We start from the raw sequence: 501,453 nt of genomic DNA, 5'->3' as shown, positions 1-501,453 counted from the left end.
GTTAATGCTGACAGTAGTCTGTGGCAGGAGAGGTACAAATACATTTAAATAATTGTCTTAAATACCATTTTTACATGAATTAAATTGTTCCATCTTATGAAAATAAGAAAATAGCGATAAGACACTCACGAGGTATTCAGTGAACGCCAAATTCCAAATCCCCCGTGACTCCCAGCCTCAGGATAAAAAGTCTGCTCCCTGTGACAACATGGATGTATAAGTGAATATAATCTTCTATAGTTCCAAACACTTAATTCCTTTAGGGAAAATAATATAACATCCATGTTCTAGACAACTGAGAGATAGGATCCAAGCTAAGCAAGCAATATACATTAGAAAAAGAAATGAGGCACAGGAGCAAGAAAATTACCTCATTTCAGTCCCTTAAATTTAAGTCACATAAGCTAGAAAGTCATGGTGGGATCCTGAGGAGACGTCCCACAGAGGGTCCACACTCAGTTTAGTAAAATCTCTTTCCCGTCAGCTTGCCTGTGGTGGACTCATGTGGCTTCTGGCTGCTTGGCCTCCCTGCACTGACCTTTTAGTAACAGCACTGCCGTTTGTTTCGAGAACTCCCTCTCCCCAGTCCCAGTGCCGGCCAGCATCAGCCACAGAGATGGCCCCAACCCAGGACCCCCCAGTGCCGCAAAAAGTCAGGTTACTTGTGCAGAAGCACCATTTGTGAGCCTCAGCCTTGTCAGTGACACTAAATTCTAAAGGACTGGTTTTCAAACTTTTACCTGTTCTAAGTACACCAGGGCTACAACGGATGGTTGTGCACCAGGTAGGCACACAGCACTGCCTTAGCAGAAATGCTCGGCAGCGGGGTGAGGAGCACGACCTCAAAGCATCACGTTGGAACTTCCAGGGAGATGTCAGGTTTGGAGACTCAAATGTGTTTTCCTAGGCCATCGAGTTTGGAAAGAAATAGGAAACATTTATACACAGGCAAAGACTTGAAAACCCTGATCCCTGAAACTCCTTGAATATGGTAATTAATGATATTTGCCAGAAAAATGAGGAACAAAATTAGAACAAGAATGAGGAAATCATAGCTGGAAAGGACTGGATGTAAGAATGGAAACAAATAAAAAATATACATATAATAATTGTCTTAGATACATTTTTTTATGTGAAACAAATGTTCCACATTTGACACAGTGATGATATGACAGTTAAAGTCTTTATGTTGTAAATGTGTCCTATTAAAATGGTAGCAAAAACTTACAAATGCAAAAGATATGAGCAAAACAGTTGTAGAAGAAAGCTTTGTCACCCCAATTTCAATTTGATAGATGAAGTAGACAAGAATAGGTAATAAGGTTATGTCGATAAAAATGTGTTTTAAACTTTATGTCGTCATAAACAGAATATATCATCTTTTAACATATGCACAAGCTGTTTAAAAAGTCGACCACATACTAAGGCACAAAGAAAAATAATAGTAAATTCCCCAAAGAAAGAGTATCCAAAGGTTTGAGAAATAAAGTCACCAGTTTAAGTAACTGTGGAACCAAGGGGGAAATGTAAAACAATTAGAATATAAAATCATTGATGTGCTTCAGCCAAAGTTTTACTCGGAGGTAAATTCATCGACTTTATATCTTTTAAAGAGAAAAATTGAAAATACAAGGATGCAAGAATAAAGGAGTAAGTAGCACAAAAAGAGTGAGAACAATGAAGTTAAAAGCAGAACATTCCAAATGAGAAAAATAAAACAGTAACATCGAAGTTTTTTTTTTTTTTTGCCAAAATGGAAGGTTTTCTTTCATTTTATAATGTCTGTGTCCTGTGAGGGTGGAGGTTTTTTATAGTCATATCAGCAAAGAAAGGCTACATAATGGCTGTGCCTGTATCAGCTGATGCTGCCGAGATCCTTTGTTTAGGAGGTGGAAATTATTTAGCAAAACCTAATTGTTCACCTAAAGTATTGACAAGCAAAGTTCTTTATTATAAGGATATTTTATTCCATCATTTTAAAGAAATAATTATTAAGGCCTTGTATTGCTAAAAGTCCTTCAGTTTCTTGCTGAGGCCTGCTTGGCTACCATAAATGTTTTATTTACTGTGAATTTTCATAAGATATAGTGACTATAAAAAATTGGAATAATTCTTTTAAAAAATGTTTTCTTGATCATTTGGAACATCTACCTACTTACTTATTATCCTGAGGTTTTTTTGTTTTTGTTTGTTTGTTTGTTTGTTTGTTTTGTCCTCCATCCCTAATGTTTTACTGGTTCCACAAAAGCTGGGGTCTTGCTCTGTCTGTTTTTCTACAATTCTGCAGAGCCTAGGATAGTGCCTGGCCTGCAGTGGCTCTCAATATGTTGCTGAACAAAGCAACGGGAGGAAATGCAGGCCTGCACTTGAATCAGACCTTGTACCTGAAAAGCACTTAGGCAGAGCCCTCTTTGAGAAGTGTAGGCATTTAAAGTGACATATAGGTAAGATTTGACTTTTTATACCAGTTGGTATTCTAGACCATCAGAGGCCTGGGGTTGTATTTCATTTCTTAAGGAATTTCAGGAAACAGACCTTCCTGTAGGGCTAGACCTCAAAAGTCCCTAAGAGATGAGCATTATTTCTTTATTTTCAGGTCTATTCTTCAGATAGATTTCAAAACCATGTAGTTTTTGAAGTGGCTCTATGGCAATATTGGACCTTTAAATGTATATGCAAATGGACAAACCAGAACAGAATGCTCATTCAAAACTGTTCATTTGAGGGGGTTGAGATTGTCAGTAATTTTCCTTTAATTTTCTTAATCTCTGATCTTGTAGTCACAAATGGGGAGTCAGCCTGGCTCAGAGTTATTCTCCCACTGGTCCCATCTTGGTCCCTGTCTGTGCTGTTCCCCCTCCTTCTGGTTGGTGTGCAGACATGAGACTGGGCTAGAGGCAGGGCACCATCTCCTTGGCCACAGTGACTGGTCAAGGGACGGAAGGTGACCAAAAATGGGCAACTGGAGCTCCTTTTGAGGATTTTTCAAACAAACAGATCTGGGACGATGTTTTTCTGGAAGGACCTACCACTCTCTTCCCTGTAGAGGAAGGCCATCTTTATCTGGAAAAGAGAGGAACCAGTGTACAAAGGAAAGCTGTAGTAAGGATGGGATCAGTCACCCCCAAGGCTGGCTCCACGTGCAGCCTCAACTTCCTTTCATTCTCTGAGGAGTTGCCCCAGGGTCCTTCCACATTCTCTCTTCTAAACTGGATTTCGGTTGCTTGTAAGCAGAAATATTCTAATTCAGTCATTCTGATGCTTTGGAATATATTCAGTTTGAAAGAAGTCCACATGGTTTTAATAAAATACACTTGGGGAAAACCCTCAACCCTTGGGACTAGTCTATGTATTGTGCTTGATTTTTTTTTCTTATCTACGACATGCAAATTAGATGCAGATATTGCTGTGTTAATATCAAGTATCTTAGCCATGAAATAAATGAGTTCAGACTTTCAGCCTGAGAGTTGAATGCTGGCAACCTTCCCTTAGGCTAGGAAAATGAGCAGTTTCACAGAATCTGTCTTTTGGAAGCCTTCCTCTTTGGAAGCTTATTCATATAAAGTTCTTTACTGAAGTCATGAGACCTTAGAACTGTTTTAAAACTTACCCATATAGCCCAAAACAGCCCTTGGGAGCTTTCTTTTTCAAAGAAATTTAATATGCCTATTGTCAGTCTAATAGCAAATTTTTCTTTGAGAATGCTTGGTGTCGATTCCCCATATTTTCCTCCTTTTGAAGCGTATGTTTACTTTGACCCACTTTCATATTTTATGTGAAATACTTCAAAGAGTTTAGAGAGTACACATATAGTGACTGTGTACTTTTCACTGAAAATATAAATTGTAAAGTACAGTTCTTCTTCCCTACTCTACCCTCACCCAGAGGAAAAATTAAATTAACATTAATAGTAACAGGTAGTGGTATTTTGTGTGTGTGCGTGTGTGTATGTGTGTGTGTGTGTTTTAAATTCTGTCCCAACTGCCAGGCAGCCTTATAAGGGTTTCCCTAATTATTTGGGGGAATTGCCGGAGGGTTGCTTTGGGAGAGTGACTTAACCACGTGGAGTCCACAGTTCTCTGTGTCTGTTGCCAGCAGCTACGGGAGACACCGCCTGCAGCTGGCCGTCACTGGCCCCTGGCCCTCCGAGCCCCGGCAGGGACTAGGGCTGGATGCTGCTGAAGCTGTTCCTCACTGGGCACCTGCAGCAGGGATGGTGCTCTGGGTTCTTCCTGGAAGTAGGAAAAATCTCTCGTCTTCCATTGAGATACATGGGTCCCAAAGGGGTGTGGCTGTGTGTCCCCAGCATCTCATGGATGTTTGGTGAATAAGCCACGCGGCTGTTCATTGGTGACAGACCAACTGTTGTACTTAGAACCTCTGTCCCTTTCTGGGGCTCAAGCCTTGCTATTGATCTCGGCCTGGGTCCCCGGCTCCCTCCTCTGCGAGCCCAGGCCCCTTTGCAGGCTCCTCTCTCTCTCTGTACATATAGGCCATTGGCTGACCTGCCCACCAATCCTGCAGACCAGTATAAGTCTTAGAGCGACATATTTACTCCTAACTCACTTTTTTTTTTTTTTTTTTGTGGAGGGAGGAAGTACTAGATTTATTTATTTTTAGAGGAGGTACTGGGGATTGAACCCAGGATCTTGTGCATGCTAGGCATGCACTCTGAGCTATACCCTCCCCCCTAACTCAGTTTACTCTTCCAAGGAAGGACCTCAGGTCAGGTCTATCAGATTTATTTGATGTTATTATGTGCACAGTAACAATTTTCATATAGATTATGAGAAAATGGCTTAGGAGAAAAGATAACCACAGTGGTTTGTGATTTATGGTACATCCACATGATTAGGTACAACATAGAATTTGCAAGTAATGATTACGAAAATCCTGTGGCAACATGGAAACATGCTCATTAGGGACTTTTAAGTGGAAAAATCAGGATGCAAAATGATATGTATGTCATGATTACAACTATTATTACTCATGATTTTTCTTGCAGGGGAGTAGGTAGAGAATATAACAGCAGTGTTAGAGTGAGGACCATGAGTTATATCATAATAAAGGGGTATTCTTCAACATGTTTATTATGCAAGTAATAAAAGTACTGAATATATAGTTTACTAGACTGTTAGCAAGTATTAAACATTGTATAACCGTCCTGTTCTTTAAAATATGGTCCCCAAGCACCAGTACTGAAGAATCTTTTTCAGTCCGTCCAATGGAAACTGAAATCCATAAAATACAGTTTTTCTGTCTCTCTCAAACTCTCTCCTCCTCCCTTCCTCTCTCTCTCTCTCTCTCACACACACACACACACACACACATACACACACTTTCTGTGATTCAAGTGAGAATGATTCATTAGATGAACTCAGAGGAGAAGACTGAAAAAGAAATAATTCATCTTCTGTGGTGCTCCATTAATGCCTTTGTAACATTTTGACCCTTTCTATTATGATTTATAAGTTTATTTGTTAGGGTCCCAGCAGAAAAAAAAAAAGATGTCACATTCAAAGATGTTAACTGAATAGAGTTTTAATAGAGGGACTATTTACAAAGGTATGGACAGATGTAGGGGACCGGGAAGGAAGATGGAACCCCCAGGGATGGGCAGCTCTCTCTGGAAAGCCATCCCACCCGAGCCTGAAGGAGCAGTGGGAGGACCAGTGCTGGAACCTGGTGGGAGTGCTGGCCGTGGGAGAAGGACTGTGGAGAGCTGTGGCCACAGAGAAACAGAGCAGCTTCTGAAACAGCATCAAGGGAGAGGGGAGTATGGATCCTAGTCTCTGCTTCTACCTACCCCCCTTCCCCGTCAGTGGGCACCAGGGGCTGAAGGAAGGGAGAATGGGGAGAAAGTGCTTAATGAGTGAGGGGTTTACACTGGAGGGATGGAAATGTCATGGACTAGATGGAGGAAGTGGCCACACAACAAACATGGTGACTGTACTAAATGCCACCGAATAGTTCACCTTAAAAAGGTTCATTTTATTATGTGAGTATCACCTCCATAAATTATTTTTAAAAGCTGACTGGGTGAGCTGTGGATGTACGTGGGGCGTGAGGGGGAGTGGCCTTCATTTCCAGGGGATTAGGCGGAGAGCACCCCACTTTGAGAGCACCCCAGCACTTTTGGTGTAGGAAAGGATACCCTCTGGGGCTTCTTCCCAAGAAAAATGTTCTGATCTCCTGCCTACAGGGTGGCAGCCTAGTGCATTGAGCGCTGCTTGGATCTGGGTCTGGAGGTGACACTAAATTCCATGTTTTATACCTTGGGCATCTTTCCATTCTTGCCGTGGACCAGAAGATAAGTCCCGGTCTCCACCGGGTAGGCAGACACCCAGTTCTCCTCATGGGGGCCAGGCAAGGGACTGCTCCCAGGCTTCTCCCTCGCTCCACCCCTGCTGTGGGCCCCAGGAGACCCTCCGAGGACCCTGGGCTACCAGGCAGCCTCTTTCCACTGGACAGTCCTGCCCTCCCCTGACTGCCCCGCCCTGGGCTGGGGCTTCCTGCTCGGACAGAGCATCTCTCTCTTATTTCATTCTTCTGACAATGCCCTCATTGTCCCCTCTCCTGTTTTCTTTGTCCTTGGGGTTTATACTTTTTAAAGACGTGTTCTTTGTTATTATTTTAATGCCATGTCAGGAAAGAGAGAGATAAACCTCTTTGTTGTTCACCAGCCTGGTTTATCTAAGAGCTGGTCCATTTTGGGGGCAGGACTTCTCAGGGGATATTTTCCCCAAGAATGAAAAGAATTGTCAGCTCTAAAGCAAGCTGTGTTCTCGGGCAAATTAATAAATTGCCTAATCTCTTCTTGCACCTGATTTTTCACTGTTAACATGGTGATGGGAGGTGGTAAGGTGTGACAGGACATGGAGCGACCTACATTTATTAAATGCCAGTTTTGTGCCAAGAGAACAACACTGTACCTCCTCAGGCTTTGGGTGAAAACGACTGAGATTAACCTGCTGTTTACCTGTCTTGTGTGATTGTTTCTGCAGGGTATCAGTTCTCAGAACTCCCTCTGAAATAAGTGAAAATTAAATGAGGTAGCGCCCCCCGAGCCCTAGAGCACCAGCCCATGCCTCCAGGACAGACGGCTCACGTGCCATTGTCATCATTTGTCTACACGTTTGACACCCACCCCACCAGCCTCCAGCAGGAATTCTGCCTTATCTATCACTAGGCACAAAGTAGCTCAGTGAGTAACTGTACCCATATACATGGTGCTCCTGCTGTAAGCACAACTTAAATGGAAGAAAATAAGTCGGTAAATGTAAAGTAGTCTTAGAATTCAGTATCAGCTGTGAGTAAAGCTAAGAGCTGTATCTTTGCAGGTCACTACCTAGTGGTCCTATTTCTGACTCTTAAGCAATCTACTGGCACATGTGCATTTCATTGCAAGGACCAGAGATCTACTCACATTAGTTTAGGCAAGGTGGAGTTTGTATTAATGAATCTAATTGTAGGAAGAACTCTAGGACTTAAAAGAATTAGAAAGTTATCATATAGTTTTTTTTTTTTTATCTCCTTCCTCTCTCTCCATTCTCTCCCTGGGGCCTCTTGGTACCTCCCCTCTTCTGCGTGGCAGTTGCATTCTTTTCTCTCTGCTGACTGCCTCAATGTATCCATCGCCCTATGTTTGGCTGCCTTAAAATGGCAGCCTCTACTTGGCTTTCTATCTTGGCTTCACATGTTTAACAAACTCAATATTTATTCATTCTAATTCCAGGTTCCTGGGAGTGGGAATAGTTTGGATCAGCGGTCCTCTCCTGGTCCACCGTTGGGACAGGTGTGCAGGTGCACTGCATATGGAGGGCTGGGGAGAGATGGCGTCTCTACTAGAGTGTGCCTGACAGGTCCCTCTCTCTGACAGAGTTATGATTACCACTGTCATCGCTGTCATTGTTTCTTTATAAGCAAGGTATTTTATCCAGAACTTGGTGGATGAAAGTAAAGAGAAGTGTAAATGGATAAGCTCTCCTTTAGAGGAGCACCTGGAAGTAAGAGTCCTTCAGGTCCTGTCTGGTGCTGCTCTTTCTGTGATCAAATCGGAGCACAAGAAACAGTGCTTGTTCTCTGCTTCAGCCAGATTTTTTAAATAGTCATTCGAATGCTGGCCGCTCATAAAGGAATTGGCAAATAGACTCCGGGGAAATGGAGCCTCTGTTGCAGTAAGCCCTGGGAGTCCCACCTGGAGAGAGGGATTAGCAAGTTTCCGTCTCCGTGATTCTCTAAATGCCAACTTTGCACACAAAGGTCACATGTTGTAGATTGAAAAGGGACTAGAAAAGGAGGTAGATTCTGAGAGAGAGTCAGAAAGCTGTCGTGGCAGAGAGCTGGAGAGCTGGCCCAGGTGTACAGGTCATGTTTTGTGTAGAAACAGTGGTCCTGAGAATTGCGTAATTAAAATGATGGACAGCATGAGGAATATAGTCAACAACTACGTAATATCTTTGTACAGTGACATATCCAAAAAAGCAGTTATTCATTTATTGTATCATTACTCAGATGTATTAACTGTGTGCTAGGCTGTCTCTGAGAAACGATGATTAATTATAAGGATAGGCATGGCCTGACCCTAGGAAACCGACTTTCCATTTTCTTCTTCGTGACGGTCAGCTTAATCTTGTTTCACGCTCTCTTTGGTTATTTCCTTTCTTACCTTCAAGCCCCCAGATCAGGGGAATCTGATCTCATTTTGACTCAGAGTGAACTCTTGATGTCCCCTCCCCCTAAGTCCTGTTTCCATTTCCTATAGCCAGGACAGAAGTGGTTTTATAGACGGTACATCAATGCTTTCCTCCAAAGGGCTGCAGAGTTCAGGATAAATGAAGGGCATGATGATGCTTAATGACTCCCCACTGTAATCAGAGGTTGACGTCATTGATTTTTCAGTCCTTCAGCCAGCCAGCAAGCCACGCAGAGTACCCGTCCTGGTGCTAAAACAGCACTGGGTCGCTATTGTCGCTTCTCTGGGGATACGGACACCCGAGGGCTGTCACAGGACCTGTCAAGCCTTGCACAGACAGACATCATCCCTTAGAACGCTCCCTGGAAGAGAGAGCTTGGAGTAAACTCTGGAACCTGCAATGGATATGTACACTGCGGGAGAGAACAGAAAAGCCTTTCCAGGGAGGAGCACGTGCGAGAATGGATGTGAAAAATGGAGACCACGTTGGCCTCACAGTTCCACACAGCACTTTTCTCAGAAAAGTGACCCTGAAACTTTCAAAAATTGTACTCTGCTTTCATTTTAAACTTAATAAGTGTTGCTCTGTCCACTCCCTGACTTGAAGCAAAAGTTGCATTAGCCAGAGACGTGCCTTTCAATGGGAGTTTAAATAAAGCACCTCTAAAGAGGACGACCATTCTATGTAATTTTACGTAATTAACTGCAGCTATTTTGTCATGCTACAATTTTCCGTTTTGCTCCTTATGTCTACAATTTTGATGGTTGTCATGGATTTGGATGGTTTATTTCAGTGCAAGCTTACCCACATTTGTAGGGTGCAGATGGTAATTACTCTCTACCCAAAACCAGACAAGATGCCCCAGGTTCTCAGTTTGATGACAGTTGGAAAATTTGTAGCAAAGAAAATAGTGAATGCTCTTCAAATTCGGGCACAAACAGGGAAAGCAAAAGTCGTTTAAAAAGGTCACTTTTATTTCTGCTTCTGTCTTAACTTTTCTACTTCTCTGGCTTTTCATTGGTGAGAATTCGAGCATTTTTGACATGAGCATTTCTAAAAAGGCTGAGACTAGTATACAGTGTCAAAGGCTGATGTTTTTGATTCCCAGGAACTATTTTTTCAAGAGACTATCTTTAGGAAACATTTATTTTCTAGTCTCTTCAAATAAAAGATCATTCAGAATGTGAAAGTCTGAAGTCCTTGGAGTCTTGGATACATTTGTTTTCCTTGTTCCCTTTCCATCACACGTGAAAATTAATATTTTGAATTTTCTATGCTTTTGGTGTAGAATATTATTCATGGACTAAACTTGAAGTTAGAAAAGCTGACCTCATTCTATGAGCGTTGTTGTACAAACTGTATTACTGTAAGCCTAGAACAGAGCTGTGGCCAAGGAGATTACAAGAGAAATGTAAGATCAAGTCCGTGCCTCCCAGCTCAGCAGAAGGAGTACAATGGTCTCTTAAATTTTTCTTTCTTTTTTTTTTTTAGGGTTTTTTTTTGGGGGGGGGAGTTGTTAATTAGGTTTTTATTTCTTTATTGAGGAGGTACTGGGAATTGAACCCAGGACCTCATGCATGCTAAGCATGCACTCTATCACTTGAGCTATACCCTCCCCACCTTTTAAAGTTTTCTTTAAAAATAAACTTGACTCTCTAAACACCTCAGAAGGTCTACATACAAATATTAAGGGATTAAGAGTATAAAGAGTATGTTAATATGGCAAAAATTTTGTAGGTGGTTTGTAGGTGACTAACAGTTGGGCAACTCTGCTTGATATAGTCCTCTAGCGTCACAGCGAGCATTCGGCTACTTCTGAGGACAACAGATTGGTCATCATTTCTGACCTTGACACGCATTAGGGCAGTGTGGTAGAAGTTACAAAGATTCACGAATACTTCCAACCTTCCCTGTGAAGTTTGGAATGAGTGAAGCTAGTCCTAGGGTGACGTTCTGCGGCATCTTTTTCTCTTTTTCAACTTAAGTGCGTGTGTGAGTTATGTGCACTAGGATGTAGCGAGTGTTTCTCACTTAAGGATTTCTATTTTAGCTGTGACCTCAAACCGCAGTTACCCCAAACCTGAAACTAACAGGACCGATGGAGGAAAGAAAGAACAGCTAGCTGGAAGCATCCTCAAGACATGCCACAAATAACCATGGGATGGAAATGGACTAGATGATTGAATTAGGCATTGCTGTTGAGTCTGAAATGGGTATTTGATGGATGGGGGAGGAAGGAGATCTAGGTCATTTCTGTCTTTTTAAAAAATACTATATTATTGTATTACTTAATTATTTTATTTTGGTAGTGGGTGGGTAACTAGGTCTGTTTATTTTTAGAGGAGGTACTGGGAATTGAACCCAGGACCTCATGCATGCTAAGCATGTACTCTACCACTTACATTTCTGTCTTGATGTAGGATGGGGAGGTCCCGAGCCATGACATGGTGGTGAGAGGACAGCCCTGCTCTCTGATCGTTCAAAATAATTTTCAGACACGTATGATTCTACAAGTAAAATATGCCCCTATGTAGAATCTCTTTTCCCTCATTTCTGCAAGCCTCTTTGTTACAGCCATTCACACCAAAGCGAGTGAGCCCAGTCATTTGTCAGGAGCCTGAAACTCTGTGGCTCTCGGCCGAGATTAAAACCCCAACTTGTTCACACTGTAAAAACAGACTTACGATAACAGGAACGCATGTTGGCAATTTGGAGAAAGACAGATAGATCCGCTGCTACTCTGGCTTTCTCTGGATGATCAGTGAACCTGTTGAAAGCAAAGCTGGGGCCAACAATTTGTTCTGAACAGGAGACCATAATATGATACCCTTGGAAAGGTTTGAAAAGCAAGTGATCTCACCCCAACCAGCGTTCGCCTTTCAGGTGTAATCGCTCAGAGACACCTTATGGTATATGCAGTTTGTGTTTTTATTAGTAGAGAGTAAGTTTCAGTTTTCTCCAAGCCAGTTTCAGTCTCTAGGCTGATGCCATAAACTTGAACCTGGAATAGTCAAAGCAGGAATTTCTCTGTTGTTTGCCGTTGAGTTCTACTCATTAGCTGTTAATGAGGCAGGCGTTGTAGAGCCAAGTCCCATGCGGGCCATTTGGCTTTATACTGAGAAGAGTGTCTTTCAGAGGCACAGATTGAATTCCCATCTCCAGGCAAACATCAGGCAGATGCCTATCATGGGACACAAATTGATTCTGAGGAATAGTATGATCTTGATTGTGCTGTAACCCACGCCTGTAACTGGACAGAAAAGTGCTAAATATGGCCTGCTGTTTGGAACAGCCTTAGCATCTGCTTATGAGCATAGTCAGTGACATTTCCCTTTGGTCAGAAGAAAATCTGAAAAACAAAAAGGAGAAGATAAAGTTACCTACATATGAAAGTCCAATTTTCACTTATACACCAGTATCCTGTTGACCTAGAAGTGATGTTTTTGTTCTGCATGGAATGTTTTGCACAGTATTTTCAGTGTCGTTCTTAGTTTTCAAATATCTTGTTATAAAAATCTCCCATTTTCCAATTTCATATAATAATGCCTAATCTATAAAGAGTAGACAGGAAGGTACATAAGTCAATTTATGCATCCATCCATCCACCTACCCATCCACCCACCCACCCATCCACCCACCCATCCACCCATCCATCTATCTATCCATCTATCCATCCAGACTTCTAATACACTTTCTGAGGATGTAATTTATCCTTGCTGTGTTAATGTTCTCTTTTGTTGATGCCTTAGTTTTTTGAATCTGGCTTCCAATCCAGCTACTCTCCCCATATTGCTTTCTCAAAGATTACCAGGTTAACCTGCACGTCCAATGCTTATTCTCAATCCCCAGCCTGGAGACAGAAAGGAAGAAGGGCAGACTTCAGACGTGAGCCATCTCCCTGGAGCTCTGGTCCTCTGCCAGCAGAAGGGCAGGCATGAGAAGTCTTGTCCCCTACCTACCACTCCCAGCAAGAGAGCTGTTTCAGGGCTGTATTTGAGCAAATGACCAAAAGCTCTCTCTCTCCCAAATACTTGTTCTTTTCCTTCCATGACTGATTATCCTGGTTCCTCATCAACCTAATGACTCTCTCAGAGCCTGCTCCAAAATTTGTGAGGCTCAGGGCAAACAGGAAATATATGTTCCCTTGTTTAAAAAGCAGGGAAAAGTACCATGAAAGATACTCAAGTATAAAGCTTTTCCTTTCTCTTGCAGTTTCTTCACTTGTGGTGGTGTCTTTTAATTTGTGGTTTAATAGCATTTGAAACAAATTTTTAATTTATTTGGGTGAATTTAACCACTTGTCTTTAGAGTCTACAACATCAATTTTAAATGCAAATTTAGGAGCATTTGGTTTATATGTAGAATCATTGAAATTACACAATTAGGATTTTTTTAGTTAACACAAGTATATATGTATTTCATCCTTACCAGAAGGGTGGAATCACCACACAAAACAAACTGCTGTTTTTAAGATTCACTTCTTCATATGCACGCATCCCACCAACAATCTCTACCATTGGCTCCCTGACAAAGAAGGACCGAAAGGAAGAGGAACTGTGGGTTGATTATAGCTCCCTTTCCTTCTGTGTCATCAATTTCGGTGTAAGTGGTTTGCTAATACAGGGAAGTAACGCGGTAAGAAAGGATGTAAAGAAGGTTTCATGGTTATTCATGTTTCTTAGAGTGGCATTGATTTCTTGCAAACCAGCAAATTCTGTTTTGAATGAAAATCATGGCCTCTTGGGGCTTTCCACCTTCCTCCCGCCCCTCTTCCTCAGTTGAAGATCACATGGTACTCACGCTGAGTCTTGCTGAATGCCCTTCCACCCATCGTGGGCACTGGACTTCTGTGTCAGGAGACAGGGAGCACTGCATATGATGGGGAGTCAGGGAAGTGTGGATGTGTACAGGGTCTCCTTACTGACATGCTCCATGGTCCCATCCAACTTTCATTACAGACAAAATTCAGAGATTAAAATTATCAAGAATTTCAAGACTATGGCAGTACAGCGTTTCACGAGGCTCGGAGTCCTTGTTAGCATGGAGCCTATGAGACTGCACAGGTCAGACCCATGAAGCTGGCCCTAGACTCTCTCTGATTTCTATTTTCCATCCAGTCCACCTGTCTGTGTCAGATGTCATTGTCATCATCATCTTCTCTTTCTAGATTCTATTCACCCTTAGAGATTCAGTTCACACCCCTCTGTCTCGGAATCCCAGCTTTCCCCTGGGTCTGAATCTCCAAATGCGTGCTGTACACATCTCAACACACAACATGTCTAAAATAAAAGCCATCATTTTCCTCTTAAAGCTGTACTCCCTGCTTCAGTTACTGAAATCAAAATTCTCAGTTGCTTGGTCCTCAGTCTGCACAATGCTGATAACATGGTAGTTGCTGAATACACACCAGTTTATTGCTTATATTGAAAATCTGCTTCCGGTTACAAATTTGCAGAATTCAGCCTCAACCATTCAGAATTTGATTGTTCTGGTGGGAGATGACCCATATCTTTATTTCCCTTCTCTCCCACTTTAAAAATTATTCTCTTATCTTCAAGACATTGTACAGAAGCAAGGGATTAATATAAAGTTTAATCAACCACTTCTTAACACTAACTGAAAACTTTTAATGGAAAAGGCATTGATATTAATAGTTAAAATGAATACTGGGGCTTGGAGTAGATTTCACTTACATATGCTCATAACTTCACCTTTCAATTATTCTCAAATAAGCAGTTTCATTTCTTCTTTTCTTTTCTATTTCCAGATTTGTATATATATGTACTTTTAAAAAAACTCTGCCAGTGGGCCTCAGACATAATCCCTTTTAAAGCCACATTGGCTACTGTCTTGTTATTTGTATTCTTTGTTGCAAGAATTGTAACTGGATGGACTTTAATTATGGTGTTGTGATATTTCCAGTGCTTCCCACTTCTGGTTAGGACATAAATACAATGGCAGTATTTTGTGTTGTTTTTCTGGCACTCCCAGTGCAGACTAGAACGCAGGAAAGTTTCAAGGGTATTAAAAACAAGAACAACAAAAAGACAAACAGAACTAATAAAGACGGGGGTTTGGATGATTTCAAACCTCATGATGGTATTTGGATTATATTTAAGTGAGGTTCAAGTCAGTTTCTGTTTTTATGGGACCCTCCAAGCCCATTTCTAGCCATCTTTGCTCTAGGTTTGGCAAGTGGAAAGACTACACCGCCTTCTTGCTTGACTGGGGCTTATCCAGTTATTAACTGCCTGCTACATGGAGGTAGAATTTTTACTTCTTTCAGATGGCCCAGGCACTGGAAATAATGTGCTACTTGTATAATAAATCCAAAGAAATGCCAAAATAACATGTGGCTTCCAAAAATGGCCCAGAGAGCTGTTAGGCACAAGAAAGAGGAAGCCGACTTCGCATCCAGTATCAACCTCTCCATCCAAATCTGCACTCTGGCAGAAATAAAAGTGTTAGTTATTTGTGAAATTTGAAAGGAAGATTTTACAGAAGACTTACTTCTAGACTGTTCTAAGACCTATTTCATTTATGGTAATCCTCTAATTTGAAGGTACCCAGAACTATTTTAAACAATTCCTTTAAACAGTTGTAACAGGTTTGTGACATTTCATGACACAACATCAAAGCCAGTAAGGCAAGATACCAATCAGTCAAAAAAACCTGATTAAGTTTTTGCTGTGTCTAGCACTGTTATAAAACAGCTGTAAAATGAGTAACTCCTACCTTAAAAAAAATGAATCTTTTGAGGTTAAAATAATATAGGCATATGAATAATAATACAGTATATAGATAGCGCTATATTGTATAAAATATAGAACATATTCTATAATAAATATAAAATAAATATAAAATATAATATATAATAAGAGATCAGAAGAGGAAGAAACTAGATCCCTGTGGGGAGGAGAAAGTGAAGCTTAAGAAATCTTTCTCCTTGGATCTGAGTTGGGTGAACACGGCCTGGCAGCCTGGGAGGCCTGAGTGGAGGGGAGGGAACAGCACGGCTTTAATACGAGGGCCCACTCCTGGGAAAGGGACCATCAGGACTTGGTGCTCGGCGCCCTGGCTGGTTTGTAAAAGCCCCTTATGAAGTGCTGATTCTCATGACCTCTTCCCGGAACTTGAGCAGTTTTACCATCTCCTCTTGTGTAGACTGCAGGGATCTTTCTTTTTCTTCAGTTCTTGGACGAGAAAATTGATTTCCTTCCTCGAGCTCAGGTTGCCTGTCATCAACTTTCCGGAAGTGTCAGTGAGGCTGGGTGTATTTGCTGGCTCCTTCTCTAGCCTGGCCTTCTTTACAGTTGTCTCCACCTTGGGCACACTCCTTTTTAGCCACACAAAGCTGGTCAATGAGGTGGCCTTTCTCCTCAGTCTGTGCAGCCAGTGTTTTTGCCAGTTGCTTTTCATGTCTTCCATTAAGTTGACTTCTAACAGACTGAGTAAGTCTGAGAGTAAATAAGATACCCACCATTAAGCTGAGGCCAGGCAGACTCAACACTGCCTCCCAGTGGAGGCTCTGGGACATGAACTGAGAACACAGGCCATGGGGAGGGGAGCAGCAAAACCAGGACCGCACTCAGCTTCCTAAGAATCAGCCCAAAGCCAAGCTCCAGAGAGGACAATGGCCCCTCCATGGCACTGACCCACCGCAGGGCTCTGCCCAGTTACCATGGCTCCACCAGCCACAACAAGCCCCAGGGGACACCCCAACATTCCACCTGGAACCCAACCAGCAACTGACATCCTGGGTTAATCAGTTATCTGTTCAGTGTCGGTGGGGAGGAGGGGGGTTGTCAGAGGAGAGGGTTGTAACTAAAATGTCATTCTCTCTCTTATTGTCTAATGGTATTTTTTTTTACCTCTTTCTTTTTGTGTTTATATCTATACACACAAAAAAAATATAGTGAAATGTGTCAAAAAAAAAAAAAAAAGTCTTTCTCCTTGGAAAGTTGGTAAGGACCAAAGAGGGCATCTTCAAAGGACTTGTGAAAAACAAAACACCTAACGGGTTTTAGACATCGGTAGAAGCTGCATGATATTTGACATTTCTTTAGCTATAAAAGGATGTGATATATCCAAAGACCGAGCAGTGTGGACTAGTGAAGAGTTGGGATGTGATCCAGGTTCTAGAGGAATTTAAGAATTCGAAAGCTTGTCTTGATACAGTACAAAAATTATTTTTAATGGGAGTGGGGTGGCACAGGGTCATAAGAAAGAACTATTCAGATTCTTTGTCTCTTTTTAATTGGGTTGTCTTTTTTAATATTAAGCTGGCAGGGTCCTTAATATATTCTAGATACAAGTCCTTTATCAGATATATGATTTGCAAATCAATTTCTCCCATTCTGTGGATTATTGTTTCACTTTTGTTTTTCATGATGTACTCTGAAGCATGAAAGTTTTTAATTTTGAAAAAGGCCAAATTTTTTTTTCTTATATCACTCATGCTTTTGGTATCCTACCTAATAATCATTTCTCAAACTTAAGGCCATGAAGATTTACTTCTATGTTTTTTTCTAAGAGTTTTACAGTTTTAGTTCTTACATTTAAGTCTTTAATCCATTTTGAATTTATTTTTGTATATGGTGTGAGGTAAGAGTCCCACTTCATTCTTTGCAATACGTGTGAATTTTAGAATCAGTTTGTCCATTTCTACAAGGGAGTCAGCTGGGATTCTAAGGGATTGGGGATCAATTTTGGGGCTATTGCCTTCTTAATGACATTAAGTCTTTAGATCCATGAACATGGGATGTTTTCCCACTTATTTTGATTTTTAATTTTTGACAGTGTTTTGTAGTTTTCAGAGTATATGTTTTGCACTTCTTTTGATAACTTTATTCCTTAAGTTTTTTTTTCCTCTTTTTGATGCTATTATAAATGAATTTCTTCCTTAATTTTGTTTTTGGATTGTTTGTTGTATAGAAGTACAAGTGACTTTTGTGTATTGATTTTATATCCTACAACTTTGCTGAGCTCATTTATTAGTGCTAACAGTTTTTTAGTGGATTGCTTAGGACTTTCTACACACAGGATTATGTCATCTGCTAATAGAGAGGGTTTTCCTTTTCCTTTTTCAATTTGTATTCAGGAAATAATATTCGTATTTTAGGTCTGGAAGGTAGATATATAATCCAGGCATACAGAGTGATTAGGCATTTTTTTCCGTCTTCTCTCAGGTGCTTTAGAAAGCAGAAATTAGAATTTCATTTCACATTATTTGTATGGCCTGTTAGAGAGATGCCTGCATTTGTGACATTCACTGTTATTCTAACAACCCTTTTGAGTATAACTTCTTGTACTGGATAAGGCCCATCTCATTAAGGTCAGTGATGTCTCTGAGACTAGAACTACCAAATGCTAATGTAGGTCTGAAAACCTGGACCCAGAATATGAATGATTCCAGGTGTTCAATACATTAGGTCCCTTCTTCCTTATGTTGAAATTAAATATAGTTTGCCTTTTACTCCCAATCTATACAGCCACTAGCAGAGGACAGTTTTATGTGTGATGTGTTTTTCTCACCATCTGTTATTTTTAACAGTTACACCATGTTTGATGTTAATTTCCCCCCCCCACTGCCCTGAGTCCATCACATTTAAATGATAAATCCACTTAGCGAGGTCAACAGGTTTTCCAACAAAAACGTTTTCCTATATCTTTATTGAGATTTGTTTCTTTCTCATTCTTTCAGTAGCCTATTACCAATTTTTATGTCTAAAGCATTGCACGAAATTATGCTTCTGTGGTTATTTTTGATAACTGAAATTTTAAAATAAATTCTGCATCACTTCTCTGTTGAGAACATTTCTAACTATCAGCAGTGAGGTTTATTCTTCATTTTACAGAGATGCAAAACAGTGAGGTCTGTACTTCCCATCGCAACTATTTTATTAACAATGGCTATGTTCTTAGAAAAAGGTGTTTCATATTTTGCATATTCAGTGTAATCCTCTGAGGCTTGAAGAAATTCCTAACAGCTGATTAAATACGATAAACATGTCATATGATTCCTACATGTTATTTGCTATGTTTTTATTAAATTCAATCTAACTTGTGGTAAATTGCAACCCATGCGGTAAAGAGCCTATTTTATGGTCAATAAATTTATTATAATAATGACGACATAATCCAGGAAGAGGAAGCAAATGTTGAAAATACTTACCATCATCTTTGGTACACTTTTGACAATCTTGGACTCCAGACTAAAAGGACTTCTTTTTTATTCCTTTCAACTATCAAATCTATTTAATAAGATTTCGAAGATACAGCATTAATTTGTACTACTCAGGGTTCTGGAAATATAAAGACATAAATTGTGGTTTATCAGTTTTGGTTCTGATAAAATTGTGTAAGAAAGAAAGTTGTAAAAAAGTTATTGAAATAGCATTGAGATAAATGATATTTGAAATCCCTAGATGATTCTAATAGTACAGAGCCATTTGAAATAAATTTCAATTCTTTCATTAGATTTGAAATATATTTCCTTTGTATTACTAACAGCTAGTCTATGCATGCATTTCACTGAAAATCTTGAGATAAAATACTTTCAAGTGACATCAGTGAGATGTTCATGCCTTGGGTTTGCATAGAATCTCTGTAGATGTTTCAGTTTAGCCCCCAAACTACTGCCCTAACCTGTATCTCCTACCTATCCAAAAGGCCATCCCACTCTCCAGGGGATTATATTTTCCTCAGTTCTCTCTTCCCTCCACCACTGTCCCGGAAATCTTCTCTGTCTTGAAAACAATAAAAAACAAAAACAAAAACAAAACCCACTTCAATTTGAAATGGCTCTTCACTTAAAAAAAAAATCCAAAGAATCAATGCAACAATTAGTGAAATGCAAAATCAAAGGCTTCTTACTGATAAAATTGAATTATTATCAGATTTTTTGTTCATAAATTTGGTGAATTGTTTTTTTTTTTAATCTTTTATTGAGTCTTCTAAAAGAATGTTAGGTATTTCTCTCACTGATTTATAAGAGTTCCTGACATATAATATTTGCACTATGTTCCATCATTTTATAAACATTTTCCTAGTTAGTTTGCTTTTCAGTCCGCAAACAATTTGGTTTGAAATACAAGAAAACACTCTTTTATGTAACTAATTATATAAACTATATAGAACTACATTCTTCAAATGGCTGTATAGTTCAAATGCCCTTGTGCATAATAAAATTAGATTCATTAATAATTTTCAAGTGTCATACTTTCAAATTTTGCATTTAAATATTCAATAAATTTAAAATTTGTGTTTATGATATGAAGTGAGACTTCAAGTTCTTCTTCCAAAATATTCATCTCTTTTTAAAAATTTTAATGCTTTCTGGATAGGAGTACATTCATATGATTCAGAATTCGAAAGTTGTAAAATAATATGGGTTTAACATACAGACAATTGTTATTTTTTGTTTATAGACATTCTATCCTGAGAATTATTTTTCTGTATTTTGTTGAAGAAGAAGATAGATTTTGAACATATTTAGAAAATCATCCTTTATCTTTCAGTACTTTTACACCACAATTTTCTCATTCATGAGCTCTTGATTTTACTCTTTTAATCAGTTGGAAGACACTTAAAAGTAAATTTTTTTTCCAAGAAGCTAACATAGGTAGTGTAGTGGGCTGAATGGTGACCCCAAATATATATCCACATCCTAATCCCAAGAACCTGTGATTCTTACATTATATGGCAGAAGAGCAAAAGATACTATCTTGCACAGTAAAGGATGTGTCTTGAGAGGAGGAAGGTTTCCTGGATTATCCAGGAATCAGTGCAATCAAGTGCATCCTTACTAGAGAGAGACTGAGGGGGTTTTGACAAACTTGAAGAGGGGAGGACAACATGGAGAGAGAGGCAGAGATTGGAGTGATGGACCTGTAAGCCATGGGATACCACGGATGGCTGGCAGCCATCAAAAGCTAAGAGAGGCAAGGAATGGATCCTTCTTCTGAGTCTCCAGAGGGAGCTTAGCCTAGCTGACACCTTGATATTGAAACTTTGACCTCCAGAACGGTGAGAAAATAAATTTCTGTGGTTTTAAGCCACCAAGGTTGTAGCAATTTGTTACAGAAGTCCTAGGAAACTGATAAGGTGATGTTTTATGGGCACTGGTATAATAAATGAGAATGTCTTCATCTTCCTTAACATAAGAACTACAAATTGGCAAGGTATAAAATTGGAGAGTGACATCCTAATTCTGTGAATATTCTCTGGACGTTGCTTTATTGTCTATTATCCTTGAACATCATTTTTTTTTAAGGGAACATACATTTTCTTCCTTATTATTTGTAGGGTCTTATTTTCTTCATCCTTTTGTTGGTAAAACTTTTTCAAGTGTGCTTCTTTTTATTGATAAATTTCCAGAATGGAGCGAGCCTTTTAATATGCATACAGAAGTCATTTCCTGTGGCTCAGAATGTTTTGTTCTATTAGGGCTCTGTATTAGTCTGTCCAGCTGCTATAACAAAATATCATAGACTGAGTGGCTTATAAACAGCAGAAATTTATTTCTCACAGTATTGCTGACAATTAGGTTCTTGTCTCATCACAGAAAGAATTCAGTGACAAGACACGGAGGTTAAGAAAGTAAAGTGGGGATTTATTAAGGGGTCGATAGTACGCTCTCAAGGGGAGAGCAAGCAAGCTGCCCTGAGTTTCTTTGGGAAGTTAGTTACATGGAGTGTAAAAATGAATGGGCAGAATATTCACTGGGGAGAGAAGGGTTTGGGGTCATATTCCCTGATTTCCATCCCGCTTCCACCTTTCTGAGGGTAGGAGGGGTTTTTGTCCTTATTTAGTCTGGATAAGAAGTGTCATGATGTCCGTGCATGATGGCTACATCTAGTCTGCAAGGCTCATTTTATTCAAATGAGGGCATAATGAGTGAAAGGTTACATTTAGACACTAGAGATTCCTGCCTTTTCCACCTTTCTTTGTCAGCCTCCAGGCCATTTGTCACCCCAAAATGTGTGATCTCTGGTGGTTTTTGTTTTGTCCGTCTGCCCAAGGACTCCTATTGTTCACATGATGTATGGATTCCTACCTTTTGGCCCGTGCGCCTCCTTTTTGCCCAATTCCTGCCATTTGGTCCATGTCCCAGTTTCTCTGCTCATTTCTAGCTGTCTGCCTGCTCTAACAACAGTTCTGAGGCTGGGGAATCCAAGATCAAGGTGCTGGAAGATTTGGCTTCTGGTAAAGATAAATGTTTTTCTAGTTCATAGCTGTTGCTTCTCTATAATCTCACACAGCAGAAGGGTCAAGAGATTGCTTCTGGTGGGGAGGGTACAGCTCAGTGGTAGAGTGCATGCCTAGCATGCATGAGGTCCTGGTTTTAATTCCCAGTACTTACACTGAGAAAGATAAATAAATGAACCTATTTATCCACCCCCTCAATAATTAATTAATTAATTAATTAATTTTAAAAAAAGAGAGAGTTCTCCTGGGCTCTTTTATAAGGGCACTAATCGTACTAATCCTAACCACTTCCCAAAGACCCACACCTTGGGGGTTTGGTTTCAGCATGTGAACTTTAGGGGGAAATAAACATTCAGGCTCTGATTATTATTATTTTTTTATCTGCAGCTTTTTTTTATGAACACTGTGTCTTGTATGGGTCCTCAATCTCCATGATCCTTTCATCATTTCCATCCCATTGTCCCTTTCCTCCATCTTCTTGGATGGTTGTCAAGTTTGTCTTCCATAATATTGTTTCCATTTCCTGCAATAGTTCTTAGGTTCCTTACAGGGTCCAGTGTTGATTTTCATTCTGCTATCATGTTGTTAGCTCTGTTTCAGTCCGTTTCTAATTTCAAGTTGTCTTTTCTAACTTGTTTTTTCCTTGTGATTTTTAGATTCTTGTTTACAGAAGTTTCATCTTGTTCTTAATTGAGAAGGCTGAGCTTTTTTCTGAAAAGTTCTTTTGGATCCTGTGGTAGATCATTTTCAGAGATAGACTCTTCCCCTGTGTCACTCAGATATTTTCTCATACAATGACATCCTTTTTCTTATTAAATTGTATTTAATATTCCAATTAAAATGATAGATAACCTATAATAAGTTTACACCAAGAAAAGCAGTTCTCTGCCTCATCTTGGCTTAACTCTAACCATTTAATTCCCACCATCCAAGGACAACCCTTCTGAACTTGTTCATTTAGTTTCTTCTGATAATTACCTTCTTGGTTTAAATAACATGCTTATATTGCTCTCTCTTGAATTCATTGTTTTGTATTTACTAGCATGCTATGGAATACAAAGATTATCTCTTTAGTATGATCTCTCTAATACACCCCTCCCCCAATATCCCAAAAGAGTATTTTCATAACTTTTCTATCAACCAGTATTTAATGTTTACATTATTATAACTAGGTATATTTCCCTCGTTAGCTGTGTAAGGTAGCACAAATACAACTGTTTTGCTCTCCCTATCACCTTCTTATTATTTGATTGATTTTTGATATCTCTATCATTAATTCATACCTAAACTTGCCCATGGGAGATTAACCTCCTCTCCATTTATCCATCTCATCTTTCTCCTGGAGATGTCCTTTCTGGAGCCCTTCCTATTTTGATTGGGACCGTGTGCTCTCTAGACCAGCAGGACAGCTCTCACCTTGAGATTTTACTTCCTGACTGTGTTGAATTCCCCTTCACAGTCATCACCATCGTCATCCCCTTCCTCAGAATTCACTTCTTTCCCATGTTGAACCCCTTCTTTCCAGGACTCCTGTGTTCCTTTTTCTTGGTTTCCTCCCTTGCTTCAGTAAAGCTTATTTTCTTAGGATCTTCTGAGAAAGGGTATAAGTGAAGTTAAATTTTGAGAACTTGCAGGTTTGAGAAATTTTTTTTTAATTCTACCCTCACACTTTTTTCTCCTTTGGCAGGATATAGAATTGTAGTTTCTAAATATTTTTCTTTTGTATCTTGACGTCCTCACTCTATTTACTTGTGGCGTCTAGTGTCACTTTTGAGAAATCCTGTGCATTCATTTGCTTTGCACACTGATTTCACTCCCCCAACGTGAGAGGCTTTTAGGATCTGTATCTTGAGGTTCTTGAATGTCACTGCCAATAATTTGGAAAGTGTCTGTTCATTAGGTTGTGGGAAGGAGACCTTCAATCTGGCAGATCATGCTGTCTGGTTCTAGAAACTAAAGTTTCAATTTGATGTTTTTCTCTTTTGCATTTTCTCTAATCTTTCTTGTCCTTCCATTACTTGGGTATTGACCATCCTAGTTTGTATCTCTAATATTCTTGTTTTCCCTACTATTTTCCATCTTTTGTCCTTTTGTTCTACTTTCTGGCAGATTTTCTCAACTTTCTTTCTTGACATTTTAATTGAATTGGGAACTTATCAAATCCTTAATAGCCAAAAGCTTCTTTGTGTTCCCCTAAACATGTCTTTTTAAAATAGAATTCTGTTTTCTTTTTGGATTCAATATTTCTCTCACCTTTTTTGAGGAAATTAATTAACTTTTCTTTTTTCAAAAAAATTTCCTTCTGCTCCCTGTGTTGCCTCTGCCTCCTGTGAGTTCCTCTGTCTCTGTTAGTGTGTTTTAGTCTCAGTGTTTGGGATTCTCTTCAACGGCCAATGATCTTAGGCCACTTAAAGCTGACTGTTGCTGTGTTTGGTGTGAGAGAGGCTTTTCAAGTAACAGCTTTGCTAAAGCTTGAGTGGACAGAGATTCAGATATTTTTCCGGGAGGACTCTCAACTCTCAGTTCCTGTACGCCTTGCCTCTTGGGCAGGTGTGCTTCCCCAGTGTGCCCCTGTAGGGCACATGTGAGGCTGCCGCGTTTCAGAGCCAAGTGGGAGGAAGGGGGCCTGAGGGTCACAGTTGTGTGTGTTGGACCTCTTGGTTTGATCTTCCACCTCTTACATTACAGAACTCCACCTCCACTCTTAGCTGTGCCCAGAATTCCCAGTTCTAGAATTTCCGGTTCAGTCTGTCCAAAAAGTTTACCTTGGCCAGAGATAGGTGAATATTTGCCAGGCTTCACAGGGTTCAGGGTTGGTCTGCTTCCTTCATATATTCTTAAGCAACACTTCTGCTCTTAATTCTAACCTATAAAAGCCCGAAGGCTCTTCTGGTTCCTGTGGTGCCAGCTGGGCTTGTGTATTTACCTGCTCCCAACCGTCAGCACACTAGCCGCGTCAGCTATTTCTTTTCTCTCTGCTTTCCAGTTTTCAAACTTTTGGTCCTATCTCTTGTCTACACTTACCTTCTCTTTTTCCCTTTGTCTTCTTGATTTAAGTTAATGTGTGTGTATGTGTGTGAGTGTGTGTGTGTGAGTGTGTGTGAATGTGTGTGTGTGTGTGTTTCAAATTCCTTTAAATAATTTGACTAGGATGTCAAGAGAAAGCAGAGGTAATTATGTTTTCAATCTACCTTGATATCCCAGCCATGTCTGTATCCTTTTTCTTCAGCAATACTTTTAAAAAAACATTTTAAATTGAAGTATAACTGATTTACAATGTTGTGTTAGTTTCTGATGTAAAGCATAGTGATTCAGTTATACATATATATATTCTTTTTCGTATTCCTTTACATTGTAAGTTATTACAAGCTATTGAATATAGTTCCCTGTGCTATACAGTATCTTTATCTATTCTGTACATAGTAGTCTGTATCTGCCAACCCCAAACCCCCAATTTATCCTTCCCTCTCCTTTTCCCCACCAGTAACCATAAATTTGTTTTCTGTGTCTATGAACCTCTTTCTGTTTTGTAAGTAAGTTCATTTGTGTCACGTTTAAAGATTCTACCTATAAGTGATATCATGTGATATTTGTCTTTCTGTGTCTGACTTACTTCACTTAGTATGATCATTTCTAGGTCCATCCATGTCACTGCAAATGGCATTATTTTATTTCTTTTTATGGCTGAGTAGTATTCCATTGTATATATATAAAATGTAGTTTGTATATACACAATGTAGTACTTTTTAATAGGCTTTTTGTTGTTATTTTCTTCTTAGTTTCCCTCCTTCCATATTTTATGACTTGGTGGAACCAGCTGGGTTATGGAGTCATCTCACTCTTCCCATCATTGTTCAAACCTAGCTTTATAGCAGGTTAATCTCCACGACTCCTGAATTTGTCCCAGTTTCTATATTACTTGTTTTTCTAGTGTATATCGCTGCTTTGTTCTAGGTGGGTTTTCTGTTTTGTTTTCTTTCTTCCTTCTGTCCCCACTAATTTCTTGTTCATTTGAACTGATAACGGTTGTCTGAAAAATTATATTATAGGCATGCACTGCAACTCTGTTCTTTCCTACCCAAGTACTTTGTCTATTAGGACTACTTGGCTCAGAAAACACATTGCATGCAGAAATTGTCTTTTATTTTGTGCCTGATTGTTTTCCAGGAGTTTGCAGTATCTGGAGTTAGGCAGAGGATAATCTGCTTTAGAGAGATCTCCCAATGCGTAGAGAGAGAGATTTGCACTGTCCTGCTTGTTCTAGGTCCTGGGACTCTTGAGTACATGGATGGATGGTGGCAGAGGCAGGAACTCACTCTTAGGAATTTTGAAGCAAAGTTAGTGTGTCAGAATCTACAGTTCTACCAACTGTCTCTTAGCTAGTGCTAATTCCTCCCAGATACTAAAGGTCCTCCAGTCTTTGCTTTCATTGTTATTGAGAATTTTCATCTATTTTTGTTTTCAGTAGCTATTTAGTGAGAAGTTAAAAGAGGATGATTGGGGATCACCACCCAGATTCTCTTTTAGTCAGAATTCTTACCCAGTTTGAAACCATACTTGTCATTAACTTTAAACTTTAAAAGCATCCTTTTAACCTATAGTTCTGAAACATCCTTTTTAGCATCAAGACAGAAAGATGTATTTTGAAGATTGCATATTTTTGCTCTTTCCCCGACCCATCTCTCATCTCAATAATCACCTCCTAGATTCTGGTAATGTAAGCCAGATTAGTGTAACTACATTGTTTTATATTATATATTTCCTTTTAATTATTATTTTGGACATTTGCATTCCATTCTATTAACACATATTTTAAAAATTCTCAGCTATGTTTCATGTGTTTGAATGTTTTAGTTAGTATGTTTAACTTCCAATACTGTTTTTTTTTACCATAAAACCTCCCATTCTTGACACATTTAATTTGATTTGCTTCCATTTAGACTATGCTATTTAGGAAAAAATTTTTATTATGTATTTTTTTAAAAGATTACTTGAGTCAAATATTTCTGAATTCTAGCTTTTCTGAGAATTTTATTCTGTTGTTTTGATATTAAGTGATACATTGACTCTTCATATAAATTTTTTTTCATCAAGACTCCTTCCCCCAGAATCAAAAGATGTTGCAGCATCATATACTGGCATCTCCAGTAACAGAGAAAAATAATTACCCGTCTGATTTTGTTGTTTTGTTTATAATCTATTGTTGACTTGTTTGCTTGCATGTATGCTTGTTGGAGTTCTTTTTTCTTATCCTTCTAATTCCAAAATTCTTCCACAATGTATTTTGCATGGGTATCTTTTCAGTACCTTTAACTGAACCATGGTTGGATATACACGTTTGCATATTTGGATCTCTTGTTTTAAATTTTTTTCTTCAGCTATGGCTTTGTTACTTCTCTTCTTTGTCTATTCTTTGTTCCAGTTTCTTCTGTTAGAGCATCTTCACGACTGAAATTAAAATCTCTGTTCTCATTTCTCTGCTCTCCATATCCATCAAATTCTTTTATTATTTTCAGATCTTTTTCTTCTGTGCTCTGGGAGGGCTTCATAAATGTGTTCCCTATCCTGCCATTTCAGTTATGCTCTTTGCTTCCTGCATAGGATTTTATTTCTGTTATGGCTCTTCTATTTTCACCTAATCTCATCCAGCCTGCTCTTCTTCTCAGGTTAATGTATGTAGATCTCATTCTGCAGGCCTTTTATAGTCAGGGTGCTGGAGACTGACCAGCTGTTCCCCAACCCTGCTTCTCCTTTCTCTTGCACACCCACTACAGCATTTCTCAGCCCCTCTTGAAGTTAGGTGTGTTCATGTGATCACATTTTGCCAACGGAATAGATGAAGAACTGATACAAATTACTTCCACAGCTGGCCCATAAAAATCTCCCCCATGCAATCTCCCAGCTATTTCACAATCCATGGCAACCTTTTAAAAGCCATGTGTCAAAGATGATGGAGCTATATGGTAGAAAGAGTCTCGTTCCCTGAATTGCCAATTGGAGGAGAGCCATCTGTGAATCAGGAACATCTGTTTGTTTGTTTGTTTTTATTGTTGTTGTTTTGTTTGTTTGTTTTTTGAGACTCTTAGGTTTCATTTTTATTAGATTGTCTCAAAATGGTATTTTTTTCATTTTTTGTGCTCTTAAAATTTCTAAAAGTCTGACTAATGTTTCAGGATCATTAGATCTGCTTTCACAAAATAGATTAGTAGTTTTCTTCCTGCCTATCTTTTATTTTGCCCTTAAGATAGTATTTTTCAAATATATTTTCTTACAAACAACTAAATTTTTTTTAAAATTGAAGTATAGTCAATTACAATGTGTCAATTTCTGGTGTACAGCATAATGTCCCAGTCATGCATATATATACATATATTCCTTTTCATATTCTTTTTCATTAAAGGTTATTACAGGAACATCTGTTTTGGATTTCACATACTAGAACAATAAACTTTTATTTATCATCCTACTGAAATGTAGGAGTTTGTTTGTTACATCAGTAAGCATTATCTTAACATTTATAGCCTGTTTGTTCATTATGCATTTTTTTTCCTTCTCTTGTAAAAGTCTTATCTTTGACATCCTTTTGAGAATTGCCATCTTTCTCTAATTTTCTCTATCATCTGAGCCTTGGGATGCTGTTCTCTTTCTCTTGTGTTGTCATGTTTCTAAGTTCCATGTTAATTTTTGTCTCTTTACTCATTCTTTAAAATATAATGGTTTTTGCAAAATGGAGATTATCAGTAGATAGTATGTGTGACTTTTATTTGGCTATGCTAACTCTACACCTATTTTTATCAAAGAATCTCTTTCTAGGATCCTTACCTACTGGAAGGTTTTCAGTATCTGATCAGCATCCATACAGAGCTGGTTCAATGTACCGAAGTGTAATTCTATATTACTCCCATGATTTGATCCTTAAATCAGTGAACCAAAAAAGTGGACTGAAGGCCACAGTCTCCCAGGATGCACTGCTGCCAGGGTTTTCCTGTTTCTGCCCCAGTTCCAATGCTTTCACCTCAGGGCAGAGGAACTACTGACTCACCTACTCCCTCCACACATGTCCGTTCCTTCTTGACTTGTTTTGTCTTTAAGTTGTAACTACAACTAGCCAGGAGTATGTTGGATGTGGTATTCAGACTGGTACACAGATCACCCCCCGATTTTTTCTTAGGAGAGGACAGATGCACAATTACTTATTGGTAAGAAATGAGGCCTTTGGTTTTCTTAAAATATATATTCCTGGGCCCCAAGATGGAAACTCTGATTTAGCAAATCTGCGGTTAAGCCCAGTAATCTGTATTTTTCAAAACTCCTAGGTGCTTTTGACGTGTAGCTAAGAGCCTGATCTGGAAGGAAATGCACACAATAGCAGATAATTTAAAAAATAAATTTTCTCACAACCCACATTTCCATCAACAGATAACTGGTATTTATATAAAATGAAACACTATTCAGCTTTAAAGAGGAAGGGATTTCTGATCCATGCTGCAGCATGAATGACCCTTGAGGAAACTATGCTTATAAAATAAACCAGTCACAAAAAAGACAAATACTGTATTATTTTGCATATATGAGATACCTGGAGTAGTCAAAATCATGGAGATAGAAAGTAGAATGGTGGTTGCAAGGGGCTGGAAGCAGGGGGAAATGGAGAGTTATTGTTTAATGAGCACAGAATTTTAGTTTGGGAAGATGAAAAAAGTTCTGGAGATGGCTGATGGTGATGGTTCATGATGTAGATGTACTTAATACCACTGAAACGTGCACTTAAAATGATTCAAGTGGTGGGGGGAGGGTATAGCTCAGTGATAGTGTTCATGCTTAGCATGTACCAGGTCCTGGATTCAATCCTCAGGACCACTGTTAAATAAAAAATTATAATAATAATAATAATAATAAGTAAGAAATAAATAAACCTAATTACCTCCCCCCCAAACCAAAACAAAAAACCAGATTCAAGTGGTAAAATTTTATGTATTTTTCACCACAATATTTGAAATAAAATAAATTATAAAAATTAAATCATCTCCTTGAATTGTATTATTCTACCTCTTGAATTTTTATATCATTAGAATCATAGACCTTGAGATCTGAAAAGATCTTAGAGATGTAAGCCCCTGAGGGATGGAGAGATTTACATGAGACCAGCAAGTCAGTGAGAAACAGAGACAGAACTATGAGCTCTAAGTCTTGGTCGAATGTACCTGAATATCATATTGTAAGTATTGAGCATCTCTTTTTCCTGACTGCTGGTATGAAAGGTTTGCTCTGGAAACCTACTGTGCTGTGGAAGCTCTATTGCGATGTGCCCCCCATCAGTCTCCTTCCTGAGACAGGGAAGTATTTTCAGTTGACATTATTTCTACTAAGTCCAATAAAGATCTTGGGCTATTGGAAGCAATTAGGATTTTTAGGAACAGGTGTATTTAGGGGCATTTCTTAGGTTGACAGGAGGATTTAGGAGTTGATGTTATTGTTAGGTTCCTAGCATGGAGAGCCACAGGCTCTGGAGTGGGGGGAGGGGTGGAAAGGAATTAAAAAAAAAACTTGTCCTTGTCTTCCTGGCTTTGAAGCTTCCAAGTGAGCCCGGATGGACCCCCTGTGGTGTTTTATGACTAATTAAATCATACTTGTGCAAAGAAGAGGAATGGCCAAAATTACAGATGACTGTCTGGAAAAGACTTTTCCCAGACTGAAAGAGTGGAACAACTCACTGATAGAGAATTTAATGAATTACAGCTTGAAAGAAGCCAAACAGAGATGAGTTTACATTAATTTGCCACACACAAAACATTCTCCAAGTATACAGGGGATAATGACTAAGACTTGTGTAATAGAATTAACTGAAGTATATGCACACCACAACTTTGGAAAAAGAGATTGTAACATTCTTGAGGCCACACTGGAATTCAAGACCAAAATACATTACTCGTCCAGTGGTTCAGTTTAAATTGTGCAACCACTGAGCTGCCAGAGTTTCCTCTGGTTATGACTTGTTACAGATGCAACTGCCACATGTCACTGAGAAATCGTAACAGCTTGGTCATGTCAACTGAGGAAATATGGATGCAAAGAATTTGCTCTTTACAGCATTTTTCAGAACAAACCACTTTGAGGTCGATGAAGGGATTACATCTGGAGTGTCTGAAAATAAAAGTCGTTTCAAAAGAGTATGAAATGGAAGGAATTAAAAATAGCCTATGTGGGGATAGTTTATGTTATTCCCAAGAAGTCAAGACAGCTCTGGACACCTAGTTACCACAGCAGGTGATGACAAGGAAACCTAAAAAATCAGACCACCTGAACATGATCTTCTGCAAAGGTCTTACAACTGCCATCTCAGTAGTTCATTTTCCCAGTACATTCCAGTACATTTTTCTTTTCTTAATGTCCACAGTATTATTGAACCCAAGTTCACGTGCCCAGTGCACAGTGAGACCAAACAAACTGAAACACTGGAGGAAGGTTTTTTGTGGGGCCAACCAAGCAGAACAGGCAGCTTGTGCTCAAAAGACTCAAACTCCCCCGTGGTTTCCAGGGAAGAGTTTTTACAGGCAAATTTTTGGGTGAGCATTGCAAGGTCTGTGACTTTCTTCTGATTGGTTGGTCGGGAGGTAACAAGGTGGTGTTCCAGGAATCTCAGTCATCAGCCTTTTGGCTCCAACCAGTCTGGGGTCCAAGTGCTTGTGTTACCATCCTCCATCCAAGTGCTTGTGTTACCATCCTCCATCTGGGTTGGGCCTTAGTTCTAGTAGACCTCAGAGATATGCATCAGATTGTTATCTATACTCCCTGAGGAGAAGCGAGGGCTCTGTTTTATTGTTGCACCATTGTTTCTTGCCTGTCTTTCCTTTGTTTCTTCACCCTCTCACTCCCCTAATTAGTAACTATTTGAATCTGCCCTTTGGAACTCAGGGAAGGTCTAAGAGGCTGAAGCCTTTTCCCTGCAAACAAGAAGGAGGGGCAGGGAACATGCAGTGGGGGACACAGAAAGTCTTTTGTACCCAGGAAAGCCCCACAGGGTCCTGCTTGGTTTCAACAGTACTGTATGTTGTAAGTGGAAAAGAAATAGTGTTGTAAGTGGGAGCCTCCTTCTATTGGTTTGAAAAATCAAATGAGACAAGTATAGCATTGTTGTTTTCAAAGCAAGAGGATTTTGCAGGCTTCCATTCTCTTTCTTGAAACCTTGAGCCTGCCAAATGAATAGGTCTGAGCTGGCATGCCAAAGAATGCCGAAGTGGACGTAAGTGTTGGTTATCCCAGCTGTGCTAGTCAAGTCATCGTAAGCAGTCAGCCCCTGCCTACCCACTAGCCTGCAATGTATCAGGCACTGTGTTCCATTCTAGCCTCATTTTATCAGTTGAAGTGAGCCTGGCTAAGACCTATTGTGCAATGCTGTGTGGTCTCTAGACACCGATTGTGTGGTATCTGTGAATACTTTGGTTAGTTGATGTTTTTCATTGACTGAATGGAAGGTGAGTAAACTACTGACTTGTACACTGCTATTTTTGAGTCAGTAAGGTTTACATGTCTTCTCAGAAGTCATTTCCTCAGGGAAATTTTGCTGACATCCCTGACTACATTATATTTTCCAACTATACTCTCTTACAGCATACTGTATTTGTTCTTTTTATCATTAGTCAACTGCAACTTAATACTTTTTTCTGTAACTAACATTCCACTCCTCTATTCCATAATAATAGACTCTCCTTCAACATCTATGCCCGGCATTTAAGGCAGTGCCTGACACTTAGTAAATATCTGGTAAACATTACTTGCTGTGTGACTAAGAGGTAAAGTAGGCTAAGGGTTGAGAAGTGCCACTTGGGTTTAATAGCAAAGAAGTCATTAACAAACATGTTGACAGCAATTTCAGTAGATTGATAGGAAAAGACATAAGACAACAGGTGAGTGACTATTGCAAAAAGCATTGAGAAAAACAGAAAATAAACCCAAGTCCAAGTTACTACTTTTATTTCAAAGTGACAAATTCCTTTTCTGCGTGATTAGTTTTTCTTTAAAGGGAAAAAAATTAAATCTAGAGAGTCAGGTAAAACAATTCACAAAAACCATTTTTATTAATTTAATCATTAACTTGTCTCTGCGAATCAGCTCACGGAGGCTCTTAGTAAGTGGCAAGTGCTCTTGTGATATTAACCTCTTTCAGTTTTACTTGTGTACTTGTTTTGAGCTCTCCAGAATTTGACAGTCAAGAGGACACAGCGTAATAGAATAAGGCAATATGTTCAGTTGGGTTACGAGGTCCTAATTGAAGAGATTCCGAAGAAACTGTCATTTGGGAAATTTGAATAAAGGTCCCATTTAAAATCGAGTGAAGATTTATCTTTCAGGACGTGATATGTACATTTCCTTTACTTCTCTCATGGCAGGAAGGACACATCTTTGTTTGTTTACTCTCTGCCTTTGAAAGTGGTTTCATTATTTCAAGTGTCAGTTTTAATCATCAAGTGAAGTGAAAGACCAGAATGGAGTGACCTTTATTTTCAGTGCCATAAATATTGCCAAAGAAATAGACCTTTTGAATTCAGGAAAAGGTGTGTCAGATGAACAGGTGTCAGCAGAGGTTCACGTGTTGTCTTTCATCACTAGCACTCTGGACTGGAATTTGGCCTGGGTCACACATGGGCAGGAGATCGGCCATCTCAATCCCGACTCTCGTGGAACCATCTCCCTATTAAAAAGCCATCAAACACAGAAACAGACTCACAGACATAGTAAACAATCTTACTGGGGGAAAGCAGGTGGGAAGGGATAAATTTGAGAGTTTCAGATTTGCAAGTGTGTTAGCCTCTCTATATAAAAGTAGATTAAAAAAACAAATTTCTTCTGTGTAACACAGGGAGCTATATTCAATATCTTTAATTATCTTTAACCATGAAAAAGAATAGAAAACAAATATCTGTATTTATATGCATGATTGAGACATTGTACTGTACACCAGAAATTGTAACTCACTCTACACTTCGATGAAAAAAAAAGAAAGCCATCAAACAAATAATCCACTCTGAACCCTAATATCAGCCTCCCGGAGAAAGATGGCCGCTGGGATGGTGAGAAAATTGAAGCCAGGCTCGTGAGCAGACAGCTGGCCCGGGCGCAGTTTGCCTTCTATATTGTGCTTCTCATTAAGCAGCTAATGAGTCCTTCTCACTGGTGAGTGACATTCAATTGCAAAGAGAATGATTACTAAAGAAGGGAAGTCCCAGAGACACGTTTCTGGAAAGGAAAATGTACCCAGCTAAACACAGGAGTGAAATATATCTTTAGGTAACAAATGTGGGCATGTGGGATGTTAATGAACGTGAAAGAGAGGAATCAGTGTCATCTCAAAGGGGCAGAGGATGGAGGGGTGAGCATCTCCAGAAAAAAGAGCAAAGTTTCTTGAAAACACTATACGTCTTGTAAAATGGACATGCTGAAGTAGTTGTCCATTCATTTTTTTCCTTTGATTCTTTTCATATAACATTGACTTATTATTTACGACAGTGCTTAAAGAAGCCATCTGGTAAAGTTAATGGTAAACTACCTACTCCTCTGTTTTATGTTGAGAACTTAGTCATTGTATCACCTTTTATACAGTCCTTGGCTTGTGCATACATTCCACAGAATACCTTGTTTATGAGGTCAGGATGAAGCGGGCTGCAGGCTGAAGTCCTGAAGTTACCTTTATTGGTACTTAATTGTGACTTCTTCCTCCTCTAATAGCAAGCTGCCAGGCTCGGGAGAGAGTGACAGTACATCAGAAGCTCTGCTAACATCTCCAAGCAGTAAATCTTGATCACATTTATGCATCTTATATTGCTGTCATTACTATATTTCCAAAGTGCCCTTTTCACATGGCCATTTTATTGCTCCTTTTGAGTTGCCAAAGTTCCCTGACTCCATCTCTCACTGCCAAAAAAGGCATTAAACTATTCAGCTGGTCTTATCATCTTCCAGAAAACAATAAAGGGCCTTTTGTACGTCTTTAGTGAAATGTGTTCAACGTGCCAGCGAGACAGGAGTGAGGCATGTCTCCCAGTGCAGGCTTAAGTCCAACCAGAGGGGATTACGGCTTCCTCTCTCGCTGGCGCAGTTCTGGAATTGACTTCTTGCTGTAGAACACACATCTGGGGACTTTTATTCTAGACACCAAATTCTTTTTAGGCTTGCTAGTGTATGCTTTCAAAATGTAGAATGATTAGAAATTTGTTTTTGTTTAGCCTTTTGAAAAGTGGTCCAGAGTTGAATGGTTGTGAGATGAAACTGCCACAAACTGAAGAAAAAAGTGTGACAAGTGGGGTGTCTTGGGACTTCATTCTAAGTCATTGCAATATTTATAGGACATTTTTGCAGAGAAGGAGAAATGACTAGTTACTTTAGATGGTGTAAGATGGGCCAAATAGTAGTAAATATTTAAACAAACAAACAAAACTCATTGGGAGAACATGTCTGTGTAATTTAAGCTACATGTGTGTAAAAACATTGCCTTTTGAATGTAACAATTCTATCTTCTCCTGGATTTGACTTTAGGAAATGCCATCTCCTTAATTTATTTTAATTACTCAAATCACTACCATGATATCTGAGGGTTTAATAAATGTGGTGAGACTGATCATCCCACCAAATCTGTTCTCCACTTCTGTCAGGTAAATAGGGTTGTGGTCGAGTCCAAGGCTCTTCACTAGACCACATTTCCCAGCATCCCTTGCAGTTAGATGGCCAAGTTCTTGTTAACAGAATGTGAGTAGAAGTGATGTATCTGGAAATTAAAACATTGGGCAAAATTCTTCCAGGCTCTTTCTGGATATGGAAGGTGTCTAACTTCTTTTGTGGTCCAGGGAATGGAAGAGCAATAATGTGGCAGGAACCTGGGTCTCTGAATGACTGCATGTAGCTGTCCTATCCATCTGAACTGCTCATTTCAATGCTGTTCCATGAGAAAGAAGAAATTTCTATATTCCGTGGGCCACTGAATTTTGAACCCCCTTTGTAAGAGGACCTTTCATATAACTAACCCAGTTATGACTTCATTTAATAGGGAAATTGTTGCTGATGTTAAAGTTTACATGTGGTTTTAACATTTAAGAAACAAATAGGCTTTGCAAATCTTTCTTCTCTGATTAGAGATAGAAACACCAGTGTACATTTTCATAATTTATTTTTTCATACATATATAATATATAGCTTTCTCCTTTATTATCCAGTGTTGATGAGAGGGTGAGGACTCCTGGACTTTTACAGAGTGTGGAATGTAATGACGCCAGTCTTTTTGAAGCTACTTGGGAGTTATTATCAAAAACAAAAAGCTGCATCACCTTTGGGTTTTACTTCTTGAAACCTGCCTTCCAGAAATGTGTGCACATGTGAAGAGATAAGAATTTCAGAGGTTTTTTTTTTATAATAGGAAGAACTGTAAACAACCCAAGTATTGGTCAATACAGAAAAGATCACATAAATTATGGGAAAATCCATGCTATGAGATCCTCAAGAAGAAAGATGAGGGATGGTCACATGATCTGACATGGAAAGATTAGTAGGAAGTAGTCAGATAAATGTGAAACAGAACACAGTGCATATTATGACATCACTTAAGTAAAAATGCTTGTGTGTGTGTGTGTGTTTCTGAGCGCGTATATGATCAGAGGAAGAAACTGAGACTGAGATAAGAGTGCAGTTTGCTTTTGTGATCTTTCATTTTCTGCCGTATCTAACGTGTAATAGAAGCCAGATGTTGACCCAGATATAATGAGCTTCATCCTTCCTATCATCCAAAGTGTGAAAAATCTGCATCCACATGAAATACACATTTGTGACTTGCACAGGAAAAGCATAGGAAGACAATGTATCATGGTTACTTCCGTCCAGGCGAAGGGGATTTGCGGCACATACTGGAACACAAAGGGGGACTATCACTTTTCCATTATATATATTTCTCTATCCTTTGACTTTTTAAATGTGTCCCACGGCTCCTCGACTCAAATCTAGTGTAACATTAAGAGCCACAAAATATTTAAAGTGTTTGGTGAAAATGTATGCACCGTAGGAGCTTTTTAAGACTGTCAGATACTACTGCTGTGGTGGGATTTAATATCTCAAAACCATGGGCTTCAAAGAAATTAGTCTTGATCTAAGGCTCTGGATCAGAAAGAAATTAAAATAAAAATGGAAAATATGACTTATCCTGGAACTCTCCAAGCAACTTCTGGCTTTTTCTGTGAGAATGCTGCAACTTCCCTGTTGGTGAGCTTGCGAATCATGGAGAAAGTCTCGTGGGCTGTGAGCTTCTAGGCTAACTGCTTAACTACAGCTGGGAGATTGTTCCAAGGAGAATTGAAGACAACACCAGTTTAACAAGCAGGCAGACCATCTAAGTGTGCTTTTGCAAGCAGGCCCTTTGCAAAAAAATGAGGTAGATTAGGTTTTCAAAGAAGAGATAAATGAATATTCTTTAGGATTAATAATAATGCTTTGAAGCTTCCTTTCTAGAAACAAAAATTAAAGTGTAACAACACCTTGCACTACTGTTTTAACTGTTTAGAGATTTGTGTGTGTGTGTGTGTATGTGTATATATATGTGTGTGTGTATATATATAATATGCATATATAAAATTTTGATAATATGTAGTAATTTAGATATACACATATATAATTTTTTAAACTGAACTTTGTGGTGGTTTAAACATTTTATTCAGGGCCGGCTATAATGTGAATGGATAGGTCTCAACTTCTGAGACAGTAGGATTTTTAGAAGTTTAGAAATTCAAACTCAGTTAAATCAAATCAAATATTATTTCAAATGCTCTTAACCACTAAGGAAAATAAAACAATCTCCGAATCTTCCTTTTCTTATCTGACAATATTATGGGTGGGTATGTTAAAATAATTTAAATAAGTTAAAATGAAGCTTGCATCCAAAGGTTATTCCACAGACTACTCTGGAAAATACCAGTGCTTGGCATGAGTGGTTCTGGACTGTTCTGCCAAAGCATTTAGTAGAATAGTGATGATCTACCTGCTGTCTGGATTGTCCCAGTACTTAAAAGTAAAATAGGTGGCAAGCGTGCTATCAGACATTCACTCAACACAGGTTCATGAATCCCTACATGGATTTAGGGAAAGAAATTTTAAATAAGTTGTAGATTTCCCTCAAAGGGAGAGAGAGTATTAATCAAATACTCATAATGTGAAAGCACTATAAATAACACTATTTATTAAAAAAAAAAAACCTTTGAAATTTTAAGCAAGAGTAGAAAAACCCCTCTAAGTTGTTAATGGTTTCACGGAGGAGGTGACATTTAGGAGAGTCTTCCAGGATGCCCAGGATTATCTCCAGGTATAGAAAGAGACCAGTGAAGCAAAGGCAGCAGCATGTGTACATAGCAGGTCTTAAATACACACTGGAGGTAAGAATGTGAAATCATAACAGGGTAGCATTTTGAAAAATTAGATTGTTACAGAAAAAGGTCAAAAAAAAGTTAATATTCAACTTTAGACATGCAAAAGAGGATTTTGCCAACAGGCGATAGGTTGAGTGACTATGGACTTTTAAAATTATTTTAATTCTCATTTAACATCTAGGACTGAGCCTGATGACTACTGTAATTGTTTCTCTGATTGTATAAACAAGATGACTGTGACCTTTATTTAAGCTTAGCCAGGAGAATGGAGTTTGGAAGATGAAAGGTATGGCCTGGAGGAAAGTAAAAGCTATCTTAATTTTTTTGGATTACCAGGAGGCACTTTGAGAGTCAGAAGACTGAGAACAAAGACAAAGGTCGAAAGATACTAGGGTCCTTCCCCTCCTCCCCAGTACACACTCAGGCCTGAGTTGATGGGGAGAGAATGTCTTTGAAATACTGGAGAAGGTATGGAACTCCAAGCTCCAGAGAGCTTTTGCTCTGTTCTAGAAGGAGATAGCTTGAAGGCTGTCTCCAGGTCAATTGAGGGACATTTCCATATTACAAATAAACATGGTAGCAGAGTGTGATTAGGTAGAAGGGGCTGTGTTATCCTTCTTTACAGAACATTCTTGACTCCTGTGTAATGTGGATGGAGGAAGCTGTTGTAGCAGGAACGAGGAACGTTCCAGCAAATGCACTGGATTGTGCCATCCGGGAAGGGACTGAATGGATAATGCAGTCAGACCTCAGTGTCTGGTTGGGGTCCAGCGAGTGCTCAGAGGAACCTGAGTCCTCCAGGAAATGTTATAAAGGCAGCAGAGATCAGGCAGATAACGAGCTTTGGTGAGGCGACCTCATGGATCTAACGGTCACTTTTCCCAACTCCTAAAGAGTGCTGAGAAAGACACCAACATCCAACGCCAACCCCCTTTTCCTTTGCCATTAGTGAGGCTGAAAAATTGAGCTATTCCTCCCTTCCAGACTGGGGTGAATATTTAACCCAATATTCATGAGATATAAAGTGGAATTCGGGGGTGGGGTGCTTTTGTGTAATGATTTCCTAACTTGATAAAATAAGGATATGGCTGGGAGCACCTCCTCTTTCTTTGAATGTGAGCATGTGTCCAAAGCCTCCTTTCTTTGTCCATGAACCTAGAAATCTGAGGACAAAGCCAATATGCTCAGGGTGTGGAGTAAAACCATTCTCATTTGCATTATGAGCAGATAAAGTAACAATAGCACTTACTTAACTTCGGATTTTTTTTTGTCATGTAAAAATAAACAAACTCCTATTTATTTAGGCCACAGTTAAGTCATCTGATCTATAATTTTCAACCATTTTTTTAATCAAAAGTTCATCAGAACTTTGACTGTCTAGTCATGTAAGTTTATTGCAAGTCTGTCTAATGGATAATGTGGAAGCTCCGACTCTAATCTCACATACTTAGATGTCTGGAAGATGGATGTCTCTACTGGAGTCATCAAAGCCAAAGCTCCATTATCTAGGAATGATTGAGTCAAGCTGAAGATTTAAAACATATTCTTTCCTCTATGTAGTGTTAAAAGCCAAAGTAAAGAAATTATATTTTCCACTGCTCTACAGATTGTAATATGAGTAAATTGATAACCTCAACATAAAATGTTTAGGAATTATGAGTTTTTTTGAGCTGGAAAAATAGATTTTTTTGTCGCGAGGGGTTGGAATGAAGGACAATGAAACAGGAAAGTTAAGTGGCAGGCAGATTGTAAAGAAACCTGCATACTGCAGTTTTACAGTGGACTTGGAGATCATTGGGAACCATGGAAGAGTTTAAAATAGGAGATTAGTACCAAATTTGTATTTTGGGAAGATTGTTTTGGTAACTATGCAGAAGGAAGAATGGAGGGGAAATAGAACTATAAAGGAGCTAATGTACTTACATGTTACTCCATCCATGGAATTACTGAAACTTATTGAAAGAATTTAACCATTAGTTCTGGATTTGCCTAAAATTGTCAACATGTTAATAAATATGAAATATCAGATGTAGGCTCCCCAACCTCACCTACAACATTAACAACAGGATTACTTCAGAATTAAAACTTCAGTGGGGAGGGTACAGCTCAGTGGTAGAGTGCATGACTAGCATGCATGAGGTCCAGGGTTCAATCCCCAGTACCTCCATTAAAAATAAATTTTTAAAAAACCTAATTACCTTCCCCCCAAAACAAAACCAAACCAAAACCAAACAAACAAAAACCACTAAAAAAAAAAAAAAAAAAAAAAGAATGAAAACTTCAGTGAATTCCTGCTTTTTGGCAGCATTTAAACAAAATCCTACTGCTTCCCTGGTAGTTTTGAGCTAATAAAATCTGGACTAATGTGAAAAAATATGTATCAGGTATAGACGACAAAATCTAAGATTTAAGTCTTTGTTTAAAATTATTTTAATGTAATCAAAGTGTTGGCTAATAATGCTTTCTTTTTCATGACTAAATAAAACCACACATCTGTTAGATTTTAAAATGGTAAGTTATGTGGACTTGTATGTCTTATCTTCATCCTGCCAGGTACACAGGAACTGCTTAATGACTGACAGGCTGAACTGAATTCAACAACTTTTTACTACATAAGTTGCATTTGCAAACAATTTTTCTTATATATTGCCTATGAATTCGGTCACCATAAACCCCAGCTTTTCTAAGGCAGATATTAGCCTCCCGTGTTGTGTTCCTGTTGTCCTCGCATACATACTTATCCTTGTCAAATCAGGTGTTTCAATTTTTGTTTCAGAAGTGCTAGTTGGCATTCTTAAATTTTAATAAACCTGAGAAATATGACAAGTTATCATATTGCTTACATGTTCCTTGACTTTTTGCTTTAGGATTTCTTGATACAAGAGGACCCTCCAACTCTCAGTGTTGTAGTTACACGTAGAAGTGAGATCCTAAAACAATCCTTTGAACCCTTTTAAATGATAAGGTTTCATTTTCAAGCCATAACCACCTTCAAGTACCCCCTTGCCTATTGTTTTGATCTCTAATTGCCAAGATTAAACTTTATCTACCTGTAGTTCATAAAAAATGTATCAAACCATTGCCTCAAATAGATCTGTGTTTGTTGTTGCTGGTTTGCTTTCCTAGAGAAGACCCATGAAGATTCATTCATAAAGGTGGTAAGACTGTGGGAGAGGTCTGGGTCCCACAGTGGAGGGGGACTCACGTGAAGGAAGTGGGGAGAATGGCTTTACGGCAGTGGAGAGAGGAAGCAAGCCCAGCTATAAACGCATCTGCAGCTACAGTTATTATAAAGTGTAAAAAACCCCCCAATAAAGAGAAAGCTCAATTAAACAGAGTTGGGAGACCGAAAGGGGACGCTCTCACGCCCTGAAATGATGGCAAGGCCCAACAGGAAGAAGAAGGACTCAGCCATTGGGGAGCCACAGACTCATGTTTCCGAGAGCCAACCCCCTCCACACCCCTGCCACACACACACACACACACACACACACACACACACACGCTTCCTTTCCCCTCTATAAAAGCGTTCTCCTTTCCTTGCTGGGTTGGGACTTGCATGTGGCTTGCCCCAGATTGTAATTCCCTGCCTGCAGATCCCAAATAAACCTATCTTTGCTGGAGAAATATTTCCAGTCTATGTGTTTCAAGTCAACATACGATATTTTAACACTCCATGGAATGCATGACCCGGTGTGGCTGATTTTAAAGAGACCACATCTTAAGGATCAAAAGACCATGAGGGCTGGCGGCAGACATGTCCTAATAGTAGAGACCAAAGCTTCAGCCTCATGGATCCCGTTTTCTGAAACTTGGAGATGAGACCCACAAAAGGAAACATCCCAACATTTCCCTTCCCTTTGACAAAATATGCTCTTTAAAATTCTGCTCACATTTATTTTATTGCCTTCTTCGGCAAATCAGCCTCATCAAAACTTTAGGTCTGAGGTGGGGTTTATAAGTGAATAAATACATACCATGGGCCATCTCTGTGCTGTATTATCCAAGAGAGCAAGGGTTTGGAAAAGGGAATGGCCCAAAGAATGTTTAGGAAACAGTGAGAGGAGCAGCCTGGCTGGAACGTAAGGTGCAGAGAGAGAAGAAAAGTGAGATTTGTTGGGAAAGACGGATTATGTAGAATTTCAGTGACTGCAAGGCTGATTGGCTATGGTTGCACCAAAGAGTCAGGAAGGCACTAGGAGTGAAAATCATCTCTGGAATTTGTGGCATAAAAAGTGACTGCGACGATATAGTAAACAATTTTATGTTTTCTGGGGGAAAGGAGGTGGGAAGGGATAAATTTGGGAGTTTGAGATTTGCAAAGATTTGCCACTATATATAAAAATAGATTAAAAACAAATTTGTTCTGGATGGCACAGGGAACTATATTCAATATCTTGTAATGACCTTTAATGAAAAAGAATATGAAAATGAATATATGTATATATGCATGACTGGGACATTATGCTGTACACGAGAAATTGACACATTATAAATGGCTATACTTCAATTAAAAAAAAAAGTGACTGTGTCAAAGCAAGCAAACATTAACTCTTTCCCCCTGAATCCAATGTAAGTGAAGGGACCTCTGTCTGTATAGATTAAGGCATCTTAGATGGATCATTAGCTGCACAACTGCGTGAGACGTTGGCTTAGTCACTCAGCTTTGAAACTGTGTGTGTGAGGGCACCAGCTCCACAGCCCGGCTCCTGGGCATTGTCTGATGTGGTGGGATAACTGGGCTGTGCCACCACTGCCCTTCCTGAAAAGGTCCAGAGCACACTGGACATGGTTTCCTATGTTTGCAAAGCAGCATATTGGCACCAGGACAACAGACCTGCTCTGCTTAGGAGAGGCGGCTCTGACGTGGGCCCCAGGAACGTGGGACACCAACTCCATACAGAGGAGCAGCCTGCTGGGTGTCGGCAGGCCCAGCACCTCCCACCCCAGGAGTGAGCAGGGCCAGAGTCGGGTGGAGGAGGGGGTGATGAAGCTTGCAAACTCGGCTGAGGATCATGGCAGGTGTTCTTGAATAACAGTCAGGTTTTTCTGGGCATGGTTGGCTGTGTGGTCCGGATGAAAGTCAAGATGAGAATCCTCTTTCTGACCTATCTTTCTGTGCCTCATTTTTCTCATCTGCCAAATGGGGACAGTAATTCCCACCCAGTGACGTACTGTTATTGTGAGGATCAGACGTATGAAGTATGTGAAAGAAATAGGTGGCATTTATTGAACATCTATAGCGCCCCATGAACCTGGCCAGGCACTCTGTTTAGTACCTCATTTAACCCTTGCAAGAACCCACTAAGGCAAGGATTGTCATCTCCTTTTCACAGATGTGGGAACAAGTTTGAGAAGATTAAAATTATTTGTTCATTCATTTGTGAGTTTAACAGATTTGTATTGAACACCTTATATGCGCCAAACATAGTAGCAGACGCTGGGAATGGAGTGGTGGATTGGCTAGATGAGGTCCCTGTGCTGTTGGAGTTTATATTCCACCAGGACAGATGGAGAGTAAAAGTAAACAAAGAAATAAAACTTCATAATATTAATTAATACAGAAAAATAATACCAGGCTCTAGCAAATGGATTCCACTTGTTCTCTATTCCCCGTATTACTTATACGTTTAAAGTTAGATCTGAAGAGTTGATTAGATACAGGTTCATCTTTTGTAACAAAAATCCTTCATAGATGTTCTATGAACTTCAACACACATCACACGTCTGGGTGTCCCACTTTTAGAGACGTTGATACGGATTGTCTGACCCCTTCCATGTAAGAGTGTATTCCCTCTCTAAAACTAGGCTCCAAACCAGAGAGTAAGAATTTGTCACGCTGCAAATACCCAGGTGCCCACCAATCTCTTACCAAATGGTTTTAGAATTTATTGATAACTATTTCCTGAAACCATTATTTTATGAGAGGTTGTAAAATTATGATTGCATAATATTAATAAATAATCATGTATTAAATATTCAGTACCTAGAATTCTTCTGTAAAGAACTTTCCTTCATCAACTATTTGTTTTACTGAAAAACAGTTTCATACAGTTCATATTGAAATACTTAAGCATTTAATTTTTCCCATTAGTTTCCAATAAAGAGTTGGTTCCCAAGCAATCTCAGTGGTGACTAATAAGTTTATTTTTGGCTTTCCTTTCTTTGAATATTATAATGAACTCATGGATTTTAATATAATAACGTATTTTGAACTATTGTGGTCAAGTAGTCTTCTTGAGTTCAAGTTGGTTAACAGGAGTCTGAGTAGAGTGTAAGGGAAAAATTGTCTCTGAGAGAAAGAACTGCAGGAAAAAAAAATGTACTTGAGGGGGTGTTTCAAACCTGCCAGGGTGAAGCAGTCCATAAAGCAGCAGGTCTACTTGATACCAAAGCCCATGGTGCTCCCGTTACTTCCAGCTCTTTCCAAAGTGAAATGTGAAAGTACTTTAAAAGTTAGGCACATTACTCTCCAGTAACATCCTGCTTAGCATGGATATTAATCAGCTTTTGCTGTGATAGCAAACAATCCCCAAATCTCAGTGGACTGAGACAACAAACATTTATTCCTTCTCATAGTACGGTCTTTGGCTATGAGTTGGTTATGGTGACTGGACATGGGCTCAGCTCCATGTGTCTTCTCCTTCTGGGACCCAGTCTGCAGGAGGGGGTCACTATCTGGTACAGTCTGAGGGTGGATCTGGAAAAAGGAGAGCTGGAGGAAAATGAAGAAGTCTCTTAAATCTTTCAGGGGTGGTTTATATCACATCTGCTCATGTTCCATCCTGAGATCCTGTGTGTCTGGGTCTCCTGGAAACACAGAACAATTTAGCTGAACAGTCTGCCTGGAACTGGGAAAGATGTGAAGTCCCAAGGAACTGGGATGCTGGGTTGGTGAGGTTTGATGGGACAGGGCAGAAAAAAGGTTGTAGCCTGAGTGATACAAAGTGGAAGCCCAAAGACATCCTCAGCTTGAGGAGGGAGACAGTCCCCAAAGCCCCAAAGGTTTTGGTGTATTGCAACCTTTTCTAAATCTCTTCCTGTTCTTCCTGCTTCACCTAGATAGCTCGATACTCGATGAGTGGTCCCCATTCCATCCCCATCTTGCCCCCCCATTTCCATCCTCTTCCTTCAATACTGTCTGGGTCAGAGGCTCCTTGCCGTCTCTCCTGCGCCACACTGCCTTGTTTTATCATAAGCACCAGTCTGTGAAAGGATCCTCTTAGCATTTTATCTTTGGTATCTGTTGAGCTCCTGGATGTGAGGAGCATCCCATTGGATAAAGGTGAATTAATTTGGCCCAGATGCCTTAAGGAATCTGCTTCCTACACTCCACCATTTCCCTTTAACTTGGAGAAGAGGGGCTTTGAAATCAGAAGTGGGCTCAGGAGTATCCAAGAGGCCAAGACTGTGGACACAGGAAAGGGGAGAATTCGAGAAGCAGAGCCCGTAGTAAGAAGCCCAGGGCTCCCCAATGGCATATCCCGGAGAGGGGACAGGAAATGTGCTGTCTCCTGAGAACACAGCCTTATGATCAGGACTCGTCCTCCCGCAAAGCGTGTTTCTGGATCATTGTTCTTTCCAACTGCAATTAGTCACACTTTTTCCCTTGGTGGCCTGATGGGAGGATTGGCCATACACCACTGTGGTATGTGACCTTGCAGAGTTGGAAGGCACTGCTGCTCACATGCAGACCCGCTCCACTCTTGGGCGCTACACTTGCTGTTTAATGAGGCAACGAGGCTGTGGGAAGCTCAGGCATGGAACACTTGTGGGAGAGTGGACTGTGTGTTGGTAAATCTCTTAAATAATACAAGTCAGGATGCCGACCTCATGGCCCCTCATCTCCCCTAGAGACCTGCATGGAGCTGAGTATTGTTTGCAAGACACTGGCCGCATAACTATCTTTCCAGATGTGTCCTCAGGAGACTCATGCCCAGAAGACCCTTAAAGTGTGTGTGTGGATTTGTCTGTGAGACCACACACGGTGTCAGCAGCCTCACTCTGGACATCTCCAGCCCTGTCCAGCCAGGTCCTCCAAGGTTGCCACAGACCTTTCCATGCTTTTCTGAGACATCCGAAGTCTATTTTGCAGTCTGGCCCTGGCTTATCCTTCCTTTGTGCCCCAAACTGTCCTCTGTAAGGACCCTCCATTGTGGTTTGAGTTTTCCCACATTGCTCATACATCATCCCCTCAATTTCAACAGACCATCCTGATTCGAACGGTTCTTGAACTCAGACCTTACTTCACCCATGAATCCGCCTTAATCATTCCTGCTGGAAGATATCTTGCCTCATTTCCTATTTTACCCATAGATCAGAAGTCTCATTCTCCCCACTCCCAATTTATCTCTCGCACATGGAACCATCTTGCATTGAACATTATGAATGCATCTCATATTCCCAAGAATAATATCCTTAAAGATCAGAGTTGTATGTGTGGGAAGTGAGGGGGAAACGGAGAGAGGCAAAGACATCTTACATTCTTTTATGTACCTTGGTTGTCAGCTGAGGTTACTCTGCGGACTGAAACATCAGTGAAATTGTCTTACATCCTCCGGGATGTTCAGGGCCTCCTCTAAGATTTCTACAAACTCTGAGGGCTTTATGGCCTCATTCCCATAATTAGTTACCCTCATCCCCATTTCCAGTTCATCAGAATCTCACACATGTCCTCAAGGTTCACCTGATCTCAGCTCTGCTCTGTTTTGTTGATTTCCCTCGTACCATCGCTCATATGGAGCACTTGCAGGAGGAGACTACGTTGGTTTAGCACTTAGGTGCCTTTTGGCTGCATGTAGTACAGATAGGAGATTTGATACAGCTTTCCTTCAGGGTCATGTCAGCACTTTCAACTGAGGAATTTTCACGAGCTAACATCTCTCCACAAGACCTGCCTTATGCCGTGGGACGGGCCCTACACCTCTACATCCCTTTCCTCTCCATGTGTCCCCACTGGCACGTAAATCCCTATTCCCCAGATTCTCCTTAATTTCTTTTCAAACAAATGCAGCTGTCTCTTACCTCACCAGCACATTTCCAACCACACGCTGGGTACCTCACCTGTCACACCCAAAGCGAAGTAGCCGGTCGAGGTGGCAAGCTAAAGAGAAGGCTGTCTGCCCAAGATGTTATTTTAAATGGCACACTTTCTATTCATTCTGAAATATTTATATCCATTTTTTTGTTTTGATTTTTTTTTAAGCGCACCCAACACAGTGCTTTTCACAAAGCAGGTAATCAACATCTATGTGCTGAACGAAGGAAGAGCTGAAACCGCAAGAAAACCTACGATACTTCCCTGCTCAGGAAAGGGCTGTGTTTCTGACAGTTTCCAGTTCCTTTCACCTGCCTCATTATCCCCACTTCCTTTCCCAGCCTCCAGATTCCTGTCTGCAGACTGTTCGCTGGTTGTCATTTTAATCTTCCTATTTAAAAGATTAAAAGAGTTAATCTCTTAAAAATGTATGAAATATAATATTTTATGTTTACAATACATAAATCTGTTTTGAAGCTCGCCTACCACTCCCTTCCACTTCTCCATTGCTCACAAAAAAACAGAAAAGTCTTCAAGATCTGAAGCAAAGCAGCTAAGCACTTAGGTATGAAGATAATAGTTGGGCAGGTCCTGGCAAGTGTCCCTGAAATGCCACTTCCTTACTGTCCCAATAGACCGTAAGACACCATTTTTTCCAAGTGAGTTCTTAGGCCTGTATCAAAGTCACTTTAGGTACTTGTTAGAAATAGAGAATCTTATTGAATTAGAATCTAGGAAGGTTCTTGTTGCTTTCTTAATAAGTTCCCTGGGGGATTCTTATGCTTAAAAATGTGTGTTGTGTAAACGCCTTCTTCTTCTTCTTTTTTTAATCTATGTGTTGAACAGAAGAGAATTCTCCCCTTCTTGGGACAAGTGTATCTTCTTATCATGACCCACCTGCCTTCTCACGGGGGAAACGATGTATTCATTATACAGTGTTGACAGCCACACACTTTCCTATTTTTGTTTCCGTGTTGGCCACAATAAACTGTTTTATTTTTCTTTGAGAATAATTCAGTTAGACTTAGCCATCTTAAACAGATTACTGGACACAACTTCTTGTATTACAAACTTACCCTCTCTTCTTTCAAATAAGTAGCTTGAGAGCCCATGTGAAGCATATGGATGAATTTGGTGGTATTTTAAACCACAGAAGGAAATGAGCCAGTGGGAAGTAACCTCAGCTGGAATGTGGCTTGCAACCAGAAATACTGACTATGCATATGATACCTGATGTGAACTTGGGACATGCAGGTGGGGCCTCCAATGGCCGGCCATCTCTGCTGGACTTCAGCTCTATGCCTTCTTTGGAAATAAGCCCCTGGACCCTCAGGGAAATTAGTGTTGGCACCAGTGGGAAATATCCCACCCATTCACCTACAACTACTGCCTGATTCTCAAGAACTCACCTCCGATGCAAATCCTGACCCTGCTGAGTGTGTGAGCTCTGGCTCCAGGTCCAGGCTTGATTGGCACGCACTCCCTCCTGTCTGTTCGAGTGACTCACTGAGTGTTCAGAGCACATTTTCCCTTCCCTGGCTGCCAGCTGTAGCTATTGGCTCACTTACTCCCTCTTTGGAACGACTCAGCGCTCCAGTGCTTAATGCAGCTGCCTGAACTGATGTGCAATTGTACCGAGTCCTGCAGAAAAGCAGAAAACTGTCTTTACCATGAGGATGAAGGCTGGGAGCCGTCACACCTATTGGAACGTCAGACCTGGATCCTTATGGCTGTCGACCTCTTGCTCCTTATGAATCCTATGTGTGGCGCTCTTATGGTTTCCCAGTGTACAGAAACCTCACAAACTGTAAAGACACGAGAGTACCAGTGGTCAGGAAATCAAAGGCAAATGTGTCCCTTTTCGTCTGTGTCTTATGATGAAGAATGACGGGCTTGTGTGTCTCAAAATATGGACAATTTTCCTCCTTTCTCTGCTGGTCCATTTGGAGTGCATTAACTGGAACTTGTATACGGACATAGATCTCTTGTAAGTTAATTATCTTCCCACATAAGCTACTGTCTTCACTGAGAGCAGGACTCCAGTGTCCAATCTCTTTTGTGCCTGCCCCAGAGCCCCTTTATGGTTGAGTTCAATGCAGCCTTAGAAGTGAGGCTTGCTGAAAGAATGAATGGGGCAAACTCCCATGGAAAAGCCAAGAGTGTTGAAGGAAGGGCTGGCTTGCCAGTCATATTAATTTTTTCCACACACTTTTCTACACCATCAAAGGAAAACGTTTCTTATTCTTGGCTTGGAAAACATGCATAATAAATCAGTCTGCAGTAACCTAATTTCACCTCGTGGGTCAAGCAGATAGCCAGAATGAAGTTTTGAAGAAAAAGAGTTTGTAGGCGTGTGGGCACACAACGGAGGCTGGGTGCTTTTTGTGAATTTGTCCATGTGCACGAATGCCTAGGCTTCCTAACTGATGTCTTGTAGATGGAAGAGGCGGCAGGGCTTCCATAAATACAGGCAGTGAGCACAGTGGTTAAGATCTTGAGCTATTGAGTCAGGGCTGAATCCTGGCGAGGCCACATACTAGCTGAGTAACTGTGTGGGACATCACGTAGAGTCTTTAAACCTCGAGTATTTCCTTTATCAAATGGGCATAATAGAAATCCCCTCATAAAGCTGCGGTTGGCATTAAATGAGATTTTTGACACCAGGTGCCTAGCCAGGTAGCTGATATAATAAACACCCTGTAAACAACAGCTGTTACTATTAATGGTGTTTGACTACAGGCAGGACTTGAGGGGTGGGACGGTGTAGGCTGATATCCAGGTTTTGGTTTGTTCCTAATGTTAACCTGAATTTCTGAGCAGTGAGCTCTGAGTGAAAAGGGAAAAATGACCAAACCCACATGAAAAACCAAAGAAAACTAAACAGAAGTGTTTGGTGCACTCTCATTGGCCTATTGTTAATGCTTCACCTTTTGGAAAGCTGGCTACATGAGGACTTTGTGGAAGACAGAATTGTTCCACCACTTTTATCCCCAAATATGTAACTAGTTCTCTTACCAGATCTTTCAAAGGTTAAATTTCAAGCTTATGTAACTGCATGGGATTACTGGGTGATTTGAGAGATTCCAATTCGTCGTGACAACTTGGATCCATTAGCCATTTCCTTAGCCATCCCAAATAGATAAAGATCATCTACTGTCAATAGAACTGAGCTTTAAGTTTTAAAAAATTGGCAGAAGATGTATTTTTCATGTCCTCCCTCAGTGGGGGCTGTTCATTCTGAGCTATCTGAGTATTGATTTTACCCCAATGGCTTCCATATGAAAGTAGAGGCAAGAAATACACTCACTGCTTATACATTTTAAGTCTTCAGAATTTGCTAAATAATGGGGAGATATTTATAGCAAGAAGCTTTGAAATTTCTGGGAAAAAAAATCACATTTTTCCAATTGAGCTATTACAAATAATACTGAATACGTCTTACACAACTCTAAATCAAAGGCCACATAATTTAACGAATAGTAAAATTGCTCACAATATCCCTTAAAAGCAAACTTGGAGAGAAGTTTCTTCATTAGAAATGGATATTTCTGGGACAAAATAAATGTTCGTGTAGAAGCACTTGCTTAATTTATATTTCCCATGAACTCTGTTTGAACTTCACTTCCAGGACACACAGCAGGAAAGCTGTCTGGAATAACCCCACCCCAAACAGAGGATGAAAGTACTGCATCCCGGAGTAAAGACTGCACAAGTATTGGCTCACTCCTTGATTGAGGAGGAAAAAGAAAAATACTCCAAACCCCTTTTGTTTAGGAAAAGTTCAGTTTTCAGGCTTATCCTCAATACACTGGAGCTGAAGGGACTTGCAGGTCTGTGGCTTAGTGGTATATTTCAGCTGTGAATAATAAGAAATATGAAAAATGGGTAGCTGTTGTAAAAAAGCTGGCGAGTTCTAGTCCACGGTGAGTCCAAACTCTGCTGCGATGCTACTTTTGGACTAAGACTTCTCCTCTTGGCTTAAAATTACAGAGTCAGATGGACACTTTTGGGGCTTTATCTCACATGACCGGTCTATAACATTTGATATCGTTGATTTGAACACTTCTCCGTGAAACGCTTCCTTGGCTTCCGTGATTCTCCATTCTCAGGGAGATTCTCCTCTCTGCCTGGTGATGGCTCCTCTTTCTTGGCAGATCCCTTAATGGTTGGTCTTCCTGTGATGTTTTTTATGATCTTGTTGCATCCCACACCACACACACAGTCCCTGCTGAAGTCATTCCTTTCTGACATCACCTATGACACATAGCGGTGAAGAATCAAAATCTCTATTTCCACCTTCTTACTAGAATTTTTTTCCCTTGAATGTTCTTCCGGGACCCCAAACTTAACATGTCCAAACTGAACTCAGTATTTTCTGCCCTGCTTCTCCTAGTCTTTCTTCCTCAGTGAAAACTATCACCTAATTGCCTGATTCAAAAATCTAGGTGTCATCTTTGACTGCTCTACCTACCTCCATTGCTCTCCACAAATAATTGATCTCCAAGACGTGCTGTATCCACATTCTACTCCTCACTCATGTTTATCCATTTCTGTCTATAGTCACAGCCAGTGTCTCAGTCCAGGTTCCTTGATCACTGCCTCAGACTCTTTCCTGGTTTTCCCTGACTCCTTCCTCCATGCTGCAGATTTTTATAAGGTGTTACAAATTAGACATTTAATCATTTCTCTTGCCTGATAAAATCTACCATCATTACCGTATCCAAACTCATTCTGCTCGCCACACAACAGGCCAGTACATCAGGAAACAAGTTGTTGGTGCAAGGAATAACGACTTTATTCAGAAAGACAGTAGACCAGGAAGATGGCTGACTAATGTTCTAGAGAACCATCTTCCCCAAGTCAGAATTTAAGCTCCTTTTATACTAAAGTGGGGCTGGTGTGGTTGATTGTTGCAAACTTCTTGATGTCAGAATCCTTTGTTTTTGCAGCTGTCCAAGTAGGTCAGGTCAGAATGTTCCTGCAAAACTCCAGCAAAATAAATGTTTTTCTCTGTTCTGCAACTTTTTATCTCTATATGAATGGAAAAATGGTATACCCTTAAGGTCAGAGCCTTGAGAATGGGCTCTCCTGTATATTTCAGGCTCTAGGCAACATTCCTTTACAAAAGGTGAAGAAGCAGCGTGACTACGCACAGGAGACAGAGCCCAGGGTTAGAGCTAAAGGAACAGATCTAACATGGAGTCAGATTTGTTCTTCCCTCTTACACCATCATCCTTTTGATAAAGTTCAAATGTGTAAGCATTGGCATAAAATATCATCCTTTTGATAAAGTTCAAATGTGTAAGCATTGGCATAAAATATATGCTCTATCTCCTTTTTTAAAAACCTGCTTAATTTCAGCTCTTGAGATTTCTCCTCTTGAACTGTACAGTCCAGCCATATTGAAGTACTTGAAGTTACTGAATGGGCCATTTTCTGTCTTTCCTCTGGGCATTTACTATGTTTTCCTCTCTGCCTGGAACAATCTCTCCTTGTTTGTCTGGCTTCAACCCACCCATCCTTTCAGCTGAGAGGGCATTTCATCTGGGAAGCCTTCTCTGAGCCTCTTTCCAATTCCAGATCTGGGTTAGATGCTCCTCGTTATCTCTTACAATACCTGACGCATTTACATTTCATGGTACTTACCAAAAATATCGTCAATGCCCATTTACTTATCTGTCTCCTTCAAGAGCCATTTGAGATCAGGAGCTATATCTTTTCGACACTGTATCCTGAATGCTTTTCTCAGTATTTGGTACATAGTAGGTACTCAATACATATGTTTGAGAATTAACTACTTAATTATTGAATTACAACTCAAGGAAAAGAATGTGATTCAAAGATCTTGCCTTATTTTGGAATCAGCAAGCATCAGATAAGTCTCTCTGGGCAGATTTCCAGAGCTGGTGTACCCTCCACTCACATTCTAGACACGAGAGCAGTAGAGAGATAGCTGACAACTAAACTGAGGCTATAGTAGCTTCAAAGTGATTTCTGAAAGTCCACAACCAGAATTCCAGGAGTCTTCTCTATGTCCTTCTAATTTGTGAGACGTTTCACTGTTCTTGAAGCCATTATGTGCCCTATGGTTTCTGAAACCAGGGAAATATTTAACTCCACACTCATGGCTTTTGGGAACTCATGTGGAATCCAGAATGTTGGACCTGATGTTCCATGAGTTTGTGGGAATCAAATAAAGGTTGTCAGTAGTTACAGACTGCCAAGAGGGCTTGATATTTCCATAGAGTTTTCTCTTTCCAAACGAACCTTGGGATTTGTCTATTGTTCTGCCAGAGGCCTCTCCAGACTGTGATTCGTTGGGCACAAGCACCACAAACGTATTCTCAGGTCTCCATCTTGCTGCTGTTGCATGAGAAATGGAACTGATGAAACATGTAGCAGAGCTGAACTCTGAATTCTACAAGACTGTCCAGAGAACTTGGAATGACACACACCCACAGCTAAAACAGAAAAGAGGGATGAGTAAGTGAGGAACTGAGAATCACATATTTTTCTAAATTAGATTTATCTGTAAGACTTAAATATGTGCAAACATATTTTGGATGATCTGGTATGAATTATGGTTTTGTTATTAAACAGCCATTTTGCTTTGTCCTTATGTGTGAAGTAAAAAGAGACTTGCTTTGCTGGCTGTTTCCCTTTGGTAAGTATTGACTTTTGAGGGGATATGAGTCTTCTTAGCCAAATTGAAAAATTGCTCAGAATTTAAAGAATATTCTGTCTGAATTCAAGCTGTGTTTGGGTTTGGCAACATATTTTTTTTCTTTGGCAAGGAAAAGAATGTGTGATTCTTATGACTTGGTAGACCTCAAACAGGCTCCCACAGGAGCCATAGTCCTCATGATGTAGATGAATGTGGAGGAAACCTATGGATGAGGGCAAAATTTGCCTCAGAATGAAGCAAACCAATGAAGATTTTAAAAGACAGGAATTGTCTTCCATCAAAAGCTTTGAGATTTTGAGCTTCATATATTTTGATTTCCATTTTTTTTTAATTCTGAAGTTTACTGGATTTTCTCCACCCTTGCTGCTTGTTTCAGGTTCTTCTCCATAAGTAATTGAAAGAAAGTGGTTTGGCCATTCTCAAGGCTTGAAAGAAAAACAACTGCTACCCATAAGCACCTATTATATGCCATAAATTAAACACATAGTGTCTTATTTAAAATTCACATCTTCCCTGCACAACAGTGCTATTTCCCCCACTTTATAGTGGGGAACAGTGAGGCTCAAACAGGTGAAGCGACGTGCCCCCCACCCCCCTCCCAGTAGGTCGCAGGTGCTTTCTGGCCGTTATTCTCTGTACCTGGAAGTCTCTGCTCAGTACACCTTTGGGTTCACCCCCTCCTAGGAATGTTTTACCTTCCCTACTTTATCTGGATAACTCCAATGTCTTTCAAAGCTCAGCTTGTTAAGGAACCTTCTCTGGTTTGCTACCCACCACCTCAGCCTTAGATAGGTGCCCTCCTGGGTTCTGCCAGCGTGAACCTGCCTTCATCAAGCATTTATTACAAGTATATTGAGACTCTCTTTGGTCAGTCTCAATCATCTGGACTGTCAACTCCAGTTCACAGGTGGAATTATGTCATCTGTATATCTTAGGTGATGAACTTAATCCTCATAAACAATCTGTGTTTGTGGAATTGAAACATAAGTAAATAAATTAGTAACTCCATTAGGATTTCTAAAAATAAACACTCCACTGCCTTACCTTAAAAAAAGACCCTAATAGCTAATAAAAATTCCTCTCCCAGCCCTGCTCAATGAAGGCCATTCATTGAAAGAGTAAAAGGAGCTCGTTTGCTTCTCACTTCCACACTGCTTTCCTATTACTCTTCAAAATAATCACTAAATTGCTTTCACACTATTCCAAAAACGATCACAAAATTACACTTCAGAAGCAAGGCGATGCTGTTTGTCATGCTGCCCCTTCACGTTTGCATTATGTCTGGGTTTCATATTGCAGGACAGAGGAAAGAGAACGTCAGATAGGGATTTAGTGTTAGTAGTTGGTTTGGGAGTTAAATCCCAGGACAGTGAGATTAAGAGGAAAGGGAAGTAATGCAGGGAAGACTGGGGAGGCAGGAAAGGTGAAGCATGACCCCTCCAGTTACTTCTTCACAGGGACCTACAAAGAAACACTTCCTGTTGTTCAGCAGGTGCTCATACTTGGTCACACAGGACATCTTCAGGCAGGCTGATTGAAGGGAGAAAGGGAGAGGAGATTGATCTGTCCATTGTCTCCTGTCTCTGTTTAGCCAAGATGGCGCTATGAGGAGTTAAATCCCTTGCATACCAAGTTGGGTCATTGAGCTCCTTTGGCAGACTCTTGGCAAGCTGGGTTTAATCCACGTGGTGAAGTTTCCCCAAATCGAGAAGAGATGGAAGGAGTGGAGATGGTAGGCATGGAGTGGTTACTTTTAAAAGACTGACTTCATGGGCCTGCATGGATACATACGCTGCATTGGTGATGGAAGTTGGGTAACCAGCTGAAGATCTCAGAACTGGTAAGGGTGAGAGACTCAGAAGAGGCACATAGTGGTATACAGTGCATCTTCATCTTGTACATCCAATTCAGTTCTCTCTTTGCACTATTTTCTATCATGAATTTTACCACCTTCCCAAAGTAAGGTACAGCTGGTCCACATGTCTTCTACCTGGACAACATGCTGGCAACTCAAGTTCAGCACAATCCATCTAAAACCAAATTCATGTAATACTTTTCTATCAAAGCATTTTCTTTTCCTGATTTTTCCCATTTTTTCATGGAAACACTAATACTTAGAGTCATTCAGGTTGAAACTTCAGCATTGTCTCTGATTCCATCCCTCCTTCCTCATATAGGCAAAGTCCATTGTGTAAACATACCAGCAATTCCCCAGCAGTGACAAGGACACTGTAAGGCACAGGTTACACATTCAGCAAGTGTATGAATAAAATAAATGGTTATCTTTGCTTTTCAGTTGGCTGCTGTACTTGTACAGGAAATGCTGTTTACTGATGGGGAAAGAGGAGGGGAAATAGAGAAATCAGTAAACCAGGTACAGTTTTGCAACAAACCAGCCACATTCGACACAGTTAGAAGCTTTTGGTGGGAGACTGGGAGGTTTAGGTGCTTCAGGTCTCCATCACTTCTGGATGCCATCAGGCCATCACCAGTCACTGTGGTTTGGACTGTAGGCATATATGGAAATGAACCATCAGGACATCAAAAAAGGGTTTTGTGGGGTTTTTTTCTCATTCTTTTTTAAAGTTTTTTTAAGTTTTTATTAAAGTGTAGTTGATTTACAATGTTAGTTTCAGGTGTACAGCAAAGTGATTCAGTTATACACATACATATGTATTTTTTCAGGTTCTTTTTCATTATATGTTATTACAAGAAATTGAATATATTTCCCTGTGCTCTAAAGTAGGTCCCTGTTGTTTACCTATTTATATACAGTAATGTGTGGAAAGAGGGTTTTATAAAAAGGATAATAGATATATTACTAGTTATAATTACCTGCTTTTGATGGATGAATCTCAAAGGTACTTGACTTGATGATCTCAGACCTTCAGTCCAGGGCCAAGGTCTTGCAAAATTTCTCAAGTTCTTGCTGGGTAATTTCTACCTTTTCCAGTAAGGCAGGAGATAAGTTCTAGGAGGAAGTCAAGTATGTTTCCAACAAGGCTCATCTGATTCTCCCCTTTATGTATATTACTAGTGAATGAATTATAGAAGATTGTAGGAGCAAGATAGATAGGCATCTGGAATTTAATGAGAAGGAGCTTGTCAGATTTGGGAGTTTGGAAGTTTTGGACACGTTAACAAAAATGGTGAGTGAAAACTGTCTCCTTGAACATAAGATAAAGGGCTCTTCATTCCAACAGTCAAGAACTACTTATCAAAGATCCAGTCTGAGGGAGTCACCATTCTTTTGCATTGTTGTTGAGTCTCCCCTCTGTAGAAAACTGCCTTTAGTAAAAAAGAAAATTAGAATCCAGTAGTGTTAGTTTGCCAGCAACATCTCTAATGGCCTTTTCATCTCCCTGATGAACCCACTGAGCTGTGGAAATTCTAGTTTCCTATCTTGGGTCAGCTTCAGAAATGTGCTTATGTGCTTCAAATGGACTTATCAACTAATGAACCAAGAAATGATTTTTTTTAAAAAAATTTTGGATATGTTTAGATATGTCTTGCTCAAACTTTAAAGATTAGAGCAATTTAGGGTCAAATTTGCTCCACAAGTTTTCTATGCAGTGTATTCACTTCCCATTAAAATCTAATTTTTTTCTATCAAGAAGGTATTAGGCTTCTGATCTCTCATGGAAATTGTACTTTGCATGAGCATTACTTCATCCAAATGTATGTTCCCAATGAACCTGTCATCAAGTGGACTTGATGCCTTAATTTTTTTCCTTTTGTAGCAAGATGCCTAACTGGTTACTTATGCAGGCAGGTCTTGTTAGTGAAATTAGGAGGGAATAAGGGGAATAAAAAATATATGACAATTACAGGCATTAGAACTGAGCACAACCATCCTGCAGCATCTGATGCTGAGATTTTAGGGTATGCCCAGTTGTTTCTTCAGAATCAAAATGAGAGTAGTTGGACTCAATTCATTTTTTCAACACTTGGGTCAAGTCCACAAACTCTACATTTACAAAGATCACTGTGCCATGGAGTTTGCTCTTAAGGATACTGAGACATGCCCATGGTTTATTTGTTCATTCAACAAACACATTCTGAGCATGTTTTGTCTACTGATATCGTCTCTGGAGATACAAAGACATATGGTACAAATCCTTGCATGATAGAAATCCTATGGCCCCTCAGAATCATGGCAGACTAGGTCAGGGGTATATGTTCTCCACCAAGCAGTCAAAAGAACCTCAGAGAAGATCAACCCCCAGGACTCTAAGACACCTTAAGTTACCATAACGTACCATAAGTTACCATGTCATGTTAGGCCATATTTTTTCAACAAAATTTCCTCCCACTTACTGGCTAAATACTCATAGACTTATATTCTACGTTCAGAGACTTGAACTCTGGAAGCCTTTCACAGAGAACTGGATGAAATAAAATCTACTTTTTACTGCACACATTTTTCAGGAAGAAGGTTAGTCTCCATTATCAGAAAGTTCCGAGACAGAATCTGAAATGGGACGCCTAACTCAGTAGCCAACAATGATATTTTTGTTTACATTTTCCAATTGCCTTCAATTCTGTTTATTTCAGTTGTCCTAATTTACTATCTAGGTACTTTAATCAACTAGGATACAAAATGACCTGTGATTTCCTGATTTAAACACATCACTTTATGCAGAGTTAAATTTGCGTCAATATCGCCTCCTCAGATAGACTGTCACCTCTTTGAGGCCAATAGGATATTATCTAATTTTTAAAATAGAATCATACAGTCTTACGTAGGTAGGGAGAACACAACTGTTGGCTGAGGTTGAGCAGAGGTAGCACAGATCCGAAGCTTTTTCTCTAAAGCCTCAAATTTCAGAGAATAGGTTCAGAGAGTAAATGTTCCCCCAGGGCTCTGACAAAATAGGCGGTTTATGTATTTTTCCTCTCTTATTTCCAGTTAGGCCTGTGGGAATCTGCCAAGGGGAATTGACAAATCCTGCTTAGTCTTGCCCAACGTCTCTTTTGAGGATCAGGATAACTTTGTTTACTTGAGAATACTTAGAAATCAAGGATACTTTAATCCTGCAATGAACAGATACCTTTCTTCTGCTTATCCTTGGCCTCCATACAGAGCTACCACCACTCTGTTGAATTTTGGAAGTTTATTGTTTTATTGCTTCATACTATAAAGGAATCTAAATGGCATAACATTGTAATACAATTGTAATTTTAAAATTCTCCTGAAACATATCTTGAGCATTTTTCTCTTTCTTTTTTTGTTTTAATTGAAGTATAGTTGACATACAATACTCTTTTCAGGCATACAACATAGTTTGACATTTATGTATATTAGTAAATGATTTTTACAGTAAGTCTAGTAACCGTCGTTCACCATACAAAGTGAGTTTAACATTGCTGACGATATTCCCTATGCTGTATATTCCATCCATGCTTTATTTATTGTGTGGCTTGAGTTTGTACCCCTTAATTACCTTCACCTATTTAATCCTATCTCCCACCCCTCTCCCCTCTGGCAACCACCAATTTGTTCTCTGGATCTGTGAGTCTGTTCTGTTTCATTGTGTTTGTTCATTTGTTTTGTTTTTTAGATGCCACATATGAGTGAGATCGTATAATATTTGTCTTTCTCTAACTTATTTCATGAAACATATTTCCCTCTAGACCTATCCATGTTTTTGTAAATGGCAATATGTTATTCTTTTTTATAGCTGAGTACTGTTCCATTGCATATATATATATATATATATACTATGTCTTCTTTTTCCACTCATCTATTGATGGATACTTAGACTGCTTCTATACCTTGGCTATTGTAAATAATCTTGTGATGAACGTAGGGGTACATATATCTTTTTGAATTAATGTTTTTGTTTTCTTTGGGAAAATAGAAGTAGAATTGCTGGATTGTATGGTAGTTTTATTTTTAAGACCCCTCCATACCATTTTCCATAGTGGCCGTACCAATTTACATTCTCACCAACAGTGTACGCGGGTTCCCTTTCCTCCACAGCCTCACCAACACTTGTTATTTTTTGTCTTTTTTTTAAATTTTATTTTTTATTGAAGTGTAGCTGATTTACACTGTTAGTTTCAGGTGTACGGCAAAACAATTCAGTTGTACATATACATATATATATATACACACACACATACATTTTCAAATTTTTTTCCATTATAGATTATTACAAGAAGTTGAAAGTAGTTCCCTGTGCTATACAGTAGGTCCTTGTTGTCTATCTGTCTCATGTATAGTGTATATCTGTTATTGCTGTCTTTTTGATAATAGCCATTCTGACAGATACGAGGTGATATCTCCTTGTGGTTTTAATTTGCATTGTGCTGAAAATTAGTGATATTGAGCATTTTTTCATGTGTCTATTGGCCATCTATATGCATTCTTTGGAAAAATGTTTATTCAGATTCTTTGCCTATTTTTTAATTGTGGTTTTTTTTTTTTTTGATCTTGAGTTGTATGTATCTTTTGTGTTTCTGTTTTTAATATTTTGGATATAAACTCCTTATTGGATATATCGTTTGCAAATATCTTCTCCCATTCAATAGGCGGCCTTTTTTGTTGTTGATAGTTTCCTTCACTGTGCAAAGGCTTTTTGGTTTAATGTAGTTCAATTTGTTTATTTTTGCTTCTGTTTCCCTTGCCTGAAGAGACAGATCCAAAAAGATATCACTAGGACTGATGTCAAAGACGTTACTGCCTGTATTTACTTCTAGGAATTATGTGGTTTCAGGTCTTACATTGAAGTCTTTAATCCATTTTGAGTTTATTTTTATACTTTGTGTAGGAAGGTAGTATAGTTTGATTCTTTTACAAGTAGCTGTCCAGTTTTCTCGGTACCACTTATTGAAGAGACTGTCTTTTCCCCACTTGGTATTCTTGCCTCCTTTGTCATAGATTAATTGACTAATATATGTAAGGGTTCATTTCTAAGCTTTCTATTCTCCTCCATTGATCAATGAGTCTGCTTTTGTCCCAGTACCATACTGTTTTGATAACTATAACTTTGTTGTATAGTTTAAAATCAGGAAGTGTGATAATCAGCTTCTTATTCACGTTTACTTGGTGATTTGGAGTATTTTGTGTTTCCACGCAAATTTTAGAATCCTTTGTTCTAGTTCTATGAAAAATACCATTGATATTTTGATAGGGATTGCATTAAATTTGTAGATTGCTTTGGATTGTATGGACATTTTAACAATATTAATTCTTTCAATACATGAGCACAATGTAGCTTTCCATTTATTTATGTTGTCTTCATCAATATCAAAGTACAGATTTTTACCTCCTTGGTTAAATTTATTCCTAAGTATATAACTTTTTTGACACAGTTGCAAACAGGATTGTTTTCTTAATTTCTCCTTCTGACATTTTGTTATTAGTGTATAGAAGCAGAATAATTTCAGCATGTTATTTTTGTATCCTGCAACTTCACTGAATTAATATTTCTAGTAGTTTTTTGATGGAGTCTTTAGGGTTTTATATATATATAGAATCATGTCATCTGCAAATATTGACAGTTTTACTTCTTCCTTTCCAATTTGGATGACATTTATCTCTTTTTTCTGATCTAATTGCTGTGACTAGGACTTCCAATACCATGTTGAATAAAAGCAGTAAAAGTGGGCACCCTTGTCTTGTTCCAGGTCTTAGAGCAAAAGCCTTCAGCTTTTCTCCATTGAGTATGATGTTAGCTGTGGGTCTGTCATATATGGCCTTTATTATGTTGAGATAAGTCCCTTTATATCCACTTTGTTGAGGGTTTTGATCATAAATGGATGTTGAATTTTATCAAATTTTTTTATCTATTGAGATGATCATATGATTTTTATTTCTTATTTTGTTAATACAGTATATCACATTGACTGATTTGTGGATATTGAACCTTCCTTGCATCTGTGGGGTAAATCCCACCTAAGCATGGTGTATGACCCTTTTAATGTATTGTTTTATTTGGTTTGCTAGTATTTTGTTGATGTTTTTGCATCTATATTCACCATGGATATTGACCTTTAATTTTTTTTCTTCTTAGTGTTTTTGTCTGATTTTGGTGTCAAGGTAATACTAGCATTATAGAACAAAGTTAGAAGTTTTCCTTCCTCCTCAATTTTTAAAAAATAGTTTATGGAGGATAAGTGTTAATCCTTTAAATTTTTGGTAGAATTTACCTGTTTGTTGGTAGCTTTTGAGTACTGATTCAATTTTATTACTAGTAATCAGTCTGTTCAGATTTCTTGATTCAGTCTTAGAAGACTGTATGTTCCCAGGAATTTATCCATTTCTTCTAGTTTGATTTGTTGGCATATTCTTGTCCATTGTAACTTCTTATGATTCTTTGTATTTTTGTAATGTCTGTTGTATCTTTTCCTTTCTCATTTCTGATTTTGTTGATTTAGGCTCTCTCTCTCTTTGAAAATTTTGGCTAAAGATTGATCAATTTTGTTTATCTTCTTAAATAATTGATTTATATATTGCAAGCAGTTTTTTTTTTACAATAAAAAAAAAACTGCTTGCAATATATAAATCAACTATGATGTAGGTGCCATTCTTTTCCTTTGGTAGATGTTCTGTTCCATTTGGAAGTCAAAGTTGTTGCCATGTGAGTGGATTCCTGCCACCAGGAATGTGAGGAACTTCTCCTCTTGCAAGTATAGGACATCAAGTACTTCAGACATTGTGAAACTTTTCTCTTAAGTTATGACAGGAACCCAGGACAATGTGGTATGGACCCCTCTGTGTGGCATGGAAGGGCCATACTTTTTGGTGTCTTTCCATTTCTTTTTCAATCTTGCCAGGAACTTATTGGTTTTATTAGTCTTTTTGAAGAAACAACTTTTAATTTTGTTGAATCTTTATGTTGTGTTTGTTAATACATTAATTTCTACACATATGTTTGTTTATTTTCTTTATTACATCCCTCCTCCCCTCCCCTGAGGGAAGCAGTTCTGTTTTTGTTTTTGTTTTTTCCTAAAGTCTTAAGGTGTATCCTGATTAAGTATGAAGAAAATGGACAGAAGTCATATAAAGCACTTCTGTCTTGGTCCTTACAATGTCATGAAAGTCCTTCCTTCTCTCTCATCTCTTTTTGGTCATTAAATGTAGAGGATCCAGTAGGCTCAATAGAATTCCAATGAGCTTTAGAAGATGACAATGCCACAAAATGGATAGAGTCAATATCCCCAAGTTCTTGGTGCCTGTGATATAAAAAGAAATAAACTTCTATTATGTTAAGTCACTGAGTCTTCAAGGTTTACCTGTTTTGGCACTGTAACCTAGCATAGCCCAATTAATACAGTGCTATTCAAGTGCTCTAGGTCATCAATGCAATTTTATCTGTTTAATCCAGAAATTGCTGAAAAAATACAGTAAAACATTTCACTCTAATCGTGGATTTTGTGAATTTGTTTGTATTGCTGTGTTTTCCAATAATGCTATTTGCCTTAGAGTCTATTTTGTTTCATTTAAATATAACTATTCCACTTTGTTTGGTTAGTATTTGGCTATGATATCTTTTTTCATTAACTTTTATTCACTTTGTATCCATATCTTTTAGGTGTGTCTCTTAAGCATATAGATGCATTTAAATACATCTACTTAACTATTTTTATCTAAATGGTACATTTAATTTATTTATGTTTACTATCATTTTAGAAAAATTTGTGTTTCTTTATAATATCGTATTTTTTCCTTTTACGAATTTCTCTTTTTGTTAGTTTAAAAAATTCTTTATTTTCCTTAAAGATAGATTAAATGTTTCTTCTCATTTAATTTCTTTTAATTTCTGTGAATTTGGAAAGAATATGACTTTTCTTCTGCCTGTAATACATGTTTTAGAATTTTCTTTAAAGAAGGTCTCTTAGGAGTAAGTTATCTCAAACTTTGCTTGTTTATTATTTTTGTTTGTTTATTTTTGTTAGTTCTCTTAATCTTATCATTGTTTTATAAGTATACTTTCATTGAGCATACAATTCTAGATTAAAGCTTTTGCTTCTGTTTTTGCTTCTATAAATTATGGATTAGATTGTAATAGACCAATCTCTCTGAGAATAACTAAAGAAGCTGGATAAATGTGAAATACCTGTCTGAAGACCTTGGCAAGGTCCTGAGGCAGCTATAATGTATGTGGTCAAGATCCTGAAGAGAAGGTAATTGAAAAAAGGTCAGCCTAACATGACTCATTGCTTTTCATCCCAAAGCTTTTGCTGATTCTTTGTTCTGTCAGGCTAAGACTTTGATTAGAGTTTTGTTAATCTCTGGGGATACAAAAATTGTATACTTCAGGTATTCACTAAAAGAATAGTAAATAAATATGTCAGTAAGAAGCTACTGGAGGAAGGAGAGGGAACAATATTTTGTTAATCCAAGGAAGGCAAGAAAGAAGTAAAAGAGGAACACAAAACAGGTGGAACAATTGGAAGTAAATAGTAACATGATAGATTTAAAATAAAATATATCATTGTTTACATTAAATATTCCATTAATAGATGAATAATATTACACTTGATAGAGGAACAAAACTTAACTTTTTGTTCTTTTAAAAAGATACTATGCCTTAAATATGAAAACAGAAAGGTTGAAGGTGAAAGGATGGAAAAAGATATAACGTGTAAACACTAAGGATTCTAAGTTGACATTTATTTTCTGTCAGCACAATGCAGTCATTATTTTATTCTCTTCCAACTTTCACTATTGCTTTGAGAAACCAGCTGTCAATGTAATTGTGATTCATTTGAAGGTGATCTGTATTTCTTTCCTGGCTGATTTTGAGAATTTGTCTTTATATGGTTTTGCCATGGTGTGCCTCGATATGGCTCTCATTTTATTTATCCTACTTGAGATTCATTAACCTTTTTGTAGCTATTAACTAATTATTAATTGTGTGAACTTATCCATTATCCTTTCAAATATTTCTTCTGTTTAAGTTTCTTTCTCCTTTCTTGTTTATATGTAAATAGATGTTGGATCTTCCTAGTTTATTGTCCACAACTCTTAGCCACTTTATCATATTTCCCATTTGTCTATTTATTTGTGTTACATTCTAGACACTTTCAGATAAACATTCTAGTAAATTAATTTCATTTTTGGCTATCTCTGTATTGTACAAATAAGCTGATGGAACAGAAAAAGTGATAACAATCGGCGTTTTAGGGGGTATTACATTCTCTTCAGCTTGATAAGAACTTTCTGTTGTTTTGGAGGAATTTAGGAGGGCCTGCCCATTTTCTTGAGGTTCAGTCCATGACCTTTTTTCAAGACCTCTATGGTAAAAAGGGTAAGTTATTCTAATAAAAGCGCTCACAGGGAGGGGAGCGTGTTAGTCATAAGATCAGTTTAGCTAAAAGTACAGGCCTGAACAACTCAACAGCCAGCTTGTTAGTTTTTTACCCTTTCAAATCTCCACTGTTAGCTCATTTCTTCCATTTCTATGGAAATAGGGAAATGGGCGTCATTCTCTTCTAGCTACTGCCTGCTGAATTGGGGCGTCTTTCCCAGGATACCTGAAAACCAGTTGGAGACTTGGTATTCACTTCTGATGCATAGGCTTCTGCGTCTCCTTCATCCTGAATTTGAGATCTCATATCATTTAAAACCAAGGTTACATTTCTAGATTCATCAGGTATAAAAGTACAATAGGCAGTGTGAATCATAGCACACGTTTCCCTTTGTGAGGCAAGTAAAATCTCTAAGGCCATGATACTACTTTCCTCCTTAAAGAGACCTTAGAATTCAGCAGAGACAGGCTCTGCGGGCTGTCATTTAAAGCCTTTCACATTAAAGAGACTTTGGTGCTGCGATTGCCCAGTTACCCCACTATAGGAATGGTGGTCTTGCTTGAAGAAGTTAATTTACAATTTAGAACACAGTAGATGGCCTCACTGTCCACTAAGAAATCCACTAACTGAGACTCCACTGTTAGTTGTACTCAGGGCTCCTGAGAAGATATAGTTATTGGGGTCTCTAAGGCTGCTAGAAATCCTGGGCCCTCTTTATTTACTGTCATCATCCATTTTATCTCTCTGGGTCATCATGTTTTGATCATGTCATCACTTTGTCAATGCCTTAAATATCATTAGAAGACTGTACTCTGTCTGCTTTGTCTATTTCTCCCTTACATCATCACTTTTCAAATCTGTTTCTCTGTCATTCAAAAGTGAGGATATATACACTTGCTTAGCTTCAGAAGTCTAGTTTATCTTATTAGTCTCTGGTTACGGCTTTTCTTTGAAGTGTTATCATTGATAAATCAACTAAATGGTGAGGTTCTTCCCTGTCTAAAAAGTAGTGCATATCACTGATCGAATTAGGTGAAGCAAAGTTTAGAAAAACATAATTGACTCAGTATCATGGTGACCAATCACATGATTGAAAGCCTCTCAGGGAGTTTACATTCCAGAAAGGATTGAGAACAAAAGAGGGATGTCTCTTAGAACATTAGTGAAAGCAGAAAGCTCATTTAACAGGTTGGCAGACAGTAAGTGCTCATAAGTACTGGCTGAATGAGGGGAGAGGGTGTAGCTCAGACATAGAGTGTGTGCTTAGCATTCACAAGTCCTGGGTTTAATTCCCAGTACTTCCAGTTAAACAAACAATTAAATAAATGTAATTTACCCCCATTAAAAAACAAACAAACAAAAAGTACTAGTTGTATGAAATAAATAACACATTATACACATTTTAAAAATCCACTCTCTGATTGTCAAGGCAAACTTTAAAAAATTCTATACATTGCTTGTGACTCTGTTGAATACATTTTGGTAGAAGGGTGTGGTTTTACTTTATTCAGAGTTTTGTGTTCATAGCATTTGTGATGGTGGCCACAGGAACATGTTTCCTCCAAAATTAACTCCTGAGATGTGAAACAAGTGAGGTAGATTCATTTTACTCAAATTCTGGCAAACGAAGATGGAGAGGTGGAGACACTTCAGGTTTAAAGTCTATAAACCAATCTCTTTGTTCAGATTCTGCAACTAAAATAAGTTTAAAACAAGAAGAATAAGAGCATTGTAGAATCACTGTGTCGTGATGTGTACTCTTGAGCAGAAATAGAAGAAATCTTTAAAAGGAGAATCCTCTGAGATGTAAAGGCACCAAGAGCTAATGATAATAATGACAAAACAATAGGATCTAGTATTTGCTAATTGCTTACGATGTACCAGACACTAGATTAAGCACTTTCCATAGCACTTTCCAATCTTCACAACAAATTTGTTAGCGAGGTATGATTATTATCCCCTTTTCAATGAATTTTAGAAATTAAAAAAAAACATTTCCTATGTTTATACAGTGAGAAAGTTGTAGAGTTTGGATTAGAATACATGTAGTGTAATTACGGAACCAGTATGCATACCTGCTACATTATAATGCACTTTGTCATGTAAGGAAGAATCCCAGAAAATTGGAAAAAAAACAAGAATGGAATTAATTATGTGAATTAACACTTGCAATCGAGGCAATAAAGGCAGAATTGATAATGTTAAAAATCTGAATCTGTGATGTGGAGATTCCTTGAAACCATTACCACAAAACAAAAAGATAAAATATTAAGGGACATGAAGATAGATGCAGAAGACAAAGAATGGAGATCCAGCCTGAGAATTACATGTACTTCTGGGGAAGTAGTCATGACTGAGAGAGAGAGAGAGCAGCATGAAAGATTTACTTAAAGCAGAATTTTTCTTTTCTTTCTTTTTTTTTTAAGTGTAAAAGCCCTAGAGATGTAAATCAAAAGTGCTTGCTGAATTCCAGGTGGGGTGGGGCGGGGCCGGCAAGCAGGAGAACAATGAAAGTAGACCTTATTCCAGCCTTGTAACGTTTGGAGTTGACAAACATTTAAAAACAACAACTCCTACAAGCATCTTGATGTGAAACTCAGACTGACATCAAAATTCACTACTCCAACAGTAACTATTGGAGAATCATGTAACAATCTACAGAGTCATTCATGTGTAAAGGCAGCAAAGAAACACTGTCAGATACTTATAGGCTCCAAAAATATACTACCTACACCTTCTTGAAAAGTTACTTGAAGACATGCATTTTTCCCTCCCTTTTAGAAATCTACTCAAAGGAAATAAATCACAAAGCAGAAAATAATATATGTCAAAATATATTCTCCACAACATTATATGTTACAGTCAAAAATTGGAAATAACCAAAGATTCCCTATTAGAAGTCCATGAGATGTCATCCAGTCATTAAAATGATCAATAAAAAGGAATTAAGTGATATAGAAAAATCATTTCACAGTTTTCATTTTGTGTGATCTCAATTATGTAGAACAAATGCATTGAGCCTTTTTTTGGAGAGGGAAATGGATCATTTTAGTTATGTCTGGGGAGAGAGGATTATGGATATCTGTCTGCTTTGTCATATATTTTCCATTCTTTATAAACATTTCACAATAAACATACAAGAATTCTGTAAAGATTAAGAAAATGGAGACTGGTAGGGATTGAAGCCTTCAAACTTAATTTGGGGTTCATTTTAGGCCACCAGACATCTGTAGAATGTCCAAGATGGTTATAGCATTGAAACGTCTTTGATCGCCCTGTAAAAGAGTTAAGTAGTATAGGTGTGCCACAGGCCACAGCCCATGGGTCACATGCCTGAGCGATCTTGGGAGCCAAGTTAGCTTTGGCCTCTAAGCTTGGAAGAAAATGTTCTTCTTTTGAAATATTTGCTATTTTCCCCTTCCATGCTTCATTTTTTTTTCTCTTCTAACTGAATTGGAACTTTCACTGTAGTTTCCTTCAACTTTGCAATTTCTTCCAACCCCTTGGATGCTAACATCTCAAATAACAGTGAGATTCTCAATAGTTAACTTCCTAATAACTTTCTCAAAGGTAATTTCTCCAAAGTCATCAGAATTGCTCTACATGCAGCAGAAATCTTTCCTTCCAGTGATATTTACATAACATAAAAATGTGCTGCTTTATGCAGAAATATTTTTTCAAATGGACCAGTTTGTATTCCTTTTCCCAAAATACTTATAGAAAGAATTTATCATTTTAACAAAGTATGCCAGCGTATCTGCTTTTCCCAGAAATTCTGAAAAGGATTTGTCAAAACATTGTACTGTCACTCCAGTTCTATTTCATATCCCAAAGGTTTGTAAAACATAATGACTGGGTGGAGGTCTGCAGCATTGCTTAGTCCTCTGTGAGGATCATAGTGCCTTGAAGCTGTATATGATTAAACAGTAAATTCTGGAATAAAAAGCAAACCATATTTTCTGAACCTTTTTTCTATAAGAGATCAGTTTCTATTATTTCTGTGAATTCTTTCTATGTATTTCTTCCCTCATATTATCTTTGCCATGAATAGCTTTTTCTCCTTTTTATGTGCCTTCAAGGAAGTGTCTGGTTTTGTACTTTACTGGTAAATATTAAATTTCTCCTCTGTTGTATTTCTCTTGACCTCACATCATCTTTCTTTCTCCCCGCCCCCAACCTAGTAATTCCGAGAACAAGCAGCTAACAGAAACACTAAGTTACTTGATGCTTTTAATAAAGTCCACATTCAAACAATCCTGAGACAATTTATTTATTTTGCTGTGCAGTTTGTTTACACATGTGACATGTGAAGACAAAAGCAAAAAAGCAAAACTGAAGCAACATATGAAGGTCTTTTTGAGGGACTAGAAGCATTTTTTTTTTAAGTGTTTGCTTTATTGTCCATGAAAGTAATAAATTGATACCAGTTGTTTTTGGAGTTTTACAGACCCAAATCCTATGTATTATTACCAGTTGTAGAAGTCCTGTGATTGGTATAACCCTGAGACTTGAAATTTATATTGAGGTTATTTGTTTTTAAAAGGCAGAAGTATGGGAGTTAAACTGATGGACTCAGGACCCAAATTGCCTGGGCTTGAATCAGTCTCTCCTCTGCCACTTTCTAGCTGTGTGAACTTGAACCAGTTATTTATTATTCTGTATTTGTTTTCTCAGTTAATAAAATGAAGGTAATAATAGTACCCACTTCATGGTTAATTAAAGCATTTAGAAGAGTTCCTTCTAAGTTAAATGCTGTCAATATTATTAATTTTTAACTTACTATTTTTAAAATTAGGGTTTTCCTAGAATGCCCCTCATCCCATTTACAGATGCAGAGGATGGTTTACCTAGAGGATTACTTTTTTTCTTTCATAAGAATGATATTAAAAATTAAATTGTCTACCCCAAACAAATATCTGTTTAATAATTTCTATACTGTTTACATTTCTTTTTCCTATTTTCATTACACAGCACCTTATCTGGGAGTATCTGGAAACTCTTAACAAATAAGTGTTTTGTTACTAAAGTCTTTTTTAAATTTAAGAGAGTTATTTAATCCACTTAAGGAAAGAGACTATTTTCACCCACAAGAACTAGCAAAGCGAAAAAAGTAAGAGAGAAAGAGAGAAAGTTGGAAAGGGAAGGTGGTGGGTCTTGAAGAAAATATAGCTGAAAATCTAACTAGTTCCTTCTTTGTTCATTTGACCAGTGCTTTTTAAAATGCTGTTTAGGAAATGAGTTGCAAACACTACTTTCTGTCCTCAAGGTGTCTGTTGCTGAAATAACAACTCGTGATAAATGTTGCCGTGGCATCTAGCGCATTCTATCAGAAATAAGTCTTGCTAAAGACAGGATTAAAAATAGGAGTTCTTCAGAGTAAGGACCTTATGAAATCTACAACAGAAGTTGTTGAGAGTGATAAACCTCAAATTCTACACTAAGAATGATACAAACTTTAATATTGCCACCATAATAGCTAATACTTTATTGTGTGCTAAATACTTACAATTGTTGTGTGTTGGTAACAATTCTATAAGTTTATTTCATTTTACAGGTATCACATGGAAGCTTAGAAAGGAGAAGGAGTTTGTCAGGCGTCAGGTGGCCAGTCAGTGGGCTCAGAGGGGTCTACCTGACACAGTATCTAAAGCACACCCTAATCAGGCATCTCTCTATAACACTTTGTCCTGTTCTGTATACTTCATTGGAGGTTCTCATTTATTTATTCATTTGTTTAGTTACTTTTGTCTCCCTGATACGATTCTGTATCTCACAAAGGAACAGTACGGTGCCTGGCACCCGATAGGCTACATTTTATTAAATGAATAAATGTTTACTACTACTTCATATAATCCTATATCATAATCATTATTTTAGTATTTTCTTCTTTTACAAACATGGAGACAGGAACAGGTAGATGAACACAGAAGACCCAAGGACATAATATAAACTTTGGATTCAAGCAAGATTTATTTTTACCCAAAGCGCATTTCCTTTCCTATATCCATACTAATGGTCTCTCCCCAGAAACACCCTTGAAATTAAGCTGATAATATACAATACTTGCAAATAAGGAGGATAAAACCGAAAGTTTTTAGAATCAGTTCAAACTTGGAGAAAGCAGAAAGGCACTTTTTAAAAGTGTCATTTCTCTTTGCGTATCAGATCAGTCTTGTTCCTTTGGACCTGTCCAAGGAAGACATACAAATGATCAAAAGGCACATGAAAAAATGCTCAATATCACTAATTATCAGAGAAATGCAAATCAAAACTACAATGAGGTATCACCTCACACCAGTCAGAATGGCCGTCATTCAAAAATCCACAAATGACAAATGCTGGAGAGGCTGTGGAGAAAGGGGAACCCTCCTACACTGCTGGTGGGAATGCAGTTTGGTGCAGCCACTATGGAAAACAGTGTGGAGATTCCTCAAAAGACTAGGAATAGACTTACCATATGACCCAGGAATCCCGCTCCTGGGCTTGTATCCAGAAGGAACCCTACTTCAGGATGACACCTGCACCCCAATGTTCATAGCAGCACTATTTACAATAGCCGAAACATGGAAACAGCCTAAATGTCCATCAACAGGTGACTGGATAAAGAAGATGTGGTATATTTACACAATGGAATACTACTCAGCCATAAAAACCGACAACATAATGCCATTTGCAGCAACATGGATGCTCCTGGAGAATGTCATTCTAAGTGAAGTAAGCCAGAAAGAGAAAGAAAAATACCATATGAGATCGCTCATATGTGGAATCTAAAAAACAAAAACAAAAACAAACAAACAAACAAACACAAAGTGTAAATACAGGACAGAAATAGACTCATAGACAGAGAATACAGACTTGTGGTTGCCAGGGGGGTGGAGGGTGGGAAGGGATAGACTGGGATTTCAAAATTGTAGAATAGATAAACAAGATTACACTGTATAGCACAGGGAAATATACACAAAATGTTATGATAACTCACAGAGAAAAAAATGTGACAATGAGTGTGTATATGTCCATGAATGACTGAAAAATTGTGCTGAACACTGGAATTTGACACAACATTGTAAAATGATTATAAATCAATAAAAAATGTTAAAAAAAAAAAAAAACAAACCAGTGATCGGCACTATCTTGTAACTTAGGTTCCTTGTTTCAGAAATGAGTGTATTCATAGAACAATTGAGGTATAGTAAACAGATCAGGAGATGATGCCTATTGAAAAGATAGTTGTTTACTCACAGTTCCCAAGAGGAGGGGCCATGCCATTCCAGTGGGAGCCACACAGGGAAGTGCTGGGGTTGGTGACAAGGCAGAGGGAGAGGGAGGAACTGTGGACAAGAACCTTTATTATGGTTTCTGTGGGAAGCGTGAGCAAGGCAGGATACACAGGCTTAGGATAAGCAGGCTCTGTTGGATAGAGGCCTTCCCTAAGTGTCTGCTAATTACAGAAGATGGATAGTGGCCTGGAGTGTGAAAATCCAATAAAAGAGATAATTTAAGTGTGAGCTCTGGATTGGTTTGTATTTGAAAAGTACACTCGTGGGCGAGTTGTTTACTATCTCTTGGAATTGGCTAACCCTGATGGGACAGTCCTTCCAGGGTCAGCAAGACTCCATATGTCAAAGCATCAGACTACAGAAAATTGAAAGATATGGTTAATACATTCCTCAGCTGTGCTTCTGAGATATTGATTATAGACAAAGCACTGAAACCACATTTTTCATTCACTTGAGTTAAAACTAGTCCTATGAAACAAATGACAGATTTATATTCGACTGCTTATTCCTTATGCATTTCATATAACTTGCATCATATAGAATAAAGTCAAAAATGTGTGGTATGTTTTCTGTGTTAGCTTTTGATAAACTTTCTTTAACTTCTTGACCTTTATTTTCCAGGGGAAGAAATAATCATTTGATATAATAGAGTGGTTCTCAACTAGGGGCAATTCTGTTCCCTGTGGGGGCATTCGGCAATGTCTAGAGACATTCTTATTTCTGGTTTTCACAACAGAGGGGGATGTTAGTGGCATCTGGTGGGTAGAGAACAAGGGAGCTGCTAAACAACGTACAGTACACAGAATAACTCCTGCAAGAAATAATCATCTGCCTCAAAATGACAACAGTGCTGAGGTTGAGAAGCCCTGATGCAACAGAGTGATTCTGAAATTACCTTTTATTTTCTCACCTTCTTCGTCACTTGCATCTATAGGGATTTGGTAGCTCTTTCTAGTATGACATTAGAGAATAAGCATAAACTGGAAAATGAATCTGGATTCTGATTTTTCCCTTTGCTATTCATGTTCTTTTTGCTCCTTGCTTCATTTGGGGATGGAATTCAACTCTATGTAACTTCAATACCTGCATTTGAAACTTAGATTATTTTTCAAGTCTATGTTATAATTGCTAAATTACATTAAAAAGAACCTTAAATTTGCTTATATGCTTGTTGAAAAGGAATGAGGAAAAGTAGATGGGAAAGGTCATTATATGGAAACATGTACCTATCCAACATTCAGTGAATACATCTTTGCTGAGCGAGAAATTAGTTTGATAAACCTACGGCACTGAGTAGTGCAGATGTTATGTGTTTAAACTGAAGCTTTCTTCCTAGTAATATTCAGCCTGGATTAAAAGATGACACCTTTATTTTGGTTCTCTAGTCTCTCTCTATATGACATGCAAATAGAGGTTAAGAAGTAAAACGCAGAGATCACTGAGAACAGGAAAGAAATTAGATTGATTGACAGAAAGTGGGAGGGTTGAAGGAGGAGCGAATCTAGAATTTGGAAACTCCAGCACAACAAAATGTCAACTAGATAGATCTACGTCTTCCAGACGGCACCTGTGAGCTTAGGGGCATAGTGCCCAGCAGACTTTGACACTGGCCACAGGTTTTTCAATCCAGTACACTGAAGAATGTTTTACTTCTTTTGGGTCTCCATCTTTAAATTTACAAAGCAACTCGAGAAAATTACGTATGTGTGTGTGTGTTTACATGTGTGTGTAATCTTATGGTATGATCTGTTCTAAAAAATTGTATAAACTTGGGTAACTTACTTGACCATTTTAGTTCTCATATTTATAAAACGATGTAAATCTTCACATATTTGAATAGTTTTATAACTGAATTATATGGATACATATGTGAACACGCTCCACATATGAATTCACTGTGATGGAAATAACAGGATCGTATTTATTAAAAAAAAAAAAAAAGCGGTGGTTTTTACACCTGGAGGACTTTCTCAAGCACAGATTGCTGGACCGCATCCCCTAGAGTTTCTGATTCAGTAGATCTGGGGTGGGGCCTGAGAGTCTGCATTTCTAACAAGATGTTGCCCAAGCTGCTGGGACAGAACCGCACTTTGAGAACCACTGATCTGAGTGATTCCCCATCCATAATGTTACCTAATCTTCACCACAACCTGACCAATAGATATTACTAGTCTCCTCTTATACTAGTAGACACTGAAGCTCAGAGGATGAAAGAGGTCACACAAGCTCACCCACATGAAATGACACGAAAGAACAAAAGGGAATTCTGTTCTGGTACCAGTTTTCTGGGATTCCCTTCTGCGATGCCTGGTATTCTCCTAACATTGCATTTTCTGGTGCTTTACTTCTGAAGGTGGAGTTCTGATCTGCAGAGTGTTTCTTCCATTATTTACAGCAGGTGCTATATTTATGTCTGACCCAGGCATTTTCGCTCTTACTTCATTCATGAATGAAATGCTGTCTTTGAGTTGAAAAAGTCTACAACATATAATAACAGACAGAATCCTAGTTTCAGAGAGGGTGTGGATGACATTTTTATTACTTATTTTAGACACAGTGGCATTTGGCTGAGTATCACCTGTTCAGTTATTACCACACTCTCTTTATTACCAGCTATGGACTTGAATTTCAGAGGTTGAAGCAAAAGAAATTTAAAGGGTGGAAGTGAGTGAACTTTTATTTATGTTAGTTAAATAACCCAAGCTGGACACTTTATTAAGCCTATTATTTCACTTGCTTTCATTGAGGACAGAGGGAAACTGGGAGGCTATATTAGGGGATGGCTTCGTAAGCAAAATTATTCTTTATGAAGAATGAACTCTTTAATGAACTAAGGAGAATTTTAGGATTCTTAATCTGCTAATGTATTATAATTCAAATTCAGTAGCAATGGACCCATACTTTCTGCAATATCACCTGGAGAGGCAAAATTATGCCTGTTTTCAGAGTCTAGGAGCTCTGTATTTTTCAAGTCTATAGTTTTAAAGTTTTTGCAAATATTATATATATTCATATTTATTTCCAGGCACTCTGCCTACTTTTGTTCTGGTCTTTCCATTTTTTTTTTCTTTCCCCCTTCTTCACTACTAGAGTCCAACACAAACGGTTCCCTTTCAACACACAGTTGTCCTCATTATTTAAGATGGAAATAAGGCTAGAAAGGCATTTTCTCATGCTATTCTAAGACACCTCAAATTCAGCTTGGCCTTTAGGCCAATCCCTATGGAAAACCCAACCAAAAGCTTCTGGAAAACCTAACCAGTGTCTTTAGCAAAAGAAATTTTCAGTTCTGTGGCCCATTTACCATCTTCTCCAGTGAATAAAAAATTGGTTGGACTGTCTTGCCATTATAAGGCTATCATAGCAGTAAATTTTATGGAATAACTTAACCATAATTACAAAGAAAAACCCACATAGCAATAAAGCAATTTTAAAGAGTATTTCTCATTTAGACCAAATTTTCTATTCTCGGAAAATGGTCATCTTAAACCCAAGAAGGGTCAGCACGCAAGAGGCAAACAACAGACTGCTGATGTGTTGCTTCAGAAGCACCTCTCTTCCCTTGAGGGCTTGGCTTGTAGGCTGTAAAAATGCATCCTCAAGTTTTATGGGAACAGAAATCTCTCCAAAGTAGTGAGGATGAAGAATATGTTCTCACGGAGGGAACTTCCTGGAGTATAAATGTGATTGCTCTTTAGTTGCAAAAATCTCTGTCTTGCAAAGGTGTGTAATTTGGATAAAGACATTGAAAGCACAGGGCTCACCATTAAAGCTGGAACTTTAGTCTCCAAATGGATTAATTTGGTCTGGTTGGGCAGCGAATGTGTTGGCTTCCTTTTCTTTCATCCTTGACTTCTTCAAAGTTTGTGACTAATTGCTTAAAAAAATCATCAGTCGCCTTTTAAATGCCCTTGATTATTTTTCCTCTTTAGTATTCTGATAACCCTTTATTAAACACCTCCTTCGTGTAGAGTTCACATTATTACATTTTTTTCATGATCATACCACTGAAGCTTAAAATTGAAATTTCCTTAACTCCATTAACTTTAAAATAAATTCTGATTTTCTCCTTGATGCGATAGCCATTTGTTGTTTTAACCTGACACTTCATCATATATTTTAAGTTTTTATATCCACTTAAAACAAGTCTGCATTTTAGTAAGTTTTACCGCAGAACTATGGTAGAGATGTAGAGTATATCTATTCCAGCAGCATGAAAAATAAAACTAGACAGGAGGCTTCCCTATACAGTCTTCTGGTGCTTTGTAATTATTACCTGGACTTGTGCAAGACTGAGGCAGAGGTCCAGCTCTGAGGGCTCTAGTGTTGGGACCTGTGCTCTTTGTCTCAATCTCCAATCTTCCCCTGGTTCTGAGACCTGCAGGGTAGAGGCGGGGAAAGAGCAGTGTGGCTTGGTGGTTAAGGGCATGGGCTGTAGTGCTGGACAGAGCATTGGTTCAAATCCATGTTCTTTCACTCCTTAGCTACGTGACCCTTGGATTCTTATTTACCCTCGGTTGCCTTCTTTTAAAAAATGGGATTATATAATCTCCTACTCAAAGTATTCTTTTCAATATTAAATAAGAAATTATGGGTAACACACCAGGCATAATGACTGGCATAGAGCAAGCCTTCAATTTCAAATAGTTCTTTGCCATGTACAAGTCACCTGGCTCAGTAGCCGTATTGTTCTTATTTATATGATTGACATCTGTTGTGGTCAGAACCACTCTAGCACTGCCCTACTTGTCCCTTTCTATATTTATTTCTCCAGGCTTCTGATGTATTTCTTCCAAGACACAATATGACGAGTAACTAATTTGATGATGGCTGGGGAGAAGGCTGTTTCTAAGTCCTTCCAGAATGCATGCGTCTTCTGCAGAATTGGTCCCCACTTTGTTTTCAAGGGATATTAAAGGGAAAGCTGGATTTTGACAAGCAAGTAGGAAAATGTTAGAAGCTGGATTAGCAGTAGTGCATGCATACCAGTAGATAAATGGCACTGCTTGGATGCCATCTATATAGAAATCGGTGGGCAGTCCTCTTAATTTGTCGACCCAGCTATTCTTGAAGCAGAGGACTATGCTTTGTCCAATTTAGAGGGACACTCAGTTTGCAGGTCATGAGAAAATTTCAAGGCAAAAAGATATTAAAGGAACTTTGCCATTATCCTGAGCCAATGTCCCATAAATTTCTGGACAGTGCGTCACAGTAGTAAATGGGCAGACTGGTGGCTGGAAAAGTGGAAAGAAGGTGTTTCCTGGTTCTCTTCAAACCTCTCTGGCTCTTAGGGCTCCATCTCCGTTACAGGCCTGTTCTGGTCCTTGTACCTCAAACACTGGGGTTTCTGGGGGGACTTCCTCACACTAGTGCCCTTTTTACTGCACACTCTGGAGTGACCTCATCTATGCTTGGGATCTTTTTCTTTATTTTAAAATTTATTTTTATCTATTTTATTTATTTTTATATGATTTTTAAAGGTTACTTTCCATTTTTAGGTATTACAAAATATTCACTATATCCCCCATGTTGTACAATACATCCTTCAGCCTGTCTTATACACAGCAGTTTGTACTTCCCACTCCACATCCCTATATTGCTCCTCCCTTGCACTGGTAACCACTAGTTTGTTCTCTATATCTGTGAATCTGCTTGTTTTTTTGTTATATTCAACAGTTGGTTGTATTTTTTAGATTCCACATTTGAGTGATATCATATAGTATTTGTCTTTCTCTGTCTTACTTATTTCATTTAGCATAATGCCCTCCAAGTCCATCCATGTTGCTGCAAATGGCAAAATTTTGTTCTTTTACATGGCTGAGTAGTATTCCTCCCCCCATATATATAAAAATTCCACATCTTCTTTATTCATTCATCTGTTGATGGACACTTAGGTTGCTGCCATATCTTGGCAATTGTAAGTAGTGCTGCTATGAACGATGGAGTGCATGTATCTTTTTTATTAGTGTTTTTGTTTTTTTCAGATATATACCCAGGAGTAGAATTGCCGAGTCATACAGTTACTCTTGGATCTTGAGTAACACTTAGACCCTCCTCTCAGACATTTCTCCTGACACTCATAATCTTAGTTCCAACTGTCTGTTGGATATTTTCCTCTGTGAATATTGTGGGCTGCTCAATCTCAGTGCATGTCAGAGTAAAACCTTTGTGAAACCAACTCAACCTGCTCCTCCCCCTGTCGCTAGTAAATTTTCTATCTTAATACTGACCATCTTTTAGCTGGTTGAGAAATCAGGAAAAATCTGTGAGTCCTTCCTTCCCTCAGCAACCACATCCACTGAAATCTGACAATTTTACTTCTAATTTATTTCTTGAATCTGTCTCTTCATTTTGTATCTTACTTCATCATGTTAGATTATTATTATTTATTTTTCATGTGTGCAATTTTTGCAGCAGACTTGTAACTAGATCTATCCTCCATATAAGCCACCAGAGTGGTGGGTCTGAAATATAAGTCTGATCGTTTTTCTTCCAGCTATGGGATAAAGTCCAAACACTTGAGGTGACACAGAAAGCCTTTCACGATCTGGCACTGACTGAACACTCACTCTCCGTACTGACGCTCCAGCGATATGAAGAAGCCAATAGATCTCTGCTGACCTTGTCCATGACTAAATGGAAACATTGGTAATACTCTGTTAGAAACATCACAGTTTAGTTATCAGCAGGGCTGATTTTCACTTTCTCACTAATTATCACCATCATGAGTTAGTCCATAAATCCTACTACATAGGGAAGATTGAACAGCTAATGTGTTGGTACTTAATTTCAGGGGTTTATGGTTTACAGTAATTTCCCCTAAAACAGAGTTGCAGACAAGCTTGTAATATGTCACAGTGACTTTACTGGGTGCAGATAAAATACCCCAATTTGTATTAGGTGGTTACTATCAAGACATTTGGGGCACAGGGTTGGGATTGACAGTTTGGTTAATGCAACAGCTGGGTACTGACTTAACATGCTACCTCTCTGCTTGCTTGGAGTGTGGGAAGGAGGGAGAAGGAGCAAGGCAAATGTATATTCTTTCAAGATGGACCAAATTTCCGAAGTGGCTTACTCACTCAATGGAACTCAATTATCAGTCAATTTTTCAGACTTTCCTGCACAAAGCAGATGATGCATTCAAATTGGATAATTTCAAGAAAGGGTGATAAAGAGGTCATTTTAAAAGCTGTGGACAGGATACAAGGAAACCATATGGGCAGTCGAGGACGCAGTGCTAGTGGAGACTTAAGTAATGATTCCTAGGCCTGAAGGAGTCAGAGGAGGGCATGTTCACAGAATCTAGAGACACAGCAGACTGTGGAAAGGGTGACCTATGAAAGTGGCCTTCATGCTGGGGTGATCTTCCTCTGATGAAGCCAGAGGAAAAATGTCCAGACTTTATTATTCTATCCTCCAGTATCTTACAGGTGTTCCCACTGGTAAATACATCAAGAAGGCAGAGGGCAAGGGAGCTCTTAGATCAGGTCCATTCAAGTCAGCCTGAGGAGACAAAGAGCAGGGTGGACCAGGTGGACAGTGGATTTGCAGGGGCAGATGGAATGAATCTGGCACAGCCCATCAAGAGGTCATTGAGTTTGCTTGCATCTGAATTGTCACGCTTATGTTAACACCAAGGAACATGAACTAAATTGGCTCAGGGAAAGGTTTGCTGTGGATAGCAGTGTTCTGGCACCTGCAGGTTTTGACCTTGAACTATTCTTCTGAAGATTACTGAAATAGCTTTTTCCAGATTATGCTGTCTTTAATTACAGGTAAAATAAAAACAGAAACCAAGATTGTAGTCATCTGTGAACATGACCACAAGTGCACCCATGCCTTCTGTCTGGTTATCTCAGGAATATCTGTACTTGGGTCATTTTCTGGTGATTTATGAATATTCCAAAGGATTGTTCTGAGGTCTTGTGTCAAAGCAGGTGTACTTGTCTAAAGATTTTCAATGAAACTTAACATATCTTTGTAGAATCAAGTTCTCTGTAAAAAATACACTTGTGCATGATGTATAGGATTTAGAGGAGCAGTTTTGAATGGAGAGCTATTTGAATGGAAAACAGCTGAAGAAAAAAACACGTAGCAGTTTTCTCATTGGCAAATTTCACTGTCAAGGTCTCAGAAGTAGTGGAGAACAGGGGGAAGGGGTTTATTGGGGGTAGGGGGAGAAATACCAATGTGAATAGCTTTTCAGGAAAAGACCAGTGGCAAGTAAATTAGGTGAAAGGATCAGAGAGGACACTTCTACTTAAAGCAAGTTGTCCACATTGTTATCTACATTATCTCCTTCTCTATCTGTAGAGTGGAAGAGTAAAGATTGTAACTATTGAAAAATAGAGATATGATAAATATAAAATGACTCCTGGTGAAAGATCTTCCTTGGGAATGGAGGGGATTTCTTTGAAGTCTAAGGACAGGTACAGTTACTGTATCTCTATGAAGCGGAGAAGATTAGATTTGTATGTGTAAGACAGCACCTTCTTAGATTGACTCTAAGTGTGAAAGGTAAGAAGAAGAATAGAGGAAAGATTTGAATAATCCAGTTTAGAGATGGCAAGAATAATGAGTGAAAATAAGTGTGACCAATGGGAGAAATAACATGGAAAATGGTAAATAAATATTATGAAGAATTCCACGGTACATCTGGGTCTTCTTTTTAGGTATGCAGGGCACATGAAATATATTTTGGAGGCATTATCAAAGAATGGAAAAGCTTTCAACAACAGGTACCATCACAGCCCCGGAATGTCTTGGTGACTCAGAGCCCATCTCTGAATCTGTTTGGTGCCAGTTTCCTCATCTCTGAAGGACAGAGTTGAGATAGGTAATCTTGAAAGATTTTTCTAATGTTAAATTTACATTCTACTAAGTAACCCTGTGTTCTACCACAGATACTACCCTTATTTACTTATTTAATGAGGTATAACTCGCACATAGTAATTTAGCACATGCACAAATCTTAGATGTAAAGCTCTATGAATTTGTATATGCATCTGTAATCACCACCCAAATCAAGACATAGAATATTTCCAGCACTCCAGGTCTCCATGTGCCCCTTCCCAGTCCATGCCCTCTTGCCTAATGGTAGTCATCTAACCTGTCATCTATTTCAATAGATTACATTTGCCTATTTTTGAACTTCATAAGCATGGAATCATACAGTATTCAAAACATTATTATTTAACTTATGCATTGGTGTTATTCAAAATAATGATGTGGTGTTATGCAACTTTATGTGCTCTTTGTGTTTTATGTAACTAAGGTGTTTCATTTATCGTGCTGAAAGCTTCTTGGGTAATTTTCTTCCAAGTGGGAATAACCTCCCTTATTCATACAGGACTGTCCAATTCTCACTCAATCTCAGGATCCTGTTCAAGTCCACTGTCTCTGTGAAGCTTTTAACAGCTATTCCGGTTCATTTTATTGCCTTGTTTTCCAACCTCCATGTAGTTCTTAGTCCATAATACTTAGCATGGACGTTAATCATACAGCACTTTGTATTATTTAACTGTTCCACATATTTGTAGAGTCTTCCTTCTAAAAAATTGCATGTGCCAATGAAAAGACAGTTTTGCCTGCTATTTTTTTAAAATCCCAGAATAAATTGAATAAAAATGGGTGATACGATGCAGGTGAGTGTGTTGTTCTCTTTGTTACAAAATTATCGTTTAGGAAGGTGGGCTCTGGGACACTCAAACAGCCTGAGTGTGGGTGGGGTGACCACGTAAAAGCAGTGGGCTCATAAGGAATTACCTGACTCTTTTAAATCTTGATTTTACCATCCTTAAAATGGAGTTCTTGGCAGAATTTATATATGGATATACAGTGCTCAGCATTTTTTTTTTTTTTGATCTTGACTAGAATTTTCAATCTTATGCAATCTTATCTATTGTGAAACCATTCTTTTATATGTGGTTCTATCAGATTTTCATTAACTGTTCTGGTCTTAGAATTGAGTTAGTGAGTTCTGTTGTAATGCCTGTCCCTCAGAAAATTGTCTCAGAGTGACACATTTTTAGATAATTAGTTACAGAAATAATTTTCTTTCCCACTTAAGTTTTCATCCAGGCTACTAGCAGGAATTGCTTATATTCTGACATAGAATTTACTGGGCTCCTAACAGTCGCCAATGCTGTGGTAGGTGTTTGTGCAGAATAAGTTTTTCAGTAGATGATCTAAGTCCTGGGTCACAACTTAGGGGCATGATATAAAATATCACTATCTGAATATTTAGAGCAGTTTCTTCTAAAAGGTTTCTTTTGGTAAAACCTTTGAAACTAATAAAATTAGAAGTAAAATATGAGAAAAAATACCAAGCTATGTCTTTTTCTGAGTGACTTTTAACCACTTTCAAACTCGAGGAAATGACATATTTATTTGTATCTAAAAGGGTAGTAATGAGTATATAATTTGGCTGAAAAATTCCTAGGGGAAAATTAGACCAACACATATTAAAAATTAATACAGTTATTCTTTTGAGGATTATGATGGGAATGAATGATATTCTTGCCTACATATATCCTAAAAGTACTGACCATTTTAAATTAAGCCTGGAGATGCAGGTTAGGGGAAAGATGAAACGCATTGTCATACACTGATGTGGTCACAATATGGGGTGCAAACCAGAGTCATGGATCTTTTCCTAAATCAGCCTTATGCACAAGTCAGCATACCATTAAACAAACAAACAAACAAAAAACCTTTTCATTTTTTGTGGACTCTCAGATGAATGTGGCTGTCCTACCATATTAGAACTAATTAAATTCTGACATAATACCCCATTCCTCTCCTCTGTTCCAATTCTTGGGTATTTATATAGCAATTTTGGTCATATTTTGGTAATGATGTAGATTTATGGAGGATTATAACAGATGATTCATACAAAATCTTTTTTTTTTTTTGAAAACCTACGGAATGGGAGAAAATTTTTTTTTAAATTTCTGGAATCCTCTTGGCATGACTTCCAAAACTCAGCCACTAATAGAACATAAATATAGAGTGGCTATGTTTCTATTTCTAGAGAAAAGTGTAGTAACTATAGTACTGAGGTCCTGGGGGCGGTTGGATTTTGGTACTTCCAAATCAGCAAAACATACTCATTTGCAACTTTTCAGGGTCATGTTCATATTCTGTGTTTACCTTGGAGCTTTGTCATAACATGGCTGGACTTTGGCAATTCTGTTTGAATACACATTTTATATTTTTTCCTTTAAATTATTCCTACTTTTTTGGGAGAGATTCATTTGTGTTCTAAAAACATTCAGGGAAATTTGGAAATGAACAGGTGTAGAGCAAATATGTACAACTTCTAGATGTTGTTTTTGTTAAATTTGCTGACCACAGTCCATACCTCTTTATCCAAAACATTTTAGCTTTTTATGTCTAGTATGTTTACTAGGTAACATGGTAAAAGATTGGAACTGGGTTTAATTTTTATATTCTTATATTCTTGCAAATGGAAATAAATCTTTTTTATTTAAGGGAAAGTAGAATTTGTCCTGGCCTGTGAAATAATACAAAAAAATAAAAAAATAAATAGACTATTATCAACCTGAATATGTAAGCTGAAACTTACTATTTAAAAATATTTATTTTCATCTGAATTTGAAAACAACCAATAAACAGGCTCCTTCATGTTTGGGAAGGAGAATCAATTTACCTTTTTGAAAACTGAGATTTATAACCCTTTCAACATACACCAAATCTTTACTGAGGGCCTGCTATATGCCAGATGCTTTTAAGGCCCAAAGACTCACTGATGAGCAGAGCTTAGGAAAGAGAGTCAAGTATTTCCTTCATGTCTTTATTTTTTCAATCTTGCAACACAATTTATACACTAATTGCATATAATTGACTTTTCAATATAATATTTGTATATATATGTTCCTAATGATATCACATAAATGATTGATTCCAGTATGTAGTGATTCAAAATATGCTTAGCTTTTATGAAATGCTTCTTTATAGAAAGAAATCTGTATATTAGTTCCTAGTAGTTTTGAATGTTTACATTTTATTGCGGGCAAAGATACAAATAATTGCCAAATAATACTGTCTATAAATATTCATAATGAGAAAGAATGTTTCTATTTCCAAATTGTGTTTTAAACACATACACTTTAATCAGAGCCAGACTCTAAAATGATAATTAATGTAGCTGGCATTTGCATCAACACAGGACAATTATAGAAGGTACATTTATCAAGTTAAGCACAATTACAGCATTTTAGGTAATGAAAAATAACCTTTGCATGGGCGTTTACTTTAGAAACTGACACAGGGAAATATTTTAATTTCCATATGCTTTGAGTAATTATATTTTAATATCTTTTCCTTCTCAGAAGTGGTAACTTATTTTTTAAGAGATTTCAATAAATTTAAATTTGTTCTTTTTCTAGATCTATTAAGGAACTTGTAGATACTGTAATTGAGCTATATTTATTACTAGCTGAGACATAATTAATCATTTTTGTAAAACACTGATGGTCTGGGCTCTTGGTTTTGCGGTTAAATTTTTAAATTTCTGTATCTCTTATTGAAAAGATCATGAGTGCTACACTTTATTCATATATGCTTGACAGACTATGTGAAATGCCACACAGTTCCCTCGTCTGGATTACAGGATTTCTCTTAATGACTAGGAGTGATGGTGGAAGAAGGCCATCAGCTATCAGCCTCTTTGGGGGCTATGTCAAACTCCTGCCCTGAGCAGCTGCCATCCCATCGCTGAGCAGCATGGGGTGTGAAGGCCCAAGCATCTCTGCAGGGCCTTCTGGCTCTGGAGCTCCTGGGGGGTCAGTTCAGGGTGCTGGGGGTGCTGGGATTGCAGTGCAGCTCAGTTTTTCTCCTGCTCACTCCTCCCTCCCAAGGGCCTTGATCCCAAAGAAACCCTCCAATCTCAGAGGGTGCTGCCTGGGAACTCGAGCTGTGAAATCTGCCCATTGACTCAGAGGTCAAATGTCTCCATGGCATTGAATACTGACAGTACGTACGTTCTAGCAGCTATCACTACATTGACATTTATTCTGGTCAATTAATCGATGTCAATATTAATGAAGATAGAGCATTTTGATATTACTAATATTTTCTGAATCTCCAAAACAGTCAGCTTCATCATTTCATCAGGGTTAGCAGATAAATAATATGGCAGATAATTGAACTCATCAGAAAAAGAAAACAAATCTAATCACATTTTTCTTCAGTGACAGTCTTGGCACTCTTTTGACCTGCAGATTGAGTATGCTGTGGTCTGATTTTAAACAAAGGAAAAGATGAAACTGACGCTTGTTAATCATGCTGGAACTTCTAAAACAGCTGTTGCCATGGGGGATATTGTCCCGGTATTTCTTTTGAATTTTACATGAGGACATTTACTCCCTCTTTGGCGTTGCAAATTACAAGAGTGATTGAGATAGTTCTAAAACATGTAGCTTTCCTTTCCTATTTGAATGCACACCATTGCTATTTGGCATCCATTTGAGGTAATACCTTTTCAGCAAAGCAAGGAAAAGGCTGTGAACTGTAATTGCTCACTGAAAACGTGTTTGATTATTAGCACAATTTCTCAAGCAAGCTGTACAGAATAGAAACTGTGCTTAGGGAGTTCATAAAACAATACCGCTGTTTCTCCAGCAAGTTTTTCCAGGTGCAGCGTCAGCCCCTCGCAAGCAAAATCTACAGTTTCGGTAGAGAATGAGTCCTGTGCATCTATCAAAGGTCAAACCCAAAAGAAACAAGATTAAAAATTCGGCAGGAGACAGAAATCTGGACGTGCACCAAACAACTTTTCATCAGCGTGTCTGCCCAGGAGGTAGCATTTTCCAGTGGCCTCCTCCTCCTTCTTCATTTTTTTTTCTGTAGAAATGAGCTCAAGGGCGGTGTTCCCAGGCGCTGTAACAAAACGAACTCCTTTAGGCACGAAGAAGCATTCATTAAGTGATATTGTTTGTTAAAGGTATCTTAGTAGCTCCACTCCCTCAAGTCAGTGTCAAACCTAGTGAAAAACCAATTCTAGCAAATTTCTCTGCGGCTCACGTGGGGACTCGCGGGTGTGATTTTCCTAACGTCGCAGGACCTGGGTCAGGCGGGCTGAGTAGATGTAGGGAGAGAAAGTACTATTATATATGCTGACCTCTTTTAGGGAAAGGGCAGAATTTCCGAACTCATTAACTGGTGCCTCTCCTTCGTTTACTTGCTACTTCATGCGCCCTCCAGCTCCCTTTGTGGATGCGGAAGCCCTGAAGGTGGGCGGAGCAGGCCCAGCGCTAGCAGAGGGCGGGTGCCCCGGCGGGCCGGAAGCCAAGGGGGCGGCCACCGGCTCACGGGAAGTGTAAACTCGGCTTCCGGATGCTGGCCTGAGTCTCAGCCGGATGCTCCTGTCAGGTAGGAACATCTGGAAGTCAGAGACAATGAAAACACACAAGGCTCAAGTGTTTTGCCCCGAGCAGTGTTTACAGGAACAGGAAAGCCTGGTGAGTCATCTTTTGTTTTTAAATGGGAACTACCAAGAATTCATACGTGCTCATTGCAACTTCATGCATTTATATTGACCAAGCATTGAATGTTAATGCGTTCAGAGGATGACATAGGAACAGTATGCTGCTTACCAAGTAACTATAATAGAGTGATTTTCAAAAGTCTCATGAGAAAGTGGGGAATTAGAAAGATATTTTGCCCCAATTGTTTCATTTTTATCCACCTAGGTAATAAGGGGACTGTTCCGTATTCAGAAGGCAGCAGGGGGCACAAAGTTCACCATCATCATTACACCATCGGTAACCCTGAATTACAGCAAACCCATTGCAAGTGGCAATTTGTCAATAAGCCGTGATGCAGGCTGTAGCCTGAAGTAAAGGAAAGGAAGCCGGGCTCAAGGAGGAAAGAGGAGAATAGGAGTGAGGCTGGTAGAGAATTTGAGAAGGGCTGTGTTGCTCTCAGAATTCCCTGTCACTCTCCTTCCAATGGGTGTGCGCCATAAATGACTTTAAAGTTATTTCATCCCACGCATTTGCAGAGACCCTCAATTGTCATTAGCAAACTGAATGAGTGAGTCTTCTGTGTATTCATTCAAGTGATGTAAGTATTAAAACAGAAAGGGACCTGTTGGTATGTGTTGAGGAATCTTCCTCTGGGGTGATACTGTTTCATCAATCAGTAGTCCTTGACATACAAAATATAAGGCTTGCTAATTGCTTTGATTCAACTTACATTTCTTATGTTACCTATGAGACCAAGACTGGCTGAATAATGATACACTTTGCCTTCTGTTTTTTTCCAAGGCAGCAGAGTACAATGTTTAAGCACAGACTTTCAAGCTAGCCTGCCTGGGTTTGAATCTGGGCTCAACTACATACTATCTGCTGTATGACCTTTAGCAAGTTACTTAACTTCTCTGTGCCTTAGTTTCCTTATAAGTAAAGTAAAGGTGATAGTGTATTCCTTGTAGGGTTTCTGTGTGGATGAGTTTGTGACAAGTGTGTATTCCTAGAACAGTGTTGAGTCCATAGTCAGTGCTGTCCAAGTGTTTGCTGTCATCCTTGTCATTGTCATCACCATCCATCCATCATCCCCAAACAAATGGTGAGCCTGTCATAACCTGTTGGTATTTAACCTGCGTTTACTTCAGGGAGCACACAAAATAAAGGTTTAAAAATCAGTTCTAGAATTTTCCTGCAAATCATTCTTGTTGAGGAAGTGCTCAATGAATATAAAATATGTGGTGAATATTAGCTATCTAAACTATGCATTCTCCCAGAATATAACCTTAATAGGTTTTTCTACCAGTAGCTAAAGTTGGCACAGTTGGGGAAAAGCATGTGGTGTGTGTGTGTCCTTGAGTAGGTTACTTCACCTCTCTGAGCCTCAGGGTTTAATTTTTTTTTTCATCTTCTTATAAAATAGGAATGAGAATATGAATTTATTATATTCATTTATTCAAAGGCAATATATTGAGTAACTAATATGTATCTTGCATAATCTGGTTTCTGGATGTGTTTTATTCACATTGAGTTCAGTGAACTCAATTTATTTGAATGCAGTGTGGATAAAGCAAGCCTTTGCTGTGCCAATAAATAGATACAAAAGGCATCTTATACATTCAGTGATTAAAAAGTGCCATAGGAATATAAAGCAGAATAAGGGGCTAAAGAGTGATATGGAGCAAGGGGCAGCAGATATGACAGCTTTTCTAACGGTGGATGTTCACATATTTGAAAATTCTCACTGTCATATGTAACAGTGAATTTTCTGACTAGAGCTGGGTGGTGAGGAACTCGCTTTTAAAACTGTCCATGGGCACACGAGGCTCTTCTCCAAGTACGTTCTTTCTGGAGCTCCCATAGCATGGCTTGTGATATGCTGGGAGCCAGGGCAGACGGGCTTTGGAAGATAGCTACTGCCCACCATGTAAGAAGTATGGATGACTGGGTCCTGGAAAAAAAGGGCATTTGCCCAGGTTTTCATGGCTTCGGTATCTCCTCATGGGGAAAGAAGGTAATGGTGTAATTATTTTGGCAATGAATTGTTTGCTTTGCTCTGAAATTGTTACGGGAGAATATGTTCTTGTCTTGCTCAGAAAAGAATTAAAAAACGAGCCATAGTAAAGTGAAAGCAAGTTTATTCAGAGAGATACACATTTCATAGACAGACTACAGTCCCTCTCAAAAGGGAGAGCGGCCTGGGGATGTGAGGGTGGTGAGTTTTTATGAGCTGGGTAATTTCATATGCTAACAAGTGAGAGCATTATTCCAACTATTTTGGGGAAGGGGTGGGGATTTCCAGGAATTGGGCCACTGCCCACTTTTTTGCCTTGTATGGCCAGCCTGGGAACTGTCATGGCACCCGTGGGTGTGTCATTTAACAGCTTATGTATTACAGTGAACATACGAGGCTCAAGGTCTAGTGGGAGTCAAATCTTCTGTCATCTTGGGTCTAGTGGGTTCTAACTAATTGATGTTGTATCCTCAGTGGCTGTGTCATTCTTTTAATGGTTGTATTCTGCTCCCTTCCCTCTTGTCTCAAAATCACTCAAAATAAACTCAACAATGGAACTGCCAATATTTTCCATGTAGACACTTTCATTCTCACCTTGAAATTCCTTAGCTGAAGCATCAGCTATCCATTGAGTTACCTTTATTTCTACCCTTTAGAACTTTCTCCAGAGAAGTTGGAAATGTCCCAGGGCATTGTAACTTAGAAAGAGCACAGTGCTGTTAGAGACTGTGGCAACTGAGAGTTATTTCTGGGCTATTTGAAGTACTTAATAAAAACTCCAGGACACTTGGCGCCTGAAGCACAGCATATGTGATCTTAGTGTGGAGCTGTTGTTCATCTGGCAAAACCCCATGCAACACAATTGGATTTGTTCCTCAAGAAGTGTCAGCAAGGCACCAAAGGGATTCAGAGGCTGAGCTTTGGTCAGAACTTGTCTGTTTTCTAGAACTCCAGATTGCCCATGACTGGTACAAAAGGCCCCTTGCTGACTGTTCCTCCCAGCATTCTTATGGCAATTTCATCTTTTTGCTGGGCTTTTACTGTTTTACAGTTGAAGAGCTTTCAATGTGTAAATAAAAAATGGAAGTTGGATAAAGAGATTGGACCTGAATTTAGGTCTGTTTTCTTTATTTTCTTCTTAAATGGGGTTGTCTGAATTTCAGACTAGGTTAGTTTGCTTACTTTGGCTGAATTTCTTATTTTCTTTTGGTTGATTAATTCTTGATATTAGATCGTAGTTTGTACTAATATTGTTTTCAGTCATTTCCAAAGAGGTCTTTGGAAATAACTTATTTAGTTTTCAGGGAATATTCTGGATTTCCCCTCCAAATTTATGAGTCTTGTCAATATTACCCAAAACTTGGATGTCTGAACAGGCCTCCCATGTATTATATTCTCCTGGCTTTGCCCTTTGAATGTGCTTGATGGAATAGATCCTGGGTTTTTAGATTTGCAAGGAACAGTAAACCCTGTGTCAGCATAATATTTCTTATGTGTACAATTAGATGAATGATAGAAAATAATTGCTGCAGACTTTATAAAGCTTAAAGTTCTCTTGCGTAAAGGAAATGTGTTAAAATACTTTTAAGTTCTCCTTAAATTTGAGCAACACAGTAAGTCATCACCACCACCAAGCTACCTACTGGGGTTCAGTGCTGTTTTTAATAGAGCTTTCCATTCGGACTTTCAAAAATGCAAGTGGGATGTGGCAGAGTAAATAGTCATTATCTGTTCTTTTCCAGGATCAGATTACATGATAGTTGCTTAGATGATGTCCCATGCAGACTATGTACCTTTGTAAACACGGATTTTAAAATCTCCATAGATATATCCTGGGTTGGGGACGTAGAAAAAATGTCGTCTTGGTTCCTCATAAAAAGGTAAAGGCAAGCTTGTGGATGCTAGAAATGTAAACAGTGACACAGACCTTCTACTGATGGTAATCAGAAAAAAAAATGACCTGATGCCTAGCACCCAAGGTACTAAGAGGCAAAACTAAGTGGAAAATGCCTCCGGAGGCACATGTGTCTACCAGTGCATACTGCAACACTGTTTGCTTCTCTTTCTGTGAGTTTTCCATTAACATCATCGAATATTTATGACCCACTTCCTCCCTTTTCAGAACTGTCAGTTGATTCCATTCAATACTTAATCACTTGGTGCTAAGTACCCAGTTCTTCTGTTGGTGCCCTGGGAGAGATGGAATGCTCAGATCTGAGTCTCATCAATGCCTCTGTTGCTAGTCACTTCCTACCTGACTGCTGGTAGTGTTGAGAGATAGAGAAATGGGGGACAGTTTGCAGAAGATTTCTTTTCGCTTCTTTTTCTAGAGTGGCTACCATGAAGATAAGATAAATCAGCAGCTCCTGTGCAAGGCATTGCCAGCTTATCCCAAGGTAGAAAAGTACCTCTGGAAGTCAAGGACAGAGGGAGAGCCATGCCTGTGTCTGCTCCTGGGTAACTCACTTAATTTCAACCCAAGCAGCCTCTGTACTCTTTCCCTTGTTTGCACTCAGAAAAAAGCTTCTCTCTTACAAATGTGTAACCTGCAAAGTTTATACATATGAAAAACCCTGCAGAGCCCAGCAAAAAGGACCTCAACTCTGCCAGCACCCACCACCCAGTGGCATCGGGGATTCCTGTGGGGGGTTACTTTGAAAGTTTAAGCAAATAGATTGAGGAACAGCTTTTCAGAACCTAACATATTCTTAAATAGATTATAACTAGATTATAAGTAAAATCTCCAAGAAGCTATCTTTAAATTACTTCATGTATTATGTCTAAGAAATTTACAAAAATTCATTCTCCATCTCCCCCACCCCTCCTTCTCAAATTCCATCATTTGATTTATTCTCATAATTGGCTAAATGAGCCATTTTCCTATTCTGCTAGAATGTCTATGAGATGATAAAGAGAAAAAAAATTAATCAAAGGGAAGAATTTGTGGAGGCATATTAGGTTCAGAAATAAATTATTTCAACATGTGAGGTTTTTATTGGGCTGCCAAAGAAAATCCATGCAGTAGGTCACAAGAATAGACTCAGTAGCTGGTAGGCTTAAATTTCTTGGTTTAGAAAAACTTAAGATGGGTGTTCAGATATTACGTTTTCTGAGTTGGGTGGTTTGGAATAGAGTATGTACTTACGAGTGTAATTTCAGGAAATAGATTTTGGCAAGCTTGATTAGAAGTGAATTTAACAGTTATTAGCCTTTGTCATTAATAAATGATGCACTATATTTGGCTATATTTTATTTTAATATTTTAAATTACAATTACTGAGCTAGAAGAAAGGAAATTGAGTTATAGTTACAATAATTTTGTCACAAGCAAGTAATCGTGATTTGGGGGAAATTCATTTAAATTATAGGGGCCTCAGTTTACCAAAGATGAAAATTGTAATGCCTACTTAGGATGCTTTCTGACTTTCTGGCCTGAAGATTCCCCCTCCAGGCAAATTGGAGCTATTTTCACCATTGCTTCAGGTCTGTCCTCTGCTTTCTAATCAGATTTGGCTAGAAATAGTACCACATTTCTGGATGATTTTTAGTTATAAAATTCGTGCTATCACACGGGTAAGCTTTTGCTCCTTTAATAAAAGTTTGAGGGCTTTTGGTGCTATGAACAAGACACATGAACTGCTGCAAGCTCAAATAACTTCTCAAGGTATTCCAGGAAAAAGTACATTGATTTCCTTTGTAGGCAATAAATACTTTCTGTGTTATTCTGAATTATGTGATATTTTAAATTCTTGTTTTACAATTTGAAAAATCTAGTTCTGAAAAGATAATAGCCTTATAGGACAACTAGTAAAACAAAATTAAAAAGCTGCATCAAATTGGTTATGGTAATCAAGAATCAAAAAAGGAAGAGCTAAAACCTCAGGATCCATAAAAAGTCACAGTTTTTAACCCTCTTTTGAATCACAGACCTTAGAAAGTTTCAGAGGAGCTTTGGAAACCCTCTTACAACATCAGGTATTTGTATCCACATACACTTACATGTAGTCTCAAGAGATTCAAAGGCAAAAGGACTACTTCAGGGCTTTCCGTGTCCCAATAGGTGGTCTCTCGGTTTTGGTCTTTGCAGTAATCTTGGTCATCTGTGCTGCGGCATTAGAGGGAAGTAGGGCACTTAGTGACAACTCTTGTTATCCAAATAAGGGAAGAGCATGGTGGCCCAGATAAAACAAAACGATGGAATTCTCAAATCATTTCTCTCTGATCTTGTAACACTTCTTTTAGTGTCGTTGGCTTTGTGCTAATGTTGAAACTTCTGTTTCTCGAGAACAAGCTAGTTGTTGGTTTGCCATATTTGTGGTAAGTTGCTGGGGGAAAGCCAGCTTGAATTTAATATATGCTGTGGATGGTGTACAAAGTCTATGCAAGCTATATGTGGATATTCACGAGCTTTCAACAGGTTTTTATGTATTAATAAGCATTTACTCCAAGGAGAAATCTGAGCACATTCAAAAAAGTTGCGGTAATTTCCATACAGATAGATACACTTTACCACAGGATGTGAATAGACTTCAGAGGGTGGCTACAAATTCCCCTTCCAGATTTTTCAGATCATAGTAACGTTCTATATTTGGAGGTGTATTCTGCTGTGAAATTGCATTGGAAGGAACAAAAGAAAATGTTTGGCCTCTCCCCTCTCCCTCTTCCCCGACCACCTTTTGCTTTTCTCTGTGCTTCTCTGTGGTCATTTTCTCTTCTCAGCTTCTGAAGTCAATTTTAGTCTGGGTCCTACTCAGGGTGTTGTTCTGGAGGATTCTTGGAGACACCCTAAAAGTGAGGCTGAGTCTGAGTCTTATTAGGGTCACAGCTGAGGAAAGTTTTTATATAAATGAAGCCATTTGTGAGGGTTTCTTTGGCCAATGCTTACATCATTCATTTCACTGTGACAACAACATTCTCCCCTAGATACTGTTAACTGCGTTTTATGAAGTGTAAATTGGGACCCTAAGGGGCTGAGCAAATTGTCCCAGCCACTAAGGTTGTAAGGGCAGAGCCAGGTCCAACTAACTGCACGTCTACATCCCCTTTATATATCTTTAGCTTCAACTCTCAGCAAGGTGCCCGATCAATATTTGAATGTTGTTTGAAGGATAGAGCTACCTTCAGAACTGCGCTAGCTTCCTGATGCGGTATCTAGCCAGGCATACTGCTGCTCATCGTCCTCTGCTCTGAACTGGTGATGAGCGATGGGGCTCTTTGAATTAGAGGGGTGGACTCGACAACCCCAAATAGAAACTTCATGTCCTGGAACCTGTATAATTGACTGGCTTCCTCACCAATAAACATTCTTCGAAATTGTAGATACAATAATTTAAGATGTCCATGTATGTCTTTTAGATAATAACATGGCTTTTAATCGAATAATAGAAAATAGTTTTAAAAATACACCAAAGGAAAAAAGAATAGCTGAGACATTTATATAGCCTGGTATAAGAGAATCCCAAGAATATTTTGCTAGAGATACATTGAAGAATTAGGAAATATTATATGTTGACATTTTAGAAATACACTAATACTTTTTTCCCTCTAATGGTGATTTTTTTAAAATCCTGGAAAACATTAAAGTAATTGCAACCAGCTTTCCTGTATCAGTGCATAGTCAAAGCAACATTCTTATGTCTGATATTTAGTTTGGCATTATAACAGTATCTGTATTAGAAAGTTCTCGACTGACTTCCTGTTATGTCTTGAAGCCAAAAACCTTTCAGCAAATGCTATCTTTATTTTTAAAAACTTGATCAGTTTATTTATCATTGGCCATTTCTATTATTCGTTCAAATCTTAAATCCCTTTAATTTTCCAGTGTTTGTGGAAATAGTGGCATACATTGAGGAAGTTACTGGGCTTGGGGTTCTTGAACATACTGAATCCTTTATCACATTCTTCTTGCCTTGGTTGTTGGTTGTACGCCTGGATTAAAAAATCAAAAATAGAAACGAAAATGACAGGTGAGAGACTTTTCATAATTCTATTGCTGTGTAACTATGTTTCTTTCTTGAAATTCCTACTCCTTGAATAATGAATTGGGCAAAATCCTTGCCTGAATGCTGAAAGGAACAGTGGTAAGAAATACAATTGAGAACAAAATGCTTCTCTGTGGAAATCTATATATACAATATATATTGTGCAGCAGTATGTCATTTACCACTTGGATGGTCGTTTCAGGAGGTAGAATTAGGGAATGGGTATCACAAGTTGAGCTTATTGGCTTCGGTATCAGGAATTAGAGTTAGATCTGCCCAAGTTTGTACTTATGTCCCAAGACTGACTCTAAGAACCTGGAAAAGCGTGAAGGCTAGGAATCCATTCACATTTGCTTCAGACTGCAGGGTACTGGCAAATGTTTATGGCTTACTTTGCTTGCTTTGCCTCTGATTTCCTCTAAATACAACTCCCATGACAGAAAGCCAACCCAGACATTCCAGGCTTTTGCTAAAGGTTTGTGAAGCTGGGGGAGCAATGATAAAGAGGCAGTCACAGGGGTAGCAAATGGAAGAAACGTGCTATGTTACTCTGCTATGTTTTGGGGAAAGAGGGACAAAGATAAGAGGACAAGATGATTAAGAGTAGATAATATGCATGGAACTCAGTACACAAGCTGGTTTGTGTCCTGATGTCTCTGTTGTTCTGTGCTTAAGAGAAATCTTCACAAACACTGTCAGGAAAGGAGGTGGTTCAGAGGTTAGTGATCTGTCTATGTTGAGTAGGTGGCTAGAAGAGGAATCCATGAACTATTTGGGGGCAAAGACCAAACCTGGGATTCAACCTCTCTTAGGCTATGCAGATACAAGCCCCTGCTGACACCTGGATCTCAAGTAACCCTAGGTTACTGAAGTTCTTTACTTCTAAGCACTTTTTATGTAGAGATGTTGATGAATTGATGGTGGTCCTCAATAATACTATGCATTGTTTTAATAAGATCATTTTTTTGCCCAAAACTGCCTCTCCTGAACAAAGAAAGACAGATACAGGTTTTGTGAAACTCACTGCTTGTAATGTTTGGAGCCCTCTTTAAGGAACTAATGCAAAATTACAAATATAAAGTACAAAATTGACTACTCATTTAGAGTGAGGAAAGGAAACCGCATTGGAAGAGCTGACAGTTACCACAAACATAATAAAATTCAGAAAAATAACAATATTTGTATTGATAAACTGCCTGATACATTTCTATAATGCTTTTTTCCCCTTTATTATTTTTTGGCTGCATAATCTCTGATTGCCCCCCTTTTTTAAGACTTAAGTTTTTAGAGCAGTTTTAAGTTTATAGTAAAAATTGAGAGAAGGGTACAGAGATTTCTCATGTACCTCCTGCCCCCACACATTCACAGCCTCCTCTGTTATCAGCATCACTCATCAGAGTGGTATGTTTTTTACCAAGGATGAACCTACATTGACACATTATAATCACCTGAAGTCCATAATTTACTTTAGGGTTCACTCTTGGTGTTGTCCATTTGATTGGTTTGGACAAAAGTGTAAGAACATATATCCATAATTATAATATCATACAGATTCTTTTCACTGCCCTTTTCAAAGCCTCTGTTCTCTGCCCAGTCGTCTTTCTCCCATCCCCTGGCAACCACTGATCACTTCACTGTGTCCATAGCTTTGTCTTTACAGAAAATCATACAATTGGAATAATACAGTGTGTAGCCTTCTCAGGTTGACCTCTTTCACTTATTAATATGAATTTTAGGTTCTTCCGTGTCTTTTCTTGACTTGATAGCTCATTTCCTTTAGCGCCTAGTAGTATGGTCTGGAACTACCACAGTTTATTTATCCATTCACCTACTGAAGTACATCTTGGTGGCTTCCAGTATTTGGCAGTTACGAATAAAGCTGCTATAGATATCTGCGTGCAGGTTTTCATGTGGATATAAATTATCAACTTTTTTGGAAAAATACCAAGGAGCACAATTGCTGGATTGTATGATAAGGGTATGTTTAGTTTCTAAAGATCTGATCGCCTCTTTACATGACAACAATTTTCTAATGGCATTTTCTGTAGAAAGGGTAATTCAGTCTTTCCTCTAACATGGCTGAATGAAATTTGTATTTTATCACTGAGAGTTGAGATGCATAAAACAGGCTATTTCGTATGCAGGTGTGCTTCCTGCTTATAGTTGTGTTATAGGTTTGTGTCTGGTAAGTTCTGTTTCTCATGGTTGCCAACAAAAGGGAAAAAAAAGTTGTGTGGTTATTTGCTCTTTGCCATCAAGTGTGTTTCTGTTAGGAGAGGACTTCTGTTTGAGTCCCACTAAAGTACCAATTCCTCTGTGGGCAATGTTACAGGCCTGGTGATTGGAAGAGTTTTCTGCAGATTAGCTTCTGGTTCTATGCATTTCAGGTTGCTTCTCCATAGATGATTCACATGTTTCTTTTGCCAGTTGGGATCGTGGTATATGTTTTTTCATTATTCAACTCATCTTTAAATGTGTAAGCAAAATTTTAATATTTTCTCTCTCTATTCTTACACATTCTTATTAAAATTTTCCTGGCTATTTCATACTTTGTTGCTATTGTGAAGAGCATCTTTTTTCTCCTGGATTGTTTATATATTCATTGCTGGCATACAGAAAAGTTATTACTTTTTGTGTTTTTATTTATTAGTTATTTATTGGTTATTTTGACTTGTTAATTATAATAGTTAAGATAGATACTTTTTGAGGAAGTGTTTTTGTTTGTTTGTTTGTTTACTAAGGGTTTAGATATCAGTGTTAAGCCAGTGGTTTTTGGGCTCATATAAAATAATCATATTTAATCATATTCTTTAAATCTAATTATATGATAAATTTGATTAAAGTATTTCTTTATATTAAGTCATAAATATGTTTCTAAATAAATCCTTTTTGTTTCTGGTTTTTTATTCTTTTAATATTCTGCTGAACTTTCTCCTAAACAATAATGTAGACAGAGATGTAGCTACAAGGTTGTTTATTGCATCAGTATATAAGAAAGCAAAGAGTTATAAACAACCTTAATGTTTAAAACTAGGATATTGGTTAAATAAATAAAAGCATGTATCTCCAGTTGAGACTAGGCAGACAATATAAAGATGTTATAAAACTGTATTTCTGAATATGTTTATATATTTATGTAATTTGGTGAAAAAGTAGTAAGTATGGGATAAGCCCACTAAAAAATTGTGTTTGTGTGTGTGTGTGTATTTGAGTATGTGACTGTGTTTGTGTGTATGTATCTGTCTGTGTGTATATACTTAGAATGATCTGTATTGGAGTTTATCAATGAGGTTTCCTCACCTGAATGGAGATTATATTTTTGTTTTATTATTATTATTTTTAGAAAAATGACATTATAGATTTTTTAATAAAAATTCTCATAAATATCTTATATCAATTGAACAAGAGTACAGTTAATATCCTAATACAGAAGCAACCATTGCTAGCAGTAAATGAATGTCATTGCAGATATCTCTTACATACATATAAATACAAGAGTATGTGGCCAAAAATACTTTTAAAGCTGTAATCATATGTTATAAGCCATTTAAAATTAAAAAAATATTTTTACATTTATGAAAAGAGAATAAATTGAAACTAAATAGATTGTTCAATATCACAATATGGTGTGTATTAGTTTGCTATGGCTGTCATAACAAAATCCCACAGGCTGGGTGGCTTACACAACAGAAATTTATTTTCTCACAGTTCTGGAGGCTGGAAGTCCAAGATCAAGGTGTCAGTAGGTTTGATGTTTTCTAAAGCCTCTGTTCTTGGCTTGTAGATGGCCACTTTCTCCCTGTGTCCTCACATGGTTGTCCTCTCTTTCATTTCTGTGTACTAATCTCTTCTTGTAAGGGCACCAGTCATATTGAACTAGTGCTCATCCTAATGGCGTCTTTAAACTTAACTACCTCTTTAAAGTCCTTGTCTCCAAATACTGTCAAATTCAGAGGTACTGGGGGTTATGACTTAACTTCAACATGTGAATATTGGGGTGAGGGAACACAATTCAGCCCATGACAGGTTCTTTACTGAAAGATACTCTAATTCCTAAACAATCAGTCAGAGGTTAGGAAAAAAGGATTGTAAAAACATCAGAGTGTTGGGTTATCTTTCTAAAACTTATACATTATATGTCTTATACTTCTCCCCACCTTCCTTTCCTTCACCTGTTTTATATATTGCTTTTGAATTGTCAAGATTTATATTATTTATGTTATGTTACTTGGTAAGTATAATTCCTATAGTCAGTTATTAGTTTTATATTTAAATTGGTTCAGTGGCCATTACCAGTCTTAACAGTTTCTCTATTTTATTTATTGTTCCCTTTCTATCATCAAGTAGTATATTCAAGGAAGGTCCATAAGTACTACTATTTCATGAATTCTTTCACAGGGAAGGCTGTCAGCCTGTCTCCAAGATCACAATGACTGGGTGCACTGTTCTTAGGTCTTATTTTATTTCTTTTCCACAGGTGATAAACTGGTCACTTACTAGCCAGTCCAGCTAACTATTGGAGGAGGTCATTGAGAGGATATGGCCTCTGGTTGGTTGACCCTCAAGTTGGACCCAGGCGATCAGAGAGTCCTTACCCTCTCACAGTCCTTGGAATGTATATTCGGCCTACTGTCCTGGTGCTCGCAGCCTTTTGAAGGAAGGGGCCTTGAGTGAGTAAGGTGTTGTTGAGACCATCTGGACCAAGTGTGTGACTGACCCCAGTTAAGGGGCCTCCATATAAACTTTCAGGATTCCAGTGGGCGGGAATGGAAATCTACTCATCTTGCAGCCGCCCAAGACAAGCCTCGTAAGTAAGTTTCCTTGCTTATTAAACCTGCCACCTACCAATCTAGAGTGGTCTATCTCTTCATGTATGGGATCCAGTTTACAAACCAACCCTAACAGACATCCGTTTTCCTCAGTAATAGTTAATACAATTGATTTTGTTGCAGAAATTTAAATGTTGGGAGAATGAAGACAAAAGTTTGGATTTCTGGATTTTCTTAAAAATACCAAAGATCTGGCAATACAGTATCCTGTTGACTGTTTCTTACTCCCTTAAGGCAAAATTGGCTGTAGCTATCTTGTTTTGATTGTGTGTGCTCTCCAATTACTGAATCCAATCAGTTTTATATGTCCTGCCCCATTCTTGTGGGCATTAGAAGTTTGCAACTTCAGCCTTAGAATTGTTTTTGACATTGCTCTGTTATTTCATGGCACTGAGTATTGAACTAGTCATTTCACTATGACTTCCCCATTCATTTCTTGTTGGGTTTAGGAAGGTCTCATGTATTATATTTCCTAAGTTCTTTCATGTTTCAGAATGTCTGCCTGTTGCCCATATTCTGAAATATGTCTGGCTGTAATATATTTTGATATATTATAATTTTTTTCCTTCAGGGTATCAGAGGCTTAGTATGTTGCTGTGGAGAAATCTGCAACCAGCCTGATTCTCTCCTTTTAGTTGATTTGCGTGCTGTATCTGGATGGCAGAAAAAAATCTTTCTTTGTTCTTGAATCTTGATAACACCAGAGTATCTTACAACGTTCATCTTTCTGTGTCTTTATCCTAGTAGGGAAGGTCTGTCCTTTAATCTGTGCTTCTTTTTCCTCTCAAGGACTTTTTAATATTTCTGAATATTTCTTCTGATTCATTTTTTCTGATCACAGGTACAGGAGCATAAAATATCCTCCCCTTACACTGGCTTTGCCCTCTGCCAGCTTTTTTCTAACTTGTTTTTGATATTAATATGATCTCAAGCCTATCTTCTACCCCATTAATACGACTTTTAACTCTTCTTTCTTGCTCTAATTTATCAGAAGATGTGTAATGTTCCCATGCTGGTGTTGCCCTCTCAGTCTGTCTCCGCAGACTTCCTCTACATCCACTCCTACTGTCTCGTGCACTTTCACCGAGTGAATTCTCCAGGTCAGTCTCCACGTCGCCTTTCTCTGAGCTATACTCTTTGGCCGGGGTGTGGTCATCACTTAGTCTTTCTCTAGCCTCAGGTCATGAGAGTGAGGAAGGTGGAAAACTTCTGTTTTTCCTTCTCTGATTTGGGTAAATTTCTCATTTCACAATCTGCTCCATCTCACTGGGGATGCCTTCTCTTCCAAAGCTCTTCAGTTTCTGGTTTGTGGGTGGAGCCCTGATTCGGCCCGTAGAGAGTTCCTTTGAGTTTTTCGTTTTCCTTGTTTCACTCACACATTTCTCCCAACAGTCTTCTGTGTATTCCCCCCTCCTCCTCAGTCAGAATAGGAAGAAATAACACTTCTTGTGGGTTTTAGCCCTGCTCTAATGTTAACTGGGGACCCAGAAGGGTTTCACCTTCTTCTTAATCTCTCAACTTTGGGCTCTTGCAGTTTTTGTTTTTTCTTATTTATCTGCTTGTTTGTCTTCACTTCTGTAGTTTATTGCTGGAGCTCTTCCGTGCCCTCTCTCTTTTCCTCTCCAGCTGCGAGAGGGTGGGTGGCTTTCCCTGGCAGTTTTCTTCTCCATGAGTTCCTTTGGTGGAGATGTTTGCAAAGATGTTCCCTGGACTTGCTTGCCAGCAACCTGTTTTCCCAGCTTCTCTCTATTTTTTGGAATCTTAGTACACTTTTGAGGACTTGGCTGAATCATCTACTTTCCCTATCATCTCTTCTGAGAGATGCAGATAAGATTAAAGGACTTCCTGAACCAAATAAGCATCTTTTATTTATTTGCTTGGCCATCTCTTTCTAAAATCTATGTCATATATTTTTGTTCCTTTCATCAGGTGTTGGACGAGGCAGATTCTCTCATTGTTTACTGTCTTAACTGGGAAGTCTGAACTATTTTGCCATTTTTTCTTTCTTTTTCTTTTCTTTTTTCTATTAGGTGGGCCAATATAGGTTTATTTATTTAAAATTTTTTCTACCACGGGCATATATTTCTTTGGTTAATTATTTTAAAAATTAAAAATATTCTATTGAAATAGATTTTATATTGTTTACTTAGAGTTGTATAACTATGTTTCTAACATATTAGGCCACAGTTTCTTTTTGAGCTACTGATGTCAGTTTCACTACCAGAATTGTGCTGGTTATATATAAAGACACGGAAGTTGAAATATTTTTATGCGTTCTGAAAAAATTTAAACTTCTGGAAATTATTTATTTCTTGAAGATTTTGTTGAATTTACTCATGGATCTGTCTGGTCCCAGTGGCCATTTCAGGGGTACATTTTGATAACTGATTGTTTTTCATGGATATCAGTCTATTTTTTCCTTTCTGAATTAATTTTGGTAATTATCTAGAAAATTACACAATTCAACCAGGTTTTCCATATTGGCATCTCAAATTTTTGTAGTTTTTCTGTCTGTGTTTATAAGGCATTTCTCATTTCTTGTGTGTGCATTTGTATTTCATCTTTTAAATTATTACTTGTTCTAGAATTTTGTTTCTTTTCTGACCTTTCCAAATAACAAAAGCTTAGATTTCTTTATCAAGTCTAGGGTCCCTATTTTCTAATACATTAATTTCCTTCTTTATTTATTGATTTGAATTTGTATATAGCAGAATATCTTTCCCTACATTTTAGGTGGGTAAATATTTTATTGGATTATATCTTTTTACCCCCCCCCTTAAATCTATAGATTTTTACCATTATCTTTTAGCTTTTGATATTTTAGAGGGAAATAAAAGGTCAGTCTCATTTTTGTGCTTTTGTATGTGACATGTATATTTTCTACCTAGATTCTTTTACATCCTCTTGTTTTTCTAAAATAAAAAAAAGGGGAGACATGATGTATCATTATTGGTCTCTTTTTTTTTATTAAAGTATAGTTGATTTACAATATTTTATTATTTTCAGGTTTATAATATAGTGATTCAGTATTTTTATAGATTATATTCCATTTAAAGTTATTATGAAATAATTCCTTTATTTCACTTTGCTTCTACAATATATACTTTATGCTTATTTATTTTATACATAGTAGTTTGTAGCTCTTAATCCCCTACCCGAATCATGCTCCATCTCTTTCCTTCTCCCCAGTGGTAATTACTAGTTTGTTCTCTATATCTGTGAGTTGGTTTCTGTTTTGTTATATACATTTGGTTTAGTTTAGTTTAGTTTAGATTCCACACATAAGTGATAACTGAGTTGTTGTCTTTCTCTGTCTGACTTACTTCACTAATCATAGTACCAGTAGGTCTGTCCACATTGTTGCAAATGGCATAATTGCATTCTTGTTTATGGCTGAGTAATATTCTTGTGTGTGTGTATGTGTGTGTGTGTGTGTGTGTGTGTGTGTGTATGTATGTGTATCTATCTCACATCTTTGTCCATTCATTTGTTGGCTATAGTGAATAATGCTGTGAACACTGGGATGCATGTGTCTTTTCACTTTTTTGTGGGGGGAGGTAATTAGGTTTAGTTAATTAATTAATTAATTTATTGATGGAGGCACTGAGGATTGAACCCAGGATCTTGTATATGCTAAGCAGCAGCTCTACCACTGAGCTATACCCTACCCCTGCATGTGTCTTTTCAAATTAGTGTTTTCATTCTCTTTGGATATAAAACCAGTGGTAGAATTGCTGGATCATATAGTAGTTCTATTTTTAGCTTTTTGAGGAGTCGCCATACTGTTTCCCATAGTGGTTGTTCCAATTTACATTCCCACCAACATTGCACTAGGAGTCCCTTTTCTCCATATCCTTGCCAACATTTGTTATTTTAGGCTTTTTTAGATAGCCATTTTGACGGAGCTGAAGTGATGTCTCATTGTGGTTTTGATTTGCATTTCTCTGATGATTAGTGATGTTGAGCATCTTTTCATGTGTCTGTTGGCCATCTGTATATCTTCTTTGGAAAAATGTTTATTCAAGTCTATTTCACCCATTTTTAAATCAGATTGTTACTTTTGAAATTGAGTTGTATGAGCTGTTTATATATTTTGAATATTAACCACTTATCGGTCAAATGACTTGCAAAATTTTTTCCCACTCAATAGGTTGTCTTTTTGTTTTGTTGATGGTTTCCTTTGCCGTGCAAAAGCTTTTAAGTTTAATTAGATCCCATTTGTTTATTTTTGCTTTTGTTTCCTTTGCCTTAGGAGGCAGAGCTAAAAAAATATTGCTATGGTTTATGTCAAAACATGTTCTGCCTATGTTCTCTTCTAAGAGTTTTAAGTTTTCCAATCTTACATTTAAGTCTTTAATCCATTTTGAGTTTATTTTTGTATATGGTGTGAGGAAATGTTCTGATTTCATTCTTTCATGTGTAACTGTCCAGTTTTGCCAGGACCACTAATTGAAGAGAGAAACTGTCTTTTTGCCATTGTATATTCTTGCCTGCTTTTTCATAAGTTAGTTGATCGTAAGTGTTTGGGTTTATTTCTGGTCTCTCTATTCTGTTCCATTGATCTGTGTCTGTTTTTGTGCCAGTACCATGCTGTCTTGATTACTGTAGTTTTGTAGGACAGTCTGAAGTTGGAATGCGATGCCTCCAACTTTCGTCTTTTTTCTCAAGATTGTTTTGGCAACTCAGGATGTTTTGTGGTTTCATATAAATTTTAGGATTATTTTTTCTAGTTCTGTGAAAGATGTCATGGATATTTTAATAAGAATTGCATTAAATTTGTAAATTTTGGGGGGGTAGTATGGATATTTCAACAACATTAATTCCAATCCAAGAAATCAGGATATCTTTCCATTTCTTTGTACCATCTTCAGTTTCCTTCATCAGTGTCTATAGTTTTCAGAGTATAGGTCTTTCACCTCCTTGGTTAAGGTTATTCCTAGGTATTTTATTTTTTTGATAAAATTTTAAAAGGGATTGTTTTCTTGCTTTCTTACTTGTAGTTCATTATTAGTGTATAGAAAAGCAACTGATTTCTGTGTATGAATCTTGTATTCCGCAACTCCATTGAGTTCATTTATTAGTTCTCATGGTCTTTTCCTCAGCTTCTACATACTACATTGCTTCTTAAATTTGTCCTCCACATTATTTCCAATACTTAATATTTATTTTACTGTTTACTGCTACTGATGTGGTTTAAATTTTCCAGTGGATTACTTTTAATTTTTTTGAAATTTCTCTCCTTTATCTTTAGCTCATCTTGAGGTTTTTATAGCTTAGCTTTTGCACTTCTTATAACTTTCTGTATCATAGAGCCTATTTTCTTTGTATTTTCTAGAGGATGCCATCACAAAAACAATAGCACCAACAGCAATAGCAATACAATACAACAGCAAAGAAAAAAAGAAAGATGAATTTGGTTCATTTTCTCAGATATTTTTTTCTGTGCCCTATAGTAGATAACTGTCAGGGGTGAGGTCTCCCATGTTTTTAGACTTAAGATCCATTTCTTTTTTTCCTGCAGTATTGCTTTGTAGGTCTACAAATATGTTTGTTAGGCGTGATGCCTAGTCTAATGTCTAGATTCTAGAAAATTCTCTTGTAGAGTAATCTGTCTCCTGTAGATTCCATCTTCTCTTAGCTTTACAGCGTAAATCTTTGAAAGAGCTCTATTTTTCAGAATATACATTGTCATTAAGGCTTCCTCTGGTCATGTTTCCCTTGGTTTTGGCACTATGGTTATCATCATTGAACTCTTGTCTTCTGGGGGATGCTGTTTGAGCAAAGGTAGATAGACTGATGGAAACTCAGCTATGACTGACATAAGAAATAGCACATGCCTACTGGAGGATCGGGTGTCCAGCATCATGCCATTGTAGCTGGCTGGAGAAAGGAAGAATGGCACAACAGCATGAAAGGAACCTTCCCATCTGAGCTCCATTTAAATGATGTCACCGACAGAAGTTCATCTCATCTGCACACCCAGGTGTCAAGGTAGCTTTATTCCCAGCTACTTTGAGTTGCAGTATACCCAGCAGAAAAGTGAGGGTACTGAGATGGGTTGTAGGGGGCAGTGTGAGGGGACAGAAGTTCATGTGGGCTCCTGACAGTCTTTGTCCCAGCCTAGGTCTCTCTGAGTCTGAGCTGACTAGAAGGGATTGAACAGTGTTCCCTGTTATCAACCATAAATTATAAGAAAAGCCAGCATAGTTGAATTCATTTTTTTCCTCAGGCTTATTTATCTTCCTTACATTATGTTCAGACTTCTTTCTTCCTCCACCTCTAGTGATTTCATGGAGTCTGCTGTGTTAGAAGGATGACACAGACTGTTAAGGTTTCATAGTGTGTGCCTCATTTTTCCATCCCCCCTCCCTTCTGAAGGCCAGGTTGTTTATTGTCTTCTTTATGGGGCAATGACTAGCAGGTTATTCATGCACAGTTAGTCAGCTCTGGTTCCCTGATCTTACAACATCCGTCCACACCTCACTGCCATTCATCACAGACCCCGGAGTTCCCACTCTTCTCTCTCCTGCTGCCACCACGGCTAATTCCCCAGTCACATCCTCCTTTTCGCTTCCCACTCCATTCTTAGTAATAGTTTTAATACCATCAACAGCCATGTCTAACTAATTTTTATTGTCATTTACTTACAACATGATTCCTCCTACTTGTCTTACATGTGCACCTCACAACCATCCTGCAACCTTTTCCCACAAATCTTCACTAAGATATATGTTTTAGAGGTTAGTGATTCCATAGATCCATAGGGCTCAATGGTGGAACTGTAACTCCAACCTGGATCTCCTAACCCTGCATCTCATGACTTTTCTACCACACTGTTCTGTAAGTGGCAGCTCTTATGCATGGCCCCTCAGTAGCAGCAGTCAGGTGATGACAAGTCCTGGATTCGTGGGTCCATGAGAAAGTAGCCTGTAATGTGCACCTAATTGAAATAGAGACCAGGGGACCCAAACAGGTGGAGAGGATCCTCACCACAAAGTAGGAATGAACAAGGGTTCCCAGATATCCATGCTTAAGGACACATGGACTCCAAAATAGTCTTTTTTCCTCCAAAGTATTCCTCAAACTGGGCAACACAAACAGGACAAGCATCACAGAGGTTTACAAATAACGAACAACTACAGTAGCAAATCCTTTCTTCCTGTGGAGTGTTCCGTCAGAGCTCGTGCGCTCCTGGCTTAGTGCTAAATGCTTCACCAAGGGGAGCGGCCCATGGGTGGAAGCTGCCATGCAGATCAGAGATGACTAACCTTCTTTCCAGTGGATCAGGTTCTCATAGACTGGCCTTAGAGCTCAAATAGGGAGCTGTGGCAGAAAACCGTGAACTCCAGAGACTGCCGGAAGCAGACAGGCAAATAGATGGTAGCAAGTCAATGATCATTTTTCCCAAAGGCGAATCAAGTCAGGCAGCTTTTGAGAGAATGTGAGATGCACAGCACAGATTAGTTTAGATCAGGTTTTCAGCTTCTGAACTTAGGTTCCTCAGATTGTTTCTTGACTTTCTTTGAAATCACCAGAATCTATAACAATACTTCATATAATTCAAACTTCTGTTTTATTTTAGCCACCGCGCAGGCCACAGTCAGATGTTTTTACCTAATTTTAGCTTTAACCCAATACATTCATCAGGTATTTATTTATTTAGTTAATGAAATATGGTTGGTTTATAATGTTGCGTTAATTTCTGTGTACAGCATCGTGATTCAGTTATGTGTGTGTGTGTATATATATATATATATATATATATATATATATATATATATAACTTCCTTTTCGTATTTGTTTTCATTATTGGCTACTACAAGATATTGAATATAGTTCTCTGTGCTCTACAGTAGGACCTTGTTGTTTATTTTCATCAGGTATTTATAATTTTCCTACCATGTCCAGGCAGTGGAATGGTGGGCAGTGCAAAGAAAAGGTCTCGGCTCTCATGGAAATATACAGACTTGTCAGCGTCCCTTATATTTGATCCCTATGCCATTTACTCTTCTGTACAAGGTGACATTTAACCAGTAGTGTGATTTGTACAGACTAAGGACAACAGAGCTGCATAATACTTTAAGACAATACTGTACTTGTTTCCGTTATGCATTCATTTATTTCTTCCCGCAGTCAGTCATTCAGCAGATACTTACTGGGTGTGTCTATAGTGTGCCAGGCACTGTTCCATCTGCTGGAGAGACAGCAGTGACTAAGACAGGCAAGAGTCTCTGCCTTCAAGAAAACAGTGCCTGTTCTGTATTCAGTGTTTCAGGAAGAGCCAAGAGGAAAGAAAAAATAGACATCACATTTCTGTTTTCTGTAAAATGGAGCCATTCTTACACACGAGAAGGCTGCTGTACCATCGGCCCAAATATGTGTGCTGTTTGGCCAGTAGAGTTGAAAAAATTAATATTAATGATTTTCAAGGTTGGCTCCCTGTCCAGTGCATAGCCCTCTCCATCATTCTTTGTTGTGTATGCCTGATCTGCTTCTCTGATTACACTTCTGGCTCCTGGAGGTTATGAACTCTCAGACAGTTGGACTTCAATCCTGAAAACAGAAAAAGCTGTGAAGGAAGTAAAAGTGAGGGAATGGGCCCCAGAGAAGTGTAGGTGTGAATGGCGGGGAGTTCAGGGACTTGTTTCCCAACCACAAACTGGAGAGAGATTCCCCTCCTGCCTGAGGGAAGGAGAGGAGCTAACAGTCTGTGGGCCTCAGAGCAATGGCAGCTCCGCAGCTGGGAGAGGGTGACAGGAATGTGGAGGAGAGTGGCTCTGTGGGGCCTTCCATCAGACTGGTCTGCAGGAAAAAGGCCGCTGAAGTTCCTCACAGCATTGCACTGCATGGCATAGCAAATAGGGCTGTGGAGCAAGGTCCGTGACATCGTGACTATGACTTACGTGGATTGAGGACCAATATTTGAAGACCACAAAGCACTGAACTCTGTGCCCTGCCTGGGCTTAGCCTACCATCCTTGAACTTTCAGTATCAGAACCCGGAAGTCAGGGGGACAGATCACATATGACCGAGGTTGCATTTACCCAGATGGCATAGAACTTGGATTTGGCAATTCATCTGAGTACCGGCAGATCGGGAAGATGGTGTTTCCTGTATACTTCAGTCAGTGGACTGAGATTCACACCTGTTCTGCTTTCTTGTAGAAGGAAAGTTCCACCGCGTTCCATTTGAGTGGATGAAGGGAGTTCTGAAAGATGAATATATTTTTCCTTGTAATCTGCTTTAGTTACTGTCGTTTTATGAAGAGCTTGGTCTGTCTGTGACCTCTCCTTTTCCCTTGTACGTTTTTCTTGCAGTTCTTTTGTTTTTCTAACGTCTTCATGATTCACGTGTCCCTTGGTTCAGTGTGACCACATGGAACATTTTTAAGACCGTAATTCTCCTTCACAGGTTGGCTGTCAGGGTAGCCCTTTGGTCCTTTCCACAGATCTCTCCCAGCTCTTCTACTCACTCCATCCACCCCCACGCTGGCCTCGCAGCTGCTCCATGCTACTCCCTCCTAGGGCTGGTATCCAAAGTGTGGTCATCAAAGCAGCAGGGTCAGTGGCCCCTGGGGACTTGTTAGAAATGCAAATTCTCTGGCCAGACCCTAGGCCTAGTGAGTCAGAAAGCTGTGGGGGGAACCCCAGTGTCTGCATTTTCACAAGCCCTCCAGGGAACTAGGGTGCTTGCTCAAGTCTGAGAACCACTTCTGGAAAAGGAAGCACTTTAAGAAGGTGGTGTCCAATGGCGGGCAGCGAGAGGAGGAGTTCCCTGTGGGTAAGAGTGCGACTGTTCTTTATGACAGACATGCGCACTCCAGCGCATGATTGAATCTTCCAGCTCTCCTGTGTAAGTTGCAGCTAATTTTCTCTACACTTCACCCAAAGTTAAATATTTTCACCTTGTGAGCAACTTTGCAGGAGAATCCTAGAGCCTAGAGATTTCACTTTATTTTTAGTCTTCTTTGCCACATTATCTCAGTTTATTGGTTTTCTAAGACATCACAAGTATTTTCATTGATATATGCTGAATGTTATTTGATTGTATAAACAAAGAAAGAAGGAAAGAAGGAAGGAGGGAAGAAAGGAAGAAAGAAAGGAAAAAGATAATGACTGCAGAGAGCATGTGGAAAGTTAAATGGAAATTTTTATGTGAAATGTTGCAAGAACAGTGTAGGTTTCTTTCAGTCATTCTGCATGCTCTTCATGAAATTCCTCAAAAAAAAGAGTGCAGAAAGATGACATTAAAAAACCCTGAAACCTGAACAAATTTAATATTTCCAACAAGAAAGTCAGCAATCAGCAGGGCTTTTATTAGTTTCGTGTTTCCCTAACATGCAGAGATTTGCTGCCTACCCATTAAATTTTCACTCAGCAGTCTAGCATGAATGGGGTGCCTCACTTTTTCTCAGGCAGTGGAGTATTGATTTTGCATCACAAGGGGAAAATATAAAGGTAGGTCTTTCTAAGATGACTTCAACCACAATGTTAGAAAATTGCTAAGTGTTAGAAATTTCAACTACAGGATTGGCAGAGAGCAAAGGTTCACGATTTGTGATGCATAGTGTAAAATCCCTAGACTCTGTTTTTAATAATAAAATCAAATGAAAATGGTGGGGCCATTTAAATCTCTATTCAAAAAGCAAGACAATCTATAGCCCAGGGAGCTATATTCAATATCTTGTAGTAGCTTATGCTGAAAAAGGATATGACAACGAATATATATATATATACATGTTTGACTGAAGCAATGTGCTGTACACCAGAAATTGACAACATTGTAAACTGACTATGTGTCAACAACAACAAAGAAAACACAAAACAAAACAAAAAAAAAACAAACCAGGACCATCAACCCTCCAGGGTCATCCATTTGAAAGAATGTCAGCTATCAATATAGATGAGAAAGCATGAATCGTGAACACTGAAAATAAAAATTGAAAATAAAATTCCCAGGGGGTCAATGACTGACTGAAAAACAATCTGTTTCATGAATTCCCCACAAATACTAAATCTTATTAAGGAGTGAATTTAAGATAGGATTACCTCTTTCAATTTATTATGAAAAGAATATACTTCTCTGTTATAGGTAGTTCATTTCTGAATATGTCCTTTTCTTCTGTAGAAGTAACCAGCCACTCACAGCCATTGCCACCCTGATGTGAATTGTATTCTAACTGGTGATGCTGTTTTATATTAACTTTCACTGGCTCTTGTCTTCTCCCTTCATTGCCTTGAGGGAAAGGCGGCATCCAGGCATCAAATTATTGTTTTAAAACAAAGAATGGGGTTGTTGGTCAAGGGCAGCGAGAAAATTTACTTTATTGTCAAAATTGGTTTGTCTTGAAGCAGTTTGTCCAAAAGGAAGCCAAGTAGAAACATTCATGTTTCAATCAGGAGAAAAATAAATATTGTTTGTGTGTGAGTAAATATACTAAAGGAAAAAATAAAGCACTTCAAAATGCAGAGCAATCGTGTTTGAGTTTTTCCTTATGGTATTTGTCAGTATGAATAATTATGTATTAGATGTTAAATCAGGCTGGATTTCCAATTTGATGTTGTGCCTCCCGCTTTCTCCCTCTCCCCTCACCCCATCCCTCCTACCACTTTGTCATCTGGTGTATTTACTTGGAGGATGTGGGCATCATTCAATTCAAAAATCATTTGCCACTTGTCTAGTATGGGTGAATAACTGAGCTGGGTATAAAGAAATGAAATGGAAGAAGAATGGATCTTGAGGGTAAATAGGAGTGTAGAACTCAAGGAGCTAACAAGTTAGTGTGACACAGACATGGACACACAGAGTTATAACCCAAGGTAGAGTGTCCTGCAATAAAACTATAGATGTAGTTTTATGGCATCAATGCATGGTACAGGAGGGATTCACACTTGTTTTTATAGAAGGGATAGCTTTGAACTCCACCTTAAAGTATAGACAATATTTGAAAGGTGAAGACAGGAAGAAATTCTCTTCCACTTGAAGGTAACAATGTAACATGGCTTAGACAGGAATGTGTATGTTATGAATTATGGTTATGGAAGAATCATTAATATAAAGAAAAAACTCAGACTATAACAAAGACTGTAATAAAGGGGTTAAAGAAACAAAAAGGCTGAGTGCTTGGCAGAGTGCCTCAGAGATGGAAGGCATAGACCCGAGGTGGTCAGTCACACTCTCCTGCCCATCTCCCCTTCCACTCCAGTGACAGAGGGGCTGTTCTAGTTGAGAAGTATACTGTCTAACCTAGAAGCCAAAAAAGCAGAGATGATAATAGGATGGTGGGTTCCAAGAGCAGTGAGCTCTGTGAATCTGTCTATAAAACACCAAAGCATCCAAAACTTTCAGGATGCTATTAATTAATCAAATAATTAGTCACTCACTAGTGTATGCATTGTATATATTATTGGTCAAAAGTGTTCAAGTTTAACATTTCACAAGCGAAATAGCCAGGCTACTAGAGCAGATTTTAGAATTAAATGTACTGGATATTTTGGAATCATGTAGACCCAGCCTATATAAAAAGAATCCTGGCCAGTGAGCTGGCTGGAATTATTATTCAACAAAAGCCATAGCGCTTTGTCATGGGGTTGAGTTTAGTTTTCCTACCACATCTTTTTTTTCAAGTGAGTCACTAGAACAACATCCCGACCCCACAATATGTTACCAACGAAAGCACATCTTTATTTTTCTCTGGTTTCTCTTTGCAGCCAAGCAAGGCTTTGGCTGTATTATATTCATCAGCAAGAAATCCCCAAATGCCAAGCAGCATACCAGCATCTGTATGGGCCATGGATTCGGGACAGATTTCAAATCCTGGAAGAGAGACTCAATCTCCCCCTTGGGCACACTCTACAGCAAACAATGATTTCACTGACCCATGGCAGACTTTACAGTTTGTTTCTCTGAAACAGAGAGAGCTCTCCAGCAGGACAGCTGTGTACAGGGCACGAAGCGGGAAACTAGCCTTTGCAATGTGCAGAAATGAATCTTTGGCTTTGGTGTCCCCTTGTCCAAATCTCTCAAAGCCAGCATTCCCGCTGAGACTTACCCTGTTTACACGTTAAGACCAGATGAAACTACTTCCCTTTTCCAAGTCAGCACTGCTATTCTAAGAGGTCAGTAAACAGTATTTACTTTTAGCAGTGGATATTGCAATCATCAAAAATTAGGTCTGGGTATCGAACAGGTGAAGATCCATCTATTGTTATCTAACAGTCTGCGTGTCCATACATGTGGACCTTGGTAGGTAGTAAGTGTTTACATTGACTTAGATCCCAAACTGCAGCAACAGTCTCCTCCACAGTCAGCTTTTGTTATTTAAGCCAATAGTTTTGTTCCCCTCTGAATAGCAGAATAAAATTCTCTGAGCCCTAAGATTGAAGAAGACACAAATCATAATCATACTTTTATATCTCCTCAACAGAGTGCCTAATGGTCTAAAATAGTGAATGGTAGGAAAAGAGCATATTCAACTACACTACTGACTTAGTATTTAAATATCTTTCATCTACTCTTTAAGTCAGGCTGGAATTAAATTAAAACTCAGCATCTGGAGACAACATCCAAGAATATCCTAGGTTATTATTTTTTTTCTGGCATTATTATGCTTGCTACATCTTTAACTTTCCTCTCTGCATAAAGAGATCTAAGATCTTCCAGAGGATGTGTTTTTTCATGTTTCTACCTTTAAAAGGAGAAAATCTTAACCAGTGTTGACAATCGAGGCTCCTTGAAAGTCTTTTTTGGTTCATCCTCTTCTGAAATGATGAGAGGATCTAGATTCTCAAGTTTTACAAAGCTCGGGGTGTCCTTCATGAGTTGCTTTCTGATACCTTTGTATAGAGCTCTGCTGTGTGGGTGACATGGGCATAGGTTCAAATCCTGGTTCTGCCTTTACTAATTATGTGAGTGTGGGCAACTTGTTGCTGGGAGACAGTTCTCCATGGTTTTCTTGGTGTGTCTTCACATCTTTCAAGCAGAGGCACTGACTACCTTTGTTTTAGACTTTGTTTCTATCATGTTTGTTTGGCAGCTAACCTTTGAAGACAAACACAGTGTCTCCTAGAGCAAAAGGCAGGCATATTACTGTCCTTTATAAAAATTCCTGGAACCCATTATACATATTCTGTAACTCAATCTATGTGTGTACAGGTCTCACCTGGCCCTCTTTGAGTTGCCTTATGGGAACTGGGATTGAGGAAATCAGCAAAAGAAAATGCTGATACTCTGTCTACTGCTAGTGCTCGGAGTAATGAAGTTCTTTGTCTCTGACCCAGAAGTCTCCTGCCTTCTGCAAGCTTTAATGAGACTGGAGCAGGTTGACTTGTTAGCTCTCAAGTATGGTAAAATATCAGACCCTTGGCAGTTTTGGACACTTATTTAACAGTATTAACCCTCAGTTTCCTCATCTGTAAAGCAGACTTTAAAAACAGTACAGACCTATTTGTAGTGAGGACAGTAAGCCTAATTCTAATCATATATTAAGCCCTCAATAAATACTTGCTGTTGTTATTTAAGTGGTATATTCACTCTGTGAATATGTAGTCTTATTTTGAAAGAAAAATTCTGTTAATAGATTCTGTTAAGAAATGTATAACTTCAAGATAGCCCTCCTCAAATGTGGACTCCTTTGGAGTCATTTTCTTTCATCTGAGAGGTCTGTATTTTCCTCTTCTCATTTTTTTTTTTTTGCAGTCCAATTTTATTTATTTATTTTTTTTTAACATTTTTTATTGATTTATAATCATTTTACAATGTGTCAAATTCCAGTGTTCAGCACAATTTTTCAGTCATTCATGGACATATACACACTCATTGTCACATTTTTTTCTCTGTGAGTTATCATAACATTTTGTGTATATTTCCCTGTGCTATACAGTGTAATCTTGTTTATCTATTCTAAAATTTTGAAATCCCAGGCTATCCCTTCCCACCCTCCACCCCCCGGTAACCACAAGTCTGTATTCTCTGTCTGTGAGTCTATTTCTGTCCTGTATTTACGCTTTGTTTTTGTTTGTTTGTTTTTGTTTTTGTTTTTTAGATTCCACATATGAGCGATCTCATATGGTATTTTTCTTTCTCTTTCTGGCTTACTTCACTTAGAATGACATTCTCCAGGAGCATCCATGTTGCTGCAAATGGCATCATGTTGTCGGTTTTTATGGCTGAGTAGTATTCCATTGTATAAATATACTACATCTTCTTTATCCAGTGACCTGTTGATGGACATTTAGGCTGTTTCCATTTTATATAAAATCTTGGTTGGATCTAGTATAGAAGCTTATATTCAAAGACAAAAACAAAAACAAAAACATTTCCTTTATTTGTTTCCATGGAAAGAAATGGGGAAAAGGAGACTCGTAGAACAACTTTCTGAGCTTAGTCTGGCTGATGATGATTAAAATTTTAACTTCAAAAACATCTTGTCTTTCTCTCTCAAGCGAACTGAGCGAGGGCATAATGGAGAGGCTGGTTTCAGCTGAACATATCAGCATGACCGTGTGAGAACCCAAGTCGAATGTGAAGGTTTACTGCTACTCATGATGTATGAAGACAGGAGAGACAGAAGTTGTAGATATAACTGTTACTCTTTTTCTTAAGATGCCTCCTTGGATTCCTTTCACCTACAGGGAAAAGTCACAGTTGTTTGCCCAGGTTCTATAGGCCCTTCCAATCTGTTCAGCTTTGCCTTCAGTGCATTTTCTCCTTTAACTTTTCACTTCTTCATAGGTCCTTGAACACTTCATGCCATTCTCCCCTGTGTACATTTTAGACATATGTCTTTCCCTAGTTTCTACCCAACTTAATCCCATTCATCCCTAAAGGGCCGGTTCAAGTTCCTGTTTCTGTGGGAGTCTTCTTGCTTTATCCAAGTAGAATTGGCTAATCCTTTCTTTGTCTGACTCACACTCTTAGTTAATATTACTATTGTTACCCTTAAAGAATTGCTCTGTATTTATTTGGTTATTGCTAGTTGCTTGAGTGTAGAGATTGTTTTACTCATTTTTTATGTCTTCCTTGACACTCACAGTGCTTGGTAAATAGTAGATTTTTTTCTTATCAGTACAGCATAGAATGGGACTGGTTAGCTTTTCTGAGATTTAAGCCATAGAATTTGTTTCATTGGCACGTGGTTAGACCTCAGTGTTGAGAAACACTTGTTGCTCATTGGAATCACATGGAGAGCTTTGGAAAACATTCCAGTGTGTGAGCCCAGGAACGTTGATGACTGCACCTAATCTTCATGGGTTTGGATTTAGTTGATTTTAAGAGGAGTCCAAGGGCTGTTAATAATAATAATAATAGTTAGCATTTACATAGCTTTTACTGTATAAGGCACTGTTTCAGACACTGTTTTAAGCACTTTGTATTAATTTCTAAACTTTTTTTTTTTTTTGAAAGCCAATGTTGAGAACCACTACAGTCTGGCTAAATAGCAAGAAAATATAATCACTGAGGTTAAAGTAAAATAACGTCACATAATGATAGAACTAAGCTGGATTCTTTTAGTAGAGCCTGTATTTTTTGTTTGTTTGTTTAGTTTTTAATTAATAGGGGTGTAAAGAAACAATTCCAATGCGTACAGTGTGAAGAGTTGTGGTTAGATGAAAAAAAAAATTCAGTGGCTGCAGGAAGAATTCAGATTGCCAAGGAGATGTTAAACATTTAGAGTCACTTTTCTAGTTTAAGGTCCAATTCTCATGAGACAGCACTTTGTTAACCAATTTGCCATAAAAGTTTGTCTTTGCTCACTGGAGCTTTTCACTTTTGAAATGAAAGGGCTAATTTGATTTGACGTCTTTGCAGTTATTTAAAAGAAATATAACATCTGGAAAAAAAGAGACTGTGAGGATTAAAGTAAAGTGATATTATAAGAGGTTTTTTACTAAAAATGGTCCTAGGTTAAAATAGTAAGTTTAGAACAGACAAAGGGGGATTTCAAGTACCCTATTTAATTGTGAAAAGACTCTTTTCATATAAAACACATTATGAAAATAGTTTGCTTTTGCACTAAAACATATTTTTGTAGCTTTCTTAAGGAACATTACTAGCATGGTTCAGGCCACCCTCACTACTGCTCACAGTTTCCTTAGTAATCTTCTTGATTCTTTTCTCTCTCCCTCTGTCCATCCTTCCTGCCTGCCAGTTATCTGTCATCACATACCCTAGCTGTGCATGGAGGGTTAACCTCAGTGAGGCAAGGCGGACTTGGTACTGAGTCTGGAAAAAACATGCTCACTTGGGTGGTACAGGGACTAGGGGAAGAATCTCACAAAATTCAGTGTCCACGGAGCAAGGAAACAGGGAGCCATTTGACAGCAGCTATTGGATATCAATGAGAGCCAACCCAGGGTAACTCTGATGGTCAGGAAACTGGAAGAGCATGGCCACATGGAAGCCAGATCAGGCAATCATCCTGGACGATGCACGCAGATGGCAGAAGTCATGTCTGCCACAGCAGGCCATAGTCACAGCAGGTGGGATCTTGCTTCCCATGGTGGATGGGGTTGTTTCAGCAGTCAGTCTCTACCCTATAAGTCCTGAGGTGCCAGTAGGACTGTAATAAAGGGAATAAACAAGGGCCTAATTATTAGAATTCAGAATAAGGTGGATGTGGTCTTAAAATAAGATAAACAGTCTTTAGCCCTTGGGCCCAAACTGAGAGGCAAGTTAAGTCACAACAGTGACTTGATCCTAGGTCTCAGAATCAGACCAGAGTTCCTTAAGGGACTGAGTGTTACCTATTGGTGATGATGGTCAAGTAGTTTTGATGTAGGTAGAAGATGGGTGCAATGTTTGAGATAAAGGAAAAAATGAATCTTCTTAACACCTAACTCAGATCCATTTTCTTCAGTTGTTTCCTATTGATTATGAAACAAACCAGTCTCGTTAATCTGACATGTAAGCCTTCTATAATCTGGTTTCTACTGTTTTTTTTAAAACTTATTTTCTCACTTTTCCTTATTGTGTCTTCTTCCATCTCCTACACCTGCTTGCTTTGCATACAGCCTCTAATTCCATAATCCAGACTAATTAAATAGTATTCTTTGTCTTAACGCACCCTATATGTTACTAGTTTGATGCTTTTCTCAAAACTTTCTGCTTCATATTTACCCATTATGTAGAAATGATTTCTAAATACCACATGCTGGCAGTAATTCTTTCTTTCTTTCTTTCTTTTTTTTTTTTTTCACTTTTGCCATTACATGGCTTTTCAAGCAAAGGCTTATGTTGGCATGACTCATCTTAATATTTCTCATCAAGCCCAATATAGTGAGAAAGACAAAATCACAGCTTTTTAAAGACTTAGATTATTGACCTTTTTTTTTGACATTACATGTATTCTAAAAATTACCTAATTTACACACGTTTTAGTTTCTGTAGACTTTATTTGATTTGAGAAAAAAACGTATTCTTCTTTAGTGAACTCTGAAGTCTTATCAGTGGGCTTAAGTACAATTTGGAAAATCTTGGTTTTTAAGAATTTTAAGATTTGGCTGCATAGCATATGTATGTCTGTTGTACAGTTACCCTTGAACAACACTGGTTTAAACAGTGCAGGTCTGTTTACATGTGGATTTTTTTCAGTAGTAAATACTACAGTACTACATGATCCTTGGTTGAATCTGTGCATGTGGTACTATAGATATGGAGGAACTGGATATATGGAGGCCTGACTATAAATTATATGTGGATTTTCAACCGCACAGAGGGTTGGTGCTCCTAACCTCCACGTTGTTCAAAAGACAGCTGAATATTCATTCTCTTACATAATACAAAGCCTTTTGTGTATGATTGGATTTTCATGATATTCAGAAAGGCAAAACCGTGATAAAATCATTTTGTGAATTAAGAAAAATGATTGACTTGGATTAAACAATTCAATAATAGGTCTACTCATTACCTTGAACTGTTAGTCTAGAGTAATAGCAATTACTCAGTGATTGCCTGTAAATGAGAAGGGGTTGATCAATATTCAGAACTTACTCTCAGTATCATATAGGTCAGTGGCTGTCAACCAGGAATGATTTTGATGTGACTTTGAGGGATATCTAACAATGTTTGGAGACATTTTGGGTTTTTACAAAGGCCAGAGGTACTGCCAAATAACCTGCAATGCACAGGATGGTCCCCCACAACAGAGATTATCTGGGTTCAAAATGTCAGTAATGCCAAATCTAAGAAACTGGATATAGACCAAGGCTAATGTTTGATCTATTGAAATTGACTTTATACATATATATAAAATGTTAAAAATATAACATATAAATATGTAATATGTATAATCTAGCATACATAAATATGTATTATATATACATTATATATATGGTGTGTGTGTGTATATATATATTTATGTGTGTGTATATATATGTATACTTATATATATATATATATTTTTTTTTTTAATGAAAGAGTCAGCCATAGAGATATATTAGTTTTGGAAAGTTACCTAAAGTTAATCAAAGTAGAAATTACATAAAGCATAATTAAGATGTAGAATAATGACCTTTCAGAGATTTTAGATCCTTATTACATTGAAACATACTGGTTTGAGTTTTGCTTAAATTAGTGAGCCCAATCCTCAGTCTAAGAAATAATTTAATAATGCAGAGGCTTTTGTGGTGGTCAAATAAGTTGTGATTGTTTTGGTTTGGGTTCACATGTGGCTAAACTGCATGTTCCCATGGTCTCACTGAATTTCAGGTTCTACTTTATGGAGTGATATTGGTAAATGGAAAGACTGACGTCAAGTGTTGGCCTGCTAATCAGCTGTAACTTCGGAACCTTTCTTCCCTTTTTAAGGCTTGGCATAGCTTGGGCTCTTAATACTTTTAATCACACTGCTTACAGCCCAGATGATTCACAGAAGAACTCTGCAAGGTGAGGTCAGTGTGCACTTCAAGACCGTTTTGTTTGGCCTTGTCCGTTAAACCGGATGGATGAGCAGGGCACATGTGGCGTGTGAACTGGCTGGGCCTCCCAGCAGGCCTGAGCTGTGGACTTTGTCTGTGGCCTGATGCTGTGCTTTTATGTTCGAGTTCCAAATTCTCCTTCACGTTTGTCCAAGGACAGGGGCCAGGCCCATCTAGGCTCAGCAGGAAGCAGCCACTCTGAAGTCCAGAGGCTCATCCAGAAGGAAAACACCTCCAGTGGCAAAGGGCTTCTCATCTGTGATCCACTTCTCTCTTCCTTTGTGTCACTGGGCTCCCCCTTTTGGGGGAGACCAAAGAGCTCTGTGGGAACACCATTCCTGACTCAGGCTTGTGGGTGGTTTCTGCTTTGAATCCAGTTTTGGTTCCCTGGGTTGAATTTCCTTCTGGATAGCCTTGTGGCCATTCCTGGAAGCAGAGAAACTGCACTGTGGATTTATAAAGATGAGGAAAACAAAGGCCATCTCTAATGCTAATAGTATAATGATAATAGTAGCTTTGGGCCAGATGGGAGGTTTGGCCTGGGACTGTTGTCCTGTGATTAGTGGACATCTAATTAGTCCCATCTAAGAGTGAACCACCTTAATGAGATGGTGTAAATCAGGCCACTGCTACAATTTGTTCACTTCTGCTTCTGTGGTATTTGATGGTCACAGTAACTTCCACATTTTACACAGGGGTCCTGTATTTAGGAGGCTGTAGTGGTATTATGAGCTCATACATGGTTATAAGCATAGACTTTGGAATCAGAAAGTGTCCATCACGTTAGCAGAATAAACTTGCCAGTTATTTAACCCCACTGAGTCTCAATTTCCTGATATAATAGTGCCTATATAACTAGATCAGATCAGGTGCTGTGTTGTGTTGTGGTGAGAGTCGGTACCCTAGAGCCGGACTCTTCGTGTTGAATGCCGGCTCCGCCATTTACTAGCTGGCTAACCTAGAACACAGTGCTTCACGTTTCTGTGCTCTGTGGAGATAGTAATAGGATCAGCTTAGAGAGTTGTTGTCCATATTGAGACCATATGTCTAGAACATGTAGAACAATCCTGGGATCTTGTAGTGCTTAATGACTGTTGGCTAAATTATTACTGTGAGGGTGAAAATACTTCTCTATAGCAGAGAAATCTTTTTATGAGCATGTGTTCATTACATACCTGCATAGCTTTTACATATACTACATAGAAACGCTTTTGAAAGCCCTAAAATATTGCATAATCTGGCTAATTTCTCAGTTTTCCACTGTGTTGAGAAGTTATTTCAGATACCTACATGACCATTTATAAAACTAGAACGACGTGTTTGGCATTGTTCTTCAAAATGAGTAAAGTTTAAGAAAAGGGTACACACACACTCATCCATGCGCTTTATGACGGATGTAGACGGGAATTAGGTCTAATGAAATCAAGCAATGCAAGAGAACCTTTCACAACTCAAGAGTGTCAGAAGCCCTTGTTCTAGACACCCTTGTTACTTAAGGTCTGTTAACTACAATGACTCCAGATTATCTGCTACACAATTGGAAAGTTACACTTGATTAATTAATTAATGAGTTAATTAAATTGAAATATAGTTGATGTACAATATTATGTTAATTTCAAGTATACTACATAGTGGTTTGGCCTCTGCAGATGTTATGAAAAACCACCACAATAGTAACCCTCTGTCCCCAATGATTACAGTATTACTGACTGTATTCCTTATACTGTATATTACATCCACATGGCTTAGTCCTTATTTCATTGGAGGTCTGAACCTTGTAATCCTCTTCACCTACCTGTCCTCATCCTCACACCTCTCCCCTCTGGCAACCACCAAGTCTGTTTTCATTTTGTTTTCCTTATTTTTTTAGATTCTGCTCAAAAGTCATCTCACAGTCTTATGGGAGTTCCCTTGTACATAACTGGTTGTTTTTCTCTTGCTACTTTTAAGAGTCTCTCTTTAATTTTTGTCACTTTAATTATAATATGTCTTGTTATGACCCTCTATGAATTCCTCTTGTTTGACTCTCTGTGCTTCCTGGACCTGGATGTCTGTTTCCTTTCCCAGGTTAGGAAAGGTTTCAGCTATGTATATCCTCAAATAAGTTCTGTGCCCCCTTCTCTCTCTCATTCCTTTCTGGGACCCCTACAATGCAAATATTAGTATGCTTGATGTTGTCTCAGAGGTCTCTTAAACTCTTCTGACTTCTAAAAATTCTTTTCTTTTCTTTTTTCTGTGTAGTTTGGGTGATTTCCACCACTGTCTTCCAGTTTGTTGATCCATTCCTCTGTATCATATAATCTAATGTTGATTTATTCTAGTGTATTTTTTTCAATTATTGCATTCTTCAGCTCAGTTTAATTCTTCTTTATATTTTCTAACTTTTTGTTGAAACTCTCACAGTGTTCATCCATTCTTTTCCTGAGTTTGGTGAGTGTCTTTATGATTATTACCTTGACCTCTTTTTGGGTTGCTTGCTTATCTTCACTTTATTTACTTCTTTTTTGGGGGTTTTGTCTTGTTCCTTCATTTGGAACACATTTATTTATTGCCTCATTTTGCTGAACTCTCTGTGTTTATTTCTATGTGTTAGGTAGGTTAGTTACATTTCACAATCTTGGAGAAGTGACTTTTTGTAGGAGAGGTCATATGGGGTCCAGCAGAATGTGCCCCTTAAGTCTTAAGCTGTTTGTTCTAGGGGTACCCCCTCTGTGGGCTGCATGTACCCTTCTGGTGTGGCAGGACTGACTACTGTGGTGCATTGGTAGGCATGGTTGGCTGTGAGGTCCTGCTTTGTGAGGTGGCTCTGGGCCCACTGGAGGGCAGGGCCAGGTCCCAGTGTGGCTATCTGCAGAACCTGGGGTAGCTTAGGTGTTCTGCTGGCCCACTGGTGGGCAGTAATACCCCAGCAGTAATAGGCTAAAAGGAGGATTCCAAAATGACACTTGCTGGCACATTGTTACTATGGTAGAATGAACTCCTCCAAATGGCTGCTGCCAGCGTCTCCATCCTCAGGGGAATCCCAGTTTCCTCCTGCCTCTCTGGGAGGCTCTCCATGATCAGCAAATAGGTCTGATCCAGGCCCCTTTCAAACTACTGCTTCTGTACTGGGACTTGGAGCTTGTGAGCTTCTGTGAGTACCCTTTAGAGTGGAGTCTTGTTTCCCAAAGCCCTCTGACTCTCCTGAACATAAGCCCTGCAGGTTTTCGATGTAAGACCCCCTGGGCTGGGGAGCCCAACATGGGGTTTTACCCCTTACTGCTTGGGGAGAACATCTGCGATTATGATATTCCTCCCACTTGTGAGTCACCAATCCAGGGGTCTGGGTCTTGTCTATACAGCGTCTCCACTCCTGCTACCCATCTCATTGTGGTTCCTTTACATCTTTAGTTGTGGGAAATCTTTTCTGCTAGTCTTTATATTGTTCTCATAGGTAGTTGCTCTGTAAGTGGTTGTAATTTTGGTGTGGCCCTGGGAGGAGGTGAGCTCAAGGTCTTCATACTCTGTCATCTTGGCCCTGGATCTGCCCAAGTTACACCTGTATTTTCTCCTTCACTGCCATGTGCTTGTCTATTCCCAGAGGAACCCTCAGACATCATCCCTCCCAAACCTCCATCTCCTCTTGAACCAGCTCTTCATTGCTATTTCTTTTCTTCTATCTACTCAGACTGGGGCAGCAAGCTCATTTACATTATGGATGTTTTTAAAAGCATTAAAATGGAGACCTCTTTACTCTTACATTACACTCAGTTCTGACAAGCTTCGGTCTTCAGTCTGCAGCAGGTACACTTTCTGGTTGATATTCTGACTCACTTTTGTGCATGCATTTTATGAAATCTATTCGTTTGAAAAGAAGAATAAAGAAATGCAAAATGGATTATGAAAACCAATATATTTCATGTCATTCTTATATTAACAAAGTTTTATTTTCAGATAAAAAGAATCAAGTGTTGTTGAATTGATAAAAATAATTTTCTAAGAGATAATATATGTATAATGGCATAATATCTCTTCCTGAATATAATGAGCTTTAGGTCATAAAAAGATGCTGAAACAAACTAAAAGTTTCAAAGATTCTTTATATAAAAATAAATTTCAGGATTGCATAACAAAATGATTTCATTTAAAGTTTAGCTGGCCTGTGTTGCTTTCAGTAAGCTAACACAAAAAGGACCACAGATGTTTTATAATAGTTTATAAATAAATAAATCCATAAAATGTTTTGCCTTAATCATATAATACACAATTGAAATGATTTAGCTTTTAACTTTGTAGATGTTTGGAAATATTTACAGATAAATTGTGACATCACAGTGAAATTAGGGCATGGTGGGGGAAGGATCTTCAGAACTTTAAGACTTCCTTCAAAATAGAGAAGCATATTTTAAATTGTTCAGGTTTTTCAGTTCATCTGGCCTGGGCAGCTTCCTGCATGTCTTGTTATAACTGCCATGCTAAATTTAGTTATATGTTCAGAAAATGGAGAAGAATACCCACCACTGGCAGGTGAAAACAGGAAATAAAAATATTGACTCGGGATGTTCCCAGGACAATTAAACAGCTAATGAAAGGATTATAGTTCCCAAGACCTCCGTGAATAGGAGTGTGGGCATAAGTGCCTCATTTGGCGCCCAGCTGATTCCAATTCATGTTGCCTGTAATTTCTGGCTGTGTGAGTAATGTGGCAAAATAGCTTGTATTACAGTAAAATGAAAAAAAAAAAGTGCTTCCTAAAGGACTTATATTTTTAGGATAACAGCAGAATCTTCTCCATTTGCCCTCTTTTGGCAACACCTGGAAGTTTTGGAAATGCTCAGTCTTTCATTTCTATTCCAGGTCTAAACAAAATGAGTCCACACCTCAGAACCAAAGGCATTGTTTACCTGGGGGACCAAATTGTTTTGGATCCAATATGACTACAAACCAAAATAGTTACATGTTGTAGTGGCCACACTGTCAGAAATTACTTTATCATTTGTTTAAGTTCTGAGTGGAACATCATGATAAATTATTTCAAAAGAATTTCTTCAAGAGAAAGCTATTCGTCTAGGAATCATTTGTGGAGGAGTTACCTTGTGTGAGGCACTGTGTGAAAAGAGAGGAACATAGTGTGTTTATACTTTTATCTAGGAAAGTTAAAACTGATGGAATTTACTGAGAGGTAATAACTCTTTCAGAAAAATATAATGGCAATTAGTCATTTTGACAGTGCTTTTCAAGACTGATGGCAGAATGAGTCAGGTATTTGCTCTGAATGTATTTTGATTAAGGCATTAATCATTCTGACTGTGCACATTTTGTTTACAAGTATTGTTTATTGAACCCCTTTCCTATAGATGACGTCAGAAAAACAACTTTGGTTATAAATCACATCTAATGGGTTAGATGGGAACTCTCAGTGCCGAGGGAAGGGGGTAGGAGGAGGAAGTTTCAAAAGCATGAGAGTAGTTCTTAGAAGTTCTCAGATGCTAGGAATCTCAGAGGGACAATAAAATCCCCCAGGCCTCTTTGTACTCCCACCAGATAAAAAGATATTTGGGAATATGAGAAGCTGGAGGACTTCACTTGCGTCTTTCTTGGGGTCTGGGAAAATTAATGACTGTGAACTCTGCCTGATGACATTGTCATATAATCAAGGTACCAGACTATTGGGCCCTCAAAAGGAGGCAAGGTTTACTTAGAAGCCAGTAGTCCCTGAAGAGTTCCATCAGTTGTGATGAGTGGATGCCTGGGAGGAAGTGGGTCAGGCTGGGTGGCTGCAGAACAGGTGGACACAGAAGGCACCTCAGAGGTTGCTGGAGTGGAAGGATGATCCAGCAAGAGGCCGATCACCAACTTCATTCCAGACACCTTCATCCCTTTTCCATGACTAGACACCCCATGTGGCATGATTGACTGAGTTTATGCCTCACTTGACTAAGAAAACTCTGAAGTTTCAGTCATCCAGCAACTAAGCTCAATTACAGAGATACGTTGTTTAACACATCGGAATTTTTGTTAATTAGATCGTACTCACAAAGACTGCCATGATTCCGACGAATGTGCTTTATTTCCTATGTATTTGTATAAAATTATTTTGGAGCATGTACTTGAAACTAGAATCACCTTCATAGATAGGAATGTAAACTATTTTATAAAGTTCTCCTGATGGATTAAATGAAGAGAAATTAATCACCAGATGTTGATACACTCAGAAATGTTCATATAACCTATCCATTGACTGGAAATATTTTAAGTGATTAATGTCTTGAGTAAGAAATCACCAAGATCAACAATATCAATCATAAATCTTCAGGACTTTACTTGTCAGTCTCTAGAAATGACCACTTAAGGTAATAGATCTTTTCTGTGAACTGTGTTTGGAGTTGATTCTGACATCCTAACTTTCTTCATAGGGGTAAGGCCAAGGAAAGAAATAAAAGCTATGCTTTTGAATTAAATACTTATTTTTTGGCTTTTCTTACTTTTTAAAGTAATTACACTAAAATTGTTTAGTAAGAATTCCATTTAAGGATGCATTTCCCACATATTTGCTAATTAACTATTTCCCAGAAGGCTGTGGAGATGTGAAAGTGAGGTGGTTTTCCCCAATCACAGAATTATAATGATCACTGTAATGCATACCAAAGGTCTTAGATATTTATGTCTAGAGAAGTTCTATGCTCCAAGACCTCAGCGACTTAGGGGGCTGTTTTGATTTTGCTATCCTGTCGTAACTAAGCTTTATGCTGCAGAATTTTGGCTAGAAATTTGTCATGTGTCCAGTCATTCTCTTTCTAACCTTGGTCTCTTTTTCATCTGAGTCAATTTTCAAACACATTTTCTTAGTAGGTATTGTAACATGACTATTTCTAAAATTCCCAAAGATTACTTCCTATTGGTATCAAATTATTATTAATAAAGTTGCATATATTATCATAGGAAACAGGCTAGGTGGTGTTTCTATTAGCTTGTAACTAGACCCTGAAAAGATTGATTATGTAAATTTCTTTTAAAAAAGCTTTATGTATCTCTGATATATAACAAACTGCACGTAAAGTGTAAAATTTGATAGGTTTTGCAATATGTATACGCCTGTGAAATCATCAGTACAGTGATGGTGGTGAGCATATTTATTATGCCCCACAGTGCCCTGAGCCCTTTATCTGTCCTTTCTGTGTCCTTTCTCTTCATCTGCAGGCATTGCACTGAATCTATAGGGCAAGTTGGGAAGAATGGGCATGTTAACTATATTGAGTCCCTCTATCCATGAACATGGAATCTCTCTCCATTTATTTAGTTCTTTGATTATGTCTAGGGCTAAAAATATTGCTGTTTGCTTTCTCAGAGAAGCCTAACGTGTGAATCAAGAAGATGATGACCTACAGGGGCTGTTTCAGGGTACTGGAAAGACTTTATTGCTTCAAAAATATCTCTATAACACCTCTCCTGGTGCTGGGAACTTGTCCACTGGAGGCAATGTAGTACAAGGGGACTGATACAGACAGCATCAGCACCAATGTGGCTGGGGGTAGCATGTTGGCCAATGAGGTGGAGAGGGAGGAAGATGGGTCTGGTTTCAGCTCTTTGTAAATTAAGGTCCTTCCCATCTCTGACAATCCCTTGTGTGAAGGTAATGCCTGTTAAAATGCACAACCTCTTAGGATTGATAATAAAATTAATATGTAATACCTAGTGAGAATTAACTAATTAGGTTCTTCCCCAGATAAGCCTTTTAGGGAAGGGCAGGTACTAGAATTAATAGCAGTTGGAAGACAACAAGTGAATAGTCACTGGAAGGAAGCCTTGGAGCCTGGAAGCATGGCAAGAGGGCTTACAGAGCCTCAACAGGAGGCCTATGGTGGAGAATAAGAAAGGAGCGAGGTGAGGAAGCTGTGATAAGAGCAATCATTTTCTTATTTCATATCATTGCTCTGTCTGTCGTTCTCATAGTTTCACTGTCCCCACCCTCATTGTACCCTGCAGTCTTCCACTTAGGTCACCAAAGTTCTAAGGATTCCCTGTCATGACGTCCCCTTCATTAATTCCCTTACTTCCTCATTTCATCCTCCCTACACATTCTATTCCTACAATGTGTTTTTTGATCAGACCCCATAACTAAGTGGTGGAAAGAAAAGTATGTCTGAGACTGTAGATCTTTATACTTCACTGTTTACTCCTTTCTTAGCATATAAGACTGGACACTGTAGGTAAAGTTCAGGAGCTGTAGCTTTAGGCTTTGCCTGGGGAATCACGGAGGAACAGTTTTAGAGCTGAATGTGACTATAGGTCGGGACTTTTTTTTAAAGGAATGAGTTAATGCAAACTCAAAGATTTGAGACTTTCCTGAGATGTGTCAGATCTTCTGGTTCCCAGTACCATGATATTTCCATTTCACTACATCAAAATATTAGATGCCCACCTGTTCAGATACCAACCCCCAGCACACTTCTATACACTTACACACTCCCACTGGCCCTAAATCTAATCCATGTGCTGAGCTTTCAGTAATGGAAACAGCTTTCCTATTATTTTCCCATGCAGTGGAATAGAAAAAAATAACATTAATTGGGCCTATGATTTGTGAATGGTTTAAAAAGGGGGTTACTATGTTGAGTATCTAGTTTGTCCATGTATCTAAGCACTGGTCTAAAAAGATTTATTCCTCTTCATTATGTCAAGATTCCTAAGTGACACCAAATGAAATTTCAGACTAGGACATGGTTACCCTGGTGATATTCCATTACACATTGTGAGATGGCAAAGAGAGAAGGATTTGCATTTGTGTTTTATAAAAATTAGAATTAAAATCTCCTTAAGGGCAGGGATTTGGTCTGTTTTGTTCACTGGTATAGGTCAGCACCCAGAACACTGTGGGCTCTGAGTCAATAATTATTGACTGAAAACCATCAGACACCATATGTCTTGTCTTTGCAGTAGAATTAGGCACCAGAAATACTGTGCCCTGTTTCTGTACTTATCAACTGATTCTCCTCACCCGAACCTCCAACTTATTTTCTACCATAACATGATCAGAATTCACCAGGATATAACTAAGTCACTATTATTTCATTGATTATTTAGCAAAATCTGTGTGACTATTTTTAACACCCTAAGTTCTGGGTGGAAAGCAAAATTGGTCTTGGCAGTGAATGTTTAAATAATATCTGGACTTGAATGAAAATGTATATTATACATTAATCTCTGACCAATTAACAGATGTTAATTTTGTCAATATATTTGGCCGATCAAGATACTATTTCCCAGAAAGCTCTGCTTCATTTCATAGTTTGGCTAACCAAAGAAAAACCAAAAAAATTTTTCTTTTATTTTTGACTTCTTAAACTTTAGAAAAGAGGATGGACACAGGAAGTCAGACTCATCCTTGTCCCTCTATGAAGATAATAAAAAAAATGTCAATGAGCTGTGAGTTTAGAATTAGAAATTATGGGGTGTAATGCTGTTCTAAACAGTAGAAATGAATAAGCAAACTGAATTCCCTTGGAGATGAAAAGGGCCCTGCTTCCCATTGCTCTTTCAGAGATAAAGTAGATGAGCGATCCTGTAATGCGAGATTTGACCAAATAGTCCTAAATACATGGTTGCTTGTTTTGAAGTAATTTAAACTTAAAGTGAGCAAATTTCTTGTTTTGACTGATTTTATTTTAAAGGCTGGAAATATCCTGAAAATTTCAAACAACTGTCAATGTTATACCTTATTATATTTTGTACATCTGATTATTTGATGAGATTTTGACTTATTCTGAGTCTGAATACAAATTCTATAATTTTAATTTTTGTTCATAGGATTGTGTATGGAAGGGCAAAAAGAATTGAGAGTTTTAGAAGTGGTAAAAGGTTGATAAATGCAAAAGACTTTTTTTATTTAAAAAATCCTTAAAAATAATTAATTATTCAAAGTCAAAATAATAACAGTGAATTGTGGGTTTTATGACACATGTAGAAGTAAAACGCATGACAGTAACAACATGAAAATAGGAGGGAGGGAGAAATGCCAGTGTACTGCCCTAAGCTTTTCTACAGGACGTATAGTGATGAATGATGTAAAGTTAGCATGTGAAAGGTTAAAGAGGCCTGATGTAAACCCTGATCAACCATCAAAAAGGATAAAACAAAGAGGTGTGGCCAATAAGCCAACAGAAAAGACAAAATGGAATAAAAATAGAGGAACAAGGTGCAAAGAACAGATGGGACATAGAAAACTATTAGAAAGATGGTAGATTTTTAAAAACCAAATCATACTGATATTTATATGTTAACATATAAATGTATATATAATTGTATCACATCTAAAAACAAATCTGTTTTTAGTCAGAATGACTAAAAAAATGAAAAGTAAGACCCAACCCTATCCCACTTACAAGAGGACCACTTTAAATATAAAGTCAGAGATGAATTAAAGTAAAAGGATGAGAAAAGACATATCATGAAAACACTAATCAGAAGAAACCAGAAGACTTTATTTTAGTGTCAGAGTTGATGTTGGAATAGGAAACATTATTGGGAATAGAGATATTTACATATTGATAATGAGATTGATTTACCAAAAGAATATAACACTAAATATTTATGCAACTAACAGCTCAGCTTCAACATAAAGCAAAAATGGATAAAACTGAACACTTTTACTGTCAGCTTCTAAGCTCCTTAACAGTGATTCTCTTACTACTAGAATTTTCAAGCATCTAAATTTCATGGGTGAGAAGGATTTACTGTATAATATTTTAAACATTAACATATGTACTATTTTTGTGAAGCTAAAACTCCAATTTCCAACATTAATATATTAAGAAGCATTAATTAAAATATTTACTTAAGAAATACTAACTACACACTGAGCACTTTATATATGTTATTTAATTAGCATAACCATCCAGACTGCACATAAGAAAACCGAGACTCAATGAGATTACACACTTGCCCAAGGTCACACAGTAAGGAGCATGGCCAAAATTTGAACTCAGGTCTTTTTGCCACTGAGCTCATGATATTTCTACCACCTGGGGGCTTGAAATAATTTTTTTTTTTAAACTAACAGTGATTTTGGTCTCAGTGTAAGTGGTAGTCATCCTCTAAATCAGCAAAGAGGTTGTATAGGAAGGGAAAGCCATTTGCTGGTTAACCACTTTGCCTTAGAGAACTACTAAAATGATCCCATTTATTTTTAGTGAAGTGCCCATTCTATAGGAGCCACAAATACTAGCATAGTATAAAGACCTACAAGAAATTATGAAACATTTTCTGTAAAGCATACTCTGTAATTTCAAAAATATGTATTCAACACTTCCACGTTAGTATTTGTTAAATAAATGGATGGATGGTATTTCTGTAGTTAAATGGTAATATAATGAGGTTTTAGAGTGATTAATTTACGTGTATCAAAAGCTTGTTGACTAAAGTAGTGGGATTTGTGGAAACTATTGGTTTTCCTGGAATTGATTAAATCTTTCTATTGTAATGTTTCCATGACCTTATTAATTAACCAAGTCTTAAAAACTTGTTTTAGTAATGGAAGTAGAAATGAATCAAAGAAATACAGGAAGCACATTGGTTGAAAAGACTAGGATTGAAATAAAAGGTATCTGTTCTGATTGCAAAACCATTATTTAGAAACTATTTTCAGGATCATCAAAACCTATGACAGTCATCTTCCTGTTCGTATCTCGGACATGTTCACTCTCTAAAGCTCATTGAACAGAGTTGGCAGAATTAATGTGTTGCTAAGGAAACATATCAAGCACAAACATTAAAAGCATAACAGGTTCAAAGAGTTCTGGGGAATTATTATAAAGACATAAAACCTGCCAAATAATTGCAACAATAAAAGTGGAAAATTAATTTCAAGCAAGACTAAACATTTCAACCAACTGCTGAGATACTTTTGAAGAATATATACATCCTGGGAAAAAGAAGTGAGGACTTTTAAAGATCCAAGTGGTTAATTAATGAAGACTGAAGCCAAATGCAAGCATTGGGAGTATAGCAGAAAAATTTGGTGTCTGGTTTCACAAAGGGGAATTTGCTTTAATCAAATTTATTAGTAAGAAGGATGAGGGTACAGAGAACAGACTCCTTGAAGCAGTTGAAAAATGGACCAATATTCTAAGCTTTGAGATTTGATGTGTTTCTCAGTCCAAGTAAAATAAAACCAGGGTGTTAAAGGAAGTGGAGATAGAAATAAGAGAACCTTTTTATGAATAGTTTTACAAGTGCACTTAGTTCTGGAGAGACCCCCTAGGATTAGCCAGTATGATGGAACTATTTTTAAAGGGTCTGGGAATGTACCAAGTGGCTTGCATACCAGTTGACATCACTCATAAGAAAAGTGTTAAAAGGTGTTTTGAGGGTCAAATGAAAAAACACTTGGAAGCTTACTTGCTTGATGAAAGAAGGCCAACTGACTTTTTCAGGCGGGAAAGAGATGCTTCATTAACTTGTCAAAAATGTCAGAAAGGTATGATTTCTGCGGAAGGAAAGAGGTGTTATAACACATCCTTTTGCATTTTGATAGTGAGCAATTTATCGAAATGCTTTACTGGGGTTAAAATGATCCCTTGTCTTAAAAGTGGCGTAATGGGAGAATTGGTAGATTGAACTGAAACTTGCTAAATTGGAAGAAATAGAAGTTATTTGTCAATTGGAGCATTGCTAGTTCAGAACATCACTGTCTGTCTCTAGAGTACTTTATTTTGGCAGCAATGGGAACAACCCCCTGCCCCACCAGACATCTATTTAAATCCCTCCATAAGCGCTGTGTGTATATGCAGCAGACTTATATATACGTGATGTGCGACAAAGTTTCAAAAACTTGTTTTTAAATAAAATTTTAAAATTAAGGGAAAGTTAGTCCCATCAAAGACATCGCCTTGACAAGCTCCGTGCTCATTTCAGGAATGCTGCCTTGGACATGTCATTCCTGGAATTTCTCTTGTGGAATCGTCCTGCAAGACCATGGCAAACTTTAAAACTTACATTTAACAGTGAAAAATTTTCATACTTTGAGTGAAAATATTGTATTTGGGAAAAGTCCAAGGAAATCAGAGTCTCATCTGGTAAAGAAAGTGAGTGATTAAACTGTTACTAATTTTTTAAAAAAAATGAGGTGTAACTATTAAGTAAAGAAAGTGATATTCTTTTGTGGTTTGTAACCTGGTTTTCAAAGTAATTCCCAAAGCATTTTGAAAATATTTTGATCGGTGAGGTATAGTTGTTACAGGGAAAAGATTCTCAAGGTGACTGTTTTGCAGGATAATTTTGGAATGAGTTCCAGTATTCTGGCTAAAAAGCCAGTCATGGTGTTTATAGTTTTAACTTACAAAGAGAGAGAAGTAAAGGGGTACTGATGTCTAGTGAAAATTTCTTGGTGATTTTAAGACATGGGAACTGTATATAGTTAAATTTTTATAGAAAGATAGTCAAGTTTTTGTGTGGTGTGCTGTAGAGAAAAGACTATGATACCTGTCAGAAAGCCAATGTTGAGGCTGTGAACTTGGATCAGTCACTAAACATCTTTTAGTATCTGTTTTCTATCTTAAAAATGGGGTTATGTTTACTTTTGGAAGATGGGCCAAAATATCGCTGTCCAAAGTGAAAACCATACTGGTACACACATCAGAGAGTGATTGTGAGGTTCAAATGGGAAACTATGAAAAAGCACTTGAGAAGTCTAATGCTCGGCAAATATATTGTCATTTTAGAGAAAATATTTTAGGAGGAAAAATTAGAAGTATATAAAGACACTGGATATCCCTCTGTCTCCTGACTTCCTTGAAACATTAAGCTCTAATTTTTACTTAATTTTACTTTAATTTTTGTAATTAGTTTTACTTTAATTTTCATCTAAATAAAACATGAACTTTGTCACCATTTTTCTATAAGTATGAAAGAGAAGTAATATTTGTCTTCTAGTTATCATGTGGAAATACAAATGAAGTGAATATTTGCAGACATGTCTGGAGGGAAAGGCCCTGTATAAAATATAAGTTTATTTTATGTGAGGTGGTCTGGCAAGTGCCTGGCACTAGGCCAGTTACAATACGTGCTATTTATTATTGGTGTGCGGAGTATTCATGTACTGTGGTTTGTCATTCAATCAAATACTCTCAAATTTACATATTTAGAACTTAGATTTGATCAAATTTACTAGTAAAAATGCTTACATTTTATTTCCTTAGTACATCAATTGTAGACCAGAAGAACCTAGAGAAGGAAAAGATAACCCGCCTTTAACAATGGACAATTCACCAAGCAGTGGCAAATATGACTTCAATAACTTGAATTACTCTGAACCCAAAAGAGTCAGAACAAAAGACCCTAGCCTATTTTTCAGACTTCAAAATTACATATTGAAATTGAGCATGTAAGAAATGAAACATCATGCACAATGCCCTGAACTTACAAGATATTTTGCATTTGGCATGGAAAACCCTCAGACCTCTGAAAGAATGAAATTTTGTCTGTAGTCTTGTTTCTCTCAACCAGGCTAGTATGTGTTATCAATTAGCCCATTATGCCCAGGGTAGGATATTGTATAGTCTCTAACTGAATAGACACTATTCATTTCCAGTTAAAAATGTCAGTAATACATTTTAGAAGTCAGACCCTTTCTTGGTCTCTCTAATATTCTCCAGTGTGCATACAGTGATTGTGTGGACTGGGCTTTGCCATGTGAACATTCAAACTCAGAGATGCAGTGGGAAAGAGAGCGAGAGGACATTGGGGACACTGGCACACAAGGCTAATACCACAGAAGAGCTAGCTAGCTTCATTTGACAAAGTCTAGAATTGCCCTTTTTTAAGGCTTTGGTACACTAAGGAGGTAGACACACTACAGGTTAGAGCATTGAATATTAGCAGTTCTCTCTCTATCACATGGAATATTTCTAAAATGGCTTCTCCATTTTTTTTTCTGAGTCTAGTGGTAAAGGACTAGAACTATATAGTTTTATGGGATGAGAGCAGTTACTCAAACTTCACTTAACAGACATTTCATGAAGTTCCCAATTAGTTATGTGAGAACTACCTGCTTTTTGGTCCAGGTAGAGATATTCTAAGTGGTCACATGTAAGAGAAATAACCTAGCCTTATTTATATATTTTAAATATATTTATAACAGAGGTATATATTTAATATTTATGCATTAATTTAAATAGAGGGAGGATATTTGCTACATTCAGCAAAATTTGGGCAGCCTCTATTATGTAGAATATAATCCATGCCATGTGAAACAGTAACCAGTGGTTCTTGAATTTGGGGTTAGTTAAGGGATTTAATATCCCTGAGTCTGAAAGCTGAATAATAACTACATTAATTTTACTATAAATGAACTTAAAGATAAATTTTTTTTTTTTTTGTAAATACTTCTCCATAGACCAATGATATTACTAGGGACCGGAAGCAACCCTTAGCTAGAGAGGTCAAGAGGGAGACTGTTCTGATCAGTTAGGACTCACATTTTCTTTCTGTTGTCCCAGTCCTACTGATCTTTTCCTGGGAGTCCCTTGGGAATCTACCTTGGGATTGCCTCTTTTCAGTTTCAGGTCTTTATTCTAAGGTTTTGGTGGTGGTTATAAGCTTAATCAAATTACAGTCTTTGTCGCTTGATTTATATGGGCACTTTGCTTCAGTCCTGTATACTCTGTAGAAACCCTGACTGCTTAACCTAATGAATCATTTTCTATATCTTTTTTGACCTGGTAGTTCTCTGAACACTATTTTGGTTTATATATCTATGTCTATGTATTTTTTGTTGTCTGCTTTCCGTAGTCCATTATGTGAAGGTAGAGTTTATAATTCATTCTCCTTCGTGGCAAAAAGGATTTTTGTTTGACCTCCAAGCTGAAAATGAATACCCAATAAATCAGAAGGACTGCTTTTGATCACAGGTAACAGAAAAACCAAGGCTGTCTGATACCATTAGGATATTTAATTTGATGAATAAGAAGCTCAGAGGTAGACAGTAGGAGGTGGTTCACTGACTTGGTGATGCCAACAGGAAACCAGGCACTTTGGTTTTTGCCTAGGATGTTGGCCTTGTCCTTTGCCTCATTTATGTCACAGGGGGCTGCTGTAGCTGCTGGCATCAGTCTGAATGTGATGACATCTAGAGGAGAAAGAGGGAGAAGAGGTGAAAAGGGATCATTCCACGTGCATGTCTCTTTTTTTAAGGCCGAAATATTTCCCAGAAGCAGCTCAGATTTTTTTATGTTGTTTTTTCCAGAATTATGTCTCATGGCCACCTGGAGCTGCAAAGAGCTCGGGGAAGAATTTTTGTCATTTCATAGACTCTCTGACGTGGGAGTCGGGATTGGCTGTGGAGTGGGTAACTAAGGACTCACACCAATTGCACTCATTGTGTGTGAATTTCCTGTGTCACACGTAAACTCTGCCTTTCAGCCATAGCAGAGGGGCATTTTTAATAAAGCAGGATTATTAATGTGTCATAAAGAACAGTAACATTCCTTAATAGCAGAATTCTATGGACATAGTAATTTCATGTACCAGAAATGAGTGTTTTGCTGTGTCCTACATATATACCTAATAAGTGTTCAATGAATATTTACTCAAGAAAATCAAGAGCAGAAACTGATCCAACACTTGCATTTTTCTGAATACATTGGATAAGTCTTCCTTCTTGCCAGTAAGGCAAACATTAAAATCCACACTTGGTAAATGCACAAACAAAAATATTCTTTTAATAAAAGTAGCTGTTGAAGCTATTGATCACATGAGTGCATGGATCACAGAGGTTTAGCCTCAAGACTGGAAGATAAGTGAGTGTTATAGATGTTACGAAGGCTGAAGCTATTTTAAGAATCCCTTTGCTACACACACACACAGAACATGGTCTTTTTTTAGAGGAAATTCTGATTTAGGTTGCAGAAACGTGAAATAGAATTGCCTTGTGTGCCAAGGTAGATACAGATGAACTATACCATCATAAATGTATACATTCTAAAACCAGCATCGTGAAAAAGTTGCCTTTATGTTTGCAAGGGACAGTGGAAATCTAGGTTGTTTCCTGTGTTTATTGCCTCTGGGGCTGTAGTTTTGGAGAGATGAGCTGGGGCGCCCAGCACTGTGGGGTTTTGTGAGCAATGGATGTGAGAATATAAAAGGGAAATTCCAAGCGAGATGCAGCTGGGTAGAAATGTTGGAGGAAGGTCAGATGAGACATTAACCTGGTTGAAGGCCAAACTGTTCTATAGATAAGGGAAATGTAATAAAACGTGTCCATTGGGCATTTTGTTTATAGATATTCACTTGCTAAATTCACAGGATTAAGAATTTATATGGAATGAAGAGCTTAGTGATTTTAAAGACAAAGCCCCACGCCACTCTTCTGTTTAAAGTTTAAGGAATTTAGGGGAATTTGTGAGGGTAAGTATGTTGATCCAGGAAACTGTTTCTGAGTTAACTAATAGTGTGTCCTTTGTGCAATGTATGGAGAAAAAGCATAGAGGATAAATTTGTGATTTATAAGGCATAAATGCTATATTAATGTTGTAGGTTGAAATTTTAAAGTTAAGGTTTTAAATTTAATCTTGACACTTGAGAATGTTTTTAGAAAAAAAGGCAACGTAGGAATAATAATGATGACTTTAAAAATGACATCTAGTTTTACTTTGGCCCCTGGAAGGCTAACAACAGGGGGTGAAGAGAAAGACAATTCTCTGGGTTGGGAACTATTCAAGGAGATGAAGACATAAGAATGAGCAAAACAGACAAGGCCCCCATAGATCTTATATTTTTGTGGGGGAAACCAACAATAAGCAAATGGCAGGTACGTATGGAGTATGTCAGATGGTGTTAGATGTTTGTGGAGAAGAATAGCAGACATTGCCGTTTTGGGTGGATAGGTGGGTAGGGACTATTGCCATTTTATATAAGGTGATCATGGAAGACCTCAGAGGTTAGGTGCCTCACAGATGAGGGTTCTGAAGCAGCTGAGGGCACAAACCAAATGCACAGGCAGGAGAAGCCATTCTGTACAAAGGGAAGTGAGTGTGCCACATTGGAATTCAAAACAACTTGATACATCTATGTTTTGTAAGATGATTGTCATTGTGTTTTTAATTTTAGTTTTAATTTTATTTTGTCATTGTGGTCATAATTAGCACTTCAGTCACATTACATAAATATCATTTCTTTTCAGTGGTTGGAATAATAAAGTTCTACTCTCTTAGCAGTTTGATGACTATAGTATAATATTGTTGTCTGTGTCACTGTGTTGTGTACTAGCTCTCTTGGACTTATTTACTACTTGTTGCAAGTTTGTACCCTTAAACCATATCTGTCATATACTCCACCTCCCATCCTCCAGTAACCACTATTTTACTCTGTTTTTATAAGAGTTTGGCTTTTTTAGATCCCCCATATAAGTGATATCATGTAGTATTTGTCTTTCTCTATCTTACTTTTCTTACTTAGCATAGTGTCCTCAAGTCCATCCGTGGCGTGGTGTTGCTGGGGTATGAAGACTTTGTCAAGAAAAAACATGGCCTGTTTAAGGAAAACGTAGTCATTTCAAAAATCTTTGATGCATGGAATGTGACATAAATTAATGAACATGCATACATTACGCACAGGCATGCCTTCCTATAGGCCTGTGGTTAAACATGAATTCTTCTTTATTAGGGCACTAGAGAAATGGGCTTTCTTGGAGAGATTTTGCCCTGGTTCTATATAGGTCTTATTTATTCATGGGCCTAGTTCTTTGTTACCCACTGATTTTCTTATAACGTGAACTGTTTTTGAGGACTTATTATGTACTGAATATAGTGCTAAGTTACGTGTACACGTATCTTACTTAATGTTTTTTTTCAGTCTTAAAGGCTGAGATTCATCAAGGTTAAGTTGTCCAGTAAAAGCCAACGAGTGGCTAAAACAGAATTAGAACTCTGTTTCTTGAGTGATGCCACTTTGCAAACAAATTCACTAAAGCTCAGACTGAACTTGTAATTTTCTTGTAGTTAGTATCATGTACAAACTAAAAAAGATACCTTCATGTCTACAGTTGTTAAAAAATTAGCCTTTAGATAAACTTTGTTATTTTCTGTAGGTATATGTTTTCTGAATTATATTCTTTGGAAAACTATTCCAGAGTTTTTAAATAATTTTTATATGAAAAGCTAGTCCCATGGCCAAATAACTTATAGAAACACTAGTTTATATAAAGATAAATAAGCCATTTGAATGCAGGGCTTCTTAAAGTCTTTAAAATGCTAATGTGCATTGAACAGCTCCAGAAAGTGAATGTCTTCAAATTATTGTATCATGGAGTGGTTGTTGTGAAACAAGCTATTCATGTCTCAGTGAGCTAGTTTATATAGAGCACAGCTTTCCAAGTGATGCTTTAGCTATTTCAGTTCCTATGAGCTCCTTGCCAGGTGCATTCAAAGCAGGGGGTTTACTATGCCTCAGTGAGATGGCATTCTGGTTATTGCTTACAGCAGAATACCTTTTTTCCTGTGCTGCCTCAATTTGAAGGAACTCCTGTAACTTGAATTGAGATGGTAAAATAGAATATCCAGGGTGAATGACATCTAGCTTTCCCCCCAACATTTAGACATCCCTTAGTGTTGATGTATAGGTTATATTTACAAATATCCCTCTCTTTTATTCCTTCGCACCCATTTTCAGTAGCTGGGAATAAAGAAGAGAGAAAAATCTGCTCATGTTCTTCTTCTTTGTTGTTTGCTGTTTAATTATTCCTTGTCTCTTTTTGTGCAGTTGGTCTTTTCTACCTGATTCGATAGTCTTCAAGTGTGGCTATTCCCCTGATTCCACATGAACATCCCACTGTACTTTGAGAACAAACACCTACATCTGTGACTTGTAAATAAGCCTTCTGTTCATTGGTGGTACCTAGTTGGGGCTTTGGTGTAATTTAACAGTGGAAGAGAGGAATGTACAGGAGAAATTTCCAAAATTTGCTACATCCTTTTCTTGGGTACCTACTTTCTGGAGGTCCCAGTTAGCTTGAGAATTGTTAGATTCAAAAACATCTTTTCACCTTGCAGAGTTTCTCCAGCTACAAGGTCAGCAGAACATAAGATGGTGCCCTGAATTATTGCTCCATTTATTTCCATTCTGTTCACATTTTCAAGAAGAGTTCCTTACTATTTGTTGGAGCAAGTTGCTGGGAAGACTTCTCCTTCCATTTCTCCAGGCTCTTCTTTAGGGAGTGTGACAGCTTCTCTACCATCCCTGGTTTTTCTCTTGTGCTCCCGTGGCATAGTGTCCCATGGTCCCACATTGTGAGCCACCTGAGAAGAGACACCTGAGTACAGCCTGGGATCTTAGGACCTGGGGAGACTTCCACAGATCCCTCTGCTTTCCCTTGCACATATTTTCTGGGAATAAAACCCACGAAGTATTACTGGTGGGAAACTTCTGTTCATTCTCCTCAAGAAATATATGCAAAAGCTGGCCGTCTCTTCTCTCCCTCAGATTTTAAGAGTTATTCGTACTGTGGTGGCGAGGGCTGGATAAGGTCACCATGGGCTGACACCTTTCTTGAAATGGTAACTGTTGGCAAGACCCCAGCAAGGATTGGAGGCAGCAGCCCCTTGTTGGCAGCAACTTCAGTCAGCATGGATGTGGCCTTGAACTATGGCAGCTGGTCCTATTGGCAGAAGCTCCTTTTGGCAGCTGCTTTCAACAGTTTAGCTCATAGCTGAATCTCTCAGTGGTAGAAGGCTCCAGTGCTAAGTGCCCCACAATTCCTGCAAAAATTCCTCCAAGTCCTCTGAAGCCGTATTGGCAAAGCAAGTCTATGCTGCATACTACACTGCTGTCCTCCTGCTCAATTCCCCTTCATTCATAAAACTGTCCAATTTTTGAGCTGGAGTAAAACCATCTCTAAGTGCAAGTCCTTCTTTTGTAGCTGTGAAACGTGGGCCTCAGAGAGGTGTCCTGATTGCTTGGTGTTACATAATGAATCGGGGTTCGACCAAGGCTAGAAGCTTTTAACCACCCCCACGTCTCCTAACCCCGATGCCAACCAAGGCCAAGGCCATTTCTTCAAGGTGTACTGTCTCAAAATGCTCTGAACGGTGAGCCCTGCCCCATCAGTTAAGGTTCTTTGCAGTAAGCAAAGAAAATGACTCTAAAACAAACAAGGGAAGAGACATATCTGGGGGATGTAATGGATTACTTAGAGAATTAAGTGAAGATTTGAAAACTCAGGCCTTAGGAGAAACAAACCTTCAGAGGCTGCAGGGACTCCAGCCTCAGAGGTTTGAAGCCCAAACCTCTGGGTGCTGCTTTTCGCTCTTGTGGGTGTCCTCTTTAGAGATGAAATGTCCAAAGAGCATCTGATTAGCTGATCTCAGCTCACGTGCCCACCTCCACATGTGTGTTTGTATAGGAGAGAAAGAGAACATTGTACTTTTATTTTGTGAGTGTGAAGAATGTGATTTTCTAGGATTGACAACCCCACCAGAACCATGTGACACGGGGGAGGATCATTTTTGGCTGGATGAGGGTTGGAGTGAGGGACTGTCTGCTGGTGCCCGAAGGTGAGGAAGGAACGCTGGGTGGATTGAACGAAGAACTGTGTCCTGCTGACACTTAGACATGTGGCGTTGGAGGGGACCCTGAGGGAGATGGCTTCTAGGCCACAGCACCCTGTGGTGGCCCTCTCTTCTGCTCCTTCCTTCCCTTCCCTTCTCCACCCTGCTCCTCCTCACTCGTCCTCCTCAGACTCTGTGGATACAGAGCAAGGTGCCCCCTCTCCTTCCTGCATTACCCATACAGTGCATCCTATAGAAGGTGGTTGAAGAGGAGGGTCGGGGATGTGTCCTGGGCAAGTATGGGTTATTCTTTTAAAAGTGAAAAGCACAGTGATGGGCTGGCCTTCGTAGATTCCTGCCTTGTTGAGTGCCTGCGTCCCCTCCTCTTCCCTGCCTCTCTCTTTGTTCAGACCCTTCAGAATAGCACATGGAGAGTCAGACACAGGGACTCTTTTGTCACTCTGTTGCCACTTGAGTTGAGGAGCAATTTTGAAAGTGTACAGCAAAAGGAGACATCGCTTAAGTGATGGGTGCACAGCGCATCCCCAGTAGACCCGTGGGTCATGTAGGCAGGTTAGGCTTCAATGACGGGGACAAGTTACTTAGCTTCGTGATCCTGAAGAAACACTACCAGTGTGTGATAAACTTGTAACAGTGGATTCCTATACATTTGATGAAATGAATAACTATTCATCCATGACTCTCAAAAGCACAGACTAAGGTAATGTTTTGGCCCTTGTTGGTGAATTGTTAAATGATCACTATTTTTGTTTCACTAAAATTTAAACTCTTAGCAAAACATACCTATTAACCTTAAGGTGATGTGTTTTAATGCTTAATTCTTTGTCTTAGTAAGATTTAGAAAATCTAATGATAAAATCCTTTTTTAAAAAAATTTGAAGACAATTTAAAATTTAAAGGAAACAAAATGCCTGTTTAATGAAGGGGAACTGGAGTGTCCTGCTTAGAAAATTCTTGGCAACTCTGTGTTGTTCTCCTTGAAAACATATTGCACAGAAGGACCAACTATATTAGACCAGTGTGAAAACAGACCACAATTTTTACCTTCTTCTCCTCTATTTTTAAGACTATATGGAATATTAGAGAAGTTTGCTTTCTGCCAAAAGGAATCTAAATGACATAGTAGATTATAGTGTAGGTAACACATTCAACATTAAAGGTTTATATCCCTTTAAATGCTTTATAAGGTTCAGTAAAGTAAAATCTATTCATTTGGGAATTGAAACACTCTGAAGTATCCAGAAGAAATCTTGCTGGTCAGATGAGAGGGTTGAACATTTATTCACTTTTTGAATGCATTTAATTATCTGTGGAAACATTTAAACACAGTGGACTTAGAAAATGATAGCATGGGAACAAAATGGACATGTACTGATTTCTTCTTTTTTTTATTGAGATGAAATTCACATAACATAAAATTCACCATTTTAAAGTGTACACTACTGTGGTTTTTAGTATGTTCACAATATTGTATAACTATTGCCACTAATTCTAGAACACTTCTATCACCTGAAAAATAAACCCTGTACCCTGTGCTTCCCTCCCCCGCCCCTGGCAACCACAATTTACTTTCTGTCTCTGTGGATTTGCCTGATCTGGACATTTCATACAAATAGAATCATACAATATGTAGCCTTTTGTGTCTGGCTTCTTTAACTTAGCAAAATGTTTTCAAGATTTATCCATGTGTAGCATATATCAATACTTTCAGTACTTTTTTATGGCTGAATAATATTCTGTTGTATATACATTTCATTTATTCATTCATCAGTTGATGAACATTTGAGTTGTTTCTACTTTTTGCTATTATGATTAATGTTACTGTGAACATTCACATACAAGTTTTTGTATGAACATATGTTTTCAGCTCTCTTGGATATATACTTAGGAGTAGAATTGCTGAGTCATATGGTAATTCTATTTTTAACTTTTTGAGGAACTGTCAAAGTCCACAGTAGCAAAACCATTTTACATCCTCACCAGCGATGTATGAGGATGAAGGTTCCAATTTCTCCCCAACACTTATTTTGTTTTACTTTATTTTATTTTAGTTAAATTATAGCCATCCTGGAGAACACTTCATTGTAGTTTTTAAAAAATTTTTAATTTTTTTTTGGCGGGGGAGGTAATTAGGTTTATTTACTTATTTTTGGAGGAGATACTGGGGATTGAACCCAGGACCCCATGCATGCTAAGCATGCTCTCTACCTCTTGAGCTATACTCTCCCCTCATTGTAGTTTTGATGTCACTTCCCTAATTACTAATGATGTTGAGTTTTTACTAATTTTTAATCTACACATTATGCTAAATGAAGTAACAAATGTAATTGAACAGAGAACTCAAGCAGTGTATATATATAAATGAACATTATGATGCAGCCGTCATGTAACGTGCTGCAGTTTCTAGTCTGTAACACTTGTTTGTGTGTTTCCTATAGACCTTCTATTACATATGTGCACAGGCACATGTGAAAACAGTCTCATGGAAGTTGCATAGGGCCTTAGTTTCTGAGATTCTCAGGTGATGGTGACGCAGAGCTGAGTGACTTTCTGAGAAGAAGTAGATTTTTCAGGAATTGTTAGAAGCCATCAGAGTACAAAACATAAGATGTGTCCTATACATAGGGAGTGGGATGGATGATTGCCTTCAGTCACTCCCTTGTGATCATGAGCCACTTTTCTCCTCTGCAGGGCTGCCTTCTCCCCCTTCTGATCCTCCGGCATCTAGTGTCCCTGGTTTCTCTAGGTTTCTTCTTTCCAAATTCACTCTTTTAAAAGAATCTTATTACTATTCTCTCCATGTTAATGTGAATGTAATCCAATGTGTTGTAATTGAAACAAGAACAAAAACACGAGGCTTAGTGAAGTTGTTTAGTTTGCTGCTTGTACCAAGTGGACTCCAACTCCTATACTTGTATTCTTTGTCTTCTCTTTATGGTTTTTCTCTTTCTTCTGTTCCTGATTGAGTATCGACTGTCACCTGACTTTTCTTTCTGTTCTGAGTGTAACTGTTCACTTTCACGTACAAGCCCTGAAGCTGTGTTCTAAAAATCTGTTGAAAAGGTGTTTAAAATAATAGCAAATAGATGCTGAGTGGTTTCCTTGGTAAAATTACACTAGGGCTTTTGGAGATGGATTATGCTATGGCTGTTCTGCCTGTTCAGTTATTTCACTCTTTTTGTTACTACGTTATTTTTGGACACATGACATCTGGTATTGATTGCAAATATTCCAATGACCTTAGTTTTTAAAAACAGCCACTAGGGTGGACTTTTGACACCTCATACTTTTATGAAGCAGTCAATTCATAAACCAGGGGAATTTAATTAGATAAACTTTTAGACAAGGCTCAGATGATCTGATGTCCCAGCAAACATTTGCTGTGATGCTACATGGCCGGTCTGATGTCTGTTTTGAGTTCCATGAGTCTTATGATGTTCATTACCACTTCTGGCAGACGTTTGTTGATGGTTAACATACTCAGTTGCTACCTGTTCTTTTCAGAAGCAATTACAGATCCTAGGTTGCACTCTTAAATTAACAACCCACTTGCCAGATCTAATAGAAGAGTTATTCTCACCTTTTAACCACTGGCTCCCCTCACATCTACCTAAGATGTGTCTAAGTTGTGATAAATGTTACTTTGGGGCTTAGGGTAATGCATTTTCCTATCTTTGTGCTTACTTGTAACTACCACATTAAAATGGAATACAAACACCTTTCTCTTTCCTTACTTAGATGTAAACCGGTCATTTATGTAAGTACTACTGTTTATCTTGGCTGTCTTGTTCCACTGCCTCTTTGAATACTTGACTATGGATAGTTGCTGATGTCTATATAGTCAGTTTTGGGAAGGTTCATTTTTTTTTTCCTGAAGAAAAGTGGTGCTAAGAAGTGATTTAAGGAAAGTATTTAAGTATCATTAATATAATAAAGCTATTTTGTTTTACTCTGCACTGTTGTCAGGCTAATACTGCCTGATATTTTGTTCCTAACCTCCACCCTCTTATCCAGGAAACTACCAGCTCTCATTTTGATGATGATGGAAAGAAATGATAATGATGATTTGACTCATTAGTTCTTCATTTATATGGTGTCAGATAAAACTTATAAGTAGTCTAAATCATGTCTGAACAATTCCGAAAGTGTTATCTCCAAGGAAAATAAAGTAAAACCTTTTGGCAGTAATTTCCAGGTTGTGTGGAGAAGTTGCTATGAGTAACAGATTGGCACATGAACATTTCATTTTCCCCAGGGTCACACCTCCTCCTAGATTTCTACACATCTATTTCTTTCTGTCTCCAGTTCACCTGATGGCACGCACAGATTTCAAAGGTGTATGGTTACCAAGTCTTTCTTGATCTAAGAGCTGCATATTGCCAAACACAGAGATTAACAGACATCTCAAAGATCGAAGGTCTGAACAAGAAGTGAGCATGACTTGGAGGAGACTTAGGAAATCATAAAGTCATGCAAAAATAATGAACTTGAAATGAAGAATAGATAAGAGGGAGAGACATCAGACTGAAGAAATATTGTTACCATGTACAGAGAGAAAGAGAGAATTGCAGGAAGGGTGAGATGCAAAGAAATTGCATGGGTGGATGGAGGTGAAGGATAAGGAGAGAAAGAGAGTTTCTCTTACCTTAGTTGCCTAATTGGCCTAAACTGGTCCTTGGTGTTAGTAATAGTGAAGTTTGACTTCTTATGGGATTTTTCACCCTGATATTTAGACCAAAGTTTTTTCTTTTTTTTTCTTTAGAAAAATTATCCTTCATTTGTATGGAAAATTCATATAATCTAGGTTATGTTTTCTGTATAAAGCTTGAACTTTATACAACACTTCCTTTAAAGTGTTTAGTTATTGATAAAAAATAAATAATGAAACAAACTGTTATGACATCTTAGACAAGTTGATAGTTTTTTCCCCAAATATAAAAATGTAATCTACTATTGTAAAGCTAGTGTAAATACATGTACCAGACATCAGCTGGCTCTTTGCTTTTACTGAAATGATATCATGTGTGTACACTGCCTTCTAAATCTACACCATTGATTGTAACTGGTAGAGCTAAGGCTATCTATAAGGATTCATTACAGTTTTAGGAAGGCAGTAAGTACATTGCAGTGGTAAAAGTATATAATTCGGCATCAGACAGGCTTCAGTTCAAATTCTGATTTAGTCATTCTATATCTGTGTAACTTTCGGCCCATTACTTAGTTTCCTTGAACATTCATTTCCTATCAGTAAAAAGTATATAATGTTTGTGAAGCATACACAGTTCCATCTGTATGGTAACTGTTTATTAATGTTTATATTATGGCAACTATTATCATCCTGTGTTTTTCCTCTTCTGTTATTTAAAAATAATTAGTAATTCTCATCTTTCACTTTTTCATTCTGCTTCTCTTGAGACCTCTTTCTTGTATTTCACATACCATTTAGCAGGGCTTTGGATGAAATAGATTTCTTATTTATAGAGCCACAGGACAGAAAAAGACATTAATTGGCCATTGAATCCATCTCTGTTTCAAAACAACAAAATATCTGGAAGATTGAAGACTAAAGGGGTTTTTCACTTTGCATAATTTGAAGAATAGAATAGTTATGAACTCTTTTGGTAATATGTAAGATATTCTTTATGTGTAGACTAGGTTACTCTTTGTTCAATCAATTCATTTAAAAGGAAAGTGCTTACTCTTAGCTATATAACAATTCCTACGGAAGTTATAAATCTTTTGCAGTTGACTCAGGCCTGGCTGAATGTCCTTTACATTTCTTCCTAGAGGTTCTGCTGCCGGTTAAAATGTAGGAGGTCACAAAAGATCACTGCTTTTGACGTAACAATGAGGAGAAAACTAAACTGGGTGAACTAAAAAGGAATGTATTTCTTTAAAGCCATCAAGGAGCTGTTAATCCAATTGAACTTTTAATGGCATTGCATGCGGTGTCGTGGCAGATTAGAATCTGGTGCCCATACAAATACAGAGTTTATCCGCCCACCTTCCAGTAATCCTCTACAGGGCATATGCTGGATAAATATTTGCATGGGAACCTAGGAGCTAGGCTGGGAAGAAGGAGATTTCATGAGGTACTTATATCCCAAACCCCTGTGGAAGGACAGACTTGATTTTACCCTTAAGACACTTGAAACTAAACGTGCACTAAAAACAGCCCCAGTCCTGTTCAACTCCTTATTAAATTGATGAGATCAATCTAGATGTCTGGCAGAGAAAAGCAGAGCTGTTTCTATGGAAATTGCCACCAAATTTCAGTCTCAACTATTGTGACTGATGTCACAGTAAACACTAAGGAACATGAAAAGAGGTAGAAAAATATGGCTCATAATAAAAATAAAAATACAAGCACACTCAAGAGATGTCAGAATTAGTAGAAGCGGACTTTAAAATAACTCTTAAATATGTTTAAAAATTCAGAGGGAAAGAAGGACAAAATAAATGAAAATATGAAGGATGTCAATAGAGAAAAGGAAACTTTAAAAAAGAATCAAATGCAAATTTTAGAACTGAAAATTACAATATCTGAAATGAAAAAATATTCAGTGGGTTTAATAGCAGACTGGGGACAGAGCAGAACAAAGAATTCGTGAACTAAAAAAATCACATCAGTAGAAATTATTCAAAATGAAGTGCAGACAGAAAAAAAAGAATTTAAAAAACAACAGGAAAGCATCTGAGTTGTAGGACAAAATCAAACAGTCTGTCATATGTGTCAGATCTGTAAGAAAGAATAAAGTATGCTGGAAGAGATAAATATGTGGTAAATAAAGAAGACTAAAATATTTTTTAAAACACTGTCAATTATTTAAAGCAAATATAATTACAAAGCTGAATGATTGTGGGTATTCACTTTTGGGGAGAGGATGCACATTTATATAAAGAGATTAAATAAATCAAGATGGAAATAATAGAGCTTCTTACACCCTATTTCAGTGGGTTTGAGAATTAATTAAATAAAAAGTTATTTTTCACTTTATTGGTTGAATCTACTGTGTGTACCTGTCCTTATCACTGTATTAAATTATTTACAAATGCAGTATGATAGCATCATAACAACCCTATGACGTAGGTATTATTATCCTCACTCTAAGACATGAGGAAATTGAGGCTCCAAGGTAGTCAGACCTTCCCAAGATCATACACACAGCAAGTGGCGGGACCTCTTTATATAAATGATTAGTCCTAAATCAGCAGCTTACCTGTGGCCTCAGTGAAAACCATCAATGGAAAAGTCATTTCTCTGTGACATCATGCATTAACATGAGGCTGCAGTTCTGGCTTTTCCAATGAGGCTTTGCTCTGTAAAAAAAAAAAGGAATTCTTGGTGTTATTGATTGTTAGTGTATGCTTTTTCTATATTATAACCTATATATCGATTCTACAAAATGTAATCTGTTTTGATAGCTGAAGAGAATCACAAAATTTTTAAACAGGAAATGAGTTTCTCCATTCAATTTCTTAAACTAACCAAGCACTTAGCATGCAGCTTTAATTACATTATTTGCCTAGAGGCAAATCAATAATTAATTTCCCCACTCAAAAGCTATGACTTGAGTGTTTCCCTTAAAGCATGCCAGTTAAAAATAGAAAAGCCAAAAAAGTGTATGTTTATTGACAAGACGGAAGATGTTGCAAGGTTTTTTGAAGCTCTCTGAAGATTATTGCTTTATTTGGAAGGAGATTTTTAATTACCCTTAATCAAGATGCTTGAGTCTTAGCATTATGTTCCTACTTTGTAATACACACCTTACTCACAATGATAATTCCCCCACAGTTGTGGAGATTAGGGAGAATCACAACAGACAATTGATATACTTGCTGTGAGATGACCAAGATGGAAATCACTGCTTTGAATTATTCTTGTTTATTTAACCCATGTACTTTACACAACTGGTGACAAGCTGGTTGCTATGAAGTATTTGCTAATATAAAATGACAAATTTTAGCACATGGTGTTAACAAACCTGCAGCTGAGTTGGGAGTGTGAGGAAAATTTGACTTGTATTCACTTTTATTTCCAAAACTCTGCATTTATCTGAAGTATAATGCTAAGAATTATTCTTCTGCCTGTGCACTCTGTTCTGGCACCACTGGCCTCCTCTCTGTTCTTAAACAAGCCTCAGAGCCTTTGCACTTGCTGTAGCCGTCACCTGGCATGCTCTCCTCACTGATATTTGCATTGCTTATTTCTTCATGTCCTTCAAGTCTACTCAATGTCATTTTCTCAGAGTTACCTCCTCTGATCCCCCTACTTAAAATTATACACCCAGTGCTCCCAGTCTCCCTTAGTTAGTCTGCCCTGCTTTTTTTGTTGAGTGCTAATCTAATCACCTTTGATGCACTGTGTATTTTAAAATAGTTATTTGTTTATTGTTTTCCCCTCTCTCCCATCAAACGTAGACTCTTGGAAGCCAAGGAGTTTTATTTGCTTTATCCAATGCTGTCTTTCCAGTGCCTAGAATATGGTCAGATACCTAGTGAAAACTGAATAAATATTTGTTGAATGCATGAATAAATATATGTATTAATAAATAAACAGATAGATTCAGTGTACTAGCCTGCACACCTGGAAATGGTTCTAATTGATTATTTGGTTGATTGCCTTAGACCTGGACTCATCAATGAAGTGTGCCTGAAGTAGTTAAAATGCCCAAAATAAATTGGTATCTTGTAGAAAGATAAATCCGAAGAATTTAAGGAGATTTAGTATTTCCCAACTTCGTTTCTTAAGAGCATATAGAAAACACATCCTTCAAGACAATTAGGAAATTCGCTGGCGAGAGGCGTGCAGCAGCTTTGTAGAAGGCTGCAGTGGCTGTCATCTCTACGTGGGGATGGAAGCACCACCCACATGGGCAGCCTGTATTGACTGAGGACAAATAGTACCACTTACTTAGCCATGCAAGGTGGTGCGGTTCCTGTAATAGTCACCAGGGTGATATTAATAAAGTTTGACATGCAGAAAACTTTGAACGTGGCTAATTGATCAGAGGGAATTCTAGAACTGAAATTGATGATATCCTACTAAGGTCCTACTTTAAAAACTTCTCTAAATTGGCATTCACCTGAGTGACCCACCAATTGTGGTGGGAAATTCATGGACACTCCCACACTTGCCTGACCTGAATCAGATCAGAGACTCAGAGCTCCTTAAATGAAGTGCTAGATTTGTCTCATTGAGGAAGAACCATGTGGTGATCTTAAGCCTATCTTCCTTCCAGTCATTTTCTAGCTTTTTATAAAGAGTGTATCTCTGGCAGTTAACTTTATTATTTGATCTGTAGATAGCAGGGTATCAAAACGGGCTTGTGACTGAGCTTGATGAAGAAAGGCTGAGAGTCCCTCAGAGATGGCTGCGGTGACTGAATGATTGTGGGTATTCACTTTTGGGGAGAGAATGCACATGCTGTAATTTGGAATATATATAATTTCTTTAGGTCAGGTATGAGCACGTTGCCATTGCTATCGCTGTTGTTTGCAATTATATATATAGGAATAAAAGTTGTCTCTGAGTGGAGAATAGATTGAATTACTGATGGTAATGTATCTTGCTCCCTCAGCAACCACTCCATCATGCTCTAGCTTGTTTTCTGTATCAGTCATTTTTGAGTCTCAGTGTAACTCTTGTTTCTTGTTTATGAAATGTTACCACTCACTGAAGTCTACATCCTGCAGTCAATACCATACAATTTAGTCCATAATTACATACTGTCTTATCCTTAAGTAATTTTATATATAAGTGCCTTTACCCTCCTTGATATCATACTGTTTTAAAATGAGGGTGTCATACATTCCCTTTTGTGCCATGCTTAATAACCTCTGAACTGTTAATCTAATGGAACTTCTGTTTTCATAATACCTCTTTTTATCCAATATTTCACATTCATTTATAATTGAGACAAGCAAAGACTCAACTCAGTCATAACAACTCAATCACAAAAAATCACTCATAGCAAACCAAACAGACAAGTCTTGACACCCAGATTCTGAAAGCCTGGGAAATTTATAATGCATCACCATTTCTGGAAAGAAATCAAATTACCCATTCTTTTATTTTATGAAACCAACCAGCAGAGGGAGCAAAAGAGATGTTTAAGTGTCCCTGTTTCTGCTTGCGGACTTTCCACAATGGTTGCAGTCTAGAGCTAGGCTATGCTTTTAATATATATTCTTCCTTATCCCATGGCAGAAATTCTGCTGTATAATTATCATGCACCTGTGAAGTCAGTTCTTGGAGAATCTACCTATAGTTTTTCTCTTTACAATCTTGAGCCCATGAAAACCTCAAAAGTTGCTAGGTGAAAACCCAGGACTAAAATTTTAGACCTTCAAAACTCTAGGTAGGTTAGAAACTAAGGCAAAGGGATTTTGAATGAATAGAAAGAAAATTAACTTTCTAGCTGTTACTTAGGAGAAATGATATTAATAAATTTTTGGTATGTTCTATGTTATCTAAAACCTTTCAAAATATTTTCACAGATATACTATGTTGGAGATTTTATTATGTTCACAATAAAATTGTATTTTCTGTATGATCAAGGAAATAAAGAGAAGGTCCCTCTGAAAAGAATCTTTAAAATATGCATATTTAGATATATGTATAGAGAGAGAAGTATATATGTATACTGATATAGTACCTGTACTATACATAAATGTGTCACATTCCCATTTAAAATATCTGTTAAAACATTACAAGCCAAAAGAGCTTCTCATTATCCTGAGCATTTTGGTTTACATAGTGCTGTCAAGTGTAATCATGAAGATGGCCAAAGACTTGCAAAACCTTAGGAATGTCATTTCTTAAATTCTTTGCATGGGTTCAATATGAGGGCTCCTTGGATGTATAAGATCTAATTTCCCAAACTGTTCCTTGAATTTAATAAAGTTTTATTAAAGTACAGCCACAAGGCAAGTGAAGAAGCAAAAAGGAAGAAAAATCTGTGATAATGCAAAGCTAATATGAGTTTAATATGGATCATTTTATTCATCTGTTGAAAGATAGGGAAGCATTTCATTTCTAAAGAGAAGATAATTAAAAATAATAACATATCTGTAGTTTCTTTTATGTTGGGGATGTATAAACTCTTATTTTTAAAATTATTTTAATTTATTTATTTTTATTTTTGGGGGGGTGGATAGTTAGGTTTGTTTGTTTGTTTGTTTGTTTGTTTATCTTAATGGAGATACTGGGGCTTGAATCCAGGACCTCATACATGCTAGGCATGCCCTCTACCACTGAGCTATACCCTCCCCACTTGTATAAACTCTTACAACCAACAAAATATAACAAACTCAAGAATTTCCAGATACCATGGCATGGTGGACATTTTCATTATTCTTACAATTTTTTACTTTAGGTAGAATTATGTTAGAGTTAGTTATTTGAGTTGATCTTCAAAAAACAAGTGATATGGAGATTACCCTGACTGGGACTAATGGGATTATTTTTATGAGGAAGTAGATTGGGTAAGTGTGTGTGTGTGTATGTGTATACACACACAAATATCTGTGTATGACTGATCAGCAACAGAAATAACTTTAATATTTTCTTCCTCAAGGAGGAAACAAACATTCTAAGTAGTGTAAAAGTCTTTTTCCCCCTCTCTGTCTCTTTCTGTCCTGTAGTGAATTAGTTTTTATTAGAATGTGGTTATTCCATGTGCTGGAGGCATAAAATCTCAGGGTAACTGGACCTCTATAGGGGATACCTTGTCTGTCTTCTGGCTGGCTAGTTGGATTGTGCACTCATGGAAAGAGCAGCGTTACGGCTTGAGAAGAGCACTCCACTGAGTGTTTTGTGAGAACATCCAGAACAGAAACAAACTAATGTTGGCATTCATTTCATTAAAGACACTAATAAAGCAAAGTTTGAAAACCCAAAGTCAAAAAGCATCTTTGACTTTAAAAGAACTTAAACTCCTATGAAGATTTAACTGCCTGGTACTTCTTGGTTAATGTAGCTTAAAGAAGCCCATTGTTTTAGGTTTTCTGGTGGAGTGGGCGCGGATGTGAATGAAAAATACTGCAAGCCATATCAGTCAACAAAGAATGCTGAAACCATCAAGTCATCAGTGGCTGCTGCCACCCCCCCTGGTTTTCTTTAGTTAACAAGTAATCTTTTAATGTTCCAGCTACCTGATCTTTGCTGTAAATCTCCTATATATCCTAGCTCCTCCCCTACCTCTTCAGAGTAGTTCCTCAGAGTTTTCTGAGAGGCTGTCATCCCGGGCTGAGTCCTCAGAATTGTCTACCGAATAAAAAATAACTCTCTACTTTTAGGTTGTGTATTTATTTCAGTCAACACGGATAACATTTGAACTTGTTGAAATGACTTAAAGATTGGGAGAAGTTACCAGAAAGTAGGTGGTCTGGTGTGGTTCAGTGAGTTGGCTTGGATTAGCAGTTGTAGAGATGTCAGTTGCAGACCCAACTTTATCACTTAGTAATTGATTGTCCTTGGCAAGTTGAACACATTTATTTCCTCACCTGCCAAACACTTTACCTCTTCTTATAGGATAACATGTTCAGATGGAGGAACTTTCTAAATATTTAGCGTACTATAAAAATACAAGTTATTTTCATAAAAATTACTTGTTGATATTAAAAATACTCAAGTAGATGGTCATTATTGGTTTTTTTAAATGCATTTTTTTGTTATCCTTTAGAATATATAACTTGAAAATAAAACTAGGACTATGACAAAGTGCTCTGATCTTTGGGAAAAAGGTGAAAAATGCAGTATTTGTGAGGATATTTGTAGTGGTTAAGGAGATGACCTTCATAGGTTATCAAATTCACAACCTCTTACAGTGGACCCAAGTTTAAGCCAATTCAGTTAAATGAGATTTTCCATTGTTTACAAAGACGACCACAGCCAGCCAGGACTCCATTCCAATACAAGCAGTTTCAATATTATGCAATCCTTTCTTATGTAATTCTTGAGTCTCAAGCCACACTAGCATGGAGATAAAAATAGAATATTATGATTGTTGCAAATTGGTGTTTCTCTGGCTCTGTTCCTATTCACTATGTGAGAACTCTAGACCACCCTTACATGTCTACTAAATAATTGTAGTTTTCTTAAGATGTATGTCATCTACAATAGCAGATTTAGCCTTTTAACCAGCCAGTGGCAGCCTGTGTTCTATTTTCGTTTTCTCTTACCCCAAACCCTTATAGCAGGCTCACTGCTTTCTGGGATTGAAAACAGCAGCTTTGTTGCCAATGCTACCCTATGGGGCTGGTTCTAGAAACAGTGGTGTCTGTGTCCAGGCTCCCTGTGCCTATTGCTAAGTGTGTGGGTGGATCTGTTATAGAGTCAGCCACCAGTATCTCCTCTTTGGACGGTGAGTCTAGCCCCAAGGCTGCCTCCTGGGCTGCATACCTGTCCGGCCATTCTTGTTCTCACTTGTTCTTCAGTGGATGCTTCCACATTTTGATATTTGACCGTGAGTACCAGCTCTAGGGTGAGGGATATAGGATTGGCTGACATTGTGTTGTCCTTGTAGTTGTATCTTCCTTTTGATTCTGCACATCACCCTTGAATCAGTCATGCCTCATCTCAGTCCCTTTTTTCTGTATGTTTTACCCTGGAGAGGTTTCAGTATCCTAGCAGGAACACTGTAGCCCTGCCAGACACAGGTGAGGATTGTTCAGGCTTAAACTGATACACTTACTGTCCCCAAAATACCCGAATAAAATCTCTTGATCATACTAACTTTGAGCCTTTTCCTTTAGTTTGAGTCTTAGTGAGGACTCTTATTTTTATATTAATACTTCATACACTTATAGGTCATGGGCAGCCTTCTCAGTCATTATTTTGGTGAAAGAAATCCATCTAAATTTTTTTTTTTTAGTGTGTTGTTTTATAGACTTTTATTCGTCTTTATGGTTGTAAAGCTTGAAGACTTCTTCAACATACTCAAAGTAGGACACCTCATTCTAAAATGTAACTTCTGTCTTCCACAAAGTTTCTTTGTTCATCAAGTCTACACGGTGAGATGAAGCATTATTTATGGGGTCCTAACATAACCCCCATTCTCAGTATGCTTTAGTGTTATTGGAATCACACGAAGCGTGCATGCCTTTTAAATGATGCATAAGAATGAAGTGTTATAGCAGGCTCCTGGTTTACCCTGGCTTGTAGTTTCCCGAGAGATGCCAGAATTGGCCAAGGAACTCCTTTTTAAAAAGATGGAAAAAATTCCATGGAAGACAAACATAGATCCCTTTAAAAATCATTTTTCTTCCATTTCTGTTTGGCTCTTCAGTCCATAAATATCCAAGCCCACTTTCGAAAGGTACACATAACATATTTGTATTGGAATATCATACCAGGGATTTTGAGAACCATTTAGACATTTGACAAATGTCAGTTTGAAACAAATGATTTTATTCCTGGCTGAATAAAATCTCGAGTAGACATCAAATTTGGATGTGTCTCTTAAAGATGGTATGTCAGTTCATTAGTGAATATCAGAAAGCAGATTGACATGTTTTGTCAATATACTTTCCCCCTAATTTATCTTGGTATAGTCTTTCATAGTGGTTCCATGAGGCGTTCTGGAAAAGAAGGGTTCCATGGTCAGTGAGTTTGGGAAAGGCTTCATACCATATTCTCAGAGGTCCTGCAGCAAAAATAAATCGGCTTAATTAATTTAGCCCATCTAGTCCGAAACAAATTTGACCACAATAGCCACACCCTCCATTTTTATTTTTAACAGGAATACATTTAACATCTTGTGGAACACACTTTGGTCATATTGCTGTTTCAACCTCTCCGACTAACTCTTTGGACTGAATGGGTAATTCAAATTTTCCCTTCAACAAAAATTTCGGGTATTTTACTGGTTTTACTGAGTCAACAGGAGTCTTGATGTGGCCTATACATATAACCTCATTCTGCTCACATTTTCATGTGTATTTTTCACACATCTTTGGTAAAATAAGTGTCTGAATCAGGTTCTCATCACAGGGTAAGACAAACGCAAAACAATTTAGACTTGTGTTCCTTGGGTGAGGCCTTGGCATTTTCTTAATACCAGAATGGTGCTGAGCCCAGCTGTCTTTTGTCTGGCAAAACACAAAATGTGCAAGACAGGTAGCTCAGAGAAGCAGTGAACTCAGCAGCTGCAAGAGACTAGGGACCATCCAGTGTCAGTCTTCCATCTTGTGCCAGTAATCACAGGCCCAGATTACCAAGGAGACTGGTCTCAGGTTAGGCAGCAGGTGCAACCAAGCTGGATTTAAACCTGGCTTTCTGACTCTTAGTCCTTTAACTTTTCTGCTAAATTTGAGGCCTCTTGGACCTTTGGAAGAGTAGTTGGATCTTATCTCAAACTCACCTCTGCTGTTTTTACCAAGAGCAAAAGCCCATAACTGTTGTCCTTGGCTTTGAAAAGCACAGCTGTGGAGCTGACAGTGCATACCCTGTGGTAAAAATTTCTTCCAAATGTTAAACTCCATCAAAATATTTGTAAACAAGTGTGTATTTTGCCTGTGTGTGTGTTGTCTCTGTGTGTGTATGTGTAGGTGGTGGTGAAGGTGATGTGGTGGGCAGGACAGGAGAATGCACACTCTAGTTGGCTTAAGTAGATGAAGAATACATTTGTTCTGCGCTTCCAGGAGCAAAATAAAATAAGTAAAACCGGCATCCTATTCGAATGACTGTTGAGTATTTTTCCTTACTCAATTTCTCTTCTAGAGAGCTATTAAATAGGCTATGAAATAGGTTGGTGGTGAAAGATGAGTTGGTACCTATTATTTCCCCATATCCTTACTGACTTGGATAATGCTAACTTTTCTTTGTTGTGTAGAACCAAGCTGGAGACGCAGATCCAATGACTAATGTCCTGGGTGTGTCAGAATGGCAGGAGGGTAGTGTTTGCAACTCATCTCTATTTCGCATTTCCCTCTGTTTCTTGATTAATGTTCGTTTCCCCTTAACCCATCAATCTAAGTCCATCTATCTAAGTCCTTTCACAGACAGATACAGATTCTATTGCAATTACCTGGAGGAATCTCCACTCAAGTATTTGTTGGAAGTCCTTTGGGTTGAGGAGAGGTTTTAACAGGGAAATAAGCACGGCAGAATTGTGTCCAGCTGTGTACAAGTATTTATGGGAACAGTAACAGTTACTGAGATAACTGATGCAAAGAAAAACAATTATGAAACAAATATGACATTGTTTGGATACAGCGGAGTGTTCCCTGTCTTCCCTCTCAGTTCCTCTCCAGTTTGGTTGTATTTATTAAATCTCAAATAATCAGGAAAAATTCTGAAGTTGAAAAGTGGTTCCCAAGAACTGGGTAGACGTATTTACTATTATTTTCAAGACAAGGACTCTTCTTAAAGAAAGAGTGGTAACTTAAAGTTACCATTATTTTCAAGACAAGGATGTTCTTCTTAAAGAAAATAAGAAGAATTATATTCTGGCCCCCTAACCAAAACAGGACAGGATATTTGACAATTAAAGATGTAAATAAGAACAAAAATTATTTTTTAAGAATGTCTATGTAAGAAATTATAATTTATTGTTCAATACAGCATTGGCATGAATTAGAAAAATAGTGGTAAGTTACCGGAGGGGAATAGTATTTATTTCATTGACAAGGATAGCTTGGAGTTCTTGTAGATTTATAGTCTATCACTTAACGATAAATCTAGTTCCCAAGGATTCAGACCCCCGGAGTCTGGGAAGACTGGATTTTAGAATAGAGACAATACTTCATGTAACTTGCTGGCTTTAGCACCTCCCCGTCTTCCAGAACTCTATAGACGATCCTCCCCATGAAAGCTATTTAAGACTTTTTTTCCTTAGCCACCGCTTCCCTGATTTTCACTGTTTCCACCACTCTCTGCCACCATATGCCAGACAGCAATTGATTCCGTCTGCTCAGTGTCTCTCGAATCTGTTTTTGAGACCAGGATTCTTGCAACAACCCCCTTGAGTTCCCCTTCCTCCATTCTTGAGTTATTTAATCTGTTCTTGAAACAGCTACCAAAGGAATGTGTCTTTAATAATAAAATGCATTGACTGGTTATTCTATGCCAGGCACTTCACGTCCGTCAAACCATTTAATTCTCATAGTAATGTTGTTAGTCCATTTTGTTAGATAAGGACATTGTGCCTGAGAGGAAACGAGTTGCCTGACAGTCACACAGCAGGAAGAGCCAGGCAGAGCTAGAGCTGAACCCTCAAGGCTCTGGAGCCCAGTTTGCTTTTCTGACTGTTATGCATGCTGCTTCTTCAGGCCTATCAGATATCATGTTATAGTCTGTGTTAATTTTGATGTTTCTATCACTTATGAAGTTGTCATCTTGGGAAGGCAACAACTTTCTTAGCATGCTCTTGTTCTGCTGAGTAAAACAATGAGGGAAAACTATGTGACGTGGTTTTTTTTTATGGCTGTCTTCTGCTATTCACTATTAATTAAGCCTATCCCTAAACCAAGCATTTCAGTGATGCAGAGACAATGCTTGGATTGATTTGTAGGTTAGAGGTGTGTGAGTGGTGGAGAGGTTAGATCTTTAATTAACTGTGGTTGCTCAATTCAGTTGATTAAAGCACCATATGAATGAAGTCACATTTATGGATTCAGTTCCTGTGTGGGCCAGTTTATTTAGTCATGCTTCACCCTTAACCTCAGCCCACCTCCTTACTAATGCATACTATTCGCTGAAAGCAAAGTACAGTGTGAATGGAAAAGAGCAAATCTCTCCTCACACTTGGAAAAAATTACCCAACAAGCATGTCCTATTGACACTGGCAGGGAAGCAGCACAAGTCATTAAATCTTTGATTGTTTTCAGTTCTCCTGAAAAGTTCATTATGTGACAAAATGTCTGAATCATATACAAAGTTGAATCCCCCTTGTAAAAGTGCTTTAACTGCATTTTAACAAATTAAACCTTAAGTGATAGAACATATTTAGGTGAAAATCGAATGGAAACTATACTGATAACCTCAGCTTTACAAGGAAAATACATGAATGGATCTGGATAGGAATGGTTGAGAACTACTTGAGCATTTTTACTTGAGGTGTTTTCATATTTCTGTTTCTCAGATTCTTTTCATCAGAGGCTAATGATCATCTGTGACACTAGGTGCATTTTCATATACTTGAATTAGGGCTGTTGTAATTGGAGAAGAATAAAGGAAACTCAGGTTAATAGTCTTCAGACTCTTTTTCTTCCTTTCCAACTAAAGTTAATAAACAGCCCACATGAATGGACCAGCACCATCTTTGAGATGCCGTAACTAAAAGGTGATTAATTCCTGTTTCCAGCCTGTTGCTTTTATATTGTCACTCCATCCACCTATCATGACAGAATTATTCTTTTCTTTGTGATATTATCTAATATGGGGGGATGAGTGTTTTGTTTGTTTCATACATATTTATTGAAATTTGCCAAAATAAATACAAATTTGGTGGGTACTAATTTCTGGAGATAGAATTGTGAGCCAGAGAAGATATAATCCTTTCCTGTGGAGGCTTAGAATGTAGTGGAATGATAGACATTGGCCGAGTCATAACTTATTAAACAGATATTTATTGAGTACGTTTATGTGCCGTGCCCTGATGATACAGAGATAAAAAAGACCTACAAAAATCCCTTGGCTCTTTGAGCTTATATTCCTATGAGAAGAAAGAGTCTAGAAACAAATGAAAAACAGTAAAAAAAAAAAAAAAAAAAAAAAAGCTAAGATGTCAGATGATAGTAAGGGGATGGGGAAAACAAAACAGGAGTGTGGTATGGAGAGTAGTGGGATATGTGGGTGCAGTTTAAATAAGGGTAAGGTAATGAAACTGACATTTGAGCTAAGAACAGAAAGAAGTGAGGACAAGAGCCGTATTTCTCAGGGAAGAGAGAAGAACAGGGTAAAGTCCTGAGGCAGGAGGATGCCCGCTGTGTTCTTAGAGCATCGGGAAGGCCAGAGAGGCCGAGGAAGAGTGAGCAAAGTGGCAACTAGTATGAGATGAAGTCATGGACATAACAGGAGGCCAAGGCGGGGAGCGGGGAGATGGAGAGCCACTGAGGGTCTTATGATCTGATTTAGATTTTAATAAGATCATTCTGGCTTCTGCATTGGGAATATACTGCAGAAGGTAAGAGAGGAGCAGGGAAGAATTTTTCTGATCCAAACAAGAGATGATGGTGGGTTGGACCAGAATTGCAGTAGTGGGGGTGGTGAGAATTGGTTGTTTTCTATATATATTCTGTTATTCTCAACAAGTGGTACAGTATCATTGATTGTATTTGGGGCCTAAAATGTGTTCATATACCATACCAAAATATTTTCTAACGTTTTTTTTTTATTATATTTGAATGTTAGAAAAAAAATCCATAAATTACCAGGAGATGGTTCATGTTGCATTATCCCCTCACTGAAAAGCATCCAACGGGTTCTCACTCTATTTTGACTAAATTCCAAACCTTACAATGACTTAGAAGGCCAACCTGATCTACTGAGCTGTCCAGTGTGGTAGCTACTAGCCATAGGTGGCTATTGAGCAGTTGGAATAAGACTAGTCCAAAATGAGATATGTTTTATATACAAATGTACAACAGATTTAAAATCTTGGGAAGAAAATAAGAATATAAAATATGTTACTAATAATTTTTCAAATAGTGATTATAGACCATAAGGATAATATCTTGGAATTATAGTCAGAATGTAGTATTGATATCAATTTCACCAGTTTCTTTATACAATTTTAGAAACATGACTGCTAAGGCATTTAAAATGACAAATGTAGCTGGAATTTTTGGCTCACATTATATTTCTGTTGGACAGAGGGGTTCTACATTCTCTTTATCTGACTTTATCTCAGACTGTTCTCCTTGTTCACTTCCTTCCAGGCACACTGGGTTTCTTCGAGATCCTTGAACTTGCCAGGCTCCTTCCTGTCTCAGGGTCTTTGTATTTTTTATTCTCACTTCCTGAAATGCTGTTCTCTAAGAATTTCCCCTTCCTCTGTCTGTTCTTCATGTCTTAGCTCAAATGTCACTTCTAAGGTAAGCATTTGCTAACCATGCCAACTAAAGATCTGTTCATTCTTAATCTCATCTCCTTTAAAATATTTTTTATGTTTGTTCCTGGATGAAATTTGTTTACTTATGGCCCATCACCTTCTAGAATGCGTGATATGTGGTAGCTGAGATTCTAAGTATTTTATTGACCGGTACAGCTCCAGAATAATATTTGGTGTATATTAGGTGCTTGCTAAATGAAAGAAGAATTAAGCTCTATGCTTAAGAGAAATTTAGTGGTATAAGTTCATATATAAATAGATATATTTGACCTGGTCTGGGAAAATCAGGAAATCTTACTGAGAAGTGAATATTGAGCTAAGAATAGAGAATGAGTAAGCATTAACCAGGGGATAAAGAGAGGGAAGAGCACTCTGGGTAGAAGGAAGAGAATGAGGAAGAAACTCACTAATGGGTAAGTGATCTGATAAAAAGTAAAGGATAAGCATTGCAAGCAACGAAAACAGCTCTCTAGGTAGATGGAAAGGAATTCTGTTGTAAGGAAATTTGGTAGCTCATGAAAGCAGTGGGACATGGGAGCACCAAGCTTAGAAAATGAGCAGGCACCAAGGGAGGCCACAGCACTCAACATCATTCCACAGCAATGCTCAGGACACCACCTCTTGTGCTTGCAATGAAAAGCAGCTATGACCCAACGCTGCTATTCCTGGATACTTGCTGCTCTGTCGATGTACTTTAACTCTGCTAAACTCATACTGAGTAAGCTATGACTTTTTCTGAGGCTTTAGGTCATGACTTCCAAATTCCAAGTCCTAGCTGGAAGTATCTGAATGGCTGAGCCTACATACTGTTGTCTGGAATCTGTAAGAAGCCGTTGGGAACTGAGGCCTTGATTCCTATTTGTTTAGAGATTGACACCAAATAAAAAGAATGTTGTTTGCTGGGCTTCCAACATGACAAATAGTCACCACAATCCACTGCCTTGGCTATTCCAGTTAATATACACATTTTTTGCTTATAACCTCTTCCATCCCGCCCAAAAGTCTTTGCCTAATCCAACACAATTTGGGTTATATGGTCCTATATATCTCATGGTTAAGTATTAGTCTTGCCCAGGCCAGTTAAAATGCATAAGCATTTTCTTAAAAGGGGAATAATATTTGTTGCCTAGTTTACAAAATTGATGGGAACCTTCAAGAGCTAGGTTTGGAAAATGGTGGAAATTAATGAATTCAAAATCAGGCAAGGCTGTGGCCATAGGAGTAGCCTGTAGGTGATACCAATACTTGTGCCATCACTAATAACCACTTACCGGAGCCCCCTCTGGACGCTGCTCCCCAGAGAAACTCACCATCATGGCACAAGATTTTGAATTCAGCAACAGGCAATACAAATAATGCAGACTGTGTCAAGGCTGTGAGTCACTTAGAGCAGAGTAGAGTATGAAGCTTGAGTATCTGACTTGTCAAGCCTAGGAGTTGAGAAAGGGAATATTTTACCTCCTTTAGCTTCTTTAGTCAGTTTGGAATTCCTTCAAATAGGAGGACATCTAGGCAATTCACAATGACAAATGTGTACTATAGCATATTTTCCCTTGTATCAATACTTAAAAGAGTTTATAAAGTTTTTTTTTAACATTTTTTATTGATTTATAATCATTTTACGATGTTGTATCAAATTCCAGTGTTCAGCACAATTTTTCAGTTATTCATGGACATATACACACTCATTGTCACATTTTTTTCTCTGTGAGTTATCATAACATTTTGTGTATATTTCCATGTGCTATACAGTATAATCTTGTTTATCTATTCTACAATTTTGAAATTCCAGGCTATCCCTTCCCACCCTCCACCCCCCTGGCAACCACAAGTCTGTATTCTCTGTCTATGAGTCTATTTCTGTCCTGTATTTACACTTTGTTTTTGTTTGTTTGTTTGTTTTTGTTTTTGTTTTTTAGATTCCACATATGAGCGATCTCATATGGTATTTTTCTTTCTCTTTCTGGCTTACTTCACTTAGAATGACATTCTCCAGGAGCATCCATGTTGCTGCAAATGGCATTATGTTGTCGGTTTTTATGGCTGAGTAGTATTCCATTGTGTAAATATACCACATCTTCTTTATCCAGTCACCCGTTGATGGACATTTAGGCTGTTTCCATGTTTCGGCTATTGTAAATAGTGCTGCTATGAACATTGGGGTGCAGGTGTCATCCTGAAGTAGGGTTCCTTCTGGATACAAGCCCAGGAGCGGGATTCCTGGGTCATATGGTAAGTCTATTCCTAGTCTTTTGAGGAATCTCCACACTGTTTTCCATAGTGGCTGCACCAAACTGCATTCCCACCAGCAGTGTAGGAGGGTTCCCCTTTCTCCACAGCCTCTCCAGCATTTGTCATTTGTGGATTTTTGAATGACGGCCATTCTGACTGGTGTGAGGTGATACCTCATTGTAGTTTTGATTTGCATTTCTCTGATAATTAGTGATATTGAGCATTTTTTCATGTGCTTTTTGATCATTTGTATGTCTTCCTTGGAGAATTGCTTGTTTAGGTCTTCTGCCCATTTTTGGATTGGGTTGTTTATTTTTTTCTTATTGAGTCGTATGAGCTGCTTATATATTCTGGAGATCAAGCCTTTGTCGGTTTCACTTGCAAAGATTTTCTCCCATTCCGTAGGTTTTCTTCTTGTTTTATTTCTGGTTTCCTTTGCTGTGCAGAAGCTTGTAAGTTTCATTAGGTCCCATTTGTTTATTCTTGCTTTTATTTCTTCTAGGAGAAAATTTTTGAGATGTATGTCAGATAATGTTTTGCCTATGTTTTCCTCTAGGAGGTTTATTGTATCTTGTCTTATGTTTAAGTCTTTAATCCATTTTGAGTTGATTTTTGTATATGGTGTAAGGGAGTGTTCTCGCTTCGTTGTTTTACATGCTGCTGTCCAGTTTTCCCAACATCATTTGCTGAAGAGACTGTCTTTATTCCAATGTATATTCTTGCCTCCTTTGTCAAAGATGAGTTGACCAAAAGTTTGTGGGTTCATTTCTGGGCTCTCTATTCTGTTCCATTGGTCTATATGTCTGTTTTGGTACCAATACCATGCTGTCTTGATGACTGTAGCTCTATAGTATTGTGTGAAGTCTGGGAGAGTTATTCCTCCAGCCTCTTTCTTTCTCTTCAGTAATGCTTTGGCAATTCTAGGTCTTTGATGGTTCCATATGAATTTTATTATGATTTGTTCTAGTTCTGTGAAATATGTCCTGGGTAATTGGATAGGGATTGCATTAAATCTGTAGATTGCCTTGGGCAGTGTGACCATTTTAACAATATTGATTCTTCCAATCCAAGAGCATGGAATAGCTTTCCATTTTTTAAAGTCTTCTTTAATTTCCTTCATCAATGGCTTATAGTTTTCTGTGTATAATTCTTTCACCTCCTTGGTTAGATTTATTCCCAGATATTTTATTACTTTGGGTACTATTTTAAAGGGGATTGTTTCTTTACTTTCTTCTTCTGTTGATTTATCGTTAGTGTAAAGAAATGCAACTGATTTTTGAACGTTAATTTTGTAACCTGCTACCTTGCTGAATTCTTCAATCAGCTCTAGTAGCTTTTGTGTGGACCTTTTAGGGTTTTCTATATATAGTAACATGTCATCAGCATATAATGACACTTTTACCTCTTCTTTTCCAATTTGGATCCCTTTTATTTCTTTCTCTTGCCTGACTGCTGTGGCTAGGACTTCCAGGACTATGTTGAATAGGAGTGGTGATAGTGGGCATCCTTGTCTTGTCCCAGATTTTAGTGGGAAGCTTTTGAGTTTTTCACCGTTGAGTACTATGCTGGCTGTAGGTTTGTCATATATAGCTTTTATTATGTTGGGATAATGTTCCCTCTATACCCACTTTGGCGAGAGTTTTTATCATAAATGGGTGTTGAATTTTATCAAATGCTTTCTCTGCATCGATTGAGATGATCATGTGGTTTTTGTCCTTTCTCTTGTTGATGTGATGTATTACACTGATTGATTTGCGTATGTTGAACCAGCCTTGTGTCCCTGGGATGAACCCCACTTGGTCATGATGTATAATCTTTTTTATGTGTTGTTGGATTCTATTTGCTAAAATTTTGGTGAGGATTTTGGCGTCTATGTTCATCAGTGATATTGGCCTATAATTCTCTTTTTTTGTAGTGTCTTTGCCTGGTTTTGGTATCAGGGTGATGGTGGCTTCATAGAATGAGTTTGGGAGTATTCCCTCCTTTTCAATCGTCTGGAAGGGTTTGAGAAGGACTGGTATGAGTTCTTCTTTGTATGTTTGGTAGAATTCCCCGGTGAAGCCGTCCAGCCCTGGACTTTTATTTGTAGGGAGGTTTTTAATTGCTATTTCTATTTCCTTTCTAGTGATCGGATTGTTCAAGTGTTCAGATTCTTCTTGATTCAGTTTTGGTGGACAGTATGTTTCCAGAAACTTGTCCATCTCCTCTAGGTTATCCAGTTTGGTTCCATATAGTTTTTCATAATATTCTCATATGATATTCTGTATTTCTATTTTGTTTGTTGTAATTTCTCCATTTTCCTTTCTTATTTTGCTGATTTGTGCTCTCTCTTTTTTCTTCTTTGTGAGTTTGGCCAGAGGTTTGTCGATTTTATTTACTTTTTCAAAAAACCAGCTTTTGGTTTGGTTGATTTTTTCTATGGTTTTGTTAATCTCTATTGTATTTAATTCCCCTCTGATCTTTATTATTTCCTTCCTTCTGCTGCTTTTTGGGGCTTTTTGTTCTTCTTTTCCTAATTCATTCAGGTGGTGGGTTAAATTGTTTATTTGAGATTGTTCTACTTTTTTGAGGAAGGCCTGTATCGCTATAAACTTCCCTCTTAGCACTGCCTTTGCTGTGTCCCATAGGTTTTGAGTGGTTGTGCTTTCATTATCATTTGTCTCAAGGTATTTTTTAATTTCAGCTTTGATTTCCTCATTGATCCATTGTTTTTTCAATAACATATTGTTTAATCTCCATGCTTTCCTTTTTTTCTCCTTTGTTTCTCTGTTGTTGATTTCCAGTTTCATGGCATTGTGGTCAGTAAAGATGCTTGAGATAATTTCTATCTTCTTAAAATTGTTGAGGTTTCTTTTGTGCCCAAGTACATGATCAATCCTGGAAAATGTTCCATGTGCACTTGAAAAGAATGTATATCCTATTTTTGGGGGGTGTAATGCTCTGAAAATATCCACCAAATCTAGTTTTTCTATTGTAGTATTTAATTTCTCTGTTGCCTTGTTTATTTTCTGTCTGGAAGATCTGTCTAGTGATGTTAATGCAGTGTTAAAATCTCCAACTATGATTGTATTCCCATCAATATCCCCCTTTATCTCTGTTAGTAATTCTTGTATGTACGTAGGTGCTCCTATATTGGGTGCATATATATTAACGAGTTTAATATCCTCATCTTGTGTCACTCCTTTAGTCATTATAAAATGTCCTTCTTTATCTTTCTTGATGGCCTTTGTTTTAAAGTCTATTTTGTCTGAAATCAGTACTGCAACACCTGCTTTTTTGGCTTTTCCATTTGCATGGAATATCCTTTTCCATCCTTTCACTCTCAATCTATATGTGTCCTTCTCCCTAAAGTGGGTCTCTTGTATGCAGCGTATTGAAAGTTCTTGCTTTATTATCCAGTCTGCCACTCTATGTCTTTTGACTGGAGCATTTAGTCCATTAACATTTACAGTAATTAATGATAGATGTGTGTTTATTGCCATTTTGAACTTATCTTTGCAGTTGAATTGGTATATCCTCTTTGTTCCTTTCTTCTTCCTTTTGTGGTTTGGTAATTTTCCTTTGTATTTTCATGGATTTTATTTAATTTTTGTGACTCCTTTGTAAATTTTTGGCTTGTGGTTACCCTTTTTGTAAATCTATTAACCCATTACTATAACTGTTTTCATTAAACTGATAGTAACATGATCTCAAACCCATCCTACTGTTAAAAAAATTTAAAAAAGAAAGAGAAAGATATTCTCTATTTCCCTGCCTCCCTCTCCCACTCTCAGTGATTTGTATGTCTTCTTTTATAATTTCATGTTTACTTTATTTGTAATTCATGAGTTATCACCTTTCCAGTTGTGAGTTTCTCATTTCTGTAGCATCCTGCTGCTTTTCTATTTAGAATAGCCCTTTCAGTATTTCTTTTAGCATGGGTTTAGTGTTGCTAAACTCCTGCAGCTTTTTTTTTTTGTCTGTGAAACTCTTTATTTCTCCTTCTATCCTAAAGGATAGCCTTGCTGGATAAAGGATCCTAGGCTGCATCTTTTTTTCATTCAGGGCTTTGAATATATCTTGCCACTCCCTTCTGGCCTGTAGTGTTTGTGTAGAGAAATCAGCTGAGAGCCTTATGGGGGTTCCCTTGTAACTTACTCTTTGCTTTTCTTTTGCTGCCTTTAGAATCCTTTCTTTATCCTTGACTCTGGCCATCTTGATTATGATGTCTTGGTGTGGGTCTATTTGGGTTCTTCCTGTTTGGGACCCTCTGAGCTTCTTGTACTTGGATATCTGATTCCTTCTTTAAGTTTGGGAAGTTTTCAGTCATGATTTCTTCAAAAACCTTTTCAATCCCCTTTGATCTTTCTTCTCCTTCTGGGACCCCTATTATGCAAAGATTGGGACCCTTTATGTTATCCCATAGGTCCCTTATGCTATTTTCATTATTTTTTATTTGCTTCTCTTGTAGTTCTTCTGAATGGGTGCTTTCTATTGCCCTGTCTTCTAGATCACTAATTCGTTCCTCTGCATTATCTAGTCGGCTTTGCACAGCTATTAGATCATTCCTCATCTCTGTCAATGAGTTTACCCATTCTACTTGGCTCTTCTTTATAGCTTCAATTTCATTTTTGACATATTTTATATCTCTAAACACTATCTCTTTTAATTCCTTCAGCAATTCGATCACTCCTTTTTTGAAATCTTGATCTAGTAGGCTATCGATGTCTATTTCGTTGATCTTTCTTTCAGGGGATTTCTCTTGTTCTTTTATTTGGGAAAGGTTTTTCTGTTTCTTCATCTTGCTCATACCTCTTTGGCACTGTGGTTTATGGAGTATCAGTTGTTTATTTTGGTCCTTAAGGATTTTATCTATCTGATGCCTATTTAGGAATAGAACTTAGGAAAAAAAGAAAAAAAAATAAGAGAGAGAAAGAATTTTAAGGGAGAAAGAGGGTTTGAAAACAGTGTATAATGAATAATAGAAGAGTGAGTTGAAGCAGAGTATTAATCGGGTTGAGATGTCCTTTTGAAACCTTTACAAAAAAAAGGGGGGGGGGAGATGAATAGATGTATTTGAAACCTGTGTCTAATCAATAGCAGGATATCAAAACCCAAGAGAAATAGAAATGAATTAAGAAGTAAAGATTGAGAGTAATAGAAAGTAGAACAGGTAAAAACAGATTTAAAAAAAAAAAGGGGGGGGGTGGTTTGTCGGTGTTCTCCTGGAGTCTGTGTGCTTTTAATGTGAAGTCTTTCTGTCTTCGTCCTGTTTTGGAAGCTCAGCTTGCTGTTTTCAGAGGTCCTCCGTTGGCGCCCTCTTCTGTGCTGCTCCCAGCACCTGTCGGCATGCAGATCGCGCCTCCTCCTAACACTGGGTCAGGTGCAGCTCTCTGCTGTGGGCGGGCGGGTCGCTGCCCCTCCGGATGCCGCAGTCAGATGTTGCAGACTGGCCGGGTAGGAGGGCGGGTCGTGCCCCCTCCCAGCACCTCGGTCAGGGGCTGTGTTCCTGCCCGAAAGGCGGGGGGCCGCTCTCGCTCTACCTGTGCCGCCGCCGGTAGTTCCGCTGCTCTGTGCGGCTGTGCGCTCCGCCCTGGTCGGCGCTCCGCGGGTGGGCTCGGGGAAGACCGAGGGACAGCCCTGTCCCTGCTCCGAGCCAAAACCCAGCTCCTTGTTTGTCTTTATGGAGCAAGTTCTCTGAGGGACCAGGATGGAAGGATCCTATCTGCCCCGGGCTGCAGGCCAGTCTCAGTCTGGCCTTTGAGGCTGCTAAGCCCTTCGGTGCGGATGCAGGTTTCGCCCCCGCCCCCGCCCCCGCCCCCGCCTGAGTGCTCAGCGCGGAGGATATGGCGGCTGTGCCTGAGCCCCGCCTCTCTTCCCCCGAAAACTTTCCGCGGGTTTTCAGAGATGGGGGTGTGCACCCTTCCCCCGAGAGCACATCAACCTTGCTGTTTTATGGAGGGCCCAGGTTGTTCTGCCCTGTGCACCCACAGCCACGGCGCGCAGCTCCTTGCGTTCTCCCGGGGCTGTCTCCGTGCAGCCACTTCCGTCCTCCGCCCGGTTTGTGCAGCCTGGCCCTGCCCGCGGCTGCCGGCCCGCGTCTCAGGCTGGGTGTCGGGGGGACGCTCTGTGCCCGTTTAACTTAGTACTGTTAGTCAAGGGCTGCTCTGTACAGATCCGAGCCTCGGAGGCTCCCCCTCCGTCCTGCTGGCCTCTCAGTTGGAGAGGGGAGACCCAGCGAGCGAGCGCCAGTCCTCCTTTGCCGCTCCCTCCCCGCGGGACCCGTCCCGCGCTGCTTTGCCTTTTGTTCTTTCTTTTTTCCTTTTCTCCTACCAGATTTTTGGCGTCTTTATCTTTTGAAGAGGGCGGTGTTCTGTCGGAGTTCCACAGGTGCTCTGGTTGGCTGAGTGGGTCTGTAGATGTGGGTCTTGGTGTATTTGTGGGAGAGGGTGACCTGTGAGCGTCCTTCTACTCCGCCATCTTCTCCGTCCTCTAAAGGTTTATTATTGTCTTTTCCTTATATTTTATGCCATTTTGTTGAAAATAAAATATTTCTGAATCTGTGAATCTATGAGTTAAATGTAATTTTTTGTATTTAAATAGTATTTGCACTGACATTTGCCTAGTTACTTTCTCAGTAGTTAATATTCAAAATAAACATTCACACTATTATATGAAAAGAATTATTTCAACATTTTGAGACAAAATTCCGTTTAGCATATGCCATGATCACTTCCTACACATTAGGTTAGAGGTTTTAAGTTCAAATGCACTTTCCTAAAACAAACATCTAGCAATAAATGATTTTAATGCTTAATAAATTACATTGATGATCATTTATGTTAAGCAAGAGTTGATGGCTTATTAAATTTTGTGTGGCGTATGTATGTTCAGTTAACATAAGGTTGTAATTTAGCTCACAGTCTTGGAAAATTAAACAAAATAGTAATGACCTTATTTTTAAAGAAAGCATCTTTTACCACATCTGAAACGTTTTTCACTCTTTATACATCACAAATGGTGGTGAACAATTATGCTACAACTGATTGTTGAATGGTCTTATTGAAACAGCTTATGATTTTCTTAAAAGGAGAATAATGTTTCTTTGTGAGAATAGTTCATTGTGAGAATTAAATTGATATTTAATGTGAAATATATTTAAAAGTCCCAAGTTCTACTTACTTATTTGTGTTGTAACTTCAGTACAATATAGTCATCAAATGGATTTTTAAGTGTGTTTTCATTCACTTTTATATTATAAAAGTAGTATATATGTAATGTAGCAATTTAGAAAATACAGAAAAGCAAATGAGGCATATTAAAAAAATCTCATGATCCTGCTTTCCAGAAATAACCACTATTAACATTTTACATATTGCTTTTCAGTTTTTTCCTATGTTTACCTCTATGTACTCACGTGTATACATGCATATGTGAGTGTGTTACTGTGTACACTACTTTACAATCTGCTTTTCCCCCTACAGGATATGTATAGTGATATGATTGTAAAGTAAGAAAGAGGCCTTGGTCTATGGACGTATTCAAAACATACATCGTAAATGCTAACTTTTTAAGTTTTAGAAACTAATTTTTATTTGGCCTTGCCTGTGTAAGAATATACAAGTGAAATTCATCGCAGGGCCTGCCTGGAAAGACCCATCCTGGGTCACTGAGAGGCTGTGCTCCTCAGTTACAGCTCTTCTATTTCCTGGGAATCCTCAGAGCCTCCTCTGTGATACCAGAATATCTGCTGCTTGCAACAACCACACCTCACCATTGCCAACACAATCTGTTGTAATGAACTTGTATTTTTTTTTTTTCTTGTGTTCTTTAGAATTCTTAATCTCACTCGGTTTTTCTGGAATCAAAGGCATTTGATTTTGGCTTCAGGTTAATTTTCCATCTGTTTTATCGCAGTGATTTCTGAGTATATTCAGTGATGAGTGCACTGGATTGTTCTGTTTCATCCTTGATCACACTTTAGAAGGACAGATTACTTAACTGTTTTGGGCCTCCACTTCCTTATGATTAAACTGAGGATTCTGATTCTATGCTCCCTGAGGTCTTTTCTAGAGCTAATGTGGAATGTCTGTATGTCTATAAAAGCAGTATGAAAGAGTGGAAAGAACACGGGCTCTGCATCAAAGTATGCTTGAGTGCTAATCTTGGAACTCCGTGACTTTGGCTTTGCTGCTTACTGTTTTCAGACATGTATTTTCTTTTCATTCATTTTTCTTTTTGATCCTCTGATTGAATGAATTCCACTGCCCTGTCTTCGAGTTTGCTGATCCTTTCTTTGCTTCATCTAGTCTGCTATTGAATGTCTCTTTGAAATTGTTCCATTCCTTTCTTGTTTTCTTCAGTTCTGTGTTTTCTGTTTGGTACTTTCTTAGTATTTTCTTTTGTTGAAATTCTCATTTTGTTTATGCATTGTTCTCCTGACCTTGTGAGCATCCTTGCGACCATTATTTTGAACTATTTATCAAGTAAATTGTTTATCCCCATTTCATTAAGTTCTGTTTCTGGGGTTTTATCTTGTTCTTTTGTTTGGAACATATTCTTCTGTTTCTTCGTTTTTCTTTACTCTCTCTGTTGGTTTCTGTGCCTTAGATAAAACAGCTACCTCTCCTAGTTCTGATGGCATGATATTGTGTAGAGGATAAACCTTATCTTTCAGCCTGATCTTAATGTTTGGTTGCCTCTCAAACCTTTGTGATTGTCCAAGCCACTTTCCTTGTTAGCTGAGAGTGTGCCAAGACCCTTCATTATCCCAAAGTGGGGGATCTCAGTCAGCACCTAGATGCAGGCTGATTGGAAGCTGGACCTTCAGGCAACAGCTTTAAAAGTATGCAAATAGACCTCTTTCAGGGAACACTAGGAGCTTGGAGTTTATGTCTGCTCCCTCTGTGCTCAGCGCTGAGGGAGATAGCTAGTTAAGAAATCATTCTTTGTTTGCTATAGTCCTGTGGGATTTGGAAACACAAGTCCCAGTGGCCACCAGAGCCAGATAATCAAAAAGTACATCTTTGGGTGGCATCTGCAAAAGTTGTGGCACCAGCATGTGCACAGGTTTTTTTCAGGGAGATACTGGTGACCTGGGATGGGGCAGATGGATCACAGAGATGGCGTCCACTGGCCTCACCAGTCTCTGGTCTTTTAGGAGGATGGCAGTCAGATCCTTGATGTGTGCTGGAAGCCTTACCCACAGGCAGCAGCTTTTAATGTATACAAACAGCCCCTTTTCAGGGAAAGACTGGGATGGGCAATTTTTTCTCTTCTCTCTGTGCTGATTCCCAGGGAGACAGCCATGGTAAGTCCTCTAGAGTCTGTTAAGAGCTATTTCTTTGTTTGCTTTAGTTTTGTGGGTCTTATGGATGCAAGCCCGTTGGCTTTCAGAGTTGGATGTTTTGGGATCCTGTCCCTGAGGTGGAAGTCTTAAAAGTAGGGATGCTAGATGTTGATTCCAGATCCTTCACTCCTAGGAGAGAAACTGGGAGCTGTGAGTTCCCTTCCCATTGTATGTTGCTGTGCCAGGAATGGGATTTCTGGCAAGAGTCTGTCTCAACTTTTCCTACCCATTTCCATGTGGGTTTTTTTCTTGTTCATCCAATGTGTAAGAGTTACTTAATGAGTTTCTGGATTTCTTTCAGAGGGAATTGTTCCATGTGTAGCTATAGGTTCAGTGTGTCTGTGGGAGGAGGTGAATTTCGGAGGCTTCAAGTTTGCCATCTTGGATCAGAACTCCCCAAGCTTATATTTTCCTATAGGTAAAAAGGGAATATAGACTTTTTTTGTGTTTGGCTACATGTTATAGAACTCTGACTACAATGGCTTGAGCAAACAAGGGGTTTATTTAACCATTTATCAAGGAGTCTGGAAATAGGCAGTCCAAAGCTGGTGTGTCTGCTCCTTCGTGTAATTATTATCCTGAGCTGCTTCTGCTTGTCTGCTCCACCATCCTTAGTGTGTGGCTTTCATCTTCATGATGGCACCACCAAGCACAGCATCCATATTCTAGTCAAGAAGAAGGGAAGGGTGAAGTTCGAAAGGGGCATGCAAGGTGAATTTTCACAAGAAAACAAGCCTCCCCACCCAGTAGTCTTCCACTTCCACCTCACTGATCAGAGCTATGACATAAGGTTATCCCCAGCTTGGGGGAATCTGGGACGTTATATTTTTGCTGACCATATTAACATCCTGAATAAAATCCAAGTTTGGCTAGTAAGAAAGAAGGTGGGAATAGTTAATGTATAGGCAACATCAACATCTGCAACTGGAAAAACTTAACTTACTTTGTTGGGAGGTCATGTGAGATGACCCATGTGAGATACGGAGTACATAGTGGGCACTCAGAAAATGACCACTTCCTGATTTGTGGTTATTACTATTTTATGCTGAAGCGACTATTCGCAATATCCATGAAAATGATGCTTCAATGATTTAATTATTGTTACACTGAAAAAATACACATGACTAAAAAATGTAAAAAAGTGTCCATTTCCCAGCTATTTTGCGTAAGTTCTGTTTTGTTATCCAATGTGGCTTAAGTATCAGGTATCTCATTTTCATTTACTCTGTTAGATATTAAAAATAAAAAGAGTAAATAAATTGCAAAAAATATGTACTTAACTCTTGTAAAAGTGAAACATCTAAATGAACAGTAAAACCAGATTAACTTGGGGAAATTTTTAATACTTTTGGGAGTCCTAATATGGGTGAAAACCCTGTCAGAGAAAGTTACCCATTATGTAGTGTGATTCCGGAGCAAATTGGAGAACATATTTTCTTTGGAAATGCCTCCTTGCCCAAAATGATTTCCCTGACTCCTTTTGTTAGTCTGCCACATACCTGATATGCCCATGGTTAGCGTCATTATGAGAATATATTTCCGCAGATGTCCTTCTAAAATGTGTTATTGGAAGGAAGTTCTGAGACATTAGCAATATGTATCTATTTTTAAAAATCTTAGCAATCGTGGTGAACAGACTGCTGTGAAACCTAGTAGAGTTAAAGCCCTTTTTTTTTTTTTTTTTTTTTTTCGGTTGGGGAAGGGAAGATTTGAATCTGAGGGGGAGGTCAGTAGTATGAGGAGATTAGAAGGAACCAAAAGAGGCCAGACGAGGATTAGAAAGGTCAAAGACCTAGAAGACATAAGCCTGTCTCTTCCGTCAATGCATCCCTGTGCAGTACTAACACTGAAATACTTTATTATCATCACATAGGGTTCATGGAGGAGAAAGAATGCTTGACTTAAATCCAGCTCAAGGACTTTGATATTTGACAGGAATTATGACTCATAGCTCCATGAAATACTTAGAGTGCCATTCCAGATACGCTTAGCAATACCTCAGAACTCCTTAGAGCCTTATCCACGCCCTCCCTGACCTCACACCACTGCCATTAAACACTGTGGAGATGGGAATGTTTCATGGTTCCATTCTTGTCTTTGTGATCATCAGAATGGTACCCTGCAGACTGTCTGAATTTTCCCATTTAAGACATTTCCCCAGGTTGATTGAAATAGAAAGGTAGCTTTTTTCACCTAAACTGTTAAAAACTTGCAATCCAGTGTGCTGCATTAGCATTAATTTGCATGGTCAGGGGAGCAGGAACAATATTGAGTGGTCATGTAATTTATTAGACTAAACTGCACTTCCTTCTATAAATCAGTTCCCTTGAAAGATTTAGATTAGTTCTCTAATCCATTTGTTTTTTATAGTCCTTGAAAATTCTTTCTTATGTTTATTTAGCAAGCAGTTTGTGGTATTTATAAAATGCTTTTGTAGGCATTTAAAATTTTGACAGATTTAATCCTTATTATAGCCCAGTGAGTTAGGTTATATTATGATCATCTCTTAACAAGTGGAGGAAAATGAGGCAGAGAGAGGATGAACAACTTGTCCAAGATCACACAGCCAGCCAACGAGAGAGCCAGCATTTGGACCACACAGTCTGGCTCCAGAACCCAAGCTCTAAGCCATTGTTGTAGGCTTTGAGGAACACTAAGTCAGACTGATTTACAATCTTTCTTCTGAGTTGTCTTTTGTTTTTAAATCATCTGAATTCTGGAATTATAACACAGAATATGTGGATAGTACTTAACTTACTTACAGCCCATCTGGTTTTCTGCACAGTAGATCCACAACCGTGACATCAAATTGATCAGCTATCTGATTTTATTTAAGTAGCAGTATTTTCACTTCATTTTCCAAAGGTAAATGAAGACATAGAGTCTCCACATAGTCCCAGAGTTATATCATCTCCTCTTAAAACTTCCATAAAAATAATCACTACCCAAAAAGCATTAAACATTTGGATACAAAAACAAAAATCAAAGAAAATCTTGTAGTGACAGGCAACAGGCTACTCTAATGGTTAGTGTGTCAGTGGTTTTGTCACATAAGTCTTGTCTTATTGTGCAAAAAAAAAAATTCTTTTAAAACCTTCCTAATATCAGAGGACACCGTAGTTTCTAATCTTTAATGAAATGACCATATCTATAATCTTTCAAATATTACTCTTAGGGCAACTAGAGGGACCCAAGAGAGCTTAATGAGCCAGAAATGAGAATAAAAAAATAGAAACTTGAAAAATTGTGCATATATATATATATATATATGTGTCCTTTAATCAAAAAGAATCATAGTTTGATTTTTTGGGACATCTATGAATAGGGATGGTGATCTTTTCTCTGCAGAAAGATGGGACCCCACTTATTTAGAGGGCCAGTGGTGTTGGAGCTGGTGCTTACTAGCTCGCAAGAGTGCTGAACGTTTGCAATTTTTCCCCATTCTACACTCAGTGAGTTGTGTTGTAGCTTGAAATTGGCCACAGTGAGAGTATTTACAGTGGAAATCAGGGCCTTTGCTTTTTCCCCAGAGACAGTTGTTGAACATTTATGAAAACACCCCTGGGTGCCTGGATACAGAATGAATGCCCAGTAGTTAAAAATTTCCCTCTAATAACTTTCAAAGAAATAAACAGATAGACAGCTGAGATAAATACAACCTCTATGACTTAGCTTTACTTCTTTTTCATACAATTCTTTTGTGATTGAAAACTTATCTCAGAAGGAAGATAGTCCTAAGAGCACAAAATTCACCACTGAACCATGTAACCAGACCTCCCCAAACACAGTCCCTATCAACCTGGTAGATCTTTGTCAGGAAACAGAGCCCTCACTGGGTTTTCATTTCCATTTTTTCACCAGACATTTGCAGAGAAAAATTACTTCCTCCTGTGTATCCATTAGCCCCCAGCACTGAAGCTAATGAGCAAACTGCAAGCGAGCTGGAGCGCAAATGGATGTGAGTCACCAGTACACTTAGCCTGCTCGGCCTCCTGCGTCACCAGACACTTGTTCCCTCCCGGCTCGGGCAAAAGTCACAGTCCACAGTGGTACATCGCTGGGAGATGGCTGATCTGAAGGTTCTCCCTGAAAAGGATGCACTGATTTGTTCTGGTGAAATCATCCGCACACGTACCTCCCCATGTTGGGATTTACATCCAGGTTGAAATGCTCTTAATAATATTAAGCTAAGAGCACAGACCCCCTTTAAAATGCATTGCTTTATCAAGAACATAAAGCCAAACAAATAGAATTGAGGGCAAGCCTGCTTTTTCTGTACAAATATAAAGAAATGTGGCATGGTGAGGCAGGGAAGGCCAAGAGCCACCAAAGAGCCAAGAGGAGGGAAACAGTACATGCCGCCCCAAGAGAGCCTTGCTCCGTGGGATTTTGTTTGTTAGTTTATTTTTGTTTTGTGCCTTCCAAATCGCGAATGCTGCAAATGGAAGAAAGGGAGGAGACATTTGTGGTTTTAGGGCTTTCCTAAGAAGGCTTCAGAGCATCGAATAGTAAACAAGTGGCAGATTGAACAAAGAAAGATTTCTGATTAGCCTCTGGGAAGGCGGTGACACATTTTGTGTATGTGGGGTACTAATGGAAACAAATGGTAAGTTCACATTTGTGTTACTGAACAAATGATGCTGAAGCCTTGAAGAGTGGCTGAGCATGTACTGAAGGACGTTTTTATTTTTAAGAGTGATCTCTGTCAACAGGAGGGGGTGAGCATAATGAGGAAAAACTTTGCAGTGCTTGAGTTTAATTTATTTGTTTATATTCTACTTGGTTTCAGAAATTACTTAAGCCACTCTGTGAAAGGATATGTGACACAACCAAGTAAGCAAACTGAGCAAAAGGGAAAATAAAGATGAAAAAATAACAAACATGAGGAGAGGCTGGCGCACATGATTGAGGCTGCCCTTACGTGCACCTGAAGTGGGCCGTGGAGTGAGCTTTGTTTGAGCTTTCAGGAAATCAAGGTAGAGAGGACAATATGATGAATGATCCTTTCAGTATCTGTAGGATAAAAACAAATCAGTTGCTCAGGCGAAGCCCTGCTATTAGTACACTGAGCAGTAAGAAAAAATCTGACTGAAAAGGTCAGTAAACATTTACCAGTTGGGAGGGACACTGAGTACTAAGTATTTGAGTCTGATGGACATCGCCTTTAATTGATTTCTTAAGGGACATTACATTAAAAAATGCAACAATTAACATTTCAGTACTAAAAGTGTCAGAAGTTATACTTAAAATGCCTACCAAAACAATAGGAGTAAATCTAAATGGAAAGCATTTTATTTTATTTTACTTTATTTTATTTTATTTTGTAAGTGCAGTTGCTTACAATATTATATGGTAGCAATTCACAGCTTCTAAAGGTTACACACTATTTATAGTTCTTACGAAATGTTGGCCATGTGCCCTGTGTTGCACAGTACATCCTTGGAGCTTACTTTACACCTAATAGCTCGTGCCCCTTACTCCCTCACCCCTGTCTTGCCCCTCCTCCCTTCCCTCTCCTCACTGCTAATCACTAGTTCTCTAGATCTGTGAGTCTGCTTCTTTTTTGCCATGTTCACCAGCTTGTATTTTTTATTAGATTCCACATACAAGTGACATCAAAGACATTTTCAATGTTTAACAAAATTAATGGGAAGGAACCTTCTAATTCTATGGTTGTAAAATGACACCAGTCTAAACTGAGTAGTGGTAAAAACTACTCAATACTGAGAAGTCGGGTAGGCTGTAGAAACAGGTCTTTTATTATCACAAAATCTCCCTGGCAGTTGTAACCGTGGGCTCTCAGAAGAATGAAAGCAAAGAGACCCTGAACCACAGCTGTCTTCACAGAACTCCTCTCTTTCTAATTTAACTTCTCATTTGAAATAGAAAGGGCCTGCCTGTTTGTGAGGCCGTCTTCATCTTTATCTCTGCCAGTTTGCTCTGTGGGGAGCTGACCACGTCCATCGGTTTTCCTCCTGGGACTTGCTGGAGGAAAGAGGAACCAGCCAAGCTTTCACTGATCATTCAGGACTGGTGTCACAAACTGGAAACAAGAGAGACCGAGGCAGCACAGGTGGCTTTTCCCACTGGATATTTGCTTAGTTCTAGTGCTGTGAGGGGCCAGGCTACAACCATCACGAGGTAGAATGGAACCTCCGCAGTCTCAGTGCTTTTCGGAAACAAGACTTAGCCCAAGTGGTGTCTGGAGCTGGGACATAGGCCATATACTTTTCAAGACATTGACTAGATTTTGAAGGTAGGTGAGGGTAGGAGGGGAGCGAGCCACACTGTGAGACCCTGATGGGGGGGGAACTAGATCTCAGGGTGGAGGAGAAGGATCTCTACTAAACTCTTAATCAAAATCCTGGAAGGGTTCCATCTTAGAAAGAGGGAAGGCTAGATATAGACAGAGATCTACTACAGTTAAAACTCAGTCCCAAGCATGCTCAGTGTCTGATTTGAATTGAGTCCATCAGCCCTTTTTCCTGTTTATCTAACAGGAGTGGGGGAATTCTGTCTGGTGGTAGATACTATCATCTGGATCCCATACAGTTCTTTTATTTATACTATGCCCTGCATGCAACACACTATTATTAGACATATAAAAAGACAAGAATATATGAGTGACAATCAAGAAAAAGACACAGCTGATATAAATGGACTCACCAGTCATCCAAATATTCAATTTATGAGAGAACGAAAAGTCAGGAGGTGTGCATTTGACCCAGGAAAGCAGAGAACTAGAAAAAACTTAGCTCCTACCCTTACAACAATGAAAATCCCAACAAATCATAAGTTTTTAGTTTTTCTTGACCCCATCAGAGAGCTTGACTAGATAGACACTTCATAAAGGAGGATGTCCAAATGGCCGATAAACACGGAAAGGACACTGTCTTGGTTATGCCCACAAGGGTGCTGTGCAGTATTGCTGTCCTGTACCAGCTCAGTGACACATCACAATCAGGTTTGACTGGTCTTGTGCCTGGGATCAGCTACAGCATGGCGAGGCAGCTCTGTTCTTCTTTCCTGGGCTCACGTACGTCTGAGGGTTTCTGGCTGTCAGCTGAGGCTGCCGGGGTACCTGACTCTGCCCCGTAGCTGACTAGTCTGGACCTGTTCTTACGACAATAGCAGAGGCACAAGAGCAGGAGCAGAAACACACAAAGCTTTGGGACTAGTGCCCCGCAACCTGTTCATTGTATGGACTACTGATAACAACTGTGTAGCCAAGTGCAGATTCAGGGGATGGATAAGCAGACTCTGACCTCTTTAGTGAAAACTGGAAAGTCACAAGGTAAAGGGTATCGATACAGAGGCGGGTAAGGAATGGTGCTATGGAGGCAGTCTATCAAAGTGCTCTTCTCTCTGTGGCTGATTTTATCCTCTCCCACCCTAGGCTGGCTTCCTCCACAGGATAAAGGACACGGCTGGCTCTAGTTCTTGAGCTTTACATCCTGCATCCTCCACATCAGAGTTAGGCTGGCGACCTTCCTTTGGTTCCTGCTGGGAGAATCTCTGGGGAATGATTCTGCCTGGGCTGACTCGGCCATCTTTCTCTACCCCCTGCTTTCAACATTTTGGCCAGGGATTTGAGGTCAGGGAATAAGTCATGATTCTGGTCACCCATCTCCCGTTGTATTTCTGGAATATTCTTAGTAAAAGGAAAATCACTGTAACCAAATGCATCCAGATAATTTTTATTTATAATAGTCTGTGTCTAAACAATCCAAAATATCCAGCAGCTGGAATTGGAAAAGTGCCTGGCATTTAGGTATTTGATAAATCTAGCTGGATTTGTTTCACTCAACAAATATTTATTGAGTAAGTCTTATTTACCAAGCACTTTATTAGGTTTTCAGGATAAGTTAGAAAGTTGAAGACAACAAACTCCTTCTTACAGCTTATGTGTGATAAGTGGATGAGTATGAGGGGTCTTTATAGAGAAACCTAAAAATTCTAGGAAACTTTGTTTGTGGACAATTTAGGTTGCATAATTGTGATAGGTCATCCAAAAGCATAATTGTTCCTTCTTGATCACATAATGATTCTGGTATTACTGAACATGTAGGTCTTCTGTGAGACACTTCTCTCATAATGTTTATTAAGTTATACAAAGCATTTGTCATCCTAAAAGCACACACATCAAATCACTTGAACTGAAATTGCTTTCCTTCCTAATATAAATAGAACTTTTTAATCAAGGATTCATAACACAGAGGGGGTAAAAAATATATATTTTTTTCTCTATTCTTGCCTCCAACTATGCTCTGGTAAATTATTTACTTCTAATTCTTTAATGAGATAATGAGTGGATTTCATGAATTATTTTTATTACTTTTGAATCATAGGAATACATTCACTATAGTTCAAATTTCGATTTCAAATGCCATCACAGATTTTCTTCCTCTTTGCTATTGGCTCCACAAATGCCTGAAGGCAGTCTGTTAGGACACTCTGCAGAGGCCAAGGCATCTCCACCCAAAATCTGGTTTAGATGGCCAGGCTGATGATACCACATGCCCACCGAAAGAGCAGGAAAGGTGAATTACTCCCATGATGAGGCTTTAAAGGGACAGCAGGGAAGCTACCAGGCATGTCCAAAAATGGCCTAAGAGAGCAGGGAAAGGAGAGTGGCTTGGGGTTTTGATTGTGGTTAGGGAGGGGAGCTGGAATGAGGGTGCCCTTGAGGATAGGGACTTACTTTGTTTGAACTTCCTCTTGGTACCAAAGAAGGAAGCACTTGGGCTTTTGTATCAGCTTGAGAGTGATGGGCTTGACCAACGCTGGCAGTCAAACATCAACAGTTAAGGCAGACTCTTTTTTTTTTCATTGAAGTATAGTCAGTTTACAATGTTGTGTTAATTTCTGGTACACAGCATAGTGATTTAGTTATACATATATATATGTTCCTTTTTATATTCTTTTTCATTATAGGTTATTGCAATATACTGAATATGGTTCCCTGTGCTATACAGTAGGACCTTGTTGTTTATCTACTTTATATATAGTCGTGCATATCTGTTAATCCCAAACTCTCAATTTATCCTCCAGACTCTTTATTTCACAGTCTAAGCAAGAGCCTTCTCTCTCCCGTCTCTCTTTTTGTTTCTGTCCCTCCACTTGGGAAAAAGCATAGACATATACATAATATGTGAGGTGATGGGTGTGTTAACAAACTAGGTGGAAGGAATCCTTTCACAATGTATTTGTATATCAGATCATCACTATGTACACTTTAAATGTCTTACGATTTTATTTGTCAGTTATACCTTAATAAGGCTGGAAAATCTTTAATACTCATTATTAAGCCAGAGAGATTTTTTTTATATCATTGCACAGTTTAATATTGAATAGAGTCTACTGAAATAATACCTATTTTACTTAATGGATAAAATAGATATATTTTACTTGATTCATAGAGGATGTAGTAGCAAGTGAGGGGAATCCTTCTCTGAGACTGGAAACCAGGAAACCAAGACATCATTCCAGCTCTGCACTTACTGGCTGGATGACCTTGAACTGGTCACTCCTCAGCTCTGGCTCTCAGTTTCCTCCTCAGTAAAATGAAATGACCAGATCATAACCTCCAGCATTAGAGCTTTCCATGGGAGTCTTTCCTATGGAGTTTCTCCTAACACCTGGTTGGGGTTATCACACTGATCATTTAAACTAATTGCCCTATCAGTCTAGGTGAACAATTAATTATCAGGTAATCAAAAGGATTGTGCTGGCTCTACTGACTGGTGTATGAACAGTCGAGTCAGAGGTACAGGCAGATGGGCTGTCTGTGGTAACATGTAGGGAGAGTACCTGAGATATATATATGATCCTATTGGCATACCCAGATTTCTGTGGGAGCAGTCGTGTAACTTACGTATAATGCAATGGGCTTGGAGTCCTTTGGTCATAGTCAACACCTATATCTACCCAAACCCAATTAACTGTCCCCTTAGGAAGCAGGCCCTGTATTGACTCTCTCACTGAGCCTGGTGTCTACTGACTAACCTCTGAGAAGGCTCAACATTTTGAGGACAAACGATACACGGGCAGCTAGATGTCAACATTATCAATAGACTATAAGTACCTGTGTCAAGATGTATTTCTTCCTTGAAATTGAAATTGTGATTTTACTACTTAAGAGACACCGGTATTTTCCAGCAAGCCATTTTTCTTTTAAATAAGGTAATAGTGGTTTTCACACCTGAGCTTTATGCTAACAAACAGCACTAGCATCTCACTTATCAATGCTTACTGGTTTATGTGTTGTTTAATATTTTACAACTGTTTTGCTGGTTTATCCTGTTTTTATAGAATTATTATACTACTACCGAAACTACTAAAATGAGCTAACATTTGTCGAGCGCTTCCCACCATCACGTGCCAGGCATGGAGCTTAGTGTTCTGTGGGCATCATCACATTTGATTTTTACAACAGCCCTGCTGAGGGTGGTGGTCCTATTTCTCTCACATTAAATCGTGAGGAGGCTGAGCCGGGAGGAGAGGATAACGAGGTTACCTAAAGGTACACAACTGGTTAGTGAATTGAACCAGAGTTTCAAATCTGTCTGATACCATAACTCATGTTCTTAACCAAGATGTTTTACTGCTTTTACCAACATCATTTCATACTAATAATGGAGGTGATACTAAGTTGAGGGGGAAAGAAGCCTTTATACCATTCCATACGTTTCATTCCTTCTCCTGGGTCAGACATGGCCATTGGCAAACATTTTTAAATCTCTTCCCACAGGCTAGTTCTGCTCACCAGAAATGTGGAGTGAGAAGAAACAAACAAACAAAAAACCCCAACTCTTTAAAGTTGACCAAAGATTTCAAAATGGGAAAATGGGTTCATTGTTGCCTTGGAGTTTTGGCGAAAAGAAAAAAAGAAGTTGAATACAAAGCATTTTGTTTTTGCCGTTTCAGAGGCAAAAAATGAGACAGAGCCTCTGGGCCAGGGAACCGGATGGCGCTGGCAGGGGAGTAGTGGCCCTGCTTGGGGGTCCTACCGGTCTTTTTATGGGGCTTCCCGCCTCATTAGAATGAAAAACATGGTTGAATAGAAAGAAAGAGTTATTTAAATATCTCCTTTTTTCTTTCCAGGTGGGAAGAATCCTGTATTCTCCCACTGTTAACACCAACCATGACAAGTAGGAGACAGCAGCAAAGTGTGGGCACAGCAGTTGCTCTAAGTATTAGACGTGTGTGAATTCTGAATTCCGTGGTCAATTAAACTTGCTTTCACCTGCTTCTGTACTTTTATAAGTTAATTAAGAAATGTTAGGGAAATTGAACAGTGAGTCTGGCTCCAGGCATTGTGCTGAGATATCCATGGAAAAACAGACTCTAGGTTATGTTTCGGTTTTCACTCTGCTTGAGAGAAATGTGGAGAGGACGTCACTGATTTCCAGCCCTTGAGGGAACCCAAGCTGTCGCCATTGCAGATGTTTTTGTAAAGTTTGGATTTAAATACAACCCTTTAGAGAAGGCCTAAGAATCAGAAGTGTGGAAGGAATATTAGTGGAGTGAAGGCGTCATGTTACTAGTTTTCCTTTCCTTTTATTCATTTGGTCAACCCTTCAACAAACATTCAGCGCCAACTATATATCCAGCTGTGTTTTCTATGCTGGGAGAAAGTCACAAACAATATTTCTGCCCTATGGAGCTTATGTTGCATGGAGCTAGCAGGAGAAAAGAGTGAAATATTTCATAGTATTTACTGTGATACTTTCTGGAAGTTCAGCAGGTGGAGTTGAATTGGGCCTAAAGGTACCTGTGGGGCATCTCCTCTTGGAGGAGTATTATCTACTTAGGGGGGTCTCTCTGCTTTCCTCACACAGGAGGAGGCAGTAGAGATATTTTGAGGCACAGGGAACTATATTCAGTATCTTGTAGTAAGCTATAATGGGAAAGAACATGGAAAGGAATATATGTATGTACATGTATAACTGAACCATGATGCTGCCCACCAGAAATCGACACATTGTAACTAACTATACTCCAATAAATTTAAAAAAAAAATATTTTGAGGGAGGTGTACTTTGACAAAGAATATGCATTATTGTAATTGTATAATTGAATATATTGCTGTATGATTAACATATAAACAGCATGCAAAGTGAACGTCAGTACAGGGCGTTAAAACCATGCTCTGTATTCGACAGCCTCGCTGCACCAGGGGTGGCCCGTGAACCAGCAGCACTGACACCACCTGGGAGCTTGAACGAGATGTAGACTCTCAGATGTACTGAACTTTTCCCAAGTTCCACATAACAAAGCTGCTTTTTAGTCCTGCATGTAGTTCCATGTGGAAAGAGTTTTCACATAAATACCTGTTTGATCAAATTCAGTTTTAAAAATAAAGCAACCTCTGAATTGGTTCTGAATTCACAAAAGCAATTGGATTTTTAATTTTTTTCTTTACCCTCTGTCAAAACGTCTTTTGACTGAAGTTTTCACTTTTCAACTCATTGTTTCAGCATCATATAAACGTGGCTAGTACATAGCAAGACATTAATATTTTTGCAGGTGATTATGTCATGTAATTCAAAGGTTTTTGTTTTAGTTTTTCACCCTGTCCAGATACTTAGGACATGATCTTTAACAAAACATACAAAACAAAAAAAACTGTGTGTGTGTGTTACGTGTTTTCGCTCGCGCGAGCATTTACTGATTTAAAGGAGAAAACTTTGTCCTGGTTAAGCAACAAAAGTAAATAGAATTAGATCTTGATCCTGAAAAGCCATGTTACCTTCTGTGGGGTCCAGATGAGAACTTCCAAAGTTGGTTCTGTTTTCAGAACTGTCCAAGACTTGTCCTTGTGTGCAGGGGTTGTTGGACGACCTTTAACAAGGCATGAATTCAAGGATTTCCAAGGCCATTCACCACCAAAATAGTCTGAGAGCCATTTAGTGTCTGCATGAGTTGAAGAACTGAAACTTCAACACAGAGTCACATTTTTGTTTAAGCAGGATGGTATCAAAGCCACTAGCTTCCATTTTATTCTTATCATGATTTGTCTTCCATCTGCAATGCTTTCTCCACATATTATTCTCTTGCTTCAAAGTTCAGTTCTAGTCTCACCTCCTTTGAAAATCATTTCACTTTGCAGTCTCATCCCGATCTCCTGCTTCTCTAAGTCCTTTAGTTCGCACACAGGGCGTGACTCACATTAGCATTTTATCATGTACTGTTGTTGGTCAATCATTTCATGTGTCTGTCTTCTCCAAGCTAACTGTTAAAGTTATTTAGGGTAGATATGAGATCTTAACAATAGAGTTCCTAATGTTTCCTACATGGAACGCATTAAGTCCTTCGAAACGAGTTGTTGATAAAACCAATTTACCCCGTTGCTTACACAGTGAAACCCAGGAGAGTTAGACTGTTCTTGGGTACACAGGAGGGGACTCAGAAAGCTCATAAAGCTCCACAGGGGTTTGTGGAAACTAGGAGTCAAAGATGCTGGAAAGACAGGGTTGAGTGTTTGCAGTCAGACTTCACAGCTTTACGGATTAGCCTACGGCCAACTCTGGGTGCCAGCTCTGCTCACCCACATTTGCCAAAGGGAACGTTTATGAAGGTGGGGGAATGAGGTGACTGAAGCTTAAGCCAGGCCCTGGGCCCATTATCTTGATGTGTGTTTCTGGCAGTAGCACGTTCTCTGCTGTGGAGGTAATCACAGCACAATCAGTAGGGGCTGTGGCAGATCTTTAGCTTTTAGACCAAGGGCTTGATTGACCTTCTCTTGGCCCAGATATCTCCAGAGGAGCCCAGATCAGTTCGCTTGGCCTGCTCTCGGATTATGAAAGTGAAAGTTGTCAGTGACCGGAAACACGACTGCTTTCTAGAATGTGGTTCTAACCTCTGAAATCCAGCTGTGAGGATTCATTCCATTCAGACGTGGCGTGGGGCTTCATGAAGTCATTTCCTCTGTCGGTGCTCTGTGGGCATCCGTGTGACCCAGAGAGCATGGGAAGTCTGCTGAAGTCCTTTGTGGGTTTGGGTAGTGAACTCGAGAGTTCTGCTCTTTCGTGTCTCTTCTCATGTACTGAACACACTTGTTAGGTCCTGGCCTGTTAGCATCCACTGGAAGACTTGTTTGCTAGTTATGCAGGAGGGATAATTTTTTCCACTTCCCTAATATATTAAACTCACAAAGAAAAACTTACAGGCTTTGATGACTTCACTTATTTTTTTATTCAAGACCAAAAAATTGGCAAATGAATGTTCTGAGAGATGGTGTTTATAGTTCATTGCATGTGACGCTTCCTTTGCTATATCCATGCTGACGTACATGTACTGATAGTTACTCTTGCGCTTTTGCTGTGTCTTGTGTAAAAGCGCATAGATGTCTCCCAGCGTTTTTAATTGTAATATAATCAAACATGGATTCTTCCATTATAGCTCCTGTGTAAGTCTCGTACTAAAATGACAGCAGTTGAGTGATTACTTTGCTTTTAAGGTCTTCCATCAGTTTCAAAATCCATGGTGGCTTAAACACGATCTGCAAATACACAAGTATCTTTCAGTTAGAGGATATTTGCTGAGGCAAGAGACTCTTCCTTTATTGATCTGTAACTGCCCGGATCATTTTGATTGCCAATACTGTTAATCACATCACTTCCCTCTTCACAAGCCTACACGGCCTTCTCTCCCAGACCTCGGTCTTTTAACTTTCCATTTATGCATCGTAACTTAAATCATCTTGGTTAGTGGAAAAAAATTACTACTCATTGCTAAAGTTAAACTAATTGTTTAAAATGGTGGCCTTCCACAAAGTTTATTGTTTTCATATTCAAATTGTTCTCTTATATTATCTGAAGGTAATACAGCATTCTCTGGGATTTTTTTGTTTGTTTGTATGAGGAGATTGGCCCATGTTCATAACGCTGAACCTTCATAGACAAACCAGTTTGTCAACACATGGTTAAGTGCAATTTGGGAATCTCAAGAAAAAAAAATTTATTAACTAGAGGGTAGATGACAACCTTCATGGCTGGCAGAATTTCCATGTATCTAAAGAAATAACCTCTAGACAGAGGAAATACAAAGACATTTAGATCTCAAAGCCCCCAGTTCTTACGGGGAATTACAAACTGATAAAAAAGGCTTCTCTGCCTCCTGACATCTGACTCTTTACATGCAGCTCTCCATCACTGAACTAGAGCTAGATTGCTAGAACCAAGCCTTGTGTGTCCTTTGGAAAATCAGCTCAAATGTTACTGCTTCTGCATCTGGATGAATTCTTTTTGGAGCAGAATAATATAATAGTTCTAGAGTCAGAGTGCCTAGATTTGAATCCCACCCAGATACTTGTAGGTAACATATGCAAGGCAGAATTTTAAACTACACAGACAAACACACACACACACACACGTATGTTTGTATTTGAGCCTCATGACAACTCTTTCAAGTAGATACTTGTATTATTCCCATTTTATAGTTGAGGAAGCTGAAGCATAGAAAGGTTAAAAGGTTAAACAACTTGTCCAGGATCACACAGAAAGTATTGGAGCTAGAATCCAACTCAGACAGCCTGGCTCCACTCTGTGCTTCTCCCTCTCAAGGTCGACCACTTAGCAGCTGTGTGGCTTTGGGCAAGGTCCTCGACATCTCTGTGCCTCATTTGCTGAATGGAGATAATTGTAGATCACTAAAGTGTAACAAACTTGTAGAGCCATTAAAAGGATAAACAAAGATAACTCCTGTCACTTTCTCAGCACAGCCCCTGGCACATAGTAAATGCTCAACAATGGCCATGTATTATTTATAATACTGTCTTCTTGGTGAGGGCAGGGACCATATTTTATTCATTTCATTTATCCATGTATGCTGATAAGTCACTTAACCTTGCTAGGCTTCATTTCCTTACCTGTAAAATGGGATAATAGAATATCAAAATCTCATGGTTATTTTGGCACAAAGAAGGCACTCAAAGAATACTGATAAATTAATGGAATATCTTTATGTAGTACCTAACACAGTTCCACATAAAAATTGGTACTGCAGTAAACACTTCTTGAGTATAGCCATCCATAATTGTAAAAATGATAATATTGCCTCCTCCTCATTTCTTGGGATCTGTGAGGATAAATGAGACACTCTCTAAGAGATACTGTTAGGAGGAAGGTGCTTTATAAATCTAAGAGGTTGCTATTAATGATGATGTTGATTGCAACAAATTTGGTATTGGAGAAATCACAAAAAATCACTCCAATGTGTAGGCTAAGCTTCATGAAAATAAGACATCAGGCCACATTTTGTCAGTGAATGGCCAGAATATTTATTTACAAACTCAGATATGAAGACTGGCCATTTTCTAAACATCTTCTGTAAATAAAGTATTGTACTAGGAGCTTTGCATACATGACCTTGCTTAAACTTCAACCCAAGGTAGGTAGTCTTATCATCATTCTACAGATGGAAGTGAAATAGAGTTTTAAAAAGAGAGAAAGAAAGAGAGACAAAAAGATAGAGACAAAGAGGGAGAGATGGGGAGGGAGAGAGAAAGAGAAATAGAAAGTGTGAATGCTAATGCTTATGTCACAATCACCTGGCTGATCAGAGGTGAAGCTGGAATTTAACCCCAAATATGTATCACTCCATCTTGCCTCTCTGGAGAGAAACAGAAAAGTAAAAACGTCACTTACCCTCCGACATGGCTAAGACCCAGCAATGCCTTTGGAAAATAGTCTGTGAGACCCACTAACTCGGGTCCTGACTTGCTGGCTTTTGCACTCAGGATGCCTGTGTTTGTGAAGGTGAGACCAAAATAGCTCCGTCCCTTCTCCAGGAGAAATTCCAGTTATAACCCAATTTAGGGAAAACAAATTGTCCACTTAGACTGGTGTGGTACATAAAATAGCCACCATTCAACTGTCGCTTAGCTTGAACAAAGTTTATGGGCTAAGGTGTTGGGAAGATAAAATTTATCTGGAACTCTAAAAATAAACTGAGGAGACCATATCAAAGAGTCACTGTGCTGATGACGTCAGTAGACATCAGGAAGGAAGGGGTAGACGTGGAGGTGCTGATGGGAGCCAGAGGCACACCAGAAGAAAGAGGGGACCAATAAAGAAAAACGTTGCTGCTTTGTGGAAATTATTTTCACTTGCAGAGTGTAAAACACTAAATATTTGAAGAAAACAGTGTTAGCACAATGACTGAAGGCACTCAGTAAAAGAGCATAGAGTTTTTTATCTGTTAGACCCGTGTGTGTGTGTGGTTCTTTTTTTATTGAAGTATAGTTGGTTTACAATGTTGTGTTAGTTTCAGGTGTACAGTAAAGTGATTCAGTTATCCATATACTATATATATTCTTTTTCAGATTCTTTTCCCTTATAGTTTATTACAAGATATTGAATATAGTTCCCTGTGCTATACAGTAGGCCCTTGTTGTTTATCTATTTTATATACAGTAGTGTGTATCTGTTAATGCCAAACTCCTAATTTATCCCTCCTCCCACCGCTTTCACCTTCAGTAACCATAGTTTGTTTTCTATGTCTGTGACTCTATTTCTGGTTTGTAAATAAGTTCATTTGTGACCTATGTGTTAATTAGAGATTTGGCATTAACACTTTATAAGACTATTGGAAAGCTCTTCAAATCCTTTGAAATTGGGATAACCCCATCTGTTAGGGTTATGAATATTTATACTAATTTTATGAGTGTCTATATAATATGTGTTCAATAAATGTCTTTTCCATTTCATTAACAACACAGTAGTGTCATAAGTCCTTGCTTTGTTTTCTAGGGTATAATTTTTTTATGTTGGCTTTGAGTCACCAAGATTTTATAAAAGTGCCACAATCAAGTGCCAGATTTAGTTTCTTCCTTTGTCTTCTATGTGAAGTTCTCCTAATGTCTCAACGACCAAGTTCAAGTATGAGATCTAAGTTCTTTGAGAAAAGTAAGCAGTTTGTGTGCTCTGTGTATTCTCCTGAGGAGTCATGAGTCTTCAGAACAGATTTGCAGATTTTGTGTTCAGTATTATAGGCTTAGGAATACTTAGCTTTCTAATCTATTGGCAGGTCATTCAAGCATTTTGAACAGAACTTAAACAATCACTATTAATTAAGGATATTAGAAGATTGTAAAACATTATTACCACATTTAGGAGCTATTGAACTAGGTTATTTCAAATCGAGATTCACATTAAGAATCAGTGGATTCTGTGGTTAGGATAACATTTGTTATCATTATAACCACCCCAAAGAGCAAAATAAATAAATCTTGATGAACCAGGGTAAATGGTGGCATCAAGGTAGAATGGAGGGGAAAAGTGAGAGTTAATCCCAAATGGATTTTAAAACAAAATGAAAGTCAACTCTCTGTCATCCTGGGTTATCTGGCTTCATTCTTGCTGTGAGAACTTGACTGGGTAATAAAGCTGATTAGAACTGATTTGTGTTGATGGTGAGAAGAACCAAGCCTCTGGGCTGGGCTGATAGGGGAGATGGATGAGGAACCTCTTTTCATCTCCTCCTCCTCTACATCTGTTTTACAGGAGCATCTGCAGGGATGGTTCGGAACATTTAAGGCTGCTTAGATAATGACAATCAGTGCTGGCCTCAATCATTAGATGATGTTGGAAGGTAAGTTCTCTTAAGTTTTTACTACTGTTATTCACACACTGGTTAGTATGATTACTTAAGGGCTCACTACCTCTTCCAAATGTAAAGCAGACCATAGTTTTTATGGAGAGCTTGCTGGGACAAAAATACAGCTCAAATAATGGCATGCATATCATTTTCACATACAACTCAAACACCACTTGGAAATCTTAGTTTCCTTTGCCTGCCCACAGAGAATGTGCGCTGGGAAGATGAGTTTATAACTCTCATGATAGAAGAACTTGGTGGAAGGGCTGGCATTCAGAGGTTCAACAGACTTCATCTCGTTGTCAGGGAAAATTGCTATTCAAGGACAGCTATGAAGAAGAACTGTGTCAAAAGGTTTTTGAAAGGGCAGTCAAATTGCTGATGAAAGCGGATGAAGCTGTGAAAGAGATTTATGAAGACTGATTGCGAATTGAATAGTGTTATGAGACACTCTTGGAATGCCCCAGCGTGGCTGGGGCCAGGAGAGAAGGGATGAGAAAGGGTAAAACACTGACTCCTGTTTGCCAGCAGACACATTAGGCCCTTCACTCAGATCTCAGCCGTCCGATGCACTGCACTCTGGGCATACTGGTTGTGGGAAATGCCTGTGGTTTTCCCAGCCTGCCTCTCTCAGCAGGCTTTGAGTGCAAGTCATCTCAAAGGCTGTAAGAAACCAATAGGAAAGGGAGCAGTGAAAGGTAATAATCGAAACACAATAGAAATAGCAGGGAACTGTTCATTGAAACAAGTTTTTGGCATGCTGTGAGTCATCTCACGGTGGATGCTACTTGCTCAGTCCTTGCGGAAGTGCTGCATGTGTGGTTCTTGATTGGCTCAGCCTCCCACGCGGATAAAAGGAATTAGCCCAAGTAGCTTCTGTAGAGATAAGAGCAACCTTACTGACAGCATGTTTATTCTGGTGGAAGCCAGCAATTTCTGCCTCTTAAACCAAGAAGCTCTAGAAAATACATCAGTTTACTGAGCTTTTCAACCTTAACCCTCTGCCATCAAATTTTAGTCTATGTTTAGCTAGTCATGTACTCTCAGGCTCACTCTAGATACAACTTAAACCACGGTTATAATTGTAATATATCAAAGGGATATCCAGATGGAATCATTGTTACGTCTTCCTATTCTTTTTATTAATACAAACTTTTAAGGTGATTAAGATTCTAAAATTTTAATAGGACAGAATGCTCTTGAGGACTACCTGTATAGGTGTGTGGGTGTGTGTTTTAACCTTGAATAAATGAGAAAAATAATTTCTAGTAGACGTACTCCTAGTTCCACACGAAAAATACTATGATAGTGACTGTGCGGCTCATGAACATGGCATGTGTGGATTTGGAATTCATTCGTTGGGGTTTAAATCATCAGCTGAGCATTCTCAAGCAAATTAGTTAATTTTTATGTCTTGTATTGGTCATCTGTAAATTGAGGATGCCACTGTCGTCACAAGGTTTTCATGAGGATTAAATGACATACATAGAAGAATGTAGTGCTGGCACGATAAAGGACCCAAATATTATTTTCCATTTTCTTCTCTAGGAAAAAATCCCTTATAGCCTGAATTTATTAGTAGGGGGTAGGAAGAAAAGTGTAGCAATGAAAAATAACTATGCACCACTGAGAAATAGCCTATCTGCCCATATCTATCTTAGAGGATGAAACACTTAAAATGAAAGTATTTTCAGTTGAATACTTAGATTTATGTATGTGCTATCTTATAAAGTCTCAGAAATGCTGGTGATTTTTAAAAATGTAATCAAGATTTGCTTTTCTCCACATTTGGGGTGGAATGCAAACTTGTCATACGTCTGAACTTGACTTAAATCCATGAATGAATTTTTATCTTTTTATAAAACATGGGAACTATTTTAGTAAGATTGAAGAATGAAGTTAGCAGGAGGAATTGCAGCTGAGTATCAGTCTCACAATGAGACACGACATTCTTCATTCATGAATCTGGTATCTAAGCTACCACCTTTTTCTGGCTTCCTTGTTAATTCATTCATAAGAATTAGAATGGGAACATCTCATTTTATGCTTCCTGAGACATGCTGTGTAGAATGTTAATGATCAACAACAGAGATAGAACAACCTTTAAAACGGATGTTTTATTGCAACATTCAACATCTAGGGAAATGGGAATAAAACAACGGAAAGGAGATTTGGTTGTTGCAATTCCGTGGCCATTGGAAAAAAAATAAAGATACTAAGAACTGAAGTGCGGTAAGTCAGGTCCATGACTCCTGATTACTTTTCTATTAGGAGTTAGAAAACCATGCTTGTACACATGTCATATGTTAGTATTGCCACCTGCCCATCCACTACTGCTCATGGTTTTGACCCTTTTCTCTATAATTTTGAGCCTTTAAAATTCTCTCCTCAACTACCCTGACTACTTCCACAAATGCTCTCCATCTTCATGGAAGAGAGTGGCTGTTAGCACCACGTCATTCCCTTAACCACAAATGAGAGCACATTTCTGCTCTCCTACACCACCTCACACACCACTTCTGGTACCTGAGAGCCTAGGGGATATCTGCGAAGGCCATAATAAACTCCTTTATATTATCACTCAGATTTTCCTTTTTCATGTTTCCAAGAAAGATATACTCATTTGAATTAATTAGACAATAAATAATCCCGTGAAGAAGTACATCCTAACCTCACCTCATGGTGATTATTTTAAGCTTGTGGCTAGATTTTCTAAATGCACATTCATGCTTAAAGCAGACTGTAGTCATCTTAAAATAAATGGAGACAAAACTCAGAATTACAGGAATATTTAAAATTAATATCCAACCTCCTAAGGATCTTCTTTGTATTAAAGTCATTTTATTTTTAAAAAATATAACTTTTTACTCATGATCAATTGTTTTGAGGACCTTTTAAACATAATGCTTTAAAATAATGCATACATGAGAGAAGGATTCAAAGTGCAAAATAATATACAGCAAGTAGTAAATCTCATTCCTAATGTAGACTTCCAGTACCATAGTCTGTCTCCTCAGATGAATCCAGTATTACCAGTTTTAATGTATCTCTAGAAAGATACACGTGTATATCTGTGGTAGGTAGAATAATGTCCCCATCTCAAAGATCTTCACATCCTCATCTCCAAATCCTAAGAATATATTGTTTTATATGGGAAATGGGACTTTGAAGATATAATTAATTTAAGGATCGTGAGACAGGGGTAGTAGTTTGGATTCTCTAGGTGTGTCCACTGTAATTACAAAAGTCCTTATCTTATAAGAGAGGGGTAGGAGGGCCAGAGTTGGAAAACATTTGAAGATACTATGCTGCTGGCTTTAAAGATGGTGGAGGGGCCATGAGCCAAGAAATGCAGGTGGCCTCCAGAAGTTAGAAAAAATAAGGAAATTAGTTCTCACCTATAACATACAGAAGAAACATAATCCATCCAACACCTTGAGTTTAGCCCAGTTAGACCCTTTTGGATTTCTGATCTCCAGAATATGTTTGTGTTGTTTTAAGTCACTAAGTTTGGGGCAATTTGTTACAGCAGCATTAGAAAACTTATAAATCTATTTATCTGTCTATTGATATAAAGATCACCATTTCTACCTTTTCCACAAATAAGAACATATTATACTTACTTACTCTCCTTCCATTTTGCTTTATAAATAGTCATGTCAGCTCAAATAGATATACTCTTATTTTTTTAAGAGCTGTGTACGATTTTGATATAAGGTTGTAATACATTTATATAACCAGTTTTCTATTCTATTGATGAATATTTATTTACCTTACTACCATTCTTTTTTTCAACAAACAGTGCTCTATTTAATATCTGCATAATATTTAAACAATTAGTATTTACATTTAAAATTGAGACAGAATAGTGTAACATACCAATATATACCTATTATCTCACTTCAGTGTTTATTAACCCATGGTCATTCCTGTTTCTTCTATCGCCCACTCCAACTTTAACTGTCATCTCTGGGTTACTTTGAAGATAATCCCAGACAGCATATCATTTCATCAATAAATATTTTGGTATATACCTCTAAACATAAAGAATCTTGCTCTATAAGATTTTGTATACTTTTGAGCATATACCTGGGATATATTTTAGAAATAAAAATGAACTCTGAGAAGAACTCTATTTTCAGTTTCAAAAATTGTTTCAACCTGGGATATGCCAAATAATGCTCTTACTGCCACCTTACCCATTGCACCCCAATACAACATACTTATTTTGATAGATTTATCAAATAATTAACACAGGTTCACAGAAAGTGAGTCCAAAGGTTTCAAAATGAATTTCATGATATATTCTCCTCACTGTTTAAATCCGTATAAATTTTAGGAAAAAAGTTAACTGTTCATTAAATTAATTACTCATTTAAGGATAGTTTTGCAGGTGGTGAACAAGGCAGGGAGTGGTCATGGCATATCTTTTAAATATTGTTTCTTATGAACAAAACTTGGTTTTCCCAAAGATCATTTCCAATATCAGCAGGTTCAAGACCATTTGAAAATTCAAAATTAGAAAAGCTTACGTGCTGAAACTTGTTAAATTGTTTTTTACTCCAGATTAGTATTGTGATTTTGAAAAAGTCTTGTCTACCTTAATAGCAAAGTTTCATATAGGGTATCTTCAATCTGTGGTCGAGTTATCTAAGAGCAGGTTCTTGTCTCATTGCAGAAAGATTCAGAAACAAGAAAGCAAAGCATGAATCACTATGCTGTACACCAGAAATTAACACAACATTGCAAATTGACTATACTTCTATAAAAAAAAGAAAGAAGAAAGCAAAGCAAAGATTTATTAAGTGATAGTATGCTTTCAAGGGGAGGGCGGACAGACCCAGGTGGGTAACTGCCCTAAGTATTTTTGGCAATCTGATTATGTGGAGTGTAAGAATGAATGGGCAGAATGTTTATTGGTGGGGAGGGGTTTGGGGTCATCCTTCCTGATCTTCATCCCAGCTCCACCTTCCCAAGGGGAGGAGGGATTTTTTTTTTTTTGTTTGTTCTTATTTAGTCTTGATCTGGAGGTTAGATGAGGGCAGAATGAACAAAGGCTACATTCAGATGAGGGTATAATGAGTGAAAGGTTACATTCAGATTGTGGAGATTCCTGTCTTGTCCCACCTTTCTTTGTCTGCCTCCAGGACAGTGTCAACCCAAAATGTATGGTCTCTTATCAGTCTGGAACTTCTTGCTTTTCTTGGTCTGCCCAGAGACCTCGTTGTTCACAAGATGTGTGATTTCCTGCTGTTTGGCCTGTGCCCCCTTTCTCTGCTTATATCTAGCTACCTGTCTGCTCTAACAGTCGAGAATTCTTCTGTCCACCTACTGAAACGAAAGTTGAAGGTTAAAGTCTGTAAATGATATTAGAGCCTCATTGTCTACTGTCCTTTCTCCACATCCTTTTTCTCTGTTTGCAGAAATCTGAAGCATGCTAGTAAAGTTAGTGGTGGGCTTGCCAGAGTCTTACAGCATTTTTAGAAACAAGAAAATTTGAAAATAAATAATTTTATTACTAATATTTTTAACCAAAGGATTTTAGTATATTCCTGGCTTGAATTCAAGCAGGGGCATTAAAACTATTCAGTATCTATAGGGACCGAGTTACTGCTTTTCTCTTTGCATTGACTTCACCTGCCCATGAATTTCTGTGACACTTGCTGCGAAACACATCCGTGTAATACACCTAGAGAAATGCTTCTGGAATACTTAACAGACATATATTCACATTTTATTTTTACTCAAAATATGAATCATACTACATTTATTTAATACATAAATATATATAAGTAGATGCCTTTGTAGCATGTCATAAACATGGTTTTTGGGCTTATCAACATGAGCCCAGCCTAGTTTGAAATTTTTATTTGTCCTTTAAATCATGCATGTGCTCATTGTGTATTTTTCCTTATTTCTAATATATGTGTGCACTTGGGAAGAGTTGTGTAGTTATGAATTGCTTTCTGCTCTTTAATGTGGAGTGTAGAGAAAGGCCACAATGATTTAAATCAGAAACAACTCCCTTTCATTGGTGTTTATGGTTACCAGAGGCTCAAAGCATCGCCAATGAACCTGGTCCACTGTGGGCAATCTTTGGTGATATGCGTCAGTGAAAAAGCTGACTAGTTCTCAGAACCTTACACCATCCACCAGGCTGTGTGGTCACATATTTAGTAAAAATTTAGTTACACTTGTTTTAATTGGTTGGTTACCTATATTTCCTAGGAGAGGGTCTGAGATAAATTTCACCCATAGTGATTTTTTTAATTCTTATTTTTTATTGAAATGTAGTAGCTTTACAATGTTAGTTTCAGGTGTACAGCATAGTGATTCAGTTATATATATACATACATATATATATTTTCAGTTTCTTTTCCATTACTCCTCATTACAAGAAATTGAATATAGCTTCCTGTGTTATACAGTAGGTCCTTGTTTATCTATTTTATGTATAGTAATGTGTATCTGTTAGTCCCAACACCCATAGTGATTTCTACCATGTGTTGAAGAGCATTAGAGAGAAGTCCTACACTAGAATGAGACTTCTAGGCCACTGAAAATCCAAACCCCCTTTTTCTGGGATATGTGGTGAGAAGTGATGAATATTTTCGAAAACCAAAGAGACAGCTTCTGTTAATCCTAAAATAAAATTGTCAGAAAATGGAAAAAAATCAAATGCTCGAGGTTTTAAATGGCAACACGACTTGAATGTGTCTTGGAAATGATTAAAGGTGATTAAATGAGATTACGAATGTTATGAGTTTGTTACATTTACATTTCTTGAAAATTAATTATTTTCCTGCATAACATATAGTACCTCTATTAATGTGTATGTTTTATTAATCAGAATCCCTGTGTCCCTTAGAGATCTAAATAAGAATATAATGTAATTCACTTTGGGCCAAATTCTACATATAAATCCACCTCTCAGAATGAATCATTTACTCATTGGTGTATTGATTCAACTAGTATGTATTGAGTGACTGCTGCAGACAGACAATTTAATTAGAAAATGTATATATATTATTGCTAACAGCCTCTCATTATCCCATTTTAAAGATGAGGAATTGAAGCTCAGACAGGCAAAGTGCCGTTTCACGTCTCATAGTTAGGCAATCATAGAACTTTCAGCGTGCAACCAGAGGTTCCCCGACTCAGTCCAGTTTCTATTCACTACTCCATAGAAACTCCTAGTAATACTGCAGAGTAATGTGAGTGCTTTGCTGAAGTTCCAGGTCAAGTGCTATGGAAATGCAAGGAATTAATCATGTGTAAGGGAGTGGGAAAGGCCAGATAGATATTAGGCTGAAAATGTTTGACCTGGTCACTCATATATTTTGCTAAGGAGTTTGCATTCTGTTCATTAGGCCATGGGGAGCCATTAACAGATTTTTAAAGAAACATAAGGCATGGTTCAAGTGTGTATAAAGAGAATAACTTTAGCAGCTGTGAGAATTAAAGACTAGAGCAGTGTTTATTTTTCTGACTTTTTTGATTGCTCATGAATCCACTACATATTTATTATTTATAAATTATATTACTGTATTATAATACTGAAATTATGTATATTATAAAATTATGCAACAGAGAAATTAATTCTTTTAAATTTTAGTATTAACAGTAAAATCCTTTTGCTTCTTAATATAAAATTAAGATAGTGATAACATTTTGCTACTGTATATAATTTATGTGTGTTTATACTGAGAACAATGTGATTGAATAGATTGTTTTTAGTTTTATTTTGTTTTATTCATATAGGTTTTACATATTTAAATTTACTAAGGCATAATTTATATACAGTGAAATACACAGATCTTAAGTGTACATTTTGCTGACTTTTGATAAATGTGCACACCAATTTAACTCACATCTTTTTTTCAAAGTTTGCATACTTTTTTTCTCCCTCTGCCATTAATTTTAAGCTTTTTAAAAAAGTTGAAGTATAGTCGATTTATAATATTGTGCTAATTTCTGGTAATATATTTATTAAAAAGAAAGCCAACAACTCTATAGTTTACACTTTGTCATAGAGCTATATGAAGTGATGATCTTAGTTTGTTTTAATGCTTTAATTCCATTGCTGCCATAGTTTTTGTAATATTCATTCAGTTTTCATGATTTTATTTAATTTTTGTGATATTCATTCATTTTTAAATTCTGTCTTCCAATTAAGAATTAAAGTTTTGTATTAAAATCTGGCTAGGAAATTTCCATTTCCCTGATATCAAGCAATTGTTACAAACTATCTGGAAGTTGTAGGACTTTAAATTTTTAATAAATCAGCTCTATACTCACTGATACTATTTGTAAAAATTTCTAATAAGTGAGCAAAATACAATCCTGAGGTTTTAAATGTGTGGTTAAGAATTTTTATGGTTGCTGGTATTACTATTTGGGGGAAAATGACATAACCACATTAAATTTGTTTAGTTCATCATGCTTCTACCTCAGAATGTGGCTACTTAAATACATCAATGCTCTGATTTTCTTCTCTGGGCTTGGACTTGACTGGTGCTATCTTCAATTTACTGAGGGTTTTTTTTTTTTTCATTTCATTTATCTTTGATGTAGAAAATTTTAAATCACTATTCAGTGATGACCAGTTTGATTAAAACTGAGTATCACCAAAACCCTACTATAGCGGCTTTGTGAAGCACTATGCTAAAAGGACCATCACTGTCAAGTCCTTCCCTGGTGGAATGCCTTTCTCTCCCTCAGGAGAATGACCACATCAGAGGAAGTAGCTGACATATAACAGTGGAGGGTGCCAGTAACATTGACTTACGTACTAGTAATTATAGGAATCTTTATTTACAACTAATTTTTTTTCCAGGCCTGTTCTACATGAATCAATTCTCACAAGAAAGTACTAGTATGATCTTCCTATTACAAATAAAGTAATGTATCATTTCTTATTTTATGTTCATTAAATTGTGGGGGTAAAAATAAATGTAAACAGAAGATCTAATATTTCTAATATATATTATCTGTATATTTCTAATATAGTCCAGGATATTGACTTCATTGTCCCTGGCGTCTGTGGGCCAAACTTTGGAGACTCCTAAATTAGAGATGCATTTTAGAATGAGGAAAGGGGGTGGATTGGAAGGTCATAACAGGAGACAGGTAGAAAACAAATCTCCTTTTTAGATTCTTTTCCATTTTATGAAAAGAAAATATGTATGAGTATATATATGTTTAACTGAATCACTTTGCTGTACACCTGAAACTATCATTGTAAATCAGTTACATTTCAATAAAAATTTTAAAAAACAAAAACAAACCCCTAGAACTCTTAAATTTCCTGAATGAAGGCAGCAAAAGTGGAGTTATACAGAAGATAGAATTTAAAAAACTTAGCACTCTTAGACATAAACTTCCGCTAACACAGAAGAAACTATGTGCAGCTATAGCACAAAAGGCATATCTCCAAAAGCTCCAGAATTCATAAAATGTAAACTTTCCACTTGATTTGGAGCAGTGTGTTACTGTTTCATTCTTTTCTGGCTCCAGCAATTTGATTTCTCACTTTCCAGTTTGCGGCTCAGTGGATAACTCAGCACCTCCCTGGGCTCCCCCAGCAGTAGCAGAGGCCTGCCTGCTGTGAATGGCTGCCACTTCCATTGTGGTGAAATGATTTATGAGATCTCTCAAGGCACAACAGGGTTATGAGGAAAGCGTTAGCTGCTCTAATTGTTTTGTTTCATGTTTGGATCTAGTCACATGGTCAGTGGGACTTGGACACATTCTGTCTTTTTAAAAAAAATTACAATGGGGCATTTTTCTTTTAGAGTATTTTAATTTTTCTAAACAATGTATCAAGAATAACAACCTCCCGCATCCCAACTATATATTTTTTGAATCTTTGTCCTCAGCTCATCATTTTCATTTTACTGTTTAAATGCTCTAATCAAAAGTCATGGAGTGGCTGAAGGGTTACAATAAGATACCTAGGATTAAACCTACCTAAGGAAATAAAAGACCTAAACTTAGAAAACTGTAAGACATTGATGAAAGAAACTGAAGATGATACAAAACAGATGGGAAGATATACCATATTTTTGAATTGGAAGAATTAATATTGTTAACATGATCATACCACCCAAGGGACTCTACAGATTCAGTGCAATCCCTATCAAAATATCAATGGCACTTTTTGCAGAACTACAGAAAAAAATAGTTCTGAAATTTGTATGAGACCACAAAAGATCTTAAATAGCCAAAAGAATCTTGAGAAACAAGAACAAAGCCAGAGTTATCACATGCCCTGATACTACAAAGCTACAGTCATGAAAACAGTATGGTACTGGCACAAAAGCAGACACATAGATCAATGGAACAGATTAGAGAGCCCAGAAATAAACCAATACTTATATGGTCAATTAATCCATGACAAAGGAGGCAAGAATATACAATGGGGAAAAGACAGCCTCTTCAATAAGTGGTGTTGGGAAAACTGGACAGTTACAAGCAAAAGGATTAACCTGGATTACTCTCTCACTTTATGCACAAAAATAAATTCAAAATGCATTAAAGTCTTAAATGTTAAGATCTGAAACCATAAAACTTCTAGAGGAACCATAGTATGCTCTGTGATATTGATCTTAGTAATATATATGTATTATTTTTTTGGATAAGTTTCCTCAGGCAAAGGAAATAAAAGCAAAAATAAATAGGGCTGTATCAGACCAAAAAGCTTTTGCACAACAAAGGAAACTACCAACAAAAAGAAAAGGCCACCTACTGAATAGGATAAGTTATTTGCAAATGATATATCTGATAAGCGGTTGATATCCAAAATATGCTAAGAACTTATACAATTCAGTGTCAAAAAGAAACTGAATAAAAAATGGGCAGAGGATCTGAATAGACATTTTTCCAAAGAAGACATACAGATGGCCAACAGGCACGTGAAAAATACTCAATATTAATAATCATCAGAGAAATGCAAATTAAAACCACAATGAGCTCGCACCTCACACCTGTCAGAATGGCTATCATCGAAAAGATCACAAATAACAAATGTTGGTGAGGATGTGGAGAAACGGGAGCTCTTGTGCAGGATTGGTGGGAATGTAAAGTGGTGCAGCCACTGTGCAAAACAGTATGGAGTGTCCTCACAAAGCTAAAAATAGAACTGCCATATGACCCAGCAATTCCACTCCGGGGTATATATCCATAGAAAATGAAAACACTAATTCAGAAAGATACATGCACCCCAGTGTACGTAGCAGCATTATTTACAGTAACAAAGATGTCAGAGCAACCCAAGTGCCCATCAATAGATGAATGGAGATAGAAGTGGTATGTGTACGTGTGTGTGTGTGTGTGTGTGTGTGTGTGTATTTATATAGTATATATGTGTGTGTATATATATATATAAATATATAGTTTTACTCAGCCATAAAAAAGAATGAAATCTTGCCATTTGTGACAATATGGATGGACCTAAGGAGTGTTATGCTAAGTGAAGTAATTTGGACAGAGAAAAACAAAAACTGTATGTTTTCACTTATATGTGGAATATAAAAAACAAAGCAAATGAACACAGTCATATATACAGAGATCAAACAGGTGGTTGCCAGAGGGGAGGGAGGTGACTGGGGGAAGAAAGAAATAGGTGAGAGAGATTAAGGGGTACAAATTTCCAGTTGCAAACTAAATGAGTCATGGATATGAAATGTACAGTATAGGGAATATATTCAATAACTATGTAATCTTTCTATGGTGACATATAACTAGACTTATCACCATAATCATTTTGAAATGTAGAGAAATATTGAATCTCTATGTTATGTAACAGGAACTAACATAGTGTTGTAGGTCAATTACTTTAAAACCAACCGAACAAACAAATAAACTCATAGAAAAAGAGATCACATTTGTGGTTACCAGAGCCCGAGTGGTGGAGATGTGGGAATTAGATGAAGGCAGTCAAAATGTACAAATTTCCAGTTAGAAGATCAGTAAGTACTATGGATGTAAGGTACAACATGATAAATATAATTAGCATTGCTGAATGTTATGCTTGAAAGTTGTTAGGACAGTAAATCCTAAGATTTCTCATCACAAGAAAAAATTTTTTACTATTTCTTTAGTTTTGTAACTATATAATATGAGTTAGATTATCACTAAATTTACTGTAACAATGATTTCATGATGTATGTAAGTCAAATATCATGCTATAAACCTTAAACTTATACAATGCTGTATGTCAATTATATCTCAATAAAACTGGAAGGAAAACAAACCACAACACATGGCAAGGCTGAAAAAAGAAAAGTAATGTGAAGACAATACTTTTCCATATTATAACCAGTTACCTGGTACCAGTTTTCTGTATTGTAACCAGTTTATTGAATAGTCTGATTAATTTCTAAGGATATGTGCTTTTATATTTACTTATATTTTCAGCATCTTTTTTACTTCATTGTATATTATTGTCCATAATATATGATAATATTTTAATTTTATACTACATTTTAAAATCTGAACATGCTAATTAATACCTTCCTGCTTATTTCCACCCCCAAATTTTTTCTCTACATTGTCTATTTTTTCCTAAGAAACTTTAGAATCAATTCAATATATGCCAGAAAATTTCATTTTGACTTTATGTTATTGTATCTATGTATTGGTTTTATATTAGATAACTATATATATTAGATAACTATATAAAACAATACATAGAAAACTAATATTTTCATAATATTGAGTGTTTCAAATTATCAATATAGTTTGGTTCAATATTTACTCAAATGTTTTTTACATCCTTTAATAAAATATTAGACTTTTTATAGATTTCTTAACATTAATTTTTTTTTATTCCCAGGCATTTTATATAATTATTTTATATTTTCTTTGTATTTAAATTGGTGTTTTATTTTTAATTTTCTAAATAGTAATGGGAAAATTCTTTATTTTTAAAAAATTTTCTGGTATCCAGTCACTCTGTCAACTTTCTTATTAAGTCTGATAAGTTTTATGTTGAGTCTTTGGAACTTTTTGTTAAATAGTTCTATCATCTTAAAAATATGATGCTTTTAATTCCCTATTTCTAATATTTAAAAAATCATTGTATTTTATTTCAGAAATAGTAATGGTAAAATATTTTGGAATTATTTTAGCTTTAGTGAGTATATTATCTACCAGATTCACGGTGCAAAATGAGATAAAGCGTTAATTACTTCAAAGTCCTAGGTGTTTTTAAATTGTGTATCACAAATTAATTTCAGTTATATATAAAATATCACCTTCAGGGTTTTTTTCTTTTTAATTTTTTCTGGGGAAGGGTAATTAGGTTTATTTATTTATTTTTAGAGGAAGTACTAGGGGTTGAACCCAGGACCTCATGCATGCTAAGCACATTCTCTACCGCTTGAGCTATGCCCTCCCCCCTCACCTTCTTTAGTGTTACAGTTGCACATAAAATAAGGATGCAAAACAAATGTCATTATTTTGAATACCAAGGACAGGATTTTGAATGTTTATACCTGGGCATCATCTCCCAAAGCCTCTTTATCCTTTCTGTGGCTCCATTTCTCAGATTTTCCTCTTTCGTGACACCTTATAATGCTAAAGTCTATTAGAAGACCTACAGTGGGAATCTTTTTTTCTTTATATCAGTTGTTTAGTGGCACAGCTTTAACCCCTTACTGACTATGTGTATCAGCCTATATATTGTTCACCTCCTGGTAAGTGTGGTTTTAAGAGTGCATGTTTTTTAGTCTGATGATAGAAGATAAGTAGATCTTTCTGGAGTATGTGTGAGCCTAAAACTGTGACACTGAATGTATTTCTATAGTGCTATTCAGATTTCTCATCATTTCCTTGTAAAGTTAGAAATAAGATCATTTTCAATTGGAAATAAACATACTTTAGAATACTGTAGAGTTTTAAACACACAATCATTGTGATTAAGTACAAACTTATTGGAGCAAATCAGGAATTGGCTGGTAAGGTACTGGGAGGGATCCCTTCTTATTCTGGCCGTGATGTCTACTTGTATATAACCCACAGGATTTGTGAGCCCAGAGAGAGCCAGTGAGAACTTTCCCTTTGACTCTCTGAACTGTCTGGCTTAAGAATTCAGACAGGGAAGATGATCCACTCTGCTGATGACCAGGGCAGCATCACAGGGAACTGATGCAGAGGCTTCCTAGAGGGATGTCAGTCTGTGAGTCACCCTGACAGCAGCAGGAACATGATATTGGAAGGAATGAAGATGGGTGTATATACTATATATATCCCCATAGGTTTCTGATCAGGGTTTTGATGTACCCTTGTGAGTTGCAAGAAGCCTTTGTACACCTTTGGTCTTCTGTGACTCTGCTGTCCAAATAGCCTGGCCTTTTTTGTTCTTCCTTCTTCTCTCCATTTACTCCAACTAGATTTCATATGGAGGCTTATTTTGAGACTTGTACGATACCACCACTTTATTCATCATCTTGAGCAATTTGCACTTGCCTCCAAAATAGCAACTGTCATATTGCAATGTAATTTTGTTAATATGGCTGTTTCTTCAGGACTCCATGTACTGCCAAGGGTAATGTTGAAGTTACAGTGGGGCTTTTTTAGGAATAAAGAGGTGAACTCAAGTAGGACTGTGATGAAAAAGCCTAATTTAGTAGGCAATGACAGCCATGCATTAAAAAAAGAGAGACTGATTGGAGAGAAGAGACCCTTTGAAGGGTGTGTGTTGGTTGTTGCAGATAAAACTGGGGGTGATATTATCTATCACGTTACTTTTTACCCTCCAACATGATTTAAAGGGATAATGATACCTGAATTACCTAGTTCAGCATAGATATCTTATTGAAAACATGAAAGATAATTTACTTTATGGTTTCTCAAATATATCTGGGGATCAAAATCATCTGGCATGATTGTTAAATATACAGATTGCCAGGCTTCTTTCCTTGAAATTCCAGTTCAGAAAGCCAGTGTTGGTTGTCTAGGAATTTGTGGTTTAAACAAACAAACTCCTGGTGAATCTGGTGCATGCCAATGTTTGAGAATCAATGATTGAGGCTATAATACTAAGAAAATGATGTTTCATTTCTTCTTCCAATAGCTCTTCTCTGCTTCCTTTTTATATCAGTAGAACCCACAGAAGAAGACACAGTCATAAAAGTTGTATGTGTGACTAGATATGGCCGATGTGACATGTGTGAAAGTGACATGTACATCCTCCTTAGGGAGAAAGGCTGTGCTGCTCTCCCAGCCCTGCCTTCATCTTGCTGCGTGGGAGATGAGCATAGTGGGCGCACTATCATGGGCCACGCAGATGAGGACCACACTGTGGTGTGAGGGGGCAGCAAGACAGGCAGAGCCTGAGTCTCTCAACATTCTTGCCCTTTCACACGAGAGAGAAATAGACATTTCTATCTAGCTATTTCAGATCTCTGTTTCATATCATCAAACTATATCTTAAATAATGTAACATTTGATAAAATAGTAAAACATAAAATAAAGCATGTAGCCTGGTGAAAATATAAATGAATATATGAAGCTAAAAATAGAAATCAGAACCTTAAGTCATAATTATTTATATATACATTGATTATCTCTGAGACATACATTTGGCTACAAGTTTCTGTGAGATAGGAGTAAAAAGGTAGGTATGGTTAGTATACTTTCTCCAATATCATCAGGTAGAGCTTGGCTTATGCCTTAGCTCTAAAATATACCAGAAATTAACACAACATTGTAAACTGACTATAGTTCAATTAAAATTTTTTTTTCAATTTTATTGCTACATATGAGGGGCAATGAGATATACAGTGAACCTCAGTAACTAGTCACAGCAATTGTATGAAAGGTTTCACAGTTCCTTGGTGTGCTCCTTAATGACAGTAATCAAGATCATCACCATCCTGGAATTGATGCAGCATAGATTTATGATACTTGGGATTGATTTAAGTATAAAGTTGAACATTATTAGAGTACTGGTCTTCATAGGTTTCAAGTCTCAGAATCCTTTCTCTATTTTCAAGTGAAATCTTTGGCAGAAGCTCAGTATATAAAACCAAACTCCCTTGATCTTTGTGGGAGTGAGAGACTCTGAAATCTGCCACCCTGGCCTGCCCTTGTTCTTAAAATCCAGCCATAGAATTCTAGAACACAATGTGGAGGTCCTTGTTTTAAGGAATGGGTGTCTGCTTCTGCTTCAAACCATATGCCATTAATATCACTTTTCTTCAGATGGGCTTTGATAAGATTTGGGCAGCAGAACATTCAAAACCCCATGCATTTAGGTAGATTAGGAAGCTTGGCAACAGCAAATTCCAAAAAAATTGTGAAATACCTAGGCAGTCATTGTTGCATTTTGATGATTTTTATAGTAATATGGACTCTGGTTGCTTAGTGATTTAATTTAAATTGATAATTACTGGCCAGAATAGACTGGTATAATCCTATCCTACTGAATTAATTTAAGAACCTGAAATTACTCATTAAAAATTTTAAACATCTGCCATGCTGGGAAAAACCAAGACATATATGAAAAGAAGTGCTGGAACAGTGAAAAGGGAAAGTGGAAAATTAATTCAGAGGATTTGGAATTGTTCTAAAGTAAAACTCAGTTTTTAGATGGAAACACTTAATGGAGCTAACAAGATTTTTGGGGAGTGATTTCTTGATTGATACCAGATTTCAGAGATCTTTATTCCAAATCTCTGTCTGAGGTATTTTTTAAAACCATGGAAATAGAGCTGGTAGCTTAGTAACTAACACTGCTTTGGAGATTAACATTTTCAAGCAGGGCACCTTTGTTCATAAGGAATATAGAATCTACCAAAAAAAAAAAAACAGCTTGAAATTCAAAGCAGACATTTAGCTTATTATACTGGGTTAATTAAGGATAACAGGGAGTGAAGGTATCAATAGATTTTTGTCACTTAAGGGTTTGTTTTGTTACAGAGAAGATAATATTGTTTAACAGGATCGTGATAAAGGCTACATGAGCAGAATTAATTTGGCAGATTCCTGAATAATTGTTTTGCACACAACCTTCAAACACAGTCTAATTTCTTAATTTTTGAGTCACAGAGAAGCAGAACTTGAAAACTTGAAAAAACCTTATTCATTCCAGTATATAGATTTTTAATGGCGTGTGTGTGTGTGTGTGTGTGTAAATGTGTAGAGTCAGCACATGTTTAAAAAAAAAATCTAATGTTGAATGCCTTTTTACAGTAGCCTGTATTATCTGTTTGCTCATCATTGGCCCCACCATTTCTCCTATCTTAACACTTTGGCCTTGCGTTACTATTAATACTATGGAAATATTAATTGTCTGGGTGTTGAGGCCATTCATATCTGCAAATTTGTAACCCATCAGGCTAATTCCTCCTCTGGGATCTGAAGTGAAATTGAGTTGCTTACACTCATTCCTTTGACTTTTTGTAGAAGTGAATAGTCTCTTTAAGTGGCGGATTTGAAGGCAGTGGTACACCAAAGGGGCTCCTGACAGCCCGTTATGCATGTATCCTCTCAAGACATGATCAGGGACTCTTAAGTTTCATAGCTTGAAATCAGCCCTGGTGATATGTACACCATGGAAATCTGCAGCTGCTATAAATGGTGGAGGGTGGGGAGGTGAGTTAGTTCTTAAACATTTACCAGGACACCACAGGTTTGAGGGTATACCTGGGTGCTACCAAATCTGTTCTTAAAAGAGGGGGGATTGAATCTTTGCTTTCAGAGTAGACATTTGGTTGGTGCATTTAGCTTACCAGATACAGAAGAATGATTTTCTCCTGAAAGTAAATATTAATTAGGCTACAAGGAATACAAGGAATATAAGAAAAGAATGAGGATAAAGAAGCTAAATGTTAGAAATTAAGATAATAGATTCTACAGTAAGATTTCCAAGGGTCTGTAATTAAATTCTGAGACAGCACCATGATGTAGATAGAATAATTGTTATATTTCACATGAGGAAACTTAAGGCTCAGAGAGGTTAAATAGCATGTCTGTGATTACACAAATGTTATTTGGTAGAGCTGGGGTTTATTGTTATTATTATTACTATTACTGCTACCTAGGTCTGCTAGAATTCATAGCATGATACCTATCAGAAAGCTTAGAATTTTTTCTCTTCTTAGTTATGGGATAATTGCCAGAGACAACAATGTAGGTTTGAATTTGGTTGCAAATAACATTAAAACAACAGTAAAAATTGCCATCTGTATCAGTCAATTGTTGCTGCAAAACAGACCACCCCAAAACTCAGTGGCACGCAGCAGTCAAGCATTTATCATGCTCACAGGTCAGCTGGGGTGGGTCCAGCAAAGCTGAAGGCCTGTGGGTCAGCTGGGGTGGTTCTGCTTCAACTGTAGACTTGAAGGTGAGCTTCAAATCTTCTATGTCTCATTCCTCAGGGACCGGCAGGCTACTAGGCCAATTTCTTCTAATGACAATGACAGTATTACAATAGGACAAGCTTGACTGCACAAATACATTTCCAGCTTCTGCTTGTATATTGGCTGCTAATGTCCAGTTGGCCAAGGCCCAAGTTAAGGGTAGGGGAAGAATACTCTGCCTTTTTGTGGGAGGAACTGTGAAGACACATAGCATGGGGGAGATAGGGAGGGGTGAGGAATTGGGGCCAATATTCAGGGTACTATGTTATGGAACAGTGGCTTAAAAAGATACGGGGTTTGTTTTACTATCGCATGAAGGTCTAAAGTTACTTGATCCAGGACTGCATGGCAGTTTCATTCCATGAAGTACTAAAGGACCCAGTCTCCTATTTTCTATCTAACGGCTAGGCCTAGCATGGCCTCCATTGCCAAGATTAGGAGTCAACAACCTTTTTCTATAAAGGACCAGGTACCAAATATGTAGTCTTTGTGGGTCATATGGTCTCTGCTGTAACCACTCCATGCTGCCATGGTGGTGTGAAAGCAGCCATAGACAGTAAGTAAATTAGTGAATGTGGCTGTCTTCCAATAGATTTTTTAAGTGGATGCTAATATTTAAATTTCAAATGATTTTCATATGTCATGAAATACTATTCTTTGAGTTTTTTCAACATCTAAACATGTAAAAATCCATTGTTACCTGTATAAAAATAGGAAACTGGTGGAATTTGTCGCCTGGGCTGCAGTTTGCTGACTTCTGACCCAGATCATCTGAAGGGTCAAATGGTTGCTAAAACATCACAGCCGTATCAGTCAGTGGAAAAAGGAGAGGAAGAATAAACAGGGAGCAAAAGGCATGGTCAAGCTGGATTTTAGGAAAGGCTTCCAAAAGCTGCCAGGTGGCATTTCCCCTGGTATCTCATTGGCCAGGTTAAATCACATGGTAACACCTAGCTGCAAGGGAAGCTGAGATTAGCAGGCTTTATGCTGATCAGTCAACTGCCTGGCTGAAAACTGGGGGTTCTTTCTCTGTGGAGGAAGGGGAAATAACACTGCAGGACAACTCGCAGGCTCTGGCATCTAGTGTGTAGAGTGTGGAGGTGGAGAAGCCAAAGAACTGGGTTTACCGACTGTGTAATTAGACATGCTTACTGTGTCACTAAATCCTATTTTATTAATTACAGAGAAGGGAAATGCTCACTTTGAAAATAGTATACTATAAGATTTCCCTTTGAAAAAGGAAAATAAGAATCAGAAATATGAATCTTCCTTTAGAAGTGGAAAACTTTAAAGGAAACTATAAAAACAAATTATTTGACCCAAAGGTTTTTTTTTCTAAGAATTCCATGCATAAAATCTCTACTCTGTATTTGTAAATACACTATATTTTTGATGCAGTGAAAAAAACCCTTCAATTACTAGAAAAAGCAATTCACCAATCTTTTCTCTTCTATTACTAAGGCCTGCCCTTTTGCAACCCTAAAAGCACTTCAGTGTAGTTTTATGACAGGAACTGTAGTGGAAGTATTTGGTTCCCCACTTTGCTCCATCCTCTCAGCCCACTTGGAGTTAGAAGAGTCCCAGCTGTGGTGGGCAAGTCTGTGCACAGGAAGGGTCCTGCCTCAGGGGACTTTATGCCTCAGGAGGACTTTTCCCAGTCAGACCTGTCAACCACAGTTCCACAGGTACAGCCATGGTGCAAGGGCATTGGTAGTTCTTGGGCAAACCCTCAAAGACTGAGGGATAGAAATTGGTACGTAAGTGTTCCAAACTCCTAGACTTTGGGTGAAATATTCTGAATTTTTTTCTGCACTCATCTGAGAGGTCCTGGTGAAGCTGAGTTTCTGCTGCTAATGATAATGACCTTGATGCTTCCCAACTCCTGTTTCCTGGTGTTGCTTCCCAGAAAACCACCTGTATTTCGATTCTTGTCTCACACTTTGCTTTCAAGCCCAAACTAAGCCCAGTAACTCAGTCTATTATCTCCGCTTTGCAGTGATTTAATAAAAGTGTTTCTCATAGTTTCTGAACCTAAAAGATAATGACAAACGTGTTTTCTTCAAAATAAATATCTGTCGGTTTCATTTGTGTAGTGGTTCTCAAACTTTAGGACTCATGAGACTCTGTTGGAGGACTCGTTAAAACACAGATTGCTGGACCCCATTCCTATGATTCAGTATGTCTTGGGGTTGGGGGTCTGGGGTAGAGCTTAAGAATGTACATTTCTAGCCAGTTTCCAGATGCTGCTTATTCTGCTGGTTCCGGGATCACACTCCGAGACCCACTGCATTAGTGTGCTTTAGCTAAACACACCTAAGGTTGAAGCAACACCCTGAATGAGAATGAGTGGCATCTTAATCAGTTAGGGCGATTATAACAAAATACCACAGACTGAGTGGCATACACATGGCAGGAATTTACTGCTTACAGTTCTGGAGGCTGCAAGTCCAAGATCATGGTTAGAGAAGAGCCCTCTTCTAGGGTGCAGACTTCTTGTTGTATCGTTACATGGTAGAAAGGGCTAGGGAACTCGGTGGGATCTCTTTTATAAAAGCATAATTTCCATTCATGAGGGCCCCACCCTCATGACCTAATCATCCTCAAAGGCCCTGCCTTCTAACATCACCACATCAGGCATAAGGATTCCAACATGAATTTTGGAGGACACGCATTCAGACCATAGCAAATGGGAATGAGATAGAATATCTAGGAACATGTTGGGCGACAGGTCCAGAAGCAACTCTCAGGGGAAAGAAATTGAAGGAAAAAGGTAAAAAGGGCAGGAGTATATTGCACTAAAGTTATGACAGAGATCCAAGAATCAGAAAATGAAAGTAAGGCTGAGCACGCAGGTCAAAGACCAACTAACACCATCTGTGGAAACTCACCTGGAACCAGCATCAAAGAGATCCAGACACAGGGCAGGTCTCCAGCCGTTGGAGATCAGGAAGATCAGAAGGCAAGATCAGGGAAGCCACTGGCAGACACTGTAGGACTGAAGTACTGTCTGTGTAATAGCTGGGACCTAAAAATCAGTGAGAGTGATGGGAGGGACCTGGACTAGTGCTACAATATTCAGATGTGGCTGCAATTAAATTATGATAATGACTTCTCTTAGGTTCCTCCCTCCCTCCCTCTCCTTCTCCCTCTACCTTCATTCAATAAACAGTTGACATACTGTATGATCCTTGAACTTCCTGTGGATACTCAAAGAATTAATTTGACCTGATCCTCATGTGTGTACTTCCTCACTTATCCCAATAGTCAGCATTCATTCTTACTCAATATTTACTGACTGCCTCCTATGCAAACGCCCTTATTGAATACTAGAAAAGCACAGTCCCAGATCTAAGTCTCTTGGGGAATTATGTTACCTGCCCAAGTTATAGGGTGTGAAATCAGAAAACTCTTCATCATGATGAGTCCTGATTTATCAGGCATCTCCCGGGACCTTTCTGCAATATTGCCGTCTTCTGCCACCTTGTTAAAGTAAAGCTGAATTGCATGGAACTAGTTTTTGTGCATGCTTTCTTTATGAAATTGAGAAACAATGAGAACTGAGCCAATCATGAAGTTTCAAAGTATCGCTCAAATATAGACTGTCCTGTCTCACATAGTTGTGGCTTTGAACCCCAAGCCTGCCCTTGAATATGGCATTGGGAAGGACCTGCACTTCCCAAGCCCCAATTTCCTTATTGATCGAAACAGACTGCAGACATCTACTCATAGAGTTGTTTTAAGAATACAGTGAGGTGATGTATATCAAACTGATAGCAGAGCACCTCACACATAGGACAGAACACTCAGACAAATGTCACTTAAACAATGAGGTTTTACACTGTCTCATTTCAGAAGTCCAGAATTGGGAGGCCGTCCTCCCTCACTCTTTCCTAGGCTCTGTGTGTGGTCTTTCATTCTCCACATGTTTTCTCTGGTTGCAAGATGGCTGCCACTGCAGGACCCACGGAAAGACAGTGGAAGGGGACAGGGTGAGAGAAATGTCCTCACAGGTCTTGCTCTTTTAATCAGGTGTGAATATCATCACCAAGAGCCTCTCTGTGGAATCCTTCTATGTCTCATCTACTGGCAAGTGAAGCTGGAAACTTGAATAGCTGGCATTTTCATAGTATCATGGAGGGAGGGGAGACCAATGGAGCAGGAGGAGGGAAGTGACTTTTGTTCAGCAACTTCATGTATCTGCTACATATGCTGAATAGATTTCATCTTACAGATTTTCTGAGGAGTGATTTTTACTTAATGTGTTCAAAGTGCTTCTCTTTCTCTCCCTTCCTCATTTGTTTTAATGCCCCTACACAAGCATTGCCTGACCAGTGGAAAAATTCAACACTGAGTCGGCTGACTGTGCACATGACATTATAGGAAATTCCATATACATACCTTAGTTTTTGATAGAGATACTGTTAAAATCTAGTATCCTTCTGAAAATTTTCTTTTACTCCTTTGACAGTAATATTTTATGGTTTCCTTTTTGTTAGTGCAAGCTTTATAATCCAAGAATTCAGTAAGGACTTATGTACAAGGCATGGTAATGGGCAACCTGAGGGACTCTCAGAGGGAAAAGAAGACACCATTATGTCTTCGAGAAGCTTGCCATCTAATGGAAATAAGGAAAGGAGGGCCAGGGTAGAGCCAAGGTATCATGCACAAGGATGAGCAATTTATAGGGAAGGAAGTAAATCAGGTAAAGACTCAAATCTGGCTCAGACATATTCCTTATTCCTAGAATGCCAGGCTTACTGGCATTACTGATAGTGGTAATGGCTTATATACTATTATATACTATTTCCTTGATCCATTCCCTGCCATCAATCTAGCAAATTAGGATAGGTATAAATTCAGTGGAACAATGGTCCTGCTGTTGAATCATTTCATAGACTGAAAAATAGTTAAGTAAAACTTTCAAGATCTTTGCCCATTATGTTGTATGTAGCTTGCAAGTTGAAAAGGTGTTTTGTTTGTCTTCCTGTTTCGTTCTATTATGTTACACAGAGAATAAAGAATGGCTCTCTTCCCATGGTCACTGAATCAGATCTGGTTCTAAAATATTACTCCTATTATAAAGGTTATGTTCCCGGGAAAATCCTGTAACATTTGAAATTGGAAAAAGAAAACCATGAGAGAAAAAGTAAACAAGAGAGATGTGGAGGCTAGTAACTTAGTAGTTAAGGAAGTGAAAAATAATCTTTGGAATGGAAAGATTCAAAATCATAAAATCATATTCAAAATTAGATCATTCAAAATCATATCATCTTTTTGTTTGTTTTTTGTTTGTTTGTTTGTTTGTTTATTTATTTATTTATTTATTTATATTGAAGTACCATCAGTTACAGTGTGTCAATTTCTGGTGTATAGCACAGTGTCCCAGTCATGCATATACATACATATATTTATTTTCATCTTCCATATCATCTTTGATTTTTTAAATCTTCAACCTCCTGGCCCTCATCTTAATCTACCAAGGTTTCCACATCTTCAGTGATGATGGCTATGCATAATGACTCCTTTCATATACCTTATTATTTAGAACTACTCCCATTGCTTGCTCAGAGTTTGCAGCTGATACCAAGTGTGGTGTAATAGTCAGCACTGCGGCTGATGTGTGTTCCACAATTTAATAAAATACCACTAATGTGTTTAAGAAATCTGGGCCTGGGAAGAGGAAGGAAATGGTCAAAAATATTCTGGACCACAATATTTGGTTGAATTAGCTTCCAAAAAATTAAAAAAATTTTAAGATGGCTTCTACTGAAAGTTGAATAATCGATTTAATATAACATTTTCATGGAAGAGAAATGTCTTTTTAAAAGCTACTCAACATTTCTTTGCATTTCTTCATAAAATTATGTATAATCTTTTTTTCTACAGGACAATTAAGGATTATAGATCTAAATCTCCTTTATGTTCAGAAGCTTGCAGGAATTAGCGGTTTTTTGGATTCATGTCTTAGGTGATTTTTAATAAAGTATGTTTTGTGATTTCGAACTCTGGCACTTTTAGGATGAAAAGCTTAGTTTCAAGGTCTATAGAAAATGCTGGATTTTGATTATCTTTTTTTTTGTGGGGGGCGGGGTAAGACTCCCTGTTTAGACTTGTGGCATCAATAATGCTGTGCCCAGTTCCCACAGTAGTTGAACTTTTCTTTTCCTAAAATAGAGGTTATTTAATCTTAAGTAAGACCATATGTGGGACATCAGATGTCTAGTTCACATGGGGCTAAATCAAGTTCAGTCCAGTTCCTAATTAGTCTACTCTCAATTGAACAAGAAATTTCATAGGAAACAACTCAGCCAGGGCTTCCTTGGTACACATGTAAAATCCCTGGCATGGAGCGAGTGCTCAGGAAATGGCTAATCCACTAAGGAAACTTGGCCATAGAGGGACTGGAATCCAAGTCCTTAGGATAAATTCAGAATTAGTGTTCCTTTTGATGGAAAGTTCATATGAAAAGTTTGTTTAATTGAGTACATTTTCTAGGCATTAACATGCTTTTATAAACAAATCCATCACTAAAAAACCTTCTAAATGAATCAAACCATTCTCATAAGTTATCCTTGAAATTCATATGGGCTTAATAAATAATGGAAAAATTCACTTTATGTTTTGCCAATTTCCAAATGTTGGCAAAAAGTCACAACTTTTGATCAACACAGAACAGTGGAGATATATCCACATGGAACAAGCTAAAAATGTGATATAAATCTGTAATTACTATATTTAGAAATTATTACAATTATTTGTATGTAGTCTACTCATTGCTTTTGTTTCACATCACACTTTTCTGTGGAATGTGGTTTATATATTTTAAATTTCTTTTTCTCTCATGTACGGTAGGCATAAAAATATTTGCTTGTGGTATGTCTCATTGCCTTGTACTTCTTAAAGCTATTTTCAGATGTCAATCTATGTAATGTGATAACTTACCATAAGGATTTTATGAAATGTTTTTTGTTCTTTCAGAAGACCAATGCAGATTTATAAGATAAATATTGGCTGAAAAAAATCACCCTCTGTGCAGGACTCAATGACTTAAAAAAAGAGAGAGAGAGAAAATATATATATAGCCTTAATCAATGTATTGCCTCGCCTGAAGATGTTGAAGTTCAATAAAAGAATATAATCCAAGCATGAAAGTATCTTCAGTATCAATCTGGTCCAACTATTATCTACTGTATAAATCTCATACCAACATCTCTTGAAAGTAAAGTTCCAGGCTTTATATGGACATTCCCAGAGACAAAGAACATAGTGCTTTATCCTATTTCAGACAACTACAGTTTCATAAAGTTATTTCTTACAGTATGAGTCGAAAACTGCCTCTCTGAATCTTTTTATCATTGGCCACTCTTCTGATCTCTAAACCATGTAGAATGAGGCTTCTTTTTTATTTGACAGTTCTTCAAATGTCTCAGTAAAACTATTATGTTTTTAATAGCTTCTCTTCTTCAGAATTAAAGTTTTTTTTTCTTTTTTCCTTCCTTTTTCATTTTCCCTTTGTCTTCTTTATCTCTCTCCTTTCCTCTTATCCTCTCATCTTCCTTCTTTCCCTTCTTCCCTCCTTCCTTCCTTCCTCCCTGTTTCTACCATGTTTTCTTGGTATATGGGGAGATAGACGTGATCCTCTTCTAACAAGGAATCGTGGTAAATGCTTCAACAGTTAGTGAGAAGTGAGAAGTCAGGCTTTGCAGAGAGGATGACAGCAAGTTAGAGAATGAGTCAGAAAGCCTGCCAATAGGGAGGTGCCACGGGCCATGGTGTTCTAAGTAGAGAAAGCAGCATATGCCTGGCCCTGGAGGAACCCTTCTGTTCTTCAAGAGGCTTCATTTATATTGTCGCTTTCCTTCTGACTGCTTCCTTTGTGTCTGTTCCAATCTGGCTACACTTTAGGACTTTTAATGTATAGGTTTATAGAAAAGAAATCCCATGAGCACAGAAGTAGTTGAGCTCATTTCTACACATATTTGAGTATAATAAAGACATTGTACTGGGTTGAATTTTAACAGTGTGGGTTGTTAGGAAGTGAGTTAGGACATTAGGGAGGAGAAATACAGTGATGGGCAAGCAGAAAATGAAAATGCTAAAAAGAAAGGGAGTGGGTAATTGTCATTAAAAGGATAAAAAGCATGGAAGAAAATGAATATGGTTCCTCTTATGTGGATAAACATAGCTGGTGTGATAATCATGACTTTGAGTGTTAACGTAGAAGAAATGTAGAAAACCTTGTCATTGTGAGATTTGTTATTTAAAAGCTATTCTAAACTACTACATCTATGTAAAGAAAAAAAATAGGTGCATTTCCTTTTGATTTTTTCACATTAAAAATCATTCACATTGGTACATTGCAAATGTCTTTTATCATTTTCTCCATACTCTGTGATCACCTTACTTAATCTGTTTTTCTAGAACAAATACATGAGACTATTCAGTGGAATCTGTACTTTCCTCCCCAAACAACCAATCAACTCAGTCTTTTCTTGGACAATTTTTATTTTTATAAAACCCTGACTTGTTGTACTATTGTGGGGCAAAATTCAGAGCAGAAATATATTTTCAGTTAAGCAAATACAAATTCTTCCTTTTTGGGGGGATATTTTTCTTAAAATTTTTAAAGTGTTTCCTGTAGCAATAAAAGTACATGAATAGCAACATGTGTGCTCTCAGTTGTTGAGCACAGATCTCATCTCATAGTGGTTTGAATGAATGATGTAGCTCTTGGGGATATGCTGATTGTGGTCCCAGCTAACTCCAGTGCCCCGTGATATCTACCTACAGTCTTCTCTCCAGATGCCCAATCCTGCCCTGTCTTCAAGGTCCAGTCTTCTGGGCCTTTTATAAAACCTGAAACCTTCACTTTCAGTTCCCTTTTTTATTTCCTGGGCCCTCATTAGACCTGTCAAGTTTTTGTTCTTTTGTTTTGTTGTGTTTTTTTACTTGATTAGTTTCTTTTCGTATGTGGGATCCTTGCTTCCATACCACTATGTTTGTTTCACAATAAAAGACTCCCGCTTCAGCAGACAAATTGCAAATAGGTACCACGGGCAGACAGGCAGATTAGAAGAAGGAGATTCTTCATCCTGGGGGAAGGTTTCAGCCCCCACTTGCACTTTGACTGGGCACCCACATGCCCAACTACACAACTCTGTACAACAAACCTGCTCATAATATCTGGCAGTTATATAACTAATAACAGACCCTCAAGCAATAGCTGCATTTGTTTCAACCTTTATTTGAATTAGCAAGGTTTTTTTTTTTTAATCATGAATCAAAAAATGCCCTTAAGATCTTTCTTTTTTCCCCCTAAAGAACAAGATCATCCTCGGGGAGGGTTATCTCAGTGGTAGAGTATGTGCTTAGCATGCTCAAGGGCCTGGGTTCGATCCCCAGTACCTCCATTCAAATAAATCAATAAAAAACCTAATTATCCAACCCCCCAAGAAACCCCACAAACCAAAAACAATGTAATAAAATTAAAAGTTGAATGTTAAAGAAATACTTGATTAAAAGAAAAAAAAGAGCAAGACCATCCTGTCATCCTGACGGTATAAGTTCTGGCCAAACAAGAGCAGGAGAAAGGAAGCAACAAGTAGATAGTTTAGTGAGTAGGGGCCGTCACTGAAGTTGTGCTCACAATGGAACCGACTTCAAATGATTTGACTCTTTTTTTTTTTTGGCCCAAGGAGGCTATGGAGTAAGAGTCTTAATATTTTTCAGAAACTGTTCTCATGCTTGCACAAGCTTGTTTTCATACATTTCATTTAATTTCATATTTTTCTTGGCTGCAGTGTCAAAGTTGTAACATTTCACACCATGGTGTGGTGCCAAGACGTGATTCTACACATTTGTCACGTGGTGTGTGCTGTGTTTGGAGCAGCTGCATGATTCTGTCACAGACACTGAAGAAAGACTACATCCTTTGGATGGATTTTCTAAGCTCCTGGAATTTAAAATCTTAGCCAGCAGCTAGGGGCAAGTCGTCCATGCTTATTACGCTCTTCTTTAATATCTAGACTTTTACAAACACTGCCTCACGTTTTTAGTTGGGTCAGTCCTATCCAGCTTAGCATCCACAGAAAGCGTTGCCGAAAATCAGGTGCTGTTTCTTTGTTTCTTACCATCTGTTGTGCAGTTATTTTTAGTCCCCCACCTTCATTAATCACCATGACTATGAGGACAAAGGACTGCAAGTATTGCCTGGCTGTGTTTATTCTTACTACTAGCTGTTTCTGAATCAGCATTTCCTTTCTGTGTTGGAGGCATCACACTGGGCTATGCCTGGCAAATTTATTTTAGTGAAGAAATCATTTAATAGAGTGATGTTAGATAAACTAGTTTATCCTGACTGTGGTGAAGAGACCGAGACTAAGCCTGAGTATAGCTCAGAGAAACAAGAATAATTCAACTCACTTGGATTCCCTTCTTTTATCTGTCATTTCTGGGAACGTGGCATTTCCCCAGCAATTATTCTCCTTTTTGTGAAAATCAATTAGTAAAAGAAGTAGTTTTAGAAAATGTATGATAGATAGTAACTGTTTTGAACAGGTGAAAATTATATGGGTATTTCCTGAGGAGACAATTACTTGTATTTAGAGTTCAAAATAGTAAACTATTTTTTATTCCTTAATGAGGTTCCAAACATCTTTGTTTTTGTCTTTTTGTGATCTCATGGCATATTTATGGACACTTACACTGAAGAAAGATGCTTGAGAATCAACAAAAGAAGCTGTTAATTGTATGATCAAATCCATGATGGTCGAAATCCTTACAAAGATGTCTATACTAGATTGGGTAGCTTTTTTTTTATAATTCCTGGACTTCCGTGGATTTTTCTACCCATCAGCACTGCCTTCACATAAGCCCTTATTGATCATAATTTATGGCATTTTTCTCTTCATCGGTTATTGCCATAATTTGGTCTACTGATAAGAAATTCCCGTGGGAACTTATGTCTGAGATAAAATAATGAGCCTTAGGCTGTTATTCGTATTTGGACTGATAAGTGCCATTTTATTGCTATAGTCTTTACTCATAAGTGGTGAAACTTTTGTTCCCTCAGATTCATTCAGTAAATTCACTGTTTCTTGATGAGGCTGTATCCAGGCTGTATTTTGTCTACTAAAAGCATGCATTCCATTCATGTCTCGATGGACGTTTGGGATATTTCCAGTTGGGCTGTTATAAATATAGCTGCCTTGAACACTTGAGTACAAGTCTTTGTATAGACATATGTCTTTATTTCTTTTGAGTAATTCCTAGGAAGGCTGTATAGTCCTAGCCTGGAGATGTATCATAATACTTAAAATATTTTTAAAAAATCTTACACAAGGTGATTGTGACTTTGTTAGATTAACATTTGTTAAGTAGATCCCCAGGGAGTCAGATAGTGAGCTGATTCAACTAAAGACCACAAAGATATTAAAACAGAGAACTTGATTACTCACAAGTCCTGGAGCAAGTACAGGGCATATCTCCAGGGGGCCATGTGGTGAGGTCAAGGCGGGGTGCAGGTGGAGAACGTGGCAGGACCTGGGCCACAAGCCTTTATTAGGGTGCCTGGGTAGAGTGCTTTGGGATTCCTGGGCTAAGACCAGATAGGTCAATTTAAACCCAGGAGAGTGGAGTTTGAGTATGATGTTAACTGTGGGTTTGTCATATATGGCTTTTACTATGTTGAGATATGTTCCTTCTATGCCCACTTTCTGGAAAGTTTTTTTAATCATAAATGGATGTTGAATTTTATCAAAAGCTTTTCCTTCATCTGTTGAGGTCATCATATGGTTTTTATTCTTCAATTTGTTAATGTGGTGTATCATAATATTGATTGGTATGTGGATTTTGATCCACCTTTCATCCCTGAGATAAATCCCCCTTGATCATTGTGTATGATCCTTTTAATGTATTGTTGGATTCAGTTTGCTAGTATTTTGTTGAGGGTTTTTGTGTCTATGTTTACCAGTGACATTGGCTTCTAATTTTCTCTGTTTTCGGTGATATCTTTGTCTTGTTTTGGTATCAGGGTGATGGTGGCCCCATAGAATGACTTTGGAAGTGTTCCATCCTCTGCAGTTTTTTGGAATAGTTTCTGAAGCATAGGTGTTAACTCTTTGCTAAATATTTGGTAGAATTCACCTATGAAGCCATCTGGTCCTGGACTTTTGTTTGTTGGGAGTTTTTAAATTACTGATTTGATTTCAATGCTGGTAATTAGGGTATTCATATTTTCTATTCCTTCTTGTTTCATCTTAGCAAATTGTACCTTTCTAGGAATTTATCCATTTCTTCTAGGTTGTTCATTTTATTGACATATAGTTGCTCATAATAGCCTCTTATTATTGTTTTATTTCTGTGGTGTCAGTTGTAACTTCTCTTTTTTCTTTTCTGATTTTATTGATTTGGGCCTTCTCCCTTTTTTTCTTGATCAGTCTAGCTAAAAATTTATAATTTTGTTTATCTTTTCAAAGAACCAGTGTTTAGTTTCATTCATCTGTTCTATTTTTTTTTAAAGTCTCTACTTCATTTATTTCTGCTCTGATCTTTATGATTTCCTTCCTTCTACTAATTTGGGGTTTTGTTTGTTTTTCTTTGTCTAGTTACTTTAGGTGTAAGGTTAGGTTGTTTATTTGAGATTTTCCTTCTTTTCTGTGGTAAGCTTTTATCACTATAACCTTCCCTCTTAGAACTGCTTTTGCTGCACTTCATAGATTTTGGATTATCCTGTTTTTGTTTTCAGTTGTCTCTAGGTATTGTTGATTTCTTCTTTGACTTCTTCAGTGATCCATTGCTTGTCTAGTAGCATATTGTTTAGCCTCCACGTGTTTGTGAGTTTTGCAGGTTTTTTCTTGTAGTTGATTTCTAATCTCACAGCATTGTGGTTGGAAAAAATGCTTGATATACTTTCAAGTTTCTTAAATTTGCTGAGGCTTGCTTTGTGGGCCAGCATGTGATCTGTCCTGGAGAATGTTCCATGCACACTTGAGAAGAATGTGTATTATGCTGCTTTTGGATGAAATGCTCTATAAATATCAATTAAGTCCATCTGGTCTAATGCGTCATTTAAGACCTTTATTTCTTTAATGATTTTCTGTCTGGATGATCTATCTACTGAGGTAAGTGGGGATTTCACTGTTATTGTGAACTGTTAATTTCTTCTTTTATGTCTGTTAATATTTGCTTTACATATTGAGGTGCTCCTATGTTGCATGCATATATACTTACAATTGTTATATCTTCTTCTTAGATTGATCCCTTGATTATTATATAGTGTCCTTCTTTGTCTCTTGTAGCGGTCTTTTTTTTTTTTTTTAACATTTTTTATTGATTTATAATCATTTTACAATGTGTCAAATTCCAGTGTTCAGCACAATTTTTCAGTCATTCATGGACATATACACACTCATTGTCACATTTTTTTCTCTGTGAGTTATCATAACATTTTGTGTATATTTCCTGTGCTATACAGTGTAATCTTGTTTATCTATTCTACAATTTTGAAATCCCAGGCTATCCCTTCCCACCCTCCACCCCCCGGTAACCACAAGTCTGTATTCTCTGTCTATGAGTCTATTTCTGTCCTGTATTTACACTTTGTTTTTGTTTGTTTGTTTGTTTTTGTTTTTGTTTTTTAGATTCCACATATGAGCGATCTCATATGGTATTTTTCTTTCTCTTTCTGGCTTACTTCACTTAGAATGACATTCTCCAGGAGCATCCATGTTGCTGCAAATGGCATTATGTTGTCGGTTTTTATGGCTGACTAGTATTCCATTGTATAAATATACCACATCTTCTTTATCCAGTCACCCGTTGATGGACATTTAGGCTGTTTCCATGTTTCGGCTATTGTAAATAGTGCTGCTATGAACATTGGGGTGCAGGTGTCATCCTGAAGTAGGGTTCCTTCTGGATACAAGCCCAGGAGCGGGATTCCTGGGTCATATGGTAAGTCTATTCCTAGTCTTTTGAGGAATCTCCACACTGTTTTCCATAGTGGCTGCACCAAACTGCATTCCCACCAGCAGTGTAGGAGGGTTCCCCTTTCTCCACAGCCTCTCCAGCATTTGTCATTTGTGGATTTTTGAATGACGGCCATTCTGACTGGTGTGAGGTGATACCTCATTGTAGTTTTGATTTGCATTTCTCTGATAATTAGTGATATTGAGCATTTTTTCATGTGCTTTTTGATCATTTGTATGTCTTCCTTGGAGAATTGCTTGTTTAGGTCTTCTGCCCATTTTTGGATTGGGTTGTTTATTTTTTTCTTATTGAGTCGTATGAGCTGCTTATATATTCTGGAGATCAAGCCTTTGTCGGTTTCACTTGCAAAGATTTTCTCCCATTCCGTAGGTTTTCTTCTTGTTTTATTTCTGGTTTCCTTTGCTGTGCAGAAGCTTGTAAGTTTCATTAGGTCCCATTTGTTTATTCTTGCTTTTATTTCTTCTAGGAGAAAATTTTTGAGATGTATGTCAGATAATGTTTTGCCTATGTTTTCCCCTAGGAGGTTTATTGTATCTTGTCTTATGTTTAAGTCTTTAATCCATTTTGAGTTCATTTTTGTATATGGTGTAAGGGAGTGTTCTCGCTTCGTTGTTTTACATGCTGCTGTCCAGTTTTCCCAACACCATTTGCTGAAGAGACTGTCTTTATTCCGTTGTATATTCTTACCTCCTTTGTTGAAGATGAGTTGACCAAAAGTTTGTGGGTTCATTTCTGGGCTCTCTATTCTGTTCCATTGGTCTATATGTCTGTTTTGGTACCAATACCATGCTGTCTTGATGACTGTAGCTCTATAGTATTGTGTGAAGTCTGGGAGAGTTATTCCTCCAGCCTCTTCCTTTCTCTTCAGTAATGCTTTGGCAATTCTAGGTCTTTGATGGTTCCATATGAATTTTATTATGATTTGTTCTAGTTCTGTGAAATATGTCCTGGGTAATTGGATAGGGATTGCATTAAATCTGTAGATTGCCTTGGGCAGTGTGACCATTTTAACAATATTGATTCTTCCAATCCAAGAGCATGGAATAGCTTTCCATTTTTTAAAGTCTTCTTTAATTTCCTTCATCAGTGGCTTATAGTTTTCTGTGTATAATTCTTTCACCTCCTTGTTTAGATTTATTCCCAGATATTTTATTACTTTGGGTACTATTTTAAAGGGGATTGTTTCTTTACTTTCTTCTTCTGTTGATTTATCGTTAGTGTAAAGAAATGCAACTGATTTTTGAACGTTAATTTTGTAACCTGCTACCTTGCTGAATTCTTCAATCAGCTCTAGTAGCTTTTGTGTGGACCTTTTAGGGTTTTCTATATATACTAACATGTCATCAGCATATAATGACACTTTTACCTCTTCTTTTCCAATTTGGATCCCTTTTATTTCTCTCTCTTGCCTGACTGCTGTGGCTAGGACTTCCAGGACTATGTTGAATAGGAGTGGTGATAGTGGGCATCCTTGTCTTGTCCCAGATTTTAGTGGGAAGCTTTTGAGTTTTTCACCGTTGAGTACTATGCTGGCTGTAGGTTTGTCATATATAGCTTTTATTATGTTGGGATAATGTTCCCTCTATACCCACTTTGGCGAGAGTTTTTATCATAAATGGGTGTTGAATTTTATCAAATGCTTTCTCTGCATCGATTGAGATGATCATGTGGTTTTTGTCCTTTCTCTTGTTGATGTGATGTATTACACTGATTGATTTGCGTATGTTGAACCAGCCTTGTGTCCCTGGGATGAACCCCACTTGGTCATGATGTATAATCTTTTTTATGTGTTGTTGGATTCTATTTGCTAAAATTTTGGTGAGGATTTTGGCGTCTATGTTCATCAGTGATATTGGCCTATAATTCTCTTTTTTTGTAGTGTCTTTGCCTGGTTTTGGTATCAGGGTGATGGTGGCTTCATAGAATGAGTTTGGGAGTATTCCCTCCTTTTCAATCGTCTGGAAGGGTTTGAGAAGGACTGGTATGAGTTCTTCTTTGTATGTTTGGTAGAATTCCCCGGTGAAGCCGTCCGGCCCTGGACTTTTATTTGTAGGGAGGTTTTTAATTGCTATTTCTATTTCCTTTCTAGTGATCGGATTGTTCAAGTGTTCAGATTCTTCTTGATTCAGTTTTGGTGGACAGTATGTTTCCAGAAACTTGTCCATCTCCTCTAGGTTATCCAGTTTGGTTCCATATAGTTTTTCATAATATTCTCGTATGATATTCTGTATTTCTATTTTGTTTGTTGTAATTTCTCCATTTTCCTTTCTTATTTTGCTGATTTGTGCTCTCTCTTTTTTCTTCTTTGTGAGTTTGGCCAGAGGTTTGTCGATTTTATTTACTTTTTCCAAAAAGCAGCTTTTGGTTTGGTTGATTTTTTCTATGGTCTTGTTAATCTCTATTGTATTTAATTCCCCTCTGATCTTTATTATTTCCTTCCTTCTGCTGCTTTTTGGGGCTTTTTGTTCTTCTTTTTCTAATTCATTCAGGTGGTGGGTTAAATTGTTTATTTGAGATTGTTCTTCTTTTTTGAGGAAGGCCTGTATTGCTATAAACTTCCCTCTTAGCACTGCCTTTGCTGTGTCCCATAGGTTTTGAGTGGTTGTGCTTTCATTATCATTTGTCTCAAGGTATTTTTTAATTTCAGCTTTGATTTCCTCATTGATCCATTGTTTTTTCAATAACATATTGTTTAATCTCCATGCTTTCCTTTTTTTCTCCTTTGTTTCTCTGTTGTTGATTTCCAGTTTCATGGCATTGTGGTCAGTAAAGATGCTTGAGATAATTTCTATCTTCTTAAAATTGTTGAGGTTTCTTTTGTGCCCAAGTACATGATCGATCCTGGAAAATGTTCCATGTGCACTTGAAAAGAATGTATATCCTATTTTTGGGGGGTGTAATGCTCTGAAAATATCCACCAAATCTAGTTTTTCTATTGTAGTATTTAATTTCTCTGTTGCCTTGTTTATTTTCTGTCTGGAAGATCTGTCTAGTGATGTTAATGCAGTGTTAAAATCTCCAACTATGATTGTATTCCCATCAATATCCCCCTTTATCTCTGTTAGTAATTCTTGTATGTACGTAGGTGCTCCTATATTGGGTGCATATATATTAACGAGTTTAATATCCTCATCTTGTATCACTCCTTTAATCATTATAAAATGTCCTTCTTTATCTTTCTTGATGGCCTTTGTTTTAAAGTCTATTTTGTCTGAAATCAGTACTGCAACACCTGCTTTTTTGGCTTTTCCATTTGCATGGAATATCCTTTTCCATCCTTTCACTCTCAATCTATATGTGTCCTTCTCCCTAAAGTGGGTCTCTTGTATGCAGCGTATTGAAAGTTCTTGCTTTATTATCCAGTCTGCCACTCTATGTCTTTTGACTGGAGCATTTAGTCCATTAACATTTACAGTAATTAATGATAGATGTGTGTTTATTGCCATTTTGAACTTATCTTTGCAGTTGAATTGGTATATCCTCTTTGTTCCTTTCTTCTTCCTTTTGTGGTTTGGTAATTTTCCTTTGTATTTTCATGGATTTTATTTAATTTTTGTGACTCCTTTGTAAATTTTTGGCTTGTGGTTACCCTTTTTGTAAATCTATTAACCCATTACTATAACTGTTTTCATTAAACTGATAGTAACATGATCTCAAACCCATCCTACTGTTAAAAAAATTTAAAAAAGAAAGAGAAAGATATTCTCTATTTCCCTGCCTCCCTCTCCCACTCTCAGTGATTTGTATGTCTTCTTTTATAATTTCATGTTTACTTTATTTGTAATTCATGAGTTATCACCTTTCCAGTTGTGAGTTTCTCATTTCTGTAGCATCCTGCTGCTTTTCTATTTAGAATAGCCCTTTCAGTATTTCTTTTAGCATGAGTTTAGTGTTGCTAAACTCCTGCAGCTTTTTTTTTGTCTGTGAAACTCTTTATTTCTCCTTCTATCCTAAAGGATAGCCTTGCTGGATAAAGGATCCTAGGCTGCATCTTTTTTTCATTCAGGGCTTTGAATATATCTTGCCACTCCCTTCTGGCCTGTAGTGTTTGTGTAGAGAAATCAGCTGAGAGCCTTATGGGGGTTCCCTTGTAACTTACTCTTTGCTTTTCTTTTGCTGCCTTTAGAATCCTTTCTTTATCCTTGACTCTGGCCATCTTGATTATGATGTCTTGGTGTGGGTCTATTTGGGTTCTTCCTGTTTGGGACCCTCTGAGCTTCCTGTACTTGGATATCTGATTCCTTCTTTAAGTTTGGGAAGTTTTCAGTCATGATTTCTTCAAAAACCTTTTCAATCCCCTTTGATCTTTCTTCTCCTTCTGGGACCCCTATTATGCAAAGATTGGGACCCTTTATGTTATCCCATAGGTCCCTTATGCTATTTTCATTATTTTTTATTTGCTTCTCTTGTAGTTCTTCTGAATGGGTGCTTTCTATTGCCCTGTCTTCTAGATCACTAATTCGTTCCTCTGCATTATCTAGTCGGCTTTGCACAGCTATTAGATCATTCTTCATCTCTGTCAATGAGTTTACCCATTCTACTTGGCTCTTCTTTATAGCTTCAATTTCGTTTTTGGCATATTTTATATCTCTAAACACTTTCTCTTTTAATTCCTTCAGCAATTCGATCACTCCTTTTTTGAAATCTTGATCTAGTAGGCTATCGATGTCTATTTCGTTGATCTTTCTTTCAGGGGATTTCTCTTGTTCTTTTAATTGGGAAAGGTTTTTCTGCTTCTTCATCTTTCTCATACCTCTCTGGCACTGTGGTTTATGAAGTATCAGTTGTTTATTTTGATCCTTAAGGATTTTATCTATCTAATACCTATTTAGGAATAGAACTTAGGAAAAAAAGAAAAAAAAATAAGAGAGAGAGAAAGAATTTTAAAAGAAGGGAGAAAGAGGGTTTGAAAACTGTATAGTGAATAATAGAAGAGCGAGTTGAAGCAGAGTATTAATCGGGTTGAGACGTCCTTTTAAAACCTTTACCAAAAAAAAGGGGGGGAGGAGATGAATAGATGTATTTGAAACCTGTGTCTAATCAATAGCAGGACATCAAAACCCAAGAGAAATAGAAATGAATTAAGAAGTAAAAGTTAAGAGAGTAATAGAAAGTAGAACAGGTAAAAACAGATTAAAAAAAAAAAGGGGGGGGGGGGTTTGTCGGTGTTCTCCTGGAGTCTGTGTGCTTTTAATGTGAAGTCTTTCTGTGTTCGTCCTGTTTTTGAAGCTCAGCTTGCTGTTTTCAGAGGTCCTCCGTTGGCGCCCTCTTCTGTGCTGCTCCCAGCACCTGTCGGTAAGCGGATCGCGCCTCCTCCTAACACTGGGTCAGGTGCAGCTCTCTGCTGTGGGCGGGCGGGTCGCTGCCCCTCCGGATGCCGCAGTCAGATGTTGCAGACTCGCCGGGTAGGAGGGCGGGTTGTGCCCCCTCCCAGCACCTCGGTCAGGGGCTGTGTTCCTGCCCGAAATGCGGGGGGCCGTAGCGGTGTTTATTTTAATGTCTATTTTTCTGATGAAAGTATTGCTACTTCAGCTTTCTTTTGATTTCCACTGTGTGGAAACTTTTTCCATTCCCTCAAATTCAGACTGTATGTGTCTATAGATCTGAAGTGAGTCTTTTGTAGCCAACATGTATGCAGATCTTGTTTTCATATCCATTCAGCCAGTCTGTGTCTTTGGTTGGAGCATTTAGTTCATTTGCATTTAGGTAATTATCAATATGTAAATTCCTATTGCCATTTTGTTAATTGTTTTGGGTTTGTTTCTATAAGTCTTTTTTTTTTTTTCTTTTGTTCTCCTCTCTTGTGATTTGATGACTATCTTTAGTGCTATGTTTGGATTCCTTTTTCTTTTTTTGTGTGTGTGTATATTTATTATAGATTTTTGGTTTGTGGTTACCAAGAGATTTCTGTATAGCAGTCTATTTATATATGTGATTGCTTTAAGTTGCTGATCTCTTAATTTCAAACACATTTTAAATACCCTGCGTATGTACTCTTCTCCTCTCATGATTACTGTTTTTGATGTCATATTTTACATAGTTTTGTGTGTTCCTTAGCTGCTTATTGTGCATACAGACGACTTTACCTTCCTACTAGTTTGTGTGTGGATGATTTCCTACCTTTACTGAATGTTTGCCTTTACCAGTGAGGTTTCTATTTCATAATTTTCTTGTTTCTAGTGTGGCCTTTTCTTTTCCATCTAGGGAAGTTATCTTAGCATTTCTTGTACAGTTGATTTGGTGGTGCTGAATTCTTTTAGCTTTTTCTTGTCGGTAAAGCTCTTGATTTCTCCATGAAATCTGAATGAGAGCCTTGCTGGGTAGAATATTCTTGGTTGTAGGTTTTTCCTTTCATCGCTTTAAATATATTGTGCCTCTGTCTTCTGGCCAGCAGTTTCTGCTGAAAAATCAGCTGATAGTCTTATGGGAGTTCCTTTGTATGCTATTTTGTTGCTTTTCCCTTGTTGCTTTTAATATCCCCTCTTTATCTTTGATTTTTGTCATTTTGATTACAGTGTGTCTTGATGTGTTCCTCTTTGGGTTAATCCTGCATGAGACTCTCTGTGCTTCCTGGACTTGGGTCACTGTTTCCTTTCCCAGGTTAGGAAGTTTTCAGCTATTATCTCTTGAAATATTTTCTCAGGCCCTTTCTTTCTCTCTTCTCCTGGGACCCCTGTAATGTAAATGTTAGTGCACTTGATGTTGTCCCAGAGGTATTTTAAACTATCTTCGTTTGTTTTCATTCTTTTTTCTGTTCTGAGATAGTGATTTCCACTACTCTGTCTTCCAGCTCACTGATTTGTTCTTCTGCATTAGTCTACTATTGATTCCTTCTAGTTTAGTTTTCATTTCATTTGTATTCTTTGGCTCTGTTTGGTTGTACTTTATGTTTTCTAACTCTTTGTTAAAAACTTCTAACTTCTCACTCTGTCCATCCATTCTCCCCCATGTTCACTGATCATCTTTACGATCATTACCCTGAACTCTTTTTCAGGTAGACTGCCTATCTCCATATCAGTTAGTTCTTCTTATGGGATTTTACCTTGTTTCTTTGTTTGGAATATACTCCTCTGCTGCCTTATTTTGTCTAAATTTTTGTGTTTTTATGTATGTGGTAGATTAGTTATGTTCTGTGACCTTGGAAACATAGCCCTCTGTGGGAGACATCCTATGCATTTGAGCACTGTACTCCTCTCTCATCACCCAAGGGCCAGCAACCAACTGGTCCCAGGGTAGGGCCTGGCCTGTGGTTGCAGACTCATTCCTCAGGCTGTGGGATCATAGGTTTCTTGCTTCTGGCATCTGCCCCCTGGTGCAGGAGGCTGGATGAGAGGCTTGTGTAGGCTTCCTGGTGGGAGGGGCCAGTACCTGCTCACTGGTGGTTGGAGCTGTGTTCTGGCCCTCTGGTTGGCAGGGCCATGTCTAGGGGCGTGTCTAGAGGTGGCTGTGGGCTCAAGAAGTCTTTAGGTAGCCTGTTTGCTGATGGGTGGAATGTGTCCCCACCCAGTTATTTATTTGGCCTGAGGCATTCCAGCACTGAAGCCTACAGGCTGTTGGGTGGCACCAGGTCTTGGTGCTAATGACCCAAGCAAAGCGTCTGCCTCCTGGAAGGAGAGTTCAGGGAGATGAATACTCCCTGTATGTCCGCCACCAGTATCTATATCCCCAGGGCGAACCACACCCACCCATTGCCCAGAAGACCCTCCCAGACCCCAGGTAGGTCTGGCCCAGCCTCCTATGAAATTACTGCTTTTGCCCTTGGTCCTGGTGTGTGGGTGTGAGATTTTGTGTGCCTCCTTTAAGAGTGAAGTCTTCATTTTCCCCAGTTCTGTGGAGCTCCTGCAATTAAGCCCTGCTGGCGTCTTCAAAGCCATATTCTCTGGGGGCTCCTCTTCCTGGTGCTGGACCTCTGGGCTGAGGAGCCTGACACGGGCACATTCAAAATACTAATAGAATACATTAGGGTCTGGTGATTGTTCTGAAATTTGAATAATTCTTTGGGAAAATAAACAAAACTCCTTTCTGATTTGATGTTATTTTTGTGTAAGAGCTGCCTGGAACAAGAATGAAGCAGACAACATTTAAATGCTTCAGTACCAAAGCAGAGACCTTTCATTTGAATATTCCTATCTTTTTTCTTGCACAATTTTAGCTTTGTAAGCTCATTTCAGCAGATTAGCTCTTTGAAAGTTAACAGTAGTATGTAATTATTAGCATCTTTAGTGAATGCCTTTGCTTATTTAACTGTAGATTTCTCTGCATGATTACTCATCCTACCAAACTATTTTGCTGTTCAGATTTCTTTTTTCAATTGCAAGTGATATGATTGTCTTTTGGATATGGAATATTTATTTGTTGCCAAATAGTTTTGTTTAGTTTTTACTACAACAGCTAATTTCTTAATATAGGTATGCTTGAGAATATTTTGTCTGTTTTAAAACAGCTAATTTTTTTTTTTTTTAGTTTTGCTACTTAGAACATTGTGCTAATGAATTGAGCCCATGATATTTCATTGTTTTTGTATTCCTTCAAAGTTCATGTTATTATGCTTAATGGTCATTGCCCAGAGAACCCAAGTCCTAACAGTGCTACATATTGAAAAGGAAACATTGTAGGAATAGTGCTAAAAGAGGAGGAAAATAGACTTAGGTCAATATGTGTGTGTGTATGTGTGTGAATATTTCTGTCATCTTCTAACTTTAGCTGAAACCCACACTTCTCCATCCCAGAGGACTCTGCTTTCCAGTTGCCTTCTCAGCAGCTTATTTCATTTCTCTTTCATCTCACAAGCCACCTTCAGTGGTGGTGTCTTCTCACTTCATTTCACTGACCACAAACTATAACTTTGGTACCTGAACTCCTGAACATTTTCACTCCTTCTCTGTTTCACCTCCTCTCTTCCACACCCAGGGGAGACTTTTGCTCCTGAACTTTCATCTCCTCTTTCATACCTCTTATCCTTCCTGCTGCTTTAATACCCATGGGGATAAAAATTCTAACACCTCCAAATTGTTCATCATTTGACCTTTCATTTCCAGTAACTGTTTTCTCCATATGACTTTTCCATCCACTCCCATGGTCATATGCTAGATTTTCTTTTCTTTCCTTAATATTTTATTTATTTATTTATCACTGTATTATTTAATTATTTTATTTTGGCAGGAGTTGGGGAGGTAATTGGGTTTATTTATTTTTAGAGGAGGTGCTGGGAATTGAATCCAGGACCTCATGCATGCTTAGCATGTGCTCTAGCACTTGAACTATACCCTCCCTGTAGATTTTCTTTTTGATGCCTTTTTTTGTTCCTCACTTTCTCCATTACTGCCTTATTTTGTGTTATATAGATATTTTCTACTGTACCTTTAAAATTTCTTTGTCATCTCTTTGACTATATGTTTTTTGTTGATTTCTTCCTGGTTGCTCTGGGGATTACAGTTAACATCTTAATTTATAACAGTCAAATTCAGATTAATACCCAATTGATTTCAATAGTAAAAATTTTTATTTCTATATCACTTGCCCCTCAACTTTTATGCTGTTAATGTTGCAAATTACAATTTATACATTGTGTGACCATCAGCCTTGATTCAAAATGGTTTCTTTATGCAGTTATCTTTAAATTAGATAAGAAAAAAATGAGTTAAAAACAAAAAATACATTTGTATTGTCTTTTGTCTCTATCTATGTAGTTACCTTTCCTAGTGTTGCATATTTCTTCACATGGAGTTGAGTTGCTGATTAGTGTTCTTTCATTTCAGCCTGAAGGACTGCCTTTAAAAATCTGTCATAGGGCATATGTTCTAGCAAAGGCTTCTTACAGTTTTTGTTTATCTGAGAATGTTTTAATTTCTCTCTCATTCTTGAAGGCTAGTTTTACCAGATATAGAATTCTCATTTGACAGTTATTTTTTCTTTTAGCACTTTAAATATGTAAGTATGTTGCCTTTCAGACCTCTGTGGTTTCTGAGGAGAAATCAGATGTTAATCTTATTAGGCATCCCTTGTGTGTGTGGTGGGTTGCCACTCTTTTGCTGCTTTCAAGATTCTCTGTTTATCTTGGGTTTCAATGTTTGATATCAATGTGCTTGATGTGGATCTCTGAGTTTTTTCTACTTCGAATCTTTTGAGCTTCTTGGATGTGTAGAAAAAATGTTTTTCATCAAGCATTGGTAGTTTTCAGTCTTTATTTGTCTAAAAATATTTCTTCTGCCACTTTCTGTAGCTCCTCTCCTTCTAAAATTCCCATGTTGTACATGTTTTTGCAACTGTTGGTGATCCACAGGTCTCCGAGGCTCTATTCATCCCTTTTTGTTTTTCTTTCTGTCCCTCGGACTGGATAATCTCAATTGGCTTATTTCAAAGTTCATTAATTCTTCCTTCTGTTGGCTCAAATCTGCTGGGTCCCTCTAGTGAATTTTTCATTTCAGTTATTGTATTATTAGCACCTACATTTTTATTTAGTTCTTTTTTATAATTTCTATCTTCTTACTGGTGTTCGGTGTTTGATAAGACATCATTCTCATACTTCCTTTAGTTCTTTAGTACTGGCTTCCTTTAGCATCTAAACATATTTAGAAAAGCTGATTGAAGTCTTTGTCTAGTAATGTCTGGGCTTCCTCAGGCAGTTTATATGATTTCCTTTTTCTTGTGTATGAGCCATACTCTCTTGTTTCATTGCGTGCCATGTAAATTTTTTGAAAACTGGGTATTTTGAATGTTAGAATGTGGTAGCTCTAGAAATCAGATTCTCAACTCTACCCAGATTTATTGTTGCTGCTGCTTATTTTTGTTTGGTGATTTTTTCTAAACGAATTTTGTAAATTCTGTATTATTTGTTACATGATCTGTGGAAGTCTCCTCTGAAATCTCTTTTCTGTTAGCTAGTGATTTTACAGAGACTTCCTTAAATGACTGTCACCAAAAGCAAACAAAAAATTTCCCGGCTTTTGCAATCTGGTTCTCTGGTGGGAAATTCCTTCTTACCCTCAATGCTTAGCCAAAGCATTTACAACTCAGCCTCAGCCTTCCCTTCCTGTTTTCACAGAACTTCAAAGTCAGCAGGAAATGAGAGTTTTGGATCTTCTTAGGTCTTTCTTGAGTGTATGCAAAGGTCTGGGCATGTGTACAGCCTTCTGTATCCCCAGTGGAGTGTTGGAGCATTTCAAAGCCCCCATGCACATCTCATTCCCCAGCCTTATCTTTCAAGATCCTTAGATAGTGAATGACAGTCCCTCATAGTCCCAACTGTCACCCAGTGCCTCAAGCAGCACTGGGTCAGTTTCAAACTAGGCAAAGACAAATCTTTTGGACTGTTCCTCCAGGGAGCCATCAGAAAAGTGAAAACAAATAATTGCAATTCTTTGTGAATGAGATTCATTCTTCTCTCTCCAGTATTGGAAATGCAGACTGTGATTTTCATGGCTACCACTGAACTGAGAGGGAAATAAAAGGAGGATAAGTTGAAACGGCACAAAGTTTGCCATTTTTACTGAAAATCAGTTATTTTCCTTGAATAAGTGCTTCCCATGTTGCTTCAAATCTTTAGTTCATTTCCAGAGTTCCAAATAAGTTGATTCTGGTAGTTTTTACCTCTTTTTTCATTGCTTTAATGGAGTGGTAGAATTTGGAGTTTCTGACTTTGCCTTTTTCACAGGTATCACTCCATGTGCTAGATTTTGATATCACCACTAACTGCCCCATCTCTGAAAATTCTGCTGCATAATCCAACATGGTTTTGATTACTATAAAGCCACCTTCTCCAAATAAAGCAATAGGTTTTAAACTTTACACTGGATACATGTTGATGTGAAAGTGACGCTTCTTGAACTGGTAGCAAGAGGGACTAAAGCATAATCCTGAGTGGGTCTTTTGGCGTAATATTTCCTCTCAAATGGTAATCAGTTACTCAAAAGATGAGATGGACCTCAAAATATTTCACTCGGTTATGACAAGAAAGATTTATATATGTTTTTGACTGATGATGACTTGAAGCTAATTAAGTCTGCAACTGAAGTGACACACATTAGTGATTTTGTCTCTGTGGCTAAGGGGCCCTTGCTTTTTGTGTTCATGGAAATGTTTCCTTGATCACATATCATGGAACAAATTTATCATTAACTGAATATATATCTCCCACCTTCTCATTCTCACTGTGTATCTTGGAGAGTTTTATGTGGAGCTTCCTTTTTCAAGCCCAGAATCACAAAAATAGGTGAACTTGTTGGGGTCAGAACAGTGAGGGTACAACAATTTCCTTTAGTTACTTGATCACAGGTATTTCTCTAAGTTTAGGTTGTCTCTAATTTTCTTTTCAAGAAAGTGACTTTGCCAGTCTAAGCCATATTTACAAGGAAAATGCAAGCTCTTTTAAAAACATTATCTTGTCACAAGTGATTTATCACTTTTGTCACACTTTGAAGTGAAATATTGTAATGTTGGTCTCTATAAAGTCTAAGAAAAATGTACTACTAGAAAATCTCTGACCTCTTTTGGGGAAAGTGAAATTTTTTGCACAAAATAGTTGAGATGTACTAGTATGTATTAATTAATACTTTCCTGAGGTTCATGCAAATAATGATAAAACTTAATATTCGTATTGAGAATTACTATGATGTACATATTTACATTGAACCTTGTGAGTTGCTAATATTTCACCATTTTTGACATACAAAAATGGCAACTTCATATTAATCAGCCACTTTCTAAATAATCAGATATTATTTTTCATCTATTTTGAGTGTTGACAACAATTTTTTAAAAAAACATCAATGAGGTGTCTAGAAGATAATGTCTGCTAAATTGTAGTTATTTAAAATAGTTATTGTTAAATTATTATTTATTATTATTATTATTAAATATTACTATTGAAGTAATTACAATTGCTAACAAAGAGTCTGAGGTATAGCCTTCTTAAACGTTTTGAGTGTTTACTATTTGGCAGGCACTATATGAAGTGATTTATAAGCATGATACAATTTAATTCTGCCAGTAGCTTGTGACACTGGTACAATTATGTTTCAGATAAATAAAAACTGAGGCTTACTTACTATAAGTAACTTTCCCGAAGCCACACAACAAAGTAGGGTTTAACTTCTCCTTCTTCAGATCTCATCTCTTTAGGAAGCCTTTTCCAACCTTATTTGGGGCAAGGCTTCCCCAGATACCCAGTCCTCTCACAGCATCATGCTTCTCTACTTGTTTGAGCATCTATTTTATTACTAGATGATTCATAACAGTATGGCCCATGAACATACCTGCAACTTTAGAATTATGGTTGACATGTAATAAGATCTTCACACTTATTTGTGAAAGAAGTAAGTAAAGTGGGGAAGCCACTGTTTGATATCAGGAATTCGTATGTGTATGCGTGTGGATCATAGGCTTTACTCAGTTGGAATAATTGCTTCTGGACCTCATGCATGTTGAGAGAAAGCAGGCTGATTTATTTTTTCAAGTTATAGTCAAATGGGAAATTCACTACCCAGTACTCCAAAGTTCTAAGAAGCTAGGCTAGTCATCTCTAAGATTATCTGCTATTTTAATTACCCCTACCATGTTTCCACCTGAGATAAGTAATTATGTTTTCCTTACATATGTTGTTAAAAATCCATTATAAAGGTATCTGGCAAAAGGCAAACCGGCACACCTTGGAGATACTGTGGGTTTGGTTCCAGACCACTATTATAAAACAAATATTGCAATAAAGGAAGTGATATAATTTTTTTCGTTTTTCAGTGCATATAAGTTATGTTTACAATATACCGTAGTTTATTAAGTGTGCAGTTGCACTATGTCTAAAAAGTAATTAGTTTAAAGTACTTTATTGATAAAAATGCTAACCATCATCTGAACCTTCAGTGAAGCACAATATCTTTTGCTGATGAAAGATCTTTCCTCAATTTGATGGTTGTACTGATCAGGGTGGTGGTTACTGAAGGTTGGGGTGACTGGGGCAGTTTCTTAAAATAAGACAACAATGAAGTTTGTTGCATCAGTTGACTCTTCCTTTCGTACTTAATTTCTCTGTAGCATGCTATATGGTTTGATAACGTTTTACCCACGGTAGAACTTCTTTTAAAATTGGAGTCAGTCCTCTAAGTTTATGCACTATTATCAATCCTTTGCTTTCATTTCAACAGTCTTTATAACATCATCACCTGGAGTAGTTTCCACCTCAAGAAGCCACTTTCTTTGTTCAACCATAAGAAGCAACTCCTCATTCGTAAAAATTTTATCATGAGATTGCAGCAATTTAGTCACATCTTCAGGCTCCATCTTTTAATTGTAGTTCCACTGCTATTTCTACCTTATCTGTAGTTACTTCCTCCACTGAAGTCTTGAACCAGTCAAAGTCATCCATGAGAGTTGGAAACAACCTCCTCCGAACTCCAATTAATGTTGATTTGACCTCATGAATCATGAATGTTCTTAATGGCATCTAAAATGGTGGATCCTTTCCAGCAGATTTTCAGTTTACTTAGCCTAGATCTGTCAAGGAATCAACATCTATGGAAGCTATCACCTTACAAAATGTATTTCTCAAATAGCAAGACTTAAAAATCAAAATTATTCCTTGATCCATGGGCTGCAGAATGGAAGTTATGTTAGGAGGCATGAAAACAATGTTAATTTTGTTGTACATTTTAATCAGAGTTCTTGGGTGATAAGGTTCATTGTCACCCAAGCAGTAACATTTGGGAAGAAACTTTTTTGTTCTTAGTAGTATATCTCAACAGTGGAGTGAAAATATTCAGTAAACCATGTTGTAAACAGATGTGCTGTCATCCAGGCTTCCTTGTTCCGTTTATAGAGCAGAGGCAGAATAGCTTAAGCATAATTGTTAAGGCTTCTAGAGTTCTCAGAATGGTAAGTGATTATTGGCTTCAACTTAAGGCCACCAGCTGCATTAGCCTCTAACAAGAGAGTCAGCTTGTCATTTGAAGCTTTGAAGCCAGGTGTTGACTTCTCCTCTCTAGCTATGAAAGTCCTAGTTGGCATCTTCTTCCAGGAGAAGGCTGTTTCATCTATATTGAAAATCTGTTATTTAGTGTAGATACCTACATGAATTCTCTCAGCTAGATCTTCTGGATAATTTGCTGCAGCTTCTACATCAGCATTTGCTGCTTTACCTTGTACTTTTATGTTACAGAGATGGCTCCTTTCCATAAACTTCATGACCAAACTCTGCTAGCTTCAAACTTTTCTTCTACAGCTTCCTCACCTCTCTTAGCCTTCATAGACTTAAAGAGAGCTAGGACTTTGCTCTGGACTAGGCTTTGGCTTAAGAGAATGTTGTGGCTATTTGATCTTCTATCCAGACCATAAGACTTTCTCCATATCAGCAATGAGGCTGTTGCACTTTCTTATCATTTGTGTGTTCACTAGAGGAGCTCTTTTAATTTCCTTCAAGAACTTTTCCTTTGCATTCACAACTTGGCTCTTTGGTCTAGTTTTTGGCCTGTCTCAGCTTTCTACATGCCTTCCTCACCAAGCTTAATTATTTCTAGCTTTTGATTTAAAGTAAGAGACATGCAACTATTCCTTTCAGTTGAACACTTAGAAGCCATTGTAGAGCTATTGATTGGCCTAATTTCAATATTGCTGTGTCTCAGGGAATAGGGAGACCTGAGGAGAGGGAGAGAGTTGAGGGAACAGCCAGTTGGTGGAGAAGTCAGAGAACACACAACATTTATTGATTAAGTTTGCCACCTTAAATAGGCATGGTTTGTGGTGCCCTAAAACAATTACAATAGTAACATCAAAGATCACTGATCATAGATCACCATTATAAGTATAATAATAATGCAAAACTTTGAACTATTGCGAGAATTACCAAAATGTGACACAGAGACATGAAGTGAGCAAATGCTGTTGGGAAAATGGTGCTGATAAACTTGCTGGACACAGGGTTGTCACAAACCTTCAATTTCCAAAAAAAACACAAGATTTGCGAAGCACAATAAAGCAAAGTGCAGTAAAAAGAGGTCTGCTTTTAGTAGGAGTCTAAATTGGCAATGAAGATTTCTAAATACAAGGTATAAAAATTATTTTACAATTTGCTTTATAATTAAATTCTTTTGTAAATTTGTACTTTGGTTGTAATAAATTTGTAATCAGGCAGACTTCAAATTTAGCTATCTTAGGAATCACTGACTCTCTTCCATTTCATTAGAATGAGTTTATTACATACTATCACAGGCAATTTCAATAGTGAATCCATTGGCTCATGTTTTAATGAATTTACATATTGGAATAATTCTATTCAACATTAATTACCATTTATTTTGATATACAAATATATTTTTTAATGTTATGAGATAACTATATTGATGTTTTTATATCCTGCTGTTTCATATTGGAAAATTTCATGTTCAAAAGAAATTGTTTTATGCACATTAGGAAAAAGACTGCTTCTGTTCACCAATAAAACTGCCTTGAAAAAGCACTAAAATAAACAATTTTCAAAAACTTTCAAGGCATATATTCATGGTTTATGTTCAACAAATGGAAAATGATTTCTCAGTGATAACGTTACTCAATACCTTGCAGAAGAAATCTTCAAACTTACAGAGTTAAACACATCTGTTATAGTACCTACAGTGTTTTAGCTGCAAAATAGTAAGACAGGCTATACAAAAAAAAAATGATCTTCTCATATCTTCATTTTAATCCCTCTATTTTTACAACTCTTTGCTTTCTTGTGTTTTCTGTTTCATTAATATTACAGTAAATAGCTCCTATCCAAAATTCAAGTCTAACAACATAATTGTCTGGAATTCCACTGAGAATCTATGAACAAGATCTCTGGTAGTCCTATTAGATGTCCCCAAGTTCATGTCCTTTGTGTGTGAGATATTTCAGGTCTGCACTCTTACCTTATTTATGTAATTTTAACCTCAAGTTTAATAACTTGGTTATTTATTTTCCATGATAAAAAATTAGAAATAATGTTGAAAGTGGAAACAAGAGCAGCTGTAGCCGGGCACACAGAGAACAGTGATGTCAGATCTGAGAAACAGGATAGAGAAATGCAAAGCAAAATGCAAATCAAGGATAATCCTCTCACAAACCAAACCAAGCAATGCAGCGACAATGAAAGAAACAATAACAACAAACAGAACCACAGAAAAGTAACTTAGGATCATTTAGTTCAGGGGCAAAGTTCCTGCATGTATTATAATAATGATACAAGATGTTAAACATGACTTAAATGAAGTATAAATAAATTAAATATATTCCAATGGTTTTACCAATTTATTATTTAAATAACAAGTAATGTTGCTGCATAAAGGAGTCAGACAGAAACTCTGGAATTCTTAATCAGCCAAAATCTAATCTTGAGGATTTCCTACAATTATGAAACCACATTAGAGTGACTATTAATATGAAGGGGGCCAAAAACAGAAAAGGAACCATCGTTTATTGAATATCTACTTTGGACCTGTTCCTCTGCTAGCCTTAAATATATTACCTTATTTAATAAAAATCTTTTTTTGGTATTTTCCCAGGAAATTTGCAAAAGAAAATTAGAAAGTAAACTAGAGACACATGTCATGAAATATACGCTCAAAAGGTCTTGAGCAGTGAGGCATCTAGCAGCTCTCACCAGGGAGGAGCAGTGAGCTGATCAAGTGAAACTGAATAAAATGTCAAATCTGAGCAACTGTGCCAAGTTCGTATTGGGCCCAGCCTGGGAAAATATGCAAGGAAAGGTTCAGTCTGTGAAGGAAGGTACAGATCTTTGATGAAGCAGAAAATAGCATTATATAGTTTGTTAACTAAACTGTCACTCAATGCCCAACTAACTTATCTCAAGTACAGTGAAACCTTCCAAGATGCAGTTAGCTTAGAAGACATTCTCCTCGAAGAGGACTGTTTCTGTGTTGGAGTATATAAAAACTGACTGGCACAACCCGAATTTTTGTTTAGAACAATAGAAATTTTTGTTAGAACAATAGAAAACTGTTCTATTGAGTATTATTAAGTGTAATGATAAAGAAAATAAAATCTTTCCTTTTAACTATATGTATTTATATAGTTTCCCCATAACTATAACTTAATATAACCAGGTGACTATAAAATCCATGGTAAGCAGGATTTTTAAAAAATTACTGTTGTAGTTGGGTTTGATTTGGTTTATTGCAGGATTTCTCAGACTGTGTTGTGCTATTATGTGCTCTGAGATGGAGATGGAAGAGAGTAATGGTCAAAACTACTTTTGTTGAGCCCTTTCTATGTGTCAAGCCCTTTAAATTCATTATTTGATTTTATCCCTAAAATAAGGGATAAAATTTTGTCTCCATTTAACAAATAAAGAAACAGAAAAACAGAGAGGTTAAACAGCTTTTCCAAAGTCATAGATTAGAATGGGGGTAGAGTCTGCAATCTGACTCCAGAACTGATGCCCTTACTTAATAGCTCCCCAAGTTTATTTGACCAGCAGCATTTTGTCCACATAAAAAAAAAATCAGTAACGTTTCTAAGAGGAAGTGTGTGTGTGGAAAGACATTTAAGAACTGTTGGGCTAGATTGCGAGCAAGTCCAAATGAGAAACTATATCCTGTTCATCTTTGTGTTTCTAATGCCTTAAATGGTACTGACCACTAAATAGTTAGTTACAGCAAAATCATTGTCATTACTATGATAGACATAGTATTCTAAATGCCACAATTTATAAAATTATTTGAGCTAGCAATAAGAGAATGCTAGTGAGAATATGGAGTGAACAAGAGCGACAGTCTGCTGAATATGAGTCCATTCTGGGAATAGGTTGGTGCATATGTGAGGGAGAGTTACTTCCCAATTTTTTTGTTCTATTAATCACTGAAAACTCATGGTGTAAGAAAAAATATTAAAAAATTAGTTTAAGATGAACGATGCCTTTAGTACACACTTGGAAAGGTATAATTATTATTCATTGGGCACCATTTATGTATTCAACAAAGGATGCTAGAAGAGGTTAACTTCTCTAATAAATAGACCCAAATATGTATAATATTTAATTATCATAGGTTGTAATAGATTTTTTTCTTATTCTCCTAGCAGTATTGGACAGGTGAAAACATTGGGGACATCCTTTCTCACTGCTTCAGCTTGGAAATGATGTGCATAAGTGTTATTTTCATCTTATTAGCCAGAATGAGATGCATGGTTCTACTTAATTGTGGGGAGATTGGGAAATGTAAGGGAATAATTGGTGGGCTTATTTGGTTAGTGTTACAGCTTCTGCTACAGGCATGTGCCCACAGCTTGATACATTTCTTCATTCATGTGAAAGATAAATTGAGGTCATATGCCTGGTCATAACTTAGAATCATATCCAAATGTTTTCACAGAATATGAAGTAATGATTTTCTAGAGCCAAACACAACCAGAAAGTAGACAAGGAATCTGTGTACATTCCAAGTTAAGACAGTCAGCCTTCCAGCATTTGAGCAGGAAATAGTCATCTATTTATCAACTAATGGAACTTTGAAAATACTCTTCAGTAAGACATTGTTCTGCTTTTCCTGGGTCCATATCTATCCAATTATGCAAAACGATTAGACAGAGACACCAAATGCTTTGCAGCTTTCTCACAGATATGAAACAGTTATTAACAATAATTTCAAATTAAATATTATTTTATTTTTTCTGAATTGTTGTGGATTCTTCTATAGGAGAACGAAACCCATGGATGGATCATGGATGTTAATACTTTGAGAAACAGTTTTAGATACAATGTGCTCAAGCTCCAGGGGCTCCTTGAAGCACTTGAAATTAATTACACATGAGATTTTTGTGTAAATGGACATGCTTTTTGGGAAGTCATTAAATTTTCAGAAAATTAATGAACATCAAAGCAAGCAAGTCACTGGCTTTAATTCATCTAATAAATGAATATTCACACATGCTATTTAATTAACACCTATCCTCAAACTATTCCAAAAAAATTGCAAGAGTAGGAGCACTTCCAAATGTATTCTAAGAGGTCAGCATTACCGTGATACTAAAACCAGACAAAGATATCACAAAAAAAGAGAAAATTACAGCCAATATCATTAAAGAACATAGATGCAGAAATCTTCAACAAAATATTAGCAAATGGAATCCAACAATGCATTAAAAAGGATCATACACCATGATCAAGTGGGATTTACCCCAGGGATGAAAGGATGGCTCAATATCCACAAATCAATCAGTGCAATACACCACGTTAACAAATTGAAGAATGAAAGCCATATGATCATCTAAATAGATGAAGAAAAAGCTTTCAACAAAATTCAATATTCATTTATGATAAAAAAAAACTCTCAACAAAGTGGTATAGAGGGAACATACATCAATGTAATAAAGTCCATATAAGATGAACCCATGACTAACATCATCTTCAGCAATGAAAAGTTGAAAGCATTTCTTGCAAGATCAGAACCAAGACCAGGATGACCACTCTTTGTCACTTTTATTCAACATAGTGTTGGAAGTCCTAGCTACATCAGTCAGAAGGAAATGAAAGGAATCTAAATTGAAAAGTAAGAAGTAAAACTGTCACTGTTTGCAGATGACATGATACTATACATAGAAAATCCTGAAAAACCACCAAAAAACTGCTAGAGCTTGTCAATGAATATGTTAAAGTTGCAAAATACAAAATTAACATACAGAAATCTGTTGCGTTTCTATACCCTAACAGTGAACTATCAGAGAGAGAGAATAAGGAAATAATCCCGTTTACAACTGCATCAAAAAATAAAATAAAATACCTAGGAATAAACCTACCTAAGAAAGTAAAAGTCTTGTACTCAGAAAACTATAAGATGCTGATAAAAGAAACTGAAGACAACACAAGCAGATGGAAAGAGATAGCATGTTCATGGATTGGAAAAATTAGTATTGTTTATATGACCATACTACCCAAGACTATCTACACTTCAATAAAACCCCTATCAAAATACAAATAGCATTTTTTTCACAGAACTAGAACAAAAATTTTAAAAATTTGTATGGAAACACAAAAGACTCAAAGTAACCAAAACAAACTTGAGAAAGAAAAACAGAGCTGGAGGTATCACACTCCCTGACTTCAGACTATACTACAAGCTACAATTATCAAGTCAGTATGGTACTGGCACAAAACAGACACACAGATCAGTGGAATAGGATGGAAGGCCCCAAAATAACCCATACACATATGGTCAATTAATCTATGACAAAGGAGGCAAGAACGTACAAGGGAGAAAAGACATCTCTTCAATAAGTTGTGCTGGAAAAATTGGACATCTACATGTAAAAGAATGAAATTAGAACATTCTCTAATACCATGTATGAAAATAAACTCAAAGTAGATTAAAGACCTAAATGTAAGACTGCATACTATAAAACTCCTAGTTGAAAATACAGGCAGAACACTCCTTGACATAAATTGTAGCAATATTTTTTTGATCTGTCTCCTAATGCAAAAGAAAAAGAAGCAAAAGTAAACAAATGGGACCTAATTAAACTTAAAAGTTTTCACACAGCCAAGGAAACCATTGACAAAACAAAAAGACAATCTACTGAATAGGAGAAAACATTTGCAAATTATATGACTACTAAAGTGTTAATAACCAAAATATATAAACAGCTCATACAACTCAGTATCAAAAAAAAAATCCCAAAAAACAAAAAAAAACCCAGTCAAACAATGGGCAGAGGAACTGAATAGACGTTTTTTCCAGAGAAGACATATAGTTTGCCGACAGGCATATAAAAAGATGCTCAACACCAGTAATCATCAGAGAAATGCAAATTGAAACCACAATGAGGTAGCATCTCATACCTGTCAGAATGGCTATTTAATTTAAAAGGCAGTGAATAACAAATGTTGGCGAGGATGTGGAGAAAAGGGAAAACTTGTACATTGTTGATGGGTATGTAACTTGGTACAGCCATTGTGGAAAACAATATAGAGGGTACTCAAAAAACTGAAAATAGAACTACGTGCACCCTAATGTTCATAGCAGCATTATTTTTAATAGCCAAGATGTGGAAGTTACCTATGTGTCCATCAACAGAGGAATGAATAAAGAAGCTGTGGTATATATACATACATACACAATGGAATACTACTCAGCCATAAAAGAGAATGACATTTTGCCATTTGCAGCAACATGGTTGGACTTGGAGGGTATTATGTTTCATGAAATAAGTCAGATAAAGAACGGCAAATACTGTATGATATCACTTGTTTATGGAATCCAAAAGTAAAGCAAACTAGAGAATATAACAAAATAGAAACATACTCATAGGTATAGAGAATCAACTAGTGGTTACCAGAGGGGAGAGGGAAGAGGGGAAGGGCAAGAAAGGAGTAGGGGGTTAAGAGGTTTCACTACTATGTATGAAATAAATGCACTACAAGTATATATTGTATAGCACAGGGAAGGTAGCCAATATTTTATAATAACTATAAATGGAGTATAATCTTTAAAAATTATGAATCATGATGTTGTACATCTGAAACTTATAAACCAACTGTATGTCAATAAAAAAGAATTCCACAAAATGTGAATTATACAATATTGAACAATATTTTGGAGCTATTCAGACAGTAAAGGACCTTCTACAGTGTTATGTATTTCAGTAGTGTGTATATATGAGATGGCTCTTTCCATGAATTTTATCCTCTGAAACAAAGGAAAGCAGGAGCTCAATGGATTTGCATGAAGATGGGAAGCAGAGAAACTGACCTGGAGCTAAATGGTTAAGATATTTGGAAGTTTAGAACTTTGCAACATCTCTAACTCTATTATTTGTGTCCAGTATATAAGGAAAAAGTACTAAAAAGGCATTCAAGATGCTGAGCACAAAATTGATGAGAAAGAAAGAGGATTGCTCTTCTTCCACTTGCATTTATCATGGAGCAGGTCTGGAAAGCATTGCTTTTGGCAGTATTTTAAAGGAGTGATTGTAAGGAACTTAGTGAATGATTGTAGTAGTTTTAAAGACTTTAGGAAACCTCGGATAAAGGGATTAGCTGGAGTTAGGGAGTAGACCATAGCTTTCCTATGGAATAATGCACCTGGGCTTAAAATTTAGGGCTTGCATTTGAGATCTTCTTGGCCTCTTCCACACCTTGGCTCTCACAGACTGAAGAAAATAGTTTGGGCTTTCAGGAACTCTTTTATGATCCTGCGTGAATTTGAGCAAGATTCAGGTTACTAGGACCAATGGTAATTCAGAGGGACATCCAACCAGTTAGACATGTTGTCATTGAAAGGGCCTGATTTATTATATTTGTATTGTACAGACATACTGTATAGGTGGATGTTGTGTATAGTTTAGATTAATTAGTTCATGGTTGTCAAAATACTTTGAAGATAAACTTTTAGTTGAGTGCAGTGTTAGTCATTTGATTATTTTTTCAGTTTATCCTTGTCTGTTTCCCTTACTAGATGTTCCTTAAGAACAATCTTGATAAATATTTAACTTGGTTTATTCAGTTTCAATTTTGCAACCACTTACTGAATGTCTATTCTGTGCTGTGTTAGTTGGGCCATGGGAGCTTATAGGTAAATGAGACCCTACCTTCTCATAGTTCTCAGGGGAAAGTATTTTAAATGCTATATAAGAGACATCTAGGGGTTTGGGAGGACATGAGGAAGGATGTGAATTCAGGAAAAAGAGGGAGAGAACAAAAAAGATTTTATAGAGGAGAGAGAGCTGTTGAATTTTGAAGGATAAGCAAGAGTTTAAAGGTAAAGATGAGCAATGGAGGCAAGGATATTATAAATAGAGGGAAGAATCAAATGTGAGAAAACAGGCTGGGTTCAACGAATGACAGAGATTTCAGTAGATACGCGTGCAGTGCATACAGGGTGGAGAACTGCAATGACGACTGAGTCAAGCAGAGCTCTTATTCCTGAAGGAAATAAAATAATCATGTTTGAGCTCTAGAGCTCATCTGCTGGGCTAGAATGTACAGTATGGAAGGGATGGGGAAAAGAGAAGCGACAGGATGAAGGCTTAGGAGGCTCTCCAGTGGTCCAAGGGAGAAACCGATGTGATTCTGAGCAGTGATGATGGAGGAGAGGAGGGATTTTAGAGATGCTAAGGGGAAAAGTAGGCAGGACTTTATGATCTAATGTGACATGGATGATGAGAGAGAGGCAAGAAAATGGAATGACTTCCAGATTTCTGGCTTAGGTGATTGGGTTTCATTAAATAAGAACGGGAATATAATCTGGCAAATAACGTGTTTTAGAAGCATCTGACAAATTCTTTTTCATTATGAATAGAACATAGCATATGCAAGACTATAAATTATACCCAACATGTTCTGTAACATGGAAATACTGTTAAGCCCTTTTTTCTGGGTAAAAACATGAAATCTATAACTAAACATCCATGAACAGATTGTTTCAAGATGTGACTCTTGACTGCCCCACCCCCTCCAGAGGCTCTGGTATGAGAATGCGCTGCTGTGTATTTTTTTTTTTATTCAAGTGTAGTCTGTTTACAATGTTGTGTCAATTTCTGGTGTACAGCATAATGTTTCAGTCATACATATACATACATATATTTGTTTTCATATTCTTTTTCATTATAGGTTACTATAAGATATTGAATATAGTTCCCTGTGCTATACAGCAGAAACTTTATTTTATATATAATAGTTAGTACCTGCAAATCTCAAACTTCCAGTTTATGCAGACCTCTTGCAGAAAACAATTTTGAATTGAAAAAAAAAATCTTGTTTGATCTCTTGCCATTTGAGAGGTATAGTATAAATTGTTTTTCTGCTCCCTCCCCCAGATTACCCAGAATTTTTCTAGCTGTTCTTCACACCTGTAGATCAAAAGGAAACAATACTGGTGAGCATATGTAGTTCTGTTAATGTCACACCTTTTCAAATGGTAATTTCCCTTTGACTTCTTGCTAATTCATTGTGTGTATGTGTGTTAGAGGTAGAATAACTAAGTAAGTAAAATTTGCTGTTTCAGCCCTCAAGAGATTTGGGGGGTGATCCTTAGATAAAGTTGTATTATGATAATGCTATCTCCATTTTGAAGTATTAGCAAGTGAGTGATACAAGGTCTGAAGTGTTGTGGTAATGATGGTAATGACCTATCAGGCAAGCTGCACCCTTTGCTGAGTATGTTGTTATGAGTTGATCTATCCCTTTGGGTCTTTCTCCTTGCCATACTCCAGGACTCTCCTTGTATGCCCTACCTCTGTTTCATCTATAATTTCAAGAATTTGGCACTTGAATCATTAAAAAGTACACAAGCAATAAAAGCTGGAGAGGGTATGGAGAAAAGGGAACCTTTCCACACTGTCGGTAGGAATGTAATTTGGTGCAGCCATTATGGAAAATGGTATGGAGATTCCTCAAAAAGCTAAAAATAGAGTTACCGTATGATCCAGCAATCGAAAAGATATGTAACCCAACATTCATAGCAGCATTATTTACAATAGCCAAGACATGGAAGCAACCTAAATGTCCATCAACAGATGACTGGATAAATAAGATGTGGTGTACACACACACACACACACACACACACACACACACATATACAATGGAATATTACTCAGCCATAAAAAGGAATGAAATGATGCCATTTGCAGCAACTTGGGTGGACCTGGAGATTATCATACTAAGTTGAAGTAAGTCAGAAAGAGAAAGGCAAGTATCATATGATGTCACTTTTATATGCAATCTAAAAAAACGAGACTCATAGACATAGAAAACAAACTTATGGTTACCAAAGAGTAAAGAGGTGGGGAGGGATAAATTAGGAGTTTTGTATTAGCAGATACAAACTACTATATGTAAAATGGATGAACAAAGTCCTACTGTATAGCATGAGGAATTATATTCAATATCTTGTAATAGCCTGTAATGAAAAAGAATATGAAAAGGAATATATATATATATAACTGAATCACCATGCTGTACACCAGAAATTAACACTTTAAATCAACTATACTTCAGTATAAAAAAAGAATTTGGCACTTGAAAGTTAAAAACATTTGGAAGCACTGTGAGGTAGCATCAGGCAGTTAACACTAAACAGCTGATGTTATACTCCGACTCTGATCATAAACCAGTAGCATATAAATCAAAATGAGAGTAAGGGAAAAAAAATCTCTACAGAATATTGTCTCACTTCTAGTTACTTTACTTATAGAATGTATGCTTTTCTTTTAGGTTTTTACAGACATAAATAACAAGCTTATTCAAATTAATAACGTATTAATTAGTTAAAATTATGCCTAACAAAGCATATATATGTTTTATTTTTCAAATAATACACAAGTCAGATGAGGAGCTAAAGCAATAAATGACTAATATCATGATTTCTTTTCCATTGATATAATTTCATCTGTAGAATTTCCTTCTTAACGTAAATAAGGGAATTATATGGCCATGGTCCTTGCTTTTAAATTTAAATTTCTAAAGTGTGTAAGAGTACAGTTCAATTAAAAAGTAACTTTTTTTTTGTCACCCTTTAATCTTCTTCTCTACATAAGTTTGATTATGACTAATCCATGCAATTGTAAATTGTTCAAGTGTGATGTATTTTGGAACTTTTCAGAGGCGTTCCAGATGGTTAAGGTAAAATAATGAAACCATTGAATCTAATCAGATTACACAGTGCCTTTAAAAATATTCATTAGAGTTTTTACACTCTATATCCTAGATCTTTATTCTCCCTATTGTAAACCCAACAGGTTCTTCTGGATTTTGTTTTGTTGTTAACTTACACTGAAAGATACTGAATTTGGAACCGAGGGAGATGATACCTTCATAGTGTCTATTGCAGAGGACTGTAGGTTCAAGGCATCTCAGGTTGGTGTCTGCTGTTGGAGATGTGTCCCTTACCAGGCCATGGTTAGCTTGAAAGACTTCTGAAGTAGGAGTCAGAAGACCTGAGTTCTAGTCTCAGAACTGTCATTTGCATTTTGTGTCACTGAGAAAATCACTCCAGCCCTTGAAAATCAGCTGACAGATCCCACCAAACATAAAACACTTATGACTCTGATTCAGGTGGCTGTTGTGCAGGTTCTCTTACTGCGCAGTGAGGTCATGGAACCTCTTTCTTTTCAGGCTACTCATGATGCCTTCATGCCTGATGCATCTCCCTGCTAATGAAGAGGGAAACACAGCCCACTTGATGGTCATAGATCCGCACTCTTCCTTCTGGAGCTGCCTTTGCCTTTGCTCTTCTTCTTCCTCTTCCTCTTCCTCCTTCTCCTCTTCTTCTCCTGCTTCTCCTTCTTCTCCTTCTCCTCCTTCTTCCTCTTCTCCTTCCCCTCCTCCACTTCCTCCTTCCTCTTTTCCTTCTCCCCCTCCTCCTTCTCTTTCTTCTTTCTTTCTTTCCTTATTTCTATAGCCTTGGACCCTTAGCGACCTCTTTTGCCCAGCCTCCCATGCCATGATGTACCATACACTTCCAACTTCTTACAGAATCGAAAAACTGTCTTGTTTCTACCCATTTCAGGGTTCTCCAGTATGCATCCTTTGGTAATACATCAATGGTGATTAGTGGCTTGGTGCTCTGCTGGTTCTGGGCAATGTATTTATATTTTAAGTTTCAGGAAATAATAAACTCAAGAGAATGTCAAGGCAGGTTTTAGGATTATCCACTAAAAATACTTTAGGTGGAGAAATGCTGTGGGAACCTATTTAGCTTTATTCTTAAGCTTGTGATTGAACCTGTGAAGTGTATTGGGCCATAACTGGATTCCTTCTCATTAGAATACATATGAGAGTAGGAGGTAAGTTGATTCAGACTGATTTCTTTATACAAAATTTGAAGTTCTAAAATATCAATTTAATACACTGTGATTACAAAAGTTCCTTTGAGCATTTTCTTGGGTTTACCCAGTGACAACCTTAAAATTTGATTTTTTACTTTCTTTGTTTTTTATTAGTGTGTTGATTCCAACTTTCAGACCTTAAACTTGCAGAGGCTTTCTTAGAATTTTAGGACCCCTCCAAGGTCCTGCAGTTATAAATGTCCCTGTTGGGGTTGAGCTGTGACCCATGCAAGGATTCCTGGAATCTGGGGCTAGATGGGGTTGGGCTAACCTATGGCTGCAGGCACAAGCAAGATAAAAATAAGATTTGAGTTTCTTACAAGATACTGAGGGGGGAATCCAGCATTTGGAAAGCCGTTCAAAACATTAATTCCAGAGCAAGAACTGGATCCACAGTGGAGGTTTACCATCAACGTAAATGGAAAATAATGGTGGAGTTCAAAATTGGCAATATTGGCCATGCCATAGGAGAGAGAAAACCTTTGAGGAGCATTTGCAGCAGGAGCCCTAGCAAGGAGATGACTGATAGAGGCACTGAACCTGGTCAGATACTTTCACATTAAGCAGAGACTTATTCTATCTTGATTTTGATTTTTTTCCCATTAAATAGAACTTACATATTACTGAAGAAATGCAAAATGCAGAAAATAGAAGGGAATTAAGAAATATAATATGAGAGTAAAGGAAACGGGTTGTGAGCTTCTATATAGGAATGTCTGCACAGGCACGTGTCAGTCCCTGCCTCTGAGCCACTGTGATTCTGATGTAGTTGAGGATTCCTCTAAATGGGAAATTCAAAAGAGGAAAAAAAAATACAGGGTTGGAGAAGCTGTGTATGAAAGCATGTCCAACTACCCTTGTGTACCCTTGGGGATGAATTTTATTGTTAATTTTAAAATTCCTATTTGTAAATTGAGAACAAGTAGAACAGTCCACCACAGAGGAGGGCTCATTGTCCTCAATGTTGAGGTTTTCAAAGTTGTGAAGAAACAAGCTGGGTTAAAATGACAGGCTGTCTCTTTCTGTAAAGAATACAATGTGCCCTCTTGCAGTTGTTTTTCGACTGAGGTCCACAGAAGCTAGAAGGTTTCCTTTGGTGTACCATGTGCTTTATGAGAGAAGGGGTGTAGACCAGAGGCCACGTCTGTCAGTGTTAGGGACAGTTCATACTGGGCTTCTTTTTATTCCCTACACAGTGCTTCAGTTCTTTTATAAAACTCCACCCTGGTCTTCCTCTAGCCACAGCACTCTGTTGACCCATTCATTTTTTTTTTTTAAATTCCCATGAAGTCCCAAATTACTCTTCTTCCATGAGCATTGCTGTAGTTTCCAAGTGTCCTCAACATCACCTTTCACACGGACATTTATAGATATTCTGGAATAGACATTATTTGTGAGTGTAAAATATTTAAAACAAAAATGTAGCAAAGAGAAAAAGAAGGTTAGAGAATTATGGCTAGGAGTGCTGAAGTGTCATGACATTGCAAGTATATTCTGTGGGTCTGGCCACCACATCTTCCAAAGACAAGTGGGCCGTCTTATATACATCATTATTGCATCCAGTGCAGTGAAGAAAGCCACACCTTCTGTTCTCTGGTCATCCACCAACTTACTGCCTCTGCTAGGTTCTAGAATGCAGTGCTATGGAAATCAGACACACCGTCCCTGTCGTTATAGGATCTGGTTGATGGATAGGAGGTATAAGTTTCAATGAAATCATCACACAAATACAAACTTCATGCCATGCTAAATGACATGAGGGAAGAGTACAGTGAGCGCTAATGAAGTTCGCGTAGATGTTGCAAAAACAATTCCTTCACGCACGGTACCTAACATTAAAAGCAAGAAGTGAATCAGCCCCACCTACCCTGGCTGGATTTAATATTTTAAATCATAGGATAAAAAAACTGCAGTAAATAATAAGTGAAGATTAATTCACTTACGATCCGTATCTCTCTAGTCTGCTACTTAACAACTTTGTAATGTCCCCCCAGTTTCCATAAAAATGACTTCTGCAAAAATGGATGGAGTTTTTTTTTTTAATCAGTTATGGTCTGGAATTACAGGCTTCTATATATTCTCAATTTACTTGCCTTGGAGAAATCTCATGTATCACCTGAGAAATGTCATCTGGCATCTAAATGAAGACCTTTTATGTTCAAAACCAGGAGACTGAATGTTCAGTCACAACCTCATAATCATGATAGGTACACAGTGTATTTGTACATAGTAAAAGGACTCATTGAACATTTCAGTTTTGATAAATGTGTTTCTCAGTCCCTATGGTCTGGTCACGCTTGTGGTAGGACAACCCAGCCATACGAGCCAAACCATGCCCTCAAATTACATACTGAAATTCTCTAAAATTCAACAGTAGCTATTTATGTGTTGACTGATCACCATTACTAAAGCAAAATATCCTTTTAGTTTAATGGAGTTATTTATAGGGCTGAATTTGTCTGCAAGTACTATTATATATTAATGTATAATATATTATTATATATCCTATGAAATACTTTCTCTGTAGGAAAACATGAATATTCAAAAGGGCATGTTTTGGGTTATTATTTTTTTCATTAACTCCTTTATTGACTGATTTCTGGAATTTGACTGCCAGCTTTTATTAGTAATCTAATAGTTAAGTTTTATGGACAGACAAGAAAGCAAGAAGGGTCATTTGAAAGATAAAGAATTCACTCAAGGTCATTTTCAGAGCCAGGCAAAGTCTGATATTTTCCTGGGCAGTTTTTCTCTGTGCTTCTGTCAATGAATTCCGTCTGTATTTCCACAAGAGAGCATATATTTTCACTCCCTTGTTATTAGGAAACACCCATATTTGGAATCTAATACCAACTTTATTTTTATTGTCCCTTTCGGTTTTAACCTTGGCTCTGTCTCTTACTCTGCCCTTGGGCAGATTCTATTCTCTCTGAATTTCAAAGTTCTCATCTAAAACTGAGAATAAAATAACAATGTCTCCATTGAATACTTCAAAGGGTTACTGTGAAGATAAAGTAAAATGATGTTTGTAAAATAATTTTAATCTATGAAATGCTGTGTAAATATATTATTTAAGTCATCTCTTTTCTTCTATTTTCAGTGGAAAACCTGGCCCCTAGTAGAGAACTTCTCAGAATATGATGTTGCAGCTAAGATTAGTCATTCTCAACTTTAGGCTGAGCTCAGAAGGTCTGGGGTGGGAACTGAGACTGGGAAGAGACTGATGGAATGTTCTCAGCATGAACAATTCTAGAATAAGTTGTTCTGATCAATCTCCAAAAATTTATTAGGATAGTTTTTCTTTATTTTTAAATATTTTGTACTGAAGTATAGTCAGTTACAATGTGTCAATTTCTGGTAGGATATTTTTTCTTGTAGTGAGTAGAAGTTTTTCTTCTTTCCAGAACTGGTTGTAATTTTGATTTCTAGAACCATTTCTCCATACTTTCTCAGTACTTCTTAAATGAAGATGCTTTGTTTTGTTACATATGGTCTTGTTAGATTTCCCTATCTTTCTGTAGTATCCTAGACCCACTTTGCATCTTATTTTAGTTAATTAATCAAAATGAGTGGTCCTCTTGATCCTGGGTCATTTTTGAATTTGTTAAGCATATTACCTATGTTTTTATTGCATTTTATAGGAGATTAAATGCATGCTAGCATATGCTAGGCCCTGTGCTATGCCTTGAGGAGGATATAAAGATAAGTCAAAATCATGGTAACTGACTGCCATTTAAATGCCTTATTGTCTACCAGGAAGAGAGATGGTATACTGTAATAGTTCAGAGACAATAGTAATTTTATATGAAACAAGATTAAAATTATCCAATCATAAGTCAACTAATCCCAAAACAAAAGTTATAAATTTCCTCTAATTATAAATGAAATCAGAAAATGGTTCTCACTTTGCTTTTACTTTTACTGGGTTTTGATTTAGTTTCTTCTTATGGAGAGAATTTTAAAGATATTTTCTAAGAAAAGTTTTGTGTTCTCCAAAAATGATAGCATTGATTTTTTTTTTAATTGAAGTATAGTCCGTTTACAATGTTGTGTCAATTTCTGGTGTACAGCATAATGTTTCAGTCACACATATACATACATATATTCCTTTTCATATTCTTTTCCATTATAGGTTACTAAAAGATATTAAATTGATATTTTCTGAATATGAAAGTTGGCTAGTTCTGGGTTGTCTCAGAAGTCTCAGGGATGCTGTTATGTTAGCTAGAATAATAAATATATTAAAAAATCAAAGTGGATGGGGGATTTCTTTGAGAAAGAGAAGAAAGAAACTGGTAGAACAAAAGACAATTCAGAACATAGAGAGAGTGGAGTAAATGCAAGATTCTTGGTTCTGTAGTGAACTCATTTATATTCAGCTATTGTGCTAAAAACCTTACATACACCTTATTAATTATCAGAAAAATTATGTGCTAGAATTATCCTTAGTATCCTCATTTATGGGAAAGGAACTCGAGACATAGAGAGGTTAAATATCTTGCCCCAAACCCCGCAGTTGCTTAGTGATGATATTGAGATTCTAATTCAGAATCTAACTCAAAGGAGTTAGCCTTTCCCTAGAGTTGCTCTGCTGGTGTTTATCTTTTCTGACATTTCTGAAGAGATTGCCTTAGAACGAAGCAGAGAGAGACTGGGGGGGGGGGGGGGATGGCGGGAAACCATAATTGAGAGATGGAAAGAGACAGCCCTGATTGTACCAGATCAGGTTTTATCTGAAGACTGGTCTCTCCTGGATTTTGGATTTCCTCTGTGGTTGTCCTTGGAATGACCTTAGAAATTGTCACTGAAGGTTAAGACACATAACAGAATCTAATCCGATGTGTTTTTAAATGTTTTCTAAGGGTTGTAAACCTAGCTGATGAGAATAGTATAAAGTAATGCAGGATTTCTTTAAATTAAAAAAATGTCAAGGTCCCATGCAGTAGCTCTAAATGTCTCTGTAGAGGTGCTCATTTCAGAAGGTCCGGTTCACATTATGGTCTCTGGTGCCTCCTGGAGTTGTGCATATGCTATGTGGCATCTAGTCTTAGAGCTGCAACGGAGACACATAAATATCTCTAGAGAGCTGAAGAACGCGAGACCATCAGATCATTTAAGGAAGTTAGTTGTGTGGTGTGAATGTGCGTATACACATACACGCAGTTACATACATATCCAATACACACACACACATACACACTGTACTGTTGTGCATCATATATGTATACACATCCGTTGTTCACTTAGAGAGACAGCAGTTTATCTGAAAAGTTTTAATTTTCTGGGATAAGGTGGAAGAGTTAGGAAATGATAGGATTTAACCCAAAGATGTGGACTCTCTGAAATTCTAAGCAGAACCCATGACACGTTAATCATAAAAATAAGTTTAGCTTAATTTTTAGGGTCATAACAAAAATTACCTTGGACAACTACAATCAAGATTTCACACCCAAGAGAAACCCCCTGGTCTTCAAGCCACCTCAGCCTCACTAGCTAAGAAGGTGGTTATCTCCTAGGAGGTAAATGTCTTTAACTCCAAGGAGAATTAAAACTCTAGCACTGAGAATTGGGCATAGAGAGATGAAGCATCTAAACCTACAGGACTACAGTTTTTTTGTGGTGAAATAGAATCTGTGCAGATTTCAGCATCTTAAGCTTTAGAAAAGCTTATGATAACCACTATATATAAAAATGGATAAAAAACAAATTTCTTCTGTATAGCACAGGAAACTATATTAAATATCTTATAATAACCTTTAATGAAAATGAATATGAAAATGAATATATGTATATATATGTATGACTGGGACATTATGCTGTGCTCCAGAAATTGATACATTGTAACTGACTATATTTCAATTAAAAATTAAGTTTTAAAAAAAGTATGGAAATTTTATCCTGTTACAGTAACAAATGAGTACTGGGTAATGCATTGCATAATTTGCTTAAAGTTGTGATCTTGAGTTGAAGTCTTAACATTATAAAATGATATTAGAATATGTAGGAAATCTCAAACCTTATATTTATTGGCATGTCTTTATGAAAATTACTGAGTATAGGAAGGCTTCTCTAATCATCTGGATGTACTTCAAAAGGAAATCAAATTACATTTTTACAATTTAAAAATATTGAAGGGAATATGAATAATTACACTGTAAAATCTCTATTACAAATTATTATTAAAGTAGGTTCAATTACTATGTAGAATAGTGAGATTTATAAAGTGAACTAAAAGATGGTAATTAAAGAAATGAAATATTAATATATCAAGGTTCCCAGTGAATTATTGTTTTGGCTCAAAAATCCACCCTCTACGATATCAAAAACACTCAACTTGACAATAAAGCTATGCTTAAAGTCAACACCATCCCTGGAGTTGTCAGATATACATATATATATATATTTAAGTGTAAGTTACTCTCAGTTGGTTGTCTGTGACTTGGAATAGAAAGTGTTTTGACTCATACAACAGATTTGAGGAGATTTTGGAGTATGGGGGGAAAGGACTTTGGGAGATATGTTGAGTGTTTGAGAGTACCTGGGAAAACAGGATTTTTTAAAAGTCATGCTCTGTATTTGAGGAAAATCCCACATTGAAACTGAGCAGTATTAGCCATCTGCTTGAAGGTTATAGAGAAAAAGTGGGAAATGCCAAAACATCTAAAAATATTCAGTCATGATCCCACCACCCAGAAATAACCAGTTAATATTGTGGTGTCTTTTCTTCTAGTCTTTTACTATTTCTACATGTGTATATTTGTGTGCTTGTATAAAATGTTATTTGTGTGCTTGTATAAAATAAATAATGACAATTATATATCAATATATCTGTTCTATCTTGTTATGTATGTATGGTACATATTATCTACACACATACAGTTTTGTATCCTACTTTTTCAGTGAACTTCACATTGTAAAATACTTTAAAAATCTATATTTCCAAACTCTTTTTTTTTGGCTTGAGCCTACCCTGTTTTTAAAAATAAAGTTTAATTCCTGCTATTCCGCATTAAGCAGATTAAGTGATCTGAATTATCTACAGGCCTTCAAGCCTGGTTTCAAACATTTATTTGTTTCTCATGGCATACAATTGCCTAGAGCCTTGGTTCCAAGACATGTGGACATGTGTTAGATGTAATAAAGAAGACACAGGTGAGGCACCTTGATCCTTGACTCAGGTACTATCTCCTGTCCCCCTTCTGCCACCCACAACTAAGGCTGCTAGAAAGAATACAGGATGCTCAGCTTAAGTTGAATTTCAGATAAAAAACAGATACTTTTTTAGTAGAAGTATGCCCCATCCACTACTTGATGCACACTTATACTAAAATGGTATTTGTTTTTCTTGTGAAATTTAAGTTTAACTGGCTATCCTATATTTTTATTTTCTCAGTCTGATAACCATACCCACAACCCCACCAGCTGCATCAGACTGAAATGGAGATGGGTCTCAAAGTCCTGGTTAACATGCCCTCTTTGGTCCACTTGCAAGTCTCCCTTGTTGCTTATAGGTCCTCAATAAGAGTTCAAAAACCGCTGGTCCAAGTGAAAGGCATTGAGTTCCTGACCTAGAGTGGTTAGAAGGGGAATGGGAAAGAGGAAACAGGTAAGAAATACTTTGGATACAGAGTCGAGAGAGTAGAGATTCAAGTTTGCCTCAAAATTTTCATTCTAGGTATACAGGACAATGGCTATGCCACTGAGTGACAGGAAAATCAGGAAACAGGGTCATTTAAAAATGCCAGCAGCAGGGGGTAGGGAAATATCTCAGTGGTAAAGTGCCTGCTTAGCATGCACAAGGTCCTGGGTTCAATCCCCATGCACCTCCACTAAAAAAATAAATAAACCTAATTACCTCCCTCTCAAAACAAAAACAAAAATAAAATTTAAAAAATTCCAGCAGGACATTGAGTTGGAGGTGATTATCAGGTAACTTATTAAACACTGGCCCATTCCCAAGGTTTTACCTTTTAATATATTATTGAGAATTTGATTACAGTTGCTTTAGAAAAGAATCCTTTCTTTTTTTTTTTCTTAAATACTTGGAAAAACACAGACCACAAAAGTTGGTTTGATGTATTTTTCCTGTTTATCCCCTACACCTCACCAGCCCTGATCCTTTTTCTACATTAACTGAAATAAACAGGGGTTTTAAATAAGAATGTCTCTAGAAGGTATCTGAGTTGTGACAACTAGGATTATTATTTCAAAAAAGCATGAAAAATACTCCTCAGAGCTCAGTAAAGAATGTGCCCCTGTAAAACAAAAAGATTGCAGATACAAACAACTATATATAATAGATAAACAGCAAGGTCCTACTGTATATCACAGGGAACTGTATTTAATATCTTGTAATAGCCTATAATGAAAATGAATATGAAAAGGAATATACGTATATGTACAACTGAATCATTATACTGTACACCAGAAATTAACACATTATAAATCAACTATACTTCAATAAAAAAGAACTAAAACATAAAAAAGGAAATTATCTGTGTAATCCCCAAATATTTGGAAATAAATAACAAAATTCTAAATAACCCAAAGGTCATAGAAGAAATGAAAGGGAATTAGGTAGTATATTGAACTGAATGAAAATGAAAACACAATATATCAAAACTTGTGAAGCACAGATAAAGCAGTACTTAGAAGCATATAAGACTAACATCTGTATCAGAAAAGAAAGGTCTCAAATAAATGAAATGACCTCAACTTCTGCCTTAAGAACAACAATCAGAAAAATTAAGTTCAAAGTAAGCAAAAATGGACACACTGCACCTGAGTATACTTCAATTTAAAAAAGTAAGCAAAAGATAAGAAAAAGAAAGAAAGAGCAGCAGTCAGTGAAATGGAAAACTATAGAAAGAGAGAGAGGAAGTCAGTGAAACCAAGACCTGGTTCTTTCAGAAGATCAGTAAAGTTTGTAAACCTCTAGGCAAGCTGGTCAAGACAAAAAGAAGATGCTAATTACCAGTAGGAAGAATGAGGTAGGTAACATCACTACAGTTTCTACAGATATTAAAAGGAAAATAAAGATGTACAATGAGAGGGAAAAAAAGACAAAAGGAGATCTCTTGAGATTAGGTGCCACTAACCTGTGTGACTGAAATAAAAGATGCACTTAATAGATTTATGTAACCGGAGAGTGACTATCGTGACTTGGGGAGAATAGTGTCCACACAACTGTCTGTTCTTCACAACCCCCCTCAAAACCTGATGATTAAATGAAATGTTAATGCCTAATATAACTGAAGAGTAGGGACATGGAATGTTGTCATTTATTTATATAGCCTTTCTGGAGGACATTTTGGCAAAATTTATTAAATGTATTAAAAACATGCCCATAACCTAGCAATACTCATTTAAAAAATTAAATTAAGAACATAATCAGAACATATACAAAGATGTTTAGATAAAGATGTTCATAGCAGTATTGTTTAGAATAAATAATTAGAAACATTTTTAACGCCTGTTATCAGCAAATTAGTTAAATAATTATATACTTCCATATTGTCAGCCGAGGGAGGCTGACGTGGGGTTCCAGGAGGTGAGCGGCCCAAACGAAAAAATGCACGTGGAGTTGCCATACCGCCAGACAGACTTCGACCAGAGACACCATGGGGTTAACAACACTTTATTGCCCCAGGGAGGTGCGCACCTATGATGCACCTGTCCTGCTTTTATCTGTTTTCTGTCAACACACGCGCAGTCTGAGTTTCTTTGTTCATTAGGTTTACAGAATATGTCTAGCACATGCGTACTTCTATTTTCTTTGTTCTAAATCTTACATAATTGACACATATGTGGAGCAACTATTTACTGCATGCTACAAACATGCTCTTCAGTCATGGCCTTGGGTCCCATGGCCTTAACTCATCTCAAGGCCAGCTCAAACATATAATAGAATTTTATCTCAACTTTAGCATACTGAATAGTAAATGACTTAGGGAAAGGTTCACAATATTAAATCAAGCAGTTATAAAATATTAAACCCACAGTATTTTTGTAATTTTCCTGAGAATAGTATATGCATATTTTCCTTCTTTTAATGATACCTCCAAGGCATGGAAGTGGAAGGGATCATTCAAGGAAGGAAAATACTGAAAAGAGGAGCCAGGATACTGCCCCAAGAATACTGAGATCAAAAAACCACACTGGGTGAGAAATTAGAGTGAGAAAATGTGGTCAGATTAGGTCAATGAAAAATGGTAAAAGGCACTAAATCAAAAGAAGGTGTCTTATGAGGATGGAGGCTAAAAGTCTACACAATTTCAGAAAGACTAGGAAAAGGATTATGAAACAGCTAAGAAAAAATCAAGTGAAAAAAGAAATAGGTAAGATAATAGTGTTTTGCAAAAGGATATTTTAAGTAGAGTGGTAGAGATATAAACTTGATTGAATAGTAAACAAGATAGTGGAAAAGACAGAGCATCTGTAAAACTGAAGAACCATGTGGCATTTAAGTCTACACTATTGTTTTATAATAGGGAAAACTCCAGAATATAAGATCTTGAAAAGTATTTCTTAAAATATAAAAGCTAAATTAAAAAAACAGAAATATTCATTGAAAAACTAGAAGATGTAGCAAAATGTTAAGTCATTATCCACACAAGATTATAATTGGTTCTTATTTTCTTCCTACTTTTATTTTCCAATTTACTACAAATATTGTGTGTTGCCTTTGAAATTAAAAAATATGCTATTTAAGAAACAACAATTCAAATAAAATTAGCATTGCATGCCTTTAAATCTCAACATTGGTGGTGGAGGGGAAAGCCTATTAAAAAATCATTTGCTTGGTGTTTTAAAAAACTGAAAGCAGGAAAGAACTTAGTTCTTCAAAACTAGGAGCTCACCTAAAATTTTCACATTTTTAGGGTTGATTTAAGCTTGGGTTCATCTGATCCTTTAAAAAAAAATAACCTTCAGTTTTTAAAGCTATATTTTAAAAGGCTCTTTAAAATGCTGGGAAAATTTTTTGGACCTAAAAATTGCTCTTTAAATAACGTTTGATGACTTGTGTATAAAGGAACTCAAAATATAGATTTAAAACTTAGAGGCAAAAATACTTTGCAAAAATAGCTTTTAGGTTATATTCTGACCTGTTGAAAAAAATCACTTGAAAAAGTGGAAGTAATCTAAGATGAACGTCACTGTAACTTGTAACTTAATGCAAACTATCTAAAAGCAAAATTCAACCATTTTACTTTGTTGACAGAGACCAAGTAGTTCCCCACGAATCTGTTCAGTCCCAAATCAAATGAAAATGCTCCTAAACCAAACTGTAATGATTCTTAAAATAGAAAGTTTCTTGAGGTTATGGGGAACCACAACCTTCCAGCCACCCAAAAAGCATTCTACAAGTAGGAAGAGGCATCTATTCTGGGTGAAGTATTTTGAGTCCAGTTCATAGTGACAATGCTGAAGTTCTTCCTTTGGGCATTCCTGGGGTGGCGCTAAGTAGAGCTAACATTGTGTGTGGTCTGCATTCCTGTAATAATGACAAATGATTGAAAAGATCTCAGAAAGGCACGCAGATAATGCATCCAGATTGCATTCTTCTGTCAGTGTCCTCTGGACAATGAAACCTTCAAAGGATGACACAAATGGAATTACTTGGACTTATTTTGTTAATTTTAGTGGGTATCAGTGTGATATCATCCCTCTGAAGTCTGTTAGGGAGAACTGATGACTCATTTTAAACAACTGTTTGCCCAAGTAGGTTATTCTTAAACTTAGTACATTGCTCACCATTTACCATTGCCTTATTTTATGGTTGTACATAATATGCTGATGCTGTGTTTCTGAGCCAGTCTTCCTGTTAACAGCAGGGCTTACGTTTGAGCTGTTTCTGGAGGAGATGACTTGACACATGGCTTCGATCTCCCTTCTCCGGCAGCTTGTGAAGCCAGCCAGTTGGCAGATTCCAGGTCTATAGCAGAAATATGGGCTGCTATTCTTGCACGGAGCTGGGTTTCTGTTGTTAGAGCAGAAATAAGCGTCTCACAACATGGGAAGTATTATCTTCTAAGAGAAGACGTAAGGCGGGATGGCAGAGGTGAGGGGACACAGGGAGGTATGAATAAATGATGAAATATAGAAAATAGTACAGAGCTGATACTGTCAATTGTATGGGGGCAGCTATTGCATAAGAATGGGCAGCTGTCACCATTTTAGTTGTTCATGTAGTGTCGTGTCTGTTCAAAATCTGGTGCTGTTGCAGTAGTTGATTCTCTCAGGCTTCCATCATTTTTTCCAAGGTGGAGATAATCAAAAATATATTTTTCCATTTTTGTGTTTCTTTGTATGGATGAAGTGAAAATTGAACTGGAAAGAGTCAGAAATCTGGAGTTCTAATTTAGTTTCACTGTTAGATGTATTATATTAGGCAATTAATTTATCTTCTTGACTTTAGTTGTTCATATCTGTAAAATGAAAGTTTGGAGTAGATGATCTCCAAGATCTGTATTTACTGTCAAGTTTGAAATTTATCATTCACAGTATTGGCGTGTCCCACCTGGAACAGTGGTTCCTGTTCTCAATCCCAGTAACCTAAAAGTCTGACTTGAAACGTTTGATCTTTCTTCAGGCAGTTTTCCCTCTGTGACTCAGAACCCTTCTCCTCAGGTTTTTAGGCTTAAAACCCTCTTACTTCAAGTATATCTGACATATATGAGTGTAGGCTGAGAATAAAAATGATTTTTCTTACAATTAAAGAATCATTGGATGAGAAATTATAATAGGTAAATCATAGCTTAAATATTTTCATTGAATGATGATGAGTGATTTGGGATATTTGACCACTTAGAAAGCAAGTTTCATTTATTGAAAGAATATTAACACATTTCCTACTTCTTCAGAGAGCTTTGTAAATATTGAAAGGGAGAATGTTTGAGATATGATAGTACCTTGAAAACAAAATTTCTATACATCAGCTTGGTGATATTCTATGTTATGCTTATTAAACATAAGTAACAAAGTAACTATACTTTATATATTTTTATACTAACAAAGTAACAAAATAGCATGCAAACTGTTGAAAACCTTAAGCCATAGCTATTGTTTCCTGGAATCAATGAGGTCAGGATTTGTTAAAGAAAGAAAGTTCGATACTATGGCATTGATTTACTTATTCATTTAACAAATATTTATCGAGTCCCTATTCTACAATAAGCAGTTTTCTCCATGTTTGGAATGTATCAGTGAAAAAACAGACAATGATCTCTGTGCTTGTGGTGTTTATATTCTATCAGTTTTATTAGCTGCTAAGGAACATGAGTTATTTAAAACAATTTGAAATAATTTTTTTTCAGGAGCAAAAATTGATAGCTAAAATGTAACTCTTAATTATTTTCCATTTTATTTCACCCCCCAAAATACTACTACATGCTCTTTCTCCAAACATCTGGTAACGTGCTAAAGTCATACATGTTCTCAAATAGTCTGTAAGTGGATTGTATTAAATAGTACGAATTTAGTGGCGTTCTCCTTTGGGTGGATTATAATGTGTTCAGTGTCACAAGAAGATTATATTTAGACAACTGAAAGATAGAGCTACAAATATTTCCTTAACAACACAACATGTCACAATAAAACAGAAGCAAAGAAGCAAATAAACATGTAAATGAAAGGAAACTTATCTTTTGTGGAATTATTAATCTGATAGTTCTGTTTTATCTAGATAAATAAACACGGTGTTTTTTTAAATTTTATTTCTTATTGAAATGTAGTTGATTTACAGTGTTAGTTTTAGGTATACAGCAAAGCAATTCAGTTATATATATACATACATCTATTTTTTTTTCAGATTCTCTTCCATTGTATGCTATTGAAAGAAATTGAATATAGTTCCCTGTGCTATACAGTAGGTCCTTGTTATTTATCTGTTTTACATATAGTCATGTGTCTGTTAATCCCAAACTCCTAATTTATCCCTCCGTGCCCTTTTCCCTTTGATAACCATAGTTTGTTTTCTATGTCTGTGAGTCTGTTTTTGGTTTGTAAATAAAATTTGTATCTTTTTGTTTTTTTAGATTCCATGTGTAAGTGATATCGTATGATATTTGTCTTTGTCTGACTCACTTCACTTAATATGATAATCCCTAGGTCCATCCATGTTGCTACAAGTGATGTTATTTCATTCTTTTTTATAGCTGGGTAAAAAACACTGTTCAATTTGCCATTTCTTTGGATGGCACCAAACTCTTAAGCATATTTCATGTTATGTTTATTTTATTTGATTAATTACAATAATTATGTCACAAAGTAGAAGTGAATAAAATATCTTAGTTTCACAGCACTTTTCAAAACACTTTATTGAAATGACTTTTTTCAGCTGATAGGAAACTGATAATTCATTTCACTAAATGTTATGAGTAGATATTTTTTCCTCCTAATACTCTTACACACTTTCTCATTTATCAGTCTTTTTGCCAAGAGCTAAGCAGCTGTACATATTTGGATATAAAAAGTGGAGCAATTTCCTTTAAACGATTTTTTTGAAGTTGAAATTTCCTTAGCAAGCTCTGTGGTTCATATTGAAAATAAAATTTGATGACTTCTTTTTGTTTCCTCTTCTGCTTTGTCAGTACTTGGCAATGAATTTTTTTTTTTATGTATTCCATCCCTGGTTTCTCTAGGGAATTATATAGAAACTAAGCATCAATATTATCCTTGGTACTAATTGCCTGAGAAGTTGAGTGGTTGATAGGTATTTGTTTATGTATTGATGACCCAAAGTTAGACCTGACATCCAGGATTCAGTACTTCATGAAATATTGTGGAATTATTTGTAAATTCTCAGGAGTACTTTCTCTGCCTCAAAAAGATTCCATCATATGCTGAGAAAAAGTATGGCAAAACTAGGCTGTGGCAGGGTACTGCTGTTTTTACCCTAAAATAAATTAGAGATGAATTGGACTTAGTACATTTATGAGATTACATCTTAAAATTTTGGTCCCACTTTTTTTTTAATTGAAATATAGTTGATTTACAATACTATATTAGTTTCAGGTGTACAACATAGTGATTCAATATTTTTATAGATTATATTCTTTTAAAGTTATAAAATATTGGCTATATTCTCTGTACTGTACAATGTATCCTTGTGGCTTATTTATTTTATACACAGTAGCTGGTACCTTTTAACCCCTTAACCCTACCTTGCTCCTCCTCCCTTCCCTTTCCCCACTGGTAACCACTAGTTTGTTCTCTATATCCATGAGTTCTGTCATATTGAACTTGTTTGTTTTATTTTTTAAATTTTGCATGTAAGTGATAACATATAATATTTGTCTTTCTTTGTCTTATTTCACTAAGCATAATAACTTCTAGTTTCACCTATGTTGTTGTAGATGGCAAAATTTCATTCTTTTTTATGGCTGAGTAGTATTCCATTGCATATATCTACCACTTCTTGTGTATCCATTCATCTGTAGGGTGGTTGGTCACAGTGTTTTCATGTAGCTTTTGCAAGAAAAAAAATAATGTGGGCTACAGGGTGGATTATGCCTTTGCTTTTTTTAATACAGTTATGAGTGGTGGTGAATATCCATTTTTCCTGTCCCCATTCCTACTAAATTGTGATGTAATCAACAGAGATTCCTTGTCTTGGGATTTTTATAATTAGTTTTTCTTCCCATGGCAGTCATAGGGTCAGTCGTGGTTAGTCAAATTCTAGTTTTTTTTTTTAACTGGGATCATACAATTGGACTATATAAACAGCTTCACATTGTCATACTGTTCCATCAAAATTTTGAGCCTATGAAGAATATACAATGGAATAAAGACAGTCTCTTCAGCAAATGGTGTTGGGAAAACTGGACAGCAGCATGTAAAGCAATGAAGCTAGGACACTCCCTTACACCATACACAAAAATAAACTCAAAATGAATCAAAGACTTCAACATAAGACAAGATACAGTAAACCTCTTAGAAGAAAATATAGGCAAAACATTATCTGACATACATCTCAAAGATGTTCTCCTAGAACAGTCCACTCAAGCAATAGAAATAAAAGCAAGAATAAACAAATGGGACCTAATGAAACTTACAAGCTTCTGCACAGCAAAGGAAACCATATGTGAAACAAAAACACAACCTATGGATTGGGAGAACATTTTGGAAATGAAACTGACAAAGGCTTGATCTCCAGAATATATAAGCAGCTCATACGACTTAATAAGAAAAAAGCAAATAACGCAATCCAAAAATGGGCAGAGGACCTAAACAAGCAACTCTCCAAGGAAGACATACAAATGATCAATAGGCACATGAAAAAATGCTCAATATCACTAATTAACAGAGAAATGAAAATTAAAAGTACAATGAGGTATTACCTCACCCCAGTCAGAATGGCCATCATTCAAAAATCCACAAATGACAAATGCTGGAGAGGCTGTGGAGAAAGGGGAACCCTCCTACACTGCAGGTGGGAATGTAGTTTGGTATAGCCACTGTGGAAAACAGTATGGAGATTCCTCAAAAGACTAGGAATAAACTTACCGTATGACCCAGGAATCCCACTCCTGGGCATATATCCAGAAGGAACGCTATTTCAAAATGACACCTGCACTCCAATGTTCATAGCAGTACTATTTACAATAGCCAAGACATGGAAACAGCCTAAATGTCCATCAACAGATGACTGGATAAAGAAGAAGTGGTATATTTATACAATGGAATACTATTCAGCCATAAAAACTGACAACAATGACATTTGCAGCAACATGGATGCTCCTGGAGAATGTCATTCTAAGTGAAGTAAGCCAGAAAGAGAAAGAAAAATACCATATGAGATCACTTATGTGGGATCTAAAACAAACAAACAAAACATAAATACAAAACAGAAACAGACACATAAGACATAGAATACAAACTTGTGGTTTCCAAGGGGCCAGGGGGTGGGAAGGGATAGACTGGGATTTCAAAATGTAGAATAGATAAACAAGATTATACTGTATAGCAGAGGGAAATATATACAAGATCTTATGGTAGCTCACAGAGAAAAATATGTGACAATGAATATATATATGTTCATGTATACCTGAAAAATTGTGCTCTACCTTGGAATTTGACACAACATTGTAAAATGATTATAAATCAATAAAAAAAGTTAAAAATTTTTTGAGCCTATGAAGATCAAAAAGGATCTGTTTTTTAAGGTTTTTATGATTAGTTATTTTTCTTCTCTTCTTTTTTTTTTAAATAAATTAGGGAACTATTACATAGACATTTTCTCTGATAATCAGCCCATTTTGCATAGCATTCCAACAATTATTATGGCTTCCAGGGAGCAGTATAACTAATTGGAGAAATATTCAACTGATCAGTCATGAATCAATTTATTATTATTTTTCCTGTTAAATGCCTACGTATATGATTTGATGGATTACCCTACTACTTTGGCTATTTTGGTGTTGGATTAACAATCTAAAACTTTGCCTTTTCCTCCACTGATATTTATCTTTGAAGGGCCTGTGTTTCTGGTTACAAAGCTGATATAATATTGAGATTATTCATGATTTCATTAACTCTGCCTAAAGAGTACAGGTAGTTACTAGCTGATGTTAATTTCATATAAGTTGACAAATGTTAGATTAAAATATCTGGATAAGTCATGATATTTGTGTCATATTTTTGAGCCTAGGCCCAACCTTACCTTGAATTTAACCATTTCTGGCCAAATCCAGCAATTGAGGCCCCAGGCAGATAACAGTGGAAATCAGCAAACAATAGATACAGCCAGGCCGGGCCTGCAATTACAGAGTAGCCTTTGATGGAAAGGATTTTTTTGCTGTTGTTTTCTGATAAACCTTGGAGGCACCCTGTAGCTTTTTAATTGCCACACCCAGAGTTGGAAGTCTCCTGTATGAAAAAGACCTCAGGGGAGTAGTTGAGTGATCACAGGACTGCAACGTAGCAACTGCTGATTCAGGAGTGGCAAGGTTGATCGTAGAGGAACAAATCACAAAGAAAAAGATATTCAGGCGAAGAAGAAGGGCCAGAGGCCAGGAGTGTGGAGGAAAGGGCAGACAGTGAGATCAGCCGTCAGGGGGCAGGAGTGCTGGGATTCTTCAACAGGCAGGGCTTAGCAGAAGCCGTCCTCACATGAAAAGGAGCCAGGGACGTGCTTTAAAGTTACATTTCAAAGCAAATGATGTCAACTAGAGGAGTCATTTTAAACTTGAACACTCAGCGAAATCACTTGAAGGGCTTCTTAAAACACAGATTGCTGACTTCCACCCCTCAACCCCAGCCTTTCTAATTCAGAGGGTTCCATTGGAGGGCTAAGAATTTGCATTTCAAAGTCTTTAGTAAGAATTCTCTTGCTGTTCTGAGAACCACTAACAGAGAGCATGTCCTTGTCAAGGGCTTGGAGACTTACGTGCAGAGTATGGGGTACTGTATGCCGCCTGGCAAGTGGTCAGATTTTTCCTTGCCTCCCTTTGCTCATTGACAAAAGGAAAATAATGTCTACCTTGACCATCTGGAGTAAAGATTAATGATAACAAATGTCAAGTGCCTAACATAGTGCCTGGTTCATATTAGGAATTCAAAATATGGTCATATGGTGGGGTAGAAAGAGTGGTACAATTACAGGGTGCAGCTGAAAGGATCCAACTTGCAACATTGAAATTTCAATCACTTCTGGCATTTCTGAGGCTTCATAAAACGTCTTGCTAGTCCTCTCTGACTTCTTAGAAGCTTAATATTTTTAAGAATTATTTTGTTCAAATGCATCTTGTGTAGGCTATTATTTGTTGTGACAGGTAGATTCACAAACACCACGGTTAAGGTATATGTAGTTATTTGACAGCAGAATCTGAAGGGAAGAAAATGAGTGGCTATTTTTCCTGTGAAATGAGCATGGAATCAGTGTGTTTTCCAGGTAGAGTCAAGGTTAATAGGAAAATACTAGATTTTCATTGCAGCTTTTTTTTTCATGGACTGATCTTTTATTAAGTCTATCACTTATGGTCCTAATCTAGTGATTGCTACATAAGATTCTTTTCCAAAGTATAAGCACGGAAAGATGATTGCTTTTAATCCAAACACATGTTTTACTTTAAAAAATAAACTATTTATAAAGAATGATTTTTTCCTGCCTTCACACCCCTCCCAGCCTCAGACTTCACTTTCAGCTCATGAGCTTGTTATCAACAGCTCGGTTCAAAGAGATTCTTTTCATTGCTCTGAAAGACAACTGAAACGGTTTAGAAGTTTTTATGATTAAAGAACATGCACTCTTTAGCAACAGTTCTTACCAAATTAGTCTGTTTGACTTTAAAAGTGCTTTCAAGGCCAGACTTTTTGACTAACATTTTTCTGAAATCATAGAGCATAGTTGTATGAAGTTCCAGATGTTTTCTGACTTTGCTATAATTGGGAAGAAGAGAAAACATGAACACCTGAAAGACACTGGGCTTTGAATGAGAGATTATAACTCCCAGCACAAAACTAAAACTTTAAGTCCTGACATGTTCTGACTTGTTCTTTAGATAATGAATTTTTAAAGCCCTGGTTTATTGTGGATGTTTTAAGATACATGTGCAGCAAGAGGAATAAGTTATCTATGTGCATACTCTGTTCATTCCTTTACTTAACAAACATTTATTGAATACCTTCAGAGGTCCAGATACTGTTCTAGGGTTTGAATTATACATTTTGTGTATATAGACACTAACCAAAGTTTTAAAATATGTTTATTCATTTATTTATTTCACAATCATTAATGGACAATTTATCTTATGCCAAACACTTTTCTAGATTCTGGATCACAAAGATAAATAAGGCATGACACTTGCCTTCAGAGAGTTTATAGTGTAACAGGGAGAGAACTCTAAGTCATTAATTAATTGATTGATTAAACAAATATTTAATGAGTATCCACCATGGGTCAGTGAGCTGGGACTGGGATTATGGTAGAGCAGCATCTAATCAGACAAAAGTTTGCCCTCACGAAGCCCTTCGTTCTAGGAACAAAGGTAAGAGTGAGCAAGTAAACAAAGCAACACCCAGCATTCAGTATGTACGGAGAAATGGGGGAGGGTAGTATGATCTAGAGTCATTGAGGGACTACTTTACCCAAAGTGATGAGGGACCCTTCTGCTGGTGATATCAAGCAGAGACCTGAAGAATGGCAGTGAGAATGCCATGTGAAAACTAGGAGAAGTTAGAGATGAACACAGGGGGAATTCAGCGTGTTTGAAGAGCAGAATGATTCCAGTGTCGTTGGAGGATGAGGCTTTGGGATGGGGAGTGATCTGAGATGAGGCTGGAGAGGCAGGAGGAGCCAGATCTTACAGGTCCTTGCAGGTCATGGGCATGGGGACTTTAGGTTTGCAACAGCAAACATATTAACAGACGTAAAACAGATTGCTGATCTGATGGCATTTTAAAAGGTCACTGAGGCTGCCTGGAATATGGGGTGGAAAAGAGTGGAAGGTGCCAGGGTGGAAAAAGAGATAGATTAGGAGAGTATAGTAATCAACAAGACCAGAAATGATGCCATGGATTGAGTTGAGTGCTGGTAAAGAAGATGAAGAGAAGTGGGTAATTGAAGACAGATTTCAGAAGTAGAACTGATGGGGCTTGCTGATGGATGGGATTTGTAAATTGCTATATACAGCAAAGTGTTACAGGTGTAATGCTAAAAATGGCCCAGGTGAAAAAGTGGAGAATCCTGAGTGTGTGGAGCACCAGGAAAGGCTTAAAAGGCGACGGTAGTGCTTGGGCTAAGTCTCTCAGATGAGTTTGTGTTCACAGGCAGGCAGGGAACGTGTAGAGCAGAGGAAGGGTAATTTGGACAGATGCAGTAGCCTGAGTGAAGGCATCAGAAGGACAGCAGGGTGATGAGTAAGAGCAGACATGGCAAGAGCCAGGGCAGGGTCAGGCGCTGCTAGTCACGCTGAGGAGTCTCGCTTTTACCTGGCAGGATACGGGGAGATTTATTACTTGGAAGAAGACAGCATAATTGTAGTTTGGGGAAATTAGTAAATTTTTCCATTAATAGGAAATCTTTTAAACTCATTATTGAGTCATAGCTCAATCAGTTTGGAATACCATTCATTTAAATATTAGATTCCTAACTTTTTATAATATATAACATTTTAATTTCTCCAAATCATTAAAGTTCTTTAAGTATATATATATTTACTAATGAATAGCATTGACTTTGGCAAGAAAATCATTCAACTTCACTATCTGTGGCAAATAATATAGTTCAGGGAGGGCTTAGATCATTTAAATATAATTAAAATATCTTTCACACCTTAATCTCAAATTGCAGTCTAACAATCCAGGTGCTAATTAAACATTAACATTGATTAACTCAGAATTTATTTTATAATTCTCTTCTCCTTGTGCTCTGCAGATGTGATTCTGTTTTTTTTTTTTTTAATTAAATGAAAGATTCTTTAAATTCTGTAGTGCTTTACAATTTTCAAAAGTTTTGCACACATGATTCATTGAAATGATCATGGTAGTCTGGAATCTTCAAATCTTATAACTAATTTCTGATGTTCTTAAGGATTTTTTTTGAAGGGGAGAGGGTTTTTTTTTCCCCTTTTAAAAAAATGTAAAAGGTAAATTTAAATCTGCTTGTAGTATGAAAGTTTCTCAATGGGGAATTTTGAGAGCAATTGTAACTGAAAATGGGATTATAACATAAGTTGTCCCGAGACTATAATGAAGCAAAAGTGCTTTTGTACCACAAAAGCTGCAGTCCTATTCATTGCGGCATGACCAGCATGTCAAGCACTTTCAAGGTAATGAATGCATTCCAGAAGATCGTCTGTATTTTTTTCACACTTTAAATAGCATGAAGATGGTTGAAACAATTTGCTGTGGTGTCAAGGACATTGTGAATGGGCGTTGCCCTCACAATTCTGAGGCAGAATTTAGCTTTGGCAAAGAGTGGGTATTTTAATGAGTACTAGCTTACATTTTTCTTGGCATTAGGTTTATATAGGGCCATATTTCTTCCCTTTGGAAAAAGATATAAAAATGTAAAAAAGGACTATAATGGTTAACCAAAATGAGTGTCCATTCCTGCTAGGTATTTTAGAGAACGTCAGGTAGCATTTTGTGAAAGATTTAATGACTTGTTCCTACCATGTGGGTGTTGTTTAAATGAGAGAAACAATTTTGAAAATGTGAGTAATTTTTTTTTTCTCAGGACTTTACTACATGCAACAAGGTAAAATTCAGAGGAATATTAAATCTACAAAAGTTAACAGAAGTAGGCAGCAACTTGACTTGCTGGTATTCTTATTTGTTACATTTGAGCACAAGAAGAGTTATCACTTTTAAGTGGTAAATACTTTAGTTTCCAAAAATAATATCCAGGGCAACCTTGTTGACTCCATAATTCCATCTTGGATTCTTTTTATGTGGTAAACAGGTAGTTTAAGGACCCAAGTTTATTGTTCAACCCAATAAAGATTTGATAATAAATTGGAGAAATCAATTGATATGGACAAACTGTAGGTTTTCTCTAATTTCAGTTTTATGAAAAAATGGAAGAAAATATTCTTATTTTTTCAGAGAAGCTAATGTCTCTCAACACACACCATATGGGGATGAGGACAGAATCCTTTTTGGGATTATGGATTTAAATGCACAAAAATCTCCTAACATTTTAGGGGATTTTTATTGCCTTTTTGTGAAATATCCTACTGCCACAGTCTTCATATGCTCAGCCCTGTTGTATGCTGACATTTGGTATCAGGTTTCAAATTAGTTTAAACTGCAATTTTAAAACATTATTTTAAATGTTCATAATAATTTATTTGAGAAATTTTGTGAGCCTAAGTTACACAGAAGTCCTAACATAGAACTAAGAATATGTAGCTTGCAGGTTTTGTTATCATGTGGTTTAAGGATCTCAATTAGATGGCAACAAGGAGAAGAAAAAACTTTATTAGGACCAAAATAATAGTATTTTAGTACATATAGCTCAAGGGATGTGAGTATAAGTTGAGGCATAAGCATTCACATTTTGTCAGAGGTGTAATGAGGTGCGCAGTTTAGCATTACTGTGATGCAACACCTCCCTCCGACAGGATAAGCAAACAAACTCAATAAGCAAATATGTTATTGGGCACCTTCCCTGTATCTAGACTGAGCTCAGGGCTGTGGAGAAGGAAATAAGATAAAATTTTCTCTCTCAAGGAGCATCTAAGGTATGATACTAGTGTCATATCATTTTCTTAATATCATTTCTCAATAATTATGATTTTTTCCCTCGCCAAGAACATTTTGACCCACATGCATAACAAAGATTTCAGGTGTAGATGGAGGTGAGTAGCATTTTTCAATCTGTATTGAACCCTTGAAAAAATATTAAGAAGAGTGAAAAAATAAAGCCCTCTCTTTTTTATGATAGAAGTTTTCCCAACAAAGAAAAGTATCACCGACAAGGAAGTTCAATTTTTTTTAATCTTTGTGAATCAGTAAGATGAAAATGCCATCTGTACTAAACCCAAAGTACATATTGTATTTCCCTATGATTTCTTCTGTGGACTCTGTTTATATCTTTTGGCTCATATATATTAGTATTTGCTTTGTCTAAAATGGCAAACATTAATTATTAGCATATAATATCATTTCTTAAATTACATCTTGACATTTATTCTAAAGTACTTCCCCTAGTCAATCTATTTCATAATAAAACCTTAGCCAGGGTAGCACAAACAGTTGTAAAGTTTTTGAAAAGTACATCACAATAAAAAAGATAAGAATTTGTTTTTCTAACAATCTCAGATCTCACATAGAAAATAAACTGCATGTAAATCAGAATAGCATTTATTTAATCTGCTGAAAGCACAATAAACACTTGAATGAATACATATAATACAATTATAATGGTAGATCTTTAGAATGATATTGCCTATGTGACACTTTTTCATTGCACTAGTTTGCTCTCACTTTAACTTTGAAAATCTATTTAGGGCAGAGGTATGTTAGCAAGATGTCAGCCCACATGCCCTTTCACTTCTGTTCCTTGTGTTTTGACCTTCCTGCCCCTGCATAAATTAAAGGCATAATTTACATGCCCTTAGGACTGGTTTCATAATATACACCATACCTCTGAAACCAATGCTTCTCATACACCTGACTCTGAGTTGCTTTCCTACATCTGCAGGATCTGCTACAGCCCTTCTCGGTTAATTTCCCTGAACTTGCTACCTTATGTACTCTGTGACAGCTGAAAGGTCATTCATGTTTATTTGGACTCTCATTCTTCCATTCTTGCTTGGTCGGTTTGCTCATGTCCTAGATGTGACTGAGGAACTTTGTGGACTGATGGTGCCATTTCCACACTGTTTCTACTAAATCCATAAAAATAACAATGAATTTATTAGCCTGCAAGAAACTATTGATTTTAAGATATATCTTCAATGCAGAATCTTTATATTAAATATATGTAATAGTTTTATTATAAACCTGCACTAATATACATTTTTTCATTTTCAGAAAGCCACTTTGCTAGTGCCATAGTCTATGCCTTTTTTCATAACCCATGTCAGATTCATTATTTCTGAGCATTAATAAGTTATTTGGAAAGTTAACAAAGTCTACTTTTAGCTTAATGTATGAAATATTGCTTTGTGACAGACTACTGCTCCGAGATGTCATATACTATGTAAGTTCTTCTGCAACAACCCGTCCCACAATTAAGAATGGAGACATGAAGTTTCTGTTTGATGGGAGATTCATCAAGACTCCAAAACTGTGAGATTCTTGACTTCTGAGATTAAAAGCCTACTATAAGGGTGATGGATAGAGAAGGTTTCATAGTAATATTAAAATGAGAAAATCTGATAGGTTAACCTGATCCTCTCTCTAGTGTGGTCAACTCTTTCAGTTCGGTAGGATTGGGATTTCAGTGCTAAAATTGGGAAAGTCCTAGGCAGACTGGGACAGTTGGTCATGCTGCTTACCCCCATACTGTATTTTGCCTTTTGGAGGAGGCTGAGGGGTCAGGGAAGGTTAAAGAAACTGAAGTGAGGACAATGAGGGTTTCTGTTATCCAAAGTAATTCTGAGACAGAGAATAACAATTAGATTATTCTCATGAACTATTTTTTGGGGGAATTTGAGAGTGTGGATGTGTACCATACCCTATTTTGCCTATATTTCCAATATATGAAATCCTGGCAGTTGAGTTCCACCCTATGAGGGCTTGAAGAAAGCAAGAGAAGTTAACATAGTGGTGCAATGAAAGGGAAATGGAAGAGAAAGCAAGCAAGCATCCTGCCTGGGGTACAGATCAAAAATGTTAAAATGGTTCATTCCCATAGGACTATGTGGTAGAACACAAAGTGTTTGAGTGGTGTATTAGGCAGGGTTCTCCAGAAAGTTGAAACCAATAGAAGATCACACACACACACACACACACACACACACACACACACACACACACACACACACGTTTACTTTAAGAAATTGGCTCATGTGATTATGGGGGCTTATACTGCAGATTAGTAGTCTGAAAGGTCAGGTCAGAGTTGACGTTGCAGTCTTGAGTTCAGAATCTGCAGGCTGGGAACTCAGGTGGGGTATCTGCCTTGCAGTCTTGAGGCAGAACTGCTTCTTCAGGAAACCTCAGTCTTTGCTCTTAAAGTCTTCAACTGATTGGATGAGTCCCACTCACATTATTGAGGGTAATATGCTTTGCTTAAAGTCTGATTTAAATGATAACCACATCTAAAGAAATACTTTCACAGCAGCATCTAGACTGGTGTTTGACACAGCAACTGGGTACCATAGCCTAACCAAGTTGACACATAAGATTAATCATCACAAGGAGCAAATTGGTGACTCAGTGAAGGGAAAATTGACCTTTTGAGAGGCCCGAGTATGGAACCCTAGCTAGAATCTACCTGATACAGAGTACAGCTGAGCTTCAGGAAATTACTCACACCAAGGAACAGTACAGAGGCTGGATGAACGTCCACGCAGTACCCAGTGTGCCACCTGATAGAACCAGCATCAGATATCACCCCCACTGAGAAAATGGACTGTGTAAGTTTCAATAGGTGGACCTTGGGAAGGGATGCCATGATAACCTCTGACCTCCTCACAATGAACGCATGCTCAGTTTCATAAGGGGCTTTTCCCCATCCTTCCCTCTGTTTGAAAATGGCCAATAGAGCCAGGAATGGAAGAAGTAGAGAAAGCTTATGTGGTGCCCATGCTCAGCAAGGTGGTTGAGAAGATAGCCCTGAACTGGCTTTTCAAACCTTTCAAATGCATGTTTTCATTAGTTAATTTAACATCTTTGCTACCAACAAAAACTGGCTCATGAGAGTTAATTTTGGATACAGAAAATTTTAAATGAAAATGGCAAACCTCCATCTTTATACCCCCAAGTTTTGCTGATTTTCAATCATCTTAACTGAGATATTACGCTTACATTGAACATTACACTTATATTGAATATCTATTGCTGGAAGTTAAACATGAAATTCAGCCAGGAGTCTTACCAACCTCTTCTAACTTTGAAAATTACATTGCTAATTAGTAGTTTCCAAACCTGGCCGCATGTTAGAGTCACCTAGGGGTACTTTTTAAAAACTTCAAATACTTTAGCCTTCTCTACACTCCTTCACAAATCTGATTTAGTTGGTCTGAGGCAGAATATGGGGCACTAGTACTTAATTAAGAAAGTCCAAGTGATTCTAATAGACGGGGAAGCTTAAGACCACTGATAAAAATATGGTGATTTCTGTTGCCTTTCATTGCATCGGCTAGTAAGTATCAGGCATCATAATGTTTTAGTTCAAGCATAAATCATGTTGTAAGTTTTGAAGGTCTGTTATTCAACAATTAGGGATCTGAATTTAAAGTAAAATTCAGTTAGTGAGGCACTGCTAATGCAAGTAACTGAAATGTGGTTTAAATTGAGTGAACAGATAACTTTTAACCTATGGCTTTAAAAAATCATACAAGAGAATATCAATTATTTATATGTTGTACCCCCCCCATAATCCCATTAACAAGTTTCTTTTTAACTCACTTGAAAGATACATCTAGGTTAGAGAAATGTCAAAATGAGAAAAAAAATATGCATCATAGAGTTAAGGAAGTAGGACATAGAAATTATGATAATTATAATAACTAGCTGTATAGAATATTTGTTATATGCTAAATGCATATAAATTATTGAATATATTCCTCCCAACAACATACTACACAGGTGAGAAATCTGAAGTTTAAAGAAGTTAAACCTCATGTCCAAGGCCACTTAGCTGGTGAGAGGTAGACCTGGTCCTCAAACCCAGGAGAGCCTGACGCCAAAGACTGTTTCTTATTTATCATACTTTATATCTTTCCACTTTTATGTTGAATAGCAAATGTTCACATTACAGCAAAACCCTGAGATGAGGTATGTCTTTTGTTATTGGCCCTGAAAAGAAACCTTCATGTGTTCCACACTACTATGAAAGCAAGTCTTGAGAAAGGCAGCGGATGTGTTTTGTAAAATGAAGGTCCCATAGATTATCCTATAGATTATCTTGTAAGTGGTAAAACTTAATGTTGTTAAGGTCACTCACCAGGTATTTCAGAGCTTGTGAGCAGAGCTCATCCCTACTCAAAACTTGTTCTTTCTTCCTTTTCAGTTTGCATATTAAATTTCTTTTTCTTACCTAATCACACTAGCTAGAACTCCCAGTATAGTGTTGAATAGCAGTGGTGAGAGGACATCCTTGCCTTCTTCCCAGTCTTAGGGGGAAAGTGTTCAATCTCTCATCAGGATGATGTTAGTATAGGTTTTACATGTATATTCTTTAAAGGGTTAAGGAAGTTCCTGTATATATTTAGATTTTTGCAAAAAATTTTAAAGGATCAAAACAGACAGGTTTTCAGAAACAATTTATGAAAATGATATATGAGCAAGAATATAAATTTTGCAGAGTTGTTGGATTATTTAATTTAATCTCCTGTGTATACCACTGTCTTCATACTGAGCTATAATAAAATAGCTCTGAGATTTCTATGGTTAGTTAGTCTTTCAGACATTCATAGGACTGCCTACATTAAACACTTTATATGCCAGCATGTGGTGAACAGTTTTAGATCAGTGTACCATGGTAACAGCAGGCAATGCCTGAAGGGCCGTTTCATTTACATGTAACATATTTTATAAAGAAACTCCTACTTCATGGGTAATTCTGAACATCTGAGCAACAAAAAGGACTTTCATACTCTTCCTAGGGGAGCAGTACTGAATTAATACAATATTAAGTCTAATGAAGCTATAAAGGTGAAAAAACAACTTAGGGGACACCTTTCTATGAAATACAAGCAGGTAAAGTTCTAGTCTTATTGCTCAATTTTAAGTGAATAAAATATCACTGCCCAGGAACAAATACGCAGAATGACTGTCTCATAGTTATTCGTAGATAATAATTTGGGATTGTATGCGTGTGTGCATTGTTATGGACTGAATGCTCTTGTCCCTTGAAAATTCAAATGTTGAAGCCCTAACCACCAATATGATGGTATTTGGAGATGGGTCTTTGAAGGATAATTACAGTTAGATGAAATCATGAGGATGGGGTCCTGATCTGATGGGACTAGTGCCCTTTTAAGGAGAGACACCGGAGAACTCATTCAGTTTCTAGGAGCTCACAAAAAAAGAGGTCATGTGAGCATATGGTGAGATGGCTGCTGCCTGAAGTTGAAGAGAAGAGGCTTCAGAATGAAAACTACCTTGCCAGTACCTTAATCTTGGTCATCCTATACTCCAGAACTGTGAGAAATAAATTTTTCTTCTTTTTACCGCCCACCACCCAACCCATGGTGTTTTATTATGACAGCCTGCATAGACTAATGCATGCATATATTCCAAAACTTTTCTTTTTTATTTTTTAATTATAAGAGTAATATTTACTTGTTTATAAACTAGCAAAGAAAACAGAGAACTATACAGGAAATTTTAATAATCTCTTCTTCCATTCCAAATTCATCTTTTGGTTATAACAAATATTAATTGCTCAGAACAGGGCTTCATAACATTAATGGGCATACAAATCACTCAGGGAATTTGTTAAAATGAAGATTCATATTGGACAAGTCCAGAGTAGGACCTGAGACTCTTCGGTTCTAAAATGATCCCAAGATGGTGCTGATCTGAGGACCACACTGAGTAGCAAGGATTTAGTGTATTTTCCACAATTTCTCTATGTTTATACAAACGAGTCCTGAGTTCCCTCCACAGGTAAAATTAAGATGGTACTAATTGCCTTTTAGAAATGACGTGAAATGCAAAACATAGTGACTGCCATGTAATAGGCACTCAGTAAATGAAATGATCGTGTCTGCTACATAGAAACGTTGAACTACTCTCTTGGAACTCATTTTGAATCTGAGCTGCAGTGTCTCCCTCCTTTGAGGGAGATTTGGGCTTTTTAAACAGTCAGAGGTTTTTGTAAGAAATATCAGGTAAATAAGAGGGCAATTAGGGTAGGCAATATCTGAAGTTATCTTCTTTCTCAAATTAAAAAGTGTAACTCTCAAGTAAAAGCCCATTTTTTTTTTTCTGTTAGCTTATGTTGGAGGAAGTCACTGAGAGTATGTGACCACAGATTGACCCCCAAGCTGGACCCAGTCAGTGGGCAGCTCTTTATCCCCTCCCCTGTCCTTCAGATGTACATTCTGCCTACAGTTCCCACACTGAGAATCTTTTTCAAGGATGCAGCCTTGAGAGAGCACTGTGATGTTGAGACTAAATATGTGACTGAACCCAGGAAAGCCTCTCTGTCAACTCTGAGATTCTGTGGGGTAGGTTCAGAGACCTACTCATCTTATGGCTGCTAAAGACAAGCCTTGTAAGTAAGTGCTCTTCCTTATTAAACCTGTCCCTACCAATCTGAAGGTCTGCCTCTTTCTTCAGTCTCTCCTTGCCCTCTGTGTACCAGGGCCAATTTGGGAACCAATCATTTATTAAGCTGATTCTATAAATAATGAGTGGATTTCATAATTTTATTAAAAGAAGATGACTTCTATAATTTTTTTGGAAAGATACCTGGTATCATTGAAGTAAGTGTAAATGGGGCACTGTGAGCTCTCATATAAATAGTAAAAATAGTTTCACAGCTTTCTATTTTGCAATATGATATATTTTAAAGTAGATTATAGTTATCATGACATTTCACCACTAACTATTGCATTGTGCATTTTATAAAATCAAGGCCATATTTTTAGATAATAAAATAATATTATCACACTTCACAGAATTAGTGACAGTGCCAACTAATACCCAGTCCATATTTAAATGTCCCTGGTTGGTCCCCTCAATGTTCTTCACAGGTGATCTGTGCAAATCAGAATCCTATCCAGTACCACATGTCATACTGGTTGATGTGTCCCTTAAGTCTCTGATTCTCCAATTGCATCTTTACTTATGATGCTGAATTTTTGACTGAAGTGAATCAGCTGTCCTGTGAAATATCCTACCTTTGAGATTTCTTCTGATTATTCAAAGGGAGGAGTGTCATTTAGTTTGTTCCTCTCTGTCCTGTCTTTCATGTAGCCCAGAAATAAGGTGTAAAGGCTTGATTATGATTCAGGTGAAGTATTTGGGGTGAGATTTGGTAAAGGTACCTACTTTTTAAAGGTCATTCTCAAATTGTCCTATTGAAATGTTTGTAGAATACTTTATAGTATTTTCTGATGTGTAAATTTATAATTTTATAGGTATTATCTCTAAAATATGGACAAAAGAAAAAATTTCATAACATATCAAAAAACTTGAGACTCCATCTCTAAAACCAGAACGCACTTCTAACTTCTTCCCTTGTTTCCTTCCTTCCTTCTTTCCTTTCAACACAGAGGTTATAAATTGTCTCATGAAAACTGCTAGTCATGCAAAGACTTTAGGTAATAAGACCAATCAGTCCAGAAGGAAGTAATGAATACTGAGACTTCTTGACTTAAATTTACTTTAAATGCTTTCTTTTTGTTACAGCATTTATATTAAATATAAAAATAAAACTCAGTACTGTAGCATATTTTCTACATATGGTTGGGCCAAGCAGTCTGATATAGCAAGAGAAAAAATACATCATCTTTAAGACTGGAGCCAATTCTTGATCTGAGTCACCTTTGAAGCGGCTGGCAGTATATAAAAAATTCATACTTTTATTTTTAAGTATTTACCTCTGACCTTTGAGGATTTGATGGGATCAGAAATATAAATACAGATGTCTCAGATGAAAGTCATTTTGGAAAGATGTTCTGCTTAGCTCTTCAAATCCAAGATGTTTGGACTTTGTATAAGCTAAAGAGAAATATTTTGATGGGATCAATTCAAGCCTAAATGTCATGGAATAGATATCTCATCCAACTGAAAAATGAGTATTTTAAAAAAAAATTGAAGTACATTTTATATATATACAAAGAGAAAGTGCAGAAATCATGAATGTACAACTTGGTGAATTATCACAAAAACCACTTATGCATTATTTAAAATAATAATGATTTAATGATTAATGATTAATGATTTAATGAGTACACAGGTTAAAAAATTAAACATTATCTGTACCCTAGAAGACCTCATTGTATTGCGCCCTTTTAGTCTCTACCCCTCCCCAAGGAAAACCACTCTTCTGACTTCTAATGCCACAGATTTGTTGTTACTGTTATTTGAACCCTTTCTTAAAAGAACGATACATAACGTACACTTTTGTGCCTGGCTTTTTAAATTAGTGTAGATGTTTTAGTATTAATTTTTGCTTATATATATATGCTGTGTATAGTAATAGAGTGAACATACTTATTTGAGTTGGGGAAACTGGAATACAGATCTTTAGTCTGCCATTTACTAACTATGCTAACTGTATTAGCCTTCTTTAAGGTACCTAACCCCTCTGGACAGTTTCTTCGCCTGTAAAATGGAAATATTAATACTTCCTTAAGAGACTACTGGCAGAATTAAATGAGATACTATATTTAAAGTACTTGGGAAATGGTAGAAGCTTAATAATTGCTAGTCTCTTCACCCCGCTGTCCTTCACCCTGCCACCTTTTCTATTTAAATATACTGGTGAAAAAAACCAAAGTTATTGGTCCACTTGTGAGCTAAAAAAAGATTTTTGTCATGGGAGATCCATGTGTTGTTTAAAGGAATGCAGAAATCTTTGCTAGAATTTTTAAATGATCATATTTTTTTTTCTTCCTTTAAATGCCAGCAAATTAAATATGTTGCAGTCCTACTGGTATAACACTAGGAAGACTTCAGGTTTAACTAGATGCCCAAGGAAATGTCAAATGCCCTACGACTTGTGCTAATTGCAGGAAATTACAAAGTAAGGACAGTGAATTTAAAACTCCACCTCCTGGAGGTGATTTCTTTCCTCTCTTCTTCCCAGTTGGCTAATGATGGATTCTCAGATAGTGTTTCAGTCTAAGTTTTAATGGAATGTGTTTCTCTCTCAGACATCACTCTATTAAAAATAGGATATAATTATATTTAACCTGAAAACTGAATTTATTATTGTGTTCATACTGAAAATTAATGCTTGAAAATGATCAAATGAGATAAATTTATCTAATTCAAAATATGTTCTGAAAAATACTTCTTTTTGAAAAAAAGGGTTTAGTTATGGAGGGCAAATTGACATAGATAATTTTCAGGAAAGCCTGAAATTACTTTTTTCCTAGAAATGAAAATGTTAAATATAATGTTAAAAATAATTGCAAATAATATTAACTAATTATGTCCATAACTGGTGAGACATCTTAGTGTTTTTGCTCTATTTTAACTTAAAATAAGCATAATTAGAGGGAATTTTGTTTTCCCACAAAGTAGGAAGTATATCAATTGGTGTTTTTCCTTACTCCTTGTTATCTATCATGCGGCTCAAAATACAGTGGACATTAAGTCTCTTTTCTATACTAATATAAGATAGAAATATTTAGTTTTTTTATGTAGGCATGATTTACTAGTACTTTAGGTAGAGCTTGGTTATCTGTCTATACCAACTGATGTCCATCCAAAGATTTTTATTCTTTCTTCATAAAATGTTATTCAGCATGATATAGGTCTTTTCAACAATTTCATATACCTTCCTAGTCTAACTGTTGATATCTGTAACCTAAACCACTGGCTTAGAAAATTGAAGTTAAAGAATCAATCAGGGCCTCTGCAGAAGCTGGATAGCTCAGAACCTGAGCAGTAGACTGTGGCTCTGTTTCCTTTCTCCATTACCAAAACAACCAGTCATTATATTGAAAAAGTTCACCAAGGAACATGTGTTACTCTTCCCATACATAGATGGCGCTACTGACACACCATCACAGAGACGGTTCTGTTTTCATTGCTGGCTGTGGATAAACATTAAACCATCTATGGTCCCCAGATAGTTTCTATTTCTGGAGAGCTAACTGGGGTTAAGGGTCAGCTGAGGTTCTTAACAAGGAGCTGTTATTATTGTGTGTAACCAACTGTGCTAATATTTAGAGACAGCAACATACTGGTTGACTGGACTTTTCATGTTCCAATGATTAATTGGTTGGTATTGTAAGTGAAGACAAAGGAACTTAATTTGGACCCTTTTTCTTTAGTTAATTGTTTGTGAGATGCTGAGTACTTGATTACATCTTCTTTGCATCTGTTTTCTATTTTTGAATGGGAGGGAAAGAGCCAACACTTATCCACCATCTAGTGTATCCCAGTCACTGGGCTATTTATAAATAATATCTTATTTAATCCCCTCATCCTATGGGGAATGGCTTATTACCTTTATTTCAAACATAAAGATGAAGGATAGATATACAGGATGGCCTGAGATCTCCACCGTGGTGGTGGTGTTCAAGCCTAGTCCTGTACGACTTAAGATCTGATTTCAAATGTTCTTTTCATTTAAGCTTGTTCTGGGAATAATAATACTAATCTTATCATATAGCCTTAATACAAAATTTATACTAACATTGGCTTATTGCTGCCATAGGGAAAGGTAAATAAAGGATAAAATACATCAGAAGATCTTTTTAAAAACCTCATTGAGAGGAGTCAGCAGATTAACCAGTGTTCTCTCTTTTTCTATATAGAGTATACTGACTTGTGTAAGTGAGGATTTGGGAATATATAGACTATACCCACAGTTGCTTTGTATTATCTATTTCAAACCTACCAACTAGAGTTATGATTTTTAAAATTTATGAATAGACATTCACAATTTTATTAAGGATTTTAAGAAGCTGGACGCTTCTAAGTCCGCGGTATCATAGGAAATATTTGTGTGTGTGTGTGTGTGTGTGTGTATGTGTATTTCTTTGGGACTGAGAGAAGATAGTTTATCAAAAATTGGCTTCTTTTGATAATTTGATAAGATACTTTACTGTATCATTTATACTGACTGCTTCTAAAAATTATCAGGACCACTGTCTTCAGAGAAAGGGGGAGGAAATTTTCTACCCATTATTTTGAAATTTGAAAATATCTAGAAATGTCTAGCTAGTTTCTCTCTCATATACCCAGTCTAACATGCTTATAGCAGATATACTTAATCTCTCTATGACCACATTAGTGGGATTTCATAAAACATAATGCTTTGTATTTCTGTGTAAATTTTCTAAATAAGAAAGATGCATTTTGATTTTATTCTGTAATTTGATTATACTGTTCCTAAGTCTCTTTAATTTAGTGAGTATATAAGTTCTTCTCAACAGTTCACATTCAAGCTACTTGTCATAATCATTTGGTAAGGAGATGTCAGGATACAATTGATGGTGACTCTTAGAAAGAAGGATGTCCAACGAAGACATCAGCACCAGCACAGCATCAGACACCAGTGATTCTAGGCATGGAGACATGAAGACTTTGGGGCCAAGAAAAGTTCGAAAGTGGGATATCCTTTAAGAGGTAAAGAACAAACAGGAAATGATCACAATGAGTTAAAGTTTAAAGTGAATAAAGGGAGATTTGATGTTCATTTAAGCTGGCATAAGGCTGGCAATTGGTAGATAGCTCTAGACCAAGAATTTGATTGCAATCTTGACAGTCAGAAACGGAAAGGCAGATAAAACGTAAGGCCTCTGACATGGAGAGGGGGTGGTGCAGGAATGGAATGCCCAGCTAATGGAGAAACTGGCTCTTAGGAAAGTTGGTAATTGGGTAGAATATTGAAAAACAACCTCAGAATTCAGATTGCATCACAGGGGGATTCTTTTACTGGATGTGTGTGTGTGTGTGTGTGTGTGTGTGTGTGTGTGAGAGAGAGAGAGAGAGAGAGAGAGAGGGAGAGAAGTTCCATGTACTATCCATTTTGTATTATCCTTGTCTTTCTGTGGTATGTACCTTTCTACTTATACACTGGCTCTTACAAATTTTGCCTTCATAGGCACTTTTCATCTATATTTATTTTTCTCTCTCTTCTACTTTAGCAGTTCCTCCACCTTTCGTGGATATTCTTAGCAGCATTAAGAAATTCAAACATAATCCAGGATCTTTCTGTATAGTCAAAAAAGCAAACAATTTCGTTCCTTGCAGGTTGGCTTCCAAGATTCTACCACAGGTCAATGTTTTCCTTAGTAGGGTAAACAAATAAACAACAAATAACCAAAAACCCAGCCTCTCAAGACTTTGTTTACATTTCCAGTCTTCACTTCTCAACTTTTCACTTACTTTCCAGTAGTCTGGTTTCCATCTCCATTCCCCTCTGAAATTGTTATTTCATGATTTCCGTGTTATCAAATCCAAAGGATGCTTCACTGTCCTCATTTCCCTGTATTTCTTAGTAGCATTCAACATAGATGACCACTCACTTTGGATTGAAACAGTTTTTATTTCTTGGCTTCCCGGACACTGTATTCCTTTGGTTATCCATGTAAGGAACAATCTGACTTAGAAATAAGCAAAAGAGATCACTGAGTATTTTTTAATGCCATGCTGGAGCCTCTGGGATTGTCTGATTCTATGGGAACTCTGAGCCTTGCCTTTGAGCTTTTTACAACTGGGAGTTACAGGTAACTGAAAGCAGTGGAAATAATTCTTGTCTACATACATGAAAGTACATTTTATCTGGTGGAAGAAACAATTCTTACATTTTCCACTTTCTTCTGATTAATCTAGTTTGTGGTCCATTTGTAAATTTATTTTGTTATTTCTTTACTCCATATAAGGTTGTGAGTCTTTGATTTCTCCTTTGAATTAGTTGTGAAATATATCTGGTTCCCTTAATTAATGACTTATGTTAAATTTGGACACATATTCATTGTATGTCTGTATGAGCGTTAACGGTTTTTACATCCCCCCAAAAATTTTTTCTAGCATTTCTCCTTGATCTGACTAACCACTGTTTCTCCGTCTCATTGGTTCACTTCTACTTCTACTGATGGTTAGCTTTTCCTCTATTTTCTCTATAATTAATATAATTTGGGTAACCCCAGCTTTCAGTGATACCTTTATGCTGATTACTTTCAAATATTTATCTGTAGCCTTAACCTCTCACCTGAGATCCAGAATCATATATCCAATTCCTTATTGGAGGGCTAGGTTTTATTGATAACTCACATTTTACAAGAAAACAATGGACTTCTTCATTCCTATTCTCTCCTTCCATAAAAGAAGAACAACAATAATAAGCAATCCATCAAAAAACAGATTTATTCTTCTCCCAGTCTTCCACATTTCAATAAATGTTAATAGTCAATTGCTCAAGCAAGAAACTCAAAACTCTATGTATTTTATTTGTCAATAATCTCTGTCTCTTCTACTCTAAAGTATTCTCAAATTTGTTACTTGTCTTTACTTTTACAGTCACCACCACATCATATCTTGCTTGGACCATTGTGATGGCTCTCTGGTTTGTCTTGCTCACCACTTCTATTCTTGCCCTTCTGTATTCCATTTGCTACCAAGCAATGAGACTGATCTTTTAAAACATACATCAGATGATCTCACTTTAACACTGAAGACCTTTTAATATCTTCCAATTTCATTTGGAATAAAATTCAAATTCCTTACTATGGCTTACAAATTCCTTTATCTCCCCAAATCACTTAGGAATAGCTGCCTCACTTTTATGCTCCAGCTCTAGAGGACTTGTTTCTTTTCCTTGAATCGTCATAAAACATTTCTGTTTCTGGGACTTTATACTTCCTTTCTTCTATGTAGAACATACTCTATCTGACTTTTCATACGTTTCACTGTGAAACTTATGAAACTTAAATCTGAAAAAAAGCATTTTTGGATTTCAAATCACCTTCCTCAAAGAGGCCTCACCTTACCCTGACTAAAATAGCTTCTTCTCCCCTTATTTTCTATCTTACCACGTAGCCTTTCTCCTTCACATTTACCACAGACCACAATATCTTTCTTTGAATTTTTTATTTTATTTTTTTATTGAAGTACATTTGCTTTACGATGTTGTGTTAATTACTAGTGTATAGCATAGTTATTCATATATATATTAGCTATATATATATATATATATATTCCTTTTCATATTCTTTTTCATGATAGGCCATTACAGGGTATTAGCTATCATCCCCTATGCTCTACAGTAGGACCCTGTTATGTATCTATTTCTGAATTTTTAAAACCGATTTTATTTGTTTACATCTACCCAACTCTGCCTTCTCCCCTCTCCTCTTCCTCCGTAGAATGTGATACACCAGGGAGACAGGGACTTGCCTGCCCTTTTCATCATCTTCTCAGAATCCAGGATACACCTTGGATCATAACAGATACTGAATATATTTTTAAAAAGTGACTGAATAAATATTAATCTTCTAATTCTGGTATAGTATGTTATAAATACCTACCTTGATCTCTCTGCTACAGAAGATGAAATGTAACTTGTGATGTAATGTTTACTCATTACCGCCTTCTTAGGGCTGGTATCATGCCTGGTGCATAGTAAGCACTCAATAAATATTTTAAAAATACATTAGTGAGTGAATGAAGTAATAGAGTCCCACGGTCAGAACAGATACTTCGCTGCCACTCTACTGCCCCTGGCCAGTTTATAGCTCCAGTATTTGAGGCCAGATGGATACCAAATTCTGGCACAGTGCAGAGTCTGGAGATGAGGGATGACTAGATGTGGGTAACAGAGGAGTAGGCAGGAAACGGCAGATAGTTGTACGACTTTTAGTCCCTAAGTCACTTATTTTAATGACTAGTTTTTGACTCAGACTTAATTTATAATATCTCAAATTCAATGCATCTATAAAGTTATGATTCTTTTCCTTTCTTCTCAATTAATAAATAGCCTTGTCCATTTGATTATGGAACACATGCTACTTTACACATGCTTTCTCTCCAACCAGAAACTTTCCCAACAGAGGGATAACTTTGCTTTTTTTGGCTGTCTGATAACCATATTCATAAGTTTTATTTGAGTTTATTTTAATAGTTACAGGAGTTGAATTGCACTGGATAACTTTTTCTCAACTGAAAACACTGAAAAATCCCCAATTAAAAGTTTAATACAATCTCACATTTCTTGGAAAGCTTAACAGAAAGTATATTAAAAGTCACAGAGATTTGAGATATATTTTGAATAGTTTTCTGAAAATTATGTATAAATATATAAATTATTAGTAGGAAAACTAGACAAGGCTCATTTTTACTGCATTCATATTTTTAAAAAATCCCACAAACCTGAAATATCCAAAACAAACTCCAAATGGAGCAGAAATGAGAGGAGGTAGCACAAAATTTCTGTTATTTAGAAAAGAAATTTTAAATGGGGAGCTTTTTTTATTAAGCAGGTAGAAAATTATTTTTAATGGAATCAGTGCAACATAGTCTTACACAAATTTATTATATGAATAATATTATCTCAATTAATTCTGATTATGATGTTTTAGGATTAGCTTGGCTTGCTAGAAAATCTTGAACTTGGATAATTTTTAAATATAAATATTGATGTTTAAGAAAGAGTCTATTTTATTTAGAGCAACAGAAAATTCAGCTTTGATGGTAAGTATTCATTAACGTAACAGAAGAATTGCTATAAACTCAGATGGAACCTAATTCCTTTAAACTATTCATAATTTAGTAATAATCCTTTGATAAAAAATGGCATCATACATATATATAAAATTAAAAATACAAATTAAATAATAATTTAATAATTTCAATGACTATCAGGTCCAACTAAGATAACTTTTAGGGATAATTTGGGTTAATGGAAAGGATCTTAGACAAAGAATGAGAACTCTGTAATCTAATTCTTGATCTGACTGGAATTTATTTATTTTAGGACAAGTAAATTTATCTTCATGAACTAGAGATCTTCATCTGCAAAATGAGGGTATAAGATGTCTTAATTTTCTATGTTTACACTTAAAACTCAGGCCATCATTGACCAATAGGATATAAGGAGTTGTGATCAAATCTTAACTTATCCAACTACTGTACTTAAAGCTTATATTCACAGAGAGAGAAAAAAAATCAAAGAATCTCGTCTCAGCGTCTTTCTAAACATTACACTTCTTGAGAATTATTTTTGCCTTTTGGTATCCCTTTGATTTCCTAATCCAAGTGGGTGTGATGGCTATGATCAGTTTTGCGTTCCCTATTCTTAAAGAGAATAAGATCAAAGGAAAGACTAGTCTTCATTCTAGAAACTCTTCTCACTCACTGTCCTCCTTGAAATTGTTTAATATACTACCTCATCTGCTCTGCTACCTACTTGAGATTTTTAATAACATTTTTGAATTAATTATAAGTTTTTTCATGCATATATATTCTTTAAAAAATATTGGAACATATATGATGATGGATATAGAGAATGTAACTAAGTAAAACAATAGTCATTGAACATTTGGAAAAACTGTAACTTCATGCTAATATCACTTATTCTTTTTTTTTGGATAGAAAGAGTAATATAGCTGATCTAATAATCTTGTGAAGCAGGTAAGAAATATTTTCTACTGCCTGCACACATATGAAAATTAAAATTAAAAAGTAAATAAATTACCTAAATGAGTAAATGGGAAACTAGGAAATAAATATCATAGCTGGAATTAAGATAAAAATACTAAAACAGTATATTAGATTGCAGCTAAACTAGTTTTAAATCATTAAAAGCTTGAATTCATTATGCATTGTGCACTATATAAAGTGATTCATATAAACAGATCAAGAAAATGTATGCCTTGTCTTTTAAAATTAACACAAACCACCATTAAAATTGGTTAGTACTGAATTTTGAAAAAGAGAGAGTTTAGAGCAGACATCTCTTACTAAGGTTTTCTGTTCAGCAGAATGAAGCAGAAACATGATCCGGTGTGTCCACTGCAAATATTGACAATGTAAACAAAGTCATGTAAGTTTCTCTAAATTTCTGTCACAGAAACTGTGTTCACTGCACTGAGGAATTTTCTTTTTTCCAATTTCATGCTCTCGGAATGGTAGCTGTGCTGGATGGAATGTTTATGTCTCTTCAAAATTCATTTTACTTTGAAACATTTTAATCTCAGTGTGATGGTGTTAGGAGGTGGGGCCTTTGGGAGGTAATTAGGTCATGAGAGTGGAACCCTCATGAAGAGAATTAGCGCTCTTTTAAGAAAAGACAGGAAAGCACTTGCTTCCTCCGTCTCTCTCTGCATGTGAGGATACAGTGAAAAGCCAGTAATCTGCGAACCAGGAAGAGTGCTCTCCCCAGACACTGACTCCAGCACCTTGATCTTGGACTTCCCAGTCTCCAGAACTGTCAGAAATAAATGTTCATCAATTAATCCACCCAGTCTTTGGCATTCTGTTATAGCAGCCTGAATTGACCAGGACAACTTATCAAAGTTATCCTATATTACGGAACTTGCTGATAGCAACTCATTGGCCAAAATCTATTGTCTATGCCATTTATTCAGTCCTACAACTACTTACACCCTGAAGTAGCCCTGAAGCAGCTTAGTTCTCTTAATCTTTGGTCATGTATTCATTTTGACATTGTCTGGAGTTTTCCCCAACTGGTATATCAGTATCTATTCCTGCACCAACCACTTTACAGACTGTTACCTTGTCTAACCAGTGAACAGTGCCTTTTATCACCTTACAGTAAGTGGATTTGATCACCTTTCATATTCCGGTGGTTAGGCCAGGTAGACCATGATGCAGTGGAGACCTCAGACCAACTGGAGCCAGTGAACCCACAGTATACGGAGAGCTGAAAAATTGGGCAACCACAAAACAGTGAAAAATAATTATTTCAGGGAAATAGACTAGTTGAACTGTTAAGTCTGACTTTCTTGAAATAGAATCATTTGAAAGGTGTTGTGGTTCTAGGAACTCCCTTTGATATGTAGTTTAGGAATTCAGCCATTTTGAATTTTTGCTTTAAAATTTTATAGTATTTTCAAATTAAGTTAGGTAATGATCTTAATTTACTTTTTGTTTGAATTTTTAAGCTGAATAATTTTATTTTGATTTCAATGTGTCCAGAAAGGGTATTTTTGGTGTGAAATGTCAAAATATGTTTTTCTCCTTTGCTTGATAATAGCTTGCAGATTTGGTTGACATTTGATATAAAGTGATTTCTATAGTTTGAGGCAAAAATGAACTTCAATTTTAACCTTGTAATGATTATGCGTGTTTATGGAAAATGAGTTGAAATGTAGAACTGCAATCATTGTCTGTGTTTTCCAGGCTTTGCCAGGCTTAAATGCCTTTTTATTTAGAGAATTTTCCATGCCTTTAGGTTACTAAGAGTCAGAATAATGTAAACTGGTACATTTTTATTTGGTTGATTCTGTAGCCAAAAAGGCAGTGACTAGGAGTTTTATTCACGATATCTTATTTTGCATGGGCTTTGCCTGTGGCTCTTGGAAGACAAGAGATTTTTGTCAGGAAAAGGGGAATAACCATTCTGGAAAAATGACCTGGCTTAGGGCTGTTGCTCAAGGAGGGAGGTCAGGAAGCAAAGTTACAGTATGTGCGAGCACAGTGCAATCTCAGGCTGATCAGTGGTGGTGTTCGCAAAAAAGGCCCTGCCCAGTGGGTGGGTATTTTGCAGCAAATGAAATCCTTAAAATTAGGCTGGTGACACTCTCTTGGCTCCAAGGGGAACTGAAACAGTTTTAAATACATCTCAGCCAGTATCCAATAGGTCAGGGACAAGACCTAACTCCCAAAGGAGAGAGAGCTGGCTGGAGCTAGGCAGGCTTTCAGGATCCTCCAGCCAAGTTGGCTGGACTTCAGGATACTGCTACCAGAGGTATTTGGAACACAAACTAGGAAGAGGGGCAAAACCCAAATATACAGAATTTGCACAGATGGAGGAAACACAAACAAATGTTGGGTTTTAGTGATTCAGTTATGAGGATTCTAGCTAACTCTGGACCCCACTTACTACCTACGAGATGATCTCTCATTGTGATTCTCACTGGCTTGAGGACCAAGGAGTCGAGCCTGTGCTTGAAGATCCTCAGTGATTTGTGATGAATAAGCAGAAATGGAATCACATGAGACATCTAGAACAAGTATTTTCATCTCAGTCAGCTGATTGGTTTCACAGTTTTTCACTGGTCTGTTTAATTGGTTGAATTAATCCTTTGCTTTAGGACTGTATGGACACAATCTGAAGTACACGGTATTTTATTTTTCTATGTGATCTTGAGCTCTGACAAGCTGAATTTTAAATCCTTTCCCATCTGATATGCTTAGAACTACACAGTAGATCCTGCCCGATGTTACGCAGATTTTTAAACACTGAGGTCATTCCCAAACTGATTTCAAGTAAAATTTTTGGAATTTTTAATTTAACTATAAAGTATCATGAGGAAAGTGTACATATTGTAAGTGTACAACTCATCAGTGTTCATCAGACTGAATACACCCAGGTCAGCACCTCCAGAAGCCCCTTAAGTTTCCCCTTCTAGTTACTAACTCCCAAAGATTAACAACTTTCCTGATAATAGCTAAGTTTCTCTACTTTATGTGAAATGAATCGGGTAATATATATTCTTTTGTATATGGTTTCTTTTGCTCAATATTATGCTTGTGAGATTTCTCAATGTTGCTCTTAGTCATAGATCATTTATTATCATTGCTATGCTATATTTCATTGTATAAACAAATAATTTCTTTTAGTACTTTTGGTGAGCGTTTAGGTGTTATCTTTTATTGGTGCTGTTCCATGTAGTGTTGCAGTGAATATTCTAGTAATGTCTTTAGTAAACATATGTACACATTTCTGTGGATACTGTAGAGTGAAATCAGTGGGTTTGCATCAGTGAAATTTTAAATGTCTTTTAAAGTTTGTAATTTGATCAGTTAGCCAATTCCAAAGATTTTCTATCATTGTAAATATATTACAGATCTGTCTTAGCCTTGCTGTGCCCAGCCTACTAGTCTATTGGCCTACTTTTTGCCAAAATTTTCACACATGAGGTTTAATTATGTGCTTCTTTCCTCTATTATAGATTTATAATTTTCCAAATTATGAGTATAATATACTTCTACATTGAAGTATAAGTCCTGTAATTTTATGATGAGATAAAGAATACAACAGCTCTTTTTGTAGTTTAAAAAATTCATAAATCAGTCTATTTAGTTTTTAGATTTTATCCACAAATGACAGAGAAGAAATATTACCATAATGTAAGGTGCTCTCCTTTTTAAAAGTTGACCATGCTAAAAACTGACATTTCAGAACAAGTAAATATATGGGTATTTATCCACATTAAAATTCTATCTTGCTTGACTAGCAGATCAACTTGAATCAATAAAAATGTTTTTTAAAACAAACTTATTTTTAGAATAATTTTAGATTTACCTAAAAATTGAGAGGATAGTACAGAGAGTTCTTGTATATCCTCCACACAGTTTCTCCTATTATTAATGTTCTATATGTAGGGAACACTTGTCACAATTAATAAACTGATACTTACACATTATTATTAACTAAAGGGTATAGTTTATTCTGATTTTCATAGATTTTAAGTAAAGTCCTTTGTTTCCCACAATCCAGTCAAAATTAGTTAACCGTATATGTGTGAGTTTTTTGGGGGGCTTTCTATTCTGTTACATTGGTCTGTGTGTCTGTTTTTATACCAGTGCAATCCTGTTCTGATTACTATAGCTTTGTGGTATAATTTGAAGTCAGGAAGTGTGATGCCTCCAGCTTTGTTCTTCTCTCTCAGTATTGTTTGGCTATTCAGGATCTTTTGTGGACCCACTTGAATTTTGTAATTTTTTTTCTTTTTCTATGAAAAATGATATTACGATTTTGATAGAGATTGCATCGAATCTGTTGATCACATAGGGTAATACAAATATTTAACAATACTGATTGTTTCAATTCATGAACATGGCATGGGTTTTCACTTATTTGTGTCTTCAGTTTCTTTTATCAGTGTTTTATAGATTTTGCTGTGCAGATCTTTCACCTCCCTGATTAAATTTATTTCTAAGTATTGCATTCTTTTTGATGCCATACCAAATGCAATTTTTTTTTCTAATTTCTTTTTGCATAGCTTGTTGTTAGTGTGTAGAAATGCAGCTGATTTTGTGTATTGATTTTACATCATGCAACTCTACTGAATTTATTAGTCCTAACAGTTTGTTGATGGAATTTTTAGGGTTTTATATAAATAAAAGCTTGCTAGCTGCAACAGAGACAATTTTACTTCTTTCTTTCCTACTTGGATGCCTTTTATTTCTTCTTCTTACCTGATTTTTCTAGCCAGAACTTCTATTAGTATGTTAAATAAGAGTAGCAAGGGTGAGCACCCTTGTTTTGTTTCTGATCTTGGGGAAAAACTTTCCAGCTCTTAACCACTGAGTATGATGTTAGCTGTGGGCTTGTCCTGTATAGCCTTCATTATGTTGAGGTACATTTCTTCTATAACTTCTATACTGATTTGTTGATCTTTTTTTAATGAAAGGATATTCAATTTTGTCAAGTGCTTTTTCTAAATCTATTGAGAGATTCCCATGGGTTTTATCCATTATTCTGTTAATGTGGTTTTTCACACTGATTTGTGTATTTTGAACCATCCTTACAGCCCAAAAATAAACCTAACTTGATGAAAGTGTATATTTATTTTAATGTCTTGTTGAATTCAATTTGCTAGAATTTTATTTTTAAAATTTTCGGATGTGTGTTCGTCAAATATATTGGTCTGTGGTTTTCTTTCCTTGTAACGTTCTTGTCTGGCATTGGTATGAGGGGAATACTGACCTCATAAATGAGTTTGGAAGCATTTCTTCCCTGTTCAGTTTTTTTGAAAGAGTTTGAGAAGAGTTGGCATTAATTCTGTTTTAAATGTTAACTGAAATTTACACATGAAGCCATCTGGCTCTAGGCTGTTCTTTGTTGGGATTTTTTTTGTTATTATTATTACTGCTTCATTCTCGTTACTGGTCTATTCAGATTTTCTGTTCATGATTTAGTCTTGGTAGGTTTGATATTTATAGGAACTCACCCATTTATTCTTTGTTATCCAATTTGTCAATATATAATTGATAGCAGTCTCTTATGAGCCTTTGTGTTTCTGTAATATCAATTGTATGTCTCTTCTTTCATTTATAATACTATTTTTTGTTAGTCTTCTCTTTTCTTGGTTGGTCTACCTAAAGGTTTGTCAATTTTGTTTATTTTTTCAAGAAATCAACTCAGTTTTGTTGATCTTTTATGTTGTCTCCTAGTCTCTTATTTATTTCTGTTCAAGTCGTTGTCATTTTCTTTTGCTTACTTTGGGCTTCTTTATCCCTCTTTTTATAGTTCCGTGAAGTGTAAAGTTAGATAGTTTATTTTAGGATTTTTCTTTTTTCTTTATGTAGGCAGTTATCACTAAAATCTTTCTTTTTAATAAGAAAATTGCTTTTGCTGCATCTCATAAGTTTTGGTATGTTGCTTTTCATTTTTGTTGCAAGATATTTTTGATTTCTCTTTGATTTCTTCTTTGACTTATTGGTTAATCAGTAATGTATCATTTAACATTCTCATATCTGTGAATTTTCCAGTTTTCCTTCAGTTATTGATTTCTAGTTTCATACCATTATGGTCAAAAAATACTTGATATGATTTTTTTGTTTGTTTATTTTAAAATTTTGGGGGAAGTAATTAGGTTTATTTATTTTTATTTATGTTTTAATGGAGGTGCTAGGGCTTGAATCCAGGTTCACTGAGCTATATCTTAATCTTAAATTTGGTAAGACTTGTTTTGTGGCCTAACATATGATCTATCCTGGGTAATTTTCTTTGTGTACCTAAAAACAATGTGCATTCTGCTATTGCTGGATGGAGTATTCTATATATGTCTTTTAGGTTCTTTTAGTCTATAGTTTTATTTAAGTCTGCTGCCTTATTAATTTCTCTCTCTGAGTGATCTATCCATATTTGAAACTGGAGTACAGAAGTTTCCTACTATTATTGTATTGTTGTTCACTTCTTTCTTTACTTCTGTAAATATTTGCTTTAAATATTTAGATGTTTCAATGTTAGGTGCATATATATTTATAATGATTATATCCTCTTGATGAATAGATCTTTTTATCATTATATTTTTTTCTTGTGACTAATTTTAACAGAAATTCCATTTCTTCTGACATAAATTTAGCCACTCATGTTTTCTTTTGCTTACTAATTACATAGAATATCTTTTTCTGTCCCTTCACTTTCAACCTATGTGTCCTTAAATCTAAAGTGAGTCTCTTATAGACACCATAGAGTCGGATTTTGTGTGTGTGTGTGTGTGTGTGTATTAATTCACTCTGTGCCTTTTGATTAGAAAATTTAATCCATTTACGTTTACACTAATTATTTTAGTGAAGGACATACTTTTGTCATTTTGCTAATGTTTTCTGTCTGTTTTGTAGTTCTTTTGTCTCTCTTTTTTTCCTCTGTGGTTTGTTGATTTTTTTTGTAGAAGTATGCTTTGATTCTTTACTCTTTGTCTTTTTGTATCTACTCAAGGTTTTCTCTTTGTGGTTGCCATAAGGTTTACATAAAACATCTCATAACAGTCTATTTTAGGTTGATAGCAACTTAATTTCAATTGCGTACAAAAACTCTTTTACTCTTTCCCTACGTTTTATACTACTGATGTCCTACTTGACATCTTTTTATATTATTTATCCACTAGCAAAATTATTGTAGCTATAGTAATTCTAAATGCTTTTGTCTTTTAACTTTATACTAGTGATTAATGTACCACATTAAAAGTGATTTACACATCACAGTAACAGTATTAGAATATTCTGGGTTTGACTATATATTTACCTTTACCAGTGAGCTTTATATGTTTATGTTTTATGTTGTTATTTAATGTCCTTCCATTTCAATTTGAAATTTGTTTAGCACTTTTATAAGGTATGTCTAGTGATGATGAACACCCTCAGCTTCTGTTTATATGGGAATATCTTTGTATGTTCTCATTTCTGGAGTATGGCTCTTCTGGCTCTGTTGAGTAACCTGCTAAGGGTTACACAGCAACTGATGAAGCTGATCTTGATCCCAAACTGTATCTGTGAGAATGCAAAGTCTATGCTTTTTCTTGCGTAATATTTTACCTGCAGCTTCCTAAGATTCTACTTATAACATATCATAATGGAACCAATGGATAAATATCTGCTTATAGAAAAGTTTTTTTTTTAATAAATGAAGTTATGTCTCTAAATGAATCAAGTGATTAAAATCTTTGAGAATTGGAGAGAGAATCTGAATATTTAAATACATATTTTATTATTTCAATGGACCATATTGAGGTTGTAGTTTTCATGTTCAGCATTTTGGAGCTGGAAAACCCTCTTCCTCAGGGTCTGCCACACACTGGACCATTTCACATTCCATTCCTGTGACTGACTGATGTGCATGACTATGACAAACGCTTGGCAGCCTCACTGGGCGGGGCCTGTGAGTGTGAGGGCTCAGACTGTCATTAACTGGGGCCCGGTGCCAAGGACTGAGTACATGCTGGAGACACTGCTCCAAGCTCCACCACCCTATTGGCCAAGGCACAAATGCAAACCATGCTTGTGAATTTATCATAAATTATTTTTTAATGGAACATTTTAAATCAGACAAAGAAAATGCTTTCTCTCTGGAATGGAATCCCACCCTATTGCAATCTGAGTTTGACTTGATAAATAACAGGACAGGCTACTGAGAGGGATTACAAATTACATCTCTCAAAGGGTTTGAAAAAAAGAAGAACCATCTGTCTATGATGACTGCAAGGTAGGGTTGTGTCTGTGAATCTGCAAAGGCCATTGCGTTGTAAAAGAAACATTTCACTAACAGAAAGGAGACCTAGGCTTTGGTTCTCAGCTTTCCAGTATCTCTCCTTGTGACTTTAGTGAGCAGCTTGAATTCTGTTACCATATCATGTCATCTCCAGAGAGCTGGCCTTCATCTTTATACCCTTCTAGCACCTAGATGTTAAGAAGTCAATTCTAAATTAGGATGAGAGGTTGGATTCAGTTGTGTTCTGTGCAAAACTAGGTCCACAAGAGGTAAGTAACTATTCTAAGGTGTTTTGTATAAGTTGAATAAAGTGAGTAGAACAAAGTTAAGCTCTTTTTTTAATGCTAAGATTTCCCAGAGACTTTAATGTACTAAAGAGCAGAGTGATTTTTCAGGAGCTAACTGGCATTAACTATTTTCCAAACATACTTGACCATGAAACCCATTTTGTACAACATATCATAGATCTAGTCTTCCATGAAACAATTTACAATAATCACAAATTTAAAGCACAATATTATGGCTTCCAGCTTTGAAAATTTAATGTGTTATGTCTGTGTTTTATAAATATCCCTGCTTATTTTAATCTGTTAAGGGAAGTATGAATATTTTTTTCATCCATTAACTCAGTAAATAAGAATTTTAGCACATTTTATGTGCCAGGATAGTGCCAAGTGTTGAAAGTATGTCAATGAATAAATGTCAACAACAAAATTTCTCCTCTCATGAAGCTTAGATTTTAGTATAAGGGATAGATAATAAACAAGTAAGCAACTAATAACATGTAAATATGTGTCACAGGGAAAAATAAAGAGATTCTGGATTAGCTTTAGAGATTTGTTATAAATAAGTTTAATAATAGAACTTAGTAGAAGTGAAACTGTATGATTTCTGAAGCTAGGTCATAAAAGGCCATGCTCCTTTCTTGGATTCTCTTGGTATGGCCACTTTCTGGTTACTTATAGGATGTTTCCTCTGGGAACCCATGCTCTGGAAGTCCTAAGCCACAAGAAGAAGTCAAATGTAGGTGCTCTGATTAACAGTCCCAGTTACCTCAGTCCTTTGAATCTTTTCATCCCAAGTGCCCAACATGTCAGTGAAAATGCCTCCAAAGAACTTGGTGCCTAGGGATGCAAGTTACTCCTGGCCATTCGAGTCGTCCCATCTGAGGCTTCAGAAAAAAAGAATAAGACATCCCTACTATGCTCCCTCAATTCCTGACCTACAGAATCTGGGGACATGACATGTGTTTTGTTCTATACCAGGAAGAATGGTTTATTTAGGAGTAGCAAAATCTTTAACAAGAGTCGTATTTCTATTCCTTAAGGTGACATCCAGGAGAGTGGCCATGATTTGCTTCAAAAGGCTCTTTTATGTTGTTTCTTGTTGCAGAGTTTAGGTGGCAATTGTGAGGTTAGATAACATCTAAGAAAAACTTGGTTGTCTGGCAAAGGTAACTCAAAAGCTGTGCTTTGGTTTTGTGTCAACTATCAATGGCTTGGGAGACCCCAAATTGATCCATTCAGTGCCACAGAAGTGAATGTCTTTAAGGGATTCTTTATAATAAACATCTAATAGACTGATATATTAAATAAATTGCCTACTTATTAATTCATAGTGATTTATAACATAGTATGAACTAAGATGCTCATGCTGGCTGCTCTGCTTGTCATCTCTGTTCAGAAGTCTCTACTCAAGAAGTCATGTTTTTCAGACACCATGAAATTGGAACAAGAGTTACTTGATTGATTTAATCAAATTGATGGCTTATAAAATTAGGCTGTTATAAGCTAATTATCTGTTCCCATAAGAGGCATGAGCCTCTCACAGTATAAAAAATGGAAATTGATCAGCTGATTACTTCTTCCCTACATGGTACTAGGGAAGCACTATAAATTTTGTTTCACTGTAGATACTTTTTCTGTTCTAGGCTGATCCCCAAATTTTGAGAGATGCTAGCATTCTCAAAATATCCCAATGCAATTAATTGTATTATCATAAGATCTTTCTTTGTACCTGAAAGCCATTCTATCTCTTTAAGATGATTTTGAATATATCTCATCTCTTAGTTCATACTATTGTTTTAATATTCAAATTCTCAATACTCCAGAAGCCAATTAACTCTACACTCTTTATTGAGAAGGGTGGAATATTTCTAATTAAATGAGATCTTAAGAAGGTACTTTTCCTAAAAGTCCTATGAAGCCAATAAGTAGGACAAAGTTTTCCAAATGACTTTGTAAAATGGTACATTTATTTTATCTGTATTTTCCTTGAAATGGGCATGAAGAATCAGAGGCAAGTCACAGAACATGAATGTGATCTCTAATAACATTGGTTTTTACAATATGACTGATTCTTGATTTGAATGAAGACCTTGGAAATTATTCCTAATGGCTTTGATAACTTATAGCATCCATACTTCCCTTCCCACTGACCCCTACAACCAGTTCAATAAACTTTTAAAAACTTAAGTTAAAAACTTAAACTCTTTTTCCAGCAGTGGAAATTTCCCAGCCACTAAATGAAAATCAACATAGTTATGCAATTATTTCATGTATAGAGAGAATTCTTTATTCTCTCTGTACTAGTTCTGTGTGGTTTTTACAGTCATTAGTAGGAAAGTATATGGTCTCTGAAGGACTTCAGAATCAACAGCCTGCAATTATTACTGTGTATGTATTTATTTGCAAGCAGAGTTTTCATCTTTATTATCATAAATGAGCTATTGTTTCTTTTGGCTGACATCCTAAAAGAAGAAAAGAATAAATGATATGACAATTGCAGAGAAAAGAGCAAACATTTATGCAGCCTATGCAAGCTCACAGAATCATAAAAACTGTAAGGAGATAAACCTAGCAGATCAACCTGCCCATCATTTAAAATATATTGGATTAGTCTGTATTCAGTGTGCTTGATTTTACAGTAATTATCCTTTCATTGCTTCACTTAGGGGCTCATTCCATAGGAACAAAACCTTTTTGATTGAAAAAAAGTAGATTTAGTTTTTCAGTATGAACTTTACTGTTCTTAAAGCATGGTATTTTGAATACAATGAAATACATGTAACTGCACAAAATCCAGGTAGTTTTTAGGAAATATGGAAAGATAGATTTTATGAATTCCATTCTCATCAAATTTTCTTTGTTGCTCTGGTATTTGGTGAGGTTGTAATGATTTGTAAGTCAAGCTACCTATATACTTCACTTCTTCCAGTCACACACTTTCCAGAGTTCCTTTGCTTTCATGTTGAATGAGAGCTGGAGAGTTAACTTGTATCTGGTTCCGCAGAGGTGAGGTCTTTTCCAGGGAAGATTGACTATCTGGCATGTTGATTCCAGATTGGATCAAGAAGGAATTAGCAGGAGAAAAAGTAAAATTGTAGTCTTAAAAGAAAATAGATATTAGAACTGGAAAAGTATGATGGATGTCAGGCACAGAATGTGAGGAAGCACAATCTACTGGACGATGACTTTTTAGGTTTGAAGACAGGAGAATCCAGGAGCAGATCTGGATTCCAAATTCTACATAGGCCACAGTCAGAGGCTAGGATGAAGACTATAACATTAGGAGGATGTAAGTGGCTTATTTTTTATGCTATGCTGCCTATCTGGTGCTGGGTGACTCTGTAAACATAGAGGAACTTGTAGGGTCACACAGCCTTAAGACAAAGCTGAAAAATACCTTAGTTCCCAAAACATTTTATTGTGAAAATTGACCCAGGTATTTATAATATTACTTAATACGTCAAGAATGCCTTAAAAGGACTTCTAATACTTAGAAACAGATGCAGGACCATTTTGGGGGTTAAGTCCCTGGGCCAGTTTTTTCCTAAGTTGGCATGCTGTGTATCTTTCCCCCTCTTTCAAATAGCTTCAGCAGTGCAGCCCACTCTCTCTCCTTTATGGTTACTCTATTATTTCCTTGCTTCATTTATTCATTCTCAGCACATGTTCACTGAGAGCCTATTTTAGACCAGGTACTGGGAAAGCAGTGAATAAAAGCAGACATGCTTTCTGTACCTCTAGAGTATAAAATTCTAGTAGGAGTGATAGGCATTAAATCTGGGGCTGGTGTAACAAAATGTAACATTTAGTAGTTTTGGAAGTAGGTTCTTGGGTGCTTGTTATATTTTGAATGTATGAATAATAACAAGTTAACACTTATAAAATATTCTGTGCCAGACACTGTGTTAAATGCTTTACATGGGTTAAGCAATTTAATCCTCACAATGTTTTATGATCCTATGAGATAGGTAGTGTTTTTATGTTCATTTCCAGGTGAAAAAAATTGAGACTTAAAAAGATTAAATAATTTTCCCAAGTATGCATGACTTGGAACAAAGGCAGACCTCTATAGTAGGTAGAACATTTCTCCCTTCTTTCTACTCCCTTTGCCCCACACTGCTTCCAGAGGACAGACTAATGAGAATTGAAACAACGTTTAAGCTATGGCTGGTTAGTACCTTGGATAGCTCCCAGGGCACAGTTCCCAGATGAAGTTCAAGGCCTCACTGGGTCTTTTATTCTCAGAGCTTCCCAGCTATGTGGTGGAATATGCTTTCTACCTTTCCCCCTTCAATGGGTCTCTGAACATTAAAAAGGCTCAGCCGGCTTCATTTAGTAATTCATTCATCAACATGTATTTAATAAAACACTGCACTGGAAGGGTGGAAGGGGTACATATAGGGGCAAATATGCCAGTATAGGATCTGTGATGAGGATACTTTCTACTCATTTTCCTCCAATACCTCCCTCCCTCCAATACACACATCATCCATTAGAAGAGAAAGACAGAACTCTTTCATTAGTAAAGTACTATACAGATATTTAATGACCCCAGGAGCTCTGGCAGACTTGTAATAACACACTTTGAACAGTTAATCAGGAGTTTAACCAACAAAGATTAAAAGTAGAAATTTAAAGTAATTTCACAACATGGGGTATAATTGGTTTCTTTTGCGCTTTGCTCCATTCAGCCAAAAATATCATGCAATCATACATTTTCTCTAAAATACATTTTGCTTTTCTTCACAGAACTGCAGTGAACAATCTAGCCATATATATACTATATAATTATATACACACACACACACACACACACATAAAATTTATTTATGAAAAAGCCTGATTATGACCTTCTGGTTATTAAGGGAAAAATACCTTCATTCCATTGCTTTATCCAAAAGCAGGAATAATGAGGAAAAAATGCCTGGTCTATTTTTTCCCCCACAGGGGAAGAATGCTGCCAGTTTGTTTGTTATTTTTCATGTGCACATAGTAGTTGTTCTGCTTCAGAATTTCCCCTCAATTGATTACATTTCTGTATATGTATTCTTTGCAAAGACTGACACAAGAAAGGAATAGCAAACATGACTCTAACAAGTTAACAATAACTCATGGACTTCAGACTCTCTCTTCTTTGAGGTCACTGCTAAACCAGATGTGTGCTATCTATCACAAGCTTTATTCTGTTCTATAATCCAATTGACACACTCTTGTATCTGTTCCTTACCATTCTCTGGGAGGAATTCCATGAAACAACTTTCAAACAGTGGAGAAAACAACAAAAACAGATCAAGAATCTCATGAAACAGCACTTTAAAGAAAAAAACAGAAAATTCCACACATTTTGAGTAGTTTCTAAAATATCTTGATTTTAATTTTGGATTTTTACTACAATTGGGCAATAGTACTAATAAAACCAATCTGCTCTACTTCATTTGATCCTTGCAAGAGAGAGGATATTATTGGCCTAATTTACAGATGTGTTAGCTGATGCTCATAGAATACAGATTCATTTAAGGCAGGTGAGGTTAAGTATTCTGACTTCCTTTCTAAGCTATTTCTACTTTACTAATATTCTTCATATATAATAAAACTAAATTTATTTTTAAACATGAAGTAGAATATCGTGAATTAAATTATGAGGCAAAAACAATAACCAAACCAAAAATCAGCGTTAAATATTCAAGTGTCTGAGGTTGATTGAATTATATGTTTCTAAAAATGCTCAGAGTTGAATATAATGTGCCACCTTCTATAGAACTAAATTAAAAAATTCAGGCTAATGTGGATTAATAGTCTTATTGAATTATAGAAAAAAGAAAAAATTACATTAGTAAGAACTAAATTAGAAACATTATTTATTAAAAGATGTATTTCTATCATAAATACCATGGATAATTTATAGTCAATTGTTATTAACTAAATGGATATTTCTAACATTCCTGTGTGCCACATGTTCTTATAAAAAGAACAGTTTCTAAAGTGTCTTATAGCATGAATTTGTTTTAGCACACCTATTCACATAATAGTGCAAAAATGTTTATGACCAGATTATGAAGCCTAAATTAAGATTAAAAAGTTGGAGAAATTCCCAAGATGGCAGAGTAGAAAGACGATGAGCTCACCTCCTCTCATGGGCACAAAAAATTACAACTATTTACAGAAAAACTGCTGATGAAAAAGACCAGAACCTACCAGAAAAGATGTTCTACAGCAAAGGATACAAAGAAGAAAACAAAACGTGATAGGTGGGAAGGGTAGAGTCACAGTGTAGTCAAGGACCATACCCTCGGGTAGGCAACCCACAAAGGAGAGAATAATTATAATTGCGGAGGTTCTCCCCAAGGAACAAGCGGTCTGTTCCTCACATTGGGCTCCTTAGCCTGGCGGTCCTGCACTGAGAAGATAAGCCCCCAGAACATCTGGCTTTGAAGACTAGTGAGGTTTATTTTGGGGGAGCCAGGGGCCAGTGGGAAATGGAGACTCCACTCTTAAAGAAGGCACACAAAATCCCATATGATCCCAGACCCAAAGCAGAAGCAATAATTTGAAAGGAACCTGGGTCAGACATGCCTCTTGATCTTGGAAAGTCTTCCAGAGAGGCAAGAGGCAACTGGAGCTCACCCTGGCGATGAAGACACTGATGGCAGCTCCTTTGGTAGCTCCTTGTGCTATCATGGACCATTTTGATGTCCTCCCTCTAGCTTTTTAACCCTGGGACTCAGCCCTGCCCCTGCCCACCAGCCTGTATGCACCAATACTTGAATGCCTCAGGCCAAGCAAATAACTGGATGGGCACACAGCCCCACCCACCAGCAGATAGACTGCATTGAGATCTTTGAGCCCACAGCTGCCCCTGGTCATTGCCCTGTCAATCAGAGGGCCCAGGAACTGACCCACATGCTAGTGTGCAGGCACTAGACTTAGGAACCCCAGGGCCCCATAGCCAGACACCCTAGTACACAGGTCTACCCACCAGTGGGTAGGCACCAGCCCCAGAATTCTCTGGGCCCTTTCCTCAAATAGCAGGAGTCCTGCTCTAGCCTCAGGACCAGCCTCACCCACCAGCGGGCAGACACCAGCCCCAAAGAACTGCAGCTCCACAGCCTACTATGGCAAGACCCAGCCAATCCACAGCAGGCCAGAGCCAGCCCTGGGACTGGCTGGGCCCCAGCCCCAGCCACCAGCTGGACAACACATGTTTCGGGACACGTTGGTCCACAAAACCAGCTGTGTCATGAGGGGCCCTATCCATGAGGGGTCCGACACAAGCTCTGGGACCCCTGGGCCCTGAAACCAGAACCCAAGACATGGTTCTGCCTGCCACTGGGCTGGCACTAGCCCTAGGACCTGGCTTCCCTCACTAATAGGCAGGTGCCAGCCCTGGGATCTCTTGGACCCTGACTCCAACCGTCAATGACTCATGACTACCCCTGGGCTCCCAGGGGTCCTGTAGCCATTCACCTTGTGATGTGGCCCCACCAATCAGTGACAGGCACCCTCCATACATGGCAGAGCCTGGCAACCAAACAGATCGAGAGCTAGCCACACCTATCATGCTGCCCACAGCAGTCAGCCTGCCACAGTAGACGGACCCATGCAACCCACATAGGGGGCACCCCTAGAGCATATAACTCTGGTGACCAGAGGGGAGCACCCTGTTGGGATGCTCAGGATGAATCCTACAAAAGGCCATTTCTCCAAGGTCAGGAAATGAAAGCGACTTACCAGACATATAGAAATAAAAACAGCAAGTTAGAAAAAAAAAATGAGGTGACAGAGGAATATGTTCAAAATGAAGGAACAAGATAAAACTCCAGAAAAAGTAAGTGAAGTGGAGATAAGCAATCTACATGAGAAAGAGTTCAAGGTAATGATGATAAAGATGATCACAGAACTCAGAGAAAGAATGGATAAAAGTTAAACGTTTTTAACAAAGAGTTAGAAAACATTAAGAACAACCAACCAGAGATGAAGAATTCAGTGCAGCGTTGTTGGTATAGTGGTGAACATAGCTGCCTTCCAAAAATGAAGTATTCAGCAAATAGAATGAAAGATACACTAGACAGAATTAACAGTAGACTAAATAATACAGAGGAATGGATCAGTGATCTGGAAGACAGAGTAGTAGAAATCACTGAAGTTGAACAGAAAAAAAGAATAAAAAGAAATTAAGACAGTTTTCAAGAGCTCTCAGACAACATCAAGCATACTAACATTTGCATTATAGGAGGTCCCAGAAGGAGAAGAGAGAGCAAAAGAGTCAGAGAACATATGTGAGGACATAATACTGAAAACTTCTCTAACCTGGGAAAGGAAGCAGACGTCTAAATCCAGGAAGCACAGAGTCTCAAACAGGATCAATCCAAGGAGGACCACACCAAGACACATTGTAATTAAAGTGTCAAAAATTAATGATAAAGAGAGAATATTATAATCAGAAACAGAAGAGCAGCAAGATACATACGAAGGCACTCCCATAAGGTTATTAGCTGACTTTTCAGCAGAAATTCTGCAGGCCAGAAGGGAGTGGCGCAATATACTTGAAGTGTTGAAAGGGATAAACCTAAAACCAAAAATATTCTACACAACAAGGCTCCCATTCAGATTTGATGGGGAGATCAAATGTTTTGCAGACAAACAAAAGCTAAAGAGTTCAGCACCACCAAAACAGCTTTATAAGAAATGAAAAAGAAAAGGCCACAGTTAGAAACATGAAAAGTGTGAAAGGAAGAAGCTCATTGGTAAAGGCAAACATACAGTAAAGGTAGGAAATCAGCTACGTACGAAGCTAGTAGGAGGGTTAAAAGACAAAAGTAGTAAAATCATCTATATCCACAATCAGTAGTAAAGGGAATACACAAAAGGAATAGATGTAAATTATGACATCAAAAATAAAATCGTGAGGAGAATAAAGTGCAAAGTTATTAAAATGTGTTTAAAATGAGATTAGCAACTTAAAATAGTAATAACCATATATCTACAATCTAATTAAACTTAAAAGCTTTTGCACAGCCAAGGAAACCATCAACAAAAGAAAAAGACAACCTACTGAATGGGAAAAAATATTTACAAATGATATGATGGATAAGGGGTTAATATCCAAAATATATCAATAACTCATATAATTCAATATCAAAAAAACAAACACCTCAATTAAAAAATGAGCAGAAGACTCAAATAGACATTTTTCCAAAGAAGATGGCTAACAGGCACCCAAAAATATGCTCAATATTGCTAATTTTTAGAGAAATACAAATCAAAACAGCAATGGGATATCACCTCACACATATCAGAATGGCTATTATCAAAATGACCCCAAGTAACAAATGTTGGTGAGGATGCGGAGAAAAGGGAGCCCTCGTACACTGGTGTTGTAAATGTAAATTGGTGCAGCCACTATGGAAAATACAGAGTAAAAGCATAGAGATTTCTCTATAAAACTGATAATAGAACTACCATATGATCCAGCAATTCCATTTCTGGATATATATGGAAAGAAAAGTAAAAACACTAATTCAAAAAGGTACATGCTCCCCAATATTTATAGCAGCCTTATTTATAATAGCAACATATGGAAGCAACCTTAGTGTCCATCAACAGATGAATGGATAAAGATGTCACACACACACACACACACACACACACACACACACACAGGAATACTACTCAGCCTTAAAAAATAAATAAATTTTGCCATTTGCAACAACGTAGATGGACCTGGAGGGTCCATCCATGCTTAGTGAAATAAGTCAGACAGAGAAAGACAAATGCTGTGTGATCACTTATACATGGGATCTAAAAAGTCAAACAAACTAGTGAGTATCACAAAAATGTAACAGACTCACAGATATAGAGAACAAACTAGTGGTTACCAGAGGGGAGAGGGAATGGGGGAGGGGGAAGACAAAGGTAGGGGATTTAGGTGTATAAACTACTATGCATAAAATAAGCTACGAAGATACATTGAACAGCACAGGGAATATTGCTAATATTTTATAATAACTATAAGTGGAGTGTAGTCTATAAACATTTTGAATCATTATTTTATATATCTGAAACTAGTGTAATATTTTAATTCAACTATACCCAATTTAAAACATTTTTAATCTTGAAAAGATATAAAAGTCACTGAAACACACCTCTATATTACCATGGTTTAAAGTTCTTGCTGAAAGTGATCATTGCTACTAATCAAGAACAATTATATAAAAGAAAGTTAGCTCTGTGCATATCAGTTTTAAAACTAACACAGCTGTAGTTTTGCTCACTCAATTAGATTCATTACATGCAATATTTTTTGTCAGTCTAAACCTATCCAAGAGTTTTATTCATTACAAAATAGCTGTCTTAAAATATTGTCTCTTAAATTATCTTCCATCAAATATTAATAAATATAAAGATTCTGTGTTAATAACTTTGTCAAGCCTCAAAAGCATTCAAACACTTCAGAAAATAATCATTTTTAAAAATTGATATATTCTCATTTGGAAAAATTCAAGCAATTCATCAAAGTACAAAAAGGGAAAATTACACTCAGAATCTCATTACCCAGATACGATAATATAGTTAGTAGTACATCATGCTACATTTTTCTCTCTGTGTGCATACTTGCTGCTTTATATGGATGGATAGTGCTTCTGCTAAGATTGCTTTCAACTGCAAGTCACTGAAAACTAATTCAATAGTGGTTTAGGTAAATAAAGTTTTTTTTCCCCCCACATAAGAAGTTAGAGATGGTATAGAAATTCAGTGATGAAATAAAGTAGCTATCTTTTTGCTGTGTCATTGTTAGTATGTCCTTTTTTTGCCCCATGGTGGTAAGATGGCTACTTTACATCCAGGCGTCTATATTTAAGGCATGAACAAAAGGGAGTGCTGGCCAGAGATGTGCTTCTCCTTTGTGACCAAAGAAGCAAACATTTTTCCAGGCAATTTTCACCTCCAGCAGGTTTCTACTTACGGCTCATGGACCAAAACTATACTACAATTCCATTTCTAGGTGGAAATGGAGCTGAAAAGTGAGAAATAAGCTTGCAGCCTTTTATAAGAAAAGGTGTTAAGGGAGAAATATATTTTTTTTATAAAATTCATAAAAAGTAAATCATATTTAATCTGGATATTTTAAAATAAGATATTTTAAATTGAGTTTTATAGAAGGAAAAACCCAGAGTAACATTCAAGGAAATACTGAACTTCTCATAAATATTTCTCATTAACATAGTTATTAAAACATTCTTGTAGGGTTAGAAAAAGTCAATGAAAATTGTCAACAAGTTTAAATCACTATATTTTATAAACACTATATTTAAATTTTTACTGAATTGAGTAACTTTTGATATAAAAAGAAAATTAGCAGAAGTTTATGTTTCTCGACCTTTAAATTTATATTGACAGTTTTACATTGTTAAGATATTGAACACTTACATTCTTTTTGTAACTATAATTCCCATAGTTGCATGTCCAAATTGATCAGTGATTTATTCCGTCATTATTGTATGGAAGCTTTTCCCTCACATTTATTTCTCTTTGACTCTGAATCACCTTGATTATTTGATGGAACTTTTAAAAAAGAAATATTCTTAGATGATGAATCCTCCGAGTTACTTAGCCTTTGAGAAGATAGGCATACATCATTTTATCATGCCTCACTTTATCATGCTTTTCAGGTATTTTGTTTTTTTACAAATTGAAGGTTTATGACAACCATATGTTGAGCAACTCTATTGGTGTAAGTTTTCCAACAGCGTTTGCTTGCTTACTTTGTGTCTCTGTGTCATGTTCTGATAATTCCTATAATAGTGCAGACTTTTTCATTATTATTATTATATTTGTGATAGTCATCTGTGATCACTGGTCTTTGATGTTACTATTGTCATTATTTTGGGGTACCGTGAACCGAGCCCATACAAGATGGCAAACTTAAGCAGTAAATATTGCGTGTGTTCTGACTCTTCACCGACCAGCCACTCTCCATCTCTCTCCCTCTCCTCGGGCATCCCTATTCTCTGAGACACAACAATATTGAAATTAGGCCGATTAAAAACTCTACAATGACCTCTACATGTTCCAGTGAAAGGAAGAGCCCCACATCTCTTATTTTTGGTTGAAAGCTAGAAATGATTAAACTTAGGAAGTCATGTCCAAAGCCAAGAAGGCTGAAAGCTAGGCCTCTTGCACTAAACAGTTAGCTACATTGTGAATGCAAAGGGGAAATTCTTGAAGAAAAATTAAAAATGCTACTCTGTTGAACACACAAATGATAAGAAAGCAAAACAGCCTTATTGCTGATATGGAGGAAGTTTTAGTGGTCTGGATAGAAGATCAAACCAGCCACAACATTTCCTTAAGACAAAGTCTAATCCGGAGTAGAGCCTTACCTCTCTTCAATTCTATGAAGGCTGAGAGAGGTGAGGAAACTGAAGAAGAAAAATTTGAAGCTAGCAGAGGTTGATTCATGAAATATAAGGAAAGAAGCCACCTCCATTAAGATCAAAGTGCAAGGTGACATAGCAGGTGCTGATGTAGAAGCTGCAGCAAGTTGTTCAGAAGATCTAGCTCAGAGAATTCATGAAGGTGACTACACTAAACAGCAGATGTTCAATGTAAGTGAAACAGCTTTCTATCAGAAGAAGATGCCATCTACGATTTTCCTAGCTAGAGAGGAAAAAGCCTGGCTTCAAAGCTTCAAAGAACAGATTGACCCTTGTTAGGGGCTAATGTAGCTAGTGACTTCAAGTTGAAGCCAATGCTCACTTACCGTTCTGAGAATCTAGGGTCCTTAAGAATTAGTTAAATCTACTCTGACTGTGCTCTATCAACAGAACACCAAAGCTTGGATGACAGCACATCTGTATACAGCATGGTTTACTGAATACTGTAAGCCCACTCTTGAGACCTATGGCTTAGAGAAAAAAGATTTCTTTCCAAGTGTTACTACTCATTGACATGTGCTTGGTCACCCGAGAGCTCTAATGGAGATGGACAGTGAGATTCATGCTGTTTTCATGCCTGGTAAACGTGACTTTGTTCTGCAGCCCATGGATCAAGGAGCCATTTTGACTTTCATGTCTTATTCTTAAAAACAAAACAAAACAAAACAAAACATATTTGGTAATGCTGTAACTGCCATAGATATTGATTCCTCTGATGGATTCAGGCTAAGTAAATTGGGAATCTTCTCGATAATATTTGCCATTCTAGATGCCATTAAGAACATTTATGATTCATGGAAAGAGGTCACAATATTAACATTAACAAGAGTTTAGGAGAAGTTGATACCAACCTTCATAGGTGACTTTTGAGGTTCAAGGCATCAGTGAAGGAAGTAATTGCAGATGTGGTGGAAATAGCAGGAGAACTAGAATTAAAAGTGCAGCCTGAAGATGTGACTGAAATGCATTCATCTTATAATAAAGCTTAAATGGATAAGGAGTTGCTTCTTAATGAGTGAGCACAGAAAGTGGCTTTTTACGATAGAATGTACTCCTGGTAAAGATGCTATAAAAATTATTGAAATAAAAATGAAGGATTTAAGGTATTACATAAACTTAGTTGATAAAGCAGCAGCAGGGTTGGAGAGGATTGACTCTAATTCTGAAAGTTCTACTTTAGGTAAAATGCTGTCAAGCAGCATTGCATGCTACAGAGAATTCAGTAAAGAAAGGAAGAGTCAGTTGATGCGGCAAAATCCATTGCTCTTTTATTTTAGGAAATTGCCACTGTCACCCCAACCTTCAGCAACCATCACCCCGATCAGTCACCAGCCATCATTACTGAGACAAGCTCCTGAACCTGCAAAAGCATTATGACTGCTTGAAGGCTTAGATCAAGGTTAGCGTTTTATATCAATAAAGTATTTTTAAATTAAGGCATATATATTTTTATGGACAATTCTACTGCACACATAATAGACTACTGTACAGTATAAATATAACTTTTATATGCATTGGGAAGCCAGAACATTTTGTGTGACTCACTTTGTTGCAGTGTTCACTATTTTTGGTGGTCTGAAACCAAGCCACAATATCTTCAAGGCATGCCTGTTATCGCTTCTTTACTTCTATGACTAATGGCCATAGTGGCTAGTTGTAATATCTTGAGTCATAATTTTTTTTTTTTTTGCTTGTAACGTAGGCATTCCTACTTGCCTTTTGGTTTTGTATGTTGCTATGAAGAATTTTGGGCTTAGTCTGTTTATTATTATTTTCTTAATTTAGATGAATTGCCTTTTTTACTTGTATTCTTGGAAATAAGTAACTACTTTTGAGTAAGTAATGGAATGTAAGACCCAAATTATGTCATTTTTACGGTATTTATTTTCAAATTGCTTTCATTTCATTTTATTTAATCTCCATGGCAAGCCTGTAAAATAAATATTATTTCCATCTTTTATAAGTATAACTAAAGTTCAAATGATGTAATTGATTTTTGCATTTCTTAGATGTAATATTAAACTAAAATTGACCCCCCCAAATTCTCTTCCCATTATATGGCTTGTAGCATGATTATGAAAAAACTGTCTCTGGTTGACATATCTTCTATCTTTTATGATTTGGTCTTGGTAGGTTGTATGTTTATAGGAATTTTTTCATTTCTTCTAGATTATCCAATTTGTTGGTGTATGACTCTTCATGGTAGTCTCTTATGACCCTTTGTATTTATGTGGTATCATTTGTAATTTCTACTCTTTCATTTACAATATTATTTATTTGAGTCTTTTCTCATTTTTTTTTTGGTTAGTCTAGGTAAAGGTTTTTCAATTTTTAAAAATCTTCTCAAAGAACCAACTCTTAGTTTTGTTAGTATCTTCCATTATTTTTCTATTCTCTCTTCTTCTTCTTTTTTTTTTTTTTTTTTTTTTTTGCTTACATCTTTATTAGTTCCTTCCTTTTACTAACTTTGGGCTTAATTTGTTCTTAATCTAGTTAAATAGGACCTCTACCTGTACCCCTTCTCCCTTCTCTGTATCTGAGTCCCATAAGCTGACTTCTGCAGATTCTCCCAGTGATCACTCTGAGATGACACCCAAAGTGGGACTTCCAGAAAGCATCTCACAGTGTTGAAGCTGGATGGCCAATTTTTTTTTTTAACTGTAGAAACTATCGGCCCTCTTGGTGCAGCGGCTATGTTGGCCTGGAGGAGAGGTGATGAGGTCAAAATGTAGCCACTCCTTCTACCTTTCTAGTGTGGTCCTTCTTGGTCTCTGATGTCACAGGGGTGCTTCAGCATTACCTTCAGGTTCTGGGATTTTCACACTGGTGTTTTGTCTTCTATGGATAGTTGCTAGTTCATCTTCAACTTGGGAGGACTAACTTTGGGATGACGTCACTCCTATGTCGACTATTTTAAAGAAAGAAACAGGTGTAGTTAATGAAAAATAAGGAAAAAAATCTGTCTTTGGGTTAAAATGCATGATGTCAAAATGGGAATAACAACTTGCAAATCAAGAAAAATAATTTCAAGCATGCTTCTAGAAAAATAACTTTCCTAATGTTTGTATATAAAGGTGAAATATTTAGTACATTTTATCTTTTAGTATAAGGAAATAAAATCAAGAGGCACTTTGTAGACTGTATGATAGTGGCCGATAAAAACTATGTTCTTACAACAGCAGCTTTTCAGATAGTTTTATAATTTTTAATGATTATCATTTTCATCAATGAAATCATATGCCTTGATGGAAAATTCGTTAAGTTTTCATATATTGCTAGACTTCATTCTGGGAATCCACATATTATTCAAAAGGTATATTTTGCAGAACTAATATGTTGCCTATACTTTTTTGGGAGTTGGAAAAAATAATATGCAGGAACTGAGAGAATAAAAGTAAATTATTTCTAGAAACAGAGGCTGTATGGTTTTAATTCATCTCATTATTTAACCTATGCTTTGATATTGGGGGGAAATCTGTACTTCAACTTTATACACAAATTTCTTATATCACATGGTAGAATCTTAATAATTTCCATTTTTATTAGAAACTATCATAAAAGGGTGAGAAAAAATTCAGATAATTTGCAGAATAATAGTGTTGTATGTTTTAATCTTTTTCTCATCCCTCTTCTGAAAAAATCACAGAAAATTAGGACTGGAAGGAAACTGAGAGGTCAGTTAATAAGCCTCTCCCCTAATAAATCCTTTATTTAAGAAGAAGAAACAAAGGGTAATTGCTTGCAGATCCAAGAAAACGAGTTAAGTTTCTTCATTCCTATTCAAATGCTGGTTGGGATTGAAACACCATGGGCTTGTGGAAATAGGATTGGTTACTCCTTTGGTCCAGGCTGCAGTAAACATCTAGAAGAGCTTGAGAGGTTAGGAAGACTATATTCCTGCAAGACAAGTGAATCAGAAAACAAGAGATGGAAGAGAGAGATATGCAAGGAGGTAAAAGACTTTGTGCTCGCTCACTCTCTGTCACCCTGCCTCTTCATGCCAAACAGATGGTGACTCACTTTTTTGTCTATCCCTGTACTCCTTTTCGTGTTGCTCTGAGTAAATGTAGATCTTACCATTTCACACCAGAAGACAAGTTGGTGACTTATCTGTGCTGTTTTAATACAATATGATTACAATAATGTGGTGTCTTCACCTGGAAAGTCGTTTTCATCTTCCAGATCCATCTTATTATATGGGTTCTGTAGCTGCAGATTCAACCAGGTTTAGATCAGGTAGTATGTTTATGACCTGAGGTTAGCTGAATCTGTGGATGCAGAATCTGCAGATTCAGATTATGGGACTTGAGCATCTGTGGATTTTGGTATCGTGGTGAGTTCTGGAACCAATCCCCCACTGAGGGACGAGTGTGTTATAATAAGTCAGTGTAAATTCATAAGAGAGAAAACATAAATAGCACAAAGTTATTTCACTGATAATTACAGTATAAATATGTGTTGTATTACAATAGCTCTGTCAACCTGCACAGCTCTTCTTTCATGAAGCGTCTCTTGAAACTAAACAACAGAAGCAGGAAAAAGATGATGATATAGAATGAAACAGTCAAAATTGGAGCTCAGAGGAGCATGTGGTTATTGAAACCCAGTGCATTTTTTACTCACTGCTTTAAATTGATAGGCAATTGGTAACTACTGGTAAATAAAGAACGTTCAATTTCCTCATTCTCAGTTATTCTGTTATACCTTTAAAGCTAATGTTAGTTTATGTTATTTTCCGGTGCTAGGTAAAAATTAATATGACTTCCACTCCCACCCAGAAAAATAGGTCATACTCTCCCTTGGTGTCTACTTGTTGTTGTTTCTGATTTATTAGACGATCCAATAAACTTTGGCACCAACTAAGAATTGATCGGTTTGGCATTGCTGTAGTCATTCCTTGCTTTCCAGTTATTTGCTATCATTTTCTGGCCATCAAATCTAAAGCCAGCCAAGCAATCTGCCTCTTAACCCAATCACTTTAGTTCCTGGGCTGAATCCAGTCCCACACATGGATGAAAATAAATCTCATTTGAATGCTCAACCAAGGAGAAATATCTTTTTGGTGTGATCCAGAAGGGATCTAAATAGCAAAATTGTGCTATGAGTAAGGTTTGTTAATATCCAATGAATTTGGCAGGATTTCACCTCTCAGGACCCCATGAGGGTGCTTGTGAGTGTAAAGTAGGATCTTATGCAAGAGTTGAAAGTTTATTAGTCATATTTACTTACCTTATAAAACCAAAATGATATCTCTCAATTGTTTTGAAGACAGCTGCAGCTAACATATCTGTCCCTCTGGGTACTCTTAGACTTGGGTTATATTTTCTCAACCCTTTGGAACAGTTTAGACCCTGGCTACCACATTGCTATACTGCAGCAAACAAATTATTCAGAGCATATTATTATTATGATTCACCACAGAAAGGGAGCTTCAGATTTAGGAAATTTCCAATGTCTTATAAAATGGAAAACCTTAAAACAGTGGCATAACCATCTCTGCTTTTACTGGGAAGGAACTATGTCAAAGAGTTGTACTTGAGGTCTTGATTATTTTTTGATTGGGAAAGTTGATCTTCGAGGAGAACAAAATAGTTAGGATCTAAGATTATAGAAAAGGGAACCCCACCTTCATATGGGTTAGAGATTCCAGTTTCTTTTTCGCATTAGGACTCAAACATGCTGATAGTTAATACGTATGTCAGGAATGGCCTATACTCATAGTATGAAGATTTCAAGTTGTAAAGTAACATTTCCTACTTCATGTTTGATGTCATTGTATTCTTTCTTTCTTATTTTAAAGTTGAATTTGTTAGTATAGGGCAGGAATCAATCAGCTTTTCCTGTAAAGGGCCAAGCAGTAAATATTTTAAATGTTTTTGGCCTTACAATCTCGGTTGCAAAAATTCAACTTTGCTGTGGTAGGTTAAAAGCAGCCAGAGACAATGTGTAAATGAATGGATGTGCTTGTGTTTCCCCAGTTTTCATTTCCAAAGACAGGAGGTGGGTGAGTGTGGCCTGCTTTACACCCCTGGTTTAGGGTTATTGCCAGCTGAGGCAAAAAACCAGAGATCAGTTCTCTTAGGTTCTTAATCTTTGTTATATTCTCAAAAATATCCAAAGCTCTTAGAATTATGTTTTCTTAAGGAATGGAATCATCTACTTAAAACTTGCAATAGATGAATTTAAAAATAGTCTGATTATGCAGTTTTTGAGGTGTTTTAAATCTCAGTTCTGGTTTTGCTTAACATACAAATAATTTGACAAACAATTGATTTATTAGTGTGTCTCTGTGTCCTGCGAATATTCTAAACACTTTCACATGTTCTCTTTGCTATAAACCTGTTTCATATAGAAAGCTGTTTCTTTTTTTTATTGAATTGAAGTATGGTCAGTTACAATGTGTCAGTTTCTGGTGTGCAGCACAATGTCCTAGTTATGCATATACATATATTCGTTTTCATATTCTTTTTCATTAAAGAATTACAAGATATTGAACATAGCTGTGTTTCTAACTGAACATATTCACATGAAGTTTGAATTATTGATAAAGTCTAATGCCCTGAATCACAATGAGGAAAATTTCTTAACAACAGATAATTAGGAATTTTCATAGGCTAAGAGGAGAAACTTGGCAGGAGTGATGGCCTGGGCCATTCATCCTCTACTCTCATACCTTTCAGTATCAGGATGCTATTATACGAAATAAACCAATCCATTTGCTTTGCCCCTAAAAGTGCATATTTGTCATCTTTGTTTTTTCAGATACTCAAAAAGGCAAGTAGACCAGTGAGCTTTCTTGATTTAGTCTGTCGGACTTTGTTATTTACTCTGCTTTTAATTTTCACTCATTTGTTTTTCCATTACAATATAAATACTTTGTAATCAAATTCTATGGAGAGAACTTGTTTTTTAACTTTCCCATTGATTATGTTACATAACAATGCCATAGAACCTCAGAGGTAAAAAGAACTTAAAAGACATCTATTTTTCTCTCTTCGTTTAAAAGCAGGTTGTGAATATTCCCTACAGTTTTAAACATTTTTTTCTATTGGAGACTCACAGGTATTTTGCATTCATATTATTGTCAGGAAATAATGGTCAGAGAAATAATAGATTTAGCACATATTAAATCCTACAATAAAGCAATTTAAAGAGATTATTTACTAAAAGTAAGCTATCTATATGACTACAGGAAATTTTACCTCCTTTCTTTTTGTATAGTGATATGGCTTATTCAGTGACATTTGCACACGCATTCTGAGTTCTTTGCATTCAAGCACAGCTTAAAGATTTTTCTACTAAGAGAATGTTAACTAAGAGGCAAAAAAAAAAAAAAAAAGAGAGAGAGCGCCGTCATTTTTTAAGCTATGGTTTTTCTGACCTTTTCAATGTGCTTTGCCATCTTTCATTAACAGTTTACTATGTACTCTAATAATGAAAATAAAACGAAACAAAACGATGACCCACCAAGAGACAGAAAGAGAAAGAGAGGAAGAGAGACCATACTCTCTGGGGTTAATGTTTTAAAAGAGCCAATTTCCACTGCCCTTTTCCTGGTAGCCCAGTAGAAGTTGTTTAGTTTGCAAACAAAAACAGGGATTACATTTTCTGTAGGTAATTAAAAAAAATAATAAAACTGACTCTGTATTTTAAAAAATTACACTGTGATGGCATTATTAAACAATGTCAATGATTAAAATATTCCTCACTCTCAGTTTTTTATTTGAGTAATCTCTAAACCAGAGAGGTGTTGGCAAACTATGATCTATTGGCCGCATCCAGAATATAACATAAGTACATTTTTTAAGTGGTTGACAAAAAATTGTGGAAATTTTTTCCTCTTGTTATATAACTAACTACAAAATATTCAGTTTTGCTTTTTGCCTGCAAAAAGTCTAGAAGTTTTGCTTTCTGGCTCTTGAAAGAAACAGTTTGTTAGCCCTTATTTTAAACAATTACTGTGATTAATGTCTTATCTTTATATATGCAATATATAATAAACTTCACATTTATAAGCTTGAAATCAGCATATTTTTCACTACTTATCTTTTAATAGCATTGTTACTTTGGGAAGGAATTACAAAGAAGGCCCCAAGCTTGTATTAATTTCCAGAGTAGGTTCATAATGGTTCAGAACCACTTGAAATACCTTTGAGTCCTGCCAGCACCTGCAGTCCCGTGGTATTCTTACTTTTAAACATTTGAAATAATCAGTGATAGCACACTGATTGTAATAGTAAGAAACAGAATTTAATTACTTCAATTCTGACATTCTCTGCGACCACAAAAGTATTTGCAAACAGCAATTAACCTCGAAGAAGGAAATACAAACTCTAAAAATTATTACCCGAAGATTTGCCCGGACAAAAACTCTGAAGAATATTCCTGGTCCTCTAGTGGTAATGGGCCCTCGCTTCTGGCGCCAGCTGGGAAAAAAAAAACACACAAAACACACACACACACAACAAAACTCTGCAGAATGTTAGCCAATACAACAATAAAATGTAAGAAAATTGATATCTACGTGGAAAAAGGACACAAATATTAAAGAATACCAGTAGAAATGACAAAAGATGTTCTTACATTGCCAGAAGAACTATTGAATACTACGTTGATTATAGTCATTGTTTTTACCAAAAATGGAATGCTTTTTTCTAAAGAAATGCATCAAATAATGACAGTGTTTGTCATCCTTCAGGCTTTCCCTCTGATTTTTGCAGAAGGAGAAAAAATTTAGAAGTTTTTACAGATTGTAATCAATATTTATGATGATTTTTTCTGGTGAAATATTTTAGTGAAATTTTTTCAAGTTCAACGGCATTTGAAAGTTGCTAGAATCAATCCTGATGAAATAAGGCCTTCAATAATATTGCAAATTTTGAAATTTAGTGTGAAATGGGGTTTTCATTAATTTCTACCTAACTTTTTAAAAAATATCTTTCTAACCTATTTGTATATCTGGTGCTTCATAGAAACTTTTCATTAATTAATTAAATAAAGATTAATAATACAGTTTTTTTCAGTCAGCTATGAGTGAAGATAGATTGGCAAAAATCTGGCTATATTGCCTATTAAACATGAATATGTAAAGATAATCCATATTCATGAAGTCAGTAATAATCATAATTATTTATTACTGTGACAGCTTAATATAGAGGTATAAGATTTTTCCCTATTTTGTCAAAAATACATTAATCTAATTAAAAGTATTAATCTAATTAATCTAATACTTTTTTACTATAATATTTAATTTTACTTTTTTACTGGAATGATTTTATGTATGTATAGAAGATACAAGTATACATGGTGATATAGATAGATAAATATAGATATACAAGATGAAATAAAAATAAATTTTTCAAGTCTGCATTTATTTTCTTTCATTGTTATTATTTAATTCATATTATGACTTATTACTGACAATATTTTTGTTGTATACAAGAGGGGGATCTTTAAAAATGAGATGTTCCATTTATCAAATATGCCAGCCTTGCCTCTGTGTTCATATGTGGAGCCATTATAAAAAAGAAAAAAGTTAGTTTCTCTTAGCTTATATTTCTACTTCCTGTGTTACACCACAATTAAAAACACTTTGAATGTCTTTATCATCTTTAACTTTTCCAACTAGTTTCTCGTATTTTCTGTGGCTTATCGAATATAGGTTATTGGTTTGTTTGCTTTTTTAAACTGGTCATAATTTAGAATTTCAAATTTAAAAATATATTACACAAAGCTGAAGCAGTGATTTCTTTTCTGATGTTTCCTTCCACTGGAGGAAGCGCTATTAACAAAACAATCCTGGCTTCCCCCTATCTTCAGGCACCCTTTCCCTGGGATGGAGAGCTGAGGGGTGAAGAGATGGGATGGAAGGACAAACCAGTACTGAGTTTGCAAGTATTAACTGGGCATGTATGGCTCAGCCCTTTCCTCCCCCTTTATTCTGGGACCTGGACATGGTACCCAGGGCAGCCTTCTCTATACCATTATTACTATGATTCTGCCTATTCTGCCCAGTACTGCCATGACTGAGAGAGTAAATTGGTTTAATTCTGGTGCTTGGGATTAGGAAGTCCATTTGCCCTTGGAAATGTCTCATTCTCCAATGTCAGCTTAATGATTGGTGATGCTTCAGCCCCAGGTGCTTTACTCTGTTGTCTTATTTCCCAGCTGGTTTAGACCTTGAGTGGAGATGGGGATGCTATTTACTGGGATTCCTCAGAGACCCAGCAATGGCAAATAACAGCGTTAATTTTCTGGAATGCATCCCGAATGGGCTAATGGCAAAAATAATGGAAAAATTTAAAGAGTTACTAGAAAATTTTGATTGATAATGGAAATACAAATGAAACAACTTCATGAAAAACTGATCTGAAAAATGAGTCCTTAGGAAGAATTGCTGCAGATCTTTTTTATTAACTACTCACAGTCATTTATAACCTATAACTATTTAATTAGGAGAAAATTGAAGGTAGAGCTATCTTAATGTTGGTTCTACTGTAGTTTAAGAGCAGTAAGTTTTAAAATAAAATCTATTATTAAGATATGCTTTTTAAATACTGAACTATTTGCCCAGTATTTGAGATACAATTCAGAAAATTTAACAGAAAAAGCATAAGGACAGCTGTATTTTAGTTACACACTTTGACATCTTAATGTGCTCTTTCTTCTCTACATAAATGCCTTCTAGCTATGTAATCTACTATGATTAAAATGTTAGGTCAAGCCATTATATCATTAAAAATAGAAAGTATACCTGTATAGATTTTACTTGAAAACAATATAAATTAAGCTAATGTTAGACACAGATACACATTTGATATTAAACTCCCAAAATATAAGTTGTTTTTAATCATTTTTATAGTACCCAGTGTAATACATATAGAGAGAAATAGACAGAGATACGGGTATAGATATAGAAGATGACAATAATGCTATTTTAGATCATAAGACATTTGAAATGCATTACATGAGAATTTTCTTTTAAATATAGCCAAGAAAGCTGTTTCTTTGAACTTATTGTCCCCATGGCTTTATACACATGGCAAGATTTCTGGACGGTGATGAATCCAAGGCAAGAATCTTGCTAAAATGTAAGAAAATCCCCAAATCGGAACTGTAGTAGCCGTTCAATTGAAATGTATTTAGCAGATACTGTAAAATGCTTCCACTGTGGTGACATTAGGACTATAAAGAAAAGACGTTGCAGAGGAGCAGATGGGCTTAGAAAAAGTAGGATTTACAGTAAAGCTCTTTCATTGTTAGTCAGTAACCTCCACAATGTATACTCCACCCCTTTTCTTGGATAAAAAGAACATTTTTTCAACAGTCTTTTCTACTATCAGAATTACCTTGAAGCTTAAAAAAATCTTACTTCATAGGCAGCAGATAGTTAATGGTAGAACTTGTAGTATATACTGTATTGCAATATGTTTCAGATCCATTTGTGATACTTATAGTGAGTTATTAAAGGAGAAGTAAGGCTTTTCAGTGTACAATATAAATATTGAGGGAAATGCCATGTCATGACCTGTTATAAAATATAAAATAAACTTCTTGTTTCTTTATCGGAATGATGAATGGACCATTCTATAACCCAGAGTGGCATATAAGGTACCATGAGGCACATAAAGAACCGTGAGCATCATGGAGTTTTGGCTTTTTCCTTCTTTTGGATTCTGATTTAATTTCAATGCATGTTTTCCCCTTCATGACACCGACTCATATTGATCACAACAAAGCCTAATTAACTTTTATCCTCATCAGTGCTCCCACTTCCCTCTTTTTATATCCCTTTCATCATACAAATAATCCTATAATCTAGAATTTTAATTACCTATGACTATATTTGTCTCTCTCACTTACTAGATTTAGGTAAGATAGTGACAATGTCATATTCATTTTTACAGGCTTCTTATTGTTTAGCAACTGTACTCAGCCCCAAATTAGTGAGGTGATTATGCTGTCAATACAAGGAGACATGTCAATGAGGTGGCAGAATAGGAAGGCTCAGCCATCATCTCCCCACAGAAGCACCAGGTTAGTAATGATATATAGACTAGAACAACTCTATAAGAGGTCCAGATTCCAGTTAAGAAGTTACTGTTCAGTTAACTACAAAACTGAAGACAGCTGCATTGAAATCGGTAAAGAGAATCTCACTTAACTCACCGCAGCACTCCCTGAATCCAGAAGAGCTTGGCGCTGAGAGAGATCACCCTTGCCTATGACTTCTTGGTGGGGAGGAGAACAGAGAGTTGAGTGAGTGTCCAACGACCCAATCTCTCCGTGTGTTGCCTGGGCTTCAGATCCTATCTTGCCATGCATAATGCTGAGGAAAGGTGTATAGTTTGGAAGCCTGGGGCATCTGGGAACAAAGGAGGGGGTTGGACAGTTTGCTGTGGTTGGCATGGCTCTGTGAGATTGGGATAAGTTTCTCCTCCGGCAAGAAGAGGGGAGTAGATCATGGCTCCAACATCCTGAGCCTTTTAGTGCTCCCCTGGGGATCAGTTTCTGTCTCTCTGCACATGGAGTGCTGAAGGAACCAGTACAGTTTGGATTCCTGGGAAAGCTAGTAAGAGTAAAGGGCGAGGGCTGCTTGCTGCAGCAGGCAGTGCTCTATAAGGCTGGGAAAAGGCATGGGTCTTGAGACTTTCTCCTCCGGGAAGGAAGGAGAGGAGTGGCACATGCCTCCAATGGCCCTTAAGCTTTCAGTGTGCTACCTGGAGGACTGGTTTCCTTATTGCCTCACATAGAGCACTGATGAAACTAACAGAGTCAGACACCAGAAGGAGCAAGAGATTACTCCCGAAAAAACAGTGTGCCTGAACACTATAGATCAAATGAACCTAAGATCTGTATATATGGAACATTCCACCCAACAGGAGCTGAACACGCACTCTTCTTAAGTGCGCATTTAACATTCTCCAGTATACAAAACCTGCTAGATTACTAAACAAGTCTTAACCAATTTAAGAATATTGAAATCATACTGATTTGTTCTACCCGGCCGTGTATGAAAGTGTCCGTTTTCCCGCTTCCATACACTGCTAGTAAGAATGGAATGTGCAGTCCTTCTGGAAGGAAATTCGGCAATGCTTAACAAAAACTGTATGTACACACTTGTCTTTTGATCCAATAATTCTTCTTTTAGGAATCTGCCCTGAAGATACACTTCCAACAATATGAATGCCATAGTTCCTTAAGAACAAAATTTGTCGCTTATTTGATTCGCAAGTTATGTAAATTCGAAATTAAATGTATGGACTTGAATGAGTGTATCGGAGGGTACTGAGGACCTTTCCACTACATATCCTACTGTGGAAGAAACAGTGCTCTGACCTGCCAACGGGCTCTTTTCCAGGGACGAACTATTGAAGTGGGATAGCTGGGAAAGAACTCTAAACCATTTAGATATATAGATACACTTGTAATTTCTTTCCCTATTCCTATGGGTGAAAAGAATAGAATTTTACCTTTTGAGGTATAGTTTTAAATCCTCTCTGTGGTTTCTTTTTTATGATGTATTTCCCTACTCCCATTAAAAGCTGGATGTAGTTGTTAAGACTTTGTTACATTGATTTATTTCGCTGAATTCCAATAATGATGAAAAGATGCCCAAGGCCTTGCTTTTGTTATTAACAGAATGGATGATAACTTTTGGAAATGTTGATGAACTATCTTCACCATTAGAATTACATTTGGCCTAAGCTTAGTGTTAAATCTGGAATGAAGTCATACTACACTATGAAAGAGTTTGTAGAAATTTTAATTTTTTCCATGTGAATACATTTCAGAAGCCAACTCATTTTCAGAACTCTCATATTTTGAAGGTAAATTATGATAATCTAAAAGGATTTTAGATCCAAAGATAGCTTCTACTTCTAGCAACTCTTATCTTATAAACAGTATTACTCACCTGTTAATTTATTTCTCTGATTTTTTTTTACAAAAACTTGGACGATTAATTTAATGTGTATTTATTGATCAGTGTGTATCTAGCCCCAGTAGGCACACAAAACAGATATGAGGAAAATTCTCCCAATTTTCTATTTTTGTAGTTTTATGGGTGACATATTAAACCAATTTATTTATCTCTTTTGTTTGTTTTTTTGCCCTCTTATCTCTCACTAACCCAAGTATTTCACACAAGCACTAAAGCAAACAAAACAAAACATAAACGTGGTTAGTCTGCATATATTTGTTTTCATGGATGCTTATAGCATCCTGGTCATCTCTTTGCTTAAAAAAAATTGATCAGTATTAGGTTTACAGAATAATTGAGCTTAAAACACAGAAGGTTCCCACGTACCCCCTCACCCTCATCCCCAAATTTCTCTATTATTAATATCTTGCAATAGTGTGACACATTTGTTATAATTGATGTGCTATTATTGACACATTACTATTAACTAAATTCCATAGTTTAAATTAAGATTCACTCTTGGCTTTGCATATTCTATGGGTTTGACAAATGTATAACATGTTTCCACCAGAACAGTATCATACAGAATAATTTTATTGTCCTAAAAAAATTTCCTGTAATGCAGATAACCACTGATCTTTTTACTGTCTCCATAGTTTTACCTTTTCCAGAATGTCATATAATTGGAATCATATAGCATGTAGCTTTTTCAGGTTGGCTTTTTTTTTTTTACTTAAAATATGCATTTAAGTTTTCTCCATATCTTTTCATGACTTGATGGCTCGTTTGTTTTGATATTGAACAATGAATGTACCACAGTTTATTAATGTATTGAAGGGCACCTTCTTTCCTTCCAAATTTTGAAATTCCTGTACAGACTTTTGTGTGGAAGTTTTCAGCTCCTTTGGAAAAATGCCAAGGAGCACAACGGATAGATCATATGGTAAGAGTATGGTTAGTTTTGTAAGAAACTGGTAAACCATCTTCCACAGCAGCTATGCCATTTGCATTCCCACCAGCAATGATGAGAGCTCTTATTGCTCCGCATCCTCGCCAGGGTTTAGTGTTGTCACTGTTTGGATGTTAGGCATTCTAACAGGTGTGTAGTGGTATCACATTGTTTTAATTCGCATTCCCCAGTGACATATGATGTTGAACATCATTCCATGTGCTTGTTTTCTATATGTATACTTTCTCTGGTGAGTTGTCAGTTTAGCTCTTCTATCCATGTTTAGTTGGTTATTTACTTTCTTATTGTTGAATTGTGAGAGTTCTTTGTATATTTTGCACCCCACTCCTTTATTAGATAAAGTTTGCAAAGATTTTCTCCCAAACTGTTGCTTGCCTTTCCATTCTCTTAACAGTTTTTCACAGAGAAGTTTTTAATTTTAATGAAGTCCAACTTACCATTTATTTCCTCTGTAGATCATGCTTTTGAGATTTCTTCACTTTTTGAATGCTCACTGTCTTTGACGACTTGTTTTAAACATTTACCAAATATCTCAGATGGTCCTGATGTTTTTCCCTTGCCCCTTCTGAGTACACTTCTGAAATCTTACCATTTCTTAGTCTTTCTCTTCAGTGGAGGGAAGGCAGAAATGATTCCATTTCATTATCAGTTAAATAAACTGATAAAGGTAGAGGAAGAAAGTTGAAGCTGGAAAGAGGTTTTATGATATCCTCAAGCATCATTTTAGTCTTAGCACTCATCCCTCAATAAAATAGCTAATAATAGGTTGATTGAATAATAAACATATTTTATGATCCTAAGATATATAAACTTGATTCTTGATTCCAAGCATTTTCCCTATCATGTCTAGTCCTCTGTTTCTTAATGTGTGTCCTTGAATTCTAGTCAGTTCCCGTATGTACACATGAAGTGTATTGTCAGCTTCACTGCTGTTGACTCTAGCAGACTCATTGACAAAGCTCCTGTTTGGGCTGCCAGCCTTAATGCCCCTTCCCTGCACCCACTCCTTGTGTTCCATCCCAGTCTGAGCCTGCCACAAGCTTTCTGTGATCTTATGAGTCACTTATTCAAGTATGATAGGCTTATGAGACAGTGCTATAAATGTTGTTCTTAGAGACTTTTAAAATAGGATAATGGGTTGGCAAACAAATGAACTAAACTTCAGAAATTGTTTTTCAAATTTTTGCAGGAAAGGGGAGTTTTGAGTAGAGTAGAATGTTTAAATAAACAGGGTTTATTCAAACCTGGATAAAGGTGGAAAGGGTGACTCCAGCCTGAAAGAAAATATTCACTGAGGATGAACTTTGCTCAACTGGCCCGAGGATAACCCAGAAGACCTGGGATCATTCTCGTTTATCTCCTTGAATATTACTTAATTGTTATTTGAGAGGAAGGACTTGCCTACTGAATAAATTTTTTATTCTTTTGTGAATAACTGTTAGCTTCAGATAAATTAAAAAATTCTCTTAACAGTATGAAGTTAATAAAAAAAAGTCTGAGTTGCAGCTACTGAATAAATCCTTAGAGACCCCTAGAACAATTACAGAAACTGGGAAGTCTGCCTCTATAATTTTATTTCTGGGTTAAATTACAAAGGTTCATATTATCCATGGCAAGCGAAGATCTGTTTTTAATAAACTGTACTTAAGCATGGGGCTTGATAATAATGAAATAAATAAGTGGATAAGTTTAGGACAGTGTTTTGCACAGAGTTGGCATTCTTTAAATAGTATTTACTAAATTTCCACAAACATAATTAGATGTAAAAAAGCAATCTTACTAAATATTATTAAACAGTGGGAGAACATTCTATTGGTTTCTTAGTCCAAGATATGAATTCCTTATTCTATTCCAGAAGTCTTAATGAGAGTGAGATGGTGATGGCTATAACATTCATTGATTGCCATGATAAAGTTAAAAGATCTGATGCTTTGAGAAGATAATGATATCAAATAAAACTTCACTAATGTTTTTCTTAGTTATTTTCAGAAAAATTGTATGTTTTGATAAGGTTTTACAAAGGTCATATTAGACTCTACATGCTTGTTTAAAAAGTATATACCATTTTGTATATGGGGCTCATGGTCTTCTATGCAACCTTGAAAATATCACATAGTAAACATCTCATTATGGGACCTAATGAAATATTTTAATACACAGCATGACGTTTTTCAGTGCTTAAAATGAATAGTCATTTTTTTAGAGAAGATAAAAATTATAGACAGAATTTTAGACTTAACCTTCTGGTATAACTTCTCTTTTAACTTCAACAAGGGAGACTCTGAGAGACCAGGTGACCTGCTCAGCATCTCATTGGTGACTGCCTTAGGGCAGCAACAGTAAGATCTCAGGCTCTTTGTTGACATCCCAGCAGGCTTTGAACAAGGCCACATGCATCACGTCTTTAGTATCGTGCCCAGACTTGGTTTGGAGTCCGGACGTGGGCATTTCCTCTTCTCAGCTCAGCGTGTGTACATGAATGTGAAGACTAAAACAGAGCGTGCATTCGTTAACATCCTCTGTAAGCTCTTTTAGTGATTGATTATGATGTTTGGGTACATACTTTTATAATGAGAAGAAGGTCTTGATGGATGTGCTTCTGCTATTACTCTCATCCTTTTTAAAACCTTGTCCTCTAAGCTTCGATTGTCACTTGTGGCAGTGTAGAACATGCACTCTGGAGGCAAATGACCTGAGTTCAAATTTTGACTTTTCTATCCTTTATCTGTGTTGACCTTGGAAAAGTTACTTAACTTCTAGGTGGATTGTAATAGTACCTACTTCATAAGGCAGTTTGTTGAGACAATTCATGAGTAACAGATATGCATCTGGTTAGTACTGATGGTGATGATGTTGATACAGATGGTAATAATGACATTGTGCTCCCCTGGTTCCCACCCATCACCCTGATCATTTGTTTTCAGTTCCTTTGACTGACACCTAATCGGCCTGACCTCCTAATGTCCTGCCTCAGAAATCACCTTCTCTACTTGCATTCCCTTCTCTAGTGAATTCACTTAATCCCATAGCTTTGAGTACTGTATTAGCTACTGTTCTTCAGAGAAACAGAACCAATACATATATATTATATATAATATATATAATAGCAGAAGCATATATGTATATATGTGTATGTATATATAGCAACATTTTAAATATATATATATTTTTTCTATATATAATATACATACATGGTTATGGAAGCTGAGAAATCACACAGTCTGCTGTCTGTAAGCTGGAGACCCAGGAAAGCCAGTGGTATAATTAAATTTGAGTCCAAAGGACTGAGAACCAGGGGAGCTGATGGTGTAACACCCAGTCCAAGACTGAAGACCTGAGAACTGGGTGGGGGTGGTGGCTGCTGGTGTAAATCTTGAAATTATTCCTTTCTTCTGGTTTCCTTTTAACCCTATACCCAATCCATCAGCAAATCTTGTCGGAATGTATTCCAAATGTATTTGGAAAATGGCCATTCTCACCCTTTCTACCGCGGCCACCATTTCCCAGGGGATCATTGCAGTGGTCTCCTTATTGCCCATCAGTATTATTTCCCTTTTCTCAACACATCAGCCAAAGAGATCCTTTAGAAGTTTAAAACATGGGTCAAATCCCGTAATGCTCCTGCTTGACAGCTGAACTTTCTCATATTTCCCTAATTCACTCCAAGTAAACCCAGTCTTTCCCCATGGCCCACAAGGCCCCTCTCTAGGCTCATCTCTGCTCTACCTCTTATTCCTTCCCCTATGCTGACCTTGCTCTGGCCACACTACTCTCCTTAGACTCCCCAAACACGCCAGGCAAACTCCAGCCCCACTCCCCTAAAGAGGGCATACCATCTCACTTCCTTTAAGAATCACTTTTCCAGTAAAGCTCTATTTAACAAATGAATGATGTTGACTTTTATAAGATACTTACACCTTAGTAGACGGGATTTGTCAAGGCAAGTTTTCCTGCAATGGGCACGTCATAAAGATTCAGATAATTGGTGACTCATCAAGCACTTAAACCTTGCAGAGGTGGAAGGGGTCAATAGTGCTGATCTATTGTTCTGCACTTGTTCAGTCGCCCCATACTTTTTTTGTCCCTATCAGAAGGGCCATGGGTTGAGAAATTCAAATGAAAAAATAAAGTGCTCAATTGTCAACTCAGTGTGGGACTTGGGAAGTCATAAAAACTAAGAAAATTATTTTTTTCCATTTATCAACTACTATAAAGCATTTGATTCTTTGTAATTAATAGAATTTAGAGTTTATTTTATGCTTCAGTCTGTAAACAACATGTGGGAAGGGCTCTGTGATTTTAATTCTCCATGCCTTGCCTGGTACATAATGGAATCTGAATAAAGTGAATCATTTTGGTAAAGTACAAGCATCAAACTAAGCAGGACATCACCTAACATTATTTAAGAGTCTAAGAGGGGAGGGTGTAGCTTAGTGGTAGAGGCCATGCTTAGCATGCACGAGGTCCTGGGTTCAATCCCCAGTACTTCCATTAAAAAAAATTAATAAATAAGCCTAATTACCTCCCCACCCACAAGAATTTTTTTAAAAGAGGAGAAAATATACTCCAAAATGTAATTTCTAAAATACATGTTCTTCAAATATACTATAAGTGGTCTCCATACGCTGTTTCATTGCATATGGGATAAAAAAACATGTCCACCACTCCAGAACATACATAACTTCCAGCATGTTTCATTAACAATAGCAATAAACAATCCTGTTTCTATGTAAAAGCATATTTGCATTCTTCTAAGATAAATCTGTTCACGAAGCATTTTCACTGTGAGTGACAATGTTTGATAAAAATAGGTTGCAAAGAAAATTGTTGTAGCAATTTTTAGCAGTGTTGTTATAAACAAGTTGATAATTCAAATACTACCTTTGTTTATGTATGTATAACTTTGATCTTTCTGACCTTTATCTTTATAAATCAGCCGTCTGATTTCAGGAAAATTAGAAAGCAAACATTGTTTGGTCAAAATAAAGAAGTATTTCAGGAGAATAGTCCATTAGGTTAAAGCAAATGAGAACATAGTCTGACTACTTGTTTTATTTGGGGAATAAAGCACCTTCAGGTGCAGCCTACTACCAGGTGATGAGGAAAAGGAGACCTGTAAGAAAGAGAAAGACGCAGAATTTCCAATAAGGCACGATTATTGGTTCTGTCAGTTTCTCACCTCCTCCATTGGCACTACCTTGGGTCAAGCACAGTCACCTCTCCCCTGGATTATTACAATTGTCTCCTATTTCAATTGTCTGCTTCCATATGAGTTTCTTTTTCAGGGCAATCATCCCATGCATACATCTTTCACTATTTTTGACTGTCGGTTAACTTTATCTAATTTAGAACCTGTCTGTGTTTCTACATGGTAAGGATCCTGAGGACAGGAATCCATATCTTACTCTGCTGTGTCTGTCTAAAGTTGGCATATAGTAGGTGCTCAATAAATGCAAGTGGACCTAAACAGAGACATGTGATCACGAACAATGAATGTGGAGTGTGGACGTGGATTGATAATCTGACACTTAGAATGAAGGCAAACCTGTAGTGTGAAGGTGAACAGTAGGAGAGGCAAAGATGTTGGAATAAGGAAGACATGATAGGATGCACTGTTTCACGTAATGATGAGTTCAGGATGTTCTAATATAGTAACTGGTAGACATAGCATGAAGAAGCGGTTGGTGTTTGAGAAATTTGAAGGGTCAGAACAAGATGTCAGAATTCCCATGAAGCAATTCAAGTTTGTGGAGATAAACTTACTAACAAGCGAAGAAGCAAAGATTTAGGTTATCTTATGACCTTTTGAATCATAGACATGGAGTTAGATATATTGAATATCTGATTAAATCCTCCAGCAACTTCTAAAATATGTATAGTTGACCGTTGAAGTGGGAGATTGAGTTAAAGTAAAATTTGGATGGAAAAAAATGTGATACTTATGTAAAAAAGAGCTATTTAAGTTGCAAGGACAGAAAACAACTCAAACAATTAAAAATGTAATATCCACTCTCCTAATGGAATAGCCCAGGGACTGACTTTAGGCATGTCTTTCTCCCCAGGCTCAAATAATGTGAGCAGGGTACGGTTTATTCTGCCATTTCCTGACTCTACTTTCTCCTTTTACATTCCATTCTTGGGGGTGTTCTCCTGTTTTCATCACACAGTGGTCACCAATAGCTCTTGTAATTGCATTCATTTTTCCTTGATCATGTGCATCAGAACAGAAATGATCTCTTTTAATAGGTTCTGTGAAAGAAAAGGATCTCCTTCCTCTCCCCTCAAAGTGCTGCAGACTCTCGCTAGCTCTGATTAGGTCACATGCACATCCCTGAAGCAATTCCTCTGACTGTGGGTAGAGTTCCATTGTTTTTAGCCTTTGCTCGAAGGGCTCATGGATAAATTCCCACAAATCCCCATGGCTGAAAATGTAAGAGGGGTTAATTCTCTGCTGGCATGAGGAAAATTGCTGTCAGGGAGATGGGTAGAGGATGAATGTTTAAAGGTCAACCAGTAATGAATATGTCATCTGGAGTGAATAATTCTTGCATTAACTGACTCATGTATTAATAATTTCTGTGTTAATTTACTCATGCGGCAAAAATGTATTGACCATAAAACGTGTTAGACACTGTTAGGGGTTGACTGCATGGGCAAAAAAAAAGGAGAGCCTGATGGGAGACTGATGAATTGACTGAAATGCAGGCATTATAGGTACTCATGTAACAACCACCTGAGAACAACCAGAAGGCTTCTACCAGGACGGACCAAACTGAAGAGTGAGCAAGAAAGTTTTCCGGGAAAGATGCCCGTGAGATGAAAGTTTATGGCCCAATAGAAATTAACCAGGTGAACAAAAGTGGGTATTCCAGAGAAAATGAGCAGCGTGTACAACGTATAGGCTAAAAACTGTGCGGTCTGTCTGCTAATTGCAAATAGTAGTTGAAGAATAATCTGCTCAAAAGCCTTCAGGCTTTTGAAAAATGTTCTCATGAATGTGAGAATAAAATTAGATGAATCAGTAGCTGGTTGTTCAGGTAGCAAATTGTGGTTAGCAAGTAAATTACATTTTGAGTAGTAATTTTCTTTACCCTTCACAGCCTGTGAGTCTGTTACTGTTTTCTTAGGCACAGAGCCTAGTCACTTTGCAGGGAGAGTTGGATGGGGAGAAAATGGATGAAATAGGATGGGCACATTTCTTCCTAATTTCACTCCGGTTCTTTTGGAAGTGAAAATTCCAAATGTGCTTGTGGAGAAAACAAGCAAGTTTGACAGATCCTAACAGGTAGTGCCTAGGAAGACAAGGCCACTGTTGATTTTCATTTCCAGGATATTTCCTGATAAAATCATTTACTTTTGCACTAGGGAAAGAGGGAAACAAGTGCGTGCAAGGCTGCATCAGAGCTTTTCAGAGAATGGAGGCACCCATCCAACCCCAAATAATATTTTGCTTTTGATCAAAAATAACCAATTAAATAGGGTTTGCACTGATAGTATCATATTTGGACCTAAGTAGGAATAGGGAGAAAAAGACAACTTTAGAAATCTTAAAAAGTAATTTGTTAATTCACAATAAAGAATATTCTACATTCAAATATAAATTGCTTCTCCTCTGAGCCTTGAAATGGGACTATTAGTTTAAGAAATCCTCTGAGAAAATAGACCTTGCTAAACCATTTCATGGACAAACACTTTCCCGGTTAAGAAAATAAAGAAAAAAACAAGGCAAACAGCATTCGCCAGCATGATCTCATTCTCGGAGACCCTCTGTGAGGCGCTGCTGGAGGAGGATGCCTCCTCTGCGTATAAGATGCCACTTTGATGTGACCATCAAACATTGTCTGGTCTGATTCTGAGAAACACAGCTGGAGACATTTAAAAAGTGTTTCAGAGAAACTTGTTTGGTTCTGCATTTGCAAAGCCCTAAGAGTTGTGGTAATAGTAATATTTATTGGGATTACAATACTATTTCACCATTAAGGAGAAACAGTTTGGGGAAAGTTTATAATGAGCAAATCCACAGTAATAAAAAAAGGGATACTCTTTTTATTTTTTTCATTGTTTCAGAGTTTGTATGTTTCTTTAAATGGAAATGACTGAGTGAGGATGGTAAATGATTATCTGGGATTCAAAGAGAAAAAGAAAAAGATAAGATGCTAGAACTGCATGTGGTAAAAAGCATCAAGAATTTTAAAAAGCTTAGTTGAATACTATCTCTATAACTGGTACTCTCCTAAAACATTTTACATAATATTCCTATGACAGGAAATAGAGAGAAACTGTGGTATGAAACAGTGATGTTTTTAGCCACACACTAAATTTGAACTTTCATAAAACCAAAATGATCTATAGAGAGAAAGCTTTGGAATCAGACAGACCTCATATCAATTCTCTGTGAGTTTTTGATTGTGTGACATTAGGCACATCCTAAAACTATGAACTGTATTTTTCTTACCTACAAGTAAAGAAAAAATAATGTATTTTTTTTCCCCACATAATGGAAATGAAAAAAACAATTGTAAATGTCAATGTATAGTCAGTGCTGACCTGGAATTACAGGATTTGTTTTTCAAAAATGACTCATAAAAAGTCAGACTCATGTAGTAATGAAAAGTCCAGATGCAGATGTATCTAATTGACTTATTATACTGATGGAAATTTAATATTAATTCAACACAGTTGTTGAGAACCTACTCTATCAGAGACAGTTTTGGCTCAGAGGATGTAGCTATTAGCAAGACAAAGGGGCTTTATATTCTAGAGGAGAATCTAACAATAAAAGTAAAGGAAAATATATTAGAGATATAATTATTGATAGTGATAAATGTTATGAAGAACTAGATCACATAGAAATATGCATATTAATACAAGTCTAATGGGAATTTCTTGAAAAGTTGAAAATGTGTTATTTCCTATAGGACTTGAATGATGCAAGAAATAGCCAATACCCTCAAATAACTTGAATTTTTTTTTAAAGCTCAAGCCTTGTTAGGCACATTGAATCCCAAGTCATCAAAAGCAAGGTTCCTTATCTGCTTCATTATTATCTAACAACGATTTCCAATTTTCCCTAAAATAAAGGAGATATACTCTTTACCCCACCTTAACTCAGCCAGTTCTGTAATTTTTTGTCTCTTTTTTATTTAATCATTATAAAAGTAACAATCATAGTAAGTTTGTATAGGCATAAATAACAAATAGCACATTAGCTTTTGCCTCAGACTGTATTTTTAGAAAGCCTGTATGAGGACCTACAGCTGATTTAAGCAGAAGAATAATTTGTTAGAGATATTAGGGAGCTCACAGAATATCTTGGAGTGACAGAGACTCAGATTTGGATGCCACGTGTCAGGAACAACACCTATATCATACTCAGGGCTGCTCTCTCAGAGACCTTATCACTAGCACCAGTCAGAGTGCAAAGCATCCCAGAGGACCCCTTTCAGTGCTTATTTTATTATTATTTTTTACTGAGGTGTAGTTGATTTACAATGTTAGTTTCAGGTATACAGCAAAGCAATTCAGTTATACATATACATATATACATTTTTTCAGATTCTTTTCCATTATAGGTTATTATATGATATTGAATATAGTTCCCTGTGCTATGCAGTAAGACCTTGTTGTTCATCTATTTTATATATAGCAATGTGTGTCTGTTAATCCCAAACTCCTAGTTTATCCCTTCCCAGCCCTTTCTCCTTTGGTAACCATAGTTTGTTTTCTATGTCCTTGAGTCTATTTTTGGTTAATAAGATTTGTATCATTTTTTTAGATTCCACATGTAAGTGATATCATATGATACTTGTCTTTCTCTGTGTGACTTACTTCACTTAATATGATAATCTCTAGGTCCATCCATGTTGCTTGGCATTACTTCATTCTTTTTTTATGGCTGAGTAATATTTCATTGTGCATATCAACCACATCTTCTTTATCCAGTCATCTGAATTATACAACTGGGCCCCTCTCAGTGCTACTTTTATATTTTAAATTGAAGTATATTTGATTTACAATTTTGTGTTAATTTCAGGGGTACAGCAAAGTGATTCCATTATATGTTTTTTCAGATTATTTTCCATTGTAAGTTATTACAAGATATTAAAGATAGCTCCCTGTGCTATATAGGAAATCCTTGTTGCTTATTCATCTGTATAGTATTGGAGGAGGGATAAATTAAGAGTATGGGCTTATCAGTGCTGCTTTTGATAACTGGGTTTGTCTGTCTTCACCCTTACAGGAACAAATCCTGTGAGATGCCTCTTTCTTCACATTGCATTTGAAATGAAGATTTACCAGGGTGATTCTGAATGTCATACCCAAGTCATACTCCTAGACCCTGGCTCCAGGGTAAACGGGAAAAATGGGTTCTTGGCATGGACTTGGAATATGAGAAATGCTCCAAATATGAGAAGAATTTTTAAAAGTGCTTCATGACCCAAAGCCTGAAAAATATCCACCAAAATTTTTCTCTTATCTTGACCATTTTTAAGCATACAGTTCAATAGTGTTAAGTATAGTCACACTGTTGAGTAACTAATCTCCAGAACATTTTCATTTTGCAAAACTGGAACTGTATGCCCACTAAATAATAACTCACCAGTTCCCCATCCTCCCAGGAACCTAGCAACCACCTGTTTCTACAAATTTGGCTATTCTGGATATAAGTGGAATCATACAGTATTTGCCGTTTTGTGACTGGCTTATTTCATTTAGCATAATGTCCTCAAGGTTCCATCATGTTGTAGCATGTGACAGGATTTCTTTCCTTTTTAGGATTTCTTTCCTTTTTAGGATTTCCATCGTATCACTGTTTTCATGCCTTTATCTGTCAATGGACATTTAGGTTGATTCTACCTTGTGGCTGTTGTGAATGATGCTGCTATGAACATGAGTAGACAAATACATATTCAGGAGCTTGAACTTCAGTTATTTTGAATATATACCCAGAAGTGAAATTGCTGGAGCATATGATGGTTTTAATGTTTTTCTTTTTTGAGGAAGAACTATACTGTTTTCCATAGCAGCTGCATAGTTTTATAGTCCCACTGGTAGTGCACAAGGGCTCCAATGTCTCTGCATCCTCAACAATACTTACTTTTTTCCCCCCAATATAGTGGTTATTCTAATGGGTGTGAGGTGAGCCGGGTCATTATTTTCAGTGCATTTCACTACTGGTACCAGTTTTTGTGTTAACCATGATTATTTTATTTTTTTCAGTTGCACTAGAATTGAGGAATTTTTTTAATAGATTAAAATAAGGACAAAAAGACAATCACACTAAACAAATAAAAGTTAATGAAATAGACAAATTAGTCATTTAAACTATGTACAAGAAATGTCTTAACATGAAGCAGGATGCAATGATAAAGAACCAAGCAGAAATTTAGGATATGAAGAATAAAATGCTTGACAGAAATAACTCGAACAATGAAATAAGAGGATACGTTAGCTGAGGAATAAATTATCCACATAGAAATCAGGTAGAGGTATAAAAAAAAGAAATACAAAAAAAAAATAGTGATAGAAAACATTACATAAGTGGAAGTGGAGACAAAAAATAAAAGTATCAAATATCTATATAAAATCAGTTTCAGATGGAAATAAAAATAAAATGTGAGATTTCACATATAAGTGATATCATACAGTATTTGTCTTTCTGTGTCTAGCTTGTTTCATCAACATAATGTCTTCAAGATCTATCCATGTTTTTTTAAATGGTAGAACTTTTTTTTTTTTTAAATAAGGTTGAATGACATTCCATTGTATGTTGTTGCCAAGGTTTGGCGAGCAGAGAAATGTGGAGGTTGTATACAAAGTTTTAGTTATGTAAAATAAAAAGTTTATAGTGCCTACAACTAACAATTCTGTATTGTACCCTTAAAGTAAAGTTGCTAAGAGGGTAGATTTATGTTAACTGTTTTCACCGCATGCACACACAATAATAATAAAGGAATGGGAGGGAAGTTTGGCAGGAGATGTGTATGTTTATGGCCTTGATGATGGTGATGGTTTCATGGGTGTGTAATTATCCTCAAACTCATTGAGTTGTATACATTAAATATGTACAGCTTTTTACGTGTCAATCACTGGAGCTGCTTTGTTAGTCTTTACCTACGCTCCTTCAGTTACCTTGGGTGGCCATCATTAAGGCATCTCCAGTTCATCACGTAGAGTCAGCTACCTATGAAGTTTACAGCTGAAGTAACTCAGCACCAGAGAATGTTTCAGATAAGAAGTGTTTCTTGTTCCTGCCTTGTGAAAGCCATTACCCCAATAGCTAGAATCTTTATGTTAATTGTACCCCACTGATAGTTAGGAGGTCTAGCTCCCACTAGGAAAACAGTATAATAACTCCTGTCTTTGTTAAACTCGTCTCATAGATACTTTAGACTTACTGAGTATTATATGTGATGCCTATTTTTATTAATATGTACTTATGTCAATTCTTATACACATAACCAGTCCATTGCTAAGAGAGATATTTTTATGTAAGCATAACCGTCTGTGTTGGAAATCAGTTTATTTTCTTGCTTTATCATAAACTTTTCTCACAGCTGTTTGCTAACTAGTGTTTCTTCTCTGGGCTGAGTTGCTGCAGCTGCTACTCTTAAAATGTTCCAAAGGATCATAAATTATATAGACTATGCAAGTGTTAGATACACATTGTGTTTCATGCTAAATTAAACTAAATTTATTTTAGCAGTAAATGTAGAGCTACAAGAAAAATAGGGAAAAATGCTATTTATTGAAGGAATGGTCCCTAATTTTAGGTGTTAATTTAATATTGAATTGTTGGATGCATTAATTTCATATTAATATATTCAATATTAATTGAATATTAAATACTAGTTTAATAAACATTAAACCATAAAATCCATTTCACTTTAATTTTTTGATCTACAGAGGGCAAATTAAATTTCTTGTTTCTAATTTGGCAATCATTAACTGCCATCATTGAATGTGATTTCTTAGGGAAAACAGTCAAATCTGAAATTGTAAAACATACTTGTCATAAGTAGAGAGAGAAAAAATGGAGAAAAATTTAATTTATAAAACCATAATGAAGCAGGACCCGATGGGGCCTTCCAGGGTTAGACTCCTCCCCATATCCTCTGCTATAACTCCTCTCTGAAGTACCCAGATAATAGTATCCCATGTATATTACCTGAGCTTTTCAGATGCTTAAAATCTCCACCAAAGGGGAGAAATGAACTATTTGATGATTGAGAACACATGGCCCCCAGATCTTCTGGCACCTAGGGGTTGATAGTTTTGACCACCCTGTTACCTCAACATCAGCGAATCAGAGAATTGTGCATGAGCTGTTCAGGTACCCTAAGACCACCCCCCCCCATCACCTGGCCTTTAAATATGCTTTGCTGAAACCCTTGAGGGAGTTTGGGGTTTTCCTGGGCATGTGCCACTCGATCCTCCTTGCTTGGCCCTGCAATAAACCTTTCTCTGCTTCAAACTCCGATGTTTCAGTTTGCCCTCACAGTGCATCTGGCATATGAACTTGCCTTCAGTAACAAAAATTTATGCCATCTTTTACAATGTCCTAAAGAAAAACCTTTACCATTTGTTATAAAAATTTAATATAAATAAAGAGATTGATATATAAAAATATAGAGATTAATTAATATAGACAAAGAATTGAGAGAAATAGATTATAGAAATCATCATGAATAGTGCTTTATGCAACCTTATTAGCATAATTGCTGTTACCAAGTCCAAATTCATTCTACTCACTAAACAACAGGCCAATAAAGGGAGACAAGGTTTTGGGGCAAGGAATAATGACTTTATTTGGAAGGTCAGCAGGTGGAGAAGATGGGGGACTAATGTCCTGGAGAACCATCTTCCCCAAGTCAGAATTCAGGCTCCTTTTATACTAAAAGGGGAGGGGATGTAGTTTGTTGTTACAGACTTGTTGATGTCAGAATCCTTTGTTCTTGCATTTGTCCATGTAGGTCACGTCAGGATGTTCCTGTAAACCTCCAACAAGCAAATGTAATTCTCTGTTCTGCAACTTTTTCATCTCTATAAGGATGGGAAAAATGTTATGCCTTTAAAGGTCAGAGCCTTGAAAATGGGCTCTCCTGTGTATTTCAGTCTATAGGCAACACACTTTTACCAAAGGTGCAGAACCAGCATGACTAAGCACAGGAAACAGAGCACAGAGTTAGGAGCTAAAGGAACAGATGTAATATGGAGTCAGATTTGTTCTTCCCTATTACAATTCCCTGCTGTCAATATCCATTCCACAATCTTGTGGGAAAAGGGGCGATGAGTGTTCTGGCTACTTCCTGCTGAACAGGGGTCATGAGGGGGTGATCATAGAATGGTATTGATGAGCCCTGGATAGGGAACATTCCTTAGAATCTTTTAGTCAGTGATATAGTCCTCTTTCCTTCTTTATCAACAAATGCTTGAATGTGATGAAACCCCTTAGTACTTTGTTGACCTTGGGGTTTTGGTTCCAGTTCCCACTGTATATCTATTTTGTAATTAATTAATTAATTTTTAATTGCAGTACAGTCAGTTTACACTGTTGTGTCAATTTCTGGTGTACAGAATAATGTTTCAGTTATACATATACATAATTTGTTTTCATATTCTTTTTCATTATGGATTACTACAAGATATTGAATATAGTTTCCTGTGCTGTACAGTATAAATGTGCTGTTTATCAATTTTATATATAGTATTTAGTATCTGCAAATCTCAAACTCTCAATTTAGCCTTTCCCAACTCCTTCCCTCCCCCGCCAGTAACCATAAGTTTGTTTTCTATGTCTGTGAGTCTGATGAGGATAAAATATAAGATGAAAGATCATAGAATGAGTTGGAAAGCTGTAATGAATACAATGGAATAAAGATTCTCATAGCATGGACCTGGGAGCAGATTGCCTGGGTTTGAAATCTGGCCCTTTGACTTAAACTAACCATGTTTTCACATTCCTCTTCTCTAAAGTGAGAATAACAATAATACTGAATTATTTGGATTGTTTTAAAATTTATGTAAGATTATTTATAAATGTGTGCTACATTACAAGCATTTGATGAACACTGGTTTTAATAATAGAAAAGAATTGCAAAAAATCTAAAAATTCATTATAAGGAACACTGGCAGAAAATTAAGTATTTTATGTGAAGATAAAAGTAATAAAAGATGTAGAAGAAAAACTTCACGACCTTGTAGTAGGTGATGTTTGTGTTAAAAAAGCACTAGATGTAGAAGAAAAATTCAGTAATTTGGATTTCATGTAAACTAAAAGTTAATGCTCTTTAAAAGACTCCATTAAAAAAAATAGAAAAGCAAACTAAATACCAAGTGAAAATGTGTGCAATTCATATATTTGACAAATAGTTTACATCTGGACTATATGAAGAACCCTTAAAATAATAAGAACTCAAACAGCCCAGTAAAAATGAGCAAAAGATTAGAATACACACATCACAAAAGATGGATATGTGAATGGCCAATAAACATAAAAAGTTACTCCACATAATCATCAAGAAATGCAAATTAAATCATAATGAAGTACCATTATGTACCCACTAGAATGGCTGAAATTTGAAACTAAAACAAAACTACTGCGTTGAGTCAGCAGAACAAGTAGAACTTACATATGTTGCTGGCAGGAATGTATGATGGTACAACCCTTTGGAAAACATTTAGTGAGTTTATTTTAAAGTTAAACATTGAATTACCACATAACCCAGGAATTCACTTTAATGTAATGAAATGTATATTGATACAAAGCCTTGCGTATAAATGCTTAGTGGCTTTATTTTGTATTTATATATATATTTTTATTATCACCCCAAAATGGAAACAACTCAGTGCTTATCAACAGGTGAACTGTTACACAATATGGGATGTCTATGTAACAGAATGTTACTCAGCAGAAAATAGGAACAAGCTCCTAACATATAGAACCAGATGAATCTTGAAAACATGCTGAATAAAAGAAGACAGGCATAAAAGGATGCACTCTACTATGTTATTCCATTTCTATGAAATTCCAGAACAGGCAAAACCAGTGGTTGACTGGAACCAAAAGAAGGGTGGGCTTCACTGCAGACCTTTAGGAGTAGTATCCTGATTGTGATCTTAGGACTGTTTTGAATTTTGTCAAAACTTATCTACTTAAGATAAGTGCTATTATTTTATGTAAATGTTACCACAATAAAAAAGATTGAAATGTTTTAAAAATGTCATTTACAGACACACGAATATAAAGTTAAATTTTCCATAAGAAACTTTTCTAATAAGCTTAACAAAAATACAGTATGCTTTTCATTTTCCCTCAAATAAAATTTTTATTTGAAGAAAAACTCTTATTACTGAAAAAAAAAAAAAAAGAAAATTGAAGTTGTGAGATCTCCCAAATGTAAACTCTAAGTTCTAGGGGTGTGCAAACAGGCATTTGATGAGCAAGCCCAGAAGTCACTGGAGACTGTGGGAGCTAGGAGCTCACACCTAATCATTAAGCACGTCTGTGATGAAGAAACAGACCTCGATGGTGGCACTTCTGATTGGAGAACCCTGACACTCTTTAAAAAAATAGAGATCTCTGAATGTCAAGAGCTGGGACTCTTGGTTTAGATACTCTCTGTCCAGGCGCATTCCGCTTGATGTCTGTTAGGTACAGGTTAGTTACTTCTCTGTAAAATGTCTGTTCCACTGCACAAGGGGGTTGAGAGGCTAAAATTAAAACAAACCAACCAACCAACCTTGCCAACAATAAGATGAAATGTGGCCTGCACCTGACTTCGATCAGTGACATGAATCACTTACAAAAGTGCATGCCAGTGTCAAAAATGACAATGATGTGTTATGTAAAGCCAAGAATTCCATAATCTAGAATTAAATCACACACTACCCATATTTTAAAAGACCAAGAAGGGGATGAGTGAATAGGTGGGAATAACTGTATGGAGGAAAGGTGGATTATATTTTCGTCTTAAATAGAAAGGACACTAAAATATCAGATCATGCCTCTGATACGATCTTAACATCTTTGTGCTCTTTAAAACCTAACTTGTAGGTTTTAAACCTAAAGTATGGTAGAATTAGAAGTTGGGCACAAGTATCATCAAAAACTCTGTAGAAAATAAAAGTAAAATTAACATAATCCACATTTTAAAAAGCCAGATAGAAAGGAAATACAAAAGGACACAGAACGGAAAGAGTAACAGAAGATGGAAGCTGTAAGAGCAAACGTATCAGATGAAGCTGTGAGTCAGGTTTTCCACTCCTGTGTAAATATGCACAATATAACCAGGGAAGTGCTTTGAACTGAGTGTAACAGATTTGTTTATTTTTCATTATGCCATCTGAGAAAATGCAAATGAATAAAATAGACACTATGTTTAGACCATTAACAGAAAATGGTGGAGAGAAAGAGGGACTGTAATCAAAGTTCATCCACAAAGGCTGTCAGGATGTCCAAGCTGAGTTGGCCTGACTTTCTTAAGGAATAGCCCCAGTGCACTAGCAGCTGTTCAGTCTTCAGGAGCAACGAATCCTGACAGTCTTGCATCGTCAAGGACCTCCTGATCTTTTTTTTTCTTTTTCATACCCACATGTGTGTACTTCAGTGTGTACTTTGCTAAGATGGGGCATTTTCATCTCATAATAGGGAAGAACAAGTCTGACTCCATAATGGATCTTCCAACTATTTCTTTTACTTTAACCTTTGAATCTGTTGCTTTTGCTACAAGTTAATCACTAAAGAGATGTTGTCTATAAGCTTAAATTATACATAATGGCCTGTCTCTGGGAACTCTGTCTCCCAGGTAGTGAGCATTAAGCTGAAATACATTTGTTTAGCTCACAGGAAACATCCTGACCAGGCCCATCCTGCAGGAAGGAAGAAATGAACACATCCCCTCCAAAAGAACCAGGGAATATTTGACTTTATTCCTCTCCTTGTAGTTTTAAAGAAGCCTGACTACTAAATCACACAAGATCGCTCTTTGCGGCACTAGTCCACCATCTTCTTAGTCTGCTGGCTTTCCGAATAAAGTCGCTATTCCTTGCCCCAGCAACTCGTCTCTTGATTTATTGGCCTGTCGTGTGGCGAACCAGTACCCATTTGGATTCAGTAACAATCTACCTGTGGAAGAGGAGGGTATAGCTCACAAAAAACAAAAACTGATGTCACTGATCTGGCAACAGATAAGGCAGTTTCTAATTACAGAAAATACCACACATCTTCCCATCCTGTGCTCTGAAGAAGAGAGAAGGGAGAGAGAGCATGCTGTCCTGCTCTGTACCAGTTTCCAACTGGGTTGTTGAGATGGCCTTGTCCACAGGTCAAACAAACGGGTATGGAGGGGAAATAGAACACAAGAAAACATAAAATAATACAAGTTTGGAAAGGGAGTAATCAGTTTAGGGTACTGTCCTTAGGATGTCTTCATGGAAACAGAATACTTTGAATGAGGTCATGGAGGGTAAATGGGCTTTAGAGAGTGGAAGGGTGGGAAGAAACTGGAGGAAACAGAGTTAGAAGCAAATGTGAGGGGGTGACAGAGAGAGGGAATGAAGTGTGCACTAATCTACAGGAGAGAATGTTTAGCAAACCCAGGTCACCCTTAGCATATCTTAGCTGTAGAGCTGCAGGTTTCATAGAAATTGGTGGTTGTTGGGGGGGAGGTGTATTGTACTTATGACCATTAAAAAAAAAAGTCAATCCTGACGTTGGTGGGTATTTTTCTATAAAGTTGCATCCATTGGCAACACCATCTCTGTGACTATGGCTCTTAGCTAGGAAAAGGGAAATGAAGATTAAGATCAACATAAAGTGTACAGTTTTGAGTGACTCTTGATTGTTTCATCAACAATAACCAACTTGCACTGCACAAAGATAACATCAGAGTTTTGTGGAAATAAGAGAAACTCCAAATAAAATGTGCATGCTGTGAGCCAATGATCCATGAACCATGGTAACTTTTTATGAATTTAATGGATCATAAGTAGAGAGCTACGTACAGGTTTGGCATGGGTCATTCAGAGGTAGATTTTTCTTTTTTTAAGTCTTGGTTGTATCAAGTATGCCATAGATCCTGATACTTCTTATATAATCTTTGAAGTCTCCCAGAGGCACTTTATAGTGGGAGGACCCATAAAAAGAAATAGATACATTCTCAGGCAACAAGAATTCTGCCTTGAAATAGAACGCCATTCTTTCAGCATTATGTCTGAGCAACCAGTGAACTGGTCACATTTGTAATGTTGCAATGCTCTTAAATTAATTTTCTACTGTGCCAGGCTCAGAAAAAAAAAATACATCTTTCCTGTAACTTTGTGTATTTTAAGGGGATTTTCAGCCATGTGCTTTTAATTCATTTCCACTTGTATCACCAAATACTGGTTTTATGAACTTTTTGATGTGCAACCAACTCTAGCTGCCTTCCCATAAGGTATGTTTCGGTACTTTTCCCTTTTAAGAACAAGAGGGCTTGTTTTACCAAAGGCAAATGAACTCCAATATGCAAAGGTTTACATCTGATCTGTATCTTTAAGCTCATGTGATTTGCCTATCTAGAATCACTTCCCTGCCCTAGTACCCATTGTAACTTAAATAACCAGATTCTTAAGATTCTCCTGCCAGATACTAAACATCCAAAGGGCTTTGGCAATTACTATTGAATAGAAAACTCAAGAAAAAGAAATGTGGAGCTCTTTAAAAAGACTGACAAAGGGCTGACTGAAAATGAATTTCCCTCCAGTGTTTGATAAGACTAAACCTGATGATGCTTAGGCAAATTATAAAGGGGAGCATCATCCTATCTGAAATGTCAAAAAATTGCCATTAAGGTTAAGTATCACCAAACTTTAAGTGTCTCCAGTATCTCAGCATGGAATTTTCCTGGGAAGTATTTGATTTATATGCTGATTTATTATTACCATGCTCTTATTTCTTTGAGGTGGCATATTTCTTTCATTTATATTCCTTGTTGATTAAAGTAATAGAATACTTAATTTTTTCATTTTTCAAAATTTGTAGCAGCTAGAGTGTCTTTACGCCAAAACCTCTAGGTTTATGCCCAAGAGATGTGGTGGGTGGCGGGGGAGTGGTCACTTGGTACTGCAACTAAAAGTATTGCATCTCAACTTATTCAGATGCTTTGGCTATCATATTAGAGAAAAAAATATATGCATATTTAATCTTGTGGGAAGAAATAATTATCCAGGCTTTTCTTTTCTTTTCTTTTTTTGCTTCCATTTTATTATGTGAAATGATTTTTTTAATTTAAAAAAATTATTGAAATGTAGTTGCTGCATACTTTATTTCCTGAGTCTAAAAAATTCACTCTATAGTATTCAAGAGAAATTCCACAGATGTACTCGTGTCTCCCAGGATTTGGTCAAGAAATCTGAGTTTATCTTCTTCATTACATTTGTGGTTTCACTCACTTTAATCTTAACCCTTTGGTCTGTTTCTCTATAATGAAAACATTCAGAAATAATTGAGCATGGGAACATATGGAAAAGAGGAAAAATATGGGATGTTATTTCAGTTTGGGAAAAGAGAAAAAGATTTTAAAAAGTTTCTTTGCCAAACTGCTATTGCCAAATGTTATTTAAAATGATGTGTAAGGGACTGGGGGAAATCTTTAGTGATAGTAAAAATGTAGAGGTAAAATGTAACTTTTCTGAACGGCCAACTACATGAAGTAATATCCCCTACGGAAGGAATTTATTAAGCCCTTTGTACGTTCGCAGGGACAGCAAAGCTCTAATGTTTGAAAAGACATTCATCTCTTCTGTATAAACAAGTGCAGAGTGTCTGGGTCTCTGAAGTGTTGTGAAGCATTTGTAAGACTGAGAATTTAGGAATAAATCGTTGTTTATTAGATTTGAGTGATCCATCACATAATAATCTAAGAATCTATAGGTCCTCTGTACTAGACTATTTTTGGAAGTCATTGGCTGTATGCTGAGGAAGCAGGGGATAATCAGAAAATATATCAGAACCCAAAGAGGGAACATTAACTCCCCCACAACCCCTTTCTGTCTGCTGCACCTCCACACCTGCAAATTAGTAATAGCTAGTATGTTTTGGGTCCCTACTGTGTGCTAGGCAGTCCTCAAACACTTTATAGATGTTATTTATCACACATTTTTGAGATAATGTACTATTATTCCTATTTAACAAATGAGGAAACCAAGACACATGTGTTAATAACTTCCCTATGATGACACAGCCAGTGAGTGATAAAGGCAGAATTTCAACCTGTACAGCCAGACTCCAGAGCATGTCTTTTAAGCACTCTACATCCAGTCATGGTCTGTGGCCATAAGGGTTAGTGTGAGAGATTTGCCCCAAATATCCCAGAGATATCAACCAAGCTAGATGAAATTCTTGAAGAAAAAAAAAATCTAAGAGCTGAAATATTGCAAAATGAGAACATGTGTGGTTCATCCCAGAATTCTAGAGAATAAAGTCCAAGGAGAGAAGCTGCAGAAGTCAGACTCTGTACCCACAAACTCAGTGGTGTCACTGGAATGTTAGTTTTCTTACAAGACTGGCACCTATGAGGCTGAGCCAGGTTGAGTCCAGACCAGATCCATCTTGTTTGTCCTGTAGGATAGCTGCTAACATACGGGGAATGAGACCTTTGTCAGATACAACAGTTACTTTACTTTCAGTAGGTAGTAAGTTAGATCTCTCGCCATTAGGCCCAGAGTTATTGGTACCCTGTGTTTAACACATCCTTTTGTTGAGTGGATTTTTCATGCTCTTAACATGTTCAAATGGGAAATAATTTGACTCTGTTCCCTTAATGTATTCCATTTGAGCAAAAAGAAGTCAGAGTCATATTTTATACAGAACCATGATCAGTTTGGACAGTGTAACATTGTATCTCACTTTTAGTTTGTATCAAACAGGAGACACCCAGAGGACCATGTTTTCTTTCATAATTTCGGTAGCATTGCTTTGAAAGAGACTAGTATTTAATACTTATAGAGGGCCTCCAGGGTTCCAGGATCGTTTTAATGGTGAGATTGAGTCTTCAGAAATTTCTCGTATTTTCCTTTATGAGACAGATATAAAAAATTCTAATTTAAAAATGAAAATCTTTTAAAAAAGGAACTTAAATCCTTTTATGTTGTATTTATGTAAAGAGATTTTATTTATTTATATATATTTAATTTTTTATAAAATTTTGAAAGGTTAGGGGGTGGCATGTTATAGCTCAAGTGGCAGAGTGCTTGCTCAGCATACATAAGGTCCTGGGTTCAATCCCCAGTACCCCTTCCAAAAGTAAATAACTAAGTAAAACTAATTACCCCCCCAATTTTTTTTTAAATTTTTTGAAAGATTACTTTTCATTTACAGTTAAAAAATATTGGCTGTGTTCCCTGTGCTGTACAATATGTCCTTGAGCTTATCATCCACCCAACAGTTTGTACGTCCCACCCCCCACACATACACTGTTAACCACTAGTTTGTTCTCTGTATCTTTGAGTCTGCTTCTTTTTTGTTATATTCACTAGTTTGTTGTATTTTTCTAGATTCCACATATAATGGATATCATACAGTATTTGTCTTTCTCTGTCTGACTTACTTCACTTAGCATAATGCCCTGAAAGTCCATCCATGTTGCTGCTGATGGCAACATTTCATTCTTTTTTATGGCTGAGTAGTATTCCATTGCATTTATATACCACACCTGCTTTATCCAGTCATCTGATGATGGATACTTAGGTTGTTTCCATATCTTGACAATTGTAAATAATTCTGCTATGAATATTGGTATGAATGTATCTTTTTGAATTAGTGTTTGTGTTTTTTTTTCAAATAAATACCCAGGAGTGGAATTCCTAGGTCATATGGTAGTTTTATTTTTAATTTTTTAAGAAACCTTTTCCACAGTGGCTGCGCCAATTATAAAGGGATTTTTACAGTAGTTTTTTTGTAGAAAATGATCTGTGTTTGTGTAAACAGAGTGCACTATATAGGGGAATTGAGTATGGCTATTTATTAGGGAAATTCGCTATCATTTCACCAACCATAAGAACTTTAAAGGCCATAGGAAAAAGATAGTCTAACCATATTTTAAAAGAGTTAGCCCAGTAGTTAAATGAGAAATAAAATATTACTGTTGTGTATTCTACCTATTGTGAAGAAGATACAGTGAGAAGCTGTGAATTTCCCTCTAAAGTTAAATCGATCCACTCTTTGTTGTCTTTTTGTGCCAGTGTCCATCTGTAGCAACTGGGCAGTCAATGCAGGATAACTTTGAGACAAAATGTTCAGGAAAATGTGTCGTCTCTGGCTGCTGTGATGTTTCTAAGATTGCTATTCAGGAATTATTTCTCTGTGCCTCCCTCTTCTCCTTATGTATCTTCCAACATACCCCCAAAGTAAAACTTATTTGAACCCTCACTTATTTCATTGTGTGCAAATGTAAAATAACTAGATACACACACGCATACACAGAACCCACTCTACATATTTTTGTCACGTCTCTTTTCTTCTCAGAGTCTGTGGTGTATTTCTTCATGTGAAAAAATGATTGTAGGGAAATCTACATTGAAATATTGAAAATCTCAATTATCATCTAGTGCTTGAGTAATTTACAGAGTTAAGTACTATTTCAATACCTATTATTAAAAATGTTATCAATATAAGGTAATCCTAGTTTATGTTGAGTAATGCTGTTAAGCTCTTGAGCATTAACACAGTACTTAGGATACTGTGCTGTCCTTCCATTTTAAGAGAAGGGTCAGGCAGAGCTGTCAAGGACACTGAAGATGTGTGTGTGTGTGTGTGTGTGTGTGTGTGTGTAATATACGTATCTGTGCATTAGTCATTAGTCATTGGCACATTGTTCAAATGGTATAATTTTTTTTTCTTTTGTGCAATGATTGTATTGTTGTCAGTAGCAGCCACATGATGCTTCCATGCTGAAAACAAGAAGACTGTGTTTATAATTGAGCAGATGCTAAGGCTTCAAGGGAGCAGTTTAATTTTTCCTATTTGTACTTTGGTAACTGTAACTAGAGGAGGGAAAGGCACTCCCACCTCGATCTCAAACCAAGCACTACCTCTTAGTGAAAAAGAGAATCATTGGAACAGGACCAGGGCAAGGTTCTCTCTGTTCTTGACTTGAGCTTAAGTCAATTTTAGTTTGAACCTTTGAATGCTTCTGTTTCACCCTGACTAAAAGCAGGCATATAATTAGGCTTTAGCCAAAGACCTATATGACCCAGAAATAAGGAAACTAACATTTAACTGGTACTTACCACATGCCAATACTGTACTAGGGCAATTTCCATCACACAAGAAGGCATCTCATTCTCTAGTCAAAGGAGGCAGTTGCTTAGTTTAGAGTCCTTTAGCTAGTAATGATCAGAGGTTAACTCACTAGTTTGGGTGCAGTCTTATAGTTCCTTTGGCCTCAATTTTGCCAAGTAGAGTGCTTTGAACCAGAATTTGAGAGAATTGAGATGTCCCAGAACAAAGCAAAGGAGAGAATGTATTGAAAAGCTGAGGCAGAAAGCTAGATACCATCAACTATATTAGACAGATAACATGGATTGATTTAGAGTCTAGAAAGCAGAAAATAAATTTTTCTGATGGACTTAAAAGGGAACTTTGTGATCAGATAATTGTAGAAAATGTAGCTCAAAGATGTTAATGACTTTCTAAATAACTGCATCATGGAAGACGCAGGAAACATGTTGACATCAAGTCTGCTAACTCTCATTTCAGAGCTTTCTCTCTTTATGCTCTTATAACTTGTTAGTTGACACAACCAAAATATTCTTTACCAGCAGCCATGTCTCACCTATCCCCTTGATCCGATCATTTTGGTCATGTGATGCAGGACCACTTTCCTTTCTCTCCTCTAAGATGAAGGACAGAAACATTGAATGATCGGCTTTCTAAAACACTGATTCAGGAATAAGGTTAAAAAAAGTTGTAAAAGAAATACAGTCTGGTTGAAAGTTATTAGAAAAAGTAGGTGAGTTCTTTTGCCCCACACTTTGGGCTGCATCCTGAAGCTGAAGAAAGACAGTAGAATTGCATTATCTGAATTTAGAATCTCAGAGTAGGCAAGATCTATGCCTTGCTTTTCTTGGATAAGATACTCATGATTGACTGGCCTGCAGTGGTGGCAGGAAGTGTTGAGGTCAGCAGGAATAGATCTTTTGGAAATTAGTTTTCTACTTTTTCTAGAAAAAGTCGATATTTATTTACATATAAACACAAAAGTATTTAGGGAACATCTTCTATGTTACAAAACATGATAAAGTTATGTCTCTACCCTCAAGGTATATAAAGATATCAAATAATAAGCCCATTATTCAGGCAATACTGTACTCAGCAGATCTGGGGTCAATGTCCTGTGAATTTACTTCACCTCTCTCTTTGTTTTCATGTTCTTTTCAGAATTTTTCTCTCCTTTCTCATGAAATATTCCTGCTGTTCTGAGTCTTATGCATTAGACTATAATTATCTATTTGTCTTGTTACTAAATTCTATTCATTTCTTGATTTGTCTCCTGATTTTTGAAGTCTTTGTCTCATGTTCTTAACTTCGTAACATTCCAAACGTTAACACTGTCCCAAGCCAAACCAACATCTGCAAGATTAATTATTCCACTTTTCTGGACACCTTTATCTCCACATCTCCAGCAACCTTCTACTCCTTTTTTTGAGCCATCATTCACATAGCCCCATCCTTGAAGTTACCTTTGAAATTACAACTCAGATATTCTTCCTAGTTCAACTGGAACTAAATTACAACCCAAGAACATGTTCTTTCACTACTCTGGAACTTCCATTTATCCTCCTTCTGTCTACTTCATTTCCTCCCTTCTGAGACTGGGCTGTCACTCAGTATCCTCCTGTTCATATTCTAAACTCATTTGCTCAGTGACATTTCTTTTGCACATTCATAGAAGAATCTCAGTAATTGCTTTGTTCTTGCTTGAAGATAACTCCACAACTAGATATACTGATATGTCTACACAATGGTGGTAACCAACCCAGTGGGGCCTTGACGATGCCAATATATTCTGTTGCTATTTTTTAGTCAAATATCATTAGTAATAATAACTGTTTCTAAAGATTTGTACTTTCAAATTCTTGACCTTCCCATTGTCTCTTCATCTCTCTCTTTTCTGGCAAAATACTTGCTTTTCTAGTAGAAGACACTACCTTTTGAACAGAGATTCTGTTTCTTATGACGCATAGAAATTAGAATTCATTGGAAAGACACTCTGTTGGGTTCTGAACCAGAATCACACAGCTGTTTGTGTCTCAACTGAGCTTCTATTTCTCTCCTGCCCAAAGCCAGTTTTACCACCTGTGTTTGAGTCCCGTCCTCTTCTACCTTAGAGAGTCTTAGTGCTTCAATTATCTTCTCATTTTCCTTAATTTTCAATATTTTCCTCCTAACTCATTTTATCCCATCAGTATATAAAAGTTCTTTAATCTTCATGATCTTGAAAACATCGTGCTCTCAACCCAGTATCCTCATTCATCTACCTTCTAGTTCTCTCCTTCCACTTAATTATGGGCTCTAAACTGTGGCTGGTTACCATCCATTCCCAACTGAAATTGCTCTCCATTGCCAAACCAATGGATATTGTCCCTGCCCTTACCTCACTGGATCTCTTGGTAGCACTGAACATGATTGACTATTAAGTCATAGGTTTTTGGAGTATGACGTAAGAAAATCAGAAACTAGGCATGTGCCAAGGAAGAAACACATGACACACTCAGGAGAGTGTAAACAGATCTTTACTGCTGGAAATGGAGAAGGAAAAACTATGAGAGGTGAGTGAGAAGAGGCATTTATATCCCAAAATGATAAGCCTCTTAGTGTACCATGAGAAGTTTGAATTTTGATTTCGGGTATTCCAAAGGATTATTTAAGTATGTTTCATTTAAAGATGATAGTGTCATATTGTACTTGAAAATCATTCCACAGGTGGTGGAGAAAGAAAACTGGAAAGAAAACAAAGTTGAGGGTAGGAAGACTATTGAGAGATACTGGGAATAATCAGAACAGAAACTATCAGGGCCTGAACAAAAGGAGTAGCAATGGGTAATAGCCAGGAAGAGACAGTTTAATGTCTGCATTTGTCGAGTAGACAATGGTGACATTACAGGAAAAGTTCGTGAAGTGGTGGGCATGGATGCCAAATTCCAGCATGTGGAGGCTTTAGAAGCTAGATAAAAAGATCTAATGAAAAGATAATTTGACTTCATAAACACTCAAACAAGTTTACAATAAGCAAAGTGAAAAAGCAAACACATATAGGAAAATGAGTTAATGTATTTTTAAAAAACAGTTCAGCTAATTGCTAAGCAATTAGACAAACATATTAATAGTAAAGTAGACAAAGGCTATAGGTAGCCAATTCCTTGGCAGAGAAAATGCAACAAATTACCATTAAACATATGAAAAGACTTTTATCCTTACTAGAAGTAAGGGAAATGCCAATTAAAATATCAATTAAAAGTTTTTTTTTAATCCACCAGACTGAAAAAAATTAAAAAGAAGTATATTGCTTAGAGCTTGAAAAGCATCAGATAAAGTAGTCTTCTACTATACTGTTGGCAGAAGAATATGTTGTAATGACTTTGCAGAACATAAAATCCACAATATCTAGTAAAATTTAAAATATACCTGCTTTTTTGTCTGGTAGTCTTATTTTGGGATTCTATCCAATAGAAATCAATTATATGTGTATTCAGGAATGTTCATAATGGTGTGGTATAGGATACAATCTACTAATTAATTAATAGGGGGATGATTGAATGGGTTATTGTATATTCATACAATAGATTAACACTGACCAAAAGATCTTTCTACAATTATGTAAATGTTCTATAACTTAATTGTCTATTTGACAGGCACTAGATATATTGGGCTTTTGAGCAATTGAAATGTGGCTATTATCACTCACGAACTATATTTTAAATTTTATTTCATTTTAATTATTAAATTTAATTATTATTAAATTTTAAATAGCTACTTGTGGCTAGTATCATTTTGGGCAACACAACTATAGAATATTATTTGGCTTTAAAAAGTCAGATATGGCTATATATTTTTACTTGGAGAGTTATAAGGTTTCAAACTACAGTTCCCAAAATGTGTAGTTGGATCTCATTTTGTTGTTGTTGTAAAGGCAAATGAAAATTCCCAACAGATGGAAGTGTGTATATTTATGAGATCTAAGAGGAATGTAAAAATATGAATCCGTTTCGCAATTTTGGCCTGTGAGTTTTGAACAAAGGTGTGTGAAGAAAAAAGAATGTAAACCATATCAGTAAACAAAGAATGCTGAAGCCATCAAGTCATCACCTGCTGTCACCACCCTCCACGGTGGAGACAAGCAAGCAGCCTGGCCTCTGCAGCCTGAGGGGACTCAGGATGGGAGAGGACAAGACACTGGCCCTAGATGGCTAGGTGCTTGTCAAAGGAATGATTTCAGTGAGCCCAGATGTTTGCTCCTTCACGTACATAGAAGAGTGCTAAATTTTTTAACTTGAGATGTCTGGTTTTCTTTAACAGTAATCTTTAATGTTCCGACGACCTGGTCTTTGTTGTAAAACTCCTATATATCTTGGCTCCTCCCCTTCCTCTTCAGTGCAGTCCCTCCCAGCCATCTGGGAGGCTGTCATCCCGGGCTGGAAGGGGTTCGAGTCCTCAGAAGTGTCCGCCGAATAAAACATAACTCTCAGCTTCTAGGCTGTGCATTTACTTCAGTCAGCCGTGACAAGCGCTACCTCTGGGCCAGAGCGTTTCATTGCTGATTTGAAACTCTCCAAACTCCCTTTCCACTGTCACATCAACTAGCAAGTTTCAAAATGCCAGACAGCTCCAACAGTCAGGAACTTGAAGTGAGGAACTGTGTGAGAAACTGTGATGCCGATGAGAAGTTATACTTTGTATCTTAAGCCTTTTGGATTGTGGGTTTGTTGGTTAGGTAGTTACTACGACGGTCAAATACATGTTAAATTATAGAGACTCACCACATGTGCTCAAAATTGGTAAAAAGTCATAGCAATTTAAGATTATGAAATACCTTTATAAAAAATAGTCAGTAGAATATTTTAAAAATGACATTACAGAACTCATACAGGAAGGTGGGTAGGAATAGCGTAAGCTAAATTCCTCATTTTTCTTTTCAAAAAAGACATGTATGTGTCCCAGAGTTTATAAAGCAACAAATCAAGACAAAACTGAATTATTTGGAATTTAGGTATAGTAACAATAACAATATTTAAATCCAAAAGTGAATGAAAGAGGTTACTACCCATCAGAAGTGGGATTGGTGGGGGCTGGTATAGCTCAGTGGTGAGCACGTGCTTAGTATGCATGAGGTCTTGGGTTCAATCCCTAGTACCTCCATTAAAAAAAGAAAAAGAAAAGAAAAAAAATCAAATGTTGTGAAGTTAAAAAAAAAGAAGTGGGATGGGGCAGAGGAAGGAAGAAAACTGGCTTTTTAAGTGTTCTTTTCTGAAGTGGGGTACATGCATTTTTTTTAAAAACAAAAAGAATATGGACATGACCAGACATGTTTCTCCAGCCTCTGCTTACTACTTCTCTGGTCCCTCATGGATTTATCCATGAGGTTCTCCATCCATATACTCAAGTCCTCATCACTGTCTTACTATCTAATGGAGGCAAAGAATAAATCACCTGTGATGGACTGGCCCAGTACTGAAGCCATAGCTCTGAATTTGCTCCCCAGATCATCTTGCCCTCATGACACCTGTACTCAAGTAACCCAGGGACAATTCCAAGCTGTCTGAGTTGTCTGTAGGTATCAACTTTCCATTTCTCTGAATGCCTTGGTCCTAGACTGTGGGACCAGGCCTTCTTCTTCAGTTTTGCGCACTGGCCCATACCTCAGGTAGAGTTATCCTGCCATTGTTCTCAGGATCTTTGCTACTCTGCATTGATTCGGCGCTTGTTCTTCCCCTGACTTGGGATTTTGCAATTGTTCTGCAGAGACGGCTGTCTTCCTGACTGACTCCTAAATTTTGACTGATACTGGCTGGGAATTCCACCACTGTGTTCTTCATTTGAATGAATGCCATGTCAACCAAAAGCTGCGTAAATCCAAAGTAAGCTGAAGCTGGGGCGTCTGTGGACAGTGTCCGGGCACCTGGCTGGCTCCCATAGGTTGGTCAGCTTCCCCTACTCCTAGTGCATGGGTCTCTCCCTGTTTCAGGCTGCTGTAACTGACAAGTGTATTTTATTTCTGCTGTAACTGGCAGGTGTATTAGTTCTGAGTTACACATACCATCATAGTGAATGAAAATTTTTGCATGGTTTTATTGTGTCAATTTTTAATTATATCAGTACCATAAGAGAGTGTCTTAAAATAGAACAAAGCAAGAAGAAAGAACAAAATTAACACATTGCATACAAGTCTAAAGTCTGCTTTGATTAAATTTTCTGTCTCTGCCTCATCTTTTAAATGCAAATGCAGTCATGAGTTTAAAGTGTACACTTCTAAATGGTTTTTCTAGAAATCATTATAGTATTACTAAGTGTGCATGCATGTATGTATAATGCATTAATATCTCCATGTCCTCAGGAATGTTAATCACTCAACTTTTTCATATTTAACTGTCTGATAGATTAAAAAAGAATACTTTATTCGGTGTTGAATTATTTCCATCTTAGATGGTGAGGTTAAATTTTACCTAGCTAATTAGAGTTTATAGCTGTGTCGATTTTCTGTTGGTATATTGGTCTTTTTCTTATTTATTTTTTTAAAACTCTTTATTTTTTAGATTAACTTTTGTTTATCATATATATGCAGATAATTGTTCCAGGGTAATTTTTAACTTCTACTTTTATTTATTTTTGGTAATTCAAACTGTAGCCTATCAATCATGCTCCCTTTAATTATGGTCAACCGAAACTAGTTTAAGAGTGACAGCGTGGCTTATCTGCGGGATAAGCTGCATGTAAATACACAAAGTAAGACTTTGCCAACCAGGAAAAAAAAATTATGCTCTTTTTAAGAATTTTCCTTTCAAGTTCGGAAAGGCCTCTCCCAGTCTTAAGATTATATATGGGGCATTAATTTTTGGAACATATTATAGGCCAGTTTATCACACTGTCGTATAAAGTAAAATCAGAAAGTGTTGAAGTTGAACTAAAATAAAATCCTCAAGTTCCCCGAAGTGGAATAGTTAGCAAAAGAAGACACTGATTAGAAAGGAAAAGAAAATTAAAATTCTCTCATGCATTAAATCTTAATAATATATGTTGCTCAACATTTCTTTGATGCTCAAATATTTCTTTATGAGGGAAAAATCTCCAAAGAGTTGGAATAAACATTTGTCTTTTGAATCTAAGGTCACCACGCGGCCGGGCACTATAGAAGACTGAGTAAGACAAATATTAGAGTTTCATGTTTTGAATTATTTTTTGGCCAGATGTGGACCTTTCTCTTTTACACACACACATGCACGCGCGCACGCACACAGACACACACACGCCTCAATGGTCTTGTTACTTTTTCCTTTCTTGAACTGTTGCCTTGTAAAATCCCTAAGCCGCGCGACCGCACCAGCCCCGCCAGGAAAGCTGGAGCACAGCCCAGTCCCCAGGTCTGCGGGCAGGACCCAGTCTCTTCCAGGACACACTTCGCCCCTCTTGCCGGGGTTGCCTGCCGTGGGTTCATCCAGAGGAAGTGTGTTTCTAAACAGAGGGGCGCAGAAGTAGTGTCTGAGGGAGGAAAGAGGGCTGGGAAGGAAAGAGGGGTGGGAGATGTGTCTTGAATTCATCATTTTGAACTCTAATATGGGACTCAGGCCTGAGGGAACATCTGAGACGCAGTTGTACACAGGCTTTGAACATTTCTCTAGCAGCCTTTTTTTCCCTGATGAGTACAATTTTAAGAAATAGTCTCCTAAGTTCTCAATTTTTTAAAAATTGAATTACAGTTGATTTACAACATTGGGTCAGTTTCAGGTGTACAGCATAGTGATTCAGTTATGCATATATTTATTATTTTTCAGATTTTTTTATTATAGGTTATTACATGATATTGAATGTAGTTCCCAGTGCTATACCTTAGGTCCTTGTTATTTATCTATTTTAATTATAGTAGTTTATATCTGCCAATTCAAAATTCCTAGTTTACCCCTATCCCCCTTTTCCCCTTTGGTAACCATAGTTTATCTTCTGTGTCTTTGAGTCTATTACTAGTTGGTAAATAAGTTCATCTGTATTTTTTTTTTTTAGATTCCACATGTAACTGATATATGATATTTGTCCAAAGTCTCAATTTTTAAAACATTTTCCTGTGGAGATGGAAACAGGAGAAAGATGTTGCCTCTAGTATGTTTTTTCCTTCTTTCCTTCCTCCGTCCCTCCCCTCTTTCCTTCCTTTCTCTGTAGCATAATGTTATGCAGTTTCCAATGTTAAATCCTTCCCTACATCCAAAATGAAGAGGGAGATAATTACAAAACAAAATGCCTTCTGTTAGCTTGACCACAGGCATACGCCCCAAATCACCTTTCGGTTTGTGGGGCTGAATGTTTATCAGGTGCATCTTTTCAGCTCCATGATTTGCAGATTTGGAGACAGTGCAGTTTCTTGTGGTTGCTTGACCTTAATAAGAGGACCCCAGAGGCTGAGGGGAGTACCTTTTAGGACCAATTGTGAATTTTACTTTTATGATTTTGCTTTAGTCCTTTAAACGACAGCACCAGTCAGTTCATTAGATAGCCTTGCTTTGTAAATCTAACCTCTGCTAATATTAGACTAGGAAAATTTTTCAAAAAAGCACTTTTATTTATTTTGCAAAACATATTCCAGTGTGTGTCATACAATTTTCTCTCAAATTAAATTCTCCCAGTATTTCAAAGAACCATATTTTTATCTGGCATGTTCTTGGCCTAATCACAGAAGAAATAAGTTTATTGCTTACATAACCATGTGAATCAGACATGGAAAATACATATTAAATTATCTAATTCATCCTTCTGCCAATACTGGATAATTCCCTTAAGTCCATTGGTCTGTTTTTTTAGACTTGTTACATGATTCACTAATAGAATTTAACAAACATTCCTTATTTTCCTTATTTATTTGTGAATTGACACAGATATCTTTCTCTGGGGAATGCAGTCTTTATTAGTATTGGCTGACTATATTAAAAATTATTAACATTGCCTTATATTTTTATAGTCATTTTCATAGTGTGTATATAGATTTTTTCAGTCTGTACCATTAGCGACATCTTGTATCTATTATATAGGTGAGAAAATTAAGCTTCAGAAAAATTACAGAACTTCCTCAAAATGATATTGCTAGTCACTTATCTAATGTGGAAAAATCCCATGCTTTTTAAATTCAAAATGACAACTACCTGATGGAAAAGTGTAAATTGAGAAAATAATTAAAAGTAAAAGCTGTTAAACCTTACTCTGATTAGCAATCCCTCAAACGTACTGGGAGTTTGGAAGAACAGAAAAACTCAGGTCACTTTCTTTCTTTCTTTATCATTTTTACTCTTTTTTGAATTTTGACAAAAATATATAGAATTATGTAACCACAATGACTATCAAAATGCTGAACAGTTCCATCAAATTCCCCAAATTTTCTTCATGCTGTGCCTTGTAGCTTCCCCAGTCTTAACTGCTGCAAATCATTGATATCTCCTCTGTCACTATACTTTTGTGTTTACTAAACTAGAATCATATAGTATGTAGCCTTTTGAGACTGACTTCTTTAACTGGGCATGATGTATCTGAGATTCATCCTTCTGTGGAGTGTCTACTAGTTGGGTTTTTGGTTGTTGCCATTGTTGAATTGTTAGGCAGGCTTCCACTTTCTGGATGTGCAGCAGTGTGGGACCATTCCCCACATGAGGGATATTTGAATTGTTTCCAGATTTGGGTGATTATGAGTAAGGCTGATAGAACCTTCATGAACAGTTTTTTGTGTGAACCAAGGTTTATATTTCTCTTGTGTAACTACCTAAGAGTAGGATTTCTGAATTTGATGGTAAGTATATGTTTAGCCTTGTAAGAAATTGCCAAACTGATTTCCAAAGTGAGCTTATTGTTTTGTATTCCCACCAGCAATATGTGAAAATTCCCACTGTTCTGAAACCTTTAGTACTTCTTCTCTCTCCATTTCTCCTTTCCTCCCTTCTTTCTTTCTTTCTTTCTTTCTTTCTTTCTTTGTGCTGAAACAAAAATCTTTGTACTTACTTGTTTTTCTTACATTAATCGAAAAATTGTTTTCTGAAAAAAGATTACCAGAAGTGGCAATGAAAAATGTTTCAAGATTCAGGATACAAGTTCTATTTTTTTCCCAAATAAGTTGTAGTAATTTACACTTTTTTGCCTATTTAGGGTTTGGGTTTTCTCATAACATTATCAAATATTATTTTTATATATGTTAAATCATATGTAACTATTATGTAAAATGTCATTATTACATTCTAAAATGCATACTTTAGAGTATTAGTGAGTTTGAATCTTTTTTGTTATATATTCGTTATTATTTTCTTTTTAGAAAAAACTCATCTTTTCTATGTCTCTCTGTCAGTTACACATTTCAAATACGGGGATTTTCTTACTTATTTGCCTGAGCTCTACATCTATTAAAAACATGACCATTTTATATATCATATACCTATAAATACTTTTCTTAGTTTTTTACTTTTCTTCTTTAATTTGTAAGCATTTCAAAATTCATGTAGCCCCAGATATTGATATTTCTCTTTCTTACATCTTAAACTCTTCATAAAATTGCAGACTCCTCTGCCACCCATATTGCATGAATTTCTTTTAGCTTATGACTTTGTTTTTGGTAGTTAAATTAATATTTCATTTATTACTGGGTGCCATGAAGAATCTGAATCATTTTATAACAAATCAATAGCTTAAAAATTATGAGTAAAGATTCAACAGATTTATGCATATTTTTATCATATTTATGTGATAGATTACCTAGATTTATGTGGTAGATTATCTAGAATTGAACCATCTTTGTATTTCTTCTAGATGCTACATTCATAAAATTTTAGTATTTTTTTATTGCCTGTCCTTCACCAGACTGTAAGCTTCATGAAGGCAAGGATCGTGTCTTTACTGTTTTCTGATATCACACATGGTTGAACCAGAGTGGTTGAACTCAAGATAAATGTGTTTACAAATACATGTTTGTATATGTGTGAGTGTGGTGGAGGGGGGGGTGTATGTGTACAAGAACACTAAGTGTAGATACGCCTATATGTAGTGCTTTATAAACCCACGTGTAGTTGGATGGAGCTGCTTGTTAAAGGCAGTACACCAAAGCTATCAGTTCATGACTTGTCCATCACAAGTATGGTCCAATCAGAAGCCAGAAGCCAGACAGCAATGGCCCAGAAGGCCTGTTTTAGATTTTAGCGTTCTTGCACACATACACACACAGTGGCAGGTATCTGTGTATGTACACATACATGCATACATATATGTGTATACACACTCATTGTTTAGGTCGACCAATAAAAGGAGACAATAAATGTAAAAAATACGTGAAATACTTTTAAAGGATCTCTGCGTGATGACATTCTGAGATTTACAGTTCAGGTCTATAATAAATAAGAAGAGGGAATGAAACATATTTTTCCATCTATCCTCTCCTTCTGTTCCCCTGAAATGACAGTCTATTCTCCCCTCCTCCCTCTCCCCCTATCCTGCATATCCCCACCTTCTCCTATAAGCTCATCTATATTGTTAGGAACTGAAGACACTAACCAAAAAACCGCCGCTTGTTTTCTGTACATCAGAGACAGATGAAGACATTCCCAGTGTATGGAGCCTCCAAGTATCATTATCTGTTTTGCATCTCTACAGTTACTTTTAGCTCTGAGGACTTTTAGAATCCATTTTAGTTTCTGTTGCAACAGCACAGTTCCCTGAATGTCTGAGATTCCCTGTTGAACTGTTAAAAGACACCTGCAACCGTGTCATTCTCTCAGCGCAATTACAGCTCCCCCTGGTCTTTGCATTGGTGTGAGCTCATTCTTAAAACGCCCATGAGTTTGAAATGGTGTTCATTCATTTAGATTTTATTTACCTCATTCTCACTTCAAGAAAAGGATTTGGGAAGTCTTAGCATTGCTGTTAACTACTGAGCATCAACACAGGGCTGTAAAAAGAGCTTTCTTGATTTTAATTTCAGAGAAAGAGGGAGGAAAAGGGACCGGCAGCAACATGAGAGCAGCAGCAGATGGAAAAGATCAAGATTTGTGGGGCTGACCATTAATTGACACTCTGGGCTTAGGAAAGTGACTTGGCTTCCCTACGTGACAGTTTTCTCATCCTGAAATAGGAATAAAGGTGCTAAATAAGTTCATATGGCCACTAACACTTAATCAGTTTCATAATCTTGGAAAACTAAAGTTTTGCATAGCATTCAAGGTTAATAAGAGGAGGATGATTTACAATGTCGGCATGCATTTTATTCATGCTGCTAGCTCTGAAGTTTCAAGGAAGGATCACTTGCTTTCAAACTGCTCAAAATCATGGAGATCTGGGTCCTGTTAGTACATACACTTATCAGCTCCTCTCTCATTCTCTTCCAACCCCGGACCCTGGCCAAACTAATGTAGTTTCTGTAAAACTCTGTTGTAGACACTCTCTTCACTTTATTCAATGTGCATATTGGTTCTATGGGAGGTAAAAGTAGAGGAGGTTTGCCTTAAAGCTTTTCCAGTTAGGAAGTCATAAACTGTACATCATCCAACCAAGTCGACCGAAATAAGGATGGGGACCAGGCTCATTAGAAGACTTGAAACTGGAAGAGACTCTCTCGCAAACTTCATGTCCTGTTTGACTGAATTGAATGCACCCACAATTTGGTATGAATTTAAAATGAATTTGTCATGCCCCAGTCACTTCTTGTAATCAGACATTTTTGTGGATAGGGAGAAAAAAAGATAAGATGTGTGCATCAAGAAGGAGCTTGTACCTGAGGAAACCCCAAGACCTGGAAACATTTATTCTTCAAGCAATGATCTTTAAATGACCACTGAGATAATGGAAAAGCCATTGAGCCCCAAAGAGACTGTCAGCATATTTCTACCTCTTCATCAAATACCTAAATGATATCAAGTTATCATGAATTGCTATGATATAATCACTTATAGATAGAGGTGCATATACATTGATACTATATAGGTGTACTGTAAAACTCTAAATACTGTCACTGAATTCAGCAAAGTAGTGCAAGTGCTTTATAAACCCACGTGTAGTTGGACAGAGCTGCTTGTTAAAAGGCAGTACACCAAAGCTATCATTTCGTGACTTGTCCGTCACAGGTATGGTCCAATCAGAAGCCAGAAGCCAGATAGCAATGGCCCAGAAGGCCCGTCTTAGATTTTAGCGCTCTAAGGAATCCCTCTGTCAATGAACAGTTTTGAAATTTATGAAGTTTGCCTTTGATGTTCCTGAATCCCCATGTTAGGCTGTGACTGGCCAAAGTCCCACACTTTCTGATGCCCCAATATCTGTGCCATGCCAAAGTTTTCCATGCCTCATGCCTTCTATAGTAAAACTCTTACTATCAAGTATTTGAGGTGATATTTCTATTAAGAGACCAAATGTCATGTACCATCCCTAGGTGCTAGGCACTGAGCTAAAAGCTCACATTTCTTATCCCACTTGATCCTTACAGGAAGCCTTCAGGTAGGCCTAACATCATACCCATAGATGGGGAAAGAGAGCGTTAGAGGGACTGAGTATTTTGTCCACGATAACAGAGTAAGGTGCAGTGGCTGAACTCAAACTAAAGTCTGTGTGATTCCAAAGCTAATACTGTTAACCAATTCCTTTTAGTATTATATTAGTTGTTATTAGATATTTATAAGGACAGTATCAACATCTGAGTATATGCAGGTGAGAGGATATGTGAAAACAATTGACGAAATATACTGAGAAATATCTATCTCTGCTAATAACCGTGAAGGAGACACAGGACGTAATTATTAGGTGCAAAATCTCTGGAGTTGAGACTTGCTAGTCGCAAACTTATCTGTCATATTCTGGCTGTGTGGACTTGGAAACATAGGCTTAATCTCTTTGTTCTCTAATTCTTTGAAAAATGGGACTCTATCGATCTATCTATTCAATCTCACAAGGATATTCTGAAGATTAAATGATTTAATCTAAACAGCACTTATAATAGTTTCTAGCCTAAACAAATGTTACATGTTTTCTTAAAAACAAATCAAAACCAAAATGTACACTGGTGTAGATTCCAAAATCAAGAATTGCTCCATGAAAGTAATAACTTTTTATGTCCCTTCATATCTCGTTTCTCTGAACTTAGAACAATGTCTGACACAAAGTAGTGCTCAGAAAGTATTTATTAAATAAAATAATGAGTGATTTTAAACTGTCTATGCAAAAATAAAAGGGAAGAAATATTAGAACATAATGCTTGCCAAATCTATGAAACTAGAAAATCCAAAGTAGTGACAGTGTAAGTTATCATAGTTTTGAAATGCAATTTAGCAAAATATTTGCAAAATTTCAAAATTCAGATTTCTTACAAAATATTAAATTACTGAATTTTTGTAAAGGAAATTAATCTATAAAAAGGAAAAACTGAACTGGTATGTTCATTTATGTACTATTTATAATAGAAGCAAAATGAAAAAAATAAAAAGAAGCCAAAATTAAAAAAAAAAACAAAACGGAATAAGTTTTATTAGAATAGTGTGTAATGTATGCAAAATATATGCTGCAACATATGAAAGCTATAGAAATGTAATTAAAAGCACAAGCCATCTGTATTTAATTTTGTGGAAATCTGTTTAATATATTTTTCAGTGTTTTTATCATTTCTTTGTAAAAATGAATCAAACTTTTGTTTCAGATTGAAAGAGTTAAATTGTATTCCCTTTTTCCCAGCTCTTTCTTCCAAATTCAACAAGCTTATCTAGAGAGTATTCACTTTATAGTGTGAATAACTTACTTCTTTTCTATATGTTGCTTCTTTAATATGAGAAAGAGCAAGAGGTTAAAAAAAACAAACTGCAGTTTTGGGGAAAAATAAGCAAAACAAATCTAGGCTGACTTTCCCAAAATTTTTTTAAATTGCAACAACAATGCTAAAAATTCCTAGTGCTAGTGACAGTTAACATTTTGTTCTTGGTGTTCAACTTTGGCTTGGTTTTCCAAGAATTTTGCAGGCAAGTCTTATTGAAGAAGATGTTGGCCAAGATAGGATGCCTGACGCAAAATCTTACGTCTTAGTCAATCAGGGAATCCCTTTAAAGTGTCATTCACCAGGGGAAACTGCAGCTACTTTACAATGAGTATGGGAAGATGTATTTTTACAAATGTTGAATATACTGAGACATAACTTCTAAAATTATAGCTCTGCTTGAAATATTTGAGTTTAATTTGGGTTTCCTAAAATGTACATTTTGAGATGCTGCATTTTTATGCATATATATTCTAATTTTCATGTCATTGAATCTTAATGTTAAACAGAATGTTAGATTCCATATTAAATGATATTTTTTCCAAATTAACAAAAGTTTTTCAAGGGGTCAGGATAAAGAGAAAAAAAAAATGAAGACACTCCTGCAGATTTTGAAATATTTTAGGCATTTTATATCAATTTTAGAGATCCATTTAGCTTATAAAATATTATGCTTTGTCTCATTCTTGGTTATATTATTTCAAGGAAATGTTAAGTATCCTGAAGAAAAAAATATTTTCTTAAAGTTCTGATGGAAAATTAATAGCCTTACTTTTTAAAGCCATGTTCTTTGGTATGAGGTCAAAAATTCAATTTCTTAGCTAAAACCTGTAGGAGAACAAGGGCAAAGAAACCATTGGAAAAGTCTGGGGTGAAACTGGATTCAATTTCCAATACTCTATTTATACTTCTTCTGACTTAGTCTTTGCTTGATTCCACAGAATATGTTTTCAACCAAAATTCATTTTTCAAGTTATGTGAGAACACGATAGGGGCAAGTACAGAACAACCATTAAATTTTATATGTGCTCCCCTTGTAGAAGAACTATTATTTATCACTACCTTGGTGGACCTGATGATGTCTCAAAATTTCAAAATGCTGGCAAAAACACGTGATGGCTGCCAATTTCCTAAGCCACCCTGTCATCATAGTTTTTGTTTTTGATCATCAGCTCAGAGAATTTTAATGGAAAGAAATAAGAAATGAAAACCACTGAGGTTTTCTCCCCTCTACTTGATCTGGTTGTGCCATTGGACTATGTGCAAACATCTCCTTTCTGAAGCGTTGGTGATTGAAGTGGGCAAAGTGGGCATTACACAGCCTTTTGTTGTTCTCAGATTACACACAAGGTCATTAAAACCTGATATAGAAATCAAATGGAAGCCACAATCACTGCCAACATACTTCTCACAAGAATACGTCTTAGCATGAAGTCAATTAAAAAAATAGAATAAAACACTGTGAAAATAAAAAAAAAACAGTCTGACTCTTTAAACAGGCTAATAAATTAATAACTTCTCTGAGTACAAGTTTAAATAATAATTCTTAGACCTATAAATTATAAAAATAAAACAGTAAGTAAATTATATTAAACACGTCAATACATACTATGAATATAAACTAATTACTACTTTTTCCTATAAGTGTGAACATTTCTCTCATTATAACGTTCTTAACTTATTTAAGTTTTTAAAAGTATTTTTGTCAAGTTCAGGGTTCAGCAAACTATAAACTAGGGGCCAAATCCAGGCTACCACCTATGTTGTAAATAAAGTTTTATTACAACACAGACATGCTAATTCCTAAGTATAGTCTATGGCTGCTTTGATGCTACAGTATCAGAGTTGAATAGTTGCATGACCATATGCTTGCAAAGCCTAAAAATTCACTATCTCTTTACATAAAAAGTTACTACTCTCTGTTAAAAATACATCAAATTTTACACCCACATTTCAGTCTTGTCCCAAATAGCAGATTCTAATACTTGATTACATTAACTTTGGGAAAGGATGAATTTATTCTTTTCATTTATGCCTGAAAATAGAAAAAAATGGTAGAAAATAATACTGGGGGAATTGGATAGATATGCCAAAGCACTCTCTAGCAGAAATAAAATTGTCTATATAAATTGTCTTCCCTCAGGAATGAAAATATTTATTTTTTTACAGAGGTAACATTCTTCTGCTTTCTTTTTTCTTTACTTGATTTTTAAAGTAATTAGAACAGTTATTCTTGGGTTGGAAAACTAAAAGGGAGACTCAGCTTATACACTGAAGCTAAGGAATCCATCCTCCTGCCCAAAAGTGTCCTGGGGATTCTCCACAGAATCTGAAAACTTGGACATGGAAGAAAAGGTCTCTTGAATATTCAAGTCAAGTGAACAAATTCCAGTTGCGGTCAAAAGGAGGTGCTAGATATCAAACTATTTTCAAGGGATAAATTGGGAAAAACACAGAGCACTGATTTAATATTCTCTTTTCTCATATAATTTATTTATTAAAATACAATTCCCATACTATGATATCTACACTTTTAAAGTACACAATTTGGTGGTTTTTAGTATATACACAGTGTCATGAAACTGTCATCATTATCTAATTCCAGAACATTTTCATCACCCCAGAATGAAGTCTCAAATATACTAGTAATCACCTTCCTTTCTTCTCTCCTCAGTCCTTGACAACCACTAGTATAATTTCTCTTTCTATGGATTTGCCTATTCTGGACATTTCACATCAATGGAATCCTGTAATATATGACTTTTTGCATCTAGCTTATTTAACACAGCAAAATGTTTAAAAAGTTTATCCTTGTTATAGCATATATTAATACCTTATTAATTGTTGAATAATATTCTATTGTATAAATATATACATATGTTGTATTATATATATCTCATTGTGTTTTTCCATTCATCACTTTTTGATGGTCATTTAACTTGTTTCTACTTTTTGGATATTATGAATAATGCCACTATAAATATTCATGTAAAAGGTTTTATGTGGGCATGTATCATCAATTTTCTTGGGTATGTACCTAGGAGTAGAATTTCTAGGTTATGTTGTAACTCTATGCCTAACTTTTTGAGGAACTACTGGAGTGTTTTTAAAGTGGCTGTGCTATTTTACACTCCCACTAGCAATGTAGCCAAGGTCCAAAGCTTCTTGGACTCTTCTCCTTGGTTGAGAATGAAGACGCATGTTTAAGGGTGTATATATATATATATACACACACACACACACACACTCACATAGAGTGTGTGTGTGTGTGTGTGTGTGTGTGTATATACACCCTTAAACATATATATATGTGTGTGTGTGTGTGTGTGTGTGTGTGTGTGTATATATATATATATATATATATATGAGTGTGTGTGTGTGAGAGAGAGGGCGGGGGGACAGAGAGAGAGAGAGAAAGAGAAAGGAAGAGGGAGAGAGAAAGAGAGAGAAAGAGAGAGATAATGAAGACTTTCTAGAGATAAGGTATGAGGAATATTATAGAGTGATATGTTTTTACTGTCTCCTTGTCATCCAAAATCATCTCATCATTCTAGTGTTAATGCAGTTTTGAATTTTAAATTTCATTTGGTTGCCAATAATCAGTGTAAATTTTTCTTTCATGAAAAAATTAATTCTCTAATATAAGTGTAATACATGTACATCATTTTTAACAGTTAAAATGATACAGAAGTGTATGAATAAAAGTTAAATAACTCTTGAAGAAAGATGTCTTGTCATCTTCCTTTCTTGAAATCGCTTCAAAGGAAAATGGAAGATAAGAACAGACATATAATTATAATTACATGTAGTATATAAATTATATAAGTTTTACTGAAACTACAGCATATCTGTAACTTCAAAACATTTATATTAAGAAGAAAAGAGGGTGGAAGAGGGACAACTGACTTAAACATTGTTGGGAAGATAAGAAAGCCATATCTCCAGAAGTTAAAACTGTTAAAAATGAATGACCTTTCCCAGGAAATTGCTGGAGATGCCCTCCAGAAAAATAAGGAAATAAACAAAGATGAGTAAACATGGAAACCAGAAAGTGTGTGATCTAACACAGCCAAGAAGTGAAGGGAATCCCCAGAATGAAGGTTAAAGAGACATTCCATTGCCAGACCTGAGCAGTAAGTTTAGAAAGTCATCAGAGGACACTGGAGCCAAAGCTGGAGGACTCTACGCTGGGAGGAAACATGTCAGAAAAAATATGGACATCATAAATTTTAACACAAAAAGGTTTTCTGTAGGTTGGAGATCCCCACATCTTCTCAGTTCATGATGCTATTTGTATATCAGCATTTTTTTCAGTGTGCCCCTGCAACAAAAGAAATACGTTAGAGTTTGACTTATAAAGTCTATTTTTTTTCAAGTAGAAACAAATCTTTATTCTTTGGTAAAAAAAAAATTGTAGTCAGCTCTGAGAAAAAGATGCTTAGAGAAAATATTCAGTGACTGATCCTTGTGTCAAGTAAAAATTTAAAAAAAGTATATGATAATGATAGCTACCCACTAACAGAATGGAGTATGTATCAAAATGCTTTTACTATTTCACAGTGTAAGGACTTTAAGATGTAATTATTATCAGATATTTATATATGCATAGGACTTTAAACGCATGTTTTTCATCTTCTCTGTCAAAAAGAACAGTCTTCAGCCTGAAAAGGTTGGAAGAAATAACAATAAAAGGTAACCAAAACCAAGGTGAGTGTAGAGATTCTAAGAGTGTAACTGTAAAAGAACGTAAGTCTCATGATCTGGACAAAATACATATGAATATTGCTGGAGGGCAGGGGAAGGCTTGGGGGATGCAAATGAGTTCTCTGAATTGAATCTTTGAAAAGCCAGAGAAAACAGAAGAGGAACCACTGTAGTCACATTCCCAAAGAGGAGAGACAGATTCCACAAAACATAAACCAAAAGATTTGATATGTGTTTCAGGCAAGATTCTTAACTGAATTATTAAAAACTTGATTTGAGTTGAATTAGAAAATCAAGTTCAAAATGAACAGAAAGTAGGGATAATAAGGAATAAATCATCCCAGATTAAACTAATTGTTGATAGAGCTACTAAATTGGCAAGAAAGAATTATATAAAATGGCATATCATGATTTCAACAAGATGCTAGACGTTGTCTTTTATAGTATTTTGTTTTGTATTCAAAACAGAGAATTATAAATTGAATCAAGGAAGTTAGATGGGTTTAAAGCAGGTTGAACAACTGTGGTAAAAGAAAAAAAAAGTCAGTGTTGACCAAAAGGGAATTCCAAGCGCATCTATTGTATCTCATTCAGTGCTTTTACCAGCGGTTTGTAAGGACTCCCAACAGCTCTAAGAGGCTCTAGACTGAGACAGATAGCAAATACCCACTCAATGGAAACAGTACATGAAATATCTTAATTGGCTTAAGTAATGAGCCAAATTAAACAAAAGTGAAACGAGCTTTTCCCATGGTTTGGAAGGATCAAAATATTATACGAGAGAAGGGAAAGATAGATTACAGAGAATATAGACTAAAAAGCAGGAAGCTTTGTGAAAGGACAGTGTGTCACCTACCCAGGACTGCCGTTAACGATATACCAAGAACTGAGCGACTTAAGGCAGAAATGTATCGTCCCCCAGTTCTGAAAGCCAGAAATCTGAAATCAAGATGTTGGCTGGGCCATGCTCTCTCTGATGGCTCCAAAGTTCAAACAAGTTAATAACTATTTCTATCCTAATGTCTTAGAAAGTGTTTGTAATAAAAATACATGTAAGTGGAAAAAATTGTATCATTATTAAATACACATAATTATTTACTAATAGAATATAGGTTGCTGTTGGGCACCACATAACTTGGGAATGAGATTGAACAATGACACCCTCAATTCCTATTTCACATTGATTTTCCTGCAATTTTTGATTTTTTATCACGGCAACCTTAAAAATATGGCTTTGCCAAGAAAGATATGCTAATGAAAGGAATGTAGATATGACATCATCAGAAAGAATGGAGCTTCATCTAATACCGGAAGTGTTGTCTGCGTTGAGTTGATGTTTGGCTCAGTGTCTGGAAGATGTGGCATATTTCTGTCTCCCTCAAGGATGTGAAATTTTCCACAGCACCCCTGGAGTTAGCTGCAGTGCATCAAGACACCTTGGTGCAGTGGTGTTTGATACAATAACATATGGCATAGAATTTAGGCAAACAAATAAATAAAATCAACTAAGCAAATAAAAATTGCTTATTCCAGGAAAATCAAAACAAAAACAACAAGAAGTGTTAACCACCTAAGACCCATTTTTACTCTGTTACAAGCAATTAATGTAAGACCTACGCTAGTGCTTGCTTCCCTCTTCACTCCTCCAATTATTGTTAGTCTAGTGGTTGCCTTTATAACTTTAAATAATTGAATGCTTTTGTCTGCTCACTCTTTGGTTCCCACTTTTATTCAGGGCACTCTCTCCTATTCTGTGGAGTGAGTTCTAATGGGTTGCACATCAGAGTATTCTTTTCCCACCCAAATCTGACTCACCTCCAACTAATTCTACTGTTTCTTGGATTCAAATTTTTTCCTAACCTCTTTTACTTTTTACTGCAGTGTATCTGACTAAATATAATTTTTTTCCTAGAAAGAATGTCTAGTTGGTGGGATCTTATTTTTGTCTACATATGTGAAAAAAATATTTTTCCTACATAATTAAGTATTCCAATGAATTTGGAATTTTAGATTTAATATGTAACTTGCTCTCACCACTTTGATGCATTTCTCTGGTATCACACGCAAAGATGATGATGTCAGTTTGATTCTTGCTTCTTTTAAATAAACTATCCTTCTCTTGGGAGCTTTTAGAATTTTCCTTTAGTATTAAAAATTATGAGAATATGTTAGGTGCAGGTATGGATTTTACCCATTCATCTTTTCTCATGCTGAGAAAAGTTGAGTACTTTTAATATGAAAAGTTGTGCCTTTCTTTGTCTCAAGAAAATTTTAATGATTTATTTATTTGATTACTTTATTCCTTCCATTTTCTCTGTCTCTTTTATACAACTCTGGAATCAGATGGAAATCAGACTGTATGCGTATATCTTTACTGTCTCTAAGTTATTTTGTAAAAATTTTGGAATATTTCCTCAACTTTATTTTGAAATAAAAATTTCACTCTTTAACCATTTTCATCCTATTTAAGCTGTCCCTTTTTGCCATTTTTCCCCTAACTGGTGATACTAATGTTGGTACTTTCCAAGAACTTGACTTTTTACTTTTCTTTCCTTGCAGTTTGTTTTTATATTATGGATTTGAATTAAATGACTCTGATTTATTTTTTATTTGTTTTGATTGAAGTGTAGTTGATTGATTTAATTTTTTAAAAGATTTTTTTCTGTTCCTTCCTTTTTCTCTGTTTAGTTTGGGATTAATTATTCTGTTTTTCTTATCCCTTTGCTTTCATATTATTGATTTTACTCGAATGCCTTTTTATTCCTGTTTGTGAATAACAACTAATTAATACATTTAATTAGTTTCCTCAGCTAATGAGCAGGTCCAGTTTTCTGCAGTCATCTCATTTTAGTAGGAGACCCACTGCAGACCTGTGTAAGTTGGAGGGAGTCTTTACTGTAGGTTATGTGGGTAGGAAGGAGGGAGGCAGGTTTTATTTTAGGAATGAAATGTCTGAGTTTTCCCTTGTAGGCAGAGCTGCCCTCCCTCCCAGTGGATTGCAGACATCTTGATTTGCCTGTTTGTGTTACTTCTTTTTTCCATTGACATTCTGGCCACTTTCTTCATTCATGTGGTTTATTATCAATTAATTTTATCATTCTTCCATTCTCCCAGATTTCCCCAAAAGTCTAGTTCATTGTCTGCCGGGTTTTTCATAGTGTTGCTCTGTACTTCTTTTCTTGTTTGAATTTTTGCTATCATTTTTGTGCTATTTAGGGTGTCAAGGGAGATGAATACATATACTCTATTCAGTGGTGTGCTGGAGCTGGTTCTGTAAGCCTGCAAGAACCAATTATTAAGTTTTTGAGACTTTCTATGTGCTTGTTGTTAAATAGTACCTTATATAACTTATAATTAAATAAATTATATTGAAAACAAAGGTGATACTCAAAACTGGTTGCTTCTTAATACTTTTACTATATTTTACTGTTATCTATGATCTTGAGGTTATTTACACATATTGTATCTGTATACTAAAAATATACGATGTAATGGTGAGCTATTGCACATCTCTTCCCAACACCATGTTCCGTGACATCACATTAGTAGCTTGAAATTGGCTGTTGTGGGAGTATCACACCATAGAAGTCAGTCAATATTGCAAAGCAGGGCTTTTGCCCCCAGATGACTGGTTGTACATTTACGAGCAGACCACTGCTTCTGTCTGGCATTTTCAACCATATCTCAATCACTGACCTTGTATGACAGTGCACATTTACTGAACATTTTAGAGGAAGAAGATCATATTTATTGATACACATAAACTATCTGGATAAGGACGCACATTTTACTCTAATATGTTTCATCAATATATGTATAATAACCCACAATTTCACTTATTCTGCTGTTTGTCTTAGTAAATCATATGACACTTTGGAATATGCCCGAATTTTATTTTATTCTATATGCTGTTTTGATCCTATTAAAATCCTACTTGAATAATTAAAATAGGTTATACTTATGACAAGATTATCTTATTGTGAGATGCTTCTTAAATATGAGAATAACATCAATAGGCATACATTATAATAATTATTAGTTTACCTACCAAAATAGCATGATTTTATTCCTGTATCCCATTGAAAATTGTTAATAAAGCCATTGTGGGAGAATGCTACCAGGTGGACAATTTAGGGCAAAGTTTAGAAAGTGGAGCTCTCATTTTCAGAACTGAGTGGTTTTACAGTCTTTACCCCTTCCCAGGTGAGCAGGATGCAGATCGCATGTGAGGGAAAGTGTCCCATATAAAGAAAGAACTTTCATTGGATCTAAAAGCTCAGCCTTTATAGAAACAGTTGCCTGCTTGTGCTCTTCCAAGGACCTATCTCCTCTGTGTTGGAATAAGATTTCCTGAAGTACTCTTTTTTCAGTTTGTTATTTATGGAGTCTGTGACCAGTAAGAATCAAAATGCACATTTCCCTAAACTGATCTCTAGCATTATTTCCTCAGGTCAAACCAAGGGGTATTTATTGCTTTGTGATAATTCACTTCTGATTAATTTAACAGTGAATGCTGTTAACATGGTGAAGGGTAAATGGCTCATCTCTGTTCTATTGAAAAATTTATAAGATTGTTTTTATTGCCAGGAACGAATATGTAAGTACCCATTCCTTCTTTTCTAAACATTGATTTTTCTTCCTCTTCCAGTCTTTTCTCACCCTTTAATGACAACCAAAAAGCCCCAAACCTGAATGTGCTTGGCTCCAGTGTTCTAAATTGTTGGCAGTAGGATACAAAGAAATAGCATCTCAGCTGTTCTTTCCTGGTTACCACTGCCAAGTAGAATTGAAATAGATGGGCTTGTGACCTGAGCTGGAAATCACACATGCTCAGCCCTGAGCACATCAACAGACAGCCCAGGTACTCAAAAAAGTCATAAAAGGCTCCAATTTGGAGGGAGAAAATGCTGTAATTAAAATATAGGGTAGAGCACCTATACATTGAGGAAGAAGCTGGAACATAAAGAGGATGCAAGAACATTGGTTGGTTACATCTGCATTTGTTAATGGAGCTAGCTTTATTCTAGTTTTCAAAATTTAATTTTATTATTTTTTAATTGAGGTAGAGTCAGTTACAATTTGTCAGTTTCTGGTGTACAGCATAATGTTTCAGTCATACATATACAAACATATATTTGTTTTCATATTCTTTTTCATTATAGGTTACTACCATATACTGAATATAGTTCCCTGTGCTACAGAGAAGATAGTTGTGTTTTTAATCTATTTTATATATAGTAGTTAATATTGGTAAAGGAGCTAGCTTTAACAGATGACCTAAGCTGTATAATGACCCTGTTAAAGGTCAACCATATATAAAGAGAAAATTACATACTTTTTTATACCCAAGTTATAACATACATTGTTGAACATCAAATGTGGAATATTCTTATTAACATTATAAATAGTTTATGAAAATCTAGACATCTCTCTTGAATTATTTTGACTACAACCATTTCAGAGAAGGACAATTTGAGGGGAATAATTAACATTAGCACCCCAAAATTGAGCTATTTTCTTTTGTTGGCTGTTCACACAATAAACACAGCAACTTTAAGTTAATAAAGATAAAGGTGAGCTGTATATATGTATAAGGTAGTGATGGCAGTGGATATTGGAATGGCAAGGAAGAGAGGATAGATATTTCATTACTTTTTTTCTACTTTCTTTCACTGCTTTTTTAGAATCTACTGTAGATAAACTCAACTAGTACAATTAAGGAGCCCCCGAGTGCCTCTCATATCCCTTAGGAGTGTTAGAGCAGGGAGAAAAAAGGAAAAGAAAATTTTCATTGGAAACATTTTAGGACTTTTATTTAGGAAGGTAAACTATTGACTGATAATTAATCACATATTAATTATTATACTATGTATATGTATACTTGTTTTAGGTAAGAATTTAAACTTATGATCAATTCCTTGATGTGAAATTTGAGAACAAGTGATATTGATGCTCTCCCCAGGAGTGTGGAGTTTAGGAGACATTTCTCATAGATGGTGCAGTTCAGTTCAGTTTAACAAATGTTAAAGTCTTTCCATGAATTGAAACTATTAGTTTTTAGTAATAAAAGTGACTAATGGAACATAATTCTGAATAAGAGCCAAGTGTACATGAATAATATGTACAATCAAAACCTTTTACATTATTAAAGTGAAAATCAACAAATATTTATTGATTAGTGATTGATTATCTTGAGTATCTGTTAGTCATTGAGAATGTATGTCAAAGATTATAAATAAACAACATGGGTTATATAAGAGCTTTATGCTTATTTATATAAGGACATAGCTCACTAAACGAAACACAAAAAACAGAGTTACTTTGAAATCACCCTAGGAGCTCAAGGTATAAGGTGAAACAGTATTGGTGTTTTGGGCCTCTGTGTGGCCAAGCATGGTTTAAAATTCAGCTGTGATATGATTTCCATGAACCTTTGCTCTTTGAGCAGTTTTTCCAGCCTAACAGCTATTCTCAGTTGACCACTGGTATTGTAACAGATGAATACCAGGTCTAAGTGTCAGTATATCTGCACATCTATACCGGTGTTGTAATGGAATCAATTGTAAAAGCACACACAGCATATGTGCACAGAATGACAAAAGAGAACGGGCTGTGGAGTCCTTCTTCCATTACCTAGCTCTGTGATCTTGGGGAGATGAAATAATACCACTTTTCCTAATTCACGTGTAAGAGAACATGTGGGAAAGGTAGTCTATAGCCAATGTGAAGTAGTTGGCTTAATAATTAAGCTTAATATTTACTTTAGAACAACCTCTCCTCCTCTATTAAACTATTTTTTAGTCATTCTCCCATATCTTTTCTATCTGATTCTTTAACATAATTTATATTTGTATGTATTTTAAGATACATGTAATAACATTTTTAGCACAAACATTGACATAACAGAAGAGTAATGAAAAATTTTTGAAATATTGACATATTTCTTGGTATTTTAAGCCTAAAAATTTCATCTTACCAACATCAGATTTTTATATGAGTTGTTCAAAAGCACACTTAAAATATTTTTTTCCTTTTTAGTGTTAAATTCAAAACAGATTTATAAATGCAATACTAAAAATAAACATCTTCAAATTCATTGTCAGAATGTGGCTGCTGTAAATATTTCATTTTTAATTTTCTCTCCCTCAAGGCAACTCACAATTTATATTCCATCACCAGAGTATATGTTAACACAGCAAATATTTTATATATAATATTCTTTAACCTTTTGTGCTAATACATTTTAGTAACAATTTAATATATAATATAAAATAAATGAATAAATAATATTGTATAAATTATATATATATAATATGAAATAATACAAAATAACTTAAATATAAACAGGATTTTTTTTCTGGCTTTTCCTTACTATTATTTACTACCTGGTTACTAGATTGCTTAATTGGTCTGAAATAATAATTCAGGCATCTAATGTCATATTGCTGTGTATTGTATATGGTTGTAATTTTGGTTAAATAACTGGCTAAAGGATGGTTAAGCTTACTTCATTCTTTCATTATACTCCTCCTGGAATCATCTCTTTGACTCCCTTCTTATATTCATGGACTCACTATGTTCCTTAAAACCTAATCTTGAAGTCTTACAGTCATTTTTTTAATCATCCTACTCATTCCCTTTTTCAGTGAATTTCCATGTTCTTCAACTGAACTTCTGAAATGCCATTTGAATCAATTTTCTATTTTCATGTCCCACTAGTCATTACTGGTAATTAGAAAATCTCCTAAGTTTCTTTTAACTACCAGAGTCTCAGTTCTGATCCAGTTTACACACTGCTGCTTGAGTAATTTTTCTACTAGTGGAATGAAACCAAACCAAAAGAAAACTAAAGGAAAAAATAAAGAAACCAACCAACAAGGCTTTCAATTTAAAAGTCTTCCAGTTGGCAATCAAACTAAAAATCAGCTTCTTAGATTGATGGCCAATATTTTTCATTCTCCAATTCAAATCTGTTCTAGTTTTATGTCATATGGTGTCTCTACACGTGTGCCATTTTACAGAATTACCCGCAATGGCATGAATTGTTGGTTTCTACTCAGTAGTCCTTCCTCTTTGCTAAAAGAACCCGAGTTTTGTTCAGGAATCCCCTTGAACAGCGCCAGGGATGAGTCATGGTGGATTCCTTTCCTTTTTGTTGGCAGTTAGTCTGAGGTGGTTATGTGACCCAGCTCTGGCCAATTAAATTAGAGAAATTTTGCTGTGGGACATTTTGAGGATGATTTTTTTTCCCATGATAAAAGAGAGATGTATAAGCAATGGCTTCCTCACAGCTTGCTTTTTTGCTTTGTTACGTAATAAGAACTTGATGTCTGGAGTTACACAGCATCTTGTGAACTAAGACAACAAGGGAAACAAAGGTCTGCGTGACTGCTGAGGCTGAATGCTATGCCTGAGGACATCTCCTGTACCTGCTCAGATAGAGTAACAGCTCACTGTTACATGACTAATCATCTATTGTCACGGACTGTCTGATGAAACCACTCTACCTTCCTAGCATTCATTACATAAGATATAATTCCATCTTCCAAAGAAAGAAGGGAGGGAGTAAGGAAGAAAGGAAAGAAAGGAAGAAAGAAAGAAAGGAAAGAAAGGAAGAAAGGAAGAAAGAAAGGAAGAAAGGAAGAAAGGAAGAAAAGAAAGGAAGAAAGGAAGGAAGGAAGGAAGGAAGGAAGGAAGGAAGGAAGGAAGGAAGGAAGGAAGGAAGGAAGAAAGAGAAAGGAAGGAAGAAAGAGGAAGAAAGAAAGAAAGAAAGAAAGAAAGAAAGAAAGAAAGAAAGAAAGAAAGAAAGAAAGAAAGAAAGAAAGAAAGAAAGAAAGAGAAAGAAAGAGAAAGAAAGAAAGAAAGGGAGAAAGAAAGAAAGAAAGGGAGAAAGAAAGAAAGGGAGAAGGAGGGAGGGAGGAAGAAAGAGGGAGGGAGGGAGGAAGGAAGGAAAGAAGGAAGGAAGGATGGACTTATCTAACTGGGAGTTTGTACCCCTTGGTAAACATCTCCCCATTTCCTCTACTGCCTAGCCCCTGGCAATCACGACTCTAGGCTGCTTTTATGAGTTCTCTCGTCATGAAATAACTCAGTCTATGCATGTCCAACAATATATCTGGATGTCACTTTTGAATTCTAAATTGATGGATATTTGTCTAAAGGCCTTTGAAGATACTTCTCCATTGTTTTCTGGTATTTATAGATAAATATACTATGGAATTACTGTAGTTGGTTTGTGTAGTTTGATAACTAAAGGCTATCTTTTTATTCTTGATGTGCTGAAGTTTTACTATAATGGGAGAAGTTTAGGTATGGGTTAATTTTAAAGAAACCTGCTTATTACTCACAGTACCTTCTCAATCTCTTGAATCAAGATGCTTTTTCAATTCTGGGAATTTCAAGCAAATCCTCTTTTATGATTTTTCCCTCAATTTTCTTCTGGAACTCTTATTAGATGATAAATGTTTTTTGATTTTTGATTTTTAAAAAATCTGTTTTTCCCTCTATGCTACCTTGTGGGAGAATTTCTTCCAATTATTGATTTAACATCTCCCTCTGTTGAATATTCTTTTAAAAAAAGAAATTTAGTGAGTATTTCCACTTGTTCTTATCTTATTTCTCCCCTTTTCACACATTTCACTTTCAGTTTATTGTTCATTTTCCATGAAAATAATTCTTTTTATTTATCTCTTTGAATATCTTACACAATTACTTTAATGTTTTTCCTCTGTTTGGATTGTCTTAATATTTGAATTATTCATTTGTATTGTGATTTTTAAGTTCCAACCTTAATTGCAGTGGGAAGTTTTAAGTTGTAGTGTTCCTCTCTCTTTACACTACTCATTAGGCTTTGCAGAGATGGTCCAGTGTTCCTGTTTCACAATAGTATCATGTCTATTGCAATTCCAGGCAACCTGTGAGCTTGATCTAGAAATTGGTCAAGAGGCAATGTCATATCCTCCCACTTCCATTGGGGTCAAAGCTTTCAGAAGTGGGAAATACAATAGGCACAGTATCTCATCCTCGCTCACCCTTTTTATGCCTCATTTATCTCTGCCTTTTGATTTTGAGCACTGATATGGCCTTTAGATTTTTGCTTTTTGTCGTTAAACTGACACCTGTGTATTTCAAATAAAGATAGTGTTTGAAGGTGAGTTTACTGCAGTACCTTGATTGGAAATCACAATAACATTATTCATATATGTTTAAACTAAATATTTATTTTATATAAAATAATATTTATAAACATGTATGTAAATAATGACATAATGTGAAAGCTATGAACACATGGCTTAGACTGAAAAAGTAAAACTCTATGAATACTTTTGATGTCCCCTTGTGAGTGTTCCCTGATCCTATTCCTTTTCTGCTCTACTGAGTCATCCAATAACCAAAGTCTGGGATTTATTACATTCTTGCTTTCCTATTGTATTTACTGTTCTTGTTTTGAATTTTATGTCCAAATAATCACTGTGTACTTATTATTCTATGAACTTGCTTATTCTACTAAATAAGTGCAAGTGGTATTGATGTGAGTGGTTATGGCTCATTTATTTTCCTATTGTAGAAAAAGCCATTTTCTTCTTGATATATACTTATATTGTTTCTAGTTTTTTTCCCTTATTAAAACAATATTGCTTGCATGTTGTTATACACGTCAGTCAAGAACTGTAGGAATATAATTTCTGGGTCATTAAGATTCACATTTTCCATTTAACAAACACTGTTACATTGTTTTCCAAGGATTGGTTCCTATTCATGTCCTGAGTTGACCTTGTGCCATGTCTTCATCCAGACATGCTATGGTGATTTTTAAAAAATTTCCAAACTACTAGGCAAAATGGTACTATATCGTGGTTTTAATTTACATCTTGATAAATATCAATGAGGTTGAGAATCAATTTACATTTTGCTAGCTGCCAATGCCGAAGATGATACTTTTATATTTTTTTGGCCATTTAGCCTTCTTCTGTGAAATAAACTTGGTCCTTTTTCTATTTTTGTTGCTTTGTGAGTATTCTTTATGTATTGTAGATAATAATCCTTGTGTTACAAATGTCTTCTAGCTTAGAGCTTGTCTTTTAATTTTCCATGCAATTTATTTAATAAGAAAGAGTTTTAAATTTTAATGTAGCTGATTTTATCAAAACTTTCCTTATGGTTTGTACTTTTACATCTTATAAGAAATCTTCTCCTCATGATAAAAATATTTCTCTTATTTCATCTAATAATTTTAAATACTTGAATTTTTCATGTATTGGTTTAACCCAGCTGGTATTGGATTTTGTATATCTTGCGTATTTGTGGATAGCAAATGATTACCTCACTATTTAATTGCGTCCATTCTTTTCCAGATGATCTGTAATGTAAACTATGTGAGAAATCACACTTGCAAAGATGTGTTTGCCTATATCTGAACTTTCTATTCTGTCCTAACTGTTTGATTTGTTAACTACAAAATAAGGTACTAGTTCTAGTCTCTTGCAAATATCAGACTTTTATAAAAAAAAAATCTTATTATCTGGAAGGAAAAGTCACTCCAACTTTCTCTTCTTTCACTGTGATTTGGCCCTTTATTTTATCATAAAAATATTAGAATTAGCTTGTTAAGTTATATACTCACACACAAATATATACATTATCTGTGAGATATTAATTGAAATTGTATTAAATCTGTTGATTATTCAGAAGAGAACTGATGCCTTAACATATTGAATCTTTCTATAAGTGATTATGTATATCTCTCCATTTAGTTAAGTTTTACTCAATAACTTAATATTTTAGATATTTGATATTTTATAATTATATTTATTTTATTCTCAGATACATTAAACTCTTGTTCCTTTTATTAATACCTTTAAATATGAATCTTTCTGTTTATTGCTGACAAAAACTTTTATATGTTTATTCTATACTCAACTACCTTTCTCACTTGTATTAATTTTTATAATTACTTTTTAGATTCTTTGGGGTTCTCATGTTAACAAACGTGCAAATTATGATAGTTTTATTTTTTCATCTTTATACCTTTTATTCCATTTTATCATCTTATTGAATGGCTAAGAATTCTAGTACAATGTTGAGTAGACATGCTGGTAGCGGGTGCCACTAATTTGTTTTTTATATAAAGAACATTATTTTAACATGTTTTTATACAGTGATCTTTTATCAGGCTAAGTTGGTTCCTTTTTATTCCTTGTTTGAAAAGCACTTTAAAAAGCTCACGAGTGTTTGTTGCATCTTTTATCTGTATCTATTGAGATAATCATAAGTTTTTGTCTCATTAAATGTGCTAATATGTATGGCTTGATAATTAATTTTCTAATGTTAAACTAACTTTGCATTGCAGAGTTCAATTCAAATTAGTTATGCATTTTATTTTTTATGTATTAGAAGATTCTAACTTGTTAGGAATTATATCTTTATCATAATTGAGATTAGCCTTTAAAACTCATGAGTTAATAATTTTGACAAGGCACCAGAAGCTTTTTGCAAAAGGGAGAGAATATCAATTTTAATGTCAGTTGGTAGTGATGTAGCCTCTCATGTTTAGGTAATATATGATTAGAGATTCAGTACCTTGTATATAGAATTTGCACTTATTTCTTTTGGTCATTTTTAATACATGTGTTTAATTAAGGCTTACTTGGAACACAGTGCTATAAAATTTGATCCAGGATTTCAGATGGAAAGTATTATCATTGAAGATGAGAGAAATTTACACAGATCATTTGAATGGTTATACAATGGTTAGCTCCAGGTAAAATGTCTACTGAATTTACACTTCCAAAATCAGAGATCCAAGATAAGGGAGGAGCAAGCAGAGGACACTGAGAAGGAATGAACAATGAGAAAGGACATAAAGCTAGTGAGCATGGTGTCTGAGAAGTCCAGATGTAGATAGCAATCAATTTTGTGAACTGCTGCTGATAGATCAAGTGAGATGAAGACGAAGAATTAATCATTTAGTGATAGATACGTCATTTACGATCTGATGAAAAAACAGATTTGATGCAACAGTTGGGGCAAAACTGAGACTGGAGCAGGCCTAAGGCAGAATGGAAGGGAGGAATGGGGGAAAGGAAATATAGGCATTTGTGAGGAGTTTTGCTGCAAGGGGGAAAAAACGAAATGGAACTATAAGTGCTGGCAAACTGGTGGGTCATGAAGTTTATTTTAAAATGGTAGAAATATCAGTATGATTTTATATTCATGAGGAGAGAGAAGGAAAGGAGGAAAGAGAGAGACAGAGACAGAGAGAGAAAGAATAATATAAAGTATAGTAGAAAAAAGTCTGAAATTACCACAGTGTTATCCTTAAGTAGGCAGGAAAGAATAGATCTGAAGAACAAGTGGAGGAAAGGAAAGGGATTTTTGAGAGATGACCAGATACTTTACCTGTGGTACCAGGTGGAAAGGTAGATTATGTAAGTGCAGATAGATGGTAGGGGAGGTAGGTGGGTGCATGTTAAAGTCTATGGAAGTTCTCTTCCAATGCTTACATTTTTGTCAAAGAGATATGAAGGAATGTCACCGGCTCAGAGTGAGTTTTTGGATGGGGTTATTGGAGACTTGAGGGGAAAAATAAGGTATGATACAGTCATCTAGGGGAGAGCAAGAGCAAACAGGCTAATTAAGTAGAATGTGATAGCATGAATTGATTAGGGACATATCATATCGTAAGTTAACCTGCAGCAGGAAGTGTGCACATGAGATTCACAGTCACCACATTAAAATGAGATCAGTCAGCACAGTTGGGAGATTGTCTCCTAACCATGGATGTAGTGTGAGAATAGGTAGAGACTTGGATGTAACAAGGGTGTGCTTATGCTAATCAAGTACAATGAAGTGAGAGAAAGAGGAGGAGGAAGTCAAAGGCATCAGCAAGGTGATGATCATGTTAAACCATAGAATTTAGGCTGAATGAAAAGGAGAGAGAAGAAATCAAGATGAGGGATATTGAAAAAGCAGTAGAATTGATGGGCTGAAGATCCTAGTGTGTTCTAATTATTTTGGAGTCCGTGTATTAGAGAAAATGAGATCAAATGATAGAAATTGGTGGTCAGTGAATGGGAACCATACAACTGAGATGATAAAGGAATTACAGGTATTGGCATGACAAGAACTAGAGTGTGACTGTTAGGTCAGGAAGATGGCTGAGAAAGGAGATCAAGGGTCAAATGGCAGGAAACCACACTTCTTGCAAACAACAGGGGTCCTTGGGCAGACAGAGAAAAGCAGGAACTTCCAGACTGGTAAGAATCCACACATTTTGGGTTGACAACTGTCCAAGAGGCAGACAAAGAAAGATGAAAGATGGGATAAGGCAGGAATCTCTGGCCTCCAAAAGTAAGCTTTTGCTCATTATGCCTTCATTACGGTAAAATTAGCTTCGCAGATTAGAAGTATCCATCATGCACCAGTGCCATTGACACTTCCAATCAAGACTGAATAAGGACAAAAATCTCTCCTCCCCTCAGGAAGGTGGAGCTGGGATGAAAATTAGGAAATAAGACACCAAACCCCTCTCTCTCCAATGAATATTCCACCCATTCATTTTTACACCCCATATAATCAGTTTGCCAAAGAAACTCAGTGCAGCTACTCACCCTTGAGAGTGTACTATCACCTAATAATAAATCCTCACTTTACTTTCTTGACCTCGTGTTTCATCTCTGAATTCTTTCTGTGACGAGACAAGAACCTACTCTCCAGTAACATAGCCTTGGAAATTGGTCATTGTGAAAATGTAGAAGACATGATCATTGTAGGAGAGGCATTCATGGAAACGAGAGGCTAGGTGTTAGAAGGAACAACAGATTAAATCTTGATCCCATAAAAATATACACAAGAGCAATGTTGGAGAGAGTAAGAATGAGCTGCAAGATACAATTGTAGAAAAACGTAAAGGAGAAACTAATAAAAATGTGGGAAAACCACAAGCAGCAATAATTAAGGTATATGGGTGATATAAATGGATTGAAAGCAGGCTTCATTTTTAGGGAGAAAGGAGGCAGGATGGTCTAAGAGCAGCACTGAAGGGCAAGGATGTCAACCCGCTTCCAGGCCTCATGAGACAAGCACTGAGGGAGTAACAAAAGACCCCACTGGAGGAAGCTGTAGGGGAACTAGGAGCTTAAAGGAATAGCTAGATTTATATTAGAGCCAGAATGTGCAGAGAACATTCTGGGAAGAAGTGGAGGATAAAGAGGATTCCTGTGATGCTGCACTGTGTGTTCCAGAGGAGGCAGTAGAAGGGATTTAGGGGACCCAAGGGGTAGGAGAAGGGGAAGGAGAGGCTAGCATGCGGAGAATGAGAGCTGCCTGGCCCCTGGACTGAGCTTACAAAAGGCCTAAAAGTTTGAATGGATTAGTGCTGGTATTGGCCAGGCCATGATTTGGGTGGGGTTGGCCCATAGATAAAAAAGAATGAAAAATACATGTGATAAGTCCGAAAACAGACTTACCATATGATCTGGCAATCTCACTCCTGAGCATATATCTGGAGGGAACTCTAATTCAAAAAGACACATGCACCCCAATGTTCATAGCAGCACTATATACAATAGCCAAGACATGGAAGCAACCTAAATGTCCATCAATAGATGACTGGATAAAGAAGTTGTGGTATATTTCTACAATGGAATACTACTGAGCCATGAAAAAGAATAAAATAATGCCATTTACAGCAACATGGATGGACATGGAGACTGTCATTCTAAGTGAAGTAAGCCGGAAAGAGAAAGAAAAATACCATATGATATCACTTATATGTGGAATCTAAAAAAGAAAAAAGAGGACACTAATGAACTCATCTACAAAACAGAAACAGACTCACAGATAGTAAACAATTTTATGGTTACTGGGGGAAAAGGGGTGGAAAGGGATAAATTTGGGAACAAATTTATTTTGTATATCACAGGGAACTATATTCAATATCTTGTAATAACCTTTAATGAAAAAGAATGTGAAAATGAATATGTATATATATGCATGACTGGGACATTATGCTGCACACCAGAAATTGACACATTGTAACTGACTATACTTCAATTTTTAAAAAAGTACATATGAGATGCCTCTGTTATTTCTGGTGATGGAGTTGAAGAAGTTGAGGGAGATGGATTTGCAGTTAGTCCCATGGGTTGACCTGCTTCTGCCTGAAGGTGAGAAAAGTTAAGAAATCTAGAAAGGACGGCACTTGTTTCCTCCTTTGGGGTGGGGTCAAGTTCACCGACAGCTACTGAACTCCCATGTTTTCCCCAAGGTGCAGCTGTGGACTCCTGGGAAAACCAGTTGTTACTCATAGGTGGGCACTTGGCACTGAGTGTGGAAAGGCAAGGGAGGCTTGATCTTAGCACATGCATGTTTATTCTTGGCCTATTGTTGTTAATTAAGTCAGCTATGAAACCTCTTTTAAGAAGTCCATTAATTTTCTTGGTATCCACAATTCAAAAAACCTACTGTTTTATTTAAGATGCGTGGAAGGGAGACACTTTGGGGATCACAGTGAACAGGAGGACACTTCGGAAACTTTGAGCCCTGGTGATGCTTCTTTCTTCCTGGGCTGAGGCTGTGGAGGGATACTTAGCTGAGGTCACGGACAAAGACAGCTCTATGTTTATGAACTTTGTGTTGAATGGAAGCAGTAGGGGCACATGTGGCATGTACACATTCTCCTGGGCACTGTAAGAGTATTAGTAAAAAGATGAGTAACAAAGTAGAAATGTGATTTCCCACTTTTTTTTTAATTGAAGTACAGTTACAATTTGTCAATTTCTGGTGTACAGCATAAAATATCAGTCATGCATATATATACATATATCGCTTCTTTAACAGTACCTTGCCTGAGCAAAGAAAAACTCATGGCAAGCTGTGTTGCATTCACTCCTGCTCTGTGTTCTCCACTCTACTCCGTTTTGGTGTTTTTTAAATTCCTTCCCCAAATAAAATGTAGTTTATTTTAGCTGTATGTATTGTTGCAACACCATTCTGGAACTATCTGGCATGCTGAACAATGCAAAATTGCTTTTTATTGTTATTTCATGGCTTTTGTGTAATGTATTCAATAAGGCTTGTATTGTGAACAGATTTCACTACATCCAATTAGGAGCCATGCAAAATATTGCAGCTGTTGGACATAAAGTATTAACTTTCTTTTTATATTTTATCTTTAAGTATTTCTTGAAGCATCTAGGAATTTTCCATAATAGTTCTAAATATTGCTGTTTTGAGTACTGGCTTCACATATTTCAAATGCTAAATCTTAATTATTTGGGAGAATAAGTATAATGTAATACCAAATAAACATTCTTGTACTTAGATTTAATAACAATTTTCTTTTTTATTGAAGTATAGTTGATTTACAATGTGCTGGTTTCTGGTGTACAGCAAAGTGATTCTTTTTCAATAGCAATTTTCTAAATATAAATGACATATATGTGCAATATCCCTCTTGACTTTTGGAAATAGTAATTTGGTGACAAAAGGATATTTTTTTCCGGTTTTTCACATTTATTTCTCACATTCCACTAAGTTGGGCCATATTGTTTACCTCAGTTTACAGAAGAAGAAACTGAAGAATTGGGCAATTAAATAATTTACCCAAGTTGACTCAATTTTTCACACAATGATGAGAAAGTTATATTACAGAGATTGGAGCCCAGTAGACAAACCCCAATACAGTCTACCTACTCCTGCTCAAATTAAAGACTACAGGTCATTTGTAAATGGATTTTAATTTAATTCTATTTATGTATATTTCTCACAATAATACTATTAATTAAAAGGCATCATGTACATTTTTATGTGTCAGGCCCTGTGGTAAATGGGTTGTCATATGTAAGCCTCCTTTAAGCCTCACTACACTATACTGTGGAAATAATCCCCATTTTATAAGAAGCAAAACATTTTCATTTGTCCAAAGTCACATTCCTATTAAGCAAAATAGCTAGGAGTTAAAGGCAGTCAGCCTCCAGACCCTGCCATATTAGTTGAGAATTCAGTTCAACTATTTCAGCAAATATCTAGGTTGCAACAAATGTATTCTTTCCAAGATTATAATGTCTGAACTTTTATAGTCTGAATAGAAGATTATGTAATTTAGACACAATGGTGTTTTAGAGCAATTGGATTGGTCAACTATCAGTTCCTTAAATTCAAAAGATTTTTTTTTTTTGTCATGGCTTTGCACAAAATTCTGAAGTTCAAATAAAATGCCTAATTTGCACAAAAGCACCAGCACATTCCCTGTTTTCTCCGTTAGTTTTATCCCAGTGAACATTGTACTATTCCTAACGACTTGATGAGAGTGATGAAGTGAATTAGTCCTCCGGATTTTGAAGGCTTATGGAGTTATGCCCTTTTGGAAGCATTTTTGTCCCAGGAATGTCAAAGCTGGCAACCTTTTGATGGTACTTGGTTTCTCCATCTGTCCCATACATTTAGAGCAGTTGTGAAGTGAAGAATGGATTTCATCCCATGCAAGCAGGCCTTTCCTTTTTTGTGTTGCCAATCTGATTTCTCTAAGAAGTCACCTGTGTTGGGCTTCTGTGTCTGCCCAGGTGGAACTGTTAAATTTTTTTGACCTATCTTCAGGAAACTTACAATTTTAAGACAGACACATAAGTAAGTAAAATCTAAATTCTGGTCTTTTGTATTAGTTGGGGTTTTCTGTATTGCTCTGGTGAGGAATACACCCTAGATGCTTGGACATACAAGTTCTGCTACAGGTGCCACACCAGGGCAGCTTCTTTCAAACATCACCTCACAGTCCAGAATAACAGAGCATAGAACTCCCAGGGCATGTGAACTCCAGAGGGTTAAGCAGGAGCTTTTCATGCCTTAGTCCAGAAGTGATATAGGCCATTTCTCCTCACAGTCCTCCGATTAAAATTGGTCACAAGGGAGTTCGAGATTTGCAAACATTAAATACTATATATAAAATGGATAAAAAACAAATTTCTTCCATATAGCGCAGGGAACTATCTTATAGTAGTCTATAATGAAAAAGAATATGAAAACAAATATATCTTTGTATACATATGACTGAAACATGCTGTACACCAGAAATTAACGCAACATTGTAAACTGACCATACTTCAATTAAAAAAAAAATTGGTCACAAGGTCCCACTTAATATAGGAAAGCAGGAAACACAGAGTGAGAGAGAATAACTGGATACTGGAGAGCACTGGTAACCTCTACCACAGCTGCCAACCCTCATAATTCAAAAGATTTATCTCCCAATAGTCTAGTCTTTTTGACGTTGCAGATTACATAATCTGATTTACCACCTAGATGACTGCGTAGGTTTGAGTTGCTTAGTAATTTACTTTGAAAGGGAAATGAAATTGACCACTTTGGGGAAATTGATCTGCCCTATTTTTTGCCTGTTACATTTGGAAAGTTTATGAAATACTGTAATCCGAAAAATTACATGCCTCATTTTCTCAATCAAGAGATAGTTAGAAGAAGATATGTACATTCCTAGTTTTCTCAAAAATACTGTCATCTCTAACATCTGAAGCATTTCAGTTTTAAGTGCCTCTGAACAGGCTATGTGTCCCTGGCTGAGTTATTTAACCTCCCCAAGACATGTTTCCTTAAATGGAGATAGGGGAAGTGGCAACATCTTTTGTAGAGTTGTATTAAGTGAGAAACAAGTCCATGTAAAGGAGTTATACTAATTTTTGGTATTTGCTAAGCCTCAGTGAAGTTAGCTAGTGCTATCGAGAGCTGAAAAGTGATGATCATGTCTTGTTTCAAGTCTGAGCCAAACCCAGGTCTACACACCCATTAGTTATCTACAGACTTCCCAAATGTTGGTAAAGGCTTTCCATGAGTAATTGTTAACATGCCTTTGGGAGCCATGAAATAAAAACTCACTCTAACACATCTTATCCTGACAGTTTGTTTTTAATATCTTTGATGAGTTCTCCTGCTCTTGTTCTGTTCTTTTTAACATTAAAAATCTTTCTGTGGATTTAATAATTTCCACAGACAACATATAAATCTAGGAACCTACAAATTATGATTGTGGTCGGCCTAGAAGAATTGGGTAATGAGAAATGCTGCCTAGTTTCCAGTGCTCTTTAACTTCATGGTGATGGTTGTATGTTGGGTTGAATTGTGTCTTCCTCAAAACTGGTATCTCAAAGTCCTCATCCTCAGTACCTCAAAATATAGTTTTATTTGGAAATAGAACCCTTGCAGATGTAATTAGTTAAGATGAGGTCAGCATGGACTAGGGTGAGCCTCTCATCCAATATGGCTGGTGTCCATATTAGCAGAGGGAATTTAGACACGGGGACACGGGCAGAGTGAAGACACAAGAGAACATCATTTACAAGTCAAAGGATGCCTGTGGCTACTGCCCTCCGAAGCATCCTCTCCTGCCAATAGCTCCGTCTTGGACTTCCAGCCTCTAGAACTGTGAAACAGTACATTTCTATTGTTTAAGCCACTCAGTTTGTGGTGCTTTGTTATGGCAGCCCTAGAGAACAAACACAGGTCATCACACATTTTAATCTTATATTCATTTTCAACCTCATTAGAAATTATTTACATTTCCAGCACTTTATGAGGAAGTCTTGTAGTACCAGGCATAATCTGAGATAGCCTACCTCAGCCGCATAAGAAGTTGCCCAAACAGATGGTATTAAATCATAAAACTCTTAAACAACCTATATGGCTAGGTTAGTAAAAATATAATCTTCATAGGGGTTTCTTAGAGCCAACTGTCTAGGACATTACATTTTGCAAATTAATCTGTGAAACTCTGTGCCTGAAGTTTACATGTGGAGAAAACATGCATTTTTTTCCCTCCTTGGTGCGTCGGTGGCCGGCATAGATTCATTGCTCCTCCACAAACTACTTGGAAATATAAATGTCTTTTGCTGACAGTGGAAGATTTCGTACTGTCAGTGGATTTTTCAGTGGATTTAGCATATAACTAAATTTAGATATATGCCTAGCCTTTGGACACCAGAAGGGGAAAGAACGCGTGGCACAGCAAGTGCGTGTCTCTTTGTGAATACGTAGTAATAGCTGTGGTCTTTATAATTTAGTGCCTGTGTGCGTTCCATAGAACAATGGTTTCTCGGGTTTTTATTCTAGCGGTTCCCGATTAATTCAATGTGCGTGTGTGTGTGTGTGTGTGTGTGCAGATTGTTAAAGTCTAGGACAAAAATACCTAAAGTCGTTTAGCTATGCTTCTTAAAAGACCTTTGAAGATTTGTTTTCAGAGCTAGAACTATGGTTACTGAGGCACTAAATCTGAACTTTAAGCACAGATAAAATTTCTTGTTTTAGTTCGCTTTTCCTCTCTTTCGCTTCTCTCCCATTTATTATACGGCAACGAACACTCGATGTCATGCAATATCCTCCTAGGAGCAATTGAATGTGCGGCTAAGTGGGAAAAGAATGTGTGGACTCTAAATCAAGTTTCTTTATTTTACCCAGGAGGTGCTACTGTAATGTTTGTGAGGCCAGAGTACACAAGGCAGAGATCAAACTCGAGAGTAAACCTCTCATCGTTAGCTTTACAGTTGCCAGTTTGAATCTTTTCTTTTCGTTTTGACGTAAGGCGTTAACTGTCTCAATTTTGTATCCTCAAGTGGAATTCTACCAACGTGCAATTTCTTTTTATAAAATGAGCCACTGTAAAAAGCAAAATCCTAATGCTACTCATTGCCCCTGCAGACTTTGATAACCTTGTTCAACTGCCACCCTTAGCTTAATGTCTCCAGTGGAATGTAGTCAAATTGTGATGTATTCGTTTTTACCTTATGAGTGACAACTGTGCCTAGTGCCTTATTTAATTTAGGACATTGTTTTTGGTCTCCCATTATGGAAGTCATTCTATTATGTCACTTGAATGTGCTTGAACTTTGATGATAAAACCTCCAAGGTATGTGTTTAACATCACCAGGTCTTATCTGTCAGTTCAAAGGCTTGTAGGAAGCATTTATATGTGAAAATAATGACTTAATTTGGGGCTAACTGCTGTCCTATATGACATAACATGATGTGCTTTGGTCTGTATGACACGATTTGCTTCAAGTTCATTGTTTTCAAGCTTTAACTTTAGGTTGATTTCTGTGTTCCATTTTGTAAAGTTATTCAATGTCATGATCATAAAAAATATAATATAGCTACTTTCTATCATAAGTCTCATGTTTTTATAAGAATAAACTGAAACTCAGAGAACTGATCATGGTAGTCCAGAGTTGTAAGCAGTGGAGATGGACTTTGAACTCTGATCTAGAATTCAATGCACATTTCTTGCATGTTGCCATGAAATCATTCTGCCTCAAAACTCTACTAGTAAGTTATGATGGCTTGCTACTTTCATTCACTGTTTTAAATAAACCTAAGAACTTGGATGAAATATTTTATGGTCTGTAGTAATTGGACTTTGGACATTCTCACCTGTAGTGAAAAATTGGCTCTTCCATCTTGAGCCAGTTTCTCCACTAATATCTCTTCTGAGTCAGTTTAGGATGGTTCTGTTGCCCCTGGGGTTATTCTTGGAAGAAACATCCTCTCATTAATAATCATTCTGTAGCACAAGGTTCAGCACATTGTTCAGACATAATAGGCCCTCAATAAACGTTACTTCCATCTTCACTTTCTCTTTACCATTTCTTTCAATAAATGTTTTAAAACATTCTTACTTACATTTTCCTCTAGTCTTTGTCCCTTTAGTTTAGTCTTGGTTCCTATATTTGTGAAGACAAAGGATACAATTCCTGTCCACCCCCCTACCTGCACTTTGAAAGTCTATCCTCCAGGTCTTCTTAAATATATATAAATATGTGACATGTATGTGTATGTCTACAGCTAATTCTCTGGCCTTTGTATCACACGTTTATTCTTACTAAACCTCTTCAGTAGAAAATATGAGTTATTTTTTAACATCTTATCTTCTCTCTCAATTTTTGTTCTTTGAAAACGTATCTTCTCTTGGTAAACAGTTCCCAAATATTAGGAACACAAAAATCCTACATTAAAAACTACAATAAAGGTGAAGCTGAAGTATTCTAAACAAAAAAAAGAGTCTACAGTTTATCGTCAAGTGACTCTGTTTAACAGAAAAAGAATATGAGTTTGTACTGGGTAAGCATTTTTAGTGCTGTCTATGCCTCTGTAACAAAAGGGAGGCTGCATTAACAAAGTATAGCTGGTCCCAGATCTCTACTGAGAAGGTAAGTGAAGGAGTGCGGGGTTTTTTCACTTATCTTAATTTTTTTAACATTTTTTATTGATTTATAATCATTTTACAACGTTGTGTCAAATTCCAGTGTAGAGCACAATTTTTCAGTTATACATGAACATATATATATGCATTGTCACATTTTTTTCTCTGTGAGCTACCATAAGGCCTTGTGTATATTTCCCTGTGCTATACAGTATAATCTTGTTTATCTATTCTACGATTTTGAAATCCCGTCTATCCCTTCCCACCCTCCGCCCTCTTGGCAACCACAAGTTTGTATTCTATGTCTATGAGTCAATTTCTGTTTTGTATTTATGCTTTGTTTGTTTTTTTCTTTTTTAGATTCCACATATGAGCGATCTCATATGGTATTTTTCTTTCTCTTTCTGGCTTACTTCACTTAGAATGACATTCTCCAGGAGCATCCATGTTGCTGCAAATGGCGTTATGTTGTCGGTTTTATGGCTGAATAGTATTCCATTGTATAAATATACCACATCTCCTTTATCTAGTCATCTGTTGATGGACATTTTATCTTAATTTTGATTAAGGACCCACTCAATACTATCACTGAGACTTGGATTTTTAGGGAATTTATACCAGAACTATGAAATTAGACCAACCCCTAAAGTAGCCTAAATTTTAAAAAATAACCAGATTCCACTTACACTTTTTGAACACTTCTTAGGATATAGATGCTGTAGCATGGGTTTTACATAATACTTAATTCTGGCAGAAATAACAGTGGAAGGCATTTATATTTCTTAAGAGATGAGGAGACTTCCTCACAGTTTAAACTTTCTTAACTCTGAAGATAGTTTTGGTATGAAATGTACTAGCTAAATAAACTAGCCGAATAAAATTACACTGTATAATTTACCCAATTCCTGAGTAGTGGCAGGACAATGTTGGTTACCATTCTTGCAAAAGTCCTTCAAGTCTCCATATCTATCGTTATGAAACCTTCCAAACCATACCACAGTCTAAATAATTTTTCTTCTAACTGATTTAACCACATGCAGCCTGAGCTCTCCACTGGTTCTCCAATGGACATAGAATAAAACCTAGACAATTCATCCAGGGGGTGAGTATAGCCCAGTGGTATAGCATGTGCTTAGCATGAATGAGGTCCTAGGTTCAATCCTCAGTTCCTCCATTGAAAAAAAAAATTAACCCTGGCATTCAACGTCTTGAATGATCTCTTAGTAGTGCACTTCTTCAGCTTCCTTCTTACCTAAGTAAGCAGACAGCATTTAAAAAATTTTAATTTTGTAATTATTCAAGGGCCAGCTCACATCTCATCTTCTCTGAAATTCTTTTGTGCTCAACACAGTTCAAAATTTTCTCTTCCCATTCAGAATTAATAACATTTATTTCTTATATAATTTAATATTTATCAATCTTCCTAATACTATTTTGCATCTTAGAATATATTCAATTTTTCTCTCTTTACACTGTCAGTTCATGATGGTGACTATGTATGCTACAAATACTACTTTAAAAACAATAAATTATAGAATGATTTATTTTTAGTCTCTGAACAAGGTTTTTTGAGGAGAAATTTTTAATTCTAATTTAATTCTAATTTAATTTAAATTAGATAATTTTCAGATTATCTAATAGATATAATTAAGGTTATCTATTTCTTCCTCAGTTAGCTTAAGTGAACTCAGTTAAGTTTGTGTCTTAACTGATAGAATCTGAATAATCAACTTTTTTAATGAATCATGTTTCTCGGTGTCTTTTTTTTTCTTTTTTTTTAACTTTTTTTTATTGATTTATAATCATTTTACGATGTTGTGTCAAACTGCAGTGTTCAGCACAATTTTTCATTCATTCATGGACATATACACACTCATTGTCACATTTTCTCTTAGAAATATTTCTAAGATATTTCTCTTATCTTAGAAATTTGTGCCTGACCAAACATCACAAATATTTCTCCCATTGTTTCCTTGATTTTACTTTTAGTTTTATAATTCATTTTGAGGTAAATTTGCTGTTAAAACTGAAGCTTATTTTTTTTCACGTTAATGTCTAATTTTTCCAATACAATTTATTTATAAGACTATTCTTTCTTCACTAAACTACTTGGCATCTTTGTTGAAAATTAGCTTCCTATAAAAGTGTGTATCTACTTTTGGACTCTATATTTTATTTCATTAATCTGTATATCTTGGTAAATACCACTCTACTTAGATTATAGTAGCTTAAATAACCATTGAAGTCAGCTAGTTTGGGTCCTTTAATTTTGTTCCTATTTCTCAAGGTTGTCTTGACTCTTCCTTTGTACTTCGATATGAATTTTAGAAAGAGTTTGTCAACATATATTAAAAAAAAAAAAGCTGGGATTTTGACTGAGATTGTATTAAATCTATAGACCAATTTCAGGAGAATTGATATTTTAATAATATTGAGTCTTCTGATCCCTGAGCCTCATATATTTCTTTATTTATGACCTGACTAATTTCTCTCAGCAATGTTTTGTAATTTTCACTGGACAAATTTTTCATGTCTTTGTCAAAAATCATCCCTACTTTCATATTTTTGATCCTATTGTAAGTGGCATTAGTTATTAATTTCAATTTAAAATTGTTTGTGGCTAGTGTAAAGAAATACAATTGATTTTTGCTTATTGATCTTGTGCCTTACTTGATAAACCTGGATAAACTCGCATGTTAGTCTAAGGCATTTTATAGATTGCTTTGGATATTCTACACAGGCATTCATGTTATCTGTGAATGGGACAGTTGTATTTCTTCCTTCCCCATATGGATGTATTTTTATTTCTTTTTCTTGCTTTCTTTCACTTGTTAGACACTCCAGTACCACATTATAACCACATTATGTAGAAGAGAGTGAACATCCCTGTCTTATTCCTAAACTGAGAAAACATTCAGTCTTTCACCATGAAGTATATTGTAAGCTGTAAAGTGTCCTCATAGGTGTCCTTTTTTAGGTTGAAAAGTTCCTTTCTGTTTCTGCTTTGCTGCAAGTTTTTATCTGAAATAGTTTTTAGATTTTGTCAAATAATTTTCTGCACTTGTTGAGGTGATTATATCTTCGATTTAAAAAATTTGTTTAGTTTGTTAATATGGTAAATTACATTGATAGATCTCCAAATCTTAAATCAACATTGTATTCCTAGGATAAACACCACCTGGTCATGCTTTTTATATATTATTGTATTTGATCTGCTAAAATTTTGTTTAGAAATTTTGCACCTATATTTATGAGGAACGTTGTTCTGTAGTTTTCTGGTTTGGGTTTCAGGGTAATTCTGATCTCATAGAATCAGTTAAAAATTATTACTTGTTCTTCAGTTTTCTGGAAGAGTTTGTGTAAAATTAATATTCCAATTTCCTTAATTGTTTTATAGGATGTACCAGTGAAGCATGCACTCTTGAAGTTTCTTTTTATAAATTTTTTTTAAACTAAATTTCAGATTATCTAATAGATATAATTAAGGTTATCTATTTCTTCCTCAGTTAGCTTAAGTGAACTCAGTTAAGTTTGTGTCTTTCAAGGAATCTGTCCATTTCATGTAACTTGTTGTAGTTATTGGCATAAAGTTGTCCTTAGTCTCCTACTTTACCTTCTGTGTAACCTGTACTGATGTCACCTTTCTCATTCCTGGTATGGCTGATTAGTATCTTCTTTCTTTTTTCCTGATATTTTGAGCTAAAGGTTTATTAATTTCATTGATTTTCTGAAAGAACTAGATTTAGGTTTTTATTTAGTTTCTCCATTATTTTTCTTTTGATAACAATTTTCACTGATTTCCCTCTGGTTCTGGGTGGCAGTTTTGTTGTTCAGTATTTTAAAAATGTTGCTTCACTGTCTTCGCAGTTCTGTTGTTTACACCAGGATGCGTGCTTTCATCCTTATCTTTATTCTTATGTATATTGTTTGTCTTTATTCACTCACTGAATTTAAGACTTTCTGCTTCTCACTGGTTTTAAGTAATTTAGTTATGATGTGCTCTGGTATAGTTTTCTGCAGATTTCTTGTGTGTGGGGTTTATTCAGCTTCTTGGATTTGTGTATTTGTAGATTTTTTTCCAAATTGAAAAAACTGGGTCCATTGGTTTTTCAATTTTTTTGCCCCCCCTCCATCCGCTCTCTCCTTGCAAAATGCAAGTTACATACATGTCAATCTATTTGAATTTTTCCCTCAGTTCACTGATGCTTTCTTCATCTCTCTGTCTTTCATCTTAGGTAGTTCTGTTGCTATGCTACCAAATACACTTATCTTTTCTTCTGCAACATCTAATGTATAATCTGCCATTAATCCTGTAATAGGAAGGATAAATCTGACTTCATATTAGGTCTGTTCATTTGGCTCTAACCCTGTGCCCTGTTTCCTGTGCTCAGTCATGCTGGTTCTGCACCTTTTGTAAGAGACTATTGCCTATAGCCTGAACTATACAGGGTAGCCCATTCTCAAGGCTCTGACCTTTAAGGGTTTAACACTTTTCTGTTCATATAGAGATAAAAAGTTTCAGAACAGAGAATATTATTTGTCTCTTTGGAGGTTTACAGAGACAGGATGACCTGACTTCAGTGGACGGCTGCAAGAGCAAAGGATTCCGGACACCAAGACGTCTGCAGCAACCAGCCACACACCCTCCCCTTTTTTAGTATAAGAGGAGCCTGAATTCTGACGTGGGGAAGATCGTTCTCCAGGACATTAGTGCCCCATCTTCTCAGTCTGCTGGCTTTCTGAATAAAGTCATTATTCCTTGCCCCAGCACCTCATTACCCGATTTATTGTCCTGTCATGTGGTGTGAGCAGAACAAGTTTGGACTCGGTAACAATCCTAGCCAGTATATTTTTTCTCATACATGTAGTTTTCATCTCTAGCAGTTTAATTTTTTTATATCTTCCATATCTCTATTTAACTTTTGAATATGTACAATACATTTATAAAACCTGCTTAATATTCTTATTTGCTATTTAACATCTGTGTCAGTTCTGGGTTAGTTTTGATGAATCAGCCCTCATGATGGGTCATATGTTACTGCTTTGTCATTACCTGGCAACTTTTTTATTAGATGTGAAACATGGCAATTTGTACTCTGCTGGGTGCTGAATTTTTTTGTATTGCCACAAACGTTGAACTTGGTTCTAGAATGAAGTTAAGTTACATGAAAAAAGTTGATTTTCTTGCTTTGCTTTTACGATCTGCTAGGCAGGACTGGAGCAGTTGTCAGCCTGTGGCTAATTATTCCCCACTAAGACAAGATCATTTTGTGAATTCTACCCAATGCCCCACGGATACGGAGGTCTTTCCAATCTTCTTAGTGGGAACAGATACGATTCCCACCTTCATGTGAGGCTGAACAATGTTATCTCTGTTTTTTCAGGTAGTTTCTCCCCTGGCTTGGGTAGTTTCGTCAGACAGATTTGCTGGTCAGTACCCAAAGGATACTCAAGGTAGACTTTCTCGAAAACTAGAGATCTCTGACTCTCTCATCGGGGGTGCCGTTTCCTGTGAATTCTAGCTGCCTTGTTCTCTGCTGAATTTCAGCTGCCTTCTCATTTTAAGTAGTTTGCCAATCTCTGTTAAGGGTTCTTTCTCCCTGCATTGTGACCTGGAAAGTCTCCCAAATTAAAATGCTGGGGCAATTGTAGGCTTCATTTGTTTTTCCCCGTCTCTCAGAGACTGGTGTTCTTCATTGCCTGGTGTGTAGTGTCTTATAACCCTTTTCTCACATATTTTGTCTATTTTTGGTGGTTTCTGGCAATGGGGCAAATTTCGTCTCTTTTACTTCATCTTGGTGAGAAGTCGAAGTCCAGATAGCTTTTTAATTGGCACATAAGTTCCTGTCTAAATATCCTTTACAAGAATGAAAATATGCATTGTTATCGTTCTGTCTGAAATTTACTCACACCTCAAAAATACCAGGGTTCTTGCTTATTAAAATAATGATGGTAAACAATTTTATTTCCTAGAAACCTTAAAAATAATTGCAGTCTCAAATCCTTGGCCTAAAAGAAATCAGGGTGGAGCAAATGAGAGTCAGGGAACAGGCTAATGATGAAAATCTTAATATATTTAGTCTGTCTCTTCTTTTTGTCTGGTTTTCATGCTAATCTGAACTTATGCAAGATTCCAAATCTATTTGGGAGAGAGAGATTCCTCTGCTCCTTTTAACTCTTGCTATAGATGAGATCTAGAGTAGGGAAATCTCATAAAGATGACCTGAAATGATAAAAAAATGACATGGCTCAAATAGACTGCTTCAAGCCATAATCAGTTTTTTTGAGAATTATTTTTGAGATTGCATTAAAACAACTAGATGCTACAGAATGTTTTAATTATTAATAATATTAGAGCAAGCAGATAGCTAGGTATGAGCAGAGAAAGGGGACACACATCAAATGGCAGGAATTGGGCAAAAAGGAGGGGCACGGGCCAAATGGCAGGAAACCCAAATACCATGTGAACAACGAAGGTCCTTGGGCAGACAGAGAAAAGCAGGAACATCCAGACTGATAAGAGATCACACACTTTGGGATGACAAGTGGCCTGGAGGCCAACAAAGTAAAGTGGGAAAAGGCAGGAATCTTCAGTGTCCAGATGTACCCTTTTGCTCATTGTGCCCTCATTTCAGTTAAGTTAGCCTTGCGTATTAGAAGTACCCATCAAGTCCTGAGGCCATGATGACACTTCTGATTCAGACTAAATAAGGACAAAAACCCCTCCTCCCCTCGGGAAAGTGGAACCGAGATGAAAATCAAATACTACCCCAAACCCTTCCCTCCCTGATGAATATTCCAGCCACTCATTTTTACACCCTATGTCACCAGCTTGCCGCTCACCCCACCCAAGCCTGCCTGCTCTCGCCTTGAGAGTGTACCATCCATCCCTTAATAAATCCCCACTTTACTTTCTTAACCTCCATGTCTTATCTCTGAATTCTTTCTGGCACAAGACAAGAACTGAATCACCGGCAACGATAAGACCATCATGTCCCAGCACTGCAAATGCCGGTTCTCTCGCTGCCTTGGTAGAAGTAAAAGTGATGTGGCTGGCTTTCGAGGGCAGAAGGCCATCAAGAGGCCAGTAATGATGCTACAAATAAGATACACTGTGGAGACGGGGAAGAAATCAAAATGGTAACACATCTGAACCACTGAACGGCATCCTAAAATCACTGCTTTCTGAAGTGTCCCTGTGCTATGGTCATAAAACAAATGTAGTAGAAGATGTGGTGGAGTGTTAACATAAATATTTTATTTTGCAGAGTGTGTTTTGCCACACGGTTTCTGTTCTGCTGATGTGTCCTGTTCTGCTCTGAGAAACTATCGTTGTGAATAAATACTTGAATTTTTTTCCTTTGTCCATTTCATGATTTATGTCTGAACTCTTTTGGTTACACTTGCCTGTCTATGTCAGAAGGGTTCAGCTTAGGATATGAAAATTTCAGCCTCAAATTTGATTGGAACCGGGGAAAGTGTCACTCTTTCAGTGATGAGGGGGCGGGGAGGAAGAGGAGTGAGTGCACGAAATGTCAACCCTGACTTTGGACCGTGTAAGGAGAGCCTGCTGTGGGCACTGCTTTCCAATTTCATCCCTCCTGCTGAATCTGTGTTTTGAATTATTTTTCCCCTAGATGTGTTAGTTCTTTTTTCCAAGTTGAACCTTATTTTATTTTCCTTGCTAGGGCCCATTTTATTAGTCCAACATTTCCCATTTTAGTATCATCTGCAGAATTCATTTAGACCCTGTTTACTTCCTTGCTGAGGTCTCTGAGCTGCAGAGCAGGACCAGGCTGGAGGCAGTGTGTGCCCTCTGTCTCCTCCACGCAGCCCTCATCACATCCACCCACAGCGGCCCACAGAAAGGAGGATTTAATCTGCTACAAGATTCCCCTGTGGAAGGGGCTCTCTTAGGCTTCCATATAACACAAAACAAGTGGAAAATGAGAAGGATAATAACAACGTGTTTGCCTTTGTTGCCTGGGAAAAGTGCAATCAACACTCTTTTTTTATTAACCATCGTTCTGTAATAGGGAAGAACAGATCTGACTCCATATTGGATCTGTTTCTTTCACTTCACCCTTTGTATTCTGGTGCTTTTGCTACAAGTAAATCACTAAAGGGATGTTGCCTATAGCTTAAAGTATAGATAATGGCCCATCTCTGGGAACTCTGCCTCCCAGGCCTGAGTGTTAAGCTAAAATGCTTTTGTTTAAGCTCACCAGAGACATCCTGATCAGGCCCCCACCTGTGAATGGCTGCAGGGAAGAAATTGACACATCCCCTCCGAGTCTGCCGCAACCAGGAAATACTTGCAACAGCTTAGTGCCTGTTTTACATTACCTCCTTACCTCCCCCTCTTCGCTCTATAAAAGAAACTGGCATCCAAACTCCAGCCAGATGGTTCTTTGGGAAACCAGTCCACCATTTTTTCGGTCTGCTGGCTTTCTGAATAGTTGTTATTCCTTGCCCAAGTTGTCTCTCGATTTATGGGCCTGTTGTGCAGTGAGCAGTATGAGCTTGGACTTGGTAACAACTCAACACATGTCCAGATCTTGGCTAAGTAGCATGAGGATGTAAAGGGGGGCAGATCTTGGTTCCCTCCCCTGAGGAAGATATAATCTAGTTTAGAAAAGAAATCATCCACACATACAAATATATGCACATACACTTCTGAAGCAATGACACTATACATAGATACACTTGTGAAATGCAGGATGGAATTTTCCGGAAAGTGAAGAATATCCATGTGGATCATAAAGTTCAGAAAAGATTTGGCAGCCGAGGAAGAGCTTATATCCCAAGCATTTATTCATAAATTCATACAATCCTGTTACGGGTATTTAATGAGCATCGCTTGTATGTGAAATTCTTCTAGGGAAGAGAGTAACAGACAGAGCTCATATTATCACCAAGCTTTCAGCTGACAAGAAATAAAGAATCACGATAGAGTATGACAGGAGCTACTAAAGTTTTTCATTCTGGGATGCTTCTCCTGATACTGAAAGTCAGCAAAGCCAGATGTAATCTGCCTAGGCTGTTAGACTGATAGCTTGTTGATTCATTGAATCATTTATTTGTCTTAAGTGATCCCTCTGTGGCAAAAAGTTAGGCTAGATATTTATGTAAATATAAAGAAGAATTGGACTTGGACCCTGACTTCAAGATTTCCATCTAGTGTAGACAAGTATACTGAAAATATATAGTGCAAAGTAGAAAATGACTGCTCCGTTTTTACCTGGCTTACATTTCAGGAAGCAACCTAAGAGAACAATGCAAAGCCACGTGTGCTGTATGAGAAAAGAGATTTTAATCCACTGTGCTGGCAGGTGGAGAAACCATGTAAGGACTTGGGTAGAGATGTGGCGTCATTCTGTGAGGAAGAGTATGCAAAAAGCCAGCAGCCGTGGCTGTCTCCCCACTGGAAGTGTCTGAATAACACGGTCAAGTGTTCAGAAAAGCAGAACAGCGGCCGCAGTAGCAGGAGTAACAGCCACTAGGCATTCAGGACTTACTCTATGTCGAGCCCTTAGTTAACAATTTTAAATTGCAGAATCTCATTGAATCTTCCCGACAATCCCATGAGACAGTCCCATGAGCTACTATGATTTTCACATAAAGCAATCTGAGCCTTAGAAACTAGCAAGGCCCTTCCCAGGTAGTAGGTAGCTGAGCGTGAACTCACACTCAGGCAACTCTAAGTCTAAAATCAAAATTTAAGAAGTAGGTATTGCCATGGAGGTCTGGCTTTGCACGATGGCCAAAGGCAATGGTTCTGAACCTCTTGTGCACATTAAAAATACCCGAGGAGCTTAAAAATACCATTATTTTAATCCAATATAATCGAAATTTTTAGGGGTGAATCTCAGCCATCAGAATTTCTAAAGGCTCCCCAGGTGATCCTACAGCCAGCCAGGCTCGAGAACAAATCTTAGGTCTCTGCCTAAGCAGAGGAGAAAAACAAATATCCTAAAAACAAATAAACATATATTATAATATAATAATTACATTATATAATATATGTAACTTTTATAGTTAAGCTCAGAATTCATATATACATCCAGGAGTACATTCTGAGAGCTGAAATCTGCCCTGAGAAATCTCACAGCCCTGGCTGCTATGAATTGTCCTACAGGAGGCAAAGTCTACACCATTTAAACAAATTAGGACCTTCACCCAAGTGCTCCAAGAATTCAAAAGATCTATGTCTTCCTTGCCCCAAGTCTGTCTGACAGAAATTTTTACATCTGTACTCCATGTTGTATCTATAAGTTATTGAAAATATTGTTTATTAAGTAGAATGAATGACCACTTCATTTGGAATATGGGGAAGGGAAGACCTAAGACCAGCAGAGGGGCCTTTAAACGAACACGGAACTTCCCACCAGGCCATCCCAGTACCTTTCCTCAGCACGTGGCTCAGAGACACAGGTTACATAAGCTTGAGAAAAAAGTTCAAACACACATACAAGAGATCACATATAAAAAAAAAAAAATCTGTCCTGAACATCATTAACAATCCATGTGGTATATACATATAGTGAAATACTGTTCAGTCATAAAAAAGAATGAAATGATGCCATTTGCTGCAACATGGATGGAACTGGAGATCGTAATTCTAAGTGAAGTTAGCCAGAAAGAGAAAGAACAGTACTGTATGATATCACTCATGTGTGGGATCTTAAAAAAAAAAAAACAAACACACAAATGAACTTATTTACAAAACAGAAACAGACTCACAGACATGGAAAACAAAGTTGTGGTTACCAGGGGGAAAGGGGGTGGGGAGGGACAAATTGGGAGTTCAGGATTTGCAGATACTACTATACATAAAATAGATAAACAACAAGATCCTACTGTATAGCACAGGGAACTATATTCAATATCTTATAATAACCTATAATGAAAAAGAATATGAAAAGGAATATATATGCATCTATGTATAACTGAATCACTATGCTGTACACCAGATGTTAACACAACACTGTAAATTCACTACCCTTCAATTTAGAATTGTAAAATAAGTACTGATCTCTTCAGTTGACTGGTAAAGTGGAGGAGTTACAGCCATACATATCCAGGAACACACCAGAAATAAGGAAGCAGGCAGAAGCACCCCCACATTGGGGTTGGGAAATTTTAAAGTTTCAACAATTCCATTTGTGAAAACTTTGCTTGGTGAATCAGAAATTAAAATCTCATGCCTTGACAAAAGTAAAGGGTGAGGTATAATTTCTGATAAATATGTCACATTTATCAAATAACACAAAACGCAAAGTGTCTTTGAACATTCCATGTCAGGCTGAAAATAAAATCTTTCCCTTAAAACAGTCCTGTGTTCATGCAGACTACACATTTTCCTAAATGTGGCAGGTAAATTTAACATTTGAAGAGATGTCAATTAATTCCTTCCAATGAATTACAGGTTTTTAGATCCCACGCCAGTGCTTTTACTTGACAATTGAAATTGGTTCACGGAGTATTATTTTGGGCCAGCTAAATCTAATGACCTTTCTGCTCTCCAAGTTTCAAGCCACAGATTTCAGGAACAGAGACCAGTGAAATGTGTAGCCTACATTCCAGCAGGCCAAAGTAGCAAGGAGCTTTTCCTGTGGCTAGTAAAGACCATGTTTCTTAATAAGAAAATGACTGTTTGAACACTGTAACACATCAAGCCATTTCCTGGCCGTGCCTTATACGTGGCTTTCTATTATTATCTGATGCACTGACTGCATTGATACCTCTGGCCTTTGTCTCTGTGTCTCCATCTGCATTAGAAACCATCACTTAACCTCTTTCCTCCATCAATGAATTCAGTTCGTTTCTCCCATTTTTGATCAAAATGATTGTTGAAAGGGAATGGAGGATGTAGGAAATGGGAGAGCTAATGAGAAAGGAAATTTCCCCTAAGGAAACTGAAAGACATCTGTAAGACTTTAATTTTGCTCGGGGTTCTGACGTCAGTCTCTGTGCTCAGAAGGTGTCAACTGTCAATGCTTTTTAGTTTACAGTCTGTAGCATCCCACAGTGGGACCACTCCTCCTTTTCCTGCCAAAAGTCTTTTATAGGTTAGCCTATCATTTCTCCATAAAATTTCCAGCATTGCTTTTCTGTAACATTAAGAGACTGAGAAATTGAATAAAGGAGAGGAGAATGGATAAAACAGAGATGATACCTGAGCTATATCTTCTCTCTCCCTCTTTCCTTTACCAGCTGTGTTTTTAGTATTTGACTTCTCTCCTCTTAAACACTTTAGCTTTATTTTTCCTAGGAAACTCCTAGTTTGTATCCACTTATAGTTTATAAAGAGCATGCACTGCAGTGACGATAACTAGCGAGGGCCATTCATAACTCGTTGAAATGCTAACTTAGATTGAAATGGATGGACACAGATTTTTCTTCATTTATATCCTTCCATACATCAATTTACTAGATGCTGTGGTAATTACTCTGAGATATAAACATAAAAAGGACATGTTACCCAAAGAGCTTACAGTTTTCTAGATGGACTTAATAATAAATTCCAATTCAAATATACAGGGGAGTAGTGTGTTGTAATGGAAAGAACACTGGACAAGGTGACCAGTCAGATCAAACCCCAATGTCACCATTTCCCAGCAGGGACCTGTTGTGGATTGAACTGGGCTCCTCACAAATTGGTATGTTGAAGCCTTAACCCCCGATGTAACTGTATGTGGAGGTGGGGTCTTTGAAGAGTTAATGAAGTCAATATCTTGTATTAACCTATAATGAAAAAGAATACAAAAAGGAATATATGTATGTATATATGCAACTGAAACAGGATGCTGTACACCAGAAATTGACACAGCATTGTAAACTGACTATATTTCAATAAAAAGAATGTATAAAAACTTTTTTAAAAAAGAGTTAATGAAGGTTAAAAGAAGTCATAGAGATGGGCCCCTAATCTAATATGACTTACGTCCTGACAGGAAGAAGCGACGGGACTACATGTGCACAAAAGAAAGACCATGTGAAGACACAGCAGCAAGGCAGCCACCTGCAAGACGAGGAGGGAGAGGTCTCAGGACAAACAGCCCTGCCGGCACCATGATCTTGAACTCCCAGCCTCCAGAACCGTGCAAAGGTAAACTCCCCTTGTCTAAGGCATCTGATCTGTAGTAGTGTGTTCTGGCAGTCCTAGAGAACTAGCACAGGGCCTTTAAGCAAATCATTTAGACTTTTCAACCACAGCCACCGCCTGAAACACTCTGTCTTCATATGCTCTGAGAATTCTTGGTCATTTTCTCTTGACCTATTTTCCAGGCAACGTTTCCTCTGCCTGCCTCTTAAATTGCTGGAGGCAGGCAGGGATCGGCTCCAGCTCTTCTCTCTTCAGTCTTTATATGGTCTTGGAGGACCTTGCACCCTCCTGTGGCTTTAGTAAGTAACCATTCCATCGGCTGATAGCTCTCTATACCCAGGTTTCTAGCCTAGAATTTTCTTTTTTTCTTTTAAATGTCAGCTTCATTAAGGGATAATTGGCATACGAAATTGTAAGAAATTTAAAGTGTGGCAGTCTGATACACATATACATTGTGAAAGGATTCCCCCACTTAGTTAATTAACACATCCATCAACTCATGTATTTATCTTTTTCCATTTTTGAGAACATTTCAGCTCTGCTTTTTTTTCTTTAGCAAATTTCAATTGTATAATATGGTGTTATCGACTATAGCCACCATGTTATTTATTAGACCCTCAGGCCTCATTCTCCTTATAGCTGAAAGTTTGTACCCTTTGACTAATCTCTCCTTATATTTCTCCACCCTCTACCCCTGGCAACCACTTTTCTACTCTGTTTCTATGAGTTTGACTATTTTTAGACACCACATATAAGTGATATCATGCAATATTTGTCTTTCTATGTCTGGCTTATTTTACTCAGTATAATGCCTCAAGGTCCATTCATGTTGTCACACGTGGCAAAATTTCTTACTTTCTCATGGCAGAATAATATTCCATTACCCCCCCACCACACACTCACACATGCATATATGTGTATAAAACATATGTTTGGAGACCATGTACTTACCTTCATTCCCATGATCTTCATGCGCATGGAAGACACCATCATTTATATAACTGGCTGTAGTTAACCCCCAGATGGTCTCTTTGATCCAGTCTCAGCCAGGCAAATCCATTCTTCACAAAAGGGCAAGTTCTGATACTACCTTTAGGAAGGCAAGAGTCTTCCACAGCTTCCCACTGCTTTCAGGATAAAGATCAAATTTATTGACATGCCTTAAAAAGTCTAGTCCCTGCTCAACTATGTACAGTCGCCCCTTGGAATCTGTAGGGGATTGGTTCCAAGACCCCAGCAGATACCAGACTCTGCAAGTGCTCAATTCCCTTATGTAAAATGGCGAATTACAGTAGGCTGTCCCTATCCCGGTTCCCCATCCGTGGATTCAGCCCACCACGATCAGGTTGGGTGAACCCCGCGTCTGGAGCTTGCGATGGGGAGGGCTGTCGGTAGTCTTGGCTTTCCCACACCCTCTTTGCCCCCACGCATTGTATGCTCCCGCATGAGTCTATTGTTCTGTCGGGTCCTAGTGCCTGTCAATTCTTACTCACCTCTCCTTTCATAAGGGCTTTTTCTTTTGCCTGGAATACCGTTCCTTCCTTATCCTCCGTAATTCCTCCTCAAACCTCAGGTCTAACTGAGATCACATCTCTTTAATTGACCGCCTCCTGCCCCAGCGCTGGCTATACCAGGACGAGTTCCTCTGCTACCTACCCCAGTGACACTCAGTACATCCCTTATTGTACACTTCACACTTTCCACCAGTTATTTTAATCATTTGCCGTCAGTAGTAACTCACCATGATTTTGCCAGTACTTGACCTGAATGATTATTCTGGGTGACTACTAAATATTAACCAAATGAATAAATAAATGAAACCCTCTGGATCTGTAAATTAGAAATTACAGTAATGTCCACCTTGTCCCAGTGGAAATCTCTTATGAAGACAAATGATATGTAACATGCAAAAAGGCTGAGGAAAAAAAGACTAATAGTAAATAAATGTGGCCTTCAGATAAACAGGGTGAGCATTTTATTTAATTCAGATTGTAGGTCACCACTGAAGTGATTCTGAATGATCCTAAATGTTAAAATCTATAAAGCTCTCTGCAACTGGGAAAATTCTATTTTGTTTACCTCTAAGTGGGCATAGAAACCTTTGTATGGACAGATATACACAATCTGTTTCATTTCTGTGTATTATGTCATATTCACAGTGATATAAGATCCAAAAAATTTTGAGTATATTAGTGATTTGAAAATTTCAATGCATAAATCAACAGTAACGCTGGGAAAGCACTAAAGTTGGAATTTTACTTTCTTTTTCAAATAGTTTTTCTTTTTCAAGCTCCAGTGCTTTTCTTGCAAATTTATTTAGTATCCATTGATTCTTGCATTCCTGAAAATCTTCCCAGGGACACGATTTCCAGATTCTACTCTAAAATTATTCTTTGCAAATTTTACTAGATATTTTCATAATATTTGGATATTTCTGTATTTCTGATCTCTTCTTCACATGGGCTCGCCTGACTTAATAGAATAATGAATTGTGTCTGGAAAAGGTCTTGGGGGTTATCTTAGAACAAGCCCATCTCTAGTTACATGACTTTCCAGCCTTAGCTTGAACACTTTCAGGGACTTGGCACTCTGTTATCTAAGGAAATTCTTTTCAGAATTGAAAAGGCTGTTCTCTTATTATTCCAAAATGTGCTTCTGTGTTACTAATATCTAGATGTCCTAACATCTAGAATTTTCTCCTGTAGCAAAAACTGGCTGTCCATAGGCAATACTTTTAATTTTTTTAATTATTCAAGCAATTCAAATAATGGATTTGAAGTGTTTGTCACTGTTTTTTTCTAATCTATGCTATTTTTGTAAATATTCCATTAATTCAATTAACGAGTACATATTATTAGAATTTTGCGTTTCATTTTTAGGTTTCCCCGCACACATGCCCTTTTCATGTCAATGTAATACTGCTCTCTGTAGATGATCCCCCTTCCCAGTGTTCTGCGTTCTGAACCAAAAGTCCTTATTTCTGAAATGGGTCCTATTACTTAGCTTTTGGGTTCGGCCGCCTTCTGGCTCCTGTTCTCAGGATATGCTCATGTTGGTCAGTGTCTCTCCCAAAGTGAACCTTCTGGAACCAGATGCAGTGTCGTAAAGCTGGAATGATAATAACAGAACACACTTCTGAAATTCTCCTAAATCTGATACCTTTCAGGGAATGGCAAATTTACAGGCTTAGGCAACGATGTGGCTTCCTCCACTTCTGTCAGCTGTGGAGTGATGATGCCAGGACGAAAACCTATGGCCCAGTGATTTAACTAAGAGTCTAGATTTCATGACAAATGTGGGGTTCCAATTCCAAAAATAGATTCAAATTAAATTGCTGCTAATTCAGGGGTTCCCAATCTATAACTAGCAGTCTGAATCAAAATGTGAACGTACCAGTTCCACTTAATTTTCTGCTTTTTGGCTTCCCTAGCTAAGTTAATTTTGAACTATAATTCCATTGTTCAAAGGAGTGCATGTGCCTTTTAGCCAAGACTGATTAAAATGTGAAACAGGATCAAATCTTGTGGCAGGTCAGTGGCTAATATTCTCCTGATCTATAAGACACTGTTAAATTAATCATGAACACAATGCAAAGTTTTAGAATCTGGTACTAACTCCATAATTCTAGCCTCTTCAAATAATTCTACAAAGGTATTATAACTAATAGTTAAAATGCCTGGCTTTAATAAATTCCATTATAGCTGATTTATTGCCCTAATCAAGTAGTGAATGAATTTGGTTTACTATGATTTGTTTTAGTGAAAAAAAAAATTATTTTCCTTATTAACAGACTACTCTCTTTCTGTCTTAATATTACAGCTTCTTCCCCTTCACTGCTCATCTTCTTGCTTAAGAAATATCTACAAATCCTTTTATAGTGCTCCTGTTATTTTTTTACAAGTCTCTGTTTGTTCTGAGCTTTATTCTCCTGGCTACTGTTCTTAGAGGTGCATGCCGCTCTTGTGTGCTTATTTCTTCTTCAGTGATTTTTCCATCCATCTGTGGTACACACTCTTTGAAAGGATTACCTTTGATCAAGCCGATACATTTTCAATATCTATATTTATTTATATTATCCTGAAAGCCAATACCAGGATTCTGGATCAGAGACAGCGTATTATCACTGATAGCAATAACAACATCACTTCTCTATGTCCTATTATTCTCTCTTCGGGATGATGAAGTCAGGGCCAGATGGACCATACACAGGCAAAGGATATTTTTGTACTATAGGAGAGGAAGCTCAAAGCTTTGAATGCAGGAGTGGCCTACACAATACTTCTCTTTTCCTGAGAGAGGGAGAGAAATCTTTGCTCCCTAATGGCTTAAAAACCTCCGGAATGTTGAAAGGATAGCTCTGGGTTTCATCCTTTGAAATGTAAACAAACACCAAAGAGGGAAATCCTTTCAGTCTCTCTGCGATCTCTCACTTTTCAGCCATCTTTTAACTTTTAAGGCTTATCCTTTAATCTAGCTTCCAGTTTTCTTATTTCTGAACACTCTAACCATGCAGAAACCTAAAAATATTTGTTTCTCTCCACTCTGCATGAGAACTCTAATCCTTGTGGAGGGAAGTTCCAGTGGAAAAAATATATATACATATCCCTTTTCATTGTAAAATGTTTAAATCATTAGGGTGAAGACATGAAGGATAATTGAAGGGAATAAATATCTTGGCCATATGTGGAAAGGGTAAGAAAGCACACTAGTTATAGTCCGAATGAATCCTTGCTTCCAAGTTTTTCACTGATGTCAGTGAAGATCCTGTGTTTTTAGATAGCAGCTTCCCACATTTCCCGGAGATATGACCATCCCAGTGATCCATGTTGGGCCTAGTTAATGGCTTAGTGATATATATTGCATAGGGCCCTTCTCTAGGTCTCTACTGGGCATCCCTTAGTGTCTTATCAAGATTACTGTGACTGTCTTTTCATTCTACCATTACATCTCCCACTGTTCTCCATACAGCAAGCAGAGAATTTTTTTTTTAACTATGATGTGGCCTTTGAAATATTTACTAATTCATTTTTGTTTACTTAAAAGACATTGTAAATGATTGCATCTAGAATGCAATTTAAATGTGTTAATTCTCCTTGCTTGATTTGTCTCCAGCCTACACCTTTAGTGTTACCAAGTCTAAACTCATTCTGCTTGCCACATGACAGGCCAGTGAATTGGGAGACGGGGTGTTGGGGCAAGGAAGACTGACTTTATTTGGAAAGCCAGCAGACAGAGAAGATGGCATGTCCTGGAGAACCATCTTACCCAAGTCACAATTCAGGCTTATTTTATGCTAAATTGAGGGAGCACTGTGATTGGTTGTTGCAAACTTTTTGGTGTCAGAATCTTTTGTTCTTGCAACTGTCCACATAGGTCAGGTCATGGTGTCTCTGTAAACCTCTAACAAGACAATGTTATTTTCGATTCTACAGCTTTTTATCTTTGTATGCATGGAAAAGTGTTACACTGTTAAAGGTCAGTGCTATCCTGTATATTTCAGGCTATAGGCAACTTTCTTTTACAAAAGGTGCAGAGCCAGCATGCCTAAGCACAGGGAGCAAAGCATAGGTTTAGAGCCAAATAAACAGATCTAATATGGAGTCAGATTTGTTCTTCCCTAGTACCTTTCCACTTTTTAGCATCACCTTTTCCACTTTCTTCACTGTACTTTAGTCACAGTGGCCTACACTGAGACGTTTAAAACAACAGCAGAACAAGATCTTTCCACTTTAAGACATCTTATATCACTTAGTTTGGAAAAGCCAGGCCAATCCAACCACCCCAAAATGTCTTTTACTTCTCATTTATTAAATCACAGCTTGTAGCAAATTTGATTAATTATCCACCAAGAAAAAAATGTATTCCCCCTTCCAAAACATAGATTTCAAAGGGAAACAGTGCCTTTCCCACTTCCCTTACAGCTAGTTAGAGCCATGCGACTAATTCTGACCAAGGGAATATAAGCCGACATGCCATGTGATACATTGAGGTTTAGCTGCTAAAATCTTCCCCGCATTCCCCCATTTTTATGAACTTTGGTATGACTTGTATTAGAGGTAACTCTCAGATGCCCTTGAACACATATTGACAATGTCAGTGGCTCCATCAAAATAGGTTCTTGAACAATTGTGTGGACAAGTACGATCGCATTAATTTGTTCACCTACCCAATACTTTTACATGAATAAAAGTAATCCTCTATTATATTTACACCAATGTACATTTTGGCTTCTAGCTTTTATAGCAGTTAGTCTAACCTTGCTGATAAGGAGAAGTGTTGCCTTCAACAGCGAAGAAAGTAGAGTAAATGCCTACAAAATCTGTAGCCTTGGAAGAGGTTGGAGAGCAGAATGTTCGTAGCTTGGATAGCTTGTTACTTACTGTGGGTAGGAAGATGTTACACAAAAGCAAGCATGTTGGTCTAGAATTTACTGATTCGGGAGCAGAAACAAAAGGGTTAAGAGTTTTGAAACTTAAACAAGAGAAACCAAGATTTTAAAAGAACATAAGTAACAAAGGTTCATCCCCATTCTCATTAAACAGAAGAACTCAACTTTGAAAGGTTTAAATTAAAAGTTCTTCCTTTCCACTCAAGTGTGTCACTTCACATGGCCTCAAGGTAGCTGCTATCGAGAGAGACCTAGGGGCATGGAAGAAAGGAAATAAATCAGATTTGAGAATTATGCCTAGGAGAAAATTTAAGTTGTGGTTACTGGCACCTGGTACTGACTGTAAGCAAGTATATCAGAAGTGTACTGTTTTTGAAAGCTTGTAATTCCAAAGAAATGTGAGCCTGCACTGAAGGAGCCTTTGACTATTCAAGCCTTGTAGCAGCTTCTTAGCCATCAAATTTCTGTATGTAACAAGTAGGGAGTGGTGAAATCTGTGCAGCCCTCAAGGAGGACGTACTCTCCAACAACCCCCTTTAGATGTGGCTCTGGACGATAATAGATGAACAACAGAAGAATAATAATTTCTTCCAGGTAATAGTATCTAGGTCAACTAAAGACTTTCTCTTACTGTCAGGGTGGAGACTTCCATGATCATTGCCAGTTAAGAAGCTATGATTGTTATAGATGAGTGACTGCTGTATATATTGTATTCTTCAACATTTTGAACAAACAACCCAATCCAAAAATGAGAAGACCTAAACAAGCAGTTCTCCAATGAACACATACAAATGGTCAATAGGCACATGAAAAAATCCTCAATATCACTAATTATCAAAGAAATGCAAATCAAAACTACAATGAGTTAGAATAGCCATCGTTAAAAAGTCCACAAATAGTTAATGCTGGAGAGGGTGTGGAGAAAAGGGAACTCTCCTACACAGCTAGTGGAAATGTAGTTTGGTGCAGCTGTTATGGAAAACAGTCTGGAGACTCCTAAAAAACCTAAAAATAGACTAACCATATGATCCAGCAATCCCATTCCTGGGCATATATACAGAGGGAGCACTAATTCAAAAAGATATAAGCACCCCAATGTTTATAGCAGCACTATATTCAATAGCCAAGACATGGAAGCAACCTAAATGTCCATTGACAAATGACTGAATAAAGAAGTTGTAGTATATTTATATATTGGAATACTACTCAGCCATAAAAAGAATAAAATAATGCCATTTGCAGCAACATGGATGGACCTGGAGACTGTCATTCTAAGTGAAGTAAGCCAGAAAGAGAAAGAAAAATACCATATGATATCACTTATACATGGAATCTAAAAAAGAAAAAAAAGGAAAAAAAAAAAGAGGACACTAATGAACTCATCTGCAAGACAGAAACAGACTCTCAGACATAAGAAACAAATTTATGCTTACTGGGCATAAGGGGGTGGGAAGGGATTAATTTTGGGAGTTTGAGATTTGCAAATGTTAACCACTATATATAAAAATAGATAAAAAATGAATTTCTTCTGTATAGCACAGGGAACTATATTCAATATCTTATATTAACCTTTAATGAAAAAGAATATGAAAATGAGTATAGGTATATATATGCATGACTGGAACATTATGCTGTACACCAGAAATTGACACATTGTAACTGACTATACTTCAATTTAAAAAAAGAAAAGTAAATAGAAACAACAACAAAAATTTTTGAAATGGTAGTTTTTATTGCTCTCTTTCTCCTGTGTATAAAATGGGCATATGAGGTTGGAAAATGCAAATAATTGGCCTTTTTGATGTGTGGGTCATTAAATTATGAGAAGCCACCTCTGGAAATGATGGAGAAGACAGTGCAGCATCTATACACCCTGGACTTTGTACTGTATGCAACAAGTGGATTGGATTTTGAGTTGCCTTCTTGGTGATGGAGTACAGAGCAATATTTAGTGGTGAGAGAAATAGATTGTGGAAGAAATGGCAAACTGTCCACCAAGAACACACGTTTCCTTTTTCATATTGTGAAGTTTATATGGGAAGCATAAGACAAAATTTTACAGGCTCTCTTGCATTGAGCTGAAATCCTGTGACCAGTTGTATTCAATGTAAGGTGAACAGATGAGAATTGGGTCACTTCCAACCCTGGACTGTTAAATATCCCTGCACTTGTCCCTCACCCCTACCACTAGTATTTCTCCATTTCAGTTAGCTATAATGGAAGCAACTTCCAGGATAATCTTAGAATCCACATATTGAAGATGACATAGTCTCTTGCAATTTACTTCAGAAAGATAATATGGAAGAGGGCTGTTCTGCTGACAAACTCACCTATCCCATGTTGCAAGAAGAACTAGGTTTCTACTGTATTGGAGTGATATACATGTGAGTCTATTTCTTAAATATTACTTCCTCAGAGACCATTCCCATCCATATAATACCTATCTTAATGCCTGATTACATAGAAGATGGTCAGTAAATAATTTTAGAATGAGTAAAATAAAACATAATTAAAAAAAAAAACAAGCTCTCATTTTAGTCTTGACCTTCAACACAACATTTCCATTCCTAAAATTTTACCAAAGTTGATTCACAATTTAGGTGTATTCTTACCCACCCAAACATCTTTTAATTGTTATGTATGCTCAGTTGGGTTTATGTTTTTCTCTCAAATCCCAAAAACCTAAGTTTTTAATAAACCTAATAAATCATAAACCTAAGTTATGACATTTTCCTAATTTTATTTAGTCTGGATAGTTTCTCAGAAGTGTTTCTCACAGACACACACACACACACACACACACACACACATCACAGAGAAGCAGATTCCTGAAACTAGCAGAAAAATAAAAACTCTCCTGGAATTACCAATTCACTTTTCTGCCCACTGAAGAAAATTAATGTAGTGTTAGGCTACTGATGAAGTGATGTTCTTTCTTTTAATATGATAAACATTGAAAATTGTTGACCTCATTTTGACTTCAATAATTTATTTGTTTCTTTACAAAAATATCTAGACTTTCTCATTTCACTCTTTTTTTTTGCTCAAGCCAACAATGAATTGGCCCCAGGCATTGGAAAAAGATGTTCTTTTTGTCTCTAATACTGTGTTTGATTCAGTGCAGTTTCTAGAGTCTAACACCTTCACTGTTTGGGCTCAGAACTTTCCTAAAAACTAAAACTACAGGAAATGAACAATACAGTTCAACCATACAGTGTATTATTACATAAAACCCGAACTCACTTTAACTTGGAAACTTGTGAGATTTATTTTTCATTACGGCAAAAATACTTATTTCAACAGATCTGCTATTTCAAGCCACATACAAATTATCATGTCCTTATCATCAGAGTTTAAATGATCAAAGCTGACCATATGGCAGAATTCTTATAATTCAAGGTTTCAAAAGAAGCAGATCTCAAGTCTTTGATTTTACTCAGTGTCGAAAATAATCATGAGTCTTAAGATAAGTTGGTGGGATATGTGAATATAAATTAAAGTCCTTTATGGGATGTTCTAGGGATTCTGGTACAGCAGAAGCATCATGAAATAGAGATTCATTCTTTGAATGCTTTTGTGTGTGTGATTTGTTTAAAGCTTTTTACTGCATATGAAATCTTCATTTTAGTACAGTCTAGCAAAAGATCCAAAAATATGTGTTTCTAAAAACTATTTCATGAAAATGAAAAACTATTTCAACTATTCATGAACTATTTCATGAAAACAAAAATCATTATTGCATTTTGAGATAGTTATTTTCCAAGGTGGGGGGGGGGTCACTTTCTTGATAGGCCTGCAAAAGCTGATGAAGTTATAGATTTATATGAGAATTTGCTAAATGTGAATATTCCAAATTTCAGCTATAGAAAAATTTTGGTGAAGTTCTGTGCAACACCTAACATCAGCAGGTGATCAGCTCTCCCAGTCTGCTCGAGACTGATCATGAGGGCCTTAACATTCTCCTCAGCTTGCCTGAACTTCAGAATTTTTTTCCCTGACTGTAGGCCTCTGAGCTCCCTTTCCTTAGAGCATTTACTTTAGGAAGTTTTCAATTGTAACTTTTTTCTGCCCCTTTGAGATGTACATCTTCTTGTAGCCGCTTGCCAGGCTTCACAGCCCAGAGATGTCTTTCTGAGGGGCCTGGTAGTCATCCTTTGATATGTAATTATCAAGAAAGATGGCATGCTATTTCCCAGTTTCTGTGGAAGGGCAGGAGTTTAATTTTAATAAACAACAATTAGCAAGCACAAATGGTCTAATCCTATTAATCAGTCCTCCCAGTATCCTCCAGTACTTTTCCCACTAGCTCTCCCCAGAACTTAAAACCATTTTCACCTTTGTTTCAGTGGAGTTGAGTTCAGTTTCTCTCTCCTATTGCAGTAGTCTTGAATAAAATGTCCTTTGCTTGTTTAACACCATTTGATGCAGTTTTTCCTTTGACAGGACTTTCCCAGAATTAGTATATTAAAAATCCAAGGCCCAAGAACCATCTCAGACACAGGCAAACTGGAACAGTTAGGCTTGCTTGTTTTTAGCAGGACCCTTAAGTCCACTTATAGATGGTTCTGAAGCTGATATTCTCTCAGAAGAGCATGAGTTGCCAACTACCATGCTGCTCTGTGTGGTGGTCTACACGTCGTTATTCTGCTGGTCAGAGTATGTGCTCAATAAATATTTGTCCAGTAAGTAAATGGAGATTACTCAACAAGGATATGAACACACTAATGCCACTGAGGCATTTGCCTTCATTGTCAGATCAATGCACAGTCTAGGATGACCCTTGTTCACTTACCCATTCACTTATGATTCATTAATTTATTCACCTATACATTCAACAAATAGATATTGAGAACTTCCCATTTGTCAGCCTAACAGACTTTGTCCCTGCCCTTTAGTAGTTTATAGACTAGAGGAAGAAATAGCAATGAACCAAAAAAACAACAAAAGCAATGACAACAACACACACAATTTAAACTGTGGAAAGTCTTGTGTGATATTAAAGAACGTAAAGTAGGTGTAGACTGTAATTACTATTTTTGCTCTTTACCATCTTTTAAAAGTCCTAAAACTCTTTAAAGACTTGAGATTTTTTTTTTATCATGGTTGTGAAAATATTGTTTCAAATGTTATGAAGTGGTCTAATCTATTATTTCAATATACTCAAGCTGTTAAGAAGGAAAGAGCATGTATATCTACAAGGCTCTTATACTAGCTACTATAAAAACAATTTGGCATTTTAGGAAGCCATTTTTGTTATTCTGAATTTCAAAGAGTATTTTACAAAATTAGATAGTGAATTTCAAATTCATATTTTAGAATACGAAGATGAGTCTTTTGGGAGACCTTATCTTGTGAGCTAATAGCCCTCACATGGCAATGCAGATGGAATTTTTGTACTGACATCAGTTTTTCCTATCATTCTGGGAAACAAAAAGTGATTCCTATTCCAAGTAATACAGGAGAAAAGCTGATATGGCCACATCTAAGATTTGTGGATGGTGATTGGAGCATATGCCACTTCTATGCCTTTCTTTTGACACAATAGAATAGTTTAATGTGCCTCCGTGTGTGTGTGTGTGTGTGTGTGTGTGTGCATTTGACCTGTAGAGTGCTATCTTTAAGTGATTATATACAGTTAGAGCTGTTATGTTCTTCCCATGACTATTAGGGTAGAACTTACAATGATTACAAATGACTGAAAAAATGTTTTTTAGTAATGTTTTTCAGTTCTCCTAGCCCAGTGTTGGTTAATTGAGCATCCTTTAACCTCATAGAGATTCTTGAGGGTCACCAGAGAGGGTTAGATTGAACTTTTGTGATATACTTCAGCAGAGGTGTCAACTAACTAGATTCATGGTTCACAATAAACAAAATTCCTGCATGCTTAAACACTTGTTAGTCAAGTGATGTAAACCAGGGATATAGATGTGAACTTTGTATTGGTTAGGACTATTTTAATTGCAAATAACAAGACTCAACATGAATTGGTATAACAAACAAGCACAAATGAATTTATTTGACTTTTATAACTCAGCAGTCTAGATAAAGGATGCTAATGTGACTTGGCACAGTGAATAAGTCATCGGTCATCTAATTTTTGTTCTTGTCTTTTTGCTCCATCCTCCATGGTACTAGTGTACTTTTTCAGTTCTGTGTGGTGGCCCCTGGATCTTTGTTTATGATGACTACAGTCCTATACCTCATGTTATCTCACAGATTCATGCAAAGGAAGAAAAATGTACTTCCCTGTGGTCTCCCTGGCTTGAACCGTGTTATGGATCAACCTTAAATTAAATTCCAAGGCCACAGTAATGAGATGAATTAACCGGATTAAATCTGTTCAGGTCTGCTTGAACAGCCTTGCCACTATACTTTTGGGAGAAGTAAACTCACTCTTCAAGGGTAAATCAGGCTACTTTTGACTGAAGAAGGAGGAAATACATATTTCATATTCTAAATCTAGAGGCAACCACTAAAAGTTCCCAAGCAATTTATACAAAGACAGTTTAGCTGTCAAATAGTCTCTTCCAACATGTCTCGTGGACAGTGAAATCATTTTGTAATGTTCTTGTAATGTCCTTGTAATGTTCTCTCTCTTGCCTACTTGCATGGTGCTTCCCAGAAAGGCTTCTACTGTTATCTACCTGAGTTTTCCGTATTCCTTCTCTTCAATCTGCTACTTCCTATGTCTACACAGCCTCTCCAGACTCCCAGCCTCTACCCACTTTAAGATGTACATCAAACCTGTATTCTTTTATTTACCCACACTGAAGCATTTGGTGGTCTATCAGGTATAATCTCAGTGACACACTATAAACTGGACTCCACACCATTATGTAAAGAAAACTCTGTTTTCCTTTTCTGAAAGAGACAGGAACCAGTTTTTGTAAACCACAATTGTCTAATCTTTTCTTCTTGGAAAAGAGGAAATTTATTTTTACTCAGTACTGGAAAACTATGCCCTTTTCATCAAAATCAGCAGAACGAGTCCTTAAAATGCTAAAAGAAGTAGGTGAGATTAACTTTAGTTTAACGTTTACATTCTGTTATAATACTACTAAAGGTCTATCTTTAGTGAGGAGAGATGAAGAGAGAAGGGAAGGCTGTGAGTTGTAAGTTTATGCTAACTCTACCCAGTTTTTCTATTTTCAGATAAGTTAATCAAAGGGCAAAATGATAGTAATAATAGCAAACACACATCTAGCCATCTACTCTGTATCAGGCAATGTTTAAACCTGTAATAATTTTTTGATTATTCTCACATTAGCCCTATGAGGTGAGTAATATTATTACCTACATTTTAAAGAGAACTATATCACAGAGTAGCCAAGCAACTTACCCAAGGGGCGTAACTAAGAGATGGCAGAGCTGAGTTGTGAACCTGGCCAGTTTGACTTCAGAATCCACTTTTTTACTTCTAATATGACACTACCATGGGTGATTAACCTTTCTGAGTGGGTCACCAGCCAAAAAAGTGGCTTAGATGACATGATGAAATAGAAGGTCAGAAAGATGTTTTTATTTATTTATTTTTATTTTTCTTCTAGATTAAGACCCAGAACAAGTCTATGCCGAGAGAATCTGAGACTTTCATTTACTTCTATGATAATTCTAGGGCATATTGTCTAGCTGTTATGTCATACTTCATATGTGAAAGCTAAAATGGGATCAGTGAGTTTGAGAATGTCATGGATTTCAGATCCTTTTACCCCAATCTCCTGTCATTTTTATATCATTTCTATGAGTCTCGCTAGAGGCTCTGTTTATTGTTCTATAATGAACACCTAAGTCGTGGTTGATAATTTTTTTTTAAATAAGCAAGAAATTAATAGAATAAATCTTTCAATAGTTATTAAAATGTAACTGACATAGGCCCCATAGAAAAAAGTAGAAATAAATTAGCCTATACTATATGCTATTTAGACTTTTCCATATATATGTGTATACATATAGAAATTTTATACTAGGAAACATTTAAAGAACTTGAACAAATTTATTTGGGTTTAGAAAGAAAGACTGAATGTATATAGAAAAGCTCTGAGCCTCATGATTTTATGAAAAACAGCCATTTCTATTAGATGTGGAAAATACTTAAGGGATATATAAAAATCTGCTGAGCATACTTTTCAATAATTCAGAAACTAATTTTTAGCATATGATAAAATAAGCTATCATTTTAAAATGTAATTATTTAAATGATGATTTCTTTCCTCCAATTCTAAATGTCTACCTGGCTTAACAGGCATACTTCAAAAGTTTTGGGATTTTATTTTATGTCTGGACATAAATCTTTAAGCTGTATGTTGATAATTCAAAAAATTAAATTTCGTCCTTAATGTTGCCAGATGGTTGGATTTATTCCATACTTCATAACTTCTAAACCCCATAAAGTTAAAATTTCCTGCTATTGTAATTTTATATTAATTTTAAATTTGTGTGAGTCTTAGAAATATCCATGGCATCAAATCAACTGAAATTCTTCCTCATTTATATAATTCCAAAAATACATTTAATCTAATTTATTGATAGCATCCATATGTCCACAAATGCAATATATAATGCTCCTTTGTCCCTTGAGCTTACCTACCACTCCTCAGAAATGTTTTTCTGCTCTGCAACTATTGTACCATCAGTCAATAAACACTGTTTTATCGATCTGAGGACTGGAAGTAATAGTCAAAGTTTGTTTATGTGTTGGCCCCATCTTAGTGCACATATTCAGCACTTCAAAAGCTGACCTAAGACAAAATTATGATATAAAAGAGACATGTCTTTGATCCTCTTCCTTCATTTTTATTTTGGATTCTCCTTAGTGTCTAATTCTGACATCCAAAGTTTCAGTGTTACTGCAGGCTGCTCAAAGTTCCCTCTTGACCATCTCAGCTGAACCTAGTCCCCACCCCAGAGGCAGTGCAGCCTGTCCTCTGCACCTTTCACTCAGCAGACCCAGTGGGGACTCTCCCACTGCCTGGCTGATAATGGATCACTCCCACAAAAGGAGGGATAGACAGTTAGCAAACTATTGTCTAGATATTGTTTGCAAAAAAGATCTGAGTGATTTGAAAATGGATAGATGATAAAAGAAGATGAGAGAAAAAGAGTGCGGTGTGCACAGGCATTTTACAATAATGCAGAGAGTTGCTTCTTATCTCAGGGCAAATTATTTGCATAATGAGTTTTTTCTGCAGAGATTTTAAATCTAATTTATCTTCCCACAATCATCGATAGATTCTATTAAATAGTAATAAGACAAAACCAGTTCAAAGTTGTCAGTGAGGAGGCTAATTGGTTAGTTTATTTAAAACAATATTTTGATTCCAAAAGTATGGCTTTTGGAAACCCTTACGAAAGTTAAAAAATTAAAAAGAAATTTAAAAAAAATCTCCTTGAGCTCAGATACTGTGGAGAGACCTCTTTTAAATGTTTGACGTATATCATTTCAGTATGATTTCTATAAAAGTTTCTACATAAGGTAAAATTATGCTGAATATCAAACACATATCCTTCTGTTTATATAACATTTTCTTGTGATTAAAAAGTCTTTTTTTGGGCTGTGTTATATGTCCACTGGCTCTTGATGTATAATAATTTTTCCCCTAAACTTCTGCTTTCATGTTGCATTCATTTTTTGTTGTGAAGAATGCTAAAATAAACATCAGATAATACATGTAAATAGAACATTTTTAATTGCAGATCATTTTTTTAATTTATATAGAATTATGGCCAGATAAATCTGAATCTCTTCACTGAAACTGTTGTCAAGCCAGGTCTACTCTGTGTCATCCTTGCACGATTGGTTTATTTTGCTCCCAAATCAAGACTTTACCTTTCTTCTTATTCTGTTATGTTATTTGAACTCATCAACTATCAGAGTACACTTGAGTCTCAATTTTGTCATTTAATACTTTAGCTATTCATTTCAGCTTTACATAGATATATATTTGTCATCTATGTTGTTATATAAAAATCTTTTATAGGAAAGAATGAAGGACAAATCCCTGTGTGGAATATCCATACACACCATGTTCTAGGTTAACCTCTATTCACTTTTACTATCGTTTTTGGATTTGGAATATCAGCCTATTGAATTTAGGCTCATCAAACTTGTATCACTCAAGTCTCTCCAAATTAATATGACGAACTTATAGAACTTAAATCCCACCATGTATATAGTATTTCCTTAACTTCCAGCCTATGTAATATTACAATCCCTGCCAGAGAATTTCGTAGAGAGCCGAAATTCATCTTTCTCCCCACTCTAGAGCCCAAGGCTTTACATTTAATAAGTGCTCAGTGTATGTTTACTGATTGAGTGGATATGGATATTAGTTTGAGTGTCATGAGTTATCCTTAATGATGTTTTTTGAAAGGCTTAACAAGACGTTTTTATGGATGCCAGTCTCTGGAGTTCCAGGATCCTCTCCAAATCTTCATCCTTTGTTGAAAATTAGAATTTACAATCACGTTCACAGTAATTTTTTACAAGGAGATAATTGATCTGGACCCTAACAACTGAGCTTACTAAAGTGACTTGTTTCTCTATAAAATTTCAAGTTCCTCTTCACTCTTTTAGCTCTGTCTCTTCTTGTCTAGGATGAGAAGCCAACAAGAAGTTGAAGAACACTCTCTCCTGTGACCACTACAATGAGCGTTTCAGACCCTGACACTGCTTCTTGCTTGTTGTTCTTATGCTCTAGGAAGTTCTGTGAGACTTCATGATGATCCTAATTTGCTTATGAAATTCAACTTATCCTGAGTCCTAACTTTCCTAATACACTAGGGAATTTTTACAAGCTTTTTTCCCTTTTCCAGTTTTATTAGGTAGAATTATTACAGCATAACTGCACATATACATTATATTGCATGTCAATACATATATACAATATACTGCACATTTTTTTTAGTTTACATATATGTCCTGATCATTGTTTCTAAGAACAGATTAGAGCTTTAGCTTTTTAAACTTATATAGTTGTCAAAGGAATAAAGCCAACCACAAAATAAGAATCAACAGAATGCAGTAGTCCATAAAGGAATTTTTGTGTGTTTTTATTGATCAGGGCATTTTTACTTGTAGGGCTGATGTGAAACTGTAGCGTGATGGTCAGCTGGATTGGTTGGTTACAGCTTCTGCTCCAATTGGTAAGTGTCCCTACAATGTTGATTGTTTAATATTTTGAATATAATCTTGTTTCTTTAAAAGCCAAAACTCCTAAAACAGTTTCCTTAGCAGCCATGTTATTCTCTGTAGTTTGTGCATCTTTGTTTTTTTTTTAATACCTCCAGTTCACTAGTCAAAGTTTTTTTTTTAACATTTTTTGAGTTATAGTCAGTTTACAATGTTGTGTCAATTTCCAGTGTAGAGCACAATTTTTCAGTCATACATGAACATACTTATATTCATTGTTGCGTTCTGTTTTGCTGTGAGCTACCACAAGATCTTGTATATATTTTCCCTGTACTATGCAGTATAATCTTGTCACTAGTCAAAGTTTTTTATTTTTTAGAAGCTCACATTTCTCTAAGGCCATCTGAGATAATATTAAAAGCTCTTTATTTGCAAAACATTGTACTAGGAATGAAGGAAGAACTTCATAATATCACTTTCTTTCCCATAGTCCTGAGGGTTCGATCGTATTTATATTTACATCTCAATTTTCAAAACTTGGAATGCAAATACAAATTTACATCTATATTACTAGAGTCTAAATTTTATGCTTGATATCCCAAATTTTAATTCAACATTATGAAGGATAACATCAACAGGATGGGTTTCTCTGTGTATTTATCTTTGGTACACTTCAGTCGAAAGATTTCCATATTAGTAATGTTTAACATAGCAATTATACATACTTTCCTTCACCAAACTTTTATTCTTTTTTTAATAAAATTCTTTTATTATAGCCAAATGTTTTCTATTATAATTAATTGATTCATCAAGTAGTTATTATATACTTATGCCAAATATGAGACACAATACTAGGATCTTTAGGTTAAAAAATACATGAGATGTCACCATTATATGTGTAATCCTATCATTTATTTATTTTGTGTTTTTTCCCATCAGGTAAATAGGTTCTTGCCATATTTTTTCTCCTGTTTCCTCTTTTAATTATCTATTCCTTTTGAACTGGGTAGCACCATTTATAACCCTGATACCCCAAAGTATGATAGAATATGAAAAAAAAAAATCTACCGCCTGGAATTAAGATTGAGTAGTTATCTAGTTGATGCATTTGTGGTTCTCCACTGCTGAATACCCAGCAAAAGCTTTTGAGGAGGCTGTTTGTTTGCTTTACTGTTTGTTTTAAAAGTATAGATGCAAGAGTTCTACTTCAGAGTTGCTCACTGAATCAGAATATCAAACGGAGAGGTCCCGCTGTAGGTGATTTTTAAAAGTTCTGCAGCAGAGTCTCAAAAAGATCCAAGGACGAGAACCACTGTGTGTACTTAGTGTGAGTGGTTTCAAACCGTGTACATTAGTAGTAGACCTCTTTCCCTGCTACTTTAGTCTGGGAATTACCGGGATACATTTTTCATGTTCATTTCCTACCCGTTTTCTTTTAGAATATCTCATTTTGAGTTTTATTTGATATGTCTTCTTCTCTGTTCTTAAGATTCCTGACCCCTGAGCATGAAAGCTTTTTGAGTTACTTTTAAATATTTCAATAGTAGTGTTACTCTTACTCTTTTTTATGACACTTTCTATAGATAGACTGTCTTCATAAATATTTAATGAAAGAAAAGTAATAAACCAAGGCAATTATCTGCCTAGTTTAATATCTGTTTTATGTGGCAATTCATAAGGCACCTTTTATTTTTTGGTAGTTAAATATTATGTCTAAAAATAAACACAAATTTTAAAAAGCATCTATTAAGCTCTTTGAAAGTGGTTATGCTTCTCTTAAATAATAAAAAATATATATGCCTTTTTATTGTGATGATAAATAGACCTGTTTAGAATGTAGACTACAACTTATGCGTGCTTCATTGCATATCTAGTAAAGTATTCTGGATCACACAGAAGACATTGATGATAACAGTTTCTCTTTCTTCAATTCAGCTTCATATTTATTTTTAGATTTGAAATTGAGAGGCTTTAGAATAATACCTTATTCTCAGTGTAAGAGATGTGGATCTGAAGAATGGAATTTGAAACATTAGTCTGTTAATTGAATGCTCAAAGCTTTATCTTTATTTATAGTAAAGTAATAATAATAATAATGATAATAATACCAATCTCAGGTGTTTTTAAGAGAGTTCCAGAGAAATAGTATATGTTAAATTATTACGGTGTTGCTTGGCAAATGGCAGGGAACCTTTTAAAAAACTTTTTTTTACTACTTATTGCAGTACTTATCATTATTACTATTAGTTTGAATGAATAAGTCCTCATAACCTTACTAGGAGACTGGCATGGGTAAGTAGTCTATTAATTTTATGAAAAGAGGAGAAGGCTCACAAATTATATTTTGTTAATATTTCAAAATATGGGTGACTCAGAAACATCAAATATTGCACTGTTGCATGAAATGACCTTCACAGGTCATTTAGCAAATAGTGCTTGAAGTATGCTTGGGTCACAAAGAGTGAAATGGGTAACATTAGTCTGGCAGGACATATCCTGTGGAATCAGCATGTAACTTTTATTTTCTCATTTAGCTTTCATTGAATGAAGAATGCAATTTCAAATGAGCACTGAGTTGGAGAGTCAGACAACTAGGGTTTTATTACCAGCTCCATCACTGACATATATGGGCCATTAGGAAAAAATGGCCTTTTCTGTTCTGAACATCAGAATTCCCTTCTTTAAAATAGAAATAAATTTGGTGGCTAGGAGAATATGTTGGATTTGGTAAATATAGGTACACTTAATATTCTAGAGCATTCAATTTAATGAGATTTAATGAAATTCAAGCTGTGCTTATAAGGCAAAGAAATAGCAAATAGATATCATTGTAAATAGTGATGATGATGGTGGGATGATGATAGTAGTAAAAAATAAACAACTATGTAGGCAATTACATCAGACAGTGTAGCCATATTTATGCCTCATCTGTCCCCTTCAGAATCATAGCCATCTAGCCAAATTTGTCCTCTCCAGTGCCATCTAAACTGGCATCACTCTACAAGAAGCTAACCTGAGCACTCATGATTGATCTTGGTGATTGTAGCGGTGGTATCATTCAGTATTTGTATGACTGTGCAAGCACAGGTGAATGTTAGTATATTTATATATATATATATATATATAAATAGTGTATATATAATACTTCTCCAAACTGCGGACCAGCGGGGTGTATATATAAAACAAGGCAGGAAGAGTCAGTTGAAACAAGACAAGGAGAGGAATGATTTTCCATCGATAATGAAGTTATTTTAAACCAGTCTTCAAACCCATCAAGAGATTCTGTTAACTAGGAATCAGCAAGACAGCCAGAAGGCTGGTAAGGTGGCTAGTCAGACACAACAGGGAGCAGATTAATTCTTGTCTGATGTTCCTGTGGATGTGCTTCAGCGAGGAGAAGATGTATGTGAAGACAAGGATAACTAATTGTGAACTGGGAGACTTTTCAAAGTCTTCAACTAAAAGGGAAAGAGCTTTTAATTAAGTACAGGCTGACTCTCTGACTCACAGTTGTGTAGACTCATCAGGGTGAGGCTGGATCTAGTTTTAAAATCTTGAGTAGAAGGGAGCAAGGCATTAGCCACTAGAAAATATCAGTGATTAGCAAATATAGTGACATTTCCAGTTGCTAATTCTTTGGGTTATTCATGTATCCTATAAACATGGATTTACATGATTATAACCCATTAGATGGAGCTATATTTAAAAACATATATTGGAGGGAGGGTATAGCTCAGTGGTAGAGTGCATACTTAGCATGCACAAGGTCCTGGGTTCAATCCCCAGTACTGCTATTAAAAAATAAAATTAAATTTAAAAAATAAAATAAAAATAAAAACATATGTATTATTAAATAAGTCTGGAAGACTTAAAAAAGCAAAAATATTAAAGAGCAATCTGAAGAGAAGAAGCAATGGGCTATCACAAATTAAATGCAATTAATTTCAAGTCAGAAAAGAGAATGATAAAGCAGCAAAAAAGGTAAAAAGATCCCTGCTATATATAGAAAAGAACTTTTGTTTATTTTGTAAATAATGGTAAACATAATTGGATAGACTTTTCTGTTGTAGTTGTTAAGGGTGATTCATTTGAAGCATAGTTCACACACACACACACACAAAATTCAGGCAAGTTAAGTTGAACATAAAAATAAAAAGAATTCATTTTACACTTTTCTGTTGAGTACCTACTATGTACCTGTCATCGTTCTAGATACTGGGTAACAAATAGAACATAAACACCAGCTCCATCCTTATGGGCCTTACATTATAACAGAACAGAGACAACAATAGATAAAATATTTTTGACAGTAAATTAATTTAAAATCAATAAAACAACAAACAAGAACCTAGAACTGTACTTGCGAAGAAAAATGAACTTTTGTGTCAAAATTATTTAATAAATTCAAGAAAAGAAGAATGGATTTAGTCATTCATATTTTTATTCATATTTTTACCAGTTAACTATGAAGAGGAATTCTGGAAAGATGGGAGCATGTTGTCTCACTCCTGAATCCTTCTCCTTCCTAACTTAAAACCACTGTCAAGTGAAATCTCTCAAGCCTCCCTGCATGTTCCAGGGGAGAAAGAAAGCACCAGATTCCATTATCCTAAGTGCTCAGGGAGAGCCAAGGAACCAGATATTCCTAATTAAAACTGACATTATTATTATTATTTTTTACATGCAAGTGCTTATCAGCGAAGAATACAATGACCAGTAGTCCAGTTGGGTGTCACTACCTTGATTTATGCTAAGGCACTAGCAGTTTTACCTATTATAGCTTTTGTACCACCATTGCAAAAGTCAACACGGTCAACAAGAGGCCCCTCAAATGATACAATTAAGAAATATTACTCAACACTGTGAATATTTCAGTGCCACTTGTGCTTGGTGCCAAAAATTCACATAAAACAAGCTCTCCCTGGCTGCTTATTTGGTACCCATAACAGATGACTACAAGCAAATGAGCAAGTCCAGCCATGTTGTAGATGTATCCATTTGTAAGGACAAAGTACAGTTCTGCAGATATTATCTCATCTCCATGTTTGCAAGGAAATTTTTAATTTGACAAGATACTATAACACTGAAGATTGGCACAGATGTGAATGCTTTTACATATTTTTCAGCAGCAAGCATTGAGCGATGTCAGTGGTCCAAACGGCCCAGGTATTCTGTGTTCTTCTCCAGTCAATGGAATATGATAACATCCCCTGTAAGACGTTTCAGTGGCTTCTACAAGTCTAGGTTGAAAAGCTGTTAACAAACAGTTTTGTCTGTTAAAGACTTCAGCCTAACTGTGTTTTAAATATTTGATTATTTATTTTTAATTTCAAATGTTTGGTTTCCAAATGACATTGCAGCTGAATTGGCACTAGAAAACTATTTTAAAATATTCTGTTTCAAAAGACACAATAAAAAATATCATTAGCGTTTACAAGGTGAAGAAATTAGCATTTTGTCATCGTTTTGTTTTTTGATTAGTTTCACCCAGGTTCTTTAGAGATTTTCCTCTCTTCCATTAGTCAAATAACCCTCTATATTATGAAAAAAACCCTCATATTAATCAGCTTCATTTTTTCAGCATTTTTAGAGGTAGATGATACATCTGTGGATTGAGAAAAGAAAATCTTCTTATCTTATTGTAAGCCCAATAATCATTCGTCAAATATAAGAAATATGTATTTCCTCTATTTCAAAGTAAATTCTTACATTCTAAAATAATAACAGTTTATCTTTGGATAATGCTTAAAGGTTTAGAACATGTTTCACAATTTAAAATTATCCAAATCCAGACAAATTCTACTTCTTTTTTTGCTTCCACGTAGGTACAAGGAGAATTTCAGGATTTCATAGTAGGATTTATTGGATGATAATGAGTTTACAAAGATTAAAAGAGGTATTATTGGTGATAGTAATAGAATAATGTAAGTCCTAATTAAAAATTGAGTTACTATATACAAAAATGCACATAATTATATGCTATTATTAGATTATAGAAAATGTAAGAATACACAAGCACATATTCCATTAGTGGTAAAAGTAATGATGTCCTGTATGGCATATAGTTTCTGGAAAATTATACTGTATACTTGTACAAGAATTAAAGCAAAAAGGGCAAAAATGTCTTCCTATTATTATGGAAGTAGTTGGGCCTACCTGGCAGAATCCTTGAATTGGTTTTGGGAACTTCCAGGGGTCCCTCGACCACATTTGATAACCATTGTCCTACTGGAAAAAAAGGAGAGGCTCATGAGTACATTAATCTGAATTACAGAATAATATAAAAAAAGTTACAATTGTCACATTTCCTCTTTGACTAAAAATTTTAAAGTCAAACTACATTCATAGAAATATTTTTCCAAGGAAAAATGTCATTCCATATATCTCTATTTCTATATACAAGTGTATGTCTCTGTGTTTGATTTATAAGAAAAAAATTGTTCTGATTTTTAAACATAACAATTGATTTCAACTATAATAAGAACATCACTTTATGTTTTTATAGAGAAGATTAAATGACAATATTATGGAAGTGATTTCATCATGTGAAATCTATGTCTGCTACTGTTCGGAATTCTAAAGTATTTTCCTAGGCAGCACCAATAGCTCTACAAGCACCACATGTTAAGAACATTAATTCCACAGTTTAAAAAATTATTTCTTCGGGGCATACACACAAACCTGTCAAGGTGATAGAGTCACAAGGAAAGAATGTCACTTTTAGATGCAACGTAATGGCCACTGAATTGTCAAGTCATGAATGCTCTGGTCTGGAAGGAACCTTAATGGTCACCTAGTTCAATAAACCATCAAATGCTTAAACATATTCTTCTGCTTCCCTGACAAGTTCTATTTCTGCTTAAATGCCTCTAAATTAGTAGACAATGTACAATTTTTTAGTTTGTCATTTTTGTACAGCCCTTTTGCTAGAAGTCCTTCCTTCTATAGAACGAACATTGGCTTTTTTTATGACCACTTAAGTCTTTTCCCAGAGAAGATATTCTGGCTCAGTCATTAACTAGTTATGCAAGCTTTGAAAGTCACCTAAATGATCCAACTCCAGTCTTTCATAGGAAATGCTTGGATTCGGTTATCCTTAAGTTTTCTTTAGGCTGTCTCTGCTCTAGAAATGGACAGTTTTCTCTCTCCACACACATATGAATCCATACCATGTGTGATCTTCTGTTATCTTCTAATCTTTGGAATTCCAATTTCCTTTTCTCTAGCTTGTTGAAAATAATATCTACTCTTTTTTCGTAGGTTCTTTGAAAACAGCAAAAATGGTGTAGGTGAAAATACCTGATAGGTTGTGAGTACTCTACATATTAGCAATTAAAAGAATAACTTTTAGTAATTAAATAGCAACATGGGAAAAATGAATAAAGGGAAGCAATAAGTAGCATTTGCAATAGTTTAGTCAAAAGTACACACACACATTTATTGCTTTATTAAATAATAGAATTTGAGGCATTTCTGCCTTTAGTATGGTAGAATAAGAACACAATAGATTGACCCTTTGGCGGATAACAACTACATACTCTGGAGAAAATGCGTAATCATACAGATACATACACACGTAGACAATTTTACTTAATGGCTCCTGAAGAGTGAATAAAAGCAGACATCTGTTGGAGGTGAGGTGAAATTTGGAAGAAAGGGCTGTCATGGGTTGAGCTTATTTTGATAACCCGAGCTTGAGACTAGCCACAGTCACAGTACAAAGCTGTGAAGAGCATCTACAGAACCAGAAGACAGCGCCCAGGGTGACCACGGCCTCTAGAGAGTGGGGAAGAAGTCCTGAAGAGGAAGAAGCCAAAGAAGTGGAGCCTTAAATTCTGTATCAACTCTCCCCAAATCTCTGATTGACCTAGGACCATTCTTTCATGGAGCATAATCAAAGTTAGCTGTTAACCCTAAGGATAAAAGGATTGAACTGAGATTTGCAATATCACCCACTGCACGTGACACAGAATGTGCAGTTTAGCTCTAATTAATTTAACTGTCTATTAAAATAAACATACCAAGAAAAATGGTCAAAACCATACCAAATTTGGTGAAAGACTTAATTTTACAACTTTAAGAAGGTTAATGCACCACGAGTAGAATAAGTACTAATAAAATGCCTAGCCACATCTAAGTGAATCTGCTTGAGCACCGAAGAGAAAGTGATAATCTTGAAAGCAGTTAGGAAAAAAAAATGATTTGAAAGATTATGGTTTTCACATCAGATGCAAAGAAGTCCAGAACACCATGGGTCAAATCTTTGAAGTATGGAAAGGAGAAGAATTACTAAGCCAAAATTCTAGTCCAGACAAAAATATGTTTTAAGAAAGAAAGTGAAATACAGACATTCCAGGTTAACAAACAAACAAAAATCCAAAAAACTATAACAACAAAAGATTACCAGCAGATCTGTATTTCAAGAAAAGCAATTCTTCAAGCTAAAAGGAAGTGATACCGGGGGAGACACAAAGCTTAAGAAATGAATGGAAAGCATCAGAAATAGCAAATAGTTAAGTGTGCATAAAAGACACTCAATCAAAAAGTGAACATAACGGTTTAAAGCAAAAATCACAGCATTATCTCGTGAGGTTCTGGGATGCATTGTTTTGGAATGCATATGACAACTATAAAATAAATACGGGGAGAGGGTGGTAAATAGGCATATATTGGATTGGAGTCAGAAGTCTGCAGAAATAGCTGGATTACATTTACAGTAATAAATGTAAATTTCTGTGTATGCTTGGGTTAGTATAAATACATGTATCTCCTAGCTTTCTCAACAGAAGGGATAGAAGCAGAGACCCTCCTCTTAGGATTAGCATAAATAAAACCAAGGGAATGTGGCTGATTCTCCATCTGGAACAGGAGAAAAACAAGATAGGCATAAGCAACATTTTGGTGCTGGAAAGTAAGGAAGTGCTTTAAAAAAGATGGGACCATGTTAAAAGGATACAGGAAGCAACCAGAAAGAGTTCCCAATGGCCAAATCTAGACTAGTCTGACAACAAAATAAATAATAATAGCATCGTTGTATAATCCATAGAATATAAATTAATATTAATTAGGGGAGAAGGAATAGTTCTTCCTTACAGAAGAATTTCAATTAATAAATGTGTAAGGAATAAAAGAAATAGACGATCCCCACTGGAAGGCCACAGTAATAATCTTTGCGAGAAAGATCACTGATGGATGCCAAAATTAGTGGATGGAAGTTTGAGGAGAAACTGGATATTTGCATAGTCACAGAGTATCTGCCCCAAGGTATTGATCACCTACATATGCAAAAAGAGTAACTTTACAGTAGAGAAATACAACAGACACCACTTTAATCAAATTATCATAGTTAACATCAAAAGTAGTAAGACATATTGACATCATGTATCTCTTTATTATTGTACTGAGAAGAGAATATTGCTTCTGTGTATTTTTTCCCAAAATACATAATTTCAATCTAAAATCATGAAATAACATTAGACAAACACAAATAACCAATGAGCTATCTTCAAAATGGTCAAGAAGACATTACTGGTGCATGCAATCACATCGGTGACTCTCAAAAATCATTTGCTGAGTGAACAGAGCCAGACATAAAAGAGTACTTACTAGATAATTCTATTTACATAAATACAAACTCTTTTATATTGACAGAAAACAGATCAGTGGTTGGCTCAGTTGGAGGTAGAGGAAGGGGTACAGGGGTACAGGGAATCTTTTGGGGGGGGTCATGGAAATATTCTGCTTTTCAATTGTGTTGGTGGTTTCATGGGTGTGTACATCTGTCAAAATTGATTTAATGGTACAATTTAAATGTATGCAGTTTACTGTTCCTAAAATATACTTCTTTAAATCTGATAAAAAATAAAATGAAATACACAGGGAATTATACTCAGCATCTTATAATAACCTATACTGAAAAAGAATCTGAAAAAGGCTATATATATATATATATATATGTATATGTATAACTGAAACATTTTGCTATACACCTGAAACTAACACAACATTGTGAATCAACTATACTTCAATAAAAAATTAAATAATGTAAGTTAGAATTTGGAGACACCTCAGAGATCATTTGGTGTCCTTCCTTGAGAAGGGAGCTTGGTTTAGAATCTAGATTTTTTTGCTTCCCATTGTGTGTTGTATTAACTACATAAATATGCATATGTATGGATATATAAACAAACATTCAGAATAGTATAAGATATTTATAAGATGTTGTATCTTCTTGTTTAAATTCTGAAAGCAACTTACACTCAAGTATGTACTGCCTGGACTGCCTACTTCATCTTTCTTCTTAAAGAGGAGAGGGAAGGCCACTGGGTTCTCAGAACATATTGGTTTCCCTGGCTTTTCCAGAAATGTTAGGAATTCCTATTAGGGTACATTTCCAAGACCTGGAAATGTTTTCAATAAACCGTGAGGAGTTCTGGCTCAGCCTCCTGTTCAGTTCATGCCTCTTGGGCTTCACAGAACACTCAATCTACAACATGTGCTGGGAACCTGGATGAGGCTATGATCGAAAACTTCTGCTGTCTGTCATCTGCCGCTTTGCTTTTTCTTTCACTCAGTGGTCCGTTTCCACCCGCGTGGAAAAGTAAACCTTGGAGCAGTGGCAGAACCAGAGGTAAAGGTTAACCCTTCCCAGGTCTTGGAGCCAGCCCTCAGAGCCTCTCTCTCACCCAGCATATCTGAGCTAGCTTTGGAATCTTCATTTTGTCGTTTGCAACGCTCTGCTCAAAAGAAGTGTTTGGACATCGTTGTGCATGGCAAACTCCAGCATTTATCTGGAACAACAAATAAAGTTCAGTTCAGTTCAAACATGTGACAGGAGCTGTGGGCTATGCTGAGGGGTACTACGCCCTTAGTGGGATTAGAGCCTCGCAGGGGAGACAGATGCAGTAGATACAGATGCAGTAGATGGCCATTTTTACCCCGTGCATGGAAATATACATTGAGTGTTTATGCAGGATATTCTTTTCTCCCTGAAATGAAACGCAGATGGAAGAAAACACAACAGAGGAATTTTAACAAAGAAAGGCTTCAATTTTATCTGAAAAAATTAGAGAAGGGCAAAGTTCAAGTATGAACTTTTTGGGTTGTAATTTCCTTATTTTTGGTTGTAATTTCCTTATTACGAAGCGAATGTTTGGATAACCTTAAAACCAATCTTACCATTCCGTCCTTCTTTGATGGTGATATCAGGCTGTCTTATTCAATAGGATGATGGAACGGGTCACCTCTGAGGCCCAACTCTTGGAAATTACTCCGTGTTTAAAGCCCTAGACCTCCCTTCAGGTCTCTGGGATTCTAACAAGGAGTCGATTCCTCTAACAATTCTTTCTATCTTCTCGCACGTGGCTGTATCTGTTCTCAAACTTTTGGCTCTTCCTGCTAGGTCTTTGACAAAGATGCAGCTGTTTCTTAAAAGTGGCAAAAAGATCAAAGGGACTTCTTGTGCCTGATGTACTGGAACGGGTCTGGTTCTGTTAAATCTGATTTGGACATACTAAATAAAACCAGAAACTAGTGGTTTGCAAAGGTTTCTGGTGAAAGAGTGGAGCTTCATAGGTCAGAACTGCAGCACACACACACAAAAGCCAGACTTAATTGTCCTTTTCTTGTTTAATTGTGTCTAGAAGTAGAAAGGCAACAAAATAGATGCTGCTCTACCATGAAGCAGATTTATTTCAGAATATTAGTGCTTCTGCAATTAATTAGCCCAAGTCTATGGACTGCTGCTTGCTCCTTTTATATCCTAAATATGACCAGAGAGTGTAGTTACCAAATGTAATGACGGCTCAAAGCAAAATTTAATGTGCAAACATAAAAAGAGCACTTTCTTCATGGGAAGCACTGAATAGGAACTGAGGAAACAAATGGAAGCATCACACAGCTCCTACCCACACAGAAGACACAGGCTACAGGGAAGAATAAAACAGCCATGTAACTGCAAGACGCGTAAGTCTCATAAAATTGTGCCGAAAGTTTATGGAGTCTGACGAAAAAGAGCTTAAATCTAGTTGAGCTTGATAGACTTTATCTGTGATGTACTTAAACTACTTCTGATACTGGTCTCTTCTTTACACCCTGGGGCGCCTGCACTGAGTCTCAGACTTGGTGTCAAGTGATTAGTAACCCTGATAAGGTTTTAAATGATAATTAAGGTCTTTGCAGATGTGACCTGTTTCAAGTGTGTGTGCATTTTAAAGCTATAAGAATCCAGAGGAATGAAATGCTTAATATAATCACATGCAGAAGGGTTGGTGTATTTGCTGTAAGCCCTTGACTGTCATCTAACGTACTTCAGTTCAACTATTTCTTTCTTTTTTTTTTTTTTTTTAATTGAAGGATAGTCCATTTACAATGTTTCATCAGCTTCTGGTGTACAGCATAATGTTTCTGTCATGCATACACATACATATATTCTTTCTCATTATAGGTTACTACAAGATATTGAATATAGTTCCCTGTGCTGTACAGTAGAAACTTGCTGTTTATCTATTTTATACATAGTAGTTAGTATCTGCAAATCTAGAACTCCCAATTTATCCTTTCCCACCCTCTTTCCCCTCTGGTAACCATAATTTTGTTCTCTATGTCTGTGAGTCTATTTCTGTTTTGTAAATAAATTCATTTGTGTCTTTTTTTTTTTCAGATTTCACGTATACGTCTATTATATTTAAAGGTAACAGTAGTATATCTTTGAGTTAGATTAGCTCTCTGGATGTGTATTCTCTATTTTAAAAACTCTAGAAAATTAGTTTCCACCTGTGATTTAAATATTACTCTCTGAATTTGTATTATTCTTTGTGCCTGAGCTATAATTTCCTTATAATTGAGACATTGAATTTTTAATTTAAGTGGGAAGGGAGGAACAGAAAGTGGCCTGATCCAGTGGATGATCCTTCTGCACTGAGCCCTGACAAGGGCTAGTCTAAGAGGCATCTGGTAAGCAGACTGGGCAGTCATTTCAATATGAATGGAAAGGAAACTTTGAATTTCAAAATATCAGAAAAATGCACATCACTAGGGGGGAAAAAAAACAACTTGAGAACTGGATTCAGATTCTCTCAGTGTGTACTTTTCTCCTACAACCTAAAATTATCTTAGGCACCGAGAAAGAAACCTCATGAGCTTCTTTTTACTTCTAAAATTCTATGATGCTATGATCTCACTTTCCATGTGGGTAAAATTTACATACTTTGTCAGTGAATTCAAGTGAAGCCCTATATTTGAGGCAAAAACATTATCATTCACTTAATTTAATGAAACTTTGCTGAGCAACTTTTATGCTTCAGACTTTGTGCTCCATGCAGAAGTCACAGAAGAGTGGGCGGTCAGGCTCTCAGATGGATCATGCTCTAGTGGGGACCTAGATAGTAAGTAAACATCCAAACCCACAAAAAGCCCCAGCCCATTGCAGGCCATCGACAGGGAGGGAGACATTTCGTTTCCACTTTAAATATTCTTTTTTATCCCTTTCTCATCACTTTCACCACATTTCATTATTTGGAGTGAAGGTGTTGAGTTTGTGGTTCAGCCCTTTCAAGAGAAAAGACTTCTAAAAATTGTAGGAAATCACTCGAGTGCTGCCATGGTAGTTCTTAAAAAAATATGTTATTTGTAAATCTTGAACAAGAATGAGATGCAATGAATGTGTGAGTGTAGTTACATAAGGAGTGTGTGATAAAACAATTATTAAGATAGAAAGAATATGACTCAGGCTAATACATACTTATTCCATATGGAATTCTTTTCCAGAATTTTATTCTAACGTGGCCTACTTTAGCATGGAATTCTATATTCCCTATTTAACATTGGATTTTTATTTTCCACTCTAGCCAAGGAAATTTATTATTGAGGTAACAAAAGAACATCATTTCATTATAAAAATCAAGACTGTTATAGATCCTGGAAATGAATTAATCAACAATAAGATAGAAGGCTAAGAAGAATAGGAATATGCATACTTTTTACAGGAGACAGTGGAGAAAGCCAGCCAACTGAGAGAAAGGTTAATCATGGGTGATGCTTTAAGAAAACATTTTAATTCTGCAAGACTTCTGCAAGACTTCTGCCATTAACTACCCACACATCTCTGTTAAAAAGTTTTCCATTTTCCTTTAAGATGACACCCCCTTTGCCATCATCCCCAGCAGGTTGTATCGGTTGTATCTGCCTTGAACCCCAAAGGTCTCTTAACAGTGGAAGTTATTCCAGCTGCTAAGCAGGTGGCTTCCAGGAAAAACCCAGTTCGCGGAGGTGCTGCCCAGAGGCTGCTGTTAACTATGTGCAGTCTAGTTGGTGATAGGGTAACATTTATGACTTGAAGGCCTAGAACTTACTTAATTTATTGTCTCACTTAGTTTTAAGAAAATAAGAAACCTATTATGCATCTGAATTTGAATAAAGAAGCTTGTGTCTTCACCTTTTCCTCTGTTTGTGCATTACTGAGTGTTAGGAGTCTTATCTAGAGCGAGGCTCTGAGGACAGAATGTCTGAATCAAAGTTGCTGAATGTCCTTGAGCAACTTAACCACCTCAGTTGCATCACCCATAAAATGGGAATACTCACTGTACCTCTCACTCTTGTGGCTATACTTATATTAAGTGAGAAAAAATAAACTTAGAACTTATATCATATTTTTAACACACTGCTATACATTTTCACCTATTGACATGCTCAAAAATTTTCACTTCCAAATGCCCAATCTTCATGTTTCTTGAAGGGAGAGCAGGCCCCAGTTCTTTCACACCTCTTTTGTTTTCTCTTTCTTCACCTTTCCTATTCAGTAATATTGTAACAAGTATAGTGCTTTGACTTTGGAACAAACTCATTGTGTACTGTCTGTCGGCTTAAATTACATAGTAGCTTTTGCATTATCATGACGTTCTCCAAAAAATTCTATTGTTCATACCCATAAATTTTAGCGCATGGATAAACAAGAAAAACAACAATATTTAGAGATAAGAACTTTTGGGACAATCCTTTGTCATTTGGAACAAACTTCCCTTACTCTTTTTGGTTGTTTAAACAACATAAGCAACTCTTACATTTTACAGATGTTTTCCAGGAAACTGTGTTGTTTATAAATTTAAATTTTAGTCAGCATGTTAACTGAAACAATCATGTTTTGAGGTAAGCATGTAAGAGTCAGCCTGAATCATTTTTTTCTAATCGTGATGATAGCGGATTTTAATGAAAAAGCAGGTTTTGTTTTGCTGTGTAACTGCTGGAAGTTGTTATGCTTTGATGTTGGACAAGAGAGCTTACTTGGCCAAATCAAACTCAAACCTGAAGGAATAAACATTTCCTGCCTCAGGAATGAAAAACAAAACAAAATAAAACAGCATCCCAAAGGTAGCACAGGGACCAGTGTTCCAAGAGACAGGAGAAATGTTTCATTGGAATTCATGCTTATCAGGTAACTGAATTCAGGTAATAAGCAGAAAAGGGAACCGACTTCAGCATAAAAGTGGTAGTTATTTTTGTAATGAGAAAACATATGGTTCACTTTTTCTTTTTCTAACAGTGAGAAAGTTAAGTCCGTCTTTGGGGACTATCAAGATACTTCCAGTTTCATTCATTTTAGATGTTTATAAAGTTAACATTAATGATATGCATTGGAAATGATTGGCAAAGCTTTTCTTAGAGCAATGAGGCTGTTGGAGTCTTAAGTTCTTTTTACTATCTCAGTTTACCTGCTACAACCCAGCAATTATTGCTGCCTGTTAAGAGCAGTGAGGTATATAATTATTGTTGTAGGGTAATCCTGGGTTGATAGTTGTAATATCAGAGAATACTACAACAGAAAATAATGTAGAACCACTCTCATTTTTGCAGTTTTCCTGAGTTTGATTTTATACATTGAGCTTCAAAATACCACGTGGGGATGGTGAGGCAGCTGACCAAACCTTTTAGTTTTACTACCTTTTCTTTCATGATATCATTAGTGATGTCTTAAAGAAATCTGAGATTGCTCAGAAAGTGGTACAGAACCTGGGAATATTAGAATATGATGATGTTATGATTTGCTTTTTTTTTTAAACTGTTAATTCAAGAACTCTAGTTTAGCCAGTGTTTTAGGGTTCTCCAGAAAAACAAAATTAACAGAAAAGTAACACATACACTATATATCAATGGGGAGAGAGTTATTTATTTTAAGAAATTGTTTTACATGATTGTGGTGGAGTGTGGCAAGTACAAAATCTGCAGGATGGATCAGCAGGCTGGCGATCCAGGGAAGAGTTGATGCTATAGCTTGAGTTGGAAGGCAGTCTGGAGAGGGAATTCCTTCATTCTTGGAAGACCTCAGTCTTTACCCAGAGAAAGCCTTCAGTTGATTGGATGAGTTCCACCATGATGGAACGTACTCTGCTTTAATCAAAGTCTACTGATTTAAATGTTAATCTCATCTAAGAGATAACCTTCATAGCAACTAGTGTTTGATCAAAATCTGGGTGCTGTAGCCTCGCCAAATTGACACGTGAAATTAACCCTGATGGCCATCAAATGGTGAAATGAAATGGCCTCTACAGAAGAATAGCTGAATGAAGGGTATTTGATGAAGAGACAAATCCACTTGCTCAAAAAACAACTTACTTCTGTATGTCCATGTGTGTTTATTCACATACGTTTAAAATAGGCCTGACATTACATTTTGGCCTAACCTCAGACCAATACACTACAAAGTTGAGATAACTGCTTGATCAACTTCCACTCATTTTACTATAATATATATAAAACCATTTCAAAACAATAAGATTTAGAATTGCATTTTTATTTCCTTCTTGCATGCTACCTAAGTATTTTACCATTTAGGGTGTGCAGGTAATTGATTATAATTATTAATGGTTCCAATAATACTTGATTAGTCATAAAATGCTATATCACATATTAATCAGCTACTCCTTTCTCAGACTTTCTTTAAATTGTGTTAAAATGTGTGATATGACAGTAAAGGTGATAGTCATGTTTAATGACATTCTTTAGTCATTATCACAAGCAGCAAATGTTGGAGTTATCTCTAAGAAAGTTAGGAGCTACTAAGAAAAGAATATAAACATAAATATCAATATTCAGTTTTATTTGTTGACTGTTATCATGTTTAAATTATAGTGAAATGTACGTATCTATTTCTAGTCTAAATGAAGAATTTAAAGGGATCACTGTTGAGTGGAGTTTTCTACGTGAAGATTCTAAATAAGAAGCATTCACTTAAGATGTGGAAAACCCAGTTCTTCTGTGTTTCTCCTTTACTCCTACACTATGACCAGACTCACAACACTTCTGACACCAGATGTGTGGGGTTTTTTTCCCTGAACCAGGCAATTCTGGGAACCGGCTGGGTGTACTATGATCTAACTCAGTTTTGACAGTTTCTACCTGGAGACAGCATCAGATCCCACAGGTGAAGGTTTGGGTCCCACAAGACTGTTCCCCACTTCAGATGCCAATCACAAGCAGTAGGTCACCAGTGTAAATGAAAACTATTGCCTGCCATGTCTGTAAATGAAGGATGCTACAGCCATCAGCCATCAGCCATCAGCCACTACCACTGCCCCCAGCGGTGAGCTGGAAGGAACTCAAGATGGAGAGCAGCAGGCCAGCCACTGCCAAGCTCTCAGCCACTGCAGCCACCCCCCGAGGAAACTCAGAATAGTAAAGAACAGGCTATTGGCCCTAGAGAGCTAAGGTGCACATCAAAGGAATAATCTCAGTGAGCCCAGACTCTTGCACCTTCCCATACAGAGTAAAGCACTAAATTCCTTAACTTAAGATATCTGGTTTCCTTTAGCTAATAGTAATCTTCTGATGTTCCAACTACCTGGTCTTTGTTGAAAACTCTTATATAGCCTGACTCCTGCCCTGCCTCTTTGGAGCAGTCTTGTCTCTTGGAGCAATCTGAGAGTCAGAATCCTAGGCTTGTAAGTCCTCAGAAATGTCCACCAAATAAAACATAACACTTAATTTTTAGGTTGTGCATTTTTTTTTTTCAGTAGACACCAGATTACCCACAACTTCTGTCTGACTTGACAACAAACTGGAGGTTCCCATAACTTCCTCCCTCTGGGATTTATTTGCTGGAACTGCTTATAGAACTCAGGGAAACACATACACATATCGGTTTGTTAAAGGATATGATAAGGAATATAGATGAACAGCCAGAAGAAGCAATACAGGGAAGGGGCTTGAAGCTTCCATTCTCATTATGGGCACGCCACTCTCCCTGAATCTCCACATGTTCACCAGCCTGGAAGTTATCCAGACCCTGTCCTTCTGGGGTTTTATGGAGGCTTCACTGCATAGGCATGGTTGATTAAGTCATTGGCCTTTGGTGATTAAATATAATCTTCAGTCTCACTCCACTCCCTAGAGATTGAAGGCGAGGAGTGAGACTGAAATTTCCAAACTCTAATCACAATTTTGGCTGTACTTGTAACCAGCCCTCACCCTTAGGTTCTCTCAGAAAGCTTTCCAAAAGTCACTTCATTAACATAACAAAAGACAATTGATTGCTCTCAACACTCGGGAAATCCCAATAGTTTAGGAGTTCTGTGCTAGGAATGGGATGAAGACCAAATACATATTTCTCATTATAAATCACAGTATCACACTTAGTAAGTCCAAGGACTATACACAATACTCAAAGTAATTCCTGTCCCTGTAAATGTTTCTACATCGCATTTAAACTTTCAAACATTAGATGAGTTGGCTTTAGAAGCAGTTTCTTTGTAACCAAAGAAATGATAACCAGCAAATGAATAACCTGGGAGATGACTTTTGTTGACTCCCAAGTTGGAGTCTGAATATTTATGGTATGTTTCCAGCTACCCCTTACTTTCACTCTATTCTTTCTTTCTTTCTTTCTGCACCTGGGACTAGCTGCTTAAATGCTGAGAAAATTGACCTTGATGTTACAATTTCAGGTTCTTTTTAGTGATTGTTTTCCTCTCTGACAAAGTGTCACAGCCTCCATTTTTATAAAGCAGGAAGAGGTGTGAGAGTAGAAGAGCAAAAAGAGGAAAATGCAGAAGGTCAAATGGGACAGCAGAGTTGATGATTGATGGTCAGAAGAGGGATAAGACAGACTGAACCTGGAGGCCCTTGTGGCATAATCAAGAAAGCTGAGACATTCATGCTGTGAATGAAAAATATTGCCTGCCAAATCAGTAAACAAAGGATGTTGCAGCCATCAAACCATCAGTCATTACAGCTGCCCCAGACAGTGAACCAGAAGGGAACTCAGAATGGAATAGGATGTCCAGGATGGAAACAGGATGCCTGCCACCCTCAACAGTGCACCTCGAGGGAACTTGGGATGGGAAACACAGGATACTGATCCTAGACAGATTCATATCAAAGGAATGATTTCAATAAGACCTGACTTGTGCATCTTCTCATACCTAGAAAAGTGCTAAATTCCTTAACTTGGGATATCTGGTTTTCTCTAACTAACAGTAATATTTTGATGTTCCAACTACCTGGTCTTTGTTGCAAAAATTCCTATATATTCTGGCTCCTCCCTTACCTGTGCAGAGCAGTTCCTAACTATATGAGAGGTTGTCTCCCAGGCTTGAAGTCCTCAGAAAGTTGGCCAAATAAAACATGATTCTCAGCTTTTAGGTTGTGTATTTTAGTCAACAGTGCCACCTCAAATTACACTTTCTCCACTTATTTTAATGCACATAAAACCCAAGCAACAATCCAATCCTGGTTCGTAAGTGCTTATAATTTATGGAATTTTTTCTAATTATCTGTGGGCAGAGTAAATGACCTACCATATCATCTTGCTTTGAAACGCTTCTTTTGACTTTACTGAGGGATCTCATTCTTAACTGTTCCTTTGATCTTCAGAGTCCTTTAGACATTGTATTAATTTCCTGTTGCTACTAGGCAAATCACCAAAAACTTGATGGCTTAAAACAATATAAATTTATTTTTCTCATAATTCTGGAGGTCAGAAGTCTAAAATCAAGACATCAGCAGGGCTGTGTTCCATTTGGAAGCTTCAGGAGTGCATCCGTTTCTTTACTCTTTTCAGTTTCTAGAGGCCACCTGCTTTCCTTGGCTTGTGACCCCTTTTTCACATCACTTCAACCTCTTGCTTCCATGCTCTCATCTCCTGGTGATCACTCTGCTGCCCCTGCCTCCCTCTTATAAGGACCCTTGTGCTCACATTGGACCCAGTTGGATAATCCAGGATCATCTCCAGATCCCAAATCCTTAATCACATCTACAACATCCCTTTCAGCATGTCACATAATCACAGTTTCTGGGGGATTTAAGGCATGGACATCTGCAGGGGGTCATTATTCAGTCTATTACAGGGATTAGGAGGGAACAGATTATTATCCAATTTGACAAATACAGAAACTGAAATAATGGGGGTCACAGAGGATTTTATGAAGTTCTATCCATAGAGGAAGAGCTAGGGCTAGGACCAGAGCTCTGGACTCTTAGATAGAGAGAGTTCTCTCTGAACCAAATGGAGTCCCTTGGACTGGTCTGTGCCAAGTGGGCATTTCCACTCTGATTACATTTCTACCCAGGTAAACCAGGTGGTTACTTGGTTAACAATACCTAAAACTCCATTCTTCATAGTTAGATGTTCCTCAAAGTCAAGAGGTTTGAACTGGGCACCTCCACTCCTGAAACAATTACAATATTAACAATAATTTGCATGCCTTTGGGTCAGAATTGTGAGGGTCACGAAATGGTTTGACAAGTTCTCATGGCTGGCACACTCCCTTAATAAGAATTTGAGCACCTAAGCAACTTTTGTTTTTGTGAGGTGATATGTAGACAATCCCCTAGACCAATTGTGGACAAAATGTTGGGCTGATAATTGTGAAGAACAATGCAAAAATAGCATAAGGGTCTACATTATCTGAATATTCATTATCTGTGTCCTATGAATTAGAAAAGTTATAATTAATGAGGTGAAAGGGCTTTATAATAGGAACATATTTTCAAACAAACTGACCCTTTATAAAAGTAATTTCCCAATTGATAACTAACACTCTGCTCTACTTATCATCTACTGATTTCTGGATGTTGTTAATACTAAATAATACAATGCAAATAGCATGAACATCAGTTAAGATGAAGAAGCTAATTTTCCAGTACTGTGTTAGAGAGTTGATCAAACCACAGGCAAATCATTGACAAATTAGAATTAGCAGAGTTAGGCTACTTAATACTGATGAAGAGAAAATAGCAAGGATAATGATAAGATTGATGCTTCTAAAGAGAATGATTTGATTATCAAATGATTAACAGAAGCCCTTGGGGAAATTGTTAAAGGTCTAAAATATTTTTGTACTCTTTATAATCCTATTGTAAAGATCGAATCTAAAATGAAGAATGAAGTTGTCATTGAGAGCTTTCATAGAACATATGATTGATTTTTTTAAAAAATGTTCTCCATTGTAGGGACTGGGTAGAATTTCAGTTACATTTTGAATGTTATTGAATATAAAATCAAACATCATCTAAATTTGGTTACATGTTAAAGATATTGTCACTTGATTTTTAAAAATTTATTAATTTATCCTTATTTTAAATAATTTACATAGTTTTCCCCACTACAAATGACCCTCAGATAATAAGGACTTTCTATATTTCAGAATCTGTAACCCACCTTTAGTGGGCAGGAAAGCATTTGAAGATTTCTAATTCCAACCACCAGTATATGGTTGTAAAACACAACTTAAGGCTACCAGTTTTGGGCAGTGGGCAGGAAGTTTTGAAGTGGTGAACAGGACCAATGACAGACAGTTAACTGATTTTCTTGGGAAGACATGTTTTCTAAAAGACTTTCTTAGGTTTTACTGGAAAAAGGATCCTTCCTTCCGGGAATAGACAAATAGACCTCTAGAGGGCTTAGAGGAGCCAGAGAAATAAATCCCTTAGAGACCTCTGAAGTGAGGTAGAGTGTGCAGCCACTGTGGCCAGCATCGCCAGCGTGATTCCAGAGAAACAATCTTCAGTCATGGCGAGGTCTCCTAGTGGCTCAGAGAATCAGAGAAGCAGGGCCATGACACTGATTCTAGAGGGATTTGATTAGATGAAATCTATCAAGGGCCCTGAAAAGACAGTTATAACAAGAGCATCTTTTGTTGTACAAGACAAGGTTACTAAGCTGGTAATATATCTATGTTGATTGCTGAGTAAATCTGTGTGCAGTTAACCCTGTATATTTTTGAATTATTTTCCACTATGTTCTTTAATTGTTCACTGAGTTTCCCAGTTATGAATAATCTGAGATTTTATAAAACAGAAATAGTTGAATTTGGGTGAGCACAGTTAATTATTTGGAGGTTCTATAGTAACATTCTATCAGGCAAAGTTCTTTAAAAAATAGTATACTAACAAGGGTGGTTTACAGAAATGGTGCCTGTACTGAGACTTGTTTCATTTTGAATATTTTCATAAAAGTTTGTACACCACTCTCTCTCTCACTTACACACACATGCATACACACACACAGAGTTTATTTGTTTAACTTTGCTTACACTGCTAAAGTGCGATTTCCTGAAGGCAGGAGCTGTGGCCTCTTTATTTAACTCTAATTCTCTTAATTAAACAAAAAATGTATTATATATCTACAATGGAATACCACTCAGCCATTAAAAAGAATTAAATAATGTCATTTGCAGCACTATGGATGGACCTAGTTATTATCATACATATCATGAAGTAAGTCAGACAGAGAAAGACAATATCATATGATATCACTTATATGTAAAATCTAAAAATGATACAAATGAACTTATTTACAAAACAGAAACAGACTCACAGACATAGAAAACAAACTTATGGTTACAAAAGGGGAAAGGGGTGGAGGGATAAATTAGAAGATTGAGATTAGCAGATACACACTACTATATATAAAATAGATAAACAACAAGGACCTACTGTATAGCACAGGGAACTAAATTCAATATCCTGTAATAACCTATAATGAAAAAGAATATATATATGTATTATAACTGAATCACTATGCTGTACACCAGAAAATAACACAGCATTGTAAATCAACTACACTTCAATAAAAAAAAAAAATTAAAAAAATGTGGATTAAATGAATCTATGAATTTGAATAATTTACTGTCAGTTCCACAGGTGGCTTTATTTTTCTTTCTCAATATCTGGACTCATTCACCTTCTCTCAAATTATAAAATAATAAATTGTGATAACTGAGGAAGGTAGGTCTAATTCCAGTAATTTAACAATGTCTACCTCCCAGAAAGAAGGAAATAAAATAAGATGATTTATTATCATTTCTGGATACAATTTATTCTAATCAATTATATATAGATTATGTGAATGGAAGACCAAATAATATTTCAGAGCCTAGGGACTATGCAGCAATAAAAATCCTGAGTGATAAAAGCAGCTACAATTTACTACCGTTTCCTGAGTGTCTATGTGAAGGAGGCTCTTTGCTAGATGGTTTACATGTAATGTTTATACCAAGTCTGCAAGATACTTACTTGTAGCCCCTTTTACAGAAGAAGAAACTAAACTTAGTAATTTTCCTGGCATCATAGAGAAAAAAAACTTGTAAATGACAGAAGCCCAGAATTTAAACTCAAGGCAGTCAGATTCTGGGGTATTTTGGTTTGTCTGGGTCTTTCATATTCTTGCAAAAGGTACACTCAGCCTGGGTTAAGGGAGAATGAGTCGAAAGAGACCATTCATTGATTGCTAGTAGCTAATTTGGGGTTTGTACATGAGTCCTCTTTCAACAAACACTTCACCTTTGTGAATTCTGAGTGAAGTAGCATTTGTAGACACCGTGAACCGCAAAGTCTTTCTGACTCAGCTGCATAGTCATGTAGTAGGTTTGCACTCTCATTAAGTACAGAAAGTCTCTAGGCATGGATGACTCAATCAGCCCTCCCCCTCAATTAGGCCCTTTACATGTGGTGCTCTGGCAGCCTGTCTGCCTTTCTGTTCAAAGTAGAGAGGGGGTTACCCATGGCCTACACTCTGTTTAGCTTGGATATGGCAGAATCCAAAAAGCTAAATAATCCTGGCAAACACAGAGACCACTAAGTTTGCATGAGAGCCAACCATTGTTTGAGTTTATATAAACAGACTTTTCTTTGTTGGATGTAATTTAAGCTTATGTGCTCCAGGGTTCTGTTCTTACCTATAACTCATGTCCTCGCGTCTACTGGGTCTGTGGATCCTCTGCAAATATGGCGTCTCTTTCCAAGTGGTACGGGCTTGCTCCTCATGGCTGCTGTGCTCCTAGTTTTGTTAAATAATGATTGGGGGGATAATTAAAAAGGGACCGTGAAACATAGCCGCCTCATGAACATAATGTGTGTGCCTGCATATAACCTCTTCCAAAAATATGAGCTTATAAATAGAGTCGATTTATCAATGTTTATATCAATTCCATCAAGTGGGTGGAAACTGACGATCATCCTTAAAATTAATATCTGCATATCAGCTGCATCTTGACTGTCGTAGTGAAAAGGACTTTCTCCATTGGCATCACCCTTCCAAACACTGTTTCTGTTTCCCTCTTCACAGGTCCCTCAATCATTCCAGATGCAGAACGGGGCGGGCTACAGGCAAGACACATAAAGATGAATAGGAACACTCAACTGGCCGGGCTGGAGACTCAGATTTTCATTACAGTTGACGATAATTACTTGTGTAATCTTGAATGAGATTATTTCTTGGAGCCTTCGTGTTATCTAAAAATAGGAGACTCACCTAATTGACAGATGAGACACCTTTCAGCTCTGATGTTCGGTAATTCTACTGACAAATGGCAGAGAAACAGCAACGATTTCCCATCAAAACTTTAGCGGCTTACAAGCTTTGTAGGCCTTCATTTGGTGGTGAAAGCAGAACTGGGGGAGCAAACTATCAAAACAGGGTCCTTTTGAAGCGGCGCTCTAAGAAACAGGGGGTGAACTGGCCATTCCTTCATGTTTTATACTTGTCTTGCAATCTCTGTCATCACTGTATTCTTCCTTCCCTTGTCCTTGACTGTGTATCCGGCCAACTGCCTGGAATGACCCTTTCATGCTCCTCTTCATTCCCACCACTTCTGCTGTTTCCTTAATCACTCACCCAGACAATAGCAATAACCATCCAGCCAGTCTCTAAATTTCAGTCTGTCACAATTCTAATAAATTTTACAGCTTTCTTCCAGGTGAAAATTCTTGATACAAAATCTCCTATAAGATTCATGTCACTCTCCTATAAGAAAATCTAAATAAGACCAAGGGTAAGTTCCTGCTAAAACCAGAGTTAACCCAAGCTCCATTTACCGTTATAATTTGGCTCAAATATTATTTTCCAAAAATAATTCTCATTATTCATTACACAGTTTATGTTCCAGCAACTGTCCTCCATGGAGTTCTCTATGATGTACCTAGATTTTTCTTATTTCTGAGACAGTTTTCGGACATGTCTTTTCAACTACATCTCCCCAGATTTCTGTACACCAAATCACATCCATACATCCATACTTTTAGGTTCAGCTCAAATAGCAATACATCCTCAAGATTCTTCATAACACTCCATTTGAAAATGTTGTCTTCATTTACTATGCCATAGCTTACTTGCACTCATCACACTCATATCTCTGTATCTTTTTCATATATTTATACATATATATGTATTCTGAGTGTGGCTTGATTTCATATTGCCTTACAAAAGGCAATATAACTGTTCAGTAAATATTTAATGGATAGATAATAGTAACACACAGTTCATCATGAACTCCCATACCCCATTACAATTCAAAATGGGAAGAAATAGAACTAGAAAACAGAAATCGGAAGAGGTGTATTAGAATCCTTGGCAGGAGGACTTGCAAATGCATATTTGGCTTGATTTCTTTTGTGGACCTCGTATGCAACTAATTTTGAAATTTCAACTAACTCTGAAAGTATTTGATATTTTTATTTTTCTTCAGATAACTTAGAGCTTTAAAAAATTGAGGATTGCAACACATTTACTGTTAATGGATTTTGCTGATAATTCTGAATTGGAATTTTTATTGGTATCGGGTTACATTTTGGTTTGGTAGCATCAACCAAGCACATGATGACCACAAATGCTACTTTCAGTAAGATGCCTCTCCTGACACTAAGCTAGATATGGTTTCACTCTGCCTTGGAATCCTTTGCCTTTCTCAAATTTTATTAGCATGGTTGGCTGCAGATTGCAAAAAGTTATGTTCTTGTCCTGTCTTCCTATTATATTTCATCCTTATTCATCATTTTTTTCACCCACAAACCTAAAATTATTCTTTGAACAGAGTAAGAAGTAATAATAATAGTAATAACAAGAAAAGATTAAGAATAAGTAATTAATGGGTTGTATTCTATGTCTTAAAAGGAAGCTTGTTTTCCTGGTTTTGTGAGACTTTAAGATCTTGAATAGTTGCTTGAACTTGAGAACTTCCCTTTGTTGCTTAACTGTTCATTTCATCACTGTTTATTTTATTTCTTAGCTGAATGATCGTTTTCCTTCATCTTCAGAAAGCTTCTCTGTTTCATACCACATGGCATATATATCAAGTTGCCCACTTTTGTTTGTGTCTGACATGGTACACTGGTTTGATTTTCCAGTCCATATAGCCAATATATAAATTATCCCGTCTAAGTTCATCCATTACATGTGTGGTCTATTTTGATGTTGCTTTGAAAGTAAATAATGCATTTGCATTATATCTAGTGAAAGTTTCAAGAAAAAAATGTAGAAAATCTGCAGATCTTTAAATAGTTAATTTGGGTTTTCAAAATGTATGATCATGTTCCTTTCTTTATAATACTTTTAAAAAACATCACCCTTTGGTGGGAACGATTATAACTGATGTGGGTTGAGACAAAGGGAGTGTATCAGATGGAGTTTGCTTTGAGCACACCAGTAACTACATTTCTTCAAAGGGTGATTCATTTTTTCCAAAGACAATTTATTTTACTTCTCTGCAATGCAAATTTCCTTTTCATGAAAACAAGGGAAATGTGTACCAGGAAAAAATAACTACTAGCAATATAAGTTATGCTTGGGTATTAAACTTGGAATTTAAAGCTTTCTATTACAGTTGTATCTTAATTGAGTAAAGCTGATGAGCACTCACATGCCCTTATCATAGGAAAAAGCTTTCTCTTCAAGTCGAGGAGTTAGAGTGATATTTTGCTTGGTTTTTTTTTTTTTTTTTTTCTATGAGATGGAAGAAATAGGTCATAAATGAAAATGAGATTGAAAAATTACCTATAAAATATTTATTTCTTTAATCTTGTTTGTCAGAACAACAGAAGAATAAATAATCTCATTGGTAATGATAACATGGGCCAAGACTGTATGCCCAAAATATATTTCTGTGCCTAATCACACCCTACAGCAGAAAGCTAACACTCTTACTTCATTCCCTAGTTGTACAGGACAGTTCCTAAGGGCTTCTTATTCTACAGTTTATAAACTATAGTTACTATTCAGTATCTGGCTTCTTTGGGTCCTGGTGACTAGAGCCCATAAATCAGTTTAGAAGTCATTCTGCTGTCACTGCTGATGGTGCCCATCATGAGAACAGTGATGTCCCAGCCAAAATTGCATTCTCCATATTTGCTTTCAAATCCATAGACCTTTCAGAATCTAGACAAGGAAGGGAAAATGATCTCATTCGTCACCTGGTCTGTAAAGCAGTTATTGATTTATGTCCAGATGTTCATTAAATCTCCAGAGTACAGTTATATCTGTTTCTGTCTCTCAGCCCTCTTCTAGAATTCCAAAGCCTACTGGTGGAAATATTTCTTTCAACTTTTGTGTCTGTCAGTATTTATTTTGTACCTGTGTGTGCATGGTAGTATGCATGCAAGTTCTTTGCTGTTGTGGTGATAGATTACTGATTTCAACCATCACTCTACCTATGACCTTCACTGGCTGACTTTATACTTGCTGATTATCTAGTCAATAGAATTTATTCATTTGTATCAATCAGCTATTTCTGCATAATAAGCAACAACAAAATATCTTAGCAGCATGTAGCCATAACATTTATTTTTACAGAAATGTTAGTCACTGAGGGTCAGATGATTTATATTATTTTCAGCTAAGTGGCTTTGCTTCTTGCTGCAGGTTTGTGAGTGGACCTGAGTCGGGGTAGTTGTAGGATAGGTGGGGGGAGATCTCTGCTTCCTGTATTTCTTATCCTCTTTGGACCACTGGACTCACCTAGGTATGTTTTTCTCATGACAATGGTAAAAATCAAGTCAGGCAAAAATGTACAAGTCTTCCATCTTCTTCCATTGCCAAAATAAATCATACGTCCAAGCCCGTAGTTAAAGGATAGAAATATATACATTGCCAGCTGGATTTCATCTTTGGCAGAGCACCTATTCAAATCTTTTCCCACCTTGCTTTGGCAGTGCATGTCTCTTTTTCCACCTGAATTTTAGAAATACTTTATATTTTTGCTTATAATTTCACAAACTTAACTCACAGACAAGTTCATGTTTTCATCTAAACAGAAGCTATCATTTGTTCAAACGGGGGCTTTTACTTGTCCTCCTAAAGGGAAGATTCAAAGTCACCATCTTGATTTCTATCTCTAAGTAACGTCATTTTCCATAGTTAATCACATTGCTGGATTTATTTTCCTGTGAAATGAGGAAGGAACTCTGGTCAAATCAATGATGTTTGCACTATAATGATGGTGCAAAAGGCATTCCACTAATTAATGACTGATGAACTTAGAATCTAATCCATGTAGAAGACAAATATATATCCACTATAAGTGTGAGTACTGGTAAAGAAAAGTTACTCCCCTTTTCCCCCTCTCCTGGATAGAAATGAGTCAATGTAATCTACATGTTCCTGTGTTGTTAGCTGATTCCCGCCAGTGAATGTAGCCATATCAGGGATTCACATTCTTTATTTATCTTGTTGAGCTTTCAGCAGTGACTGAATCTAGATCAGCCTTGGTGAGAGGACATCCATGTTTTAGGCTGTTCCTCATCTCCATCCCTACTCCCATGGCTAGTTTGTCCATGGACCCATTGAATAAGTGTGATAGCTGAAGAGAAAAAAGTGACTACTGGCCTTAAGACAAGTCCTATTTTCCACCTGATTTGTTGATAGTTGGATAGGCTTTCACGGTGAACACATTATCTTCAAATTCTATACCCACTCTGAGAGGTCCATTTCTAGCCATTTTTGTCACCAGTCTTCCTATCATGTTCTTTCCATGTCCCAGGCCAACCTGACAATCAACTAGCTTTGCCTATTGATTAGTGTAGAACTCTAAATCATGTAATCTATTTTCCCATTAAGAATGGGCAACCACGTGTATTGCAGGCATCAGGGGGATCTGATCTGTCTGCTTAAACGACATACTTGTTTTCTGTCCTATTAAAACTTAATGTTGTACCCATCACTTCCACTGAATGACATGATGCTGTATTTACTTAATCTCATGTCTTACTGGATCAGCTAATACCTAGTTGATTATAAAAAAAAAAAGCCAATTTATAATAGTCACTCTGTTTTCTTTGGTCATTCTTTCACTGTTTACCAGAGTTAAGTAGAAATAAAATAACTGCTTCTCCACAGAGAATAGTTATCCACACAAGAGAAAATAGTCTTTATCCAAAACTTTTGAGGTTTGCACAGATTCTAGGAGCTCCATTAGAGCATCTTTATTTGCCACAAATACTTTACCATTGATTCTACTGGATTACAAGGCTTAAGTGGAAAAACTAATTGTACCACAGCTTGGATTGGCTGCAGAGCAGTGTCTTGCTCTGGGTCCCGCTCATGACTAGCTGATTTATGCGTTAAATAAATGTGGTTTATGTTGCTTTCTAATTATACAGAGGTCCACCATATGTTGCACTTTTCAACAACTGGTAGAAATTACAGGGTGCAGCAACCTGCTTTTTCTTTAGATATCCATAGATACCACAGACCACTGAATCTCTAGAAATTTTGCTGATATACCAAGGATTAAATTTTCAGAGAGTTTATCTTCTACCCTCTGACATACTTAACAGAAGGCATCTTGACCTCTGGTATCTGGTACTTCCTATTCACAGGTTCAGTCATAATGTCATCACTGTTGTGAATCAATAAGTTACGCTTTGGGACATTAGACAGTTCAAGTCCCTGTGGACTATATCATGACATGAAGCGGGAGAACTAACTTAGCCCAGAGGGAAGACAATAAAGGTGTATTGATGTCCCTGCCAGGTAAAAATCCAATTATTTCATCTATGCCTTGCCAATGGAAAAAAGTTTATTTGCCAGTTTAATAGCTGCACGCCACATGTCACTGGCTATGTTGACTTGCTCCAGTAGATATACACATCTGGAGGAAAGCTGCAATTAGAATCACTCTTTGATGACATTAACAATCACCCACAGTCATAGATCCATCCAGCTTTTGCATTGGCCAAACAGGCAATTTAAACAAGGATAGGATATGAATCATCCCCCTTGCATCTTTCAAGTTGTTGATGGTTAAAGTAATCTCTGTAATTGACTCAGAAATGTGGTATTGCCTTTGGTTTAGTATTTTGGTGAGTAAATTTAGGGACTTTCACTTGGTCTTTCTATCATTTTAGCCCTTAGTCCATGAGTCAGAAAGCCAGCTTGTGGATTTTTTTTCCATGTGCTGTGTCCAGCTATTTCAACTGTAAATATAGAATTAACATGCAAGAATACCACAGGATGTGTTCATCGATTAACTGGGACCAGTACAAGATGGACTCAAGTTGAAGCTCCATTTATCACTGACCTAACTTCCTTCGGGTCTACAGTACTATTTTATTCCTCCAAATTAGCAATAATTCAGCCAGTGTCCCTAAAGTCTGATTGCTACTCTTTCTGAGTTTGTAGCCATTCTATGTAAATAGCTTCATAGACCCTTGGCAAAATCTTGGAGAAACAGTTGCAGTGTATACTTATATTAGTGCTATCTTGTTGATGTAACAAATTCCCACAAATTCAGTGGTTTGAAACAGCACACATTTATTATCTTACATTTCCGTAGGTTAAAAGTCTGATTTAGTTCTCACTAGGCTGAAATCAAGGTAGGGCTATGTTCCTTTCTGGCAGCTTTAAGGGAAAATGTTTCCTTGCCTTTTCCAGCTCCAGAGGCTGCCCACATTCTTTGGCTCCTGGCTCCCTTCCTGCATCTTCAAAGGCAGCAGCATTTCGTCTCTCTGGCCAGTCTTCCTAGTTACATCTCCCTTTGACTCTCTGACTCTCTTTTTCAGCCTCCCTTTTCCACTTTTAAGGATTCTTATAATGGCAATGAATTAATCTGGATAACATAGAAAAAATCCTCCTATTTTTGGGTCAGTTCATTAGCAATCTTAATTCCATATACAGTCTTAATTCCGCTTTGCCATATAATCTAGCATAGTGACAGGTTTCAGGGATTAGGACAAAGACATCTTTGGAGCTACATTATTCTGCCTATCACAATTCTATGATCTTATTGAAGAGTACTTCCTCAAAGACATCGGATTCTCCTTCTAGAAAGACTACTAACTGGATGAGAGGCTATGACTTCCTATGTTGACAGTTCAAATAAGCTTTCTGCTCACCATGCCTAGGGAATTTTTGATTATACACAGGCATACCTTGGAGATATTGTGGGTTCAGATCCAGACCACTGCAATAAAGCAAATACCACAGTCAAGTGAGGCACATAATTTGTTTTAGTTTCCCAGTGGATATAAAAATGATGTTTACACTCTACTATAATCTATGCAGTGTTCAATAGTATTATATCTAAAAGATAACCTACATACTTTAATTTTAAAATACTTTATTGTTAAAAAACGCTAATCATCTGAGCCTTCAATGAGTCAATCTTTTTGCTGGTGGAGGATCTTGCTTTGATGTTCATAGCTGCTGACTGAGCAGAATGGTGGGTGCTGAAGTTTGGGGTGTCTGTGGTAATTTCTTAAAATAGAACAATGGTAAAGTTTGCCACATAGATTGACTCTTCCTTTCACTAACAATTTCTCTGTAGCACACAGTGCCCTTTGATAACATTTTAGCCACAGAAGAACTTCTTTCAAAATTGGAATCAGTTTTCTCAAACACTGCCCCTGCTTTATCAAAAAAATTGATGTAATATTCTAAATCCTTTGTTGTCATTTCAAAAATATTCATAGTATCTTCACCAGAAGTAGATTCTATGTCAAGAAACTACTCTTTTTGATCATCCATAAGAAGCAACTCCTCATCTGCCCGAGTTTTATCATGAGATTGTAGCAACTCAGTCACATAGTCAGGCTCCACTTCTATTCTTGTTCTTTTGTTCTTTCCACCACATCGGTGGTTACTTCCTCCAAAGTCATCCATGAGGATTGGAATCAACTTCTTCCAAACTCCTGTTAATGTTGGTATTGTGACCTCTTGCTATGAATCAATAATCTCCATGGCATCTACAATGGTGACTCCTTTCCAGAATATTTTCAATTGACTTTGCCAAGATCCATCATAGAATCACTATCTACATCAGCTATAGCCTTACAAAATGTATTTTCTCAAATAGTAAAACTAGAGAGCCTAAATGACTCCTTGATCCATGAGCCTACAGAATGGATGTTATGTGAGAAGGCATGAAAACAACATTAATCTCATTCTACGTCTCTATCAGAGCTCTTGGGTGACCAAGTCACTGTCAACGAGCAGTAGTATTTTGTAAGAGATCTTTTTTCTGATCAGTCGATCTCAACCGTGGGCTTAAAATATTCAGTTAACCATGTTGTCAGCAGATGTGCTGTCTCATCCAGACTTTGTTGGTCCATTTATAGAGCACAGGCAGAGTAGATTTAATATAATTCTTAAGGGATTTAGGATTTTGAAGTGATAGATAGTGAACTTAGAGTCACCAGCTGCATTAGACCCTAATAAGAGAGTCAACTTGTTCTTTGAAAATTTGAAGCCAGGCATTGACTTCTCCTTTTTAGCTATGAAAGTCTTATATGACATATTCTTCCCATAGAGGGTTTTGTCTGCATTGAAAACCTGTTGTTTAGTGTAGCCACCTTTATTAATTATCTGAGCTAGATCTTCTGGACAACTTGCCACATCTTCTGCAATAGCACTTGCTGCGTCACCTGGCACTTTAATGTCATGGAGGTGGCTTCTCTCCTTAAATCTCATTAATCAACCTCTGCTCGCTTCAAACTTTTCTTCTGCAATTTTCTCACCTCTCTCAGCCTTCATAGAATTGAAGAGAGGTAAGGCTTTGCTCTGAATTAGGCTTTGGCTTAAAGGGATGTTGTGGCTGGTTTGATCTTCTATTCAGACCCTAAAACTTTCTTTGTATCAGCAATAAGGCTGTTTAACTTTCTTATCATCATGTATTCACCGGAGCAGCACTTTTAACTTTCTTCAAGAACTTTTCCTTTGTGTTCACAACTTGGCTGTGTGGCGTAGGAGACCCGGCTTTTGGTCTGTCTCAGCGTTGGACATGCCTTCCTTACTAAGCTTAATCATTTCTAGCTTTTGACTTAAAGTGAGAGACATGCAGGCCTTCTTTTCACTTGGACACTTGGAGGCCATTGTAGAGTTACTAATTGGTCTGATTTCAATATTACTGTGTCTCAGGGAATAGGGAGGCTTGAGGAGAGGGAGAGAGATGGGGAAACAAGACAGTTGGTGAAGTCAGAACACACAACAGTTATTGATTAAGTTCACCATCTTATAAGGATGTGGTTCACAATGCCCCAAAACAATCACAATATGGTAGTCAATTCAGAGATTACTGATCACCATAAAAATATACTAATAATTAAAAGTTTGAAATATTGTGAGAATTACCAAATGTGACACAGAGACATGAAGTGAGCAAATGCTGCTGGGAAAATGGTGCTGATAGAATTTCTCCCTGCTGGATTTCCACAAAACTTCAATTTGTAAAAAAATGTAATTATCTGGGAAGCTCAATAAAGCAAAGGGCAATAAAATCAAATATTCCTGTAGATGAAGTAGCACATTAGTAAACTCACCATCTATTTCATTCCTGGACTCACCATAAAAAATAAACCACTCTTATGGATTCCTTTATGTCAGAATCCTCTAATCTCCACCTTACCCATGATGCCTATAGCTATGTTGGTGCTGACATTGTCTCTCCTGATTAGTTACTCTTACCAGAACTCCTTTACTCCAGAATTCCATCGTCTTTATTGAATTCAGGGAGCTCATTTCAAAGGCAGCATTCCTTTGAAATGAGCTCACCATCATTCCTAGCCTATGAAGGACAGCTGTCATGGAGATATTATGGATGCTGTTTCTCTTGTTATTTTTTAATTTTTAAAATGTTTTGGGGAATGGAGTGTCCACTGGGTCCTCCTGGTGGTTATGGTCAAGGAAAGGGTGTTCCATTTCTACATAATAAGTTCAATCTGCTGTCCCATCTCTGTTTTGATTGCTTCCTACAAATTACACCAGGGGAATTCTGTCATCTAAATTTCATTGAATAAAAGCCACCATTAAAATCATGATTCAATCAATCAACCAAACTAATAACCTGTTAGAGTCACTTCCAGCTGCTCACAGTAACACAGTAAATCAAGAATCTTGATTAAAGACACCCATATTAATAAATCTGTTCTCTCTCTCATATAACATTCTTAGAATTCAATCCCAGACATAGCCCCTTGGTTCCAGCTGATATAAAGTAGCAATATATTGTAATATATCTTTGGTTGGTAAGCTATGTCTGCAGGTTTCCTCCTTGGGCATATTGGTATTTAACCACTTACGGACTTGAGAGTAATAAAAAGGGCATTTGGGTGAATTATGAAGAGAATAGAATGCCCCTTGTGAAGCAACCCTCCTAGGTGAAGCCATCACAGCGGCTTTAAAAATAGAAGGGCTAATCTATTTAGACAGAAGAGAAGCTATCTCTCCCAGCAAAGGGAGCTTAGAAGTATTTAGACGTCTAAGTTTCATCAGTGCCTATCTAAAACAACCCCATGGAAAAGATCAGAGTCTCTCTCATTCCAAATTAATGTCCTAAATTAAACAAAAAAGTGACTTGTTGAGGCTATGTTTTCAACTTGAGTTTTGATTGTGAAATATGCATTTTTTTGGTATAATCCTAAACTACATATTCTCTGAGGTTAATAAAACAGGGATCTGAAAACTGAAAGTCCATAGGCCATGCTAAGAATGGTTTAAAGAGTTAAAAAAAAAAGAAGAGAAAAGATTTTGTAACATAGACTGTGTGTCCCCACAAATCCTGAAATATTTATTATCTGGTCCTTTACAGAAAAAAAAAGTTGCTGATCCGTGAATGAGAGAAAACGAGTGTTTTGGTTTTTTTTTTTAAGGTTATGTAGAAGGTCTGGGGCTTCAGCTGACAATGCCTTAATCTAAGCACTGAAAATCCAGTGCCTCTTCTGTAAACTCAAGTGCAGTCGTAAGGAGTCAGCCCCCCTCTCAGACTTTGTGGTCATTATTTTATCTCTACTGTCAAGGAGAACAGCTACTTGACATCTTAAAGCCTTGCAGGCAACTAACACTCCACCCCCAGCATTTATAGATCATAATTACATAAAGCCACACATTACAAGTATCCTATTTTCACAAGAAAATATATCATCAAAATATATCAATTCTTCAATACCATAATCTCATTGAGAGTGTTGGTACCAGAAACTGTATCAGTCAGAATCTGGTCAGAAAATGGAAACTAGTACATGTATTTCAAACAGAGATAATTGAATGTAAGAAATGGGTTACATGTATAATGGAAGAACAGAGAAATAGCCCAGAAATAAGCAACTCAAAAAAAACAAAATAGCAGAAATTCCCTGACACCTCTAGGGCAATAAAGGGAAAAGATGGTGTGATCAGAACCCCAGAAGCACGTCCACCACACCATAGCTGGAATTATAATGGATCTGTCTATCAAGAACCGGGATTACGGAGCACAAGGTTGTTCAGCAGATATGCACCAATGGGGGTGGCAGGGATGGCTTTTGTTGGTACTGCTTAAAGCCGGTGAGTGGGGATAGCCTGCCTTCCCCTTTCCTTCTGCCTTGCAGTCTTTTGCTATACCTGCATAGACTACAGCTGTTTGGAAATGGGAACAAGGAAATCTGGGAAATGCAATTCCCCTCTAGCCAGGGAAAGGCAGAGAAGCGTGGGAATTGGACAGAAAACAGAAAAATAACAGTCATGTTTGTTTTGTATTCAGCAACATGCTAAGAATCTCTTATTCTCATAATTTATTCATATATTTTGCTTCACCATGTATATAATATATATTATGTAATATAGTATTATATATTTGGATCAATAATTATTTTCCAAAACATATACTATTATTTCTTTTTCTTGACTTACTGAACTCACTAGAACTTTCAATTAAAAGAAAAGTTCCAGCAATGAGCATTCTTATTCTTTCACTACTAGAAAAGGAAGGAAAGCCTTCAATATTACACTCTTAAGTATGGTGTTTGCTATGGGTTGTGGGATGCCTTTATTCCTTTTTTCAGTTTTATTGAGATATAATTGATATATTAAAAAACCCACATATTGTATACAATTTGGGCATATGTGCATCATCACCATAATCAAGGTAATAAATACATCCACCACCTCCAAAAGTTTTATTGTGTCCCTTAGCTTTGTGTGTGTGTGTGTATGCGGTGAAAACACTTAATGTTGCAGAATCTTTTTATCATTTTTAAAACCGCTAGACACATTGTATACAGTTTATGCTTCCATCCGCAGTCCAACAGGGTTTATTTAACACAGTGCTGCTAGAATAATCTTCTCATACTTTTAGTACCTGATTCTTTGGAAGTCTTAGCATATCAAGTAATTGAAAACTTCATATCCAAGTATATATTGATAACAGAATATTTAAGTCTATTCTCACATCCATGGTATATTCAGGATATTCAGAATCATATCCTGAGTAACAACAGTTGTAATATCCCAACTATTAATAATATATAAGTTAGAAATTGGGAGAAGCCTAACGTTTAAGACACTATCCCACAGCAAATCAATTTTTGATTAAAATATATGCATACCCACACATATACATTGTAAACTGTTTCAGTAGTGTAGTAAAAATTCTCACAAAGATAGTTTTTTATTTTTATTTTCAGAACTTTCCCTCTGATCCTGTTTATTTATCATCCTGTTCAACTCTACTATGGGAGAGTACTTTAAAAAATATAGAGCAACAGTACAAATATTATTTAACTTACAGAGAATTATCCAACGTTATTCTACAAATTTTGCAATTTTATTTCTCAGTTTTACCCTGAGTTTAGCCATGGGTTCTTTAGCGGATGTTAAAAACCGAAGGCTTCTCCAGCACCATCTGGGGTAGATTACTTTGCTGGTCTAGAGACAAAGGACTGTGGTACTGATCCTCTTTGTATATCATGTAATCCTGTATTACACACTCCAGAATGTATCTGTGTTCTGTATAAAACACAAGAATGCTGAAAGTCAGCCAGAGCAGCACAAAGCTTTAATCAATTCACTGTTTCTTGTTGACGATGGTTTTGCTTCAGTGGGCAGAAATCCGATTATCCATAAAAGGCTAATAGTAAAGTTGCCCATACTCTCTGATAATGATTTACGCACTACATTGCTTTTCCTATTTCAGTTTGTTCACTGAAATATGACTTCTTCCCCTCTTGCACTGTAGCTAAAAAAAGACAAAACAAAGCAAAAAAACAAAAAACAAAAAACATGTTGAATTTAACTGCAGGTGAGTATCTAGACAGATATAAGCTTAGAAAATAAAACCCAATATTTATTCATTTGTTCAGCAAAAACTGGCATTGACTTTGGCATGTCAGACACTGAGATAGGCATTAAAGGATCCAAGGATGTGTAGATACCTCTTTAACTTCAAGATACTCCCAGTCCAGTGGTGCATAAAAACCAAGATAAAACAACCATCAGCACTCCTGCAAGGATATAAATCAAATTCATTCTATTTTCCATCAGCAAGTTGAAAAAATGAAAGGTCAAGAAAATATGATTTTCCAACTCCCCCAAACACACACTTCTCTCCCTCTTTCTTTTTTTTCTCTTTCTCTCCTTTGCTTCACTTTTCCTTATCCTTATTAAAGTTTCACTGAACAAACAAACAGAAGAAAACTGATTAACTGATTATATGCTACACACCTTGAGAAGGCAACTGTGTCATATAGTATAAATCACTGGACTAACAATCAGAACTCTTCAAAGTTCTAACACACTTTGTAAATTAAAAAGATGAATTACATTTTAAAATGTAGTGACTTTTTCATTAGGATTCAAATCTTATCTGAGGACAAGAAAATACTGAAAACACCCAATTTAATTTTAAAAAAGAAAAGAGCCAATTTAATTTAAATAACACTGGTAAAATGTAAGAAATTAGGGAATGTGAAGTGTTTCATGTTTCTTTTCCCTAATCTTTCTTGCCTGTTTTAAAATGAATTATCAGTATTCTTCAAAGCATAATGAATTTCTTCAAGAATTATTATGAAATCGTGGAACAGGGACATGTGTTTTATCCAGTGATTCATGAAATGAGTCTTGGAAGAATAAACTTCCTCTGAGCACTTTGGACTTGTACTAGTATACTTTCAGTATCGCATCTGTTTTGGTTCAATATAAGCTCATCCATTTATGAAAAGTCACAGAGAAAAAGTTTTGATTATACAAGCACTGGTTTTAAAGACTTATTGATAAGAATTCATTATATAATGCTTTTTAAAATGAGAATTTAAATTTACATAGTTCACATTATTGGGATTGAACTTACTAACTGCAATGTGTTTTGTGCCTGGATCTGTGCTAAGCCTTGCACAGTTTTCTTATTTAACCCACACAATAACTCTCTGGGGTGGTTAATGTGATTATCTCCTTTGGAAAAAAAAAAACACAACTAAGGCATTAAGAGAGATTAAATAAATTGCTCGTGTTTACCCAGCTGAGACTAGAACTCACTTCTGTCTTTAGATCATATTTTGGCTCAACCATTACATCATAATGCCTCTGATGTTCTCACATCGAGAACATGTGACCACTAGTTTGACCTTGAAGCTGAACCTGGGCGTTCGGAGGCTGCTCACTCACTCCCTGACTTTAGAATGTGCACTCCGAAAGCCTTCCCTGAGCTAAAAGCTGCCCAAGGACACAGCCTTGAGATAATAATGTGGTATTGAGACCATCTGGACTGTGTATGTGACTGAACCCAGTTAAATTCTCTATATAAACTTTAAAGATTTGAGAGTGGATGTGGAAATCTATTTATTTTGCCTCCACCCAAGACAAGCCTCATAAAGTAAATTTCCTTGCTTATTAAAATTCCATCTACCAATCTGAAGTGGCCTGGCCTTCTTAGGTCTCTCCCTGACCTCCTCGTGGGGGTGAGGGGGTGGGGACAGTTTCAGGTTACACTCAGAAGAGGTTAGACCCAACAGCCTCTTAATCAGGTGCATTGTTTCCTAAGAACCTAGCCTAGGGGGAAGAATATTCTAGGAAAAAAATCTGGGTACCATCAAAGAAACAATGATAAAATATTGATTTAAAAGCCCATGACCATCTGCTTTGTTTGTACTTTGCCATTTGCATAAAAGATAAATAGATTTCTAATGATGGCATATAGAAAAAGAAAAGAAGAGATATTCTGACTCTCCCCTCCTCAATTTGCTATAAACACTCAAGATGAGACATAGAGATGAACCTTGGAAATTACTCACCCTGTAAATCCCACAAAAATATAGGACTTTCAGGAACCTAGATGGATAAGACTATGGATGACAATTGGTAGAGGTGGAAAGCTAGCCAGCTGGAGTTCTTAAATAGATAAGTAGATAAGATTATTGTATGAATTGCTCTCCATATTTTTCTTTTGACTTCCAATAAAAATAGACTTCTCTTTCCTTGTGGAGATGAATTCAGTATACCGGGGGAATCGCTCCTCCAACACTCTTTAGACTATGGTCATAAGTTTGGACTTTGCTGTTGTGCTGTTTCTCCCACAGGATTTGACCCAGCACAGTAACACCACACTTAAAATGGTTGAGAATTACACCACAAACTTGAGCAAGAATATTATGTTAAACAGTTTTCAGGCATTCCAACTTGCAAACAAGAACAAAAGAAAAATGTTATACTCTCTTCAGAAGGGAACCACTAGGGTAGTTCCGCTTTCTTTAATCCATGTGGGTTAGACTGCAGATCACCAAACATTTGCAGTTTTCTAGAATGTTCTAATAAACTGGTAAAAGTAGAAACCAATTTTAAATACATCTTGATGTATATGTACACATATGCTATATCGTTATAAAATTTAAAAAGTGTGACTTCTGAATTATTTCTGAGTTAAAAGTAAACAACTCTATTCTGTTGAATAAAAGTAAAAACGTACATATTGGGTGTGTGAATTTCTGTTTATCTGTGTCTCAGTAATTTATTTGAATCATCAAGTAACGCTTTGTAATGAAATATGTAGGTGCGGAGACCATTTTATTCATTCATTTATTTTTAATCTCAGCTTTATTGAGATAAAATTGACATAAAATCCTAAGGTATGTAAAGTGTCCACTGTGGTCATTTGATATGTGTATACATTCTTTGCATCTAGTTAATTAACACATCACCTCGCATATTTATCTTTTTTTGGTAAAAATATTTATGTTCTACTCTCTTAGCAAATTTCAGTGATACAATACAATGTCATCAGCTATAATCACCATGTTTTCCATCAGAGCCTCAGAACTTCTTCATCTTATAGCTGAAAGTTTATACCTATTTACCAACCTTTCCTAGTTTCCACTCCTGCCCGAGCCCTTGGTAACCACTTTTCTCCTCTGTTACTACGAGTTTGACTTTTTTTAAACGATGAGCTCATTATCAGGGAGATTTCTTTGCTATGTACTTCTGGACTCATTATTTATAATAGTTTTTAAAGGTGTGTACCTTAAAAGTCTTATCTACTTCCTCTTTATTTTTTTCATATTAACTATTAAATTATGTATTCAGAAAAGTATCAAGATGTATGTAATGTGCACCTATTTAGAATCATTATACAAATTAAATAAAATCTTTATATTCCTTTCCCAAGACTATTCTCACTCAATAATATCATACCAGGGGCAACTATTACCAGCATTTAGTTGCATAATTACCATGCAACTTCTTATTTTTTTCCTATGTACATGTATTTCCATTGATGAATAATACTGTTTTATATGTTTTAAAACTTTACATTTTATTAGACTTCACTATGTGTGTGTATATATATCTATCTATCTTCTAACTTGTGCTTTCTCTTAGTATAATACCTTTTAGACTTTTTTTCTCAGTTTATTAAGATATTCCTGACATATAACATTGTATAAGTTGAGGGTGTACAACATAATGGTTTGATCTCTGTATTCTTATTATGAAATGATTACCATAGTAAGTTTAGTTAACATCTATCTCTCATAGTTACAAATTTCTTTCCTTGTGATGAGACTGTTTAAGATCTACTCTCTTAGCAACTTTCAAATACGCAATACAGTACTGTTAACCAGTCACCATTTTACACATTACACCCCCAGAACTTATTTATCTTATAACTGGAAGTTTGTATCTTTTGACTCACATTTCCTCATTTATTGTACAGTAAATCCCCATTGATTTTTGTTCTTCTGTTAGGCAAATTTAGATGTTTTCAGACTTTCTATTACAATCAGTGCTGCTATGAACATTATTGTACATTTTTCTATGAACACATACACACAACTTTCTCTAGGGTGTATTGTTGTAATGAAACTATTAGATAATATTAAATTACTTTCCAAAATGGTTGTGCGAATTTACAAGCTCTCAACAATGTAGAGGGATTTTCTTTGCTCTGTGACCTTATTTACAATGACATTGTGGGACTTAAATTTTGGCCAGGGCAATGGGTATATAATGGCATCTCCAGTAGTTTTTATTTGCATTTTACTCATTTCTGGCGAGGTTGAACAGCTTTTCATATGTTTATCAGTTATCTTTATTTCCTCCACTGTGAACTTTTCTATTAGGCTGTTTGTATTTCTTACTGAGAAGTAGGAATTTGTTAACTATCGTGCTTGCTGATTCTTTATGCTAAATAGTTTGCAAACATCTTTTCCAGTTTGACTTTTGATGCATGGATATTTCAGATTAAATGTAGTAAAATGTATCAATTTTTTTTCCTGTTGGGTTGTGTTTTTTTGCCATTGTTCAGAAATTTATTCTGACTCTGAGTTTATAATGTTTGTTCTCATTAAAAGTTATTATTAAAATGATTAAACTTTTACTTTTCCTATTTAAATCTTTAATCTACCCTCATTTGGATTTTGTAAACTAGAGATTCAGTTTACTTCATTCTATATAGATTTTTTTTTTTTTTTGAGTTCCAGTCCTATGTGCCCAATGAACTCTTTGTTCTGTCTCAGTCACTCATCGACACCTAAATTTCAACAAGTCTCAAGCCAAATTTGTTGCACATACGTCATTCACCCTGGCTACTCTAAGTAAACATTTTCTCAGCAATGTCTAGAGAGGTGTGTCTTCCCCTACTGTCTCTGGTTTTTAAAAATTTTGGTTATTCTGATTGCGCAATACTTGCTGATTCTTGTTTATTTTTGGTGCTCCGTATCTAGTACCCAAGTCATTTGAATGACCATTTCTTTCACGCCCTGGCTTTCACACTGGCTCTAAGTGGTGGGGTGGAGGGAAAGGGAAGTATCTATGTAAATGTCTACCACGTGCCAGTTACTTTCAGGCACTTTACACATATTAGGTTCTTCGACATTCACACAGCTTCATGAATTGTGTTTTATTATCTAAACTTTACATTGCAGAAAGGTTAATAAACAGAAACCTCAATTAAATAGAGTGGGGAGACCCGAAAGGGGGGGCTCTCACACCCTGCAATGATAGCAGTGTCCAACAGGAAGAAGAAAGACTCATTTTTCCTGGTAGGATTCAGCCAATGAAAAGCTATGTACTCTTTGTTTCCTGTAGCCCTCCCAACTCCCTTTCCCCTTTATAAAAGCATTCTCCTTCCCTACTGTGCAGGAAGTTGTCATGTCTGCAGACCTTGAATTGCAATTCTCTGATGATTCTTAATGAACTCATCTTCACTGGAGACATATCTGGCAGTCTATTGTTTGAGGTCAAAAACATACAAAAAAAAAAAACCAGAAGCACTTAGAGTTCATGTCCATCACCACAAATTTCACAACTAGTTAGTAGTGGAGCCAAGATTTGTGGCTGTTATCAAAGGGTAGGCTTTTTCCAGGAAAGGCAAGTCAATGTACTGTGGCCTTTCTCAACTCTGTTTTCCAAGGGAGCATTCCTGTAGTTCCTACTTTGCTGCTGAACTGAATCATGCAATGTTAGTACCGAGATAGATTCAATATCCTTGGTTTACCTCCTTTGGGGGAGCTGCCAACTCTCTGGGGATGACTTCTCTCTCTCTGTAGTGTCTTAATGGTGGAAATAATACAAACTGTCTTAGCTTTTGATTGCTGTCACCAAGTTGAGTGACACTTTCTCCTATCTGGCAAAATCTCGTTTGCAACTTAGAATTCATGAATGCATGTTACATCATGGGACAGATGATCAAACAGGCCAGACATGGTAATGTTTAACTATTTATCTCCATCATGTGTGGGCCACAGTAGCAACTTGACTCAGACGAAAAGTGTTGAGAAACACACCTCCGTTTCCTTTCTGTGAATCTGATGAAGTCTCTACATTCTACTGCTTTGAAAAGAAACTGTAAATAATAAAGTAGTGAAGGTCTGTTAGGCCATTTGGACAATTTTCAACAAGAGACACTGCAGCTTTGTGTAGAAGCATGCACTTTCAATTTGTATACATTAGTTTATACAAAAGTATCTTTTATAAAGATACTTACTATATTTTTTATAACTTTAAAGTATTGGTCATAGAATTTTAAAATTTATAATGCTATTTTATTAGTCTTAATAATCCAATTGAGTTCATTAACTATTTATGAATAGCAATCATTAACTGATCCTGAAAATTTATGTCAATATGTAGCACAAAATATCTCAGATGAATACTTTCTTCCAATCTGAAAACTTGCCTAAAATTGTGAAATATAATTAAAGTAATTTATTCCATTATATAGAGATTTGCTTATGGGGGGTTAATTTGAAGCTTAAATACTTTTGCTTAATTTTATGGCCACATTCATATTTCATCTTGATTTAGATTGTCATAAATAGTTTGAAGCCTTTAAAAATATGCAAGCACTTGTTGAACTATGGATTATATTTCTAAATAGATACAGAAAATTTAAATGATGTAAACTGACTTTGTTTTTCCCAGAAGGTTAATGTTATAATTGGAGATTACATTTCTGTCCAAAGATACTTAAGCAAATTAAAAAAACCACAAATATCACATTTAATCAACTGTATAAATAAATATCACTTAGTACATATAACATTTTGCAAAAATATATAAACTAAAACATATCCATCTTACAAGGTGCCTTGCAGCCTTTTAAATAACGTTTCTCAAGAATATTTAAGAAAGATAAAAATATTTTTTATAAAGTAAAGTTAGAAAGTTAGAAAAGAAGATCTTTAAAACTAGATTGTCTGTGTTTCGGGTCTAATCACTTACTAGCTTGATAACCTTTGACAAGTTGCTTAACCTTGCAAAATTTCATCTGTATTTGTGTAATGGGAAAAATTACAAATCAGACCTCATGGGGCTGCTGTGGTTGTTCACTGAGATTATATGTGTAAAGATGTAGTTAAGTTCCTGGCACCCAACTTACATAAAATGCTAACAATTACAATAAGCTTATTTCAAAAGTGTTTATTTGAAATAATCTCAAAAGGCAAATACAAATGCCAAACTGTTAAAAAAAAAAGTTCAGTTTAAGAAATATGATGGTAAATAATTTTAATTTTCTTAGATTTTTTTTCCCCTGTGAATCCTATATTTCTTTACTCCCTTTAGCAGCTATGAAGACACGTATTAATTGTTAGTCATCAAGCTCCATGAGGTCCTAGCTTTGTCTCTTTAGGTGTTGCAAAGTCTGTGCATCTGGCAATCGATGGCTGGACGTAGGATACTCAGGGATCAATGTGTGAGGATGAGCTAGAGGTCTCACTAGTTTCTTCTACTGTGATTAGGCAAAGGCAGGAAGCATCATCTAGTGTCTTTTTGGTAAAAATTAATAAATAGAAATAAAAGTTAAAAGCTCTCAGATAATAAAAAGTTTTAATTTTTACTGTATGCTTATTTCTTGGGTGTAAATATACCTACCAGGCTGACTTAAAGGGATGAATATGGTGTCATTGAACACAGAGTTGGAAAAAAATGTGGAATATTGTATCATTATATAGTATATCCACCCAGCAGCTACAACAGATGTAAAGAACCCCCAAAGCATAGAGAATGATAAAGTCAAGTAAAATAACTAAGAAATGATGAGATTTGTATAGTTATTGCCTTTTTAATGCAATATATTTGTAAGTTTTAATTGTAGCTATGTTTCAAAACTGACTCATAAAATTCCTGAGAATGTAACAATCCTTTCTTGTAAGCTGGTTTGATTCAACTCCAGTATGCCACTAAGAATACCTATGAAACATATCAGCCTACCTGCATACTTTAAATATCTTTATTTTTCACAATGAAAGCTTATTTCTAGAAATTTATCCTATTGGTTGAGAAACTGCTATTTTCACACACACAAATGACACTCACTGTACTATTTAACAAAATGAAGTTAAATTGCATATTCATTGAAGAAACACTGTCATTTCCTCTGAAGTGTGGTTCTTTCAGATAAAATGCTAGCTGATGCCATGTATTTTATATATATATATATACACACACACACACTTAATGGTTACCATGAGTTTTACATAAAACACCTTGAATTCTTGATTTCGTATTTCTTTTTCTTTCAGCACCTTGAATATATCACCCCCCTCCCTTTTGGACTGCAAGGTTTATGCTAAGAAATGTGCTACTAGTTTTATGGAGGCTCCACCATACATGATGAATCTGTTTTTTCTTGCTGCTTTCAAAATTTTCCTTTTTGTCTTTTGACAATTCTATTATGTGTCTTGCTGTAGACTGCTTTGGATTTCTCATGTTTGAAATTTCTTGGGCTTCATGAATCTGGATGTTCATTTTCTTCCCTAGTTTTGGGGAGGTTTTGGCTATCATTGCTTTAAATAAGCTTTCTGACTCTTTTCTCTCTCTCCTCCTTCTGGGACTCCCATAATGTATATTTTAGTTCATTGATGGTTTTCCATGAGTCATTTAGGCTTTTTTTCAATTTTTCCTTTTTGTTCTTCTGACTGGATATTTTCAAATAACCTTTATCAAGTCTTCCGTGAAGCTCTCTGTTGAGTTTTTCACTGCAACTATTGTACTTTCCAGCTTCACAAATTTTTTTGGTTCTTTTGTATGGTTTCCATTTTTTGTTGATATTCTCATTTTGTTCATGGATTCTTTTCCTCATTTTTCTTGCTTTTATGTCTGTGTTCTCTTGGAGATCACTGAGCTTTTTAAAGACAATTATTTTGAATTCTTTGTTACATGCTTCATAGATCTCCATTTCTTTTGTGTTGGTTATGGGAATTCATTATTTTTCTCATTTATTATTGCCATATATCCCCAATTCTTTGTGTTCCTTTTAGCATTGTTTATGCTTGCACATTTGAAGAATCAGCCACCTCGTCCAGTTTTAAGAACTCGCTTCAGCAAGACCTTAACCCATCAGCCTAGGGATTCTGGGAGTCTCTCAAACCTTTTTATGGATGTGTACATTTCACTCCTCTCCTCCTTACTGGGAGAGAAGTCTCAGAACTGTACATCTTCTTCCAATTTTGCTGAGCCATGCTGGGTACTAAGAGTCATCCTCCGTTTCTCCTTAGAGCAGTGCAACGCTAGGTACTGGGAACAAGTCCCACCCGTCTCCCTCTCTTCTAAAAAAGTCTCACGGTTATTCACCTCATTCTGGTCCCGCAGATCTGAGAACTGCACTGTCTTCTGAGATTCATGCTTTCCACTGAGAACTGCATCATCTGTGAGATGGGCACTGTCTGCTGAGTTCCTGGATTAGCTGGGAGCTAATCTGGCTGCTAGGTGATGAACTGACTGCTGGGGGCTACACTTGCTGCTACAGACCTACCCATGCCTCTTCTTTGTTCTTAGCTGCTCGGGAGCATTCCAGCTATGCCAAATTACTCAGCACACTGGGTAAAAGACAGGAGAAGATTTCTCAGACAGCAATCCAAAAGGCTGGGTATGTTAGATTCATCCCTTATTTTCTCTTTTCCCTGCAGGAAAAATACTTGGCAGCTGGGATCTTTCTTGATGCTTATCACTGTCAGCTTGGAGGAGAGAGAGACACAGGTAAAGGTCGATTTATGTCTCCTGTTTCAGTGTGTTTTTTTTCTCGATCTTGTCCTCTTCTCGGTTATTGCAACTTCTCAACTGGATTCTGGGGTTTTCATAAAGATATTCTGGCTCCTATATGGCTGGTAAGTCATTGTTTTTCTGAGGGAACAAGGGCTGGAATTACTCAGTGGAGGGGAAGAGCACTGTGAGGAGATACTGCTGGGAAGGGGGCATACATTTATTTAACCTGGAACTTGGAAGTAAAGAAGAATGAAATTTCAGAAACAAGTGGCAGAGGGGTTCTGACAAAAATGTATCTCAGGAAGCTTTGTGCTTCCCCTTCACTGAGTATTATGGGGAGCCCTGTGGGCCCAGGGCACCCAGCAAAGCTCTGACTGACCTACAGTCCTGTTTGCACTTGCCTAAGAATTGGAGACTTCAGAGCAGTCCCCAGTTTGTCAGTTGATTCTTTCACTCGAAGTGAGGGCTTGTTAGGTATTTCTGTTTCCTTGATCTTAAATCTGTCAGAAGCCCCCTTTGTCCTTCCTCTGCTGTTTACACACGGCCTCTCTTTCCTGTGCAGCTATATTTGACTTGGTCTTGTCTGCTCAAACTCTGAGGCTCATAGAAATACCTTGTCAGCAACTCCTGTGGCAAACGTTATTTTTCCTGTCCGAGTTGTCTTATCTCTTTTTGAGAAAGGATTGGGGAGATTCAAAGTCATTGCTACTGCTACCACCGTCCCTGCCTTTCACATATTACTTTTAAATAGAACAATAGTAAACATTTTAAAATAACATAAAATCCATGCAATACAATTAAATAGTTTGACACTGAAATGTAATTTTTTGTTTGTTTGTTTGTTTAAAAGCTCTTCTGGAAAAGGGCTGCCCAGATTAGATTAGAAGCTGTAAAATTTTAAGCAAAAAAGCAGAGCAATATCCTGGTTTAGGAGATGGATGGTGTCAGAGGCCAGAAATGTAGAATTCCAGAGAAAAAACTGGGAGATGCTACGTAACACAGAAGATGTATAATTGAATTACGTGTCAGAAGCAGTAAGGCAGAAATCTGATATGAGCTTGGCAAATCAAGGACAGCCAGAAGTAATGTGAGGACAATAAATGGAGCCCTAAAATAGTGGGACCTTATAAACGGAATGGCAGGATGCTGAAAATAATCGATGAATGTCAAACTGCACTGCCCAAATGACCCTACCGAAGCAAGTCGCTAATCTGTGAATTCTTTTTAGTCCAAAATACCTGTCATGTCATTCAAGTTATTGGACTGTTTTACTATAGTCTTCCTATGACTGGCTGCCTCCCTATTTCATAACCTTTTGAATCCAGTGGTATTACACTGAAATGGCTTAGTCCAAGAGGCAAATAAAGACTGCTTCATTTCGTAAGAGGGCAAAATAAGTAATAGCCAACTATTAGGATGTGTCAGCACAAAAATATGGAAGAAAAAGATGTGTCGTAACTTGAGGAAGTTAAAAAAGATGCTTCACACCAAAATCCCAAGGGAAAATTACTATTTGTTTAATGTTCATGTTTTAGTAGGGAGGGAAATTAACAATTCAACATGCAACAACATTACAGCAAACTAATATATAACCTGTGTTTAAAATCATGGCTTTTGAATCACAAGGATAAATTCAGAAGAATGTTTTAAATAATGAGCAGGATTCCAAAGGTAGATAGTAATAACAGACATTATGACAAGATCCCGTCAGGCAGGGAGCATTCCAACGTATAGTAGTTCTGTCCTGTATCTTCATTCATTCTTTCCAAAATACCACAATCAGAAAGTAATGCCTGCTATAAACGTTTAAAAGCATTTGAAGCATTATAATTTTGGAGCTTCAAGAGTCAAAATTGGACCTAACTTAACTTCAGTTTTAAGAAGTATTGTGTAAACAATTAGTATTTATTTTATTTCACAAAATTACTCAGATAAAATGTTCATTCTGATAGCCTCTGTCAGTATTGAGAGGCCTCCATATGAACGTTCAAATTGGTTTACTAATCTTACCATTACATAAATGTATCAAATATAAGTATCAACGTGGATTTAGCATTACAACTGATTGTAAGAAACTTTTGATTCATGTTGTTTTGAATGATGTATTTTTTTTATTCTTGGTTGTTTCCTTATTCTTCAGTAATTTCTATCAAAATTGGAAAAGCCCTTGAGGTTGTTCGTGTCTATTATGTATATATGGCAGAAAAACTACATACAGCATCTCTCCCCAACCTTGTGTTCAGCAATATCACATTGGTAACTTGAAGTCACAGTGGTAGTATTTATGCCACAAAATTCAGCAAATGCCACAAATAAGGCTCTTCCTTCCTTCCTTCCTTTCTTCCTTCCTTTCTCTCTATTTTTTTTCTTTCTTTTTCTGGCAATCTAGTTATTAAGTATTTACCAACAAACCACTAGTGGAGACCAATAGTATTAGATACCAAATGACAGCAATTAATTGCCAAAGGTAAGATTGAAATATTGACTACGTAGAGCAAAAAGGACATGCCAATAAGAATTCTTTGGTTTTCAGGGATCTTTGACAGTGACTAATTAATCCTGGTGTCTCTGGAAACAAAGTAAATGGTCAGTCAACTAGAGCATTGCATGCCAATAAATCTGTATCAGGTAGCCAAGAACCTGACTTGAGCCATCCATCGTAATGCAGACTCACAGCCATATACATTTTTAGTTCTAAAACCCCTTGATAGAATGGGAAAGTGAGTCCCTTTGAGGGAAGACCTTGCACCATTGCTTTCAGCACACATAGTAAATATTCCAAGCCTTCTCCAAAGAGACCTGAGACCATTTACTAGAGTGATTGTGTACTGAGAAAAAGAAAATACCCATATCTTTTAGGTATTACTAGACACTAGTTCTGAATTGGTGCTAAAATCTGAGGACTAAAAGTACCACTGTGGCTCATAAATCAAAGCAAGGGATTAAGGTAGTCAGCTGATAGAGTCTTAGCTCAAGTTTGATTCATAATGGTCCCAATTGTTCTTTCAGTTCCTGAATGTATAATTGGAATAGACAGAATAGGCCACTGAGACAATCTTTATATTTGCTTTCTGGCCCATGAGTTGAAGGCTATTTTGATAGGAATGATTAAGTGGAAACGCCTAGAACTTGCCCTCCTTATCAAGATTGTTTTCAGTTTTATGGCAGAAGAAACTCCTGGCAGGAATTGCAGAGATTAATTTCACCATCACATCTTGAAAGAAGCAGGGGTGGTGATATCTATCACATCTCCATTTAACTCACAAGGGTACTCACTTGGCCTGGGTAGAAATTGGATGAATCTTGGAGAATATCCTTCGACTGTCATAAACTTAACCAGGTGATGGCTCCAATTACAGCCTCTGTCCCAGATGTAGTGCCCATACGGGAAAAAATCAGTATGCCTCTGGCAATTTGGCACAAGGCTGTTGACATGGATAAGGACTGTTTGCCATACCTATTGTAGGGGACCACCAGAAGTAGCTTGCTCTTTATTTTGCAGAGCCAAGAGTATACCTCCATAAGCTTGGTTCAGAGATACATCTATTATCCTGCTCTCTGCCATAATATAACACCCTAGAAGTCTTGATCCTTTGACATTCCACAAAATTTTACAAATCCTTGTTGTTGATTACATTATTCTGATCTGATCCTGTGAGCAGGAAGTGCAAGTACTTTAGGTGCATTAGTAAGATATATCCAAGCTAGACAGTGAAAGATAGCCCACAAAATTTAGCAGCTCTCCAACTCAATAACATTTCTAGTGTTAGGGAGGGGAGGGACAAATGTCTGGAATATTTTGAAATATCCATCCAAAGTGAAAAATCAAGTTGGTGCATTTCACACAGTCTATGTGGAAAAAAAGAGGCCTAGTGCTTGGTATGCTCTCCTGGATTTTGGAGGCATCATGCACCACATTAAACAGTGTTACTTCATTGAATCAACAGTAGTCTGTTAGACTACCAGTTTCTACTGGAGACAAGAGAACAAGAAAAGGCTTTGCAGCAAGTTAAGGCTTTAGTAAAAATTGCTCTAATACTTGGGTATTTTGATCCAGCATCTCCAAGGATGCTCAAAATGCTTATAGCAAGTGGGAATGCTGAATGAAATCTCTGTCAACACCAAAAGGAAAATCACAGCACAAACTTCTGTAATTTTGGAGCAATTAAATGTGTTTCCCTGCAAGTAACTAACCTCATTTTGAGAAGCTGTTTCTGGTTTGCTACTGGGTCTTGGCAAAGATTCAGGTCACCATGAGCTCTGAGATGACCATTATTATCCAAGTGTTGTCTATTTCACTTAGTTATAGTTTTGGTATAGGCAGCAACAATCTATCATCAAGTGGAAATGGTATAGAAGAGACTGAGCTCAGGCACATCTAAAAAGTGTAAGAAAGTTGAATGAGTAGGAGACTCAGATTCTTTTGACACGGATTCATCTTACTCTACCCCCTCTCCCTCAGTCTGTGCCTATGGCCTATTGCAGTGTTTCTTACAACTAGTTGACTGTGGAAGAAGAAAATTTGAGTCCGGTGAACAATTAAGTCTGTACAATATGCTATTGTAATCTAAAAGGAGACAGCTACAGCATAATTGTAGCCTCACTTAAGAGTGACCCTAAAGAACAGTAGTGAAAGAAAATGCTACCCATGGGCATAACTTCCAACTGAACATTTGGTTGTCCACTTTGTATGGAGTGAGAGATGTTCAACAGTGCAGACAGGAGTGGTGGCTATGCATCAGTTCAACAACATGGGATTCTCCTTACCAAGCCTGACCTGGCTAATGCTGCTGTTCAGTGCCCAGGCTGAGCCCCTGTATGGCAATGTTCCTCAGTGTGACCAGCAAGCTACCTAGTTAATTGCATTGGTTTTCTTCCATCATGGAAGGGCAGAGATTTATCACTGCTGAAATGCACACATATTCTGGATATGAATTTACCCTCCTTGCCTGTAATAGTTCTGTAAACACTATCATCCATAGACTCACAGAACAACTTAATCATTGTCATGGAAGTCCTCATAATGCTGGTCCTGATCAAAGAGCTCATTTCACAACAAAGAAAAATGTTTCAGAAAAAATAGTTTTTATACTATTCCAATTGTATACATAGGAAAGTGTTTCCAACTAAAGATGGTTTTTTACATTTAAAACTTGTAAACCTATTTGTTACTGATTTCAGAGTTTTGTTCAAATAGAAATTTAACAATTATGGCATAGTTTTATCTAATTATTGTAAGAAAACTGTCCATTACCATATTACGATTTGGAGAGGGCAACAACTGTCCATGTAGTAATAGAAACATTTTTAACCAAATTTCAAGTTAATAGTGTAAGGTGATGGTGAGAACAAGATGGTAATCATACACCAAAAATCAATAATAGATATACACAAAATAAAGAGAAAGGAAACAAAACTTAGCACTAAAGATAGTCATCAAGTCACAGCAGAAGAGAACAAAAGAAGAAAGAAACAAAAAAGAGCCTACAAAACACCCACAAAACAATTAACAAAACGGCAATAAGTACATATCTATCAATAACTACTTTAAATGTAAATGGACTAAAAGCTCCAACCAAAAGACACAGAGTGGCTGAATGAATACAAAAACAAGACTCATTTATATGCTGCCAATAAGAGACTCAAATCTAAAGACATAGACTGAAAGTAATAAGATGGAAAAAGGTATTCCTTGCAAAAGGGAATCAGAAGAAAGCTGGGGTAACAATACTTCTATCACACAAAATAGATATTAAAATAAAGACTCTAAAAAAGGCAAGGACATTACATAAGGATCAAGGGATTAATATAAAAAGAAGATATAATGATTATAAATATATATGCACCCAACATATGAGCACCTAAATATGAAAAACAAATATTAACAGATGTACAGGAAAAAAATGGACAGTAACACAATAATCGTAGAGGACTTTAATACCTCACTTACATCAGTGGACACATCATCCAGACAGATTATCAATAAGGAAGCACTAGCCTTATTATGACACATTAGCCCAAATGGACTTATAGAACTTTCCAGCCACAAGCAGCCAAATACACATTCTTTTCAAGTGCACATAGAACATTTTTCAGGAAAGATCACAGACAAGACCACAAAGTAAGTGTCATTAAATTTAAGAAAATTGAAATTATATCAAGCATCTTTTCTGGCCAAAGAAAACCATCAACAAAATGAAAAGACAACCTACTGAATAAGAGAAAATATTTGCAAATGACATGACCAATGAGTGATTGATATCCAAAATATATAAATAGCTCATACAAGTCAATATCAAAATAAGAAACAACTCCACTAAAAAATGGGCAGAAGACCTGAACGGACATTTTTCCACAGAAGCATACAGATAGCCAACTGGCACCTGAAAGAAGTTCATCATCGTTAATACTCAAAGAAATGTGAATCAAAACCACAATGAGATATCATCTAACACCTATCAGAATGGCTATCATCAAAAATAACAGAAATAACAAATGGTGGGGAAATGTTTGGCCATTATTAAAAATAACAGAAATAACAAATGTTGGTGTACAGTGTAACTTTTGTACAGTGCTCGTGGGAATGAAACTGGTGTAGCCACTTCGGAAAACAGGATGGAAGTTCCTCAAAAAACTAAAAATAGAACTACTGTATGATCCAGTAATTCCCTCCTGGTTACATTTCTGAAGAAAACAAAAGCTCTAATTTGAAAAGATACATGCACATGTTCACAGCAGCATTATTTACAATAGCCAAGATATGGAAGCAATCCAAGTGTCCATCAATAGACAAGTGAATAAAGAAGATGAGTTATATATATACAATGGAAACTACTCAGCCATAAAAAGAATGAAATTCTGCCATCTGCAATAACATGGATGAAGCTGGAGGGTATTATGCTTAGTAAAATAAGACAGACAGACAAAGACAAACACTGCACGCTACTACTTATATGTAGAATCTAAAAATAAAATAATCAAATGAATATAACCAAAACAGAAACAGACTCACTGATATAAGCTAGTAGTTACCAATGGGGAGAGGAAAGGATGGGGCAAGATAGGGGTAAGGGATTACAAGGAGGTACAAACCACCATGTATAAAATAAATAAGCTACAAGGACGTAATGTACACCACAGGCAATATAGCCAATATTTTATAACTTTAAATGAAGTATAATATATATAAATATGGTGTATATCTGAAACTAACATTATATTGTAAGCCACCTATACCTTAATAAAAAAATCAATTACATCTACATTTTAAATGTTATCCAATTTAACAATTTTTATTAAATTTTTAATAGATGTTTCCCATTTCTGGACTCACATCCTCATATTATCTGAAAGAGAGTAGGAGAATTGGGAGGAAAAGAGGATAAGGCATATCGTTAATAATAAAACAACCACCTATTGACCAGTTCTCACTCTATGTTAAGAGGATGTAATTTCAAGTTAATCATTTATCTAGTCTGCTCCCACAGTGGGTTGGTCAGAAGTTTCCTCATAAGTGTTTCATTTAAATATTTTGGCACAACTGTCACAGAGGTGGTAGTGTGTTCAACTCACTGAATTCTATCAGATGGTACAAGATATCAGTTTATTTCATTGGTAATAATGTGTAGTTTTGATCATTTGGTCAACCTTGTGTCTGCCAGTTGTCCTCATTGTGAAGTTTTTGCCATGACTATTTTTCTCATGGGCTCTTTGAGAAACAACTGGATTGGTTGGGTAAAGAAAGTGATACATCCTTTCTGTCACAGAATCTGTCATTTTCTCCACCTTTAGATAATTAAGATTTTCCTCTGTTGTGGATCCTTTTGGTGATTATTATATTTTGGACACAAATGTATTTGAAATCTGTACTCATATAGTTCAACATAGTTTAGTTGAAACCATTTAGGATTCATTCGAGTTTATCAACTAAAATTTAAAAAGCCAACTTTTTAAATTTTAAAAAGTTTTTTTAAAGAATTTTTTTAAAAAAGAATTTTCTTTTTAAAAAAGAATTTTAAAAAGTTCAAATCTACGTTTTAGTTTCCCTCAACTGTATCAAACCAAGAAGTTGAGGATAGTGAAAATAATAGGGCACTTGAAATCAAAAGGCCATTTTTTATGACCTTGGAAAAGTCATTTATTTTTATGATGCCTACTATCCATGTCTTCAAATTAAGCAAGTGGACAATCATGTAACAAGCACTTTTGTTTGGAGTTTACTATATGCCAGGCATTGTATTAAGTTTTTTAAATGAATTGCTTAATTTAAAACTTATAATAAAACTATGTAGATGGTATCATACCAATTTTACAGGTAAGGTTATTAACATGAGAGCTAAATAAATACAACGTGAGCAGACGCTGAGCACATGATTTTCGTCGAACTTAGAGGGTCGAGATCCTAACCCTACTCTGCCTCCTTTCTGTGTTACTCAGTATCCGTTTCAGCTCTAACAGTTTTTGAATTTCCATGAATAAAGGACCACAAGGAGAGCTGAATTTTGTTAGTCACTTGGAGTCAAATAATTATCATGTCTGATACAAGTTTACCTCCTCTTCCTTGACGTATTTTAAGTTCTATTTGTAGATTCCTTTCTTTGCTCCCAAACATTCAAGACTTGTTTTAATTTTTTTTGCATGTGTTTTAGCTTTATTCTTTTGGCGATCTCTCCTGAACTCTGTAGCAATACAATGGTGCCACAGACCAGTTGATGGCTTTACGAGAAATTTCATGTTTGGCAGGCTTTAATCTAGGAAAGCCTAGAGGACATTTGTCATCTGCCAAGTAAGGTCCTTACAGCTTCTCTTCTCCCACATTCAGAAATGACATACTGTGACCTTGTACATTCCTAAGCTCTTGGGTGTATGATTTCAATGGGATGCTAACTCTACTTCCCCAAGGGTTGCTGCTAATCTTAAAACTGTAATAAAATTTTTCACATTTAATTTTTTCTGTCTGTTACTCAAGTTATTTTTAAATATTTGTTTTTACCCTGTATTCACATCTCCAAGGACTTGTCATGGGAACATCTGTGATTCATGTATTTGAATGGATTTGGGGAAAAACTGAGCCAAGCAAAGGGAATCATATTTATCTGTCAAGTCAAGAATGAATGTATTTATGTATTATTATTTTTATATTTTTAAAGTGAAGCTTACTAGATATCACATATTAAAACAAACCAAAATAAAACACTTTACTGAGGAATGCTTTATCTATTGCAAAAGGATTATAATCTTTTCATGTAGAAGTTTTAACAAGGAGACTTTTTCATTTAAATGGATTTTTTTCATAATATCAAAACCCAGTGGCCTTATATTTGTTTTATATGAAAATAATACATAGTCATGATGACTTTTTATTGTAAAGGTGATATATTTTCTTTATTTAATTTTCCAAACATTCATTTCCTCTTTGTTAGTTTTTTTAAACTGACTTGTATAACCAATAACAGTTCTTATGAGAAAAGCATAAATAAATGTAAAATTCATTGCTGTATCTTTAGTTTCAAATGATAAATGTTGGAGGAAATTTTAGTGTTAAAAATTGGCCTGTAGTTCTCTGTATATAAGTCTTTCACCTCCTTGGTCAGGTATATTCCTAAGTACTTTATTTTGGGCAGAAGACCTAAACAAGCAATTCTCCAATAAGGACATGCAAATGGCCAATAGGCACATGAAAAAATGCTCAGTATCGCTAATTATCAGAGAAATGCAGACCAACACTGATACATTGAGGTATCACCTCACACCAGTCAGAATGGCCTTCATTAAAAAGTCCACAAACAATAAATTCTGGAGAAGATGTGGAGAAAAGAGAACCCTCCTACACTGTTGGTGGGAATGCAGTTTTGTGCAACCATTATGGAAAATAGTATGGAGATTTCTTTAAAAAACTAAAAATAGACTTACCATATGATCCAGCAATCCCACTCCTGGGCATATATCCAGAGGGAACTCTAATTCAAAAAGATACATGCACCCCAATGTTCATAGCAGCACTATTTACAATAGCCAAGACATGGAAACAACCTAAATGTGCATTGACAGATTGAGTGTATAAAGATGTGATATATTTATATAATGGAATACTACTCAGCCATAAAAAGAATGAAATAATGCCATTCGCAGCAACATGGATCTACTTGGAGATTGTCATTCTAAGTGAAGTGAAAGAGAAAAACAAATACTATACAATATCACTTATACATGGAATCTAAAAAAAAAAAAGACATAAATGAACTTATGTACAAAACAGAAACAGACTCACAGACATAGGAAACAAACCAGCAGGGAGAGCTGGTGGAAAGAGATAAACTGAGAGTGTGAGATTTTCAGATACTAGCTACTCTATATAAAATAGATAAACAAGTTTATAGAACAGGGAACTATATTCAATATCTTGTAGTAACCAATAATGAAAAAGAATATGAAAAAGATTATATGTATTTTATATGTATGACTGAAACATTATGCTGTACACCAGAAACTGACATAACATTGTAAAATGTCTATAATTCAACTAAAATTTTTTTAAAAATTTAAAAATTGGCCTATATCGCCAAATCTTGGTGACTGGTGGATATAATTCATTATTCAAACTGGAGTAATTTTTAGAATAAAGGGAAACACTAAACTGAGGATGACAGGATAACAAATGTACACTGGGAGATACCCAGACCAACTGGGACATCGATTTACTCCAGATGTGAGGGGTAAAACTACCCATAAATGTCAAGGATGAAATCCAGAATTGTTTAGGCTAACAGTGCTATATATGTATCCCAACATTTCTCTGATTTTGTTGGATATGGATAGAGCTCTTTTCTTTTGACTACACATTGTCATTGAATTGACAAATAATAAAGTGAAGCAACCATTTCATATCCAGAGGTTACTTGAACTATTTCTCATAAGTCCTCAACAGTGTAATTCGAAGCCTGTGGCAAGAAAAGCACTTTTTAAACAAGAACTCATTTGTGCCAGGATGGTTTTAGACCTTCTATCCTGGAAGCATTACTTCTTCATCTATGCATTGTCTTTTTAAAATGGCATTGAACAAGTCAGGAAGAGAAGTCTCACCAGAAATCAACCCTGATGGCAACTTGATCTTGAACTTCAAGCCTCTAGATATGCAAGAAAATAAATTTCTGTTGTATAAGTCACCCGTCCGTGGTATTTTGTTAGTGGCAGCCCAAGCTAACATACCCTCTCTTCTCCTTATTCAACTTTACGTCCATAATCAATTATTATAATCATTTCATGGTAACTCCTCACCTTCCTTGCCCCTTTCCTGCTCCATATATTTGATGAATAGATACATGACCAACTTAACCTGTCTTTTCACCTGTTCCCCACATGCAAAGTAAAGATGACCAGAGAAAAATACACAAACCATGTTAACTTTTAATTCATGACCACAAACCTCAAATGAGTTTGTAGAGCTGCCCAGAAGTTACTATTTTTTTCTAGCCTATTAAGTTTCCTATTTTTTTCAATATTACACATTTTTCTTGTACCTCTGGAGTGTGTTTTCAGAAATAAAATTGTTGAATTTTGGGGTATGCACATTTGCAAGTCTGCTAGGTACTGCCACACTGTTTTTCAAAATAGTTGTGCCACTTATAACTCCACAAACATGATTATACGCTCATCTTTTTCAGTCTTATGGGGAAAATAGAACATTATTTCACTTATTCTGCATTTTAATTAATGCAATTATTATATCTAATTATCATATACTTATATTTAAATATATACTCTTTCAAGCAAGAACTGTAGAAGACTATGTATAAGAAAAAAGTTTATTTGGGATCAGATAAACAGATGAAACATTTATCATTTCTGAAAACACATTCCAGAGGTAAAAGTACACCAAAGTCAGGATTTTCTTTGCAGAGATTATTGTAATCTTGAAAAATTTGAATGAATCTAAATATTCATTAATAGTGGGATACTCAAAATGTTGGTGCTGGTTCCAAACAGATCAACATGGGAGATACTGAAAATAATGTTGAATGAAAATGGAAAGATGGAGGAGATACACATAACCACATTACCATATGTTGTTAAAAAACACATACAAGATAATACTCTTAAGGTAGATAGGATGGAAAGATTCTTATGAAAGTCAGATGGCAGTTACCTCTGGGGAGCTTGGAGAGGAACAGTACTGAGGGATTCATTACAGGAGACTAGTTAAATTGCTAAAGTTTTATTTTATTTAAATAAAAAGAATGAGAAAAACATGAAAAAATATCTGCAGTAGATATTCTAAACAATGGGAATAATTTTCTATTTTATGTACATTTTTTCCTTTATTTTAAAACTTCCTTAAAAGAGAAAATGGGCAAAAAGAAGAGAAACAGACATGTGAGATGGAACGTACATGCTCTGTAAAATTTTGGAATATAAATAATCTTAAGAAATTTCATTTATAAGTCCTGAGATGAGAGTTCTTTCAATTTGATAGTTTCACAACTTTACACTTTTTCAGGTCATTGTTTCTTAAATAACACAGGCAGGAAAAATCATTTTTATGCAGTTAAGATGACCAAAATAATAGGGCACTAATAACTCTGAAAATGAGAACTATTCAGAAGAGGAGTGGAATTTGTCACCCTAAAATATGCCTCTTTGAAATAAAGATTATTTTAAGTAGATCATTTTTAAGAAACAGTAGACCCAGGAGAAGCTCTGAAAACTGAATAGAAGTTACCTTTTTGTAAGAGATATCTGCGTATATAAGGGAAATCTACATTTATAAGGGTGTCTCCCACCCTATACTAAGAAGAGGGCGATGACTAAGTCTCTAGAAACTTTTGCCAATGGAAAAGGCACAGACTTCAATCTATGTAACAATCATATTCTAGTTTAGTGTGTTTTGCCTAAAAACCTCTAATAACTGGCTCCCCACCCCCCAACATCTTCTTTTATCTTTAGCTGGAGATGGTATTTAAGGTGACAGTTTGGGGCATTTCAGGGAGTTATTCAGTTTTCCTGGGTATCCCCCCTGTAAACAAGAGATATACATGTTATTACATTTCTGTTTGCTTTTATTCTGTTAATTTGTCTTTTATTATAGGGGGTCTCAGTCAAGAACCTAGAAGGGTAAGGAAAAGTTATTCACTCCCCCGCACCAAAATTCTGTGGATGTGGTTAACACGAAAGTTTTCTTTGAAGGGTTAACATGAAATTTTTCTCTTTATTATTCCAATATTATCATTAAGTGGAAATGGCTCATTTTTTAATTTGTGATACCCTAGAGTATCATTTAAATTTACTTAATCTAGGCTTATATTATAAAAAGTAGAAACACTGGTCTAGGTTTTAAGGTTTTACCAGTACTTGTGCCCAATTAAAAATCTGTAGTTACTATTTTTAAATACTGAAAAGGATTAAGGATGAAGTTGTATTTTTCAATTGCATAGCCTGATAGCCTTATTTGTTTTTGAATGTTTGTGTTAACCCTTAATTGTTCCTGGAAGTTCAAATAATGGCTGATGCCTGAATAGCCTTTATTAAACACACTCTTCAGACTTTCCCCGTCTAAACACACGAAGAACACTTATATTATGACTCCAAGCAGTAATCTTGGATTTACGTTTCCTTAACATGTTTAACTGTTTATTTGCTTTTTTATAGATTGGAGCTAGATGACAGCTCTCTACACATAATGTAAATAATCAAAACATGGAAATAAATCTTTAGTCACAGAAAAATAGAATTGTTATAGAACCCTGTTTTGAGAACAATTTGGTGACTGAAACCTACACAACCATCACCTTCATATTCTGAGCAGTGAAACTCTGATGAGAAGAGTCAGAATGAGTCTCCAGACTATCTTGTTCTCAAGACTGCATGTGAATTAGTACATTTTGTTTACCCCAAAATTTAACTAAAAGATACTAGAACGATATATAATATCATTCTATTGGAGACTATTTGGAATATTATCTCACAAAAGAATGAAAACATATTTTTTAACCATTTTCTTATACTTCAGATATGGTCATCTAATAAAATGATGTCTGCACATTAGAAGTGTTACTACTAAACAATTGATATATTGAATATTTTTTTAAAAAAGATTGAAAGAGGAAATTGCTTTCCTGTGTGATCTGTTTCTCTCTCTTGAGTAATCCCATATTATTAAAAAGCATTACTACAAATGAAGATGTAATTAGCATCTTGAATATGTGTGCTACAATTAACCAATAATATTGGCTCTGAGCACTTGTGATGTCATTAAAAAATGAGTGGAAAACTAACTTAAATAGTAAACCTCCACGTGCTGTAGGGTAGGGAAGCTTTATTATTTCTGAGCTGTATTTTTGTCATTGTTGGATGTTTTTGACCTACTGCTTTCATAATGTAAACAGAGCATTCCAAAGCATACAATGTTGGGTGACTGTTTACTAGGGAACCCTTTTTTTTTTTTTTGGCTTCTTTTTTTTTTTTAAACATTTTTTATTGATTTATAATCATTTTACAATGTTGTGTCAAATTCCAGTGTAGAGCACAAATTTTCAGTTATACATGAACATATATATATTCATTGTCACATTTTTTTCTCTGTGGGCTACCATAAGATCTTGTGTATATTTCCCTGTGCTATAGAGTATAATCTTGTTTATCTCTTCTACAATTTTGAAATCCCAGTCTATCCCTTCCCACCCCCCGCCCCCTTGGCAACCACAAGTTTGTGTTGTATGTCTATGAGTCTTTCTGTTTTATATTTATGCTTTGTTTGTTTGTTTGTTTTTAGATTCCACATATTAGTGATCTCATATGGTATTTTTCTTTCTTTTTCTGGCTTACTTCACTTAGAATGACATTCTCCAGGAGCATCCACGTTGCTGCAAATGGTGTTATGTTGTCAGTTTTTATGGCTGAATAGAATTTCATTGTATAAATATACCAAATCTTCTTTATCCAGTCATCTGTTGATGGACATTACGGCTGTTTCCATGTCTTGGCTATTGTAAATAGTACTGCTATGAACATTGGGGTGCAGGTGTCATTTTGAAGTAGGGTTCCTTCTGGATATAAGCCCAGGAGTAGAATTCCTGGATCATATGGTACGTCTATTCCTAGTCTTTTGAGGAATCTCCATACTGTTTTACACAGTGGCTGCACCAAACTGCATTCCCACCAGCAGTGTAGGAGGGTTCCCCTTTCTCCACAGCCTCTCCAGCATTTGTCATTTGTGGATTTTTGAATGATGGCCATTCTGACTGGTGTGAGGTGATACCTCATTGTAGTTTTGATTTGCATTTCTCTGATAATTGGTGATATTGAGCATTTTTTTCATGTGCCTATTGATCATTTGTATGTCTTCCTTGGAGAATTGCTTGTTTAGGTCTTCTGCCCATTTTTGGATTGGGTTGTTTGTTTGTTTCTTATTAAGTTGTATGAGCTGCTTATATATTCTGGAGATCAAGCTTTTGTTGGTTTCATTTGCAAAAATTTTCTCCCATTCTGTAGGTTGTCTTTTTGTTTTACTTATGGTTTCCTTTGCTGTGCAGAAGCTTGTAATTTTTGTTAGGTCCCATTTGTTTATTCTTGCTTTTATTTCTATTGCTTGGGTAGATTGTTCTAGGAGAACATTTTTGAGATGTATGTCAGATAATGTTTTGCCTATATTTTCTTCTAGGAAGTTTATTGTATCTTGTCTTATGTTTAAGTCTTTGATCCATTTTGAGTTTATTTTTGTGTATGGTGTAAGGGAGCGTTCTAGCTTCATTGTTTTACATGCTGCTGTCCAGTTTTCCCAACACCATTTGCTGAAGAGACTGTCTTTATTCCATTGTATATTCTTGCCTTCTTTGTCGAAGATTAGTTGACCAAAAGTTTGTGGGTTCATTTCTGGGCTCTCTATTCTGTTCCATTGATCTATATGTCTGTTTTTGTACCAATACCATGCTGTCTTGATGATTGTAGCTCTGTAGAATTGTCTGAAGTGTGGGAGAGTTATTCCTCCAGTCTCTTTCTTTCTCTTCAGTAATGCTTTGGCAATTCTAGGTCTTTGATGGTTCCATATAAATTTTATTATGATTTGTTCTAGTTCTGTGAAATATGTCCTGGGTAATTTGATAGGGATTGCATTAAATCTGTAGATTGCCTTGGGCAGTGTCACCATTTTAACAATATTGATTCTTCCAATCCAAGAGTATGGGATATCTTTCCATTTTTTAAAGTCTTCTTTAATTTACTAGGGAACCTTTTAATACTTTTTCTTCAGAAGAATTCTCATATCCTTTATTAGACTAACCAATGATAATTAAAATTTAGAACTAAATACTTAGAGCTAAACTTAAATATGACCAGGAAGAAATAGAAAAGGAATTATTCATTTACTCAACGCCTTTTTGGGAGGATATACTTGCTCTACCTGATGTTACTGGAACCCAGGCTCCTTTGATGGTACATGTTTCAGATATGCTATAGACAAACATGAATGAATGAAATACCCATTCAGCCATCATGAAGTATGTCCCTCTCATCTCTAATCCTGAACAGCCTACATCCTAAATCAATCCTCAATCCCAGCTGTGCATCTGAATTATTTATGACATTTTGCAAAGATTGACTAGTCCTCAGTTAGACCTGGAGTTTCTTATGTGGGTGCCTGGACTGTATCTTTATTTAGAAAATAACTTTTATCTCTATCCTACTTTATCCATTTGTGATGCTTGTGGGAAAAAAAAAAACCCCAATGTTTTTACCAAGCTTAAAGCAGAAGTTCCAGTGTTTTGCTTCAACATCGGGTAGTGTCAAAAAAACAAAAAACAAAAAACAAAAAGCATTTATCTCGATAAATCCTCATTCGTCACTCTCATGTGGTATTTATGTAATGGAGCATAAAAATAAGCTATCCCATTAGGAGATTATTGTGTAATTAAATTAATCCATCTACATAGACAACTTACTGAGTTCTAGTTTGCATTTTACACCACTCAAGAAGGCATTGAGGAGAAAGAGAATGGAACAGACACATTTTAGAAGGAATAATTCCTTAATGAGTCTTTATAAACTTCAGTATAATGAGAATATTTTCAGCCTTAGTTTTACCTCTTGGCAATGGTTGTAAAGTAAAAGAATATTTAAAACAACTCTGCTGTTATATACTATCTACAAAGCCATCTTTTGAGCCTTAATTTGATTATATTTACTTTGGAGATCAGCAGGTGAAAACATTTTTATTTTTGCAGACAGTTTCACTAAATAATGTAACACATGGGGAGAAAAACATTATATCAGGAAATGCAATCAAAAGACATTTCAAACAGGCTTACTTTTAAAATATTTTACTGCTTTTCTAAGCTCTAGGCTATTGGCCTGTCTCTCCCCTTCTGACATCTGAAGAACCTGTTTTGAGAATACCGTTTTATGGGGAAATAATATCTTGGAAGGTATTGAACAAAGTCCAGAGCATTCAACCACTACAAAACATAGGCTTTATCTGTCCACCCGGGTATAGTCTTTACCTCTATTCATCACTTGATTCTTTCCTTTTGATTCTGCAGGGAGGTTTAACGACATCCTAGCCAGTGTTACAGCTCAAACAAAACACATTCTTTGAAAAAATGGCTGCACTCAATTGACTGGTCAACTTTAGCGATTTATAATTGTGCATCTATAACAACAGAGTAAATTAAATTAAAAAAAAAGAAAAGAACAACAGTGTATTTTTGAGGGAATATTCCAAACTATGAGTATACAGAAAATAGATCTAACTTTTTAAATGGATAAGGACAAAACATTTAGAATTTTTTTTTTCAAAATTACTGTCCAGTTTGGTTCTGGGTAGGAGTTTGTGTTATTTGCAAACTTATATATCTCCACCTAGGCAACAGAAATCATTTCTTTGCCTATTTTTCAGTGATGTTCAAAGAATGAAGGAGATATACACAAATCATATTATATTTAAAAGAACATAAAATAGTCTAAAATGAAGCATCATTTAGGATTTGCCATAGAATGAGGTGTTCATTTAGGTGAATGTTATAATAAAGGAAATTTTTCTATTTTGATAGAAAAATTTAAAAATCGCATTGTACTCTCCCCACGACAAACAGATTGTGGAACACTTTGCATATTTTTTAAAAGTCTTAAATCAGAGGCAAATCTTATAGATAGAGCTGTAATATCTATGTTGGGTGGTAGAAAGGAAGTGTGAGTAACTAAAAAAAAAATGCTCAAACAAAATAAAAAAGATAAAATACAATATAAAGAAATTTATAATAGATGATATTAAGTTGATGGGAAAATTATAATGAATATGAGTGCCTTTGTTTCCCTAACAGAAAATCAAATACTTTAAAATGTTCTAGAATTTGAAAATGAAACATGGCCAAGTTCTAGTGTTTACTGGTGGGATATCCACATCTAATTGAGAGATCCCTCAACTGTACATTGACTAGACTTTCTGTGAATTTTGGAATTAATCCTTATGAATAAAAACCTTTCACTTTGAATTAAAAATGGCTGCATATCTTAAATCCTTACTTATCTTCCCTCTTATCTCTCCTCCTTATACTAGCAATATTTTATGTATTTAATTATAGTATTTCTCTATTGTGGTTAAGAAATATTTCTTTCTTGTGACCTTCTGGAAGGAGGTATTACACATTGTAATAGTTCAATAACTTCTATGGGAAAGAAAGCATATCTCTCTCCTTATTACAAACTCTTTTTGTGATCGCTTTGTCACATTTCCATCATTCATAGGGCCTAAGTTATGTTTTGCTAAAAAGAAATTGGTCTCAGTGATTGTTGAATCAAACTGAGTTGAATATATAGAACATTTTCAACTATAGGGAATACTGCTGAGAAACAAACTACAGAATGAGACATCAGAATGGTTAAGAAAAATGTCATACACGTCAAGCTCTGAATCTCACTTGCTTTGTTCACAAGCAGCTCTTTTGTTTTTAATCAACAGGCATTCCCTTTTATTTGGCAACAGGTTTAGCAAAATTAGCTGTCTCTTTTTCCAGCTCACAGAAGAACTGAAGAAGCCTATTACAAAGGTGCTAATAGATGAGAGAATTTTAAAAGTAGGTACAGGATACACACAGAGCAGTAAGAAATGATTGTTAATTGCGTAAGTGTGAGAAAAAATAGGGGAAAATTATGCAAAGCAAATTTAAGAACTGTAGTGGCCAAATGTCCTAGAAACTTACTTGTCCTTTTGGATGTCTTCCTATTTCAGTAAAAACAATAAGAACATGTTTTTAATGATGATATTGCTACTTAAAATATGCAAGAATGTGTTTTTAATGATGACGTTGCTACTTAGAAATATGCAGAGTGTTCCACAATCCATTTGTCGTGGGGAGAGTGCAATGTGATTTTTAAATTTTTCTATCAAAATAGAAAAAGTTCCTTTATTATAACATTCACCTAAATGAACACCTCATTCTATGGGGCTTTTCTACGTTCCATCTATAAAGATTTTGACCAAAGTCACTCTAAAGGTCTCAGCTATATGCAATACAGCTGTATGTGATATATGATGCTACATCCTTAAGGCTCTAACCATCAGCCATGATTGGATGAGCGGCAGGTACAGGGTACCAGGCTCTTGTGGAGGTTGCCATCTTCCTATAGTTTACAAATTTATAACTCTTATTTTGCTTTCTAATCTACAGAACCTACCAAAGATAAATCATTAGAGTATCCTAAGACATCAGGGATAGCATTCAGATTCTCACCAAATATTAGGAGGAACTCTTATTTTAAAAGTACTGGTGGTATTAAAGATCCAGGCCCGTGTAAGGGTCTGTTAGGCTGATGACTTGAGCCTGCTTTTTTGCTGTGTGTTCTCAACCATGCCCACGGCCATCTGAAGTCCCTCTCTGCCCAAGCACTTTTCTAGACAGCCTTCAATGATCACCTAATGATTGCATCTTTCTCAATTTCATCCATCCTGTTAATCACTGGAAAGATTTGGTTTTAATGTCAATAATAGAGATCTGTTTTCACCAAGAGTAGTGTAGCTCAGTCAAATCACTACACTCCTTTCACACACAATATAGATTTTCCTGAACAAAACAAAATAAAACAAAACCTCTGAGTGTACAAATAATCTTCCAATAAAATTTCAAAAAATATACAGCATGACTTTATGCTACCTATCTATTGAAAATTACCAACAGAGACAAGTGAAAAAAATGTGTTTTGTCCATTAATGAATAGTATTGGAGCTGTTAAAAAAAAATAAGCCAAAACATTTTTTTTGAAAAGGGATATCCATTGGCATGAGCTAACCTGAATCTACCCTGAAAATTTCAAATCAAGCTAGTAAAAATAATAATCCAGATGAGTTGGCAATAAAAAATTAGGTAGTATGTCTGTTTTTAGCATTGACAGCTCCTAATATTTCCAATTTTCTAAATAGTTTATACTACAAATGTATGAAAAAAGTAAAAAATCCATAAAAAAAAAAACCAAAACCCGATGCCATATATGTGGAAAAATAGATTTATGAAGAAATAGGTTTTGTGCACCATTCCTGGAGCAATACGTGAGTCCAATGAACCTGGAATACTCCATTCTGAGCTTCTTATAATTCTATTTCTTTTTAGAGATCTCTGAATACTTTTCTAGATTTTCACATTTTTAATATGTAATTATTATCGAATTGCAAAATATTTTGATTAGGAAGAAGCATTCTTTAATGTAGTGGTTTCCAGACCTTGCTTCACATGGGCGTGTTGTGTCACACTGTATCAACTGCAGAGATTTAAAAAATCCAGTGCCCATGCTACACCTCAAACAGATTAAATCAGAATATGTGGGAGGCAACATAGGTATCAATAGTCTCTAAAGATTCCCCAACTGATTCCAATACGCAATAAGGTTTGGAAATCACTGCCTTAATGTCTCTATCATGTAATAGTTCAAATAAATGGCATTTTATTTATTTTAGGTACACATTGTTACTCCAGCTTAATGTTTCGAGAAATTCTGAATGAATTGTCCTCAGGCAGAGCCCAGATACCAGTATAACTTTGCAGTTTCCCAAATTAGTCTTATTTTCAAAGGTGGTAACTTCGGCCCAAATTGCTAACAAACTGCTCGTGAATACCTTTCAAACTGACTCGAATGAGCAGATGCAACAAAATATCGGATAAAACTCATCTGCCCTTTGTAGTATCATTTTCATATAACTATACACTGAACTATTTTCAAATATGTGTTTCCTCAGGAATATCTCTTATAATCATATTAATATTATGAAAATGCTTAATGATTTTATCTTCAGTGTTAGAACAAAGATAAACTTTAAATCAACACAAGAGAAATGATCACAAATTAAAAATAAAGTTTAATTCTATTAAAAGATGAAGAGAAATTCTCTGTACACTGCTTAATAAATCTTTAATTATTCTACTGCCTTTTATTGCTTGGCAGAATTGAAAAGTTAATGTCTAACTGTCAGAAAAGGGTAAGGCCTGCTAATCTCCAGTGTGCATGGAGTTAGATGGATATGAGTTTGAAGTTAGTTAAAGGCCTGAGATTTCAGCCCATAATGAAAAATTCCTCTAGAAGTACGACCTTCAGATAACATTAAAAATGAATGCTCCCTTTTTCATAATGAAATAAAATTTCTATTTCACATCTGTAAATATCTGACTTTATTTGACATATTTCCAATCAAAAAGTTAAAAAGCCACATGAATCATTACAGATAGGTAATTTGAAATCTTAGATTTTGCAAGAAAAGAAACAGAAGTTCAACATATATGACTAAATCTGAGGATACAATATTTGTTAGCGGCAAAGCTGGGTCAGATATCCTGCTTTTTTTGACTCCTCACATGACAATAGTTTCATAGGCCATAGAGTGGAAGACTAAATATGGCAAAGGCTGATGGAAAATTGTGTCTTCCAAATTACGCATAATATCTTCATACTAAAAATAGCCCTGAAAATGCATCTCAAGAACTAGAAGTAAACAAAAAATCAGCAAATGATTCCTTTAGACTTTGGTTCCAAGACGTAAGAATTTCGCATGCTTTGAGAGACACGAGGGGGTTTATTCTATTGCTGTTGTGCTTCTAAGCACCCAAATCACAAAGCAGAGCATCCCTTTCAGAACAGGGCCGATAGCAACCAGAGTACTGGTCAACCATGTTAGCATTGATTCTGATTAGCTGCGGCATCCTGGGGACTAGTTAAGAATCCAGGGTGACCGTTTAGTGCTCTTGCCTTATCCCTTATTAAATGTTTTATGTATCACTCCTGCTGACACAGCTATTAACAAGGACAAAATTTCAAAAATGCTCTATGAAGCGTTACTACATTAAATAAGACAAAAACAGTAAAGACAAAAAGTTGAACCCCAGTGAAATTTTATCATTGAGTTAGCAGAATTTGTAGGCCTTGTTGAAACAAATATATGGTAGTAGTTAAAGATTAGAGTGGTAGGCTTTGAAACACGTGTGAAATATTTTAAGCAGAAAAGGAAAAGGAAATTACAAGCTAATTGCATTATTTTCATGATGGGGTTAAACAGTAATCTCATTTGAATACACACAATACTGCAGTGTGTCCAAGCTTTTGCACGTCAACATACACTATTAATAGTTTCCTAAGACTCATAAAACATAATAAACTGCTTTGACCCTGAGAAATTACACTTGCAAATGTACTACATAAATAGAACATTCATGTGTTTAGAATGCATTTTGTTTTATTACAAAGCTAGCTCACTTGGTACATAATTTAGAAAATTATTTTGACTTACAGCCCTAAATATCTGATTGATTATTCAATGGATGGTTGATAAAATATTTATAAGATCAACAGAATTTAAAATGATAAATTCAGTATTGCTAACCCAAGCCCAAAGCTAACTTCAGTTATTCCTAACTGAAGGAATAATTGAGTCCTCTAACTTGACTTATTTCCATGATACTATAATATCATATGTTATAATATAATTATGTGGCCATTAGTGTGGCCTTTAGAACAGTGTGAGATACCAGTGGGTACTGATAAATATTTGTAAGTATTGAAGATTAAAGAAGCATCATTGAAACCCAAGTGTTAAAAGAAATTTGAGACGCAGTGGTCTTATTTGTTTCACAACTTAAACTTTTACCACATAGCCTTTTATTTTCAGATTGATCAATCAGTGTGTTAGAGCACTAGGTAAAACCAGATAAAACTTGTTGCTTTCAGTACTCAAAGGACTTTAGAGTAACATGTGGTAAATATGCATCTCCTGAAACACTTCTTGATTCTAATAGTCCAATGACTTAAATGCCTCCAGGCATCTGTTCTTCTATTCACTGTTCATTAGATGGCTCATTCTATTGCTGACTTTATTGAGAAGTTCAATTTGTTGAGTTAAACTAAAATGAAAATGAAATGATACCCATGGTAAGAATGCTGTTCATAAATACAGAGCTGATGACGATGAGTGGCAAGATTGAACAAGAATTGTCTCCAGGTTTCAGTGGGAATTGTAAATACTTGCTGGCACCACTCACAGTGTTGGATTTTCCAGAAGCAAAAGTGGAATGTTTTCAGCAAATTTGTGATTTACCTGATAATCAGCCCAGCAAGATATTAGAGATGAAATGATGTGATAGTGACAAATCATGCTTAAAACAAAACAATACATTTCCATTAGATTTTACCTCTATTGAGTCTTTCTTTCAGATGAAAATGCGTCATTTTTAAAATGAGAATACTCAGACTGAATTATCTTGTTGGCAAGTTGGAAAATAAACCCTTGTTGCCAACCTGAAATACAAGAAGTCAAAAACTTAATATTTCTCCAAATGATGCATTTCCCAAATTCTCAAACATCACCACCCACTTCAAGATCTGAAATAGCATTCCAAGCAGGGTCAAGGTAGGATACTAACTGGAAGAGAAAAGGGGGGGATTCCACCCCTCACAGAAGAAATCACACAAACAAGAACTCAAGGACAGAAAAGTGGAAAGTGCCTTTGGAAAATGGAGCACAGTTCAGTGTGTCCAAAGGGTAGGGTTCATGTGGTGTTGGAAATAAAAGTGGGAAAGAAGTTTCTGTACTGATAGTCAAAGCCTCACATGTGAGGCTAAGGAATTTTGACTTTATTTTGTGGGAGATATGAATCTTTTTTTTTAATAGAGTGAGGAAGCAACTTGAACAAAATTGGGTTCTCTAGAGATCACATTGGCTTGAACATGCATGAAGGATCAAAGGAGAATTCTTATATTTTAGTCTTGTCAAAACTTTGGTAAATCTTCCAAGCACTGAATAAAGATGGAGGAAGAGCGTTACCTGCAAGTGGGAGAAGACAGCCCATCTTGACTCAGCCGTGACACTGAGGACCACTAGGTACAAGGGGGCTCTGGAAAAGAGGGATGACATAAAAAAGCTGTATCATTACTAGGAAATATTTTTGATTTCCAGATTAGTGTCAATGCAAGATTAATCCTAATACTGAACACAATTCTGTCTTTTCAGACGTGTGGTTCTAACAACAGATCTAATTGATGGGTTCCTAAGGCAACTTGATATAGAAAATCAACATATACAGAGACACTTCTAAAAATGCCCTCTTCCTTTTCTCATACAAGAAAGTGTCATTTCTGGCAGAGCTGGAAGAAAGGAAAAATAACAGACATCGTTAACCTTTGAAAATTGTGAATAAATGATTTACATTTAAAAAATGAAACAAATAAACAGCCAAATTTTCATACAATTTTGCATCCAAATACCTTTTTTCTTCAAAGAACTTTAAAATTTTTTTTCTAAAGAAGAGTGGAAATATTGATAATGTCTATTAGGTATAGGTTTAAAGATTTAAGAGTAGGTAATAGTCCCGTGACCCCGGTTAACTGATCAAGCGAGAAGACACTAAAAGAAAAATGTTATGGGTAAGCCTGTGGCATGCTAATATAGTGATGTTTGCTTTATTTCAAATAAACTGAGTACTCCAGAGAAGTCAAGTCTCAGCAGATTAATGACCCCTCTAAGAAAGAAGTGTAATTTGAAGTCGTAAGGCTTGATTGATTTTACCACACTCACTACAAAACTTGCTTTCTTGATAGAAAGAGTTAACAGTGTCCCTTCCCAACAATGTGTTGAGAGAATCAAACACAGTATTTAATATGAAAGTGATGTTCCCGTGGATATATTCTTTGATTATGAGCTAATAATATTCAATACAAATATTTCAAAAGGAAATAAAATTATAACCTATATTAATAATAGATATAAAATATATGTGTACATAAAAGCTATTAGGTACTGAATGTCAGTCCTATGTCAATATGAGTTAATAAAACATATACTATTGTTTACAATCCTCAAATTAATGTTATCAGTTTTATCACTTTTATCTTTATATATATTTTATATCCCCACCTATTTTACAAATACAGACCAAGAGGTTCACAGAGTGCAAAAGCAATAGCTCACTCAGGAGGAGAGCCTGGCTTCAGTTCAATGTCACTGCTTTCTTCTGCTGGGTGTAGCAGAGGTCTCTTCTACGTAGCTTGCAAAAAAGGCATAATGCCATTGTTTTTATTTTTAATTTTAAAAAGTACGAGGAAAACAATTATGAACATTCTTAGGATAGGAGCTTACCAAATGTGGGGAAAAGAGCTTCCAGCATTAGCTTTAGGATCCCTACATTTCCAGCCAGGCTTTAATGATGGATTTCCTTAAAAAGATGGAACTTACCACAATTGTGTTGCTCTCCTGATCTAGATCAGGATCTGTGGTCCTTATGCAGTCATACAAATCAGGAATTGGAAAACCAACATTCAGTGACAAACGTGTTAACGGTAAATTCAATATAGGTGAATTATGTATCACACCAGCCAAAACCTGGACTACTCCTCTCGTCCAAAATGTGGCTTTCACTGCTTGAACATGTTTGTTTTTCATTTTGACACTCAGGGCTCTTCACAATTTAAATTCAGTTGTCTTTACCGTCTCGTTATTTTCCATGTATCACCAGCCATTCTAAGTTAACATCACCACTCCCCCAATTCTGAACCAGCTTATACATTTTCATCCTATTCTGTTTCTTTTTGCTAATCCCTCAGCTAGAGGGTGTAGTTTCCTCCAACTCTGCTTTAAGATATTTCTCATTTTTCAAGGCCTGACTCAAAAGCTATCTGTCTTCTGCTCTGTGAATGACAATGTTAGGAGAATGAGAAGATAAGCCACAGACTGCATTGAAATATTTGCAAAAGACACAACTGATAATGGACTGTTATTCAAAATATAACAAAAAGCTCTCTTAAAATTTAACAGGAGGAAAATAACCTGACTAAAAAATGAGCCATAGACCTTAACAGACACCTCACCAATGAAAACATACAGATGGCGAGTAAGCATATGAAAATATGCTCCACATTCTATATCATCAGGAAAATGGAATTAAAATAAAGTAAGATACCACTACACACCAGTTAGAATGGCCAAAATGAGAACACTGATAATGCCAAATGCTGGCAAGGATGTGTAGCAACAGAAACTCTCATTCATTGCTGGCAGGAATGCAAAATGGTACAGTCACTTTGAAATACTCTTTGGCAGTTTCTTACAAAAGTGAACATACTCTTTCCAGACAATCCAGCAATGGAATTCCTTGTTATTTACCGAAAGGAACTGAAAACTTATGTACATACAGAAGCGCACACAAATGTTAATAGTAGCTTTATTCCTAACTGCCAGAACTTGGAAACAGCCAAGATGTCCTTCATAGGTGAATGGATAAACTATGGAACATTCAGACAATAGGACATTATTCAGTGCTAAAAAGACATGAGCCATCAAGCAATGATAAGACATGGAGGAAATGCATATGCATATGCATATTACTATGTGAAAGAAGCCAATTTGAGAATCAATATATTATATGATTCAAACTACAGGGCATTCTAGTAAAGGACAAACTATGGAGACAGTAAAAGGATCAGTGGTGGATAGGACTGGAGAGAGAGGAAGGATGAGCAGGTAGAGCACAAAAATTTTTTAGGACCGAAAAACACTCTGATACTATAATGATGGATATATGTCATCCTAAATTTGTCTAAACTCACAGGATGGCTGACACCGAGATTAAACCGGTGTTTAATAATAGTGTAAAGTATGGACTTTGGATGATTATCATGTGTCAGTGCAGGTTCATCAACTGTAATGAATATACCATCCTGGTGGGGGATGTTGCTAATGGGGGAGGCTATGCATGTGTGGGGGCAGCAAGTATATAGGAAATCTCTGTACCTTCTCAATTTTGTGGAAATCTAAGACTTAAAAAAGTTCTAAAAAATAAAGCCTTAAAGAAAAAAAAGCTAGCCCTTCCCTATATGATTAATATATTATTTGAACCTCTTTACTTTTTGTATCATTCTGCTTTTTAAAATAATTAGTAATTTGCAAACTGTATTTGTCTTCCCTTAATGCCTAGTAGAGTAACATTCCAGTACTCAGCCTGCCATGCTTGTGGTACCTAACCAAATGTTTTCTGGAACAAAATGATGCTCTTGCTCTTGTCAGGTCAAGCCATACCAGGAGTTTGGGGTAGCAAATTTTAGTCAAAAATTAAGATGAGGCTCTTTTCTAAACGCAGTTACCTAAAGGATCCAGATACTCAAAAAAAGCATCATTTGAAATGTGTTGAGAGACTGAATATTGCTGGGAGGGAAAAAAATACAGAGACAGAATAATTTGGCTTGTTCCATTTAATTTGCAGAGTGCTGAGAAATAGACAGTGAATCACAATTTACAGGGAGGCAAAGATACAGAAATATATTCTAAAATTCAGTGTCCAAGAATGGAAGGCTTATACAGTACAGAGATTTACAGCTGCAGGTGGTTTTAGGTCATGTTGAAATATTGTAGAGGGAATATCTGTATTTAGCAGACATTCTGGGTAAAGTGGGTGAGGGGTGAATAATGTACATTTTTTCAAAGACTTTTCCAGAAGATGTTGCATTACAGCCTACATCGCAAATTTTCAAAGTCATCCTTCCCTCAGATGTTCAAGCTTGTCGTTCAGTTTGAAACATCATCAACACTAATATCTGAATCCTTAGAATCTTGACTTCAGACACTCCTTCTTAGTCATGAAGTTCACTTTAAAAACTTTCCATGATTCATTGTCTGCATCATAAATGGTCATTTTTATCAATTTGTACCAGCTAATAATAGCTACCTATTTACTCGTCATCATCCGTTAAGATTAACATAACCCACTGGCGTCAGGCTGAACATAAAGAATCTTCAGAGAGGCAGCAAGAGGGCAAAGTGGAGAAAACCATTTCTTCTGCCTGCCCCACATCAGCAAATGAGGTGGGCCATATTCCAGGCTTAGAAAAGTTCATGATTTAAGTAGCAAGTAGTGGTAGTTGTTTATCATTATTTCTTTTTAAGCTTTTACAGGCTGCTGAAACGGCTGACGGTTGAAAGTAAATTCAGTTAGTTGAAATCAAGAAATTAAGACTTCAACATATCCTACTTGTGATTACTGATACATTTTAATTTGGCATATATTTCTGGTAATTATTATGGTGGAGCTGTTACATTCCTCACCCAAACTTTTTAAAAAGAGCTGTTATTCAACAAAATGTTACTACATATAATCCCTTAAGTATTTGATCCCCAGATGTGTCTAAAGAATTTAATACAAGATTTATTAAAGGTTTATAAAATTGAGTTTGACAAATATCTTTTAATAAGTGGTTTTTGTTTGTTGGGTACTTAACATAGATAATTTCAATTTAAACTATGACAAATGTCAACCACTGATGTTCTCTTGGGCTTAAATGCCATCTCAGTACAAACAGAGAAAAACACACATATTAAGTTCTTAAAAATGACACCTGTATTCATGATTAACTACCTTTATATGAAAGTGAGGGTATTTATGAATATAACTAAATTATTATATCATGTACCTTTAAGAAGTTCCTTATTCAAAATTTTGGCAACCTATTTAAAATACTTAACATGATTAAGCAAAGAGCTTTGATATAGAATGTAAAGATACTAATTGAATTTATATACTTGGTATATATAAACTACATTATTATAG

At 36.7% G+C, this 501,453-nt stretch overlaps 1 long non-coding RNA gene across 1 annotated transcript; it reads left to right on the top strand.

The window, feature by feature from the left end:
• Positions 1-86,930: 86,930 nt before the first annotated feature.
• LOC116154329 (uncharacterized) lies at positions 86,931-449,566 on the top strand. Its single transcript, XR_010381471.1, has 6 exons — positions 86,931-87,049; positions 99,528-99,861; positions 191,455-191,542; positions 407,310-407,464; positions 424,927-424,991; positions 449,534-449,566. It is a non-coding gene; the product is annotated as an uncharacterized LOC116154329 (long non-coding RNA).
• Positions 449,567-501,453: the final 51,887 nt, after the last annotated feature.

The sequence above is a fragment of the Camelus dromedarius genome, chromosome 6 (genome assembly GCF_036321535.1).
Source record: "Camelus dromedarius isolate mCamDro1 chromosome 6, mCamDro1.pat, whole genome shotgun sequence".
NCBI classification, from domain to species: Eukaryota; Metazoa; Chordata; class Mammalia; order Artiodactyla; family Camelidae; genus Camelus; species Camelus dromedarius.
This window is presented reverse-complemented; position numbering and strand designations above follow the sequence as displayed.